Source organism: Erpetoichthys calabaricus, chromosome 4 (assembly GCF_900747795.2).
Source record: "Erpetoichthys calabaricus chromosome 4, fErpCal1.3, whole genome shotgun sequence".
NCBI classification, from domain to species: Eukaryota; Metazoa; Chordata; class Cladistia; order Polypteriformes; family Polypteridae; genus Erpetoichthys; species Erpetoichthys calabaricus.
Window position 1 is genome coordinate 59,093,106 of NC_041397.2, and position 502,854 is coordinate 59,595,959.

The 502,854-nt window shown below is 39.1% G+C and overlaps 3 protein-coding genes and 1 long non-coding RNA gene across 7 annotated transcripts; 2 read left to right on the top strand and 2 right to left on the bottom strand.

Annotated features, from left to right (window-relative positions):
* Positions 1-105,446: 105,446 nt before the first annotated feature.
* On the bottom strand, positions 105,447-117,917 carry LOC127527478 (uncharacterized). The gene is made up of 3 exons (XR_007934782.1): positions 117,802-117,917; positions 106,129-106,177; positions 105,447-105,545 (listed from the first exon to the last, which is right to left on the bottom strand). It is a non-coding gene; the product is annotated as an uncharacterized LOC127527478 (long non-coding RNA).
* Positions 117,918-117,925: 8 nt separating this feature from the next.
* On the top strand, positions 117,926-326,734 carry LOC114650076 (uncharacterized). Its single transcript, XM_028799516.2, is given in 15 exon segments — positions 117,926-118,068; positions 157,882-157,917; positions 280,093-281,865; positions 289,527-289,786; positions 289,788-289,887; positions 294,972-295,119; positions 302,950-303,086; positions 304,100-304,279; positions 306,253-306,441; positions 313,529-313,708; positions 315,128-315,360; positions 316,340-316,469; positions 319,072-319,444; positions 323,313-323,387; positions 323,919-326,734. Coding segments are annotated over 15 exon segments (4,008 nt in total). The 5' UTR covers positions 117,926-118,056; the 3' UTR covers positions 324,101-326,734.
* Positions 326,735-330,959: 4,225 nt separating this feature from the next.
* c1qtnf9 (C1q and TNF related 9) lies at positions 330,960-380,937 on the top strand. The gene is made up of 6 exons (XM_051926592.1): positions 330,960-331,152; positions 337,648-337,710; positions 351,646-352,425; positions 354,866-355,034; positions 374,736-374,923; positions 380,347-380,937. Exons 1-6 carry the CDS (start codon positions 330,987-330,989, stop codon positions 380,826-380,828), a joined length of 1,848 nt encoding a protein of 615 aa, XP_051782552.1. The 5' UTR covers positions 330,960-330,986; the 3' UTR covers positions 380,829-380,937.
* Positions 380,938-389,503: 8,566 nt separating this feature from the next.
* Positions 389,504-474,272, bottom strand: LOC114650077 (anoctamin-7-like). 4 transcript variants are annotated; one of them, XM_051926051.1, is made up of 20 exons: positions 473,836-474,272; positions 460,882-461,091; positions 438,575-438,635; positions 436,702-436,824; positions 436,284-436,491; positions 434,113-434,235; positions 428,486-428,578; positions 426,346-426,434; positions 425,567-425,688; positions 423,900-423,989; positions 422,539-422,691; positions 421,367-421,403; positions 420,931-421,040; positions 402,764-402,915; positions 402,359-402,527; positions 398,360-398,489; positions 398,120-398,253; positions 397,147-397,227; positions 394,461-394,527; positions 389,505-389,741 (listed from the first exon to the last, which is right to left on the bottom strand). In XM_051926051.1, the coding sequence occupies exons 1-19, from the start codon at positions 474,148-474,150 to the stop codon at positions 394,480-394,482; spliced, it is 2,448 nt and encodes an 815-aa protein (XP_051782011.1). In that variant the 5' UTR covers positions 474,151-474,272; the 3' UTR covers positions 389,505-389,741; positions 394,461-394,479. The 4 variants fall into 4 exon arrangements, with proteins under 4 accessions (XP_028655350.2, XP_051782011.1, XP_051782013.1 ...); XM_051926053.1 differs by having other exon boundaries at positions 389,507-389,741; positions 473,907-474,269; XM_028799517.2 differs by lacking the exon at positions 394,461-394,527 and having other exon boundaries at positions 389,504-389,741.
* Positions 474,273-502,854: the final 28,582 nt, after the last annotated feature.

A 502,854-nucleotide genomic window follows, 5' to 3' on the forward strand; every position in this document is an offset into this window, starting at 1 on the left:
TACAAAAGCTGCCTTATTAGAGGAGTTTCACCCAGTGGAGAGAAGTTGTGTTTTGCTTTCCATGCTCTCTCCTGGCAAACCAAACAAGGAGTTCACCCAGATGATGACAATTTATATACACATGGACCTTAGACACAAATAAATTACATTTGTGAGTTTGTTTTTCATTTCTAATGCATGGGATGCATTCAATAATCAAAACAGAGGTAACCAACATGTACTTGAGGACTCACATAGGTTAAACAGAACCTTAAGGCATTTTCACACCTAGTTCGTTTGGTTCAGTTCTTTTGAACTCCGATTTCTCTGAAAGTCTGGTTCGTTTAGGCCGATGTGAACACACAAATCATATTCTGGTGTGGACTAAAACAACCCAAAGGGTCTTGGTATGGGACCAAGCAAACGCTGCAGCTGTATGCTTAAAGTATGAATGTGATCCAAGATGGGACTGACCTAATTACAGGAAAAACTGTGCATTATGCATGAGATTGTGTGTGCTGTGGTCGTCACGCTAAGCGTCTGCTGTCGATAATTAGGGAATCTCATTCACAGCATAATGAGTCGACAGTTAACATGGAGCTTTAAAAATTATAAAAAGGTACAAAAATAGATATGCACATGGGCACAAGTATATACACATAAAACCATTTGCACTATTACCAGTCAATCAGAGTAGCATCTGATTCAGGCTTATAGCCTCCAGCAGTTGACCATCTTAAAAAGATGTCAAAATGCATACAAAGGTGGTGAGAAATGAATAGAATTGCTCTGTGAGACCAATGGTCAGATCGTCTGATCTTACACCATGACAGTTATGCATGCAGGTGGGCCGTTTCAATGCGCATACAAACTTTGACATCTGTAGTAAGCATTCCAAAATGAACCTTATTACCAAATATGCACACGCGTTAAGGCAATAGACCTTGTCATGCATATGCATCTGAGGATCTCCTCCTGAGCTCGAACAAGGTATGCAATCACACCATCAGAACAGGAGGGGGCGCAATCACTAATGATATTCTCTTCTTTCTCTCCTGCAGCAACGTGAAACCGGCCAGTGAGGGCACTTAACTCCACTCCTTCCAGGACATCGCCCTTAAAAACTGGGGTGTTCAGACGAGAACCTCATTCAGCTGACAGGCAATGTGTGAGACAGAGCTCTTGACGCATTGATTACCTCTCAGACAAATTTTGTTCTGTTCCTTATTATTGATTCTTTTGTTTTTCATTAGCCCCTAGCCTGGGCAAACACGCCAAGATGGGCGATATGTTTTTTCTGTTTATGACCAATAATAAATGGGACGACCCAGATGGTGCCCCAAATATTAATCAATTCACCTGTCATTTCTGCACATTGAAGCCCAACACGTAATCCATATTACTAACCGAGAATGCTAAACCGGATGATGGACGCAGGCACATCCGGCAATGGGCCGTAGCTGCAAAAAGACGTACTGCGCAGGCGCAAAAAGAGTCCGCGAGAGTCGGCTGAGGAGCCGAGAAAGGCGGACAAAAGAGGGCGAGAGAGGCGGATGAGGGGCCGCGAGAGGCGGACAAGACCACAGAAAAAAGGAGTGAGCACAGGAAAAATGGAGAAATGAGGAAACGCAGGCAAAGCACGAAACACATTGCACACGAGACTAGACCCAAAAAAAAAAAAGAGGCTCGCGCACAACAGCAAGGCACCCCCCCCCCCCCCTACAGGCACCGGACAGGACACACACCAAGAGGGGGATTCAACAAGCCCATGGAACACAAAAAAAAGAACACAAAACCACCCCACAGACCCTACAAGCAAGGGACGGGACACACACAAACAGGGGGATTCAACAAGACACAGGAACACAAAAAGAAAGAAGACGCTCACGCGACAACAATCCTCAACCCCCCCCCCCCCCCCACACACACACACACACACACACACACACATCCATAAGAAGTGACACCCAAAGCCACATATTCTAAAGTGAACATCAACACCTTCACACTAGACAGCATAGGTGTCAGCATTGGTGGATCTCCTTACAATAAAGCACTATTAACCGTTCAACTGCAGAAAAGGAAACATATTAACAGTGACTGCGATCCTCCTTATTACTTATCCATATTTCTAAAAGAAAAAATGACTCGACTCCAAAAACGCAAAGCTCAACTAAAGCTTCTAACTAACGATGTACCTAAAAGTAAAAACTTTATGAACTGCATTAGATCCTACAATAGTTCATTTAATATGCACAAATCTACATCCTAGATCCACATGACGCAAACTATCAATCAAAGTGCTGCATCGCAACAGGCACGGATTCAAAACGAAACACCTCCCGTCTCAGACATACGTTAATGGCAGCGAAGGCTACAACGGGCTTCTCACACAGCACAGGCAAATCGATTACAGCTCCAAAACAACACGTCCCAAATACTACACATGCAACAACGCGCCTCGCAAACGGCACAAGCAAAACATACACCAGGAAAATTCATTCGGATTAATGAATGTCATTTGCAATCATTGTCATTCAGTTCACTTCCCTGAAGAAACAACTGGCAATACAAGTTATACATTTACACGTTGTTGTCAAAAGGGTCAAATTAGACTGCCTTCTTTACATTCATATACTGAATATCTACAGAAGCTTCTAACTAACGATGTACCTGAAAGTGAAATCTTTATCAACTACATTAGATCCTACAAATCGGAATCCACTATGAACATTAACGGTGGCACTGCACGTAACATCCGTCTTGAAAAAATGTTGTTTATTGATGAATGTTCAATGGCATGAACAAACGTTTATGAATAATAATATTCGATTTGGAGGAAAGGTACTTTTATGAGGAGGAGATTTTAGACAGTGATTAGCTATTCTTCCAGATGCCATGCACTCAGCTATTGTTCAGTGCACCTTAAAATACGCAGACAATTGGCATTGCTTTCAAAAGATACAGTTAGTAAAAAAGATACGATGTCCAGAACCAGATCATAACAATTGCTTATTACAACTGAGAGATGGTACACTCACCAATACAGATGGACTTCAGCCACATATTATTACAATTCCTAAAGCCTTTATCTGCGACGACTTAGTTACAGAGAGATTTGGAACAGCAATCTCATTAGACCAAATGCCCCTTTTAACACAACGCACTATATTATGTCCAAAAAATATTAATGTGGAAAACATAAATACCCAAGTCATTCCATTACTTCCTGGAAAGACACAACTCTTTCTAAGCTCTGACAAACTTGACTCTGATCACAACAATAACCATCTTAAATGACCTTACAAGTTCTGAGCTGGAATTACCTTTTACACTTAAACGGCGTGTACAAAGAAATTTTCAAATAAACCGTAACACTGTGCCACACACTTTATTGTTTGCTTTCTATTTGCATCATCTACACCGTCACACTATTCTATATCTCATTCATACATCACGCTCTTTGTCATTCCCAACACCAGGGGTTGGCGAGCGAAGCGAGCAGGGGGCGGAGCCCCCTAGTTTGAGATAAACTAAACTGAGGTTATGTTCATATCATGACTAGTGGAGAATAAATACTCCACATCATTCAGTTAAAAAGTCAGAAAACTTAAGTACGCTGTCACAAAGATGAGTCACAGACATCATGAAGGTTTGGGGCAGTCACCTGTATATTGTTTCCAGGCTGCAAAATTGAAGTAAAATTGAATGTTCACAAAATAGCACTGCTAGTATGGAGGTAAGATGGTGGCTTTAAAGGTCGGTAAAGGAAATTACGTCATCGGGGCCGGAGCCGGAAGTGACAGCATCGGGACCAGAGGTGACATCGTCATTGGTGCTGGAAACAGAAGTGACATCATTGGGACTGGAAGTGACATCGTCGTTGGCACGGGAACCGTACGTGTCATCATCAGTGGTACCGGAACCCTGCGGGATTCCCATGAATGGTCTGTAAGAGATTCAGAGAGAGACAGTCAGCGCACCCTGCCACCCCCTAGTCTGGCGTGGAATTACTGTCATTTACGCCTTTCATTTGTCTCCCAATCGCACATGTGTGACAACGCCAATGTATGCCACTTCAAAATCTGAACCATGTCCTTTGTGGAATATGACCCGGACACAGACAGGCAGACATGTTAGAATTACCCCACACACGTTTATTGTGGTCTTCCATTGTTCACAACACTTCTCAACAACCCCAATACCCCACAGTTCGGGCCAACACAATGCCATATCTTCAGACCGCCTCCTTCTCTCCTCCAGAGACCTTGTCCTCTCTTCTCTCCCAACTCAAGTCATCCTCTGAAGGGAGGTGGCCCCTTTATATAAGCACCTGGATGTGCTCCAGGTGTGTTTCCGGCAATCTCCCACCGACACGCCCCAGTGTGGCGGAAGTGCCGGCTGTATCCCCGGAAGCACTCCGGGTGTCCCTGCTTGTCTTCCCCCCAGCACTTCTGGGTGTCTTGTCTTGTTTAATTCTCTTTCAAGACTTCACATTTTCTACTTATTTTTGGAGTGATCAGGCCCGGCCTTAGGCATAGGCGAAGTAGGCGACCGCCTAAGGCCCCGGCGTCCGGGGGGTCCCGGATCGACTCCTTGGTCTAATTTTCACGCATTTCACAGAGCTTCCAGGGGGGCTCCTGGACCCCCCTTTCGCCTAGGGCCCCATAATACCTAAGACCGGGCCTGGAGTGATGTCTTTATCCAAGGTGACCTACAACATCTGACACACAATCAATTACATTTCTTTTGTTTTTCCAATTGGAGCATAGGCAGATGGTGGTGGTCCGACAGTGTCAGTAGTGGGACAGGGTTTGAAGTCCAAAGTCTTAACCACTGCACCACACTGCCTGCCTTTTCTTCCAGAATGAGTATGATCTAATTGGAGCACAGCAATATAAATTAGAGCAACTAATAATATTATTCAGAATTTAGCACTGCAGTTTTGTAGTCACAGTTTTTTTATTAATAAACAACTGCCCATACCTTTCACCATATATTACTGAGCACACAATGAAGATACTTTCATATTGCAAAAAAATATTCAAGACACTTGTGAGAATACTGCTGTATTTTTTCTCAGGTCAAAAATTTGAGAAGCATGAGACAAAAGAGAATGTTTCCCCTTATTTATTTATTTCTGATCTCATTGCTATCTAGGAGAAACCAAAAACATATCAAGAGGATCTCTTTTTTGATTTTGTATTCCTATGGAGTGAATTTGTATAAATTGACTCACAAGTCTGTACAAAGTCCTGTTCATTTCTGCTTCCCTTCTGAGGTTTGTTCTTCTCTAGATGGTTCCAATCCTAACCTGAAAAAAAGGGAAAACAATTGCTCTTATGGACTTATGGAATGTCCCATATGTCAGGCTTATAGAGATCTCTCTATATACATATCTTTATTTATATTGTGACACCTGTAGGGGGCGTGCCAGCCACCCAGCCCGACACAGACAGACACTACAGGCACACAGCATCTTACACAGTACTCAATTCACCAACAATAGGCTCAGTCCTCTTCTTCGTCTCTATTGAGGCTATTAGAAATAAACTGGATGCATTAGGATTAAACGTCAAAACGGAGGTAAAAAGCTTAGGGGTAACTGTTGACTGTAATCTAAATTTTAAATCGCATATTAATCAGATCACTAGGACAGCATTTTTTCACTTAAGAAACATAGCAAAAGTTATCATTGAAAGATGTGGAGAAATTAGTTCATGCGTTTGTTTTCAGTCGACTAGATTACTGTAACGCACTCCTCTCAGGACTACCCAAAAAAGACATCAATCGTTTGCAGTTAGTGTAGAATGCAGCTGCTAGAATCCTAACCAGGAAAAGAAAATCCAATCACATTTCTCCAGTTTTGATGTCACTACACTGGTTACCTGTGTCATTCAGGATTGACTTTAAAATTCTGCTTATGGTTTATAAAGCCTTAAATAATCTCGCCCATCTTATATATCGGAATGTCTGACATCTTATATTCCAAATTGCAACCTCAGATCCTCAAATGAGTGTCTCCTTAGAATTCCAAGAGCAAAACTTAAAAGAAGTGGTGAGGCGGCCTTCTGCTGTTATGCACCTAAAATCTGGAATAGCCTGCCAGTAGGAATTCGCCAGGCTAATACAGTGGAGCTCTTTAAAAAACTACTGAAAACACATTACTTTAACATGGCCTTCTCATAACTTCACTGTAATTTAAATCCTGATACTCTGTATATCCAATTCATTATACTAACTATTCATGGTGGCTCTAAAATCTGTACTAACCCCTACTCTCTCTTCTGTTTCCTTTTCCGGTGTCCTTTTGGTGGTGGCTTGTGCCACCACCAATTACCCAAAGCACCATGATGTTCCAACAATGATGGATGGATTAAAAGCCAGAAGTCTGTATGACCATCAGCATCAAGTGACTCCGTGAGAACCCTAACTACAAAGAGGACTGATCATTTATGTTAGGTAGAATGCCCAGAGGGGACTGGGCGGTCTCGTGGCCTGGAACCCCTGCAGATTTTATTTATTTCTCCAGCTTTCTGGAGTTTTTTTTTTTTTGTTTTTTCTGTCCACCCTGGCCATCGGACCTTGCTCCTTTTCTATATTAACTAATGTTGTCTTATTTTACTTTCTTATTTTGTCTTTTATTTTTCTTTTCTTCATTATGTAAAGCACTTTGAGCTACTTTTTGTATGAAAATGTGCTATATAAATAAATGTTGTTGTTGTTATTCTTTCTCTTTTTCTTTTCTTCAACCACCTCTACTCCTCCCTTTGCAAGCTCTATCCTCTGCCTCCCGACTCCAGCTCTCAGAACGGAGTAAGGCGGCCCCTTTCATAGTTCACCCGGATGTGTTCCAGGTGCTCCCTGACGATCTTCCAGCAGCACTTCCTGGTGTGGTGGAAGTGCTGCAGTCCAGGGCTCCAGGATGGTGCCCCCTGGTGATGGCCACAGTCCCCAACAGGGTTGAACTTCCAAGCTCCAGTCTCATGGCCCCAATGCAAACCAGGGGGGCTGCCTTCTCGTCTAGTGGGGGAGGTATTTCCTCTCTCCTGGTCCTTCCATATTTCAGGCATTCTGGCTGGGCAAAAGTCCCAGCCGTCCGCCACAATATATATATATATATAAATATATATATATATATATATATATATATATATATATATATATATATATATATATATATATATATATATATATATATATAATATATATATATAAAGAGTTAGTGTACTCCACCACCCCCTGGTCTGGCATGGAATTACTCTCATTCAGACCGTTTAGCTGCCTCCCACAGGGACATGTATGACAGTATATATATATATATATATATATATATATATATATATATATATATAAAAATATAAATATATATATATATATATATTGTGGCGGACGGCTGGGGATTGTGCCTAGCTGGGATGCCTGGAAAGACTGGGAGTGGGTCCATACCTCCCTTGGTCCACGAGAGGGCAGCTGCCCTTGTCTGTATGGGGGACACAGGAACTGAGCGTGGAAGCCCAACCCTATTGGGGCCCATGGTCAATACAAGGGCCTGCCAGGAGGAGTGGAAAGCCCCAGATGTCAGCACTTCCACCACACCCAGAAGTGCTGCCAGAAGACCACCACAGAGCACCTGGAGCATATCCGGGTGGCTATAAAAGAGGCCGCCTCCCTCAAGTAGACGAGCTGGAGCCGGAGTCGGGAGGAAGAAGATGGAGCTTGGGAGGAGAGGAGTAAAGGTGGCTGAAGGAAGTCCAAACGGGAGAGACGGACTTTTGAAGGGTGCCTGGTGCATGGGCACTGTGTTGTGTGCTGGAACTGTAAATAAACGTGTGTTTTTTCAGGACATTCTGTGTCTGCCTGTTTGTGTCCGGGCTGAACTACCACAATATAAACATATATATATATAATAAGAAGATGTGGGTTTGTGTGTGAGTGTGTGCCTAGAGCTGCTTCTTGATTTTGCATTAGTGTTAATGATGATAAGCTCAGGCTCTGCTCACTCCTGTAACAGACGTAACTGTCTCTGATAATGAAAGATGGTGTTTTTTTTTTCCTGTGCTTATTTTGACTTCAAAAATGAAATTCTTTTGAAGTTTAATTAGCATTTTTAATTAGCTGCCATTCATGGTTAGGAGAAAGAAAAGAGTTTTTCACAAATGTTATTTGACATTTTCTTCAGCAGATTCTATTTTTAACAAGTGCACATTATATGTAGGAACTTGAGCAATGTTTTAAGAAGCCTTCACTGGTCTAATTTGACCCAAGTAACATTTTAGTTGAATCGAGAACTAGGTCACTCTCTTGAAGTAATGGCACTCTGCTGTAGGCCATGTATTGCATGGTAAGAACTTCAGTTGTATATTTTTGAGCACCAACTATGGCTGCAATGGTGCACTGCCAGTTCAACTCTTGGGTTTCAGGTGCACTGAGCTGATAACTTGTACGAGTGACCCGACTCACAAAGCCCTTAAAAGCCATGTCTCAATCGGCACAGCCTCTCTTATCACCTGCACTTCAGAACGTCATTCACCTGAAGCTATGCAGGTTTGGGTCCGGCTGGTACTTGGATGTGAGACCATTTAGGAAAAGTTTGGGTTGGTGCTGGAAGAGGTGTTGGAGAAGCTAAACAGGTGAGCTTACCCTGTGGTCTGTGAGTGGATCCTAATTCCCCACTGAAGTGACGGGACATTCTAAAGTAAAAATAATGTTGTCACTCACTCACTCTGTGGTCACTAAAGTTCCCTGGGCATCCTTTGTGAAGAATAGGGTGTCTCCCAATGTTCTTGCCCATCACAGCCTAGTCATTCTGGCCCTCTAATCATCCACTGTTTCTCATTGGCTATCTCTCTCCCCCCTTCACCACCTGATAGCTAATGTGCGGTAAACATACTGGTACAAAATGGCTGCCATTGCATCATCCTGGTGGATGCTACACATTAGAGGTGGTTGAAATGGATCCCCACTCTCTATGAAGAAGCGCTTTGAGTAGTGAGAAAAGTGCTATATAAATTTAAAGAATTATTATTACGGGTGGCACGGTGGCGCAGTGGTAGCGCTGCTGCCTCGCAGTTAGGAGACCCGGGTTCGCTTCCCAGGTCCTCCCTGCGTGGAGTTTGCATGTTCTCCCCGTGTCTGCGTGGGTTTTCTCCGGGTGCTCCGGTTTCCTCCCACAGTCCAAAGACATGCAGGTTAGGTGCATTGGCAATTCTAAATTGACCCTAGTGTGTGGTTGGTGTGTGAGTGTGTGTGTGTGCCCTGTGGTGGGTTGGCGCCCTGCCCGGGATTGGTTCCTGCCTTGCGCCCTGTGTTGGCTGTGGTTGGCTCCAGCAGACCCCTGTGTTGGGATTCAGCGGGTTGGAAAATGGATGGAATTATTATTACTTTATGATATATCGGGTCCATGGCTCAGAAAGAATGGCCAGTTTTAAAATAAATAATCGCCGCACTTGGAGCTTAAAGAGGGGGTGTGGTAGTGTGGCCAGAGCGGTTCTTGAACACAATATGGTGCCGGCGTTTCCTCACTTTAGTGCACAGGTGAGGAATCGTCTGTATCCGTAATTGATGCCGGGAGCTGCTACATCCCCATTATAAATAGGAGAAGCATGAGTACGGAAGGAGAGAAAAAGAAAACAGAGAACGGAGGTTGAGAGTGGGAGAAGAAGGCAGGAGAAGGAAAGATCAAGTGCGGGTGTAAGCGAGCAAGCAGGAAGAGCAGGCAGCTGGGAAGAGAGCCCCAGAGGAGGAGTGTTAGGCCGACACTCGGTAGGGGCAGCAGGAAGTGGTCGCTCCAGCTGAGTGACCTTAGGAGCTGGAGTGACCTAGAAGGAGGTTGGTTTGCTGTATAAGTCCCCAGAAGGCAGTGGGAGTCAGGGAGGCTTGGGACATAAGCGCCCTGGTCCCTGGGGAACCCAAGTCTTGGTCTGGCGTGACGGCTGTACGTAGCCAGGTGATGGAAGGCTACCAGACCAACAGACCAGCAGAATGAAAGTCAGCTGCACCTGCAGGTAGGGCGACTCCCCTGTTGCACGGCCCGTATGGGAGAAGCAGGGTAGACAGCAGGTAGAAAGAAGAAGGCACCAGATTTTTTTTAAAGGACTGCTTCCAGCCATTATTGCTGTTTTAACCTTATTTTAATGGATTTATTTATTGGAGTTTTTTAACCTCCACATTTCATCTTGGTTTTATGGATTATTTATTTATTGACGTTTGGAGCATTGCACTTTATTTGGACACTGTTTTGGGTTATCATTTTTAATAAAAGCACTTCTGCACTTTGCACCTTCCCCTTGCTTCGTTTGGTGTCCTCATTGTTCAGCTCATCCGGTTACATTACCAACAGTGTTGGGTTCAAGGGCTCCCAAAAGAGAAGTGGCGAGTGTGAAGCAGAACCTGCATCGTCACATACTTGCATTTCAAAATCGACAGCAGTGCTTGTGACTATTTAAGGGATTACCGCAATATTCTTTTTTATTTTGTTATTTGTTCACCTTATACAATTTCTTGCAATAGGAATTTGTTGGGCGGTACGGTGGCGCAGTGGTAGTGCTGCTGCCTCACAGATAGGAGACCCGGGTTCGCTTCCTGGGTCCTCCCTGCGTGGAGTTTGCATGTTCTCCCTGTGTCTGCGTGGGTTTCCTCCAGGTGCTCCGGTTTCCTTCCACATTCCAAAGACATGCAGGTTAGGTGGATTGGTGATTCTAAATTGGCCCTAGTGTGTGCTTGGTGTGTGGGTGTGTTTGTGTGTGTCCTGCGGTACGTTGGCACCCTGCCTGGGATTGGTTCCTGCCTTGTGCCCTGTGTTGGCTGGGATTGGCTCCAGCAGACCCCCGTGACCCTGTGTTCAGATTCAGCGGGTTGGAAAATGGATGGATGGATGGATAGGAATTAGTTAGCTTTCGCATACCCCTTGGGGTCAGAGCACAGGGTCAGCCATTGCACAGTGCCCCTGGAACAATTGCAGGTCAAGGGTTTTACTCAAGGGCCCAACAGAGTAGGATCCCCTTGGGCAGTAATGGGATTTGAACCGACAACCTTCTCACCCTCAGAGCCACCACTCCACCTTAATTCTTAGTGTGTACTCTTAGATTTTGTACAAAAAAGCTACTTAAACATCACAGATATATTTATTTATTTAAATAAAGCATTACAAGGTAATCAGGAATTTTTTTTTTCTTTACTTGCCACTAATTTTGCTTTGTGGTTTTCCTTAGATGATCGGTTCTTTGTCTTCTCATCATTGACCCTGCCTGTACTTTTCACTGTTCTGTTGTACTGTCCTGCAAGTTAATTTCCCGCTCCACTTTCACAACTTTTCCTTGTCCTTTGGGATGCATATTACCAGTGCTCATAAAACTTATCCTTTGCTTCCACTCCCAGCTAGGAAGACATCGAACAGTTGAAGAGCTGTGACATCCCTGAAGCCCCCATCTCTGGTTTCATCTCTTCTGGTGTTTCCATCGTAAAAGTGTGCAGCAGCAGGAAGAGGCTGGAGCAGCACAGGCATGATATGCTGGGATGTTACATTATCAGGTTGGTTACCAGTGAAGGTTAGAGCTAATTTCAAAATCCTCCTTCCTACATATAAAGCCTTAAATGGCTATGGCCCTGCTTACCTACTCATATCTAAGCCTATTATTCCTTACAAACCAGTGTGCAAATCAAGATCTCAAGATGCCGGCTAACTTTTACTAGCCCTCCTCTGTTCCGCTTCTCTTTGCATATCATGCTGTGACACTTGGTGCCACTGGTCTACCTCAAGGCGCTTTTCTTGCACATTGAAAGACATCTGAGATACTGGGAAATTTTGGAATCGATGGTTCTGATTAGACGGCCCAGACTTTACCATAGAATGTGCAGGAGAGGGTGGGCAACCAGTTGGCTGAGGCCACCAGAAATGTGACTTTGTCTGTTATAACTGACTGTGGCGCTCCCAGTGGTTTATTTCCCCAAGGATATTGCTGACTGGAATTATTGTTTTCCTCTCCTCCATTGTAAACAATAATGCCATTGGACAGATAATAATAGTTTCTATTTACGTTAATTAGTTTGGATCTGCTTTGTTTTGCATTTTGGTGATGCCACCTCTGCGTGGTATCAAATCTCAGTCCAGACCGACATGTAGCTTCTAGCTGGTACATGAAGATGTCCAACTCCATACAAACTTCTGAGTCCCTCAACGTGTTTAAGAAGCCCTTGAGGGCTGTTAGACGTTGTAATCTATGTAGTGCAACTTGCTCGTCACTTGTGGTGATCAATTTTGTACCCTTGAGCTGTAACATTTTTTGCCACAGGGCAGTTTTAATATATGGGCACAATGGACGCTGGCCAGGGGCCTGAGGAGTATGGGGGTCCATTTCTCTGTTTTGGTATCAAAACAGGGGCCCTAGTGCACTGCTTTGCCCAGGGACCTATGATGCTGGTAAGACGGCCCCTGTGAATCCCAAGATGTCCCACAGGCTGGTGTTTGCTCAGTTATATTGACCTCTTTTATAAGTCACTTTGGATAAAAGTGTCTGCTAAGCAAGTAAATGTAAATGTGTTACAGTGTGTTTATGTAATTAGTAATATTTCAAGTTTGGACACTCTGAGGCTGCACTAAATGAAGAGCGCTAGACATAAATAAACTGAATTGACTCAAATTGAATGTTGATCGCTCACCTATGATGGTCAGTGATTTTTTTAAACAGGGTAGCCGGCAGCACCCCAGCTCTTGTGATGTGTTATTTGTCTTTTGTCCACAGGTGCATTTCTGGTTTTGAATCTTGTACTTACTTTGAATTCAGTTTAGCATTTTGGTTTTGGTGAAGGATTTTTTCAGCCTTTAATAAAATGGGCCCTTGCTTGTTAGCCGACATTTGTCTGCCAAATCCCTCTTAAGATGTTAGATCATATCTGTTGTATTCAAGGCAATACCACTGACCATAAGAATAAGACTTCCTCACATAAAGATTTAGTAACTTTTTTGACAAAATCACCAGGTGGTAACCTACTTAGCTACTAAACAAAAGAGGCACGATGGCTGTGGTCCAATCAGATATGTAAAAATCAATAGCCCTGATGCAGACTGCAAGTGCTACTTATGGACATTTCTTTCAGCTTCCTACTACTTTAGAAAAACACACTGTTGCCTCAGTTTTATTAAATAATTTTCTGTGCTCATTCCAGTTTTGGGACTTTAAATGCAGCAGATGCATGGCAGTAACCAACTTTGATGGTGGCACCAGCCTGGCACTGGACACTTCACTCACTCTGGGCTAATAGAATCACCTATCAACCTAACTAGCTTGTCTGAATTTGAGGGATGAATACCCTCAACACTTTGAGAGAACATGAAAACTGCCAGGATTCAAATCCAGTCCCCTGGAGCTGTAAGGCAGCAGTGCTAAATGATGCTACTCACAGAATTAATTTACACGGGCTGATTTCCCTGGAGTGTTGGGGTGAGCGTGCTGCTGTTTACGAGGGCCTAGGAATGGACTGGTGCTCTATTCACGTCTGGCATTTAAGGGTCTTCTAGGATTTTAAGTGTCTTGCTGACTGCAAGCCCTAACACTGGATAGGTGCATGGGGTGTAATAAAAAGCTTGCTGGAAATTAATGTAATATTAAATGAAATAATTATAAAATTATACAAATCTGAAATATAAGCTGTAGTATTATGCTTCATTACAGCTCAATCTCTCACAATTGTTCTTCATCTTATTTTTCTCTTTTAATCCTTCTATTGGATTTGTGTTAGAAAAATGCTAATTGCTCAGTGACCCAGATTTCTCCGTTCTGCCTTTTATGTGCTACTAGGAGCGATTTGCCTTGTTTTTGGACCTTGTAAAGCTCAATCAGTCCTACAGGATAATTTTTGACTCCTTGTTCTCCAGTACTGAAGGAGAGTCGACCAGCTCAAAAGATCCTGTAATGCCAATCCAAGGTGAACAAAATGGAACTTTTTTTTTACCAAGCAGAGTTAAGAGTTAGGGTCAGTTTTGAAGCCACACAGACAATAAAAAAACCAGTTAGAAATAAAGAGTGAGTTTCAGTCCTGGAGTTTGCTCTGTAGTGTGATGGCTAAAGCCCCGTGGCACATTACACGACTTGTCGGAGGGGATGTCAAACTTGATGCCTGCGTGTTTTGTTCTTGTTGCCTGAGCATCCATATTACTAACCGAGAATGCTAAACCGGATGATGGACGCAGGCACATCCGGCCATGGGCCGTAGCTGCAAAAAGACGTACTGCGCAGGCGCAAAAAGAGTCCGCGAGAGTCAGCTGAGGAGCCGAGAAAGGCGGACAAAAGAGGGCGAGAGAGGCGGATGAGGGTCCGCGAGAGGTGCAGGCGCAAAAAGAGTCCGCGAGAGTCGGAGAAAGGCGGACAAAAGAGGGCGACAAAGGCGGATGAGGGGCCGCGAGAGGCGGACAAGACCACAGAAACAAGGAGTGAGCACATACAAAAAGGAGTCACAGAAATGAGGCGCAACAAGCACCGAAAAAAGGAAAAGGCACATAAAAAAGTAGTCAAACGCGGGCAAAGCACGAAACACATTGCACACGAAACTAAACACACCAAAAAAAAAGAACAGACGAGCGCACAATAGCAAGGCACGACCACACACCCCCCCCACCCTACAGGCACGGGACGGGACGGGACGGGACACACACCAAGAGGGGGATTCAACAAGCCCATGGAAGACAAAAAAAAAGAACACAAAACCACCCCACAGACCCTACAAGCAAGGGACGGGACACACACAAAGAGGGGGATTCAAACAAGACACAGGAACACAAAAAGAAAGAAGACGCTTGCGCAACAACAATCCCCCCCACACATCCATAAGAAGTGACACCCAAAGCCACATATTCTAAAGTGAACGTCGACACCTTCACACTAGGCAGCATAGGTGTCGGCATAGGTGTCAGCATAGGTGGATGTCCTTTCAATAAAGCACTATTAACCGTTCAACTGCAGAAAAGGATACATATTAACAGTGAGTGCGATCCTCCTTATTACTTATCCATATTTCGCATGCTGAGAAAGAAACAAGTCATGAATACACGGTCATGGGTACAAAACGATTCGGAAAGGATAACGGGAACAAACACATGAACACGAAAGAAACAAGAAAATAGACGGCGGCGCATAAAACGCGCTTCTGAAACACCGGGAGAAAAAATGTCTCGGATCAAAAAACGCAAAGCACAAGTGACACCGTTACAGAGACGTGCCCAAATGTACAGACACAATGAACGTAGACGCATTCAGCGCGCGTGTCAAAGTGCTGCATCGAAAGAAGCACGATTTCAAACCGAAAGAGCTCGTGTATCAGACATACAAAAAAGGGAGCGAAGAGACAGAATAAATGAACGGAGACATGTACAACGCGCAAATGAACTGACAGAAAAAAAAAAGCAAGACGTGAAAAGCACCAAGCTCAAATGACCGACATACAAAAACGGACAAGGCTCGCTACAAACAATAAATTCATTGGGATTAATGAATGTCATTTGCAATCATTGTCATTCACTTAACTTCACAGAAGAAACAACTGCCAAAACAAATAATGAATTTACACGTTGTTGTCAAAAGGGTCAGATTAGACTGCCTCCTTTACATTCATATCCTGAATATCTAAAGAAGCTTCTAACTAACGATGTGCCTGAAAGTAAAAACTTTATGAACTGCATTAGATCCTACAATAGTTCATTTGCTTTTGCATCTACCGGAGTACATATCAGGCCACCAAAAGGCAATGGCCCATACTGCTTTCGCATATGTGGACAAATATTGCATCGCTTTGGAACAGTGCACCCTGAAACAAATCAACAACGCAAATATGCACAAATCTACATCCTAGATCTAGATGGGGCAATCTATCAACGCATGAACCTTCCTGAAAACAAACAATGCACGGAGCCTATAATGAGAAACGTCACTCATGTCATAAACAATCACCCATTAGCTAAGTCTATAAAAATGCTACATGAACTTGAAAAGGAGGCAAATACAAAAGCAAATGCAGAAGGTATAGCGGCAACTACAATTGCTTTGGTCTTGATAAAGGACAAAGAACAAGATCCAAGACGATACAATCTGCCCGTCGTTAATGAAGTGGCAATTGTCTTTCAAAGTAAAGATGGTGAGCCTCCATTTCACAGAGATATTGTTCTACATTTACGTCCTGATAAAAACAACACACCTACATTCCAACGCATGGACATTTGCTTTCCGCTTCTTGATACTTTAACATACCCCATATTATTTCCAACTGGACAGGAAGGATGGAGTGCTGCAATTTCAAGAATTAAAAAACAGCAGGCGCAGAGACGATCACGTGTATCCATGAAAGAATATTTCTCCTACAGACTCTCAGTAAGGGACGACTTTAATCCATTACTCAATGCAGGAAAGCTGACTCAACAATACATCGTTGACGTTTATGTTCGAGCGGAATCAAATGATCTGCAGTGGATAAAAAACAACCAGCCTTCACTTACAGCCGATAAATACAAATCGCTACTGGACTACATTAATCGGGATGCTGACGTCATGGAGCACACGGCTGGAAAACCTGTTATTCTACCATCATCCTTTCAAGGCAGCCCAGGCAATATGCAACAACATTATCAAGATGCCATGGCTATCGTAAGAAAATTTGGAAAACCGGATCTGTTTATCACTATGACCTGCAATCCTAAATGGACAGAAATTACAACTAATCTATATCTAATTCATACATCTCACTCTTTGTCATGTCCCAACGCCAGGGGTTGGCGAGCGAAGCGAGCAGGGGGCGGAGCCCCCTAGTGATTTCAGATTTCACAATTAGAAACTGTAGGGAATGTCAGATGAGAGGACTTTGTGATGACTTTCCAGCACAGATTCACAGTTTGAAAATTTTGTGGGATTGCCCCTTTTTCTGACAACCAGACACTTGCCATCAGACTGCACCAGTGCCATAACAAGACTTTACAGCTATTGTGAGTTCAGCTAAAATCTAAGCCCTTCTTTTTGTTTTCTGCTCTATCGCAGTATGTGAAACACACAATATCAAACCGATGCTCCTCTCTTCTGTTTATGCAGTCCAAAACACTGGTGTTCTCTAATCACCATGGCTGTATTACACCCATTGCACTTCCGACTGAGTGATCATTGATTCTCAACTCTTATACACACAACCCACACCTACAACTTAAAGGAATACTCCACCCAAACGTGATATATGTTATACAAGGGGGCTCCGTCCCCTGCTCGCTTCGCTCACATACCCCCGGCGTTTTGAACCTGTGCCCGCTGGGCAGCCGTAGTTTCAGACGCGCGTTGTAGGAGCTTGCGTTGTTTTGAACCCGTGCTTGACCTGCTTCTGCGGTTTGAGACGCGCGTTGTAGGCGTATATCCGTCAGTTGAGATCGTTCGGTTTGAACCTGTGCCTGCTTTGCCTTCGCAGTTTCAGATGGTGGATAGGAAGTAAAGAACGTATTGTATGGTAAATCACAAAGATTTATTGGAATATCTCTTTATATACAATATTTGTAGTAAAGATGGTTTGTTGTTCTTGAATGAGTTTTCCTTGGTATTGGAGTATTTATAACCGTAACTTTAATGTCAGATGAACGCCAAAGTCATGAGAAGGCTAAATAAAGTTGTCCATGTCCAAATACACGCTCAGAGAGGTATATGCCAACTTTGTCCATGGTCTGTGCTTGGGATTTGTTGATTGTCATGGCAAATGCAGGTTTACTGGGAAATTGACGTCTCCCAAGTGTATATTGCAATTCAAGGGCAGAACTTGAAAGGTCAATTCTAGGAATTAAAACAGTATTGTCAGTATGTGATCCTGTAAGTATTTTTGCTTCAATAACATTGTTTGTCATGGTGTTGATGACTAAACGTGTACTGTTGTTCCGATTTTAAGGTTATGATTGTGTTGTGGTAATCCGGCTGAGTTAATAGTGTTCAGATATTGTAAAGGGAAATTAAGATGTTCAATCTCGTCTTCAGAATCAACTTTGTCAGTACTTAGAAAGAGGCGGCTTTCTCCAGGAAATAATGCAATGACTTGGTTATTTATGTGATCAACATCAATATTGTTTGGACATAATATAGCCCGTCGCGTTAACAGCGGTATCTGGTGTATTGTTTTGGAGGCGTGAGCGCAACTCCATTAGTTCTTCCTTGTGTAGCGTTAGTAATATGGATAATGGATTGCACTTACTGTTAATACGTAGCGTTTTCTGTGGTTGAATTGTTAATAATGTATGACTGTAATGTGATGATGCACTTATGCTGTATAGTCTTCACGTGTGAGGATGACGAACCTTTAATACGGAGTGTCCGTTTATTCTTATTACCCATCAGGTGTTGTGCCTGTGTCTTGTGTGGTTGCAGTGTTAATATTGTATCACTGTAATGTGATTCAAATATGTTGTGGAGTCCGTATTTGTGGAGTTTCTGTACTATATCGTGTTTTTGCTTGCGGGTTATTAGAGGTGCGTGGATCATGCATGTGTAGCGTGTTTGCGTACAATCTGACGCTTTCCGTACTCCAATTGATTTGTGACCCTTTCTGGACTCCGTAGTCTGTCCCGTTTTACTCTGGGGTGGCGTATCATGTCAGGTTTGATTTGTGAACCTTTCTCGACTCCGTATTCTGTCCCGTTCTACTCTGGGGTGGGGCGCTGACTCCTGTTGTTTGTGTGATTGTATCACTGTAATGTGATTCAAATATGTTGTGGAGTCCGTATTTTTTGGGTTTCTGTACTATATCGTGTTTTTGCTTGCGGGTCATTAGAGGTGCGTGGATGAAGCTGTGTAGTGTGTTTGCGTACTATCTTGCGCTTTCCGTACTCCAATTGATTTGTGACCCTTTCTAGACTCCGTAGTTTGTCCCGTTTTACTCTGGGGTGACGTATTATGTCGGGTGTGATTTGTGAACCTTTCTCGACTCCATATTCTGTCCCGTTTTACTCTGGGGTTGGGCGCTGACTCCTGTTGTTTGTGTGGTTATGTCGTTCATAGTTTCCATGGACTCCGTAGTCTGTGGGGGGGTTTGTGTGGCACACCAAGCAGCACATTATTCCTAACTTTACTCAGCAGTAGTGCCACGCACAATATGGTGGTGACGCCTGCGCCCTCACTACGCATTAGTGCCACTCACAATATGGCGTCAACGCCTGCGCCTTCCGTATTATGTCGGGTTTCACCATGCTGTGTAGGCGCCTTTGCCTTTCGTACTTTCCCGCGCCTTCCGACGTGCGATGTAGGCGCCTGCACCTTCCGGGTCTGCCTCCGCTGTGTGGTGTGGACGTTTAACTGTCGTTGTTTCCACCTTTATATTCTGTCCCTCGCCGTGCATGTGTTTCGTGCCTAGGTTTTTTTGAAGCTGTTGCATTCCAGTTTTCATCATCTGTAACCTGCTCTCCAAGTGTTTGGCCCCGTTCTTTAACCTCTTCATGACGTTTTACTTTGTTTCCTACTCTGTCTTTTATTTCTGACCTCGCTTTATCCTGCTTGCGGCATGTCAGACGGTTCATAGTCTCTCCCGTTTCACTCTGGGGAGGGGGGCTTTGTGTGGCGCCTGCGCACTATGTCTCCTGCGTCCACGGGCAGGTCCCTGCGTCCATATCCGGTTTACCATTCTCATTTAGTAAGATGGATGTTACTTATCTCATGTACTTTGTAGTGGTAGCCAAGAAAAAATGTTAATCTCATGTTTTCATGCAGAATACGAAAAAACGGTTAATGATAGAATGGATCGTAATGATGATAATTTCCATCTTACAGCAAACGACACGAAAATGTCCATGGAAAAAAGAAAACAACTTTCACTTTACTCGTATCATATAATCCACATGTGCGTTATCCCTTCATATGCTCAAAATGTACAAAATATGCATATTTTTTTGCCAAAAATATTATTATATTATATTATATTATTATAATGTTTACCTTGAGTGCAAATTTTCAACAGTATAGGCACATTCCCACAATACACTGCATTTGAATTGAAGGTCTGCTTCTACATCTTATTCACTGGTGAAGATGTGATGGTCTTGACTGGCTCTACGCCCCTTAGGAGCTTAACCTTGATCCGTCGATAATGTAACTGAGGAAGAACTGGGTAAATGAGGACACACACTGTCAAGAAGTGCTGAAAGTGCTTTGGTGCTTTTTATTACCAACCAAAATGAAACAAGGGTGTAAATAGTACAGTGTGTTTGTGGAGGTTAAAATATCTAATAGATAAATAACAGATAATCCTTAAAATGAGGTTAAAAACCCATCAACAGCCTTCTATCCTCTACACAATGTCCAAAAGCCATGGGGGTCCCTCTTAAAACATCTCCTATACTTACCATCATCAGACGTCAACTGACAGGCACAGTCAACTTTCATACACTTGGCTCGTGTCTGACTTTTCTTCCTTCACTTTCAGTTTGTGTTTTCACTTTAACTGCTGGTTCTATTCTCATCTGTAACCTATTCTATTCTATTGTTATTTTTGTGATGTTATCATACCACCATTTTGCTTAGTATTTGTCTATGGATGCTTGTATTTTGTGTTATATTTTTCATAATTTTTATGGCAATGATGTACTTTGCTGGGAAGAATGACACCTTCACTTTGCCACTATAAAAGATGGTGGTATTCTCAGGAAAGCATTCATACTGTGGATACTTAGGAAAGGTTTTATAGAAAGTGCTAGTGATTCAGAAGAACTATTAGGGATTTGCTAGGCAACAACTACCCATTTATCTATTTTTTGGGGCGTGGGGTATATCTTGGTTTAGGTTTATCTAGATGTCCTGACTTGGTAGGAAAATAGATAACTAGCTTCTTGAGATAAACTGGGAGATGTGTGCAAAAGGCAAAGCAACCAAAACCCAGATCTTCTTCTTTCTTTCTGTCCTCTGCATCTTGTTCTGTTACTCCCATCACCTGCATGTCCTCTCTCACCACATACATAAACCTTCTCTTAGGCCTGCCTCTTTTTCTCTTGCCTGGCAGCTCTATCCTTATCATCCTTCTCCCAATATAAACCAACGCAATCTCGCCTCTCTGACTTTGTCTCCCAACTGTCCAACTTGAGCTGACCCTCTAATGTACTCATTTCTAATCCTATCCATCCTCGTCACACCCAACGCAAATCTTAGCATCTTTAACTCTGCCACCTCCAGGTCTGTCTCCTGCTTTCTGGTCAGTGTCACCGTCTCCAACCCATATAACATAGCTGGTCTCACTACTGTCCTGTAGACCTTCCCTTTCACTCTTGCTGATATCCGTTGTCACAAATCACTCCTGACACTCTTCTCCACCCATTCCAGCCTGCCTGCACTCTCTTTTACACCTCTCTTCCACAATCCCCATTACTCTGTACTGTTGATCCCAAGTATTTAAACTCATCCACCTTCGCCAACTCTGCTCCTTGCATCCTCACCATTCCACTGACCTCCCTCTCATTTACACACATGTATTCTGTCTTGTTCCTACTGACCTTCATTTCTCTCCTCTCTAGAGCATATCTCCACCTCTCTAGGGTCTCCTCAACCTGCTCCCTACTATCACTACAGATCACAATGTCATCAGCAAACATCATAGTCCATGGGGACTCCTGTCTAATCTCGTCTGTCAACCTGTCCATCACCATTGCAAATAAGAAAGGGCTCAGAGCCGATCCCTGATGTAATCCCACCTCCACCTTGAATGCATCCGTCACTCCTACTGCAGACCTCACCATGGTCACACTTCCTTCGTACATATCCTGTACAACTCTTACATACTTCTCTGCCACATCCCGACTTCCTCATACAATACCACAACTCCTCTCAAGGCACCCTGTCATATGCTTTCTCCAGGTCCACAAAGACGCGATGCAACTCCTTCTAGCCTTCTCTAAACTTCTCCATCAACATCCTCAGAGCAAACCTCGCATCTGTGGTGTTCTTTCTTGGCATGAAACCATACTGCTGCTCACTAATCATCACCTCACTTCTTAACCTAGCTTTCAATACTCTTTCCCATAACTTCATGCTGTGGCTCATCAATTTCATTCCGCTGTAGTTACAACAGTCCTGCACATCCCCCTTATTCTTAAATATTGGCACCAGTACACTTCTCCACTCTTCAGGCATCCTCTCACTTTCCAAGATTCCATTAAACAATCTGGTTAAAAACTCCACTGCCATCTCTCCTAAACACCTCCATACTTCCACAGGTATGTAATCTGGACCAACGACTTTTCCATTCTTCATCCTCTTCATGGCTATCCTCTTCCTCCTTGCTAATCTGTTGCACTTCCTGATTCACTATCTCCACATCATCCAACCTCTTCTCTCTCTCATTCTCTTCATTCATGAACCTCTCAAAGTACTCTTTCCATCTGCTCAACACACTCTCCTCGCTTGTGAGTAAGTTTCCATCTTTATCCTTTATCACCCTAACCTGCTGCACATCTTTCCCAGCTTGGTCCCTCTGTCTAGCCAATCGGTACAGGTCCTTTTCTCCATCTTTATAGTCCAACCTCTCATACAACTCATCATATGCTTTTTCTTTAGCCTTCGCCACCTCTCTCTTCACCTTGAGCCTTATCTCCTTGTACTCTTGTCTACTTTCTGCATCTCTCTCTGACTATCCCACTTCTTCTTTGTGTACTCTCCTGTACTTCCTCATTCCACCACCAGGTTTCCTTTTCCAACTTCCTCTGTCCAGATGTCATGCCAAGCACTCTTCTTGCTGTCACCCTTACTACATCTGCTGTAGTTTCCCAACTGTCTGGTAATTCTTCACTACCACCCAGTGCCTGTCTCACCTTCTACCTAAACTCAACCTTGCAGTCTTCCTTTTTCAACTTCCACCATTTGATCCTTGGCTCTGCCCTCACTCTCTTCCTCTTCTTGATCTCCATCATCATCCTACAGACCACCATCCTATGCTGCTTAACTTACACTTTCCCCTGCCACAACTTTGCAGTCTTCAATCTCCTTCAGATTCACTCTTCTGTATAGGATGTAATCTACCTTTGTGCATCTTCCTCCACTCTTGTACGTCACCCTATGTTCCTCCCTCTTCTTAAAATAAATATTCACCACAGCCATGTCCATCCTTTTGGCAAAATCCACTATCCTCTGACCTTCTTCATTCCTCTCCTTGACACCATACCTACCCATCACCTCCTCGTCTCCTCTGTTCCCTTCACCAACATGTCCATTGAAATCCGCTCCAATCACCACTTTCTGTCCCTTGGGCTGTTCATCATTTCATCCAACTCACTCCAAAAATCTTCTTTCTCATCCATTGCACACCCAACTTGCGGTGCATATGCACTAACAACATTCATCATCACACCTCCAATTTCCAGCTTCATAATCATTATTCTGCCTGACACTCTTTTCACCTCCAAAACACTCTTGACATGCTGTCCCTTCAGAATAACTCCTACCCCATTTATCCTCCTATCCACACCATGATAGAACAATTTGAATCCATCTCCAATCCACCTGGCCTTACTTTCCATCCATTTAGTCTTTTGCATGCACAATATATCAACCTTCCTTCTCTCCATCATATTGGCTAACTCTATCCCCTTATCAGTCATACTGTCAACATTCAAAATTCTTACCCTCAATTCCACTCTCTTTACTTTCCTCCTCTCCTGCTGCCTCCGGACACATCTCCCCCTTCTTCTTTTCCTTCTTCGGCCAACAGTAGCCCAATTTCCTCCAGCACCCTGTTGGCTAACAGTACTGGTGGTGGTCGTTGTTAACCTGGGGCTTGATCAATCCGGTATGGAAATTTGTATGGTTGTCCACCTATTGATTTGGCAAAATTTTACACCAGAGGCCCTTCCTGACATAACCGTCCGGGCTTAGGATGGCCCAAAGAAACACACTGGTTTGTGGAAACCAGATGAGAGGCAAAAATTACAGTTAATCATGCAAGAAGTTGAAAACCAGGCAAGACACAAAAACAAAACCACAAAGATAATTCAAAAAGGTTAAGAAGGTTTTATCCACAGACCAAATAGGCTCAGTGCAAAGGACTGGACGTTTACCCCGTCTTCTGATTAATTTGGTGTCACAACCTCGAAGACCACACCCCTAGAAATGTGAGACATGACCCTGACAATGGTACACAAAAATGGCTTCCATAACAGGAAAAGGCTTGTCGCAGTAGAGGCGTGGAGCCACCTCTAACACCCTCAGGTACCACTCTGAACATGAGGTAAAAGCACAAGACTTCTTTATTTTGTTGTCTTCACGTGCAGAAAGCACCCTCCACTCCACACTCATAAATCACAACAATCCTCACAATAATAAACAAATCCTCCTCGCCCAGACACTTCGCCACCCTACCTCCCAGCTCAGCTCAGTGTCTGGGCTTTCCCACAGTCCTTTTATATGCCCTGACCCGGAAGTGGTTCCTGGCCAAACCCACAAGTCCTTATTCCCTCTGGGTCAGGGTAAACAGTCGTTTCTTCAGCCCGGGAGCACGTCGTTCCTTCCTGTCATGTGATTGTGACGCACTCCCGGGTTATAGGGCACATAAGAGCCCACTAGCCCCCCTACAGCGACTCCCGGTGGCCCCCAAGGTATCCAGCAGGGCTGTGTATACAAACTACAAAGTCCATGAGGCCCTGCTGGAACTCGGGGCACCATCATGCTGTCCGGAGGGCTCCTCCTAGCGGCCTGGGGGTGGCGACCGGAGTCTGTAGCCGGTCGTCCATCACAGGCTATAAGACCTCAAATTTTACCATTAATCATGACCCTAGAAATCTGGTATCAACTACCGCTTAATCTTAAAATAGATGCTTCTGGAGAATTTCCTTGACAAAGAATTCTTCACCACCAAGACAACTGGACAGCAAAGACAAAAGGACTGATACTGAGGATAATGGGGTGGTCTGTAAGACCTTCTTGAGTATTCTGTGTATTGTGAAGAAAGGTAAAGGAAGCAGACATTAAGCACAACTGCTTGATGGTCTACCTAAAAGGAGGATATATACAATCAACCTTACTTCATTTGGTAGCAGCTTTATACACGGAAAACCCTTAAAGAGAAAACTCCTGTTTGAAAAAAAAATTGTAAATTAGGAAGCAGTGAAAGATGATTGCAGACTGTGAATATGCAAAGGAGATTAAATGGCTAGTATACCTTTGACACAAATTTGAACATGAAAAAAAATGGGAAAGAGACAGAGATGGCCCAGAGAGAGTCTGAATTGTCATTCGTTTGATCCATTGGTAAGGCGAGTGGAGGAACTGAGCATAAATCCTGGCTTGTAATGCAAAGAAAAGACTGGAAGAATTCCTACTGCCTTTATGTGAAGAGGTGATTGGTGGGACTCTGGGGGCCCCAGGCAGACAACTCTGTGAAGCCCTCCAACTCATGTATTACCATTAAATAGCACAATGTCTAAATTAATAAGATCAAGAAGAAGAATTTAATAAACACAAATCCTTTTTATAAAAAAAAAGTATATAAATAAAAAATAATAAATAAACCATTTTTATAGAAAATTGAAAAGCAATAATAGTAAAGTAAATTTTAAAAATCTAATAAGTTAAAAAAGTAAATGAAATGTAAATAAATATAAGGTGCACATGATAATGAAAACTAAATACACATTGCGTATTGTAATGTATAAAGAAATGAAACAAAAACACTAATTAAAAAATTGCTTCTAAATGTATTAACAGAAACTTTCTTAAACCTTAAGCTGTACACACTGCAGGAGTCAGGTTACACAACATATAAACATGCCCTCTAAAGGCAGAGAACAAATTGAATTTACTTTTAGTGCCAAGTTCATCACTGTCGACGTATTTCTAGTTTCTTCTGTGCCTTTGAAGTTCAGCTGGTTCTCTGTGAGACACTCGTGTTTGAGCTTTCATCGCTGGCTAAATGACTGACATCAGGCTGGTGGTTTATCTTCTAGTCAGATGTCGGCTTTTATTCCTCTTATTTTTGTTTTACTGACAGAACTGATTACATTTTACTTCAGATAAGGTATCAGCTTTTCTCCTCCGCTACTGTAAAACATTCTGTCCATTTGTCCAAAGTGAGTGAGATGCTCCTTCCTATTCCGCAGTTCACTTCTAACCCCATCGAATTAATTAGGCTTGTTTAATTGAACAAACTTCCCAAATTCTCTACCACTTACCACTGTTCTGCTTCTTCTTCTCCTCCTGTTTCTTTTTTATTTATCTCTTTTTGCTTCCTGATGTGTAAATCCTCTTTATGAAAATAGAGTTGATTACACTTAATGTTACTAAAAAATAATGTTGCAAACACTTTCAGATGGGTCTATCCACAGCCTCCAATATTTATGATGTAGCTCAGGTAATACCCATAACGTCAGTCACGAAACACCCTTTGAGTCAGATAATCCTCACACAACCCTTATCTTAACCATAGCATTGGGTGTTTCGTGACTGATGTTATGGACATTTCGTGATAGTGGGTCGTTACTCAACTGACCTCATAGATACTACGGTCTACAGTTACACTATGTTGTTGTAGTGTGTCAATGCTATGTTTCAAGGGGATTCCTGCAGATTTGTGATTGCAATGAGCACCTATGTAAACAGACACCCTAGGGGGCCCAGGCAATTGCCTGTCTTACCTGTCCTGTTGCTACACCTCTGTCTCTGTGGCAGAGGTTAATTGTTTGGATGAGCCTGAATGATACGCTAAACAACTGAAAAAGAGCCATACTTTTACTGAACATAACTTTTAAAAGAAATTGCCATCAATGAAATGATTATTTTATTCTTCAGACAGTTTCATGTTTGTTGAGTTGTCTTTAGTGTTATTTGATCTGCTTTAGCTGAAACTTTGTGATTTTGTATACGTTTTAGGCTGTTTCTTATCTATGAATTTTTCTAGCATATAATTATTTTTAAATCATGCTATAATCCTCTAAGGAGATCATTACATTTGCTTTAATCACCACATCAATGAGATGCAAAATCACAAAGAATTTTAATATTCATTTTTATACACCTAAAGTGAATATTTTTAATAGTAAACACAATATGTCTGAACTAAAAATAAGCCTAATTCTCATTTACTCACACAATTTTGACCATTAATCTTTGTACATTAATACATGCCTGGTTATTGTTAGTTGCATCTGTAAAATCATCTTGTAAAAATAATCAATAATAAGCTCATTTCAAGGAATACAGAATGGTGGTCTACAGTTTGGCTGCCAAGATGACAAAACATGCAAGGAAAAAGCAGATGCTATCTGCCCAGGTCCACTCAGAAGTGCTCCACGGTCCTGTCATGCATCTGAGTCCTGTTCAGGAGCCGATTTGAAAGAACTTTTCCATTTTTTACTCACTTTTTTTCTGCTACATTGTGTGATGGAGGAAATCCCAACAGCATGAAGTCATGAATCAGGTCTGAATGGGGTGCCAGTCCATTCAAAAGCCCACCTTTTTCACAAAGACAGTGACTAGATAAGGAATGAAAGGCAAGTTGTTGGAGCTCAGGGTGTACTGTTTTGCCACCTTGAAAGAGATTTACGTTCATTGAATGCCATGTCAAAGGCATTCTACAAAAACAGATTTACAAAATGTTGACCTGATTTAGAAAGTTTGGTACAACCACTGCAAAATATATTTGCAAAAAAAGATTTTTTAGGAATACTAAAATGCCTGGAAGCACTGTCTACTCTGTTATGCTTCTGCTTTTTGACACAACCTACCTTTATGGATGTTTGACCTGTTTTCCATTGCATACATTCTGAGATCTGAGATGCATGGAAATAAAGTTATGTGTATTTTATTGTTTTTGTTTATTTTGAATTATTCATTTTCATGTTTTGATGTTATTTTTATTGATTTAATTTGTAGTTATGTATTGACGTACAGTCTCTTTAAATGTGAGCATGTTTCATGTTCTTTGTGGGTGGAACCTCATGAGGTGGGGCCACCTGTCAGTCTCTGTTTGGGAACCGCCCCCAACCCTATAATGGCAATGACGATGGGCAGTTCAAGTGCGAAATGTAAAATGGGTCAAATAAGATGTATGGTGCGCTAATTACATTTATATTCAGAACAGGTCTGGGTAGGTGAATCTGAATAGCCAATTTTGATCCCAAAATGCAATACAGTAGGTGGTGGTAGTACACCTTCAAAGTGGGATGTGGAAACCTTAAACACAAAGAAATAGAAAAGTTCAAGTGGGAATTATTGTGATTGATGTTATGAATTGTGAGTATTTCAGTTTATGGTTGGTTTGTTTTTTTTACTATTACTGCTCCTGTTTTAATGATTCTGATTTCTGGATTGTATTTTTGGGATTTGTTCATTGTTGGATTGCATTTTATGCAACTCCTTTAATGGTTGTTTTTGTTCTGTGGATCTGTTTCTGTATTTTTTGGTATTTTGCAAATAAATCTTATTTTTTTAGACCTGTCAGGTGAGAGAATAATTTTTTTCTCTTTAATTCATGATTGAAACCTTTGACATTCCAACTCACAAATTTCACTGTTTGGTCATAGAAACATTGCTTCTGAGCTTTTGCTAACATATTGTAGTCTTAAGTTTAGGTAGAACATTGTTACATATCATTGCTTTGACCTGGATTACATATTATTGCCAAGTGTTATGGCTATGGATTCTTTCGTTATTTTGGCACGTACAGTTATTGGGGCAGAAAGGATAAATAAAAAATAACATTGCTCTCTGTTTCTCTCTTTTATTTCTTTTATTTTTATAAAGATTTTTCTCATAGTCTTGCCAAGCCAAGGTTTTATGGTTTCTTCTTCTCTTAGAAGACACTTGGATATTTTGTTAAGTTATTTTGAGGATTAAATTTCTTTTGGACCTGCAAGGTCTTTAAGCAGGCTTGTGAGGTTAGGAGTTTAACCCATTTGGAGTGAGACCTAATCCAGGCAGGCAAAGAGGCCTGGCCTGCCCTATGAAGGCTTTAGGACAGGGGTGTCCAACTCTGGTCCTGGTGGGCTGCAGTAGCTGCAGGTTTCTTAATTAGTGAACCATTTTCGCTGCTGATTAACTTGTTTTGGTCTTAGAAAAAACAGAAAATCAACAGACTGCTGTGGCAGAATGAGAGCAGCAACAAGTCCTGATATTCAATAACGGCTTTAATTAACAGCAAGAATTGGCTTCTTATTAAGAAACTGGTTGGAGTGAAATTGGCTGGAGTTTGAAATCCCAGTTTAGCTGGTCATCTGTTGGCTCGTTTCACATCTCATTTCTGTTTGGCTGCCATTTAATGAAGAAACGAATCGATTCAGAGGACTGAATCCTTAAAACCAGGGATATTAAAATAAAGGGAAAATGAGTTAATTAGCAGTGAAAACTGGTCACTGATTAGGAAAAGGGTTTGAATAACCTGCAGCCACTGAGGCCCACCAGGACCAGAGTTGGACACCCCTGCTTTAGGAGGTCTCATACCATTTTTGCAACTCCAGATCAGAGCAGGATTTCATCAGTGATCACATTTTCTAATATTTGGCTTGGTCAGTTCTTTCGATTGTTAACCCTTTTATGTCAACTGCCTTTTTGTATTTCCTTCCTTCATTATCATGTCCTCTTTGGATTTTCTGTTCTTATGTGTTGTTAGTCCCATAATGAATTGCCTTTATTGCCTCTTCAGCCTTCCTGTGTTGATTGCCCTTTGATTTTTGCCTTCCTATATTGCCAGTACTTTTGATTTATTTTTCTTTTTTATTTTCTGTATTTTTGTTTATCGCTGTTTCGTTTTCTTTGGATTTTGTAACTTTATCATTGTCTCCTCTTTGAATAGTCAGTTCAACTGTCTTTGGAATTTTTTGCTTTAAGCATTTTTCACCCTTTGGCTTCAGCCTTTCTGTAATGTCTGTGTTATGCTTTGGCCTGGGTTTCCCCCAATTCTAGTTTCTTTTTATTTTACATTTTTATATATATTTTTTTCTTTTTTGTTTTGTAATTAAATTAATTTTTTTCTTTATTTTAGTATTGTATTGTTCTTTCATTATTATTGTATTGTTAATTAACAGAATTAACACAAAATACAAAATAATTAATAATAATCCTTGCTTGTTTTATTTTGAATGTAAAGGTTTGGGGTTTCAAATCTTTACTAACTAGCAGCTACCCACTTTGAGATGTATAAAAACTAAACTTGGCACATTCTCACGCCAGACTTACCCTGTGCATACGCAAGTTTCCACTTGGTTTTGCAAACTGGCAGCACCCAGCGTCAAAGTAGTGCTACTGTTCCTGTGTGGTTTCCCATTCTTTTTTAGATTCACATCCCTGACGTGGCTTTATCAAATACGCTGGAATTAACTGAATATTGTTTATATAATTTAAGGCATCTGATTCTAATCAACCTGTAACAATATAATGGTCCATGGAATGGCCAAACTATTCCAAATACCACAGCTGTTTTAGCGTTGTTACTCTCAGTGCACCACTCCGAGTATTTTAACCCACTGTATCTGAGTGTGGAATCACAGCTGTACAGCAGCTGATCAGAAAGCTATACGGGAGATTGTGTCAAGTGCGGAGAGAATTATCGGGATAGAGCTTCTAGCCACACTGCCTCAGCCATGGGTACAGTCTATCTGAACTTCTCCCATTGAACTTCTCCCATTTGACAAAATGCTTCAGAGCCTTTCCTGCACGAACCTCAAGGTTTAGAAACAGTTTCATCCCAACAGCTATAAATGTACTCAATCAGTCCATCAAGTGCTCCTGGTAGAACTGTTTGTACATAGAATTACAATTACCTCACTGTAAACTTGCACTACAGTTGTAATATTGCACAAACTGAGCCACTTTATGAACCATTTGCACTATCTGCACTATAAGTTCATGTATATTGTACTTCTGCTTTCATATTGTATATTTTTCATTGTTCCTGCCTTGCGTTGTATGCTTGCTGGGACTGGATAGATAAATGGATGGAATAATTAAACATGCACTATGAAGATATTTCAATGCTTCTTACAAGTTTTTAAGAATCTGCATTCTAAGCTTACTGATGGTTTGACCTTTATTAAAAAGCTTATTGTGTGACGATTGGTTACGTGGAGAAAGAAAAGGAAGGACAGGAATAGGAGGTTAGTACGTTTGAGAGAGACAGTACTGCTGCAATAAATTATTTCATCAAAGGTCATACACGTCGCAGCAAGCATCTTGTGGGAGGCAGGAACAATCTCTGGAAGGGGCTCCAGCTAATCACTACCAATGCTCTACCATGACCCCATGTTTAATACATGTTTTAATTTATTTCATCATGAAAATGATTTCAAGTATACATCCTAGTAGTTAAATTGTTCACAGAGCTGTAATGTCATGAATGAAATGTATTCTGTGTCCTGTCTGTGTAAGAGAAAGCCCATTTAAAAAGCATGTAGTGATTCACACACATAGAGCACATAGAAGAACACATAGAATATGCAGCATTTAAAGTGCTGCTTTAATTATGATGAGATCTGAGAAACTCTAGTAAATTTAACATTGATTTTAAGATTAAGTTTATGACGTTCTACTTTAATGGCAAAATAAACTACAAGATTAAAGTGGACTTTTCAAACTTTTTTTTCACAGTGTCCCTATTTTTTTTACCCTAATACGATACCATGTGACTCTCAGGTGGTGGGCTACGACTCGCCTTTTCATGTTAACTTTGATATCTGACCACTTCTGTTATATTTCAGGCACTGTGCGACTTTCTGAACTTGAACTTCTGAGTTTCTCTGCCACTCTGTATCACTCGATCAACTTCCTTTTGTTGTTTATACCACTACTTAAGCCAACAAATAGTATGTTTTTCTTTGCCTCCACTTCACATTCGCAGAAATTCTGATTTTTCACATGCTTTTGCCATTGTCTTTTAACCAAACACTGAACTGGGAAGGTGATATTTATATTGATTTATATTTATTTGTATGTATAAAATATGCAAAATTCTGGGTGGAGTTGGGGTGGGATGTCACCCTGATTTGCATATTTGTTTTAATATTTATGTAAATTTTAGTTTTTTGTTTGTTTATTGATTTACTATTGACAATTTTTATTTTATTGTACAGCACATTGGTTTACACTTATGGTGTTTTTTAAATTGTGCTTTATAAATAAATTGTGATTTGATTTTGATTTCATTTAATTTCATTTGATTTTGAAGATTTAGGCTGGACTTGTCCTGGGGGTCTAATACAAGAAAGGTTGGGGGTGGGGTGAGTTATGTTGTAAGATGCGGGGGTCTGTGGATCTTATATTGTGAATTTGTGCCCAGGTGAGGTAAGCCTGCCAGACTTTCATAGGACAGGGCAGACTGGCAGAATAAAATTAGGGTGGGAATGTGTCTATGGGTGTGGTAAATGATAAACTGGGATGCAAGACTTGGGAAAAATCAGAGGAGTAGTGGTTTTATGATGTAGATTTATGGAATTTAGTGGGAATATCCAAGGACTGGACACTATTAGCAGAGGCAGAATAAGATTTGGCTTGGACTTACACTATGGATGTGTTATAATATGGATGTGTGAAAAGGGTATAATACATTTTAGTCTGAATTTGTCCTTTGGGTCTGGTACTGAACAGGCCAAGATGTGCCTTTATGATGAGGACCACGAGAGAATGTGGAATGACCAGAAGGGTATATATGAAAAGGCACTATATAATAAATAAATGTGAAAGGCACTATACAACAGATACATAAATAGACAGATGAGAATGGCACTATATAATAGATAGATAGATAGATAGATAGATAGATAGATAGATAGATAGATAGATAGATAGATAGATAGATAGATAGATGTGAAAGGCACTGTATAATAGATAAGTGCTGCTTCAGTTTGTCCCCTCAAAAACTATGCCCACATTTTTTTCACCAGCCACCACTGGTTTTGTCCCTAAAACTTAATTTCTTGGTCCTTTTCTTTTAATATCTTTAGTGTGCCTTGCCGGGTGCTTACAACAACACCCTCGTCTGCCTTTTTAAATTTCTCCCTTTATATAATTCATGCCGTTTGGCATCTCACCCTTTGTATGGTTGGCCTTTTTCTGTACTGCCTATCTTGTTTTCCAGGGTTGAGTAGAATATAATTCTCTGCTATATTTGTGTACTGCTAATACAGCATGTAAGGAAGGATGCAATAGTATTCACTGCATTTTGAAAAGGTAAGAAAAAACATTTCCTGAATTAATATTTTTAAATAGGAAACATAAAAGGTTGGTGTTTTTCTTTCTTTAAGGTTCATATATTTGAAGAAGTCACTCACTTTGAGTATGCTGACATTCTATGCACAAAAATAATTAAAAGGGTTAAAAAGCTTACAAATGGATTGGAAAGAATTGCACAAAGGAAAGTAGGCTACATTCTGCTGTAAAAGATGCCCAGAGGGCACGTTTCAGCCTTTCCTGTAATGCACTGCTATAGTACTAAAAGACAAAGCTGGGCTATAAATAAAGTTCATAACTAGGAGAATGGTGTACGTAGTGTTCAAGATATACCATATTGTTTTATAATTTGAATATATACATTTAGAGTAGAATGGAAATGCAGATGTTTGTACTGATTTATGCATTGATGGAGATCACTTGCTTTAGACAAATGGTAAGAATAAGAAAATCTACAAAATCCCTAAATATTTCCTATTTCACCAAAAAGCGAGACAGTTTGATTCATGTTTATTCAGGGAAACACCAGTCCAGTCTGATACTGGATTGTCCTGATAAAAAGCCAACTGACCCCCCTGACCGAAACTCATGCATAAGAATGCTCAACTACCACCCGTATCTGCTAGAGTAGACACCCCCGTGCCCTGTGGACAGACACGCCAGTGGGAACTTATTGGAGTTTTAAGGTCCAGTTTTGAGATAAAGTCTTTATTGAGGTAATTTTATATTTGTATATTATGAAAATGGTTTTATCTTGGCATACATTTTTCTTAGGGTCTATGAAGGTGGTTACAGGTTTTCTGCTTTCTGGGTGTAATATTTCACTAAGTCACCTTTAATTCTGTTATGTTTTGTATTCCCTGCAGCACCATTTTGGATTTCATATTTTGCTGGTCTGTTGCCTGTATGCAATGTTTGATATCTAGAAATATGGCTTAAAATTCTGCATTACAACATGTCATCCTTGTGACTGCATAAGGTTTAACATTTAATTGACAGCAAAATCCGAGATTGTTGAAATTGCTAAAGAAACCTTTGCTTTGTGAGTATTGTATTAGGTAATCTTGACTTTTGATCTTTTGCTGGGCTTTGACTTTGATTCTTGGTTAACATTTTAGGCCTTGTTGCTAGAGAATTCCTATCTCCAAGTTTTGATCCTTGCTTTCCTTTTAACTTGTCCATTCAAAATATCGGTGCCTGTTTTTCCTCTCTTGTACAGTCCTGGAAGAACAGTTTTATGAGTCCCACATATGTCAACAGAAGGATTTTGGTTTACTTTAAAACAAAAAATTCCCAAACCTAGACATTGTTTGCTGTGATAGATAGATGGCTAGATAGAAACTTTATTATTCATGAAGGAAATTGAAACATTACTGCAGCAAACAAAAAAGCACAAACATACATATAACAAGAATTATAATAATTGTACGTATGCTAACAAGATACAAATCCAAATATAACAAAAATGATCTCTAAAAAATGACAATGTTAATGGATTTAATAAATGTAAAGTGATTAAAATTTCACATACTATACATATTAGATACAATTTTACAGTATAGGGTGTCGTTCATTTGCACAGTATGTTGCACATGGTGTTATTGTCTGATAAGATGTCTGCTAGAACACCTCAGTACCATGAAGCACATCAGACAATACCCCCTCAGTTGAGGGGCGACTCAATATAGAACCTGATGGCTGAGGGAAGAAACAACCTTACATTGTGCTACTTGGAGAAATGCAGTTGTCTCAGTCTGTTACTAAATGTGCTCCTCTGATAAGCTAAAACCTCTTACGGGGGGTGAGAGTCATTGTCCAGGATAGTAAGTAGCTTTCTGAATGACGTTTCTCCTAACACTTCGTCCAGCAAGTCCAGCCTGACTCCTAAGACTGAACCAGCCTTTTTAATTATAATGCCGTTTCCATAGCACACTACCACATAGAAAATGGCCACAACAGAGTTCAGAAAACATGTAAGACTGGCCTGCATACATCAAATGACCTCAGCTTTCTCAGAAAATTGAGGCGACTCTGACCTTTCTAGTGTACAGTCTGTGTGTTTGTACTCCACTCAAGTCCGCTATTCAGATGCTCCCCAAAGTACTTGCATGTTCTCACCAGTGTCACATCTTCATCGTTAATACAGGGGTGCAGAGTGGCCATGACCCTCCTGTAGTTTATGATTATCTCCTTTGTCTTACTGATGTTGAGGCGAAGGTGGTTCACTTAGCGTCATTCAACAAAGTCCTTCATTAGTGTCCTGCATCCATTCTCCTACCCAATGCTGATACATGTCTGCAGATGACATGATTCAGTACTGAATCTAAAGTCTGACGTGTACAGAGTAAACAGAAAGAAAGCACAGTGTGGTAGCATCAACCACATAGACCGGCACTTCTCCCTTAGCAGTCTACCCTGTATAATGTTGAAAACACCAGAGAAGTCAACAAACAATATACTCATCCTGCTGGCCTGTTTCTCCAGATGGGAGTAGGGTCAGTTCACCATATTGGTGACAGAATTGTCCACCCGTCTGGTCCTGACAGGCAATCTGCAGAGAGAGAGACCAGAGCTGTTCTGACCATAGGCTGCAAATAAGCCAGTAAGTGAGCTTCTAAAATCATAGGGCTGACCTTCCACAGTTTCATAGTATGTAATCCACCAGATGACTGAGGAGAGTTGAATCCAGCCATCTAGCTCATTCCCTCTTTTCACTTGTGCCTTCCGGAAACCGCCACCTGATTCTCACCACTTGCTCCACCGAACTTTAGGGACAGCTACTTCTCCCACATGATAAGATAGATAGATAGATCTTTATTGTCATTGTCACTTTTACAAAGGTCACTGAACTCTCAAAAACTTAATCTTATATGGCCAGTGTTGTACTCACGTGCTGCTTTATGTGTTATTCTACTGCGCGTTACTTTTTTTCCCCTACTGTTCAAGATAATGTGTATGTTTGTATAGTGCTCTTTTGAACTTTTCCCCCTTATTTACTGTTGTAAAGAAGAAACAAACAACGTTAAAGTTTTGGGGTACCTTAAAGCCAACCCTGTATAACTAAAAAGCTTGAAAGTGAAAGAAACACATGTAAAACACGAAAATGAGTCTTCCTTGGACTAGTGCCTCAGGTTGACTGCCCAGGATGGTGGCTTTTCTGGTTTTCAGGTATTCTGGGAGGAAGAGGCATGTCAAGATGGAGGGACCCCAGAAGTGACATCAGAGGTAGTAAGGTGTCAGTCTTCCTTTCTGCAAAGGTAGGAGAAGAGAGATCATTATTATACAGTGCCATCTCCTGTCTCGGAGGAGAATTTCCATCGCCCAAGCCTTTAAGCTGTTTCCATGACACTGTATCATTTGTCTTCTGCCACTTTAATTTATTGTATTTATTTATTTATACATCATCTTATTGTCTTATTGCCTGTACATACTTCATGGGGACACTTGTTCCTCGCAACTGTGGCACAAGAATTTCACTATGCTCTCGCAGTGCATGTGACAATAAAGACCTCTAATCTAATTTAATTAGCCTTTTCAATGTTTTCATTATTTGTAAGGTCAGAGTCACCAGTCGGTAGTCATTTAAGACTCTCAACCGCACTATCTTGGGGACTGATACCACACAAGATGTTTACAATACAGCTGAAACCCTTTGTAGGCCCAGACTCAGATTAAAAATATGCTGAAAAACTACACACAGTTGCCTGACATGCTCCTTCAATACTTTAGGGTTAACATCATCAGGTCCAGCAGCTTTGCATTGACTGGTTGTTTCTTCTCCTGGTCCACAGTGAAGGATAGCCCTGGGTATCTGGGAGCTTAGCAGAGTGGTGCATGTAAGTGGGTGTAGCTGGTGCATGAAGACGGAGACACTGGTAGTTGGTAAGCAGGAGTATGAATGGATTGTGAGGAGGAGAGAGGGAGTAATGTGGACTGAAGTGGGGTCACAAGGAGAGCTGAACCCTACAGATTACCCAGGCAGGAAGGTCACACTCAAACCTGGTAAAGAACTGATTTAATTTATTAGCCTTCTCCTTACTTCTCACATCTGATCTGCAATCAAACTGTTTAATTCCTGTATGCACCACCATCTTATCCATAATGTCTAATATCCATCCCATCACATATCACACACACAGAGATAGTAAATGTAAACCATAGGGTGATGTTCATGACACATCATTGCAAAATGGCGTCACCCATGGAAAAAAGTGGCAGTGTGACAAAAAATGTAATAAGCATAAATCAATAATTATAATATTTAACTAAATAATAGCCAAAATAATTATCCTAAGATTGTAGCTCTGTAATGCAGCACTGGCCTGTGACTGAATTTGTATTTTTGTGGTTTTCACAGACTGACATCGCAGCTCATGGCGGTACACATCCTCTTCTGACAGCACTGGACACAAGGCAGAAAAAACGCACCTGGTCCATGTAGAGTGGCCAATCAGCATGCAAGCAGCATACCTTTGCATTGTGGAAAGAAGTTGGAAGAAAAGCATATAAACAAAGGGCAAGAGCAACAGTGCCCACTGAGCCACTCCAGCACCTTTAATCCCATGCAATGACTTAAATATTTTTATTGAACTAGCATTTGTTTTTTTTTTGTTTTTTTTATTAATTCTATTATATGTAAACCAGACAAGAAAAAACAACAAATGTAGCCGCCCGAATCTTTCGCCAGCTGATCTCTTTTCAGCCAATTTCTTATCCGAGGCGTGCCCCCTGCTGACCTCCCTGTCCATGAGTCACTACCACCAGAAATTAGTGCTGGAGGAGGCTCACAGCAGGTGGGGTACAAATTATTCATTACCAGCTTGCAGCATCTTAAGGAGCGCAAGAGCTTCATGTGTAACCGTATGGAACGCGTTTTGATTGAAACAACATTTGACAGCTGAAGGTCAGGATTTCAAAGTCACAGTGCTATTGGCAACAGTTACTCAGTATCTAAACAAACTCTCCCTACCAGGCAGAGGTGATATGTGAGATTTTGTTGTGATTGTGCATTTCATATATGAAGCATTTGTCTTTAAATTTACCTCAAACAAGCAATTTCACGGTTCCCTTGATAAGAAATACAGCGTTTATTCTTATACTGTTGTGAGGATGGGCCCTATAGAAACTGCAATTATAAGGGAATTCTGTCAGTGCAAGACCGGAGCTGAGATGTAAGAGATCCTGACTGTAAAAGCACTGACAATGTTAGATCAGCAGGGAGCACTATGTCCCAATTTAATGGAGGGCTGCCCCAGGATTAACAATTCCTGTGATATAATTAGTGATAGACAACAGAGGACCACGAGCTATAGTCCTAAATTTCTCCAGGCTGGTAGGTGACTCCCTTATCCCCATTCTCGACAAGTGTTTGGGGGGTATGGCCTGTCTTGATTTGGCCCCAGAATTGCAAAAAACACCTGGGGCCGCACGGGAGAGATCTGGCTGGATAACCCCAATGGTTCACTAGACCAGTAGTTCTCAAACTTATATAACTAAATGTCACAACCTCCATCCATAAGGGGCAGATCCACCATCAAGGTGTTTATCAATACTAAACCATGCTTGATAAAACAATTGATTACCCATGAGTTGAAGACCCCAATTAAGGACTAAAGCAATTGAGTCTAGCGCAAAAAAACACAACTGAGAAATAATGCACTGCACTAAGTGACCTGCACACTGCATTTTTAAAAGTATGATCAAGGAAGCAAAGTCATCCAGTGGCCTGAGGGGGTCTTAATCGGGCCTTGCCATCCATCAATCCATCCATCCATTTTCTAAATTTGCTTTTATTTTGAACAGGAAGGCTGAAGCCTATTCCAGCAAGTACAGGGTGAAAGGCAGGCACAATCTCTGGAAAAGGTGCTAGTCCATCACAGGGAGAACACATACACACCAACACACACACGCACACACATGCACACACACACACACACACACACACACCAGACTGCATTCAGGTTACTTAGCTGAATTAGGGTTATCATCTGAGCGAATTACCAGGGTTAGCATCTTTACATAAACTTAAGCTATGCTAGAACTCCTATTTGGACATGGGCCAGAGCGACTACTTGTTGATTTTCCATGTCAGTGAATTCAGAAGAGGGCGGCATGGTGGCGCAGTGATTGTACTGCTGCCTCGCAGTTAGGAGACCAGAGTTCGCTTCCTGGGTCCTCCCTGCGTGGAGTTTGCATGTTCTCCCCGTGTCTGCGTGGGTTTCCTCCGGGTGCTCCTGTTTCCTCCCACAGTCCAAAAACATGCAGGTTAGGTGCATTGGCGATTCTAAATTGTCCCTAGTGTGTGCTTGGTGTGTGTGTGTGTGTGCCCTGCGGTGGGCTGACGCCCTGCCCAGGGTTTGTTTCCTGCCTTGCGCCCTGTGTTGGCTGGGATTGGCTCCAGCGGGCCCCCGTGGCCCTGTGGTTGGGATATAGCGGGTTGGATAATGGATGGATGGATGAATTCAGAAGATCCAAACAGAATAGTTTGATTTGTAGCCCCCGTGACAGTTGCCAATAAGTTTCCATTTGACTGAGTTCAAGAAAGCTGTACTTTCAGTATATGCAGACCAGTCAGTTAACATTTCTGATTGGGGGGGGGGGGCAATTTCACAAGACCATATAACCAAACCAGTTTAATTCACAAATGGATATATTTGAACAACTAAGTATAAAAAAGTCTATGAGTGATTTGAAAAAACTACCATGTAGTGATGGTAAAACTATGAAAATATGATTAAAGCTACACCAAAATTGGGTTTACAGAAAGACGTTCAATGAGACTCTGGCGTCTTCTGTGGTTGAAAGTTAGCACTGGGACCTACAGTATGAACATTAGAACAATCTAGATGAGAAGAGGCCATTCCAGTCCCAGCCGCTTAATTCTTCCAAAATAGCATCAAATCTAGTTTTGACAGTCCCTAAAGGCCTACTACCCTCCTGACCTAAAAAGGCCCAATAAAACAGGAATATTTCTAACATTAGAGAGACGACTGCAGCAGCCAGAAAGCTCACATGAGAAACATTGCACCAGTGCCAGGAAAGGATCAGAGGCCATCATTTTGGAAGGCTCCCTAAATAGTAGGAAACCACATGCAATAGGTGAGGAATTAATTGTGTCTGCTCCTGTTGAGATGACAGAAGTGATGATTCGGCCTGATGCTTCAAGGTGAAAACAGTGACACACTAAGCAAGGGAATCAACGACCTAAAAATCCACTTTATAACCTGACGAGTCAACTGATGACGGTGGGGTTATATGTGTGGTATTCATGAAAAAAAGGATTTTTGATGAGTATTAATTTTGTCAAGAATAGTGTTGTTCTGTGTTTTTTGTAGCTATTTTGCTGTTGTTCACCACCTTGCTGGATGAATAGTTTCCTGAAAATTTGCTGTCTGGCAGACTTAGACTTACTGTTTTTCCCAGTGCCCCATGATGCGTGATGTCACAGAGCTCTGTCAGACAATGTTGGATGAGACAGCCCCCCAAGTACATACTGGTCTTTGTAGTGGGTGGCATACAGGATAAACTGTTATATCAGATGAAGTTCTTCTTTAGATAAGAATTTAATAAGAACTGTTTGCTGGCATGCTAAAAATTTGTAGAAACTTTGCAAATGCATTTAAACAGAAAATGCACATGCAGAAGAAAACTGGAAATTTGTTGGTGTCTTTAGGGTAATACAGTAATCCCTCCTCCATCGCGGGGGTTGCGTTCCAGAGCCACCCGCGAAATAAGAAAATCCGCGAAGTAGAAACCATATGTTTATATGGTTATTTTTATATTGTCATGCTTGGGTCACAGATTTGCGCAGAAACACAGGAGGTTGTAGAGAGACAGGAACGTTATTCAAACACTGCAAACAAACATTTGTCTCTTTTTCAAAAGTTTAAACTGTGCTCCATGACAAGACAGAGATGACAGTTCTGTCTCACAATTAAAAGAATGCAAACATATCTTCCTCTTCAAAGGAGTGCGCGTCAGGAGCCCAGGCTGTCAGAAACAGAGAGGAAAGCAAACAAATCAATAGGGCTGTTTGGCTTTTAAGTATGCGAAGCACCGCCGGTACAAAGCAGTTGAAGGCGGCAGCTCACACCCCCTCCGTCAGGAGCAGGGAGAGAGAGCGAGAGAGAGATAGAGAGAGACAGTGAAAAATCAATACGTGCCCTTTGAGCTTTTAAGTATGTGAAGCACCGTGCAGCATGTCGCTTCACGAAGCAGCTGCACACAGAAGGTAGCAACGTGAAGATAATCTTTCAGCATTTTTAGACAAGTGTCTGTATCGTTTAGGTCTGCGCAAACCCCTTCCTGCTCACACCCCCTACGTCAGGATCAGAGAAAGTCAGTGCAAGAGAGACAGAGAAAAGTAAGTTGGGTAGCTTCTCAGCCATCTGCCAATAGCGTCCCTTGTATGAAATCAACTGGGCAAACCAACTGAGGAAGCATGTACCAGAAATTAAAAGACCCATTGTCCTCAGAAATCCGCAAACCAGCAAAAAATCCGCGATATATATTTAAATATGCTTACATATAAAATCCGCGATAGAGTGAAGCCGCGAAAGGTGAAGCGCGATATAGCGAGGGATCACTGTATGTTGATTTTGTATGGACTTGTAAGTGATCTGTGTGCATCTTACCCCTTTAATAGTATACCCAGAGTGCTGTGCAGTTGATGCAAACAGAAAGTCTCCATGTACTGTAGTGTTGTGCTTATTTGGTAGCAGCGGTATTGAATGAGCGAAAAAAACACAAAACAAAACTGGACTGAGAGTTGAGTACCTGCTATGGAACATGTGGATGACAAGCCAAGATTTAGTGGATTTATGCTTCCTGCCCCTGTTGCTACTGTTTGCAAGGAAACTTACTGTTCTGATATATATTTAATTGTATTGATTTTATCTCAGGACAGCATGATAACACAATGGTTAGCACTGATGCCTCATAGCTCAGGTCGCATTTTTGGCATAGTTAGCAGGCATTTTCCTAGCCATCAGGGACACTTAAAAGGCCATTGCACCATTATAATCCACTCAAAACTAGTTTAGGTATTCCTTCCCTAATAACTTCAATACATTTGGCCAACTTCGGCAAAGTTTCCAAACATTTCTGCAATTTCACTGAACTCAAGACAAAGCAAATTGAGTCTAGAATTACTCATTACTAGTCAAGAAGTACAAAGCAGCGGGACAAAAGAAGAGGTTTTTCACATGCTGAATGAATATTTAGCTAAGCATGAATTGAGTTGGGCAAAATATACTGTATGTTTGTCTGCACCAACAACACAGCACTCATGACTAATCAGAAGTGGGGTGTAGTTGTTATAATTCAAAGGGAAAGCGCCAAAGCTTAATAAGATAAGCCCTTACTACCAATGACATTGAGCCAGATTTAAATGTTGTGCTTACGACATTTATGACAACAGTCAATTATGTGAAATTGCCGCCATTGCAATCAAGCTTCATTGGAGTAGAGAGCTTCATCTTTCACACAGACATTCAATGGCTATCCCAAGGAAAAGTACTTGACCGAGTTTTTGAGCTATAAAACAGGGCAGACCAGAGGTGTCGGCACTTTTTTCAGACCAAGATCTGTCTTTCTATGATGAGAAACGCCACCACAATGCTGGAGTCTGCGATCACAGATCTGCTTTCCTTTCATGACACAAATAGTTTGCAGTTGAATTTGGTAAATAACCAACTGACTGCTCGTCTTGCATGGCTTTTCAGGATGTACTATCATGACAATAAAAATAATACCCCTTTCTTTTTATACTTTTGGACCCCTTGGCATCATTTGTCTCTGGGCCTACTCGTGACTACACCATATAATGTATCCCAGCCAGTCAGAGACTTAAAATACAAGTACACTTGCAAGATCACTTTTAATTACATAGTTATGAAACTGTTCTATTGTTTCTTTTGTTTCAGTAAAATGAAAATCATTGTGTCTCCTCTACACAAGTAGGCACTGAGGGCCTCTGGCTAAGGACTTCACAATGCCCACCCAAGCGTGTGGGTTACAGTTACCATGCTGGCAGACTAAGTGACTTTCTCATGTCCACCAAGTGAGTCAGCGACTGAACATGTAACTCTGGACCACCATACTGCACAGCTTACCTTTGGGACAGATTGTGTTTACATCATTTCATCAAACTGAAAAATCTAACCAGAGTGTTATCTTTATAACATAGGCATCCATAACAAATTGCGTTCCTCATTTATGGCTTGAGAAACAACGCTGCTCTCTAGAGATCTGATGATTAAATAAACATGACGGCCACCTTTGGCTCCTCATTAACCATTTAGCTATGTATTTGTCACATACAATAAACATTTTCATTTTAGCTGTGAATAATTCACATGGCTCAATGCCAGTGTTTTTTAATCAAGAGGGTGTTGCATTTGAATTATGAGCGTAAATATGAAAATTGTCCCCTTAAGGTGGCTCTGCTGAAGCATATCTTTTCCAGTTGCTGCTATGATCTCAGGTGTCAGAGATAAATATTCCATTTCGGCAAAGAGACGTATTGCTTATTCATATAGTTTTCAAACGAGGACTGCAGAACACAACAGTTCCAGAAGGGCAATTGTGTCCTATATCCCAGGGCCATACATTTATTTCACTTCACACTCCGTGCTCCTTGTTTGAATTTTGTTATTTCAGAGAAGCATGGCTGCTTTTCAGGAGGCAGTTTGTTTGAATGTAAAAGAAGACGTGGCTTAAATATATACAGCAGTCACTTTTAAACAGGAAGCAAGTTCACTTTCTTCAACATGCAGCCAGTACCTATCCTGACAGCATTGAATGTCAGGCAGAAATCAACCCCAGATTGGACACCACCGCATCACAGTGCACATTTGCCCCTTCTTAAAAATAATCTTTTTTGTATGAAGTATCATCATCATCACTAATGTATAAATTACAAGATAGCAGTGTGCTGACCTTTTTTTTGATCCTTTGAGATTGAAGGATTCAGTGCAATCAGAAGATGGCATCAAACTGGACAGTCAATAATCCGAGTCAAACAGCTCGTGGAGACATCTTTTAGCTGCCACTAACATTAAGGGAGACACAAACTGATTAGAAATGAGGCCAAGGAAAAGAGTCAGAATACCACAGAGAAGTCAAAACTATCAGTCGTCACAGGCCCAAAGCACGGAAACAAAACACAAAGTCAAAAACAAGGAAGCAAAAGGTCCCTTCACTATCTCGATTTGATTTTTTCCCAATTAAACTACAAAAGGCAATTGTTTTGCATTTTCAGAGAAAATCCAATAAATTAATGTTTATGTCATTGCTGTATCCTCTTTTTAAAGGACCACTTGATCACGTCATATGGAGCATCATGTGGTCAACAACTGGTGTCATTGTAATTAGCAACAAGACTCCAGCCATGAAAATCTAGCACAAAAATGGTGGCTCGATGGTGTCACCATTGTAATGATAAAAATAAACAAATACTGTAAAAATGGGCAATACTAATAATGATAATAATAAAATGTGCAAAACTGAGTCCCAGAGTGTCCTGCTTTAATGGAAATGGCAAAAAGATGCTACACCTGGAACTCGAAAACAAGAAACACAGAAAAAATGATCCTCAAAGTGCAAAACAAATTGCAGAAATCAAGATCTAAACCAACAAGAAAAGAAAAAACAAGCAAAATAGATTTAAAATAACTAATGCTAACTAATAGATTTAAAATAACTAATGCCTAAAGTTTGTTTCTAGAAATATCCAGAATCTTGGACACCAAATACGTCCATCCATCCATTATCCAACCCGCTATATCCTAACACAGGGTCACAGGGGTCCGCTGGAGCCAATCCCAGGGCACAAGGCAGGAACCAATCCTGGGCAGGGTGCCAACCCACCGCAGGACACACACAAACACACCCACACACCAAGCACACACTAGGGTCAATTTAGAATCGCCAATCCACCTAACCTGCATGTCTTTGGACTGTGGGAGGAAACCGGAGCACCCGGAGGAAACCCACGCAGACACGGGGAGAACATGCAAACTCCACGCAGGTCCCCAGGTCTCCAAACTGCAAGGCAGCAGCGCTACCCACTGCGCCACCCCGACACCAAATACAGTGTGCTGCTATTTTAAACAAATGCCAGAAGATGACGTCACACAATATAACTTCCAGAGGGTCAGTTACAGTGGCGAGATAAAACAAGATGAAAATGCAAACTATAAAAAGAAGCAAAAGGAAACGTCAAACAAAAGAAATGATGTCACTAGAGGACCAGGAAGATGGTGGATTAGTGGCGAAAAACAGGGAAATTCTTTCATTGAACTGCACTAGTCAGGGCCATCATAGTCACTTAATGACAACAGCTCTTCGTTGCTAATAAGCAAAGAACAAAATATGGTGGAACCCGTTATATCAAAATGGCAGCGTGAAGATTTTTTAAAAATGATAATAACTGAATAAGTACTAAAAAATGAATTGCAAAGTACAAAGCTCATAAAAAACAGTATAAGTATAATAAAAAAAGAAAAAGTGCAAACTAGTGGAGGTCTAAAAACAATTTCTAACAGGCCCAATTCTCTACATCACTATCCTGACATTTTTGAACTGGGATTTGGTGAGGTGACAGCATTAATTTTAAAAATGATAATTATGACAAAAAGTGGCAGGAACAAGAAGGAGCAGAACAAAATGAAACTCAGTCAGTCCATACAAGACACACATTTTTGAGTTGAAGTGACCCAGGGGTGGAGTGTCAGGCTTAGAGACTGAATTGAGACAGCTGGCATGTAAGGACAATGTGCTGTCTAACTGAAACATGGCTGGTCACGCGTCATGTGCACATACTACAATGAACCTCAAACTTGTGCAGTAATACAACATCAACAACAGTCACTGAACACAACACAACATTAGAGAATACATACAAGAAACACTCTGGCAGTGGCCAGCTCTGTGGAGGAGCCTTGTAACCTGAGGACAGAAACAGACCCTGACTTCAGGAGTAACAGTCCTGTATGGAGAAGCAGTGGGAAAGGTGACAGTGCAGGATGGCTCCGGTCTGTAATGACACTGTTTGCCAGTGGGTGTTATGTAGGTCATGAAGAGTGATATTCTGAGCTTCCTTCATCACTGTTATAAAACTCCAGAACAGATTTTATTTCATAAGCAAGGCCACAAGGCTTCAAGTTGCATCCTCACAACACACATAAGCCTTCTTACTCCAGAAATCTTGAAGCAGACTTTTCGGCCTGCACAGACTCAACAAATATGGGTAGAAGGCTCTTAAATTAAATTAAATTAAATCTTAAATTTAAATAATGCAACAAGGGACACAGGGACTGTCAAACATTTGGGCCCAATGAAAAGAAATAAGCTTCTTTATACGTTAAAGATTTATTTACAAATTTTCAAAAACAAGAGCAAAAAACAGAAGCAAAAGGGAAACTTTAATCAAACTAGTCCAGTGAAAAAGCTGCATTCTATTAATAAATATTAAAAAACAATAGAACTTGCAAGATCCATAATCCAAAACGTTGTGCCCACATCAGGGTGTCAGAAATTGTAACTCCAAGAAATGTAAAAGCCATCCACAGCATCCCCTTGTAAATGCTTCCTGAAATCTACGATTAGCTCCTTGGTTTTGCTGATGTTAAAAGAAAGAATCGAATTTGAAAAAGCTATTTGTAATTACACATTTGAAACGTATAGAGTACTTTGAAAATAACTGAAATTTACTGACCCTGTTGGGAAAATGTGGAGCTGCTGTCATTGCAAAAAAAGACCCTAATAGCTTTGAAACAGAGGTCAGGATGAAATACTGGGACAGCTTACCTATTAGCCAACCTTGATGAGAATCAAGATCTTCTTGCATTGGTAAAATGTCTTATAGTGTAATAAATCTGTGGTAATAAGCCGTCATTCCTATCAGGCCACTACTTCAGGGACATTGGAGGAGCAATGTAAGTTAAGTAAAACATTAACCTTACAGGGCAGTGATGACTGCAGTCACCGATGCCTCCAGTGCGGTCAGAATCCATCAAAATCTGTTTCTGGAGCTGCAAATGGCCGTTTGTCTGCACAGATGGTGAGGCTGTGCCAGGAGAAGATGACATGCTATGGCGTTCATCATGGGACGTGGCACTGGGGCCAAGCACTGCTAGGTTTCCCAGGAGAACCCTCACCCTACAATGTCTGTGAAAGCAATAGGCATTATTTTTTGAAAATGGCTTACGGCTGAGCTATTGTAAGTCTGAAGGACATGAGTGTATATTTAAACTAAATTGATCATGACTCACAAAGTAGGAAAATAAACAGGAAGAAATTTAGGATTTTCAGGACCACTTTTATATTTACAGAGTTGTAATTAAGCAATATTTGGCATAATCCAGGAAATGGCACTGGATGGGATGCCAGTCTACTGCAGAGTACATTCACTCATACCGGGCTAATTTAGGGTTTGTAAAGTAACGTACAGATCCCTCCATAATGTCTTCCTTGATGTACTCTTCTGCTCCACAGTTTAAAATTACAAATGAAGCAATTCAGACATGAACAAAGTGCCCATTGCAGACTTGAAGGGTATTTGCATACATTTCGGTCACACCAGGTAGAAATCACAACACTTTTTCTTCATGGTCTCCCCATTTCAGGGCTCCATAATGCAGTGTTGTGCATGAACTATAGCTCAAAAGAGTGCATTCATTGAACAAACTCATTTTTCTATGAACGGTGAACTTAACGTAACGTATTTGCGAGTGAAGCTCTTGACCGTGAGCCCGTTCAGTTTTATGTGACATTCTGGATCTGGTTTAGGCCCAGATTAAACATTTTGCCTTACCTTGTAATGTAGGGGTGGAGCCGAATCTGAATACGGCATTCAGATAAACACAAATAGTGGATTTTTACGAATATTTATTTTGTACAAATTTTTTGCCATTTTTTTGTATTCGGAAAAAATAAAGTAAAATCAAATAGGCCCTGTCTGTGTCTGCCTGCTTGTGCTTAAGCTGCACCCCTGCTGACACGAGCACACGGTGAAGCTCCGCTTTCGCTTTTAGGAAAATGTTGTACTTTGAGAGACCACTTTATATTTTTCCCCGTTGTAATATGTGACGTGAATTTTGACCGGCAGCATAATAGGTTAGTTCACCTGCACGCTGGGCCCACAGTCACCATTTGTGTCACACGCTTGGAAATAGAGCAGTAATTTATAAGTATACTTGCATCTGTTTTATTTCTTTTTTGACCGGGAGGATATTAGCATTTATGGTTAGTTATACCTGTTTGCTGCTGGGTATAACTCAATAAAGTGTATTTAAATAAAAAAATCTTCATAATTATTGTATTTTATTCAAGAACACTGTAACAGCCTAATGTAAGGCATGCAAAACTGAAAAAAACTAAACTCATGGGTCATTCATTCTCACTCCTTAAAAAATACAAAATAAACTGAACATGAACTAGTTCAAAATTGAAATGGTGAACTATGAACATGAATTTATTCATTTTAATCTGTGTGAACTGAACTTTGAGCTAGTTCTTGTGAGGTGTGAACTTGCACAACACTGCCATAATGTTTGGGACATGACAATGGCAGGTCTATTACAACAGTCATATTTAGGACTTGATTGCATATCCCTTGCATGACATGACTACTTGAAGTCTGCAAATCATAGTATCTCCTCTGGTGAGGCTCTGCCAAGCCTCTAATGCAGCCATCTTGTTTCTAAGGCTTGTCCTCTTAAGTCTTCTCTTCAGCATATGGAAGGCATGCTCAACTGCTTTAAATTGGGTGACTGGTTTGCCCATTCAAGACTTTTCCAATTTTTTTAGCTTTGACAAACTCATGTATTGCCTTAGTAGGATGTTTGAGATCATTATCTTTTTGTAGGATGAAGCGCTGTCCAGTGAATTTGGAGACATTTAATGAAACTTGACCAGATGAGATGTTTCTATACACCTCAAAATTCATTGTGCATCTACTGTCAGCATCATCAATGAAGATGAAAGTGCCAGTACCTGTGGCAGCCATAACACCTCTCACTGCTGTGTCATTTTTACTAGATTGCACAAAACTCTGTTTTATTTTTTGTATTTAATTTTATTTTGTTTAGTAGTAAACTTGATTTTTAAGATTATGAACTCTTTATAGTTTATTTTTTTCTTTCTCAGAACATTAACCAATTATTAATGAAGAGCACACAATGCAATGATGACCATTTAAGCCTATAGACAACCACAGGTGAGAGTTCAGAGGCTCTGCTTCAGTGACCAGTCCATATTATAAAGTGATTTGGAAAGACTTAAGAGAACAAAACGCTCAGACTTACCAGCTCACTCCTTTTCAAGCAGCTGCCAAGAGCAGAAACTCCAGCGTAGCCTGTGGACTTTGTCTTTATTGTGAGCGCCATCTGCTGGGCTTCAGGATGTAAGTCAGCCTGCACTATTCAGTATTAAAGGAAAATCTGACTCAACTGAAGACTATGTCCAGAATTAGCTGGAGTTTTCAGGATATTACCACAGTGATGCAGTCCAATTCTTACATGTATGTGTGACTGTGTGGTCAGTGTGGCATAGTGGTTAAGGCTTTGGACCTCAGTCCCTGTGTTTGTGTGTTCAAATCACCACTAACAATACTGTGTGCTCCTAAGTGTGTCACTTGGCCTGCCTGTGTTTGATTTGGAAAAACAAAAAAAGGATTGTAACCAAATTTTATCGGTCAAATGTTGCCTTGAAAAAATGCATCACAAAAATAAAACTGTAGCACATTGGCACTCTCCAATCAGCAAGTAATAGGAGTCAAAATTAGACCGTAACGTGATCCTTCCTTGTGTTCTTGATTTCCCGGAATTGATTTCTTAAGAAAAAAGTTGATATCTGTATGAAAATGTAACTTTCATAAAACAAAAGCGACCCAGCAAATGGGGTACATTGGTGCTGTAGTGCCTTTCATCATTAAGTGGCGCACCGTTGGAGCCTGTGGGTATACAGTAGGTGTGACTGAGCCTTTGATGGACTCTCTGCTCATCCAAAGATGGATACAAAGACATCATCTTGGTTTTATAATTCCTTCTATTGTGAACTCTCTCCCAAGGGACATGGCATTGCATTTCTAAACCTGATTAATCCAAGACAGGGTCACTAGAACCTATCATGACAGCCTTGGACATGGTGCCAGTCCATTAAGGGGTTGCTCCCACATGCAAACCCACCAAAGGGGCTACGTAGGAATAAAGGATTAATCTAACCAGCACGTGAGCACCAGAGGAGCACTGATACAGATGTAGAGAGCACATGCAAACTGCACACCAACAACAATCTGGTGTAGAATCTGAACTCAGGATATGGACAGCAGTAGCGGTAACCACAGTGCCACATCTTCACAATGGCAGTTTTAGAAATGAAGAGCACGGCCTTGTCAAAAATTGACTCAGAAACAGCAAATGCAGAGGTAATTCTACGATTCATAGCCACTAGGGGTCCACACTACAGTACTTTTTGACCACCTGCACTTCAGAACAGGTAATTCATCTGAAGATGAGCATGTTTGATCCTGGCCAGTACTTGGGTGGGAGACCAACCATAAAAAGCTTGGGTTGCTGCTGGAAGAAATGATGGTGAGGCCAGCAAGGGGCGCTTTACCAGTGATCGATGTGTGAATCAAATGTCCCAGTGCAGTGACAGGGAGACTGTGCTGTAGAAGTTGGTGTCATGCTTCGATTCTTCTTCTTCTTTTGGCTGCTCCCATTAGGGGTTGCCACAGCGGATCATCTTCTTCCATATCTTCCTGTCCTCTACATCTTGCTCTGTCACACCCACCACCTGCATGTCCTCAGTCACCACATCCATAAACCTTCTCTTAGGCCTTTCTCTTTTCCTCTTCCCTGGCAGCTCTATCCTCAGCATCCTTCTCTCAATATACCCAGCATTTCTCCTCTGCACATGTCCAAACGAATGCAATCTCGTCTCTCTGACTTTGTCTCCCAACCGTCCAACTCGAACTGACCCTCTGATGTACTCATTTCTAATCCTGTCCATCCTTGTCACACCCAGTGCAAATCTTAGCATCTTTAACTCTGCTACCTTCAGCTCTGTCTCCTGCTTTCTGGTCAGTGCCACCATCTCCAACCCATATAACATAGCTGGTCTCACTACCGTCCTGTAGACCTTCCCTTTCACTCTCGCTGATACCCGTCTGTCACAAATTACTCCTGACACTCTTCTCCACCCATTCCACCCTGCCAGCACTCTCTTTTTCACCTCTCTTCCACAATCCCCATTACTCTGTACTGTTGATCCCAAGTATTTAAACTCATCCACCTTCGCCAACTCTACTCCCTGCATCCTCATCATTCCACTGACCTCCCTTTCATTCACACACATGTATTCTGTCTTGTTCCTACTGACCTTCATTCCTCTCCTCCACCTCTCCAGGGTCTCCTCAACCTGCTCCCTATTATCGTTACAGATCACAATGTCATCAGCATTTACTTATTTGACTGATGCATTTATCCAAGGAAACTTACAGCATTTGAGATACAATTTGTTTCATTTCTTTTTTTTTTGTTTAACCAAATTCTAGCACAATCAGGTGGAGTGACTTGCTCCTGGTCGCATAATGTAAGTTGTGGGATCTGAATCCACAGCCTCAGGGTCTGAAGTCCAAAGCTTAACCACTACACCACACTGCCTGCTGGGCTACACATGCAAGTAAGGACTGGACTGCAAGTTGAGACGTAAAGCTGATGCCCTGACTCTCTGTGGCCATGAAAGATCCTTGGGCATCTTTCAAAAAGAGTAGAATGTCCCCCCGATGTCCTGGCTATATCGCTCTCCATGACCTTGTTCATTCTGGGCCCCTAATCCTCCCCTGTCTCTAATTTTGCTGTCTCTCTCACCCCTTCATTGCTTTAATAGCTAACATATGGTTACCGTACTGGTTCTAGAATGGCTGCTGTCACATCATCCTGCTGGTCATTGAGGTGGCTCCACTACTGTTGATGTAAAGTACCTTGAAGAGCAAGAAGAGCACCTTATAAATGTAATTAGTTAATTCAACTAATTCATTAACAGGGTCAGTGAAGGTTAAAAGCAGAGGTGAAAACCAGAGACAATCCACAAAACGTTGAGCCCCGAATACTGCAAATTTATCTCATTCAGAACTCGCAGAAGGAGGAGGCCCTGACCGACAGGTGCAGTCAACCTTCATATCCTGGCTCCGTTCCCTGCTGCCCCTCCATTGATGTCTGCGGGGCAACATGTTGAGCCATTCACACCTCTCCTGCCCCTCACACTTGGCCCTTGCGGGAGACGCCATCAATCGGGCCATTCCTGCTCCCTGGCAATCGCTCAGTAGGATCACCCTTTCTTCAGCTTCGGACTCCTACAGCCATGAAGCTCAATCCCGACCCACTGCTTCTCTCTCCCTGCAGACGGGTGCTCTCGCTCTCACTCTCTCTTTACGTCTCTGTCTTCTCTCCATTTAACCTCTGTCTCTTGCTTGTCTTGCTCTTGCCAGGCTAATTTTCCTCTTTTTGCCTTTTTCTTCAGTTCTTTTTCTGACTCCCCTCCCACCCCCCACCCTGTCCTTACTGTGCCTGCTTCCTTTCCATCTGCCCCCATGGGCGCAGTGCTTAGATCACAAACTGCGGAAAGCTGATGAAGCAATTAAACAAGACCTTACCATAATGTGCAGGTGCATATCGCCCCAATTACTCCACCAACCCCATGTAGCACCGTGAACACACACACCCATGGAGACTGAGCCGGCCATTATTTATTTTTTAACAATCAGCCACCTTTTTCTGAGCCGTGGACCCACTATACCACAATCTTTCCCTGTTAAGGCAGATTAAGACTGACCTTGCTTCCAGGATGTCGTCCAACACCTGCTGATTCAGGCTCCTGGCCACACTTTCCTTTAAAGTGACATAAAGTCAGAGCTGAGAAGGCTAAGTTTGAGGGAATGAGCCAACAGGAAAAGTCTCAAGAAACTTCACTTCTTGGTGATCAGCCCATCGATCCATCCATTTTCAAACACATGTAAAATAAAAAAAATTGTGAATTTTAAGGTTCATGGTAGGCAAATGCCTTATTTATTTGCTGAACTGTTTTTGAACTGAGTTTTTGGGCGTGCTAACACAACATGGGTGATGCTGAGTGCACTGGTTGTACTGAGGAGTGTAGATGATGTTGCCATCTGGTGTGGAGACTTGGAGCGATTGATCCGAGGTCCTTTTGTGCTGCATGAACATAAGCAGGTCATTCATTAATCAGAGCCTGGATGAGGTCACTATTGTAATTCTGGATTGGGAACAGACACTTATGTCATCTCTGTTGTCACTAGAACCACACACCCTATATCTCCTTTAATCAGCTTAGACAAACAAAGACACTGTTGACATCAGCCCACTTATTCAGTTCCAGATAACAGCAAGCCAGTCAAAAAATGAGGGCACAAGGTGGAAACACCTGAGAATGGAAACTTATGCAAACAGTATGTCAAGCCTGCTCAGAGCTGGCCATTAATCTAACATGCACATCTTTAGGAAGTGGGAGAAACCCCCCTGTAGACACAGAGAACAAGCAACAGGCCCAGGATGGTGGAGCTGCAAAGCAATGGGGCTCACCCCTTTATCACTCGGATGCCGCTTGTCTGTCACTCTCACTTTACTAAGCTGTTTCCAATGGAACTGCAGTGGAATGGTTGCACTTCATGTTTTTCTGAGTTATATTTTTATTTTCAAGCTCAATTTCAAGACAAGTTCTTTAGTACTAGGGTGTTGTACCGTGTTAGCCATTATGAATGTAGAGAAAAGCCAAGCAAAATGACACCTTTTATTGGCTAACTAAAAAGATTACAATATGCAAGCTTTCGAGGCAACTCAGGCCCCTTCTTCAGGCAAGATGTAATCATTACATCTTGCCTGAAGAAGGGGCCTGAGTTGCCTCGAAAGCTTGCATATTGTAATCTTTTTAGTTAGCCAATAAAAGGTGTCATTTTGCTTGGCTTTTCTCTACAAGACAAGTTCTTGTAATTGTTTTGCATTGTGACTGATTTTCACGGAGGAACTTTAGTCTCTTTTGTAATTTAAAATAATTTTATTTCCATACCGAATGGTTCACAATTTCCTTGTGGACATCCTAATCTCTTTTTTAATGGTTGTTGTTGTTGTTGAGGCCAAATGACGCATGCCAGTCACTGAGGGCCGCTCCTCACTGCATTGTGATATTTCTGGTCTTGGTCATCTCTGATGCACTCAGTTCCTGCTAGCTTTTTTAGGTGTTGCCCAATAACATTGTGTGTTGGCATGTTATTATTGAATTCAAATTTTGTGACATCCCAACTTGGTTTGTCAGTTACATTATTGTGTTATTACCGGCTAGAAACCTGCAAGCTGGCAGTTTGGTATTGAGGAGAGGAAAGCATAGGGGCTCATGGTAATTTGGTTCAAAGAAAGTCAAAGGTCAAGTCTACGGGCCACCGTCTCTCAACCAACCATTCTAAAGTGTGCCATGGCTTACACTAGCATCTGTAATTGTGGTAGACTTGCATGATGGTTTGATGTGGCATCAGCTACTCTCGATGCTGAAGCCACAATAATGTCCACAGCCAGGAAAAAGAGCGAGCACATGATACAGATTGGGAAAGTGTTAGTAACAAGCTGACTTGGAGATTGGCACAGGTTTATTTTACTGAAGTAATTTAGAGATGACTTTGCAATATGAACAAATAGCCAAACCAATGGCCCTTAAAAGCAACGGGTACCCATAGTGAAGTAATCAAAATTTAACAGCAAACATGGAGGGCAGTGAGCAACCAAGTGGACAGATCATCACAGTTACAAATAATTATCCAAGATCAAAGCAGGTCTATAAAATGTATCCTGCGAAGAGGCTCTTCTATTGTCTGTATCTCTTAACAAGGAATCATTTTTACTGGTTTATAGAATCACTAGCTGTGCTACTCACCTAAGGAGGGATGAATTCTAAGTAATCAACACAGACCTCAGTGTTAACGTTTGCAGTGTGTTGTGCAGTACATATGTCTCTGTTATACGCCATTTGGTATGGGATTTTTAAAAGCAGTGTTAATGTTTGTGATGCGCCATCAGATAGTAGAGACACAGCACCCGGACAAACATTTTATTAAGGTGGACTGTTTTCACATGTATAGAGTGCAGTTAAACTCTTACTTGTTTGTGTTAATCAACATGCCAGTAAAATGAAGTAAAAAGAGCCACCCCAGTGGATGCTTTAAGCATACCAGAAGCTATAATATAACTAAAGTGCTATAAACGTCTATACATTTTTTCGATCAGGAGTCAATGCCTGTCCTACCATGACTCAGTACAATGCTGAGGATAAACCTGGATGGGCTCCAGTCCAAACTTATGCACACCCTCAGACTGGGACACTTTAGAGCTGCTAACTAACCAAACATGTTTGTCTTTGGGATGTGGGAGAAAAACCCATGAAAAAAAAGGAAAGAAACCCCACACAGGCCATGGTTGGTTTAGCATTCGAAACCAGGAGCTGTGAGGCACCACGCCATCCTAAAGATCATCTAAATAATCATTCATAGTCAAGAATAAACTCATAATATTTTTTAAAAGTCATTGAAAACAGGTAAATTCTTAACAACTCTCAGTCAGTCAATCATTGTCCAACCCGCTATATCCTAACTACAGGGTCACGGTGGTCTGCTGGAGCTAATCCCAGCCAATACAGGAAGGCAGGCACAAACCCCGGGCAGGGTGCCAGCCCACCGCAGGGCACACACCAAGCACAAAGCTTGATCGCCAATGCACCTAACCTGCATGTCTTTGGACTGAGGAAACTGAAGCATCCGGAGGAAGTGCTATAAACATCTATACAGGATAGTGTCTCCCATGCAGACATGGGGAGAACATGCAAACTCCACGCAGGTCTACTTACTGCGAGGCAGCAGCGCTACCACTGCACCACCATGCCGCCCCTTAACAACTGTAAAATAGCAAATATTACCCCATTGCTTAAAAAGTGTGAACAGGACGATCTAAGTAACTATTGGCCAGTAGGGTTAATGTGCATCACAGGTAAATTAATGGAAAGAATTACTAAGGAAAAGTTAGAACAACACATATCAAGAACAGGAGATTTACTTAACAGTCAGCAGTCAGAGGAGGGAGGTCGTGTTTTACTAACATGCTGGAATTCTATGAGATAGCAACAAAGTGATACGATCAAAGTAGAGCATATGATATTATTTATCTGGACTTTCAGAAAGCATTTGATAAGGTGCCACATGAGAGGTTGGGCATCATATTAAAAGAAGTGGGAGTTCAGGGTGATGTTTTTAGATGCAGAATTGGCTCAGACACAGGAAGCAGAGGGTGATGGTGCGAGGAACCTCATCAGAATTGGCCGATGTTAAGAGTGGTGTTCCACAGGGGTCAGTGCTAGGGCTGCTGCTATTTTTAATATATATATAAATGATACAGATAGGAATATAAGTAACAAGCTGGTTAACTTTGCAGATGATACCAAGACAGATGGATTAGCAAATAATTTGGAATCCGCTAAATCATTACAGAAGGACTTGGACAGCATACAGGCTTGGGCAGATTTGTGGCAGATGAAATTTAATGTCAGTAAATGTAAAGTATTACACATAGAAAGTAAAAATATGAGGTTTGAATACACAATGGGCGGTCGGAAAATCGAGAGTACTGTACACCTTATGAGAAGAATTTAGGAGTTGTAGAGGACTCTAAGCTATTAATTTCCAGAAGCCATTAAGAAGGCTAACAGAATGTTAGGTTATATAGCGCCTTGATGTGTGGAGTACAAATCCAAGGAGGTTCTGTTCAACTTTTATAACGCACTGGCGAGGCCTCATCTTGAGTACTGTGTGCAGTTTTGGTCTCCAGGCTACAAAAAGGACATAGCAGCACTAGAAAATGTCCAGAGAAGAGCAACTAGGCTGATTCCAGGGTTACAGGGGATGAATTAGAAGAAAGGTAAAAAGAACTGAGCCTATACAGTTTAAATAAAGGGAGATTAAGAGGTGAAATGATTGAATTGTTTAAAAATGATTGAATGAAGGGAATTAGTACAGTGGATCAAGTCTGTTATTTTAAAATGAGTTTATCAAGAACACGGGGACACAGTTGGAAACTTGTTAAGGGTAAATTTCACTCAAACTTTAGGAGGTTTTTCTTCACACAGAGAACCATAGACACTTGGAATAAGCTACCAAGTAGCGTGGTAGACAGTAGGAATTTAAAAACCTTCAAAGCTAGATTTGATGTTATCTTAGAAAAATGAAGTGGAAAGGACTGCTGATCTTTGTTGGTCTGAATGGCTTTTACCAATGTGAGTTACAAAAGAATCACGAGTGATCAGTTTGTGTATGCACAAGCTTCTTTTCAATAGTGAATACACAGTATGAAGATGTCTTGCTTGGGCTAGTCACTTTAAAAATGTGAAAAGCCTTCATTAATAAACAAAAAATAGACTGTGACCTGAATGACTGTGAGAGTTATGTAACTAGAAAGGTTCCCTTTGTGTACCGCATTTCAAACCTTCATAATCATCAGCTTTACCGAGGTTACCTGGTTGCCACCCAAATCTCTTTTGTTTTTTGCAGGATGTAGTTTCATTATAGACGCAAATACGCTGTGGAGACACAGACAGGCGGACATTGATGGTTCACCCAACGCATGTTTATTATATATAATTTATATTTACAAAGGTGCCACACAACCCCAGTACTCCCCCAAAGTCCAGGCCTTTCTCTAATACCTTCCTCTCAGGTCCGCCTCCACTCCTCTCCTCCAAAACTTCGTCTGTCTCTGCTCCTGACTCCAGCCACTGAACGGAGGGAGGCGGCCCCTTTTATAATCACCTGGATGTGCTCCAGGTGCCTCCCGATAATCTTCCGCCGGTGCTCCCCAGTGTGGCGGAAGTACCGGCTGCGCACCCAGAAGCATTCCGGGTGTCCCTGGTCGTCTTCTCCCCAGCACTTCAGGGTGTGGCGGAAGTGCTGCTTTCCAGGCATCGGGGCGCCCCCTGGCGATGACCACGAGCCCCTATAGGGTTGAGCTTCCAAGCTCAGTTCCCGTGGTCCCCAAAGCCACCAGGGTGGTCGCTCCCTCGCGGTCTGGAGGAGGTGTAATCCTTCCTCCGGTCCTTCTGGGCATCCTCAACGCTTATGTTGAGTCAGTGGTCAAGAGAACCCAGATGTCAGTGGGCTTGACAGTGATTTGAACCCACGGCTCTAAAGCTGTGAGGCAGTATTCCTAATCGCTGTGCCACCCTTTTAAAATCAAACAGTAAAGCGTTCAAAGATGTTTTCATTTTTTGGAAAAGCAAGTTGTGCCATACAATGTATTTCTAGACTGTGTTGTGGACTGTGTTGAGATTTCATGAACGGGCTACAGCACACACGTCTCCCGATTAGGCTTTGACGCCCACAGCCTGGCATGTCTGCCCTCTTACTATTAATAGTGATGAGGAACGGTATTTCTAGAAAAATGTAGCAAGCTCACCAGAGCCTCCAATTAACCCACCAGCAGATTACAAATCCAAGTTATGACCATCTTTTAGGATTATTTTTTTCTTATGTCTGTGTCATCATGCAGTCCGCTCATGTACTTGTTGGAATGGCACAATTACCAGCACTTATAATCAAGTATGCCCTGCACTGAACTGGCATCCCATCCAGGGATGGGTCCTCCTATGCACCCAGTGCTCCAGGAGTGGGCTTAAGAGCTCTGCAAAGGGGGAAAAGTAGACACTGGATGGCTGGACATATTTGTTAGGTTTACAGGGTCACCATTGTCACTTGTACAGAGTACAGTAAACTTCTTACTTGCTGGTGATAATCAACTTCATCACTATGTTTGTTTGAGTTTCTATTCACCTAACATCATCATTGCATATTTCTATATTATTACTAAACATATTATACATAAAATCATCCATACTACATGTAGGCAGTTTTTATTTTTTCTGAAAACTAACACATGTTTAAAAATGTCGCTCCCCTTGACTTGTGCTCCTTAATGGTTTAGCGTCTCTCTCTCTCTCTCTTTTTATCTACAGACTGCTTCATTCCCTTCTATTCTGCTGCCTTCTGCTCAGGGTCTTGCAGCACTGGAGCCCACAATAGTAACAACCCTGAACCTGTCTGACACACATACTTGTCACTGACGGCCATACCGGCTATTTTTGATTCGTAATGCCATCCAAGCCAAATTCCACAACAGATTACACTTCACCAAGAAATACAATGCTTTATAAATTCATGTCTGTAGGAGTAAACTGGAATATCCAGTTAAACGCACATCACAGCAATAATGTGAAAATTATACACACATCACAGCAATAATGTGAAAACCTTAATTTTTGTTCTCGATAACGCAAATGAGATTCTCTCACAAGGAATGAATACATGAAAGTGCCATGGGGGAAGGGAGCAGCATAAAGCAAACGCAAGCGACCTCATTCTGCACTTCCAGACAAAAATATAGACTAGCGTCCTTTTGACCTAATTAAAAATACAATGCAATCCATTCTGTGTGTGAAACAATACCCTCCTAGGCTTTCAGGTTGCTGGCTGATAAAAGCCGTTTCTTGGTGATAAAAGCGCACCAAACAAAAATAGAATGGAACACAAAGCACCTGAAGCTTCGCACACCGAACCAGAATCCCCACACAGGTGTGTCCTCTTCAGTTCTTACTTTGACCAACAAACTAGTATTCTGTAAGGCTGATTGATGCATTGTTAGTCTGACAGCACTCCATATCCTGAACGTTTATCTCACATGAGGTCTACTCACTTTCATTTAAGTGTAGAAGACCCCACTCAAATTTAAGCAAAGCCTGTATTAAAGTTACACTTGATTTCATTTGGTTTTTGTTTTGGAGGATATCCCGTGTACCACCTGCTCATATTTGACCCTGCGGAGTGTAATGTAGACTGCTGCAAAGTCATCTCTTTGTCTGTCCTTTTCAAAGCAGCCTTGTCCTCGTCCCACAGTAGGATTCAGTCCAGTGAGGACAAAATGGCAGACTTCCATGTAGTAGGTTTACATGTTAATACCGTTGATTTCTGCCTCCACCTGAAACAAGAGCACCCCGTATAAATTCTAATCAGCTTATCAAGATCAGGAACAATTTTAATGATGAAGGGCAGCATGGTGGCACAGTAGATTGTCATCCCAGTCATCATCTTTGTGGTGTTAACACATTCTTGTCTGTGCCTGGTTACATCCGCCTCATCACACATTCCATAGACGTGAAAACTGATCAATGACTCTAAGGTGGGATCGAATAATAGATTAGTTATAAAGGACTAATTCAAAAACTTGCTGAGACATTATGAGTTCAGATTTTTCCTAGTCTATTTGTCCTCCTCTGATGTCCCAGTCTCATCTGAGTTGATCCACTTGATGATCTTTTGGGTTTTCCTCCTTCAACCAAACAAACATGTGCAGGTCAAGTTGACTGGCGAGTCTAAATTGGCATAGTATGAGTGCATGAGTGAATGCATGAGTGAGTGCATGAGTGAGTGAGTGAGTGAGCGAGCGAGTGAGTGAGCGAGTGAGTGAGTGAGTGAGTGAGTGAGTGAGTGAGTGAGTGAGTGAACGAGTGAGTGAGTGAGTGAGTGAGTGAGTGAGTGAGTGAGCGAGCGAGTGAGTGAGCGAGCGAGTGAGTGAGTGAGTGAGTGAGTGAGTGAGTGAACGAGTGAACGAGTGAACGAGTGAACGAGTGAGTGAGTGAGTGAGTGAGTGAGTGAGTGAGTGAGTGAGTGAGTGAGTGTGCAAACGAACAGTATGGTAGCACCCATGGCCTCTCATGAAATTGCATCTCTTCTCTTGCCTTGCACTTGATACTGCTGCGGTAGGGTCCTGTGGGTTGTTAATTATTATTATTATTATTATTATTATTATTATTATTATTATTATTATTATTATTATTATTGTTATTCATGCTTCTTTAATGGTATGGTTCAGTGGCTAAAGTACTCATCTTGGATAAGGGGGTCAGACAAATGTAAAATAATAAGTTAGGATATGTACGCATGGTGTAAATGGTTTTGGAGTTAACTATTTTACTTAATCTACATAATTATTATTTACATAATTTATTATTTACATTATTTATTTACATTTTTATTACGCATTTTTGTAACAATTGGTCTGATTCAAAACTAACAATTACAGCAGAACATAAGTACAAGTGTAAATACAGCGCATAAACACCTCTTTTAGTGGTATCTATTGCCAGGGGTAGCGCTGCTGCCCCACAGTAAGGAGACCTTGGTTCGCTTCCCGGGTCCTCCCTGCGTGGAGTTTGCATGTTCTCCCCGTGTCTGCGTGGGTTTCCTCTGGGGGCTCCAGTTTCCTCCCACAGTCCAAAGACATGCAGGTTAGGTGCATTGGCGATCCTACATTGTCCCTAATGTGTGCTTGGTGTGTGTGTGTGTGTGTGCCCTGTGGTGGGCTGGCGCCCTGCCCGGGGTTTGTTTCCTGCCTTGCGCCCAGTGTTGGTTGGGATTGGCTCCAGCAGACCCCCATGACCCTGTAGTTAGGATATAGCGGGTTGGATAATGGATGGATGGATATTGCCAGGGGTAGGGTGGGTAGGTCAGTAAGTATATCCAGTACTTCCATATAAATCAGATACCACATAGGCCAGTTGTGGTCTCTAGAGGGTGCTATTGAGCCAAACTCTAATGTTGTCTGTGAGGCAAAAATAAATAAAAATAAAAATCTGTCTCTTTAGACAAGTGTTTTACTGGCTTGGTAAGTAAGTATGTCAGGTACCTGCCTATCGATCAGATACTACAAATGTTCAATGTGCTGGCCTACTTCTTCTTGGAGTGTTATTCATGTTGTGTTTTGCCTCATGCCTTAATGTACATATTCATATTTAATACAATACAACTTATTTTTGTATTGGGCAACAGTTGTTGTCTTCATAGTCTTGCCAATCTCAGTCCCTGTAGCTTGTAACTCCTTCAGTGTTGTCATCAGCCTCTTGGTAGCCTTCCTTACTTGTCTTCTTCTTGCATGATCACTCAGTTTTTTTTACAGCTGTGTCACTCTTTCCATTTCTTCATGAGTGATTTAACTGGACTCTAAGGGACAATCAGTGACTTGTGCTTTTCAATTCCCTTTTTACTTGGAGTGTTCTTTTTCTTCATTATGTAGGTCTGGCCACCATACTGACTCGCCACCACCTGGACCGTCCAGATAAGGCACCTTGAGACTACAGTAAATCAACTGAAAATCCAGACAGGTGATCTCCATTGAACTAAAAGGGGGCGAATGCTTAACACTATAAATTATTTTGTGTTTAAGTCTGTAATAAATTCAGACTACTTTGTAGATCTGTTTTCACTTTGACATTAATGAGTATTTTTCTTGTCAAAAGAGCCAAACTGAGTACATTGAGATTTGATGTTGTGAAATTAGGAAACGTGAAAACTTTCAAGGAGGTGATTATGTTTATACTGTAGATATTGTGTGTGCCGGTGATACTCTGAGCTGACTTCATTCATCCTCTGCAGTTCTTTGTAATCCCAAGTGAGATAGTGTGCAGCAAGTGAAGGTGGATTCCACTGTGTAGCTAAAGAGGCTGGTGAGTATAAATGAGGACATCCAGGCCTTACTCAGGTATTTAAAGAAGTAAAGGCTTTTTGGCAATAGTCGTGTTTATTGTGCTCCTTTCAGGAAGTCAATAATTTTGACTTCAAGAAAAGCAAAGCAATTTAAAATTTACATACAAGCCTAGGAGATTAATCACAGTTTAAACCTTTAAGGTTATGATGAAATTTGCTTAAGGGTTTGATTGTTCCTTTGGAAGCTTGAACCCAGAGCCATTGGTAGTTATAACAGATTATGACCTGGGTAAATGAGGCCACAAACAGTCAGGAACGGCTGTGAAAAGTGCTTTTAATAAAACATAGTCATCATCAATAAAAAAAGTGTGGTGCAGTCAATTCACAAATAAATTATCCAATAAAAACAAGGTTAAAATCTTTCGTCAAATGACATCCCCTCAGCTCACCCATACAGGTCAGCTCAGCATGATGTGACATCTCCCGACAGGCCCTGTCAACCCTTTAACTGAGCTTGGGTCCTCATCACCAAGCCTTCGGAGTCCTTGATCCTTCATCTCCCACTGCCACTCCTCGGCCTCTAGAGCCCTCCTGGAGCGATTAGTCGCTCCTGTTCCCAGAATGCTCAGCAGGCCACACACTGCTCTCCAGAGGTTCACTTTCCCAACTGCCTGCCTCCACTCTACATCACCCTGGCTCCTGCCCTGATTCTGCCATCTTTTTATCCTCCGTATCTCATTCCTCCGTTTTTCGGTTCTCTGCTCAGACTCATTTATACACCGTCAAGGGATGGAGCTGACTACAGCCTTTGGGGCACTGATGAGGTGATCAAACAAACCGCAAGTATCTGAAAATTAACTCACAAGCGGCCAATCACCCCATCAACCTCGGAAGGTGCTCCACCCTGGTGCCGCCTACACACCTCAGCACTGCTTTATTTTGAATTGCACAATGCCAACGAACCCCACTATGCCACAGGTATGACTGTTTTAAAGCCATTGTTAATTCACGTGCATGATGATTTGTCATCATTGTCATTGCGTGCGTTTCATTATGGTTAGGCGTTTCTTGATAATTCAAAAGGCTGGTTTCTTTGGCAATGATCCACATATAGCCAGGAAAAAGACAAAATAAACAGCAAAACTAAGCTAAATTAACAAATATATGAAATTCAGTTTTACCCAAATCTTAAAAAACTGTTATTTTAGGGGCTGCAAATCATTAATGATTTGATGGTTTATCTTTTTAAGATTCATTCTTGGAGATCAGAGAAGCCCCAGCATTAGTAAATTTAAAAAGATACTTGAATGATACGAAAATCAATATTTTTCAGTAAAATATTCTGGTGCTAATCAGTCTTTCAAAGCAATTCATAAAAAATTAAAGCCTATTCCATAAAGTACAAGAAATCAGAGCAGGTCCTTAAGGACAACGTAATATGACCCTTTTGAAATTCATGAGGACCCTAGCAGCTGCATTTTGTACAAATCTTTATAATGAAAACGCTGGTAAGGTGAAAAAGAAAAATGAAGACATTTGTGTACAGCATACATTCATTTCCTTAAATTAAACTCATCTTATTTCGGCATCACGCCATGAGGCTTTACTTCAGCTTCTCTTTAGCCATTTGTGAAATAAACACAAAGAGAACAGATAAAGTTCTGGGGTAGCCACCCTGTATACTTGGCAAGTAAGTTGATATAAAAAATGTCTTTACAGACTTACAGTAGTTCAAAACAGAACTGAAAACAATAGACAAGATAGTGGTTATATGGTGAGTTGGGAGGAGTGATGATGTCAGCAGAGCCGGAAGTGACGTCAGAGGTCTCGAGTTCAGTCTGCTGGTCTACGGAGGGAAAAAGAGAGAAAGGATTAGTGGACCAGCGCCAACCCCTGGTTCAGCGGGCAAGTACAATTATTCAAAGCCCATAAAGCTGTCTCCCATGAGCACATGAGTGACACATTTCAAGCAAAGCTGCTCAGCTCACACCACAGAGGACTTGAGTAGGCCCCAGAAGTAAGTGAAGACCAAGCCCCACACAATGTAACTTCACTGTCTAAGCTAAAGTTTATCCATCCAAACTCGCTTATCCTGGGAAGCTGGAGCGTATTCCAGCACACAAGAGGCGGCGTTTGGGGGGTGGCAAGTGGGGCGACTGCCACACACCCCGTGACTAAGGGGTCCCTGCTTTTGAGGTCCATGTGTCCTGTTCAAGCAGATTTGTCAAGTTATATTCTCCAGTTATATTTTGATAAAGTCCGTGTGTTATCTTGCAAAAATTAGCTGAATACTGTACCGGTGTATGTTAACATTATATTTATTAAATTCACACTCAAGTTTATACAGTCCACACATACCTGTAACAACGTTTGACGTAACCGGCCCAGCATGGGGTTGCTCAGCCCTAGGCCTCGCACTCCCCTAAGACCGCCTCTGCCAGCAAACATCAGACATGAGGTAGGAATAATCCCTGGTGCCATTGGAAACTGAGATTATAGTAATAATCTTATTTATATAGCGCCTTTTCTGAGTTTAAACCACATCATGAGTACTTGAAAGGGTACAACAGGAATAGGAGTCCAGAAGCAAACTCAATAAACAGCAGAGAAGAGTCAAGGAGGCCAACTGAAAACAGTCAAGGCCCACTAGGCCAGGATTATTAAAGTGTGACAATTCATAATAATGGAGACCCGTTGTTGTGATGTGAGATTTTGCATATAACTTGTCTTTATTTGTAATTTAGGCAAAGCAATGTAATTTAGTGTTACTTTGGTGAGAGGCATTCGTGTTTGCCCCCCCCCCCCCCCCCTTTAGAACTGAGTCTTTTTGAATTTTACGACAACGTTGGGGTGGGGGTGTGCTTTAAACCAGTTTGCCGTGTGTTTCTCTGCTAAAGTCTTTTACCCCCGCAAGGAAACTTTAGCTCAACAAATGGTTTTGGGGGATGGCAGGTATTAAAATGTTCTATTTCCCCATTGGTCTGCGGTATGCATGTTTGGAATTGGCTTGTCTCAGAGGCCTTTAAGTACTATGATGCCCTATTGGCTCTAGGGGTTGGACAGAACATCTATAAATTTACTTGCTTAACCTCACACTATCTCTCTCTCTTACTAATCAACAACTGATAAAGACCATCACACCATGAACTGAAAGGACAACACAATGGAGACCACAGTTTAGGATCCATACGGCCTGTTCGGAAGAAAGCTGAATGATGCTTTAACTAGAGACATTTTAAATAACTACAAGTTTCTGTGCTGCCTGAAACTACACATTACCAATTAATCAGGTTGTATGGTTGCCAATATTCAAATGTACTTTGCATATTGTTATTATTTATGAATATTATCAATCATACATTATTTTATGTGTAACTTAACTCCTGCTTGTCTTTTTACTACACCTAATTGCCTATAGATATAGAAGGGAAGGTGGGGAAAAGTTATATACTATAATACCTTATAAACAGTGGTAAGTCTGTGAGATTAGGCATTCTGACAAAGGCTACATATTAATAATACAACAGGGGAAAGTAGAGCAATATATTACTCTACCAAGACAAAACACCCGCTTTCTGTTACTTCCTATGTTCTCAATATATAACCCACCAGCAGATATATAATGGAAACCACTGAGTTTGTTACAAAGATTGATTAGGAGGATTCATTTTAAGAAAACTAAAGGGAAAGGAAGAACTGGAAGAGCTGAAATGGAAGGAACTATAGGTCAACATGAGGAGAGGGAGCCCAGGAAAATTAGTTATCATTTGTCCAATTTAGTGCAAATCTTTCAGAAGATCTCAGTGGCAGCACGAGTCCACATGGACCAATAAATGATGGGGAAATGCAGGTCTTCAAGTCAAGAAGTTCCTCCCGTGTGTTGTTGAGTTTCCAATTTACACAACTGCTGATAATTCAGGAACTATTTAACAACATTTCAGTGAAAAAGCATTCATGTGGCACTATTTGAGCTAGCGAATACATAAAGAACATGAGGATCGTGCAATATGAGTAACTTGAGATTTTTTTTTCAGTTTTCTTGAACGTTTTCCACAATGTTTATCGTTATCAAGTGTTGGTCACCACTGGATCCTGTTCTATGAGAATCTCTCTTATGTACTTTGCCCCAAAAAAAACACAATTTAAATTTTTTTCATGGGGTAAGCAACATATAAAATTCATTCATTGGAGTTTTCCTTAATTTTGCAATTCTAAATTGTCCCTGCATGTGTAAGTGTTGGACTGTGCATGAGTGTGCCCTGTGGTGGAATGCTGCCGTGTCCTGCATTGTGCTCAGTGATGTTGACATACACTTGAGGCCCCCACATCCCAGAATTGGCTTAAGTGGAAATGTGAATGTTATTTGTTTCTAATAATTTGTTATTTGTGGCAACAGTCCAATGTCGGCAGCCCACTTCGAATGCAGTGTCAAGGATGGCAGTGTGTGACAGGGCTCTGTGGAGGCTTTCTTCTATCTCAGAGTTTAGCTGGACCACTGCCCAGGCAGGATGCCAAGGAGCTGTCTGGCAGTTAGGCGGGAAGTCTGTTGGAGGAGTCCAGAAGGCAAACAATTAGTCTTCTCAGCCATTGAGGAGCAATAGGAAGGCTGAAGCTGTACACTGGCTTTGAGTACAGGTGATTGTTCCTTCAATCAGTCAGCTACCAACTTCCAAAGGTGGGTCAGGAATAACCCAGAATCAGTTGGTAATCAGATTGGGTTGTGACCCCAGAGGTGTTCTTAGGATGTGCTTTAAAAGGACCTCTGGCCCCACAGCCAGGTGAGCTTGGTGTCAGATGTGGAGATGGTTCATTTGGAGTAAAGGAGAACAAGATCCAGGACACAGAAAGAGGCAAGAGGCAAGGTATCTGGGGCGAGGCCTAGTAGGGCCTGAATGAGGCTAATTTTCTTTATGTTTCCTGCATTCTGTTTAATAAGTCCCCTTTTGTTTTAGACTTCACTTGTAGTCTGTGCGTTCTTTTGAATTTGGGGATTATTCAGCAGCACCCCCTGCAGTTCACAACAGTTTAGTAAATATTTGTACAGTAAAAACCTTTCCTTTATACAGCTGCTTTCTCTAATGAAGGTGTTTATAATAAAATTCTTCACAAATAAAGTGCATGCAGTTTGATCAGTGCATTTAGGGTCACACAGTTAATGTCCCGTACCTCACCCACTAGAACACATTGTCTGCCAGTTCACAAATGTATGTAAATAACTGGTGGAGGCTATCAAGGACAGCATGTCTCAGCATGTCTCAGCCCCTTTTTAATGTGCTTAGGCTGTGAGCATTCCAGGTCAACCTAAGAACATTGCATTTAGCCTTCCCAGTCAGCCATATTATGTCCATCCCTGTGTAGCTGTCTGCCCATCAGAGTGGCAAGTTAAGCCTTCCAGCATTTCACGCTGTCAGTGTTGCCAGACATCCCGATTTGATCAGGACTGACCCAAGTTCAACAGACAATAAAACGTGTTACAAGTTCTATCAAACATACCTTTACTTCAGTGACTATTTTATATATGTTCTCTTCTGTATATTGTGACATGTGAGTCACTATCTTGCACCCCAAAACACGAGGCTGAGTCTCAGTACTTTAGCTTTATTCAGCTTGAAACAGGAACAGCATGGTTATTTATTGTAGCGGGATCTGCCACTCTCCTATACACAGACACAGCAGTCAGGCAGGGTTGTGGCCAGGTTATTGGCCAAGTAATACTGTGCCCTGCATTTATAAGGTTCCTTGCATCACCCATCAATGACAGCGCTTATAGGGCGACCGCGATCGGCTCGGTTTTACTTTCGCACCAAGGGGCTGAGTGCTGGGAGCCTGCAGTTGCCCTGTCAACTGATAGGCTCTCTTCCACAGACTATCATGGCAATCATGGTTCAGGATGCTCTTCGAGGTGTCATCCCATTGGGGGGAGTCTGAAAAGAGTTTAGAAACCTTGCAATATGTACTTATTTACATATACTTATAGGTTTAGACTACACATGTGTCACCCACATGCGAATAGGAGGCAGCTAAAGGGCTTGAGTAATGCTAATACTACACCAGACCAGGGGGCGGCTGGGTGTACTGACTGTCTTTCTCAGGTCCTTGCAGGTCAGTCCCGGGAAATCCCACCAACTTCCGGTACCAGAGATGACATCACTTCCAGTTCCAGCCCCGATGACGTCACTTCCTCTATGGGCCTGTAAAGCCGCCAGCTTACCTCCAGTCTGGCAGTTCTGATTTGGACTCGATCTTGTGAACACCCTTGTTCAAATACTTACAGTTTTTCAGCCGGGTTATAATATACGGGTGGCTGCCCCAAACTTTTATGATGTCTGGAGTGGTTGACTTATCACAACATGTTTACATATCTATAATTATAACCTAATTAAAATGATCTATTTATTTTTGTCTTCCTTAGTTCCTTAACATCTTTTTTTTTGGGTGCTCGAGATTGGTTTCTGTCCTGATCTGTGATTTTGGAACTCTGGCGACCCTGCATGCTGTAGAGTTTAGGCTGTGCATCTTTTCTCATAGGCAGCCATTAGAAAAATGTTCTTAAACTCTTCAAATGCATAAGATTATTTAACTTTTTTTGTAGAAATTGTGTCTTTTCCTGCATGGTGACACAGTGGCATCACTGCAACCTCACAATAAAGCAACTGGGTTTCAAGTTCCTGGTGCTCCCTGCGTGGAGCTTCCATGTTCTTCCCATGGGTTTCCTCCCACAGTGCAAAGACATGCAGTTTAGGTGGATTGGCAATGCTAAATTGGTCCTGTATCTCTACTACCTTGTGGCTGATGACTGTTGAGATAGGCTGCAGCTGCCCTGCTACCCTTCCCTGGATAAGTGAGTTAAGAAAATGATGGCATGCCTCTACACTATTATGGTATTGCACTTCACAGTGATCAGGTTCCAAGTTCAGGTCATATAAACCCTTATGCCTGCATAGCACATGCGTGTTCTAATGTTGGATCCATTGCTGACGGCCAATTGACCCAACAGGTTTGTACTGTCCCTGCTGTGACCTGACATCTCATCAAAGTGGATTTCTACCTTATGCCCAAGTTGTTTCACTAAATGGAAAGCAGGCAGTGGTGTTTTGCTTACATGTGCCCATATTAGCAATGGTACAGTAGGCACTTGGTACGAATCTCAACGGCTAGATTTGTGTTAATCAAAGCTGCCTGCCTTGAAGTATAATTATAAAGCTTTAAAGTCTATTGACGCTCAGCTTATATCCTGATATTCTTGTTTTTTTGCATCTTTTAAAGGATCGTCTCTTGACACAGCCGCCACTTAAGACACCCTGCGTAGGAGTTTCGTGACAACAGGGAAGTTGTCTTACAGGAATTTCTTCATTTAATCACTTTCTGGCTAGAAGCAATTTGACAAATTGTGTCTAATAATGGTAAAGAAATCAATTGCCTGATTGAGTTGCTCTGATTGATTTTATATTTTTAGAATCTCCAGAGGGCATATCTCTTTACATGGATTTTTAAAAAATTAACAAAAGGGCCAATTTACAAAACTCACTCAACGTATGGTTGGTCACTTTTTAGATAGTGCGTCATTATAGGTGTAGCATGCTGACACGGTGGTAATTACTGCTGCCTCAAAAGGTTCTAAAAGACCGGGTTCAAATCCTCTGTGTCTGTGCAGATTTCCTCCAACTTATCAAAGAGTGAGCAATCAATTATAAAAACACATATATACAGTATTTGTTACACAGACAACTGTCCCGGGTGCAAGTGAATTCATTTTATTGTCACAGTATCTTCAGAAACTGCAACATAGTTCTTTTGTCTTTCCTTTCTTTTCCTTTCATTTTCCCTTTCTCCTCTACTCCTCCCCAGGTGAGTGTTGTCCTTCTCCTCTCCCGATTCTGGCTCACTTGGCTGTAATACTATGACAATATTACAATTTGGAAACACTTCCGGGTCAGGCCAAACTTCCTGTATTGGGAGAAGTTCTCTCTAACTATCTCCCTCTGGCAACACCCAAGTACCCCAGCAGGGCTGCCCATCAGGACTACATGTTTCCCTGCAGGTGTACAAATGGGAGCTCCACCAGGGGAATGCTGCCACCCAGTGTATTAGGGGAATACATGGCTCCAGGAGGCTGTCTCCCTCTGTCCTACTGTCTGGGAAAGGGACCAATAACAGCAAAGCTCCCCTCCCCAGGAGTCATCCATTTAGCTTTTAAAAATGTTTTTTTTTTTACCAATCTTTGGTAGCTTCTTGTATTTGCAGGGCAGCAATAAACCTTGGGCAATAACACAACCACGCTCAGTCATACTGGGCCAATTTAGAGTCACCACTCAGCCACAAAGTCATCCAACATTCTTGTCTTTGGGATGTGGGAGGAAACCCAAATGGACACAAACAGAATGCACAAACCCCATTAAATCTAGCCACTCGGTATTATGCAGAGGCACCACTAACCATACACCACCATAGCTGAGCACAGCAAAATATATCTTATCATTGAAAATCTACTATGAGTATGGCCAATGCTTAAATGAATAGGCACCAAGCAGCTCAGAACCGTCCTCCCCTGTAATTTCCACACTCTTTTTTACTTTCTGTTTAAGTCTTCCTGGAGGTATCTACCAGATGCAACTGGCCCTAATTGGAATGGTAAGCCAGCGTGGACACATACGCTCACTTGTACCCATCCAGTTCACCATCACTAACCAACCTAATGGGACAGCATGGCAGCACAGTGCTTACAACTACTGAATCACAGCTCTAGATCCCTGTGTTTGCACACTAAATTAAAACTGTTTGATAAGAACTTTAGAGAGAAGTTCATTTGGCAGACATGTAGCAGGTTTCATTCAAGTACTTAATTTTGCAGAATGAGGGGCTGGGGCAAAGACAGACCAAAAAGGCCTACTCTAGCTTGGTTATTTGGTCAGCTTTAACTGTTACCTGTGTAATCTAGTGGCCCGCTTACTGTCTGTGTGGAGGCTGCACACTCTCTGCTGGTTTGTCACTGGGTTCTAATTTAACTGGTGACTCCATATCATTAGTGTGCCCTGTAACTAACGTCTCATACTTCCTTGTACCCCTTGTCACAAGAACAACACAAAGTCATCAAAAAGGTTTGGGGCAGCCACCCGAATATTGTTCCTTGGCTGCAAAATTGGTTTAAATTGAACAGAGGGGTTCATAGATCCAAGTCCAAATCAGAACTGAGCTATGTAGTTAAGATGGCTGTTTTATATGCTGAGAAAAGGAAGTGACGTCATCAGTAGTGGCTGGAATCCTACGGGATTTCCCTGAGTGGTCTGCAAGGGATTGAGAGAGACAGTCACTGCAACCCGCTGCCCCCTGGTCTGGCATGGAATTACTATCATTCAGGCCCTTTAGCTGTCTCCCAGTCACATGTGTGTGACACCCTCCATTTGTTTAAATAAATCTACCAATTCTATTAACATGCTGATGAATTGTATATTTATTACAAAAAACATGTAAATCTAAAATATATGTTATTTATTTTCCTCCCAAATCCCAAAGCTTTGAAGCTTAGATGAACTGGTGACTAAGTTTGCATGGTGTGAGTGGCTGTGTAATTTGTTGGACTGGCAGTCTACCCAGAGTTGGTTCTTGTGTTGCTGCCAGTGCTGCTGGCACAGACCTATAATATGGATTAATTGTATTCTGAAAATGCTTGGATAGATACTCAACCTAACTACATGTTTTTAGACTGGTACCCCAGAGAAAACGTGAACTCACTGAGAGTATGCAGGCTCCACAACCGGCCAAGAATTGAATCAGCGTCCAATGCAAATCGCTGTACCATTACACCATTCAGAACAATAACCAACAGGCATACTCCTTTTGGGTGTTGTGGCGTAGGGGTTGAGAAGTTGAACTGGTTGTAGATTCATGAGTATATGACTCCAACTTATCTTCTGCTGGTGTCTACCAATATGGATAGTGTGGGGTTAGAGTTGTAAATATAAAGAATTTCGGGATAGTGTTCAAAATTAAAGACACTGAATAATATAAAAGTACCTTTTTCTAAGTATATTCGCCCAGCCATTGCTTACAAAGTGAAGCTTAAATGAGCAGCATAGCTATGATCCTCTGACTTAGAAGGGGCGCCTCCTTATCGTTTCTTTACTGCTCATATCCTGGGTGCTGAGATTTAATGAATCATGGTGAACAATCCCGAAACCTTTTATGACAAACAAGCTTCTATTCTTTTTAAAAGCTGCTTAACCTGTGTAGCGAGTGAGATCCTGAACTATGGAGACTGGTTTCTTTACTTTGAGGTATTTAGTAGGTGAGAATTACAGCAAACGCACAAAGTGCAATTAGACATGCTATTTGGAGAAACACCCAGTAATAGTCCTCGCCAAATGACTCTTACTTTAACATGTAAAATAGCATTTCTCTTTCTCCTGCCTAAGCCCTTTAGAGTCTTTATGACTGATTACCTAATAGTTAAAGATCAGTAAAACATAACTGAGCTCACAGCCAACAATAATGACAAAAAATGAAGCCATGAGTGAAATCAAAAAGCTCACAAGAAACCTAAATCTTAACTTTCACTTCTATGTCTTCTTATAATTGCTTTCTGAACCACACTGCCTATTTTCTAATACTACAGGCTGTGAATTTTGCCAAAGGCATTAAGACCACTACTTCAATTGAAATAATCTGGATTTCATTTGTAACTGATGAAACATGGGAAATAATAAAAAGATCAAAAAGATTGCAGTAATGGCCTGAAATTGCACAAAAGCCATAAGTTAGCTCTGTATAGCAAAGGCTTAGCCCCGCATGGCAATTCACTGCAGTAAAGGAAGTGAACATTTGTGGTCAAAAGATCATTTCTCGTCAGCATTCCCAAACCTGTTTATGAAGATGGTTATAAAATCAGCTGAGCCTGAGTAGAGGGCCCAAGACTAGATCTGCTGAATGCCAATCTCCTATCAGGGTATTTATAGATGACCAAACAGTTCACCACAGAGTCTGTGCCAGGCCGAAGATGGATTCTGTAGGGGCTCGAGAAGCTGATGAAGTCGGTCAGGATGAGTTTTGAACTAGCTGAGTCCAGATCAATAGTGCTGAAGAGAGGAAAGTTCTGCTTTTAATGTTGCTGATGCCACCATTCCTACCAACACAGAAAAGCTAATTGAGAGAATTGGCAAAGTGTTTGAGGGATGCAGCATCTGTCCAATGTATCAGCATGGAGTTGCAATGCAGGGCTGTCTGAGAGCGATGGATAGATCAAGATTGTCTGGGAAGTTTAAAGGATGGTTGTATCAGCATGAAATTCTACTAGCATCCTGTGGCCACTCCTGATTTATGAGGTTCCAGTATCAACAGTAGAAACCTTGGAGATGACGGTCAGTACTCACTTTAGAAGGTGCTTTGGGCTTCCCAGGACCCTGAACAACATGTACACTCTATAGCTATAAGAACAAGCTACAACTGCTACTCAGCTCCTTAGAAGAAGAAATTAAGGTGATGAGAACCTAGTGTCACACACGTGCACTTGGAAGACAGCATTAAGGCTTGCCTAATGGTAATTCCACCCCGAGCTGAGAATTGGCACTGTTGCCTAATGCTTCTCTGACTACAGATCATACAGACCAGGTGCTTCATGTATAAGCGATGTGTACGCACAAAAATGTTGCATACGCCTGTTTCAACGCTCACGTCAAGATAGATAAAAACTAAAGCTGCTGTAATGCCACGCACATTTTCATGGCAGCCTCAGACCATGTGTATGTACATTTCTGCTTGGTTTATCAAGTGGGCAGCACCCAGCATTAAAACCGTGTTGTTTCTGTGTGGTTTTTGTTTCTTTTTTAGATTCCCATCCATGATGTGGGCTTTATCAAATACACCAAAATTAATTGCATATCGTTTATACAAATTTTAAGCGCTTGATTGTAATCACTCTGTAACAATATAATGGTGCATGGAATGGTCAAACTATGGCTATTTCAGCTTTGTTAGAAGACATCGCAAATGGCAGAATTAGAAGAAAGCACATATTTAGAGATTATACTAACTTCTTGTCCCATGACGATGACTGGCTTCTAAGTTGATTTAGATTTCCAAGAGCTCTCCTCTTGGAGCTGTGTGCTGAACTTGGGTCAGCTCTAGAAAGACAGACTTTGAGGAATTGTGCTCTTCCTACTCATTTGCAAGTTTTTTCTGCCCTCTGGCTTTTAGCCACAGGAGCTTTTCAACGTGAACTGGCTGACTGATGAAGTATTTCCCAGTCATCACTGAGTCACGCCATGCCAGCAGTATGGAATGGTGTTTTCTGCTTGTCATCCAGATATATAAGATTTCATTACACTGTGCTTGAATGGGAAAACATCAACGTGCCATTCACTTCAGCATCTGGATTACAAATGTAAGCGGAGCGGTCACCTGCACGCACATTGCTATAAAGGAGCCTTTAGAGAATTAATTTGCTTATATAAATAGAAAGCATTTCCACTGTATTAATGTGAAAATGATCTGTGATGCGAAAATGTGTCTCATTAATGTGTGGCGAGATATATAAGAGTCTTGCCAATAATTGCAGCAGCCCTGGAATTCCCTCCCTAACTACCTCCTCCAGTGGTTCTGACACTCAGATGGTGGGCTGCGACTCGCCTTTCATGTTGACTTTGAAAACTGACCACTTCTTTTTTATTTCGGGTATTGTGCGACTTTCTGAACTTGAACTTTTGAGTGCCTCCACCTCGAGTGCCACTACTTCAACTTTCTTTTGTTGTTTATACCACTGCTTAAGCCACCAAATAGCATGTTTTTCCTTCCCTCCACTTCTCTGAGAAGGACCTTTATTTCGCATTTGCTGGAATTCTTCTCTTTTACACTGGCTTTTGTCATTGTCCTTTAACAAAACACTGAATGGAAGGGGCTGTTTATATTGATTTGCACATTCAAAAAGATGAAATTCTGGGAGAAGTCAGAGTGGGATTGTAGGTTCGTGAATGTACGTTAAAATTTACGTTGATTGGGATTTATAAAGGGAAAGGGCGTAGAACTTTGCTTACCCACAGTTTTAGGCATCTGAATTTTTTGTGTGGATGCACATTTCTAGTTTTGTCCGCACGCCATGTTTTAGTGTGAATTCTACACAAGGCATTATACATCAGGCCCAGAGTGACTGGCAGTCCTAGTAATGCCACCTCCAGGTTGCAGTTACCTAACCCCGGCCTTTCCGTTCTGACTCTGTTGCCATTTTATTCAGTCTAAAAAGACCTCTCTAATAAGTTTGTGTTTTCTTTTTTTTTCCATTAATTCTATGGGGTGCTCCAACAGTTTATCTTTGTCTTGTCTTATCTCACACGAGGAAATGTTGCTGTACAGGGAGTCAAATAACCTAAGAGTAGCTAAAGCAGAAATCAAGGTGAGAACTAGAATGAAATTGAGATCAAAAGAAGCGGTTTCTCAAGCTGAGACTAGGCTGCTCCAGAGAAAACTGGTGGGCGTGGTCACTCGAGGCAGAACTTGCCTGAAATCTATCCCAACTTCCCAGACAGACACTACCATAGAGAACAAGAGGCATGTCTTGGTCCAGAGGAAAGTGAGAGCAGTAATGGAAGAGGTGGGTCTTGCAGAGTGGTTGTGATGAGACAACAGGGCACCTTTACAAAATGGAACAATGCATTAGAGAAGAAGGCAACATGATTTGAGTTGTAGAAAGCCAAACCGGACCAGATTCAGTTTCTTGTCCAGGTTGTGAATAAGGTGCTTCCCAACCCGGCAAATCTCCACACATGGGGCAAAGCTGAGATACCAGTATACCTAGTGTATTCAAAATATGGAACCTTGAAGCATATCCTAAATTGTTGCTCCAAAGCTAATGGATAGAGGAGATACCACTGCCAACATAATCAAATCCTGAAGGTGGTGGTGAAAAGAACAACAAAGGAATCAAGTGGAGCAAAAGGTATTAACCCACAAAACAACTGATCTCCTTTATCAGAGCTTGGGAGCAATCTAGATCCACAGGAAAATCATCTGTTGTAATTTTACCCTCCACAAGGGACTGGCAGCTACTGGTATACCTGGAGAAGTAGTCCAAGTTCCGGCAGCACATTGTGGTCACTACCTTGAGACCAGACATCCTGCTTCTGTCAGAATCCACCAAGCAAGTTACCTTGCTGTAGCTAACAGTCCTCTGGGAAGATTGTTTGGATGAAGCCTTTCAAAGGAAACTCACTAATTATGACAGCCTAGTAACTGAGTGCAGTGAAGGTAGGTGGAGGGCAAAAGATGTATTTGCTTACCTACTGCTCATGGAAGGCAAGATGCTATCCAGGCAGGAGCATCACACAACCAACTTTTGCGCACATGTACATGGGACCAGTTTAAAGAAACCTATTAACCTAACTTGCATGTCTTCAAGGATGTGGGAGAAAAGTGAAAGTGTCCAGAGAAGAACACACACAGACATAGAGAAATGTGCAAATGGTAAATAATAAGGCACATGTTTTGAACCCAAAAGTCTAGATCTGCAAGACATATCTGCTTAGTCTTCAAATCATATACTCAGTTGCATTTGAGCATGTTCCATTTTAATTCACAAGAGTGTTTTGCAGAAGTGGTTATTTAATTGTATTTTAGTAAAAATACATATTTTGGACAGTGTGTGCATATGATTGGATGACTTGACATGTGGATTAGGTGACGCGAGTAACATTAAATAGTTTCTTGGAGGTTTTTCATATTGTTTGCTGTTGTCCAGCATTGGTCACCATAGGCACATATTCTATCAGAAACTTTGTTGTCTATGTTCTTCGTCATGATATGAGATTAAAATTTTTTCTTAGTCATCAGTGCAAATTACATGGGGTAAGTGACGTATAAAAAACATAATTTATGAGTGGAGTATTCCTTTAATTATGGTCAGCCCTTTTAAGCTATTTTTTCTCTGCCTCTAATTAATATGTCTTCCTTTCATTTTTCAATCTGTATTTCACTTTAAGGTTTCCATTAACTGGTCTGCTTAGCATCATAAGATGAATCCTTCTATTCTGATGGCCCTCCATTGAGAGTACTGCTACTTCTTGGTCATGCAACTCTGACTCTCAGTTTTAACACTTGGGTAAATATGAAAGACTGATCAACCTAAAAACATGAAAAATAAAAGCCAACATATAGAGGTCCACTAAGATCCACTAACACATTTTCTGAATCCTGATATTTCATTGCAGAGTCGTGAAGAGACAGAACCAATCGTTTCTACATTGTGAACAAGCCACCAGCCATTAACATTGGGACCTCATTGAGATCACTCAGGAAAAATATCCACGCCAGACCAATTAGTTTCATCCATAAACCTAACCTGAACATCTTTGGGATGTGGGAGAAAACTGAAGTACCAAGAGAAAAGCTTGAATGCGCCAGTTATCTTCTTCATAGGATAAACTAAGAGGTAACCCTTAGATAATTTACGCACTTCCCCTGACTCAACCCCACCAGGTGGAAAGTCCATGTTTGAAAAAGAAAAATGAATACATACAGGATCTTACATTCAGACTCATGAGAGTGCATCCCAATAAAATCTATCATGTGGCACTACTGTCTTGTGATGTATGGGTTCCATTGTCCATTTCACTGTACTCCTATCAGTAGGGCAGCCTAATGATAATCATAAAGTGACATCCTGTACTGTAGCAATGTCTTTACCTAATGCATTCCACCTGACAAATCAGCAGGTTTTAATCCTCAGAAGAGTGTCTCCTTCAGCCAAAAGAATCTGCAGTGGGTGTCTGGTATCTGGTATTTACCATAGTGAAGATTTAGTGTTTTGTACAATTATTGGGATCTTCAGTTTTAACCCTTGTGTTTCACCTACCACACTACTTGGTAGCTTATTCCAAGTATATATGGTTGTCTGTGTAAAGAAAAATTTCCTAATGCTTGTGTGAAATTTACCCTTAACAAGTTTCCAACTGTGTCCCCGTGTTCTTGATGAACTCATTTTAAAATAACAGTCTCGATCCACTGTACTAATTCCCTTCACAAGATTCACAACTTCAATCATGTCACCTCTTTTCTTCTTTTGCTTAAACTGAAAAGGCTCAGCTCTTTTAATATTTCTTCATAATTCAACCTCTGTAGCACAGGAATAAGCCTAGTTGCTCTTTTCTGGACTTTTTCTAGTGCTATGTCCTTTTTGTAGCCTGGAGACCAAAACTGCATACAGTACTCAAGATGAGGCCTCACCAGTATGTTATAAAGCTTGAGCAGAACCTCCTTGGATTCCACACATCGTTGTATACAGTATAACCTAACTTTCTGTTTGCCTTCTTAATGGCTTCTGTCTGGCAGTTTCACTATGACTCCTAAATCCTTCTCATAAGGCGTGCTTCCAATTTTCAGACCTCCAAATTGTGTATTCAAACCCAACATTTTTATTTCCAATGTGAAATACTTTACATTTACTGACATTAAATTTCATCTGCCACAAATCTGCCCAAGCCTGTATGCTGTCCAAGTCCCTCTTTAACGATTCAACGGATTCAAGATTATCTGCCAATCCACATATCTTGGTATCATCTGCAAACTTTGTGCAAAGTCCAGAATCTACAGCTGGACACCAGAAAGAGTCTGCAGTGCTATTTACTGAGGATTTGAAAATCATCCTATCTCTTGGTTAAGGTGATGCTTTCTTTACAAAGCAGCTCTAAAATCTGCCCAAATGATATTAATAAAATTGTACACTGTGGAAATAAAGAGAAGTCAAAACAGAAAAAGGTTTGGGGTAACCACCCGTATACTTGAAATAAGCAGTTTGATCAAAATTATGTAAATTATTATATTTTACAGACTTGAGTCTAAAACAGAACTGAGCCGGAGGTGATGTCCTTAGATTCAGGCGGGATATCCTTTGTCTGGCCTGTAGAGTAGAGAGAGAAAGGATCAGTGAACACTGCCATCCCCTGGTAAAGTCCATAGCTACCTCCCATGTGAACATGTGTGACAACACACATTACTTTTACAGAGTTTCAAATATATTGATTTGTGGTGTATATCTCAGATCATGTGTAAGATCAGATAGTCAAGGCACTTATGGAAAAAGGAGTCCTGATATTCCAGAAAAGACCTACCAAGATTTCTTTACCATGTGGAAACACTGATAGGGTTGCGCACTGAGGATTTGTGTATTTTTAAGCTCTGATCTTTTAGGTTGTTTTGTTTGGTTTGGTTTGGCTTTATTTTTGTTGTAAACTAAACTTTGCACAGTTGCCTCCAGGTTTGTAGTTTTTATATTCTCTTCTGGTTTATTGCAAAAGTTAAGTATGACAATAATTCAGGTGAAATTCGATTTCTCTTTCCTTCAGAAGTTTATTATTCTCTCAAAAACCTGCAGTGTGATCAATTTTTCTGTCCTCCCATTAATCAGATGGGGAGTAGCACAGCCCAGCTTATGGTCATGACCCTTTGAGCCACACACACAAATCTTTCATTCATATTCACAGTCACACGCTTTTATCAGTTTGAACTTCTTTTCTATGTAATGCCGCACAAATTGTATATCAGGGAAGAATGATTGTGTTATCCATAGAGATAGTCTTGACTAATTTTCCTTGAAACATTTTTATTGTTCTCACTTTGTGATTTTAACACGTTCAGTTGTCTTCTTCTGCCTCATCCATATCATCCACACAGAATAACACGCTGTGTTTTGAAGGACGGTTTAATCACAAATCTGCTAAAAATGCAGTAAATGTGCTCAAAGCTGTACAGCTGGCTAACGTTGCAGAATAAATTGGACTACTTTGTGACAAAAGCAGAAGTCCTACATTCAGTGTGCAGATAATGATCTTTAGCAAAATGGATGTGCATATTGTACCACAGTATTAATAATGCACTTCTTACAATTTCCGTCCACTCCATCTTCTCGTAACCAGACGTAATCAGTTGCACAGGACTGATAGTATTTTTCATGAGTGCTGCAGTGTCACATCTAGGATTTACCTTTCCAACATTAATAGTTGACATTATGTTTCACATCAATTCTGCTTCCTACGTGTGTTTTGGACCACATATTCACTTTAAATTGTTGATGTAATATTAAAATATACATCCATCCATCCATCCATCCATCCATCCATCCATCCATCCATCCATCCTCTTCCGCTTATCCGAGGTTGGGTCGCGGGGGCAGCAGCTTGAGCAGAGATACCCAGACTTCCCTCTCCCCAGCCACTTCTTCTAGCTTTTCCGGGAGAATCCCGAGGCATTCCCAGGCCAGCCGGGAGACATAGTCCCTCCAGTGTGTCCTGGGTCTTCCCCGGGGTCTCCTCCCAGTTGGACGTGCCCGGAACACCTCACCAGGGAGGCGTCCAGGAGGCACCCTGATCAGATGCCCGAGCCACCTCATCTGACTCCTCTCGATGCGGAGGAGCAGCGGCTCTACTCTGAGCCCCTCCCGGATGACTGAGCTTCTCACCCTATCTTTAAGGGAGAGCCCAGAAACCCTGCGGATGAAACTCATTTCAGCCGCTTGTATTGGCGATCTCATTCTTTCTGTCACTACCCATAGCTCATGACCATAGGTGAGGGTAGGAACATAGATCGACTGGTAAATTGAGAGCTTTGCCTTTCGGCTCAGCTCCTTTTTCACCACGACAGACCGATGCAGAGCCCGCATCACTGTGGACGCCGCACTGATCCGCCTGTCGATCTCATGCTCCATTCTTCCCTCATTCATGAACAAGACCCCGAGATACTTGAACTCCTCCACTTGAGGCAGGATCTCACTCCCAACCCTAAGAGGGCACTCCACCCTTTTCTGGCTGAGGACCATGGTCTCGGATTTGGAGGTGCTGATTCCAGTCCCAGCCGCTTCACACTCAGCTGCGAACCGATCCAGAGAGAGCTGAAGATCACGGCCTGATGAAGCAAATAGGACAACATCATTTGCAAAAAGCAGTGACTCAATCCTGAGTCCACCAAACTGGACCCCATCACCACCCTGGCTGCGCCTAGAAATTCTGTCCATAAAAGTTATAAACAGAATCGGTGACAAAGGGCAGCCCTGGCGGAGTCCAACTCTCACTGGAAACGGGTTCGACTTACTGCCGGCAATGCAGACCAAGCTCTGACACCGGTTGTACAGGGACCGAACAGCCCTTATCAGGGGGTCCAGTACCCCATACTCCCGGAGCACCCCCCACAGGATTCCCCGAGGGACACGGTCAAACGCCTTTTCCAAGTCCACAAAACACATGTAGACTGGTAGGGCGAACTCCCATGCACCCTCCAGGACTCTGCTAAGGGTGTAGAGCTGGTCCACTGTTCCGCGACCAGGACGAAAACCACGCTGTTCCTCCTGAATCCGAGGTTCGACTATCCGACGGACCCTCCTCTCCAGAACCCCCGAATAGACTTTTCCAGGGAGGCTGAGGAGTGTGACCCCTCTGTAGTTGGAACACACCCTCCGGTCTGGACCACCACCCCGGTCTGCCAATCCAGAGGCACTGTCCCTGATGTCCAGGCGATGTTGCAGAGATGTGTCAACCAAGACAGCCCTACAACATCCAGAGCCTTGAGGAACTCTGGGCGTATCTCATCCACCCCCGGGGCCCTGCCACCAAGGAGTTTTTTGACCACCTCGGTGACCTCAGTCCCAGAGATGGGGGAGCCCACCTCCGAGTCCCCAGGCTCTGCTTCCTCATTGGAAGGCATGTTAGTGGGATTGAGGAGGTCTTCGAAGTACTCCCCCCACCGACCCACAACGTCCCGAGTCGAGGTCAGCAGCGCACCATCTCCACCATATACAGTGTTGACACTGCACTGCTTCCCCCTCCTGAGATGCCGGACGGTGGACCAGAATCTCCTCGAAGCCATCCGAAAGTCGTTCTCCATGGCCTCCTCAGACTCCTCCCATGCCCGAGTTTTTGCCTCAGCAACCACCGAAGTCGCATTCTGCTTTGCCTGCCGGTACCTATTAGCTGCCTCCAGAGTCCCACAGGACAAAAGAGACCGATAGGGCTCCTTCGTCAGCTTGACAGCATCCCTCACCGCCGGTGTCCACCAACGGGTTCGGGGATTGTCGCCACGACAGGCATCGACCACCTTACGGCCACAGCTCCAGTCAGCCGCCTCAACAATAGAGGCATGGAACATGGCCCATTCGGACTCAATGTCCCCCACCTACCTCGGGACATGGTCGAAGTTCTGCCGGAGGTGGGAGTTGAAGCTACTTCTGACAGGGGGCTCTGCCAGACGTTCCCAGCAGACCCTCACAACATGTTTGGGCCTACCAGGCCTGACCGGCATCGTCCCCCACCATCAAAGCCAACTCAACACCAGATGGTGATCAGTTGACAGCTCCGCCCCTCTCTTCACCCGAGTGTCCAAGACATGTGGCCGCAAGTCTGACGACACGACCACAAAGTCAATCATCGAACTGAGGCCTTTTGGTGTCCTGGTGCCAAGTGAACATATGAACACTTGAAGTTGCTTGAACATGGTGTTTGTTATGGACAATCCGTGATGAGCACAGAAGTCCAATAACAAAACACCACTCGGGTTCAGATCGGGGGGGCCATTCCTCTCAATCACGCCCTTCCTGGTCTCACTGTCATTGCCCACGTGAGCATTGAAGTCTCCCAGCAGTACGAGGGTGTCCCCAGAAGGTATGCCCTCTAGCACCCCGTCCAGGGACTCCAAAAAGGGTGGGTACTCCAAACTGCTGTTCAGTACATACGCACAAACAACGATTAGGACCCGTCCCCCCACCCGAAGGTAGAGGGAGGCTACCCTCTCGTTCACCGGGGTAAACCCCAATGTACAGGCTCCAAGTCGGGGGGCAATAAGTATGACCACACCCGAGTGGTACAGAGTCCAGCCCCTCTCAAGGAGATTGGTTCCAGAGTTCAAGCTGTGCGTCGAGGTGAGTCCGACTATATCTAGCCGGAACCTCTCAACCTCGCGCACTAGCTCAGGCTCCTTCCCCTTCAGAGAGGTGACATTCCACGTCCCAAGAGCCAGCTTCTGTAGCCGAGGATCGGACCGCCAAGGTCCCCGCCTTCGGCAACCACCCAACTCACACTGCACCCGACCTCCTTGGCCCCTCCCATAGGTGGTGAGCCCATGGGAAGGGGGACCCACATTGCCTCTTCGGGCTGTGCCCGGCCAAGCCCCATGGGTGCAAGCCCGGCCACCAGTCGCTCGCCATTGAGCCCCACCTCCAGGCCTGGCTCCAGAGGGGGGCCCCGGTGACCCACGTCTGGGCGAGGGAAAATGCCGTCCATATTTTTTATTCATCATAGGAGGTTGTGTTGAACAGCACTTTGTCTCATCCCTCACCTAGGACCAGTTTGCCTTGGGTGGCCCTACCAGGGGCATAAAGCCCAGGACAACAGAGCTCCTAGGATCATTGGGACACGTAAACCCCTCCACCATGATAAGGTGGCGGTTCGAGGAGGAGATTAAAATATACAGTATTCTTTTATTTTTCTCTTCTGGTTAGTTCTCTATTCCTGCACAATTCACACAATTTTACCAAGGATGGGAAAGAAATATTATTTTTGGCATAAAGTGGGAAAAGATGGGAAAGAAATGTCACCCCTAAGCTTGGTAAGGAGTGACAATGTAAAGTCGTCCTGGGACTTGTGGAGGGGTGGACGTGCAGCAAGGAACATTTTTGAGGTCAGTAAACACATCTTTCCCTATCAACAATTTGTTGTAAAAAAAGAGCATTTTCTCACAAAATGACCACCAGGAATGGATAGGAATGAGAATCCCTGTCAAAAATTGCAGATTTAAAGCTAGGAGTCATGTGCCATGGAGGACTATGTTTTCTTTAAGTGTTGTGGAATTTAAAGAAAAAAGAAGCTCCACAAAAACAAAGTTTTGGGGACCGTCCCTGTATATTGTCCAACAGACAAAAATAAAGCAGAAAAAACAGTTGAAATGATCAACAGTACTGTAATGGTACTAATTGACAAAGTACATGAAACAAAATGGCATTTATATACAGTATGGGAATGAAAACAGGAAGTGGTTGGTAGGAAATGACATTGAATACAGGAGCCGGATGCAACGTCATTTTGAAAGGAACCGGAAGTGAAGTTATCCACAGTGGCCGGAAGTGATGCCATGGCCGGTGCTGGAAGTGACATCTTCGTGGGCATTTTGGAACCCGGAAATGGAAGGACTTATTTTTCCTCGGTTTTCCTGTTGGGAGATTAAGAGATTCGGATAAGTACCACATGACAATCCTTTGTCTCGCGATGTTTCACTCACCTTTAGGCTTTTTGACTGCCTCCTAAACGCACTTGTGTGACAGTGTACAAGAAGCTCCAGTTTAACTAGCACCTGTAAGTAAGATTTGGTGCACACAAGCAGAGTGTGACCACCATTGTCTCCAGAACTAAAACTAATCTGTGAAGAGTCACCTCTGTTAGGAGATCATACCAAAGATGGAGCTGTGGGATCTGGGATCATAAAGTGGCCTTGGACCTTTAGCAAGACTGGCCCACCACAATCGACACCAATCCTCTGTGTACACATTTCCTGTAGATTTGTAGGTCAAGTAATGTTGTATACTCACTGACATAAAATGCTGCCCTGTTGATGCTGCACTAAGTTGTACTTTGACAGAAAATTAGGAATCTGTGAGGGTCTAAAATATGGACAAAATTAAGTTTTGGTCCTAATTAAAATTCTGTTTACTGCCTGCTAGATAATGTTAACTCTATACTCACATGTTTTTTAAACTTGATATCCTCATCAATAAAGAATTATACAGACCATTATCTACAATACACTAGAGGAAATGAAATGAAAGAGACACCTTTTAACTATGATGTCATTATTCTTCCCTAGGTGTTGGATGGCAGATAATATTGAAAAAGAGACCTGACGATAAGACATTGTCAAAAACTGTGCTGAGTATTAAAGCCATAATTAACAGGGGGAAGGGTCACCAAAAGATAACAAGTTAGAAAATAAATATTAAGAAAAACACTCAGTTGTATTTGGGGACTTAGATAACTGACTTAAATGTTGGAGTAATTTACATTTTTTTAGTGAAACAGTGAGTCATATTCAAAAATAATACAACGCAATTCTGTATATTAGTAGACTTGTGGTACAGCGGGTCTGTGGTTTCGCAAGAGGTGTCAATTTTAAATAAATATTTGCACCCCAAGAAGGTACAGGCACTAATCAGGTGTGGGTGTGTGTGAGTGGGTTTCGCTCTGTGGTTAATGGAGGTGCTGGCTGGCCGCACCGCATACACATGCAGAGGTGGGCAGATCAGTCAGCAACCTCGATGGGGCTGCAGAGGGAATGGCTCCTTGCACCGAATCCAATTAAACAGGCAGAGTAAAGAGAAGCCTGCATGGGGATAAGGGGGTGGGATCATCGCAGAAGAGAATAAACTGGCCAGAGAGAAGAGCCATGGATGAAGAACTGAAGGATAAGAAGGGAGGTTAAATGGAGAAAAGGAAAAAAAAGAGAGAGACCAGGACAGAGAGAGAGACAGAGAGAGCCCATGCTGAATGGAGTGAGAGGCAGGTGGTCTGGTGTGAGCCTCAGAGCTGTAGAAACTGGAGGATGTGGAAGGGGTGCTCCGAATGAGCATTTACCTGAGAGTAGGAGTGTCCCAAAATGTGGAGTTAGCCACAGATGCCAAGGGACTGGCGGCAGGGGGACGTGTAAGGCTCGGATTGGGAGCCCTTTTGAGAGCTTTGGACAGTAGGCACCTGGGGCCGGACTTGGATGGAGAGCCCTGCTGTGAAGCTATGGGCAGCGAGGACCCGGGCCTGTGATTTGAAGGTTGACTGCGTATGTCCTCCTCCTTCTGTAAGGTCCAGACAGGATAAGGGGGGAAGAGGCTAGGTTTGAAGGGAAGCATTGAGGCTTATGGATTTTAATAACTATCTGTGGCTTTTAACCTCATTGTTTTTATTTCATGAAGATTTTGCACTACACAATTTGCACTTTTGTTTGTGAATGGATTTTAATAAAAGCACTGTTCGCTTCTTTACACCTCCCCTTTACCTTTTATGTGTCCTCATTTGCTCATCTCAGTAACGTTATCGATCGTGGCGGGTTTAAGAGGCTCCTGGAAGGAACTGGTAGCATGGAGCCAACCTGCAATGTCACAAGACTACATTAAATACTTGCTTTTCAATGGCACTTTACAATATCATGTAGTTCAAAACGTAGCCCACATAGGCTTGTGGAGGCTCAATAGCTTTTGTATCGAGCAGACTATAAGGTGACGTAAAAAAAGTTTTTCGTAATGAGGGATTGTAACTCTCTTGTATTTCTGTTCTGAGCTCTTCTCCTGTAATGATCAATTTTGTATCCTTGTCATGTAACACTTGTTTCCAAATAGGCCCCCAGACTGATGATTACTCAGTTATGTTGAGCTCTTTTGTAAGTCACTTTGAATAAAAACATCTTTAAATGTAAATGTGAAAATGGCATGACTAATGTTCTTTTGTTAGTTGTTGAATGTGGAATGTGTCCGTGACTACCTATAGTTCAAATTTCATAAACACAACATTTTTGGAAGATGTATTTGAAGAACACCTGAAATCTGCTTAAACCTCAAAGTAATATTGTTGGCTACTTTGGACCACGAGGGAGCAGTTAAAGTGACTTCTCTCAACACAGATTTGAAACAGTAAACTAATCTGTAATTGAAGTCACACAGAATATTTCTCAGTTTTAAAATAGAGGTTTTTAAAAATTAGCCAATGCTTTTAAAAGGGAGCTTTTGAAATTTTGAAAATGTGTACATCGCTGTATTTGAGATTTATTAACAAATTTCCTTGAAGAATTAGTGGGTGGAATTTTAACAAAGTTGGTCCACCGGGAGCCGAGTTGTTTATTGCAGAAGGACAGACTGATAGCCAGACATGGCGATTCCAGGAGGTGCTTTCACATTATATGTAGTCATACATGTGTGAGTAGAGGGCATCTTCAGGGCTTCTATATTATTTCTAATTCCACCCCGAGTTGCAGGTTTACACTGTCATTTAAATCGTTCCCTCTTTTACTCTCAGAGTTGAAGACCAGAGGCTTGATGACAAATTATTTCACTTCTGCTTCTGCTACAAGCTCTGTCCTTCCAGTCCAAAGATATATAACTGGCTGGAAGACATCAGTCACACTTCAACTCACGTCTGAACAAGATACTATATTGCTCAGCACTCTGGCTGAGTTTATGTTCATTGATGACTTTTTCACCACTGCCAGTTAAATGGGGTTTACTAGATGGTGCCCCAACACTTTATCTTTCTCCTAGCTGCATTTACCATATAAAGTAAAGACGGGTCGAAGACAGGTTGAAATCTAAGTAATCAACATAGAACTCAATGGTAACATTTGCAGTTCACCATTTATTGAAATGTAGTTTCTAATAGATGCAGTAATAAAGTGCATTGCATTTGTCATTCCAACAAATGGCTCATCTGTTATATGTCATTTGTTATAGCAGGGGTGGCCAACTCTGATCCTGGAGAGCCGCAGTAGCTGCAGGTTTTTGTTTTAACACAGTTGCTTAATTAGAAGCTAACTCTCAACAATAACAGATTTTATTTAATTTCATGGCTTGTGTTAAAAAGCTAGGGGGCATCTAGCGTCCCGGGGAAATAAACAGCCCTCAGTGACAGTCCTTCCCTGCCACTTCGATTTTATCCAGGTCAGGGAAGGGACTCCAAATATATATCCATCTGAGAAACCTCTCCATCTGCCTGGGACTTCCCATACAGATAAGGAATCTTTTTCTCCATCATCTGGGATGTCCGTCCATCCATCTGGAGAGTGTTGATCAGGTAAGGCAACATTCTCTCTCTCTCTGCCAGGATGCCTGTCCGTCCACCTGGGGCCTCCCATCCTGCTAAGTAACCTTCCCCTCACTTGGTCGGGATGCCTGTCCATCCTGTGTGACAGTTACACTTGTTAGTGTTTTAACTCCGCCATATCAGGTCATTCTTAAATCACAGATTTTTTTTTCCTTTCTAATAATACATGTATCATCCAAGTGATCTGAAGCCTCAAACAAAGGAGTAATTTTCAGTTCTTCATTTTCCCTTCAGTTTCCTTCTGAGTACTTAATTAAACCAAATAGTAGATGATGAATACACATGGGAGGAAATGGAGATGTAGTACTGCTGGTTCCTTTGTCATTTGAATTTTATTGCTAATAAGGAGCAGTTAAAACAGTGAATACAATACAATACAATAAAATTTATTTTTGTATAGCCCAAAATCACACAAGAAGTGCCACAATGGGCTTTAACAGGCCCTGCCTCTTGACAGCCCCCCAGCCTTGACTCTCTAAGAATAAAAGGAAAAACTCCCAAAAAAACCCTTGTAGGGAAAAAAATGGGAGAAATCTTGGGAAAGGCAGTTCAAAGAGAGACCCCTTTCCAGGTAGGTTGGGCATGCAGTGGGTGTTAAAAAGAAGGGGGGGGGGGGCAATACAATACAATACACAGAACAGAACAAATCCTCAATACAGTATAAAAATAAAAATTTTACAAGTACAGAATAGAATTTAACAGTAGATGATATCACATAATATGATTTGGATTTGTTTCGAGTCCAGGAGACCTCAGCCATCAAGCTGCCTCCCCCATTTGGCCATTTCACAGCTGAGACAGTGCTGGGCCAGCCAATCCGATGAAAGGACCCCTCTACCCGACGATTCCTGCGATCCTCCATCAGGGATGACTTTACCTTAGGCAGGCAAAACAACTTGGCAGGTGGGCCGTGCACCAAGTGCCACATTTGAGTACCGAGAAGAGAAACAGAACAGGTGAGGGTTAGTAACAAATTTGGAAAGAAAAAATGAATGGTGCTGTTTAAGACTAAAATAAGCAATTAAGGGTTCAAAATCTTAACAAGCAAGACAACTAAAATGAAGCAGAAAAATGTCACTTGAGCACTAAGTGCTTCATCAGTAATGAATCATTATCCATGAAGGAATTTGGTTGGAACAAAAACCTGAAGCCACTGCGGCCCTTCGGGACTGACATTGCTCAGCCTTGATTTAAAGGGACTGAGTCTTATATAGCAAAAAAATTAAATGAAGTTAATTAGTAGCAAAAACTAGTCACTAATTAAAAAGTACTTTGAATGAAAACCTGTAGCCATTGTGGCTCTCCAGGATCGGAGTTGGCCACCTCTGTGTTAAAGCAGAGCTAATATTTGTGATGTACCATATGTAGGATAACAGAGACACAGCAACCAGATGGACACACGGATATACAGACACACAGGCATATGTACTTGTATTATGGTATATATAAATATATATACTAGCTGTGTAAGCCAGTTCTGTAAAAAGCCTGGGCTCCTAGAAACTATTGAAATTTTCAGAAAAAAAATTGAAATGCAGAGTCATCAATTTTGTTTTGCAGACATAGTCGCCCCCCTTGTCTATCAGCGGGTTAACTTGGGGCCGCTTTGCTGGCTCTTTGAGCTTCATGCTGTAGCATTGCACTTCAGGCCAGACAGACAGACACACACACTTCCATGTGTAGATGTTTATATACAAGCCTGGCACCATGGAGCTCAATTGGCATTTGCCATAGAATACCAGAATTGGCAGGTCCACCACTAGCACCCTGTGCTTTCACAGATGAGAGCAGGTTCACCCTGAGCACATGTGACAGACGTGAAAGGGTCTGGAGAAGCTGTGGAGAATGTTATGCTGCCTGTAACATCGTTCAGCATGACCGGTTTGGTGGTGGATCAGTAATGGTCTGGGGAGGCATATCCATGGAGGGACACACAGACCTCTACAGGCTGGACAATGACACCTTGACTGACATTAGGTATCGAGATGAAATCATTGAACCCATTGTCAGACCCCATGCTGGTGCAGTGGGCCCTGGGTTCCTCCTGGTGCACGACAATGCCCAGCCTCATGTGGTGAGAGTATGCAAGCAGTTCCTGGAAGATGAAGGAATTCATACCATTGACTGGCCCCCACGTTCGCCTGACCTAAATCCAATAGAACACCACTGGGACATTATGTTTCAGTCCATCCGATGCCGCCAGGTTGCACCTCAGACTGACAAAGAGTTCAATGATCTTGTGGTCCAGATCTGGGAGGAGATCCCCCAGGACACCATCCATCATCTCATTAGGAGCATGCCCCCCCTCGACGTTGTCAGGCATGCATACAAGTACGTGGGGGCCGTACAAACTTTTGAGTTCAATTTTGAGTTGCTGCAATGAAATTTTGGCAAAATAGACTAGCCTGCCACATCATTTTTTCACTTTGATTTTCGGGGTGCCTTTGAATTTAGCCCTCTGTAGGTTGATAATTTTCATTTCTATCAAACGATGTGGCATCCTTTCGTTCCTAACACATTACCCAGTCCATATCAGTATGGATATCCAGCAGGATTTTTTTCCCATTGAGATCTGATGTGTTTTCAAAGTGTTCCTTTAATTTTTTGAGCAGTTATATATATATTGTTGCAGTTACTCACTCATAAATCACTAATTTCTTTACATGTGGCTGACCTTTGTTTAATTTTTTTCTGTTTGTTTTAGACCACCTTTCAACTTTCTTGAAAAAAGTTTCTCTATCTCTCCTCTCACTTTGTCCTGCACCAAGTCTCACAGTTAGATTAGGGGAGGGGGCCCCAAGGGTTAGGAGAGTCATGTGATTGAGCAGGTGCACTAAGGATGCAGTGTGAGCCAATCATATTGTACCTCGCTCTCTCTCTCTCTCTCTCTCATTTGCTTGCACACTCTAACAGTTTGTGGCCTGACCACATGGTCCAAAAGTGAAAGAAACTCACTAGGAGTTGTCCTGATAGTCCGAATGGCTTTTCCATTCCTGGACAGTAGTATCGAGGCCCTGCTGAATGTATTAAGACAAACACGTAGCATACTTAAGCTCTAACTTGTTGGCTAGCAGATGTCTGAGGTGACCTCTAACCCTATAAAATAAACGTCTGCTAGAGGCATTGCATTTTTATGTGTGTTTTGGAATTGCAATGCAATGATTCAATAAACTATTATTAGCATAGTCAGCACACTTTACACCAGTATGAAAAATAAAGTAAGCAACAGGCCTACAACTAGCCTGGGTATTGACACAAGTCAACATGTCAAGAGGGTGAACATTCCCTTTAACCTATTTGATATTGTTGGCGGTGCTCCAACACAGCAAAATATAGTGTATGTTAACATCTACGTATCTAATGATGGTGGCCACTATATCAAGACAATAAAAACTAAAGTGCACTTAAAGTTTATCTGTTGGGTGACATATTTGTTTTGAATTGTTTGCAGAGTCAAGTGTCATCATCTAAATTTCTTAAGAACACCTGATAAGAGCATCTGTATTTCACTTTTTAACATTTTTGAAACTGACTCAAGAAACCTTTTGCAAGTTTTTTTTATTTATTTTCAAGACTTGTGTCCTTTACATGATGCATTACCATGCACATAGTAGTTGCTGGCTTAAAGAGGCTCCTGTTGCTGTCTTATAATATGTATTATGAAGCACATCAACTGCTTTTAATCTAATTGAGGAATTGGGGTTTCTACTCTTAACAAAATAACTTTATTGATTTCAGAAAAGAAGCACTAATGCGAAATACAGTACCCTCAAGGCACCTGTTTGGAATTGCAAGTTAGGGAACTGGGGCATGGCAGAATGAACTGAATAAATTCAATAATGAAATCAAAAGAAAGGGTTGCTTATTTTTATTTGTGTGCATTAATTTCAATAACGATTAACAGGCACTGCTGGTATATATTTTAAAGTGCAACTTCTCACTTAAATCAAAATATTTTTGTATTAAATGGTCTTATCCTATATACAGTATGCCTTGAAGCTAGACATACAATAAAGCCCTCAATATTTCATTTAGTGACCTTAATGGAGCTGTCGGTGGAGCTCCCACCACTAGAAAATAAAATGTGATGTGTGAGTTGAAGAACTGGGGCGGAAAAGAAATACGCAATGACTCATAAACCGTCAAATGAAGAGAATGAAGGATTCAATAGACTGCATCATTTCAAACAGTACATGAGGCTGCAAGGAAATTAGGAAACTTACTGCTGTACTGCTTTAGGGTTTACAAACATAAAGATTTCCAATAGAGAGCTTTACGCATTCACAAGTGGAGCTCTCAGTTTTATTCAGGTGGTTTTCTTGAAATGTATAATTTGGCAATTTTAACAGGTTTAGGTCTTTTGCAATATAGTGCTAGAATCTTAGGCCATTCAAGAAAATTATTTGTAAAGCTAGTGATCTGGGTAATTAGGTGTTAATTTGCATGTTCAACACTATATAACACAAAAAGTAATATTAATATAATAAAATGTAACAAGCATGTGTGCTATTTTCCAATAACATACTGATATCCTGTGAGATGGAAAGAACAACGTGAGTTTGGATCCCAGACCTCCCCTCACGGTTCCCCAGATATTCCATGTGTTTTTTACATTCTAACAACCTCACACCTTATTCAAATTAAGGAGGTAATGATTGGCCTAATCAAGTATGCTAATGGTAGAAATGTAACCAATTTTTCATCCTGATAGCGACATCAAACATAGAGCAAACACAACCGAAAAATATTTACAGTCGACCTTTGCAGATGCAACACTAACAAGCACTGGATTAGTCTTGCAACGGTCCCAAACTCTACTGAAATAAAACTGTAAATGAGGAAGTAAATTCAAAACAGGAGTTGCAATTAATCCTGTAAAAGGTTTGGAAGAATTTATTACAGGACTACTTGAGAAAACAATACAGCAACTTACCAAAGACAATTGCTTCAGTATTACATTCTAACGGAGGCCACTCAAAATACTGATGTATTTAAAAATGCAAGACATTCTTGTCACAGAGAATTGCAAGAATGTTTATTTGTGTTTATTCCAAAATCCATCCACTTTCTAAACCCATTTATCCAGACCATGGGCCAGGAGCTTATCCGAGCAATCACTGGGTGTAAGGCAGGAAAAATCCTTGGACAAGTTGTCAGTCCATTGCAGGGTGAACTAACACACATTGGGGTCCAATGTAGCAATGGCAAGCCACCTAACCTGCATGTCTTCAAACTGGTGGAAGAAACTACAAGGTAGACACAAAGAGAATACAGTATGAACAGTGTGTACCCTGGTCTCCTTTTTGTGAGGCAGCAGCGCTCCCACTGTGCCAACCCAATTCCAATATTACACAGCTTTTTTCATTACCAAATAAACCCATACTACCTCTTGTCACACATATACTGTACACATACTCATATAAATGTAATTACACATGTAATTACCAGGGGTTGGTGCTGTTGCCTAATGCCTTTTCTCTTTCTCCCTCTGAAGAAGTACTGATTGACAGTTGCGTCCATAATGTGGTTCCCGATCACCTGAAATCTCCAGACTGAAAAATTTACTCCGTCGCAATCTTTGAGTCAGTCGAAGATACGGTATACTCAAACTCAAAAATATAGATTATTATTTTTCAATCTGCTGCTTATACAGGGATCATTACAGTACCCCAACTCTTTACCTGTTTCTTTTCTCGTTATTACACTGTGAAATACAAGACAAGACAAAGGGTGGGCTTGTCTCCACACCGAAACAATTCTTTCTATTATACAAGGAAATCCTGAGACGAGACTTTTCAGAGAGATAACTTCAAGTCCCGCGAGATGAGACTTTTTGCCAAGAGATTTTTACAAGTCCTGTCCTCCTCTCAACCATTTACAACCACTCCCACAGTCCACTCACTTCTCATTCGTGTGAATGCTATTGTCAGACACAGCTCCTGTGCTCTCAGCTCTTATAAATTTTTATGTTTTCCTAATTTTAATACAAGACATACAATCTTTTCATTTCCATCAATGTAGTCCTTTTCTGGACAATAATTTTATACGTTCTAGATGAAACGTCAACGACTAAGCAAAGAAGAAAGGGAAGCGGGTCGAAAAGAGGCCCAAAAGCACTGGAGAGAAAAGAGTTGCACGATACAAATGCAGAGCAGGTTAGAGATTATGAAAGTACTAAAATTCAAAAGTCTCAAAAAACTGATAGTAAAGATCGCATTAGCTACCAAACGGAAATTATTACTTGGTGAAATAATGGAAAAGTGAAAAGAGATTGAATATATGGACATAGGTGAAATGACAGAAGTATGTAGATATTATTCAGCTTTAAAGTTTAAGTTGGAGACTTGTAGATCGTCTAATTAGTGTTGCCATCAGGGAAAAGTAGTTTTTCTTCAAAATGAAGAGGCATATCCGCGAGAATTAAAAGATTTGTTATTTGGTGAAAGTGAAATCAACAAACACTACAGGCAAAATATCCAAATCTACAATAATCTGTTTGCATTCACATCATTCAATGCTCAAAGCGTAGATTTACATGATTCAGGACCATACGCTATGAGAATCTCTGGACTTGGAACAATTAAAGCTACTACAAGCTTAATTTCAAAGAAACCACAATTCAGGTTTATATTTATGATCACTGAGAAGCAATGCAACATAGAATCGAAAGAGTTAAACGATCGGACGTATTAAAAATTCTACAGCCAATAATGGTATTTGGATTAAAACATTTACAGATTCCCATTAGAATAGCTTCTGCAATCACAATTAACAAATCACAGGGACAAACATTCGAAAAAGTCGGTTTATTTATTAGAGAGAAAGAAACGATATTCACTCACAGCCAGTTATACGTTGCATTGTCACAATGTAAGTCCAAACACGGAATCAAAATTCAATGCGCTATTGATGAAAAGTTAATTCCAAATGTTGTTTTTGTTACAGTAGTGTTACTGTAAAAGTGTAAGTTTAAAAAGTATTTGCATGTTAATTTCAAAGCCAAACAGAACGAAAATGTATAACTCAACGAATGCCTCTAACGCAACATGAAACATAATTTTCTTTCAATTTATTATGTTTTAATATTTTTTACATAGGGCCTGCATAGGGATTGGCGAGCGAAGCGAGCAGGGGGCAGAGCCCCCTTAGTTTGATAAAAGACAAACAAAATCAAAGATGACCAAAGAAAAGTGATCAGAGTAGATGATCACAAACTGTCCTGAAAAATGGATGGTTCCAAAAAGGAGTTGTGTCTCACTCAGACGCAGGTGCTCTCTCTTTAAATAAAGGTGGAGACGGAAGAGGCAAGACTTGTGGGTTTGGACAGGAAGTGATGTCATTTGTCTTCCAGTAATTCTTCATCATGTCTACAGGATAAAAAGGGAGAAGTTAGTAAGTATGCCCTCTCTTGGTTGGGAGTATGCATGACATGGAGCTCTGAAAACACCACCTAATCATACTAGATAACTAGCCTTAAAAATAATTTTCTTAAGTCTGTTAATGCCATTCACAATCTGCTAAAATGAGTGATTATCTCTGATGTAAGAAGAATCATCTTTGGCATGTGTGAATGGCACACGGTTCCTTCTAATAATAATGAGCTTTCAAATGTATAAAACTATATTGCTTTATTATTATTATCAGTGTTAAATTTATTATTAGCTTTAGGATTTTGAGGCACAAAGGTCTTCAACTTACAAAATAAGTGCTTGGCTACTTTTAACTATAAGTTGAACATGTGCTCAAGTCTCTCTTAGGAGTTAGAAAATGTGCACATGGCATAACATTCAGGTGCACTTGAGGCCTGTGCAGGCACTGTAGCCCTCAATAGACTGAGATCATGAGGTAGGTTCTAGAACCTTCTGAGTTCATTTCAAGGTTTTCTGAGGCTAAAGGTCATCTCACCAGAATTGGACATAACTCTAGTCCATCACAGGGATCACTCCCTCACATACGCATATAAGCACACACACACACACACACACCATTGTTTGTTACAACCAATTAACATAACCTAAATAATAATAATAATTATAATAAATTGTAATTAATTCCTTCTTTGCCAGAGCTCATAAGGAATTAGATTTACAATGGTAAAAAATGTCTTTCATATCCAATCAAATGAAATAGTACTGTATCCCGACCTAAATGTCGATATTTTTATCCCACCTGGAGACGTCTTTTTATCCCACCTTGGAGACGTCTGTGTAAAACTGATGTAGCTGAATCTTCATCTTAATTGTTAGCGAATGTAGGATAGTTAATTAAGAAATGTAAATGCTTTGTTTTTGATCACCATGTATCTTTTTTAGGTGCTTTTGAATATAATGCATGAAGCACCTATTGAGACTACGTCTGTCTGTCTTGCCTTTCCTTTTCTCTGCATTAAACAACTCAGATCCTGTTGGACACTTATTCATCAAGGAAATTTGTCGAGACAGATCCATTCTTGCTGAGATATCTTGAACAGAACCTGCTGTGTTAGACCGGGTTGCGTTTCCAGACTCCCATCCAACCCTGCGGGTGTCCCAATCGGGTTTAGCTCTAAGAAATACTGTAACATGCTGTGTGGGGGAATGACCTGCTCCTGGCGAGTCCACTCTCCTGGTCCTTCAATTATGGCCTCCTGGCCAGGTATGAAACCTTCTGTTATGCCAGCCAGGATGCCTGTCCTTCCTCCCACAGAAGATACTATAAATATGTAATGTGCTATAATTGAAAATTGCTCTATGATAGTAACAGCCAGGAAAATAACAAATGACTGATTACACATTACCCAGCGTACTTTATTTTAACACCTTCAGTACAAATGTGACAGCTAGAAATACTTAGGGATTTTCCATCATGACTAAAATAAGAACCTTATTGCCTGTTACATAATGTGAGGCAGAATGAAATACATTATCACGAGTGGTAGCAAGACCAATAACATCATGTCAAATACAATCATAAAATCAGTTTTATGGTTTAACAAATTTTATTTATTTGCATGCTTACAACTATGCATACAAATCTTTACAGAATTAAGCTCAGTGTAGAAAAATACAATATACTTTTGTCAGCCTTAATGTAAAGATTTTGGGAGAGCATGTAAAATGTCAATTATATGCTGAATGGGTTCATAATCAAACCTAGCCGCACCTAGCATAGAATATTATTTTTCACACTTTAAAATATAGTGATTAACTCTGCTCGTAGCTCTGGATGAGGTCAAATCCAAACCTAAGCTATATATGTTTGGAGTTTACACTTTCAATATTTTGATTTCCTTTCACATCTCAATGAGATGGATGTTAAATTAATTGCTGACAGCAAATTGTCAACGTATGAGTCAGTCTGCTCTGAAATGGTTCCTGCCTTGCTCTTGACGAGGCCAGTATAGGCTAAGATCCTAAGACAGAAGATAAAAAGCATGTTCAGGACATTGGTCCAGTTGTTAGCACAGCTACCTCACAGCTCTGGGAGTGTATGTTCAATTCCCAAACTGGCCACTGATTTCTACATTCTCCTGTTGCTGGCATGGGTTTTCACCTCACCTGATGCACTGGCATAGCATGACTGGAGTATGGGTATGTGCAAGTGTGCCTTGTAGTGAACTGGTGTGCCAGTGAGGAAAGACTCTATCTTTGCATCCATGTTCCCAAGATAGGCTCCAGCTCCCCACATCCCTTTAATAATAAAAAAGGAAATTAAAATAATAAGAAATATTATAATAAACATGATAGTAAAAACTAAAAGATAATTTATTATTTGAGTAATTAAAGCAATCAATTAGTACAATCTTATGCTTTTGAGGTGTTGGAGGAAAAACTGAGTACCAAAAGGTAAACCCACACACACACACACAGGCAGAACATGCTTACTCGACAAAGACAATGACCAGGTGTGGAGCTGCCAGATCCATATTTTTGGTTCAAAAATATGCACTTAGTCAGTGGCACTCCTAAATGAATGAAATCATAGTTTTGTATACAACTAACGCTGAAAGGTGTGGTACAGAGTGCGAGTTTATCCAGTTAGTCGCACCATGGAACAATGTAAGAGGAAAATAATAAAAAAGAATTAAGATGCATTGACTGTACATTCTATTTTTTATGTTAAAATGTGATTCTCTGTAAATTGTTTTGAGAACATGTACAATTCAATAATGTAAAACAGAGTGCCAAATCAATACAAAGCCAAATGCAATATGACATATAAATAATAAAGGGAACATTTGAATGCAGCCCAGAATATAGCAAGGCTCTCTTCAGAGGTTAGCTGTTTCCTTTTTGTTTTATATCTCCATTTTAATTTTTCTGCTCATCTGAATTCCCCTTTTCTTATCTACAGTAATGTTCTACCTAATAAAAAAGTAATAACAATCATTCTGTTTTATTGTAAGCCAATTGTTTCACTAGCAGGGTTACAAAGAGCCGGAGTCTATCCTGGCAGGTGAAAAGCAGAAATGGACCTTGGACCAGTACAAAACAAGCACTCCAACGCACACTCCTGACTAACATAGAATGCACTGACAGTCTAATATGTACAGCTTTGAGATATCGGAAGAAACTGAAGTTATGTAGGAGAATCTAGGTTAATAGGATTGGTGAGCTTGTTGGGTTTAATGGCCTGTTCCTGTCACAGTTGTTTTGTTTTCAAGTATTCTTTATGAAAATATTTATGAAATATATTCAACAGATGGATCAACTAACCTATAGTTGTTATGTAGAGGCACTCACTTTTCTGCCCCCATGCTTCTTCACATTAAAAATATCTTATTTTAAAATGTTTCAGGCAGTTACAGTTTTGAGTTATCTCAAAGGGTGAGCTGTGGGTCAACACTGGACTATTGGAACATCTACTGTAGTCTGTCAGTGGGGTGCAGAGACATATGGCAGTTAGATTTCAAACTCTTGGCATATTCAATACATTGTTGTCCAAGTCTATCATGGTGTTGGAGAGTGGCCACATGCTGCATGCTGGTTGGACAGACAAGTGACATTTTCATTGTACTCTTTACACTTGATAAAACTACTGCTAATAAAAATAATACCAAAAAACACATTATATTATAGATTTATTAAATAAATGTTACTATAAAAAATATCGGGTTTTAGATTACAAAAATCAATTATTAGTAGCATATTGTTTTTTTCCACGAGGACTCAATATTGACTATTAGGAACATTTGTTGTAAACGTATCGTATTTATAATTACTGTTTATTTTAATATTTACTGTATCTGTTTGAACTGAAAGCATTATATAAAAAGGATATATCGGAGTTAGGGTGTTCCATAGTGTTTTGCAGCTCTACCACTCCAGGGATATGGATTCAGTTTCTTTCATGGTATCTGTGCCTGTAAAGTCTGCATGTTCTCTTCATGTTTGCACCAGTCATCCACTTTCATCACAGCACTCCAAACATGTGCACAACAGGTTTATTGCCAACACTAAATTTGTCCTCTATAAATGAGTAATGGGTGTGTGAGTGATCTTTCTCTGTGATGGACTGCCATCCAAGTTTGATTGTCTTTTGTTTTGTGACCAAAGATGCAAGGCTGTACACTGGCTTATGCAACCTCAAAATGTAAAACAGAAAATAAAGGGTTAAAGTAGTGGTATTACACTCAATATTACTGAGGTCCAAAAATAATAGTATATAACCAACATAGGGTGCAATACATCAACAAAGAAATATTGCCACATTTTCTTTAGAAACAAGACATACTGGTACGATCATATATTCCATCATGCATATTTCTTTAAACTGCTTTCCCTCTTTATCAGCTTTTCTTCTCTTGGAAACTGCAGAGGGTTAGGACATTTACCAGCAGCCATGGAACTGAAATCAGCACTGACTGAAAAATATTACATCGGTGTTAATCAGGATACAGCCACAAATTTGTGACTAATGCAAAGTACATCCATTTACACCTGGATTAACATGTGTCACAATCTGATGGCACTTGTCTACATTAAAAAAATTGGGTGTAAACATGCCAGTGACGGATCACAAAGACCACACTCAAAGCTGGTCAGAAACGAATAGCAGTCACATTTAGCATGAGTGGAAATAGAACACATTTTCTGTCCTCATAAAAGAGTCAAGACAATTGAAACACAAAGGAATTGTGCTGGGCAATAGCAACAGTACGGTAAACTGTGGAAGGGTAGCCAGCCCTGACACTTGTGAAGCTTTAAAAAGTGAAGTAAAACATACCAGGTCACATCTTTGGCATCAGACTAAAACAGTAAATCTCTTTATATCATTAGTGTGGCATGTCACCTTCTGTTCTCTTTTTCCTTGTTGGGTCATTATGAGCAGCCCCAGCTTCCATTCTTGCTACAGCTTAGTAGCTGCATTGAGCTGTGCTGGGCAGATAATGTGAACGAACATGGAAGACACGTTTTAATAGTCAGTGTATTTGATTTAGATCATTTATGTTAAGTAGAATGGCCAATGGGGGTTGGACGGTCTCTTGGCCTTGGAACCCCTGCAGATTTTGTTTTGTTTCTCAGGCTCATCTGGAGTTTTTTTTTTTTCTGTCCTCCTGGCCATGTGACCTTACTTTATTCTTTGTTACTTGGTATTGCCTAATCTTATTTTTGTTTCATATAAACCTTTCTTTCTTCTTCTTGTAAAGCATGTTGAGCTACACCATTTGTATGAAAATGTGCTATATAAATAAATGTTGTTGTGTAAAAATGTAAATTACATATGGATACAATCTATATATGAAACTCATGTTAAAGGGGTTCTATATGTAACACGTTTTAAGTATTGATGAAGCGGCTTTATTTAAAAAGATCAAAAGGACTTGATCTAGCCTGCAGGGCTTGAGTTTGACACCTCTGGAATTAAACAATGTTATATGTTTTATAGACCACATTAATAAATTCCACATATTTTTTGAAAAAACATCATATGTCATCCTCCGTTTCAAAATGGAATTAAAGAATTAAAAAGGACAAAAAAAAATAACATCATCATCATGTACACCCTTAATATCTGATGGTATAGCTAACCCCTGTGGTCATGTAAGCTGAGGAGCTGGGCTGTGCCTGTGACAATATACCTTGCACCTTTGTATTCCTAAGGTGCCACTCTGCTTGTCTATAACAAAATGATTGAAATTCAGTAAACTACTGTATTCTCCAAAACTAAAAATAAATTAATGGAATAAACTAAAATGAAAGACATTCAGTAAATAAGAAACAAAACTATTTAGGAAACCATCACATTTTAAAAAAGACAAACTCTGGGTATTTTTGTTCACAAATAAAACAAAACTGAAATGTTGACGGAAAAGAAAAATGTTAGCCCTGAAGAAACCAGGATGAAGCATATAGAAAATGATAAAAGTTTTTTTTTTAAAGCAACAGCTGTGAACTGGAAAGACTTGCCATGCATTTATTTAAATATTATCTTAGTTTCACCCTTCAGTTAAAAAAAAATGGCTGCCTTTGTTAGATCACCAAAACTGTCAAAAAGACTAGTGAAAATAATACTGCCATCAGAGAAAGTAATGATCATTTTTAGGTGACCTGTCTGTAATAATCAGTTTTTTTTTTTTTTTGCTAGAGGAAATCTTGAAGGATCTGAAGGATTATTTGCCATTTACAAAATATCTTGAATATAATTGTAAAGAAAATTAATTTAGCATACAACTGAAAAGCTGTGGTCTGTATTCCATCATCAATAATAACTGGACATGTACAGGATCTGGCTGTTAACAGTTAATTGCATTTTCAAACTATTTTTCTGCTTGAAATATCATGTGATTTTTTTTTTCCTGTGCAGTAATTTTACTACGGGGAAAGGCCACCAATCAACATGAATGTATTTTTATATCTTCAGCTTATGGCTGTCATTTCATGTTAAATGCCTTAGATTGATCCAGAGTTTCATACAAGTACTGTTATGGATTGCTCTGCCTCATTGTGACTCAAAAGTGCAAGGAAAACCCAGGACATGAGCACAGGAGATCTAGATGACTCAAATCACGTCACCATAAGAATACCACACTTTGGACAGACAAGGAGAGACAAGTTTTTGGATCAATTTTTCCATTTTTTTTGCTTTGACTTTTGTCTAGCAATTGTGCATTGATGACAATTGAATCTTGTATTTTCTGGATCTGATTCATACAATGTTTTTCTTAATGTGCTTTGTGTGTCTTTTTTGGTTTGCTTTCAATCTCCTGGGGCCTCATGTATAAAGCCATGTATGGAATTCATACTTAAAACATGGCATATGGGCAAAACAGGAAATTTTGCATACAAACAAAAAAATTCTGATGCATAAAACTGTGTTCAAGTGTAAAAGTTCAAGTTCAGAAAGTCACACAGTGCCCAAAATAAAAAAACTCACATACCAAAGTTAACATGAAAATGTTGACTTTAACCTCGAAATTTCTACCTTAATCTCATAGTTTATTTTGTCATTAAAGCAGAACGTTGTAAACTTCATATTTAAATCAACATTTAATTTACTAGAGTTTCTTAAACCACCACTGTAACTAAAGTAGCATGTTAAATACTTCATATTCTAAATGTTCCCTGACCCAGTTGTTAATCGCTACGTGCTTCTTAAATGGGCATTCTCTTATGCTGGCAGGAGCATGCAGGCAAAGACCACCACACAGAACACATTACATTCATGGTATTACAGATTTCTGAACATTTTAGAATACTAAGATGTATACTTTATATCATTTTCATGATGAAATGCATTAAAGCATGTATTAAATATGTGGGGTCACGGTGGAGCAGGGGTAGCAATGAGCTGGTGTCCTGTCAAGGGATTCTTTCTGTCTCGCACGTGATGCTTCCTGGGATGAGCAAGAGCCTGGATGGAATAATTTATGCAGCAGTACTGTCTCTGTCTAACGTACCAACCCACAATTCCTGTCCTTCTGTTTTCTTTCTTCACGTAACCAACTGCACACAATAAGTGTCTGTAAAAAATGTAAAACCAGATGTATGCTTAGAACACCAATTCTTTAAAACTTTTAAGGAACATTGAAAAATCTTCATTATACATGTTTAACTAATTATTCCATCCATCCATCCATCCATCCATCCATCCATCCATCCATCCAGGGTCATGCCAGTCCCAGCAAGCACTGAACGTGTGGCAGGAACTATTCCTGGATGGGGTGCAAGCTCATCACAGGGTGAATACAAGCACACACACATACACTAGTAGTGTCAATTTAGTATAACCAAATCACCGAACCTGTATGCCTTTGGAAGGAAACCAAAGCGTGTGGAGGAAAACCACCAGGAAAACATTCAAACTCCTGGCAGAGGACACCTGGGACATGACCACCTTACTGTGAGAAAGCAGAGCTTCCACCGCACAACCGTGCCCCCACATGTTTAATTATTAACAGTGCACATTATTTATATGACGTGAACAATTTTTCTGTAAAATGTGATATACATATTTTAATGCATTTCAACATAACAATGAGATCAAGTATACATCCTAGCATTGTAAAAGCACACAACTCCAAGAGGATAGTTCTTGGAAATCTAAATATTCTTAGAAGCCAGTCATCATCATGGGACACAAAATCAGTGCTCTCTTCTAATGCTTCCATTTGCAATGTATTCTAATAACGCTAAAGCAGCCATGGTAGTTGGCTGTGCAATATTATTACAGAATGATTACAATCAAGTGAATTAAATTTGTAAACGATATGCAATTCATTTTGGTGTATTTGATAAAGCCTGCATCATGGATGCAAATCTAAAAAAGAAAGGAAGACTGCACAGAAAGAGTAGCACTGCTTTGATGTTGGGTGCCGCCCATTTTCAAAACAAAGCAGAAACACACATATGTATGGTCTGGGGATGCCGTGAAAATGTGCTTGGCTTTACGGCAAGTTTAGTTTTTATACACTCAAAGTGAGCATGGAAACGGGCATACGCAACATTTTTGTGTATATGCTCCATTTATACATGAGGCCCCAGTTGTCCAATAATCTCTTTGCCTTGCTCTCCTGTCTATATTTTCCACGAATCTGTTTTTTCATCTTTTTGTTTGATCCAAACTAAGTCTTTTCATAGATTCTATCATGTAACATGCTGAATTGTAACTTGAAAAAAGAAAGACACCGCCATTGATATAAAATCCTACCAGGCTATTGATCTCTAAGTCACCAGGAGTAAGCAATAATAAATAATATTCCCATATTTAAATGATGAACATATAATATTAGCTGAAAGACAGAACCACTGGAAACAAAGGAACTTATTTCAGATTAAAAAATTTTAGCAAGAAGCTAAAAAAGCAGATTTTTATCAAGCTAAAATATAGTCTAAACTAATTTTATGTTATATCTCATAGAGTATACAAATTACAGTACCTTAAAAAATAGAGTAACTGGATAATCAGTGTAGAAGGAATCCCAGTATAGAATTTAATATTTTTGCTTATATCCTTTAGTGTGAAATAGCAATGCTTAAAATCTGTATCAAACTCAAAAGTCGGTTGCTGGTGGGCACACCGTCTTTTACTATGGAAGTGTGTTGTATGGAATTTTTAAGACATCAGTTCCATCCATCATTCTTTTGCTCTAACTGACATCTATAAACTGGCCTGAAGTGACCCACGGGAAGTGTGCACTGCAATGGACTGGTGTCCCTTTAGGGTTGGTTCTTAACTTCCATCTCCCTATAGTGAAAAACACCATTGCTCCCCATCACCCCATCATGGAAAAAAGTAGCTTTAAAAATGGATGAATGATTAGGAGGCTAAACAGAATTTGGTATAACATGATAGGGTGTGCTAAGCCAAAATATTTGGAGCCCCACAATTACTTTTGCCATTCAAAATCCAAATCAAGTGATTGTTTCTATACAAATGTTCCATAATTTAATTTTTATTATTTTGAATTTTAATTAAAGAAAAGTACCGATTTTCCTGGTAGATAATGAAAAAACATGCCATATCATTCTCAGACATGCTTAATCTAATCCAGGGATGCGCAAGGAATAAAGCCTGTTCCAATAGCACTGGGTGCAAGCCCATCACATGGCCCTAAATTAGATAATGCTAGGTCAAAATACAGACAGGTTTTAAGGTTCAAAAACTTTGTTTTAGCACAGTAACTAAACAACTTTGGTTGCTTAGCAGAAAAATAACAAATGCTCTGTTCTATGGTGCAGACTGTACAATGATTAATAAGGAGTGAGCAGCAGACTCATATATCAAGGTCAGGAGTCCACATTGAGGTAATACATAATCACAGTGTGAAAGTAAACAGTATATAAAGTATCATGTTCACACATGCTGATACGTACGCTCTAAAAAAATTGTTTCTGAAAATATTTATAAATTCCTTATTAATCACTCTAACTGAATGACCATTTTCTTATGGTTTTTAAAAATGAGTTACTGTATTTTATATGTTCATATGTACTACTACAACAACATTTATAAACAGGTAATCATTTTAACAATTGAAATAGCAAGCAGTTTGTTTAAAATGCTAAATTGTATGTAAACAGTGAAAGCTTTAATTGTAGTTTAAAAAGGAAAAACAGAAGGGGTTGTTGGTGTTCAGCTTCAGTCTTTAATCTAAGACAGACGGAACCGGATTCATCCAGCAAGAGCCACACACCTGAATTAGACTTTGCTGGGAGTTGAGCAGCGAGACGAAGGCCAGACTCCTAAAAAAAGACATACAGACAGATGAATGGATAGATGCAGACAACAAAGTGATAAATGGAACTTAAAACATGCAGACTCTAATGCACTTGTGTCTGTATTGTTTTCAAAGAACACACATGAGAAACAGGAAAGCTTCTGTAGGATACACAATAAGCATGCTTCCAACAGCTAACTTTGGGGTGCCAGGCTGCAAACTGTGCAAACTAATTGAAAATGATCTTATTTAGGAAAGGTAGAAAATGATCTATTTAAATGGGATATAGTACTGTTTACATTACTGATATACTGTATAATGCATTCATAATAAAATCAGTAAAAAATATAGTAAAAATAATATCTTTAATAATTAACATGAAGGCAAGATTATCAGTGACTGAATGTACACACCTTAATAGATATAAGCAGATACTCACCTATCCTATTAATCCAGTTTCAGGTCTGCAGGGTCTAGAGCTCATTCTCACAGATCAACCATTAGGAAAGAGTCAGCCTTGGACAAAACAACAGTCCATGACAAGGCACACTCACATCAAGTCATTTATACAAGGCCAGCATAGAGTTGGCATATATATATATATATATATATATATATATATATATATATATATATATATATATATATATATATACATTCAGAGAAAAGCACACATACAATGAGACCAAGCCAGACTTCTAGAGCTGTAACGAAGTAAAATTTGATTCAGCAAAATGTAAGAGAATCTGAACTTTACATGAATGGGTGAGTAATGTAATTGTTAAGCACAGCATAAGCATAAAATTTATACATACTCATGTTGAAACATTTTGAGTGCTTACTACATTTAAGTATTAAAGTCTTTCAGACCAAAATAGGAAATGCATGTATGTTAAAGTGATCACACTAAAATAAATGTGTTTTGATAAAAGTCCTATTAATGTATTATTTTAGTAAAAAAAAAAAAAATTGAAGTAGCAAATACAAAAGACATATTGATGAAAACTGAATAATATATACTGTACAATACTCTGTCCTTGTAATCCCACATAGTATACTGTGGTTTGTTTGATTTTATACACAAGTCTTTGAGCACTCTAAAAAACACCACTGAAAGGTTTAGATGCATAGGGATTGACTCTTTTAACATTTGACCACCTGCACATAAAAAGATCTCTGTAAGGCTCAGCTCAGTATGAATGTTTGTTTTCGAATACAGTGGAAAAAGTCAATTCTGCAACATGGATATGAATGTTAGGATTGAAGGAGCTTCATAGACAGACTTAAGAAGAGATTTTGGGGGTGGGTCACAAACTGTAATGAGCGTTTGCTGTGAGGAGTGCTGCAAGGCTGGCTTAAGAAGATCTTCTTTGTCTCACAGATTTATGTGGGATAAGAAGAAGACAGGTTTTGTTTTGTACCCAGTTGTACAAGTCTGCACAAAAACAGTACAGTGTTAAACATTATTTAATGAAAGGAAAGGCATTTTTGTGCCCAGTGGGGCATTCATGTAGTCATGTAGTTTGGTTCAGTGTGGTACTCATTTAAGGCAACATTCTTTTAAGTACAAAACTTATTCTTAATCTGCCAAGTGCACCAAATCTGTAAACCTTAAAACACCAGCCTTGATTTGTAATTTTTGCCTCAAACTAGAAATATTCTCTTTTTCTCTTTATCACCTTATAATCATTTAATAGCACAGATTACCTGGATTTCCTCACATTTCCAGTAACAATTATCAATAGTAAATCATGAAAATTGCATATTTCAGTGACATCTGTTTAACTGGATTGGCAGGCTCAGAGACATAAAGGATGAATGAATAAAGTAAAATGATGATTAATAAAGCAAAATGAAGTCATCTGCAGTTTTAGAACAGCAACATATTGTCTACATACTTCAAGTAAGTAATTACATAAGTATAAGGCATTGTGTCACTATGTCATGTTCAAGCTCAAGTTTATTATCATGTGTAAATGGCACAAGAAAATTGTAACTTGCATGTCTTCTGTAGAACTAGTGACTGTAATACAATACTGTACCAACAACAGAAAAAGGTAACAAAAAAGACAACAAATACAATGCAAAATATACAAGGAACGCTCATGCAGTTGTCTGAAGGAGTGGCAGTTGAGTAACCTTATGACCTGGGGGTTAAAACACGGCCTGTGCATCTACTGGTGTGAGTGCTAATAGTTCTGGTGGGTTTGGTGAAAGTCTCTGAGCCGGATTGCCGTTTTCCTTTCTAATAGGCAGACCATTTTTTTTCTGTACAGTATATCTTGAAAGGGAGAGAGAGCTGTGTACTATTAATATTCTGAGTCATCTCAACCTCTCTGCAGTGCCTTGCAGTCTTGAGACATGTAGGTGCCATACAAGTCTGTTATAAAGCGAATGAGAACGGACTCCAGTGTGCATCTACAAACATTGGTGAGCATAGATGGAAATATCCAGACTGTTTAAAGAAGAAAGGTGTTGATGAGCCATGACGTATTGTGAACACTTTATGTCATCAGTGATGGTGGCTCCAAGAAACTTAAAGATGCTGATCCTCTTCATAGAATTCCTTCTGATTTAAAGGAATTTGTAATCTGCTTCATGTAGTCTATGACCAGCTTTGCTGATGTTAAGAAAGAGACTGTTGTTCTAGTACTACTGTGTCAAAAGGCATGCATTTCTCTACTAGTTACCTCATTATTGTTAGTAATAAAATGTATTGAGGTTTTGTCATTAGTAAATTTCATGATGCTGTTAAGTGCTGTGTCTGACCACACAATCCTTGGTGGACAAGGAGAACAGCAGGAGGCTCAGTACACTCTCTTGTGGCAAATGTAATGAGAATTCGTGTGGATGAGATGATACTGGCTGTCCACACATGCTGGGTGCTGCCAGTTAGGTAGTCCAAAATGGAGTTGCAGAGGATAGCACTAAGTCCCAAGTTGAGGAAGCTAGTTGTAATCTTTGATGGCACAACAGTGTTTAATACTGAGCTGTAGTTTATAAACAGCAGTTTTTTTTATTATCTACTGTAGCTGTGTCAGCATGGTATTAATGGCAAGAAATATGGCCACTTCTGGGGGCCAGTTTTGATGCTTCAGACATTTTAGAATATTATTTTTAACATGTATCAGCATAAGGCTTAAAAAGCATTTCATTAGAATGGAAATGAATACTACAGGTCTGTAGTCATTGAGATAATCTAATTTGTTTCCTTTATCACAGGGATAATTGCTGTTTTTCCAAGTTGGATATTAAAGATGTCAATAAAGATGATCACTACAGCTTTTTAAAATGCGACCTAAAATTCCACCTGGACCATATGCATTGACTTTTGAAGATAATATTAATTTTTACATCATCTATAGAAACACAGGATGAAGAATCATCTGGTGCTGCATCTTACTGTCATCTAGCAACTCTAATTGCTTTCCTGAGCTTGTACTAACATTTCTTGTAGCATCATATCACCAAACTGAAATGACCTGCTGTGTGCCTTCAGTAAATTTCAGATGTCACTGGGAATCCATGGTTTCGTGTAAGAAAATATGAGGAGTGCTTCTTTGAATGTGAGAAAACTTTCATATAGACACCTTCAACAAGTTTCACTTGTTTATTCATCCATTATAACCTATTCCAGATCCGAATTGCAGGTGAGTAAGTTGCAATACAGAAGTTAAAGGCTGAAATTTATTGCAAGGCAACACAGTTGGTAGGAACCTCTCCTGGTGTTACATTCAAACACATAAAATGGTAAATAATATCAAACAATATAAAAACCTGGATATAGTACAAATGCTCAGTCACACACCAATAATTACTTAGCTCCAATTTAGAGTCACTGATCAGCTCAACAAGCTGATTTTTATGATATTAAGAGAAAAGAGAAGCAATCTTAGAAAGCCCAAACCAAAATACTGAGATCAAATGTAGCCCTCACATAGACAGAGTCTGGGCCAAAATTTGAAACCAGGATCCTACTGGTGCAAGAAAACAGCATTACACCTCTGGGCAACCCTACTGCAAACTATCTAAATTACTAAATGAAATACTTTATGTGTAACACTGTTTATATTGTAAACTAATAGCTTAGGTTTAAGCAAAGACATTTTAGGCTTTATTTCAAACATTTACAGAAACTAGTATCAATTTACAGCCCCAGGTGCTATGACACTGAAGCTATTCAGCATGTACATAAAATGAATCTAAAAATACACTACATCAGACACACATGGTACAATTCATATACTGTATGCGCACAGTTAAAATGCTATTCAAATGTTAACATAAAAATGTATTTATGGATTACAACTGGTTCATTGCATTTTACTGGGAACTTGTAATAGGGAACTGAGCCTTCACCTAGTGAAGAAGGCTGCAAATAAATTGACTTGAAAATACATGTAACCCATGACCTCACTTATTTTCAAGTCATTCTTCAAAGTAAGGAGTCTAGCATAAAGATTTAGGAAAGAATCTGGAAAGTTAATTTTTGTGTAGTTTAGTTTAATAAACATTACAGGATTTATCATGCCTTATGTAAGTTAATAAAGAAACAAGACATTTCTTAATACAAAAACAAGAGTCAATGAACACAGAGAATGGTGCAGTGGTAGTGCTTTTGCCTGCAACAAGGAGACCAGGGTTAAAGTACCAGGTTCTCTCTGCGTGAAGTTTACACATTCTCCTGTGCCCATATGGGTTCCCATTGGATGCTCTGCTTTCCTCCTACAGTCCAAAGACTTTCAGGTTAGGTGGACTGGCTATGCTAATTTGGCCCCTTGTGTATGTGTGTATGTTTACCCTGCAATGTGCTGGTGTCCCAGTCAAGGATTATTCCTGCCATATGCTTGATGCTTAATGAGAAAGGCCCAAGCTTCCCTAAAACCTGCTCTGGATAAGTGGGTTTGAAAAATGGATGGATGAAGACAGATATATTAAATAATGAGCTTACTATTTGCAAGCAAGAATATTAAATGAACAAAATCAACAGCTGTCTAACATCTTTATCACACTACACTGCTAAACTGTAGAAAAATGTTTTACGTTTCTGTTTAATAACAATTATATATACATCCAACATCTTGTGAGCTAAAGTTAAAGACATTTTTCCAGCGTATATACCACGCTAAAAACAAAAAGAGCATGCAATGTGTATATGTACAGATACTGTATACTGTGTACACATACAGTATCTGTAGGTTCCTTTCATAAATTCCTATAGCTCGTATTGCTCCCAGTAAATGATATACTAAGTAAATGGTACTGTGCTGTAAACTGAAGAAGAAAAATTAAGGTTCAAAGGAAAGGGAAAGTCAATGTCGACCTGACCAAGGACAAATAGTTGTAGCGCTGCTGCTTTGCAGTAAGGCGACTGTGGAAGATTGTGGGTTCGCTTCCCGGTTCCTCCCTGTGTGGATAGCGCTTTGAGTACTGAGAAAAGCACTATATAAATGTAATGAATTATTATTATTTATTATTATTATTAGTTACCCAAGACATTTAAAATGTTTAAAAAAAATACTGATTAACATCTGCATTTTAAAAACTAAGTTATGTATCATTACTGTGTAATTTAGAAATGTGCCATTTGGCATCCACAGATTCATTCTGACTGGCTGAACATATACAGTATATTATCATGTCAATATTCTGACAGCACATATCATTTGAATTTCATAATGACTGAAAAGAATTGATACTTAATGATCTGAAATTTCTTGAGAGAGACCAATGATTATATTCCTTTATGTCCAGTCATCCATTTTCCTTAACTCCTTATGCTGGGCAGGGTTGTGGGGCAGCTGGAGCCCAACTTAGCAAGCATTGGCCACAAAGCAGGAACAAGCCTCCTGAAGCATTTTAAACATTGCAGTAAATTGAATATGTCTTCAAAGAAAAGAAGACTTCAGGAAAGACTTACAGCACATACAGTCATTCAACAGAAGCAGGCAACCATATATTAGCTCCACTCAAGGTACACATTGTTTAGAACTCTGGGTCTGAAATAAATATTCCCTTTGAGAATGCTACTAGCAACAAGCCTACCCTGGCATAGGACCCCCCAGATATGGGCTGAGCACTACATTTGATTCTTGAGGCCAGTCAAAAGAGTTTTGCCTGTCTTTATCCTTATCTTTTTTATAGGTATCTGACCAAATACAAAAATGCACTCTCCTTAGACTTCAGTTTTGACCGAAGAGTAAAATGGATAGTTTATTTTACTGGGGGAAGTTATGCACAGCGGAGGTATATCACCACTAACAGGAGATTTTGTTTTATTTATACCATTCATCACTCACAGATTATATATGCATCAACAAAGTTTTCCACTGCTACTAGTAAATACCTTTGCATAAGTAAATAACATGCATAAGGTGCAGCATTACCTGAAAATTTCTTCAGGGGCGCTGTACATTGAATGACCCAATGCTCTGACCCCCAAAGGTCAGGTAAAAAGACAGTTTCATTTTGCACATTAAAAAAGTATATCAAATCAAAAATAGATGGTGACAAAATAAATCAAGATGAAACTGAGTAGATTGACAGTGTATTCAATCAAGTACAATGGAAAGGAGATTGTAATTGTTTACCTAAATAAACTTTCTATCCTTTCAACATTTTTTAGCCCCAGTTGGCTGCATGGTGGTAGAGTGAGTAGCGTTGTCATCTCACAACTCCAGCACCATGGGTTTGAATCCTATGCCTGGACACGGTCTATGTGGAGTACGCATGTTCTGTGTGGGTTTTCCTCCCACATCACCAAAGGCTTGTGTGTTAGGTTAACTGGCAACTCAACGTCAGCTCATGTGAGCATGGGGAGTTCATGTAAATGGGCAGTGATGAGCTGGTGCTTTGTGCTCAGTGCTGGCACAATAAGCTTTGGCTCTCCTATGATCACAAAACGAGTTAAGTGGGTTCATACAGATATATGCATTGTTATGATTCTATTAGATAATTTTACAACATTTTTGCTTTCTCACTTGCATCTTTGGGAATTTTCAAGAAGTAGATTTTTTATTATTTTATTATTGTATTTAAATTGAGTGGTGCTTATGTGTGTAAATGTTGCATTTTTGTTACTTTTTTATGTATGTATAAGCTCTTGAATGGTGTCTACCTATTTACTGATGATGGTAATCGCAGCAAGCAGAAGCCTTGATATACCTTGCAGTGTGCAATAGCTCCGTGGGTCGTACCAGTAAGTGATGAGTGACTGACTGTCTGTTGGCAATGTTCAGGATGCCATCTTATATCCATTTAGTAAACTCACTTACAGGGTCATGGGCCACTGGAGACCAACTTAGTGTCAGTTGAGTGAAGGCAAAATATCCATGGAGAGCACAGTGGTATAAAGGTTAGCACTGATGCCTCACCCCTTCAAGAAACTAAGACTGATTCAGGGCTTAGTCACTGCCTGCATAGCTATGTTCTACTGAGCTCAGGTGAATTTTCTATGAATACTTCTGTTCTCCTTTAAATCACAAAAATATCCATTTTAAGTTAATTACTGACTCTAATTTGGCATAGCAACAGTTAGTGTGCACTACCATTAGCACCATAATAATAATAATAATAATTCTTTGCATTTATATAGCGCTTTTCTCACTACTCAATGAGCTCAGCAATTGCAGGTTAAGGGCCTTGCTCAAGGGCCCAACAGAGCAGAGTTCCTATTGGCATTTACGGGATTGCAACTGGCAACCTTCTGATTGCCAGTGCAGATCCCTAGACACAGATGCACCACTCCGCATATCCATATATTGTTTGCATCCTGTACTACCCTGCTTGGATTTCAACCCTAAATTGGATTAATTAGATTTGAAAATGGATGGATGACAAAATGTTTATTTAGCTATTTTCTGAACCCTCTTTATCCATTTTGGGGCTGCACGGAACTGGAACCTATCCTGACAGGACTGGGTACGGAATGTTTTGCGGTAAACTAAATGCGCAGATTGAAATATACAGGAACAATACAAAATCTAACATTTGTCTCGGGTGACTGAATCTTCTCAGCATGACAAGAAGCAATTAAAAGAAATATCTTAGTCATCATCCCCAGAAATTTGGGTCCTCAATAATAAATACTGTGTCACCATAACTAACTATTTTGCAGCAATTAAATTTATCTTCATCTGTCTTTACACATAATCCTTACTGTTTAATGTACTGTTAATGTTTTGGCAACACAAATTTATTGTCATGACAATACAGCTATTTTTGAAATGGAATCAAACAGTGGCTTAAAATATCAAATTTAATAAACAAATCCAATCTGTTACGATGCTTTTACATTGACTTGTGAAGTTAAACAGTTGGGAGTTTTGTGTAATCGTGCATTTCCGGTAAATCCACAACAAATTACGGAGTATGCTTCCTTTGTACTGTTTTAATAAATTAGCTACAAAAATACATCTTTTATATCTTTACCAAAAAACCAAGCTATAAGAAGGAATAACAAAAATAAATTATTGGCAGTACCCCAACACCTCTAGAGTCTGGGATTTGAATTCCAGGCCACTTGCTGTGGAGATCACATTTTGTCCTTTGTGTCTATGTAGGCTATTCTTCAGATACTCCACAACCCCCAGTCCCGCATAGACACGTGCACTGGCAGCATGTACATTGACTACTGGTTATGTTTCATATCTCATCAGCATTCTTTACAAACAAAAATTAAAAATAATGGACCGCTGCAGTGCACTTGACTTTCTAATTGTGCTAACTCATTGACGCGTCTGCGTTGAAGAACAGCAGCAACAAGCACCTGTTGGGCTCACATCTGCCCCCTTCAGTGCGGCACTGTACTGTCAAGCCTCACCTTGTGCCTTTTCACTGCGGTTTTATGTCTGATCAGCAAGACTAAATATGTCACACATATTCATTAAAGATAATAGTCAGAATGTGGAAAGTCAAGGTGTATAATATACGTGCCTGCAAACATTATATTGGCAACATACAGAGAGACAATAACAGGCATGCGCCAATTGCATGCATCATCTCAGTGAGTGAGGGATTGCAGATAGCAACGTGAGGTTCCCTCGCGTTTCTCCTTTGTATTTAAACAGGAAATGCGCAAATTCGGCGATTTTGACTATAAAAATGATCAAAATTATTGGAATCAAACAGAAAACAAATTTATAGCACAGACCAATGGACAAATGTATTTTATGTTATCATTATTAGTTTTTTTTTTACTTTTCATGATGACAAGTGCTTTGCCTCACCTGCCTCCCCTGACCGCACATCCTTGGTGTGAACCTGTATTTGACAATCAGTAAAGCAAAAGTGCCAAGTACTGTGCCACCATCATTTACATTTTTTATATTATGCTATAGTCTTGAAGTCGTGACTTTCGTTATTCTGTACAATTTAAAACATGTATTCTTTTAAGTATTGAATTTCAAATTAATTTTCTATTTTTATAACCTCCCTCCATCCTAAAGTCTGGGCACTCTGAAGTAATGCTTTGTGCATGATTTTACATAACCTGAACTTGTCTGGATAGACCAGGGGTCGGCAACCCGCGGCTCTGGAGCCACATGCGGCTCTTCAGCCTCCTTGTAGTGGCTCCCTTTGGCCTTGACAAAAAAATAAAAACCATGAAAATGAATAATGGCAATTTCTTAATTTAACTTGTATTTATATATATATATGTTTATTTACTACTACTACTACTGTTATACATTTTAACATCTAATTTAGACAGTTTAATTCTGCGTGGACAGAAGCATTTGCCTTCACCGCCAACGACGCTGGCTTACCGGTGTGCTTAATATGTGGCGATAAATTATCGAACAACAAAAAATGTAACGTTGAAAGACATTTTCAAAACAAGCCCTCAGCATTCACTGAAAAATACCCAAGTGAAGATAAGCGAAAGAGAGCAATTTCGGAACTGCAACGGAAAGCTGAACAGAGCAAACATACTTTCAAAAAGTGGATCACTTCTACACAGTCAACTACAGCCGCTAGTTTTGTGGCAGCTCAAGAGATCATAAGGAGGGGTAAGCCGTTCACAGACGGAGAATACATGAAAGAATCGTTCATAAAAATATCAGAGCAACGATTCTCCGACTTTAAAAACAAACGGGAAATTGTTCAGAAAATGCAAGCTGCATTTAGAGAAAGATTCAGTAAGTTCAAAAAGAAAAAAAACACTCTATCCTTCCCTGGACATCGACCCATCCCTGCTGAACACATCCGCATTCACAGGAGTAAGTAAGCCCGATCTAGAAATTGAACTGGACGACATAGCAGATAAAGATTAATGGGTGTCCAAGTTCAAATGCCTGACAGCGGATCTTGAAGAAGTCACCCGTCAGAAGGCTACTCTCGCTAAAGAGCACAAATGGAGTGATATTGAAAACCTCCCCAAACCCGACAAATTTGTTTTCGACACATGGAGTGCCATTCCCGAAACGTATATGAACATGAAAAAATATGCATTTGGAGTCCTGTCCATCTTTGGCTCAACATACTTAAGTGAGCAAGTTTTCTCAAGCATGAACTTCATAAAGTCCAAATATCGCTCCCGCCTCACACATGAGAGCCTGCAGTCCTGTGTGAAGGTCAAAGTCACATTGTACAGCCCTGACATAGAGATGATCAGCAGCGAACTTCAGAAACAGAAGTCACTTTAAACAGGTGACAACAATAGCATTTAATAAGCTATTATTTTTCAGAAAAACAAAACACATTCATTTCGGACCCGGAGCTGATGTAGGTTTTTTTGTATGTTCAGGTGCTTCAGTTGATTCAGCACACTGAAATGGAATTTAATGTTTACTTTTTTAAAGCTGCTAAGCTACAGCTAAATGTTTTATTTATATTAAAGTGGGCTAGTTTTTATTTTAATTTTACACAGGTATAGGAAGGACCCAATTAGGCCTGCATAGTTCAGTTTAATTTATTTCAAAGTAGCCCTACACATGCACACTGCACTTCTGTTTGTTGTATTCCGTGGTTGTAACATGTAAAATCTTAAAAAAGATTAAAACTTTTAAAAGTTTATCAGCTGTGTTATGTTTTGCGGCTCCAGACTATTTTTCTTTGGAGGAAGAGGGGGCAAAATGGCTCTTTTCATAGTGAAGGTTGCAGACCCCTGGGATAGACCAATAATGAAAATCGGGTCACTTCGGTTTGGTGCTTCGTAATAAAGCAAACGTGTGACCACCGTCATGTTACTTTATTAATTATGCACGCAATTTCAAACGTTGCCTTTGAATGAATATATTCTTACAATTGACAGGTGTTCAATTTGTCCGTTTAAACTCCGAACAAATCACAAGCAATTTCTGTTAATAGCCGATATGTCTACAGACCGATTTTTTAAACAAACGTTTCCGAAAGTGTTCAAATACAGAAACATAAAACCGAATCACAAGTCTAGTTTTGAAAAGAAAGTCAGTAGGTTAGCCTTGCCATCTGTAATCCAACCCAGTGCCCATGTTACTAGCCCGAAGGCCACCCCCATCTCCCCTCCCCTCTACTCCCCCAGCCCAAAGAGATCCTATGTCCGTTGGTTTGTACAGAATTTGAATGAAGAGGACAGAGTGGGAGGGAGGAAGGAAGAAGGTGAATAAGTGAAGAGAAAAAAAGCACACAAGTTTCATCTTCGGTAGGCTGGGCGCCAGCTGACCTCTTTACCTTTTAACATGCAAATGACAGAGTACGACGACTGCCGTTCCCACCGTCTTGCTCCAAAGTCCCGCGACAGCGACAGCTTGTAGCTTTTGCGTGGTAGTCGAATGGCTCGAAAGAGGAACGGGGGCGCCTTTGCCTGAGCTTAGTTGTCATGACGGCAGGCACGCCGCAATAAAGGAGAAACAAGAAAGGCTGAGAAGAACGAAGCCTGACTTGCACAGCTATATTCATCGACTGCAATCAGAGGCATCGCGCATCATGCTGACGAAGGTAAGCGCAAGTTGAAACTTCTCGCAAAGTTTAGTGGAGCGCTTGCGTGTGTGGATCCGCCGCAGGTGCACGGGATGTGGGGGTTTGCCTTACTTGGGATGATTGGCAGTGTGCCGTGGCCGAAGTGTGAGCCTGGTGCTCTGGATACGGGAAAAGCGAGCTTCATAATGTTCACCGATCGTTGAAGAGGGTTAACCAAAGTCGTGCTTTGGTTGCATGATCCTCAGTTCTTTAGAATAAAAAAATGACACAGTGGCCGGAGGAACAGTAGCTCCCCAGCAGGGTGTTTTGAGTGCCAGCCGCTTCCTTATATCAATATTCTTGGCGCAGAAGAGCAGGTTGAGCACGCGTCGAGAGTAGTTCCCTGCGCTGATTTTTCATAAACAGTCAAAGCCTACGATACCCGAAATGTTAGTCTTTTTGTGGCAATATGTGCCCGAGTAGAGGTAACTTGTGAATTAACTTAACGTTCTTTGTTGTTGTCATTGCAGTAGCATTCTGTGCGCGAGCATAATGCATTGCTGTAAACAATACTGCTCGATACAAGAATATTAATTAGGATTTCTTTGTTGAGCACAGTATGCTGTCACTTGAGTTTTAACACCAATTCAACACAACTTAAAGGCTGACTTCAAGTGTGAAGAACTCGTTTGACAAATAAGAGGAGACCATTCAGACTTTTTTATTGTTTACATTGTCGTAATATCTAATTCAAATACTTTTTAAAAGTTGTCAGGGTTTCTGCTTCAGTTACATGATTTGGTAGTTTGGTCCAGATTCCCACTACATTTTTTTCAAAGCACTGCTTCGTGGCTGCAGTCGTCGATTAACCTTTTTACTTAATCAAACGAATATTGTTGGATCAACTTTATTGATGCCCTTTTTGCATTTAGAAGACATGGATCAGATACCTGTACACAAGAGGTTTACCTCCCAGAGCCTGTCATAGCAGGACATGCCCTTTAGTCCTGAGATGTACTGGATTGCTATCCTCTGTACAGCTTGAAGTGTTCCTATGTCTGTTTGTGGTAAGGTGACCAGATCTGCACACAGTTGTACAGATGCGGCCTCACTAGTATGTTACATAGTCTGAGCATAACATCCATGTGGTTTATATTAGACAGTTTTTACAATATAACCTAAGATTTTATTTGCATCTGTGCTTTGTCTATACAGTGAAAATGTTGTTTCTGCATTAACAGCATGAATCCTTGTCAGAGGCTGTAAGAGAGTGTTTCCAATCTTGTATTTTATAATTAAAGGTCCTTTTGTTAATGTGTAGTGTTTTGCATTTAAAGCTATATCACATTACAAAACTTTTCATAATCAGGCTGGAAACCCCCAGGCCTCCCAGGGTCTTGCGCCTTCCCACACCATAATATATCATCTAAGGGGTAGGAGCGAAAGCTTTAGATTCGTCAAAAATTTCAATCTCCGGTTTTCAATGGATCTCAATGTTTTAGGGTCCTCTGGTACCAATAACATTGATTTATCGATGATGGGTGTGAGTCTTTGTGTGTGTGTGTGTGTGTCTGTCTGTCTGTGTGTGCCACAGGTTCTTGAGAATGGCCTAGAGCTAAAATGGCTGAACAGAAAACCACCAAACTTAAAACTTAAGCCTGTTATGAGATGACGATGTACAGATTAGTTTTTGAGCCAAATCCTGAAAGAGAAAGAGGCACTCTAGAGGAACCCTCAAATACTGTAATTCTGCAGTTAATTATGAAATTTCTTATCAATTGCTATTGCAATGACCTATTTTATGATCAGAAAGATCAGCATCAGTGTGGTAAATAATTACTGAAATGTTTAGAGACTAATTCGGGTAACTTGGTTCCTAGGACGCAAAGCCTACTGACACTAATGTTCAAATTTTTGTCTGAGGTGCTTGATTATCAGCTGTGTGTATGTCGATTATGTAACTTATACTTGGAGAGTCACCAAAACCAGAGTCAAATTCCTTGTATACTTGGAACAATAAATCTGATTCTGATTTTCCAGTGATTTTCAGTCATAAACTTAAACTTAGTGCAGCGGTTCTCAAGAAGTACAAAAGGGGGCGCGAATGTTGCCATATGTGGCGTAATTTTGCTATTCGCAGGGCAATTTTAAACTTGTAATGGTGTATCGGCAGCTAAAAATATAGGAATACATTTTATTAGGGTTTCAAAAAAACGTTAGGTGGGCGCGATTAAAACTGTTATGAAAACTCGGGTCACAAATACTTAAAGGTTGAGAAATGCTGACTTAGTGAGTCAGGGGCAGTTGTGGCACAGCTCCTTTGACTGCCAGTCAGTGTTGGGGGTAACACGTTAAAATTAACATGTTTTGTAGTCAGATTACTTTTTAAAGTAATAAGTAACATAACTCAATTATTATTTTCTTTAAGTAAAAATACCCACGTTACTTAAAAGTATGATTTGCTGCATTACTATAGAAGATTATTGCAATCTTCGAAAAAAGTGACTAACATGACTATGCTATTTCTTAGAAGTACTGCCCTTTGTCGCAAAGAGTCGGAAATGTACATGTGTGTGTTCTGGTCGTCTGGTGACAGCTAGTGAGGAAGAGGTTAAGTATGTGCATAGCATACAGTCAAGTGTAAGGCAAGAAGCCAATGGGCTTTAGGAGCTGGGATAGCGATCGAAGTGCTCCTGTAAGTGCTGTGTCTGCGCCCCACCTCCATTGTATGCTTTTTATAGCCGGGTTTTCCACGTGTTTCTGCCACCTCATATAGGATTCTGCTACCTGTTGAGTGTGTTCCTTCAGGTTCAGACCCAGGGGATCTGCAGTGTTTAAAAAAACACAAGAAAATGATCAAATTTAGTTGTGCTTCTGTTTCGTTTCCTGGAGGTTCATGGGTTTAGGGTTTACAAAAAGTGCTGGCCATTGAAATGTACAGTTTTTAATAGAAATGAAGAAAGAGTAATGCAAAAGGAACACACTGTTAACACATTACATTCTGTAATATGCAACTATATAACTTAGTTACTTTTTTGTAAGCAATGTGTAATGTAACTAAGTTATTTTTTAAAATAACATTCCCCAATATTGCTACCAGTGCTTAGTGTGACATACTCAACAACTCATTCCAGGGGTGTGGAAATCAAATTTTTTTCTACTTGTCCACGGACAAGTAAACTTAGAAAATCCACTTGTCCTCCAGTTAAATTCACTTGCCCATAAACAAATAACAAAAGTGAAAAATAGTTTATTTTTTCTGATCTCTTTTATTGATACCAAAACTGCCTTCCATTTTAAAACTGAAAAAAGTTCTTTCAGGGAGTAGTATTTTGCCACCTTGCTCTAGAACACTATATAAAAGATTATCTTCTCATTTTAACTCACTAATAAACAATGCCTTCATTATAGCTACACTAGTTCTGTTTCACATATTACAGTTACATAACAGAACACTGTCCTGATTCATTTTTTGCCATGATCTTCAGCTTTTGTCTTGCAACATCTTCTCCCCCAAGAATCTTTACCATCTCAGACAGCATGGGCTGAACGCTGTGCATTTCTGCTTGAGCTGAACTGCTTGGTTCCTGGACTGATGGTCCTGCAGAAGTGGATTGCTGATGACTTTTCAGGTTTTTATGAGTGATGTGCCTGTTGCCAGATGACAGCCAGAATTCCACAGCTGGTAGTGGGTCATACTCTTCTAAAGGTTTGCCATTAACAACAATGCACATCTGGTTTTGAAGGTTTTCCTGAGTCAGGCGGGTTCTTAGAGAACTCTTTGCTAAATTCATATTGGAGAATAATCTCTCACAAGAAGAAAAAATCACGTCTATGTGAAGATTTGTATAGATAGATAGATACTTTATTAATCCCAAGGGGAAATTCACAAATTTCAAAATCATAATTTCATAACATTTGGAAACCGTTAGAATGTTTTCTTCTTTATTTTTAATAAACTGACAGCGCAAAACCAACTTGTTTTATGTGAAAAATTCTCTAATCAAAAACGATCTATAGACAGCTCATCAAAATTGATGTTTTCACGCAATAAATTTCTTAACTCCTCAATATATCACAACCAATGCGAAATCGCAAATTTCAGGAAGGATTAACTGCCTAACAAGCTTTGTTATGTGGTGAAAACATTTGCATTGTAAGTAAAATGACCGCATTTTTATGTAGAAACAATGAATTTTATCTATCGTCTTCTATAATATGCTACCGTGGCTGTTCGTTTTTCTGTCCAGGATTTTAAATCACCTGTAGCTCGCAAACCGTTTCACCTATTGACTTGAAATTTGGTACACATATACTACGTGACGTCTACTATCCGCTTTCGGGGTGATGATTTGTATTACTCTTTTTATTTTTATTTTATTTTATTTTATTGTTGAATCAACTCTCAGCGCAGCAGGGCGGCCGTGCGGCGCATGCGTATATGCGACGTTCTCCTTCCCCACCATCTTCGCTAATCATTTTTGTGGCAGATTGAAGACTTAAGTGCCAGCTTAAGTGAAAAAATAAAGAAAACGTACTATGTAATTGCAACACAAAAATTAACTTAATCAGTTTTAACGCGAAAAGATGCTAACGAAAGAAGAGAAGCAGTGAGCCGCTAGGGTGGAGAAAAGAAGAGCTACTCAGGAAGCAGCAAGCGCATCAACCTCTGAGCAAACGAATGCCAAACAGAGACAGAGAAAGAGGATGAAAGCTAGGAATGCTCAAGTCAGGTGTATTCACTGCACGTTATCGTGCAGTACGCCGTTACTGGTAATATATAAAAGTTATTGATTATAATGAAAAATCATCAGATTACATCGTAATGTCAGCATGAAAAAAATGACCGCATCTCCAAGCGTGTAAATAGTAGGGTAAAATACTTATGTAAGACCATAAGAGTGCTTCCCCTTTGAAAAATCAGCCGTCATTTTGTAAACAATATTGAAGACCAATTTGAGACATGAAGAACATGCTTAAGTAGACGGTTTCCGCACGAAGTACATACCCAAATGTTTAAAATTTGAAAGTAGTGGTAAAGATGTGCCCTGCACAGCACATATAATTCTTTTTTCTCTTGTCTCTTGCACTTGTCTTCGGACAACTGAAACCAGAAAAACACACTTGTCCGACGGTCAATTTACCCGTGTCGGACAAGTCGGGCGTTGGATTTCCGCACCCCTGCATTCCAACTAGCCTGTGACTCGCCCCAACTAAATCAAACAGGTTTGATTGTGTGTCAAGTCATAGAGACCGGCTCTGTGTGTTTGTGAGCTGACAATCAATGAACACTTAGCGGGAAGTATGCATATATCTTAATGCACCAATGAGGAATGAGGAACACGGGTGTTTTGGACCTTCCATACAGAAGAGAGGCTAGCCTGTCTGATGTGTCATGCTTGGAAACAAGACAAAAATTGTGGTGGAACTTGCTGTACGTATAAACACTTTTCACAAGAACTGGAACTTTCAGGAAGCTGATTATTGGTTGTCAGAAAAGTGGGGTGAACGTGTAATAGTTTAGGATGTAAAACTGTGCTGTAAATGTCTTTGTGCAGTTACATAATTTGATGTACCCAGTGAATTATAGTCATGCAAATAGACATACTCGGGCAATGAGATCAGCAAAGGCAGTCATTAAGTTTGACATCCCTCTGACTAGAAATTGTGTAATGTGCTGTCCGCATAAGTAAGATCATTTAAAGTGCTACAGACTGCCCGTGACTCGCATAGATCATGTCAATTAAGTTTATGGCTGAAAACACTGGAAAAATTATGTAATGTGTCACCATATCCATCCATTGTCTAGTATTGATTTTTTAACAGGGTGTTAGAAAGTTGGAGATGACTCTAGGAGTAACAGGTATAATTGAGAGGCAATATCAGGGTGGGTCAGCAGCCAACAGTAGAGCATACACACCCACACTCATATGTTAATACGGGGTCATGTCCCAAGTTGTTGCTGCCAGAATAGGCTTCAGTTCTCCACAAACCTGTAATAGACCATAAAAAGTGTAGAAAATGGATACATGCATCAGAGTTTTCAATAATATTGGGGTGAGCTCTGTGAGGAGAAGATCATGTAGACTGTTGAACTTGTAATTTTTTTGCTTTCAATAGGGCAGAAATATCAGATGATAAAGCTGCCTATGAATTGGCCTACTGCTGGTGGCCTGTGTTTATCTTGCAATTTGTTGTATCATTTTATAAATCAAATGATTAATAAAATCACCTTGAAGCAGAAAACAATATAACATGTAAGAAAAAAATGTTTATAAAGAAAAAACATGACGTCAACTATAGGTTTCTAGGTATGCAGAACTGTTTGTTTCATAGAGTTAAAGAAGGCTGATGACTGGAACAAACAGATTTTCATTTAGTTTATGATAGAGGCAGTTTGTGATAAGAGATAATGACTGTCTTGAGGATCCAAGACACGTTATCATATGCCTATATTTTATTGTAGTTTGTTTATGTAATCAGATTTTTACTTAAAATGTTGAAGGAAAGACATTTTATGATCAATAGTATTAGGACACACCTCTTAATTATTGAATTCAGGTATTTCAATCAAACCCTTTGCCACAAGTGTATAAGATCAAGCACCTAGCCATGCAGTCTCCATTTACAAACATTTGTGAAACAAAATCGTTCTGAAGAGCTCATTGACTTCAAGCATGGTACTATGATAGGATGTCAACTTTGCAATAAGATGGTTTAATTTCTTCCCTGCTGGATATTCCACAGTCAATTGTAAGTGGTATTATTGGAAAATAGAAGTGTTTAGGAATGACATCAACCCAGCCACAAAGCAGAAGACCATGTAATGTCACAGAGTGGGGTCAGTACCTGCTAAGGTGCATGGGTGCTACTAGCGGAGCCAACACACTGGACAAGGTCTACTCAAACATCAAGCTGGGCTACAGAGCTAAACAGCTTCCACACCTGGCCCAGTCTGACCACATGTCACTGCTGATGATTCCTCCATACACCTCTCTCCGCAAATCTGCTCTTACCACCAAAAGATCCATCACAACCTGGCCTGATGACGCCTCTCTGCAGCTGCAGGACTGCTTCAACAGGAATAACGGGGACATTTTTGAAAGTCCAGATCTGGAACTCTACACCGACAGTGTATTGTGCTACATCAAAACCTGCATTGACACTGTCACAGTGGAGAAACATATCCATGTCTATCCAAACCAGAAGCCCTGGACGACAAGAGAGGTTCAGTGGCTGCTAAAGGAAAGGAACACTGCCTTTAGGTGTGGTGTCAAGGCTCTCTAGAGTATGACACGGTCCAACCTGAGGAGAGGCATCACAAAAGCTAAGAGGGACTATAGGAGAAGGATTGAGGAGCACCTGGACAGTAACCTGCTGTCACTGTCCTGCTCCACTGACAGACTGAGAAGATCATTCCTCCCCCAAACTATGCGACTCTTCAATTCCACCAGAGGGGGTAAACGTTGAACTTTATTCAAGTTATTGTCTGTTTTTTACCTGCATTTTTTATTACTCTTTAATTTAATATTTTTTGCTGCTGGAGTATGTGAATTTCCCCCTGGGATCTATCTATCTAATAACAGCAGGCAGGTTTGGCAGGAAGTCCAGCACTTCACCAACTACAGGACCAGCCATGGAGCTGCTGAAGGTGACACCTCAATGGCAGAGGAGCTGAACCACTTCTTTGCTCGCTTTGAGATGGAACTACCAGAGGCAGCTGTTACACACACAGCAGCAACTCGCAACAACATCGCCCCCTCCCTTAGGGTGGAGGAACATGAGGTGAGACGCTCATTCCAGGCTGTCAGTCCTAGGAAGGCAGCAGGTCCTGACGGTGTCCCTGGACGTGTGTTGAGGAGCTGTGCAGAGCAGCTGACTGGGGTCTTTACAAAGATCTTTAACCTGTCAATGTCCCAGGCCTCAGTTCCTCCCTGTCTGAAATCCTCCATCTTAATCCCTTTACCAAAAAAATCACCCATAACCTGCCTGAATGACTATCGGCCAGTAGAGCTCACCCCGGTGTTGATGAAGTGTTTTGAAAGATTGGTACGGAGTCATATCATGTCCTTCATCCCTCCCACCTTTGATGCACACCAATTTGCTTACAGGGCTAACAGGTCTACTAAGGACGTTGTTGCTGCTGCTCTCCATACTACCCTGTTCCCTCTGGAGCACCAGGGAAGCTACGCACGTCTCCTCTTTATTGATTTTAGCTCTGCTTTTAACACCATCCTCCCTCACAAATTAGTGTGCAAGCTGCTAGCCCTGGGACTCCCGTATTCCACCTGTATATGGATTAAAGACTTTCTGACAGACCGCACACAAAGGGTTAGGGTGGGCCCTCACATCTCCTCGGCCATCAGCACCAGCATCGACTCTCCTCAGGGCTGTGTGCTGAGCCCCCTGCTCTTCATGCTGTACACACATGACTGCGCCCCCACCCACCACAGCAACACCATCGTCAAATTTGCAGACGACACCACTTTGGTGAGGCTAATCTCTGGGGAGGATGAATCTGCCTACAGGGACGAAGTGGAGTGGTTGACAGCATGGTGCACTGACAACAGCCTGCTCCTGAACACAAGTAAGACCAAGGAGCTCGTTGTGGACTTCAGGAAAAAGAAAACGGACATCAAACCACTCTACATCAGAGGGGACTGTGTGGAGAGGGTGTCAGACTTCCGCTTCCTGGGAGTCCACATCATGGAAGACCTGTCCTGGGGTGTGAACACAGCTGAGCTGGTGAAGAAGGCTCAGCAGAGACTGCACAACAGCGCAGAGGAAAACACTTCAGAGGATAGTAAAGACTGCCCAGCAGATCATTGGCTGCTCTTTACCCTCTCTGGATGAACTGCAGAGCTCTTGCTGCCTGAGGAAAGCAGAAAACATCTTAAAAGACTCCTCACACCCTGCTAATGACATGTTCCAACTGTTGCCATCAGGCAAAAGAAATAGGAGCATCAAAGCAAAGACAAATAGACTGAATAATAGTTTCTACCCTGTTGCCATTAGGGCACTGAATGCCACCTAATCACCTCCAATGAAGCAGTACAATAGGTGACATCTTGTGCAATAGTGTTCATGTGCAATTAAGGTCTTATGTTTGTGTTCTACCTTATTTATTCTTATCCTTTTTTAATTATATTTTATTTATATTTTGACATCACAGGGACTGCACCTAATTTTGTTGTATTTGTTACAATGACAATAAAGATATTCTGATATTCTGATTCTGTAAAAGTCACTAACGTTCTGCTGATTCCATAGCTGAAGAGTTTCCAAGCTTCCACTGTCATTAATGTAAGCACAAAAAATGTATGGTTGGAGCTTTATAGAATGAGTTTCCATGGCCAATGACCAAGTCCAATGCCAAGCATTGGATGGAGTGGTGTAAAGCACACCTCCCCTGGACTGTGGAGCAGTGGAAACATGTTCTGTGGAGTGACGAATCATGCTTCTTTGTTTGGCAGTCAGATGCCGGGAGAACGTTACCTGCCTGACTGTATTGTGCCAACAGTGAAGTTTAGTGGAACTTTAGTTAAACTTTTTCAGAGTTTAGACTAAGCCCTTTACTTGTAGTGAAGGGCAATCTTAATGCTTCAGCATACTAAGACATTTTGGACAATGCTATGCTTCCAACTTTGTGGAAATAATTTGGGGAAGGCCCTTTTCTATTCCAGCATGACACTGCCACAGTGCACAAAATAAGGTCCATAAAGACATAGTTTGATCAGTTTAGTGTGGAAGAACTTGACTTGCCCTGACCTCAACCCCACTGAACACCTTTGGGATGAACTGGAATGGAGATTGCGAGCCAGGCCTTCTTGTCCAATGTCAGTGCCTGACATTATAAATGCTCTACAGAATGAATGGGCATAAATTCCCACAGAAACACTCTAAAATCTTGTGGAAAGCCTTCCATGAAGAGTGGAAGCTGATATAGCTGCAAAGGGGGGACCAACTCCATGTTAAGTACTATGTATTTGAATGCAGTGTCATTAAAGTCCCTGTTGGTATAATGGTCAGGCATCCCAATAGGTTTGTCCCTATAGTGTAACAAAAACAATAACAAGCAGTTTTTGGTCCAATTAAAAAGTAAAAAGGAGTAGTAAGTTTAGAATAAACTTATTTATTTTGTATTTTGTTAATATATATTTCCTGAAATTTCAGCTGAGTATCTTTATTCTGTCTTTTATTTTTCTTTTCTTCATTATGTAAAGCACTTTGAGCTACTTTTTTGTATGAAAACGTGCTATATAAATAAATGTTGTTGTTGTTACAGATCTACAAAATCTAAATCTACAGATTTTGTGTCATTAGTGTTCTGCTTCACTAATGTCTAGAAACAAGTGTGGCTACTTAGCAGAATCTTGTTTATTTAGAGGTTTATTTTTTGACTAAAATCCAAGCATAGTATAGCAAACCTTTCTAAGCTTTGGCCTCTATTAGTTTTCTTCATTTGTTATGAAAAAAGTACAGGAAACTCACACACTTAAATAGCTTTGCTGAGGATTTATAAGCACTGTTGTATTATTTTTTCTTGGCAATTCTGTATAATGAAAAGAAAAAAATGTCCTTAAGTTGTTTTGGGGTAAAATAATTTTTTTGAAGGCTCATATAGTTTAGAGCTCTTACATGTAGATACATCAAAATGGTTTTATCAAGTGAAAATGTAAAACGTAGTGTTTGTGAAAGGTAGAGTTGTTTAATGCAAGATAGTAAATTTAGCTTTCAAAACAACATAAAGGCTAGGTGAAACTTATTAATACTCATACTGTATTTCATAATAGTTGCCACAGGATGGACAACATCCTTGTAACTGAAAATGACGAAATTTGGCTTGCTTCTGACAGTTGCTTATTTACCCTTTGATAATAGCATAACATACTGTATTTGCTCAGCAGAAGTGATTCAGTTTTGGACAGCATAGCTAATTAAGTATCTGATAACAGCAGTTTAACGAGTTCTAGTCCAACTGCAACCACTGATATGTGAAGTCCCACCATTGCAGCTAAAGTATCTGCCAGTATGCGTGAGAGAGAGAGAGAGAAAAGGAGCAAAGAGTACCTGCATTTCAACTTCAGTGTACACAATCCATTGCATCCTCCAGGAGAACTCTTTTGCTTTTTCAGCCATAGTCATTTGATATATCGCTAGTTATGAAGACCTCATCAATGCAGTTTCAGAAACTGGAATTCCATTATGTTCTACTACAGGAACTGAGAGTGCACAACCCCTTCTTGTACTAGAGGGTTAATTCAAGATTTTGCCAGAGTGTGAACTGAATAATCTTGTAGTCAAGTTGTCTTGTGGTGTGTAAGGTGAAACAGCTAAGATTAGCACTGTTTAGGCTGTTTTTATATTTCTTACTTTGCTAAACCACATTGAGGTCACTAAAGAGCTGCCAAAACTATGTCTCTTTGTTCTGGCTCAATCATATGGCATTTGCATCTGTACATGTTCTGTGGGAGTTGACCAATGCCTCTTCAGTGTTGCAGACGTGTTACAATTACTATAACCAACTTTACACTATGCCCTTTTCTCTGAGTGGAAAAGAAAGGTTTGTAGCAAAATAGACTCAAGTTAAATTTTTAAAATTATGAGGAGTCTATTATGTAGACTATCAACCATGATGCCTAAGGTGTACTTCAGTTATATACAGTAATTCTACATACTTGAAAGAGAATTACCACATGAGATTAACACTTTGTTCAATGCAAATTACTCTGACTTTGAACAAAAAATATTTTTATGGTGAAATTTCATACATAGAGTTTAGTAGGAAGAAAATCATTGCACAGTCCAGCTTTCGATTCAGCTTGGCTAAGAATGTTTTTATTAGCTCAGAACAAGTAATTAATATTTTGCTATACTGGTGATTGGATATATCTTTTCATCATGTAGAACTTGTAACCAAATTATTTATTTTATTTACAGAAACTAAGCTTTCTTTGTAATTTTGTTTTTATTTTTCCAGAAATCAGTATTTAATAGTTGTTGTCTTCCCTAATTCAGAACTAGGCTTATGTCAATCCATTTTATGTTAATAAAGAAATGGGTAATCTATATTATGTAAACAAGAGAATGTATGAAATGGGTTATTTTTAAGCAGAGAAGAAAAGAAAATGTTTTCTTTTTTACCTTTATTGTCATTTTCTCTTTTAATGGGCTTCAAATAATTAAGGATCCAGATTTTGCTATTCTCAAAGTAGATAATTTGTTATCTGTTTCATTGTTCTATTCAGGAAAACATTTGTATCCAATGTTACATATTCCCTGCTGTTTTTTTCTAAGACTCTGTCCCTGCTGTTTTTTTCTAAGACTATGTGAAGCACCTTGAGCATGGGAAAGGTACTATATAAATAAAATGTATTATTATTATAATTCACAAGCCTTGACTACACTTTGATATCTTGTCCATGAAAGTCTTGAATGGGAGAGGAGGAGGAAAGATACACTGAGCAGACTTGACTTAATCCAACTCTGGTTTTGCAAATACAGAGACCAGATGTCTTACTGCAGTGTCCTGGAACGCTGTATTCTTGAAACACCTTCCACAAGATACTGTGGTATAAGTATTCATTAGCTGTTTCCATGTCTATAAAGCAAATATTGATAGAACTGGCATATTCACATAACCCCTCAAATATCTGTACAAGAACAAATAGATAGTTTCTGTCTAAGGTACAGAGGACTAATTTGTATTGCTCCTGCTGGATCTGAAGTTGAAGTATGGGGCTATGCCTGTGTTCCAATACCCAAGCATGCCTCTCCCAGGGAGGTTGAGCTGTGTAATGTACACCAAAACTCCAATATACCAGTCATGAGACACTGTCTGGTTGTCCACACAACATTCCTCTTGACCATAGCAGACTGTGATCGTATGTATGCACTGAAGTGGTTTTCACAGTGTGATATTGATGAGATTTAGCAGCACCACCTTCGTGTTGAGGTCATGGTTCGTTTCTGGAATGTAGTGGCTTGTTCTCCATAGGTAACTAGTGAGCAGTTGTCTCAGGTGGAGGTATTCAAGTAGGTGTGGGTCTTGTTAATGAGTTAGGATAGATGTGATTGACAGCTTGAATTGAATTGGTACAGTGGCAGAAAACATTGTATAAGACCATGGTAGTAAACAAAAAGCTCAAAATGAGGTTTAATTATAGTGTTTAGTCAGCACTCCATCCTTACATATATTCATGATCTCTGGCTAATCTAAAGATTGAGACTATGAACACAAGCAGTCAAAATATGGCTCTGTTTTACAGTTCCTGAGCTCAGTCCTCGTGATAAGGCAAGGGGCTCAACAATATGAGTCGAATTAGGAGTAGAACTTCTGTTTATCTGGATTGAGAGAAGGCAGTTGAAATGGCTGGGGCATTTACTGCTGTTTGCATACCCACTGGGTGCTTTTCTCCAAAGACTTACAAGGCATGGCCTGCTGCGAATATATCCAGGGGTAGATTAAGGACACCCTGGAGTAATCCTTTTTCTTTGCTGTTTTGAGATTATCTGTGAATATTCCAAAAGAATTTGGACACATTTGCTGAGAACTGGATAGACAGGTCTTTTCAGCTCTGTGCACTGCCTCAGTGACCCGCAGCATGATATGCTGAGTGAAAGTAAAGATTTTGCTGTCTTTCAGTATATACAACACATTGAGTGTGTAAGATAATGAATATGATTAATTTACTCTGGTGGAAATTATGACTTTAAGATTCAAATTTAGAATAAATACTAAATATACAGGGTTATGCAAAAGTTTGGGCACCCCAGAGAATATGATATATCTTGTTGATTTTTGAAGTGGAAAGTATTACCGTAAATACAAATGTGAAAAGAACTAGACATTTAAATAAAAGTCTTTTGTCAATTTTTAAGGCAGTGTTACATTTTATTTCATGAACTTAAATATGGAAAAAAAAATAGTAATTGTGCCTTTTGCAAAAGTTTGGGCACTCTCACACTTGTAAAGTCTCAGAACCTCATGAACTTCTTAGACCTGAATTGACTCATTAGGGTTTGTAAAGTACTTGTAGGTAAAAAGTTGTCATTAGGAATTGTCAGCTGGTCACAATTCCATTCCAATTCCTGAGCTAGAGAAATTCTTTTTCATGAACACTTTTAGTAACATTGAATAATCATAGGCTCCTTTTTCAAACTCACAGAAAATTAAGATAATTAATGCATATGATGCGGGGGGAGGTTATAAAAAAATCAAAGTACTTCCTACTTGACATCTCTTCTATTAGAAATGTGGCAAATAAATGGCAGGTGAGAGGAACAGTGCCAGTCAATAAAAGCTCTGGAAGACCAAGAAAAATATTTGAATGAACTGCATGTTTTTAGGCTGAAATGTGCAAAAAAACACCAAATCACTGCAAAGGATCTGCAGGAAGATTTAGCCAACAGTGGAGTCGTGGTGCACCATTCCACTGTGCAGTGGTAGCCTCTCCTGCAACCTTGTCACGAAAGGCAGTGTTTGAAGTATGCAAAGGATCATTTGGAGAAGCTAGAGTCATTATGGAGGGAGATGACGTTAAGATCTTTTTGGTCACAATCACCAAGGGTATATTTAGGGAAAGAAAGGGACAGGATTTCATGAAAAGAACATCTTGGCAACTATTAAACATGTGGGTGCACCCTTTATGCTTTGGGTTTTGTGGCAGCCGGTAGCATTGGAAACATTGACTGCCCAAACTTTTCCACAAGTCACAATTACTGTTTTTTTCTGTGTTTAAATTCATGAAATAAAATGTAATAATACCTTAAAAGTTGAGGAAAGACTTGTTTTTGAACGTCTGTTTCTTGCAGGGGCTGTATTTTTATTTTTTGATGCATGTTCAAAAATCAACAATATATAATTTTTCTCAGGGGTGCACAAACATTTGTATGATACTGTATACTTATCAAAAAAGCCTGCAGACTGTTATTTACTTTATTATGTTGACCTCTTGTGTAAGTCTCCTTGGATAAAAGCGTATGCTAAGTAAATGTAAATGCTTAGAATGGATGTGGCTTCTGCTCACTGTAAGACTCATTATCATTAGGAACCTACGTATATGCCATAGGTATAAAGGTTGAGAGCGTTTTTTTTTTTTTTCCAAGAGCCTCTTCTTGTGCTTCTAAGTTACTGTTTAACTTTTGTGTTAAGCGTTTTTAGTTTAGCCTGACTGAAGACCTAGTCAAGCTTTTCAAAACATAGTTTACCAGCCTCAAGGTTGCTTATCTGTCTATTAAGGTTTTCCTACATCATTAATTCTAAAACACAAATGCAAATGTTGACTCACAGTTCTTTTTTTAATTCCTCAATTCTGCACTTCATTTTCTTGCTAAATTTGAAGTAACCTGTTGTGCTTTTTTACTGTAATTCAGTTCTAATGTGCCAAATGACTGATGACAGAGGGCACCTTCCTTTCGTGTTATGCTCTTTTGTTAGCTGATGACCTGGAGACCTCATGGAGTATATTATGCTTTATGTGGTTACTTTTTGCAGTGTGTGTCAGGAGATTTTGTACTTCTACCTAAAGAAAAGGTCTTGGATTAGGCTATGACAGTGTGATTTTTCTGAATTTTTTTTTCCACGTAGCCTTTGATTGCAAAAGAGTATTGTTAAAAAGATCTGCACACAGTAAAGATTCTATGTCTTATTTTTTATTTAACAGTACTCATTTTGAACTTAGATTTTTGTTCTGAGAATATATATTGATACAAATATTTAAACTGTTAACATTACATTGCTTAGGTTATGAGCTTTAGAAATCACAGCATATAAAATAACAATGAGCACATTCTGATTAATATTTTTAACCCTTTTCTGAGTTTTACTCTCAGCATAGTATAGATAGGCCTATGGTTGCAATGCCAAAATAAATATTTTGTAGGTTGTTGTCATGTCTGTTTTTAGGCTGGTCTGTCAGTCTGTCTACAAGGAACAACATTCTCTTCTGGTGGATTCACTCTTTTATTCTTCAGGTAAATTGGTTGGGAAAGTTCATTGTTTATTTAGATCTTAAATAGAGAAATTATGAAAATTCAAAAACTCTCATTAAAAAACATTGGTGAATTTTCAAACATGTTCATTTTTAAACAGAAGAACTTTGTGTGTGACTTCAATTACTGATTAATTTACTGTTTCAAATTTACCCCAAGACTGTTTAGTTTAACTTGTGTATTTTGTATAATTTTCTTTTACTTGTTCAGCAGCAGCACCTGACAGCAAAACAATGAACGCTTATATGCTGATGCTGTCTGTGGAAGCAGTGACTTGCATGAACCTCTGTCATATCAGTTCACTTCTTCTGTTGCTTGAAATTGTCTGTTTGACTGTAAAAATAACAAGTTGCATAATTTAGAGTATCTAGAGATCTATGAAAGAAGTCATATGGCTCAGTGATCCATTATACATTTGGTAAATACTCATGTGATCGGTGTTCACCTTACACTAAAGGCAACCTCATTGCTTCATTATCTGCACATTATAATTCAGTATTTCTCTGACACTGTTCATTTATTGTAAAGTTCTATATCTGCTCTTCACCATGGTCTGAAGCAGCCAACAATTTTACCTCAAGACTTTCAAATCTACAATTCACCATAGACCCTCCACAACCAATAACTAACAATAGTACATCAATCAATGTAATTTTGTCATCACTTGAGTTGGAATCTAGTGTCCTCAAAAGCTTTTCCAGCCGCCACAAGCCTATTTGGGCTCTTTTTTTAACATGGTATTGTACAATTCTGTAAAAATAAATGTATACTGTATTGTTTTGTACTCTACTAGCACATGCAATTTAATTACATGTGATACTTTTATTGCTTATTTTTGAATATGATTTACTGATGTAAAAACATTTTCTGAACAGTTATGGTAAAAAAAAACAAACTCTAACGTTCAAAACAGTTATATAAATCCATGAATGCACTTGAATGTATACACCATAACAACTTGTTTTAATTGTAGTGAAAAGACATAAAGCTGCGGTCTTCAGATTTGGCTCCAGTTCCATGCAGTGACTTTCTTCCAGACCCTTATCTGTTTTAAAATCAGATCAGTTTCTGTATTGGAAAAAATACAAAACTGTATCTTTCTCTCTTATCTCAATCTTTTTCAGAATTTCTCTTCTTTATTTCACATATGTTACTTGCATGTTTACTTTTGCTGCACAGTTACTTTTTACAGTTTAATTTCAGCATCAATCCCTGATATCAATACTTAAAGTTCATTAATACAGTCAGTATCCTGTAAATAGAACCAGCTTTTTGGGATGCACTACACTAGAGAACTGATGTTTTGGAGAGAGAAGGGGATTGAGAGCCATTTATTCTGGCATGTAGATGAGATAGACCAGAAAGAAGTAATGTCTTCTGGAGATATTCTGGTAATAAAATTATTTTAAAATAAACATTAAAAGACTTTGGTCTGCTTGGTACATCTTTAACCCATCTCTATACTGTCACTTTATTCTGGGTGGCCACTTTTTATCTGATTTATCGCAGTATTGCTGCCAGTCTATCGACCTACTGAAATCAAAAAAGTTTAACAGTAAAAGATCCTTTGAGAAAATAACATAGTGTCTCATTTTGCATGGCATGTTCATATGTCTTTCATGGCTTATTGTGAAACAAATTGAGGCACACTCTGACCCAGAATGCAGCAAGAGAAAAAAGTAAGAAAATTAATTAAGAGCTATTGATTTTCTGTCTGATGTCTGAAAAGCTTTCAGTCTGGATTGTGTTGATTGAAACTTGCCTCTTACACATAGAGAATGTAATAAGTCAAAAGAAAAGTGATTTTCCAACATGTCCTCTAATGCTGTACATTATTTCTTTAATGACTAATGCAAAACTGATTGTATTTGTGGTTCAGGAACTATTATTCTTTAAAATTTTGTGTATTTAATAATGTTGTTATGTCTTTCAGTCTTTTGTTGCTCATCATTTAAATCATGTATTCCTAAATTGCTAGCAAACACGATCCACAGGTCCGTTTTGTCAAACTTCTTTTTGTGTTTGCTTTGAACTAAAGTTGGAATGAATATATCACTTGAATATATCACGTATTAAAAAAAAATGCTCTGGGTCACATAGTGAGTTGGAAAAGAATCGGAATTGGCCAGTTTCATTAGGCAGTCAATTTTCATGACACACATGGGAGAAATTGCTCAAAGTATTCTCCGGCACCTTCAGAAGATGTCATTGCAACTTTGTGATGTAATGAAATTACTGATTTAATCTAAATGTCCGTTTAGCAAATGTAACAATCTTGTAGCCTTGTCAAAGGGAAGATATTGCATCCATATAAATGAATTTCAGTTCTTCTACCTTTCATATTGGTTTAAGGTTTTGCAAGAAGTTGTGTGCAGCATTATATTTCATTTTGGTAATACTTTTCTAAATTTGAACTCCTTCTGTTATAATACATAATTTCAAACACCTAGACACTGTAGTTCAATGCATATATATGGTATACTGTGCTCATGGATTAAATAAATTTAAGAAAGTAACAATATTTCATACCTTGACAGTTGCTTTCTTAAATTAAGAAGGTGATGTGCCGTGAGGTGCCTGTTACTCAAGCTGGTGAATCTCAGAAACTTGTCTTCTGATTGGGTTGTGACTTTGGGTCTGCCATATTTCTTGCTATCAGAGTTTCTTCCAGTTTCCAAATGCCTTTGGATTAGGAAGGACACCATACTCACTGACACTTTGACTTTTTTTGCAATTTCTCTAAATAAAAGGCATACAGTTCTAAGGGTAATAATGCTCTGTCTCATTTCATTTGTTAATTGACATTTTCCTATCGCTATCTCTGGAATATTGTCCAAATAGTACTTCAAAGGGTGTAGTAACACAGTCTCTTTCAACTCTGTCCTCAAACAGCGGGTTTTTATGTTATCAACACAAGTTGGGACACCAGTGCAAATTGTTTGCATCAACTTGCAAGGCTTAATTTACTTTAATGCTGCAGAACATCTGTAGGTTGTAACCTATCAGCAGGCTCCTGTCAATCATGGAGAATCCAATGCATCCACTAAACAGTATCATCTCCAGACAGAGGAGCAGCTTCAGCAACAGACTGCTGTCAATGTCCTGCTCCACTGACAGGCTGAGGAGATCGTTCCTCCCCCACACTATGTGACTCTTCAATCCCACCCCTATCTATTAGTTGTCCCCTGAATAAGGCCCATTTGTAATATTCTGGTATTTCCTTTTATCATATTTTGCTAAACTAAACTTTAAATTTAAACCCCTGTCAGTTTACTGCTTACCTTTTCACCATGTTATGTCATTCATTACATTTCAGCTGATTAAATTTGTAGAAAAACTGGAAAAACTGAGGTGTTCTAAAACTTTTGGCTGGTAGTGTACATATTTAAAATTATATGAATGGTTCCTTGTATGTTTTTTTTCAGAACCCAGACATCACAACAAATAGTCATTTTACAATATGTTAATAGTTTAAATAAGCATTAATGGATCTCTTTTTGGGGGGGGGGGGGGGGATGGCAATTGGCAATGTGTTCAAGAAAAAATTCTTATGAAGTGGCAAACATACACAGTATTGTCACCAGGTGCTATTATATATAAACTTTCCTATAATGTCTTTATTTAGGCCAATGACTGAGAATATTTAGTTTTTTTAGCATACCTGAAAAAATGTTGTAACGTACGACCATCTCACTTATTTAGAGTTGTCTGATGTCAAATTAACTTACTACATTTTTACGTGCTAGCTTTTTCAGTGGATGTGGTTGCCTGTCGGTAGTCAAGATCAAGCACTTTATTGTCATTGTGTAACACAACGAAATGACTTTTTTTTTTTAGTCATAAGAACTGCAATCACAGTGACTGAGTAGTTTGGAGGTGTTTTTTGACTGAGTTTGAAGGCATTAGGGACAGTATTGTTAGATAAAATACAATATATTTCTCTCTATTCAAGTCACGGTATACTCAAAATACTCGTACTTAATATGACTTTACTTGGTGTTTCCTTGGGATAAAATGTCTTGTTCACATTTATCATTATTAGCACAGTTTTTTTTTTCCAAAAAAATTTTTAAACTACTTTTATGTTTGAAAATTGCAGGTAGACTAGATATCTGAGATGGTAAGATAATACCTGTAACATAGACATGCGGTAGGAGTTAGTGTGTTGAATGCAGGTAAGTCATATTTTATATTAAATGAGCACAGTTTGAGTAGTTAACATTACAACGCTAATGAGATATGCAGTACCCAAGTTAGTCTGAAATGGAGATGAAAAACTAGAACAAAAACGATGCAGAATGAGGGATTTTGAGTGAGTGTAGATTCAGATGAGTGGTGGGGGAATAATGGTTTAGAAAGCCTAATCTGTACCAAGATGGTTTGGAAGAAAGTGCACCATTCATGTGGTTCTAGGAAGCTCACAGCATAAATAAATAATAAATAACTAGTGACATAGTCTTTTTCAACACATCTGGCAAGAAAAAGTCTGCAGGCAGGCTGAAGCAGGGCAGTTCATTTGAGATGTGCAGAAAAACTGGAAACTGGAAGTACTGAAGAGTATAACCATGCAGGGCCAAGACAGTTACTTTTAATTGGATCATTGCTGTGTTTGGAAGCCAGTGGTGAGAGAAGGTGATAGAGACAGAGAAGAGAAGGAGGAGAGTAGGAAAGTGAGGAAGAAAATAGACCAATAGACAAGTTTGGAAATGACCTCTTTTTTCAGTTTTTCACAAAGGTCACTTGTCCTGAAAAATGGCATATTCAAATGGAGATTCACATTAGTATTGTTTATTAAACACATATTGCAGTAAGAGACTGAAACTGGGTCTTGGCCCTAGGTTTACCAAGGTAATTAGCATCTTACTTCACAGCTTCATTTAAAGCTGCTTAATGCATGAATTGGGCAGTTTATTTATGGTACAATGTACATTAATCATCCTGTCACAATGTGTCGATTTCATAATTGCCCACTCTTAACTGAGCCTCTGTCAGTGATCATGGTAACATTACTGCTACTGTTCATCTGTCAGACATTTGAACTAGATTTTCTAGAACATCTTTGTTAAGTACCTTATCTTTCTCACTATTTTGGGTTCATGCCTAAGGCCATATTCAACAGCTCTGTAATCTGAATGAAACAGCAGCACTTTGTTGAAGAAATGGTCCCTATTCTTGTCTTGTAGATACCTATCAAAATGAAGTGCCTTTTGTTTAAAATCAGTTAAATGACAGGTGTTATGAAGAAAACCTTTCAGTATTGTTTGTTTAAAAAGTGAATTGCTTTCAAGGGCTCCTTTTTGAAATGTGACACAAACAGCAGTCTGAGGATTCCACTTATTCATGAACTGTGCATACTCAAAAATCTTTCCGTATTCTTGCATATGCATTTAAAAATCTTTCATTTTATTTATATGAATGTTGTAATGAGAATTGGTGTGAGCTTAAGAGGCATACTAACCATGCATGTACAGTACATCAGATAGTTGTAAGAGTATTAGGAATAAAAAGATACTTTCTGAAATTTTCAGTGCAGTTGGGTAGAAAGATCATAGCTCTAGCTCTTATTGGCAGTGACATGCAAGTACAGGTTCCAGGAATACACTTTTGGTAAAAATTTAATGTGTTAAATAAGCCCATCTATCTCTATCTATCCATCTAGTTGAGTCACTCACTCATTGAGAAAAACACTATTTCCTGTTTAGTTAAAAAGCAGAACTTTGGAAGGATTGTACATTTAGGGCAATAGACATTCACCGAGAAAGGACATTTCAATATTTAGGGGTTAAAACACTGCACCTCTGTGTGATTAAGCCAAGCAAAAGAACCTAATAATACTTAAGTGTTTTTACTTCAGTAAGATAAGTATTGCGCTGTTACTTTAAAAAGTAATCGTAATATGTAACACACGTTACTTTTAACGTTACCCTGTTGTTAGATAGATAGATAGATACTTTACTAATCCCAAGGGGAAATTCACATACTCCAGCAGCAGCATACTGATACAAAAACAATATTAAATTAAAGAGTAATAAAAATGCAGGTATAACAGACAATAACTTTGAATAATGTTAACGTTTACCCCCCCGGGTGGAATTGAAGAGTCGCATAGTTTGGGGGGGGGGAAACGATCTCCTCAGTCTGTCAGTGGAGCAGGACAGTGACAGCAGTCTGTCGCTGAAGCTGCTCTTCTGTCTGGTGATGATACTGTTTAGTGGATGCATTGGATTCTCCATAATTGATAGGAGCCTTTTGAGCACCCGTCGCTCTGCCACAGATGTCAAGCTGTCCAGCTCCGTGCCTACAATAGAACCTGCTTTCCTCACCAGTTTGTCCAGGCGTGAGGCATCCATCTTCTTAATGCTGCCTCCCCAGCACACCACGGTGTAGAAGAGGGCACTCACCACAACCGTCTGATAGAACATCTGCAGCATCTTATTGCAGATGTTGAAGGACGCCAGTCTTCTAAAGAAGTATAGCCGGCTCTGTCCTCTCTTGCACAGAGAATCAGTATTGGTAGTCCAGTCCAATTTATCATCAAGCTGCACTCCCAGGTATTTATAGGTCTGTACCCTCTGCACACAGTCACCTCTGATGATCACAGGGTTCAGGAGGGTTCTAGGCCTCCTAAAATCCACCACCAGCTCCTTGGTTTTGCTGGTGTTCAGTTGTAGGTGGTTTGAGTCGCACCATTTAACAAAGTCCTTGATGAGGTTCCTACACTGCTCCTCCTGCCCACTCCTGATGCAGCCCACGATAGCAGTGTCGTCAGCGAACTTTTGCACATGGCAGGACTCCGAGTTGTATTGGAAGTCAGATGTATATAGGCTGAACAGGACCGGAGAAAGTACAGTCCCCTGCGGCGCTCCTGTGTTGCTGACCACAATGTCAGACCTGCAGTTCCCGAGACGCACATACTGAGGTCTGCCTGTAAGATAGTCCACGATCCATGCCACCAGGTATGAATCTACTCTCATCTCTGTCAGCTTGTCCCTAGGAGCTGAGGTTGGATGGTGTTGAAGGCGCTAGAGAACTCCAGAAACATAATTCTTACAGCACCACTGCCTCTGTGCAAGTGGGAGAGGGATCGGTGTAGCATATAGATGATGGCATCCTCCGCTCCCACCTTATCCTGGTATGCGAAATGCAGAAAGTCGAGGACGTGGTGTACCTGTGGCCTCAGGTGGTGAAGCAGCAGCCGCTCCATGGTCTTCATCACATGTAACGTCAGAGCGACAGGCCGGAAGTCGTTCAGCTCACTAGGACGTGATACCTTTGGGACTGGGGTGATACAAGATGATTTCCAAAGCCTCAGGACTCTCCCCTGTTCCAGGCTCAGGTTGAAGATGCGCTGTAGAGGACTCCCCAGCTCCAGCGCACAGGCCTTCAGTAGTCGTGGCGATACTCCATCTGGCTATCTCCACGTCCGCCCAAGGACGGAAGTAAACAATAACAACAATAACAACAATGACGTGTCCAAACTCTCTGGGCAAGTAATAGGGATGCAAACTTATGGCCAACAGTTCAGTGTCCCTGCAGCAAGTGCAGATTTTGATGTTAACATGTCTAGAGTTGTACCATCTTGTATTGACATAGAGAGCTATACCTCCTCCTCCTTTGTGCTTCCCACAGGTACTTGCGTCTCTGTCCGCTCTAACTGTGCTAAACCCGGGTAGCTCCACGTTAGCATCTGGGATGGTTCTCGAGATTTTGTTGAAATGGATTATTTCAGGCAGGAGAAGGAGCAATGCGATCACCCAACATTTGCTGCTAGAGGTGTATATTGTGGACGCTACTATCCGTTGCTGCTGAAAGTGTGCAAACCAAATATATGCACAGGCTAAAAGAGTGCAACAGACTTGCATAGACTACAACATCCTTAACAATAACCTGGTTATGTATTTACATGGCCACATTACTGGGTTATTCACAGAGAAATCTACCTCAGTTAACCAGGTTTCTCAGATGCCAATTACCTGATTTCTCTAACCGGAATAAGAGTTTATATGGCATTTTAGAAACCAGGTCTCTGTGAATAACTGGGTTATTGACGCACATTTGTAAACACGCCTAGAGGCTTTGGTGGCATTTATGCACCTTTTAAGACAGCAAATTGTTGTCTTTTACTTACTGTGGCTTACAGCATTTAGGGACTCATTGAGGTTGTGTTATATGTCACAGTCCCCCAATGTTTTATACACTTGTTTAATGGAAACACTTTTTTCATTTGAACTGACACTCTTGCTTCTAATAATGAGATTATAGCAGCACTGGTTGACTAATCAGAGCTCAGCATTGCCAATTGTACCCAAAATAGATTATCAAAAGATATGTGATAATAAAGTAAAAGTCAACAACAGCCATTCTTATGGAAAAAATGGACTGAAATATATTTTTGTTATTACTTAGAGTTATTCAACTTCTCACTGTTAATGGGCTCTTCTTTATTTATTTCTTACCATCATCAAAATAACACATAATCTTCGATATTACACAGAACAGACCCAGGATATGCTTGTAAACATTGTTTATATGTCTGTGGCAGCCTGAAAATTCCATGAGAAAAGAGTAGGGATACTGCAGAGAATAGGATAGCTTGGTCTGTCTATGTTTCCACCCTGACCCATACAGAAGAAGCAGATGGAAAGTGAAGCACAATAATTAGAAATTTTTATAAATTTTTAAAATAATTTATGTCATGGTTTGTAGTTCAAAATGTGTGAAAACTGTTTGTGGGACTATAAACTAACTGCAGCAGGTCCACATGAAAACTAATTTAGTTTTTACCTTCTTACAAGGAATGTGCTGAAGAAAGGAAGGAAGCTCATAAAGGTTAAAATTTACAGAATTATAATATGTGATTGGATTGTAGGTACTTTACTGTTTACTTCTTTCAAGTGCGCTGTGCTTATATTTTAATTTTTCAGACTGACACATTTTCTAGTAAGTTTACACTGATGTTATTCAAGATGTAAATTAGTTTAGCCGTTCTGTTTAGTTAATAGTTGGTTTCTCTTGGTTGCTTTAAGACTGCAGGACTGACACAACTGGCGAGCAAATGCATAGTTAATGAGAACATAATGAGAAGTCAAGTAAAGTGACACCTTTTATTGTCTAACTGAACAGATTATAGTATGCAAGCTTTTGAGGTAGCTTAGGCCCCTTCTTCATGCAAGAGCTAATGAAAACATAATTTCAATATAGCAAAACAAACACACCCACTAGTATCAAAATTATATTTTCTATTGTCTTTTTCATTTTACTGCAGCGATCAACAGAATATATTTTGATACGTAATGCATTTATAATTATAAGATTGCCCCCTGTTCTGTATTTATTTATTTATTTATTTATTTTTTAGTAGTAGTAAACTGCAAAGATTTATCTTTGGAACAGCATTAGAACAGGGATTTTTTAAAGATGTATCACATTTTACATTTTTTTATTGTTGAGTATTCAAATTTGCAAGGTATTTATTAAGGTCAAGCAAGTGTTTGTGTGATAGAAATTATGCCATTTTGTGTTATTATGCTCATGTTTTTTGCTGTATATATTGAGAGTCTCAATTGCTGTAGAAACCCAAAACAAAAGAATAATGAAATCACACTTTTTTCTGTCAGAAAGAGACTTAGGATTCTTTCTTGAAATTAACAAAGTGTGACATTAAACTATGATTTCAGATATAAAAAGTAATAATTGTTGTAAGCTCTTTGACCAAAATATGCCATTGTCCCAAAGCAGATTAAAACAGTTGTAAAATGTGGACTGGTGGCTGATTTTTATCTTATCAATAGATATCTCTGTAACTTGAGACAAAGGCATATATCTTACTTCAGAAGAGTTCCTTATGTGACACAACAATAGACATTTGTAAATGAGGGAGTCAAAAAGTCACCTGTGAGAAGACTGATGTGGAGATTTTGGGTTAATAGTCCTGATTGTCTGTCTTTGGCAGAAATAAACACCCGACATATAAACACCAAGTCTATTTTAAAAGCCTATTCAGTATTTTTTTTTTTTGTTGTTGTTAAATTGTTCATTGGGTTCATTATGTATTAAAATTATTTTAGTCTTCTACATAATTACTCTCTTAAGGGATCTAGGTCATTATTGAACACAACATGGGAAGCAGCTTTGGACAGGATATCAGTCTGTTTCATGACATGGTAATACACACACCTAGACACTTGCATACTGGGCCCATTTACAGTTGACCTTATTTTTTGGATGTGAGAGAAAGCTATAGCACTCAAAAAATCCCCCACAGACACTCCACATAATAGTTATGAATTGCATAACTTGTATGAATATTTTTTAATATGGGTAATGCAAGCTTTTGTTTTTTCTGGGATATTAATTAGGCTAGTATGGTGTCTTTGAAAATGTATTTTATATTGCATTGTATCATAGTGGCCTTAGCAGTGGACTTTCAACTACAAGGTTGCTGGTTCAGTACCCACATCTAGTTTACTCTTTGACTCACATTTAGTTAGTAATCTTGTCTATGCATCTACACATTTCAGTGTTTAGCAAGTAAGTATAAGCTTAGCAATTACTGGTAAATAAAGTAGCTTAAAGAAGTCACTGAAACTTGTTCCATAGCATCAGAACAAGAGCACACATTAATATTGGCACATCTGCTGAAATGTCTAGGATGGAAGTAAGGACAGATGAGAGAATAAGAAGTTATTACTATTACTGTTTTCGAAAATATCTTCAGTTTAGGTGGCACCTTGAAACTGGCCATCCTGCTTGGCAGATGCTTTCTTCTTAGTACCGGTTGTTTTAGACCAGTGGTTCTCAAACTCGGACAAAGGGACCCCATTTGTTGGCAGGATTTTGTTTCAGCTAATATCTGCTTTTAATTGAACTTCTAGTCTCATTAAGCAGCCTGTTCTTATTTTGCAATTTCTGTGCTTTGAGGTCATCATAGAAATTGCAGAAGTAAGTTTGGTAATTTTTATTATAATGTACTAAATATGTATGTTTTCATGGATATAATTTAGTTGTTCTTTTTTAACTTGTATTTTTAAGATTTCTATCATTATTTTGGTTTTCATTTTGCTTTTGCAGGTGTTCTGGTTTTTCAATCCATAATTTACTAATGAGCATATTAGTGGGTCTGACACTGAAGCAGCCTTTCTGCATTCAGTGTCGTTTGCCCGGGTGTTTGCTCTGCTCATTATTAAGTGTCATTCTGGGACAATTAAGTGATAAAACTACGTAGAAAAAAAGCAAATTAATTGGAAAACAAGAAAAGAAACTTAAGCATTGCGTTTTTGAATGCATAATAAGAGAAGAGGAAACAACAAAGTCCATGTAATTAAAGTAGATCAATTACAGGCTAAATGACTCGCTGACTGTCAGAACTGGTTGGAGCAGAAACCTACAGTCACATGGTGTCTCTAGGACTAACTTTGAAAATCACTGTTTTAGACTTATGCCAGGTTTATACTTCACGCGACGTGACGCACGCTCCAGCAGACGCTCCAGCTACGCCAGCGTTTTACTGTCTATACTTGCGCACGTAAAGCTGGAGGAATCCAGCAGGTGGCAGTGCGAGATATCATTACGGTGAGAACAGGTTCAGCTTCTCTGTGTTGTGAATTGCCTGGAACACCCATTAAATTCCGATGACACCATACTGCAGTATCTCTGAAATGATGTTTAATGATTAAATCCATCAATCCAGGGATGTGTCCATTCCAGCAAGCACTGGGCACGAGGCAGAAACAATCCTTGGATGGGGCCTCAGCTCATTGCAAGGTGAATACAAGCACACACAATACACTGGAGTCATTTTAGCGGCACCAAATCCCCAAATCTGCATATCTTTGGAAGGAAACTGGAGCACACTGTGGAAACCCAGCAGGAAAACATGTAAACTCCAGGCAAAGAATACCAGCGACGTGACTCTGTGAGGCAGCAGTGCTACTGCTCCACCACAGTGTCACCCCCTGTGTGCAATTATTAACAGTATTAATTATTTAAACGAAATTAACGATTTATCTGTAAAATGTAACATACATACTTTAATGCATTTCATCATGAAAGTGATATCAAGTATAAATCTAAGGATTCTAAATCATACATTTAATGTGTTCCGTGTGGTGGTCTATTGCTGTTTGCTGCTGCTGTCGGGTCAGGAGGAAGCCCCAGAAAAAAAAGACGGCACAAAAGATGGTATGCGAGACTTTTTAAATGTATCGGGAATATGCGACGCTTGAATATAAAAGCACCATGAATGCATCTGTATGTCGGCATTTTGCTTCACCACATCGAACCATTCATCAAACATCGAAGCGCACACATCGATCCCGTAGGATCTACATAGAGGCTTTCTGTCACATATAGATAGTAAACAGAGACTCTGACGTCACATTCCAACTTTTATCACACTGCGCCCCCTGACTTTTTGCTGGTACTGCAACTCGTGCACACATCATGTTAATTTCTGAGGACCTGCTCAGAGGACGTGTCAAATGAATGCTGGGAATGCGTGGCAGCCATGATGCATGCGCGCCCGCGTTCTGAGCGTGAAGTATAAATGAGCCCTAAGGTTTTAATATCAGATTATTTCTGTGAACTCTGATATTCATTTAAAGGGTTATGAATTAATTTTTCAAATAATAACCTATTTATATTTGATTTCTTAAATATGTAGACATCATTCAAACATGCATGAAACACCAAGTTGTATCTTGTGCACAGTATCTCAACATTTGAGTCTGGGTATTGTAATTGAAATGTTGCTAATGGTAATAATATAGCTAAAGTCTATTTTGTTTTAGTCCTTGACCTAAGGATATGAGTAACATTATCTCAAGATCTGTGGTTTGAGATGATTTACATGAGCTAACCTTTTTCGGACAAATATTCCTAAAGTTTATATTTTACAGGTGAGCAACTGCTTCATGAATGTGGCACTGAAAGCAAATGTATATAGGCATTTTCCTACTGCAGGAACTTTGTTTTCAAGAACCAATGAGTTCCTGTACAATGTAGACCCTGGGGCACTTGTGGTCCCTTTTCATTTACATGTATCATGTTCCCACCGCACAATAGGAACTTTAACATTGATGCAAAATATGTAACATGCAAATAAGAGTGATGCAGGTGAAGTATGCCACAATTGGGAGTTCACGGGGCACCCTTCCTTACTTTATTGCTTCAAAGCAACTGTGACTTCATGGGAGAGATTATAGCTTGCTTCGATGCGGTGCATAGCATGGCTGACCTGAGAGGCAGTTATGAAGCATGATGTGGTGCAAAGTGCAGTGCTTCATCTTGACTGATAACACTCCAAGATCTAAACTACTAACAAATTTTGTAAGATGGTGTCCGAGCTTGTGATCAACCAATCAGTACAATTCATATTCTGAGCACCACCCACAATAGTTCCTGATTAAATGAAAAATACTTACATTGAAATAAGACCTAAAAATGTACCAGGAACTACAGTACAAATGCCCTGATTTCCTGCTGTGTTTTAGGAAGCATTTCCTTTACTGTAGTTTATGCTGTTTCTTATGAAACCAGTTATTGGTGTCAACTAAACGTGCCCATTATGGGCTCACATGTTCCCATTGTGTTGTGACATGTTTCATTTTTAATCATCATTTTCCTTATTATACTGTTTCTCAAAACTTTGCATCTGTAAGCCATGGTAATTTTGAGATGTAATTTCACTTAATAGTGTGGACAACTTCCGGTTTAATAGTGGTGCTTTTATCAATATTATGAACTGACTCTCATATTACAATTGCAAGCTCATTTCTGTGAGACCAAACAGTCATTACTCCAGATGCAGAACACTATGTAATTGACAAGGGTTCAGAAAAATTGCACTCTGATTTTTAAGCCATCTGTCAAAATTGCTCATATCATAGCTCAATTGAGGCAGGAAAAGCACACCATGAATTACAGCTAGGAGTAAAACACAGGAAAAACAGTACTTACGCAATATAAGGGGCACATTTATAACATCAGTATGGTGTAAAGCTGTAGCACGATTTTTATACATCCAAAAATACAGCTGTCTGTCTCAATTTCCTGATGTTCACAACAAGCTGTTTATTTGTGGATATTAATGGTTAAGCTTGGTTAGGATTATATTTGTAACAATAATAAAATGTTTGTAGTTGATAATACCAATACTAGAGAAATTTCACGATTCCCAGTACCCACTTGAGGCCATGGCAAAAACAGAAATTCCATTCAACATACTTGCATTCTTTTAAAAAAAAGCGTTATATGATCAAACACAAAATTCAAACAGTGGCTTGCATCCTTCAAGTAACTGAACAACTGGTTTCTATTAAAAGTACCTCCATTATTCAAGTGAAAATGTATCTTTATTCTCTAACACAGTATAAAATGTATAAATACTAACAGTATCAAAAGCTTTTAAATTATGGTATAGTCTAAAGATTGTTACCCAAATATTATTTAAGTAAACTAGTACTGATGTTAATAAATATCGAAATATAACAAAATTTCTGTTGCACAGCTTTCCATGCAAAATCCTAGAAGTACCACGGTAGAAAAATAAACATATCTTTAAGAATGTTATGTACTGATTATGATACAATAGCCACCACAATCATGTTGTCCTCTCATAGTGTTTGTTTAGTAATGTGAATGCATCAGAATGAAAAACATTACAATCTTCAAACTTGATTTTCTCAGTTTCACTTTTGAGCTAATGTAAACTTTATAACTTTGGTTCTGAGTAAAATATTATAAACATTTGGACAATACTGTTAAGAAGTGTAAAAAAGTGAGGCTTTGTCCAGGTGACCCTTGTTAAACTATAATTTCAGAGTGCAAATAGAAGTCAAAATTGACTGACTTGGTGACATATTGTTGTATCTAAAGTCCAATTTAAAGGCTACCATTATATTCTGTTAACTAAACTGTAAGGATGCTTCAACAAGCTATTGCCAAAAATGTAATTCACTTAGCCATAGTAAATGTATGTAGCATTGGTTTAATTGGCTCATTATTATGAGATACAGTTGCATATAAAGAAATAAATAGTTATCTTAATGATAAAATACCTGTATTTCTGGATAAGAACACTTTAACAACAATGATAGTTGTTAATATTATATTAACATAATTTGAAAAAAAAATATATATATAATGCAGAATTAACTCACTAACTCACTGACTGACTCACTGATTTCCCATTTACTATAAAAGCGGAAAAGACTGTATTTAGGGCAGTAGGTGTCTACTAAGATAGGACATTTCAATATTTAGGAGTAAAAACTTGCAAAATTAAAAAAAGAAGTTATATTTTTATCAAAATACTAGAAGAAAAAATAGTTTTATCTAATTAGTATATGTGAAATTGGAAATTTCAGAAAACCAATATGGATGCATCCAGGAAAACCTTTGTTCTGCTTGCTCCATCAGAATAAACACCAATTCATAAAAATGCATTATGTGATATTTTGCATTGTCCAGACAGTGTAGCAACATGTTCACAGATAGAAGTTGGACAGTACTGTATGGTTTAATGAGATACAAATAGACAGAAGTGCTAATAAACAGCATAATACTACTGCTTTCACTAAAGTTCACAGTGTATGTCGCCGTTTTGGATTAACGTCATGATCTAAAGTTGGACAAACTAGGACTTGACAGATCAACCCCAAGTTTCTGAGTTGGAAATCTGACTTAAGGTGGTGTTCCAGTTGAACATTCTGACAAGGAACTCAGAAATTCAGACTTTCTACTTTAAATGTAACGCAGCATTAGTTACATAGTACTTGTGGTACATCTCAATGACCAATACCACTATAACCGAGGCAGTCTTTTTTTAGGAAATTTCCCAGGCAAACGTGGTAACACAGCTAGTCTCAACTAAAGATACAATTAATTTCTTTATTTTTAAATAAAAGGTTGCCCCCATAATAGAAAAGCATCAAAATAAGAGCATTGTGCAAATATTTCCTTTTGTACATCAGTCTCTCTCTTCTTTTAAAGTAATGGTTTGGAGACTCTCAGAGACAAAACCTGGGTAGGGTGTCTGTCCATCATGGGGTGCACACATGCACATACAGTACGCACATTCAGGCATACACCGAAAATATTGATTTCTAAGTCATCATAACAGTTTTTCTCTGTGCTAAACTCTGAGGCTAAGGATCTGCGCTGGTATCCCGAAGGTTACCGGTTCGAATCCCCGTCACTGCCAAAAGAGATCCTACTCTGCTGGGCCCTTGAGCAAGGCCCTTAAACTTCAATTGCTCCAGGGGTGCTGTACAATGGCTGACCCAGCGCTCTGACCCCAAGGGGTATGCGAAAACTAACAAATTCCTAATACAAGAAATTGTATAAGGCGAAATAAAGAGCAAAAAAAACCAAAAAAAAACAAATAGCATTCATTGGATGAAACCCACAGAAACATGAGGAAGACTTTGAGCACTGATTGACACAGTATTTTGTTTGTTAGACAATAAAAGATCACTATAATAAATGGTTGACTAAGTCAGTCCTACTGCAAGTTTATATTTATACAGTACCTTTAGGTTCATGTAAAGTGTTTAACATATTTTAATTTCCCAGAATCTGCCAAGGCAAATATTTATGTATTTCACCTTTGTAGATCTTAATTTAACAAATATTTTTTTAATAATACAGTATAATAACCTTCTGCTTGGTTTCAGGTTTTCACTGCTCTGTCATTTTTAATCATTTGGTACTGGTCAAATGATTACATTGAACAAAGAATTTGGCAGCTTTTCTTCTCCATTTTGTCTCTGACAGCGGGAAACTGGATTCAGTTTAAGCCTGTGACACTTGTGTTTTTGAGTAAACTTTGCCATAACAGTAGCATTGGGATTATATTAAAGAGTAAAAATTTTCTTTAAATCTGCCTATACTATTTTTCTTTACCTGCTGCAATGCAGTAGACTATTATTTATAGTGGTTAAACAGTATTCACTATGTCCAATATACAGATATAAATGCACAATATTTAAAAGTATAAAAGGTAAACTAGAAGTAATGTGATAAACAGAGCAACTTAATGCCCAATTCTGATGACTGGCACTGAATTTTGTTCAAGGTAAACTGTATGATTGTAAAACTGTTCAATATTATATCAGTAAGCAAACTCATTGTTCTTGCTAAACCTTTAAAAGTTCACTTACTGAATTTTTATCAATGCTGCCTCAATGTATGCTGTTTTTTTACATTAATCTGCTCAGTCAAATACATATATAGTTACAGTTGGTAAGCTGCAGTTGGTTCTGCTTTTTGTTCAGTTAAATTAGAGTGTTTAACTTTTTTGACTATATATATATATATATATATATATATATATATATATATAAAAGTCAATGTATGTGTGTATGTATGTTCCAGCATCACTTCTGAACAGCTGGAACGATTTTCACTTGGTACACATGTTTTTTCATTGGTTGACTAAAAATACTGTAGTGTGAAATCATCTTACGGTCTTGTATGCATGTTATCATTCAGTTGACACACGGAATGAACACCAGAGGGCGAACTGGAGGTGACTGTTAGCTTTCTTTATGTCTGAGCACCACTGTGCCCCGATTGCATTTGAAATTAAATAGTTGGCTGGTTCCAAGCGTCAACTGAATAACATACATACAAGATCGCAAGACAAGCACATTAGTGAGTCTTCATTGTTTGTTATATTATTTTTATTTTTAAAGTTGTGTGTTTTTTTAATTATATTTTCCTCAAACAATTAAAACAATTTTTTTTAAAATTATATTTTCCTCCCAGGCAACACTGGGTAATTAAAACAAACTCATAATCGAGTGTTTTTTAGGTAATATTAGTATTCAGTAGAGCATCAGCTTGTGACAAAACCAGGACTGGCAGATTCATTCTGAAACATATATTCAGGCATTAAAGACAAACAGAAAATCATAAGCTTAGCTAAGTAAATTGAATGGGCTCCTTACTGTGGCTAATTCTTTAAGAAGCTATCATCAGGTCATATGTCTTAAGTACCACTGAAACCCAAGCGTCTGAGATCATATTTTAGTGGTTAAGTGCTGTAATTCAATAAAATTATACTACTTTTTTTTATGAGCTGCATCACTGTACAGGATTTTTTGTGAAATTGCACATGGTAATGCACTCTTGCTGAGAGATATACATTTCATATTGTAATTAGCTATTGTGAAATTACATATGGTTTAACTATTTTCCTTCTACTTCTGAGCCGATGCTTTAATTTAACATAGTATTTGTGCTATTTTGCAAGCGTCCCATATACATAATTTCTTATGCATTGTTTTTCGATATAAGTAAATTTCATACTATTTACTGAAACTTACGATGCTGTTTCCATTTAATAAAATGGAAAATCAGAAATTATCAAATGTATTTATTTAAAAATATGCATGAGGAATTGGTTTTAATGGACTTTACTATTGATATACATTTTTTTTTACTTCTTATACTTTATTAATCCCTGAAGCGAAATTGTCTTTTTGCATGACCTTTCGGAGGTTGGAGCACAGGGCCTGCCATTGTACCGTGCCCCTGGAGCAACTTTTTCAGATTAAGGGCCTTGCTCACGGGCCCAAAGGAATACAGTCCCTTCTGGCAGTAACAGGATTTGAAATATTTTATTAAGGCTGTCAGATTGAGTGTTGTTTTCAAATATAATTCAAATTTATTTAAAAAATGTCTTATTTGAAAGCAAAAGCTGAGATTTGATTATCAAAGAATGGTTGTGTGTTTTACCCACACTAATTTTCACATTGCGTCACTCCAGATATGTTATGCAAAGCTGCAGTATTTTAATGATCTGTTTTTGCACTTCACTTCCACGATTATCCTTTCCGTAATTTTGAATGGGTAGCTTGTTATATTAGTAAAACTTACAGCCAGACTCCATCACAACATAGTGTTTTTTTTTATCCTATTGCTCTTTTTTATAATTTTGATCTACAAGTGTACTTAGAGTACAGTAATCCCTCGCTATATCGCGCTTCGACTTTCGCGGCTTCACTCTATCGCGGATTTTATATGCAAGCATATTTAAATATACATCGCAGATTTTTTGCTGGTTCGCGGATTTCTGCGGACAGTGGGTCTTTTAATTTCTGGTACATGCTTCCTCAGTTGGTTTGCCCAGTTGATTTCATACAAGGGACGCTATTGGCAGATGGCTGAGAAGCTACCCAATCAGACCATGTATTACGTATTAAATAAAACTCCTCAAATATATTGTGAGCACAGGGGCTGTTCGCACCCCTAGAAGATACGGCCACTCCTCAAAAAACACTGAAAGATTACCTTCACATTGCTCTCTTCCTTGCTGGGCTTAAATGTGGCTGTTTTGTCAAGCGATATGCTTCCTGCATGGTGCTTCGCATACTTAAAAGCTCCAACGGCATGTATTGATTTTTAATTGTTTGTTTTTCTCTGTCTCTCTCTCACTCTCTCTGACATTATGTGCTCCTGACGGAGGGGGTGTGAGCAGGGGGGGCTGTTCGCACCACTAGACAATACGGATGCTCCTCTAAAAAAATGCTGAAAGGCTACCTTTACATTGCTCCCTTCCTAGCAGCTGCGTTGTCCATTGGTGCTTCGCATACTTAAAAGCCAAACAGTCCTATTGATTTCTGATTGTTTACTTTTTTCTCTCTATCTCTCTGACATTATCTCCTCCTGACGCGCACTCCTTTGAAGAGGAAGATATGTTTGCATTCTTTTAATTGTGAGACAGAACTGTCATCTCTGTCTTGTTATGGAGCACAGTTTAAACTTTTGAAAAAGAGACAAATGTTTGTTTGCAGTGTTTGAATAAAGTTCCTGTCTCTCTACAACCTCCTGTGTTTCTGTGCAAATCTGTGACCCAAGCATGACAATATAAAAATAACCATATAAACATATGGTTTCTACTTCGCGGATTTTCACCTTTCGCGGGGTTGGGGATGGGGTCTGGAACGCAACCCCCACGATAGAGGAGGGATTACTGTAGTTTTTTTTTAATGCGTCCTTGCCTAAAAAGTATCATTTTGCACCCGATTCAATCCCATTCACTCTTAAACCTGAGATCCTTGACAGTTGTTTAATGCTAAAACCCTTTGGCTAAAGGAAATGGAAAATAACTGTCATAATTCTGATATTCCTTTTATTACAATTGTTTAAAACCCAACTTTAAAGAGCCTTGTCAGCCTGCATGGTGTGTCCCACAATTATTCTTTGTCTTACGTATCTGCTAACTTGACACATAATGCTTAAAACAATTAGGCTTTAATTAAAAATATTCAGGCAACTATTATTAAAATATCACCGCATCTCTGAAAGAGAAAAAAAGTACACAGACTCTGTGGACCCTGACTTGATACTGTGACAATTGCGGAAGCCACCCAGAGGCCACTTTTCGAAGTGAGTCCACTTTAACATCCCGCAAGACAAGGCAGTGAGACAAAAGGACAGTTACTGTACAGGCTTTTAAATGATTGACGCGCAGCACGACAAGCAGAACACGCAGCTCAACAGCAGCAGCAGCAAACCAGCAGCTGTTCTGACCGCATCTCCTTAGCATGCATTCAGCCCCCCCCCCCCCCCACTTCACAACACGAGCGGCAGAGACACGAAGTGGCTGGCGCGTATCGTGCCAAGAGGGTGGGCGAGTGAAGCGATTTGTTCCAAAACTCTGGTCGCAACCCGATTTGGTCGTGACCCGAAGCAATTTTCCCCATAGGACTGTATTTAAATACAATTAATCCATTCCAGACCATATGAACTGTAAATATATATATTTTTTTAAAGATTTTTAAGCATAAAAATAGTTAATTATACCATAGAATGCACAGTGTAATAGTAAACTAAATGTAAAAACATTGAATAACACTGAGAAACCCTTGAACAGAGAAAACTAACATTGCAAGTTCATGCTACAGCCTTACGAACTGCTCGATATAAACAGTTTTTATTAATGAGTTTTAAGCACAGGGAAAAAAATGAAAATTTGAAAAATCCTTAATTTATACAAAAACTAACCATAAACAACCAAGAAAACTTAACATTGCAAGAGTTCACGCTACAGCCTTACGAACCGCTGTGAAAATCCTTGAACAACAGAGAAAACTAACATTGCAAGTTCACGCTACAGCCTTACGAACCGCTCGCTGTAAACACTTTTTTTAATGAGTTTTAAGCACAGGGAAAAAAAAGAAAATTTGAAAAATCCATAATTTATACAAAAACTAACCATAAACAACCAAGAAAACTAACCTTGCATGAGTCGAGTTCTAGCATGAAGGAAGTGAGGAGGAAGAACTAGCCACTCGTAGAAGGACAGTGTTGCAGCAAATCGCCATGAATCTTCCTGGCTTTCTCGCATAACATCGCCTCGCTTACGCTATCCCCTGCAAGTTGCTTCTCGTTCAACCACACTAGCAACAGTTTTTCCACCTCTTCCAGCACTTGAGGCCTCTGCTTGGTTAACACTGTAACTCCTTGTGCAACATCAGCTGCTTTAATGACTTCTTTGTGCTTTAGAATAGTCGAAATCGTAGATTTTGACATCTTGTACTCAGCGGCAAGATCAGTAACACGAATACCACGCTCATACTTTTCAATAATTTCTTTCTTTAATTCGATTTCAATTTTCTTAGAACCTTTCTTCGAACCAACACTACCACTCTTCACTTGCTTAGAGGCCATGGTTAATTGCAAAATTAATGCAAAAGCACACCAAATAGACCACAAAGAGTTCACAGCGAATGCACGCACGTCAGACCGAGAACAATGTACAGGGAGAGACTGAACACATGCGGAAATCATCGGCTGGTATGAACCAGAAGGGAAACTGGCTTGTTCGTCACCCGAGTGTGTGGTCGTGAACAGATGCAAATGTTTGGTGAACTTTTTGGTTGTAATCCGATTTGTACGTGTTCCAAGACGTTCGTGACCCAAGTTTCCACTGTACAGTATGTGTGTATATATATATATATATATATATATATATATATATACACACTGTATACTGTAATGTGTAACATTGTCAATTCATTTCCCACCTTTGTGTGATACTTTGATATCCCTTTATTATTGTTATTATTATTATTAATTTAGCAGATTCTAATCTCTAAGGTAGCTTACAAAAAGAAATCCTCTTATACAAAATTTGATTTGATAAAGTTAAGAACAGTGCCTGAGAGCCCATCATAGTTATTCACTTTGTAACAGAAGTCTCAAAAGCTGTGCTTAAATCTAATAGGGTAAGTAAGTGTAGTATGTCCCCTATTGATAGATATTATCATGTTGTTGACAAATTAAATTAATCCTTCATGTATGCTGTGACTAAGGTAAAAACAGGAGTGAAACGTCTGAAATTTGCAGTTTTTAGTTTATGTTTAGTAAAACTGTAGCTTATTTTTTCTTCTTTTTATGCTTTGGTTTTTGCATGCTTGGTTGTCTGCATAATGCTGTCATTCAGCTCACTTCTTAATTAAATGAGATCAGGGCACCTAAGTAACAAGCATGTCACATTTAAATGATGTCTGTAGGAATCTCCACTAAAGGTATAAAAATACAAATGGCTAAAATTCTAAGGGAAAAGTACATGAACAATCATGGATTCTGGAAGTTTTAATGGAAGGGCTCAAACAAGTAGTTCATTTTAATGCTGATTTCATGTTTTATAGTATTGGTTCCTGCTCATCATTTCCTTATGTACTTAATATCCATCCATCCATCCATTGTCTCCCGCTTATCCGAGGTCGGGTCGCGGGGGCAGCAGCTTGAGCAGAGATGCCCAGACTTCCCTCTCCCCGGCCACTTCTTCTAGCTCTTCCGGGAGAATCCCAAGGCGTTCCCAGGCCAGTCGAGAGACATAGTCCCTCCAACGTGTCCTTGGTCTTCCCCGGGGCCTCCTCCCGGTTAGACGTGCCCGGAACACCTCACCAGGGAGGCGTCCAGGAGGCATCCTGATCAGATGCCCGAGCCACCTCATCTGACTCCTCTGGATTTTATAAAATTTCAGTGTTCAAGAATAATTTGAATTAGAGCAGATTGTTGCCTATACTGTAAGTAGCCCTTGACATATCTTAGATCTGTTCTCATTAACTAACTTAAACACCAATTTAACTTTAAGAGCGTGGTGAAATCTTTTAAATGAAACATCACCATCTGGTTCTGTCTTCATTTTGCATTAGTCAATAAAATTAATGTTACTAAAGTAAAAATACTTAAAAATAATTGTACATTTTATGGTTGTCATCAAGTATAATTTGTTACCCTACTCAAGTCACACAAAAATATTAAGAAATCAAGATGGCATAAATACACTGGTTCAAGGATACACTGTATAAGTGTTTGTTTTGAGACCATTATGTGTAGTTTTTTCCTTCCACACTGAATAGATTGTTGGACATCATGCCTTTATTTGTGAAGGGTTAGATTTCACCATAATAAGAAAAGATAGTCTATCAGTTCATCTTTTCTCTGCCATGCTTATTAAGTTTGAGAGGCATGCAGAGAGCTGGTGTGTACCAGGTTTGAGGACCAGACAAGAGCCAACCCTGAAGATGGCACTAGTCCATCACAATAAAATTAAAAAAACAAAATTTTGTATTTATGACAATTTTTAATCTTACAGAGATGGACTGGCCCAATGCCCATTGTTAATTTTCAGACAAAAGCATGCATGTTAGATTAATTGGCAATTCTAATACTATCCTGCAAAAGACTGGCATCTCATTTCAGACTCATTTTTGTCTTGTGCCTCATGCTACCAGGATCGACTGTGACTTGTAAGTTTGATCATACAGGATGAGGATGTATCCAAGTGTGTATTTTGGGAACATTCATTTTATGTTTGTTTTGTTTTTCTGATTTGTTTTGCAGAGATTCTCCATGCGGTCTTTAAGTGCTCCAAACCTGGTAAGTCTTGCACTTGTTTTGTTTGTTTTATATTCAAGCATGTTAATTGCCACCTTCACTCTCTAAAAAGCCCAATTCTGTACTTGAAACATAATAACAACACAATGTGATCAAAACTTTGGTATATGGTCAAGCTCATCTGAACAACAGAGGAAAAAGACATTATGCCAGTCACAGTTAGCATGTTTAATCACAAAACTGGTTTTACCTAGAACATTGCTGAAAAGGCTGGTCTTCCCATCACTCTGACAGATGGTTGCATTTGCATGCTTGTGTTATGTAAGTAGTGATAAATAATTACATGTGATATATTGCAGAAATTTCCCTGGATAAGCAGGTTAGGAATATGGATGGTTGGATGGTTTTGCAGAAATTGTATTCTATTAAATAGGCAATTTATTGATCACTTTTCCTTAAAGTATTTTATATTGTTTTGTGGGTGTTCAACTTTGTTAATGTGTCTTGCCTTTCCATTAATTTTATTAGGAGCAATTATTGTAATAATTAATTCTGGCCTTACCAACAGGAGGGGAAAAAATACAAAACTCAAAATAGGTAGTCACTTTTTGTGGAAACTTGAACAAGATTACATTTTTTCTTCTGTGCACATACATACAAAAGGTGGCAAAAAAACAGAATGTTTTATGCTGTAAGCCAACATTAGTAAACAGCTTATTAATAATGAAATGCTCATTGACTAAAATAACTGTGACCTTTGGTTGGCGCTGAGAAGACACACCAGATCTGGAGTAAAGAAGTGCAACCCAAAAAAGGGGATCTTATTGAATATCATAAATATACAATATGTACTGCAGGTATTACAGAAGGAGTTAAACAGACATAACAAAATAAAGGAATCCTATGCCATTTTGGGCCTACGCCTAGCACTAGTGCCTGTTTGTTTAACCTGAACAGTAGCTGTCCCACTTACTCAGACCATAAACTTTGCACTCCTCCTTTCTGAAGACTACTCTTGACTCTCCTCCTATCTCTAGACCATTCCACACCCATCTACAGGCTTGGTAATATTTTGACTGGAAGGAATTCTTAAGCTTTCATCCAGGACTATGTACTTTTTCCAGGATCAGGTTTGCCTTGGATAACTCCTGAGGTGTTTATTCTGGTACTCCCCCTGTTGTCCTCTTATGTCTCTGCATACCTGAGTCCCATTATGTATTTAAATAAGTGGGCAGGTGAACATGTAGAGGCCTGATAATAAAGTACGGCAAACCACGCATAAGACAACATGCCTCCCTGCTGAGGAATAAACCTCCCTCAGACTTCCAAGATGTCATCCATTATTTAATACAGTGGCTTAATTGCCAGGACATGGTAACACTGAAAGTGCTTTTGGGAGAGGGTCTAGCATATACATAGTAATGTCTATTAGAACATGGTAAAATCGACAGTGCTTCTGGGAAAGGGTCTAACATATTCTAATAATACTGTTTAGAATTTTATCACAAAAAATTGGAAATAGATAAATAAATTAATTCAAAATCTGACATACTTCTCAAAGTGGTTTCTTGCATTTAACTGGTTACACAGTTTTGCAATATTTTGTTATAGAGGCAACTGTTCTGTTTCTCTCATTCTGTGTTACATACCATTTGTGTAAGTGTCATGGCTAAAAAGAAAAATAATTTCATTATGTCTGAATTTTTATCCTAGCCTACTGAAAAAATAATGATGGTTATTTTGCTCTAGTGTTCATTTATGATCAGCTGCTTTCTGATGAATAACTTCATTAATTGAATGATGGACGCTAGAGGGCAGTCAAGAAAAAGAAACAACTAAGCTTGAGGCAAGAGTTCCAAGTCAATCTGGATGTTGAACAAATTTTACGGCATCGAATTAAACATAATTAAGAACTTAATGTATCTAGTTTAGATCATAAAGACCAATTTTTTTTTTTTTTTTTTTTACAAAGGTCATGGTTGCTTGTAGCACTCAGAATGTGTTAAGCTAAAAATCATTACAAATTTAATTTCTACATCCAAATAAACAGAATAATGATTTAATTTGTTTACTTTTCATTTTAAAATGTTTTGTTTATCCTAAAATATTTCAAGTGTAAAAGTCTTTTTGCTGTAACTGTATTTTGTGTCTTTTAATAACAATTGCCTTTCGTTCATACAAAATAAGTGCCAAGGTTACAGCAACCTTTGACTCACAACTACTTGCAGTGATTTTCATTGCTATTGGGTCAGTCAGTCATGAATGAGAGGATTCAGAAATAGAATACACACTACAGGACAGTGACTTGCATCAGTTAATATTTCTATTTTGACCTTCTTGATATTGCTACAGACTTGATACAGCTATAGTACTCAATGCAAGGTAAGAACGCTCCTTGAAAGGGATTCCTATAGCAGAAGACCACACTTGGTTATACCAGGCCAGTCTAAAGTGCCATTTATTGCTAGTGGCATTTGCTAAGTGGAAAGATCTTATTTGTTCTCACAGATGTTTTGCATCATTACTTGTTAGTAAGCTTTCCCAGTGCTTTCTAAAAGAAAGTGGAATAAGTTACAACAGAAGCTAATCCCTTCTACATTAGATGATCCCAGAGATAGTGATTACCTCTACTTATAATTCATCTGTACCTATAATTTGTATTACTTTGTAGAGAAATGTGGCATCTTTATGTGCAGAATTTAGAAACTTAGTCAATATTTTACTTTATGTAGCTTGTTTTGTTACTGTATTAGAAAACACATTTTGAGGAAGTAATATTATGGTACAGAATAGGAGATGCACGCACATGAGCGTAGGCATACATTGCCCTAAATATAACATTTTCTGAATGTAGAATAACCGTATGACCTGCCTCCTCATTCAGTCATAAAGTCGGAGAGTGCACTTGCTTCTATGTGTAAGGCAACAAATGGCATTTGATGTTAATTCAGCATTATCTGGATTTTCAGTATAATCTCACTGTGAATGGGCTGTAAGGGGTAATGGTTTTATTTTTATAAATGCTAGTGTAAGACAAAAGGGGCCTGAGTGAACAAATAATACTGTTTAAAACTTGTATAATTTATTGAATAAACAGTTATCCAGCACCAAGGACACTGTGTGAAAAAGTAATTATCTGCTTACATTTTCTAACTGGTTGTTCCACCTTAACTGCAACAACTGTAACCAAATGTTTCCTCTAATTTCAATTTTTGCCTTTGCTGTGGTGGAATTTTGGCCCACTCTGCTTTGCTGAACTGCTGCATTTCAAAGGCATTGGTAGGTTTTTGTGCACAAATTGCTTGTTTCAGGTCTTCCCAAAGCATCTCTTTTGGTTTTAGGTGTGTACTTTAACTAGGCCAGTCCAAAATTAGAATTTTGCTTCTTTTCAATAATTCTGATCTGGACTTGCATTTGTGTTTTAGATCATTGTCATGCAGCATAACCAAACTATAATTCAGTTTTAAATCACAGATGGATGACTAAAAATTCTACTTAAAAATTTCTCATACAGAGCATAATTCATAACAAGTCATCCAGGTCCTTATGCAGTTAAGCATACTTAAACATACACACTATCACCTCCATGTTTGACTGTTGGTAAGTTATGCTTACTATGGAATACTGTGTTTATTTTATGACGGACATAATGGGGCCCAAGCTGTCCAAAAAGTTTGACTATTGTCTCATCTGTCCATAGACTGTTCTCACAAAGGTTGGGGATCACTGTGTTTCTAAGCATTCTTAGTTAGCAGTGGTTTCTGCCTTGCTACTTTCCAGTGAAGCCTATTTTCTCCAATGTCTTTCTGATTGTTGAGTCATGAACACTGACTTATGTTGAGGAAAGATGAGCCTGCAATTCTTTTCATTTTTTTAGGATCATTTGTGAATGTCATACTGCACCTTTGGAGTAATTCTGGCAGGGTGGCTAAACCTGGGAAGATTTTCTAAGTGTTTTTTTTTCAGTTTTAAAATTAAGACTGAGCAGAATTGGCTGTAATCAAGGCTAGCTGCGTTCACTTAACAGGCTCTAATTATTCCTTTTAATTGGATTGATTTAAAAAGGTGGAAATTAGTTTTTAGCACAGTGTCAATTTGTGTTGGGTAACCTTGTTCATTACATCAACAGAATAAGTTAAAAGTGTATTATTTGTTCACTCATTTGCATCTTTGTCTGAGAATCTTCTGCCTATAAAATTTATAATAACTGAGGAAATTGTGAATGGGGAAATACTTTGTCACTGTAAATGTGTATTGGTGTGCACAATTAGCATTTACCTCTCCAAACTTTGTTCTGCGGTTTGTGAAAAGTAGTTTATTAGTACAAAATCTAACTTAGTTTATGCATCTAGTCAATATACATACAGATGACTAGCACTGTTAAAAATATTAATAAACATACTGTAAATGCAGCAAGTAACATATAGTATGATACCATAAATTATAGCATTATACTATTTATAACATATTTTCCTTTAAATATAAATTTGTGCACTAAAATACTCTTTTCTCTTTTCTAATATCTTTTTATCTACTGTAGTCATAGCCCATGCTTGGATCATGTTTCGATGCTGTATATACATTTTACAGTAACTGATCAACTTAATAATACAAACACTATCTTTTTGATGGTTAACACCATCCAGAGGAAGTTGTCAGGTATACAACTATAGTAAAATACTTATATAATTCAAGCACCAGCTCATGGTCTCAAAGAGAAATACAGGCAGGTGTTGAACTGGCCACCTTGCTGTTTAAAGTCAATAGGCCATGCTGAGCTAGACCATTTTCTTTTTCAAGTAATTATACCTTTAGGGTTAGCACCTTGTGTTATCACATATTTTAGATCAACATGTTGTCATCCTCTTGTTATTTAATTGGTATACATGTTCATAACAAACAACTGGGATGTGATAGTTATGATAGATGTGCAAAGTCACTTATACTGGATCAATTGGGAGTAGAAAGTCAGCATTCAAGTTTGCAGTTGGAGTGAAGAAGGAAAACTAATCTAATCGAACTTGGGCAGAACCTGAATGCTGCTTCTATTAGTCACCCAGACCTGGGACTTGTACATATCGATATCTATTATTATATATCTATATCTATCATTATATCTACAGAAATTGTTTTTCTTTATATATTAAAAACCCATTCTTTAGATTAGGAAATAATGTATAAAAACATTCAGATCTCCTGCTAGTTACCAGTTCAGAATTCCATTATTTTAAGGATGTTTCTGACAAAATAGCTAAACTGTGTATGTTAATAAACCATACAAGAAAGACTATAAACTTGCACTTCACACTGCAGTGTGTTGCTTAATATTTATTGATGAATGGCTGAAATGTACTTGTTCATTTATGCTTTTGCTCTATTAATTAGACTTAGTGTGGTTATTCTTGTGTATTGAGTAGCCTTGTTTTTTTTGCCTAATGCTTACCAAGGGCAGACATGATTGGTTTCAAATACATGTGTTCGGCTTTCATTGACATTAGACCTATTTCATCCCACGTTGTTTGAAGTTGTGTCCACTGGGGAAGGGTTGTCTGATAATGTTGTGTACATTGACATAGTAATTGCATTTATCAGAATTTCTAGAATTAAATAAATTATTATTTTTATTATCACTGTGGGTAACCTAATTAAACAGTTGTTACCAGTGCTCCATCACTGCTTCATTTTTTCTGCATTCAGAATCCCTGATCAAGCACTTTTTGTCTGGAGTTTTCACTTTCTTTCAACAATCTCAAAGATGAATGTATAGGCTGATTGGTAAGTTTGGCTCTAAGCATTAATGTTCATTATAATGCAATTGCACCCGAAGCAGTGTTGTATGCTGCACTGAACACTGTACTTTAATATGTGTGGGTTCAGAGATTGGATAATCAGGATTCCTTTGTTTAAGTTAGGGAAAAGTACTATTGTTAACATAACATAAAGTAGACGTAATCTCCAGAAAAACAGACTTTTTTTAAACATATGTCATTACCTCAAAATATATAATGTACTGCATAAAAATACTTAAAATGGACATAAACCACTTGAAATATATATTTTTTTTACAAAAGCAGTTATTTAAAGTATATTAAAATACACTATAATAGTGATTTGATGTAACAGGTTTTTAGTTTGTGCTTCTATCATTATTTGAGCGTTTGATTTTACTGTACAGTGTTTAACTTGTTGCACACAAGCAAACAGTAAAACCAAAATGGATTGATAGGCCAAATGGCATTTGGTCTGCAACTTCAAACTGTTGCCTTGTTGCTCACATCTTGAGAACTATTTCATGACTTCTTATAATATATCTGTAAGGCTTTGCAGAGAAAAATGTTCTTTGAGTTGGTTACACAACAAGTGTTTCACATCTGGTTTACAGGTTACATCTGGTGCAGGCAACTGGCAATTACATATCTGTTATGTTATTATGTAACTAATACTGGTAATGTCAACTTTTTGAATAGCCTCCTCTGGGAATTTGAAGTATTTGCAGCTATGCAAAGACATGCTTTTTACAGCCAGAACATTTGACTTTTTATGTCCAAATACTAATCCACTTATAAAAAAAACTAAACAACTCTGTTCAACAATGCCTGATGCGGTTATGATTGTTTTATTAATTGTAATTAAAACTGTTAAGAAATATTATACAAGTGTACTAACACTATTAGGCGGCACGGTGGCGCAGTGGTATCGCTGCTGCCTCGCAGTAATGAGACCTGGGTTTGCTTCCCGGGTCCTCCCTGCGTGGGTTTCCTCCAAAGACATGCATGTTAGGTGCATTGGCGATCCTGAATTGTCCCTAGTGTGTGGGTGTGCAGGATTTGTTCCTGCCTTGTGCCCTGTGTTGGCTGGGATTGGCTCCAGCAGACCCCCGTGACCCTGTGTTGGGATGTAGCGGGTTGGACAATGACTGACTGACTGACTAACACCATTAACGTTGACAAATGAAATCACTTATGTATAATCTTTCAAGACTGTACTAGTCAAACCAACGTAGTCTCTGAAGTACATGACAAATTGTTCCCACACATCAAGCTCTGGCTTGTATTCAAGTAGCTTGTGTAGTCCGTGGATACAGGACTCCACAGCCGCATTGACGTCTGCTTTGCAGCATCTGGGATTTTTGTTATAGCTCTTATGGCTCTTTAGGCTTGGAGGCTAGGGATCTGCACTTGCAATCTGAAGGTTGCCGGTTTCAATCCTGTAAATGCCAGAAGTGATTCCAGTCTGTTGGGCCCTTAAGCATAGATCTTAACTTGCAATTGCTCCATCCTGAGTGTGACATTAAACTTCATCCAGCCCTTCAAGCAGGTCCTCCAACATGCAGGAAGAACTTATGAGTTGGTGGCAGGATTGGCACTCTAGCCACTTTAAAAAAAACCTCACACTGTTCTACTCCATTCGAACTAATGTGGTGCTGAGTTGTCACCCATTGAACGGCTGCGCTCGGGTCCTAATTTGGGATCCTGGGGTGGTTGGGTGCGGCAATGCACTATATCAGTGCATGATCCCAACTTCTCTCTTATGCTGTGCTGTTACATGACTCCAAGGAGTTTGAGTGCTGTGTAGAGGGACTGGTCTGCAAAGCCTTTACACCCAACCCCAATGGCCTCATACCGGGACCCTTCATCCCCTGGTGTGGCAATTGCTTACAAGCTCCAAGTACTTGGCCCTCTTCCTATTGAAGGCATCCTCCATCAAGTTCTGCCATGCAATAATAAGATCAAGGAGGACCACTTGTTGTCACTAACAGCAAGACCATGTCTGGCCTGGGTGTGTTATCTGTTATGGTGTCTGGGAATCTGATATGTTTCCCTAGACTCATCCCTAAGCTGCCAGTCTTGTGCTGTGGCCAGTAGCCCTTCTGTTGACTTGGGCTGTTCCTGCAGTCTCTCCAGCCTTTAGAAAGGTGATACTGTATACTTGCTTGCTGGTTGGAGTAGCAGGTGGTTCTTCAGTGAAACATCAGTTTTTTCAAGGGAGCTGTAAATGTCATTCTGTCTTTCATAAATCATAATTTGTTTCCTTTATGACCCTTTATAACTCGGTGTTATCATAAATGGCAGTCAGTCAAAAAAAAAGTCTGATCCAAAAATGAATAAAAAAGTCAGTGTGTGTACATCAGTCTCTGTTTATCAGTGATCTACCATTGAGTAAAGTTGCATATTTATAGAAAACAAATTTTGCAGTTGGAATTATGGAAAGAAAAACATGCCCGATTTCAAGGCCGCTGGATGAAGTGGGATGGTGTGGAGAGGAGGAAAATTACTTGGAGCGAGATGTGGAGCATGGAGGCTAATAGACTAAGTATTATCATCAGAGCCACATACGACGTCTTGCCCTCCCCAACCAACCTACATCTTTGGCATGGAAAGGATCCAGCATGTCACCTGTGTGCTATCCCAGCAACCCTCAAACACATACTGGTGGGTTGCAAGACCAGCTTAACTCAAGGAAGATACACCTGGCGCCACAACCAAGTGCTGAGATGCTTGGCTGCTGAAATTGAGAACAAGAGAATAAACATTAACGCCATGCCTCTAGAAGCACAAAGTATCATCCGACAGAGAACAACCTTCATGCGGGAAGGGGAGAAACAGCGGACCAAGCCTTTACTTCAAGATAATGGTCCATTGAACCCAGCCCGGGATTGGGAGTTGCGAGTGGACCTCAATCAGAGGCTCACCTTCCCACCCGAAATTGCGACAACTAACCTGCGTCCAGATCTTGTGCTCTGGTCCAAGTCCTGTCAGCGTGTCTTCATCGTTGAGATGACAGTCCCATGGGAGGATGCTATCGATGAGGCATTCAAACGGAAGAGGCTGCGATATGCCAGTTTAGCAGCTGAAGCAGAGGGGCGGGGCTGGAACATCAAAATGTGGCCAGTGGAGGTGGGATGCAGAGGGTTTGTAGCCAGTTCCACCACGAGGCTATTGAAGGAAGTAGGGATCAGAGGGCAGGCTCAACGGAAGGAAATTAAAGAGCTTGCCACTGTAGCGGAACGGAGCAGTCACTGGCTGTGGCTGAAACGTAGGGACTTAACATGGGCTGCCAATTGATCGAGTGGTGTCACCATGCTACATACATCCGGGCCTGATCAACCAGGGGTGGGCCAACCCCGGTGGAGGGTGTCTTGTGATAATTCTGTGGCAAATTTCACTCCATCCAAGATGACTTCTCCTTTCAACTGTTGTGCTGAAGAATTAGGGATTTTAACAACTAGTCCTAGTAAGAATCCAGAATACTAAAAACTGAAAGAAATACTTCATATTTACTGTTTATTTCAGTTGTTTACACAGGGGATAGAAAGAAAATGTTGAAGATTCAAGATTTGTTGACCTAGTATTAATAGAGATCTGAGTTTGAAATGATTGATCTTCATGAGGTTATCTCTTTAAATATGACTGAAAAATGAAGAAAAAAACAAGCAAGAAAACTATTACACCCTCTGTAGATATAATAGGAGACCTACACTTAATGCATTCTCTTCATAATATTGAAACTTATTGACTCATTTCCTAATAAATCGTCTAGGCCCCTATGTTACAGAAATCTAACAGATTCTAAATATAACTTCAAAGCCATCATTTGTACCGTCAGATGCAAACTCCCAGCATTAGCTTCACTGTACATCACTGCCACTGTTGTGATATTTGACTGCTGGCAATAATGCCTGTGTTACTTATTTACCATTAGTAGGATTTGGTGTCTAGCTCATGCTGAAGTGTCTGTAGTGAGTATTTAAAATATATCAACTTAAGGCAGTACTTCCCTTGTTTGTCCAAAGCTACTTCATTGCATTAGCATCTGATGCACCTCTCATGCACTACAGCCATAAAGATTCCTTTGTTAACATTTCACTTGCTAATCTAAAATATTCTGCCTCTTTCGGTTCTTGTATCTTTGCTGTTTCTTTTATAGTTTTTGAACTTCTATTTTGTATTCTTGTGGCAAAATGTCTGGAATTTGAAGGAGGAGAAGTAGATTTACTAAAACACTGGTAGCAAGATCAAATGAGGTTTCAGAATCAACATGTGAGAATGGCATGTGAAAAGTGATGAATAGTGTCTCCTTGAAAACATCAGAAGTTAGTGGTAAGACAAAGGAACTACTGAGACAGAAGGAAACATGTTGGAATGCAGAGGTAGAGATGGCAATCAAGAATACACTGAGGGTGCTATATGGTGTGTCAGAGAATGAAGGCAGAAGGTTACAGGGTGATCCATAAGCCAGCAAAGCGAAATGCTAGTAAAGTGCAAGTGAGTTTCAGAATGAGCATGGAAAGAGAAATGTGTTCATCAAAGCAGATAGCAAAGGAAAGACTGGATACAATAGATGTTGTGAGGAACAGCCCAGACACAGACAGGTAGACATGTTGGTTTCACCACACACACGTTTATTATACATATTTACAGTTGTCCAAGTGCACAAACCCAGTGCCGCAGCACCAATCACCCCTTAACTCCTTGGCCACACAACACAATGCCTTCAGTCTCTGGTCCGCCTCCACTCCTCTCCTCTGAGCTCCGTCCTACTTCCACCCGACTCTTGCCAATGACTGGAGGGAGGCGGTCCCTTTTATACACCCCGGATGGACTCCAGGTGCTTCCCGAGGAACCTCCGTTGACACACCCCTGTGTGGCGGAAGCTCTGGTTGTGTATCCAGAAGTCCTCCGGGTGTCCCCAATCCTCTTCCCCCCAGCACTTCCGGGTGTGGCGGAAGTGCTGAGGTCCAGGGCTCCCAAGGCATCGGGGCGCCACCTGGCGGTGACCATGGGCCCCTACAGGGTTGAGCTTCCAAGCTCTGTACCCGTGGCCCCCAATAGAACCAGGGCAGTCGCCCCCTCGTGTTCTGGAGGAGGCACAAGCCCTCCTCCGGTCCTCCTGGGCATCCCAGCCGGGCATGAACCCTAGCCGGGTGCCACAATGTGAATTGTTTGAAATCATTGAATTGATAGTATTGTTATTACAGATACCAGTAAGAAGTACTGTACATGGAGAAGATGCTAAGTATGGAGAGCAAATGAGATCATGATGTTCATTGTGAGAAAGTAAAAGGACTGAGCTGTAGGTTGTAAAAAGAAGAGGCTAAAAAAGCACTGGAAAAGTGAGGGTAAAGTTAAGGGCCCAGCTACTGTAGAGTCATGTTGGAAATGTTGTAGACTGCCTAAGGTCCTGTGAGGTGAACAGTTGACAGACCTGTGCAAAATGATTGTGTGTGAGTGGAGGATTCCTGAAGACTGGGAACGGTAGAGTGTTCATTCCAGTGTATAAAGAAAAGGGTGGTCCACAGGAGTGTGAGTCATATCAAACAATCACACTTTTGAAGACTGTAATGAAGATGGTGGACAGGGTTCAAGAGAAAAAAATCCGGGATTAAGTCAAAAAGTGAAGTGAGGCTGAAGGAGATAATACTGAAATGGGAAGCTAATTTGAAATGAAAAGGCTCCACGGTAAATACAGGAAACACCAAGGTGATGGTTGGAAGCAAAGGGGCTGGAAGCGTGTAAGAGGTAGGTGATGGGATAAACTCCCATCAAATACATGGTTTGTCAGTCATGGGTGCCTTAAAGGTATAGCGGTATAAACGATGCAGGTGACAGGTGGAAATTGTGTGAGAGGGCGCAGAATGCTAAAGTAGCAGGTGTAAATTTAGATATTAACTGCTGAGTTGTTTAGGGGAAAGAAGGGAAAGTCCAACTACTTAGATTACCATATCACTTTGTTCCTTTTTTACATTCTTTGAAACACCACCTGATTACTTGTGTTTCTCCAAATTTACTACATGAAGTCTGATAATTTGTCACACATTCCTTTTAACTAATGGCCAAAAAAAAGACATCATGAAACTACAAAATCCTCTTACCCTCGAAATGACAAAACATCCGTGAACTCTCTCATTTTCCAAATTGTAGTTCTAATACTGTCATCTCCATACATTTTTGTACTTCTTGTATTTTCTTCCTCATGTTTGACATTAGATTGGCCATCCCATAATTGGAATGTCATAACTTGCTTTTGTCCCAACTGTGGTATATGTTTTCCTGTTATTTCTGGTTACTTGTAGGTATGGGAGATTCATGTGGAGGCTATTTGGATCTGTGCTGTGCCTGCTTTTTAACACTAATTCTAGAGATTTTATATAAGGTTGAATGCTTTCTTGGTGTCTGCCTCCTTCAATCATTTTGCAAGACAAGTGTTACAATGCTGACATCATTTTTATCTCCTATCACAGAGGTATGACTTGAAGACAAGGTCAAATAACAAGGATAGCAACTTTCTAAGCTTGCTGTTTGCTCATTTAGTACTAGTTGCAGCTTCTTAAGCTGAAAATTCATCGCCTTAAGACATAGAATTGTTTTAGAAAGATGGATTGCATGACATCTTTTTTGTTTTTCAACAAATACTTCTTTTCTCTTGAATGCACATGAGTGTGTGGGCAGTACGTGATTTCTTTGAAAACTATTTTGTGCACTACGCCCTACAATATATTCTTGTTTTTTTCTTTTTAATTCTTATACATAATGAGGATCTGTTATTTAAAACCAAATGCTGCTATGTAATCAATATGGTTATATGGAGTCTTTATTAAAAGGAGCTGTATACTTGATTCCTGTTTGCCATCTTATCTGGATGAAAATCAAGTGCTTGTATGAAAATACTTTAATTCAGTAGGAGACTTAATGTTATATTGGTGCTTCTACTACATGCAAACACAATCATATATGCAGCTTGCCTATTAGAGTTTGTTTTGTTTTTTTTAAGCTTTCCCAGACAGCCTCTTTGGAATTTAGGCTCAACACAGATTTGTCGAACCTGTTAATCTGATTAGCCCTTGTACAGCAGCAGGCCAAAAGGGAGAGAAGGAAAGATGCAGCTGTTAATGCACTACCTCATGTGCCTACTTCAATTCAGACGAGAGTTGGAGCCAGCATGTCATATTGCCGTGGGATTTTTTTAGTCTTGTCTTTTCTGAATTTGCCTGACTACACTTGGTCAGGTTTGTTAGTTCTTAATGTGGCACTCAGCTCAGCATTCTGAACCTGACATCATGCTACAAGTTACATTCAACGTCTTGACGGAGACACTTACCTTTAGTTTGGCCACTTATCCGACCATAACATGGGTGGTGAGTTATCATTATATGGTTACACTCATATATTTTGACATTTTTTAAATTAAAGTTATATACTAGTTTTTAAATTTAAAATCTTTTGCTATAAGCAATAAATATATAAACTAAGATGTCAAACCATGCTTGTCATCTTGAATATATATAAGGTTGCTGTAAAGTGCTGTTCTTGTCTAACACCTTGGGATGATTGTATACCACCTTCTTTTACCCAACTATTTTTAACATTTAAATATGAAAAGCTATTAATAGTATAAAACAGCAATATGTACTTATTAAACGGTCAAGCTATTACATAATCTTTTGTAAATGTCAACACACATTAAGTTTAACTGTTACTTTCCTTCATCAGTTTTTGAACTCCATTAATCCAATTCAGCATCGCAAAGGCCAAGCCCATCTTGACAACACTGAGTTTAAGAAAAGGGACATGAATGATCCAGTGGTCCATAAATCTCAGGACAAACTTCAGGGTTGTTGAAAAGTGATTGTTTAAGTTCTTTTGCTAAAAAAAATAAATAAATAAGTGTGCTTAGACGGTAGTTCTGTTACCTTTATTAAAAGAAATCCTACTTTTATGCTTCTTATTGCTGATCTACTTTCTAATATAACATGTTAAAAATTGTGTGCAGTGAACAGCAGGAAATGTAGGAGGCATAAGGTATGCTAGACACAATCGCCTCACCGATTGTAATTAAGAATGACGTTGCTCAAGGCAGCATATGCAGAAATCTTGTAATCCTCTGCGCTCAGTAGTGGAACATTTTATAAGCATGGGGAATAGAATAGCAAGATACATCTAAGATATATATGCATATGTACAGTACATATATATTTTCATATTTATGATACTGAATGTTTTTGAGTGTCTTGTATTGTACCCTGAGAGTACATAGGATGGCATTTATGTTGGTTTTCCTCATGCAAATATGACTTTGCCCATATATCTTCCATATATTGATCTCTTTTAATGCAAATACTGTACTATTTAAGTTGTAAATCTTTCTAATCTTTTTGTATTAATGCTTTTGATTGCAGGTGACTAGGCATGGTTGTGATTGAAAGCTAGAAAACTTTTACATACAAAAAATCTGGGGTTTACTGTTTTTTGAAAAACTTTAAAGTTTAATTTTTATATCTCTGTCTGAATAATGAAGCTGTGATTTTTTTTTAAAAGTGCGTGTGTCTCTTGTTCAAGAAACACCAACCATCTTTCTTCTTTGAAAGTTTAGGGTTACATTGTGATGTATTTAAGAAGATAAAACTTTAGAGGTTAATTGCAAGTTTTTAACTAATGTTTCAAGAGTATAAAACAGTTTAGGAAATACCTTACTGTAAATTGAAGAGTAAATGCAAAGCATTTGTTTAGTCAAAATCTTTCATTCACTTGGTTATATTAAAGCACACTCCTTGCCTTCATAAATTGGCTCCTTTCCAGGCTTGGTTCAGTGAGAGATTTATTTTTTAATGCAGTGATGCATGAAGCCTGGTGAAACTGTAAAGCCTCTTTGAATGTACTGTAAAATATGTTCAATTTACTCATATAACATTTCTACAGAAGTGGTGTTCAACCAATTATAATATATTATTTTCTTTCAAAAACACAGTCTTGGAAAAATATTGGGTCAACCTTAAGAATCCAGGTCAGTAGCAGAACGGCTTTGGCTCCCACTGTGTAGTTTGATCTTTGAAATCTAAGCCTTAGTAAGCATGAACAAAATAAATAGGCAATGCAAACTAACAAAAATGTGCTTCAACCAGTTTAGTAGACTTGAAAAATGTTTTATTTCTTTACCAGCAGGTGTGTGGCTTGATATGTTATTGCAGTTTTAATACCTCTCACTAACAATAATGACAATGAGAACAATTTAAATTGTGCAGAAATACAGCATTATTATCAGGTTTACTACTTTTAGAATTAGCAGCATTTTTAAAGTTGCCTTGATAATTAATATAGTTGCCAAGATTTGGGATTATTCGTTCCTTTAGACACACAACATTAAATCTAATATTGTCCTATGTTAGATGAGTGTATTTGCAGTATTTAACTACTTCTAATAGATTAGTCATATTCTTTTTTCCTTTGAAAATGTATGATAAAACATATATCATCGAAATAGTATAGGTACCCACCTTGACCATCCTGACTTTGAATAAATTGTAATTCACTGCTATGTGAAAGTAAGTTCAGGTGCCCAACTCCATGTGCAGATCATTCCTCTTGGATCAGAGCATGCATTGGGATGCTGAATGAAAAGGGTTTCAAAACCATAGTAGATATTTTCTATGGGACATAAAATTTTAAAAAAGTGCTATTTGAAAAGCAAGTTAATGAAGGTCATTGTCACACTTTGCAGTTAAAAAAGTAAGCAAACATTAGGATTTGACATGGAAAACTAAACTAATATTATTGCTTAATATATGTTAGGATTGGTACTTGTCTTAGAGGAGCTCTCTTTTAATCACATTACATTCAAGTTTTGACATGAACAGGCCTTTCATTCCAATATAATTTTACAATTACTGTTGATGTTATGTTTAAAAAATTTTGAATTTTTGAATCAACAAAAAGTGTCCTGAGCAACTCCACTGCTTGGAAATGTTTCTGAAGTTCTCTATAAAGAAATAATTTCCATCATTTGTGCTAAATGAGTATGCCAAAATTAAACACAGTATCTTGATGAGACACAAGTACACTTGTACAACTTAACCATACCCTTCCTTGACCTTACCCCAAGTCAAATCAAGTTGGGGAGCATGCACTGGTACAGTGCGTTGCTGCACCCACTACATGACAAAACAGCCTGGGATCTTGGTTGGCAACCCCCCAGGCAGACACGCGGTCCAGTCCCACCCTCCGGAAATGACCCTTTATCTGCCGCAGCCAGGTGTTACGTGGGCGACCCTTTAGCCTGGTCCAGCTACTCAGGTCCTCAAATGTGAGCTCAAGCAGAAGGAAATACTGTATCATGAAGCATCTTCTTAATCATTTTAGGACTTAACAGTTATTTTTCATAATTTATACTTTGTGTCTAAACACCCATTGATTAATCATATTTAATGTGGTTATGTGCTACAGTGATCCCTCGCTATATCGCGCTTCGTCTTTCGCGGCTTCACTCCATCGTGGATTTTAAATGTAAGCATATGTGAATATATATCGTGGATTTTTCACTGCTTCACGGATGTCTACGGTCTACAGTACGTGTGCTTCCTCAGTTGATTTGCCCATTTGAATTCAAACAAGGGACGCATTTGAATTCAAACAAGGGACGCTATTGGCGGATGGCTGAGAAGCTACCCAATCAGAGCATGCAGTTAAGCTCCTGGGTGCTGTGCTAACTCTCGAGCATCTCGCGACCATTCTACGAATGGCAAAAGATCTCCAGACATTAGTTGAAGAATGGGACCCGCAAATGATTCGTTCTTTGCAATTTAAAAATGCTCTTGACGGCGCCATGGAAGTGTATAGGAACCTCTTTACACAAATGAAAAAGCAGCGCCAGCAACTGCCCATCACGATGTTCCTTACACGCAAAACACTGCCTAGTACGCCTTCAGTGGAGGAAGACAACGGTGGTGCTACACAGTCACCTGAAGAGGCTCCTTTAGAACAGCTGTGACAGTGCAATAAATGTCATCGTTATCTGACAAGTTGGTGAGTACCCAAAACTATTTTTCTACGTACTTAGTACATGTATGTACATTTATTGTAACTGTGCACACATTTTATACAATTTTTTCCTTGCATTGTTGGTATTTATTGCCGGTGGCCTGTCTATCGTAATGGCTGTAACAAATGTGATATCGGAGACGCTGTACAGTATCTTTAAAATAACATTTTGGTTTTATGTACAGCATTTACATGTTATAGATCTTTCACGTATTTTTATATTACCTACTCAATTACAATATGTTTAAAACTGTATTACGTATTAAATAAAACTCCTCAATGATATACGATACGTATGTTTATGAGTAGTATATAAACTGTGTTTACATACATAATTTCAACAAATCTTACCTAATAACTAAGAGAATATAAAGGGTTTATGCTGTATAACTGTACGGGGAATATTTATAAACCATGTGGGAGAGTTTATAAGGGCTTAAAATATATAAAAATAACCATATAAACATATGGTTTCTACTTCGCGGATTTTCTTATTTCGCGGGTGGCTCTGGAATGCAACCCCCGCGATGGAGGAGGGATTACTGTATATGTAATTTGTTGCATATTTTTATATTCTGTTCATCACATCTCTCCGCAGCTCTGAATTTTGTGTTGGTTAGTCTGTTCTCATTTTATGATCTTATAGGGTCTGGTGTTGTCAACTGCAAATCAATTTATTTTATTTTTCACCTTTCTTTGATTATTATTTATATTAAAAAAACTTTTGTCCTAGCACTTATTCTTGTTGGAGCTTTACCCTATTCAGGGTCAAGAGGTGGGAAAACCTTTATATAGTAAAACTAAGTCTGTAAGTCTGTCAACTTGCTGCGCCCTAAATACCTCCTTCTAAACTTTGGAGACTGGCATCTTTGACCACTGGTGTGACTCTCTGTACTAACTAGCTGAGAGAACAAAATTAGAAAGCCATATGTCCTGCTTACATGAATATAAGAGCAGATTTAATTTGTGAGACCTTCCAGTTCTTCCAGTTTTTATGAGTCATGAAGTTCAAATAGTATATACAAGTCTGAGTGTGCTTTTTATCTTCATAATGTGGTTAAGACAAAAAAAAAACACTCCTTTCTGACCAAGTATGTCATCTATAGAACAAGAAGATGTAAAACTGTGAAGTAACTGTCTTCCCTTCTATGCTGTTTTTAACCAGAGGAATTCCCAGTTACATCACAGTAACTTTTTCACATGATTCTGGTTTTTGGCCACACAAGAGTCTTCTTATTTCTGCTTTAGGAAAGGATTTTTTTTGTGTGTAAAATATTCTACATAGTTGAGTAGTGATAAATCAACTATAACTTGTTTCCACAAGTCCAGTCTTCTGCTTACTCCTCTAGCAAAATAGATTCTGATGTAATGAAATGTTCTTTGAAATAATAACTGGACTTCTTTTTCAGAAGTCCTAATTCACATTTGTCTTTTGTGTTGAAAATCAAGCTATGGCTTGCTTTTTCTTTGGGACAGTAGCATATTGTTCACAAAAGTTTCCTCTCATCAAAACAATCAAAGCCTTATAAATGTAATTTGGTATTTCATTGTGATGCAGAGTGTGTTTGATCTTCTTAAATATCTTTCTTGCAGTTTTGGATACTAGAAAAAAAGCTTTACTTTAGAACATTATTAATTAAAAAAAAAGCTTTAGCCTTTGTTGCAATGCCTTTGCTCTCCACCAGATGTCAGGCCATCTGGTTGTTCTAGGAAGGCCTTATGGACTGCAGAATGTTTAATGAACTTATTAGGCCTCGAAGATTTTTTTTTTGTTTGTTTTTTTTTTTATAAATCATACCAGTAGCCTTAAACATGAAGCAGATCTGTCATATAGTGCCTGCTAAATAAATACCTAAGTTCAAAGTTGCAGCTATTAGTCATAACACTCGTGTCTAATTTTATTATTACAGCTTTATATTTAGCTAGCCATGTGACCTGTCAAAGACAAATTAATAGAATAAATTTAGAAATATGTGATATCTCTTGCCTTACATGTACCTCTTCCTCTCCCATTCCCGTTAAGCCTGCCTCTCAGACTGTCATTTTGTGCCTTGCTCACCTACTATCCACTTTTATGCTTTCCGTCTTTAAAGGTGACTCTCAGTGTGCCTCCTACACCTTTCATCTTCCTTATGTGTCTCACACTTACTCTTTTGATCCTATCACCAAAACCAGACTGACCAATCACACTAAAACCAAACTGACCAATCAGAATGGTCAGAGGAGCTAGACACACACAGCACAACATGTACTTTGTGAGCATTCCTGTGTCGATCAAACAGAGGAAGCTCTGCAGTTTCCTAGTGACTTTATGCTGTAGGAAGATAAGTAAATAAATATAGGTAAATAGCATTCGATCTGGCTTTTATATAAGGAACAGATACATGGCTTTCATATAAAGACAATCACAAAACATAGTCACAAACAGGACTGTTGCTGCATCCAAACAGTGCCATCTTTCGCCTTTATGCCTGGTGTAGCTACATTGTTTTTATATGTGAATGGATGTGGACCTGATCTGAGTTCACCTCTGCTATAGCACGTCTTTATTTGAAAACGGCAGTGTCAGATCTGGGGGAGCGTGAACATGACTGAGGGAATAAAACTGAATAAAAAAAAAAAGCACTAACCTTTACAAGTACCATAAATTTACACCGGCTGTTACAGACTCAAATCATATGTATGTTTTTATTCTATAATAGTAAGTATAAGAGCAGCTCACTACGAAGGCGTCCGGGATCGAACCACGAACGTCTTGATTACGAGTCAGCAGTTTTTACCACTGCTTCACCAAAGCGGTCGCATTAGGGGCATGTCAATGTCGCACCCTAACGCAAGTTCTTTTTCTGCAGTTATATTCTTCAATAAAAGCGCACTTGTTTTGTTATATTTGTACCTTTTGCGAAAGTGTTTACCGTATATACTCACGTATAAGTTGGGTCTTGAAACCCAAAAAATCGATCATAAAATCAGACCCTGACTTAAACGCCCGTTCAAAAATGCGACACTTAAAATTTTTTTTTTACATCTTATTGCGTCCTCCAGTCTCACATCAGTTTCTTAGACGCATCGAATTTTGTTGCGGCAACGCAGTTACCAATTTCTTTCACTACTTCAACGATGTTTAATTTAAAACCAGCTTCAAATTTTATTTTGATCGAACGCTCCATTGTAGATAAGGGGTGCTCTTATGATAAAGGTGTATGAGGGTGTGAGATCCAAAAAACACAAATCGGTGCAAACGTTGCTTCGGAATAGTTTGGGTATTACTGTGTGATCACGTAGGTACAATAGAGAGAGAGGTTAGGAGCACGCGCAGATACAGCGCATTGCCACGCCAACAAAGAAAAAAAGGCAGTGTGCTCTGTGGTTACTGTCTCAGGTGGGTGTTAGCATATCATGATCTCTTAAACCAATAGCATGAGTTTTCCACATTCAACTTATACGACCGACATTATAAAATACCATAAATTATCAATTATTATATAAATTATAAGTCCCGACTTATATGCGGGAGAACTTCTCCGCGAGTATATATGGTATTTGATATTTCAGGCTTCACACATTATACACTTCATGTCAACATTTTGTCAATTATTACTAAAACATGAAAAAACGTTTCTGTTTTAATGATGCGTTTATATAGATTGTTGTAGACATGGAATACACGTGAAATGCATGTATTCCAAATAACGATATATTATTTACCCTATACAATTCTCGGAAACTCACACACAGGTAAACAGACTTGAGCTGAGAGAACTTTCTGCCCTTTCTGCGTTGGTGGGAGATGGGATAGCAGGCTGCTTGCTACTTGTGTTGCTCGACACATTTATATACAACACAAAAGACGCTACCGGAGAGGTGCGAACTGATTTAAGGTGGGCCACGATCATGAGTTTTTTTTGTAGGCTTTGGTAATTCTAGTGTTAAATATGCAAGTAAGAATTTTACTATACTGTGTATGTGTGACAAGCTGGAAGAGCAGAGATTCATATGCTGGTCAATCATCTAAGTGAAAGATGTAGCAGTTTGTTTTTTTCATATTTATGCAATAAATTAATTCTCAGATTCAATCTGAAGAACATTGCTGTAATATGATTTTATGATTTTCTTGTCCCAAGAACAATTAGGAACTTAATAATAATAATAATAATAATTCATTACATTTATAAAGCGCTATCCACACAGGGAGGAACCGGGAAGCGAACCCACAATCTTCCACAGTCTCCTTACTGCAAAGCAGCAGCACTACCACTGTGCTAATGTTATTTGTCGTGTTTACTGTATTAGCATTTTGTTTTTGAGCTTCATTGCTATGACACAATGCTGTAATACATACAGTATCCTGTTGACCTGTTGTGCAATAAAATTTATAGTATTTTCAGAATTTCAAAATGCTTATGGTATTTGGACCCAAAATGTGATTCCAAATTTGACTACAATGTTTTGGTTATTTTCCTGGTTACAAATCTTGCTAGTTTTTAGGTATGCTAATCTTCTGGCTCTCAAACATGGCTTTGTGGCTTTTCACTGTATTATTCTCTGGTGGCAGTACAGGTATTCTGTGTAGGATATGGAAATATATGAATATGCTTGATATGGGTAATTATTTGTACAGGTCATGGGTACTTTTCCTATGTCACATCCTAGATCTCACCTTCATCTGATGCTGTGAGCTTATCGAAGGTATTTTCAGCCATAAAGGAAATTAACATTAAAATCTCTTTTTTGCAATTTCAGTTTCAAAGTCTGAATGCTACAAAAGTGAAAAGTAAAAATAAAAAAAATGAAATTGCAAATGGTGTTATTTCATTTGATTTTTTTTAATTTGTGCAGCATTATTATATGTAGATTTTGAAAATGAAATTGCAAAAGAGACTGCATTTTCATTTTATAATTTTAATTTTCATTTCCATTTTTGAAGAAAATACCTCCCTATATGTATAAAACTTTAAACTCAAATCCATGTGCTCCACTGTGCTTGTATGTAAATCAGTTTTGCCAAAAATAAAGCTCCAGATTTTTTACACTAAAAATTTGCATTAGACGAGGCCAAGGATAATCAGTTTGTTACTGTATTGTTTTTCTTTAGTTGTGTCAGTATCTGATTGCCTTTAAATTGTCAGTTAAATAGTTGTCTGACATGTTAAGCAACAGTGAAAATGGAGATATGGCTTGATTAATTTTTATAAAAGTGGTGGTCAGGTGAGTCCAAATTTAACATGTTGGAAAGATTCTTTTGCGGAGTAATGGAAAATATCTCATTAATGAATCACTCTTTTTCCATAGTATATTTTCATATAATGTCAAACATTTGAAGTCTGGTTTATTTTAAAACTGCCCATTTCTGGGATAAAGTGGACAATGTATTTTTTTTAAAGTTGGGATCTGTCTAACATTGTGCAGCATTTGCACAGGTGTGATCAAGACTTACAATGGCAGCTTCAACAGTGTTTTGGTTTTAGAGTCCAGATGAAACAGAAATCTTAGATGATCTGTAATCAAGTTTTATGGCGTATGTGAAGAATTGAGGCCATTTAATGGCAATGCAGATTTTTCCTTTGGTTTCTCTATGATTTAGATGATTAATTGTTTTTGTATTGAAGTTTTTATTTGAATGAGCTCAGCTTGGGCATAATGCTTAATTTTCTGATATTTCTTAAAAATAGTCCACTGAGTTTTCAAGACACAACTATGCTTTGTATTCTGGTGTTACAGGGGATCAAGGTTTTTCAAGGTGAACCTGGGAGCTGGCAGTTTAATTCACTTCATCTGCCAGCTTGTTGACATCCTTGAGTAGTAATGAGCTGTAATAAGAGAATTTCATGGCACATTGACAAAGTGGCAAGCTTGTGAGAAAAAGGATTTTCTTTACAATTACTGTGGTTGGTTTTGGTTAGCCACTTGCTTATGATCATTGAGATGCCTAAATTGCAATATAAATATTAAGTCTGCTGTACTTTTATAAAGTATATTTATGGCCTGGTACAAAGCAAAACTGTACATTTCAGTGCTAGAAGAAATGTGCTAATCTGTGCAAAATTCTAAACTTTTTTTTTTAACAGATAGAAGAGTGTGCTAACAGTCCAGGACAAAAAATATATATCTCCAAAAAAAACACACACACACCTGTCTGGTGTTTTGGGGCCTTCTTAAACAGTTCTTAGGGCCCCTAAATAGATTTTATGCTTCCCCCACCTAACACCACACACCAATCTTACTTCTCCTGTCCCTTTCAAGCTCCTTCCTTGTGACAGGAAGCCCTTATTGCTGCCACTGCTCAAAGTTCAGTAATATAGAGCTTGTGATTTATACCTCACTTTAATGTTTACTTCTTCTCATTTCCAATTTCCTAAGTCAAGTCTACACCCAAAAACCATAGTACCTTCTATTAGCCCCTTTTCATCATGCTGTTTTACGGCTACTTCTGAGTAAGCCACTATGGCAAACATTTTTTTAGTGATGTGTTTTTATTGCAATTTGTGTGTACAAAACAGTTAAAGTGGAAATCAGAATGACTAGTAACCTTAAGATGTAAGGACTTTCTCTCTTACTTAAAAAAAAAAAAAATATTTGTCAAAGTAATGGAAAGTTACTTGCACTGTGTGACACAGAATTTTCTTTAACTGCATACATATTAGAGCACACTTTCTGGTGACTGATGCTTCCTACCTCAAGGTTACAAATCATGTTTGTGTTAATCACTGTCCACCACCTCCAGTGCATTGTAAATATTTAATCTTATTGCTAGGTGTTTACAACACTTTTTCTTGCCATACTTTATTTTAGGTCTAATAAAATTAGAAAAATGAATGGATATATTTAAAGCAAATGAAATAGCCATTAGTTATGTTTTATTTATTTCTTTGTTTTTTCTGATACAAAATTCATTTTAAATCACCTAATCACAGGTCCTCAGTCGAGCTAAAGATGAACATGTAGACAAAAACATTTTTAATTTATTTTGTTTCATTGTAGAAACCTTTAGTTGAGCTCACTGTGCAGCTCTTTTATTAATTCAAACCAGGATTTGTTCCAAATTGGAAGTTTGTTATTTCTAGCATGCCTGTGTCAAGGGAGTGTGAATCTGAAAACAAACAGTGAGAGTAATTATAGGGACTTTGAGTCCATGGCGATTCTGCTTGTTGTGTTTTTTTTTTTTTTTTTAAAGCAGCTAAATTGCTTGTGACACCATTATCCACACATTATTAGTGGAGTATTCATACACTTTTGAAGCCCGTTGGGATTTTTACAGATTTATACCATTTTTCTTTTTGCATATGCTGTGAAAAAGTTAAAATTGTATTTGCATTATCATAGAAAGCATTGACAATTAAAGCTGATTGTTCAGTTAGTATGCAGCAGTTTTTTAGGTGTCTGAAGATCAGATGTTCTCAGTCATTAATTTAAGATTGGGCAGGAGTCTCACTCAGTGTCTACAGGTATACTGAGAGCAACTAGTTTAGTTGTTTTAAAAGAAAAGAGGTCAGAAGAAGACATATAAATTCCAATAATTGCAACTTTCAAATCTTTTACTATGGCTTCAGAAAAGAAATTAAACATACAGAAGTGGTAATTGTATTCAGTAGCTTCATTGGTTAGCTCTGTTGTGTGTCTGTCCCTCCATCTGAGATGGAGCTGAAAATGCAAAGATGGGGATTCATAACCACTTTTTACCCACTTCATACACACATACTTCATCCAGATATGGCAGTTATATTATTTATTTATTTATTTATTATATATATAATGTTAGTCTACTATATAAGGACAGTGCATGGTAGTTTAAAAAACAAAAAAGTCCTTGATTGTCTGAACTATCTGGTTTCAACAGAGCATTCTAGCCCACAATTTTGTCCATGCAGTCATATGTTAAGGCTAAACTAAAATCCTGAATTTCACACAGGGCACAACAATAAAGTACAGAAAATCATTTTTGCGAGTCAAATCCTCTTCATATTTCTACAACTTACCTTACAATGTTACTGTAATGGGAGCTTTCATTTTTTTCAGGCATACCATAGAAGCCAGGTTAATAAATAAAAAGAGAAGTCTTTCAGTAAATAGTTTGCTAAACCCCAAGTCTACATATTGTATGGCAAGGATACCAATATTTCGTTCTAGTGTTCACGTTCATGGGGGAATTCAAGTACATACATACCTCATTGTTTTTCAGGTTGCTATACATTTTATTGGTAAATGTAAAATGCCATTCTTCTGCAGCTTTCCCCAAAAAGTATGAAAATTATTTTTCTCCTGTTTCATCATTCCACTTTAAAGGTAGCCAATTGTTCATAATTTAGCCACAGTGGTAGCACTAGAGATGTGAAACAGATTACCAAACGTCCATTGATATCTGTGTTAAAAACTACAAAAAAACTGCACAAATCATGATAGAATTTATTACTCATTAGCGGGCATTTGGGGGACAGTGTATATGTATTCATTCTCACTCTCTCTTTTTTACGTAAGAAAGGCCCTTGAAATATTCCGTATGTTTATACACATACTTTTTTCTGTGCATTTTCCAGAGAACAGCCTGTATACTTGTTAGTATTATTAACTTAGTTAAAAAATAATTTTCTTTCTGGATGTTTACATGTAAAATAGGTTTTATATACACAATTTCAGCATGCTTACAAGGCACTGTTTGTTTACTCTTTATATATCTGTTAAAAATTTCATCTTAAAATGGCACAGATTTAGTTTTTTTCTCTCTGTTTACTAGTTTACAGTTGTAAGACCTAGCAGCAATAAATTGTCCTACACAACATCAGTGTACAGTATGCATTTTCAATAGTCCAGCTGTATTTGAATTTTAAAAAATTGCTAACTTACAATATTTATTTGAAATAAAGATTCTCTGTTGTCATACGGATTGTGTTTATTCATGTTCATAATATATAGTGTTTTCCTCATGTTTGATTAAATCTGTTAGTTCCCTGTTGTTAGATACTAGCATTATGTAACAGAGGCCAAAAGGCATTCATTATAGAACAGAAGCCTTGGTTTTGCTTTAGTTCTTCACATTCCTTGTTAATGTTTCCATGAGATTTATGATTTTTTTTTTAACCTTTAATTCCAAGGGGATGTGGGCAGCAGAAGATGAGACTGTGTGGGATGACTTTCGGCTAGAATATGAACAAATTTCTTCTAGTGAGAACTGTAATTTTATTCTTTTAGGTGGAGAGAAAGAAAAAGCAGCTGCCACCTGTTGATGAGAAAAGTTCATTTCTTTCATTTCACATCTGACCCCTGCTTCTGAAAAATATTGCCAGTGTTGGTAGAATCAAATTTGTGGTTGCATGCTACTTATGAACTATGACATTCAGTTGTCAAAGTGGATATGCTTAATTTAATTATCAAGGGGAGCACAGATTGAAACTATACATCTGCAGCATCATTTTTCTGATTGTTTAATCTTTACATTACTTGCATATGTCTGTTACAATCATTGCTTAAAATTTGTGTTTGTGATCTCTAGGAGGCAATTTTATTAACATAAAAAAGGGGTGTACGGTGTCACCAATTCTTGTTTATGGATAATTTCATTATAGTTCTGTATTTAGCTGTATGTATGCTATATCATTATGCTTTTCATAATTTCCTTACAGTGGGAATATCAAAATGGACTCAGATAGATTAGACATCCCTTAATACCTCAACCTTTTTATTAAAAGAAATAAATTAATAATAAGCATACAAAGAGTTGAAATTAGAATTAACATAGCTGATTAATGGTTGTCTACATTACTTACCACACAATATTATCTGCCTTCAAGTTAATAAAAAACAACAATTAAAAAACAATCTTAACAAGCAAGTAAACTGAAATAATACAAAAGTAGAAATCTTTTTTGGCAACAGCATGCATCTTTTAAAATTCAGGAAAAGTAAAAGTCATTACTACTTTGCTCAAGATTTCTTGAACAAAGGGAACAAAATATTCATTAGAATCTATTTTTGCAATGTACAAACTTAGAAACACAAAAACTATTTATTTATTAAACAAATTTATTAAAAAGACTTAATTAGCCTAGGGTTAGAAAGCCAGCTACACTGAGAACCTACAGCCATGTAGATCCTTCATGGATTATGCATATGAAAAAGAGGTAAAGAGCAAACCATTTAATGCTCAGTGGGTATTTTCAAGTGGGTCCTTGATCTCAAATAAGTAGATATACCGTGATGCAGTTGTTTATTTTACCTCAGTTTGTTGCTTAAGCAGATCAGATGATTTATTTGGGGCTATGAAATTTGGTACAGGTTATGATTTAATTGTGCAATACAGTATATGTTTAGTTGCTTAGCCAATAGGTCACTGGCAATCTGGTATAAATTCACCTGTTAATGCTATAATGTAAGAATCCATTGTTCAGGTATTAATTATTGAAAAGCACTGAAAATAACTATTTAATCACAGTTTAACTGCTACTTTTATTTATTTAAGATTAAATATTCATATTGCTATTGAAACTGGATTCACAGCTTGCTCCGATTATTACTTGTCACTTATAGAGGATGCAGCTTTCGTCCTTGAACTTTATACCCACTGTGGACCAGACTCATACTGTAAGTGACCAAAGTTGGTGACATAAATAACTATCTGGGGGCAATGTGTTCTGCGTGTCGCACAAGACCTCGATCATTTAAAAGCCTGTACAGCAGCTGTCCTTTTGTGTCACTGCCTTGTCTCGCGTGACGTCAAATTGTCTTCCGAGAAGATCATATATCATCTTCTTCCAAGTCTTCCAAGACTTTTTTTTTATATAATAGAGAGATGCGAACCATGGGTCATGTGACCATGGTTGTGGTACATATGACATCATGGAACTTTAAGTATAAATATGGCCACAATGTGAGTCAAGATTACTGTCCAGTTGGATAAAAATACAATGATCTTTAGTTTGTTTGAATTTTAAGGAGGTCATGTGCTAGCTTCATTTTTGAATTCAGTTTGCTTTTTGACTTTGATTTTTGCTGTTACCCTGTGCTTTGGTCAATTGTGCTATTTTTGATCTCCTGGTTTAGACCTTTAACCAGCACTGACTAAGATTCTTTTTCACATTAATATCTCCTGGTTCTTTGTCACTCACAATATTTCTAGAGACTCTGTCTCATCACAAAATACATTCTCTTCATTTTGAATTTGACTTTTTTTGTATATTGTGATGGATAAAGAAATGTGTATTCTACTGTATGCCATTAGTTTTACAGTAAAGATACTTTCTTACTATATATCCAGGCACTAATTCAGACCCATAGTTTAGAATAGTCAATGTACTATGAATGATCTACAATTATTAGTCTAAGTGTAATGTCCTTTTGCCAGGAAATGATACAGTACTCCATTCCTGAAATTATACAAATGTTTTCAATTAAGTGCAATAATGCAGAATAGTTTTATTGAATAGAAATGTGTGTCTTTCTCTTTTGTGCTTAGGTCAGAAACTGTATTCAGTCCATCATGGTATTGCAGAAATGGGAATAAACAAGTTATACAATGTTAGTTAGGTTAACTGATATGAAAGTTAGAGCATTTCACATTTTTTATTTACTTCCACCAATAGTCTGTTATTACATTTTTTGTTTGTTAAGTAATTTTGTATAAGTGAGTTGTATTCAAAAGTAATAGTGATTTAAAAAAAAATGCAATTACATGTATTAGTAGACTACATTAAATATGTGCTTTTTAATGGCACTTTACAATTTAGTTAAAAATGGAGTACAAATATACTTGTGGTTATTAGTTCAACATAACCAATACTAGTATAAAATCAGTATCTATATTAGCCTATGAAAGGAGAAAAGGAACTGATATAAGTTCCCCAACTAGCTGTTTATATTAATTAAAACTCAGTAACTCATTCAAATTGTATAAGTACAGTAAGTAAGTACTTGGAAAGGAACTGATTTATTGTATAATGTGAGTACATATGGTACACGATGGGCAAGATGATCAGGGGCTTGCCATGATTGTCCGTGTATATCTGGGACTGAAAGATCAGGGGCATAAGCTACTGGAGTCTCACTCCCAACAGCATTTTTAAACTTGTCCTATGTTTATATCAGTTAGAGTAGCTGCACTTTTCCTGCGTTTATTAATTACTTCAAACACCTGCCGATTGATAACGTTGTTTCTTATCAATAATAATCTGCAGATAATATTGTTCAGACAATTCAGTCTTATATATGTACAGTATGCTTACATAATTACTTACACCTTTTTTGTACTGTATTAATTAACTTACCTAAAGTAGCAGGATACAGCACTGCTGTATAATCTGTTTCTGCATACTGCCTGTCCAGTATTTGACTCATTTGCATTGGGCATCTTAACCTCTATCAGACAAGTAAAGGAAGAAAGTATAAAAAATATATAAGATCAAGGAACTTCTGTCAAGGTAAAACTGAAACAGTAACCTAATTCCTAGTTGAAGTTGCACAGAATGTCCGTCAGTTTTAAGATGGATGAATTTGAAAACTTTTCAGTGGGAAATTTTGAAATTTTAAAACTTCATTTGTTCATGATATCAGAATGAAAATTTAACTGTCTCAACAAATTTCATTGAGGAATAAGTGTGCCACATCTCAACAAAACTGGTCGATGGAGGACTTAGTTGTTTCGTGAGAACAGACAGATGCACAAACAGACATATGTTTTCACAATAGGTGCTTTGCGCATTGTATATGAACACACCTTAAAATGAGACTGACATTTAAATGGTATGCACTAATAGTGCTAACAATTTTATTCTGTAATTTATTAATTATCCTAGGAGATTGACTGAGAATACACATTCTGTTCTGCTGAGTAATTAAAAAATGTGGGAGTTGTACAGTAAAATTAAGAAAAAAAATCTTGCATTTTACTAAGTGATTCAGTCTAATATAAAAGGTGCCGCTGCTGTTGTAACTCTTTGGGTCACAGATTTACCATTCAAATTCTAGCATGAGGTGTTTATGGACTTGCTGAAACAATGTTTAAGGTGTTTGACATGGCTGTGTATGATTACACAGACTTGTACATTATTTTGTACAAAAAAGTTGTGTTAGATGTAATTTCAGTTTGGTGTTCTCAACTATACAGAATCCTTTATATTTAATAATATTTAGATCTTATAGTCATAAATCTTGATAATGTGAACAAATACATTCCCCTAACAGAATTAGCATATGAAAAGAGAATGTGTTTGTATCTTTGGGGGAGTTAGCCTGGAAGATTCTGGGAGGAGTGCAACAGAAGTGTCTTGACTGAATTTCTCAGTGGGAGCCACTTTATTACCAAGGGAGGCCCAGAACAGGCCTTGCATGACCTAGTGAAGATTTAATTAAAGAAAACAGCTTATGCTAGGTCAGCAGTACACTTGAGGAAGGTGTGATACACTTTGTAGTGTCTTGTTCAGCACTCTTTGTCGTTTAAGTGTTCAAATGCACTCAAACTCTATCTTTTCATTGGTAAAGCCTGTATGAGCCCCAGATGGGGATGGTAGGGTGAACAAACAAAAAAAAAACTCTCATTTTGTTTCATTAATCAAAATGGATTAAATGTTTAGCCACTAAAAATCATCTCTGTCAGAAGTAACCCATGTTACATCAAAGGAAACTACTGATCCATAAGACCATGTGAATTTTCCTTTTTCTTTTGATATTTCACTTGATTACAATAGGCACTTTGTGGTGATAAAACCTCATGAAAGTAGATTTTTAATGCTTCCTTTTGCTACTAAAGCAATTAATATATTAAATTAAAATGTGGAAAATACTGGGTTTTTTTTTTTGGTATTGTTCCATACTTGTAGGAACTCATTTGTGTAAAGTATATGTTTTTGTGTGGCTATATTATTTTTACTTTGATCAAGATTAGTTTCCACTTAGATGACAGTTGAAGTTTTAGTATTTGTCTTTTAGTGCATAAATAAATAGGGTCTGTTAGGACTTCACATTATAAATCAAAGAGTAACTACTTCTGCCACAAGTGTTTAATTGTTACAAAATATTTTAGCAACATTATCAATTTAATGGTTGTGATTTAAATTGTACTGAATTCTTAACTCTGTAGCCATGTGAGCTGAGCAAAGAAACATTTTTTCAGGAGTTTCACACTTTAAGCTACTACAAATGCATGGTCCTCTGTGAGCTGAAGTCGAGCCTCAGCATGATCAGTAACTTCTGGTCAGAGGACCTAAATGACCCCGAGGGAGAGTAAGGGTATAAGAGGTTAGTAAGATAAGTGGGGTCTAAACTCAGTCATGTAGCAAACAGTAAACCATGAAGAGAAGCTAAAATTGTGTGATGTGGATCTGTTTTCGTGTGCCTGTTAGGAGCCTGGCTGCATTGTTCTGGACCAGTTAAAGCTGACTGATTAAATTTACAGTAGTGTCTAATGAGTTGCAATTGTCAAGCTGAGAAGAGACAAAAAGATGAATTACACTTTGAAAATCATATGCTGAAAGAAAAGGCTTGACTTTAGTTACCCTTTGCTAATAGAAACAGGCTTTTACAATAGAGTTAGTTTATCGAATTTGAGGGCATTAGGTATAACCCTAACTCAAGTAGTAAAGGAGTGAGCATCTGAATATAAGCAGATGTATTTACAAACGTAATAAAGTGGCGACTCGCATTTTGTATATATGCATGCTTTATATGTATTGTGACCATGAGGGGCAACTTTACCAAAGAATACAAATTCTACGAATAAATTTCTCATCTTCAAAATGTAGAGCTGCTTTTGCTTTGAACGAGATGAGGGATACCAGTCACAATATTTGCAAAACAGTTGCTTCCCTAGTGTTTCCCGGGTCCTAGGCTGTATTAATTACTACTTATAATAATTCTTTCTTAGAAGGAAGACAGAGTAATTCTAATTCCAGGGCTCCTGTTTCGTTCATTTGTGTCTGTCCCAAGTTATCAAGTTTAGGGACCCCTTTGTATTACACCTTTAGGCATTTCACTGTGCAGATCTGCCCCCATTAAGCACTGCAACTGTACTGCCTACTGATTTCAACTGACTGGAAGATTCAATTCCGTGTCAGTTAATGATCTCATTGGGCATGTCCTCATCTGGATGTTTCTCTTCCTGTGCTGAATTACCTTCTGCTCCCAGCCCTGTCCTCTGGCAAAGGCGGGGCAAATTGTGACAATATTTATATGTCAAAGGATATATGAATAGAAACAAAAATCCATACTCTGCAGTGTGCACAAAGGTTGCTTTAAAACCACCAATTTCAAGTCATTTTTCTTTGTAACACTTGCTAATTTTAAGTATAACATGCAATATGTAAAAAAACAATTAAAAAATAAAGCAATGTCTCTAATATCTGTCAAAATCTGTGTGGAATCAACCAATCATTTACAGTATTTATTCTGTATAAGAGCAATAACCAATAAATATAAAAATAATGACAGAAACAAATACAAAAATTGAAACAGCACATGGGAGGACATTCAACTCTGAAGTTGAATTAAAAGCTAAACAATAAAAATGTGCTTTAAGACAAGATTTAAAAATCAATCATAATGGAGCCATCCTTATATTTAAAGGTAACACGTTCCATAAAGGTCCAGACATTTTAAAAGTAATTGTAAGAATCTTACTATTAATCCTGTACTTAATAGTATGCCGATGTAATGCCTTGAGTATTGGGGTAATGTGATCATGTTTTTTAGACCCAGTTAAAAGTCCGGCAGTAACATTCTGAACCAATTGGAGGCGGGAGAGAGAAACCTGACTAACCCCAAAATAAAGGGCATTACAATAGTCAAGGCGTGATGCAATAAAAGCATGTATGACTTTCTCAAAATCCTCAGAAGACAACAAAAGTGTTTACCTTGGATATGAGTCTCAGCTGGAAGAAACTAGACTTAATAACCAAATTAATTTAGTCATCCATTTTAAAATCCCTATCCATAGTTACTCCCACATTCCTAACAGACGTCTTCACAAAAGGATCCAATGGGCCAAGACTACAAGTAGGAACATTGAAAGTCCTACTTTGATGAAATATAACAAATCTCTGTTTTACTCTCAGTAAAATTTAAGAAATTAATGGCCATCCATGCTTTGAAGTTCTCCAGTCTAACAACAACTTTACCTGATTATTATTTCTGCAGTTTAGAAGAAAATAAATTTGGGTATTGTTGACATAGCAGTGAAATGAAATGTCATGTTTTCTTAAAATGGACCCTAGAGAGAATATATGTAAAGAAAAGAGGAGAGGGCCCAAAATTGAGCCCTGAGGAATGCCACAGACAAGAGGTGTTGAGGATGACATACAATCATTATTGGTAACAGAAAAACTTCAATTGCACAGGTATGATTTAAACCAGTCTAGTGCTGAGCCATTAAGGCCAACATAATGCTCCAAACGAGAGATTATTATGGCATGATCAACCTTATCAAAGGCTGCTGTTAGGTCTGAAAGGACAAGAATTGCAGAATCACCAGAGTCGGTAATTAAAGAAGATCATTAAAAATTTTTAAAAGGGTAGACTCAGTACTATGAAGGGATGTAAAGCTCAACTGAAGTGGTTCAAGGGTGAAGTGCATGTCTAAAAAAGATTGCAGCTGTAATAAAGCCAATTGGGCATGGCTAGTATTTTTTTCAATGCGACTAGTAATTTTAATCAGACACAGGTATTCAAATGATCACATATATAACTCTGTAAATATGTGAACCTTTGATTAAGAAGAAAGTGTAGAATTTTGTGGTAAGTTGTGGAAGCATACTTATGCATTTGATTATGAATACGTACAATGTATATTTGAGTGATGCTCTTTTATATTAAAAACCAAATGGTAAAACCATTATATGCATATGCATGGCATAGCAATCTCCTGTGAAACAGCACAGACACTTGGATTTCCAGCCTAGTCAGCAGTTTATTTTATTATATGAAAGGTAAGTTATGTGTTTATAGATTTATAAGCATGATTATATGAAAAAAAGGCTTTTTAAATATTACTGTACTGTACATGACCCTAGTGTGCTTTATGAGTGGAATCAAATTTCTTTTAGATAGTTTACAGTTGCAGTGGCAGGGTCCTTGTCACATTGAGTTATTAATGAGATTGAACCAACAAGAATGTTAGCTCCTATACTACTACAAGATTTGACCTCGTATAATCAGATTTTATTCTCTTGTGATAATCAACTGTTTTTCTCATTTCAAAATATTTCTGAATTCTCAACTGGATTGAATCAGTATGTTTTGAATTTGTTGGCTTTTTGTTAGGTACTGTATGTCTTAAATTAAATATGTAGAATACATTAAAAAAGTTATATTTAGTTCTTCATTGCACCCATATGTCTCTGACAGCTGATATATAGCTTCCTGTTACCAGGTAATAGTTTTTAAATGTGATCTTAAGTGCTTGGACAGTGTTATTTAGTTTACAAATACATGTGAAACAGTGGAAGAGTTTGTTCAGCTGTGTAGTAAAATTCAGTGAAATGATTGCTGCCTTCCTTTTGACACATGCTAATGCATTAATGACTTGTTAAATGCTGGAGAAGAACAAATAGTTACTAGCCATTGCTTGCTCTTTTTTTAATCCAGTCTGTTTGTATTGCTATAAATGTACATATTTATATGATATAACCTAATTTTTCACTTAGTCTGTTTTCTTCTTTGTGCTGTTAGTCCTAACCAGAGGAAGAGTATAGTTAGCAGTAAAAAGGATTAATATTTTTAAGTTAAATATTTAAAGATCTATTTGTGTACTGTCTAAAAGTGGACCTCAGAGGTGAAAATGAAAATTTATTGGAGTGAAAAAGTATATTTTAACAATTAATGTACTTTCCATATCAGCTGTCTATTAATTCTATTTAATCTGATTTAGAAATGCACTTATAAACAATTCAATTATAGTATAAAGCATTTTAAAATATGCATATATGTATATCAAATTAGTTTACTTACTATGATTGACATCAGTAAAATACAAAGTTAAAAGTAATATTTTACAATTGGATATTGATGGCAATTATTATTGCAAGTACTCTGCTGAAAAAATACACAGAATGTGTTTTTCCTTTTAATGTGCATTTTGAGAGAACCAAGAGTGTGGTTAATTTATTTTACTAAATCATACAAGCCCTGAGTCTAACAAATAATTTGAACCAGGACTGTCTACATTCCTTTTGTAAATCAGTATCAGGGCAACTGACAGTGATCACATTGCATTTACTTACTCATTAACACCCCTTTAGTGGATCTAATGGGATTTTAAACCTTATCAGGCTGTAAGAGCTTAACAGCTGGGAATTTAAATCTTTGAATATCCTGCACAGGAAAACCTATCATACCTTGAGGTAGTCACTCATGTTTAAGTAAATGTACAAAAAGCAAATTCATTTAGATTAGGCTTAAGTATATTTTATTGTTCAAATAATGTGTTTGAATGTGTATTCTATATAGTTCTGTATTAAATTAATTTCATATGGAAAACAAAGTGAAATTTCTATTCAATCATTATAAATCACCTTTATTTTATAGTGTTGAATGACAAAGAATGTGCAATTTGTTTATGCGTGTAATTATTTTTAAACATTTTTAATGCTTATGTAATGACATATTTGCTGTCACTGTTCAGAAAACCAGTTCAACTGAGATATTTAGCTATACAGTGTTTTCTAAACCAGCATATTAGTCTTCACTTTTAATGAAGTTCATTAGAGATACAAAAGCCAGTAATATTAATTTGTTAGAAAACTTGTAATATCTGTAAAAAATGTAATCTTTTGAACCTAATTATTTTTTATATATTATTTTGCAATATATTTTCTTGATACATTATTGACTTTAAATAGTTACTAAGCCAAATAGGTGAACACAAACATGTTACAGTAGACGTATCTTAAGTCTAAGAATCAATTTCCTGTTTCCTTTGTAAACTTATCCTTTCACTAATGACATCTCTTGAGAGCTGTTTGTGTTCTTTGCCTCTTGTTTGCTGAGAGAGATGGCTCAGGTTTTTCCCATGTCTGTCAGCTGTGGAGTTTCCTTGTCAACCTGTGCACTATGCCCCGCCCCAGGGTGAGAAGTGCACAGTTAAGCAGGAGGCTTTATGATGCAATGAAGTAACTAAACGTGAGAAACTTAAAGCTGAGAAAACTCGAACAGGGTGCAAATGCAGCCTGACAGAATTAAGGAATCAGTTATAGGACTCCAAATATTTGGCCTAATTTCAGCTGATGTGAATCCTTTTAGAGTTGATGTTCCTAATATTACAGCCCTAGCATGACCTTTAAACACAATGTCACAAATGTGTGAATCACTTTAACAAAAAGTCACTTTTGTTTAGTAAAATTACTGCCTTTCAAAGTTAACTATTAGCTCTCACTTATTTACAGTTAGATGTTTTCTTGTGTCCTAGCTATTAACTCAATTTAAATAAGCATTTTATTTTTATGGCCTTTGTTGTTATTTTAATTGTGACAGATAATACATTTAGAAGTGGTTATATGGTAGGTGAGTCTCTTTCCTTCCTTGGAGCAATGGGTAGAACTACCATACCTAGTAACCAGCAATAAAGTCTTCAGAGTTTTAAAGGTAATAGTAAAATTATACATTCATGTACACATTCATATACACTTCAAGATTCAGAGCAATTCCTTACTTGTACTTTAAAGCCATAATACTCACAGTGTATTTAACTTGTGAAACATAATTTTCCTTATTTTTGTTTTCAGTTGTCTGTTTAAAAGGCTGTCCTTTTCACCAAATGTTATATTACATGTGTAAAATGTAAAGATACATTTATTGATATATCCATTACAGGATACTGACTAAAAGCATATACAGCCTGCAAGTTTCATAATTTTTTATCTGTTCCTGTTTATAGAGAGTGAAAATGTGTTTTCAGTATGATATAGAAAAATATTCACTGAATTGTATCTTCCTACAAGCAGTCATCTTTCACATCTTGCTTGCATAATGCACTAAGATGGTTTTAATGTATTGAAACATAAAGCTTTCAAACTTAATCTGTCGTTTTTAGGTCTGCTTAATCCCATCAGGTTTGGGGGTTGCCGGAGCCTAGCCTGGTATCACTAGGCACAAAACAGGAAACCACCCTATACAGGTTGCCAGTCCATTTTACATTTTTCAGATTTATTTTTTTACTGATTTCCGACTAGATTAACTTGTCATGAATAAATATATGACGTAAAATTTCAGAAAGATACTCCAAAATGCCGAACCAACAGTGCAGTGAAATGGGGGAGGAAACATAAGACACAAGGTTTATGCTTAGTTTGCTTGTTTAGATTTCAGTCAGCTGAGAATGAAAATACCACTCGAGCAGAATAGTATGATTTTTTTTTTTTTACTTGACACTATTCAGTTCAATTTAATTAGCTAATCAATATAATATAGTTCAATCAGTTCCTAATTTGGAAGATATAATTCTTACAATCCAATTCCAAAATAGATGATGAAATAACTAAAGGTAAATAGTAGGTTTTCACTATTCTTGTAGACATTATTAAACACTGATATTTGTAATGGCTGTCACATTTTTAACATACCTACAGTAAGTTGAACCCATGAAGTAAATTTTATCGCTTCCAATGTGAGAAAATAATGAAATCATAATTTTTAATACTGAATATTTTTTAAGTCAATGGTAAATAAATGAAAATAATTATTCTTACAATTAAGTAAAAATGGACAGTGTGCTATGTGTATAACAAAGGTCATTAGATAATTGTAATGGTTGCAAAGGGCAGCAGCTATTTTGTATAGTAATGAAATCAGAATGTAGATATAAATTCTAACAGGACAACCGGGAAAAAAGAAATCTAGTAAACAAAGATGTGAAGTAAAAATCTTAGTTCATGACAATGATCTTTATACCTTAGACCCAGTGTTGTCATACACTGCACAGTTCTGGTTCAACTTACCTAGCAACACCATAGAAGCAATAGATACATTCATTGCTCCATCATCCCTTGAAAGTTAAGCTAAAACATCAGAACCCCCATTCGTCAGTTTGAGACAGAGAGCACAAGTTTAATAATGTATAATGTATTTTATTATTTTATGATAGTAATATCTTATTGTGCATAATTTATCAATTAAACATTATCGTATATATCCGTGTACTCTAAAAATAACTGATATATAGGGTCCGCTACTATTTGTGTTAGGTCTTAGAATATTTCTATTGAAATATTTGGATTGTACTGTACAATGACATAGTAAGAACAGAAGGATAAAATTGCAAAATGATTGAAAAACAACAAAACATTCTACGAGAAACAATTAAATACCAAATGAAAGAAATTAACAAAAACATTTACATTAACAAATATACAGTGGATATAAAAAGTCTACACACCCCTGCCAAAATAGCAGATTTTGTGTAATAAAAAAATGAAACCGAGATAAATCCTGTCAGAACTTATTCAACTTATACAAAGAATGTGAAAACAAATCAGAAATTGTTTAGTGACAAAAGGGGACAAAAACCTGGTTACATTTGTGTGCACACTCCCTAAACTAATACTTAGCTGAGGCACCTTTTGATTTTATTACAGCACTCAGTTATTTTGGGTAAGAGTCTTATCAGTTTGACACATGTGGACTTAGCAGTTTTTTGCCCAATACTCCTTGCAAAATATTTCCAAATCTGTCAAATTATGGGGCTATCTCATATGCACAGGTCTCTTTAGGTCACTCCACAGATTTTCAGTTGGATTAAGGTCTGGGCTGATCCATTCCAGAACATTGATTCTCCTTTGATGAAGACATTGCTTTGTTGATTTTGATATATGCGTTGGGTTGTTGTCTTGCTCATAGGTGAAGTTTCACTTCATCTTCAGCTTCCTAGCAGGTGCTTGAAGGGTTTTTGCCAAAATAAACTGATACTTCACAGGTGGCGCAGTGGTAGTGCTGCTGCTTTGCAGTAAGGAGACTGTGGAAGATTGTGGGTTCGCTTCCCAGTTCCTTCCTGTGTGGACAGCGCTTTGAGTACTGAGAAAAGCACTATATAAATGTAATGAATTATTATTATTATTACTTGAAGCATGATTCTATCCACCTTGACTAATATGACTGATTGTTGTCACATTTAGGGAACAACCAGTACTTGCCAGGAAATCCTGTAGCTTCTTTAATGTTGCTGTAGGCCTCTTGGTGGCCTCCCTGACCAGTTTTCTACTTATATTCACATCACTCTTGGAGGGACCTACTAATCTTGATTTCATTGCTTATTACACAAATTCTGCGATTTTGGCAGGAGTGTATAGACATTTTATATCCACTGTACTTCATAAAAAAAACTACGAAATGAGGAAACAAAGATTAAAGAAGCTAAACCTAGGGAGGAATCCCTGGATAAACCATAATGGGTAGATTTTTTGGATACCAACTTGATACTTTTTTATGTATGATGTAAATTTACCGCTGTGGGCAGTGATGTAGTAGTAGAGTGACATGAGACTAAAATAAATTTTAAAGTATTTGTTTTTTCCATCTTCTACATAAATCTGAACTGTTTTTAAGCAGTGCTGGAAGTTATACTTCGGTGACTCTTCTAACATACAGTTTTGGAATAATCTAAGTCTGGCATCACCCTACACAACATCAAGTCAGAGGGCATGTCATACGTATTGGCTGTAATTGCTGGATCTCATTGCTTTGAGGATGTCAGGTTACACAACTAGGATTTGCAAGGAATGATGAATTATACAACTCCCTTTTATCACAGGTTCAGTTTTTCTATAGCACTAAAGAAATATCACAACAGCTTATCTCATTTTGACAGCCAGTTACTATGCTGCTTGATGGAGCCAGTGACTGTCCACATGTTTTCTTGGTGTGCTGAGTTAAACTGTACTCTTGGGCATTCTTTTCCTTTTTCTATTCTTTAGTGGTACAGCATGCAGGAGATATTCGACAGACAAGCCAGTCTTCTTTTTAGTCATCTAAAATGCACTTTTTTGCTTCTTTTCATTCAGCTGCATAATATGCATTGTAATTCCGACTGAGCTTTCATTGGTTTCAACACACCCACACAAAATGGCCAGTCCCTATGACTAGTAAATAAATCAAACCTGTTTGATTTTTATCATGGCCAGTTGCAGAGTGACTGAATTTCTGGGGATATCACATTACAAAACTGATGGTTACAAATATATTTTGTGACTTTACAGGACTTACTATGTCTATATATTTGAAGGCTACAATTACAAATTGCTGGACAAGTATTATGTAGTGTGACAGGGGTTTATCAAGACCGATGAAAAGGCTTCTAAAAATGGCTGTTTTGTCCATTTAATAAATTTGTTAAAATAATAAAATGAAAATTAGATATACAGTATGCTATAATAGTAATTTTTCACTGTTATTGATGAGAAGAAAAGCTACTTGCAGTTTTAAACTTTAAATGTTTTAGCATGGAATAATAATTAATTGTGGACTGCCTAAACTAACATTCACAACAAACCCAAAATGACAAAAATTTGATATCTTATTTGTTAAGATATTTGACCATATGACATCATAGTACACCAGACTAGTGGCATCAGATTTAAAAATTTGTAGAGCTTGATCAAATTTCAGTGCTGCTGGTAGAACTCAAGTTGGTTCAGTGTTTAAGTAGGTAAAAACAAAGTGAAAACCTTGTGAATACTATAGAACCAGATTTAGAATTTTACAATGGTTACATTTGCATCTATAAATAAGATTAGATACTCTTGGTAAGCCAATACATTCAGTGTTATCTGAATTGATTGAGTTTTGAACTGCAGGGTTTTTCTGTGGTTACAACAATTTGTGAACACAATATTTGTTGTGTTTAAGTGAGACACTGCTATTCAGAACTAGGTATTTACTGTATATTTACAATCACAGATAATGATGTGATGTCTCCATTTATGCCTATAGGTCTTAGGTCGTCAGCTATTTTCTCTTCTGCTATTTGCTTCTTAATTTCTCACATTCCAGACCACAAAAACTCTTTAACTACTGCTTACTTGAAAGTAACTTTGCACTACTTTCCTTTTTATTTTGTGCCTACAAGTAATTCTACTGTGTTCATTTCTTCTTTGAGAAGACTACTGTGATTCTGAATCCCAGCAATATACTAAATCTTAAGATCAAAGAGTGGCATATTTAAGCACATAAAATGCTGGGTGTAAAGCCATCTCTATTATCAAAGATTTATGCAAACTGCTATATATAATGCCTCAAAACACAGGCGGTACAATTTTAAAGAGGATTAAACTTTAAGCTCAAACATCCTGTAAAGGTATTTTTTAATTTAAAGAGGTATTTTAATTTTTGTTTTCTGTATATTATACTAAACTGCTCAAAAAAATTAAAGGAACCTTTTGAAAACACATCAGATCTCAATGGAAAAAAATCTGAATTTTGTGCGTCAGATATAGACAGTACCATATCATCTGTATATAGTGATATTTTCTGTTCAAGTCCTTCTCTGAAAATCCCTTTCACCTCTGATGCATTTTGAAAGTATACAGCCAAAGGTTCAATTGCAGTTGCAAAGAGCAGTAGTGACAAGGGACATCCTTGATGAGTACCACGTTATAGTTTGAAGTATTTTGAAATAATATTGTTAATAAAAACTGAGGCTCTGGAGTAGTATATAATGGTCTGATTCATGCACATAAGTTTGGGCTGAACCCTAATATGTGCAATGTGGTGAATAGGGAGTGTCATTCAACCATATCAAATGCTTTTTCTGCATCTAAAGATAATAAGATCTCTGGGGTGTTAGATTTAATGGGTGAATAAATTATATTAAAGAACCATTGGAGGCTAGAAGTTAAGTGTCTGCCTTTAATAAATCTGGTTTGGTCTTGTAATATTACTGAAGGAAGCACTTTCTCAATCCTTCTGGCTGGAACTTTGGAGAGAATCTTAACATCACTATCCATAAGATTGAAGTCCTTATTTTCCTTAGGAAAGATGGTAATTAATTCATGGTGAAAAGTTTGAGGTAGAATTTTGTTGTCTTATCTACTATAATAGTAGTAGGCATTTGTCTATCTTTGAAGAAGATGGTTACACCATGGTCAGTTTATCTTAGTGCTGTTAGAGTGGCTCAGCAATCTGATCTTTGCATGGAAGTCCCTTCCACAGGTACTGCATACAACCTTGGATTTTGAAAGTGGAACCTGAGTTTGTTGTTTCTGCCTCCTGTGTTGCCTTCTCTCCTGTAGCTACTGATTGCATCTTTCTTTGCCTCTCTTGATACCTTCTTGAATGACCCAGCGTGATTGCATCTTTCTTTGCCTCTCTTGATACCTTCTTGAATGACCCAGCTCCAGCCAGTTCGGTTGCCTGCGAGCTGTTCCCAGTTCTCTAGGTTGATGCCTGTCAGTTTTAGGTCACACTTGCAGACGTCTTTATACTGCAGTGCTGTGCGACCCACTGGGTGATGTCCTGTGTCATAGGCAGCGAAGGTGGAAGCTCTCTAGATGACTTTCCTGCCTGGCACAAGTAGTCCAGGATTCTCTACCATACAGCAAGGTGTTGAGGACACATGTCTGGCATACCTTCAGTTTGGTGTTCAGGGTCAGCTGATTGTTGGTCCATACTCTTTTGCTCAGTTTGGCAATCCGCCTGTTGATTTCATTATTGAGTGATAGGTTGCTACTGATGATGGTACCCAGGAATGTAAAGTGGTCGGTGACAGTGATTAGCATTGACTGTGCTGTCAATGCTAATCGAAGATGCAGCAGGGACATCCTGGCCCATGACATTGGTCTTCTTAATGCTGTTAGCTAGCCTAAACTCCTTGCAGGCATATACAAAACTGTTGATCATCTGGTGGAGGGCCGCTTCAGTATGTGAAGTCAGGGCCACATCATCGGCAAACAGCAATTCTCTAATGAGGATTGTGCGAATCTTGGTCTTTGCCCTTAGGTGAGCCAAGTTGAACAGCTTCCCATTATTCCTGTTATTTAGGTTGATGCCTTCAACAGAGGCCTTGAATGCGAAGTTCAGTAGGAGAAGAAGGAGAAGGAAATGCCAGAGTTGGTGCAAGGACACATCCTTGTTTCACACCGCTCTTGATCAGGAAGGTGTCAGAAATGTCCCCATCATAGCTGACCACACCCTGTACATGCTCGTGAAAGGAGGTTATAGTACTAAGCAATTCGGGGGGAGGGGCAACAGATTTTCTTTAGCAGCTGAAACATACCTGTCCTACTCACAAAGTGAAAAGCCTTGGTCGGATCGATAAACAATGGTTTGCCTTGTTCTCAGCATTTGTCTTGGAGCTGAAGTATAGAGAAGATCATGTCGACTGGGGATCTTTCAGCCCTAAAGCCGCACTGTAATTTTGGATAAAAGCGATTAGCTAGGACTTGCAATCAAGTTAGAATCACATGGGCGAAGACCTTGCCTTCAATGTTCAGCAAGGAGATGCCCCAGTAACTGTTATAATCACTGTGATCACCCTTATTTTTATACAGGGTGACTATCTTGGAAATACGTATGTCTTGAGGTAAATGACAACATGATTCCTTTTTAGGTCAGGAATACCTTTTCTTTTAAATGATATGGTCAGAGCTTCTTACATTTTTATTTATCAGATTAAGGCAGGGGCCATTAGTAGCAGCTTATAAAACATGTCTAGAGGTCCCAGGGGCACAGCTTTGCTATGTACTTAAAAATCATTATGATGGATTATACAGTATGTTAAAGATGGAAATAGAATGATTTTTATTTAACATATCTTGTCCAACAATATAAATGTCTTCAATACCATTTTGAAAACATAGTATCACTTTTAGTACTATGCAGTCAGGCATGCAAACTTTTCTTTGAGTATCAGGCAGTCTAAATGCTTTACTATTGTATTCACATGACTTGTATTTACTTACTAAGTCTAATCTGAATATCTTTGCCTGGTGTAAGTTGCATGAAGTAGTCATGACTCATTTCTCTTACCTTTGTTATTTGTGCAAAGTGTAACTATCTCAGAGGACCTGTCCTGGGCTGACAACAACTAGGCTATAATAGGCAAAGCACAACAACACCTCTATTTTCTCAGGAAGCTAAGGAGAGCTGACCTCCCCCAGAAACTGCTGGTTAATTTCTATAGATGCATTATAGAGAGCATCTTAACTAACTGCATGATGGCCTGGTACAACAGCTGCATCATGGCTGCTAAAGAAGCCCTGCAGCAGGTCGTAAAAAAAGCAGAGTCCATTATTGGGACTGAACTGCCATCACTCGAACTCTTGTATAAAACTTGCTGTGTGAGAAGGGCCAAAAACATTCTCAAGGACAAAACTCATCCTGGAAATTCTTTGTTTGAGCTTCTCCCGTCAGGCAGATGCTTTAGGTCAATAGACAGATAGATAGATAGATAGATACTTTATTAACCCCCAAGGGGAAATTCACATACTCCAGCAGCAGCATACTGATAAAAACAATATACATAACAATATTTATTAAAGAGTGATAAAAACACAATGCAAGTTAAAAAGTGCAAGGTGGAGAGTGCGAGGCAGGTATAACAGTATAACAGTCAATAACATTGTATAATGCTATCATTTATTTGTATAGTTGGCTCTGTCCTCTCTTGCATAGAGCATCAGTATTGGCAGGCCAGTCCAGTTTATCATCCAGCTGCACTCCCAGGTATTTATAGGTCTGTACCCTCTGCACACAGTCACCTCTGATAATCACGGGGTCCACGAGGGGCCTGGGTCTCCTAAAATCCACCACCAGCTCTTTGGTTTTGCTGGTGTTCAGTTGTAGGTGGTTTGAATCGCACCATTTAACAGAGTCCTTGGTTAGGTTCCTATACTCCTCCTCCTGCCCACTCATGATGCAGCCCATGATAGTGAACTTGTGCACGTGGCAGGACTCCGAGTTGTATTGGAAGTCCAATGTATATAGGCTGAACAGGACCGGAGAAGGCACAGTCCCCAGCGGCGCTCCAGTGCTGCTGACCACAATGTCAGTCCTGCAGTTCCCGAGATGCACATACTGAGGTCTGTCTGTAAGATAGTTCACGATCCATGCCACCAGGTATGAAGCTACTGCAATCTCTGTCAGCTTGTCCCTAAGGAGCAGAGGTTGGATGGTGTTGAAGGCGCTAGAGAATTCCAGAAACATAATTCTTACAGCACCACTGCCTCTGGCCAAGTGGGAGAGGGATCGGTGTAGCATGTAGATGATGGCATCCTCTGCTCTCACCTTCTCCTGGTATGCGAACTGCAGAGGGTTGAGGGCGTGGCGGACCTGTGGCCTCAGGTGGTGAAGCAGCAGCCGCTCCATGGTCTTCATCACATGTGACGTCAGGGCGATAGGCCTGAAGTCATTCAGCTCACTAGGACATGATACCTTTGGGACTCGGGTGATGCAAAATGTTTTCCAAATGTAAAAAATGGATCAATTAGTGCATTTCTTATGATTGTTTTTTGCTGAAATGTAGCAGTTGATAAGAGTTAATGATACAAATCATATTGGTCTATGTCCATACTTGTCACATGTCAGTTTTAACACAGCCTAAACCATTGTGTAATTAAGACTGAAGAAGAGTAAATGGGAAAAAAAAATCTTTGAAGGCTGTAGAAACTACAGAGAGATGAGTTTAGTTCCCATTAATACCAATCTTATACAGAGCTGAGTACAAATGGTGAGTTCTAAAGGAAAAAGCATGCTTTGTCTCTGTTACATAAGATTTGCTTGCAAAGTTCAAGACATAAAATATCTTGCAGGGCTGGGATTTTCATTTTATAGTGACTGGCCATTGAGAGTTCTAGAGGCACCATTCCATCAATTCTTTTTTAATTCTAAAACTGACTTGTGTTCTGTCTGTATGGATTAATATCTGTTACTTATAGAGTATATCTTAGTGTGCTTGATTCAAGTAAAGAAATGGCACAGGGGGTGGCTTCAACAAGTATTTTGTAATTATATTTGTGAAGCTAAGTATGCCTGCTTTATAGAGAATATTCTTGTGATAAGATTATGCCATGAGGGTATCTTAGCTCTTCTCTTTCTAAGACAGAGTCATTTCTTATTCAGTAAGATGCTGAAGTGTGCCTTTTATCAATACTGCTGTAGCAACATCTCTAATCCAGGATATACTGTACAGGTCATCTTGTACCTCCTACTTGTAACTATTCTTCAACAATTGCAGCACCTCAATGGGGAAACCTTTAAACCTAAACCAGCAAATAAAAAGCACAACATACTGATGACACAAACAGAAATGTGAGAACAAAATGAACAATGCTAGAAATGTCTGAAATTTATACTTATAAAGTAACTATTAGACAAATAAAAAAAAAAAAACTAATATGCAATATGTATAATTGTCCAAACTTTAGCACTTACAAAGTCTTAATGAAATCATTCCCCAACTATTCAAAGACATTTAAAATGATTTTAAAAATTCATTTCTCTTTGTATAATTTAACTGCATAAAGTGCTATATTTGCTAGTGGTTCTTGTTTATCATGAATGAATGCTATTAATGGAAGAATGTATGATATTAATCCATACTATGCATGTTTACACATATGATGATCTGCATTATGTCAAATTTGTATTCCTAAACTTTGAGTTCTAAATAAGATATGTGTTGGAGCATATTAGCATTTGTTTTACTTTTAAGCATATACATGATCATCATTCAGTTTGTGCTGTCTTGTTAGTGAAACAGTTTGCATATTAGTAGCCTATTTACTAAGTTTTCTCTGAAAGCATATTATCTATACTACTGTAACTATTCTCAGTTAAGAGATAGCTTCCTACAAAAGAGTAATTGATATGCATTTGTGCCATCTTTAGTTGACATACTATAGCCTTTTCCAATGTTTAGTTTCCAATTGTGTAAGCCAAGATAGACAATTAAATTTGTGCTTTTTGGTCTGCCTCTGCCGCATCATTTCATATTTCTTGAGGTTCACTTCCAAGGAAAGCACAACAGGCAGTCAGTAGCCCAGTAGTGAAATAACTTGAACACGTTAGTTTCAGCAGCTGCAAAACACTGACAGGCCTGTCAATTATTAAACTAATGTAGTCTCTAGAATTTGGTGACTATGTACAAGAATAAAATATAAAGGATACAGATAACTCGTTGCAGGAAAACATCTAATAAATTACTTGCTGCATTATCTGAAAGGGTAAGGATGATGCCTTTTATTTTGTCACTATTTCTTAAAGGTAGTATAGGGGTAAAAGGAGTCGCTGCTATCTCTTATATATATATCTCTTCTGGTTCGTCCTGCTTCCTCTTCAAAAGTGGTCCCACCCACACGCAGCCGACATGGCATTTCTCGATTCCTGTTCGTCCTTTTCAAAACCCTTCCCCACGCTACCTGCGGCTCCTCTTCAAAACCGGACCCGCCCACACGCAGCTGACATGGCATTTCTCGATTCCTATTCCTGCTCTTCCAAACCCTTCTCCACGCTGCCTGAGGCCTCCCATACACCCCCATGCCGCTTTTCTTGATTCCTATTCCTCCTTCGGACTACCGTGTTCCCCGCTCCTCTCTCATGACCCCATTGGTGTCACGTCACCACCCTATATCTTGCTTGACCGCGCGACCTTTCACTTCAGCCATGTGTGCGCCTGGGAGTCTTTTCCATAGCCTGCTACAGGAAGGTACTCTGTCGACCATTGACATTGGTTTCGCTCCTTGCTATTCATTTCGTTCGTTCCTATTTTTGTTATACTGCGACGGTTGTTTCCTAAGCCTTTGTTATAAAATGAACGACAGTATCCGTAATCTCCGCCAGATACTGCTTGTTATCTTCTGCGGTTCTCAAGCCCTCACTGTTGCCTCTTCCATCAACAAACACAGGCTGTGGAACGAAATGAAATTCCTAAAACTCACAAAAAATATGACAGCTCTCGAAACTGAAACTCAATTTGTTCAATGGCTTCTTCAAGTTCGGGAAAGTAAAACTAGAGACACGGCAGAACTACCTTCTCAATGTTTACCACAACAACAAGACCCAGTTGCTCAACCTTACATTGATATTAATTTCTGGACTGTGACTCCCCAAGAACTTGCTACAAGACCAATGCTGAACGTCAAAAACGATGATTTTCTACATATTAACAACAAAGTTCTTGATCTTATACAGGGTGAAAAAGTGACCTTCAAGAGTGTAAATACAGTAGTCAGTGACGATCCTAATGATCAACTAACGTATCCACAGGAGTTTTTACACACCCTCACACTAACTAGCATGCCTCCCCATATCCTTCATGTGAAAGTGGGAGCTGTAGTTATGCTCCTCCGAAATATTATGCCATCAAAAGGTCTTTGCAACTGAGCAAGACTCATCGTTACCTGAATACATACAAATATTATTGAGTGCAAACTGATCGCTATCCAAAATTCTGAAACAATCTTCATTCCCAGAATCTCTCTCCTTCCTTCCGACACCAATCTCCCTTTTAAATTTAAATGCACACAATTCCCACTCAGACTCACCTTCTCCATGACTATCAACAACTCCCAAGGACAAACGTTTGCAAAGATTTGCATTAATCTACAACAACCAGTCTTCAGCCACAGTCGGTTGTACGTGGCTTTTTCTAGGGTTAGATCTTTCGACTCATTATCTGTCGTCTCCACCAAAACACCTATTCACAACTCCGTCTTTCAAGAAGTATTTATTTCTTCTTGATTTCTGAATTCCTTTCTCACCGTTTTCCGTTCCTGTTCTTACACCGCCATATGCTATGGCGGGCTTCGGCTAGTTTACATATAATATGCTTATAAGACACTAGATTGTGTGAACCGTTAAATTCAGAGGAACCAATGGTCAAATAATCAAATTAGCAATATCAAATTTTTGCATAGATCACAAGTAAGCATTTTTTGGCCTTGTACTGGAATTTTCATATTGTGTAATAAGACTTATATTACTATCTGTTGCAAGTTTTAGGCCAGGTTAAAATGAAGTTTCAAAGTTTTACATGAAAATTATCGAAGAAGCAACATCCATTGGCAGTGCAGATGTGGGAAGTTCTGTTTCCTCTCAAGCATTTTTCTTTTATTCCTCCTTAATCTAGAAATTGTACCTTAATCAAAATGAAAGAATATTGATGACTGAAGTTTGGCAGAATTCTAAAATGGCTTATTATTATTTTCATATTTTTAGAATTTTATAATGTTCTCATTTGAAGTCACAATTTGCTTCATCGTAGAACTTTTGCATTTTAGATTTATTTTACACATTTTAATGACAAGACATGCTTTTCCTTGTTGACACACTTCTTGGGCAATGTTGCTTTGTCAGAGAGAAGCATCTTTGTTATATCTGGGCTTTATGCAGATTTGCAGATACTGTGTTATTACAGTAATCCCTCCTCCATCGCGGGGGTTGCGTTCCAGAGCCACCCGTGAAATAAGAAAATCCGCGAAGTAGAAACCATATGTTTATATGGTTATTTTTATATTGTCATGCTTGGGTCACAGATTTGCGCAGAAACACAGGAGGTTGTAGAGAGACAGGAACGTTATTAAAACACTGCAAACAAACATTTGTCTCTTTTTCAAAAGTTTAAGCTGTGCTCCATGACAAGACAGAGATGACAGTTCTGTCTCACAATTAAAAGAATGCAAACATATCTTCCTCTTCAAAGGAAAAAGAGAGGAAAGCAAACAAATCAATAGGGCTGTTTGTACCGGCGGTGCTTCGCATACTTAAAAGCCAAAGCTGTTGAAGGCGGCAGCTCACATCCCCTCCTTCAGGAGCAGGGAGAGAGACAGACAGACAGACAGAGAGAGAGAGAGACAGAGAAAAACAAAGTCAAAAATCAATACGTGCCCTTTGAGCTTTTAATTATGCGAAGCACCGTGCAGCATGTCGCTTCACGAAGCAGCTGCACACAGAAGGTAACAACGTGAAGATAATCTTTCAGCATTTTTAGACAAGCGTCCGCATCGTCTAGGTGTGCGAACAGCCCCCCTGCTCACACCTCGTACGTCAGGATCCCAGAATGTCAGCGCAAGAGAGAGAAAGAAAAGTAAGTTGGGTAGCTTCTCAGCCATCTGCCAATAGCGTCCCTTGTATGAAATCAACTGGGCAAACCAACTGAGGAAGCATGTACCAGAAATTAAAAGACCCATTGTCCTCAGAAATCCGCGAACCAGCAAAAAATCCGCGATATATATTTAAATATGCTTACATATAAAATCCGCGATAGAGTGAAGCCGCGAAAGGCGAAGCGCGATATAGCGAGGGATCACTGTATTCTAAATTTTCCTTGCATTCATGGTTTATGGATAACACAAGATTTATTCAGTTCAGTATCTACTGGCCGAAAAATTCACAAACAGCATTCCTTTTGGTAAATTTATTTGTTTCATTAGGAGGTTAAAAAAACAATAGATGCAGACATTGGAAAAGTTAGCATACAAAAGGATGGAAGCTCAAAAAATACCTTTGTAGATTTTATCAGAAAGTGATGAAAGATTGAATATTGTAGGCATTGAGAAATGTATGCATGAATGGTAAAAGTCTACATGCATGTACTGTGTGTACCTCTGAAACTGATGGTAATTTTGAAGTTATTAAATATTTATTTTAAAATGCAAAACAGCACATTTTGTTCTGGTTACAGATAAAACCAGGCCCTCTTTGTCTTTGAATACTGTAAGGTGGTTTATGCCTTGATAAATAAATCCTAAAGCAGTTTGGGAATAAGTGGTGATAAATAGCTGTGTAACTGGAAATGCAAAGCCATTAGTTCCTCACTGATGTACTGGTGATCTTGAAAATGATTATGAATAGCATAGCATTTGAATTGTATTTCGGGAAGGTGAACGTTTTGAGATGAAGCAATGATTTTTATATTGGTAGAAAAAAATCAGGTGAAGATATGTGGAAGAACTTTTCTACATGTAATAAAACTGTTACTGCCAAAGAGTGGCCTGATGAAGGCAGCACGTTAGGCACATCTATATATATAATTCACAAAGTCGCTGCCAAAGGGGGAAGACACCCATGAAAGCATGCACACCAAAACAAGACACCCATGAAAGCACGCAGGAAGAGGCGTGGATTCACTAAGCCTCCGACAAGTAGGAAAGAGCCTCGCCCACCAACTCTATGATCATTGGATACGACGACAACTCGCAGAGCCACGCCCACTAACTGGGACGCGACGCCTCGGAAAAAACGGCGTCATTTATGTTCATCTGTTGTACGCTACACATGGACCTCTGAGCCACCTTGAGTTGGGGGCAGCAAGTCTTTGATAGGCTGCAACAAAATGATGAAAGTACGGGCGCATTTTTTCACACAAGCTGTGTGTGTGTGGGTGGGTGTTAGTTAATTTGTTACTCGAAGGATTTCAAGATTTAATATGCACAGGCGGTAACACTGCAAATGCAGCCCAAACGAACCAAAAATCTTCCACAGTCTCCTTACTATAAAGCAGCAACACTACCACTGCGCTACAAGACAGAGAATGCAGTTAAAGAATGCACCAGGCTCGATTTTACTTTCACTTCTGTTTGGACAACTGTGTCGTTCAGAAAGTGTTCACCCATCAATACATAATTATGCGACATATGATACGGCGTGAGTTGGCAAGAGCCACGAATGTTCAGCGGTGTTTCCCAAACTCGGTCCTGCTGAACCCCTGTGGCTGCAGTGTTTTGTTCCAACTAGATTCCTAATCATTAATGCCGGTGAAACTCATCTGGGATAAATCGGTTTTTCAAACGCAGTCGAGTAGCAGATTAGCTGGATGTAATAATCCGAGATGAATGCGCACCGCCGCGCTGAGTGAAAACACAATGTATATTGCTGCAACAAAATGATGAAAGAACGGGTGCATTTTTTTTCACACACGCTGAGTGGGTGGGTGTTAGTTAGTTAATTAGTTACTCAAAAGAATTCCAGATTTAATATGCACAAGCGGTAACACTGCAAAAACAGCCTTAACCAGGAAAGACAGCTGGCAAAAAGTCACCAACAAACTAAACGCGTGTGCATTGTACTTACTGAAAGCAGCGTTATGGATTTTGCAAATGTTCATTTTTTTCCCTCAGCTTAAAAACCATTGAAAAAGCGGCGTATACTACGCCTCGGGTTGGTTTGCAGCGTGTAAAACAGTTTGTTTGTTGCGGATAATTTGCTATCCACACAAGTAGGAACCAGGAAGCGAACCCACAATCTTCCACTGTCTCCTTACTGGAAGGCAGCCGTACTACTACAGCGCCACAAGGCAGTTAAAGAAGTTATATTTATATTTTTTACACATCACACACTAGAAGCTGCTGACGAACCCTTCTCTTCGTTGTCAGTCTGTAGCTGCGAAAAAATAAAAGCAATACGAGTTTTAACAGACGTCATTGAAGTGTATCATAAGTTTCTGTAACGTTAATAAAAATGGCCAGGAAGTGTCACTACAGAGGTGAGTGTTAAATGCTTCGAAGCTTCGATACGATTTCCGACACAATTGCTTCAAACGTGTTGATGATTCGTGAGGCTTCACTCCGCCCATCACTACTCACAGGTTACTGAACGAGAAATCAGCAGACTAGCATGACGGATGGGGCGTAATGGGCGTCCTTCCCCTCTCCTCCAGATTTTTCAAATGTTAATTTTTTCCCTGTGCTTAAAAATCATTAAAAACCCAGCCTGATTATGCAGCGTATGGTACGCCGCGGGTTGGCTAGTTGTAAATAATATGAAGGAGAGTGGTCAAGTGAATTTGTATTTTTTTGAGAGAAGCCAGCAAATGTAAATTTTAGAGAAACTGAAGGTAACAAGTTTGGTGTGTAAGACAGAGATAGTTTGAGCTGGAGGAGTGAAGAATGTATATGCAAGAGACGGCAAGGATGAGGCCTAGAGGGTAGCAGAAGAAAATGTTAATGGAAGTGATGGCAAATGAAGTAAGAAAAAGGGGTCCCGCTCATAAGGAAAAACAGATAGTAGTTGAAGTTTTAATTTGGTGTTTCCTTACAAAAAGAGCTATTGATCACTTTACCTATGCTGAGTCAGTGACACTATGGAGCAAAAAGTTAAATATGAATGACAGACATTATAGCACAAATGACTAAAATAAATCTACAAATGCTATTAGAATGTAAAGTAGCACTGGCATAATGTCACAAAAACAATACAGCACAGTAATGGGACATTTCCAATTTCAGTGTGACTTTGCATTGATATGAAATGCATGCTTTTTTTGGATTCTCTTCTATTTTTACCATATGCAAGTAGTAATGCAAATAATATTTCTCTTTGTGGTATAATTTGCAGTTGTGATTAAGATAAGTAGAATGGAATATTGATTGGATGTTGCTTGGTGGGATTACATAATGAAATGATCACTTAATCACTGTCAGCTTTCGTGTGGATGTTAAGGTGTGATACACAATTTGCAGTTCTCAAGTGTACTTATTTTCCACCCTGAATTAATTAATGTGGCTTAGTCATAAGCAGGTTAAGAAAATAGATGGATGACATTCAGAAAATGATTCATTAATATTTTTTAACTGTTTTGTGGTGGTAAAATTAGAACTTTGTATTTTATTTTCATCGTTTCATTCAGCATTGATTGTATCTTTTTTATTATCTGTATGGAATATGCCAATATAAGTGACCTTTCACCTAAATACACATAGAAGGTCTCTGGTCTTTCCATTTCATTTTGTTGTTAGATCATCAATAATGTCATTGTAGTATCCCATTTCTTTTAACTTTCTGAGCAGTACGTATTGTTCTTATTTGCTTTAAGGTCCTTTTTCCTTTGAACACCATTCTTGACCTAACCTTCTCTCCTGAGAATATTTCTTAGCCACATGTTCAATTGATTTACAATACCGTAGCTTTCAATCTTATATTGCTTTCTGTATTTCTTCAACTTTCCACTTAATTCCATTCACATTAAACCCGTATTTTTTGTATCTTCATCAACACGTCTTTCTCAAAAATGCATAATTTTAAGGGCCACACTACTATGTTACCGTTGTTTTTTATACTACATTCGAATATGTTTAATAAATAGCATGTATGGACCCCATCTTTAACACCTGCTATGTATTGTATAGTCTACAATTGTCTGTTATGAGCAAAACCTACAGTTGATTCAAAACGTTTTCAAACCCCTGTACTTTCTGCACACTTTGTTGTGTTGTTGATTTAATTTTAAGTGGACAACTTTACTGTTTTTGCCCATCAATCTACACTCAATAACCCATAGACAAAATGAAAACTTTCTCAGAAAGGTTATTTAAAAATCAAAACCTGAAATCTCTCATTTATGTAAATCCAGTGTAGGTCTTGAAAAGGTTCACCTGCTCTACTTATTCTTGACCTACTGTGAAATTTAAACTATTCTTCTCACCAAGCCACTCCCCCCATCATTTAGAGTCAGAGATCATAATATCAAAAAAAGAAAAAAGTGCAAATGTAATGTAAAATGCCATTCACCTAAATTTTTTAGGCATTTTCCCTGTTTTTTGAATTTGTGAAGCCTGTTTCCCCTGGTGAAAGTTTGAGAAGTTTTATTTGACTAAAGTTCATCTAAACAGGAGTTTTCATATTATGTCTGCTTTTGTAAATATATTAAGGAACAACTATTATTCTGGCCTATAAAATACAGGATGCGTAACAGAACTGACCTCCTAGCTTGGCTGCAAGTACAACTAATATAAACAACATTTTTTGACAGTGTTGTTATTGTGGAACATCATGTTCTTTTAATGCTATTGCTTCATTCTCGGGTTAGGCAACAAACATATAACTTTACTGTCTTGTATTCTTACTGCATACTACATTTGTGTTTCACTCCTGAATGCATCTTTAAAGTACCTTAGTAGCTTAATATTTATTTCTGCCTGGAAAATTCTGGAGATGAGCTATCTTTTTATGACCTTCTGATCTTTATTTGTCCTTCATTAAAAAGGTACACAGTTTATTATGTTTTTCCTTCTACCCTTTTAAGATGCAAACTCCTTTTTTTGTAAAGAAAGCTCATAAATGTATTGATGACCTTAAGTAGTGAGATAGGATCTTGTCAATTCACCTGATCAAAGTCCTGACTTATTTGTATCTGTGAAAGTAAACAACACAATCTGTTTAACAAGCTTTGGCAGGCAGATGCGGTTGATAAGTCCAATGATTTTTGTTGCCTTGGTAGTATGTGTCAATGTAATTAGTGTAACCCTCTGATTGACAGGCCAAAATAAACAGAATGTTAATGTGGTTTTCACAGTTATATTTTACAGAATGGGAGCTAGAAATACTTTCAGTGCTTTAAGTCAAATATGCAGACTTGTTATTTTTAAATTATAAACCAAGATGTTGGGTGAGGCAGGAACTGATCACATATTTTAAAACCTTTCTTTAAGGTACATACAGTATACAGCTAGTATACAGTGTGAGTGGGCTCCGAGTAGACTGGTGCACTGTTTCCTACTTTGTGCCTGGTCCTCCTGTGATAGGCATCAGCAACATGCTACCCTGAACTGGCTAAAGAGGATCTGAAAATACACTGTATTATGTTTACTAAAATACAACAATTAATTTGCTTCACTGTGACTTAAAAATCTTTATTTTTGTAGTGTAAAACAGTTTGTGAATTTGCATTTTTTTCTTGTATGCAGTGTCAAAACTATTTTTATTTATAACAAACTGTTTGCTTTTTCTTTTTTTGCAAAACTACTGCTTGGCCGAGTAAATCCAATGACTACCTGTTTCTCAGTTTATTTAAATACAGTATATGTCCTGTATCAAGCGCATACCTCTCTATTATAAAAGAAAATCTTAAGACGAGACTATTGCCAAGAGATTTTTTCAAGTCCCGCGAGACAAGACTGTTGCCAAGAGGTTTTCTCAAGTCCCGCCCTCCTCTCAACTATTTTCAACCACGTCCACGGTCCTCTCACCTCTCATTCGTGTGAATGCATTTGTCTTTTAAATTTTTACGTTTTCTTTACTTTAAGTGCCCACTAAAAGAAGACTTATTATGTCCAAATCTTGAAGAATTTCATCCCGAAGGGTTATCAACAGAAGAAATGAGTACACGGGCAATCCTAGCACTAAGAAACGTTGAAGTCAAATGAATTAACGCGAAAATTGTCTATGGTGATGCGGAAGTTGAAAATATCAACTTACAATATTCCGTAGAATATCTGCAACCGTTAACACCATCTGGTCTTCCACTGGCTGAATTACTTTTCAGAGAAGGATGTATCGTAATGTTATTGCGTAATGTATGTCTGAGTGATGGGCTATGCAATAGGACAAGATTGGTTGTATTCAGAAGTGGTCAAACAATTCTGACATTTAAAATTTTAACAGGCAACAAGAAAGGTAATGTAGTACATCTTCCACGGATAACATTAGACACCAAAGGAGATCTTGATTTGCCATTCATATTAAAACGTTTACAGTTTCCCTTTAGAATAGTTTTTGCTACGACAATTAACAAATCACAGGGACAAATATTCGAAAAGTGGGTTTATTTATTACAGGGAAAGAAATGATATTCAGTCACAGGTAGTTACATGTTGCGTTGTCACGATGTAACTCCAAACACGGAATCAAAATTCAATGCGATATTGATGAAAGGTTAATTCAAAAAAATGTTTTTAGTGAAGTTTTTACAGTAAAAGTAAAGTTTAAAAAGTATTTCCATATTAATTTCAAAGCCAAACAACAAAAACATATAACGCAACGAATACTTCTAACGCAACATGAAATATAAGTTTCTTTCAATTTATTATGTTTTACTATTTTTTACTGTGGTTAATTACTCGCTGAAATGTAAAATAGTTAGTTCTATTATGCATATGTAACCAATTCCCATGAAAATAACAATCTGTTTAAATTGTACATCCACTTCCTCATACATGAATGGCAGATCCACGAAATGGCTAACGCATAGCGCCCGCCCCAGGGGTTGGCGAGTGAAGCGAGTAGAGGGTGGAGCCCCCTAGTTGTTTTTAAAAGAAATTTTTTAACATGTTACCTTTACAAAACAACTGTCAGCTTATTAAATATGCCAGTTTATTCAAACTCTTTATTCATTGATATATTTTCTGGAAAAAGTAAGGTAATGGAAAGTTTGATTCCTTGCCAAAGGTGCTGAGGAGTCTCACGTTGCTCAGCTGTGCCTGTGTCCAAATTTGGGATCCTGAGGAGGTTCATCATGCGATGGGTGTGGAAAAGCGCTGAATCAGTGCATGCTCCTAACCTCCTCTCCTCCTTCTCCTTGCCACATACTTACAAGTTTTCAACATTGGCATGGACAAGTAATATCTGTTAATTAACATTTAAGAGCATTAAAGAATTTAAAAATATATAGCAGACATATTGTCTAAATATGCATCTTATCTTTTCAACTCATACTATACTGTATACTACAACTAATAATTGATTCGTTTTTATAGTCCTGAGGCAAGTCTATTGCTTTACTGCTATTATTTCCAGAGTTTATGACCACGCTGAAAGAAAACGGCCTCAAACCTAGACCTACATCATAGTTCCTCCACCTATCATGACACTAATCACAATATTCTAAATACATTTCTGTAGTTAAACATAATGACCAGTATCACAGGCATCCACACATCAGATGTCTCAGAGTGAGCATCAAGACATGTACAAGTGCAATATAAGTCAGACGGTTTTTATGGGAACACCTGCTTGTTTTTAGGAGCATTTTCTTTGGGGATATTTTGCTTTTTGTACACGATGATTTAAATTGGGCAGTAAAAAGATTAAAAAAAAATAAATAAATAAAATATGGCCAAGTTTGACATGTTACCACCCTTCTCTTTTGGCTAATGTGGCTTTTATACAATGTAGCCTGTTGTTTAAGGTATAGAAACAGAGAAATGTATAAGATTTCAGCAAATATCTGCTCAAGATGACGCTGGTAATAAAATGAAGTAATTGTACAAAGTTGTTTTAACATACAAAGAAACATTTGAAATGCTCAACAGCATACTTGAATAACAGCTAGCCAGAAATTATTAAACTATATGGAAGAACATATCCATTAAAAATAAGTCAAGGTTGTAAAGGGGTTTCTGCATATACCATAAGAACATAACACACATTTTTGATAAGAACAGTTAATTCAGCCAACCCTAATTTTTCTCTATTCACCTAACTTTTTCCTAAATCCATCAAGTCTTCATTTGAAGATCCTCCAAGTACTATAGTCTACTAAACTGCAAGTACCTATTTGTGTCTCGTGTTCTTGTTTGAAGAACTCATTTGAAAGACATACCTGACATTACTGTGTTCATTATTTTCATGATTTTAAGCAATATAATATAAGCATATTCGGTTTCTCTTTCATTTTGGAGCTAACTACGTATTTTTTGGGTTTGATCCTACAGTGATTTAGATCCATAATGCAAAACTCCACCATTTACACTTTCTAAATGTAAACATTGTTTGTTTTTTTTATGACCCACCAAATGCACTGATAAAATGGATAGATTATTATTATGAAGGTCATTATGGAAGTGAACAAAAGATTTTGGCCACCAGTATTTGTAGACATTTTAACCCCCATTGTAAAATTTACCAAGAAAATATATATTTGTCTTAGATGTAGATTAGGTTGGTACTGGATACACTTACTGAAATATGTCAATAGCATTCATTACATTAGTGATATTCACACAAAAAAAGAAAAAATAAATAAATAAAATAATAAAAAAAATGAAAGTCTCAAAGAGTTGGAATGTGAGCATATTGCAGATATTTAGTTTAATAACAAAAATTAGCTAACAAGGGTGCCTTCAATGTTTGCAGGCTATGTCTCAGGAGTTTTCCAATAGGTTTCCACGTCACAAATACAAATGAACTGAGTCGAGAACCCCAAAAAGCCTAACATGACAATTTTCAATTCCCAGATGTACTGTATTTTCAAGAAATTTCCCAAGTTAGTGTATTTGTCAACGAAGTAAAAAGCAATACAAAATGGAACAGGGTTCTCAGGAATGTACTCTGACATCAGTTCAAGTGAACCAGTCTTAAAGGTAACCAGATTGATTATGTAGAGGCTTATTTGTTTTTATGGAGAACTGTGATTTTTGAAATAAGGCAGTTACTCTACATCTTAACTAAGTAAGCCTTTTTTGTTCCTGGACATGACCCAGGGCCACACACTTCACAAATGCTGCTTTCTGTCAATGAAGGAGCCTTGCAATTAGGGATCATTGAAGTGTAGAGGGGAGGGACGAATTGTACATGTCTTTTAAAGCCCAGCTCTTTGTAGTGTCTTTGTATACTTGCTCCTTTGTATTTGGTTCCACTCCTTTTGAATTTCTCACGTACAGTACTGTTATTGCTCAAATATGTCTTTGTGATCAAAATAAATTCATTTAAACATGAAGTGCAGTCAATGGCTGTGGATATTTTACAGTCCCTGCTCACGTATTCATTATTCAGTGAAACTCTAAGGTAAATATTTTGAGAAACTAAGCAGAATAAAGTTTTAATTTTTTAATATGTCGAATTATATAGGAGTGTTGATACAAAGTGCTTTAAAGAAAAAGGTGTATGTTTCTGTGTATGTATGAATGTTTATATATAATATAATATAATATAATATACCGTAATATAATATAATATACAGTAGTGAAATTTGGGGCAGTCACTCGTATACTTGAATCCTGGCTGCAGATAAGTAGTAATGATCTTTACAGACAAGCAGTCCAAAACAGTACTGAGGTACGTTGTCTGGTATTTAAGGCAGAGAACCAGAAATGATTTCATTGAGGTTCGGAACCAGAAGTGACGTCCTTCTTGGGGCCTTAACCAGAAGTGATGTGGCCAGGTCTGAATCAGGCAGAATTTCCCATATTTGGTCTGCAGAGATAACAGAGGAAGGTTTAGTGCACCCCGCCACCCCCTGGCCTGGTGTGGAATTACCTTTATTTGGTCCATTCAGCTCTCTCCTATACGCATGTGTGACAATATACAGTATATATTGTCACAAACTTGACTCACAGACATAGAAACTTTTGGGGCAGCCACGCATGTAATTGGTATCCTGGCTGCAAAGTCATAAAATTGTATACAGCACTGATGTGCACAAAACCAAGTCCAAAACATAACTGAGGGAATAGGGAAAAGGTGGAGGCTTTTAAAGGGGAAGACAGGAAGTGAGATCAAATGGGTTGGGCTCATGGTCTTCAGCCATAGGTTCGAGCTCGGACGTGACATCACAGGGGCTGGAGCCGGCAAGGACTCCTTCCATAGGCTCGGTCCTGGAAGTGACGTCAAGAGGACCAGGTGAATTCTCCCGTGAATGGCCTGCAGGAAAGGGAGAAAAAGAGTCAGTGCATTCTGCCACATCCCGGTATGACTCGGAACTGCCCTTACTCAAGCCCTTTAGCTGCCTCCCATGTGCACGTGTGTGACAATATATATATTGTGACAGTAGATGGCGCTATGCCAGCGCTTAACACAGCACATACAGACACAAGAGGCACACTTACACAAATTAATGCTTTTATTTTCAGTTCTCTTCTTTACAGTTCTTTGCACTTCACACACCGTGCACAAATCACCACAAATAACTCCCAGTCCTTTCTCTTCTTCTCTTTATTGCCGCCTCTACTCCACTCCTCACAAGCTCTGTCCTCTTTCACCCAACTCTGACTCTCTGAATGGAGTGAGGCAGCCCCTTTTATAATGCACCCGGATGTGCTCCAGGTGCTCCCTGATGACCTTCCTGCAGCCTTTTCTGGTGTGGCGGAAGTGCTGCATGGGCACCTGGAAGCACTCTGGGTGTATCTGCTTCCTGGTCCGGCAGCCGGAAGTGCTGCATACCTTGGCTTCTGAGCCATCCAGGCCCCCGCTGGTGGTGGCCACGGGTCCCTGCAAGGTTGAGCTTCCAAGCTCTGTTCCCGTGGCCCCAACACCCACCAGGGTGGCTGCCTTCTCATGTTCCAGGGGAGGTACTGCTCCTCTCCCGGTCCTTCCATCTTCCAGGCGTCCTGACTGGGCATAAGCCCCAGCCATCAACCATAATATATACAGTGGAACCTCGGTTCATGAACGTCTCGGAACATGTACAAATCGGTTTACGACCAAAAAGTTTGCCAAACTTTTGCATCTGTTCACAATCACACACTTGGTATACGAACAAGCCAGTTTCCCTGTACATGTACAGTACATGTTCAGTCTCTCCCTGTGCATTTCCTGTGCAGCGAGCAAGAGAGAGAGAGAGAGAGTGAGAGAGCGCCACACACACGAGAGAGAGACACACAAGAGAGACACACACACACGTGCGCGCGCAAGAGAGACAGAGAGAGAGAGAGAGACACACACACACACACACACACACACACACACAGAGGTGCGCGAGAGAGAGAGCTGGACGCATAAGGTAGGAAGGCAGTTAAAGAATGCACTGGACTTGTGTTTGTTTTCACTTCTGTTTACAGCGATCAGATCGTAGCGTGCATTGTTGCAGTGTTACTTTTCTTGGTGGTTTATTAAGTTAAAGATTTTTTCAAATGTTCATTTTTTTCCCTGTGCTTAAAACTCATTAAAAAAAAAAGTGTTTTTAGCCAGTGGTTGGTAGCGCTATAGCATGAACTATTGCAGTGTTAGTTTTCTCTGTTGTTCAAGGTTTTCTCAGTGTTATTCAATGTTTTTACATTTAGTTTACTATTACGCTGTGCATTCTGTGGTTTTATTAACTATATTTGTGCTTAAAAACTAAAAAAATATATATATATTTACATACAGTTCGTATGGTCTGGAATGGATTAATTGTATTTACATACAATCCTATGGGGGAAATTGCTTCGGGTTACGAGCAGAGTTTTGGAACGAATTATGGTCGTGAACCGAGGTTCCACTGTATATATATTTATATTTAGGCATTAGTATACTCTAATCATAATCTTAACATCAAACATATTCAAATAAGAAATGGAAAAATTCTATTTTAGAATAAAACAGCAAAATTGTTTTCAGTGAGTAACATTAATACCACTCCATTTTCTAAGCCCACTTACTCCTGAGCAGTTTTGTGGAGGGTTGAAGCCTATCCCAGCAAGCTTAGTGCTCAAGGCTGGAAAAATCCCTGGGCAGGGTGCCAGTCCTTTATTGGGTGAACATATTTGCACACACACAGACACCAGGGCCAGTTCAGCAGCTCAGTCCACTAACTTGCATGTCTTTGGACTGTTAGGAGAAACTGGAGGACCCATAGAAAACTCATTCAGACACCCATGCAAGCACTACGCAGGGAAAACCCGAGATGTGAACCTTGGTCTCTTGACTGTGAGGTAGCAGCACTACCACTGCACCACCATGCTGCCTAGCATTATGTATTAAGTATGAAATATTCAAAGTAATATAATAATAATAATTCTTTACATTTATATAGTGATTTTAGTGTTTTTCAAATGCACAGTGAGTGTAAGAAGGGAAGTAAACCAGCAGCCTTGTTGCTTAGATGTCCAGAGCCCTAGACACAACACTGCACTGGTTCTTTTTTAGGATGCTGTATTTGCAGTATGTTTATTGACAATGTAAATAACAGCACTGCAAAACCAAATTAAAGGAGTAATCATCATATAAAAACCTAAGAACATAACCTTGACAGACCAGACCATTCTTTCCTTCAGTCTGATTTGGGTTTGCTTAAGTAATTAGTTAAATGTGCTTGCAGTACTCTCTAAAGGTTAGCTTGGAATGGTCATTTGGAGTTTGTAGGAAGGGGTATCGAAAAAGTCAGAAACATCTGGAAATCCAAGCATTTCCATCCAGCTGTTGAAAACTTACTTTTATGATTAAAATGATGCATTATCTTTACTAGTTGTAACATTGTGATTCAAATTGGCAAGATCAGTTATACCTGATAAAATAGGTGAAGACGCATGTTTAAAAGAAAATTACATTAATTGGATGCTTCTACAAAAATCATTTTCTTGTCAGTACATACTGTACATAAATATGTTCTCTTCAGTACATGTTTAAAGAATAAAAGACCTAAGCCTAAATGTACAGTTAGCAGGAACAACAGAGAGAGCTATGACAGAAACACAAGTTATCTACTGAGAATATGACTTTCTTTAGTAAAACACTAGGGGGCTCCGCCCCCTGCTCGCTTCGCTCGCCAACCCCTGGCGTTGGGGCATGACAAAGAGTGAGATGTATGAATTAGATATAGAATAGTGTGCAGGTTTGGATGATGCCTATATAAATACAAAATAGAGTGTTTGGCATAGAGTAATGTTTTATTGGAATATTTCTCTGTATACAACATTAGTAGTAAAGATGGTGTCTTGTCTTTGAATGAGTTTTCCTTGGCATGGATCATTTTTAATTTTAACTTTATTGTGAGATGAACGTCGAACACATGAGAAGGCAAAATAAAGTTGTGCATGTCCAAAAACGGGTTCAGAGAGGTAGATGCCAACCTTGTCCATGGTTTGTTCTTGTGATTTTTTGCTGGTCATGGCAAATGCAGGTTTAATGGGGAACTGTCGGTGTTTCAATGTAAAAGGTAATTCTAGGTCAGAACTCGTAAGGTCAATTCCAAGAATGAGAACAGTATTGTTAGCATGTGAATCTGAAAGAACTGTTGCTTGAATAACATCGTGTGTTATGGTGTTGACGACTAACCGTGTGCCATTGCATAAACCCTGTTTAGTGTTAAGGTTTCTTAATAGCATGATTATTGTTCCGTTTTTAAGGGTAAGGTTGTGTTGTGGTCATCCATCCGGGTTAATAGTGTTCAAATATTCTAATGGGAAATTCAGATGTTCATTGTCGTCATCAGAGTCAACTTTGTCAGAGCTTAGAAAGAGCCGTGTCTCTCCAGGAAGTAATGAAATGACCTGGTTAATAATGTGATTAACATTAATATTTTTTGGACATAATATAGTGCGTTGTGTTAACCACATATGCGAAAGCAGTATGGGCCATTGCCTTTTGGTGTCCTGTTATGTTCTCTGGTAGATGCAAAAGCAAATGAACTATTGTAGGATCTAATGCAGTTCATAAAGTTTTTACTTTCAGGCACATCCTTAGTTAGAAGCTTCTGTAGATATTCCGGATATGAATGTAAAGGAGGCAGTCTAATCTGCCCCTTTTGACAACAACGTGTAAATTCATTATTTGTATTGCCAGTTGTTTCTTCTGGGAAGTTAAGTGAATGACAATGATTGCAAATGACATTCATTAATCCCAATGAATTTTCCTCAATAGTGGACTCATTATTGAAAGCGTTGTCAGCCAACTGGCGTAAGAGTTTAGCAGACGTCTGGTGTTGATGTCTGCGACGGGCATGTTTTGCTTGTGGTGTTTGAGTGCCGCGTTGTTGCATGTCCATTATTTGTGACGCGCTATTTTTGAGTTTTAATTGATCCGCCTCCGCTTTGCGCAAAGTCCGTTTCACTCTACGTCGTGCATTGTTTGTATCGTGCCTTGTCCGTTTTTGTATGTCGGTCAGTTGAGCTTTCTGCTTTTTGAGTCCTGCTTGCTTGTTTTCTGGCCAGTCATATGCGCGTTGCTTTGCTCCCTTTTTTGTATGTCTGAGACGCAAGCTCTTTCTTTTGAAATCGTGCTTGTTTTGATGCAGCACTTTGAGACGCGCGCTGTATGCATCTACGTTCAATGTGTCTGTTCATTTGGGCACGTCTCTGTAACGGGGTTACTTGAGCTTTGCGTTTTTTGATCCGAGACATTTTTTCTCACGTATTTTCCGAAGCGCATTGTATGCGCCGCCGTGTATTCTTTTTGTTTCATTCGTGTTCGTGTGTTTTGTTCCGTTATCCGATCCGAATAGTTTTGTACCCGTGACCGTGTATGCATGACTTGTTTGTTCCTCAGCGTGCGAAATATGGATAAGTATTTAGTAGGATCGTACTCACTGTTAATATGGAGCCTTTTCTCCAGTTGAACGGTTAATAGTGCTTTATTTTAATGAGATCCACCTATGCTGCCTAGTGTGAAGGTTTTGAGATGACGTATGTTTAATATGGACGTTTCCTTTAGATATGTGGCTTTGGGTGTCACTTCTTATTGATTGGGGGGGGGGGGGGGGTGTGGGTGAGGATTGTTGTTGAGCGAGCGTCTTCTTTCGTTTTGTGTTCCAGGGGCTTGTTGAATCCCCCTCTTTGTGTGTGTCCCGTCCGTTGCTTGTAGGGTGTGTGGGGCGGTTTTGTGTTCTTTTTTTTTGTGTTCCAGGGGCTTGTTAAATCCCCCTCTTGGTGTGTATCCCGTCCGCCCTTTCTTGCGCCTGCGCAGTACGTCTTTTTGCAGCTACGGCCCATGGCCGGATGTGCCTGCGTCCATCATCCGGTTTAGCATTCTCGGTTAGTAATATGGATGAGTAGAAATTTTGAATTCTGCATTTAAATACATTCAATAAAAATAATCAAGTAAAATAATCAAAGAAGCTCAGCAATCTTTCTGAATCTCATGGTAAAATTATTCTAGACATGCAGTTTCTGTTACTTTATGAATGGGTGTAGAATATGGCTATGATTGTGGCTAAAGTGAACCCAGGAGAGCAAGCTGCTTGTCAAAGTAGGAAAGACCTGTTTTATTACCAGCTGATTTTAATTTAAAAAATGTGTTTGTATATAACTGGTACTTTTTTAACACAAATTTAGCAAAAAAAAGTAAGCTTAGCAAATTATTGGAATCATTACTGTGCTAAAATGATTTTATCTATCAGTACTGTAGCAGCTGCTCTGAAAGAAACAAAGTGACTTTTAACTTGAGCAGTGCTGTATCATTTGTTTACCGTGGTTCTTTCTCTGACGTGCTCTGTTGACAGCATATCACACACTCCTTGAATAAGGCACAATGTTTTGAAAACAGCAAAACTATGACATGCATCATTTGAAAGAAAAGGTCATTTGAGCATAGCAACAGCTCTTAACGTCTTTCAATTTAACAGAAAAGTATGTGAAATCTTCCCCTTTCCCAATAGCGCTAGGAAATATTACCAGGCCAATGGCCTTCTTCAAGGTCTTTTTCTGCTACAAACAAGTATTACTTTTATATTCATTAATTCAAAATTAAATGACATGCTCTGCCCATGAGTGTGCTCATCTTAAATTCCATCATCCTAAAATAAAACACTGTGCCAGAAGATGGCAATTTAATAGATAACTGTTAATTAATAAACAATTTTGCGATCAATTAGATGCTAAATTAAAATAATTTCAGGACACAAATACTGACTCTGTAGTGGATCCAGGAATCCTCCTTTTTCATTTTACCCACTGCAAAAATAAAAAGATAGCTGAACTTGATTCTTGGCTTTCTGAGCTGGAGTGGTCTTGTCCTCACTATTTAAAAATATAGAAATTATAATATTATCTGTTAGGGTTGAACTAAATGTATTCCTCTACAACATATAGATTTTCACATCCGTCACCCAGAGCCTCATTATTTTGTCCCTGGGACTAAGCCAAGTAGAGTCTTGGTCTTCTGACTTAATTAGCTGTTTGCTACCTTCTCTTCTATAGGACAGAATCTTTTATAAGCCTGAGTGACCACAAGCAAATGTTAAACAGTTTCTCAGTTACTACTTCACTTTTTTCTCTGAAGTACCCACGTCACCCTCTGCAGTTTGCTTCTTATTCTTGGACTGCTTGAACTTGCCCCACCTTTCAGAGGAGGAAGCTTTGCTTTTGGGTGCCCACTTACTCTGGAGCCATTCACGGAACCTCTGAGTACTATACATAAAGAGAAAGCCACTATCATTTGATGGCATTTTGTTCGAACTTCTTTAAACTGATCCTCAAACTTCCTTTATCTCTTTTTCAAATGCTGAATGCATTGATTACGTTGTAGTATTTTAATCAAAAAATCAACACTGCGGTCATCACTGTCCTATTAACAAAAGGCAAAGACCCTATACAGTGTCAGAATTTCAGGCCATTACTCTTAATTTAGATACCAAACTGGTATATTCCCAACATCCACACTTTGTTCAGACTAGTTTTATCCGTTCCCATTTTGCTTCACATAATCTTTATACTACTTCTTCATATAATTAATGCAGTGCCTTTCTTCCTCTGCAGCTTTACTCTATATTGATGCTGGAAAGGCATTTCACTTGTTAAATTGTGCATTTCTTTTGTATGTCCTGGACAATATGGTATTTATTGCTGAGTTTGTGGGTATACGTAAAATATAATACCTCTTTCCTTCAGTTGTGCTGCTCTCGAATTCAGACTTATCTTCTCCTTTCGTTATAAGGAAAGCACCCAGGCAAGGCTATCCTGTCTACCCTCTTCCATTTCTTGCTAGAGCCAAGAGCTAAGAATGTTTGTACTTCAAACTTGCTTACTCCTATTTCATTACATAATGCTGATCATAGAATTCATCTGCATAGAATTTCATTCATGCTGCTGCTGCAGTATGTGAATTTCCCCTTGGGATTAATAAATTATCTATCTATCTATCTATCTGTCTGTCTGTCTGTCTGTCTGTCTGTCTGTCTGTCTGTCTGTCTGTCTGTCTGTCTGTCTGTCTGTCTGTCTGTCTGTCTGTCAGTCAATGACATCCTTGTACTTCTACGCAATGCTGCTATTTAGACCTTTTTCAATTCTTTGAAATTATGTCAGGGTATAAAATGACATCTCTGCTCGTTCTACTTCTTGTCGCACATTTATACCTATTACTAACAGGTTCAGATATTTGGGTATTAAAATATCCTCCTCTATAGAACAAATTTCTTTCTCAGACTTTCATAATGTCTTTGTGGATGTCAAATTCCCCGTTCAGTTATGTCAAACACCCTACTCTCTTTTCAGTCCCAACCGGCCACTGTGCAGATGAATGATGTTTCCAGACTTAACTTTTTAAGTTCCATGACTCCACTACTTCTTTTTACATTTTATTGGTTAGATCTTTGTCTTTTCCTCTCCAATTTCATTTGTAGTATTAGGAGACAAAAACTGAAAGATACTGCCCTAATTATTGGAGGAAGCTCACTTTCAGATTTAAAATTTTACCATTGGACTTGTGTTATAGCCAGTTTGGAGGAGATACGTAAGACATTAAGTCTGCAATTGCTCTACCTTATAAATTAAATTCTGCTGTATGTGCCAATTGGAATCTGAGCAGCTCCAAACTCCACCTAGAGTCCAATATAACATATGCAATAAAACTGAAAGAAAGTTTGACAACATACGCAATCGGCATATAAATTCACTCATATAATTATAATAATTATGCATTTTTATTGGCTGTTTTCCCAAGATTTCTGCTTGCCTGGATGCAATGGGGAATCAATACTTTGTGTGAATTTTTTGGGGGGGATTTAGATCTCAAACCATTACAAACTCTTCAGTTTGATTTTGGCAATCCTTCTTCCACCTTTGTCCTACTGCCTGCTTTTTGTTCAGTAGTTATGGGCTGTGGTTTCTCCTTTATATCTCCTTTACCCTTTCACCATGTTTTCTCTTGTTAGCTTCCTAACTTCTCTCAAAAAAATAAGTCTTTGATAGTTACATTTACATTTATTTGCTTAGCAGACACTTTTATCCAAAGTGACTTACAAAAGAAGATATTTACCCACTTTTACAAGCCCTCTGATAAACCTCTACCCATCATCTCTCAGTGTTGTCAGGACCTTGCACGATTCTCACCTTTTTGGTATTCATCAAGAAGCCCAATTTAACAATGTATTTAGTTTAAAATGGTGCATTAGTTCTACCTAACTCCTTATAAGCTTCATTTAATGGACCTCTGCCCACATCCCTTCTGTCACTTTTGCCTGATTATGGTTCTTGTATATTTATGCACAATTAGTTTTGACTTCCATTTCTGGCTTTCTGGTCTCTTATCTCTTGCTCACTCTCAAATTTGTTACCGTAAAGCCATCCAACCACCCCCACGCTCCACACTAACACATTTTTTTATCTTCTTAGCCATCATCATGTCCCAGCATAATTTCTGATGTCTAGATAGATAGATAGATAGATACTTTATTAATCCCAAGGGGAAATTCACATACTCCAGCAGCACCTTACTGATACAAAAAACAATATTAAATTAAAGATTGATAATAATGCAGGTAAAAACAGACAATAACTTTATATAATGTTAACGTTTACCCCCCCGGGTGGAATTGAGGAATCGCATAGTTTGGGGGAGGATCGATTTCCTCAGTCTGTCAGTGGAGCAGGACAGTGACAGCAGTCTGTCGCTGAAGCTGCTCCTCTGTCTGGAGATGACACTGTTTAGTGGATGCAGTGGATTTTCCATAATTGAAAGGAGCCTGCTGAGCGCCCGTCGCTCTGCCACAGATGTCAAACTGTCTAGCTCCATGCCTACAATAGAGCCTGCCTTCCTCACCAGTTTGTCCAGGCGTGAGGCGTCTTTCTTCTTAATGCTGCCTCCCCAGCACACCACTGCGTAGAAGAGGGCGCTCGCCACAACCGTCTGATAGAACATCTGCAGCATCTTATTGCAGATGTTGAAGGACGCCAGCCTTCTAAGGAAGTATAACCAGCTCTGTCCTTTCTTACACAGAGCATCAGTATTGGCAGTCCAGTCTAATTTATCATCCAGCTGCACTCCCAGGTATTTATAGGTCTGCACCATCTGCACACAGTCACCTCTGATGATCACGGGGTCCATGAGGGGTGCATCTATGTGCAGTCACTACTTAATTTTTCCTTGTCTCTAGATGGAGGGCCCCATGATCTAGTTACAGTACAAAACTAGCTGTCTAGCTTTTTCAGCCTGATTCTTCTGGAACTGTTTGCATCAGAAATTAATAAAGTATCCAGCAACTCCTTTCGCAGTTTGGATTCTGCTGCTTCCAAAGTTAAGTTTTTGATGATCACAAGTTTGCGATCCAGACACTGTTTTCCCAGTGTAGTGGTATGCCAGGTTGTTCGGGGTTCCAGTTGTTATAGTCTGGGACATAGGGAGGGGTCAGTATGGGGTGCCTTGTGGATTTAGTTTGCATATTGACTGCTTCTTGTTCTGGCATATTCATTTATATATGAATTTGTTAAATAAAAATTTGGTCACAACACAGGTTAATATGCTACTTGTAAAACAACTGACAATTGATATCCACTATCAAAATCGCAGCTGGTGCATCTTAAGTTGTAAGGAGTACTGGGAAAGCAGAGTTTGGCAACAGGATCCCTGCAGAAAGGCAATTGGCTAAGGGAGAGAATGAGTTATGAGAGAGAGATTGAAAGTCCATGTACAGGGGGATTTCATCCAGAGGAGAGTATTAACTAGGAAACCAGAGAAGAAAAGGCAGTAGTTGTTTTAAATGAAATAACCCTGCAGAAAACTGATACTTTTTAAAGCAAAAATATCCATATAAGCTTTTGCATTTTTATAATGGGTTGCCAAAATCCCTGCGAATATATTTAACATAATGAAGCCCCAAGTTACATACAATAGGTGATGAATTTTAGGTGAACTTACAATAACGAATAGCAAGCAGAACCCCTAAAACATGCTAAATAAAGATGCTACAGAGATGTCATCCAATTTTAAGGTTTCCCAACTTTAAAGCATTACAAAAATATGGATCCCCTATGCCTGGAAAGGACAACTTAGAGGTGTATATTTGGTTCAAAGTAAACATTTTTAATGCATCTTTACCCTTAGTTCTCCAAATATGACACAATTGCACAATGAAATTTGCATATGGATATCCACGCAAATACTGCTGCATAAGCACCAAGCTTATTAATGATTATAAATAACTGCAAATGCTTCTATTTTGGCAGAGCATGATTTAATTTAATGATCTTATATGCCTATGAAGCAAAAGATAATTTGTGAAATATTTTACCAGTTACCAAAGTTGCTTTCAGTAACTCAGAGATTGACAATGAATCATTAACTGCTAGCAGTTAACCTTTGTGGTTATGAAAGGGGGAGTAACACAAATACTGTTCCAGTGAGTGTGGTTATTAAGTTTCCCTGGATTTATGCAGTTGTTCCAAAAGCCAGACTGCTTGACAAAACTGCCTTTGTATTATTTATAGTAAAAGGTATTGTAAAAAACATGTACAATCCAGCTTGCCTAGTTGGATATTAATCAGTATTATCTTGATTTTTCATGGACAGAGATAATGTTGGTAAATTGGTTTAATTTTTTTTTTTTTTAACTTTTACAGCAAACTTTGAATATTAACTAAAATTTAAAAAATTAGAATTGCATGATCATTTTTGGGATTTTTGAAAAGATAATGGATTTTCAAATATGGTGTCAGTCGCTCCAGTCTACTTGCCGCCTTGGACTACTAACCCTCCTTTTTTTATTCAGTACACAATATGTAGGCACCCTTTTATCTTCAACTGTTCATTCCATAAAGACCTTTAAAGCTATAGCCAACAAATAGGAAACAGGATCACAGTTGTCTCTTTGTTTTGAAACATGCAGGGAGGAACATCATGACTCCCAGTAGCCTTGTGCCCATTCAGCTGAAATACCGAATTGTGTAGTGGTGAGCTGTTCAAAATCAAGTATTTTTTTCAAAATCCTTTTAGTCAAACTTTGGGAATTGTTTTTTCATTTGCAAGGAACCGTGTTTGACATGTTGTCCCTTTTGCATTTGGCTAACACTAGTTTTTGGGAGTGATCTTTTTCTTTATCTACCTCTGCTTCACTTAACATACAGAATAATATGATTTTTTTTTCTGTATTCCTGGCAAATGAAAATCAATGAGGACATATTAAAATGACTGCAATGAAACATGGGCATTTTATTTTTTGCTAAGATTTATCATAGATAAATCTATTGTGTCTGTACTATAAGAGGGTGGTGGGCTGTGAAAGCAGTACCATGGTTAGAAATAGTTGAATAAGGGGAGCTGATAAGAATCAACATGGCTTGCACTTTGCAAGGAGGGACTTACTGTCATGTTAGCATGGTTCCAGGTATAAGATTTGTGTTGGGGATCCCAATTTACAGTTAAGCAGTCATTATATACTAGATTAGCAAGAAAGTCATGGGGATAGACAGAAAGCTGTGGGGGTTCCACTGAACCAGTGGTTGCCAGCCTTTTTGACTTTTGTCCCTTTTGCATTTTACTGGGATCAATTTGTACCTATTTATATTAATTGATGACCCCATCAGGCTTGTCCCTTTTGGTGAAATGAGTATGATTTGAAATAAAATATACTGTAATATTGAATAGAGTGGGTAAGGAGGAATTTTGCCCCTTATTTTTTTAAAAAGAATTCTGTATAATATTGAAGGTTGTATGCTGGGTGTTTATTAAAGCAGGTATAATATCAAAAAGCTTTGGAGGGAGTGGGGTTTATTGGGTCTCATTGATTCCGTTGATGGAATAGACACAGGTAGAAACTGAATACTTTTCAACTTTTGTCTGTCTGTCTGTCTGTCTATCTACTGCATGAGCTGCAAGCAGATACAGTGGGGAGATAAGTGTAAATCACTTAGTGTCAACACCTGGAACATCACCCCTTTGCAGTGGACAAGCAGAACTTGTGCCATTAACTGTACCTTGCCTATTAACAATATTTTCGAATTGTGGCAGAGAGACTGGGGGCTGCTAGAGGGGGCTCTTTTGGATGCCACAATACTTTCTAGGATTGTACTCGACTCTGAAAATAGCCATAGGGATAGGCCTGTAAATCACATGAGAGTAGAGTATAAAGCTGAACTGTAGGCAAATGGATGAGCCTCCTCACCTCTTATGCAGAGTCTGCAAATCTTTGTAGTGAGGTCCAGTGTGGAAGTCAAGGCTTTTTTTATCAATTTATTTGATTTTTTTATGGTCTCATATTATTTATTCATCCTCTGTATTTATTTTGTATAATAAACAGAATAAAGCCATTTTTTTTAATAACTGCTTGTTTTTTGTACCTTTGTTCCAGTTTTGGATGCATCACAGAGGCACCCTGTCTCACAATTTGTTTATATAGCAATAGTGAACCGTTTTTGTTATATAGCATTGGCCCCATTTGTCTGAAAATTACACATTGTCTCAATGTCTGCATGACTTTTTCTCTACATCTACAGGACATTTATGCTACCCTAACTGGTGACTCTAAATTAGTCTGCTGGGTGTAGTGAGTATGGCCTAGCACGCTCAAACCTCACCTAGATCAGGCTGGCTTGATTATGGATGACTGACATAGAAATATTATATTAAGTAAACAGTAATTATATACAGTATGTACATGATGTGAATTTCAATACTTTTAGTATCTTACTAACTTTATGATTTGTAAACTGTGCAAAAGATATGCTGTGAAGTTTTAGGCCAGTCTTTTTGTGCAAAATTTTTTGTTCCTTAGAATAGTGTTTTTATTAGTGTCATACATGTGTTTAGTAGAACTGTGCACATACTATCAAAGTTTAAACTAGATTGTAGCCATTTGTACTGTGACATCAAAATGCAAAGACTTAATGAGGTATTTGTAAATGTTGCGGTCATATTCTAAGATTTGTCATTGAGACCTCATTTCACATTTTCCCTACAACAACAAAGATACTAAAGTATTCACTTGGCAACACTTGCAAAATAAACATTATTCTGAACCTTTAAATTTCAATAATGGCAACATTGTATGAGGCTTTTTAAAAGTGCAAAATTGTAGAAACTGAGAGAGACATGGGTAAACATTGGCTAGAACTGTCTATAAAATGATGTCTTGTGGAGTGTGTTTTAGGGCTTTTTTCAAATTTAGACAGAGTTCTGTAAAGGTACAATGAGCTATTTTTGAAATTTTGTGACTTTGTAGTAGGGATTGTCTAACTCTATTTATAGTCACTGTTTTGCATTTTGTTTAATTTTGTTTTGATAGATTCAATGAGAAAATAAAAACTGATATTTGATCAGAATCAGAATCAGAATCAGCTTTATTGGCCAAGTATATGTACACATACAAGGAATTGGACTCCGGTTTTACCTAGTATTGTCCCTGATGCTGTGAGATTGACTTAAGTGTTCATGAGAGTGATGGCCTGAGGAAAGAAACTGTTCACATGTCTGGTAGTTTTGGCGTACAGTGCTCTGTAGCGCCTACCAGAGGGAAGAAGTTGAAAAAGGTTGTAACCAGGGTGTGATGGGTCTGCAATGATGTTTTCTGCCTGTTTCCCGACTCGAGATCTGTATGTCTTGAATGGAGGGCAGATCAACACCAATGATTTTTTCTGCAATCCTGACTGTCCGTTGAAGTCTGTTCCTGTCCTGTTTTGTGGCTGAGCCAAACCAGACTGTGATAGATGAACAGAGAACAGACTGGATTACTGCAGAGTAAAATTGGATGAGCAGCTCTTGAGGCAGATTGAACTTTCTGAGCTGGCGCAGGAAGTACAACCTCTGCTGGGCCTTTTTAACAATTGTGTTTATGTTTAGTTCCCACTTTAGGTCCTGGGAAATTGTGGATCCCAGAAACCTAAAGTTTTCCACAGCAGACACAATGCTGTTGAGTAGTGTGAGAGGGGGCAGCACTGGGGGGCTCCTCCTGAAGTCCACTGTCATCTCCACAGTTTTAAGCTTGTTCAGCTCCAGGTTGTTTTGACCACACCAGAGGGCCAGCTGTTCGACCTCTCGTCTGTATACAGACTCGTCACTGTCCTTGATGAGGCCAATTACTTGTCATATCATCTGCGAACTTCAGGATTTTAACAGACGGGTCTCTTGAGGTGCAGTCATTTGTGTAGAGGGAGAAGAGCAGAGGAGAGAGGACACATCCCTGGGGGGCGCCAGTGCTGACTGTTCGTGTGCTGGATGTGATTTTTCCCAATCTCACTTGCTGCTTCCTATCTGTCAGGAAGTTTTTGATCCACTGGGAGATGGGAGCTGGTACAGTGAGCCAAGTGAGTTTGGTGTGGAGGACTTCTGGAATGATAGTCAATGTGGTGAAATAAAAAGTTGTTTCCTCTGTAATATGTACTGGAGTCCTCAGAACTTTCTCATTAAACTTTAAGAAGTTCTCTTGTATTGGAAACCTTTATTGTTACACATGTACTTATTTTATATAATACATATATTTTGAAAAAGAGATATATACAGTATTATTATTACATAAGGAACATACCAACATTGTATTTGTTAATAAATACTGGTGAGATTCATAAAAGCTTATGTAAGTACATGGTTTTGCTTTTACTCATAAATTGTACTACACCTTTGATGCAAAAGATATATTTGAAATAGTAGTTAATGAGACTTAAGTTGATGCCTTTTTCTTCCCTATGCCCCCACATTTTAAGGACATTGCACATACATTTATAAATATGTTTTAATATTATGCCCCTGGGATGTTGTGCTTGAAATGTGTCTAACTAGCAACTTCCAGTGAACTGTGCCTTTCAGTGCCATTGTGGGTGAACAGCCATCGTTTGTACCAGTAAAATGTCAAATGAAGCCTATATGTGTGTGTTTGTACTTTAAAAATGGATTTAAGTTAGTAAAGCTGTTATGTTTTAGAAAAACAATATGCAAATTAATTCTAAATCAAATATAGAAACAAAAGTACAGAGCTTAGTAATGCATTTAGGATTATTGACATTAAATGTTAAATGATTTTTGTATGTACAGAAAGTTAAAAATTGTAAGCAATGTTTTATTTGCATGTTTTCTTCATAATTATTTTTCTAATTATTTGTATTTTTTTCAAGATACCCACCCATCTGTCAAACTTTCTAAGATTCCTTTGTCTTCTATTAATCATTGATTTTCTAATATACTGTCTGTACACATACATTTACTCTATTTTTTTCTATAGCAGTAGTATAGTACAATTTTTCATTTAAATAATGCTTTTCAAAGGTATTTTTAGTTTATCTGTATATTATGATGTCATAAGCATCAATATATTTATTATCAATTACATTCTAGAGGCATCAGAGTGCTATCAATCAAAAATACAGTATAATAAAATATATTAAAATTAGTACTTTGTATTTACCATTTTGTAAACATCTTAACCAAGGCATGTATTAAAGTAGTAGTTGCAGTCAGCATTAAGACTTAGCAAGTTTCCAATAAGAAGACTAAAGCCTCAAGTGCATGGATATAGATTCATTAGCAGATGTTGCAAATAACGTACTGTAAGCTTTAAGCTTTTCAAGACATATGTCCTAGAAGCTCGATGTTGACAAAGAATGTACAAGTTTGATGTTTGTGATCAAATCATTCTAAAACTAAACTTGTCTATTCATAATCGCTTCCTTACTGTATGATGCAGAGTCCATGGGTATTACACAGAAAAGCCACAAGCTTACTATCAGCTCTAAAATTAAAAATGGGATCAAGCAGAAGTATGATTTGACATAGTCTTCATAGTGCTCATCATGTTTTTCAAATATCAGGTATTCTTCTGTTTTATTCAAGGCAAGTGCAGCAGAGGAGGGAAAAGCAAGTGCTTCAAAGATGTTCTTAAGACCTACAATAATAAGTGCAGTGATTAAAATAAATCTTAGAAGACCATGGATGTGCACGTGGAGAAAATGTTTTTGAAAAGGATCCCTGCTCCTCAAGATCAAAAGTGGTAGTAAAACCTTGAGTTATTACTACCAGTTCTGCAACAAAATGATGTGGATGGTGATATGTGCAATATGTACATCTTTTTTGTGCATGCATGTGTGTATGTAAATGTCAATAAACACACATGCATCCGCTTAAGGGCACTGCAAAGGGACATAGTGCAGCAAAGTGCAGTTGCGAAAGCATGGGTGTTTCTGTGTAAAGCATCATATCAACAGGTGCATAACACAGTAAAGAGAAAGCAAACAGAATCCCAAGAGGCACTGCCTTTACAGTATCACGCAAGGAAACACCTTTGACCCTCCACAATAAAAGAACACCACCCAATATTGTCTCATATCTACATTAGTATCTAAAGTGTATTAAAAATTTAGAAATCTCTTAAATGTAATAAAAATTTTTGTAAGTTTTGGCTCAGTTTAATTAAAACCACAGGTCACCATTTTAATCGTAACGTTGCTATTTTAAGCAATTTTGATAAATAATCAGGTTAAAGCATCAGAGCCCTGAGGGTGAATTTCTATTTTGATAGATAGATAGATAGATCTTTAGTCATTGCTACTCTACCCTGTTTTTAATGTCTCTTTTAAAAATTATTATACATGTGTAACATCAATGTCACTTGCGTGACAATACAAAAGTATAAGATGAATGGGAAGTGTAAATGAAGCCTATAATGATTGTCTAGCCCCTTGTAAGCTGCAGATTAGTTTTGACTACCATGACAATTGTATACTGTATATGTTATTTTCAAATATGGGTTGAAAATTCTGAAATGGTTTGTAGTGCATATCGGGTTTCACAAGTACTAACTCAGTAAATCACATTGTGCAAAACAGAGGTATGCTGTAGCATTTTTGCGGTTTGTTTGACATCTAAAGATATAATTGTGGAATAATGGCCAATGCTACTTCTGTTTCCTAGCTCAAGATTCTGAAGTTTAGGTATGGGTATGATCACCTTCTGTATGAAATCTGCATCTTCACCCTGTGTTGTTCTGCATTTAATGCCACTTTCTAGATGTGTATAGTTAATCGCATTAGTGAATTGGTGTACCTTGATGGACTGACAGCACCAGTCAGAGTCCAGATCTCCTTATCCACGTATCATTCTGCAAGGATAGGCTCTGGTGTGTCTAGATTGAAGAGAAGCAAGTTACAAGAAAAATGACCAAACATTCCATAGTCTGTATGTGTTTGTAGATAACCATATTTGTTTGATTTTGTTTGCTTTAATTTATAATCATCAATTCTGATGTCCTGGATAATGATCTGTCTTTTACAGTATATTTTTTTCTTGACAGAATTACATTAATAAATTATAAGGATATTACAATATTTTGAAATATTTGTTAAATATGCATCATGGCAGGTGTATTTAATCATTAGAATAATTATGCTATTAATTATGTAATTAACTTTTGGAGCCTACTGGTTAATACTGTTTTTTATTATTTAAATAGAAGGTGTATGGGAGATACATTTATAGTAAATAGGGAAATATAACATACTTCTATCCAAGCATTTTCAAACTCTGCTATTTTGTTTCAGAATTGATTTGAACTGAGGCATTTCACAGAAGCACTGGGAGAAAGGCAGCTGCCAGTCCCATAATAAGAAACGTACATTCACAAATCAACACTTATACAAGTGCAGTTCAGAGTTACCAGTTACCTAAGAAGCATGTCTTTAGTATGAGGGAGGAAGCCTGAGTACATTAAGAAAGCCTGTATAGATAGTAGTAATAATAGTAATAATAAAGTACAAAATGTTATGTTTCTTTTTTTTTTTTCTTCTTCAGACGGTCCCTGAGCCCTACCTACAAGTCAGTTCAGTTTGTACAGATGTATATAACAGAATACAATCTTAATCCTTAATACTGTAGGTATTGATCAATATTTTATATAAGTTATATTATTGTGTGTCGTACAATAGATAAGACATAACTTCTGTCTTGTACTGTCTACATCACTTAGCATTCTGAGCAAAATACTGAATTGGAGTCAGCTAGGGTACATGAAAGGGCAACTTTGATTTGAAGTTTTTAAGTATGATAAGTCCAAAATAAAGATGCGACACCCTAACACCATATGAAATAACAAATTGATGAAGATTGCTTATTACTTGACTAGGGGGCTCCGCCCCCTGCTCGCTTCGCTCGCCAACCCCTGGCGTTGGGGCATGACAAAGAGTGAGATGTATGAATTAGATATAGAATAGTGTGCAGGTTTGGATGATGCCTATATAAATAAAAAATAGAGTGTTTGGCATAGAGTAATGTTTTATTGGAATATTTCTTTGTATACAACATTAGTAGTAAAGATGGTGTCTTGTCTTTGAATGAGTCTTCCTTGGCATGGATCATTTATAACTTTAACTTTAACGTCAGATGAACGTCGAACACGTGAGAAGGCAACATAAAGTTGTCCATGTCCAAAAACGGGTTCAGAAAGGTAGATGCCAACCTTGTCCATGGTTTGTCCTTGTGATTTGTTGATGGTCATGGGAAATGCAGGTTTAATGTGGAACTGTCGGCGTTTCAATGTAAAAGGTAATTTTAGGTCAGAACTCGTAAGGTCAATTCTAGGAATGAGAACAGTATTGTTAGCATGTGAATCTGAAAGAACTGTTGCTTGAATAACATTGTGTGTCATGGTGTTGACGACTAACCGTGTGCCATTGCATAAACCCTGTTTAGTGTTAAGGTTTCTTAGTAGCATGATTATTGTTCCGTTTTTAAGGGTAAGGTTGTGTTGTGGTCATCCGTCCGGGTTAATAGTGTTCAAATATTCTAAGGGGAAATTCAGATGTTCATTGTCGTCATCAGAGTCAACTTTGTCAGAGCTTAGAAAGAGCCGTGTCTCTCCAAGAAGTAATGAAATGACCTGGTTATTAATGTGATTAACATTAATATTTTTTGGACATAATATAGTGCGTTGTGTTAACCACATATGCGAAAGCAGTATGGGCCATTGCCTTTTGGTGGCCTGATATATACTCCGGTAGATGCAAAAGCAAATGAACTATTGTAGGATCTAATGCAGTTCATAAAGTTTTTACTTTCAGGCACATCGTTAGTTAGAAGCTTCTGTAGATATTCAGGATATGAATGTAAAGGAGGCAGTCTAATCTGCCCCTTTTGACAACAACGTGTAAATTCATTATTTGTATTGCCAGTTGTTTCTTCTGGGAAGTTAAGTGAATGACAATGATTGCAAATGACATTCATTAATCCCAATGAATTTTCCTCAATAGTGGACCCATTATTGAAGGCGTTGTCAGCCAACTGGCGTAAGCGTTTAGCAGGTGTCTGGCGTTGATGTCCGCGACGGGCATGTTTTGCTTGTGGCGTTTGAGTGCCGCGTTGTTGCATGTCCATTATTTGTGACGCACTATTTTTGAGTTTTAATTGATTCGCCTCCGCTTTGCGCAAAGTCCGTTTCACTCTACGTCGTGCATTGTTTGTATCGAGCCTTGTCCGTTTTTGTATGTCGGTCAGTTGAGCTTTCTGCTTTTGGAGTCTTGCTTGCTTGTTTTCTGGCAGGTCATATGCGCGTTGTACACGTCTGCGTTCATTTATTCTGTCTCTTCGCTCCCTTTTTTGTATGTCTGAGACGCGAGCTCTTTCTTTTGAAATCGTGCTTGTTTCGATGCAGCACTTTGAGACGCGCGCTGTATGCGTCTACGTTCAATGTGTCTGTCCATTTGGGCACGTCTCTGTAACGGGGTTACTTGAGCTTTGCGTTTTTTGATCCGAGACATTTTTTCTCCCGGAGTTTCCGAAGCGCGTTGTATGCGCCACCGTGTATTTTTTTGTTTCATTTGTGTTCGTGTGTTTGGTCCCGTTATCCGATCCGAATCGTTTTGTACCCGTGACCGTGTATTCATGACTTGTTTGTTCCTCAGCGTGCGAAATATGGATAAGTAATAAGGAGGATCGCACTCACTGTTAATATGGAGCCTTTTCTGCAGTTGAACGGTTAATAGTGCTTTATTGTAAGGAGATCCACCTATGCTGCCTAGTGTGAAGGTGTTGAGATGACGTATGTTTAATATGGACGTTTCCTTTAGATATGTGGCTTTGGGTGTCACTTCTTATTGATGTGTTGGGGGGGGGGGGTGCATGAGGATTGTTGTTGCGCGAGCGTCTTCTTTCTTTTTGTGTTCCAGGGGCTTGTTGAATCCCCCTCTTTGTGTGTGTCCCGTCCGTTGCTTGTAGGGTGTGTGGGGTGGTTTTGTGTTCTTTTTTTTTTGTGTTCCCGTGGCTTGTTAAATCCCCCTCTTGGTGTGTGTCCCGTCCGGTGCCTGGGGGGGGGGGGCCTTGCTGTTGTGCGCGAGCGTCTTCTTTTTTTTTGTGTGCTAGTTTCGTGTGCAATGGGTTTCGTGCGGCGCCTGCATTTGACTACTTTTTTCTGTGCCTTTTCCTTTTTTCTGTGCTCGCGGCGCCTCATTTCTTTGACTTCTTTTTTCTGTGCTCACTCCTTTTTTCTGTGGTCTTGTCCGCCTCTCGCGGCCCCTCATCCGCCTCTCGCGGCCCCTCATTTCTTGGGGCGCCTGCGCAGTACGTCTTTTTGCGGCTACGGCCCATGGCCGGATGTCCCTGCGTCCATCCGGTTTAGCATTCTCGGTTAGTAATATGGATTCTATCCATTCATTATCTTAGTCTGCTTTGCCAGTTCTCCGAGTGTTCTCAGGCATAATTAGATGCAAGGCTATAAGTCAAACAACGTGATATATCACACCATCACTAATCATTTTAATTTGTACACCTACAGTATATTCACTTATAGAGCACTGATGTAAAGACGATGGTCAATGAAACCTGCAACACATTGCAATTAGTGTGGCAACCTGCTCTAACTGGAGAAATTCCCATGCAGACAGGGAGGAATGTGCAAAACTATTACCCAGCTGAGAGGTAGACTTAAGAATGTGGACTTATGGGGCAGCAGTGTTAACCACTGCACAAACATGTTGCATCTTTATTGTTTCTGAGTCCTACATTTTTTAAAAATAAGTTCTTTTGCATTGCTTATCTAAAAAGTGCCTCATATTCAGTGAGTCTACCTCAAGCAATGACATTATGTTTCTTTGGTGTGCTTGAAAAGGAGGTGTGCCATTGTTTGTTTAAATGTTGCACTTATTCATAAAGCAGGCAATTTTAAATACAAACAGGGGTGATGGGTAACTCCCTGTGCACTTCATGAACTGCTTGCTAAAACACCGCCAGGTTTTTTTCTTACTGTATGCATTTGTTGAAAAACATGGAGAGAAGTGAAGCAATGCTTTCTTTTACAAACACAGTGTGTATACTGACTTTGATAAATGAAAGTGAGGTTTAATTTATCTACAACACTGACCTTATAAACTTAAAATAATATTAACATCTTGATACACTGAAAACAAATCCAGCATATGATCCATTGTCCACCAGATGGAACTGACCTGCCTTTTTACTTTTGGTGTGATCATTATTTCCTTTTCACTTGAAGTAACATGGATATTGAATGGTGTCAAATACTTTGTCATTCAAAAACCACACCTTCTATTACGTACTACTTGGGACTGGCATCTACAAATGGAAATAAATATGTCAAAGCAATATTTATATAACACTAAACAGAACTGTATATCTCCCAGTGCCTACATGCAGTTCTGGGACAGGTTAGCATACCTAGACCCTGGAAGGTCACAGTGGTTGCAGGTTTTCATTATAGGCACTTTTTTTTATTAAAAAACCAATTACTGCTGCGAATTTAGTGTGCTTCTTTTGCATTAATTATACCTGACCTGCTTAACTGTTTTTCTGTTATCAGCAATCAAATAATAATGAGATACAACAAACCAACAGATGACCAGCTAACTAAAGGGTCTTGAATAGTACTGGAGAGTAACCACTTCTGTTTAGCTGTTAATGAGAAAAATTATTTAGTTTTATGTATTATTATTATTATTATTATTTATGTCTTATTAGTATTAGTATTCTTGCCACATTAGTCATTTCCAAAACTGATTTTCTTTTTTTCTGAGACTGCAGTCCAAATGCGGACCACAGCAGATCAGTATTTTTCAGAACTTCACTTTTTTCTCTTTTTTATATATTTTATTGAGATAGATACAGTATACTGTAGTAAGAAATAGACAGGTGCAAATGGGATTTAAGTTAGCCTGGTTATCAGTTGGCTCATTTTGCATCTCATTATTGCTTGACTGCTGGTTAAAGAAAAGAAAATTAAACAAATAAAATTCAAGTCAATTAAAATCAAGGCAACATAGTATAGTTCCATTGGTATAACTAATTGGTTTCTAATGGAGAAAGTGACTAGAACAAAAAGCTGCAGCCACTCTGGCCCACCAGGAACTGAGGTTCATATCCCTAGTTTAGGCAGTGTAAAGTCTTAGTTCTGAGTTTTACTAATTTTGTGTTCTTTCATTGACCTACCATACCCAAAATATTGCACGAGTCTGTAAGTTCCTATCTTTAAAATATGTCCATGCTACACTACCCCTTTCCCTTAACAGCTCACAAAAAGAAGGCTGAAACTGTTTAATTTTCTGACATGGTAAAATTCAAGGTTTCAAGAGTAATATGATATTGAATATAATAACAAATTACTATACTGTTAAATGCAGGACCAGCAGTCAAATACTCAGTAGGAAAACCAATTTAACTGTTACTCATTACTTGTTTACAGAGTTTTGCTTTCTTGTATTTAGAACTACCATGGGGTAAAATGTGGCTCACCACAGCCAAATGTTGGAGTTTATGTTCAGCATTAAATATTCTGTACAATAATTTATTAATCAAAATGCGGTTGGATCGTGCCTTAATTATTGCTGTTTGTTTTCACCACAATTTTTATACCATAGCTGAACAAGTCATTTTAGGAATGGTTAACGTAAGGTATATGCGAATATGTTCTGTATGCTAGAAAGTGGAATTTAGCCTATTTGACTCAATGTAATTTGCTAGCACAGTATATCATTTCTAAATTCCATGGATAAGTGACTCTTTGAATTTATTAATCACAGCATAGATTATGTTTCCGGCACAGTACATAGTTTGTCAGGCACCAGAATATCAGAAAGTACCTTGTTCGTATCCGAGTTTTGTAATCTGATGAACACGAGTAAACTTCATTAATTTATTCATTCTCCATACCTGCTGTAATTCAAGATCACAAGGGTTGGACACTTATCATGGCAGCATTGCTTTCAAGGCAAGAATCAACCCTGATCACACTCATGCACATGTCTCACATTGAACCATACTGAAGTATACAATTAACCTGGCACACATGGCTTTGGGACACAAGAGGCAAATTCAGACTATCAGGAGAAAATCCCATGCAGACTCAAAGAGACTATGCAAACTTCACACAGACTGTGACTGTGCCATGGGTTCAAGCTCATCCCCATGATTCTGGGAGGCAGCAACACTAAAAACTGAGGTACCATACCACCCTACTTGAATAATGAAGTACTTTTTCTGGTCAGTAAGCAAGAAAATAAACTGTTTTGTCCGTCTGTGTATATATTGTGACAGATATTGTTATCCCCAGAATCAGTGTTTCAGTTTATGCATGAGCCAGCATGTAATATTGTCGCGTAAATGCTTTGGTTTGCTGGTAAAATATGCATATACAGTAATTGGTGCTGCATTAGTGCACATAAAACGATGTCTATCAGAAACATTCAAATTATTATATCATGAGATGCTCCACCAGATCAAAAATACCTCAAGCCAGGTGGTCAATGTGACATATCAAGGCAGATGTTGGCATTATGAAAGTGACAGTGGAACAATTCTGTTTAAAAGTTTTGTGCATAAAACAATTTTGTCAGGACATCTGACAGTATAGCATAGTCTCTGTCAAAGGTTTAGTGAAAATATATACTGTAGTATTTGTCTGACACTTACATACAAATCCTGTGAAACTAATAGAGCATGAGTTAATACTTTGAGGTATGGTATGCATTTTTTTTTGTCTACCGGGCAGAATACGGTTTGAAAAAAAAATCTGCTTTGTTGTCTTTTAGTTAGATGGACAAAATTCTACTGCAACCAATACAGAGCAGAATTGGGTGGCTGTGGCTGGGTTGTTTATATAGATTATTATGTGTAATAACTTTTTTTTTCTTATTTTATAATTCTTTACTCCTAATTCTTGTGTTAAAACAAACACCCCTGTCTTTCAGCCTTGTTATCATATCCACAGAAGAACAAAGAACTGCACAACTGCCCAAATTGTTTATGCTACATTATTAGAGCTCTGCTGACAACATTTTACTTATGCCAGATAACAGGGACAGCAATAGAAAAGGAAATGCACCATTAAACACCAAGTAAAGTTTCATATTACAACCAGGCAGGCAGCAATGTTATTGAGAGCTGTACCGTAATTTACAAAAACAGAATTTTAACATTTTTTTTTATGCTGGAGATGCTTGGTTGCTTATTCTTTCTCTGAGGGCTGTCCAAATAGCTAACGCTTTGACATAACACACACAAGGACTGTTTCCAACCTGCAAACGTGACAATCACAGATCACGTGATTGGGCAGCACAACCACAAATGAGTCACATTGAAAATTCAGGATCCAGTAGATCTTTATTATCCTATATTTTTTATTACTGTTGTATAATTCATTGTAAGGTGACCTTGAGTGTTAAGAAAGGCACCTATTAAATAAACATCAACAACAACATTTATTTCTGTAGCACATTTTCATACAAATGATGCAGCTCAAAGTGCTTTTACAGGATGAAGAAAGAGAAAAAACACAAAATATATTAAAAAATAGAATTAGGCAATATTAATTAACATAGAATAAAAGTAAGGTCCGATGGCCAGGGAGGATATAAGAAACAAAAACTCCAGACAGCTGGAGAACAAAAATAAAATCTGTAGGGGTTCCGAGGCCACAAGACCACCCAGCCCCTTCTAGACATTCTACCTAACATAAATTACCTCAATCAGTCCTCACGGTATTCGGGGTTCACATGGAAGACCTTGATGATGATGTATTATTATTATTTCAGAATCATTTAGGGCACTACAATTTGGCCTGCTGTGAAGTACACTGAGAAATTTGATCACATAATTATTTGTTCATTAACTTTCCTTCTCGACACCTTTCCCAAAAAATATGAAATATTGTGAACATGATTTGTGGCCCAGATAAATGTGGAGGGATAGCATTAGCAAAGGCATCCAGCTGTAAAAATCATGCTGAGACCTCTAAAAGTATGGAGGTGATAACCTCCATGGAGGTGATGAAAAGGAGAAGAAGAAGTGTACTCCATGAAGACCGTCTTACTTTTGCATTTTCTCTGCTAGTTTGCTTGAATCCAGCATCCTTTACCACTCACTGTATTACTCAAATAAGCATATCATGAATATGCCAAATGAATACTTAAAATCTTAAATTTATGACAAGCAAATTTGGCGTTATTTTAATGTTAATTAATTTTCATTTTAAAGTAAAGACTTGGAGAATCCAAGCGAATTTTGCCAGCTGAAATATTTCTAGGATTACTGGTTAAAAATCAGTCTTCTTACTTTCAATTTAACCTTACCAAGTGCATTTTCGCCTTTAAACCCAGCACACTATTATGCTATTGTACTAGATTAAGAAAAACAGACATCACTAAATGTTAATATATTCTAGATTGTCATAGTGCTGGAGAATGACGACATGTTTCATGTTGATCAGAAATGCACATAGAAATTTCCCTTGATTTTGTGCATGTAATAAATGTGACAATATTAATAGTGATAGATCCTAGTGGGCAGATTTTGACTTGTGGTTCATAGTTCATTGCAGTTCTGATGTAGCAATAGTTGAAGGATTTCATTTGCTTGACAGTAAAGCATTAAGGCAGTCAATTTTGTATAAGTGATTCTGATTTCCTTTGTCTTACATATTAGGAATAATCATTATTTTGTAGTATCTTTAAACTAAAGAAGTTGTGAATAGTAGTATTACGATTGCCAGTTTTTTTATGTTGTCTTGATATAAAACTGACCCCATTGTGTCATAGCAAAATTGAAATAAATTAAACAATAATATACAGTAGTCAAAATGGCTTACATCCATCACATTTTGGTAGGTAGTGAATGGAAAGATGTGAAGAACTTTCTGTTTTAAAAGTGGTTATAAATCAATGATTATCAAATCCTACACACAGTGTTGTACATGTAAATACTATTTTTATATTGTGCTTATCAAACATAGTTAAATGTACTTGAAATGTTATAAGGTATGCGTGAAAAATTATATTGGCAATATACAGTATGGCATATGAGTAGCAAAGTTTAAAAGTATAAATTAGGAAGACATTTTGGGTATACAGGTTAAACTAAAATGACAGTCAGTTTCTAGGTACAGTTTACCAAAAATTCCCTACTGTGGTTGTTACCTTATCAATTAGTAAAGCCTGTATCAATGAAATGTGATCACATTTAAATATGGGTAAAATGCCCATATCTTTTAGCTAGTTGGTCGAAATTCTGCAGTAAAACACTAGAGTAATTCATTTTGTGAGTATAAAATTATGTACGATATGAAAGTTGCTCTAAGTTAAACACTTGCACTTTGTCTGTCTTCACTTGACACCTCTGTGGGACTCAGATCTTAGACAGGTACAAAACACACTATAATTGAATTTCACAGTTACTGATCGGCGAGGACGTTAGTGCATTTTTCTCAGCTTTCTCGTTAAGTTTACTAACCTATTTTTATAAGTGTTAATTTGAAGATGCAGGGAGTTGAAAAACATCCAACCTGATTATAAGCAAATAATGTTTTCTTTCCCTTTTCATTGTGTTTTAAAATGTGCACTGGAATAAATTACTGTTAATAAGTAGCCTATATTTAATAAAGATATTTAAGATACATATATTTATTTATATTTCTTTTATCTTCATACATTTAGAAGTAACATTCATGTTGACTACAGTTTCTTCTGATAGGAGTCTTGACTTTACATGCAAATAAAATATTGCCTGCTTAAATAATTACATTTTTTCTTCTGTGTTCAGTTATCTAGGCTTCTGGATCTTGGCCATTGCTGCATAGTTGCTATAAAACTCATTGATTTCCACTGCAAACTTAATTCGGTTTGAGAATGCACCACCCAATTGTTCTTTTATTAAAAGTAAACTTTATTTAATATTGAAGAATTGATAGCTTAGACTTGCTTGGAAGCATGATAGATAATTTATCAGTTACTGTGCATATTAGCCCCAGGTTCAGGCAGGAATACCTTGTATATATACTATATATATTTTGTGTGTGTTGATATAGATTTTCTTTGAGTTTTCTGGTTTATCTTCCATCCAGTGATGACTTCCTGCCAAGTTGACCATAACTGCTGGTGAATATACTAGTTCAAAAAAACACTGTATAACAACAGTGAAATAAGAGGACAAAAAGCAACCAAAACAGTTTTGTTATTTAAGTAGTTCAGTTTTTGGCCTTTAGCACATGTGTACAGGACATCATTTATCAGCTCCTCATTTATCAGCTCCTCTTTGGGGTGGTTTGAATAAGATTAACATTTTGGTTTTTTTTTGGTTGAATTGAGCAAAAAATGTTTAAAGTAGAAGTTGCCATGTGAAAAGAAATGTCTGCTGAGAGTTATAGTGTGCTCACTGTTTCACTCCGGCTCTCCTCTTTTTTTCTATAGACTTGGTAGTGTCTGTGTCTCAAGTTAGTCTTAAAACTCCTTCTCTTTTGGGGTCAGTGTTGGTGCTAGTGTTTTATTTACTGTTTTTATTGTATTTATTTTTCAACAGAGGTCCCATTTAGATGCCTTGAGGTCCTTTTAAGTGTCCATGTCCTCATCCCAAGATCCCCACAATCCTTCCAGGTCCTCATCCCAAGATCCCCACAATCCAGAGAGAGAGAGAGGTTAGGAGCACACGCTGATACAGTGCATTGCCGAACCCACCACATGAAAAACCAACTCAGGATCAAGATTAGTACCCGAGTGCAGCCATGCAACCTCAGCACCACACTAGTTCAGATGGAGTGGAACAGTGTGAGGTTTTTTTTATGGTGTCCTGGGCCTACATGCAGGGATGGATGCAGATTAACATCATACCCAGGACGGAGCAATTGCAGGTTAAGGGCCTTGCTCAAGGGCCCAACACAGCAGAGTTCCTTTTAGCTTTTGCAGGATTCGAACCGGCAACCTTCTGAATGCCAGTGCAGATCCCTAGCCTCAGAGCCACCACCCCGCCTCATACCTGGAGCTCCATAATAATTCTCTCCCACATCAACAACCATTTCTTTTCCATTAGCAGTCAGCTGACTGATAGTATAGGATTCTTAGCAATCATCCCTCACCTTGTCCCCGAAAGGTTGATCAGTACCTAGCTTCTCGCTATTGCCCATGTGTTACCACCAGTTTGCTTGGTGGTATCACAACCTCTTCCTGTCCTTAATCACTGTCTTTCTGCACTGCTGCCTACTAATCTTCAAGGCATGTAGTTCTTATACAGTGGCATGTGCAAGTTCTTCTGCTGTTAGTGTAATTTTCATTCTCTTTCTCTGTCTCTCTATCTCTTTGGTCTCTGCAAAACTTTACCTTGCTCATCTTCGTGCTACCCTTGCCCCAGGCATTGTCTTGCCAGTTACTCAACCCTTCACTATTATTTAAGTGTTTAATATTATGAGACAAGTATGCTACTTAGTATACAAAAGTTGTAAAATATGGTCATAACATATGATTACTGAAATGTGAGGCTAATTTCTGGTAATAATATTGGTAATGGTGAAGAGACTTAAGGAATGAACTAGAATAACACTGGCTTAAATGGCAATGAGATGTGTGATCTCTGTAACTGCATGCATAATTTTTCTGAAATCAGAACTGCTAGAAATACACAAGATGCCATGGGGCACCCTACAAGTAGAAATAACTGTATGAACAATAGCAGCCATTCATCTTAATTTCTTCTGTGTGTTTGCCAATATTAGGTGACTGTTTTGCATGTGAATGTAAAGAGTAACAAATAAACGAATTAACAAGAGCACACAAGCCTGTTTAAAGCTCTTTGTTGGGAAGTGGAAATTCAAGGAAACGATTTAAATATACTAAATGTCACCTATTAGTGCAAAAGGATTAAGATTTTAAAAGCCTCCTTGATTAAACAGAAGAGATGGACACATATTCACCACTGCTTTTATATTCACGTTTGAACCTGACAATGAACTGATCAGTAAAGTTTGTTGTGCCCACCTACTGTGTACATTTTTTTTAATTTTTAAAAATGTATCCATTCTTGTCAGCATAACAGAGGTTGTTTACAGTATTTTGGTGAGATTGTGATTAACTAAAACAATATGATAAATTATGTTAATACTAAAGCTTGCAGTACTTTAACTGCCTGTCAGGTGACTGGTGTTTTATAGATGTAGTTCTGTGACTGGATATGCTTAAAACACTAGTTATCTGTATTTACTGTGTTTAAATGGATGAATTTCTGTTGAAGTTGAACCAGAAGATCTGGGTGAAAGGGAAAGGGCAGATAAAATACATTTTTATTTTAAGCCCATTGGCATTTCCTTTTTAAATGTCAAGTGAAATAAAAAGCTTTTAAAGGATTAACATTAATCTTGATAAATAACAATATTATTTAAGTGGCTGAATGAAGTGAAAACAACAAGAGAAAGGGATATAAAAATTACTGTTGTCTAAAATAAGATGTGAATTGGCTTGGCTGTGCATTGTCTTACAAGCATCACAAGTTGTATGGTTGCTATGGGTAGAAGGGACACTAAGAGAGCTTTCCAAAAAACAACAACATACTAATCTGGGGTCTCCTAATGAAAGGACCATGCTCATTGATGACTGGAGTGCCCCTGTGTGCACAGAGTGAGATGTGAGATAAAGGCAATGAAGGACTTGAGGAGTGCAGGAGAGTTCTCCCATGCATGCAAATGATAAATGGGACCCTTTTGCATATTAAAGCTGGCAGGTAGCATGAAATTATTTCAAACATAAGAGGTTTTCAAGATGAAAATGTTTGTTGGATCCATGAGATAACACCCTAACCTAGCAACCTGAAGTTTTGTAGGACCTACAATCTTGGAAATTGAGGTGTGGCTGTTAAGTTTTTATCTCATTTGAATTATAAACCAAAACAAAATACAGATGGTGAACAGTTATAGGTTTATGGTTAGTATAAAATACTATTGCAGTTATTTTTTATTTAAACAAGCAATTTTAATTTAAATGGACATAAACAGTACAAATCACCTTACTACTAGCAGTAGCCTGTACATTATGCAGAATTTTAAGGTACTGTTTTTCATTTAAACTAATGTTTAAACTTCACTGCAAATAGTAGCAAATAATAACAAACAAATTAATGAAAGTCTACAGGTTTTAACTGCATGTAAAAAGGAATTATAACTGAAGAAAAATCTGAAGTGAAGAGTTAATAACATAAGGTGCTTGACAGAGTTTCTGTGCTTGGAAGACCCAATATTAACTTACTCCAGATAATGTTCAGTACTGCATTGAAAATGCTTTCAGAGAAAGTCAAGTCAAGTGGCTTCATTGTCATGCCATCCACACATAGTATTGCAGCATAGTGTTGGACAAAATAACATTCCCCAGAACCGTGGTGCAAAATATACATAAACATGGGACAAGTGCAAGACAAGTGAAGAACTATACTATAAACTAATAAATACATGGTAAATGAATAGATGGCAATAAATATCTATCTATCTATCTATCTAAATACATATTTAAAAACAAGAACTAACAATTTTACTGCATATAGATAAATTAATAGGAGCAGATCTGAGGCCTGGGGGGCAGCACAGTGTTCCAAGTCCAGACAGCCAAGTAGTAGAAGCAGTTATAGAACCTGGCAGAACTAGTCTGGATGTTACAGAACCTTCTGCCAGATGGAAGTGAGACAAACAGACCACTGTAGGGCTGGGAGCATTCTTCCATAATACCATAGGTTTTGCGGATGCAGAGCTTAATAAAGATGTATTTAATGGAGGGCAGAGGGTTCCCAGTGATCTTTTCTCATGTGTGCACTATCCATTGTAGGATTTTGCAGTAAGAGACACTGCAGTTCCCAAACCAGGAGCTGATGCAGCTGGTCAGAATGTTCCTGAGGGTGCCTCTGGAATGTGGTAGGAATGAGGGGAGGTAAGCTTGCCTTCCTCAGCTGCTGATGGAAGTGAAGATTTTGCTACATGTCCTTAGCTATGGAAGTAATGTTAATTGACCAGTGACACACCAGTAAGTGCTGTGTCTTGCCTTGTGCCGAATGCTGCCAGGTTAGGTTTTGCACCCTGCAATGTTGGATTAACCAAATTCAGAAAAAAGGATGGATCAGTTGGCTTTAATAATTGTTACTGCACACTATAAACTTAAATGGTTCGTTTTTGCCACATTTACAGCAACTTAAAGTGATTGCTCTTCCATGTGCACTTCTTTAGTATGTTTTTTTCAACATAATGTGTTCTAGTTTCTGTTTTAAGTCTTAACAAAAGAGTAGCAATTATTATATACACATTGGATGTGCTTCAGTGTTGCTTTAACCTGGATTTAAAGGTCAATTTCCTGTACCATGTTGTGCTGCATATAAATTATTACACACACCCAGAATCTCTGAGTAGGTTTTGACCGGTGAAGGTCACCTGTTGAACAGAGACGCTGTGTCCTCTTCTTGTTCTGCCCAGTGTAGTGACAGCATTCCAACCAGTTAATACGCAATAAGTAACTCAGTAATGGCTGACTACCACATAAATAAGCTACGATGTCATACACTTACCATATTTTATTAGATTATCTTTTTCTAATACCCAGAAAACATTTTTGACACATTTCCTTCTCAGAAGTGCTCACACTCAGTCACCTTAGCTTGGCTGAAATGCTAATTGAAGCCCTGATGGCAGGCAGAAAAGTTAAAAGAATGCTGATGCTGCAGTAGATGCACCTCAAGCACACTTTTACTGGAGAAATTGGTGCAAAATAACACAAAAAGTGAAGGAATATTTGACAGATGAATGATACACAGCTAAAGGGGCTTGGTGTATTTCTATTTTTGGAAGCCATTTGTCACAATGTCACAGTCATAGTATAATATTCATTCATGCTCAATCTTTTTTAGGGCTGCCTGGGTATTGTTCAGTAACCTGATAACAATGGGAGCGAGGCATGAACCAACCCTAGAAGGCTAGTCTGATTATTGCAGAGTATGCTGAAATTTTTTGTTTTTTAACTTTGTATATTTATTTCCATAGTTTTGTGAAGGTTTGACTGATTGCGTAAATTAGTATGCATCTACTACAAACACAATGCTTTATTTCAGCAATCAAAAGCTGACCAAGTAGATATTATTTTTAATTTGCAGTTATCAAGCTTAATTCAGATGGATGCAGTACTAACAATTACATATGTTGTCTTGGTTAAATATTAATGGAGCTAGTGGCATAATGTCTCTCGTGGGTGTCTGCCAAATTAAACACAGTCTCTATGCAGCTGTGAAAGGGGGCAAAGTTCAGTCTTACTGCAATATTCTTCTCTCTCAGATTAGAGAGTTCAATTAGATACTACAAGGACATACGCTGCTTTAAACTGGTATGTAATTATTACTGTATTTTTGGGTTGTCATGCATGTTGTAATTAGTTTCTTCACTCATTTATTGGATTGACTGAGGAAATACTTACTACAGTACATAAGATAAGGTGAGTCATTTTATTGAAAACTGCAAATCAGATGTTTTATACATAGTGAGCTGGACCATCAACACTGCAGTAAAAGTTAGTGCCAGTGGTCTTTTTCAAAAATATAAGCATAAAAATATATTTTGGTGCTTGAGTTTAATTAGACAAGTTGCTTTTAATAGCTGTCTATTTTTTGTAAGGATCTTGTCAGATGCTAAGCACATGATCTGGTAAAGGTGCAATAACATTATTAAACAACTCACTGCTGATAAATAACACCTTAAAATGAAATCTTGCAAATCATCACATAGCTATTAACTGCACCTTTAGAAAGTATGTTGCTCTATTCTGAGAGCTTTCATCTTGGTTTATTTTGGTTTATAAACCAGTTTGTCAGGAGAAAAAAAGCAGTTTTAATAGTTTGTGAATGCCACACAAAACCTTCCAGTTATTAGAAAATATATTAATAAGATATTAATATATAAATGAAGTTCAGAAATGTTACATTTTTTGTAATGTATTGAACACGAGGTAATGGCTTACACACCAGACATTTTTTGAAATAGATAAATGCATACTTGTTTTCTGTAATGGGGCAAAGAATTTTCCCTTGTTATGGAAAAAATCGGCATCATATTTTGTATAATTTAGTATGAACTAATATGTTTCTGTCTGATTGTGTATGAAAGCAATTCATATATTTTTTGATGAAAGCTAAATAATAGAAATCATACAATAAAATAATGTTCTGTAGTGTAACATGCTTTACATGTCAGTGAAGATGCATTGTTACACCATACACATGGAGGTTAGGATTTTTGTAACAAAGCTCCAGAGGTTTCATTTCAAATTCTGGCCCGATCACATTGTCTGTAAAGTTTCCATGTCAGTTCTGGTATTCTGGCTTTGTTTCCATATCCCAAATATGTGTATGTTAGGTTAACTTGGCAAATCAAACACTATAACTTATCCCGTAGTAATTAGTATGTTGTAGTCTGGTTAAGGGTGCTCTGCGGTGAACTGATAACCCATCCGTGCTTGACCCAGTGCTGCTGCAAAAGATTCAGTTTCCTTCATCTCTGAATTTGAATTAAGCAGAATTAAACAATATATTTTGTGTCACATTATTTTCTCTGCCATTTTTTAAGGATTTTTAATCTATCAATTATAAAAAGAAATCCTGTCCTGGAAAGCAAAAAGCAAGTCTGCGATACCTGATCTTCTCGTAAGGCATTTTAAAGACCCGCGAGACCAAAGACACGCTGTACTTACAATCTAACCGCGAGACCAAAGACACGCCCTACTTACAATCTATCAAATAGGACAATAGGCAGCAAAACATTCAGTCTTGTGAAGGATTTGAGCACACACAGATCCAGGGCTCTCAGCGCATATAAAGCGTATAAGGTATGTTATAAATTAAATGTCGACATCTAAGCGAAGAAGAAAGCAGCGCGGAGAAAAGAGACTTTAATGCGTTGGACAGAAAAAAGAGCAAAAAAGAATAATCGAGGTGCAAATTCAGAAAATAAGGAAAGTAATTATTAGCCCGGAACAAGTGGAATTGAAAAAAAGCATGTCCAACCTGGCTCAGAATGAAAAGACAATGAGTAAAAGAAAGTAGAACTTCATAAACACGTTTACAAATGTTGACGCTAAACGCATGCAGAGCAGGATAGAGACTATGAAACCAGGGAAATTAGAAAGGCTCAAAAAAAAAAAAAAAAAAAAACGGCACTATACACATGTGGAGAAAGTTAAAGGATATGAAAGTAGGAAAATTAGAAAATATAAAAAAAGAAAGTAAAGATCGCAGTAGCACAAACAAACAAACTGCCTCTTAACTATGCACCAGTCTAACTTTGGTTTTGCACAATAATTATTACACTATTGCACCGTAACACTTAATTCTACTTTATTCACATAATTGTACTTATTTATTATGTTCTACTATACTGTTACCTTTCAATCTATGAATTTTTGTTAATCTAACTGATATTCTTCTAACTTTGCACAGTTTTTGATAAGCGGATCAGGATGCATTTCACTGCTTGCTGTCCTATATAACTATGCATGTGACAAATAAAGAATCTTGAGAATTTCAAAAACGGAGTTTACCGCACATGCATTTATTAGTTACTTTGTTCATGTGTATATATATATTTATCTGTCTGCTTATTTAAAAAGCTACATTTACCCCAGGAGTCAAAAACATTCTGTCTAACCCTTGTACAAAAACTTAGTCAAAAGCTGGGGTATCACCTTGGTAACCCCACGTACTTTTGGAACTGTGAGAGGAAAATAGCACGACTTTACAGACAGGAGTCCAATGCAGAACTCTACTTACTTTTTTACTTTGTAAAAAAAATTATTAACTGCTGATAATGTTGATCGTTTTGTCTGTGCTGAAATTCCAAACAGAGAAACCTATCCTGACCTCATTAAAAAGATTCAGCATATTGGGACTCGCAAGGTTACAAATATTGTTTTTACAGAAGTTCTGAAATAAAAGTGAAACTAATGAAATAGCAACAATTCAAAGAAAAAAAAAATCTTAAAAGTGTGCATCCGGAAAACCAAACACGGGGGTTGGCGAGCGAAGCGAGCAGGGGGCGAAGCCCCCTAGTCTTTAAATAATTCAAGATTACTATCTCAAGAGACTGCATATAGCAAATTTTCCTGGACATGTAGGACAGCAGCATAGTACACAGTATTGCCACATCAAAAATACAGCATTCTGGTTTTTGTTCTTTGCCCAGTTGTGTTCATCCTCTCTGTATCATGTAGGTTTTTCTCAAAGTTCATTGATTTTTCTCCCACATGCCTAATGACGTGCTGGTTGAAAGTTGACAAATGATTACAAATTGGTCCTGTATGAGTGGGCCCTACAGATAACTGGCACCCTGGCATTTAGGGTATTTTCCTGCCTCGTGCCTAGTGCTGCCTGCCTGTAGGCTCTGGCCACCTGCGACCCTGTACTGGATTAAGCGCTAAATAGAATGTTAGGTGTGAAGAATTCTTGCATTCTGTTTTTCTACTCTATTTTTAGCATACTTCCTCTGAAGAGTGTTCAGTAGCTGAGTAGCACAGTGTTTAGCCCTTGTGATTTAGTATGACATTTAAACGTTAGGTAGAAATTAGATTGGGTGTGTTGATGACTCGCTGAAGTGATGAATGGAGAATGCTGATGGTGCAATAAATATAAGTCCTATTAGCGTGATTATTTAAAGTATGGCAGTGGAAAAATCTATTGTATGATTGAGTCCTATATTATGGTATTTCTGAAACACTGATATGCATTCAAGGATAATTAAACTATTCATCATAGGAAATTTTTTAAATGGTAATTGGCTTTCACCCCATTCAATTGTTGCAGAACAGAACTGTCTATTAAAGTAGTAGCTTATTAAGCCTCATTCTAATTGTTGCTATTAAAGCTTTTATAGCATTTGAGGTTATGTTAAAAAATGTCAACACTTAGCATTCCTTCTTTCTTTTTTTATTTTTATTGGAGTCACTTGTGTCTGCAAATACTGGAGATTCTGTGTAAACAATGATATTTTCTGTGTCATTTATGGAGCAATATTTACATTAAGCATTTGAAAATTCCTTCTGTATACATGATTTGAGAATATCCTGGCTTTGAGGCTATTTATTGCCAAAATACATATTCTCACTTGACATAACTCTACGCTAGTTCTAGCTACCAGCTCAGTCATTTGTCTAGTTTTTATTGTATTTTTATTATTTATTTTTTATTTCTATTTTTTTTTTTGTTTTTTGCCTTCTAGAAGTATAAAAAGAACAAAGATGCCACAATTATATGTCTGCCTTTGAGGTCGAAATGAAAGGCTTGGTGTGTCTCCTGAGGTATTTTTTAAGGTAGTGTAGCTTATTATAGAGAATCATACAATTTAGGGAAATGTGTCATCTGTCAATTGTAATGTACTAGGAGAAGCTGCTTTTTTATTTTTAATTAAACATAAACATTGTATGGTAGGTCTACTAAAAAACCACATTAGTGGAAAAAACGTAAAAATGTTTTAGTCAGGCAAAGATTATAATTCGTGGACATTTTCAAAGCTGTAGTAACTTATTTATAAATCTGTCGCTATTTTTATATTTTTCTTCTGTTTTATTTAAAAAATAATCTTGCATATATTACAATATTAACAAAAATTGACTAAACCACTCCCACTGCATGCTTTATAGATGCACCTCAGCTGAGGTGAAAGTTGACTAACACATTTCATTCCAGATCTTGTTCATCCTTAAGGGTGTTTCTAATACAAAACCAGAAAGATACCTGTATGTGTTTAAACTTAGCAATGCTCCTTTTGTAGGAGTTATTTCTAAACAGTCTTTAAGTAACTTCCTGATAAGCAATAGACCGTAAAAAAACAAAGGCATTCTTTAGTAGCTGCAATCTCTAAAACTGGTTTCTCAATACTTATTTCCTGCAATGGTTTTATTATAAAGAGCAAAAGTTGTTAAATTTGTCATGCATTTCTTAAATTCTCATTCATTAGCCTGATTTGGAGCCAGACACCCGTCAACAATCCTACCACCCCCCACTGGGTCAAAAGCTTAGCTGCTTTAAACGGAAAGTGTTCATACTGTGCCCATAGCCCCAAAATCCATCCTTTAAGCTCTTCACTCCAGGGTAAATGGCTGAAGTGAATACATTTAGCTTCTGCTACCTTTATTAGTCATTTATACATTTAATTGTAAAAATGTTGTTTTCATTGGTTGTTTCTGTTTTCTATGGGTGCAATGGATAGCAATGCTGATTCATACTGTAGCTTTGTGGAGGCGGGCTCAAATCTGTGTCAGTCACCATCCGTGTACATTTTGTACATTCTCCTTGTGCCTATTTTGATTTTTCAAGCTGTATTTCCATTTTCACTTCCACATTCTAAAGATGTGCACATAAAGTTCATTGGCAACCCAGTGTTAGCAGGTTTGGTTGTGTGACTGTGCATATAAGTCCATTGCAATCATTTGGCATCCCATCCAGGGTTAGCTCTTGCCTTGCTTTCAGCTCCCTGCAACTAGGGTAAACCTAGCTTATCTAAGAACCAACGGGACTGGCGAATTTTGGTTTTTAGTTAGGTTTGAGGATGATTTGGTGTTGTTTTTATACTCGGGTGTTTTACTGAAGGTGGATGATGGTGTTTGACATGTGTCATTTTTTTCTTCCTAAATACAGAGTGATAGTTTTAACTTTTAACATGTGGTGCAAGAGGATCAGCACAGTAATAAAAGAAAAACTTTGGAATGAGCCAAAAAATAGAGTTTAGGTTAGTAGTATTATTCTTTGACTCTTTTTTTTTTTCTTTTTTGTCAAGGCGAAGATGTTGCAAACCATGCCATAGGAAGGTGTGGTTGATTCTTGTCAGGGTGTGGTCGATGTGCTCAGCAATGAAATGACAGCTTAGACAGAGCAATTGACTGACAATGAATGAAGATTTGAATTATATGCTATCTGCAAGAGTGTCTGAATTCCTCTAAAGACTGGATGGTTTTATGTTTGGCTCTTTATTTCAGAATCTTCAAAGTATTTTTTGCTGAATTATTTTTATTTTCTACTCATTCCATTCTGAAAAGAATACATTTTTTTCAGTCTTTCTGTACTCTAAATAAAGTTTAATTTACGGTATGTGTAATGTTTATGTTTAACGCATAAGGCTTCACTAACAGACAGCTGGGTAGGCTAAAAATGTCACAGTGAAACAGCTGTAAATTGTCCAGAATTAATGAAAGGTCTAGTTTTTATACTGAGATGAATCATTTGTTTACATTTTAATAATATAAGAACAGAATGTTCATAAAATAAACTTTGGGCATGATTAATAAAAAAGTATTTGAAATCTGGACCTTTACTTTTTGAACGTGATAAATGATAACAGGCCTCTCAGTTTAGTGTAGTTCCTACCCATTGCTGTTTTTTCTGACCTCCCTGGCCATCGGACCTTACTTTTATTCTATGTTAGTGTTCTCTTATTTTAATTCTTATTTTGTCTTTTTTTTTCTTTCTTCATCATGTAAAGCACTTTGAGCTACATTATTTGTTTGAAAATGTGCTATATATATATATATATATATATATATATATATGTTGTTGTTGTTGTTCTTCTTGTATAGTTGGGTCACAAGCTGAGTCTCCTGATTATTAAATGGCATTTACCTTTGTTTCACAGCAACCCGTAAATGCCCCTCTTCCAAACCCAACCACATGCATCATGAAGTGTCTTGGGACAAAAACAGTAATTGTTACCAAAATGAGTTGGAAACAAACAAATAGAACACCCCTTTTATTTTAAACTATGAAGCCAAATTTAATGGTCTTTGTAACAAGTCAATTCAAAATAAATATGTAAATTAATCTCATTTGAGTTACCTGGTAGGCTAATTTTGTGTACACCTGAAGAACATCCTTGAATCCTGTGGTCTTGTTATTTCATAGCTAAAGCACCCCCGTGAAAGAATAATAGCAATGATTGAGTTTCATTTTGTGTCTTGTTTGGCTGTAGTGTTTAGCAGGTTTTGGTAAGTGCTGATAATTGACTATTCAAATTTAAACTGGTGCAAGTTTGCTATATTCCTGTACAAGGTTAGTTCATTTTCAGAAAATTGATAGGTTTATGGGTGGTCGGTTGCTATGACAAAATTAATTAAACATGAGACATATAGTAGCCATCAGCAGTCTATTTGTGGTATATGAATACAGGGAAGTTCCCCAGTGTTGTTCAGAAATAGTAAATCGTACATATCAAAGCTATTGTGTCCCAAGATGGCTAAGTCCGTGTTAATGTGCGTTCATTGTGCTCAGCACAGTACATGGGCCATCATTTACAAAAGATAATAGATTAGCCTTCAACTGTCACCATACTAATTCTCTGTAGTTTTTGCATGCTGTATATAGAAATCACGATGATGTACACTATTTTTCTTAGCACTGAAGGTTCCATAATAATTGAGGAATCAGAGTACAGATCAGAAAACACATCATTGCACAGTGAAGGATTTTATCATTTAAAATCAGTAATTTATTGAGTTGAACAACAACTTTTCTTAAATTAGAAGACAGCCTACAAACTAGTTTACAGGTCCTGTGCACAGTATAGCATTGTGACATCACTGCCATTCCCTTGCTTTTCTTGTCTTCAGAACTGCCTAAGGTAGAGCATGTGTGGGACACCACCTACAATCTGCCAAACACTTCTTCCCTACAGGAGTAATTTCATAGGAAATGTCTTTTCTGAAAGTCCCAAAAAGCACACTTCTGGATTTCACTGTATACACGCATGATACTTTGACAGAATGTCAATAGTTAGTAGTGTGCCGGTATCTGAAGCTGTGTCTAATATAAACTGTGTAAAGTGTATGTGTCAGAAGTAATTTTTTCCTTTCTTTATACCTAGAGGAAAAATAAAGTTGTTTTAGGAACACAACTAGGAAATTCAACACTTGTTAAAATAAGAGGCGCTATACACTCTTTGCATACAATTATTAGGCAAGTCAGCATTCTGACCTTATTATTTCTGTGCATATTTTACACTGAATGCTTATTGGTTGTACTCATTTTTACTCGGTGATATGTCATTGTTTAATGAATGAGGGTGTAATTTAAAGTGATTAACACCTCATATTAAGGTGTGCATAATTATTAGGCAGCTTCATAATCTCAGATAGAATGTTTCACTGAAAAGTCAGAAATTGTAAAATGTCTTCAGACTGATGTAACACTCAGGAAATTTCTAAACTATTAAGGAGTGACCATCGGACAATCAAACATTTTGTTGCTAATAGTCAGCAGGGTATCAAAAATACATAGAGAGAAAAAGGTGCAAATTAATTGCCAAAGACTTGAGAAGAATTAAACATGAAACTACCAGGAACCCATTAATCTTCAGTGCCTCCATATTCCACAACTGAAACCTACCTAGAGTGTCCAGAAGTACAAGGAGTCTAGTGCTTAGAAACATGGCAAAAGTAAAGACTGAAACACTACCACCACCGCTAAATAAGATTCACAAGTTGAAGCATCAAGACTAGGCCAAGAATTACCTGAAGACTGATTGTTTTTTCAAAGGTTTTATGAACAGATTAAATTAGAGTGACTCATCATGATGGACCAGACAGATGGGCCTGTTGCTCGATCGCTAGTGGACACAGGGTACCAGTTAGAGTCAGGTGCCAACAGTTTTCAGTGGTTGGTATTGGCTGCTATCATTAAGGATGTGCTAGATGAACATTTTTGTGTTGAAGATGAACTAAAAATCAACTAGACCTCTTGTCAGTTTCTGAAAGATCCTTTCTTCAAGCAATGTCACAGTGTGAAATAGGAAGAAATCAGTAGCATTCAAAAAGACCATGGCCTTTATGCAGGTCAGTGCTCCATGGAATGCATCCAAGGACTCCACTGTTTAGCTAACAAACAAAGGCCTCAAAGATTACTGGACCTGGTTGAGAACTTATGGGCCCTTCTGAAATGTGAGATTTACATGGAGGGACAATAGTAAACTTTGAATAGCATTTGGGAGGCTGTAGTTGGAGCTTTGGTAAAAGTTCATCATGAACAGATCAAGAAGCTGACAGATTCTACAGTTACTGAAAGGAAGGTTGGCTAAATTAGTCACTGAATATTTTTTAAAGGACAAAATGTTATTTTTTAATTGTTATTTGTCATTTTATGCTACTTATTTGTTACACTTATTGTAAAACCTGAGAATAAACAATTGAGTGTGGTAGGGGATTATTTGGTTTTAGTTTAGTTTAGTTGCTTAAAAATTCTGCACAATTGTGTAATACTGTAATTGTACCCACTTAATATTTTCCCCTGAGAAAGACAAAACTTGCCTTTCCCTTGTTAAACATTCAGGTCTGATGTAAAATAAAATTTTGGATTGAGTGAGAGCGTTGTTTTTGATCAAGATTAAAATGAATCCTGAGGAATACCATTTTCCTAATAATTGTACACACAGTGTATAAAGTGCGTTGCATTAAAAGAAAACTGAAAATTTAAAGCACAAATAATAGTGCAGTATTTCGTGGGTATTGGATATTAAGTGATTAGTGAATTTCAGGTTGTTTTCCTAATTTTTGTAACAAAGACATTACTCAAAACTCCATTGGTTAGTGAGCAAAACAAATTACTTTTTCCAGCGAACACTTTTTATTTGGGGATGGGGGGTGGGGATTGGCAGAGAGACACATGGACAACAAACAGAGAAATCTTTTCTTCTGCATGTTAGAGTTATTTTTTATAGCACTGTAATTTATCTGTCTGCCAAATTTCAATGCAAGTTGGTTTTTAGTCACTCTGGTCATGGTACTCTCATGATGGATGTTAACTTCAGTTTAGTGCAGCTACCAAGTGAAAGACTTGCTTGTTTCATGACAGATTTATGGTTTAAAGGTCAACTGCAATAAAATAAGCCAAATGAGCATGGTTTGTGAAGGAATGAGAAAAAAAATAAAGTATAACAAAGTGTTTCAGTCAAACATCTCCTTTCCTGTGGTTTGTTTTCCCAGCAGGTTAAATATCTAAATTAGTATTATCTTAAAACTCCTTCTGAGATGCTTCCGGTTTGATTTCATATACAGATGATCCTGCTAATACAAGAGATATGAATGATGAAATATTTTTAAAAATGTATGCAAATTGAAATTCTGAATGTGGTTCAGAATGTTTTTAGGACACTTCAGGTAGGTTGTTTTGGTTTACAAAAAGAGCCTCATGGTGATTCACTATTTAGTACTGGTATCTCAAAGCACCAAGGTGACTAGGCTTGAATATCAGCTCAGTCACTGTCTTGAATTTCATTTGGATCCTTGTCTTTGTGTCATTTGCACATTTTCTTCATGGGTTTGTGAGGTTTTCTCTAGATACTCTAGAGAAGCATGTTAGTTTAGTTGGACATTCAGAATTGTGTGAGTTTGGGTATGTGTGTTGGTGTATGGATTCGTTTATATTTAACACTCAGAACGTGTACACATCATGGGTGCCGTGCATGCCCAGCATTCATTTGATGCGTCCTCTGAAGATGTCCTCAGAAATTAACATGGATGCATGCGCAAGTTGTAGTCCCAGCAAAAAGTTGAGGGGCACAGTGTGATAAAAGTTGGAATGTGACATCAGAGTCTCTGTTTATTGTCTACATGTGACAAGCCGCTTTGAGGATCCTCTGGGATCGATGTGCCTGCTTCAATGTTTGATGAATAGTTTGATGTGGAAAAGCAAAATGCCGATATACAAATGCATTCGTGGTGCTTTTATATAGCATTTCATATTCCCCATTGTAATGACAAGATACATTTTAAAGGTCTCACATACTATCTTCTGTGCCATCTTTTTTTTTTTTTTTGCATCTTCACAACAGCAACAGAATGCACAGCACTGTATTTGAGCCACACAGAAAAAAAATAAGGACACAGTGAAAAGGTGTATTTTGTGATTAAAGTGGAAATTCTGGCTTTAATCTCGAAATGTCCACTTTAATCTCGTAATTTACTTTATTGTTAAAGTAAACTGTCGTAAACCCAGTTGTTAATCGCTACTTGTTTCTGGTGCTTCCTACTGACCTGACAGCAGTGGCAAGCAAAAATAGATCACCACACAGATCACATTAAATATATGATATTCCAACTCTCTGCACATTTAGAATCCTTAGATTTATACTTGATATCACTTTCATGATGAAATGCCTTAAAGTATGTATGTTATATTTTACAGATAAATTGTTAATTTCATTTAAATAATGAATACTTTTAATTACACACATGGGGGTGACACAGTGGCGGAGGGGTAGCGCTGCTGTTTCGTAGGGAGTCACGTCACTGGTATTCCCTGCCTGGAGTTTACATGTTTTCCTGCTGGGTTTCCACAGTGTGCTCCGGTTTCCTTCCAAAGATATGCAGATTTGGGGATTTGGTGATGCTGAAATGATGCTAGTGTATGTGAGTGCTTATATCCACCTTGCGATGAGCTGATGCCCCTTCCAGGGATTGTTTCTGCCTCGTGCCCAATGCTAGCTGGAATGGGCGCATCCCTGGATTGAAGGATATAATCATTAAACATCCTTTTCAGAGATATTTCGGCAAGGTGTCCTTGGAATTTAATGGATGTTTCCGTCAATTCACAACACAGCAAAGCCGAATGTTTTCTCACCGTGATGATATTTTGCACTGCCACCTGGTGGAAGCTTCCAGATTTACATAAAGTATGCGCACAAGTATCTCTTATATATATTTCTCTTCTGGTTCGTCCTGCTTCCACTTCAATACCGGTCCCACCCACACGCAGCCGACACGGCATTTCTCCATTCCTATTCGTCCTCTTCCAAACCCTTCCCCACGCTGCCTGCGGCTCCTCTTCAAAACCGGTCCCGCCTACGTACAGCCGACACGGCATTTTCGATTCCTATTCCTCCTCTTCGAAATCCTTCCCCACGCTGCCTGCAGCTCCTCTTCAAAACCGGTCCCGCCCAAACGCAGCCGACTCGGCATTTCTCGATTCCTATTCGTCCTCTTCCAAACCCTTCCCCACGCTGCCTGCGGCCTCCCATACACCTTACTATTTTCGTTGTACTGCAATGGTTGTTTCCTATGCCTTTGTTATAAAATGAACGACAGTATCTTCTCTGTCGACAGGTTTTTGTACAACGTCATCTTATGGTTTACCCACTTTTATTCCCTTATGGAGACATTGGCTGGCACAAAGATTTACAACATGTTCCCAATAAAAGAAGCGGCAAGCGAATAAGGCTTACTCAATGCCAATTTTACGCGTACAGGTTAGCAATGAGGAATACATTTAGTATTTTGCACTCCAGTGACAAACTGTTCCAGCAGTACGTCGTAGATGCGTAAGTTAAAACAGAGGGCACCCGTCTCAACTATCTCAGATTAGATCAACAAGATCTGCGTGTGGAACAATACAAAGGACTATCAGATGCACTGCAAGCAAACGCTGAAAATAACAACATACGTGTAGGCAAAATGATTATATTACCATCCACATTTCCAGGAAGTCCAAGATACATGCAACAAAACTAATGGCAGAACTACCCTCTCAATGTTTACCACAACAATAAGACCCAGTTGCTCAGCTTTACAATGATATTAATTTCTCAACTGAGACTCCCCAAGAACTTGCTGCAAGAGCAATACTGAGAGTCACAAACGACGATTCTCTACATATTAACAACAAACTTCTTGATCTTATACAGGGTGAATAAGTGACCTTCAAGAGTGTAGATACAGTAGTCAGTGACGATCCTAATGATCAACTAACGTACCCACAGGAGTTTTTACACACCCTCACACCAACTGGCATGCCTCCCCATATCTTTCATCTGAAGTTGGGAGCTGTTGTTATGCTCCTCCGAAATATGCCATCAAAAGGTCTTTGCAACGAAACAAGACTCGTCATTTCCTGAATACATACAGATATTATTGAGTGCAAACTGATCGCTGTCCAAAATTCTGAAACAATCTTCATTCCCAGAATCTCTCTCCTTCCTTCCGACACCAATCTCCCTTTTACATTTAAACGCACCAAATTCCCACTCAGACTCACCTTCTCCATGACTATCAACAAGTCCCAAGGACAAACGTTTGCAAAGATATGCGTTAATCTACAACAACCAGTCTTCAGCCACGGTCAGTTGTATGTGGCTTTTTCTAGGGTTAGATCTTTCGACTCATTATCTGTCGTCTCCACCAAAACACCTATTCACAACTACATCTTTTAAGAAGTATTTATTTCTTCTTGATTTCTCACCGTTTTCCGTTCCTATTCTTACACCGCCATATTCTACGGCGGGCGTCCAGTAGTGAACAGTAAAATGCTTGCTTAGCAGTAGCGTCCTCTGGGTCATGTGTTGCATCGCGTAAAGTATAAACCTGGCCTGTGGGTTGGTTTCCACAGTTGCCTTGGACACCAGCTCTCTTTGTTGAAAAACTGGATTAAGTGAGTTTGAAAAGGAAAGATTTGTTTATAAGTAGTGCATTGCTTATTGTTCATTTTTCTTAAACACTTCAGTTCAAAGCATTATGATTAACATTGTCAAAATTAGGTTCATTGCTACAGTTTTTATCTATTATTTTAGTGAGATAGTGAAATCCTAATGTTGTTGAAATAGCAAAACTCAAAGATTTTAACAGTAATATGCGGGAAAACATGTTTTTTGTAATTACGCTGTTACTGCTTAAAATTAACAATTATGTGTGGCCACATACAGTAGCACTTACGTTGCTTTTGTTATCCTGTTCATACCTTGTTTTTTCATTATTTATCCAGGCATCCATTTATCTCAGCAAGCATCAGGAATAGCCATTTTCGTAACATATTTTTTATTGTATAGCATGAGGGAGAACAATAATCCTAGATGCTATGCCAGTTCATTTTAAGGCACATCCATATACACCGATACCATGTCAGTTTAGAATCACCTATTAAGCTAAGCTGTATTTCTTGCTATTTGAGAGGAAGCCATAGCTGAAAATACCCAACAAAATAATAATATACAGTCTTCACACTAACATTCAGATAATATACAGTCTTCACAGTGAGAGTGACTGGGCCAGGAATCAAAACCAGGTCCCTGGAGGTCTTAGGCAGCATCCAGAAACAATGCATACCTATTTAAGTATACTCTACCAACAATGACAAAAAAAATAAATTTGATACAATTGAATACAATGTGTCATTACATTACATTAAAAATTAAACATGCATAGATCACATAATCAGTGATAACACTGTTAGTTATTTGTTGTTCTTGGTGGTAATTACAAATGGAAACCTAGTTTTGCAAATTCAAGAATGTAATTTCAATTTGACACCTGTTTACATTGCTGTCTTATTATTAAGGCCATATGTTTTCAGATCTCTGAAGTTTGTTGCATACTAAGCAATGAACATTAGACTAAAATTATTATACTAAAATTCATTCTATCTAAATTATCCTTTTAATTTGTTGGAAAAATGACGGAATTGTGTAAACTACATTTAACATACAGTAAATCTGAGAAAGGTTATAAATGATATTACTTTCGGCAGTGTTCACAGAAGTAGATAACAAATACTCACATCAACTGAAATCCCTGCCCTGTCCCAAAAATATACTGAATCCTTTTAACAGGACTTGAGACCAAGGCTCAAAATCAGATCCATTCAATATTTAGCCCTGCACTCCAAGTTTAATTGGGGTTTAAAAATTGCTCAGAAATTCATTGCATATTTAGCATGTTAACAGTCATCTTTTAGCCTTTTTTTCAAAAATATTGAAGCATCAGTTTAAAATGTCACATATGCAAGTGAACTCTTCATATATATCAATACTTTTAAGTTCACAAAAAAATTGTGTTTGGATTTTGGAGGTTTTTGCAAAGCCTTTGATGCCCATTTTTGCGATTCTTTTGGGTTTCTGAATGACTGAAGGTTATGTAGAAATACTGATTATTTCTAAAGATCACTAAAATGTAATCCAGGCAACTGAATGTTATGTTTGTTTTTCTCATTGAATAAGGTTGGAAGCATGTGCTGATTACAGCAGCACCACACTGGAAATATGCTGAATATTACTTAAACACTCACACATTCTTATAATACGTAAAAACTGAAACAGTTGTTTCTGTATGGGATGTCAGCATTGTTGACATGCTCTGTGCGTGTGTCTTGGTGTGTTATACTGTATATCCATCAGCTAACGGACCGTGACACAAGCAGTGGAGTAGAGAATCCTAGTTCTGAGGCGTGCTCAAACCAACACTGTTGGTGTTAAAAGACTGTTGTAGTTATGAAGTCATCTCCCATTATCAGTTAACTGTAACTGTTAACAAATATCACTTTTGAAAACAGTTTTTTGTAAACTGTTTTTAGGAGGCCCAGACCCCTCATGGACCCCGTGATCATCAGAGGTGACTGTGTGCAGATGGTGCAGACCTATAAATACCTGGGAGTGCAGCTGAATGATAAATTAGACTGGGCTGCCAATACTGATGCTCTGTGTAAGAAAGGACAGAGCCGGTTATACTTCCTTAGAAGGCTGGCGTCCTTCAACATCTGTAATAAGATGCTGCAGATGTTCTATCAGACGGTTGTGGCGAGCGCCCTCTTCTATGCGGTGGTGTGCTGGGGAGGCAGCATTAAGAAGAAGGACGCCTCACGCCTGGACAAACTGGTGAGGAAGGCAGGCTCTATTGTTGGCATGGAGCCGGACAGCTTGACATCTGTGGCAGAGTGACGGGTGCTCAGCAGGCTCCTATCAATTATGGAGAATCCACTGCATCCACTAAACAGTGTCATCTCCAGACAGAAGAGCAGCTTCAGCGACAGACTTCTGTCACTGTCCTGCTCCACTGACAGACTGAGAAGATCGTTCCTCCCCCAAACTATACAACTCTTCAGTTCCACCCGAGGGGGGGGGGGTAAACGTTAACATTATACAAAGTTATTGTCTGTTTTTACCTGCGTTGTTATCAATCTTTAATATTGTTTTTTGTATCAGTATGCTGCTGCTGGAGTATGTGAATTTCCCCTTGGGATTAATAAAGTATCTATCTATCTATCTATCTATCTATCTATCTATCTATCTATCTATCTATCTATCTATCTATCTATCTATCTATCTATCTATCTATCTATCTATCTACAGTGGTGTGAAAAACTATTGGCCCCCTTCCTGATTTCTTATTCTTTTGCATGTTTGTCTCACAAAATGTTTCTGATCATCAAACACATTTAACCATTAGTCAAATATAACACAAGTAAACACAAAATGCAGTTTGTAAATGGTGGTTTTTATTATTTAGGGAGAAAAAAAAATCCAAACCTACATTGCCCTGTGTGAAAAAGTAATTGCCCCCTGAACCTAATAACTGGTTGGGCCACCCTTAGCAGCAATAACTGCAATCAAGCGTTTGCGATAACTTGCAATGAGTCTTTTACAGCGCTCTGGAGGAATTTTGGCCCACTCATCTTTGCAAAATTGTTGTAATTCAGCTTTATTTGAGGGTTTCTAGCATGAACCGCCTTTTTAAGGTCATGCCATAGCATCTCAATTGGATTCAGGTCAGGACTTTGACTAGGCCACTCCAAAGTCTTCATTTTGTTTTTCTTCAGCCATTCAGAGGTGGATTTGCTGGTGTGTTTTGGGTCATTGTCCTGTTGCAGCACCCAAGATCGCTTCAGCTTGAGTTGACGAACAGATGGCCGGACATTCTCCTTCAGGATTTTTTGGTAGACAGTAGAATTCATGGTTCCATCTATCACAGCAAGCCTTCCAGGTCCTGAAGCAGCAAAACAACCCCAGACCATCACACTACCACCACCATATTTTACTGTTGGTATGATGTTCTTTTTCTGAAATGCTGTGTTCCTTTTACTCCAGATGTAACGGGACATTTGCCTTCCAAAAAGTTCAACTTTTGTCTCATCAGTCCACAAGGTATTTTCCCAAAAGTCTTGGCAATCATTGAGATGTTTCTTAGCAAAATTGAGACGAGCCCTAATGTTCTTTTTGCTTAACAGTGGTTTGCGTCTTGGAAATCTTCCATGCAGGCCGTTTTTGCCCAGTCTCTTTCTTATGGTGGAGTCGTGAACACTGACCTTAATTGAGGCAAGTGAGGCCTGCAGTTCTTTAGACGTTGTCCTGGGGTCTTTTGTGACCTCTCGGATGAGTCGTCTCTGCGCTCTTGGGGTAATTTTGGTCGGCCGGCCACTCCTGGGAAGGTTCACCACTGTTCCATGTTTTGCCATTTGTGGATAATGGCTCTCACTGTGGTTCGCTGGAGTCCCAAAGCTTTAGAAATGGCTTTATAACCTTTACCAGACTGATAGATCTCAATTACTTCTGTTCTCATTTGTTCCTGAATTTCTTTGGAACTTGGCATGATGTCTAGCTTTTGAGGTGCTTTTGGTCTACTTCTCTGTGTCAGGCAGCTCCTATTTAAGTGATTTCTTGATTGAAACAGGTGTGGCAGTAATCAGGCCTGGGGGTGGCTACGGAAATTGAACTCAGGTGTGATACACCACAGTTAGGTTATTTTTTAACAAGGGGGCAATTACTTTTTCACACAGGGCCATGTAGGTTTGGATTTTTTTTTCTCCCTAAATAATAAAAACCATCATTTAAAAACTGCATTTTGTGTTTACTTGTGTTATATTTGACAAATGGTTAAATGTTTTTGATGATCAGAAACATTTTGTGTGACAAACATGCAAAAGAATAAGAAATCAGGAAGGGGGCAAATAGTTTTTCACACCACTCTATCTATCTATCTATCTATCTATCTATCTATCTATCTATCTATCTATCTATCTATCTATCTATCTATCTATCTATCTATCTAACCCAAAGGACAAAACTGGGGCAACATTTATATACAGTTACACAAGAATCTCCGTATTCCTGAACTTGTCCACTTTCATTAATGACTTGCAACATGAGTTATTTAGGTCCGGTGCTATTTTAGGCTCTGTCAAACTCTTCCATTCACTTTTTAGACTGTCTAAAATATCATGTCATGCATATAATGCGTAATAATTTGTGAAGTACCTGATGGTTTAATTGTTAACGTTAATAAAGCTGTTTGCTGTTCAATCAAAAGTAAAGTTTGGTTTCTCCACTGATTTACCCCTTAGATCACTCTGGATTTATACTTTTCATATTGTAATTGTAATAATAAGGCAAATAGACTTTAGTAATCACAGTTCAGTGTAAATAAACAAAAATAAGCAGACTGCTCCGTTTAGCTTCTGGCTTCCTTAATAAATAATTACAACAATTCCCTCCACAGCTGTGTCCAAATATTATACTGTCTCAGCCTGTGGGAGTATACTGTTTTAATATATACAGAATGAAATATAAAAAGACAGCATTCTTTTACTACTTCAAAGCTAAAAGCCAAGGTCCTCTCAAAATATACTATGAAAAGAATATAAGATTTAAAGGAACATCTGAACTGTGTGGAGTTCTTCAACATCTAAAAAAATTGCTATTTTGTTCTCTTGAATACTTCTGTGAATCCTGGATTACAAGTTGTTTTTTCAGCTTTTTCTTTATTGTTCGTTTGTATTTTGTTTGTTCACCACCTTTCTTCTCAGTGTTGCTTGCTTTGACATCCAGCCAACTGTGACCTCAGAACTAATGATTAACTCATACCCTGCTGGTGTTTTCTTACACCTTTGTAATGTGCCTTGTGCGCCAGTTCCTCTGCTTTGTGCTGTCTTTACTATTAACTCTGTTAAAATCTGCTTTCCTACATTATGTCCATCAAGTACTATCTTATCCTTTCTTACTTTGATCTGATATCTCTGTTCCCCATATTTTACCCTTTTTTTACCTTGATCTGACATATTTGTTCCTGTTCTCTTTCCTGTGTGCTGCACCTTAGTTATCCTCTTTCTATAATAGTAACCTGCTGTGTTGCTCACTTTCTGTTTATTTCATTATTTCATAAAACCCTAACTATTTTATATGTGATGCTTTGTTTCTATCCTGCATATAAAACTACATTTTTTTATCTGCTAATGGGTCGACAGTAAAGTTTAATGAAGCTTACTTTTACTTTATAATCTTCCTTTTATTGGTACCCTTTCCAAGGCTGGGTAGATGGCACCGCTGCTTAGTTTGCCCAGTTTTAAACTGAATATATAGAAATTGTTTTAAAGCAACCATTGTTATAATCAATGGCACAAATCACTTTTAATTTACATAACACTGTAGTGCCTCAAGGCTAATACAACACCTTTCATAGTGAAAAGGAGCACTTCGAAGTAAATCACGCAGATACATTTTATATGGTAGAGAAAAAAGGTTCAGAAATAAGTGATTGATATTTATAATGCTTAGGATCACTCAACATCTTTCTTTGATGTGGCAGCCTGGTGGTTTTCAATGCAAATGTTCTAAACTGCTAGATACAGTGACTCTTCATTTTATTCCTCATTGTGCTTTTTGTTACAATATAAAAATCATAATATGACATTTTTGGAGACCATTATACCAACAAAATTGGACACAAGTTAGTAAAAACACCCTCAATGTGGTTCCAGTTTGGCGAAGGCCTTATTCACATACACTCACACAAGGCTAATCATTAACCTAATACCAGTATTTCTGGATATTGGAGGAAAACTGGGGCACCTAGAAAATATCCTACATGGACATGGAAGAACATTCAAACCCAGAACACTGGCTCTGTAAAGAAGCAACACTAACCATTCAATCTCTATACCACACATTAAAAACAAATAATAAATTAGTTTAATGCAGAGCCTTGCATGAGTCAGTGCACATAGTTTAACTTCAAGAAAGCGTGATGTGTTCATTTGGTTTAATTCAGAAAATGTTTGACTTCTGCTGGAAATCCACATTATTTGAACTTTTTATTTCATTTTTAGCACATATTCCCTATATTGGATTATGTTGTGCTTCTGCCTGTATTGGAAGTTACAAAACTGTTGCATTTAGTTTATTTGTTTAGCTCTTAAAAGGTAAACAATGCGTGCAAATTTTCAAACTAAAAATCCATTACAGTTAAATGGAACACTTGACACCTGGTTACAAGAAATCCTGTCTACTCTTTATTCTTTCTGCACTGTTTGTTTTTACAGAAAATTAAGTTTGACCAATAGGAAGAGTACTCCGCATTAACTGATCATGTTTGCGTACTTCAAAATATTCTATCCTTATATTGAACTATACATCAATCTGCCACTGTTGGCAATATGAAGTTAACCTGAGCACTCTGTACTTTGGAAAGCTCTCCGAATACTGTAATCACAGTGTTGTGGCAACATTTGTTTGGCAGGCAGTAGTTTCGTTCAATGAGCTCATGTTTGAGTAAGGTGGTTACATTGCGTTGGCTATCATAATGATTTAATGGTAAGCGTTTGTTATGTACTTAGTGTGCCATGGGTTGAAAAATGCAGAACACACAGAGAGGTGCTGGAAGTGATGCTCAGACCTTGGCGAGACAGAACTAGAGTATCTTAACCTGTGACACAGTGAATTACTAGTTCAATGTAGTACCTGCTTTTAGGAGCATAAAGGCAAACCTGCCCTGTGAAGTTGCACAAACAGGAGTTCATAAAGGTTTCTGCCCCCTCTCCTTGCCAACTTTCTTTATTGCAGGGCCCGCCAATTCCACCTTCCCTATATTTGGTAGGAAAGAAAGGAAGCAAAAGAGCATGTGGCCCTTACCAGTAATGGCATAGAGCTGGTTTGCTGGAAATATTTAACAGTTCCTGGTTCTATACTTAAGGTGTGAATTAAGAATATGATTTGCCCAGCATCAAGCAGTATTTCCAGGATTATTCATGCTTAGGCTACAGTGGTTGGTTAATGTGTGATCTCACAGACAGTGGTGTAGGGTATCCAACATAAACCAGTATTTTGGGTGATTGAACCATATAGTTGGAACAAAAACACATATTTTTGGAAGTGTGTGCATAAAAGATGTGATGGTTTATAGGGCTGTCAGCAGGAGAGTTGTGACCTTTGTTTGTAGACATTCTGTGAGAGGGGTGCTGATGTAGTTAGTGTAAATCTGGATATGCGATGGAGTTGTTTTGAAGACAGTAAGGAAGTTAGGCTATTTTAGTTCAGATGGAAGTACGAGCAAAGCAGTGATAGCCAGGGTGAGAGGTGCATGGATTCCGGCATAGAAAGGAAAAGTTTTAGAAAGCAATGTGAGGAATAGTATGCTCTGTGAAAGTAAGATGTGGCTGATGAAGGCAGAATATGAAGCAAAGCTGGAAGGAAAAGAGATAAAGATCAGGTGGATGTGTGGAATGTCTCAGAATATAAGAAAGGTAAATGCTAAGTTAATTGAAAGAAATGCTTTGGAGGCGATAGATGTTGTGCTGAGGAGAATCAAACTAAGGTCATATGGAGATGTGGAGTGAAAAGCAGAGGATTATTGGGTAAGCAGGTGTATCAAAATGAAGAAGAAGATATGAGAAGAATGGGTCCTCACCCAAAGGATGATGAAGACCATAGAGAACAGAATAAAAAAGATTTTAGGGGCATCTGACTAGCCCAGAAAATGGCTTGAAAACCAGTGATGATGGTGATGATACTGATGATGAAAATATGATGGACCTAGGAGCAAGAATTACATACATTTTTAGGAAGTCACTGCGCACTGTGGAATTTCCGAAGGACTGGAAAATGGCAAATATGGTCCCATTATTTAAAAATGATGACCGGGCAGATCCAAGGAACAATAGACCAGTGAGCTTAACATGCATCACAGGAAAATTAATGGAAGAAATTATTAAGGATAAGATTGAGGAGCACATGGCAAGTAGAGGAGTTTTTCTGAACAGTCAGCATTGGTTTAGAAGAGGGAGGTCATGTTTTACTAAAATTCTATGAGGAAGCTACAAAAGGATATGATCAAATTGGAGCTTATAATTTTATTTATTTCGACTTTTTTTATTTATTTCGACTTTGAGAAAGCATTTGATAAGGTGTTACATGAGAGGCTGGGCACCAAACTAAAAGAAGTGGGAGTTGAGGGTGTAAAATTGACTCCAACACAGGAAGCAGAGGGTTATGGTGCAATGGACCTTATCTGAATTGGCTGATGTTAAGAGTGGTGCTCCACAGGGGTCAGTGCTAGGGCCACTGCTATTTCAAATATATTTAAATGATTTGGATAGGAATATAAGTAACAAGCTGGTTAAATTTACAGATGATACTAAAATAGGTGGATTGGCAAATAATCTGGAATCTGTTGAATAATTACAGAGGGCTTGGACAGCATTCAGGCTTGTGCCGATATGTGGTAGATGAAATTTAATATCAATAAATGTAAAATATTGCATGTAGGAATTTGAAATGTTAGGTTTGAATGCACAATGGGAGGTCTGAAAATCAAAAATCTTCTTATGAGAAAGATTTAGGAGTCATATTGTACTTCACACTATCAACTTCCAGACAGCGTTCAGAAGCTAATAAGAAGGCTAACAGAATATTAGGTTATATAGCACGACGTGTGAAGTACAAGTCCAAGCAGGTTATCCTCAAGCTTTATAATGCACTCATCTGGAGTACTGTGTATAATTTTGGGCTCCAGGCGTGAAAAAGGACATAGCAGCAGTAGAAAAAGTCCAGAGAAGAGCAACTAGGCTGATTCCATGGCTACAGGGAATTAATTATGAAGAAAGTTTAAAGAATTGAGCCTTTTCAATTTAAGCAAAAGAAGATTAAGAGGAGACACAATTGAAGTGTTTAAAATAATTAATACAGTGGATTGAGACTGTTATTTTAAAATGAGTTGGAAACTTGTTAAGGATAACTTTTGCACAAACATTAGGAAGTTTTTCCTTATACAGAGAACCATAGACACATGGAATAAGCTACAAAGTATTGTGGTAGACAGTAAGACTTTAGGGACTTTCAAAACTAGACTTGAAGTTTTATTAAAAGAATTAAGTGGACAGGACTGGCTAGCTTTGTTGGGCTGAATGGCCTGTTTTCATCTAGATTGTTGTAATGTTCTAATGTGCCCTCCTTAGATATTGCAGGCACTGACACAATTCCCAGAAACTGCTAGTGAGTAAGAATATGCCACACCATCAGATGTAACATTAATACATGAATTACACACTCAAGCAAACTTAATAAAATGCCATTTTTAATTCTCAAAAGGTTAATGTAATTTATCCTTGCACTGCTCTATGAAATATAACTGATTTAAGCACAGCAGGGTGGTAGTTGTTATAATCCAACATGACATGATTTCATAGAGTAGTAAAAGAAATAGTGGTTTTGATTATTTTTTTCAGGTTTCTGGATGTAACACATAGGAAATTAAGTATTCTATTATTCTATAAATAAATTAATGGACATTGTGAGTGGTATAGAATAAAAATTAAATAGACAAGAAGACAGAGTTCAGTAAGTTTTCAAAAATCTGTTTATCCATTTCCAAAATGGCAGCCAGCAGCCTGAAGAAAGAGAACTTGTGTAGACTTTGACTTCTATTATAACCAACCACAGGTTTGCCTGTTATGAACCCAGCAGATTTTTTTTCCTCAACCACAGGATTCAGGAGAGCTGTGCCATTTCTGCTTGTCTTGGGCTTGGTATGCAAACAAAAACTCGAACAGAAAGATACAATTCATGTAAACAGAATTTATCTGTAATTGTTTATGGTCTGAATCTCATCAAGTAAACACTTGGAAATTTATAAAAGTTCATTACAGCATTTGAAGCCTTAGGATTCTCTTTTGCATCTCTATTCAAACCTGAACTTCCCTTAGATTGTTCGTCGTCTTTAAAGATAAAGAATGTGTATTTGTACTTTTAACTTGATGTTTTCTGACCAAATTCACCTCAGTTAAAATATAGATGTTGCTAGACCACTGCCTCTTTTTTATTTTGAGTACTGTCCTCAGAATATTCCTGATTTCAGATTGCATTATCTGTTGGTGATGTCAATCAGGGCAGCTATTAAAATTTTTAAACATCTTGAAATAAGCAATTCTTCATTACTAAGGATTATGTAACATGGTTAGAATGGCTGTAAAATGGCTGTTTTCTTTTTTGTAAATTTCTTTAAAAGCAAGAACAAGTATAATTACAAAAATTATGAACAATGGTCATTACCATTGTCTATCTCCATTCTACTTATTTTGCTAAAAACAAAAATTGCAATGAGATGTGCCTTTACACAAACTAATTTGTCACTTTGCTTTTTCCCCAACTGTTAGTTGCCGTTTGATAGTTGTAGCACAGGTGGGTCGCCATATAAATTGTGGATCAAAGATGGCCATTAATACAGCTAAATGCAAATCCAATGGCACAGCTGGTTAACACATACACAATGTATGTGCTGTAGCAAGATGCTGCCAGACTTATGCTGATTGGTGGGCATGGTATTCCTAGGATGGGTTCCCTGTAACACTTAAGCAAAACATGGCATGTTCAGTTAAGGCCACAAAGATCAATTTCAGCGTAATCACACCTCACATCTCCTGTATGCCTTCTTGAAATTATAGGAGAGATTTGCTGTGTAATTTGTTGTGTACACAGTTTCTACATTCTGATCTGTGAATGTAATTGTAGTACTCAGTTGCTGTCATCGATCTTTTGGTGCTTTCTTGGACCAGGGATCATCACCATTGTTTAGAGGGCACTTACTTTTTCAGTGATTTATGATTGACTTTTTTCCTGTCTATTAAACTTCATTCAAATCTGTTTGACATATTTGTTTTTATAATGTTTCTGGCAGTTGTGACAATCCTTTACATACATAGTCTTATGCAACATCGGTTTATGTTTAGTCACAGGTAAACTCCTTTGGTTGCAACAGAAGCTATTTGGATGTTTCATAGTAAAGTGAATTAATACTCAGGGAATCCATTGTTTCATTCACTTACTAATTTTTGAACTGTCCAATTATAATTTAGAATATTAAGTTTGGCACCATTATACACAAGGCTGGAGTCAATGCTGGGCAAAACAGGGCAGTACAAAGTGTAAGCACATATATTCACACACACACACACACACACACACACACACACACACTATGTCCTTCATTCTCACACATCCCTCGCTAACACTAGGCAAATTCAGAATCACTAATAAACTTAATCAGCATGTCTTTGATATGTGAACAGAAAATAGAATATCTGTAGGCAAACTCATGCAGACGAAAGAGGGTCATGCAAACTCTACATAGGAGCTGTTATTAAATTACTTGGGAGCTATGTGGCAGCACTTTAATAACCACCGTTCTGCCAATCTGGCATTTTCCGATTTTAACATCTAATTAATTTGCAAAAATGTGCTGTTTGAGATTTTTGGTCTTAATGAATGGAAAATAATTCTAGTTAATGCAATCTAGAAAAATGTACTTATAACTTCTGTGAAATACTTTCTACAAATTAAAGGCTACAACTTACAGATTAGAATGCCTGAATTTAGTAGCTCAAAAAGCTAAGTTAATGTCTACAATAGAAATATACTGTATATTCAATAACATTTTTTCAAAGTCAGATGAAGTGGCAAGAATAAACAAAATCTATTCACATTCAAGAAACATGATGACAATATACAGTACAGACACACTCCGATTTGGTAGACAATGCAGTATATAGTGCAAATGTCTGTTATAACTGCAGTTCCACATTCTAATGGTGTGTTCTATGAAGTAAAAGGGGCTGACTAGTATTCTTGATAACAGTGAGATCTTCAATATGACCACTCCAGTACTGGTTCTTTTTTCTGCACCTGTCTGGTGATGGTACTTGAGAGATTAAAATTATCAAATATAACGTTTCTAGATATGCAATATCAATGAAAAAGTGTTTAACATAATAACTGTTGTGCTACACTGTAGAACAGGATGCAGTCTGTCCCAGCCATAGGCTTACTGTGTGTCCTTGAGTGTACACTTAGTTTAAGCTACAAGTGCTCCAGTTGTAAACAGTTCTACTGCCCTTATAAAGTAACTTGAGGTGGTGTTCCCAATGAAAGTACACTGGACAATATAAATCTGTTTGTTTAAAACTAAAGTTCTGCATCTTTTTATATTAAATAATGAGTGAGTCTGCAGATTACTTGTTTTCAATGCAAAGCATCAGCTTCTGCTACAGTATGCTGATTATATAAGGAAATTTGCTAACTGTCTGCACCATGTCAGCGTTCATTTAAAATAATATGAAAAGCAAAGTACACTATGTGCAATTGAGGGGGTAGTATCAAGAGAGAGTACAAAGGAACACCCATTGTTCTTTTTATTGTTTGACTATAAATGTGCTATGACTGTGATTGGCAATTGTCACTTCCAGGAATGGTTCTATAATTGTGCCCATTACTGCTAGGATAAGATTACCAAAAAAGCCTTTCTAGCATAAATTACTAAAGTACTTTAAGGTGTATTGGAAATGCCATGTTTCCACTAGCACCAGGAACCAGACCAAAGCCAAATATATTTCAATTAAAGATCTGATTTTTTTAACATATTGAAGTTTCCCTTGCTCTTCATCTTTGTTAAAGTACATACCAAAGTACAAAAGTACATTTTGCTCTATTTTGAATAAAAAAGCAAGCCCTGCTTGAAAACAAAAAAAAAAACCCTAATGGCTAAAGCTAAGTGTTCAAAAACAGCAGGAGTAAAATTGTAGGTAATGTGCATGTTTGTTAAATTCATGATAACACAAGAGGTGAACCCATCAGCGACCTTGACATCACCATGGCCTTTTTGAAGTGATGTCAATCTGACTCAGGTTCCAGATGTGGTTTCCAGGAGAAAATGCAAGAGGAAAAGTGCCAATTTAGTTTTGTAAAACAAGTTTTATAATGATTACAAACATTTAGCCAATTTTTTTAGACTTTTCAGCAAAGTGTTTTCTTTTACAGTTATCTTTATTTGCCAGATGCCATGCTTTTATGGCAGTTCTCACAGATAAATTATTTTTTACATAAAAATCTATTACCCTCCTGTTGTGATAGCAGAAAGTGATTAGTTTCTCAGCCTGTCTTGGCAAATCAATTAGGCCATAACTCTGTTCCTGAGCATTGTTCACCCTCATTAAATTAAGAGTAGCAAGCAGAAATTCAGAGCAGTACTATAAAATGTGGGCTGTAATGCTGAGTGTTAAGGTTTGCTATCTTAGAAGCTTGTGAAATAAGTAACCACTATGGCTATCCTCGACAATCACTGAACAAATGTGCATGTTTTTAGCAACCTAAGCTCTCTTGGCAGAAAAGCCCAATGTCTACAGTAACACTAGCATAAACAAGCTTCATTAATTTCACTCAAGACTCACTTGACCCCTTCCCTGTTTAGTGTTATATATGTATTTTACTTGTACACTACTTTGTCTTTTCTCTCCATTGCTTACTTTTTGTTCATATTGTCTGTGCTTTCCTTTTTTTTTATTATAATGTTTGTAGTGCTTGTGAAGCACCATGTGTTTACTCCGAATGGCGCAATATAAAATAAAGGTTGATTGATTGGTGTATATCGAGTTGGGATAGTCTAGGCCATTCTTTTCCTCAAGGGCCTTTTAAGCCCCAAGGAAATCTAATTGTCCTTTCCCTGGTTGCTTTGATGATTAAGGGCGGGCCTTGCCACCCCCAGGACCTTAAATCTCCTCACTGGCTTTTGACTATTGTCCTACTGAGATGTGATATCTCCCAAATAAACAAGAAGGCGTCTTCTGGCTCGAGCCTTCCCCTCCATGTGTGAGCACGCCCAGCCCTCCCTAACAGCTCCGCAGACTAGTTCCCGGGAATAGCATTAGTGCTGAGGACTGCAAGTATGTGGCAGCTGCTGTAGCTGTGTCTCACTCACAGCATACTGTGGAAACCTGGATTTCTTATGGGAACTTTTCAGCTGCCATAGTGATGTGTAACCAGGTTAGTTTCAAGGACTCCTCTGAACTGCGGCTTTGTGCCGATTGGCTCCTGGAACTAAATCTCCCCGCATTGAGAAAAAAATCGTGGCATGTTAAAGCTCTTGTTAGAGCTCTGTCTCTCTTGTGCTTCACAAGGGAGTCATGAGTCTGGTAAGATCACCAGTCAATAGCTTTGTTTTTTTATGATTGTATGTCTTTTTCTTTTCTATCAGTGCTTGTTTATTGCAAAAAGTTTTAAAAGTAGATCAGAACTGCCTTTGCTGTTTACAGAGGCTGCTACTTTTGTAGGTGAGTTGTTTCTTATGATTGTTTATTCAGAGTGTGTTTCCGTACCATATGTCTAGAATATAATTTGATACTGACTGTTAAAGTTTTCAAACCTGTTGTTGTGACTCCTGTGATGTGCTGCATTGTAGGCAGACTTTATAGTGGATAATAAAGTGCCACATGTCAGTAACAGTTAATCTTTTAATAAATTTTCCATTATTTCTGAATGGTTATGATCTCTTAAATATAATGTGGTGCTTAGGGTTTCTAGAGTAGAGGCATATTTAAGAATGTTTTTATTAAATTTAAAAGATTTTTGTTTAGCACACTCTGATGGAGAGCTTGCAATTATTTTTACCCTGTGTCATTAGTTGACTCATGTTGCTCCATCTGAATAGGGCATTGCATTTAACATTTCTCTCCATTGCATTCTATTTTCACTGCTCTGAATCATTTGTATGCTTTAGGGTTATTCTCATTAGCACACCCTATGTATGGGATAAATGACTAATGGTCAAAATTGTAATGAAAATTAATAGTGATAGAGATGCTTTTTTTTCCTGTTTCACTATTAATCTTTTCGCATTTAGTGAAATGAAAAGAGAACTTGCCTCATATCATTTTAAGTTAAGTTTTCAACCTTTAGTAATGTTCCTTGCATATTGCCTTCAATATGATCCATATTCAACTTCAATACAATTTAAACACTAGAAGGCAATCAAGTAGAATTGGAAAACAGGAATCCTGGAATTTAATTCAGTGCATCTACTAAGTGCTTTTCACAGCTTCTCTTTCGTTGCTAAGGGGGCTTCACTTCCTGTTTCTCATCAGCTTCGCTTAACTACAGCAAACTTCACAATAAAGTGATAACAATAGACAACTGACGGTTAAGAAGTTCAGTTCATGGGTAATCTATTTAATTAGCATACAGGCTTTGAGCAAAGCGCCTTGCCCAGCTTGTTGTGTATGTGCATGCATTTAACCCCCTGCTGCCTAATAAAGTGCTCCTGTGCTTTCTGTACCTAACTTTTTTAATCATTCTATTTAAAATAGAGTTGTTTTATTTGTCTGATGTTTATTTTATTCAGTAGTATCAGTTGTGATCATATATAATTGTATATTTGCTTCAATGTCCTATGAAATGACTTTAGCGATATGAATTTCCTTCATATCAACTTTTCTAGGTCATTTTTATAAGCTATATGTATTTTAATACTGACCAGAATAAAAAATTGTTTCTCTAAATGGGCATATAAATAAAGCACATTCATTGCCACCTCGCTCATCAGTAAGTAAAACTTTTATGTGAATCGATTCAGTTTGCACTGTTGAATTGACCTTATATAAGAGTATGCCTATGAGTGTATTCAGGTAATATTTATGGCAGATAGTGTCACAATTAAACCTAACCCCTTTTACTCTTTCAGTTAGTTTCTGCCTCTTAAATAGTTAAACAAGCAGTGATCGTTGCAAGACCTCTTACATTTTCTCCAGTCACGTGAGAGCTTATTGTTGGGCTAATAATGTTCTTGGCATGTACAAAAGAATTGTATTCACTCTTTGTGACAGCCAATGTGTGAAAGACGATTTGCTAAATGCATCCTTTGTTTCCTTGTCGCAGGCAGTGCAATCCACTGAAGATCTGACCCCTTGTACCTCATGTGAGACTGAAAGAAAAGAAGGTGCCGCTGAGGAGGTGCTGCCGTCAGATGCAACAGCAAAAAGCAGCGGGTCACAACTGTGTGAGCACAGAGGAGGCAAACATGTCTATGAGAATGGAGAAAGCATAGCATCCTTTTCTACTGGTAGCTCCAATGGAGCGGCAGAGACTTTTTTAGCCATGGAGACTACTGAACCAAGCCCAGTTCATTTTAATGGCCAAAGTGGGCTGGAAAATTGTGTTCACTGCAGTGACTCTGATGAACAGGAGAATAAACTGAGTCCCTCAAAGATCATGCGTTTTTTCTCCACACCACAGAAACGAACAAGTTCCAACTGTGAGAGGCCACGTTCCCTCATCATGACTGGCACCTCCACCACTTGGAATGCACTGTCTTCCTTGAGGAAAATGGGCTCTTTCAAAAAGCTCAAGTCTTCTGTATTCCAAGGAATTCAGGATAAGGAGACTTCGGACGTATTAAATGAAGGAAACCTAGCTAACAAGCAGGCTATCAATGGTGTTTGTTTCAGGGTACAAAACAGTCATTTTTCATACTCTGGTACTGTACCGGATTTGAAGGGCACAGGGGATGGGTTAACATCAGATGGGTCTGATGTGGAAGAAAGAGATGATTCCTTCCTCAGGAATACTCATCGCTCCCTGAGTATTCGTCGAGCATATGGAACTGGACGAATTAATTTGCTGGATGGAAACAAAGGAGATGGCCACACTAACTGCAAAAGGTCCTTGTCACCTATTGCAGGTGAAATTGAGATCTGCGAACTCCCCAAGAAGGAGGTGGAGAACATTAAAGTAGTTTATCGACGAAGTAAAAGCACTGATAACCTTAACTTTCTTAGGAAAACCTCCTTTAAGCGGAAGTCGACCTCCAATCTTGCTGAACTCAAAGCAACAAATGAAAGCCAAAGAATAGAGAGAACTGTAAGCACTTCATCCATGGACTTGGATAAAATTAATAGTGGTTCAGAAAGACGGTCTAAAAGGTGGAAAAGCCCAATCCGAGCAAAAGATTTTGACCGAGTGTTTAAACTGGTTAGCAATGTAACAGATTCTGCCAAGAAAAAAGAAATTCTTCCAAATGATCAGACAAGCAGGGTGAGGCCAAATAGTCGGTTGCATGATGACTATTCAAGACGAGCCTCTTGTTCCAGTGAACAAGAGCGGAAACGTTGCCTCTCTCCTACCAGAAATCCAGTGAAATCTCAAACTAGTGAAAATCTCCAAAATGAAGTTAGCATTTTGCAGTCAGATTTGCCGGTTTCTGATGACACTGGCAAGGAGGTTCAGCCCTGCCTTAGCCCAGATGTCAATAGCCCACTCAGTCCTTTCAGCCCTTCCAGTGATAATAATGAGGTGTTCTTTTCAGAATCCAGCTGCGAACCTAAAAGTGATTCTCATTTTATCTTTGAAGCAGACCAGTCTGTCACACCATCAAGACCAACAGCTCCCAAACCTCAAAGCCCGAGCACTGAAAAAGTCAAATGTAACAGTACTTTGCACTCTCACAATCGGCACAGCACATTATCACTAAGTTCAATGGACAGTGATGGGAAAGCCGAGGGACATGTCCCCAAGATTGGAAAAAGTCCAGTATCTTTTCAGGATTTAGTACATACAGTTTATTATGATGATGCAAATGAAGACAGTGGAATAAGCAGTCATTCTCAGCTCAGCTTGAACATGGGTTCTGGGTGTGAAGAAAAGAAAGAGGAGGTAAGATTCTAGGATTTGAGTTCATTTTTAATCCTTAAATTAAAATTGGCTTTTCAACTGGACTTTCCAGTACTTTCACATTGTGATGACTTCAGTTTATTTGTTTGTCATAGAATCCATGTGCAGTACGAATTCTCAACAAACAATTAATTTTTGCTAGTTAGAATTTCTTTGAGAGTGATGTGATTGTCCTGCGGTCTAGTCGGAAGGTCAGTGACATCATTCTTTTTGTGTGCCACAGTTGTCATCTTTTATTATGTCTCCCTCTACTGACTAATGCTTGAAAATACACAGAAAAGAAAAGAAAAGCTGGAGATTGCATTTTTGAATTTCCCACAATGGTGAAGTGCAGTAAGTTAACTACATATATAGCTATTGTAATTTATGGCTGATCTCTGTCTAAATTGGTAAGAATATATTTATACACATGCACTTTGTAACATTGAGGTGTAATTTTACTTTTTTAAAATATATGAATTAATAGTTGGATAAAGTTTGGACATTGCAAGGAAAATGCAAGAAAGTTTTTAAAAAATTGGCTCATTTTTAAAATGTATTTGTCTTAACATCCACATTTATTTCAGATGAAATACTACCATTCTTTGGATTCAGAAAATATTCAGACTCCTTCACTTTTTTTATATTATGCTGTGCTGCAGCCTTTTGCTAAAATCTTTCCATAAACCAAAAAATTAGTTTCTAATTAGTAAGTTGATTAGTAAGCCTGAGGCCGCTGTGACCATTCAAAACAAAGATTGTCTACCCCTGCTGTATGCTGTTAACCTACTTGAACATAAAACCTCATACTATATTACTTTTCATTTGATGTTGAATACACTTTCTTTTTGTTACTCGAGAAGAAGCCAATTTACGTCATGCACGTTAATTTCTTTCACACATATTTACTTTCATATTTACATGCCAAATTTCCTGTCCAAGACCCCATTTTCTGTTGCAAGTGTGGAGTTTGATAAAAGGCAGCTAAGGCTAAGGTGCATGTTTAGTAAATCTTGCACAAAAGAATTATATTCTCTAGAATGTGTTCATCTCCTACTTGAGCACTTTGTAACAGCACTGAATTTTCCAGAAAATGCAATGCTGAAAGTTGGCATTTCTTATATTATTAGCAAAAATGGAAGCATCCCGTCTATAGTAAGTGTGATTATAATAAAAAATATATAAAAATCTATTGAGATTCTATAAAAATAAAAAATTTCCTATATATCCACAGTTACAGTGTTATGATCATTATGATCATTCTGGTCTTGTTAATTTAAGAAATGTAAAAAAAAAAAAACCAAAAGAATTGTTCACATATCCACAGAGAGCTCAATCACATTTTACCTGCCCAGATTGAAGACAACACTGCCATCTGCTGTCGTGTAGTCCAAAGAACGTAAGACTGTTCAATAGCATGAAGGTCATGTTACTCAGTTTATCTGTTTTGGTTTGCTAGCAGCTGAATGAGCCAGATTTTTTTTCACTTATTGACTTTCATCCACTCCAACTCTATGAAAAGAAGTCATTAAGTCATTATTGTTGATAGTTACAAAGTCATCTGAGATTGACATAAGGAGCACGTGTTTACCTCATGCAGGTCCCCCCCCCTGTGGCTCAGTGCTTTAGCATTTTAACTGTAAAGCATCACGTTGCAGTTTAGTCCTGACCCCTTGATTACCATGTGACCAAGTCAGTTAATATCATAGTGCACTCACTTTTTTTAAGCTGTTTTATTAAAGATCTAAGCATTTCTATTGTGGTGTTTTTTTATTTTCTAATTTTTGTTCTTATCCTGGAGCAGGACAGGGTCTTTGCTTTAGAGATTTACTTGGTCATTCCTCAAAATCAAGAAATTGCACTGCTGCTCCACATTCTTCACTTAAACATTTAGCAGTTTTAACATTACTTTTAAATCACAACATCTCTTGTCACTGCTAGACCTAATGGTACAACACTGAGCACTGCTGCTTCTGATATTGTATTTGCAAATCATTCCCATTTTAATTAATAATTTTATTATCCTGTAATATTAAAGGATGTTGATATGAACTTAAGTAAATGTTTCTTAGGCAGTGGTTGCTAATGCAAAATACATTTTGTAATGCATGGTCAAAGTTAAGCAATTCAAAAGTGGAGGGATGGACATAATGTAAAGATGGATGTGGAAATACTTGGCATTTTGCAGCCTGGTTTGGACTGGTTGATATCAGTTCTATCAGCAGTGATCTATTAGTGACCTTGATAACAAGGTGGTTAGCACTAATGCCTTGGAACTTAAGGGACCAAGGTTCAATTCCCAAATGAGTAACTATCGTCAAAGATGTATATATTTGGTAGGTGAATGGCAACTTTAGATAAGTATATGTCTGTGCATAAGTAAGTGACACAGTGAATGGGGGCATTTCGTTTTTTTAAATTATATTTAGTTCTGGGATGGCACAGTTTTAAGTGCTGCTGCATCGCGGTAAGGAGACCAGGGTTCACATTGTTGGTCCTTCCTTTCTGGAGTTTTCATATTCTCCTCTTGTCTGTGTGGGTTTCCACCAGGTGCTCCAATTTCCTCCCACTGTCCAAAGACATGCAGGTTAGGTGAATAGTTGGGCTTAGCGTGTGTTTGGTGTGTGTGAGCGTTCGCCCTGTGATGAATTGGCACCCTGTCTAGGGTTTGTTCCTGCCTTGTTACCTATGTTTGCTAGAATATGTTCCAGAACTACACCCATGACCCTGATCTGAATTAAGCGGGTTCGAAAATAACTTTTGACAGTGATTATTAAATTCACTTATGAGCTACTCTTACCAATCCATTAGGGGAATGACTACTTTTTATTTTGCATATTTTTTCCCACCATAATTTATTGACCTGATTAAAAAAAAAAAAAAAATACACCACATGGTGCTTTTAAGACAATGGCATCATTCTAATAATAGGATGTGCCTTGTTCATTTACCCAGTAGATTTTTATAGGTAACTCATAAACTTAAAAACATTTATGTTCATACTTTATTTACACTTGATACTGAAAAGTCATGGGCTGCTCGCCCTCTGTTACAATACTTTTTTTTTTTTTTGTCATCAGCAGTAACACGACCTGTGTTTACTCTTGAGATTACAAAAACAGGAGATGAGCATAATGTGAGCTCTGCCTTCTTTTACATCCATGGCAACATACAAAGTTAAAACTCTTTTCAGAAAGTCACAGTACCTAGTGTATTGTACTTGTTTGACTCGTGACAAGTGCCTAAATAGTGAAAACCTCATTCATTTTCACTGCTTTTTACTTCAAGAAAAGAAAAAAATTTTTCAAAGAATTTGCCCTTCTTCAATCCTAAATTGAATTCTGCAGGTTAGCAGAATATTATGTATGTTATAAATCTTCTGTGGGACTCATTCTAGCATCGAAGCCCAGGTGATGGGGATTCAAAAGTTTAGATTCAGGAGATATCAGGTAAATACACTGGCAACAAACACAGTGAACCATATATGTGCACAAGATGAGCTCATCATTGACTCAGATTTTTTAAAAAGTCTGTAAACAATTTAAGATAAACCATTTTAACATAGTTGCAGTTTTATAGGAATAATGAGAGACAACAGTGGCAGATTTAAGTGTTCTTATTATAATGTTATTGTGTTGTGGAATACGCTTGCATGACTCTTAGATTAACAGGAACAAATCTTTTAAGGATAAGCACACCGGTTGAGTTTTGGCAAACCACAGAGCTCTGACTCAAATGCCAGCAAGCATATATCCATATAAACTGAGTCACTGTCAGTTAACTTTCAAGTAGTTCCTCTGCCTTAGCAGTGTATATCTCGGGATTCAGGTTGAAAATATTTTGAAGAGCAGAAGAGCTGACTTATATTAACTGACTTTACAGTGGAAAAACTGTAAATATGTTTGATTATTGCCTTTTTGAATTCTTTGCCATCTGAACAAGTAACATAATCAGAATCACATTTATTGGCCAAGTATGTAGTCATACGGGGAATTTGACAGACAGACACACAATTGATGTCTATACCTGAGATACATACAAGACACACAATGTAAACATGTGCATACAAAGTGCAAGAAAGTTCAGGAAATACCTCAATATAGAAATATTCATAATATTCTTAAGTATAGTTAGATATTGAGAGGGTGCCCATACTTAGCAAGTACAGCTGAATTAACCATTTGTGAGCTTGATGGCCTGTGGAAACAAATTGCTCTAATATCTGCTCAGTTTTTGGCGTAGTTTAGTCCATAAATCCTGGCAAATAACAGATGTTCCAAAGGGTTGTGACCAGGATGTGAGGGGTTGGTGATGATTTTCCCTGTCTGCTTCATGCCTCTGGAATTGTACAGGTCCTGTAAGGTGTGAACACTGGTGCCAGTGATCTTTTCAGCAGACCTGATTATTCGTTGTAGTTTATTCTTATCTTGTTTAGTTGCTGATCCAAACCACACTATGATGGATGAGCTGAAAACAGACTCAACGATTTCCATGTGGAACTGAATCAGCAACTCTTGTGATCAATTGAACTCTCTTAGCTATACATCAGACGTACATCTACTGCTATGTCCTTTTTATTATGGAGTCTATATTGGTCTTCCATGTCAGGTCCAGGGTGACAGTAACATTTAATAGTATTTTCCTCTGTTAAAAACTCACCAGTAGCTTTACGGTACCCCTCGATAAGTTGATGACACTTATCATTGGCAAAAATATGGATACACAATCTATCTGAACTTGTGGATTTATTGCTTAAGAGTTGCATTGAATAAGCAAGAGAATGTCAAGCATTTAATGCATTTTCCTTTGTGAATGACAGGAGATACCATTTAAAAATCTTTATAGCTGGAAGAACAAAGTAATCAGTGAAGCAGAAAGCCTTACCCTGCCACTCAGAGAACCAGTTTGCCATGTAATATGTAGTCCAGCTGCTTTACCTTTTTCATTAAAGGTGTTCTCGTCTGGTGCTTGAACAGAAAAACTTTTAAAGCACTAAAGATCACACTCTGGGTTACTCTCATTACTCTTTACTTCCTATATTAAAGGATATGACAGAATGAATAGCTTATAGAGAATTTTGACAGTGGTGTTTCATTTTGTTTGATTTTTTTAAATTATGTTATATCATTCAGAGGATTTCAGTGGCTACTGTATAACAGTAAAAGGCCTTGATTTTTTTCCCAGTAGAAACTAGGGGGAATGAACTGCAACATTTAGTACCTAAACATAAAATAAAATAATTATCACAGCCAAACACTCCGTTACTAAACAGGCGTTATAACTTGAGTGTGCAGCACCTTTGCTCCAGCAAGATAACAGTGAAGCTGTTATCACTGTTTTTTCGTCCACCGAGGCCTTTCATTTTTTTTCTCTCTCTCTCTGTTGCTTTGCTGTTATCAAAGTAGCAGCATTATGGATCATATTTTTGTGAACTAGGCCAAGAGACCGCCCAACCCCCACTAGGCATTCTTCCTAACATAAATGATCTCAATCAGTCCTTATGGTTTTCAGGCTTCACATGGAAGAACTTAATGAAGATGGTCATGTGGACTTATGACCTTCAATCCATCAATGTAGGGACATCAAGGTGCTTTGATTGGGTGGTGGCGGCAGCACAGATCACCACCACAGAAAACCGGAAAAAGAACAGCAGAGAACAGATCCGGTTAGTACGGATTTCGGAGCCACCATGAATGATAATTAAATGCATATACAGAATATCAGGATTAAACTAAAATGAAGCTATGAGAAAGCCATGTTAAAATGATGTGTGTTTAGCAGTTTTTTAAACTGCTTCACTGTATTAGCCTGGCGAATTTCTGTTGGTAAGCTATTCCAGATTTTACGTGTATAACAGCAGAAGGCTGCCTCACCACTTCTTTTAAGTTTAGTGTTTTGAAACATCAGGATAAAAGAAGAACATGTGTTTGAAGACAGAATTCTGAATCAGTGAGGTGGCAGTGCCACCATGCCACACACCATTATTCATTTTATTCATTAAGTTTCCACACCTGCTTGTTTTGGTAGAGGACTGCACAAACCTACCTTTTGCATAAAAAGTATACACCTACTCATATAGGGCCTATTTGCAGTTTCAGTAACCCTAACCTGCATCTCTTTGGAATGTGTTAAGATTCTGGAGTATGTGGGTAAATCTCATGTACACATGGAGAAATCATGCAGCATCTATCCAGTAACCATGCTTGAGTTCTAACTCCGGTCTGTGAATTTGTGAGTCTGTGGTATTACTGTGCAGATTTTTGTTAACATCAGTAAATAGAAACATCACTGCACAATAAACTTGTGGACAAGTGAAGAATTACAGGTCCCAGACAGAGTAATGTTGGGGTACCAACCTGGTTGTCCCCATCTACTTCTTTGAGTCTTAACAAAAAATACAAGTGCCCAATGGCACACAGGCAGCAATTCTGTCTGTGTCATGCTCTGCTCTCAGACTGATGCCCCCTTCCGCCGACCCTATGATTTACAGCTGGGAAACCAGAGGGGGCGGAGTCAGGTACCCTCACTGGGGGTCTTCTCGGTGCTGTGGGAAGAAGAGGAGAGGACATGAATAGCAACAGCTCCCCCTCTCAACCGCCGTGAAACCACATACCTTAGAAGAGCCCTGTGTGTGATCCACTGACATACATGCGTGACAAGCTGTACTGAGCCATATGGAAACAAAGCAAACCAGTATGTGCAGCTAAGAAGTGAAAAGGTTACTTTCATTTCATGTAAAGCCATCACAAAAGTGTGCTTGTTCTCTCATTTTCTATTTATAATTAATTAATCCACTGTTGTTTACCTACATAGCGTCCAGGTAATTTACAAACGAAACCAGGTGAGGTAATGTAGGATTCGTGGATCTTAATTATTTGTATTATTATTCATAATTGAAGCAAAATGTAAATAATAAGAGTCAGATGTGGAAGTGCTCTTTTTCCATAGGAACAATATTATTTTTTCATTGTGCTGCCTTATATGTCTGTGACGTTAAGCTTCCTATAAACTGTTTCTTGGTCCAAGGGTACTTGTAAAAATACATTCTGTGTATTTATTTTTTTTTGTGGTTGTTGGTAAGGTCGCATTAATGTTTTTAAATAAAATGAGTTACTTTCTCTAGTATATTTTTTAAAAAGACACTGTGGTTTCAATTCCAGTAATATTACAGTCTGTTTGACATTTGGACCCCAGGATTTTAGGTGTTAAGAGTCTTCAGTGTAACATTTGTATGTTCTCTCCATGTTTTGTGTTTTCTGCTACTGCCCAACGACAAGCCGTTTGGTCATTTGGCATCTCTAGTTGTTAGTGTGTCTTTTGTTTGTTGTGTGGATTCCTGTCTTGTGACCATAATGCACATGACCTACGACTGGATTAATCTGGTCCAAATCAGAGACTTATTTGTAATTTTGAAAATTACTTTTGTAGTATTCTATTATTTATGCATCATATTTAGATTTTTTTTTTGTGTATTTTCAAATAATAAGATTGAACCCATTTTAGTGTCATCAGCAATTAGATATTTGCTGCTTAAGTAAAGTTTGGCTCTGTGGCATTCTAACTTTTTTAGAATGAAGCAACACTTGTTAGAGACTGTTTTGCTTTTTAATGTTCATAATGCAGTTTGTATTTAAAAGTATATGGACTTGTTCACATTTAACAAGGTCACTGCGGAGGAAGAGTGGAGAAAGTCACAGTCACTTGAAGCAGAGAACACAGATGGACAGAAGGTGACTCCCAGACGATGGGGATCCAGCAAAAACAAGACTCGACCCAGGCCTCTTTCAGACTACGGTCAGTTAACTGTCAGAAAGTTTTCCATACCTGAACACAGTATTGCAGTGGAGTCCCAAGACATGGAATGCATGGATGGAGAAGAAAAGTCTTTGAAATGTGCCCTCACAGAGACACAATCAACAAGTGCTTAATCAGAAGAGCCGAAAACGAAGGCCAATCTCTGTCATTGGTGGAATTGACTTGTACTCTCGTCCCAAGACTGGTGAAATGGAAGCTCTTCTGGCACAAGTAAGATTTCGTGAAGACTCTTCCTTTGCCTGTCCGTTTCATCTTCTTGCTTCTGCTTTGCAACCAGCTGCATTCTTTTCCTTTTTCTATTAATGATTTTTGATGATTTTTTTTCCCCTAAGGCATGGCTTTAAGTATGGCAGAAAGTTTGAGAATGCTAAAAGCTGACTTTGATTTTTTAATTTCCCACAAGCTTGTGTGTTGTGGCTTGGTGGAATGACCATTCCTCTAGTGGTATGGTGGTATGCGGGTGTTAACATCAGTGTTCTTAACCTCAGAAATGTTATAAAGACAGCATGCTATCTTTGGAGCACTGACTTATTTTAAAGTACTGTACTACCAGCACTACATTTTTATGACATTTTCCGGTTTTAAATGAAATCCTGTTTCTAAAAGCACATTTAATCATTGCCAATCAAGTTCTTTGCACAAGTAACATTTCTCAGTTTCTCAGAACAAGAGGGATTGCTTTTTTCTTCCCTCAGACTAATTCCATTTTTATTGTTAGTCAACAGTAAACCAGAGCTTGTTAATAATCACAAAACAAGGATAAGCCCCATTATTATACAATCTTGAAGTTTTCAATTCTAAAGAGCTATAAATAAACACCTGATGCTTAACTTGAGAAGTATATACCAGTATGTCTTGTGAACAAACTGCAGCATGGTTTTCTGCTTAATAGCTTTCTCTGTGTGTCATTCACAGTTGTGGTTTGGGGGACTTGACATGCAGAGCAAGTAGATTGTTATTGAAACTGCATACGAATGAATTATTTTAAACAGTCCATTGTAAATAAAATGAAACATTTCTTTATGGAGAAAATTCATCATGTCTTTTATTATCCATGACACATAACTCAGAAACAACTTTAGTTGTAGAATCAGTCTTCTTTATAAATACTGTAACACTACCATGTGTATGTTACTACGGTGCATCCTCTTTATGTCAGAAGGACTTGAGCTTATGCACTAGATTTATAACACTTTTTAAAGAGGACAATGAATGATAGATTAGGATTACTTCTAAACTTCGTCATCTCACGTCACAATTAAAAGGAATTAACATTCCGAACATATAACTCCTGAGACAGCATCACCATTGTTTCTGATGTTCTTGGAACGTATGTGTGCTGCAGGTTCTCTGTCACTACTGTGATAGCATTCATATGCCATTTGCTTGGTATTCTTTTCTTGTAACAATTACTTGGAAAAATGCAACTGAATCCCACAGATGTTAAATCATACACTGTAATATAAAAGATACTCTGGTTGTTTCTGGTCCTTTAAAAGTATAGAAGAAATGAGCCAGTCAAGCCCATCAGAGGGAGTCACTTACTGTGTCTGTGTACACAACTACAATCAATTTCTTAAAGAAGCACAGGATGTGTTTTTCACTGTACTTTCCATGCTGCATTGCTTTGTTGCATCTCAGTGGCTACAGCTAAGATTGCAGCCCAACTCTAACTGAAAATCATAAAACCAAATGGTTTGCCAGGAGTGGTTGGTGCTGCTGTCTCCCAGTTCCAGAGGCTTATGTTAAGATCCTGGATGAGGGCTCTCCCTGAGTGGGACCTTAAATATTCTCCCTGCGTCTGCATGGATTTTTGAATTTTTATTCCTCTCCGGTCCCAAAAATGTGTAGTATACTTTTAATTAGGATTGATCTATTGTCAATGTGTGTGTCCTACTGTAAAATGGCACACCTTCCATGGCTGATTCTCATTTCAAGCTCTGGCTCTATGCTTGATAGTGGGGTGGAAATTGAATATATGAATGAATGGATGCCTGTTTTGGAGCTTATGTGGTCTTCCAAGGTCTCCATTTTATTAAATTCTCTAGTTTTCCCTCTCAAATCCCATTAACAATTCTAAATTGGACTGAATGCGCCCTATAAGAGACTGATACCCCTACTGCTTTGTGCCCATTGCTGCTGGGTAGGCTTGGTCCCCTATGAACTTTTATTAAGGTTAAGGTGCTTTACACATTGGTGGAATAGAATTATTGGATATAAATAAATCTATACAGTTATTACCCATAGGCAGAGTTTAAGGGATGGCCAGATAGGCCTGGCCCCCACATTCCTCAACATATGTACAATGTTAATAAAATAGTCTCAAATACATGGTATTTTCTACTACATTTTTAAGGTCAGTGTTAATATAAATACATTACAAAGCAACAAATATGCGACATGGTGACACAGTAGTAGCGCTGCTGCCTCGTATTAAGGAGTCCAGGGGTGCTCCAGTCATGGATTTTACATGTGGATCCTCAGGGGGGTTTACTCAGTTTCCTCTCACAGTCCACAGATATGGAGGTGAGGTGAATTGATAATGCTGAATTGTGTGTGTGTATTCACTGCCTGTGCCTTCTGTTTCCTGGGACAGACTCCAGCTGCCCCTTGGCCTGGATAAGCAAGTTTAGAGGATGGATGGATGGATGGATGGATGGATCAATAAATACAAATAATCTGCACATTAATCGCACATTGCGTATCCTCAAAAACAATTGTACATTTTCTAATAGTTTCAGTTACAAATTAGTTTATTGTTTCAGATTTAGCTTGAGAGAAGTTATTTCAGATTGTCCGTACATTTTGCGTACAGTATTTTAGTTTTTTTATAGATCCGATAGCCACCTCTGACAATGTCTGCCTTCGTGTGCTTCCATGCTCAAAAAGCGGCATAGTGGTGTGTCACACTCCACTCTGTTACAAAGTATTTAAAAAAAAACAAAATGTGAGAACTGTGTCTTTGATGATGCAAATGAATAACAGAAAACTCTGCAACATTCACAACACACCAGAGGGTTACACTATGTGTACATATTCTAACTTGTTAAGATAAGTGCTTATTTTCTCACAAATTACAATACATAGACAAGCAAATTTTTAAAAATAATGTAAAAAGTTAATTTTTCTGTCATTTAAATATCATTAACAGAGTTTCTGTTTTTTTCATAATTTAAATGTGAGCAAGGTGTGACTTCTTCTTGTAAATATGTAGTGGTACAGTTGTGATACTAAAAAAAAAAAAAGACATTTTTTTATGTTATCTGACCCCCCAAGCCTATATCAGGCTCTGCTCATGTTACAGAATTACCATATTATACGATTGGCTGGACAAAATCAAAGATGTTACACTAATAGCTTCTAAATATATTCCTCCTTTTTCTTAAATTTCTGTAAAAACTATAAAGACATTTATAATATTCCAAATGTTTTATACTACTATTACATAATAAGTGCATTCTACAACTTAAGTATAACTTCATTTGTTTTGTACACACCATGCAATAACATTCTTTCAGGCTTTCTGACAGTTTCTATTCATCGCTTCTTCTTATTTTTGGGCTTCTAACCTTTCATTAATTATTTTTTCCCATGTTTTTTACTAAGTTTAAAGATTTTTGCCTTTATTTGTGATACGTTATAAATTTTAAAATGCTTTGACCCAAGTGAGGCTTTTGACCTTGTTAACACATTGTAATCACTGTCTCTTACATTTTGATGAGTAACCTCCCGTGGAGTACCTTATCATATCATTTTCTGATATTAAGGCATATACACTGCTCAGAAAATTAAGGGAACACTTAAATCATCACATTCTAGCACTAGATCAGTTAAGCTTCAAGGGTATGAATGTGCCCAGTTAGGAAGCATAAGTGACTGTGAATTAACATAACCTGCGTTGGTGCAAATGAAAGTGACAACAGATGCATTGGAGAGGCAACAGCAAGACACTCCCAAAAAGGAATGGTTCTGCAGGTGGTGGTACATACCAATATCTTTCTCCTTATCCTTGCTCACTGATTCTTCTCTAGTTCTGTGTTTTGCTAGTGTCCTTGTCACTACTGTAAGCATGAAGCGGTAGCCTGCAGTAGATTCAGGTTGCACAGGTAGTCCAGCTCCTCCAGGATGGCACACCCATATGTGTCATTGCAAGAAGGTTTGCCAAGTCTTCCAGCACAGTCTCAAGAGCATAGAGGAGATACCAGGACACGGGCCGTTGCACAAAGAGAGCTGGACAAGGCTGTAGAAGAGTATCAACCCAGCAGCAGGACCAGTAATTGCTCCTTTGTGCAGGAAGGACCAGGAAGAGCAATGCCATAACCCTACAAAATGACCTCCAGCTGGCTCCTGTTGTGCATGTTTCTGACCAGATTATCAGAAATAGACTCAATGAGGGTGGCATGAGGGCCCAACGTCCTCTAGAGGGACCTGTGCTCATAGGCCTACCACCATGCAGCTTGATTGGTATTCATCAGAGAATACACAATTGGGGTCCTGTACTCTTCACAGATGATAGCAGGTTCATACTGATGTGAAAGAGTCTGGAAATGCCATGGTGAACATTATGTAAGCCAGGAACATCATCCAGCTTGACCGGTTTGGCAGTGGGGCAGTGATGGTATGGGGAGGCATATCCTTGGAGGGTGGCACAGACCTCCACATGCTAGACAAGGGTACCCTGACTGCTGTTAGGTACGAGGTTGAAATCCTCAGAGTAATTGTCAGACCTTACGCTGGTGCAGTGGTCACTAGCTTCTTCCTGGTGCAGGACAATGTTTGTCTTCCTGTGGTAAGGGTGTGTAGGCACTTCCTGAATGACGAAGGCATTGATCACGTTGACAGGCCTGCACATTTTCCAGACCTAAATCCAATTGAAAACCTCTAGGACGTTATGTATCAGTGCATCCAAAGCCTCCAAGTAGTGTCACATGTGAAGGATAATTGATTCTCTTGTCTCATCTTTAGTACATGCTCAATAATTTTATCTCTGAATCATATTATATTCATAGTTACCAGGTTTGGAGCAATCACCTATTTAATGTATCGCCTTTACATTGCTAGTATTCACTCATTAGGAATTTTCCTGATATTTATAGATTTCTGAGAAATGTTCAGGGTTGTTTATTCTTAAACAATCTCCTCTATCAGACAGAAAAAACACAAGATACCCTAGTTCAATGTGTTCTGGTCTAGCAGAGTCACTGCTGCTCTTATTACATACTGACGCAAATTATCTTATTAATAAATACTAGGTGTATGTATGTACATTATATATGTTTGTATTCTTCCCTCAGCAACCAGTTCAAAGACCACCACCTCCATCGCACCAGGTTCCACCTTACAAAGCCATATCAGCCAGATTTCGCCCTTTCACATTTTCTCAAGATACCCCTATTGGTTTGGATCGAGTTGGACGTCGAAGGCAAATGAGAGCTTCTAATGGTGAGTTCAGTTTAATCAGTTATCATATGGCACTTTTCTGACTCGCATATACAGTACTGAATAAACAGTTTTGTGTTCCTGCAACCTTATCAGGGATATAGTTAATATTGAAAAGTAAACTGACAGATGATGTTTCTTATTTTAGCATAAGTTCATTGATGCAGAATTTCTTTTTCTAGACAGTTTGTTGGATATATTGTCTGTATTTTCTTAGTTTGTACAATTAGCTGTTTGCCCACATTATTTTCAAAAATGCTTCAAAAGTCTATAGAAGTGCCAGGATGTAAATAAAATGATCAAGCAGATTTGTAATAGATAGATATCAGAGCTATATTTGTCCCCAAGGGGAAATTTGGCTTTTTACAGAAGCTCTTGAAATAGACAGACAGACAGCTATACTTTGGTCTGAACACACACCAGAAAGAAAAAGTTCAGACTTAGCTATCTCAGTGAGGCATTATGCAGGCATATTGCTGTTGGTATAAAGGATCCCCAGTACATTTCTTGATACACTTGTGCTGAATAATTTGTTTTCTGAAAGTCCTCATAGTTAGAGTGTCAGAAAAGTTATATGTGCAGAATTGTTCATAATGGCACTCAGTTTTGTTTTAATTCTGTGTTTGCTACGACCTCCAGGGGGTCCAGAGTGTGTCCTATAACTGTGCCTGCCCTTTTAATTAACTTGTTGATTTGGTGGGCCTCTCCTGAATGATATTACCAGCCCAGCCACACCACAGTCTAAGAAAAATCACACTGACCATCACAGAGTTGTAGAATATGTGAAGGATGTCACTTCTCACATTAAAGGGACACAATCTCCTAAGAAAAAAGAGCCTGCTCTGCCCCTTCTTATAAAGTTCCTCTGGGTTCCAAGACCAGTCCAGCCTGTCATTAATGTGGACAAAGAGCTTTCTGTTCAAATGTGGAGTGTCTGTGCATTGGTATTTCATTATTCTGCTCCTCACGGTCACAGATTTACTATTTGGCTTCATACATATCACAAGCAGTTGATTTAATCAGAAACCTTATCTCAGATAAATATTTCCAAGGGTGGCAATGCATTATTAACACAATTTACATATTTTAACTATATATACATAGTGACAAAAATACAAATGGCAAAAGAATTAGTCACTATAGCTCTTCCATAGCTTTTGTAGTTCCAGAGTTTGTAGATGCTTCAACGTAATGTATACCCACCTTATTATGCAATTATCTTTGATGAATTGGAACTTACAATCTAGTTCTTAAGGAGAGAGACGTGGGCTGATGATAAAGCATGATAAGAGTCTGGCTAAATCTAATACTTACATAATAAGTGGCCGTGTTTTGTTAAAAAGGAACCAAGATGTCTTGTTTGACAAAGAGAAGTACATGGAGTTGGGGCATTTTTATGGAGAAGGAAACTGAAGGAAGAAAGAAACTGAAAATGTTCAAAGCAGAAGTGGATGAAGGGCAACTCATTTCGACTTCAGAAGTGTGTTGAAATACAAAGTGGTTTGCACAAATAGAGATTTTAGTTAATTTTAGGATTGAAATTATATTTTTAAAAGCAGAGTACTCATTGGATGGATCTAGACCCAAATACAAAGCAGTTCTAAGTACATCTCTATTATTTGTGTTTTCAAGAATAGCAAAAGATTCCCATGAAGTCTCGGAAGACAATCTTCCTGTGCTTTCTTATGGTAGAGTGAACATTGAATGCTGTCACCCAAAGATATCTTACTTAATATTCACATTACACAAGGCGTTCAATAAGTCTTTCTCACTGATGAATAATTGTTAGAGGAAGTATCCAGTATATACTCAGTAATGCATAATTTCCAAAAGTCATACACAGATGGAATAGATTGCAAAACAAGTACATTTCATATTCTTCAGATAGCTGCTGTTGATAATGGTCCCTCCAGTGCCATCCCAAGTCAATTAATTTGGGGTCATATGGTGCATGCATCAAGTCTCCTGTTTTCTTTAAAAGAAATCATAGTTAATTGGCAGTTAAATAAAGTAAAACAATTGTTACGATACTTTTAATTTTCAGTAGTACATCATCACATCTGTTTTAAACTTCGAGAACCACCACAGTTGTGGAGTGGTTACTAGGAATTTGAATTAACTGACGTTAATCCATGTTATTATCACAATACTTGTGTCACGTTACAATGACACCATTGCTTGTTTGTTTGTTTACTTATTTATATTTTATAATATTAAGTAGTACAAGTAAATAGTATATTGTAATGCATTATTTCTTTTTTATTAGTCTCATAATTGAAATCTATCTACTACACATAAAAAGAAAGAGTTTTGACTTGGTTCATCACACTAAAGTGTTTATTTAATTGTGGAAATTTAATTTAAAATATTTCTGCAATCTCTTAAGACTTTGAATACTGATTTATGTCATATAACACACATACTATATATCAGTACATTCTCTAAATGTATGAGTCCTAGTAAAATGAGACTTTTTGTTTTCTACTGGGCTTTCAACTAATAATTGAGATTATAATGTTTCATATTAAAATATTATTTGCTATATAGTACCTACCAAATAATACAAAGCGTACACAACACATGTTTCACAGTAATTGGGGTTCATCAGATATATGCACTTTTGCTTCCACTTGCGGGAATCGAATCTCGGACATCAGCGCCACAGCAGCTGGTTCGCGTAAGGTTTATCCTGATGTCCTGGCTAAATTGCTAATCACAACCTGGTCATTCTGGCCCTCTAATCATCCCCATGATCTAATTAGCTATTTCTCTCACCCCTTCAGCACTAAATAGCTAATGTGTGGTGAGTGTAATGGTGCAAAATGGCTGCAGTAGCATAATCCTGGAGGGTGCTACACGTTGGTGTTGGTTGAAGTGGCTCCCCTCTGTCTATGAGTGGAAAGAGTAGAAAGAAAAGCTCTATATAAAAATAATTATTTTTTCTCTTTCTCTATGACCAATTGGGTTTTTCCAGGATCTGCCATTTAATTATACATTCCAAAGATGTGTAAAATTGGTCAGTTAGTAACTATAAAGTGTCTCAAAGTGAATGGATATGGGTGCGTGTTCTGTGATGCTCCAGCGTCATGTCCAGAGTGGTCCCTAGCTTCCTACCAGTAGTCCTGGGCTAGACTTTTACTCTGTCTGACTCTGAAAACAGCAGCTTTGGAAAACTGGTGAATGCATATTTTTTAAATATGTATATTTAACTCCATGTTAACAGTACACTATATAAAAATGGCACAGTTTAACATGCATTTTGCTTCATAGCTGGTTGTTAAGCTGCCAGGTTTGCTGTAAAGCAGAGCTTTGCAGTCCCTTATAAACAGAATGTAGGTGATAAAAAAACAAAGCTTCCTTAGTGTATTTTGTCTGAAAATGCTGCAGTATAAACTTTCCCGATAGTATCTCTGGAGCGAAACAAAAGGAGTACTGTATACCGAGTTTTTTGTTTTTATTTATGATGCTCTAGGTATCTCTTCCAAGATAAAAAGAGAGCAGTGCCACTTTAGTGGTTTAAGTAAACCTCGCCTCATTCTTGTCTGCCAGTAGTCTCTTTAGATGTTTGCTGAGAGGCTGCTCTTGTAAACAAAGCAATAAGAATATTGCAGTGCAGTATGTAGATTGTAATTGGTATTCAGCTGCCGTGTGGGCGTTGAACAGTGTGAACCCGGCAGGGGATCCTGTGGGTCGTCAGGGGTTCGGTGCCTGGGGAGTTTGAGACACTCATTAAAGGGTCTCAACTGACGCTACATTTTTTTCCTCTTCTTTTGCTTCAGTGCTGCTAAAGATCTCTTGCTCAGGCCTTGTTTATTTTAATAACTGCACCTCTTTTAAAAACTGCCGCTTGGCATAATTTCTGTCTGACTGTAATATTATGTGCACCACATTTATTTTTGCCTCTTGCAGCAAATCTGCACAAATATAGATAAACCTGAATGGACTGGAAGGTCTTCTGTCATCTTGTGCTTTATATAGAAATTTAGTGTTTGGTTTTCTTTTGTGCTTTATAAACATTATTTTTTCCTTTTGCGTGTGCCATGGGGAGAAAAATATATTAATTAAATTACAGTTGATTTCCAACATTGTTGCAAAGATTTTCAAAAAGTATTTTAGAGTCATATTTGAAACCTTGTTTAAAATGTATTTAATGTACTAAAAATTCAAATAGAAATGTTAATCTAAAGTAAACACTATAGTAAATTACAAGGATTGTAGAAACTTACTTCAGTGGAATGTAAACCTTAGCTTTGCCAACAGCTGAGTAACCCCTTATACTGTGCAAGTGTGCTGCACAGACTTTCACAAAGCCCTCCCTAATGGAGCCCCGCCAGAGCTGTGAAACTGTCTTGGCTCCTACCAGCCCTGTGCTGAGCTGTGAGCTGTCATTTGTTGAGCAGATTCCAGGCTGAAACATGTATTACGAGACACTAAGTAATGTTGCTGTGGGTGAAGGATGCAAGCATCTATTTTAGTACAGACCACAGGATACGCTTATTCATATCGACAGAAAATAATAGATCAGTCTTCTCTGGAGTAAAATCATTCTTCTGTGTCTGAAATGGTGGCTCGGAGGGAAATGACTCGGTTTTGGAGTCTGGAAAGCTTGCAGTTTGGTGAGTAATAATGGAGCGTCTTTTTAAAGTCCACCGTGCTTGTGTAGTTAATAACAATATAAAAATTATAGCAAAAGAATTTATTGCGTGACGAGTCAGTCAAGAGTCAGACACTCCCGACTGCTTTAAATGTACATAATAGCTTATAACAACACTTCTTATATAGCATTAAATCACTTGAAAGAATTTAATGCCTTTCTCTGTTTAGTTCAGTTTTATTCTGGGAGAAATTAGCTGAGTATGTTTTGTGATTTACACATAAAGCCTCATTTTTTTTAGCCAGCACAAAATATTCCTTCATGAACATGTCTAGTTACCAACCCCCTCCCTGTAGTGCTTCCAGAAAAACATGTTAAAAAGATGCTGGTGTATTTTATGTTGGAAAGGTTGTCCAGATAATGATAAATATTCTTATCTAAATGGCAACAGAAATCTTCTATTGTTAAAAAAAGAAATTGACAGTTTTTTTTTTCATTAAGCTACACCCCACCCCCTACCTCAACAACATTTTAGGCAATCTGAATTGCATCTTTAAAAGTAAAGAAAACAAATCTGCTAATCAAGAGAAGCATTTTGGATTCACTTTTAGGAAGTGCTGAAAAGCCTTGAAATTCCACAGTACTGATCACTGATTCATTGTGGAGGGCTTCACTAATAAGACAGCAAGAGCAGTTGCACTGAGAGATAGGCACTGAACCCAGACACTTGTGCTGCTATCTAGCTGACCTAAGTTTACTTTTTTAACAATGTCTTAAGCCACTTCTTCTTTAAGTGCCAGACTAAAAATATACATCCCCTGCATATTTTCAAAGATTAAATGTTCCCTCTGTCTCATGCAGTTCCTAAAACCAGATTCCTCTAGCTGAAAACCTTCTATGTTGTAATCCGGCTGGTTATTACAATTTTTGAAGTTGTAATGTTTTGCACTTTTGCCACTATGTACTGTATGCATGGTGAAAATAGACTCCATTTTATATCATAAGAACAAACAAAACATGTAGAATAACATTCTGTGTGTCTTCTGTTGACATTTAGGGAAGCTTTAAGCTTTTTGTTGATACACAGTATGGTGTTGTTTTTTCTTTTTTTGTTAATCTGTAGTGTCTTTCCTGTCAGAAGAAGAGTTTTTAATTCTGAATCAAACACATAGTCATGAATTGTATAACTTGTACCATTTGTTTCAATGCAAACCAATATTTTTCCATACTAGGCTGCCAACTTTTGTGTTTTAAACCAGTATGGTTGGAAAGCATTTTAAATATGCAGAGTAAATAAATGTGTATTGTGCTGCTCATCTTATTTGCTCTTCTTTCACTTAGTGGGTGATGCTTTTAACCGTATGGTTTTTCCATTTCCTTTCACCATTTCTTATTGAGTAACTGAACTTTAGCTGAACCTGTGCACCACATGTTGCATGGTATTTTTCCTGCCTGTTTTGTGTTTTAAATAAACACAAAATCTATTTAAAATGAAGGCAGCAATGCTCATCTGTTGCATAATTAGGTTGCACTTTTAAAATATATCTCAGAGAGAAGTTTAAATGAACAAGTCCAGTTATTTTGATTATCTATATCTTTGCTTATGATTTTTTTAAATGCCACTTAGGTCTAATAATTAATTCTCTTTCTGTGGCATCCTTGTGAATCATTGATGATTCACTTTAAAGCTAATGCCATGGCAACTAGTACCAGCAGGTTGGCAGGCCTTGGTTTCATCATTACAGCAGTACTGAACCATAATTGCTGCTGTTTTACTTGATGTAAAATTCATTTAATTCTGTACATTGCAAACTTCTTACTCTATCTTCTGACCTTTACACTAAGAATGTTGGTTTCCATCACTATTTTTTTTAACTTTAAATACCATGCATCAGTTCAAGTAATGGAGAACTACTTTGATTTCAGTCTGAGTCAAATTCTGCTGATAATTCTCATTTTACATGATCTTCAATAAGTGGGCAAGTTGTTTTTGTTTCCATTCTGTCAGGAAATGCCCAGTGTAGTGTGATTTACATCAGCAAACTAATTATAAATATGTACTGTCACAATATCACACAAAACAGTCCTGGGTTAAAATAAAAGATTTTTATTAGTCTCCAACACCTTCTTTGCACAAGCACCAGCCACAACACACAAATACAAATCCTCCTTCCTCTAGTAGAGTGTTGCCCGTTGCCTCCCAACTCTGACTCAGAGGCTGTGGCCTCTCTTTTGAATCTGATTTAGGAGCTGCTCCTGGTGACTTGGCCAGGTTGTCTGAAACACTTCCAGGTCTTGTGGAAACCAGGACAGTCCTCTTCCGACAGCTACCTCTGACGATACCCAAAGATCCTGTCAGTGCTGCATTTCCAGACTCCAATTCCCATGCCACCCTATGGGTGCTCTAATTGGAAAAGGCCTTGAGAAACACTGCCACCTGTCGTGTGGGGGAATGAAGTACGTTTTAAGGGTTTGTCTCGCTAGCAAGTGGCTGGAAGGCTCTGAAATAGCATCATAATAACAATGGACTCTGGAAGAGCTATCAAACGTCTGAGACAAATAAAAGTTCAAAATCTATGAAACTATGAACATGTAATCCCCATCAGAGGCTGGTAGGGTCCTATTGTTGAATGAAGAACCTGGAAGGCAATTATCCTGGAATACCCTACAAAAAGAGGGAGAGAAGTTGATGTCTTACCAGGAAATCTGAAACATTGAATACTTAAAGCCATGCAACCTAGTAAATGTAAAGGGTGCCTGACCCCTTAGCAAAGAGTATGAGACCAAGGAAGGGTTGGTGGAATTTAAGGACTACCCTCTAGCCAGTACTTCCCTGAGCTTGGGGTTGAGAAGCTAAACAATCTCCTGGGGGAAGATAGAGAAAGAAACGGGGAGTTTAGGGAAAGGACTTTATAGATGGAGATAGTGGAGAAGCCACAACAACAGACAGGCCCAGCAAGAGCCTTCTGTATGGCTTAGTGGAGAACTGGAGATTTGCTTTGTTCACTGTCATTACTTCGCAATTTTGTGTTCTCCCTGCCATTATTCTTCCTTTATGCCTTTTGTTTGAATTATCTTTTTTTTATTTTAGTAAGATAAAATTATTTTGGTGTTGAGATATGCTGGGATGGGAAGTGTCTTCTCTCATAATGCAAATAACTGAACTTTATTTTCCAAGCTATTACTTTCTCCCCTCAAATGAATAACTTTATTCTATTAATATTTTTATTCCTCTGCAGTTTCTGCTGATGGAGTTACAGAGTCTTCAACACTAACAGATGATAATGCTAGTGAGGAAGACTACAGCTTTGAAGAGATGTGCCAGGCTAATTCCAGGTATCTTCAACCAGGAGGTGAACAGTTAGCAATAAATGAGGTAAGTTGTGTAGTAACATCTTTTCTAAGCCTTACTTTGGCCTGAGCTACATTATTTGTATATTATTACTCTTTTTAAATACCTGTATGCCTCAGTCAAGTACAAGTATGACTAGAGGAGTGTGCATTATCATAGTCTGATTGATTTTTGCCAAAATTGTCCAACAAAGGCTACAGCATAACTAGCTTGATATACTTTAAGAGAATCAAAACATTGATAGAAAATCTTTCATAAAATATTGCTCATCTTTTTTACATGGCAGATTATCTGCATTGAATTCCATCTTTTGTGCCTCATCAAGGGGAGTATTAAAGAAGAAACCTTTAAGACCAGATACCCTTACTGATGCCAGCCTCCTTTAATTGCTTTGATATAATTGTACAAAAAAGTTTGCTGCATAACAAGGATTTTGATTGTGACTGCAATTAAAGATACTAGATTATCTGCATATAGAATGATTAACTTCATGCCAAATGCAAAATGTTTAAAAATGTAAATAAACATTTACCTATCAAAGAAACAAAAAAAACAATAAAACTTTGTATAGTTATACACTTCAAAGGTCAGTGGATGTTCACATTAAAAATATAAAAAATCTGAACTTTATCACATTTTAAAACAATAAAATCGGGAACAATATAACTAAAGAAATACAAATCACAACCAGGTATGAACTAAGTTGCCAGGGACTACCCATTAAAGCCATCCAGCCCTTGCATTCTATCATTGTGAGCAGAAAGTGTTGAAGAGAGAAGTGAAGATTCTTTTGTACCTAAATTTACAAATTCTCTTTAGTAATTCACCAATTTAAATGACACTGTGAAAATACAGATATTTTCAACTTATGCACATACGCACTTAATGAATATATTCTTTCTACTGGACTAACATTGTGATTTTGTACTGTATGCCTTCTTCAGATTGGCACACTGTGGGTAGGTGCTTTAAAGTGGGAAATAGCAGGGGTGGCAATGTTTGAAAATTCAAATGCTGTTTGTTTTTTAATCTTCTAGCTTATAGGTGATGGCAGTACTGTATATGCTGAAGCATTATGGGATCATGTGACAATGGATGATCAGGAGCTGGCTTTCAAAGCTGGTGATGTCATTCGAGTCCTTGATGCCTCCAATAAAGAATGGTGGTGGGGAATGATTGATGATAAGGAGGCGTGGTTCCCTGCTAGCTTTGTCAGGGTAAGTTCCATTTAAAAATCAATTGGTAAACTTGTTCTTTAGGGCTAAACTGCCTTCCGCTGATTTAGTCATAGGATATAGGATTTTATTTACACCTCATATCAGAATAGTCACAGAGACAGAGGTGCAATAAGAAATGCAGAGTTTGCACAGACAGTGGTGTGGTTGTGCAAATAGAATTGTTTTATACCACTATCAGTATACTGAACCACAAAACAGAATGTAGAATCTATTTTTAAATTAAATATTATTTTATGTAATTTATTTGAATTATTTATTTCAAGACCAATTTAAATAACAAATTAAATAACTCTCCATTTCCCCTTTCTTTTAAATTAGAGGAATCGAGCAACACAGTCTTGAAGCGTCTTAGTCTGTTCTTCCTGTTTGGGTCAAATTCATTTCTCCCTTCCTTCTTGCTTGTTTAGTTAATCTTCTTATTTGGTTTTTCTTCATTTGATTTGTAAATGAAAGTACATATTGCACAATTAAGAAACATAGATAAGATATGTAATGTTTTGTGCCAACTTTGTGCATTCTGCAGCCTTATGTTAATCTAAGCAAGAAATGCACCTTGTTTTTTTTTTAAATAGCTTCCAGTTACAATGGAATGATAGTTTGTCTTAGATAATTCACATCTACTTGCAGTTTAGTCTTGTTTAAAAAATTAACATTAAAAATGTGCACGGTTTGCATATTTAAAAACAATATACTGTATAATTCTAACCCAGGCTGTTACATTTAAGAGAACAATGCCCTAGCTTTTTTTGAAAGTGTTTCCAAGCAAAATGACACCTTTTATTGGCTAACTAAAAAGATTACAATTGCCTGAGTTGCCTCGAAAGCTTGCATATTGTAATCTTTTTAGTTAGCCAATAAAAGGTGTCATTTTGCTTGACTTTTCTCTACATTCATAATGGCTAACACGGTACAACACCCTAGTATTATTGAATGTGTTTCCTAAATTTAGAATCATACATTTAAAGCTTTGTAGTCATTTTTGAATAATCATAGATTTATTCCCCCTTGAGTTATAGAGCTCAGAACATTTCTGCAAAGTCTGACACAAAAATATTCAGCATACATTTTCTAACTGTCATGGAAAATAACATTCACTGCCAGTGCTAAAAAGATATGATTACTGACAGAGTTTCTTCTTGTTTCTATTTTTATCCTGACATATTGAATCAAAGTAAATAGTTTCCCTTTTAAACAAAAATAGAATCTCCTGCATTTGTTTGGTAAAAAAAAACTGCTTACACTGAAGTACTGTATAATCTGATGCTTACATCTTTAAAGTAATACATACTATGTAAATGCAAGGATCTGATTCAGAATTAAGTATAACTGAATAGATGATGCCCAAACGTAATAAAAGGCAACACATATGTAAACTGTTATTCTTGCATTAAAGCAATTAATATTGAGTAAACACACCACCACCAGAGTGAATTTCTTCTTTACAGCTAAAAACAAAACAGAGTAAAATTCAGATCAAAACTGAAAATGTAAAATGTGGTAATTGGTCTTAATATGAATTCATTTAAATTACTACTAGACCCAGTTTTTAGTAACAGAAATAAGTGATCAAATTCAAACTGGATATATTCCTGTTTCTATTTTAATGTAATTTGGAAAATTAACACATAGCCACAGGAAGCAGGTAATTTATCTGCATGCCCAAATTAACTGATATATTGATTGTTTGAAAGTTTTGAAATCCCTTGCCATCGATCTACTCCAGTATGTATTCTTGTCACATATTTTTCACACAACTGTCATATGTATTTGATTTTACAATGCATGAGCTCACAGAAAAAATATATGACTCAGAATTTAGTTGCCTGCAACCTCATAAATGTAAAATTTAAGCCATCACATTTCATTAAATATTAGATATTTTGTGGACTTAGGTTCAGATGATGCCATTAGATACCAATACAGTAAGTGATATTTCTACGTTTTTCTCTTAGCTTCGAGTAAATCAAGAAGATTCTGTTGTAGAAAGTGTTGAACATGCCCTGAGTGAAGAGCAGGACATCTCCTCTAGTAAATTAAGGCATAAGACCGCAGAAAATAAAGACCAAATGAGGGCCAATGTTATAAAAGAAATTATGAACACAGAAAGAGTCTACATCAAACACTTGAAGGACATCTGTGAGGTATGGTTTCAGTGCTGTCTCAGATTGTTTGAAATGCACATTTTCATAGTTTGCGCTGTTTCTTAACATGATACAGTTTATGTCTTGCTACCGTCAAAGATGAAAGACATGTCAGTATACGTTCTACAAAATTCTCAATTTGTACTCTATCATTTTAATTTTTTGTATAAATTTTGTCTAACTGATATGTTCAAAGTAACTGAATTTTCCATGTTTTGGAGGGTTGAAAGGATTGTAAATTAAGTCTGTAGCAATTATTATTGAATGTTAAACATTGGCTTCATATGCCTAATGGCAAAATTAAAATTGTGATTTGCTCACCTACTGTACTAGGATCTCAAGTGCTGAAAATGATTTCCATATTTTATGTACATTTTTTGTGACTTGCTAAATTAATAGAACTGTACAGTATGCACTATTACAATAGCAATAAAACCATGTTCTATTTTCAAAATCAAAGGGTTTTACTATGCTGCATTTCATGACTTGTGGCCTTAAAGTATTATACAGATAACAAAATATTGTAAAAATGTAAAATAATTTAAATAATATAGGTTAAACAAAAGTGAAAAACTGTAGTGGAAGAATGGTTTCCATGGTGTGATATCTGAGCTTTCAGACTTGACATATTTAGTGACATGACATGTTTTGTCTTTCCAAAGTTGAGTCTCAAAAGTGCTAATGTGAAATTTTTCCTTTTGTCCCACACGGTCTGTAAAATAAATGAATGGCCCCCGACTTTTTAATGAATGCCAATAATAATATGGGAGAAGGCAGTGCTATGGCAGTCTATTGAAGGCAAAGCTTCTTAGTTTAATGTCATATTGTTTGTACCTTTAGTGAGTGACAACATTGGATTTTATTGTGTATTGACATGTAGGTTATTGCTAGGAATTCTACCATCTTATATGTAAGTAATTGAATTTTAAATGTTCTGCTGGCCAATACTGGTGTGAGGTGCATATTGTAATCACTGAAAATATTTTGGGACTTTAATGCTCTGCGATGGGTTGGCACCCTGCCCAGGATTGGTTCCTGCCTTGTGCCCTGTGTTGGCTGGGATTGGCTCCAGCAGACACCCATGACCCTGTGTTTGGATTCAGCGGGTTGGAAAATGGATGGATGGATGGATGGATGGATTTTAATGCTTAGTATAATAACATTAACAATATATAATCGTAATAATATTTTACAGTATTTGACCAGTTTTAGTGATTATTGATGATTATTATTTGTTATATAGTGGTGTTCATGTAATGTTCTAGGCAGTGAGAGACCATCCATTCAGCAGATTCAGCGAAGTGGAGAAAAGATGTTTCAAAACATTTCCAAGTCAAATGCCACGGACTTTATTTTCTAATTTTTATATAGTGGATCTGCAAAGAACATTGCCTATGAAGAAACAATTTGTAACTGTAACAATCTATGAGAGTGAATCATAGTATCTCTATAAACACTGTTACTGTGTCTGGAAGGATACAGTGTTTTTAGGCAAATAGATCATTAAGGGATTTATTTATTTATTGATTGATTGATTGATTGATTATTCACTCCTGTCCCCAAAATCTTAGAGATCAGTGTTTCTGAACCTTTTTAGTGTCACAGCCCCCTTTTTCCCATATAAGTGTCTTCGCCACCCACCAGGAAGGGGTGAATTGACTGCAGTCCTCCATGTAGGGGTCAGGGGTATTGTTCCTGTTGATGAATCAAGTGAAGTCGCTGGAGCAGCGACCCACTACAACCCACCATCATTATAAACAATAGAAATACTTCAACACAGTGGTTGAGAAACGCTGAGTTAGATGGAAATAAATAGTAAAAGTATCGTGTCAATTCTTGCCTATTGATTATCACCCAATATAGAACTACCATTAATTTGTGTGGTAATACTGTATTACTTAGCACTGACTACATCCACACAATACAATGTATGCATTATAATTTAGTCTTCATAAAAAAAAAAAAGTTAAAAATAGTGCTCAATATCAATGTTTAACTGGGGATTTTTTTTTACAAATTTTCTGAAAAGATGGGTTTTGTTCTACATTATGTATTACATAATAAAATTGTAAGTTTATCAGTACAGAAATCTCACTGTACTATACGTTTCACATTATATTGTCTTTTCCTATCACAGTTGTAACTAACACGATAACCACTATGTTCACAAACAGAAGAAGTTTGACAGTCTATGGTATGCTTAAAAAATTAATCTGACGTAATGTTGCCAGGAATGTTACAGTCACCCTGACATGCAAGAGGCAGAAAATTAAACAGTAGGAATAAATGCAAAAAAAGTGCTCTTTGCCATAAAAACCGACAGCCACTCTTGAGGAAATGTTTACAAATGACAGTGATTAGTTAATTAAGATCTATTTTTTCTTTAAATGTTTGGATGCATCACTAATAGTTTTCTAACATCCATTTTTTGAAGCCGCTTATCCCAGGTCAAGACAGGGTTACGGGGCATCTGAAGCCTATCCCAGCAAGCACTGGGCGTAAGGTAGGAACCATTACTAGACAGGGTGCCAGCCTTTCACAGGGTGAACACACACAACAAGGGTCAATTTAATCAATGCCTGTCCACCTAACCTGCATGTCTTTGGTCTGTGGGAGTTAAGGAGGAAGGAAATTGGGCACCTAGAGGAAGCACCTAGGATGTGAACTCCGGTGCCTTTGTTACAAGGTAGCAGCTCTGCCACTGTGGTACCCTGCTGCCCTATAGTTGTCTTATGTGTGTTGATATTTTGTGACATTTGTATAACAAAAGTAATGATAATCTTATTATATTCTAGAGTTTTTTGGCAAATGTATTTGGCTATTATCACAACAAGCTATCAGCACTTGAGATTATTGCTTCCGAGTTTGATTCCATCCTCAGTCCTGCATAAAACTCCTGCATGTTACCCCGATTTTGGCTTCCCTTCACTGGCTTCCAGTTCATTTTCGAATCCATTTTAAGATCCTTGTATTTGTTTTTAAATCCTTTAATGGTTGTGCCCCATTTTATTTGTTGGAACTGCTGCACCCCCCCTTATGTACCGTCTCGCTCTTTCAGGTCAGCAGACCAGATGCTTTTATGTGTTCCCAAGGCACGATGTAGACTCCGAGGTGATCGGGCTTTTTCAGTTGCAGCCCCAAAACTGTGGAATGATTTTGCCGTTGCACATTAGGCAGGCTCCTTCGCTAGCTGTCTTTTAATCTTATTTAAAAACACACTTTTACTCTCTGGCTTTTAACCCATTATGATATGTTGGCTATCTGTAAACTTTTTATTATGAATCTCTTCAGCTCTTATGTGTTTCTGTTTCATTTACCCTTTGGTTATTATGTATCTGATATGTTGGGTTTTTATTGTACAGCACTTTGGTCAGCCTTGATGTTGTTTTTAAAGTGCTTTATAAATAAATAAATAAATAAATAAAAGAAAATGAAGCCCTTTAAAATTCAGGGTTCCTTGTACACTGTGTACACATACACCGGGACAAGGTATTGCTCCTTGTAATCCACATTCAGACTGCACCACTGAATATTGGAGATAAATTAACATTGACAAGAATACTGTACTTTTGTTTATTTTGTGAGTGTAGGAAGGAGACAAAGCAATGCAATAAATTGTTTCTGGATGGAAAGCGGCAGATGCAGCAGGCTCACACTGAGTCACTCCCAATTTGGGCAGGATGCAAACTTGTGTCTTCAGCATCGAGAGCAAAAAATAGCCAATTTAGCCAGCCAAACCAAAGAGAAATAGTTTTCCTCAATTAACTGTTTAGCCTTTAAAAAATGGCAAATTTTAATAATATAACTTGCTTAATGTAGCTTTGATTTAAAATGTTTATTTTTCTTCACACCACTTCTTTTAGTTTTCTGCCACTTGCTTTTCAGTTTTTACTGGTTAATTTAAGCAAAATATTTTCCAAATGACGGCAGAAGATAGAATTCAACACCATATTAATTGCAATTACATAGAGTGACTTTCAGATAAAAACAGGGCAAAACACCAAAGATGTGTTTGGTTCAAGATGGCTATCTCGTTGAAGACACTGTATTGAGCAATACAATGTGTACAATGGAGTTTTTGCACACTTTACTGTGTTCTAGATTTTATTTTAAATGGATAATGTTGCTATTTTTGCACATCAGTCTACACTCAATAACCCATAATGACAAAGTGAAAATATGTTTTCAGAAGGTTTTGCAAATATATTAAAAATCAAAAACTGAAAACTCTCATTCCTCTATATATTCAGTCCCTTAATCCAGTACATAATCAAGCCCCTTTGACAGCAATTACAACTTCAAGTCTTATTTGGAAAGTCTTCACAAGCTTTGCATGCCAGAATTTGGGTAGTTTATTCCCTCCTTCCTAGCAGATTCTCTCCCACTCTTTGTCTTCTTCTTTCGGCAGCTCCCGTTAGGGGTTGCCACAGCGGATCATCTTCTTCCATATCTTTCTGTTCTCTACATCTTGTTCTTTGATTCTCTCCCACTCTGTTATGCTGAATGAGAAGCATCTGTAAACTTCTGTCTTCATGCCTCTCTATACATGTTCAATGGGATTTAAGTCTGGGATTTGGCTGGAGTACTCAAGGACAGTCAGAGACTTATCCCAAAGCCACTCCAGTGTTGTCTTTCCTCTATGCTTCCGGTAGTTCTCTTGATGAAAGGTGACCTGTCGCCCAAGTCTGACATTGTATGTACTTTAAAGCAGGGTGTCTTCAAGGCTCCCCCTGTGTTCATCCTTCCCTTGATTCTTACCTGTCTTTCTGTCCCTGCTGCTGAGAAGCACCACCATAGCATGCTGCTGCCACCTCCATGCTGCACCATGGAAATCGAATTAGGCAGGCGATGAGCAGTGCCTGGTCTTTGCCAGACATAGTGTTTGTAATTCTGCCAAAAGAGTTACATTTTTGATGACTGTCATACTCAAATGTGGCTTCTGTCTAGCCCCCCTTCCATAAACGCCTTACTGATGGAGCGCTGTTAAGATATCATCCTTCCAGCACCCACTTAGCATGGGAAAGGCACTATTTAAATAAAATTTATTATTATTATTATTATTATTATCATCATCTCAGCAGAGGATTTCTGAAGTTCCGCTAGGGTAACTGTTGGGTTCCCGTTCACTTCCCTGACCAAGGCCTCACTTGCGCAGTTACTCAATTTGGCCTGATGGCCAGCTCTGGTGAGAGTCCTGGTGGTTTCAAATCTCTTCCATTTCACAAAGTTTGACTTCTTGGAACATTCAAAGCTTTAGAAATGGTTGTATACCCTTGGTCTGATCTCTCCTTCATCACAATTTGATTGTTGAGGTCTACAGAGAATTTCTTGGACGTAATGGTTTGGTTTTTGTTCTGAATTGCAGTACGAATCACGGAACCTGCTATACCCAGATCTGTGCCTTTCTAAATGACGTCCAATCAATTCAGTTTGCCACAGGGGGACTCCAGTCGAGATCTAAACACATCTCAAGGATAACTAAAGTACAGAGGATGTGTCTGACCATAATTTGGAGTGCCAGGGCAAAGGGTCTCAATACTTACATGAGATATTTCAATCTTTTTGTTTTTAATAAATTTACAAACCTTTCTAAAAACATTTTTTTACTTTGTCATTATGGGTTATTGAGTGTAGATAGATGGGCAAAAATGGAAAATGTATCCATTTAATATCAAATCTCCAACTCAGTAAAGTGTGCTGAAAGTTAAAGGGTCTGAATATTGTTGTAATCCATTGTATGTATCATATCACTCAATATAGGATTTGTTTTTCTTTTTCAAATATGTGGGCATATCAAGATTTGATCTTCATTTAAACAGTATCTTTAGTTAAAGGTGACTTTGCAGTAATTTATTCTATGAAAAATGAACAGATATTCCGTTTACATCTGTAAAAAAAAGTTAGTACACCCTTGGCTGTAATAGCTGGTATTGCCCCCTCAAGTTGGTGTTTCCTATAGCTGACTTCCAGTCTCTAACATTAATTGGGGCAAAGTCTTTCCTCACTTCTCCATGCAGAATCAGCTCTGTGATGTTTGAGGGGGGTCTTGAGTGCACAGCCTATTTTAATTCCCCCCACAGCATATTGAGAACATTGTTCTAGTAGTCCCACTCTTTGCCTTGGAAATCTTAGGCAAATTTTAGTCTTGCTCTGATGATGTTTTTGGGCAGTAAAGGTTTCCTGTTGCACAACTCCCAACTAAATCTAATTTATGCCACCTCTTTCTAATGGAAGACACTTGCACTTTGACATCAAAATGGCAAAAATTTTCTGTAGGTTCCATGATGAAATACTGGGGTTCTTATAGTCTTCTTTCAGCATCTTGGGTTCCGTTGTCAGGCTGAACTTTGACAGTTGTCTGAAATCTTCTCCAGTTGGAAACAATCGTCCAGGTAGTGGTGGAATGGGCGATTTCCTAATTGTTTGAAGACACACAGGCATCTATAACCTTCTTTCTTAAGGTCTCAGAGACCTCTTTTGATCATGGTAATAATATCCACATTTCAACAACAAAGAGCAAACCAGACAAAATGTCTAAGATTGAAATAAGATGGGTTCCTCCAAGATCCCTCTAATGATGTTTGAATCTGCTGCACCAGATTCTAATACTTGGCATTTGGGGTACTGGTAAATGTAGGGGTGTACTTACTTTTTTCCACTTGCCAAAAGCATGCAAAGACTCAGAAAACCAAAAATGGTTTTGACCTGCTGTTTAATTGAAACTTGACTTTCGTCTGCCATTCTTATCTCAACTTCAGTCAAGTTTAAAGTTTGTCTACAGCTGATTTAAAGCAAGCAGTTTGAGTTTACTTGGATAATATCACTTAAGTATGGCTTTTGGGCAAATGGTTCATTAAATATAAAAAGTGTGGAAGAGTAACGTCTTTTGTCTTCTATTTGTGTGTAAGATAATCTTATGTTTGAAATCAACAGCCAGCTACCTTTAATTTCTATGTTAAATGATGCAGATCTATTTTAAAGGATCACCACTTCATTCTGCAGTTTTGTATTACATTAAACACTACACAAGTACTACGCTGTGCCTATTTACCTTTAGCATGCCTAAGATATTTTTTTTTTCTTGCAGGGATATATCAGACAGTGTCGCAAGCACACAGGCATGTTTAATGAAGCACAACTCAATACTATTTTTGGAAACATTGAAGATATTTACAGATTCCAGAGAAAGTTCCTGAAAGATCTTGAGAAACAGTATAATAAAGAAGAGCCTCATCTGAGTGAAATTGGCTCATGCTTTCTTTTCCATGTGAGTCATTGATAATCAATAATCAGTTTTCTTTGTAAAGCACATTATGACTATGCCGATAATGAAATGAGCATAAACAGTATATTAGTTAGTTTTGTAATAACTGTAGCACTTCAGAATTAAAGTTAACTGTTTTCCTCCAAAGCCACCAGGGCACATGCAACTTGTATGATTTGTGCTAGCATCTAACTATTGTGAAACTACCCCTTTTGCTTTATGTTTAAATTATTATAATTGTTAAAATGGAAAAAACAATTATGCAACAGATCTCCACTTATGTCAGGAACAAATGATAAGCTCTCATTTTTATTTACATATTTTGTGACTAAGTGTAGTTGTGGGATAATGGCCTGTGAAAATAGGCCTCATCAGAGGGGTTATTAGGAGAAGCCACTGCTGCGTCTCAGGGCTACTTTTAAATTGATTTGTCTTTTGATTAGCACATTGAAATAAAAATTATCTAGAGGAGAACGGATATAGTTGTAACATAGGCAAAAGCACAGGCTTGTCCAGTTCTCGTAGGTGTAGAGATTACCATGTTTACCCACACATCTTTTCCCTTATATGTTCTGCTTTCTGACAGTGCTTTGGTTTGTGTTTCTTTGTTATCAAAATGAGTTCATCATTTTGATTCAGTTAGAATGATGAATGGGTCTGCTTTTGACTCAAGCTGCCATCTTTGCCTAAACACCGGATCTCTGTTGTCTGTTGAATGCAACTGAATAATTTTAATTTAAGTGCAGGCACTTTACTGCTGACTCATGCTGCCAGCTGACAAGGCTTATTCAGGGTGCCATCCGGGCTGTCCACCCCCATAGCAGACTGACTAATAAAATACAGAGAGTGGGTGGCACAAGGGTTTTCTTTTTTATTATTATTTTTTTTTCAGCACATGAAGGTGAACTTCATTTATTAATTTAAAAAGTCATTGGCTGTTTTGTCTTTATTAATCTTCTAATCTGTAGTTTTTAATTCCTTAGAAGGCCCTAAGACTGAAGTGCCATATTTCTATGATAAACTGTACTGCAATGTTTTGGCTTGGCCAACATGCAAAAACAGTTAAGGAAGTCCCTGTTGTTTTGCTAACTTTTTTCACTATTTCAGCAATAAAAGGACCTGGAAGGCAGTAGTATCTAGAGATCTGCACTGGCAATCGGAAGGTTGCCGGTTCGAATCCTGTAAATGCCAATAGGGACTCTGCTCTGTTGGGCCCTTGAGCAAGGCCCTTAACCTGCAATTGCTGAGCGCTTTGAGTAGTGAGAAAAACACTATATAAATGCAAAGAATTATTATTATTATTATCTTAAGGCAGTAGTAAAATAAACAACAGCAAGAACAACTTGATATGACTGAACATTTTGTGGCAATGGATAACCTCAAAATAGCTATTGTTTCTAACAGCATGCTCTCCTTTTACAGCAAGAAGGGTTTGCCATCTATTCAGAATACTGTAATAATCACCCCAGTGCTTGTGTGGAGCTGGCAAAATTGGTGAAGCACAGCAAATACCGACACTTCTTTGAGGCATGCCGCCTGCTTCAGCAGATGATCGATATCGCTATTGATGGCTTTCTTCTTACTCCTGTGCAGAAGATCTGCAAATACCCACTTCAGCTGGCTGAACTGCTAAAATATACAACTCCAGAGCACAAGTGAGTTTTGCTGGAAAAGAAAATGAACAGCTCAGTTGTAAAGTTCTTTTTATGAACATGTGTGTGTACATGCTGTAGTACCACTATTTGGGATTTTAGTACATGCTGTATTTATGTCAGTATACATGTACATCAGATTTTATTTTTGAAGTCTTTAGAGTTTATTATCATGAGTTTTTTTGGTCTGGGATTGTTGAATATTATTTTGCATGAAGAAAGCCCCGAATATTCAAAAACTAAGTGCGGTTTTGAATAATTCCTTGTTCTCTTTAAATACGTGTGCATGTGTGAGAGCAGGGAGACTACCATTAGTCTAGAAAATAGTTTTGGTCGTGACGAATTGTGACTCACCATTGTATTCAAAGAGAAATGCTTGTGAACAGTTTGCAAAGTGTCTCACAGATTAAGCAAACAACATTGCCCCATTGTGACTGTCGACGGCAATTCTTTAAGAGAGAGCCACCCCACCACTGCATCTCCCCCCAGGTGATCTGACAGTAATCATTGATTGGGTCTCTAAGACACTAAGAAGGGCAAGATTGGCTTTCAAGAAAAAAAAAAAACTTTTAAGAAACACAGGTCTAGAATTTGAACTCTCATAATCAATAGAATGCACTTTAATACTTCAGTAGTCAGAGGAAGACTGAAAATGGATTTACAAGTAATTTAAGACAAAGTATCCTTCAATATTATGTGATTGCAGAAGAAGTAGATATCTTCCATTAAAAGTGGCATTTTGATACAGCTATACAGATTTCTTTAAGCTTCCTGTTCTTGTAAAGGGATATTTAGAGGTTTCTAGTACACTGGTGAAACAGAGCAATTAATAGGAAATTTTACACGAGAGAAGTTTATTTGTATGATTTGTATGATTCTGAGGTCCAGTAAATACATACAATCATCATAACCATAACTACATGTTAGGTTACTTGCTTTGAAAAATGCAATTTTTTTTTCTAACTTGTGTTTGTCTACACAGTGACTACCAGAACATCTCTGCAGCTTATGAAGCTATGAAAAATGTCGCTTGTCTCATTAATGAGAGGAAAAGGAGACTGGAGAGCATAGACAAGATCGCTCACTGGCAGGTCTCCATTGTGGGCTGGGAGGTAGGAATTATTAATCTACAAGTAGAGATTGCCTGCTTTTACACTTACACTAGGTTAACAAGCTGTGAGGTAAACATTGAGTTGCAAAGGTCAGACGCTAAAGAAAACGTGGCATGATGAAAGTGGACTTTTGAAAGGATTAATCTCCATGTAATTCAGTGTCTTTAATGATGTTCTTTGAAGCAATCTGCCCCAGCACTTCAGCTCTGGCTTAACAATGCTGATTTAAACCAGAGACTCACCTTTTGTAGTGATAAAAGTGCATTTTGATATTTCTAAAAAGAATGGTAGGTCTTTAATTAATCAGATGGTTTTTAGATAGGCATCTTACAAACATGAAAAAACATAGCAAATTAAATTAAATTTCATTTGATCAGCCAACACAATACACATTACTGACTGCTTAGTGCTTATAATGTCTAAACCATTCAAATTAAGATTACAGGGATTGTTTTCTGTTTTAATGAAAATTGCAGTAGATCAGTGATCCACCATATTGTGCTTTTACAACTCCAGAATTGTGAATTAAAATCCCATCCCAATTCTTGAAGTTTGCACATTCTCTCCTTGTCCATGTGTATTTTCTCCAGGTATCACTGGTTGACTCAAATGTCCCAGTGATGCATCTGTTGGGTTAGTTGGGTATTTTAAATTGTCAGTTTGTGAGTGTATGACTGTGGGTATGTTAATGATTGTGCCCTGTGGTGTACTGGCCCTGTGCCCAGGACTGATTCCTGCCTTACACCTTTTGTAGCTAAATATGCACTGTTATCCTAAAACAGAAAAGTGGCATCAAAAGATAGATAGCATTTTTTTATAGACAGAAGGTTTATTCGAATAATGTTAATAGATAAAGGTCATTATTAATAATTATTTCTGGATTTTATTGTTCATTATTTAAATCATTTATTATTGTTAAAATGTTATATTGAGTAGAAGTACTGTATGGGATTTTTTTTTTTTAAACATTTAGGCTTAGTTTTTGTCTCTCTATTATAATAAAAAAATCTTGGGAAGAGAGATGAGACGTGTCTTTCTCAGAGAGACACTTTCATGTCCCGCAAGATGAGACTTTGTGTCAAAAGATTTAACCATGCCCGGGGCCGGAAATAACAGCCAAAAGTAGATGACAAAGTTGAACATCGTAAAAAATTCAAAAATGATGGCACGATACACATGCAGAGCAGGTTAGAGATAATGGAAGTACGAAAATTCAAAAGTAAAAATAATAGTAAAGATCGCATTAGCGTAAACAAATAGAAATGATTACTCGGTGAAATAACGGAACAGTGAAGAGAGATCGAATATATTGTTCGGATTTAAACTTTTAATTCGGAGACTTGTAGATCATTTAATTCATGTTGTGATCAGGGAAAGGTAGTGTTTCTTCCCAATGAAGAGGCGTATCCGCGAGAATTAAAAGATTTGTTGTTTGGTGAAAGTGAAATCCCGTGAGAAAATTTCAAGCCCTGCGAAAAAAGACTTTATGCAAAGAGATTTGGAAAAGTTCTACCCACATCTAAAACATTTACAACCACGCACACGGTTCAATCATTTCTCATTTGTGTGAATGCTATTGTCAGGCACGCAGTTTGTGTAGAGAGAAAGAAACAATATTCACCCACAGGCAGTTATACGTTGCATTGACACGATGTAATTCCAAACACGGAATCAAAATTCAATGCTATATTGACGAAAAGATAAAAGCAAAAAGAGATTGAATATATGGACATAGGTAATATGACAGAAGTATGTAGATATTGTTTGGCTTTAAACTTTAAGTCGGTGACTTGTAGATCATCTAATTCACGTTGCCATCAGGGAAAAGTAGTGTTTCTTCCCAATGAAGAGGCCTATCCGTGAGAATTAAAAGTTAAGTTGTTTGGTGAAATCGAAATCCACATACGTGAGCGACAGATGCGAAGTTGCTGGCGCATAACGCAGGCAGGGGGGTTGGCAAGTGAAGCGAGCAGGGGGCAAAAACCCCCTAGTTTTTAAAAAAAAAAAAAAAAAAATCATTTTCAAAAAGTGTGAATGTGTTCAAGTGTTAAATTTGCACAAGAAATCTAACACAACATTTCAAAGTGATGATGAAATAAAGAAAGCATGGTCAGTGCACAGCAAAGCAGACAGTGGATGCTGGGAATCCTTCAGGCTTTCAGTTTTTTTTCATTTTGGACTAGATTGCACTTTTTGATTTCATATACATTAAGTGTGTCTTTTTATATTTTTCATATAGTGTTTCTCTTAGTATGGAATGTGCCGTGTCAAAGGAAAGTAGTCCAAATGGTGTGTTTCCTGAGCATTTTTAGTTTCTTCCTGAAATCATTCAGTTTTATTTACTAAAAATAAGTGCCTTGGCCTTCCATGCTGTTGACTATGAATGAAACACTTAAGATTAATGTATTGGTGAATCTCGGGAATCTTTACCACACGATTACTGAACTACACACATTGAAAATGTTCACTTTATAATCTCATGCTTCTAACCTTTTAAAATCTATTGATTTAAAATGTTAAATGAAACTAACAAAAATAAGTTGTCTGTCAGTTTTCTGGTATGACTAAAATGACATGAAGTCTTCTCTGCTCCTGTTCTTAGGGAGAAGACGTCTTGGAAAGAAGCTCTGAGCTGATTCATTCTGGAGAACTAACCAAAATTTCTAAGCATGGAAAAACACAACAGAGGACATTCTTTTTGTTTGACCACCAGCTCATTTTATGCAAAAAGGACATTTTAAGACGGGATATGTTATATTATAAAAGCCGGATTGATATGGATGAAATGGAGGTCTTGGATGTGGAGGATGGCAGAGACAAAGATTTTAGCATCACAGTGAAAAATGCTTTTAAGCTTCAACATAAAGTCAGTAGTGAACTGTATCTTTTCTATGCGAAGAAGCCTGAAGACAAGGAGAAATGGTTGCAAGCATGTAGAGATGAAAGACGAAGAGTGCAGGAGGACAAGGAAATGGGTAAGATAAAAGATTGCTTTTTCATCTATCACTTACCGTATATACTCGAATATAAGCCAAGTTTTTCAGCACCCAAAATGTGCTGAAAAACGTCACCCTCGGCTTATATTCGAGTCAGGTCCCACTGCCCCCGGTATATGAACAAGCCAGTTTCCCTTTCGGTTTGTGCGCGCCGATGATTTCCGCACGTGTTCAGTCTTTCCCTGTGCATTCCCTGTGCAGCGAGCGCGAGAGAGAGACACACACACGCGAGAGAGAGAGACCATATTGTTTTTGTTGACCCTCTTCTCCAATTACAGAGCTAGTTTACTGTTTTTCTTTGAAATAAATACTCAAAAACATTTAACTTACTGATACCTCAATTAATGTACGGTAATTTTATTGGTATTTATTTTGATTATTGAAACTTACCAGTAGCTGCTGCATTTCCCACCCTAGGCTTATACTCGAGTCAATACGTTTTTCCAGTTTTTGTAAGTAAAATTAGGTACCTCAGCTTATATTCGGGTCGGCTTATACTCGAGTATATTTGGTATATAATATCCTATAGCCAAAACTAGATTATTACACTAAAATCTTTTACATTGAATGTGTATGCACTGTAGTAGTATAATAAAAGTTCATGAATACACCTGGTCTTGCTTCCAGAGAAAACTTTCTGGTTTCATTTTTACTTCACGATCTGGTTTCTCAAAATATAAGCATAAAGCTTCTTAATCCATTCCAGCACTGGGCATAACATAGACAACAGCCATGCATATGACTAGGAAGTGTATCCTGTGCTTTTTGCCTTTTTTAGGTGAATCAAGTGATGTTGTTCATGCTTTTTAGACATCACTATTAAGTTTAAATCCTCCAAGTATTAGCATTTATTTTCCTGTGTTTCGGCAGATGGCATTGGTGGTACACACTGTGTAGCCACTGCTTCTATGTATTGTTAAGTAAGTTCTGTTGATTTTAAAGTTTCAGTAGAAAGGTTATTAAGTTACACTAGCAAATGGTATATTCTGACATTATCAAAACCACCAGCTGTAATTTAAGTGAGTTGACTTTGTAATCAAAAGTAACATTACAGCCCTAAGGTTATCCTCACTACCCTGAACCAAATAGGCAGAACTGTAAATGCAACAGGCACATGTAACAGTATATGACAGGTGTGTGCCTCTTCTGTTCATGATGTGTTCTGGGAAGCAAGACATTATGTGATTTGGACACTGTGCAAACACCATTTTATATACGGTCTGGTCCTGCTTTTTCTTTAAGCGTCTCAAACAAACTTTGTACCTTAGTAGTGATCATGAATGTGCCTTTGTTTGCCTTTGTTTTTGGTCCTCAATCCACATCATTAACGTTTTCTCCATATCTGACACGGTACTCATTTTCGTATAGCTTTAGTTGAAGCCAATTCTTTAACAGCTTGGAGGATTTTTAATTTGTTTTTGAGGATCGTCATGATTGTCGAATGTGACATACCTAAATCACAAATAGCATTCACTGATTTTCTGGCTTCATGTTGTTTAATAACCTTTTGTTTCACTTCCAAATCGGTACTTCTCCTTTGCCTCATGCTGCTGCTATCACTGGTTCTACTGAGTTTATGAGCCATGATGCACTTCATGGTAATATTCTTAGGAAATGAAAAGAGATAACACTGCAATGTTCAAGAGACGTGTGATACGAGACAATGGCTGGTGCTGCTTATGACAACGTATATATGATTGAATTTTGCTCAGACAGATTATTATGCAGAGCATATCTGTATTTGTATATGCATTACAACAGCAAAGTTACAAATAAATGATGTTGTTGTTTTAAGGGCTTTCCTTTCTTTGAAATACTGAAAGAACTTACTTTTTCCACAACCCCGAACAACTGTCAATCAGTCAGTCATTTTCCAACCCACTATATCCTAACACAAGGTCACGGAGGTCCGCTGGAACCAATCCCAGCCAGCACAGCCCACCACAGACCGAGCAACTGGGCTTGAGTCATTGTCTTTTACTTAACTCAGAAGCAAAATCCTTTCCAGCCAGTTAGTGGAGGAGGACTCAGTTTCATTACCAATATGAAGATACACATTGCTTCACTTCTCCATGGGCAGAGGAGGTCAGTTAAAAAGATCCTGGTTCATGGCATAAAATAATAAATAATAATTCTTTGCATTTATATAGCACTTTTCTCACTACTCAAAGCGCTCAGCAATTGCAGGTTAAGGGCCTTGCTCAAGGGCCCAACAGAGTAGAGTCCCTATTGGCATTTTATGGGATTCGGCACCCTTCTGATTGCCAGTGCAGATCCCTAGCCTCAGAGCCACCACATAGGGCCATTTGTCATCCAGGGAAGTCTGCCCTTGAGCGTTACTAATCATTTTGGCAAAGGTTATAATGATAGGGATCATTTCATGTTGTTATGGAGGTGGGGATTCAGAATATTTCAATATTTTTTCCATTTAAGATTTTTTTTTATTTAGCATTGTTGATTCTTTTGTCTTTGTCATTTTTGTCTTTCTGTCATTTTGTACATATTCTCGTGCGTGGCAAGGTAGGGTTCTGAGTTGTGACTACCACAAGTCCCAGTGAGTGACCTCCAGCAGCTGTATAAAGGTCAGCATCACACACTTCCAGATTCTCAAAAAACATTAATGGTGTTGGTTAAAGTTGTTCATTTTGACTGGTTTGGATTTTTGATTTGCGTATTGCTTGGTGTTTTTTAACTTCTGCAGTAACTATAATATTGAACATCTGTTATGTCATTTGGTAGCGCTGTATTCTCCTGCTAATCACCCAAATGTATTTTATGTAGTATATATTGATCTTTGAAGCCTTTTTGAATAAAAATAGTCTTTTAATAATCATAAGCATTACAATGCACTAAACTAAACTGATTAATATGTGAGGTGTGTCCCAAGTTTACTTAAATGAGTGACTGCTCCTGCCTTGTGATCAGTGCTGTTCAGTTAGGCTAAAGCCCTCCATTATGCAATGTCAGTCATGGATGGTTGCAGTGACACGGCTCTGACAGCATCAAGTTTGTTTAACGCATGTGATCAGTAATGAGCCATTTTACCCGTCGTTTGTTTTTATATTTTTTTGTCCCTTGTGCAAAACGTCACTGTGTGGGACAAGCAGAACCTGACGCACTCAGCACAATGTTTTTGTGGCTCAACATTTTTCAGTCACATCAGCCCAGGTTGCCTCCTCATTAAGTATAAATTAGCTTTACTGTCAACAGGAGTTTAGACTTTGGGGACTACGCACAGCACTGGCGCTCGCTCCACTGATTGAAAGGGGAGGCTCTGCAGCTGGTACTCTTTGGATCCTTGGGTACAGGGTGGCAGCTCATTTGTTACTGGCTTTGACTGGCATGCGCTACGGCTTCTGGCTTCTTGTTTTATTTTGCCACCTTTGCTCCATTGATTTCAAACAAAGAAAATTCTTATTTCTTTGTATGAACACAGCCTTAATATGCGTGCAAATATCTGTAATTACTTTGCCTACTGGGAAAAATGTGTTTTGCACATGTGCAGTCATAATTTAATATATGAATATATCATTTATGGTTATTTTTAATTTCTGCAACTTTGTATTAGAATAAAAGGTTTAAGAACTTTAAACAATGAAGACATGAATATTTATTGTTAATGAAAGTCAAACTGCACACCCCATCAGATGTTACTGTCACTACTGTATTTTATCCTCTCTGATTATTATCTTGTAAACCTTCTCTCCTAATTCTGGTTTATTACTGTTTAGATCGTAAATGTGATTGTTCTCTTTTTGTAGAAGTGTGAGGCCTTGAGAGTTTATAGTAGTTCATGTATGGTACTCTATATATAAGTTCACACTTTCTTTGTTGTCCTAAATGACAGGAATGGAAATATCAGAAAACCAGAAGAAGCAGGCCATCTCAAATGCCAGAAAATCAAGGCAAGGAAAGATAAAAGGTGAGGAATCTTGTCAGTGTCCTTTAACTTGAGCGGCTCACCAGCTTTCACAGGTAATGTCAGCAGTTAATGTGGTGCTCATTTGGAGTCCGTACAAATTCTTCACTAAAAGCTTTGGATTTGAACAGAGCCATCGCTGAACAGACCCTCGATATCCCAGGAAGTATTGAACTCCCCAGGGCAATCTCAGATTTTATGGGATGCAACTAATAGTCAGTCACTTGGTAAAGTGGTTCTGATATCATCCGTTTTCTGTCATTCCTGGAACTTCATGAAAGGTGTTCTGCCAGGACAGATCTTCATCTAATCAACTTTAAAGTTGACATTGCAAAGCAGCAGCCGAATGAAAAGGTGTGCAAAATCCCTCATCTGAAGGAAAACCTGCAAAATTCTCCTGCCCCAGAATGCCAACATTGAGGTTCCAGGAATAGTAGAAACAAGACAGACTTGTTTAAAGGAGAACATGAAATTCTTGTAGGAAACATACTGAGACATGTAATGTTTAGACATTGTTCTTTGTTTTCTTTTAAGGTGTGAGTTATAATGGCTGCCCTGTGCCTCCACCTCATCAAGGTCTTCATCCAATACATCAGCGTCACATCACTGTGCCAACAAGCATTCCTCAACAACAGGTTTTCTCCTTGGCAGAACCCAAACGCAAACAAGCTCCCTTCTGGCACACCTTCACCAAACTTACTCCATTTAGGAAGTGATCGGCCTTGTGGATCCACCAATTGACATTGTCAGCAGTGCTGTGGTAGACATTCAGAACGGGCATGTGAAGAAAATATTTTAAGAAATCAGCTGGCGTACATGAAAGATTATGGGTTGATGCATGGAGCAAAGCAGGCAGTTATTTGCTGTGAAGTTCATGGATGGCCAGTATATTCTTATTGCACGAAAAAAACATTCAGTGTGCTGTGCTGAGCAACGTTACTTATGTGTTCTGTATTAAGTTTTGTTTTCGAGGCTGGACCCTTACTACATACTGTACATGTAATGCTATTTATAAGTGTCAGTACATGTAAATAAAATGCACAAATAAATATGGCAGAGTTAACCAGACTGACGAGTCCACAAGTCTTCCCACTGTCACAGACCGCTTGAAAGTGTTCACTGGTAGTAGAAGCCCTTGAAAGACCAAAGTGCTACAATTCCCTTTTTTTCTGGCTGAAATATACTATTTTTTCTTTATTTAACAGAGCCTTACCTAATTTTTATTACTCTATTTTCCAAAGGTTTTATACATAATTGTATAATAAGCATTAGGCAGGTGGCCCGTCACACAGGACTCACAGTATGTGCTTTCTCGTATTTGTGTCCTTTAGGCCTCATTCTTCTAGAAGACCTTGTGCTGGTTTATAGAAATAAGCTGGGCCTGCTCATGTGAAGCGCACCTTTGCTTTGCTGAGCTGTTGAACCCACGTGGCGTTCAAGGAGGCCTCTGGGTGAGATGTGCTGACTGTTACTTTAGTACAAGGGCTGAGCACAGGGATCCAGCCTGCTTTGTGTGTGTGTGTGTGTGTTTTATTTACAGTAGTAGAAGCCCTTTCCAAGTGTAATGTGGACACATCACATGAAGGTAAAGCTTGAAGTTTGTGTTCAAAACACAAAATGTAAATGTATGTCCAATTTGAAATTAAGCATTTCTTTGTTGTGACCTATGGGCAAGCACTAAATAAGTGATTAGAGCTGAGACAATGCCTCGATTTAACAATTTGATGATAATGTCTGCCTCATGTTGAGGGGCATGAAGTGTTGATACCTTTTTGTAGTAATGTGCTGGGTCTTTAATGATTTGTAACATTAAGGATGCAGTATTTAATTTGCGCTTTTGGAATCTGAACTGCTTATGCATAGCAAGTAAACAAGAAGCAGCCTCAGGCCCACATTTGGACCAGTGTGGTGATGGCAGGTTTTGTTACGTAACTAACTGTGGAATCACCTTCTACTGGTGACAGGTGTGCTTCTTAATGCTGCATTTGCTTTTGCGAATGATTTCTACGAGATTCATCATGAACTCTGCCGTTGTCGTTGATGTTCAGTGTTCTGTTCTTAAGCGTCTTTCAAATGCTGGCCAGTTTAATAAGTGAAGGGTCCCCTGAGCAGTATTCCAGTCTTTATCATTTGATCCAAATGTATTCTCCCACCAGACGCTCTAAAAATAAATGGATAAGGTATGCCATTTGGAGTCCTCAAGCTCATGGTTCACATCCCTGCTCTAAACTAAAGAGCTCTTCTTTGAAATTCCTAGCATAGAGCTATCCAAAGATGAAAGATTTTGTCATTGTTCAATTATAAAACACAGGATGTAATGGACCATAACTTAGGTAAATTACAAATTGCAAGTTCTTCAATTTCATAAGTGGATTCCATTGAATTCTGGTGTTACGTTGATTCTTCCTTCTCCTCATCAGGCTCCATTGCCTCATTCAAAGAATACGACAGTCCTGAACACGGACTTTACATGGTGCATCGGCGGGGTGTGTGTGTCACGAGTAAAGGGTGGGTTTGCCAAATGTAATACAAGGCGGGTATTTGTACAAAACCATGGCAACCCTTAAAGATGAAGAGCCCATGTTTCGAAATGTCTTGTGGGTAGAAAACCAGTGCGATCCTCCCCGATTCTTTGAGCACGTAACAGTGTTACCTCCCTCTGCTGAGGATTATTTAGATTTTCGTTGCAGGAACCAAAGTGCACATCGTGAAAATCAGGAATAATAATCTTGTTCGATTATAGCAATAAAATGTGGAATTAGTGTTCAGCTTGATCAGGTCAAGTGTTTTTTTGCAGATGTTAATCATTGTTCAACTTGGACTTGCGTCTTCAAAGAAGAGGTGCAATTTGTTTTGTTGCTGTTGTAGATATCCAATTTCCTAAAACGTAAGTGGGTCTTTGTTTATGTCAAACATTTTGTAGATACGCACAGAAGATTTTTTTTGTGATTATTTTCACAACTTCTAAACAGCAGACCACCTTTATGAGGTGAGTGGTCCTAGTAATGTTTTACTTTGCAGCAGTTACAGTTGTTTACGAGTGAAGTGCTGGGCGCACGAACGCCCCTTGTGTCAGCGGTGGGATTATTATTAGCATTATCGTCGTCATGATTATCAAAACTTCCTTCTAAAATTTGGGTAACTCTGCCTTGTAACCATGTAATATTAACATAACTGTTTGAAGCTGCATATTCACAAAAGTATTGAAAGCTCGTGGTCAGTCGCCATAAAAGCCTCCCGATTTACTGCCACTCTGTCTTATTGTTTTTATTTTTTAGATATTACTGAATCATTTGTAATGTATATGAAACTGTATGTAAATAAGATGAATCTATTATCCATTTTTGGCATATTTTTGTCCACATTTTTTTTTATGTTATCACATACCTCTACAGTGCATTCTGTTGGCTTCCACCGTATGTGTGCTAAATAAAATAATGAAAGATGTCTGCCATTTCTGGCTAGAGATACCATACGACTGTATATAACTATTGTAAGTTAATGTTCGTTTGTGTAGTAAACTCTTGAAATTAAAAGGCCGATGTTTCTGGACTAGCAAAGGAATACTTTATTTTGTGGAAATAAATAGCATACCAGAGAATTTGTGTAAGTGTTGGTCTCCGGTCAGATCACGTTGCTTCAAAACTTCAAACACGGCCACAGAGTAAAAATGCAGAAATCACATCGGTCTGTCTGAATTCAGCGTCCAGACAAAACTTTAAAATGTGGCTGAAAACCGTTGGGAGTTTTTCAAGGAAAATGTGACCAAAAATAAAATTTGTGCATTTATCTACTGGATATCGCCCAGGAACTTCACAAAACAGAAAGACCCGAGTGCTGCTACATGGCCACAAAAAGAAGCATTCATTAATTTCCGCCATCCTTACAGGGGCTTACAGTTTGCCAGCAGCACTCTGTCTACAGTTTCAAACAGCGGCCGTGGGAGTCAACTGCAAAAGCCCAGGGAGGATCCTGATGTGAAGTCAGATCCCTGCTCCATGGTGATCCACAGTGAAGATACAAACGTCTCTTCTTGGAAAGAAAACTGCTGGGTGGCTGGCCGCTTGAAAAAATTTTTCATTAAAACATGGAGGAATTTGGCTTCTTGTAAAATGGAGACAGGCTGGCAGGTTTACTGGGGTAATCCATGGCGAAATTGAGAGCTGCAAAGAAGATGAGCACATCCAGCATGAACACATTTATTTATTTATTTATTTATTTATTTATTTATTTTTTATTGAAAATGCTCTTTTGACCTAAAGATGGGAAGCTATACTTTTATTTACTAGGGTTTTCTATGATAAAGCCAGAGTATCCTCTCTGTCTTTAAGACTTATTGCCCTTGATAGTTCTACAAATAGTAACTGCTGGGGATTAGTAAACTTGTGAAAAATTTACATACATGTGGGGGTATCTAGGTGGGAATCCGCTGTCGTGATTTTAAAAAACTAACTGCTGCCACTGGTGCACATTTAACACTTCATTCATATTCCTTGTAGCCACATTGAGGTTTCTGACTTCTTCACAAGTGAAAACCTCAAAATATGAATTTCTCCGGGCCCCTCGCTTTCTTTATACCACTGTCTGAGCGATCCAATACTAAGAGGACCTCTTTTGACCTCAGCATTTTTTTTTAGCAAACCTCCTTTTGCCATTTTTGATTTCCATTTTTACTGTTGCAGTTGTGCTCATAAACCAGTGGTGACAACTGGGGGTTTCTCTTGAAAAGTTCCTTTCTCATTTTCTTACCCATCCAATAAAAGCCTGAAGATTTAAAAGAAAATTTGAAACAGAAAGCAAAACTGACTGCTGTCCCTCTAAGGGTACCAATCCGGGCAGATTTTCTCTGTCATTTGAGTTGGCTTTCCCACTTTCTCAAATCCTCTCCTCCTGCTCTCTCTCATGTAAAGCCGTGCAGGTGTTTGTGTCTGAGGCCATGGCTATAATTCATAGCTCCTTCATATCTCTCTGCGCTTCAGTAAACTGCTGATCCACAAGCAGCTTCCAGGCCTCCCATTTTCTGTCCAGAACAGTTAGAAAACCTCTGTTGCCACCTGTTGGTTGGCAAAAGAAAAAGAAAAGGGGGAGGGGGTTAGTGGCCCTCTGCTACCTGCCCCCTCATGGCGTTACATATTCTCTCTCGCACTCTGTTACCTTCTGTGGATTTCTTTTCAGAGGTATCCAGTGGAATATTCAGGGCTCGCCATCCCAAGGTCAACTCTATCTGCCCACCATGTTTTGGATGCCATAGTGGTTTCCTCTCCTTCTCTAAGCCCCCTAATGCTTCAGGTAACACAGCAGCGTGCATTAAGGTGTGTCTGTCTGACCTTGCTGCACAATCAAGTGGAGCAAAGCTGTTTACACTTGTGTTCATCCACTTGGAACAAAATTGAATGTTCCTGGCAAAACATCCCAGTAATCCTTAACTTGGGTGAACACAGCAAAAGGGAAAGACTTGCAGGCTCACGGTAGAGAGAGGTGAGAGACATTTTATGTTTGTATGCCAAGAACTGGTGCACTTTGCTTATAGAAGATCTGCTTATTTCGCAAAATGTTTGTTGATCGGTTTAACGCAGTCACCCCATTCTCTAATAGTAAAGCGGGCAGCGATTAGTGAAGAGAGAGCAGGTACTCTGAGCTGCTTTTACAAGATGTCTGGGAATGTCAGGTTTTCAAGGACGACTTTGCTAAAGACAGTTTATGGAAAGACCTGCATGGGAAAGTGCTGTCTGTCTGTAATATAGTGCCTTACACTTCTACCCATCTGTCTGTCTGTCTATTATATAGTGCCTTTCATATCTATCTATCATAAAGTGCCTTTCATATCTATCTATCTATCTATCTATCTATCTATCTATCTATCTATCTATCTATCTATCTATCTATCTATCTATCTATCTATAATAAAGTGCCTTTCATATTTATCTACCAATCAGCCAGCAGATTTGGCAATTCTAACGCAGCCAGTTAGAGTTCTGTGTGTGTTCAGGACCTGCTGCTCTGGTGCTGGTATGGTATTAGTTATGACGGAGGCAAGTTAAGGGTCCATATGTCTGAACAGTAAATGTGTATACACTTGTGGCTACTGGTTATACTGGATAGTTCATGTATAATGTGTATGTACAGGTATGTGTTGGTGTAGGTATACAGGTGTGTGCATGTATATATTCTGAATTTGTTATGTGTGTGTATACAAGTACAATATACGGTATGTATATATTATACACACATTTATATGTGCATTTACGTATACATACAGTATATACATAAACATATAAATGGTTATTAAAACAATGGCATGAGCACTTTCAAAATGTATTGCTCAGTAACTAAGGATTGGGTGGATATGTAGTTAAAATCAGTTTGTAAAAGAAAAACACATTTGTTTCATTAAATCTTACAAATGCTCAACTTTCTCATGTGCCACACAGCAAACACCAGTCCAGCAGCCCAGTCCTTCTTGTAGTTCATCACCATCGATGGTCACTCACAATGTGTTCTTTCCTCAAGTGTCAAAATCTGAAGAAAACTTTAAAGTATCTGTGCAACATGTTGGTGAATCATGTGTACTTAGTCACAGAGTAATACATCTTCGAAAGTGTGTGTGTTTAAGTGTATAAATTACGTGTGTATATACTGTATATGCTGTGTATACTATTATGTATGTACAGTAGATGTATTTATGTGTGTGTGTGTGTGTGTATGTATACATGTGTCTATATACTATTATGTATGTATATGTATATATATATGTGTGTATATGTGTGTGTGTGTGTATGTATATATATATATATATATATATATATATAATACACACACACACACATACATACAGACATATAAATATATATACTGTATATATATTGCATAGTTTACTGTCTAATAATACAAAGAGTATGCGACATGTGTTTTTCCCTTATTTGGGCCCGATCTCCAGGCTGTCAAATAAATGAGCCACACGGCGTGGCACAATATAAAGGGACTCCGTCTCTGACGCTGACGTCCGAGGTTTGATGCCCGTGAGGGGAGCAGTGGAGTGTGTACACCTGATGAGCCCAAATTAGGGTGAAACACGTGTCTTGTACTTTTTGCATTATTTCACAGTAAACTATGCAACATTCCATGATTTGCAACTGAAAGAGGGCACCGTGGCGGATGTTTGCCACCCATACAATCAGATTGTGATTCAGACTACGAATGCTATTTATACATACATATATATACTGAGTACAGTTTCTGTGTATGTATGTATGTATGTATATCTATATGCTATGTACAGTACACTATATTATGTACGTGCATTGGATTGATGAATTAACAGCCTTTAGGGTCCCCACCCGTGACCTTCAGTGAGTTCAGATGAATGGTGCCAGCCAGCCTCTTGCCACTCCCAGCATGCATCTGTCTGTGTGGGGCCCTGGCTGATGCTTTGTGCCACCAAATTGCCATCTCTGCCCTTTTAGTCCATTTTTATTTTGTTTTTTTATTTATTTTATTTGAACAAAAAAATAGCATTGCTTACAATTAAGTTGAACTTATACAAGAAATGACTTCATAGTCAAACTTTTTTCTTTTCTTGCCCCCCATTGGCTGAGCTCCGAAATGAGTGCTCTGCTTCTGCTGTTGATTGGTTTAGTGAGTACAAACGACATGTCCAGTAAAGACTGCTATATGTCCGGACATCCCGGTGTTCCTGGAGACCCCGGACACAATGGCATTCCAGGCCGAGACGGACGGGATGGAGCGAAAGGCGACAAAGGGGACCAAGGTGAGCAAAGCTTCATGGTCTTTATTTATTTATTTTGTCCATTTTGTTTTTATTATAAAGTGATTAACCTGTGGTCTGGAAATTCTTTTAAAGAACGTTTGTGTCCCAAAGTGAGGACAGAAAGGAGACGTCCACAGAATGGAGATACCTTTAATGCTGGGCATGTGCATCGAGTTCTGAGTATGAAATTGAAACATCTGTAACAGAGTTTGGTTCAGTGTATTCCTGTATTAGCGTCACAAATGAGCAGTTTGGATAAACCACAAAACTCGACCACGGGCTCCTTCCTGGGTCATTAATGTCACGTGTGCAGAGTGCAGTGAAATTCCCACTTGCATGTGCCGTTCAACATGCAACACGTCTCCCCTCTCCGGTGCCAGGACTTGTGAACATCCTTACTTGACAAATCGCAGACTGTATTTAAAATTGAATCTCGAGAGATTTTTAAGTAACTACAGTACCTCTTAATGTAGAAATCAGAGCACAAACCTGCAGTTGGGACCTCTTATAAATTCACATATCAGGTTCAAACGAAAAGCAAAGCAGAAATCAATCTCAGTATTTAAATATGAACAAAACCAATGACTATGTAGAAGTACATTAGTATAAAAATTGAAATGTGGTCTGTTAGCAATGGAGGACGAGAAATCAAACTTCAGCTAGCAGCATTCGTGGTGAAAATGCACCTCGGGGGGTCCACTGTTGTTTATAACAGCAGTGATTTGGAGAAGCTCAGGGTAGAATCACCTTAAAGTTTCAAAGACCAAGTAAAAATAATCGTAATTCTGGGAACTGGCAGGAAGATGGCATACCATACAGACTGACTGGGCCTCTACTTCATGGAGGATTGCCATTAGAAATTCATCGGCAGGGCTAGCACTTTACTGTCCCAAGTTCAAGTTACAGGTGGTCTCTCGGTGTCAATTGTGGACCTAAAACTGGCACTGGCTTGTTGTGAGTGAGTGTGGATGTGTGCCCGAGTGCGCCCAGGGACGGACCAGTGCCCCATGCTGCCTTGAAGCAGGCTTGTTATCATTAATTAAAACAGCATTTCACTAAATATAATAAAAACAAAACTAAAAGCTGAGTGAAATCCAAAAAACTAAAATTAAAGTATAACCACATACTGAAATAAAATTAAAATGGGTTAAAAGTGTTAGTTCTGTTTTTTGAATAACCCAACTGCCAGTAGTCTGCTCTGACTGTGCGTCTCTGCCTGATGTGGGTGACACTTGTCAGCTACCGAGACAAAGATTTAGTTGTGAAGGACGGAGAGCTTCAAGAACAGCGGTGATCGATGAAATTCATCAAAGCATTTTTCACAACGGGTATGTGTTGTTCACTTCTAACTGCTGACCTCTTACCCGGCCGGCAGCTACACCTCCAAGACCTGTGGCCTGGATAATTTACTGAGCTGAATCTAAATATCAAGCCGTACCTCTAACAAATAAAAATTTTCCCCACAATCGACGGTTTAATTAAGCTCACAAAAACAGGTGATATATAAAATAGGTGCGTAATTATATTAAACAAGCAACAACAAAAAACAAAATGCACAATATATATATATATATATCCCTCCACCAAAGCAACAACACCATATATATATACACACACAATAAACCCTCCCTTGCCCCTGTAACATATAACAAACAACACAAATACCAAAAACTGAATGAGATACAGAAATGAATGTGAACTTGAGTCCGGTTATAAAAAAACTGTCCTGAATGTGGTTGACTGAACTAGCGAAAAATGAGTCGTTTGATTTTCCCAGACAAAATGGAGCAGCCTCACCATGAATCCTTGGTGCGTGGTGGATGATTAATTCCGACCCCAGGGTCTCTCGTGATGAGGTTATTGAAGTAAGTCCGGCGGATAGAAAAACAAACTGGATGGAAATGCGCGATGTAGAATACAGCAGGTAAAGATGGCTCTTGGTCGTGAATGTGAAAAATCTCCTTCTCTCCTCTCCTTCCTCTTCTCTCTTTTTTTTTCTTCCCTTCTCTCCCTGATTACTTAAATAGTCCTGAGATGGATGTACATAATTGAATAATAGCAAACAGGTGGTTTTCCAGGATTGGGGTTGCGGTCTCCTCCCATTATCCGTCCCCCTTTACGGGGACGACATCCACTGACACACAAACAGCAAATGGGATGATGGAAACAAGACGCACATAGTACTAACACTGACAACACTATTACTACTATGTAGCCCCGCTACACACTAGTGTGTAATGATGTGGGTTCTGGTCCAGACTCCCGTCTCCATTTTGGGAGCTCTTGAACCTGACATCGTCGGTAATGTAACCGATGAGCAGGACAGTGAAGAAACAACGAATCAAGGGGATGGTGCAAAAAGTGCCTTTTATTAAAACCAAACCAAAAGCAAAAAAGAGTTCAGATAAATTAGTGCAGTACTCAAATGTCCATTAAATAAATGATCCATAAAAAGATGAGATCCCAAACTGTTAAAACAAGGCTAAAACGAGACTAAAGCAGCAGCAGACATTGGGGCTACAACAGTCAGACACGGCTCCTTCCCAGCCTCTTCAGCTCTCCTAAGGTTTGCTCAGCCAACGAGACTTCAGCTGCCGCGGTCCTCTTTCTACAGACCCCCATCTTAGCTGCCTCCGCCGGTGACGGCTAGACCGCTCGGGGTCGGTTGTCCTCCCATCTTCCTTCTCGCACACATGGTCATCCCTCAGATCCCTAGGGCAGGCTCCTCCTCAAACATAGGCAGTGGGCACGATCTGTCCCTTGAGCGCTGATCACTCGCAGTATCCGGGACTCCCGACCACGCTGATCTTCCTTTTTCTTGGCTGGCTGGCTCGTCCACTCTCTTGCACTACCTCAGTTCTGCTCTCTCGCTCTCCAGTCTTTTACCCTTCTCCTCCTTCTCCTTTTTTTCCACCTTGCGCTTCTCCTATTTATTACAGGGATGTGGCTCAGGTGTGGTGATTAGCAGCTCCTGGCTTCAATCACAGATGCGCCCGGGAACCGCTCCGGCCACACTACCATGCCCCCTATTTAAGCCGCAAGTGCGGCGATCATTTATTTAAAAACTGGCCTTTTTGATCTGAGCTGTGGACCCGCTACACCACACAGTGACCGTGTTTGCAGATATTCCTCTGGAAATTGACCACGCGGGCGGCTTAAACCGACGTTACATTACGCAGTCGCTGATATCGTCACTGCCTCCATGTCAAGTTCCACATCTGAAAAATGCAGCCCAGGTCACATTTACCGACTGAGCTCCAATCTTCCAGTATGTCACGCTTGCTCCTTTTTGTAGCAGCCAATAGCGTGTTGCCTGACAGAGCAGCGATTTACAAAGGATTAAACAGTAGCAGTGAGTTTAACAACAATCACTGGCCTTTCATTCTTTTTTCCATTTTGTTATAGTTTGTAAAATACAAGACACCAGCCTTGTATATTGAGGTTCTAAACCTGCATGTTCCATACCTCATTGCTGCATTCTTTGCACTGTGCTTCTGGATGAGCATTCGTTTATTCAGTTGCTGGTCAGCTCTTCTGTCCCCCTGACTAACGAGAAAACCAAACGTGTTTGAGTTTATCCTGGCCAATCACAGAGTAGTTGGTCTCCGTGTCAAATTAGCCGATCGGCCTTACAGGAGTGGGCTGTGGACCGACTCCGACTGGCTAAGATTATATAAATGAAGGCCACAACTGAAAATCACTGGAAAAAGTCGTCCAAAGTGAGGTGAGCTTTAGATGAATGTTTTCTCCAAGCACCCCATGATGCTTTGCAAGGCCAGCATGACATCCAAAAATAAATAAATAAAAATAAAAAGCTTGCTGTATTCTCATTTGAGGGGTATATTATCAGAATGAGTACTGCCACCAGACCACGTGGCTAATGTGTATGCATAACAAGCCCTGTGGTACCCTTACAGTCACAAAAAGACAGAAGGAGCTCTCCTGCTGCTCCTCCTCCTCAAGTCAGAATGAGACCCTGAGAAATAAGAATAATACCAAAAGATTTATTACTATCTACAAGACGTTTCTAAGTTCTCGATAGAAGAAAAAAGCGCAAAGTATCTGCACAGATTGAACAGAAGCAAAAAAAAAATGGAGCTGCAACTTCAATCAATGGAACGGGCGAATCCCACACCCAAAGATATTTATAAAGAGGTTGGATCCCACATACGAAGTTTATCGAATCAGGAATGCCTAGCAGTTCATGTGTACTGGCAGCCTTCCTAAGGTGCCGTGATGTGCTTGACCCAAAGATTAAAAAGACAGACGCTGCTACGACGCTAGTGAGACATTTCACAAAGCATTCAGAAGAGTCCGAACTCTCATGGCACATTCTAAGTGCACGTTTGCGTGTTTTCTACTGACACAGCATGCATTTCTTCATCTTCCATCGAGTGGCCTTTTTTTAAACTGACACGAAAGCTAATCTGAAATGATTATCACAAAATATGAAACCACCTAGGTGACCAATACTAAAAAATGAAACTAAGCAGTTTATAAAATAGTAATCATTCATTACATCTGTAAAGCTTTCTTTTCACCATTCAAATCGCTACCACACAGGGAGGACCCGAGACGTGAGCCCATGATCTCCTTACTGCAAGGTGGTGGTGCTACTGCTACACCCAAACTGAAGCTAAATTAAAAATGAATCAGCATGCAAATGTTGCACTGAAATAAAATCTTTTTATGCCACCAAATGAGATAAGGCAGACTTTTATGAAAAGCGATGAAGAGAAGAAACATCTTTAAAAGTCACACAAATTTAATTTGCCAAAAATCAAAACTGATCTGCAGTCGAGCCAAGTACAATAATTCTAAGACTCAATAGGGTCTTGGGTCACAGGGCCTTTCAACAAAGAGGCGCCCACTCCAATACACTCCTTATTCACCAACTCAGGTGACCACCAAGTCTTTGTGCCGACCCTTGTATGTGGCTGTCATCGATGTCACTTCCTGTCTCCCTGAGCCAAGCAGAGTTGGAGTTACAGAAGCAAGATGACAGTGTGGGAAGATTTTCAAATATTTGAATGTATTGAAATAAAACACCATCATTACAATTAAAATCTGCATAATAGAAAACCATGAAGTAAAAAGGAAAAACCTGAAAAAAGTAATATACGAGGTAAGGCACAGAAATAACCGGATTGGTTAATATATTTATTGATGAATTATAGCATTCTAAACATTGTCACCTCCTATATACTCCCCCTCCCAATCTCTACACCGCTCCATATGTATCTTCCATTGATTGAAACAGTGCTGGAAGGCTTCTTGCTTGAGGCTTGCTGTTTCTGTCTTCTCTTCATCCATTGAAGAAAAATGTGTTCCCTTTAGGTCACTTTTAATTTGCGCGAACAAGTAAAAATCACAGGGAGCTAAATCGGGCGAACAGGGAGGATGATCGAGGGCAGGAATGTTTTTGTCAGTCAAAAACTGCATTGCGGAAAAAGCATTGTGTGCAGGAGTGTTGTCTTGTCTTGTCTCGCTGTTCGCTTTTTTCACCCGACATTGTTGCTGCAACTCGTGTAGTGATTGCTGTGCAAATACTGACTGGGCTATTCACAGGATATACCTAGCTGGTCGACGGTAGGGGATACAGTTCTAAGATTCACATCCAGCCGACCTCCAGACGGTTTTCCAGGAAAGCCCCAAGCCCAGTCCAGTTATTTTAGTGTCTCACCTCGTAATGCAATAAAGAATTTAAATCAAAATATACCAAAACTAATTTTAAAAAAGGAACTAAAATACCCTTGTGTCGAACCACCAGACCCTCTCATCCCCCCATTTGAATAAGCAGCTTCCAGAAGTCCTCAAAGGACAGATTTCTAATGTACGGTACTCTGTCCCGTCTTACCTGCTAAACCTCAACATTACCTTGGAGCCTTCGCTCATTTGCGCCCCATAGGAGCAGCTGACTGTGCACTTGTCAGACGTAGATTGGCTACTATAGCTGCCAGGATGGAAGGACAGGCCATAATGGATGGACTCAGTGAACAAGCTTACCAGGAGGAGTTCATTCCCCCACACAACAGGTGGCAGTGTTCCTCAAGGCTGGACCAGATTAAGATACCCACTTGGTGGCACTGGAGTCCGGTAATGCAGCCCTGTTGGGGTCTTTGGATACCGTCCAGTGAGGGGAGGACTGCCTTGGTTTCTGCACAACCTGGAAATACTTCAGACGACTTGAACAGGAGACCAGAAGCGGTTCCCTGGGTCTAGTTTATAAGAGAAGCCCGCTGCCTGACTTAAGTCGAGTCAGAGTCGATGGCAGTGGGCAACGCTGTCTTGGAGGTGGAAGGAAACGATTTGTACTTGTTTATGGTGGCTGGTGTTCCTGCAAAGAACCTGTCGGAGATGAATATTTGAACAGGAACTGTGTGTGGCCATTATTGTGCCTGTGCTCTGGGGCTCAGTGGCGGCCCCTTGTGGTTACACTACATTTAATTGCATTTTTTTTATAGTAATGTTTTTATTATGTTTTCTTCCTGATAGGTCCAATCGGAGTCTGTGGTACACCCGGAAAAGATGGAAAGATGGGGGAAAAGGGAGTGGAAGGTAAAGGAAATGCTTTGTAATGCTCACACTGACCTTGTAGTAACTGCCATTACGTTCGTAAATCTTCCTTTCTGAGCAGATTCTGTAAACATCCTGGTTATGCCTTCTGAGGAAAAAGATTTAAATAGAGATTGGGGCACACACAAAGCAAGCTACGGTGAAAACCGCGAGTCAGTCCTGCCTTTCATCACAGCCAAAATCACTAAACAAAGACGTAGTCAAAATATCATGGCATGCATGTCTGAATAATTCATAGAAACACTCCCAAAGTTTTAAGTGTTGTATTTCTAAGAATTCACTTACGAACGCTTTCAAATCACTTCTGTCCAGCACTTCCTTAGTCAACAGTGTGAGGCGTCCTGATGTCAAGTTATGCACAACATGGAGCTTTTTAGGGTTCCCCCGATTTTTGACCCTCTTGACCTGAAGGACACTCATTTTTAAACTATTTTTGGATGATACGTTGTGTAGGAAATTACACCCTTATGATAAAAACTAAACCAATAGGTGGCTTCAGCAAACATGATCAGAAGGACTTGAAGTTGCAGGGGCCATCAACTGACCCCAGGGGGTTCACCTCCTAATGGGGTACAAGGAGTATCATTTTATGTCATTTCGAGGTTGCTGATCATGGATATGATAATATTTTTGATATTTGATTCTTTACCGGTGGTCCTCTTCCCCCTAAGTGTCACTCCCAGATGGTTAAACAATGCAAATTTCAAACAAGCATTGGAGTATCATTTTAGACAATTTCAAGGTCATGGATTATGAATATGATGTTATTTTTGATTTTGATCCTTGACTAGGATCGAGCCCTGTGTGGACCTCTGTCAGTGGGTGAAAACTGACAAATTTCTATTACAGTTTAGATTTGAAACATTTAAATTGAAGCATACATTTTAAAATATCAAATACTTGACGCAACTATTCTTGTGTATTATGTACTTCTACCACTTGAAGTAAATCAGTACATTTCTAATAAACACCTCGAGTTAGGTTGGGTTATGCTAGATCAGTTTATTTGGGTTTTGTTTTTATAATTTCTTATTGTAGTTGATGCTGCCTGACGTTTATACCCATAATACAGTAGAACACATTCTGTAATCGTATGTCCTTTTTCCCCCTGTTGTTATTTCTGCTCTGCGTCCTGTCACAATCTCAGTGGTGTTGTGGCAGTTTCCATGTCTGCAAGTGACCGCTGGTGTGCTGCCAATATGGCCGTCTGTCGCCGTTCACCGTGGTTATTAAACATGTTTGAAGTAATGCCATGTTGGACATTTGAAGTTCCAGTTTTCTTTAGATTGAGTAAGTCGCACACATTTTCAATGCCCATAGTAAGTAATAAGTTATGATCCACCTGATGGATAGCATAGTTCTCATTTTTCAACAATTAATGGGTCTGAGTCTTACATAGCAAGTAAATTACAATTAAGACAAAATATGTTAATTAACAGTAAATACTGGCCACTAATTAAGAAACTAGTTAGAATGAAATCCTGCAGCCACACTAGCACTCCAGGGGCCTCATGTATAACGCCGTGCGTAGAACTCACACTATAACATGGCGTAAGCACAAAAGCGGGATTGTGCGTATGCACAGAAAAATCCAGATGCAGGAATCTGTGCACACGCAAACTTTCACATTCTTCCACTACATAAATCCCGATCAGCGTGAAAAGTAACGCACGTGCACGCGCCTTCTGTCTCGCCCCAACTCCTCCTAGAATTATGCCTCTTTGAATATGCAAATCAATATAAATAGCCTTCTGTGAAAAGACAATGGGAAAAGCACGGGGGAAAATATAAGAATTTCAGCGAATACCAAGTGGAGGAAAAGGAAAAACGTACTATTTGTTGGTTTAAACAGTGGTATAATCAACAAAAGGAAGTTGATCGAGTGACAGAGTGTCGGAGAAACTCGAAAGCTCAAGTTCACAAAGTCGCACTGTGCCCGAAATAAAAAAGAAGTTGTCAGATATCAAAGTCGCCGTGAAAAGGCGAGTCGTAGCCCACCGTCTGAGTGTCATATGAAAGCTTATTAGGGTACAGAGAAAAAAAATAGGCACACAGTGGGGAAAAAAGCACGAAATGTCAACTTTAATCTCGAAATTTCCACTTTAATCACGTAGTTTATTTTGTCATTAAAGTAGAACATCATAAACTTCATCTTAAAATCGTTTATTTTACTAGTTTCTCAAGTAGCATGTTAAATGCTTTGTTCTGTATTTGATCTTCTATGTGCTCTATGTGTGTGTGAATCACTACGTGCTTCCGTTCTTTCTCTTTCTCCAACAGGACACAGAATCCATTACATTCGTGATATTACAGCTCTCTGAATAATTAAAATACTGAGATGTATACGTGATATCTTTTTCATGATGATAGGAATGAAAGCATGTTATTAAACATGGGAACACGGTGGCGCAGTGATTGGTCGTGTCTCACACAAGAGGCTTGCTGCGCCATGTGCGACCTTCGATGAAATAATTTATTACAGAAGTACTGTCTCTTTCAAACATACTAACCTCCAATTCCTGTCCATACTTTTCTTTCTCCAAATACCTAATCGCCACAAAATCAGCTCTGTAATAGACGTTAAGCCATTTGTAAGCTTAGAACACCGATTCTTCAAAATGTTTAAGGAACATTGAAATATCTTCGTAGTACATGTTTAATTATTCTATCCGTCTATCCTTCCAGTGTCGCGTCAGCACCAGCAATAATACAGCGCAAGACAGGAGCTATCCGTGAACTAGCTAGCGCTGCGGCACCGTGTCCTCACATGTTTAATTATTAACAATACAGATTATTTAAATGAAGTTAAAGTTTTATCTGTATAATATAATCAACATATTTTGCTGCATTTCATCTTAAAAATGATATCATCATCATACGCGCTTTATAAAGTAGCGCAGGTTGTGCAATATTATAACTGTAGTGTAAGTTTACAGTGAGGTGATTGTACTTATAAGTACAAACAGTTCTACAAGGAGCACTTGATGGACTGATTGAGTGCATTTATAGTTCTTGGGATGAAACTGTGTCTGAAACGCGAGGTCCGTACAGGAAAGGCTTTGACGTGTTTTGCCGTGGTTGAGGTAGTGTGTACTTGAAACTGTATACCGATAATTCTCTTTCCGATCAGCTGCTGCTGTGATTCCCCACTCAGATACAGTGATATAAATACTCCGAGTGGTGCAGTGAGAGTAATATGGAAAAAGATGATCCTCTGTGGCAACCCTTAACGGGAGCAGCTGAAAGAAGAAGAAGATGCAGTCAGTGTAACAACGCTAAAGCAGTTATGGTATTTGGAATACTATGGCTATTCCCTGGCCCATTATATTGCTACAGGTTAATTACAATCAGATGCATTACACTAATAAACAATATGCAGTTAGTTTCAGTGTATTTATAAAGCCGCGTCAGGAATGTGGGTCTAAGAAAGAAAGGGTGACCACACAGGAACAGTAGCACTGCTTTGACGCTGGGTGCCACCAGTCTGCAAAACCGAGTGGAGAAATTGCATATGCCAGGGTATGAGGTACCGTGGAAATGTGCGTGGCTTTACGCCAAGTTTAGGTTTTATACATCGTGATTTGAGCGTGGAAATGTTCGTACGCAACATTTCTGTGCGTACACACCGTTTATACATGAGGCCCCAGGACTGGAGTTGGAGACCCCTGTTCTAGAACATCTAACAGACAGGCCCAGCAGCCCCCAGGCCTAGTCGAGGCCTAACCCCACAAAGTAACGAGAAGTCCCGCCTATGAAGGCCTGTGGGGCGACAGGTTATTTATTGGTCATTAAAGCCACACTTTTTTATAGCCTTTTAGATAGATAGATAGATACTTTATTAATCCCAAGGGGAAATTCACATACTCCAGCAGCAGTATACTGATAAAAACAATATTAATTAAAGAGTGATAAAAATGCAGGTATACAGATAGACAATAACTTTGTATAATGTGAACGTTTACCCCCCCCGGGTGGAATTAAGAGTCGCATAGTGTGGGGGAGGAACGATCTCCTCAGTCTGTCAGTGGAGCAGGACAGTGACAGCAGTCTGTCGCTGAAGTTGCTCCTCTGTCTGGAGATGACACTGTTCAGTGGCTGCAGTGGATTCTCCATGATTGACAGGAGTCTGCTCAGCACCCGTCACTCTGCCACAGATGTCAAACTGTTCAGCTCTGTGCCTACAATAGAGCCTGCTTTCCTCACCAGTTTGTCCAGGTGTGAGGCGTCCCTCTTCTTTATGCTGCCTCCCCAGCACACCACCGCGTAGAAGAGGGCACTCGCCACAACCATCTGATAGAACATCTGCAGCATCTTATTGCAGATATTGAAGGACGCCAGCCTTCTAAGGAAGTATAGTCAGGTCTGTCCTTTCTTACAAAGAGCATCAGTATTGGCGGTCCAGTCCAATTTATCATCCAGCTGCACTCCGAGGTATTTATAGGTCTGTACCCTCTGCACACAGTCACCTCTAATGATCACGGGGTCCATGAGGGGTCTGGTCCTCCTAAAATCCACCACCGGCTCCTTGGTTTTGCTGGTGTTCAGGTGTAGGTGGTTTGAGTCGCACCATTTAACAAAGTCCTTGATTAGGTTCCTATACTCCTCCTCCTGCCCACTCCTGACGCAGCCCACGATAGCAGTGTCATCAGCGAACTTTTGCACGTTGCAGGACTCCGAGTTGTATTGGAAGTCTGATGTATATTGGCAGAACAGAACCGGAGAAAGTACAGTCCCCTGCGGCGCTCCTGTGTTGCTGAGCACAATGTCAGACCTGCAGTTCCCGAGATGCACATACTGAGGTCTGTCTGTAAGATAGTCCACAATCCATGCCACCAGGTATGAATCTACTCCCATCTCTGTCAGCTTGTCCCTAAGGAGCAGAGGTTGGATGGTGTTGAAGGCACTAGAGAAGTCTAGAAACATAATTCTTACAGCACCACTGCCTCTGTCCAAGTGGAAGAGGGATCGGTGTAGCATGTAGATGATGGCACCTTCTCCTGGTATGCGAACTGCAGAGGGTCGAGGGCGTGGCGGACCTGTGGCCTTAGGTGGTGAAGCAGCAGCCGCTCCATAGTCTTCATCACATGTGACGTCAGAGCGACAGGCCGGAAGTCGTTCAGCTCACTAGGACGTGATACCCTTGGGACTGGGGTGATCTAAGATGATTTTTGGTCTCATTTGTTGTTTTTTTGGGTTAAGGGACGACCAGGGCTGCCCCCTTCTGGCCACCATGCATACAGTCGGTGAATATGATCACACCATTGAATATCACACTGCAAAATAGAAAAGACTGCCTGTTTTATGCCTCACCATCCATTGAGCAGAAGCATGGTTGGAAGAAAGCAAACACCATAATGCCATTCATGAGCAACTGTTTGCTTACTTTTCTATCCTAAATTTGCCCTGACTACACAGATTATTCCTCTTTTCATCATAACTTCATTGCTCGTTTTGGGTCACAGAGATAAGGAAGACGAGTAGGGAGACAGAAGCACCTTATAGCAATTTTGCGTTACTGTTTGTGCAGCATTATGGCCCTGGTAAAGTGTGCCTTTAGCGTTGTGGTCAGCATGAATTATTTAAAGATCTTTTCCTCCATGCTTCATGTGCACTACCACAAGCCCCCCAGAGATGACTCTGAACAGGATTTAACACCGGCTGCCATGTCTGATTAGTCCACTCCTTCAACAGAAAGCCATGATTGAAAAGACTTCCTTCATGATCACGTTTTGGGTGTAAGGATTTGAACTTCTGCCCACCCAGGGATGCCAGATTAATGTAGGAATTTGTGTATGATGTGCAAAGTAGAATTGATTAAATGATGTTAATCAATCAGTTAATTAATGATCAGTTTTGCCTTTGACAATGTCTCTCTATTATAAAAAAAAATCTTGGAAGGAGACGAGACGTGATTTTCTCAGAGAGACACTTATACGTCCCACGAGAATGTTGGCGTGGTACACATGCAGAGCAGGTTAGGGATAATGGAAATGCGAAAATTCAAAAGTCTCAAAAAAAAAGGATAGTAAAGATCACAGCGCAAACAAACTGAAATTATTACTCGATGAAATAACGGAACAGCGAAAAGAGATTGGATATATTGTTCGGATTTAAACTTTAAGTCAGAGACTTGTAGGTCGCCTAATTCGTGTTGCCAGCGAGAATTAAATGATTCCAAAAATATTCGGGCGGTATGAAGTCCCGTGAGACAGAAATTTGTAACATGAGACTCTTTAAAGTCACGCCCTACTTACAACTATTTTCAAACAAGACCACAGTCATCTAACCTCAGTCGTGTGAATGCTTTTGTCAAATACACTTCCTGTGCTCTCAGCTCTTATGCATTTTATCAGGACAATAATTTTATACTAGCCAACCCGCGGCGTAGCATACACCGCATAATTATGTATTGATGGGTGAACACTTCCTGAAAGACACAGTTGTCCAAATGGGGTTGGTTTTGAGGATACGACTGTAGGTGGATGAAAAGATGTTACTCTGGAGAGGGCAACATACAATACAGCGTTTTACACGCTGCATACAGCGATTCACATCGAAGCATAGACACTGTTAAGACCATGGGATACCCCTCGCAAACTGTTTTACACGCTGCATACAGTGATTGACATCCGTGACAAATATGATTCTTCTTAGATGGTGCTGTCGCGTCCACCCTTGCTCTTGAAGCAAACACACTGCCTGGTCATGTGCCCGCTCGCAAGAGCAACTCATGGAGACCCACCCACCAACTCTAAGACCATGGCATGTAAAACAGTTTGCGATGGTGGACGCGGTCATGCGTCATAACCGAAAAGAATGCAGTGGAACCTCGGTTCACGACCATAATTTGTTCCAAAACTCTGGTCGTAAACCGATTTGGTCGTGAACCGAAGCAATTTCTCCCATAGGATTGTATGGAAATACAATTAATCCGTTCCAGACCATACGAACTGTATTTAAATATATATTTTTGTAAGTTTTTAAGCACAAATATAGTTAATTAAACCATAGAATTCACTGCGAAATAGTAAACTAAATGTAAAAACATGGGCGGTGCAGTGGGTAGCGCTGCTGCCTCGCAGTTGGGAGACCTGGGGACCTGGGTTCACTTCCCGGGTCCTCCCTGCGTGGAGTTTGCATGTTCTCCCCGTGTCTGCATGGGTTTCCTCCCACAGTCCAAAGATATGCAGGTTAGGTGGATTGGTGATTCTAAATTGGCCCTAGTGTGTGCTTGGTGTGTGGGTGTGTTTGTGTGTGTCCTGCGGTGGGTTGGCACCCTGCCCGTGATTGGTTCCCTGCCTTGTGCCCTGTGTTGGCTGGGATTGGCTCCAGCAGACCCCCGTGACCCTGTGTTCGGATTCAGCGGGTTGGAAAATGGATGGATGGATGGATGTAAAAACATTGAAGAACACTGAGAAAACCTTGAACAACAGAGAAAACTAACACTGCAATAGTTTGCGCTATAGCAACAAAAAAATGAACATTTGAAAAAATCCGTAATTTAATAAACCACCAAGAAAAGTAACATTTCAAAAATGCACACTACGAACCGATCGCTGTAAACAGAAGTGAAAACAAAATCAAGCCCAGTGCATTCTTTAACTGCCTTCCTACCTTATGAGTCCAGCCCTCTCCCTCACACTGCCTGTGTGTGTGCACGCGGCTCTCTTTCCCTGGTGCTGCCTGTGTGTATGCGCGGCTCTCTCTCGCGCTGCCTCTGTGTGTGTGTGTGTGTGTGTGTGTGTGTGTGTGTGTGTGTGTGTGTGTGTGTGTGTGTGTGTGTGTCGCACAGGAAATGCACAGGGAGAGACTGAACCTCGCAAGAGCAACTAACAGAGACCCGCCCACCAACTGTAAGACCATGGGATACCCCTCGCAAACTGTTCTACACGCCGCATACAGCGATTCACATCCGTGACAAACATACTTCTTCAGAGGTGCATGTGGAGTGTAGCAGAGACGAATGCGAATGACGCCCCGCTCTGTGAGTTGCTGCGTCCGATTTGGTGGGCGTGGCTCTGCGAGTTGTCGTCGTATCCAATGGTCTTAGAGTTGGTGGGCGTGGCTATCTTACATGCTTTCCATGGGTGTCTACTTGTCGGCGGCTTAGTGAATCTATAATAATAAAAGGCAAAGCCCTCACTGACTGACTCACTCACTGACTGACTGACTGACTGACTCATCACTAATTCTCCAACTTCCCGTGTAGGTGGAAGGCTGAAATTTGGCAGGCTCATTCCTTACAGCTTACTTACAAAAGTTAGGCAGGTTTCATTTCGAAATTCAAAGCGTAATGGTCATAACTGGAACATATTTTTTGTCCATACACTGTAATGGAGGAGGCGGAGTCACGTATCGCGTCATCACGCCTCCTACGTAATCACGTGAACTAAAAACAAGGAAGAGATTTACAGCATGAGTCACATGCGGGAACGAAGGTAAATGACGTTGTTCACTGTCTTTTAATACTGTGTAAGCATACATATTAACACATGTGCAATTAAACGTGTGCATTTACGGGGTGATTTCTCAGGCTTAAAAGCTCGCCTTTTACTAAAAAGGTAAATGCAAAACTATTTTCAATCAGTTTATTAAAACGCTCCCGTTAAGGATTGCAATAACATATTCGCGAGATAAAAGAACGAAGTAGGGGGAAATGGAGGAACAGCCGGAAACAGCGAAGAGCAAAAAATTAATTAAACAATTGAGAACGGAGCAAGTGAAGCATACAAGCATGTTCATAAGGGAAACAAAGCACGGTGTAAAACGTAAGTTTAAATTAAGTTTATACAAACGCTCCCGCTGCGGATTGCAATAACATATTCGCGAGATAAAAGTTTAATGAGAAGACACGAGGTATAAACGAACCACACGCCGTGGCGCAACGTTAAGGGCAACAGTTTCAACCATTCTATGATCTGCTTCTCGCAACTGAAAGACGGCACATGGCGGATGTTAGCCGACTTGCTGACCGCAACGTTAGGGGCTTCAACTTTGGCGCTGACGCCACATCTCAGTGCCAACACTTTGCAGACTGTACTTAAAAGACATGCCCTCCTCACTGGACAGTTAAAAAGACCAATCAAACTAACGATGACATCAAGTATTACCCAATCAAAAGTAGGAAAGGAGGCATCTTCATAAAATGCGTGTGGGATGATTTGCATGACACGCTGCTTTAAAAAAAAAGTGATAAAAAAAATACGGGATAAATCCCGTCCAGTATTGATTCAAAACGGGACGCGCAATTTCATTCTCAAACACGGCACGATTCCGTATTTTAAAGGACGGGTGGCAACCTTACAGTGCCAGGTAACCACCCATACAATCAGATTGTGATTCAGACTAGGAATGCAATGAATGTAATTACCCCGATCTACATACAAGGCGAAAGTCTTGCAACATTCAAAGATGATGGTTTGGGATAATTAGTACTTATTAAGTACACCATGGCACATAAAAGAGCTTATGAAGCCTTGAACCGAAAAAAGCAAGATCTCAGAGATTGTAAAAAAAAAAAAAGGAGGTAATGTCGTTTTACTCGCTGTAGATTTTAGTCAAACATTACCAGTTATTCCACGAGGGAGACCAGCAGATGAACTCAACGCGTGTTTAAAATCCATGCTTCTCCCACGCTCGGTTATATGTCGCGTGTTCTCGGGTAGGTACACCAAAAAATGTATACATTTAAGCATGTAATGGGCAAACAAAAAATGAGGTATACCCGAAGGCACTGCAGTAGTACTTAATGTAACTTTACTTCTTAAATGTTAATGTTTTACTGTTTAATAATTTATACGCTTCTTATATATTGTTCAAATTCTTTTATCAAAATACCAGTGACAGCGCAATGCACAATAACATGGACTGAATACACCATACGCATCTGCCCACAGCCACCCTGGTGTGCGCAGATAGGAGTTGATTCTAAAATAAAATAAACATAAAAAGAGTAATACATTCATCACCCATAAAGCGGATAGCAGACGTGACGTATTATATGTGTACCACATTTCAAGTCAATAGGTGAAACGGTTTGCAAGCTACAGGTGATTTAAAATCCTGGACAGACCAACGAAAAGCCACGGTAGCAAATTATAGAAGAAGATTTTACTGTTTAATAATTTATATTTATATGAAATGTGCTTCTTATATATTACTTCATATTCTCATATGATAATGATGTTAATGTTGTTTATATTGATTTCTATGTTATTGTAAGTGCATCTATGTGTGTATATGTATGTATGTATGTATGTATCTGTATATATATATATATATATATATAAAAAATATATATATAAAAAATATATGTGTATATGTATATATAATATATCTGTATATGTGTGTATATGTGTGTGTATATGTGTATATGTATATATATATGACAGCAACACTCATAACAATGACAACACAATTACATTGACAATCATGTTACGTTATTTTTAAAATGTTTCCTTTACTTTTTCATAACCTCTTTAACACACTACTTCTCCGCTGCGAAGCGCGGGTATTTTGCTAGTATATATATATAGATGTCTTAGATGACACGTCAATGACTAAGCGAAGAAGAAAGAGCATGGACAATCATTCGAAAAAGTCGTTTTATTTATTAGAGAGAAAGAAACGATATTCACTCACAGGCAGTTATACTCTGAATTGTCACGATGTAAGTCCAAACACGGAATCAAAATTCAATGCTATATTGATGAAAAGATAAAAGCAAAAAGAGATTGAATATATGGACATAGGTGATATGACAGAAGTATGTAGATATTGTTTGGCTTTAAACTTTAAGTCAGAGACTTGTAGATCATCTAATTCATGTTGCCATCAGGGAAAAGTAGTGTTTCTTCCCAATGAAGAGGCCTATCCATGAGAATTAAAAGTTTAGTTGTTTGGTGAAAGCGAAATCTACATAACGTGAGCGGCAGATGCGAAGTTGCTGGTGCATAGCGCAGGCAGGGGGGTTGGCGAGTGAAGTGTTTTTCAAAAAAACACGGAATCAAAATTCAATACGATCTTGAAGAAAAGTTAATTCCAAATATTGTTTTTACTAAAGTTTTAAAGTTAAAGTGAATATAATGCATATGTAACAATTCCCATGAAAATAATAATCTCTTTAAATTGTAAACCAAACTCGGGGGTGGGCAAGCGAAGTAAGCAGGGGGCAGAGCCCCCTAGTCATTAAATAATATCAAAAGGCTCCCACGTTAACTTCCTCATCTTTCTCTGTAGGAAGGTTTCCGGCTGTTAGTCTTCTATCAAGGTAACTAAAGCACAGTCATTTTAAGAAGTACAACAATACAATTTATTGATAAACACAAAGGTTATAGAAATATGATAACAGCATATATGCCGACATAGAAGATGAGACAGATAAACAAATGACACAGAAGAGACTGGCTGTTTACTGGTCAGTCAGAGTTCTGATTTTTCCTGATGCACATAAACCGTTTTACGCCGCTGTGTGGAGTTGGGTGGTGTTGTGGCTTCAGGTTCAAACGCAGGACTCTTCTTGTGTTGGAGTGCACTCCTGGTGGTTCTGACTTCCTCAGCTCGCTGTCAGACTCGTCGGTGTTTCCTCTGCGACTTCACAGGGAGGTGTGTTGCTCTTTCTGGCACTAGCGTATAGACCAGGGGTCTCTGACTCCGGACTTGGAGTGCCACATTCGAACCCTTTTCATAATTAGTGGCCAGCTTGACCTGCTAATTAACTCATTTGTCTTCATTTTAATTGATTTGCTATTTAAGACACAGACTCCTTAATTGTTTGTATTTCCATTAATTAGCTGCCAGACAATAATGAGATACAAAATGAGCCAACACGTGACCGGCTAACCTGTGTTCATCATTCTATATTTGAAAATAAAGAAAGTTGGAGGTCTCAGGCATGTTGATCCGCTCAGGTTCACAAAACATTTTGATGGCGTTCGTAAAAAAAAAGGAAAATCAACTGTTTTAGAAATGCCTGCTGTGGCAAAACGAGAGCACCAAGACGCCATGGAATTACATAACGGGTTTGGTTAACAACAAGAATTAGCTTAGCTGGACATCTGGTGGCTCACTTGGCATCTTATTTCTGGTTGGGTGCCATTTAAGGAAAAAAAATTGAGCAATTCAGAGGACTGGCTCTTACAAAACAAATCAATTGAAGGGAAATTAAGTTAATTAGCAGTAAAAACAGGTCACTAATTAAGAAAAGGATTAGAATGAAAACCTGCAGCCCTGGTGCAGACGCTGATGCTCTCTTCTGTTTCTCAGTCTTCTCCGGTCAGTAACTTAGAGCTCGGCTTGGCACAGTGGATCTAAGAGCGAGTTCAGGACATCCCACTCCAAAGCTCAGGTCCAGCTTCGTGCTCCCATCTCTCTTCTGGGAGTCTCTTGAACCCGACACCGTCAGTGATGTAACCGGGTGAGCTGGACAATAAGGACACCAAATGAAGCAAGGGGAAGTCCAAAAGTGCTTTTATTATTAAAAAAAGTGTTCAAAACAGTGCAGTGCTTCAAAAATGTCCATAAATAAATAATCCATAAAAACAGGGTGAATTGATGTTAAAATAATCCCAAATAAATAAATCCATTAAAATGAGGTTAAAAACACCAATGGCTGGCAGCTGTTCCCCTTTAAAAGCCCGATGTCTTCTTTTAGCTGGCACTGCTACAACAGGGGAGTCGCCCTACCTGCAGGTGCAGCTGTCTTCTCCACTGGTCTGGTAGATTTCCGACCCCTGGCATCGTAGAGCTCTCTCCAGACTGAGACTCACCTGTTGTAGTACGCTGGGCCTCACTCTAACCAAGCCTCCACGACGCCTACTGCCTTCTGTGGTGAGCCTTCCTCGACCCTGAGTTCTTCAGAGGAGCAGGAGTGACCCAATCCATCCGCTCCTGAGTGCCAGCCAAACACCCCACTAGGGCTCTCCTCCCAGCTGCCTTAAACCACCAGCGAGTCTGCCATCCCTCACTCGCTCGCTCGCTCCCACGCCGGCTCTCTGTACCTCCTGCCTTCCTCTTTCCATTAACCTCCGTTCTTTTCTTTTCTCGTCTCCCCTCCACACTCGCACTCCTCCTATTTATAATGGGGATGTGGCACAGGTGTGGCGATCAGTAACTCCCAGCATCAATCACGGACACGGCGATCTTGCACTTGTTCACTTCAGTGCCGAAACACCCATGCCCGTATCGTGTCCGAGAACTGCTCCGGCTGCACTACCACGTCCCCTCTTTAAGCTGGCGATTATTTATTTAAAAACTGGCCATTCATTTAGAGCTGCGGACCTGCTACGTCACAAGAGTAACTTCAAGGCCAAAGAAAGGCTATTAGGTCACTGAAAGAGCACTGAGCTTCGGCCTTCAGCCAACCAAAGAGAGCAAAGATATGAATGCAGCTACTTTTGCTGGAAGGTGTAACCTCTGGTGATTGGATGAAAGTGCCTTCCAGTTACGGATCCAGTGCCTGCTGCAGTGTGGTAATTAGTGTTTGGATGTGAGAAAAAGAATCGATTGTTGTTAACCTGCTTACAGGATGCTATGTTGATGTAGGAATCGTTATTTTGTCCATCACCTCCAGTTCAGTTTGTGCTTACAAGCCTAATATGAACGTCCATTTGGACGCCTTCTTGTCTGATTTACACCTTTGTTATCAGACGAAGTACAGAGCTGACCGAAGTGTTGGTAGTACTGCAGTTCCGCCATTCACTTTAGAGTTCACTCAGGAACGCATTGAGCTGGACTTGTCTTAAAAGGCCTCGTGTGCCACTAAAAGCCTTGCCAATCCGGGCAATGCCCACTTTGTCCTACAATCAGTAGTTTTCTTCCATTGTTCCCTATTTTCCATTGTTCTCCCTTTTGTATTATTGTGTTGTTATATTGTTTTGTTGAATATTAACTCCCTTCTGTTTTAAACTTTTATTTCAGGAGCTGCTGGCATCCCAGGTATAAAAGGAAGAAGAGGGGAAACTGGAGAAAGAGGGCCCCCAGGGAAAATGGGACCTCAGGGGCTGCCAGGGCCTCTAGGCTACAAGGGTCAGAAAGGGGAATTAGGCCTTCCTGGACCGCAAGGCATAAAAGGGGATACTGGCTCTGAGGGACCACAGGGACCTCAAGGATTAACGGGCCCGCAAGGCGAAACTGGCCTTACCGGCCCCATCGGACCCACTGGACGGCAAGGCCCCAAAGGAGAAGTTGGGTACCCTGGTGAGAAAGGAATTTTAGGGCTCCGAGGTGAGAAGGGGCAGCGGGGTGATACCGGAGAAAAAGGAGATAAGGGGGATACGCCCAACCTTCCTAAAAGTGCCTTCACTGTTGGGCTGACAGAGCACACTAAGCTGCCTTCTGCCAATACCCCGATCAAGTTTGATAAGATCATTTACAATCGTCAGAATCACTATGACCCATCCACCGGCCGGTTCACATGTGCCGCCTCAGGAACGTATTATTTCACATACCACATCACCGTCTACTCCAAGAACGTTAAGGTGGCTTTAATGAAGAACGGCACCCCTGTGATATACACAATGGACAAGTACCAAAACAGTGAGGACCAGGCGTCGGGAGGCGCTGTGCTGCAACTCAAGGCCGGGGACAAGGTGTGGCTGCAGGTGTATGGAGGGGAATTCTTCAATGGCCTCTTCGCAGATGATGACGATGACACCACGTTTTCGGGGTTTTTGTTATTTGCTGACACCCTAACTGACTGATCCCTCTGCTATGCAGTCGGTTAACATGAACACCTGAGCAAGATCTGGGAAGATTTGTGGTAAATCCTCCACTGTGCTCAACTATCTGGACTTGACGGAAGCCTTCATCAACCCTTCTTGGTGAGTGCCTCCTATGAAATCATTAAGTGAAATATTACTTTAAAACGTGTTGTAATCCTTAATTGCAGGTTATGGGACATGTCAATATTTCTGTTGTAATAATTGTTTCTGATTGTAATAAAAACTAAAGAAATGTAAAGCCCGTTGGGGACCAGTTTTTAATTGCGTTTGTCATAGCCGTGTTCTCTTGTCACTCAGACACTCGGTGTTATCAGCAGTTTTTCTTTTTTGTGCCTCTTAACAGTGGGCAGGGTATTTGCTGTGGGGATGACAACACACTGGCGACTTAGAGTGGGGAGATGTTAGTACGAAGACCAAAAGGGGGGTACAGCCACAACAGTGGTAATGGCTGTCAGCAGAGCTGCACATGTTTACTTCAGTTTGGGCCCTTATAGCCATCTTATACTTACAGTGGAAATAAAAAACAAGAAGCCGTCAGGATCATGTGCTTGTTCATTATGTGTGCTCACTGAGCTCATCATCCACTAACTTTCATTTTGGCCCACTTAAATACATTACTTGTGGAGAACTTCACCAGCGAGGCTTCACTTAAGCTACATTGTAGGAATAAACCTCTACCTGTGCTCAGGAATTCAATCAGGGAGGCACCCCAGAGAGTCGCTTGTGTTTCTTCTAAGAAGAGCACCATTGGCTGAAAGGGGTGTTCTGTGATCTGAAGGCTGTGCGTTAGAATCCTGCTATGGCTGTCTCAAAGAAGATAAGCAGCTGAAAATGAAGCCTCAGCCTATTTAGAGACAAATGGCTGAGGGGAGGAGCGAGTAGGCTGCGCTGAGAGGGCCTGCTGTCACGTAAGAGGTGCCCTTACAGACCGACGGCTGCTTGCTCAGTTCAATATGCCGCTGCTTACTGCCTTGAATGTCTCCAGTTTTGCTGGCAGTCCCTCCATATTTGTGTGTGACATGAACAAGTGCACAACTCTGAGTTATCTCACCTATGATATTCATGTTAATCGTTATTGGCTAATTGAGTGTTACTTAAGTATTACAATATAACCCATCGAATTTTTTTTAATCATGTCCACTCCAAAAATGGAATTTGTCTTTGGTGACCTGCAGGGGGTGCTCCAGCTCCCCAAACCCGACACAAACAGATGCAGACACAAGTCCAGCACAAACACAGGCTTTTATTTGGTTGTGGGAAACTCTTCCCTCACAAGTGTTTCCCACCACTGTACAATAATAAAGCACGATTAAGCACATGGCCCTTTGCCTTCTTTTCTTTGTCTCTTCTGTTTGTCTGTATGTCTCTCTTTCCTCCTCCACTCCTCCTCCAGCAACCTTCGTCTTCTCCCTCCCGACTCTGACTCCTGGCATGAAGGCAGAGGGCTTCTTTCATGCTGCACCCAGGAGTACTTCTGGTGGTCCAGAAGCCCGATAAAGTAGGGCTTGTCAGTGTCCCCAGGTGGTACCCCCTGGAACCCAACAAGGCTGAGCCATCAAACTCCAACTCCCATTAAGCCCTGTGGGAATCTGTGGTGCTGCAACACTCCCTGGGTACTGGCATCTAGAAATCCAGGGGGAGATAATACCCTGAGCCCACTTTCTCCCCTGGTCCTTCCATAAAGCAGGCATCCCAGCCGAGTAAGGGTGCTGGCTGCACACCACACTTTCCACACCATACTACTATAGAAGATGAGGTCAGGCTGGCATGCTGGTCAGGATGAAGGACAGTTCCTTACCTGGCCAGGAGGTCTTATAATGCCCCAGGTACTAACAGCCTGACATCTTCCATCTCCCAAAGCTTCAATAGTCAGGAACCAAGATGGAGTAGGGCAAAAGAGGCCTCACAAGAGAAGTTCTGCTGCATTTTTAATTAAAACAATCCAAATAATTGCAAAGTGCGGTGCAGAAAGCCATTAGCAAATATCCATACAAATAATGCAGTGAAGATAAATCCAATAAATTGTTAAATCCAAGAGTAACATCGAAGACAGGATCGTCTCCCCTCTTTTGACTTCCCCAGTGTGCTTTCTCTCTCGTCTCCCCTGCTTATCCTCCTCGGTCTCTCGGTGGGGTCACGACGCTGGTGTATGCAGTCAACCTTCTGGCCCTCTCTTGTCCCAGCCACCTCGGATTGTACCCATTGGCAAGGCCAACCCAAACTTTTATGAGGCCCCCTCGCCCTAACAAACACAATAAAACTATGCTTTCAGTGAACTAAAAAGTCACATAAGAAAACACAGAGAACATTTAAAGGATATAAGCACGTCGTTGTTTTTAATAAAACAAACTACAGTATTTGGGATGAGAGGAGGTTTGTGGCATTTTTAAATTAAATGAATAATTTGATGCATGTAGGCTCCAGGCGGGCACAGGGGCACATGAGAACTGGCACGCACCGTTCTGCGGTTGATTGGGGTGCTTGGTTGATCGCCTATTCGCGTGACTGCAGCCCCTGCGCTCAGACACACCGTAAAAGGGAATCGAGAGGACGGAAGGTTAAAGCAGAAGTAAAAGGAAATGGCGGGTAAGGTAGAGGAACTGGTGCTACGTGGAGTCGAGGCAGGCAGAAAGGAGCGCACAGCCGGTGCTCAAGAGGAGTCTGAGGGTCATTCCTGCTGAGCTGTCTGGGAGAAGAAGTGACCAAACACTCCTTTGGCAGTGTGAGATGAGTGAGCAAAGCTTGGCATGGCACCTCAAGGACACCTAAAGGTCTGGCGGCGAGGACCCGAGACTAATATGGGGGTTGACGGTGCCTGTCGGGAGGACATCCGCTGTCTGCAAGACTGTTATGGGGTAAGAAGAAGAGGAGGAGGAGGTGTTGGTTGCTTTCTTAAAGGAAGGATTTTCTGCCGGTGCGATTTTTAACCTCATTTATTGTTTATTTATTAACATTTAACTTCGACTGGACACTTGCTTTAGTGGGATTATTGATTAACTCTTTATTTAATGGATGCACTTTTTAGTTTAGAATGAAAGCACTGAGGAACTTTACACCTGCCACCTGACTGTGTGTGTGTGTGTGTGTGTGTGTGTCCTGGCTCAGTTCGGTTCTGACTCTCGACGGCTCTGGGTTCAAGCTGCCAAGAAGCGTCGAGTCGTGCTGCAGTGTCCTGATGGAATAAGCGAAGGAGACTCCAGATTGTAGGAATTGGCACCGAGGCTCATGTCTGCTTTAAAAGGATGCCAGGGATTTTAACCTTGTTTGTAGTGGAATATTTACTGTTGTTAACCCCCACTTTGCACACCATTTGATTGGATTATTTATTTATGGAAGCACTGTACTTTTGGAACACTGTTTGTTTGTTGGCTCAAAATTAAAGTGTTTAACCACTTTGTACCACCAATCCGCTGACTGTGTGTGTCCTTATTTACTTGGCTGATTCTCAGGTAAGTTACTGACAGGTCCAAGTTTAAGAGGAGTGTGGAGACAACCCCACAGCCAACAATACTATTAAATGAAAAAATAAGCCACTGAGCCAAAGACCAAAAAAATTCAAGAGCTATAAAACCAGGCGTACGCACATTTCTACACAATGTCGCTTTATAAATACAATCACCCTGTAAATGTGAATTTGTGAATGCATCTTGATGGCGGTCAGCCTCTTGTATATGCAGTCACCGTGCTGCAGATATTCATTGACTGGTATAGAATTCAAGAGCATTTGCCAGCGCCTGAGTGGCACAGGTAATGACACGATTCCTGATACGACGCATAGTATGGAACATATGGAAAACTGAGGTCTGCCAAAACTAGTTGGCCTCAAAATAAATGAAGCACAGGTCGACCGAGGCTACAGTGACAAGAAGTTTGTTAGCCTCACCTTGGCTTCTCATATGACTTGTGTGTTTATGGAATGTAACAGCTTATGGTTACCAAAAGCAGCTTCATTCTCACTAGATGCCCTTATTGTAATGCAAGTGCAGCAAAGTGAACCAAATACAGCGAGATGTAAAATGTCTTTTTATATTGGCAAAAATATGTTTAATGTTTTAGAACCCATTCTGATAGGCCTCCTCCCAGCAGAGGGTGATGGTGCAAGGAGCTTTATCAGAATTTGCTGACGTTAAGAGGTGGTGTTCCACAGGGCTGCTGCTATTTTTAATATATATAAGTGATTTAGATAGAAATATAAGTAACAAGCTGATGATACCAAGAAATGTGGATCGGCAAATAATCTCAGATCTGTTGAATCATTATAGAGGGACTTGGACGGCATACAGGATTGAACAGATTTGTGGCAAATGAAGTTTAATGTCAGTAAAAGTAAAATATTACATGTAGTAAGTAGCAATGTTAGGTTTGAATACACAATGGAAGGTCTGAAAATTGAGAGTACACCTTATGAGAAGGATTCAGGAGTCATAGTGGACTCTACGCTATCAACTTCCAGACAGTGTTCAAAACCATTAAGAAGGCAAATAAAATGTTAGGTTATATAGCGCCTTGATGTGTGGAGTTCAAGTCCAAGGAGGTTCTGCTCAACCTTTATAATGCACTGGTGAGGCCTCATCTGGAGTACTGTGTGCAGTTTTGGTCTTCAGGCTACAAAAAGGACATAGCAGCACTAGAAAAGGTCCAGAGAAGAGCGACTAGGCTGACTCCAGGGCCACAGTGGGTGAATTATGAAGATTAAAAGAGCTGCGCCTTTTCAGCTTAGGCAAAAGAAGATTAAGAGGAGACGTTGGTGTAGTAGACAGTAGGACTTCAGGGACCATTAAAATTTGACTTGATGTTATTTTGGAAGAATTAAGTGGATAGGACTGGCAGGCTTTGTTGGGCTGAATGGCCTGTTCTCATCTAGATTGTTCTATTGCATGTACGCTCACACCATACAAAGACAAGATGTAGTGACTCCTCAGTCAGCTAAAGGCTTTCAGAACAGCAGGTATGATGAATGAATGAATCTTAGCTAAGATATCTCTTGCCTATCGGCCAGTTCCCTGAGAAGTGACAACAAGTACCCGACATAAACTTACAAATAGCTAAAAAGTTCTACGGTGAAGCACTGGCCTTCTGAAAAGAGGACTGAAATACTCTCTGTACATCACATTCCACACTTGTGAGGTTTACAGTGTTTTGTGATTGTTTACACACTAAAATTAAAACTTTCCCACAATTAGCAAAACCTGACACTCAAGGAGCAAAACAAGTCACTCTGTCAACAATATCCTGTATCCTTAAAAAACGTCAAGTTCTGATGAAACAACTGTATAGAGTGCCATTTGAGAGAAATTCAGACAGGGTGAATATGTGGAGGTAAGTAGTGTTCACTGACTGTGGTATTGTGCACGGCACATATAACCTTTTGAAACTGTACATGTATTATTATTATTACTGTAATTTTACTGTATAGCAGGCCTACAGTATATTGACCTGCACAATGTGATCTTTTACTGTAATGCAGAGAGTTTTGCAAATGAATGCGGAGGAAGTCCGGCATGAGTTTATATACGTTGATGAGGCTGGATTTAACCTGAGAACAGTGAGAAGAAGGGAAGAAGCATCATTGGCCACAGGGCTATTGTGTAACCAAGAGATATTACGCGTGACACAGACTGGACACGGAGGTACGTATAAAAACCAAGAAATCTTTTATTTTTCTTCACCTGTGGGGCACGTCTTCTCCGTAATCCCCACAGGCACAACACAGTCCCAAAGTAACACAAATACACCAAAGTAGAACACTCTTCGTCTGCACCACCACTCCTCCCAGGCAACCTTGTCCTCCTCCACCCGACTGAGTGGTGGTCGCTGGCTCCTTTTATTATCAACAACAACAACATTTATTTATATAGCGCATTTTCATACAAAAATTGTAGCGCAAAGTGCTCCAGGTGCTTCATTGCCGACATCCGGCTGGACTTCTGGGTGTGGCGATACCAATGCCCAAAAGGGGCCAGCAGCTCCTGTTGCAGCACCCCCTGGTGGCGCCTGTGGAACCCCACAGAGCTGCACAGAATTTCAACCCCGATGAAGCCCTGGGGGAGACCGAGGCACCGCTGCAACCCAGGGAGGCTGCCATCTAGCGTCCAGGTGGAGACATATGGCCCCGTCCATCCGTCACAATTGTCAATGTACCAGGGCAACGTGGGGGTAACATTACCCTTTGTGCTGCTATTTCACAGAATGGGGTCTTCTACTGCCATGCCAACTTGGGTCCTTACAACACTGACCTCACTCTTACATTTTTGAACAGATTACACAATATTATCACAGCAGCAGGCCAAAGGGACCAGATGTGATACATTGCCATCTGAGACAATGTATCTTTTCATCATTCGGCGGAGGTCCAAAACTGGTTTCAACAACAACCACAATTCCAAGTCCAATACCTTCCCACTAAACCGCATCGAGAAGTTCTTCTCAGCATGGTGGTGAAAGGTGTATGATCTCTGGCCGTATGTCCAGATGTCCCTCATTCAAGCTCTGGAGGAGAACTGTGACCAGATTGATGCAGCATCAATACAAAGGTGGATTCGTCACTCCAGAAGATTCTTCCCATGTTGCCTTGTAAATGAAAACATTCCCTGTGATGTTGACAAGGCCCTATGGTCAGATACAGCTAGGTGGAGAGATGATGTTTAGTGTTCTCTTTTCTTCAGTTCTCAACGGGATGCTTTATGTTACTACTGTTAGCTTACAGTACGATGGTACGCTCGGTAATACTGTATGGTAACTGGGTTATGAATGTTTTGTTGAAATCTTCAGTATTTCTGTGCTGACTTGAGTTCATGAGATTGAAGGTGTGTGTGTGTGGAGAGTTTGGCATAAAAAGCGAAACAAATCTGAATCATGTGTCAAAATAGGAGAAGAATGCTTATAGTTTTGGTAGATGGCAGTATGGTTTGGCATTTTTAGTTAATACGTTTGGTAATCGTGTGTAAGCAATCAAGAAAAGCTATAATGTTATTATTTTTTAAAAACCCCATCTCATACAATAGAAGCCCAAAATGTTTGAGCAATGTGAGCCAAAGTTGCTTCTGGGGCTCGTCTGAGAAGCACAGCAGATTGTCCTGCCAGACATGAGAACATTAGAACACTCTAGACGAGAACAGGCCCTTCAGCCCAACAAAGCTTGCCAGTCCTTTCCACTTATTTCTTCCAAAAAAACATCAAGTCGAGTTTTGAAAGTCCCCAACGTCTTACTGTCTACCACACTCCTTGGTAGCTTATTCCATGTGTCTATCATTCTTTGTGTAAAGAAAAACTTCCTAATGTTTGTGCGAAATTTACCCTTAACAAGTTTCCAAATATGTCCCTGTGTTCTTGATGAACTCATTTTAAAATAACAGTCTCGATCCACTGTACTAATTCCCTTCATAATTTTAAACACTTCAATCATGTCTCCTCTTAATCTTCTTTTGCTTAAACTGTATAGGCTCAGCTCTTTTAATCTTTCTTCATAATTCTTCCCCTGTAGCCCTGGAGTCAGCCTAGTCGCTCTTCTCTGGACCTTTTCTAGTGCTGCTATGTCCTTTTTGTAGCCTGGAGACCAAAACTGCACACAGTACTCCAGATGAGGCCTCGCCAGTGCGTTATAAAGCCTGAGCAGAACCTCCTTGGACTTGTACTCCACACATCAAGGCGCTGTATAACCTGACATTCTGTTAGTCTTCTTAATGGCTTCAAGACCCTCCAGCACCACCATATTCACACATATTGTGCTCTTATGTTCTAGTAGCAGGCTTGGACTTCCATTTCCTGACGCTTTTTATAAAAACGTATGACCTTTAAAATGCAGATGTTTATTTTAATGGATAATCAATTGATGATGATCTGACCACAATATTGTGCCAAAGATACCAGTTATGTTAGCCATTAAGTTTAAAACAAACACATATTAAAATCCTTCAAATTTGTCATTGATAACTAATGCAAGTTGGTCAATGTGTAACTTTTACTCCACTTTTAGTTAGCCAGCTTTGAAAATAGAAGCCAGTGAAATGCGTTGCTCTCTTTGAAGTTGCTGAACTTCAATGGAGAGCCATGGGCCGCGTGGTGACACCAGGAGCCTGAGTCTGCCTGGAGATCGGACCCAGTGGGGACCACCTGGGCTACTTTTGACAGTTTCAATCCTGCATTGTAATGAGAAGTGAAACAAAATGACACTTTGATTGGCTAACTGAGCAGAATACCGTATGCAAGCTTTTGAGGCAACTCAGACCCCCTCTGCAGGCAAAATGTTAAGGCGTCCTTTTGCTTCACTTCTCATTGTCTCCATAACGGGTAACACGGTACAACACTCTGCTGCTATCCTGAATTGTTATATTTTACATAAACTATGGAGTGAGAAGCATAGCACCAGATAGTGTCGTGCATTGCATGCTGATCAGGTTCATTGTGTTCTGTTAAATCTGAAATAATTACACCACATTATGTTTGTGGTCAGATCACGAGATTTTGACCCAGGCTGGTCCATCATCCACCTGCATGTGGCAGTAAGTCTGCAAAACCTATGAACTCTGGGTATTATGTGCTTTCTGTGGCATGGAGAGGGCACACACAATACTGAGGAGATGAAAAAAGAGTGGATTATGAGACTGAGCTCCACTGAGAAGGAGTGACCAATGAGCAGTTTTCGTGTTTTTACTTGTGTTGAGAGTACGGTGATGAGACTGAGGACGACGTGTCTGGTAGGCAGGCAGTGTGGCGTAGTGGTTGAGGCTTTGAATTTTCAAAATCCGGATGTTTTGGGTTAAAATCCCACTGCTGACACCATGAGGAAGTCACCTGCCTGTGCTCCAAACTGGAGAAGAAAACAAAATGCCACCAATTGTATCTCAAATATTGTAAGTCATCTTGGATAAAGGTGTCAGTCAAATAATAAGTAATAATAATAATGCTGCTTCCAGTAGAGTTTTACTCAAGTTCATAATGTGATGAAGTAATCCTGATGTTTAGACATTGTTGCCAGTGCCATGCTGTGATTATAATCAATTTTAAATCAGCTTTGAATTATTTTTTTATATACCTTTATATCATTACCAACTGTCACTTCCAACCGATACCAACAAATCCTACAGCATCGTGTATCGACTGCAGATGCTTTCCACAGTCCATGCTCGACCAGATGCTTTTTCCCTCCAGGTACTCCAGTTTTTCATGACATGCCGTCAAAGACATGTATGTTAAGGTTAACTGGTGTAGGTGGGTGTGTGAGGGTGGGCCCTGCGATTGACTAGCCGCCTGTCCAGCGCTGTCTCCTGCCTTGTGCCTGATGCAGCAGGGTTAGGATTCAGATTAAGCAGATAACCAAGACGTGATGTTTAACCTCCGTTGCAATGTCTGGGTGCATACCGCCCATACCCCTTCACTTGGTCACTCGACTTCTCATCAGGATGGTGGTGTACAGTATTGAGCAGCGCGTCTTCATGGTGCAAACCTATTGGGTCATCAATTTGTTTAAGCGATGTCAGAGTTAATTTAGGAAGAAATATGTTGTTTGTGACGTACCCTCAAAGAGTGTTATTCACAAGATGGTACGGAAACTGGAAACGATGGGATCATTGATCCCTTTTCATACAGGGGGCCGTCCGAAAATGTCGCAGAACACAATCGATGACATGCAACATCGGCTGCAGTAGTCGCCTACAGAACCTCTGAGATGCCTAGCACAGGAGACTGGAAGGTCTTATTCAACATGTCAGAGAGCTGCAAAAAGAGCAAAATGGCATGCATATTGTGTCACTGTCATTCAGGAGCTCAAAGCAAGTGATATGAAGAAAAGAGTCAGATACTGTCACTGGCTCCAGGCGTTTGTGAGGGACAACGAAGGAATATTGGATATCACATGCTTCTCGAATGAGGTGTGGTTCCATTTGTCGCAAAACACCCGTATATGGGCCTCTAAAAATTCTTTTGCCACTCACCAAAAACCTCTCCATGATCAAAAAGTCAGTGTATAGTGTGCGATGTCTCGGTTGCGTATCATAGGCCCCATTTTCTTTGACACCACCGTGAACACCGATGTGTATCTGGACATTTTTGAACAGTTCATGAATCAACTGGATGATCGTGAGTTAACGGGAGGTTACTTCCAGCAAGATGGAGCAACATGTCACACCTCAGCAAGGAGCATGGCAGAAACTGAGCACTTCTTCGGCAACAAGGTAATTCCAAACGGGCTTTATCCACCACGGTCGCCAGATCTGACACCACCAGACTTCTTCTTTTTGGGTATGCTCAAAGGAAAAGTCAATCGGAACAAGCCTCGCACCGTGGAAGATTTGAAGGAAAATATCCAACGTGAAATTGCTGTTGCTCCTCCTGAGATGCTTGTACCGATATGTTCAGGAACATGGAGCCCCGTGTCAAAACGTGTTTGGCAGAAAACGGAAACCACTTCCAGCATCGCATGTAATGCAATCGATTACACATACGTCAAGGTATAGAGCATATTTTTTGGTTCAGATTGCTTCACCCTAACAGTAGAATATTCTGGGCCTCTTTGGCGTGAATCTCCCTGTAGTTAAACAGAATATCTGCCCTTTGAGCTATGAAAATGTGCTAGAGAAATACATGTTGTTGCTATAGTTGTGGTGCCCATCCCCACTACTTTCTCTTAACTCAATTGTGGAACGCATTTGTGAAAAGGAAGAAGATGACAGAAAATGAGAAGCCTTTTTGTATAAATGCCACTCTGGTGATGGCTTCTCCAGGTCAGGGTGCACAGCTCAGCAGGTTCACTGTTCCTCTGTTCTTGTGGTCGTTCTCTGGCTTAGCCTGGCAGTCACGAGGTACTGAGTTGAGTTAATCATGCAGAGGGTGGTGAGCTAATAACGTGGCCTCGGGCTGCCAAGGTTGGCTTCATCCAATTAATCTGTTTTTGTGTTTCACAGACTATGCAAAAAGTGTTGGAAATGACCTTTGTAAAGTACATTTGGGTGCACTGTATAAGTAAAGCAGCTGGTGCCCGCCTCACATGGCACGTGACTGCCAGCAGCTTACAAAAACAGCAGATTAACACCTTTGAAAAAAATTAGACAAAGGGAAGAGCCAAATCTCAAGGAACAGCCATTAAATCGAAATAGGAATTACTTTAGCAATGTAACAAGCAAGTCTGCCATGCTGAGTTCTGACAGCTTAGTGGCCAAGGGTTCATTTTAAACCAGAAGGCTGTCAGTCCAGAGTATGTTATCTAAGACAGCTGATGACATGATTGTGAAAAATACCCGTCCTACCAAACCCGCCTATTTTAGGGTCACGGAGAGCACCCGTACTCGGAGTGAGAGCCTCTCACATATGAGAAGAATCTGCAGACTTCACACAGATGGGGACCTCTAAAAATATACACACATATATACGAGGGGGTACTCAAAAATAAACGGAATCTGTACCTGGCACGCAATCTAGACTCACCGCTAGTTATATACTTACAGTATTATGTGGCGAGTGGCCAAGTGGTGGTGCTCTGTATTCTTTGTACGCCATTCCGTGTCGATTTTTCTTGGTGTTTATTAAACGTGTTCCGCGATTTTTGTGATGGGTGATCATAAAGAACAGCGAGTCTGCGTTAAATTTGGTTTTCTCTTAGTGAAAACAGCAGCTGAAACTGCAGTGATGCTTGAAACTGCTTTTAAAGAGGAAGCTTTAAGTAAAACACAGGTCTACAAGTGGTTTTCAAGTTTCAGACGAGGGGAAATGTCACTTGAAGACCAACTAAGATCTGGCCGACCTTACACAATTAGGAATGTCGAAAATCTTGAAAACATTCTCAATGCAATTTACGGAGATTGTCGTCAGACTACTGAAGAGCTTTCTGAATTGACTTGTGCGTCTTGGAGTTCTTGCCACCTTCCCTACACACCTAATCTTGTGCCGTGCGACTTTTTCTTGTTCCCACATATGAAAAAAGAACTCAAAGGAAAGCGTTTTTGTACCGTGGAGGAAGTCAAACAAAAATCGTCACAGGCATTGGACAAATTTCCTCTTCAGCAATTCCAAAAATGTTTCTACCAATGGGGAAAACTGTTTGGAGAAGTGCATCCATTCACATGGGGAGTACTTTAAAGGAGTTTCAGTAAATAAAAATGATTAAAAACAATTTTTTTTCAATTCCAGTTATTTTTGGGTACCCACCACATACAGTTAGGTCCATAAATATTTGGACAGAGACAACTTTTTTCTAATTTTGGTTCTGTACATTACCACAATGAAATTTAAATGAAACAACTCAGATGAAGTGCAGACTTTCAGCTTTAATTCAGTGGGGTGAACAAAATGATTGCATAAAAATTTCATTTCAGGGGCTCAAAAGTAATTAGACAAATTAAATAACTGGAAATAAAATGTTGATTTCTAATACTTGGTTGAAAACCCTTTAGTTTAGTCTTCAACAAGTGAAATGCATGCTCAATTGGGTTAAGATCAGGTGACTGACTTGGACAGTCAAGAATTTTCCACTTCTTTGCTTTAATAAACTCCTGGGTTGCTTTGGCTGTATGTTTTGGGTCATTGTCCATCTGTATCATGAAACGCCGCCCAATCAATTTGACTGCATTTAGCTGGATTTGAGCAGACCGTATGTCTCTGAACACCTCAGAATTCATTCAGCTGCTTCTGTCCTGTGTCACATCATCAATGAACACTAATGTCCCAGTGCCACTGGCAGCCATGCACGCCCAAGCCATCACACTGCCTCCACCGTGTTTTACAGATGATGTGGTATGCTTTGGATAATGAGCTGTTCCACGCCTTCTCCATACTATTTTCTTGTCATCATTCTTATAGAGGTTGATCTTGGTTTCATCTTGTCCAAAGAATGTTTTTCCAGAACTGTGCTGGCTTTTTTAGATGTTCTTTATCAAAGTCCAATCTAGCCTTTCTATTCTTGAGGCTTATGAGTGGCTTGCACCTTGCAGTGCACCCTCTGTATTTACTTTCATGCAGTCTTCTCTTTATGGTAGACTTGGATATCAATACGCCTACCCCCAGGAGAGTGTTGTTCACTTGGTTGGCTGTTGTGAAGGGGTTTCTCTTCACCATGGACATGATTCTGTGATCATCCACCACTGTTGTCTTCCGTGGATGTCCAGGTCTTTTTGCGTTGCTGAGTTCACCAGTGCTTGCTTTCTTTTTCAGGATGTACCAAACTGTAGATTTTGCCACTCGTAATATTGTAGCAATTTCTCGGATGGGTTTTTTCTGTTTTCGCAGCTTAAGGATGGCTTCTTTCACCTGCATGGAGAGCTCCTTTGACTGCATGTTGTCTGTTCACAGCAAAATCTTCCACATGCAAGCACCACACCTCAAATCAACTCCAGGCCTTTTACCTGCTTAATTGATAATGACATAACGACAGACTTGCCCACACCTGCCCATGAAATAGCCTTTGAGTCAATTGTCCAATTACTTTTGAGCCCCTGAAATGAAGGGATTGTGTTAAAAAAATGCTTTAGTTGCCTCACATTTTTATGCAATCGTTTTGTTCACCCCACTGAATTAAAGCTGAAAGTCTGCACTTCAACTGCATCTGACTTGTTTCATTTAAAATTCATTGTGGTAATGTACAGAACCAAAATTAGAAAAGAGTTGTCTCTGTCCAAATATTTATGGACCTAACTGTACATGTGACCAATTGAATACTTGTAATGGTGTTCACTAGAGAATGGTGCGTCATAATAAAGGTGGTTTGTTTTAATCCAAAGCATTGGAGTCAGTCTTAACGCTCTTTGGGTTGGTCTTCTCCACAGAAGGATGTTGTATAAATAAGGCAGGGTGTCTGGAGCCCAAACCTATAGATGTAGCCAGCTGACTGCAAACTGTGCCACAAGAAAAGCAATCTGTGGTGCGTAAAACCAAAGACAAAATGACCCTGTCCTTCCCGAGCTGTGCTTCCATAACCGCCACTACTGGTTTGTTTTAGTAAACTGGTCGCACTTCTATTGGAGGAGCTTTTCCAAACCAGCTACGATAAATGAAAACGAGACGTGCAGCTCAATGATGACGTAGTGCAGTTACGACCAAATCCACTGAATAAATACAGCAAGGTTTTGAAACATAAGAACATTTTGCTGGTCATGCATCATATAAAGATATGGCCCAGCAATGTTAGAATTGTGTTCTGGAAGATGTCAGAAATAATATATACTGTAAATAAAAGGCTGACTAGAAATCCCATCAATCCATCCGTTTTTAACTCCAAAGAATCTGGGAATAGGTTTTGTCCACATTAGATGAAAGGTATAGACGAGCTATGGATGGATCACCAATCCATGACAGGACACTACCACTCACACAGCCACTCGCTCATACTGGCACAAGTTTCAGTCACCCATTAACTTGACACACATGTCTCACAGATGAGCGAGTTGACACTGGTCACACTTATCACACAGAGAAATCAATTGGGAATAAACCTGATCACTCTTTAAAAGTAGTAAAAGGAGTAACTTGTAGCACATTAGTTGATGAATTGTCTTTATTTGTAATGTTAAAGAGTCAGGAAGCTGGACCTGCCAGATTTGTACCCCCAGAGTTTCATTGATGAGAAGAGTGCCATCTGGACCAGGGTGTATGGTTTCATTCTATAAGCCATCCTCCACTGCCTACTGGTATGAAACTGGTCTGGTGGGCTGACATGTGGCAGTTTATGATTGGCCACCTGCTCACCTATCACTTGCTCGAAATGGCTCGGCTAGTGGGACAACAAAGTCATTTACGTTTCTGGGCACTGTGCTGCCCCAGATCTTTAAGTGGGACAATAGTATCACATGCATTATTAAGAAATAAATCAGACAATGTTCTTGTATCCGCTGAGGAAATTCAGTCTTCTTCAAGCAATATTAGTCCAATTCTACACAGCCATCAAGTCCATTCTGACTCCATTGGTGCTGCCTCTGTTCAGACTCAGGCCAAACTGCTCCGCATCATCAAACCCTGTGAAAGGATTGTAGGAGGTAACTTACCGCACATTCAAGTCCTACATGAGTCCAAGCTGAGGAAGAGGGCCGCAAAGATCATTGCTGATCCTACTCACCCAGGGCATAACCTGCTCCAAAGACTTCCCTCCAGCAAACGTCTTCATGCAGTCAAAGCTAAAACATCACGTCACTTAAATTGTTTTTTTTCCACATGCTGTTATTCTGATTAATCAGGTCTGAGCTTCCACTCCGTATCTCAGTAGACCTACACACTGGACTACTTGGACGTTTTTTATTCCTATTTTATCTTTCTATATGTTGCATTGCCCTTGTATGCTGCATCATATTTTATCTTTCTTCTTCTTTTTTATCTTTTGTGTTCTGTGTTGTCCTTGTATTATTCACTAATCCTATTGAGACACCAAGATCCAGGCCTTTAATGACCTCTTGGGCACAGCCATCAGCAGTGTGTCTGTCTGCGGACAGAGTGTTGACCTTGTCGAGAGGTTTACTCACCTTGGTAGTGACATTCATGACTCTGGTGACTCTTCCTATGAAGTCAGTAGATGGATTGGGAGAGCATGGGGGGGTCATAAGGTCGCGGGAAAGTGGTGTGTGGTGCTCCCAATATCTATGCAAAAGGACGAAGGTCCAAGTCTTTAGAGTCCTGGTGCTTCTTGTCTTGCTATATGGTTGCGAGACATGGACGTTATCCCGTGACCTGAGACGGAAACTGGACTCCTTTGGTACTGTGTCTGTCCAGAAAATCCTTGGGTACCGTTGGTTTGACTTTGTGTTGAATGAGCGGTTGTTCATGGAGTCCCGAATGAGGCACATTACCTGCATTGTGAGGAAGTGTCAGTTACGGCACTACAGCCATGTGGCACGTTTCCCTGAGGGTGATCTGACTCACAGTATCCTCATTGTTGGGGACCAAGTGGCTGGACCAGACCAAGGGGTCGCCCATGTAACACCTGGCTGCAGCAGATAGAGGGTCATTTCCGGAGGGTGGGACTGGACCACGTGTCTGCCTGGGGGTTTGCAAACTGGGATCCCAAGTTGTTTCGTTGTGTAGTGGGTGCGGCAACGCACTGTACCAGTGCATGCTCCCCAACTTGACTTGACTTGACTTGCTATCGAGACAAATTCCTAGTTCCCATTAGTGTGCCTGGCCAATAAAGTGAATTCCAATTCTGTTCCACGACACCCCATTGGTCCAGTCATGTCAGGACAGGGTTGGATGTGCCAAAGGAGTTGCCCGCACCCATTGGTTCAGGATTTGTGATAGGAATAGTGTAAGTTGGTTACTCCACCTTTCTCTCTCTCACACACTCTGGCCGTGAAGAGAAGACCACCCATCTCTCTTGCCATTTCTCCATGATGAAGACAACCCCATCTCAACAGCCATACTGAGACATGTACGGAGCCTGTTTCAATACTTCATTCAAAGGCCATGTGGTAGCAAAGGCCAAGTTAGACTGAAGATAAGCCAGGAGCCGCCTATTAATGGTGTTTTTTGTCACACTCCTTTTACTTTGTTTATAAGTTGGGCATGCTATCTGTAATAATTCATAATTAAAAGTGTAATTCTATCTCGTGTTTGTCCTATTGCTCTTCTTGCAAGCTGCCTGAGGAGGTCGTGTAACATATGAAGTTAGATAGCAGAAGGATACTGTTCTGAGTTAAGATTTGTTCACGTTTAACACTCTAAAGCGGGTCATTACATGTCGCCCTGAGGCTGCCTAATGAAGAACCATATTTACACACAATTCCATACCTGAGGCACAGCAAGAGGGTTAAACCAAATGGAATAAGCAGCATTCAGGCCTGATTTAGCTGTGGGGTCTCTGGTGAAACCAGTTCCCATGGCATGGATATCAAATGGGTGTGCCGATGCCTCACTGCACGTGGACCCCAGTTCAGGCTCTCTAATGTGTGCAGTCCTCCCCGTCTTTGCCTACATTTCCTCCATGGACTACAACTGTATGCACAATGCAGTGACAAGCGGCTAATCAGTGGGTGATTCGAAAACTCAGTCCTGTGAAGTTCACTCTGGCTGCAGGTTTTCTTTCCAAAAATTTGTGATTTTAGCTGAACTCTTGTCATCGCTAAACACGTTGTTCTGCCTTTACGCTGGTAGTATGGAAATTCCCTAATGGCGAGGAATTCATTCACCTCATCTTATATGTTAGCGTCTTACTTTCTTTTGAAATGTTGAGGTCATTTGAGCTGTTGTAAGTACATACTGTAGAGGGACATGACACCAAAGTAGCTGCTCTGCTTTGGTTCTCACTTTGCACCCCTTTCTCCCTCCCAGTTCAGGATCGGGTGTGGAGCCCATTGCAACAATATCAGCCACTCAGCCGGATGACCCCCTAGACAGAGCACCAGTCTGTTGTAGTGCTCACTATCTCTGGGCCAGTTTGCAGTCACCAGTCAACTGAACCTGCAGATGTTTAGACGTGGAAGGAAGTAAAACAGACCACAACCAGATCAGGGTTCGAATCCCGTCTCCTGGAGCCATCATACTGAAGCAGCCAGCTTTGCACCACCAAGCTGGTCTAACACTACACTTCTCATATGATGTACTACTTTAGCTAAACTGAGCCATTGCTGTACCCCAACTCTGTTTTACGTCACACATATTTAGTCTGTAAACTGTCAAAGCAGCAGGTTGTTCCAGAATCATAGCCTTTAATGTTCTCTTCAGGGTGTGAAGGTGGTGACAACCCTTGACCACTCAGGTCTGCTGATAGATAGATAGATAAAGAAGAAAGGCACTATATGATTGATAGATAGATAAATAAAGAAGAAAGGCACTATAAGACAGACAGATAGATGTCATTTTAATTGGCTTTTAACAGAAGCTCACATGTGGTGAAGCCTCCTCTGCGTGGTGTCAAATCTCAGTCCAGACTCACTTCATGTGAAGCTCCTAGCTGGTGGAATGAACTGTCCATCTCCATTTGAAATTCTGACTCTCTCAGCATGTCTAAGAGGTGTTTGACTAAGACTCTCTTGTTTGACTAAGACTCTCTTGTTTGACGATTTTCTGTCCAGCTGATATTAGTTGTTAGGTTTTGTAACTCGCTTCTATTGTTCTGAGGTCTTCACTTCTGGTTGTCAATTTTGTACCCTAGTCCTATACCACTTGTTCCCAAACTGTCACCAGACTGATGTTTAATCGATTTTTTTGACCTCTTTTGTAAGTTGCTTTTCGCAAAAGCATCTGCAAAACAAATAAATGTCAATGCCGACTTGTTGCCTTTGGCCGGCTGCACCTTATTGTCCTTATAGCTACCAAGCGTGGACAGCATACACCACCAATCCAGAAGATTCCGGCTTTCCTCTCCTTCGCTGTCTCTAAGCTCTGGTGAGCCTTGTCAGCTGTCCACCTAACCAAAGAAAGGCGCGGTGCAGTACAGCATGGAGCCTGAGACACAAGGGCCTATCTTTCTAACCTGATTATGTTATCTGCTGTGTTTTTGTGGGGGGCTTTACACATGCTTGACCGCCTGTCCAGTCCTGCCTCTTCTATTCTTCTCTCCCTATTAATAATTACATCGAGTTTGTTGTGTTAAACCAGCGGTGTCAGCTGGTTGCTTCAGCAGTCAGTCAGTTTGTGGACATATTTAAGAAGGGAACTCGCTCTCTGTGAGGTTTGGAAAAATCACCCAGGAGGAGCAGGAAGATAAATCTAAAGAGGTGAGTGAACCGACCTTCTTTTATTTCATCTTAGAGAATTTAAGAGCAGTCGAGGGTAAATGCAGGCCTCACTGGAATGTTAATGTTGGCAAGAATGTAGGAATGAAATGTGGCCAAAGAAGATAAAACTAAAGAACGTAGTCAGACCTGCATAATCCAAATCACACTTGCTGGGCATCACTGCCTATCTTCATGTGTTACCTTCAAGATGTGTGAGTAAAGTGACCTCCTAAAGAGAGTCACAGTGGTTAGTCCAGGGTTCAAATCTCTTGCCTCTTTTTCCAAGTACTCCAGTTTCATCCCACATCACAGACAACTCTGAATGGAGCGGCTGTTGATGGTTAGGGTCGCATCCTGGGTCTGTTTCAAAGTTCTTCCTGATCACTGCTGGATATTATGAGTCCACCGGATTGACAGGTGGACATTTACAACTGGAAGGCAGAGTGAATTACAAAAGCTGTGAAATCCAGTCAGTACATTTTAGTCATAACCTGACTGGTGAATGTGACTTGAGCATCTCCTCAACATGACACTCAATTTAATAGGGCAGATGATTCACCTTGGCAGCAACATTCATGTCTCTGGTGACCCTTCCAATGAAGTCAATACACGGGTTGGGTGAGCATGGGGGGGTCATGAGGTCACTGGAAAGGGGTGTGTATCTATGCAAAAGGTTAAAGGTCCAAGTCTTTAGAGTCCTGGTGCTTTCTGTCTTGCTATATGGTTGCGAGACTTGGATGCTATCCAGTGACCTGAGATGAAGACTGGACTCATTGGTACTGTGTCTCTTCAGAGAATCCTTAGGTGCCACTGGTTTGACTTTGTGTTAAATGACTGGTTACTCATGGAGTCCCAAATGAGGCACATTACCTGCATTGTGAGGAAGTGTCGGTTACAGCACTATGGTCATGTGGCGCGATTCCCTGAGGGTGATCCGACTCACAGGATCCTCATTGTTGAGGACCAGAGTGGTTGGACCAAGCTAAGGGGACACCCACATAACACCTGGCTGTGGCAGATAGACGGTCATTTCCGGAGGGTAGGACTGAACTGCATATCTGACTGGGGGTCGCCAAATGGGATCCCAAGCTGTTTTGTTGTGTAGTGGGTGCAGCAATATGCTGTACCGGTGCATGTGCCCCAACCTGACCTGCATTTTTACTAACGGAACCCTCAAAAATTTTTTTTTCAAACCATTAGAGTTCACATTCAGTGTGGTTCTCATTGCATTTCCTTCTCTTATCCCTCCAGTCCCATGAGGACGGTGAGCATGCCGTCACAAAACATGAAACAATGTCACAGCAATACCAGCTTCTCTAACTGGGGTCCCCTTACAGCTGAAACTTACAGCAGACTTGGAGACCTCATTATGGGAGCCTGGCTCCGACCTTCTTGTCAGCATTGGTCAAGTTGGCAGCTCCCCACCTTTCAGAGCGGCGTCGCCTGTTAGCATTCTGCAATGCCATCACTCTCACCAATCAGGTGATCCTACGTGTGTTTGGGATGTGGAGGAAACTGGAGCCTGCCTGTGCTTCAATTGGAAAACCAACTGAAATGTAACAATTGAATCATAAATATTGCAAGTCGTCTTGGATAAAGACATCAGCCAATTAACACTAGAATCCCTGAAGCCTATGAAAAAACTTGTAATCCCAGGCCACCTTAAATCCCTTCGCACCTCTCCATCAGCGTCTTTTGTTTTGTAAATGTTTCAGTCAGCACAAGCAGCCTGCTATCCCATCACCCTCCTTGATGGAGCTCAACTCAGGCAAAAAGTTCTCCCAGCTTAAGTCAAGGCTCCTTATCTGCGTGTGAGGTGCCTGGAGTTGTATTTGGTAAATAATACAATATATTGTTATTTGGAATACATGCATTTCAAAAATAGGTGGAGCGATGGCTCTGAGGCTAGGGATCTGCACTGGCAATCAGAAGGTTGTCGGTTCGAATCCCGTAAATGCCAATAGGGACTCTGCTCTGTTGGGCCCTTGAGCAAGGCCCTTAACCTACAATTGCTGAGCGCTTTGAGTAGTGAGAAAAGCGCTATATAAATGCAAAGAATTATGTGTGTCCCGTGTCTACAAAGATCTGGGTATGTATAGGATGAAAGGAAATGCAAGAAATGCTGAACACTTACCCAAAGCAGAAACTTTTTCCAATTTTATACTAATAATGACATGAAGTGTATAATGTGTGCAGACTTTAGTCTGAATATCAAATAAACGTGCGCTTTTATTCGAGAATATAACCAAAGAAAAAAAAAATCATTCAATTTACATGTTACTGTCAATGAGTTACAAACCCAAGCTCAAATGTCAATCAACAAAAAGGCTAATGCGTATTCTTGAATGGTGCAGAGGTCTGAGCTGCTGCCTTATAAGTGAAAGGTTGCTGGTTTGAGTCTTGGCCCTCCTCCTTTTGAGTAGTGAGCTGCTATTATTATTGCTATAATATAATAAAAACATACATTTGATTGGAGTCTGTATCATCCAGTGTAAATTTTGGCTACTTGTAAAAGTTAGCGCTTGTTTTATTACAGTATTCAGTTTTATTCTGTCAGTGACATTCAAGTGGTACAACGAATTTGCCTCTCCCAATCTGAGTTGATGGCATTTATCTCCATTCTTTTCACAAGAGCAGCGATGACCGCTGAGGCATTTCAATCAAACATTTGTTTGTAAATTAATTGCTCAAAAAGCTGGCAACAAGTTTTCTCTAAAAAAAATCTGCATTAACCCTCCTATAGAACATCTTGCAAAGGAATTCCCTCTAGGAGACCCCACCACTCAGCCACATATTCTCCACGAGATGGCAGCAGAACTCAGCACCTTTGGATTACAGAGGTGTCCGCTCTACAGGAGAGCTCTTCTGGTGCCCTAGTCCTGCTGATCACATTGTGCTGCTGCTCTCTTAAGGAAGGATTAAGAGCTGAGATATGAAGAAGTTTGTGAACAAGTAGTGCCCCCTTGCAGTTAGAAACCCATTGAGATGATGGCATTGTCCTTTTGCACGGTGACAGAACATGGAACTAAGCAATGGAATCCAGTGACGTGAGTTCAATTCAGTGTCTCAAGGGGAACGTGGATCTGAGAAAGGGAGATGTCTCCATGAGTGGCATGGAGACTGAAGTGGCAGTCCAGGGTTAAAAGTCCAATGACTCAGCAACTGCTCAGACATGCGTACATGTTGAAATTTATTGAGACAGGCCTGCAAAAACTCGGAGGCCTTCTATGATGTCAATAGTGAACAGCAGCCCAAGGCACTAAATACAGTAAGTGAAGAGCTGCAGGATGCTCATAGATCTTATAGATCTGGAGCAGTTCTGGATTAAACATGTCACCTAGGAGCAGAGGACTGAGCCTGCGGCCTCGTGGGGTCCAGCTTCACAGCCATTAGGACACACTGCCTGCTGGTCCTTACAGAAAGCCGTCAATGTGGTGGACGATTGGTGACATTTTCTATTTAAATTCTCTTTGTTTTCTTTTTACGTAATGGCTGTGGTGCAGCTCCCAGGTCTCACTGACCTTAATGAGTAACGTCAATTTGGTCACTTTCTCCTTATTGTGCACCTTTATGAAGAAGTGTTGAGTGTGACTTTTCACATCCAGCTGTATAATTTGACTCCCCGTTTCAACATTTTATATTTTGTATTTTTTTACAGACATCCTCAAGAGATGGCCCAAGTGGCATTGCTGTATTTGTGCGCTCTTGTCAATATCATATCTGTCTACTCGGCGGCGGACAATCCGTGTCTTGCCGGCATTCCTGGTATGCCAGGCTCACAAGGACTTCCGGGCAGAGATGGCAGGGATGGAGCATATGGACCCAAGGGTGAAAAAGGAGATCCAGGTCAGAAGATACACTTCGTAAATGTTATACCAAGCTAGTGAGAGCAGAACTGGATTTGTGCATCTTGAGTACAACGTGCCATTCTCCTTCCTCATGTCCCCAAGTGTAAGCCATTTCCACATTGCCAGGCCATTAAGAGCCTCGTTTGACCCTAATCTGAAGTTTATATTGGCCACAAATTAGACAGCACTCGGTGGGTCAAGGCCACAGAAGCACTCGAGGAGATGCCAGCGCCCTTCCACATGCTGTTCTAGAGACCCAAAGCATAGCGAGCCAAGGCTCTGGGCAAAGTGAGGCTTCTTTTTAGAGAACAGGGAAGTCCTACAGCATGCCACCCTGGTGCACTCATCTGGCCATTTCATTTTTCATCCTTTCTAGTGCTCCGACTGTTTTATCTTGGTTTCCTGCTACAATAATGGCTCAATCTTTAATGTGATGACTTTTGTGCAATAAACCATCAACACCAAATACAAAATGAGACAACACGAGAACACCACTAGCCACCATTGTGCATTACAGAGCACCATATGTTGAAATTCTTCAGCTTGCACAGTTTATAAACATCATCATTTCAGAAGTTCACATCTTCTTAGTTAAGCATGTTTCTCTATTTTGGACTGTCTTCTCTATAGCTGGGATTCCAGTCTAAATGTCGAAAATGTTGACACTGAGAGTCAAGGGTTGGACCATTCAGAGTCGATTTAGTTACGGATCACATGAGAATCACCAACTCTACATAGTTACTCTCTGATATGTACTAAATCGACTTGGAATTGCTTATCAGTCAACTCTCGAGTTAAATATTCCATAGCAATTACACTCCATTACTTCCTGCAGCTCGAAATTGTAAGCGAGCAGACGAGCATGCGGCACATTACTGGCACAGCCCAGTGAACTTAACGATGTGTTTGGTTAGATCAATCGAGGTGGCCACTTGTTTGCGTCGATTTTTTAGCATGTGATCCCTTCTTTCCCACTCGATGCAACTTAGTCATTTGTAAGTGCAAATAAATAATTAGTGTTTTGTTAATTTAATAAGCGTTTCTCAAATTGTTATTTCTTTTTTCCCCCCCAAGTTTATTTTAGGTTGGCCACAGATGAAACGGACAATCAGAGGAAAGCCTTCAACAAGTCCCCAATTAACAAATCAGCGAAAAACAGTGAGAATGTATGATTCTGACTACTTAGGGATTGGCATGGAATGGTGACAAAGGAGATCCATGCCCACAGTGCATTGTTTACTGTGAAATTCTCACAAATGAGAGTATGTGACCGGAAAACTTACTTTGGCATATTGAAACAAGGTGTCCAGGCTTTCTCAAAAGGAAACTAAAACAACTAAATTAAATACATTGAAAAATAAGCTTCTCATTTCACCAGCATCAACGAAAAAACTATGCATGCCTCAAACCTCATTAGTTTGCAAATTGCACAATCTGGAAAGGCGATAAAAGATGATGGTGGAGTTATGTTTGATGACATGACCCATGTGAATTTCCCCTTGGGATTAATAAAGTATCTATCTATCTATCTATCTATCTATCTATCTATCTATCTATCTATCTATCTATCTATCTATCTATCTATCTATCTATCTATCTATCTATCTATCTATCTATCTATCTATGACCCTGAAAGAAGTTGAATCAATTCCACCATCCAATAACACGGTTGCACACAGAATCGATTAAATGTCCCTGTGGTAGAAGATCAGCTTATCAAGAGTTATGGCGAGTACATTTTTTCCGTTGCTTCCGGATGAGTCCAATGGAGTACAAGGGTTGTCTCAAACGATTGTTTTCATACGATTTCTATGAAACAAACAATTGCGTGAAGATATGTTTTTTTGTGAACCGATTATTCCCAGGAAGGATGTTTTCCTGGCTATAGATACTTATATAAAAATGAAGGATCTGCAGTGGATATATTGTACTGGCATAAGCCTAGACAGTGCATGCGCTATGTGCGGTACAAATAGGGGTATTGTGACTTGAGTTTCTTAACTAAGTCCAAATGCATCATGGCCTCACTGCAGTCTTCACAGAGAGGCATTAGTATGAAAAGCTACAGTATGTCAGATGATTTGAAAATCATTGTTAACACTGCTGTGAAAATCGTAAATTTTAGCAACACTAACGTGTAACAGTTATGCTTATTTGAAAAAGTTTGAGAAGAGATGGGAAGTTTCCATAAATTGCTTCTTCTGCACACGTACTCATCAGACTCATCAGACCAGGCGACATTTTTACAATCTTCTATTGTCCAGCTTAGTTAAGTCTGTACGAATTGTAGCCTCAGTTGCCTGTTCATAGCTGATAGGAGTGGCACCCGGTGTGGTCTCCTGCTGCTGCAGCCCATCTGCTTCAAGGTTTGACATGTTGTGCATTTAGAGATGTTCTTCTGTATACCTTGGTTGTAATAAGTGGTTATCTGAGTTACTGTTGCCTTTCTATCAGCTCAAACCAGTCTGGCCATTCTCCTCTGACCTCTGACATCAACAAGGCATTTTCACCCAGAGACCTGTTGCTCATTGGATATTTTCCCTTTTTCAGACCATTCTCAGTAAACTCTAGAGATGGTAAAAAATCCCACTAGATCAGCAGTTTTTGAAATACTCAGACCAGCCCGTCTGGCACTAATAATCATGCCACGTTCAAAGTCACTTAAAAACCTTTCTTTCCTATTCTGATGCTCGGTTTAAACTTAAGCAGGTCGTCTTGACAAAGTCTACATGCCTTAATGCATTGAGCTCTTGCCCTGTGATTGGCTGATTAGACATTTGTGTTAACAAGCAGTTGAACAGGTGTACCTAATAAAGTGGCCAGTGAGTGCAGTTCTGCCTGTCAGTTTAACAGCCCTATCCATCTCTTTCTACCGAAGCTTTGAGAGTGCTGCTCCCTTTCACGACTTCATACACATGTGAAGTTGAATTTACGGTGACAGTAGCAATCAAAACAAATTTTGAAATAAACTACAATTATCAAATTCATTGCGCCTGGAAATGACTTGCATCAATGTAGACGTCAAAGATGTCATCAGCAAAAACTGAAAACAAGCGCATTCTTCACACACACACACCTTGTTATGTATCTGAGAAATAGATGTATAAATTAAGTAGGTATATTCAATAAAAAAATTAAGAAGTAGTGAAGCAGTATTTTTTATTCACTACATATGCAATACAACTGGATAAGTCCCGGAGGGCTGCCGTTTTCAAAAGTTTGCAATGCCCTGCTTTATAAGAATGAGTCAACAAAATGGCAAGTCTTTTGTTCATTTCTGTGATATTATTAAGATGATTGTGGGTCACAAATTTTTATTAACATTGTGATATATCTTGTCATGTTTCAGCCAGCATTTTCCCCCTGGCTGGTGTTCACAGTTGTCTTTTGTGTCAGTATTGTTTAATTTTGTATTATTACTTTGTATTAATGTTTCTGTTGTGTATCTTTTTCTGTGTATGTGTGTTGGGAAAGGGGCGTGGCCTAGGTAATAGCCCTTGTGTTTTGTGGGTGGATCCCAAGGGCGGGGCCACCTGCCAGTCACCACCAGGAACAGCCCTCCACCCTATTTAAGAGAGGGCCTCCCATAATTCCTGGCGGTTCCTTGAATGCACTTGTAGTGGAGTGTTATTTTGCTTTTTGCTTCTGCTATTGCTTTGTGATTCCCCAGATTTTTTAGCCTGTGCTTTGTTTTTGGCCTCATCTTTAGATTTCCTGTGGTTTTTGATCTTTTTAAACCTCTGCTCTGTTTTTGATTTTGGGATTCTGTATCAGTGCTTTGTTTACTGTGTACTGCTCTGCCTTTTCAGGCATCTCCTTTGTGCTCTTTGGAGCTTTGCACAGCCTTTTTGCTAAAGTAAACCTTTTATTTTATAAGGATTTGTCTCAGCCCTTTGGGTTTCTAGTCAGGGTTTTTGACTTTGTTTTCTCCCCCACTAGTGGGCAACTTTTGAAAGTATTTTGGTACTTGTGCTCCCCAGATCACGATATTTAATTTTTTGACAGGAGAGTAAGACAGAAAGATTTAGGGAAATCAGGATGGCATGGTGTCAACAAGGCTGCCATGGCAATAAGGAGACTGGGGTTAGCATCCAGGGTGCTCCTTGCATGGAGTTTGCTCGTGTTCATGTGGATTTCCTCCTAGGGCTCCAGTTTCACCCCCATAGTCCAAAGACAAGTAAGTTAAGTGAATTGGCGTTGTTCTGCGATTCTGTGTCTGTGTATATAGTAGGGTAATGGATGAGCTCTCAGTCCCAGTGTTGTTCTTGCCTTGCTCCCAATGATTGCTAGGATAGGCTCCTGCCGCCCACCCCAACCCAGGATAAGTGGATTAAGAAAATGGCTGGATAGACAGAGAGAAATCAGGAGAAAAGCACACAGTGTTTTGTTCAGCAGGTGGGAGTAATAAATCACCAGAAGTGGAAAAGATGGTACTTGTAGCAGAGAGGGGCATTTCGATTCACTTTACTGGTTTGACTCTTTTGAATTACTCATTTAAGTGAATCGATTATTTTGACTCATTTAGAGTCTAACATTCATGGAACATCACAAATGTATAATTTAATCATTTGTATTATTACGCAGTGTGGAAGGGCATTTTATCCTGCTGAAAGAGGCCACTGCCATCAGGGACTACTGAATACCCATGAAGGGGTGTATGTGGCCCGCAACAATCATTAGGTAGGTGGTAGTGTCAAAGTAACATCCACACAAATGCCAGGACCTAAGGTTTCCAAGCAGAACATCATCCAGAGCAACATCTGCCTCCACTGGCTTACCTTCTTCCATCCTGCTGCCAGCTTTTTTTTTATAAAGCACACGTGCCCAGTCATCCACGTGATTCATCAGATGAAGTCACCATCTTTCATTGCTCCTTGGTCCAGTTCTGATGTTCACATGGGCGCTCCAACCAGTCAGTGGATACGCAGCGAGGTGCCATGCACTGTGTGCGTCTTTCCCTGAAGGCTAGCATTATGTTTTTCAGCCATTGGTGTTACAGTAGCTCTTCTGTGGGATCAGACCAGACACATCAGTGAGCCTTTGCTGTCCACGACCCTGGTGCTGGCTCAATGGTTGTAATTTTTCTTGGACCACTTTTGGTAAGTACTAAACACTGCATACCATGAACACCTCATGGAGATGCCATGACTCAATCATCTAGGCATTACTATTTGGCCCTCATCACAGGCACGCAGATCCTTATGCTTGCCCATTTTTTTTTGCTTTCAACACTTCACCTTCTAGAACTGACTGTTCACTTGCAGTCAAATTTATCAGACCCCCTGACAGGCGTCACTGTAATGAGATAATCTGTGTTATTCACTTCACCTGTCAGTGGTTTTAATGTAGCTGAAGGTCTGCATTAGTGTATATAAATTCTTCATGAATTCTTACTGACAAGATTGTTTTATTGTTTCATAGGACCACGTGGAGAAAGAGGTCTAATTGGCCCCCCAGGTAAAGTTGGACCTCCAGGATCTTTTATTCAGCAAGAACAATTCACTGGAGTAGTTGGATTCCACGTGGGCCTAAAAGATGGCTTTCCGACTCCTGGCTCCCCGATTATATTCCCCCATGTCTGGTATAATGACCAAGAGGCATACAGTACAGAGTCGGGTAAATTCACTGCCCCTCTTTCTGGACTCTACTTCTTTACTTACCACATTACGGTTTTCAAAACAGATATGTGGGTGACACTAAGGAAGAACAGCAACATCATTCAGTATACGTACAACAGTAACGATTTTTCCAAAAGCCTCCATGCCTCTGGCTCTTCTCTTCTGAAGCTGAATAAAGGAGATCAAATCTGGCTTCAAGTCCATGAAAACCGCAATGGCCTCTACGCAGACAACGATGATGACACCACTTTCACTGGCTTTCTGCTGCAGCAGCTTCCGTCTTAGCGCCCACATAAGACTATGAAGCGTAACTAGAGTTCTCCATGCATTTCGTGCCCTACACCCTTACCGAGGTAATGTCCTGCATGCAGTTTATGCACAAGGAGGCATTCTGGCCTCTTTTTGATGGTATTATTCAATGTAGAACTGAGACTCAGAGTCTTGTATTTCATTGTTCAGTGTGGTGATCAGGCATATTAATCTTGGTGTGATCATTCACTTGGGGATCAGTTTCGGTTAACGTAGTGGTCTCTAGGAGGGAGAAAATGTAACAGATAGTACCCAAAATAAAATGAATAAATAAGACATGTCTTCAGGCGTCCTGTGATTGTTTTGAGTGGTGGAAGTTCTGGATGCCAATGAACTCTGTAGTGTAAGCCACCATTTCTGCCTCCTCTCCCCTGTAAATCTCCTCAGATGCCTTCACAACATTTATTTATATAGCACATTTTCATACAACAATGTAGCTCAACATACTTTACGAGCTAACAAAGAGAAAGTTACAAGAAAAAAAACCAATTTTATTCAACAATAATATTGAAGAAGTAACAACAAAACCAGGTAAGGTCAGCTGGCCGACTATTGAGTGTACTGTATGTTTGGTGTGGCAGCAGAGCCTGAGCATAAAGCAAAAGTGACGTGCAATGCTGCCATCTAGTGTTGTCCTGAGGGATGTGCAGTTTAGTGGAATAATTGCTTTAAAACAGGGATCTCAAACTCCAGTCCTGGAGGGCCGTTGTGGCTGCAGGCTTTCATTCTAACCCTTTTCTTAATTAGTGAGCAGTTTTTGCTGCTAATTAACTTCTTCTGAATTAATTGTAACTGACTTGCTCTTGAAGACTCAGACCTCTTGTTTTATTTTTCCTTAATTAACTGGCAAACAACAGGGCGGCATGGTGGCGCAGTGGTAGTGCTACTGCTTTGCAGTAAGGAGACCTGGATTTGCTTCATGGGTTCTCCCTGTGTGGAGTTTGCATGTTCTCCCCGTGTCTGCGTGGGTTTCCTCTGGGTACTCCGGTTTCCTCCCACAGTCCAAAGACATGCAGGTTAGGTGCATTGGCGATTCTAAATTGTCCCTAGTGTGTGCTTGGCGTGTGTGTGCCCTGCGGTGGGCTGGTGACCTGCCTAGGATTTGTTCCTGCCTTGCGCCTTGTGTTGGCTGGGATTGGCTCCAGCAGACCCCCCGTGATCCTGTGTTAGGATATAGTGGGTTGGACAATGACTGACTGACAATAATGAGATACAAAATGAGCTAAAACATGACCAGCAAACAGTAGGGATCATACAATATCTGAAAATAAAGAAAGGCAAAGGTCTCAGGAATGTTGATCTGCTCAGGTCCCCAAAATATTTTAAGAGTACTCTTAGAAATGAGAAAAATCAACAATTTCGTAAATGTATGCTATTGCACAATGAGAGCAGAAACAAGCAATGGAATTAAAGAACGGGTTTAATTAACAACAAGATGCTGCGCCTAATTATGCAACTGGTTGGAGTGAAATTGGTTGGAGTTTGAGGCTCTGACTTAGTTGGTCTTCTGTTAGATCCCTCACTTCACATTTCATTTCTGTTTGGGTGCCATTTAAGGAAAGAAGTGAGGCAATTCAGAGGAACAAATCTTAAAATGCAAGTCAATTAAAATGAATTCAAAAGAAGTTAATTAGCAGCAAGAAAAAGGGTATAGAATGAAAACCTGCAGCCACTGGTGCTCTCCAGGACCAGAGTTGGGGACCCCTGTCCTAGGGGATTATCAAAATAGACAGTATGAGTGGTGGTCATAGGAGCACACACCCTAAGATTATTTAAATGCTGGCTATACTGGAAAATCTTCAGAAAACTCATGTAGTGTGAGGAGGAATTATAAAAAATAAGAGTGGGAACGTCACCCTGAACGAGTGATAATGCCTCACGCCAGTCTCCCCCCCATGGAGAACATCATCAGACTGCAAGCAGCACATTAAACTTCATTTTGGCCAGTTCTGAAGGGTGAAGTAGCGAAGTATCAGTGTTTCATTACTACACGAGGTGCCCACTTATTGAAGAAGCCTTTATCTCAATTGTCATCTCTCATCTTCATTTACCATCAAAAAGCTTCAGTGACTTGTTTCCCTGCAACTTGCTCAACAACTGCATTCTCATTAACTCCAGTGCTGGTGCTCCTTAGCCTCCTGGCTGATTTTGAGACACTAAACATCAAAACTCTTTTGAACTGCCTGGTGAGCTATACTGGTGTTACAGAAACTTAGATACATAACTGTAACTCCATTTAAATAGATAGATAGATAGATACTTTATTAATCCCAAGGGGAAATTCACATACTCCAGCAGCAGCATACTGATACAAAAAACAATATTAAATTAAAGAGTAATAAAAATGCAGGTAAAAACAGACAATAACTTTGAATAATGTTAACGTTTACCCATACGGGGTGGAATTGAAGAGTCGCATAGTGTGGGGGAGGAACGATCTCCTCAGTCTGTCAGTGGAGCAGGACAGTGACAGCAGTCTGTCGCTGAAGCTGCTCCTCTGTCTGGAGATGATACTGTTCAGTGGATGCAGTGGATTCTCCACTATTGACAGGAGCCTGCTCAGCGCCTGTCGCTCTGCCATGGATGTCAAACTGTCCAGCTCCATGCCTACAATAGAGCCTGCTTTCCTCACCAGTTTGTCCAGGCGTGAGGCGTCCTTCTTCTTTTTTCTCCGCTCGGTTTTGCAGACTGGCGGCACCCAGTGTCAAAGCAGTGCTACTGTTCCTGTGTGGTTACCCTTTCTTTCTTAGACCCACATTCCTGATGCGGCTTTATAAATACACTGAAACTAACTGCATACTGTTTATTAGAGTAATGCATCTGATTGTAATTAACCTGTAGCAGTATAATGGTCCAGGGAATAGCCATAGTATTCCAAATACCATAACTGCTTTAGCGTTGTTACTCTCACTGCATCTTCTTCTTCTTTCAGCTGCTCCTGTTAAGGGTTGCCACAGCGGATCATCTTTTTCCATATTACTCTCACTGCACCACTCGGAGTATTTATATCACTGTATCTGAGTGGGGAATCACAGCAGCCACTGATCGGAAAGAGAATTATCGGTATACAGCATCAGGCAAATGCTTCAAAGCCTTTCCTGTACGGACCTCGCGGTTCACAAACAGTTTCATCCCAAGAACTATAAATGCACTCAATCAAGTGCTCCTTGTAGAACTGTTTTTTCTTATAAGTACAATTACCTCACTGTAAACTTGCACTACAGTTATAATATTGCACAACCTGCGCCACTTTATAAAGCGTGTATGACGACGATATTATTTTTAAGATGAAATGCAGAAAAATATGTTGATTATATTATACAGATAAAACTTTAACTTCATTTAAATAATCTGTATTGTTAATAATTAAACATGTGAGGACACGGTGCCGCAGCGCTAGCTAGTTCAGGGATTATTCCTGCCTCATGCTGTATTCTTGCTGGTGCTGATGCAACACTGGAAGAATAGATGAATAGAATAATTAAACACGTACTACGAAGATATTTCAATGTTCCTTAAAAGTTTTGAAGAATCGGCGTTCTAAGCTTACAGATGACTTAACGTCTATTACAGAGCTGATTGTGTGGCGATTGCGTATTTGGATAAAGAAAAGTATGGACAGGAATTGGAGGTTAGTATGTGTGAAAGAGACAGTACTTCTGTAATAAATTATTTCATTGAAGGTCGCGCATGGCGCAGCAAGCATCTTGCGTGAGATATGAACAATCACTGTGCCATTGTGTTCTTTTGTTTAATAACATGCTTTCATTCCTATCATCATGAAAAAGATATCACGTATACATCTCAGTATTTTAATTATTCAGAGAGCTGTAATATCATGAATGTAATGGATTCTGTGTCCTGTCGGAGAAAGAACGGAAGCACGTAGTGATTCACACACACAGAGCACATAGAAGATCAAATACAGTACAAAGCATTTAACGTGCTACTTTAGTTATGATGGAATTTGAGAAACTAGTAAAATAAACAATTTTAAGATGAAGTTTATGATGTTCTGCTTTAATGACAAAATAAAGTACGTGATTAAAGTGGAAATTTCGAGATTAAAGTTGACATTTCATGCTTTTTTCCCCACTGTGTGCCTATTTTTTTTTCTCTGTACCCTAATAAGCTTTCATATGACAGTCAGACAGTGGGCTACGACTCGCCTTTTCATGGCAACTTTGATATGTGACTCCTTTTTTTATTTTGGGCACTGTGCGACTTTGTGAACTTGAGCTTTCGAGTTTCTCCGACACTATGTCACTCGATCAACTTCCTTTTGTTGATTATACCACTGTTTAAACCAACAAATAGTACGTTTTTCCTTTGCCTCCACTTGGTATTTGCTGAAATTCTTACATTTTCCCCTGTGCTTTTCCCATTGTCTTTTCACAGAAGGCTATTTATATTGATTTGCATATTCAAAGAGGCGTATTTCTAGGAGGAGTTGGGGCGGGACAGAAGGCGCGTGCACGTGCGTTACTTTCACGCTGATCGGGATTTATGTAGTGGAAGAACGTGGAAGTTTGCGTACGCACAGATTCCTACATCTGGATTTTTCTGTGCGTACGCACATTCCCGCTTTTGTGCTTACGCCATGTTACAGTGTGAGTTCTACGCACGGCGTTATACATGAGGCCCCAGGTGAGAGAATGAGACCTCTTGATTAAAAAAAAAGAACCAGCAGGGTGGCTCATAGAGTAGCAGTATGAAAACTGGTTGCAACCCAAAAAACAGACTGAGGTGCAGGGAGAGTTTGACAGCATTCTGTGCGGATTTGTGTCGTCTTTCTTAGTACACCTTCAAAACAGTGGGTGTAGTACAGGCGCTTAAATTAACCTCCTTAGTGTTAGACCCGTGCCTCACTCAGGCTGTGAAAAAACAGTGTTAAAAGTGTTAGCCCTGAGTGTCACTCGGGTAATTGCATAGACGCATCTCTCGTAAGCGTTAGAGCCAAGGATTATTGGGCTGTAAAAATGCTAACAACATTAGTCTCAAGTGATACTTGGGCAATGGTATAGGCGTGTCTTATGTAAGTGTCAGGCCTGAGCATAACCCGGGCAACAGTATAGACGCGTCTTCTCCTAGCCTTTAATGACATCTCGTAAGAAACATTTTTCAGCAGCCCAGGTTTGTCACGCTCTTGACAGCGATACGAGCAGTGATGCTAGGAGCCTCTCAGTGAAATTGGAATGGACAGTGAAATCGATAATGATTTGGAAGAATCCAAAAGTGACCCTTGCGTTTGGGTTTTTGTTGATCGTCATTCAAATAAACCAGCACCACCTTGCTTTGATATTATGGGGCTGCCAGAAATAAAAGTGAACGTTGTCAGCCACTTACTTACTTGAATTTATTTCGCAATGATGATGTGATTGAAAGAATTGGTGTTGAGATGAACTGTTATGCTGAACGGTGTAGTGTAAATGACCGTACACGTAACCAGTTTTCCTGATCAAAGATATACCAGACAAAAGAGATATTTTGACAGTTGTGGCAGATCGCTGGGGTTCTTACCCGGCCGGGACGCCTAGAAGGACCGGAAGGTGACTGTTATGTCTTCCGGGTCATGAGGAGGCAACCGCCCTGGAGCCTAAGAGGACCACGGGAGAGGAGGAGAGACTTTCCAACTCGTTGGGACCCGTGGCCACCGCCAGGGGGCACCTTAAGCCTCCTAGAACCCGGGAGACCTTTACTACCGCCACACTCTGCAAGATGGTGGAAGAGCCTTCCAGGGACGTCCGGAGTGCTTCTGGTGCAAAGGGCAGCACTTCCGCCGGAAGGACGTCATCAGCCACCTGGAGCACATCCGGGCGGGAATAAAAGGCGCCGCCTTCCTACAGTCTGGGAGCCAGAGTCGGGAGTGGGAGTAGGACAAAGCTCCCCTGGAGGAGAGAGGCGGCCAAGGACATTGAGAGAAGTCTGTAATAGAGGTGATTAGTGCTTGGGGCACTGTGTGTGCTGTTTGGGACTGTGTAATCTGTGATTAATAAACGTGTGACTTTTATAAAGATGTGGTTTTCGACTGGTGGTGTCCGGGTAAATCTCACAATGGTGCCTGAACAAGGACCTTCCGCTTCTTACAAAGCGAGGGACCCAACAAATAAAATTTTTGTGAGCTGCCCGGAACCTCAGTCGGCCACACACACGTCCTGCATGGAGACGGCCCGCACATGCACCGCAGACATTCCACGAATCGCCCTTAGGCTGTCGGAGATTATCCAGAGTGCCGTCTTCCACCCGAGAGGGGTGAGCAATGCCAGCCAAGGCAGAGAGGAAGGGGATTCCCCAGCGTTCGTCGTCGCCGGAGACTGCGGTATGCACAAGCACTGACGCGTCTGGAGGAGCATACCTGGAACCGCGTCAGTAGCTGGGGTGTGCCAATCCTGTCAGCGAAGCTGGGACGGCATCGCTAGAGGAAGGGGAGGATCCGCCACGTTTTCAGAAGCCGAGGCAGAGTGGCTATAGCGAGTCTCACACACCCCTCGGGAGGATGGTGAAGATGGCGGCAAACTGGAAGTCCCGCCCTGTGACAGGCAAAGGATTGGACGGTGTGTGCCGTGCTCCCGTCGGTGTTTGGTTAACGATGGGACCGGTGAACGTACATCCTGAGCAAGGGGAGGATCCGGTGGTACCCAGAAGAAAGCTCCAGAATGCACAGCCGGTGAGTAGGACCGATTTTAAGGTAAGTCCTCCACTGGCTAATGCTGTATTTCTGCCTGCAGACCAAGACCAATCAGGGAGGATGCTTCGATTAATGCAGATGATCAAGCAGGTAGAACATGACCTCCATGTCTTTGTAGACGAGCTGGAGAGGAAGGCGGTCGCGCCATGTCAGACCTTACGTCATGAGGAAGAGAGGCACGACACTGGAATCTTTGGCCGGAGGATCGTGGGGGTACAGGTGAGTGAAACTGGTACCATAAAGGAAAAGGGAGGTGCGAGCAAATCCGTTCTAGGATCGCGTGGTTCTGAGGATTTAGTAGCTGCATCTCTGACAGTGGAAGCGACATGAAGTGCTGATCGCTTGGAAGGGGTGGAGCCAAGACGCTGGCTGACAAGTGCCGTGGGTCTTAGTGCTCTACCGCCGGAGCCAGCATCAGTCTTGTGTCACTCTGCAGGTGCGCAGACAGCAAGGTGTCTTTTCCTTTCCTGTAGGAAGACCCAAAGCTCCAAAGTCAGCAAGGGCGAACCCAGTATGTACCCCGATGAAGGGGAGTGGGTGTCAAGGCTTTGGCGACCAGGGTGCTGGTCAAAGGGGGGAGCGTTGGCCCTATTTCAGAAGGAAAAAAGCCAGACAGTGGCGTCAGGGCAACGTCTCCACCCCTATGTCTATTTTATATTTTATAGGACCAGGCCATGGGAGAAAACCAATTATGCCCACTTCGTCTGAATTGCATACTCACGGGACAGACCGCTACGAAAGACTGTTCTTTGCTGGCGATAGGGCACTGTGGCAGATCGCTGGGGTTCTTACCTGGCCGGGACGCCTAGAAGGACTGGAAGGTGACTGTTATGTCTTCTGGGTCATGACGAGGCAACTGCCCTGGAGCAGGAGAGGACCACGGGAGAGGAGGAGAGACTTTCCAACTCGTTGGGACCCGTGGCCACTGCCAGGGGGCGCCTTAAGCCTCCTAGAACCCGGGAGACCTTTACTTCCGCCACACTCTGCAAGATGGAGGAAGAGCCTTCCAGGGACGTCTGGAGTGCTTCCGGTGCAAAGGGCAGCACTTCCGCCACACCAGAAAGTGCTGCCGGAAGGACGTCATCAGCCACCTGGAGCACATCCAGGCGGGAATAAGAGGCGCTGCCTTCCTACAGTCTGGGAGCAGGACAAAGCTCCCTTGGAGGAGAGAGGCGGCCAAGGACATTGAGAGAAGTCTGTAATAGAGGTGATTAGTGCTTGGGGCACTGTGTGTGCTGTTTGAGACTGTGTAATCTGTGATTAATAAATGTGTGATTTTTATAAAGATGTGGTTTCCGACTGGTGGTGTCCGGGCAAATCTCACACAGTATATACAGTATTAGCATCATCATTATAATTATTCATTTCAGATTATTATTGATCATTATTATTTGTATCATTATTATACTTTTTACTTTTCTGACGTTGTACTTTTAGTGTTTTGTACATTTTACAGTAGGAAGATGAGATTTAATAAAAAATGTAATTTTTCAAGCCAAAAAAAAATTAAATGTCTTTTAAAATTTTTTTGAAAAAAAAAAAACAAAACATTTAACACTAAGGAGGTTATGGAAGTGCTTTCCAATAAGCAGCCCTGTCCATGCCTACTTACTCACCATTCGAGTCTGCAAACTAACTCCTCTTCTTTTCACATCGAGTCATTAACAGTATTTTTCACAGAAGTACATATAGAAAAAGAATGAGAAAATTATAACATGTAATTTCCAAGAATAAGTAGCCATTGGCCACAGGTGGTCCTTCATAACTTTAACTTTGACAAAGTGGTCCTCAGTCCAAAACACTTTGAGAGCCACGGCTCCAAAAAACGCTTTTTACATGTAAAGTTTAGATGTTTTAGTCAAGTGTGCAACAAAAACAAATTTGACAACATGAATCAGACATTTCTCACAATTTAAAAGTAACCTGTAACGTTAATATAAATATATACATTTTTTTTATTGACAGATATATTAATGTATAACAGTTAAACTAATTGATTCATGTTACATCTGGATTAAAGTTCTTTTTTTGTATAAAATGAGTTATTAATTACAATTAAAATTGCTTAAAGCACTATTAAAATACAAATAATTTTGATAAGTATGTGCACTTCATTTTCACATTATACATTTTTAAAAACTATATAAAAATCCAGTGAGTGGTTGAATTCCTTTTTCACCTTGTTATGGCTTCTTTGTTTCCTGAAAAAGGAAAATAAAATGAAAACAAATTAATATTGCGTGACAATTGACAAGAATTGCTGCGAAATGCAGTACGAAACCCATCTCATCAATAAAGCCTCTTCTCACTCGACTGTTGAATTTGCACTGTTCACCAGGCCTCACATCTATTGTATTCTGTGCTGAATTTTAACCACAAAATAATCTAAATAATACAGTGGAACCTCGGTTCACGACCATAATTCGTTCCAAAACTCTGGTCGTAAACCGAGTTGGTCGTGAACCGAAGCAATTTCTCCCATAGGATTGTATGTAAATACAATTAATCCGTTCCAGATCGTATGAACTATATGCATATATATACAGTGGAACCTCGAGATACGATCACCTCTGTATTCGAGAAATTCAAAATACGAGGAGAGTATGAGCGAAAAATTCAGATCTAAATACGAGCATTGGCTCGCGTAACGAGCCACGAGCCAGGCTGTGGGTATAGCTCGCGGCTTAGCAAGGGGGCGTGGTAGCAGTTGCGAGCCGCGATCTGCGGTGTCTGCGTTTCTCACTTAAGTGCACAGGTGGGAAACTGCCCACATCCATGATTGTTCCTGTGGCTGATGGGCTGCAGCTGCCATGTCCTCCCCGCATATATAGAGAAGCGCGAGCCGGTTAAGGGGGAGAAAAAGTAAAAGAAAAGAGAGAGAGAGAGAGAGAGAGAGAGAGAAGGCAGGCAGGCAGGCAGGAGAGCAGGCTCGCGTGTAGCTGAACAGTGAGCTGAACAGCTGAAGCAGGACGGTGTAGAGAAGGTCAGCTGCATTAAGAGTGTCTCGCCTGTTGCAGAGCCCGCAGGTGAGACGCTAACAGAGAAGAAGCACCGGGGATTGTCATCTGTTTTTTAAAGACTGCATCCTTTTGACGTTTTAACCTCGTGTTAAAGGATTGTTATTCTTGTGTATTTTAAACCTCCACTTCACAACTGTTTTAAGGATTATTTATTTAAAGATTTATTGAATGCTCTACTGCACTTTGGACACCTGTTTTGATTCTTTTAATAATCAGTTATATTATTTACCAGTGTTATTTATTAAAGGTAGACTTCAGTATATATAATTTATCAGTGTTATTTGTTAGGAAAATTGATTTTTATGTTAATATATTTGGGGTGCAGAACGGATTAACTGGATTTCCATTATTTTCAATGGGGAAGTTTGTTCTAGATACGAGAAATTCGCTATACAAGCTCAGTTCTGGAACGAATTAAACTCGTATCTAGAGGTTCCACTGTATATATTTTTTAGTTTTTAAGCACAAATATAGTTAATTATACCATAGAATGCACAGCGTAATGGTAAACTAAATGTAAAAACACTGAATAACACCGAGAAAACCTTGAACAACAGAGAAAACTAACACTGCAATAGTTCGCACTATAGTGCTAGGAACCGCTCGCTAAAAACACTTTTTTTTTTAATGAGTTTTAAGCACAGGGGAAAAAATGAACATTTGAAAAATCCGTAATTTAATAAACCACCAAGAAAAGTAACATTGCAACAATGCAGGCTACGAACCGATCACTGTAAATACAACTGAATACAAAAACAAGCCATCTCTACCTTATGCGTCCCTCGCTCGCTCTCTCTCACTCGCGCCTGTGTGTGTGTGTGCGTGTGTCTCTCTTTTGCGAGCCTGGAGCGCCTGTGTGTGTGTCTCTCTAGCGCTCCTGTGTGTGTGCGCGCCTCTCTCTCCCCGCCTGTGTGTGTGTGCGTGTGTCTCTCTTTTGCCAGCCTGGAGCGCCTGTGTGTGTGTCTCTCTAGCGTGCTCCTGTGTGTGTGCCGCCTCTCTCTCCCGCGCCTGTGTGTGTTCGTCTCTCTTTTGCAAGCCTGGAGCGCCTGTGTGTGTGTCTCTCTAGAACACTCCTGTGTGTGTGCTCGCCTCTCTAGGGCGTGCTCCTGTGTGTGTGTGTGCGGCTCTCTCTGTCTCGCGCTGCCTGTGTGTGTGCCTCTGTCTCTCGCGCTGCCTCTGTGTGTGTGTGTGTGTGTGTGTGTGTGTGTGTGTGTGTGTGTGTCGCGCTCTCTCGCTGTCTCTTTTGCTCGCTGCACAGGAAATGCACAGGGAGAGACTGAACATGTACAAACCGAAAGGGAACCTGACTTGTTTGTATACCGAGTGTGTGGTTGTGAACTGAGGCAAAAGTTTGCCGAACCTTTTGGTCGTAAACCGAGTTGTACGTGTACCGAGACGTTTGTGAACCGAGATTCCACTGTAATTCTAAACAGTGAAATCACTCTGGTACAGCACCTGTTTGTGGAAAGCTTACATGTTTTCTCCATTTCTCCCTAGGCACTCCGGTTACCTCATATCCTGCGATGCAAATTACTCAGCATATCTAAGGTGGCCCTGCATGCCTTGTGATGGACTGCTGCCACATCCAGGGTTGGTCCATGTCTTGTGTCCAGTGGAGTTAGGATCACAAAGAGCCACAATGAATAACTATACAGAACAACCACCAAATCCCCATCCTTATTAAGAAACATTTTCCTGTTATTTTCTGCATGACCATGAATAACATGGCCAGCCATCTCTGATTCAGCACACTAAATATCCTCCATATGCATTAGCTTTTCATTTTTACATTTTTTTTCGTTCTAAAACTAGATGCTGTAGACATCAGAGGTAACATGCAAAACTGGATCTCAAATTGGTTAACTGGCAGTAGACAAAGAATGCAGAGAAGAAGAGAATGCTGTACGTGGAATGAGGTCATCAGTCCCTCAGGGGTCTGTCCTTGGACCATTACTTTTTCTAATTTATATTAATGACATTAACTCTGGTATAGTTAATAAAGTTGTGAACCTTGCAGATTATATACTATAACTACAGCAATGAAAGACACTAAGGAAGCAACAAAAAACAATGCACAAAGACTGGATGAACACCTGGAAAATGCACTTTAAAAGAGAAAAGAAAAGTGCAAAGTGCTACAGGTGGGCAAGGTGGGCAAAAGAATCATTGATTATAAATACAAGATCGGAGACACTGTCATGCAGAAAGCAACCTCAGAAAATAGGCAATATTTTCATCATCTAAGCAATGTGCAGAAGCAATTTAAAGGGCAATTAAAATATAATCATAAACCAAGGGAAATCTCAGACTATATAATGAACTAGAAATACTGGATTTGGAGTACTGTGTGCAGTTCTGGTCACCATGTTACAAGAAAGACATAACAGCACTTGAAGCTGTGCAGACGAGAGTAACCAAGCGCATCCCAGGACTTGAGGACATGTGCTACTCTGACAGACCCAGAGAAATAAACCTGTTTAGTCTCAAGCAGAGGAGACTCCATGGGGACCTAATGCAGGTCCCCAAAATCCTCTAAAGTACTGGTAAATTAGATCCAGCTGAATTCTTTGAGCTTAAGGGTGAATAGCATATTCGAGGACACCAGTGGAAATTAAGCGGAAGTGCGTTTAGGATCGAATCCAAGAAGCACTACTTTACACAAAGAGTTGTGTGACTGTGGAACAAACTACTGAGCCATGTGGTTGAAGCAGAACCTTGACATGATTTTTAAGAAGTATTTGGGGGAGATATTAGATCCCAGCTTAGCTATTAGCTAAACAAATTAGCTCTCTCAGAGTAAGACATGTTCTTAAGTCCTGGGATGGACCAGGGGCACTCCTCTGCACAGCTTCAAGTGCTGCTATGACTTTCTTGTAGTGTAGGGATGGGAACTGCACATAATATTTCAGATGTGGTCTCACTAGTACATCATAGGTTCTGAGCATAACATCCTTCGATTTATATTAATACAGTTTTTCCGATATAGCCAAACATTTTAATTGCCTTTTGATTCGCTTCTGCACATTGTTTACATGATTAAAATGTTGTGTCAACCCCTTAATTGAGGGTCACAATTAAACTGGAGCCAGTCCATCGCATGGTACACTCATTCACACACTTGCATTCACTCATACTGGGTCAATTGCAGCCATTCCTAATAGTTTAAGCTTGTGCTGATGAACTCCTTATTAGTCGTACCCATCACACCATGGACGTGATCAAACCGGGCTCACTAAATGAAGCGCCGTATGTGACCTACTGCATGCAAATGACTAACATATTTCAATCCCTGTAGAAAAACAAAATCCAGTACAACACTAATAATGTGCCATACAAACACAATGCTTTTCTTAATTATTAGACATGAAAAATACACAAACGATTGCAGTGTACCAGGACATATCTTGAAAGTTTTCATTGATCAAGGATTTATTTTATGCATGCCATGTCAAATCTAAAATGTGTGAGAAAAGATGGTAAACTTGCACTTACAGTAAATTCATAATCATAACACATGATTAAAGACAAAACAAACAACTCCAAAGTTCCTACAACACACACAGACCATTTGTTTACACTGTAAACCTTATTTAAACATTATCAAATAAGAAAAGGCTGCTTCTGGTAGATATTGTTTAACAACTTTCTGGGAATCTCCTGCACTTGACGTAAGAGACGGGCGATAAATAAACGATTCAACAGCAAGCCCTCAGTTACTGTAAAAAAGTCTTATGGTTATTTCTGTTAAATAAAAAAGTGTGATCATTATCATGCCAGACAACGCAATTCTCGGTGTCCAGCTGTGGCACTTGGCACCACTGCTACTGTACTTTGACCATGTGTCTTTTGTCTGTGGAATGAGTGGTTGGTAATAATAATAATAAAATACACATTAGATACCAACTTACAAAATGGAATATCATTTCATTTTCTTTCTTGCTTTTTCTTTCTGAACTCTATAGTTTTCCTGTTTACAGTAAAAGAAACACATTTGTTAGCTACACAGCACACCTTTGCTCAGAAATTATAATACAAATTTCAATCTTAATGATCACTGCTGAAAGAAAGAGGCAGATGAAAACTGCCTAAATATCACTATGTGTATACATCTACAGTATGCGCATACTGTGTGGAGTTTTACATTTGAAAATGTGACTTGTGTTTCAGTTGCATGGAATTGTATTTTTAAGTATCTCAAACATTGTATAGCACCCTGACCTTGTAAGTGGAAGTGTGCTTTGTATGTATAAAGTTTTGAATAGTCATAGTCTGGTCATTTAAAGACTTAGCATTCAGGAAAATGAAACAGTCATAGAAAAAAATGCTCATTTTTTAAAATTACTGTGACAAAATATGAAGGAGAAAACAAAAGTGAAAAAATGTGGAGGAATACAAAACATAATATTATCAACTATGGATTTTTTTTTGCTTCTTGAACTTCAAAACAGTTCAACTAAAGATCACAGATATAGTACACACCACAGATGTTATAGCGGTGTTATGTCACTCTCCCCTTTTGTTAATCAAGAATCCATCAAGCTAAAGAAAACAGTGTCGCCAATTATGTGCAACTGAAAACTCCAGAGGAACAATTTCTAGTGTGAAGGAGGAACTGCTAGAATTCAGTTGAGTGGAATGTGTTTCAGAGGGGACAGATTTCATGTTGGAGGAACAGTCAAGGTTATTTCTATCTGCATGGGGGCATGCAGATCTAAATTTAATATTGGGGATACAAAGTCATACCACTCAACTAAGGCCTTTCTTTGGGCGTGCCGCAATGAGATAGTGTTCAGAGGTCATACTAATCGGACATTCTCCAAATTTGTATAGGCATCTGTCTGTACTGCAAGGCAGGCAATTCTGGAAGCATTTCTGAATGTCTGGTCTTTGAAATGGTGCTGGCAAGCATTGGGGTGCAATCTCTGCAGGAGCTGCCAGGAAGCACTGAGGTGTAAGAATGACTCCGAGTCTGGAAGGAATCCCAGGAGAAAGTCTGAATGGCTTGCCTTTACTAAGCAGAGGTAAGAATTCCCTGGGGCTAGGATGAAGAGCACTCAAAGATAAGACAAACAGCGAGATAACATGAATGCCTAGGAGGGCTTTGAGGAAGATACATTTGTGAATAATCACAAGAAGTAGTTAGAAGCCAAAAGGGTTTCTTTGAAAGCAATAACAAAAAAATCTGATCTTCCCAGCATAAGAATTTCCCTGTGTAAACATGTGATGTGAACCTAATGTCGTTGGGAGCTCTGCAATGGACAGGCACCCTCACCCATCCAGGGCTGTTGTCTGCCTTGCACCCAGTGTAGCCACCATGAGGGGGTTGAGAATATTATGTGAATTTTATAGGCCAATAATTTTATTGTCCTTTTCCAATTGTCTGACTGTGGGGAACACTAATGAGAAAAATGCAAAACTATTATCACTGCACAGTAAAATCTACTGGAATTATTTTGTTCAAAATTAATAGGCACCTAGCATTTCACAGTACTAATAATTGTGCAAGTTTTCATTCAAATTAAACATTTTTTTTATTTTTTATTTTTTTATTGTCAGACTCACAACCAGACACACACACACAGAGACTTTACTTTGAAATTGGCCATATTGGGTTTATACATACAGATACAAACAATATATAGATAATAATAATAATAATAATAATAATTAATTACATTTATATAGCGCTTTTCTCAGTACTCAAAGCGCTATCCACACAGGGAGGAACCGGGAAGCAAACCCACAATCTTCCACAGTCTCCTTACTGCAAAGCAGCAGCACTACCACTGCGCCACCTGTGAGGACAGATATTGTATAAGACATCTGGGATGCCATCATAAGGGAAGGACTGGGGGAAAAGAGCTTGCACAGGGCAATACCACCCCTGGACAACAGAGGGCAATCCCCTTAGCTTGCTACGGTGCCACAAGGTTGGAGCATGGAAGCTCACCCTGTAGGGACCTGTGGCCACTGCCAGAGGGCGCATGGGGAAGGGCAGAGACCTTCTCTGCAGAACTGCTCCCAGACCCAGAAGTGATCACAGAGCTGCCTCACTCCATTCAGGGAGCCAGAGTCGGAAGAAGGAAGACAAAGCATGCCAGAGGAGGAGTGGAGGTGGAAGAGAGAGAGAGGCAAGGAGAAGAAAGTACTGTATATTGGTGCTTTCCTGTTTTATTATGCTTGGGTACAGGTGGAAAACGAAGGGGAAGAGTTTCACACACCTAAATAAAAATGTGTGTGTCCCTGAACTTGTGCCTGGTGTATGCTGTGTCAGGTTTTGAGGAGCTGGCACATCCCCCTGGTGGTCACAATATACACACACACACACACATACACACTGTATCTTATATACATGTATACATGCATACACACAAACATATATTAAAAACAGTACATATAGTAGATGTAGAGAAAGAAATAATACTTTAGGAATAAGTAAATTGTCAAAATATTGTCAATAGCATACTTTGCTACCTTAAAAAACTCAACAAATGCTTAAAAAAGGAAATATTGTACTAGGATTTAAAAAGTAAACAGTGTGATGTTATTACTCCAGTCACTACAGAAATCTAACACAAAAATGTACCTGTCTGATGGCCAGTTTTATCTTCTGAGGAAGGTCTGGAATGGCATTTGCCACAATGAACTTCACTATAAAAACGATATGCTAGGAGTGAAGAAAAAAGAAAACACAACAAGAATTAGTTTACAGATCTGTCTTACAGCTCAAGAAGCTCCATGCAGGATTATTTCTGGTCACATCTATAGTACTAGGGTGTTGTACTGTGTTAGCCATTATGAATGTAGAGACTAGCCAAGCAAAATGACACCTTTTATTGGCTAACTAAAAAGATTACAATATGCAAGCTTTCGAGGCAACTCAGGCCCCTTCTTGCCTGAAGAAGGGGCCTGAGTTGCCTCGAAAGCTTGCATATTGTAATCTTTTTAGTTAGCCAATAAAAGGTGTCATTTTGCTTGGCTTGTCTGGTCACATCTATAAAGGTTCGTTTACAAAAATATGGCAGTGATGTCAAGAAATAAAAGTGCAATGTCAATGCTTTATATATAACAAAAAAATGCATTACTGACACTAGAGTATGGCTTAGCGTGTGAGTTTAGAAGATTGCGTTTAATATCTGGGACTAAGCCTATCCCAGCAACACTTGGGGCAAACAAGTGTGTGCCAGTGAATCACAGGTCAGATGTGGAATTCACCAAATAACCAAACCTTTAAATCTTTGTTGATTTAGAAGGAAAAGTTATTCAGATGAATGTGCAAACTATAGACAGCCATAGATGTGGGATTTGATCCCAGGACTCTGGACTTGTAAAGTGTAGCACTCAGTGAGACAGGAGTACCAACATTCCTTATCTCCATGACGGTAAAATAAACATAGAACAATGCCCAAATAATAATAATAATATTCTCTGGCTGAAAAATGAAAGTTACAAAAGGAAACAAATATTAAAACTGAGCAGAAGACAATGAGTACAGAGTATAAATCAATTTTTAAACAAATGAAAAAATAACCAGTAGACAGAAGAAATGAAACATTTACCTCAAATATGATGAAGATCATTAATTGTTCGACCAAAGGTCTTTCTCTGCTAAACTGTGAACTGAAAGCAATGAGACAGGCATTTGTCACCACTGCAACGGCATTTATGATTTCCAGTATTGCAAACCAAGGACCTGTAAACATGTAAAGCGGTTTTATGAAAGTAATGGAGACATTCCTTACATAATCTTATCACCATCACCTTATAACACATATTATATTTAATATTTCATATCTTACCAATGTCTTGGGCAATCCAAGGAAGAGGGCGTCTGAATATCCAAAGTAAACGTTTGGAATCTACCTTCTTATCCACTAGTAGTGTGAAGAAAAAAAGCAAGGGGCCCAGGGGAAAACAGGCAGCAAAAATCTGAGGCATAAAGAAAGAAAAAAAAATTCTGTCAGTAAATTGGAAACTGACCACATCAGATGAGATTAGTTTTAATTTTCAACATGAAATCAAATAATACAAACAACCTATGAAAAGTGACATCATACTGTAAAGAAGTATAGCATTATGGTAAGCACTGCATGGTCAAAACATTAATGAACATGTTGTTACTTGTGTGCCTTTTCATCACTACTGTCATTAAAGGCAAGTAAGTACCAGGAAGGTAAAGTCAGCTTGCCTATTTCAATATGCCCCCTTGAATGCTCTGTAAACAGTGTTTGGGAAGCTAAAGGCCATTATGGTGGCAGTGGCAGGAAAAACCTATACACAAGAACAGCTTAATCCAGTTCAGAGCTGGGCGGACTGGTGCCTGCCCAGCAACATGTGGTGAAAGGCACCAAACAACTCTAGAGAGGGAGCAGCTTGGACACTTTGTGCATCTTTAGTAGTTTGAAGTTGAACACTGTCAAACATGTTAAAATAGTTGTAGATTACAGGACACAAAACTTATTATACTTGTAAATTATGCAGAAAATAAGAAAAAATATATTTTCAGGGAGAATGGAGAGAAAAAAAACTTATGACATAATAGAAGCCAAAAGTGATCAATGCTACACAACAGCAAATGATCTCAGAAACATCTGTGAAAAGAAAATCTCATGTTAGTCGTATTACATAATCCACTTGTCAGTTATCCAGTTGTATGCTCAAAACATTCAAAATGCATGCCTTTGGTGCTAAAACATTGTTAAATAGTTATTTCCAGAATAAATCAGTGAACGCCATAAAGAGTAAATTAAAGATTCACGGGATTGCATTTTTTAAATTGAATACCCATCTCTCCTTCTCATTCACTAATCAAGAGTCCTGCCGTCAGTTTAAAAAGTGACCTGTTGCCATTATACATCATTGGCCAATATTACTTTCATTATGTTATTTTTTTTCTCTCCATTCTGCCTGAAAATTGTTTTCTTGTCCACCACTACAAAGTAACAGGGTAAGTCTTTTTTTTTTCTTTGGTCCCTAGCTGGCGTTTGGTCTGGACCTGGTCCTAAGCCCGTACACTGCTGTGGGTGCCAATGGTTGTCGGATTTCATTTTGCAGGTGTTTCCATGCAAGGCGATCCATGGCGGCTGTTCTAGCCTCGTCGAGGCTGAGTCGACGGTTTCTGATATCGTCTTCGACCTGCTTGAGCCATGTTTTCTTTGGTGCTGTTCTTTGGATTTTCCACTGGGTGGGTCGATCGCACCAGAGGAGTTTGTGTGGTAACCGGCTGCCTTCCATTCTGCAGACGTGACCAAACCACTGTAGTCGTCGTTGTTGAATTTGCTCCTCGATTGTTGGCTGCTGATCACCCCAGCGACGTATTTCCTCATTTCGTATTCGGTCTCGGAGTGAAATTCGTAGGATTTGTCGCAGGCATCGCATTTGGAAGACCTCGAGTTTGTTGAGGTCTTGCTTGAGCAGTGTCCACATCTCGGATCCATAGAGGAGAATTGGCAAAATCAGAGTTTTGAAGAGTTGAATTTTGGTCTTGTTGAAGATGTTGGTTTGCTTCCACAGGCACCACTTTAGGGAAGCAAATGCCGCGGTTGCTTGACCAATTCGACTGTGGACCTCTACTGTGGACGCCACTTTCTTCTCCTGGACCAGCGACCCAAGGTATTTGAATTTTTGGACCTGCTCGATCTGCACACCATCGAGTTGCACATTTGTCTGCGATCCGTCTGTTGTCAGCACTTTCGTCTTGTCTATGTTTATTTTGAATCCATATGGCTGGGCGATGTTGGCGATGTTGCAGAGGACGTCCGTGGCCTCCGCGTCGTCGCCGGCCAGGACGCCACTATCGTCTGTGAACATGAGATCAGTCAGGAAGCCATCCTCACCATACTGGAGTCCTTGTCTGCCTTCGAAGACCTTTCTCATGATGGCGTCGACTACGACATTAAAAAGCAGTGGAGAAACAACATCTCCCTGGCGGACTCCAGTTCGGATGGTAAACTCATCGGATAATTCATTACGGATGCGTACTTGGCTGGAGGACCCAGCGTAGCTTTCCTGGAGGAGTTTGATGACTTTCTGAGGCACAAGTTCGGTCTCCAGTGCTTTCCACAGTGCTGGCCAGTGGACGCAGTCAAAGGCAGATCGAAAGTCAATGAAGATAATGACTGCTCTTTTCCCGCATCGGATTCTTTCCTCCATCAGTTGACGGAGGGTGAAGATCTGGTCACTGCAGCCACGGTTTGGCCTGAATCCGGCTTGCTCCTCCCAACTGGTCTGTTCGCGGTGCCGCTGCAGCCTTAATTGTATGATCTTCATGAAGACCTTTCTGACAATGGAGAGCAAGCTGATGCCTCGATAGTTCTTGCAATCTCGATTGTCGCCTTTTTTGTGAATTGGCACGATGGTGGCCTTCTTCCATGATTGTGGTATTAATTCAGTACGCCAGATGGTTCGGATGAGCAGGAGCAATCGGTGGAGTAACGGGTCCCCACCAGCCTTGATCGCTTCGGCCGTGACTTGGTCCTGTCCTGGTGCCCTGCCATTTTTCAGTGTTTGAACGGCGGTCCAGACCTCTTCCATAGTTGGCTCAGCATCAGACATTTGGACCTCTTGCGGGTCGATGCTTGGTGGTTCCAAAGGTGCGCCTTGTGGTGGGGTATGATTGTGGAGCTCCTCAAAGAATTGTTTCCATCGTTGAAGGCGCTCTGTTGGTGATCGAACAAAGGTTCCATCGGCATTTTGGATGTTGTCATTTGTTGACTTGGCTTTTCCACTCAGTCGTCGAAGATTTCGGTAGAGCGTGTGGTACTCGTGTTTGGAGGCTGCCTGTTCCAGGTCGGCCGCCACTTGGTTCCAGAAGGCCTCTCGCTCTTTTTTCATCTGGCGACGGATTTCTCTGTTGAGCTGCCGATATCGTTCAAAATTGGACAGTTTGACTAGCTTTCGTTCGTTTACCATATCCAAGCATTCATCAGATATCCATGGCTGTGTTTGATGGCGAGTTTGTGGACACATTTCTTTGGCGCAGTCCATAATGGTGTTTGAAATTTGTCTTTCTTCGACGTTGACATCCTCTGATTGTGCCAATGCTCCAAAGCGATTGAATAGCTGGAGTTGGAATTTGGCCTTTCGGACAGGGTCTAGGAGACTTTTCCACTCCAGCTTGATTGGAGGACGTGATTTGCATTTGGCCCGTTGCAGTCGAAGTTTGAGCTTGGCCCGTACAAGGTAATGGTCCGATCCACAGTCTGGACCGCGCATCGCCCGGACGTCCCTGAGCGACGATCGAAACCGGGAGTTGACCAAAATGTAGTCCAAAACTGCAGAATCCTTGCCAGCTGGGTTTCGCCATGTGAGTTGATGTTTCAGAGGATGCTGGAAGTGGCTGTTTCCCACAAGGAGGTCGTTGGCACTGGCGATGGATAGAAGACGCAATCCATTGTCATTAATATGTCCATGTCCAAATTGACCCATCGAGTTTTACCATCCCGTTCGATCTGTGCCGATGTGCGCATTAAAATCACCAGCCAGGAGGATCACATCAGTCTGTGGGAGGGAATCCAGCGTTTGTTGTAGTTGATTGTAGAAATCATCTTTGACTGGATCCTGACAGGCCTCTGTTGGAGCGTAGACGGAGATAATGTGGGTTTTGATAGTGCCTTTAACAGGGTAAGTAGCATATAAAAAAAAAACTATTTTTGGGTGGAGTATTCCTTTAAAAGAGATGGAGATATCATGCAGTCCCTTTCATATTACTAATTTTATATGTACAACTATAACATCAGGAAACATTTCTCACAACTATATTGCATTGCATTAAACTCTCATTCCTCGATTCTCCTTACCATTTGGTATCCGTATTGAATTACTTTCTCGTTATATTCTCCCAGCGTAAAGTTACCAAGATCAGGTTTTCGTTCTTCATCTAAAATGAATCTAGTCGTCAAAGATGTAGTTTCAGGATCTTCCAGGTCTTCCTTGTTACATCTTTTACATATGATTTTTTTCAGCCATCTAGAAAAACCAACATCATTTAATTTGCAAAGCTGATGGTAATAAGCACAAAATGTAAACAGCTAAGACAAGACACTGATTTGGGCACAGAGGCATCTTACAAAGAAATTTGTTTCAAAACTATTGACAGGATTAAAAAAAAACACACACACACAGTTATGTTAGACTATATTAATGATAAGAGTAACAGTGTAATATAGCTAAGCTACAAAAAGGACACACAAAGAAAAACTTACGGATATATCAAATCGTTGCAAAACTTTGGCAGAGTTTTTACTATCATTACAACAAGTAGCTGAACACTTAGGTCTGATATGCAGTTATTTAGCATCCCACAGTCATCCTCCAGGCCCACAAATCCAAGTGAGTTGAAAACATCTTGATTATTCTGAAACAAAAAGTCAGATATAACAAGTTAGCTACAACAATTTCCATCTGTATTACTCTTAGTTTCTTGCAAGCGTAACAGCACAGATCAATATGGAGGTCTGCTTTGGCTGTCTTTCCAGAAAATCAGAAAATCAGTACTTGATATTGCTAGCTACAAACAAAACTACAAATGTGAAGCAGCTTGTTAATTCAGTGCATGCTCGTTTTTTTATTGAAAGGTCTAAAATAAAAACATCTCAAGTATTACTGAAGGGGCAAAACAGGTAGATCTTCTAACTATGTTGTTAAAAGGAATTTCTATCAAAGATGTCATATTTGTCAAACTAAAATTAGGCCAAATGTCCTTTAATTACATGCCCACCAGTGCAGAAACATCCTCCTTCATCAGTGCCAGGTTAAGCCACCTTCATTTCCGTTTCTACTTCAATGTGTTTTATTTTTTTTTAATTCATACTATGAAAATGGGAGAGATGTTCCTTTCAAAATGTATTCTTCAAAAGGTACAGTAGAAGTTCCTCAGAGAAGAACTATATCATCTGACCCACACAATTTTTAATAAGGCATCCCTCACACGGTGATTTAGTTCATGCATAAGAGCTTCCAACTTACAGCCAAACCTGTCAACCCTTTTTTACAAATTTCAAACCCTGCTAAAGAAAATATTAAAAACAGTTCTACTTCTTTGAACATGATAATTTATTAGAAATAATGTACATTGTAACGCACATCTAACAAAGTACAGCATTTTTGAACTTGTAGTTCTTCCCCAAAGTTGTGTGCTATTCTTTTCACCCCAGGGACTTACTTTGCTAAACACAAATGTGTTAACTAATTTTATTTACAAAAAGGCCTCCTCTCTTAATGACTTATAAGTATGGCCACTGGCATTCAGAATGACTATTAAAGAGGAGGTTTTCATGTAAACGCTAATAAACGAAGAAGGAAGAGTGCTGAATGCCAGCATTTTCTCATAGGAAATTTATGTGTAATGTGACACTAAAATGTGTGCATGTAGATACTTAACACAAAACTGAGATTCAAGTTAAAATGTACATAGCATATGTGAAAGCAAACAAGAAAAAAGTTGTGTGCACTTGAAATCTCTTCAATAATCCCTAAATTATGAAGCTATGACTGGCAGCTCTTAGACTGGATGTTCATACTGAAAAAAAAAAAACGCACTGGTGCAGGAGAGCATTTCAGAATATGCATGGTGAAACCAGCAGATCTCTCACCCACCAGCCCACATTGTAAAAAATGAGCTAGTAAGCATCAGGCCTGATTTGGTTTCAAGTTTCAAGACATTCTCAGCTTCCAAGTACACTGTCTCTTACAACTCCTTGTCATATAGGGAAAGTTCAGCAACAGCAACAGGCATTTTGTCACTACCACTTGTTTAGCTGGACACAAGCAGGTACAGAAAAACACCTATGTGCAAGAAAAGATATCAAAGCAAGTTTATACATCTGAAAGACAGGAAACTAATAACAGGGACTTCTTCCCAGTGTAGGACATGCAGGAATCGCCTTAGGTTAGTATTCTACTATTTCAGTAGTGGCAGGATTGAACTCAAGTTTAATACATTTTTGAGAAATTGCTTTGGATTAGTATGTATTTAATAGATTTGAAGTCTCAAAATGGGAACAAACGCATAGGTACACTAGTGTATTACAATTACGCTTGTACATCTGAAGGATTTTTATATATTTAAGCTACAGTCCCATTGGCCAATTTTGTAGTCCACACAGACATACTGCTACCTACAGTTTCACATAATAAAGCAAGAGTCTGAGGCAAATAACATACAATAATGAGGATGTAAAGAAAACTTTAATATTGCCAGACTTTAACTAATATATTCCAGCATTACTAATAGGGCATAGTCTTCCTTAGCCAAATACAGTTTTATACTATTAGATGTCACATTCATACAAAACAGCCAAATCACTGTGTCATGCTGCACTATAGAACAGCCATCAGCAGTCAAAGAATGTATCTTTGCTGAACAAAACAACATTGGCTGTGGGCAACATAGTATGTTTAAGCAACAAAGGTTAACATGCTTAGATCTACAATGCACAAGTGATGTCCAAAAGCAAAGCAAAAGAGCACAGGCACACAATTCTGGCACATAACATGAAGCAAAACAGAGTTGGAATCCCAAAGACACAAGCAGTGATCAAAATTCTACAAACCTGAAACATAACAAAACAGGGCACAAAAAAGGATCTTTGACGAATGATAGGTATACACAGCCCTACCTAGCATACAATAATGTTGTGTAGCAACTTAATTAGATAAGCGATACTAAAGTGCAAAAAGCACAGATAGCATGTTTAGCAAGAGGCAGCATGGTAAAGGAGGGATGGAGGGTGGAGTTCAGAGACGACTCTAGAAAACAAAATCATAACACATGCATACTGATGATAGTGTTCGCCCATGGAATAAACTGTATGATATTACCACCTACGCCCACTGTGTGTTCGTCTTCATGTTTGAAATCCCAATAATGTACATCATCAGATCTCACAGTAAAGGATGCAGTTATTGATTACACTGTAATATATAATCATAAATAAACAGTTTTAATGTCACAATTATATTTGTAGAGATATCCCTTGATACATTTGTTATTGCTGCATTGAATAGAAATTTACTTACTTTTTATTCAATGTTCTAGTTTTCCCTTATAATTCACTTGATAGCGTTTTACTGGCTTTCTTGGATTCATACTGACCAGCACACAAATTTGTGGAACAAAATCCCCATAGTCAGAAAATTGTGTGTACAAATAATAGTACATTAATTAAGAATTAAACACCAAAGTGAGAGACTGCAGAAGGACAAGAAAGTACCAAAAAAAAGTGGACAAAATAAAGCCATGCTGTCTCTCTGGGCATGCACATGTGTCTTAAACCTTTGTCCACCAGGATGGTGTCTTGACCATTTGCCCCTTTCTTAACCACCACCAACACTCCTTTGCTCACCTACTACTACTTGTCTTTCTCTTAGTGTCTTCCTCCTACCAGGTGTGCCTTTGTACTAAACTCACCTGATGACTCCAGACTCAGTCCTGCCTCTGGCAGCTTAACTTTCCTTATTGCTCTCAATTCTGACCAAGTCCAAGCATTACTCTGGCTGAGGGTGTTTCCCTTTGCTACAGACAAACCACATTAGGCTACTGATTCATGATTGGCCTACTGTTCTTTCTATTATTTAGAATAATGTGCTTTCTCTATCAGCCTCTTGGCAAACCCCAGTGGCCATATTCCCTCTCTTGACAGAGGGCTAAGCCTCAGCACTGTCTAGGTTGCCTGTCCACTACCATCTTGGGTAATACTGCATATTTCCATCCTTGCTTTCCGTCTCTTATCCCTATCTTGATACCCTAACTTGCCAATTTTCAGGACACCTAATGGTCTCAACTCTGATATTACAAGTTGTTCTATTCTCTCAAATATTTTACAGGAGCTGAACATGTGCCACCTTGATGTTTCCCTTGCACCAGTAAACCTGTCAGCCAAACACCCCTTCAGAGTCTAAACATAAGTTTAGTCTCTCTATGGCATCATTTACAGGAGCAAATCATAAACTCAGTTAAACGGGAACCTTTCAACTACAACCTGTTGTTTCAACTACTGTAATTTCATATTTATTAACTCATTCCTGCATTTTAAATTAACTGGTTATTTTCTGCTCTCATTTTTATAGTTGGAAAGAAAATGTAGTTCTTAATTTATCTATTAAATCATAGCAGCTGCTCTCGTTATTCTCTCTTTTATCTATGTCTGGCCTCTTAGTACCAATGCAACACTGAACAAGTTACACAAGTTACACATTATAGACTTTTATTGAATACAGCGAGGATGGGGAAACCTAGTTGGCTTCAGTCAACTATGGTCTGCCCTTGGGTCAAGGACTGTGGGACCCCAGTTGTTATTTTTTCTAGAGCTCTGTATAAATAATAGTTTTGTTTTCTTCTCCATCATAAACGCACCTTACTTTAAACCTAATTACTTTATAAGACCAGGTCTCCATATTAATGGATCTATTTCTGAGAATTCCAGTATTCGCCGAAAGCGATTGATGTCACTTCCTTAGCACGCATCCCACACCCCCATGGTAGTTGCCCAATAGCTTGGGTAGGAAAATCTAGCCACGACATTATGTGACGGCAAAAGTCTTGCAGACTTCTTCTATAAACATGATGAAAACTTAATTAAAGTTATACAATTCAAGGAAAATCTCAAAAGGCATCTGAGCCCCTTGCTAAAGAATTATAAAAAACTTCCAATCACAAAGTTTCTGCAACATTAAATTACACCAACACAAACAGATTACCTCTGTAGTAAAGAATTGCTTTTTCCAGCTTCGTCGTTTAGCTAAGGTGAAACCTTCATAACCCCCCAGGGGGGGAGCTTGAGAAAGCTTCTCATGCTTTTAACTTTTCTCGGCTTGATTACTGTAACTTCTTGTATTCTGGGATCTGCAAATCCCTGATACACAGGTTGCAGTTGGTTTAAAATGCAGCTGCCCGTATTTTGGTTGGGGCTCGAAAGTTTGATTCTGTTTCTCCAAAGTTGGCTTCTTTACACTGGCTGCCTGTAAGTTTCAGAATTGACTTTAAAATTTTGGTGCTACATGGTTTTACATGGGTATGCTCCTGCCTATTTAACTGATAAATACCAGCCATCCAGAGAACTTAGATTTACCAGTCAGTTGCCTCTTGTGGTCCCTCGCACAAAGGCTTTTGCGGCTGCAGCACCTTGTCTGCTAAACTTTTTACTTCACTTCAATAAAGGAGTGATCTTCAATTGAACTGTTTAAAACCAGATTAAAGACCCATTTCTATTCTCTAGCTTTCAGTGACCTTCAATGACACTGATGGTTGCCCTACTTTTAGTCATCTTCTTTCTTTTCTTTAACTCACCACTGGCTGTATTAATGTTTTAATGTAAAGTACTTTGGCTACAGCATTACTGATGTTGTTTTAAATGTGCTCTATAAATAAATTTACATTGACATTAACCCCATAGCCAGAAATCTTGAGGTAAGACTAAGATTAGAGCTCATTAGAGACTGAGACTTACTGATGTTATCCTTGCAAACAAAGTTTTTGTGTTCTGGAGTGTGAGAGTTAATCAAAAAATACATTTTGCTCCTAAAACCTTTAAACTAGTGTCGGCAAGGCAGGGCAGTAAGCAGCAGTAGCTGACATCAGCATCTCTGTATGTAATAACTGGCATCTTAGTAAGTAACAGAAACAATGATTAGTTGGGGGAAGAAAAAAAGGTGTCAGCAGCTAACTTCAAAGCGTTAAAGAGAGAGGCTTTGCGGCACATAGGCAGGTGGCTAGTGTTAAGACTCCGATTAGGTACAAGTGGTTGTAGAAGCAGACAAGACAACAATAAATTAACTGGCAGCAGATATTCAATAATCTAGATTGGACAGTTCTTAGCAGTCAGGAAAGTAGAGCAGTTAAGAGAGAGACGGTGTAAAGGTTCATTAATACAAAGGAATTTAAACAGTGTGAGTGGAGTGCTTTTATTAAAGAAATAAGAAGGCAGTCGAGGTGGGGAATATTACAGGAATTTAAGAGATTAGAAGGTGCAAATAACTGTACCAGTTCTTTAATCTATTTTTGGCATAATTGTTTTTAGTTTTACCATTTAAATCATTTAATTTAGATTAAAAAAAAGTTGTAGAGAGACAGAAGTACTGCTTAGATTAAATAGGCTAAAATAAAACAATCACGAGGACCAGATAATATTAACCCTTGAGTTCTTAAAGAGGTTAGCGAGTATATATATAAACTCTTGACACATATTTTTAAGAAGTCTCTCCACACTGGGGAAATTCTGAAGGAAAAAAAATGGCAAAAATTATCCTGTTATATAAAAAGGGTGACTAGGCAGATCCAAGCAACTATAGACTAGTAAACTCAACGTGCATCACAGGTGAATTAATGGAAGGAATTATTAAGGGAAAGACTGAGCAACAAAGGGCAAAAACAGGAGTTTTACTCAACAGTCAGTGTGGGATCAGATGAAGGTCATGTTTTACCAACATACTGGAATTCTATGAGGAAGCAGCAAAAGGATATGATCAAAGTACAGCATATGATATTATTTATCTCAACATTTAGAAAGCATTTGATAAGGTGCCACATGAGAGGTACAAGAAGTGGGAGTTCAGGATGTTGTTTGTAGATGGGTGCAAAATTGGAGCAGACATAGGAAGCAGAGGATTATGGTGCAAGGAACCCCATCAGAATTGTTGAACGTTAACAGTGGTGTTCCACAGGGGTCAGTGCTAGGGCGCTGCTATTTTTAAAATTTATAAATGATATTGATAGAAATATTAGTAACAATCTGGTAAGTTTGCAGATGATACCAAGCTTGGTCAATTGGCAGATAATCTAGAATTCATTGAATCATTACAGAGGGGCTTGAAGTAAATGTAAAGTATTACATGTAGGAAGTAAAAATGATAGGTTTGAATAAACAATGAGAGGTCTAAAAGATAAAAAGTACACCTTACGAGAGGGATTTAGGAGTCAAAATGGACTTGACACTATCAACTGCCAGACTTTTCAGATGCCATTAAGAAGGCTAACAGAATGTTAGGTTATATAGCACAAAAAGGTAGAGTAGAAGTCCAAGGAGTTTATACTGAATCTTGATAGTGCACTGGTGAAGCCTCATCTGGTGTACTGTGTCCAGTTTTCATCTCCAGGCTACAAAAAGGACATAGCAGTGCTAGAAAAAGTCCACAGAAGTGTGACTAGGTGGATTCCAGGGCTACAAGGGATGAATTATGAGGAAAGATTAAAAGAGCTGAGCCTTTTCTGTTTTAGCAAAAGATGATAAAAAGGTGACATGATTGAAGTGTTTAAAAAAGTGTTTATGAAGGGAATTAGTACAGTGGATTGAGACTATTATTTTAAAAAGTGTTTATCTGACACTATAGGAACAGAAACTCCTACTGCAAGCAATTAGCCTTGTGTGGTTATCATGCATGTACCCTCCAAGTTCCTCGGTGGTATGTGATACCACCCCGGGCCAAGAGGGGATGCTGCCACTAACTGTCGTGTCCTTTTCTCCTTCAACAGTACAGAGAAACCACACGATGAGGGCAACTGACTCTGCCCCTCTCTGTCCCTGGACTATAAGAACTCAACTGCCTGTAAGAAGGTGTAACTTCTACCCAGAACAACCAGAGATAAGGAGCTCTGTGACTTTCCAAAGCCTGATTGACTATAGACACTTTATTCTCAACAGTTTTGTTCCTTTTACACCATTGTGCATTTGTTTTTTGTTTGTACTTAGAAGTAAAAAGGGACGGCTGGGAAGACCACAGGTACATCATTTTTTCTCCATTCATTTAAATTGTCCATGTTCTGAGAAACCTGCCCGGACACAGAGACAGACACCGAATGTCCCGAATACACACGCTTTTATTAAGCACAACACTACACAGTGCCACAACCGGTCAGCTCAGTCTCTTTCTGTCTTTCTCTCTCTCTAACTCTAACTCTTCAGCCACCTTCTCCTCCTCAGGCTCCTGTCTTCTCCCTCCCGACTCTAGCCCCGATTGGAGTGCGGTTGCCTCCTTTATACAGCACCCGGAAGTGCTCTAGGTGCTTCTTGATTAGCATCTGGCAGCACTTCCGGGTGTGGCGGAAGTGCTGCATGCCGATTCAGCTCCTCTTCTGACAGCACTTCCTGTTGTGCCGGAAGTGCTGTCGACCACCATTCTGGAGCTGTCCAGGTGCCCCCTGGTGGTGGCCACATCCTCCCACAGGGTTGAGCGTCCCAGCTCCGTAGAACCCATGTAACCCAGGAAGGCTGCCCTCTCACGTTCTGGGGAAAATACTGTCCCTCTCCCGGTCCTTCCCGTTTCCTGGCGGGGCTATGTCCCTGGATATCTGTCACAATGTGTAATTGTTAAATCGTTAAGTTGAATTTTTAATTATTTTTTTGTATTGTAAATATATACAAGTCTGTAAACTTTTAAAGCTATTAAAATAATGTTTTAACTTTACCTATTAAGAAACTAAATCTCTTTTAGATAACATTTAAAGATCTTGTTTATCACTTTTAAATACACTTGTTAAATTTGCTTATGTGAAAAGCATTTAAAACTGCAGATTTAAGCAAGTACCAAAAATATTCATAGATTTCACTTTTTGCAGGTGGTTTTGACACATAACCCCCATGAATATGGAGACCTAAGTATTATTACATTATCATTGCTTATAATATTACAATCAGAGAATTTAAGAACCAGAAAGAATGCAACAGCTTTGAAAAATGTGTAAATCCAAAGACATTCATTCATCTATATTTATTTCTGCACAATGAACTGTGTTTTGAGCTTTATGTCAATTACATTTAAATAAATGTAATAGTTTAATATATTATATTTCTAAATATATGCGATCAGCCTGGCAACGGATCAGTTTACTTAAAAAAAAATCCATGTTACCAAGACATAAACATAAAAACATATATTGATGGTACACACATAATAAGTAAACAATAAAACATTTTTTTACTTTTTTTCACTATATCAATCACCTATTATTTTTATTTTATTTAAAAGCCTCTGGTCCTTGGTGGTACCCAAATGCTGTTAATTAAAAGCACTGTTATAAACACAAAAGAGTGTGCAAAAGATTGTCTCACTGTCGTTTCCACTTGTCTGCTTATAACCAAGCAATGGCTTAATTAAAAATGGACAGACAGGGCACAGACAGGCTAACAGATATTAACAAGCAATAGCTGGAAAACTAACTCATTTCAGAACATCCATCATAAGAATACAAGTGAATACACCCTATTGATTGTTTCTAGGATTTCAAAGCAATAATAGATACAAGTTTTAATAGAAGTAGAAATTGGTTAGACACAATAATATAGTGGCAAAGGAGAGTCGATTTCACTACAAAAGGAATCACACAATGCATTTGGAACTAAATGAATATGGAACAATAGTCATGTGCAATATTTTTCAATAAATGGATCATTGTGCAAGAATTCCTCAAATTATGCACACACCGCAAAATGAAAACAAAGACCTTCTATGTGTCAAGTTACATTAAATATTTTGCAAAGTCAGTCAGGGAGGACAGAAATGCTGTAGCTATTTCTAAGGAGAAGTAAGCCAAGTCTTGTTTAGCATGTGCAGTATTTAGGAGTACAATCATAAAAAGACAAAAATGGTACAAGTCAAAAGAAAAATACAGTTTTGGCATGTCAGATAAGTTGTACCATAGACTATAGGGAGCAGAGCCTGAGTTAAATGACAATTTGCACAACAATTGTTGAACTGTCACCTGGTGAGGCATTTCTATAACCATAATCCTCTTATTCTGAAGCATATTTTACATTCTATATCATACTCTGAATACTGTTCAGAGTGGTGAAATTATTTTGGTTGGACTAAAGACAGGAACCCAGTTACTGGAGATTAAAATGTACTTAACTTTGTTGTCCAGGCATCTATCCTTTGAAATCTTATGTGCTTTTAGCTTCTAAACCAAACTGTAGGCACACTACAAGGAGGCAGAAATCAACCCGTCTGCTGAGTAAATGTTCTTTTATAAATTAAATCATATTTTGTCACATACAAATTATGCATACAGTACAATGTGAAATGATTATGTTATTAAAACAAACAAACAAAACAAACAACTCCCCAAACACACATAAGAAATTCTGGCTTGAAAAGGAAAAAAGGCTTTGCAGCAATTTATTTTTTGTGCTAACTTATCAAATATAAAAAATAGCCCAGTAAGAGTAGAAGATTAACTGAAATATTCAGTAATAATTCCAAGAACACATGGAGATTACAGATTATTACTTTAAATAAATGAATTAAACTGCAATCTGCCCTAAAAATTCAGGCAGATGTTGTAATGGCATGCTTTGGTCTATAAGGACAGATGGCATGAGTAGAGTGCCCCATTTGCTTAAGAAAGCTACTTACATGGGTAAATAAATTACCCTTTGCCACCATGCTTGGGTTATACCTAAACATTCCCACCCAATAGTGTAGTTATTTTGGTTCTACAGTTGCTGAAATACAACAGGAATATTATCGAGATGCAAGTTGCTTATTTATACACACAACTATACACATAAACAGTATATATACAGTACAAGTCTTCCTAAAATTTCTGAAAAGTCCTGAAAAACAAAAACGAAAAACCACCCAACATTTTGGTAAATTAGATGCGCTTTACCAGGCACACATAATGACTGGAAAATGTACTGAACACTGTTTTCCATTCATCCTCTGTCTTATTTAAATGTTCATATTTACTGACACATGTACAGAGTACAGTGAAATTCCTTCCTGTGTCTGAATGATATGCAACAAAACTTTAATTATAGGCATGTCAAAAATCTAATTTGGTAAACACAGCTGAGTCACAGACTAGGTTAAGAAGTAAGGAAATAAAAATGTGAGAAACAGTTTATTGTGATTTTATTAATCTACAGATGGAATGACAGAACCATCTCTTTTCTAAGTTGCTATCTGTAATGTTCAATCTTGAATCTTGTTTTCTCCCATTTCAGAAAGTAAATATCTTTTTGAGGTCAATGCTCAGATTTCATCTATTAATTTTCATAACTCCGTTATCCGGGGTAGGGTCATGGGGCAGTTGGAGTCTATCCCAGGAAGCATAGGGCGCAAGGCAGGAACAACACCTGGACAGGATGCCTGTACCTTATAGAGTGAACACACACAGAGGCCAATTAACAATGCTAATTCACCTAACCTGCATGTCTTTGAAATGTGGGAGGAAAACCATGTGGACCACCAGGAGAAAATGCAAACGCCATGGAGAGACAACCAAGGATGCGAACCCGGTGTCCTTGTTGTGAGGCAGCAGTGCAACTACTGTGCCACCGTTAAACCCACGTTCAGATTCCTTCTCAGTAATTCTTTGTTGTCCCAGAAGCTCTAGCTTACTTTACCTATTCTTCCTTTTATTTCCATTAAGCAATCTTATTGCTCTGTAAGTCAGCTTCTATGGTATTAATGGAATATTCCTTTACCTTCCCAAATTGTTCACCTTCCACATTTATATTTATCTGTGACAATCATTGCTCTGACATTTGATGTCATCACTGGTTGACTGCTTAAGATGGCAATGTTGCATAACAAAAACAAACAAACCCAAACCTCAGCTAGATTCTTTAGACTTTGATTCTCTCTATATCCAAAACTTGCTCGCTAGGTTCATAAACTTTTTGGTTTCTGACCTCAGCACACTTTTTGACTCCTTTTAAACTTCCGTTCTTCTCTCAGTTCTTTCATTCTTCCAATAATCTATGTGCAGATCTTAAGTTTGTACTTAATTTTAGGGCTAGTTTCACACAGTCCCACATTTTATTTGTGTGCAAGTTGATCAACTAACCAAAACATATTTGTAAGAGCCAATTTTAGAAAGTTAAAGTTTTGAGTTAAATTCATATTAATGTTTTCTTTATTTGAATAGAACATAATTTCTTCTATAGTCATAGACAATGGTATAGTCTTTTTCCCCCTATCAGTTAGTAAGAGATAGAATCTCCTTGCTATAATTGAGAAACAGTGTGATATTAAGTTTAGTTGTGTTTAGAACAGGTCCCAGTAAAGAGGGATTTGATAAACCCATTTTAAGTTTAGAAATGGGATAAGCATACAGTTTTCTGACCGTTTTGAAATGGTTCAGAAATTATAAGTGACTAGTAACGATTTAAGATGTAACAAGATTAAGCTTAGAACTAAATTTTTTCTTATTATAATTTTTCTTTTTTTTGCTATTTTAATTTTTCTTCCTTTATTTTTGTGTGAACTGTTTTACTTTCAAAATTTAACTAAACTTTTAAAAACGAAGATATTTTGTCTGTGGAATCATTTCTGCGCGTCAGGCTTTTGTTGAATCCAATTTTTTTAAGTTGGAGCTGCTGAATTTTGGAAACTTTGGGAAAACGCAGCTACAATATTTATCGTCATTATGCAAAACACCTACAGACATTTTGGTTTTGTAATGATCAATTCAATTAGCCCAATTTTCCAGTTGAAATTTCTCAAAGGAAAAAATAATTTTTAACGTCATGGCCCAACATACACTCTTCGCATTGCTAGGTCTGAGGACAGTGCTTTCTATCTGACCTCTCAAACTAGAGGGATTTTAGAAGTCTTGACCCACTATATTAACCCTCAGTACTGGTGCACCACAGGGATATGTCCTTTCTCCACTACTTCTTTCACTTCATACAAATGACTGTACCTCTGGCGAATCGACTGTCAAACTTCTTAAATTTGCAAGTGACAGCACACTAATTGGCCTCATTTCAAACTACAAGTCGTCCATATACAGATAAGAGGTAGAAAATCTGACATTGTGGTGCAGCCATAATAATTTAAAAAAACTCAGGAAATGATTATAGATTTCAGGAAACAAACACCTGCTCACAAATGGCTTAGCTGTTGGAATGACAGAATTATTTAAGTTTCTGGGCACTGTGCTGTCACAAAACCTTAAACGGGACAATAAAATCACATGCATTACTAGGAAAGCCCATCAGAGAATATTCTTTTTTGTTTCAGCTGGACAAATTCAATCTTTCTCAAGAAATATTGGTCCAATTCTACACAGCCATCACCGAGTCCATTTTCGCCTCATCTATAACTGTCTGGTTTGGTGCGCCTCTGTTCAGGATAAGACCAATCTGCAGTGCATCATCAAAGCCTGTGAAAGGATCATAGGCTGTAACTTACCACACACTGAAGTACTATACAAGTCCAGAGTCAGGAAACAGGCTATAAAGATCATTACTGATCCTACTCACCCTGGGCATCACCTATTCCAAAGACATCCCTCCTGCAAATATTTTAGCTTTCACTGCATGAAGACAACGTCTTACCTAAACCATTTTCTTCCATGCACAGTTATTCTTACTAATCAGGTACTGCATACCTACACACTGGACTGAATTTACATTTTAAACCTACTAACTCTTTAGGTTTCTGTATTGCCCTTGTATGCTGCATCATATTTTATCATTTTATATTTTATCTTTTGTACTCTGTGTTGTCCTCGTATGGTGCATCAATACTATCAAGACAAATTCGTAGTACACATTAGTGTACCTGGCCAATAAAGTGAATTCTGATTCGGATTATGATTTCAGATAGAAAGATAGAAAATTTGAAAGGGAAATTTGGCTTTTTACAGAAGGTCTTTAAATAAATAAATACATAAATAGGTAAACAAATACATTAACATATCTAATTAAGTATAAAATACACATAATTCTGTTAATGCTCATTCAGATTTTCTTGTTTTTCTTTTTGGTTAAAGGAGTTCCCAGCTCTGCGGTGGGCTGGCACCCTGCCTGGGGTTTGTTTCCTGCCTTGCACCCTGTGTTGGCTGGGATTGGCTCCAGGATATAGCGGGTTGGATAATGGATGGATGGATGGAGTCCCCAGCTTTATGCCAAACAAATTACCGTACAGGTAGTCAGGGCCGGATTTATATGAAAAGAGGCCCTAGGCTATTCCACTTATGAGGCCCTTTCACCTTCCATTTTTAAGTTTGTAAATTACATGAGAGATAATAAAATACGTAATACGCGTTGATCTTAACCAATACATTTTTATGTTTGTTTATTAGTCATATGCGTAGAATTTCTCCTTATTTTCGGTTCAGTGTTTTAGTGTTCACTGTTTTTAGAATAGTGTAATTTTAATTTTGCTAACAATTTGAATGTAGGCCCCTCTTGATCTTGAGGCCCTAGGCTGAAGCCTAGTTAGCCTATAGGAAAATCCGGCCCTGCAGGTAGTCCACAGGTTACGGTCATTCGACCTACAACCTACGTACGGGGCCACAGCTGCGACGCATGCGCCTCAGTAACTGCCGCTCCGTTATCTTTGGCCTGCGGACGCTGCAAGTGGTGGCTGGATGGAGGCTGGCGATGTCGCTGCTCGCGCAGTGTAGTGTTCCTCCAGTGGCTCCTGGCGGCAAGCGGTTTCACTGCCCGCACAGCACACACGGCTGCCCCATTCGTTCTAGGTGCGCGGCTGGTAATGCTGCAAGCCGTGATTCGGTTGTGGCTGAACGGGGCGGCGGGGGGTAGCATCGTAGTGTTGCTTGGATTATTGCGTGTTGAATGGAGGCGGTGTTGTTGCGTACGGTGCAGGCAGCATACTGTAGTGGAGGTGACTGTGAGGTGGGCTGGTGATGAACCGCCCCTTGCTGCCGCCATTCATTCTCAATAGCAAGCCTGCTTGTACTGTTACGCACATAGCAGGAAGTTGTCTCTTGTCAGTACTGAGAAAAGCGCTATATAAATGTAATGAATTATTATTATTATTACAGGGTGGTCCAGATCTAATTATGCAGATCCAGATCGTCTGGATGACTTTAATTTATGCAGGGACGATTCCAGTTCGGCGCGAAGATGATTCTTCATGTCGTCAGTTCGCCCACTTCTCGATGGTCTGGGATTTTTTGGGTGATTTTCTATGTAATAAACTGAATAAGTTATAGCATAATGAAAATTGCATAATTAGATCTGGACCACCCTATACATCAGACGTGTTGACAACTGGTGCCTTCCTGATGTGATAGCTGTACAGTGCTGTGAAGAAGAGCTCATCTTAACCTTTTGTCTTCACCCTTCAACAATGTCTCTGAAACACAAATCTGATGCAAGTGCTGGTGATATAGTAAAGAAGAGAAAAACCATCACCATTGAAAATAAAGTAGAAATAATAAAAAGGTCAGAGAAAGGTGAAACTCCATCATTCATTGGCAGAGCACTTGGTTACAGTCGGTCAACAATAGCATTTATTAAAATAATGTACCTGTTCCGACTTACATACAAATTCAACTTAAGTACAAACCTACAGTCCCTATCTCGTACGTAAACCGGGGACTGCCTGTACTTCATTAAGAGAATGACTGACTTACTGAAAAGACAGATGATCCATGGTTAAAAACTGACATTAAAAATAATATCATTCCAATATTATTGTGTCTCAGATAAGATAACTAAACTGAATACTGCTTTCTATTCAGGTGCATAAAAACAGCCCTGAAAGCTCATTTAAAAAAAAAAAATCTGAAGATTTGATGTTGGAGTATTCAATGTCTAATATAGTGGTTAATTATTGTAATGGCTTATTTGAGAGTGTCACATAAGCTCATTGGAGGATCACCTCACAGGCTCATCTGAGGCATTGTAATACCACCCTGGGGCAAGACGAGGCACTAGTGCTAACTATGTTGTATCCTTCTTCATCCAAAGTCCGGAAAAGATGTCCTTTGAGGGTAATTGATTCTGAACTTTCTGGTCAGAGCTCTGTAAAGCTCAGGAGGAGAGTCAGCCAGTGATGATATGAGTGACCCGCAGGACTTATCCCTGTGTACTTTGAAGACTCAAAGCCATAAGTGCTGCATTCTACTTATTATTTGTTTTGGTTTTTGCATGCCATTTAGCATTTGTTTAGTCCAAGAACAAAACTAATTGAATGGGGGTAACCTGGTTGGTACTCCCAACATTTCCTTTTTTTGTGCAGTCACTCCTACTATAACAAGAGCAACAAAAATCAAATTAATCAATTTAATGGGTTCTAGGCTGTAAATAATAAAAAAAAAAAACACAACATCAGGAGAAACTGACTCAAGAAGGAATCCTTTACAGCTATTCAAGTCTTCCACTGGATTGCTATAACTGCTAAAATGCTGTCAAGTCATTTAAATGGGTTTGTGGGATTGCTAAATCTCTTTTCCGGCCAGTTTTTACCCTCCCAGTTACATACTTTGCATGCTCTTAATGTTTGTTACCAATATGCTGGTCTTTTCGTAAAAATGTGTGTTTTGAGTTAGAGGTTTCAAAATGCAAATTACAAATCTAGTAATCACAAATGGGCAAGGGCAGGTGACTCAGAAAAAAGGTCTTAAATGGGAAAAATTAGAAAGTAAACGTCAAGAAACTCACATTCATAAGCTTCAGTTTTAGTTCTTGAAATAAAGGAGTCTTTCTTTTATTTTTATTTAACATTCAGCAAAGTATCTACAAATGCATTTACCTTTTAAATAAAATGGTGCACTCTATGTCATCAATTGATGTATGTGAAATGGGAACCACACAATAGGAAACATGGAAGAGGAATAATGCCATCAAGGATATAACACAAAGAAAGTGAAAATACATTATTAAAAAGGAAATCTACTAATACCTTTAATTAACTAGTACAGTATATTTATAGGCAGTACCAGAATACAACCTACTAAGGTCAATGCAAACATATGAAGAAACAGGAAACAAGTGCCATGTAAACAAGTAGGTTTCTATTACCTTTGTGTGCAGTCCACAAATATGCCAGTGAAACAAGGAAACACAGCTCTATATTATCATTGGATTACAAAGAAACCACCTCAAGGATCTAAAGTAGACCTCCTCTGCTTCCCACTCTGCAGATAGTGCAGCTTCTACACTGCAGTGTGCATAAAATGGCAGACTGGGTCTGTCCCAGCCCTCTGCTCCTGTGAACACCTGCACTTTTACATGTACCCTTGGATTAAGGTATACGCTACAGGGTTACTGGATCATTATTGTCACAGGTACAGGGTACTGTTAAATTTTAACTTGCAAAAGCTAATCAACGTGCAACACTTCATTCTCTGGTGCCATGATTAGTAAGTATATCACTCTTATCTCAAAACTTTTGTCTCCCTTACCTTAAATAACCACCTTCTTTGAACCAAATTTAAAAAAAAAATACTAAAAACATGCCCACTTTATTTCTGGCTGCCACTTTTGTTCTTTCAATTTGCTCCTACAATATTGGTCTGATTTATCCTCTGTTTTATTACAAATATTTTCTCATTTACCCTCTATTACATTTTAAATATCAGTACACTAATCATTATGATGGAATATTTTGGACAAGGCTGTATAGAATAATAGATAAATGCATGGATGGATAAACAAACATGCAAATAAATAAAAACTGTGAATTATGAAAATAAAGGAAAACAGCATGAAATATTAGCATAATTAAATGTTTTCTTTTACCTGTTTATTTATTTTGTCCATAATATTCCACCAAACACAATATGAAGCTTGAATTTAAAACTGTCACTACATTCGTCAAAGCTGAGAGGGCGGGCTCTAGCGAATGCTGTGTTTTAATTGTTACATTGGACCTTGGAACATCCAATGCCACAATGACAGCAGCCACTTCAGATGTAGGCTCCTAATGATGAATTGGTAGGTTATAGAATTAAAGTAGCTGCTTTGTACAGTGATTTTGAGCAACTGTTTCTTACACTCGAAGTCAATGTGCACAATCACGACTTTGAGCATGCGTATGAGCCACCCAATTCCAAAGTCAAGCAAAGCACATACATCCACTCTGCGGACGACTCACTAATCAAAAAACAATACACTGTAGAGCCTGCCCTTTTAACTTTGATGAGTGAAAGTGACGGTTTTAATTCAAGCTGTACTTTATGTTGTGTTTGGAGGAATATTTCTGAACAAAATTAAAAAAATAAATAAATAAGCAACAGAAAACACACTTTGTGACACATTTATTTATTTACCTTCACATTTTTTTTTTATTGACACATTTCACAGTTCTTGTATTTGAGTATTTATTTATTATTTTAAATTTTAAACTGTGTGACACTTGGAAAGTTTATCTCATTGGAAATGATTTTTACAAAATTTTTATTTAGAATTTATCCACCCTGACCTTTTATATTTGTTTCAGCTACCTGACTTTCATCGCACATACCATCTATGTGCATCTTAAGAAAACAAGCGATTAAAACATAAAACAACTTCTATCTATTAACATTGAACCAGTTACTTCAATATATACACAATTGAACCAGTTACTTCAATATATACAAAAAACACCATCTTAGTACCACCTCCCCCACCCATTTTATGTAAAGTATAAAGTATGAATACACTTTACAAACAATATAAACATGACTTACTCTACGAAGAAAGGCAATGTAAAACAGAGAGGCATAACTGTTTGCAAATTGAAAAGCAAACAGTTTTTTGATTAGTGCATCATTATAAGCTGTCTGGGTCCTATAGTTTTCTGCAAAATAAAATATGTATGGATGAGAACAGATAAATACAATTGTAAATAAATTGCTAGAATAGTAAGTAGGAAATGACTGCTCTCTTAAATACTTTAATTAAAAGCTTTCTGTTTTAATGGGCTCAACACCAAAGTGCCAAAGTGTTGTATCCTATCGCAACATTACACTTTATTCAGTAACTTCTAATTCTAACCTCATATCCAGAAAAACTTAGTTTATCTGAACAAAATTACCAAAATATTTTGTGTCAACAGAGCAGCTTTCACAAGTGAACAGATTACAAAATCTATTAATTTGAAATAAAAAATTTGAAGATACCCACCCCAGTCAGTCATTTTTATGGCAATTTTTTCATAGACCTGCCAAATAATAAAATGAACTGTTATTTATAATAAATAAATCATAAATAAATAAAATTCAAAATACATATCATCATATCTCTAGTAGAAGTAGGTGGTCTCTACAACGAAGGAGGCCAAAAAATTAAAGAAATGTGTCTTTATTATATATAAAGCACAGCAGAGCAATAAACAGAAATGAACAAGAGGACACACAAATAAACAGGACAAAATATGCAGCAGCACTAGGCCTCACTATGTAGATTTCATTCTCCCAGTTAGTCTCTTAAATCATCTCTGCACACTCTCTTTCAGCATTCCATCATCTATACTGTACAAATGGGAATCTGTGCAAAATCCGGTGAAGATAGTTAAACGGTGTGGATCTACATATCAGGGAAATGCAAGCAAGGGTAACTGGTGCCACATTGGATGGGAACACCAATTAAACATTGGAATGAAAAGAAGCCTGTAGTCTTCCCTTGTATAAATGGAGAATCTGTGCAAAAGGATCAACAGTGTGGATTTGCATACTGACAAACAGACACACATTCAGCTTTATAACAGGTAAGTTACACAGATTTAACAAATATTAAACACTCTGTAATATACTAGTGTATGCTTTAAACTAAAACCATTTTGTCATTTTCAGACCTAGTGTTACTATGACCTATTCTGCATACATATAAAACTTATCATTTAGTGTTTTTCTGCTGTGTTAGAGCTAATTAATGATATACATAAAATATTTACTATTCAAAAAGAAGCAGCAGTATTGACTCTCATGGATCATAATTCTGATCATAATTCATACTCTATTTTCAAAACTGAATGAATGCCTATTTAATCATTTCTTCACTTGAGAAATTGACTTAGATCACTAAGATTATTCTGCCAATTGTATATGATCATTGCTATTACTTTATTTGTTTTAATGTTAAACTTAGTATTAGACCAACACAGAAATAACAAAACATTGGAACTTATGTGGTTCAGTGACCTATGAAACCCCACTTCACTTTCAAATCTAGTATTCAAATGACACCCACGAATTAAGATAAGCAAATGCACCCACTTAAACACTTTTGCCAGTCACCTCGGTACCATGATGTTTTTTCTAAGGATGTCTCAAGCAAATGACATGAACTTGTTGTACCTGACCCAGGATTGTCATTGATATAGCATTCATCAATGAACTAAGAACTGTAGAAAGCAGGAAAGTCTGGAAAGAATTTTCAGTCTTCACTTTAATTCTCGCCCAAGTTTTGTAAACAACTACTCCTAAGACACTGATGCAAACAAATCCAACCTGCAGGAAAAAAAAATCCATCAATTTACTTATAATCTGAGCAAACAAAATGTTAAATAAAAATAAACAAAATTCTTTCATTTGCAAATCTTTGAGGATAAGTACTAGGCTCTAGAACTCTTACTATAAATTTATACTAAAAGTACTGTATATGTAAAAAAAATTACAGCTTATGTTGAGTAAGTGGCAAGATATTTAAACTGACAGTTAAAATAAGGGCAGTGAAAAACAGTTTGTAAGAAATTGACATAAGGCTGCCAGGGAGACACATCACTGCTGCAGACCTTGTGAATGAATGACTGTAAATGCCTCAAAGCAGTCAAAATGTGCTCTTCTTGCTTCTGTGTACTTCACACTTAATTCATGAAGGTAGCCATTAGCATGCACATTACAATATGCATGTGCAAATACAATGACCAATCTCTCTTTATTAAATGCCCCACTCTTTTTGTAAGGTGCATTAACATTTTCAAAGAATGGTATTTTTACTGAAGTCATCTTTACATTGTCATGTCAAAACTTAAAAAGTTAAACAATTTTAACATTTTAGGGCTCTAAAAGGCAACATTTGTACTTGCTTGGGCAAGAATAAAGCATGAATAATTTGTAACATATGAAACAATTCACTATTGCAAAACTAAAAATCTTTGCTAAATTTTGTATAAAATGTAAAAGATTTTTTTTCTGGAGCTTGTGATGTACGATCACTGACAGTACATCAGTCAGACATTTTCAGGTATCTGTTGATCCTTCTGTTCCACATTTTAACAATTAATGGGTAAACACAGTTGGACTTTCATATCTACATAGCAAAAACTGATTAAGACTACTCAATGAAGTTATGCAGAATACAGTTTTTACCAAAGGTATGGAATAAGTATTACTATACTCTTATCAATTAGTTAAAATATGCAGAGCAGTTTATCAACCAGCAAACCCCAAAAAAACATTTTTAGTTGTAGCAGATTACATTGTAGTTTTACTTCTCCTCAATATCTAGAATAACAATGTAATTCCAGACAACACTCAAATTTATACTGTCAATGAGTGAGGATGCCTCTTAAATTACAGTTTGTTATATACAGTATACTATATATGTCTATCTCAGTGTCCACTTTTATCTAGTAAAATTAATAAGTACATTTGTTTTATCAATATAAATGCTTTAGACTATTGTATGAATTCCAAATAATTTCAGACACCCTTACCAAGACCAGAAGAACAGAAAAGGAAGCAAATATTTTTGTGTATCGATAACTAGTTGGATAATATGGAACTTCATCTCCGGTGACCAGATCCTACAGAATGAAAGAAAAGCAGAAAACATCAATAATGGGTTTTAAAAATTATTTTTCTCTTTCATTTGCCAATAATTGATTGAACCAAAAAATTTGTCCTTGTAAGATTTTGCCACATTACTGCTACTATAAGTAAATTAAACCTACTTTCAGTTTTCAAGAAATTGCATACCATTCATTTAATAGTTAAACAGACAGGATGTAAATAAAGGCCTTTTATTTAATTTAAAAAATGCCACATTGTCAATGACAACGAAAGTGTGACTATAAATGCAAATCACCTAAGGATTACAGTAATTCAGTAGAAAACAAAGGTAGTACTCTAATCTGTTGTAAATATTTGACATCAACCCATATCCTGATTCTTCTATTGATTAGAGGATAATGGTTGGCGGAGTACTAGCTATTCTAACAATTCGGGTACAAAGCTGGAAGCAGCAGTCCAAGAGCACACTTACAAACGCACACAATATTGCACAGAGATTTGCCAAATACAGTGGAATGCATATGTCTTGAAGAAACCAGACACATGCAAGCTCCATACAAGCAGCAAGCTGAGCTACTGTCAAACCGAAGTACCTAGATGTGTCAAAGGCAGAGATTCACCTTTCACAATATTTAATTAAATACAACCTATTGCTTAGAAAAGCCAGGATCAAATGCCCAGGTCACACTGAATTATTTATCATTTATATTATTTGATATCATTTATATTGCAGACATTCCCCTACATATATTTACCTAACACAGAGTATGGCTGGTCTAAGATCTAAGCCTGCTCTCGAGATTGACACAGAACAGCTGCATTTAAGACAGGCTGTAACTTCCTTTATATGTGCCCATGTGTACAAAGCCCAGAAAAAACATGAGTTCAGCTTCTGTAAACAATACACAAAACATGACACAGGATTATAATGTTAGGAAGGTTTAAAAATAAATAAATTAAATAAATAAATAAATAAATAATGAAGGGAGTTACTTTACTGCGGCAAATCAATAAGGACATGCTGTATTTGAAATGTAAAATGATATTTAATATGAACATTTTAAATTAAGCCTTATAAATTGCTGATTTACTTAATTTGTACAGTTTATCTCACTCATTCACTTCCTGCCTCTGGTAAATAATGGTGACAGTGCACTGAACAAGCCAGAATTCCCCTTCAGCTTCTCTTGAGAGAAATTCCCTGTGTATCCCAGGCTATCTGAAACATAATTCCTTCATCATGCCAGAGTCTGTACTTGGATAAACCTCAGCTGGCTTATTCCGATATGGAGAACAACAACTCTACTCAAATTCCCTGCATGTTGTTGAACTCCTCAGTCTGTCACAGAGTGTTTTAAATGTAGCAATCTCATTTTAGTCACTGAAAGTGTAATCATCACATTCCTTTTCCAAAGAAGGCTTCCCACTTGCAATAGGAGTTCTCCAGAGTACCCACTTTACCCATCTCTACTATATACAAAGCTGATTTAGGTATATTAATGGCTTAAATGATATTGTCTTTCTTTTTACACTTTTTAAGCTACCAATTATAATAAAGGATTACAAGAAAAGCAAAATTACAAAAACAAACCTTTTTTGTGAGAATTCCTTTAAATTCAGGTCGATCTGGCTCATTGCTTTCATAATCTTTTACTTTCCACTTGTGAGACAGACTTGCATTTTTCCTCTTCCATATTTCAAGAAACACTGTCCCTGTGAGTCAAGAAAATGCAAAAGAAGCTTATATCCAACATTAATAAATACCTCATACTTATACTAGCTCAGATCTCCCGTTTGCCATCCTTAAAGAGAGGTGTAGTTGTAAACTCTTTCCAGCAGTTTTATTATCTAAACATTATACATATGCCTGGTATATGTATGTGGCAGCCAGACTGTAACATAATTCAGTAATGACACACAGCAACATACATTTATTGGCAATGTTTCAAAAACACCATGGTCTTTCAAGACTGTGCAGAAATGCTTGCTCCACTTAAAAAAATAAAGATGTTCAATATTCCATCCATCCATCCATTTTCCAACCCGCTAAATCCGAACACAGGATCACGGGGGCCTGCTCGAGCCAATCCCAGCCAACACAGGGCGCAAGGCAGGAACCAATCCTGGGCAGGGCGCCAACCCACCGCAGCGCACACACACACACACACACACCAAGCACACACTAGGGCCAATTTAGCTTATAAATGCAGACTCTAAGATTTCAAAGAGCAGTTTTAAGTGGCAAAGTTTGTTCACTAATTTATTTTTTCTTCAACTGTATTGTCAAAAAATATCTCAAGTAAATGTCTGATAATAAAACATTAGTTATTTTATCCAAGAGTCAAATGTTTTAAAGCAGAAAGATCTTACCCCAAAGACATAAAATCAATGCAAAAATTGGAGTAGCATTGTTATCCAATGAGTATTTTATTATGCTGGACGCATCACTTAAGGTTTCCCTTGGTTAAAAGAATAGAAAATGAAAATCATTACTGATGACTCATATTATATATACCAGCAACAGGAAAAGAGGCTCAAAGTAAATAGAAAGTTGTCAGGAAATCAAATGATTATTTAAAATTATCATTGCTGCACAGAAAATCATCACATATTAAACAACAAATTTTAACTCTCATACAAAACCAAAACAACGTTTCCACAATAGAATCATTACATCTACAATTATATATCTAGTATATTAACCTTCCAGATGGGACTCAGTTAGGAGTTCTATTTACACAATTAACCCACAAAGGAGGGTGGCACAGTGGTGTCAATGCTGCCTTGTGATAAGGAGACCAAAATTCATGCCTTGGATTCTCCCTGTGTGCTCTGGTTTCCTTCCCACTGTCCAGCAACATGCAGGTTTGGTAAACTGGCATCGCTAAATTGGCAGCAGAGTGTGTTTTGTGGTGTGTGTGTGTTTACACTGCAATGGCAATGGTCCAGACCTGTTCCTTCCTTGCGTCCTATGCTAGCTGGGGTTGACTCCAGCACCCCCCACAACCCTGGTCTGGAATAAGCAGATAAGAAAATGACATGACCTAAAAAGGAGTGTTAGAATCATGGGGGTTCTCATCCAGGAAATTAATATAATTCTAACTTAGTTTAAGATCTATTTTTGGCTGCTTGGCCTTTTAAATAGAGCAAGAGACTAGCAACATGGTGTTGGCTATTGCCAAAGACAGAGGAAGATACAGAAGAATGAAACAACAAAGGACTGGAGGCGAGAGACAGATGTGCTGTTGGTATAAAGAAAGCGGATTGGTTAGCTATATAGCAACATACTGACCCCAACAACTAATGCAGAAAAGATGGGTACTATGGTAGTTTTATTTTCTCTGATACAGTCTTTTCCTTCTTTGCATCTCCCTGTACCAGAAGACAGAACATTCAATAAAAAGACATATGTTTCACTTTCTCCATATTTCATGGCCCCTTAATCTTCCCCTGTCTCTAATTGACTCTCGTGGGCAACCCTGTATATTATATTCTAGTAAATTCAAATGTATATTATATTCATGTTGCTAATGTGTAGAAAGACACATACTAGATACATCAGCTTTTAGAATGTTGTTTTATTCTTGGGGACTAGTAGATATATTGTATAGAAAGTGCTGGTTATGAAGAATAAATATGTAACAAACACTACAACACCAAAGAACCCATTGGTGTCAGCAATCAGGGCTAACAAAATTGCAACCATGTTTCACAAGGGTTCTAAAACTTCGAAAACCGTTTTCATTGGATAATGTTCTTCTGCACAACGTCTGGATAGTTTCTACCCTTATTTAAAGTTGTGTTTTTAGCTCAACTGCCCAAAACAGTTGTTGCCCCATTACTGACCTTAGGTAAGAATAATAAAAAGAATGACATTGAAGATGACTATTATTTCTAAGCCAAATGTAACTTCTGCAGTTTGGACATATTTCAGTCTCGAATTAAGTGACAAAGTGGAACAAATAAATTTAAACAAGACCACTTTGTCGGCCCTACTTCAAAAGGCAGTTGTAAAATGATCAAGCACAACTGATTTGTGGACATACTTAAAATACAATCATGCCAATGCTTTACTCAGTTGATGCCCTGCAATTCCCCAGATATGCATGGTGAGGCCAATGATGAGGATCAGCGCTTATGATTAATTTTAAAACTAGTTATAACCTATAGCCATTTATTTGTTTATGTTATTTATGAGCAAAGTTTGCTGTAAAGGGTTTATCTAAATAAAGACTTTTGCACTTAAATGGAAACAAGAATGTTATACTTCTGCATATTCTATAAGCTACTAGTGGATGTGGTGTGATTAGCACTTTGCTTAAATAAAGTCTATTGATTTTAATTTAAAAAATATGAAACTGTGTGTTTAGATGGATGTATAACTGTCTACTCTCAGTAATTTTTTGTCATGTTTTTGAATGAGATAAATGGCCACTAGACCCCTTATGCTATGTAATGAAGTGTGCACTGTTCCATGAGAGAATGTAATTTTCCCCAAAAAAATACTTACTGCACACTATTATAGCTGCCTTTTGTTGTGCATGTTTGATTAAGGGTCTGCTCTATGAGTCTTCTCCTCCATTCCACATCATAGCATTTTTCCCTTAACATTTAAAAAAAAAATTTAGAATTGCTGAGCCTTGTTAAAAAAATGTCTGATTTATTTGCACAAACCCATCCAAAGAACAATTAAAAAAAAAAAGATGAATGTTTTTAAAAAGCAGAGTGTTTGATTAATATGGCACATTTCAGCGTATGGCATATGAAGTATACAGTTTTCTACAGGGCACACAATTTCAAATGGATAACCATACATTTGGTCCATCTACACCTGCTTCTCTTTCTGCCCATGTAAAACGTATGCCTCTGCGCACCTCAAGAAGTACTGCAAGGGCAGGAGTCCAGATCTGATTGCTTATAACAAAAATAGCGTTGGAACCAATAGTTGAATTTCTATGGCCAGTTCCAAGAACATTCTTCTGATGGCAACATACTTCTCCTATTTTCCTGAAAGGGAAAACACAACAGCTATAACACTCAAGATACTGATTTAATTTCTCCAATTGTCCTTTGGTCTCCAAAACGTTTTTCTAAAGATAGACTAATAAAAACTCAAAAACCAAATGAACAACATTTCTAAAAACAAGTCACAATGTAATCCAGAATTTTATTAATTTTCAGTACTTTTATGCAATGTAAAATGTTTTCCACAAACATATCCATTATCCCATTGGGTATAAGTAACCTATACAATGGTATAAGATAAACAGAGAGAAAAAAAAAAACCAACAGTCCACCACTAGTAAAATACCCAAAGAAAGTAGAAAATTGCAACTAAATCTAACAAACATGACACCAAAGTCTTTGTAAACAGAACACCAACTGCATAACATCTGGTGGATGTCTGTTTGAATTTTTAATGAGCCATATTGAGGAATGTCCTCAAACATTAAAGGTCAACAAAAGTGCTATTTTATTAATTCTAGAGTACACTACATATCATCCTCATTGACTATTAGCAAATGAAGAGACAAAGGAAAATAACTGGTGAACAAGTATTGAGTGGAATATACAAATGATTAGTGGGAATAACACTAGGCAGATGTTCCAAATGCTGCTCTTCACTTACAGCAACCTCTCAGTATGAATGTGTCCTATGCCACATCTCCAGATCTCCTACTTTCTAAATAATAGATGTTAGACAGAATATCAGTCAGGGCCCCTTCAGGGCTGTGGTCTGCACCCTCTTCTTTGTCTCTGTACACTAATGATTGCACCTCCAGTGACCCATATGTTACATTTCTGAAGCTTGCTGATGACACCACCCTGACTGGCCTGATCACAGATGGGGATGAGGTGCCATATTAAGGGAGGTCGATGCATCCTCAACAATCTTAACTTGAATTCCTTGAAAACAGAAGAAATTATTGTGGATTTTAAAAAGACTCTCTTCACTTCCCACACATCTTGTATCAATGATGTCACATTCAAAGGGTAGAATCATTTCAATTTCTTTGTACAACTATCACACACAGTCTGAACTGGGATGAGAACACATCTGGTCTTATCAAAAAAAGCTTAGCAAGTATATGTTAAATTCTCTGTCAACTTAAAACATTTAACCTGCCCAATCAGTGCTGGTACATTTTTATAGAGGGTCTAGCTGTACTCACATAATAATGAAACAGGACAAACTTTAAAAATCAATAGATGCTGGCACTATATCTGATTGTGTTTAGCTCTGAAGAGATAGGGTTCCCTGCGTGGGGAGAGAAACACATGGCCATGATATCTCTGGCAATCAGAAGCTACCCTCTAAAACATCTCTCTCTCAAAAATGTTACTCTTTAACAATCTGTAGATGATAATGTTTGTTGAACAAGCAGGTATCACTAGCTAAGCGGAGGCAAGGTGCACTCCAACACGTGGCAAGACATAGACCAACTCGAACAGAGGCTGGCGAGTGAATGAGGAAGACCCCGCCCCCCTGCTCTCAGTCCATAGCCACTCTCTTGGATATACATCATGGCTCAGGAAATAACCATCCATTTCAGTTATTACCATCAAGGAAATGTTACCAGTTAGATAGAAACAGTTTGTTTTCTACTCTAGTCACTACCGTTAAACACAATCTCTGATATGATTTCTAATATGGTTAATTACTAGATAACTTTACAATGTGGAAGAAGACCCTGTCAAGCCTCTGGCTGAAGGCAGTTCAACATGAACAAAATGGTGGTTAGACCATAAAAAGCCTGGACAGAGTTTGGGGCCATGTAGGTGGAACTGGCCTGCTAACATCAGGGGTTCTGCTCCATAATGATGTAGGATGACTTGGAGTGTTCAGAACATTAGAGCAATCTAGATGAGAACGGCCATTCAGTCCAACAAAGCTCACAATTCCTATCCACTTAATTATTCTAAAATAACATCATGTCTAACTTATTCCATGTATTGATGGTTCCCTGTGTGAAGAAAAACTTACTAATATTTGTGCAAAATTTACCTTTAACATGTTTCCAACTGTGTTCTTGATGAACTTATTTTAAAATAACAGTCTAAATCCACTGTTCTAATCCACTTCATAATTTTAAACTCTTCAATCAGGTCTCCTCTTCTTTTGCTTAAACTAAAAAAGGCTCAGCACATTTAATCTTTCCTCATAATTCTCCACTTTTAGCCCTGGAATCAGCTTAGTTGCTCTTCTCTGGACTTTTTATAGCACTGCCACTGCTATGTTCTTTTTGTAACCTGGAGACCAAAACTGCACACAGTACTCCAGAGAAGGCCTCACCAGTGCGTTATAAAGGTTGAACATAACCTCCTTGGATTTGTAACTCTACACACTGTGCTATATAACCAAATATTCTGTTAGCCTTCTTAATGGCTTTTGAACACTATTTGGAAGGTGATAGCATTGAGTTCACCACAACTTCTAAATCCTTCTCATAAGGTGTACTTTCAATTTTTGTATATTCAAACCTAACATTTTTACTTCCTATGTGTAATAATTTATCAACTTAATAATGTAATACATTTCTTCTGCCACAAATCTGCCCAAGCCTGTTTACTGTCCAAGTCCCTCTGTAATGATTCAACAGATTCTAGATTATGTGCCAATCCACCTAGTTTGGTATTATCTGCAAATTTAAACAGCTTGTTACTTACATTCCTATTTAAATCATTTATATATAATAAAAATAGCAGTGCCCTAGCACCGACCCCTGTGGAACACCACTCTTAACATCAGCCAATTCTGATAAGGGTCCTCGCACCATAACCAGATTAGTAGGGGTGCCTGTAAGAAGAGGAAAGCAGCATCTCCTAAGTGGAAATGGAAATGTAGCACTATATACTGTATAATATGGACACAAAGGTCTGTGATATAATATTCCTCAGATTTCAACTCCTATTAGGAACCATCTTCAGCAAATGTAGCAAATATTTTGATGAAGTGTGGTTCAGAAGGTGTTGGTCATAAAGTCTTATTTACTATGTGCATGTTCTTCTTTTCAAGCCTGCATATATGCTGGGTTCATGTCCAAATGTCTTTTAAAGTCATTTTCATTGGATCGCCACAATTCAGACCTGTTCTCTGGCACTTTTTAGTATTAGCCTTGAATTTTACTTGCACAGAGTCCCATTTAAATGTGTGTTCGGTCTAACTCGTGTGTGTGTAAATCAGAGACCATGGGTCCCTTCTTCTGACCGCATTGTAATGTTCCTGTATACATGTGGTGTGTGTTTTTGATGTTTGTCCCACATATACAGCTAGGCATGAGTCGCATGGTATGCTGTAAACCGTGTTCTGTGTCTCTGCTGCTGTTCCATGTTTCTTGCTTTTAGCATTAAAAAGGAATGTGGGCAGAGTGTTTGTAGGCTTGTGCATTATTTTGATGCCTGATTTGGACAGGATATGTGCTGTACCTCCTGATACCCTGTGATGATAAGGAAATGTATACCAGGTGGGATGGAGGGGGTGAGGTTGGAGTCTGTTGTTTGCTGGGATCTCTCGCATCTCCTACGTAAGCATCTTGAAAACTATATTAAGATACGCGATTAATTTTCTCCTTTTGTGGATTTCTAGCTACAAATATAATGTGTTGTTAAAATATACTGCATATGTGAAAAAAGAAAATAGTTATAAAACTTACAAACTTTTTTATATAAAATCTACAGTCAACAACATTTGTTACAGTGAACAACATGTCATGTGTAGCTTCCTTTTTTTTTCTTTTTTTTTTTTCTTTTTTATTATAACCACACATTGGTTAAGGGACTTGCTCAGGGTCACATATTAGTTAGAGGTGGAGACTGAACTGCCTGCTTTTTTTGTAAAGTTCATTACCTTAGCTACTATTCTACACAGCCAAATGCAGGCAAAAAAATTCCATATCCTAAAAGCCCAAATCCGGTCTTGGAGCACCGCAGTGGCTGCAGGTTTTCATTCTAACCCTTTTCTTAATTAGTGACCTATTTCTGCTGCTAATTAACTTCTTTTGAATTAATTTTAACTGACTTTCTCTTGAAGACTTGGACCCCTTAATTGCTTCTTTTTCCTAAATTAACACTTCTCTCATTGCGCTAAACATCATAGTTTGCTTGCAGGAGCAATATATTCACGCTAATCCGAGGCAGAGGCTGTGGGTTGAGGGGAGGGGGAAGTGTGACATCAGGAGTAGGGAGTCAGTCTACATTTGCGTTTTGCAGTGTAACTTGCCTCCGCTTAGCTAGTGATACCTTTTTGTTTATTGATTTTTAAAGTTTGTCCCGTTTCACTACTACGCGGGAGAAACGGCAGGGGATGGCTAGTGTGAAAATAAAGAAAGATGAAGGTCTCAGGAATGTTGATGTGCTCTGGTACCCAAAACATTTTAAAAGTGTTCTTAGAAAAGAGAAAAATCAAACATTTTGGAAATGTATTCTATTGCAGAATGACAGCAGCAACAAACCATGAAATTAAAGAACAGGTTTAATTAACAATAGGAATCGGTGCCTAATTAAGCAAATGGTTGGAGTGAAATTGGTTGGAATTTGAGGCCCTGACTTACTTGGTCTTCTTCTGGCTCACTCACTTCACATTTCATTTCTGTTTGGGTGCCATTTAAGGAAAGAAATGAAGCAATTCAGAGAAACAAAGAAATTCAGGGGAAGAAATCTTAAAAAACAATTCAATTAAAATTAATTTAAAAGAAGTTGATTAGCAGCAAAATAGATTACTAATTAAGAAAAGGGTTAGAATGAAAACCTGCAGCCACTGCGGCCCTCCAGGACTGGAACTGGGGACCCCTGTACTAAAATGTGCCATATTATTTGCAAACACATGATAAATATAACTAGCTACTGAGACATACTAGTAAACTACTGTATATTCATCTTATTTAAAGAATGAGAAGTTGCAAATCAAAAACATACAACAGCATTTCTTTTCACTGGGGTCTAAATTACTGCTTAAATATATTTTACTGTTAAATAAAAAAGGGAAATGCTCAGTTTATTTACAACTTTAAGTCTGGAGTATGGGTATCTGTTACTTAAGGTACATTAAACAATGGAATGCATTGCATATACTGTAGATCACTTGCCTTTTGGAAAATATATGCTCTCTGAGACAGGCCCAGATAAATTAAAATTTACCTGATAATTTCCAATGTTCTGTTCACCCCAGTGCTGAGGGTTACTGGTGACAAACACAGTGCTTTAAGGTCTTGCTTGATTAAATTTTCAGTACTATATTTGACTGAATGGTGGCAGGTTATGCTGACAAGGAAAAAGAATGTAAGATTACTGGTAATGCACTGAATCATTGCACCATCAAAGTGAACAGTAAGAGTTTAGCACACATTTGTATCACATTTTTTAAAATTCTATTGCATTTTGAGTTTCAAATTTATATATTAAAAGAGCTCCCAAAATCTCAAAATAAAATCTATACAAAATCTACATAGCAGCAATAGTGACAGATGTCTGCAAGTCTCTGTTCCTTTATTGCAAATAATAGCTGTTAAGACCCATTCCAAACTCCACCACTTGCCCCTCCTCTCCCAAACTGCTTAGCTTTAAAAATGCCCTTTCCATAAACTTTGACTCTGACCCCATCTTTCCTATTTTGCAGCTGGGAAACTTCCTCTATGCAGTAATCATATGCTAGAATGAGCAAGGGAAACAAAATATAAGCATGGCTTTCAGGTAGTCCTCTAGCATTGTGTCTATCAACCTTTCTGAAATATCTTTTTGTTTGCTCGGCTTCTTTGCTATTTTTGTATTGTTTTTAGTTTTATTTTTTTTTTTTTTCGCTCATAGATTTTGTCTCTGTGTTTGTAAATTTTGTACTGTAGTAATTGCTTGCATAACTATTATACCTTCTGCCTGTTTTCCAGTTATGGCTCTTCCTTGATCTCTGCTTGATGTCATCCCTTTTTCTTTCTTTATTTCATTCTACAGCTCAGAGCGTGTCTTTAGCTACACATTCATATATGTTAAATGAAATCAGAATAACTTAATTTTGCTACATTTTATTCTGTAACCTAGCTTGGTAAGAGACTGGAAGTCACTCTGAAACGTTCCTAGAAAAGGCTAATGATCGTCAATTTCATCAGTCACTTCGAAAGCTGATGATGGTGTGTTTTCTTTTTTACCACGATTAACATCAACAATATTCTTTTAAAAGGCAGTTGACAACCTCCCACCTAAATATGAGTAGATAACACATCAACTACAAAAATTTCCTGCTACCTACAGTACATTAGAACTCCCATTATTTGAAAAATGTGTTGATTACTGAACTACAGCGACAATAGTCAAAAAAGAATTATCAGCTAGAATGCTAAAATAACTGTTTCTTTGCAATGTGGGACAAAAACTACTGTAACCTGAAATTTATGTGTCTTAATTAAACAAAGTGGTGCAGTGATTGGCACAGCTACCTCGCCTATCTGGTGTTTTAAGTTCAACTCCTGGTCACATCTAGGTGGAGTCTACACATTCTTTCTGTGCCCTTTTTTTGTTTTTAATTATTATTTTCTAACCTGCTTTCCAGGTTAGTCTGGTTTTCCATCCAAATTCCAAAGAACTGAAAGTTAGTTTGACCACATACTCTAAATTGGTGCTAAGTGGGTCTGTATGGGTGCCGGTGCCAAGATAGACCAGTTCTTGCCTTGTGTTTGATGCTGCTAGAATAAGCTCCAGTGCCTTGTGGTAATGACCTGGGTTAAGCAGTGGTGAGAATGTTTTTTTATGTTAATGAAACTATGACTGATGAAGATTCAACTGTGAAGAATGGAGCAACGTTTTCATTTTGGTTATTATGAAGAGCCAGTCACAGTACTGTTAAAATTCTGGGGTACTATCACAAATACAGTATTTTTGTATGCATGTCTTCCTCCTTCAATTGACAAACAACTCCTTGACCAAATAACAATGTTTACAAAAAAATGTGAGGTTGGCAAAGAGAAGGCGACATACCCGTAACCCTGAACTAGATAATCGTGTTAGAACATGGATTAATGGAACTAAACACATTAACACATGGTTGACTAGCCCTCTTTACCTTTGTTTATTTTTGGAGTGCTTTTATAGTAATTAATCTCTTTAGTCTGTTAAGAGGATTTCGTTCTCTTTATTCTTTTCTTGACCGACTATAAAACCACCCAGGACCGTTCTTGTACCTTATTTTTAATACTGTAAAGATCTTCTTTTTCCAACAATACTTCTATCTTAATATTTCTCTTTGTGTTATAGTATTATAACTTATCTACATAGAGGTTTGAAATATAATCTTGTACAGGTTTTATTTTTGTAATTCTTACCTTAAATGAAGACCATAAACAAAAATACAAAGCCCCAGAAATGCTGGAAAAATTAAAGTCAGATGCAAAATCTGAACAAATGCAAAATATAATGCTATTTTTTCTCCAAAATAATTCCTAATTTTTGTGAGTGGGCTAAGTTTAAAAGAGGCTTTAGCCCATTTTTTGTCAAGCTCTTCTCTGCTATCTTCAGATGGCATTAAAGCACCTGGAATAGAAAGACAAAATATTTTGTTAATTTAATGGTGGAATTTTTATATAATAATCAAAACTATTTTAATCAACCCACTTTTCCAATTTTGGGTCAGAGGAGCAGGAGCCTATGCTGATAGAGTCAACCCTGGATGGGGTCCCAGAACATAACATCACAAACCCACTCCCTTCAGCTCAGTTTTTAGTCACTAATTCCTACACATACATTTCACATTTTGCAGCTGGTATTTGTATCCATCTGTTTGAGTCTGTGCTTGTAAATATGGCCTGGGGTCATGCAGTATAAAGGATGTTCTGATAGCTCCTTTCATCTGTAGATACAAAAGACCTAAATAAGAAAACAGAAAAGAGTTTTTTTTAAATGTTAACTCTAAGAGATGATCACATTTAGAATTATTTAAAAAATCTACAATTCATATTTTGATGCATATTTTACTAATATTAATTACAATACAAGACAGTACTCATGAAACAACATAGCTACCAATTCTTATTTGTTAGGCACAGACTTTTATCTAATGCCACATTAATCCAACACAATGCAATCCTGTCTAGGACAGGAAAAGATTAGACAAGGATAGATAAGAACTACTGTCCATCTGCTGTGCTCCAAACAATTTAATTTAAAATTTAAAAAAAAATGTGATTTATTATATCCATCATTTTCTGTCTATCTTTATTCGATCTATCCTGTTTTTATTTGGTTAAACTGCTAATTTCTATCACTTCACCATTTAAATGGTCTTTTAAATATCTTATTACTGCAACTTTGATTTACTTTCAGGCTTCATTCAACTATACTTACTTCAATAGATGCAGGTTATTTTCCATGTGAAGTAATACTGTTATAAAATTCTGTTATGTATTTAGCTGCCTCTGATTTTTAAACCACTTGTTTCTGTTCTTGTATTGATGTCCTTCCACAGATCAGTATTCACTCATATCAACACTTGCACTCAAATTATTCTTATGATCTGATACAGCAGGGTATTCAAATGGTCTCAACAGTCTATTTTTTCAGTATACCCTACTGTATATGCATAACACCTGAAACAATCCCAGCATTGATCAATTCAGTTTTGAGGGTGGAGTGCCTAAACAACAGTACATGTATATTTTAAATAAAATACTGTAAACGTTGTGTTAAATGACATATTATACTGTATATAATTGTATTCAAATGCATCCATCTATTTTCTGAACCATTTTCTTTCCATAAGTAGATCATGGGGTGCTAAAGTTTACTCTAGCAGCAGCTGGAACAGGGAAGGAACACCCTGAGATGGGACACCAATGCATCACAGGTCACATCTTCCCACTGTCATGTTTTAGACAAGATTTTTACCCTGGTGGGGAATCAATGTTGTGTTTCTTGACTTTTTTGTGCCATTTATCTTTATGTTACTTTGGTTTATTATCGGTTTTCTTACTAATGCCTCTGCTAGGTTCCTTCTGTTCTGTGAATGGATAAGTAAGAGATGGGACGACCTACTAATCACCACCAGGAACTATAAATGCTATAAATATGGAGGGTTTCCTATAGTTCCTGGTAGTAAATTTTAAATGCTCTAGAGAATGGAGCATTATGTTTTGCTGTGCTTAGTACCTTTTGCAATGACTGGATTTTTGAACATGTGCTCTGGTTTTGACTTTGTTTTCGATTCTGTATTGGAACCGTGTTTGCCTTGTATTGCATTGCCTTGCCTTCTCGGACAATTCATTTTTATGCTCCAAGGACCTTCTTGTGCTGCAGAGCATCTTTTATTTTATAAAAATTCTTTGAGGACCATTTTGTGTTTTGCCAGGACTTTTAAACAGTAAATCTACCCCCAGCGGGCAATTTTGGAAGCATCCTGGTTCATAACACTAAACTGCACACCTTTGGGAAGAAGAAGAAGAACAGTGTACCTGTAGGAAACCATTCTAGATACTGTGTAAATTCTAGGAAGTCCACATCCAAGCTAGGGACCGAATATAGGACACCAAAAGATGTTAGTTAGTAAGCAGTGCTGGTCCCTGTACCATCATGCCATCCTAATAATAAAATATGTGACAGACACAAAAAGTAAATATCCTACCCATCTTGACTTTTGAATTTTTTCCATCACTTGCATCAATATTTGTTAGTATATGGTGGGTCTGTAAGAAAATAAAAGTTATCACTCATCCTATTTATTTTAAAATAATATACCATATGAGAAATTGTAATAATAAAATGTAACTAATAGCTATGAATACGATAAATAATTAATTTAAACTAAAAGCAAAGTGAGCTTACAGCATATTTAAGTTTAAATTGCTTTTGAATTTGACTGTTACACTGGAATCTGGAAGCACAACAAAAACAGTTTAATTCCTATGATACTTAAATTAGTGAAGATAGTGTACTGTTTAGCCATGAAGGGTTTTAAAGCATTAGAAAACACAAAATGACAGCATTATAAAAGAATTAAGATAAGCATACAACAATGTATGCATTAACATTACAGAATGACATTTTATTTCCAAAATGTTAAAAGATTTGCAATTACCCTAATAAAACTAAATCTAAAATAGTTGATGAAGCAATGCAGTATAGCAAGGCAGAGCAAACAATTCAGACATATACTGTACATCCAAAAAATATCGCACACTTTTACACAATCCCTTGAGTTCTAATTTCTCCATCATCATTTGTATTGCTTGTCTTAGCATTATTTCCTAAAATGGAGTCATTCCAAGCAATATCAGCTTCACTACGGCAGGATGATTTCAATTGCAAGGCTTCTTTGTTACCATAATACTAATGTCTTTTGTGAAGGGATAGCTCTTTGAGATTTCATTATCCATTGACTTGGCCAGAATATAGAGTGCTGCATTACATATTTGATTTTGCTTACAGGTGGTCATTTATGGAAATCAATTCTAGTTCCTTTTTAATCAACCCTTAAATGCCCTGCTGACTGGCACATTAAGAAAGCTGCTGGGAATCCCTACCATGTGTGCTTACTGCACTTGTTTGCTTTTTTTTTGTTTTAAATGGAGCATTTAACAGAAACATACTATTTGAATCACCTAGTAAGGACAATGCTTGGCATAAGATTTGCAGACTCGTTCCTAGGGTGCATTACATTGGAACGTACTGATGTGGTGGCCAAGGGCTTATGCATTTGGTAAAAGGTAGAAGGACTATAATGGTTTGGGTTGGCTCCATTCTCCCTACTTGCTTCCTGGAGCTTCTTGAAACCGGAACCATTCATTATTGTAAACAGATGAGCTGGGCAAATGAGGACACACACAGTCAGTGTAGAATTGTTGCAAATCCATAATCTATAAAATCAGGTGCCAAAAAGTGGAGGTTAAAATGTCCAAACGAGGTTCAAATCAAGAGCAAACATATTCTGTTAAAACCATGAGCCTCAGTGCTTCTCTCTAAAATCTGATTTCTCCTCAGCTTGCCCTTTGTGGATTCCTCAGCACAAGGAGACATCCACCAACAGGTGCAGACAGTCCTTTATCTCAGCACGGGACACCTGTTGCCAGCCTGTTGGCATTTACAGGGTGCCATGCTGAGCTTTGCTCCTTGCTCCCTTTAAGCTGCAGTTGTCAGGCCTCTGTGGGAGCCTCCCAAAGCACTAGGTTGGTCCTGGTCCAGAAATGCACAGCAGGAGCAGCCCCTTTGCCCACCACTAAAGCATCTGGCCACATGTTTTACTCACAGGGCTCACTTTCCAGTCTACCTGCTTCCCATCCCATATTTCACCAGCTCTGTCCCATTCCTGTCCTCCTCTCTAATCTATTCCTTTCTTGTGACCTCCACATCTATGTTTTTTCTTTTTTTATTGTCTTGATTTGATTTTGACCTGATTCTCTTTGTTCTCCCCCTTTATATTGTGCAGGCTCGTTTCAGACTGCCCAAATGGGGCAACCTCCTGTATCTCTGAGGAGTGAATGAGGCACCTGACTGACCTGCTTGCATTTGAATGTGCCAAGAACAGCCAAGAACTCCAATCAACTCTGGAGCAGCGCCTACATACACATACAATGGCACCTGTTCAGAGCCTGCATACTCCAGGACTCAATTATTCCACAGACTTCTTATCACAAGGATGCAGCACTAGAAATTTATAAAATCCTAAATGCCTAAATTGAAGGTGAAATTCCTAAAGATTATATAACACTAACTGATGGCATAATGAAAGTGTCCATTAATGGCTTTGTTAAGATGCAGGTAGTTCTCTGGTCAAACATAACTGGGCAACAATCCTAAATTAGAATAGGCATTTTATTTGTTTTAAATTCTATAGCATTTGTATTTGCTTGGGCATTTGCTGGGCTTTCAGTAGCACACAATGTTTTCTCTACTAAAAGAACAGACTTGACAAAGATGCAGAATGCCATTTTCCCCTCCCATACCTACATTTGAGTGCTTGAGCTCTTATTCAGCTCTACCATTATCCAAAATTTGATTGCCTTGTTTTCTGACCTTCACCTGAAAACTATATGTTTTAATCAAAGTTAACATTTTCCAGAATAAGATTATTATCTTTATCGTAACCCTAAGCTGAGACTCACACATACATGCATTAACCTGTACCTAGAAGAGGTCTCTGACCACCTAAGCTACACCTCCACTTAAAAACACATGAATAGTCTCTTTTGAAACTAAGACATAACCCTTTATCTTTGGAGACTCAAAGCTACTCTCATTGAAGCTCCTGAACCTGAACAACATGTGGGATCACCAGCTCTAAGATCCACTCTTTCAAGTCAAGACTGAACTAAATATGGATGAAGGTGTCTTACTTAAAGAGAATCTCAGGTTCTAAACTCATGTCACAAAAACGCATGCTTTTCTCCAAGAAGCTTCACAGGAAACAGCAAAAAAGCTTAACACTCAAATCCAGGTGAGGTAGACAACACTACAGAAATGAACACACATCAAGTCCCTGTGATGTAACAAGCTTAGGAATAGCTGTACCAGGGACACTTCTAGCTTTTACAAGCTTTGCAGAAAATTGGAAACAAGACAGTCTAACATTGAATATTGTAGGCTCTGTCTTACCCACAGTGTAACACAGCAAGGGAGAGCTGACTAAGATGCCAACAACATTTATTTCAATAGCACATTTTTATACACAGGATGTAGCTTAAAGTGTGTTTACACGCCCACGGGGAAAGTTATAAGAAAAGGAAAACAAATTAAATTAGTTAAGAATAATAATGAATAAATATCAAAAAAATAAATACAGGCTTACATAAAAGTAGACACATAATTAGTAGACAGGAAGGCAATCAAAAGTTCTAAAATAAAAAACAAAAAGCCTTGTAAAAATCAATACTCAAAAAAAACAAAAAAAAAAACAACTCAAATGTACTAAAAACAGCCTTTTCTATGTCAGTTTTTTGTCTCCTCTTTTATGGTGATATGTAAACAATTATTTTATTTCTATATGCCTTTTGGTTTCTCTATAAATTATAATTTTTGTTTTTTTAAAATGACATACCTTGACATACAGTAAGCCTAATTGCCGAGGTCCTCCACATGCAGAAAGATGTAGGAAAAATAAAGTGGGAGATCTACCGAAATTTCTAATAGTCGGGAATTACAGTAATTAATTGACTTATTAACAATCAATCTATCCTTTTCTCTTATCCACAGTCCTAACATTTTACTGTACTATGAATACTCCAATTGTTCCATAAGGATTTTTTTTCCGATTAACTGGAATTGGCAACAGACACTTCATAACAGTGAACTTATATAATTTGATTCTTCATGACTGTGTGGGGGCGGCACGGTGGCGCAGTGGGTAGCGCTGCTGCCTCGCAGTTGGGAGATCTGGGGACCTGGGTTCGCTTCCCGGGTCCTCCCTGCGTGGAGTTTGCATGTTCCCCCCGTGTCTGCGTGGGTTTCCTCCGGGCGCTCCGGTTTCCTCCCACAGTTCAAAGACATGCAGGTTAGGTGGATTGGCGATTCTAAATTGGCCCTAGTGTGTGCTTGATGTGTGGGTGTGTTTGTGTGTGTCCTGCGGTGGGTTGGCACCCTGCCCAGGATTGGTTCCCTGCCTTGTGCCCTGTGTTGGCTGGGATTGGCTCCAGCAGACCCCCGTGACCCTGTGTTCGGATTCAGCGGGTTGGAAAATGGATGGATGGATGACTGTGTGGTTACATCTGTCTGTAACTCATACTTAATAATTAAAACACAATAAAAATTGTAATAAAATGATTTTCATAAAGATTATAACAGGAAATCTGTTATAATCTTGTACTCCAAACCTTAAAGGGGGTACCTTACTACATGGGAGGATTAGTGAATGCACAAAATACAGAAGATGCTGTTCATTCTTTCTTTTTCACTGCACCAACCTGTAAATTTTTTGCAAATTGACATTAATGAGAACTAAGGGGTAAATTGTTCCTGGGGGTGTCTGAAATGCTTACCATTAACATGTTTGCCAAAGTCAGTTGACACATGATGAAGTTAAAAGTATGTTTGTTTCCTGGCCTTGTCACTCTCCTTGTGGAGTCTGCACTTTGGTTCTATGGATTTATCTAGGCTGGCTGCTCTGAATATGCAATTCTAGGCTACATCTTGTAAGTGACTAATACTTAACTGGCCCAGCACAAGGTATCAACAACAACAACAACAACATTTATTTATATAGCACATTTTCATACAAAAAGTAGCTCAAAGTGCTTTACATAATGAAGAAAAGAAAAATAAAAGACAACATAAGAGATTAAAATAAGACAACATTAGTTAACATAGAAAGGAGTAAGGTCCGATGGCCAGGGTGGACAGAAAAAACAAAAAAAAACTCCAGAAGGCTGGAGTAAAAAATAAAATCTGTAGGGGTTCCAGGCCACGAGACCGCCCAGTCCCCTCTGGGCAAATCATACTGTGTTGACTAATCAGAAAAGCATAAATCAATTAACCAACACAAAAGTCTTCAAAAAAAAAGTTTTGAGCTTATCATTACTGAGAAAAAAACAGATTCACATTTACTTGTAGATTAAATTACAAAAAAAACAAAAAAAACAACTCTGCTGCAATTTCATATCCCTCACAGGCCAGAATGACAAAGAATTAAGGACACTATGTGGTGCACGCATAAGCATTAAACATAGAGAAGCTGAAGCCAAAATGTAATTATTTGGCACAAAATAGACATTCAGCTATTAATTCAGCTCATTAGTAAATGTAAATACTAAAGCACTTTGTTTAATTTGCCAGATAAGAATACAGGCAACATAATAAATACATGAATCAGTTGGTCAGTGATCTGCATCCTTTCACTGAACCGATACAAATGAATCAAAACAACTTGATTAAGCACAATGGCCATCTCCATTTTTCTGAAGCCAAGTCCTTGGCAATTAGCGAAATCAGGTTTCAAGTGGGGATGTTGCAATTTTCAAAGCTCTGATGTATTCAAAAGCTATACATTTAGAGAATTTGGACAGGATTCACTTTAGGCTTAATACACAAAGGCAAGTCCTTTTTGTAGTGACTATATCTGGATCTACCACAACTACTATGACAAATGGAAACCACCATAAACACCTAACTGACAGGCACCTTATCCAATGCATACATTTTGCAATCACCTCTCACACACTAGTAGGTTCTAGACTTCAAATGCCTGTTTTCCCCTTACACATCTTTGTCTGATATTTGTCTGATTAGTTGTCTTAACATTCAAATATATTAATAACACTGGTGCGGGGGGACCAAAAAAAACACACCATCTAAAGACACAATTTTCTTTAATAACATTTTATAAGGAGGCTGAATTTTAAGAACATTTTAAATTTATTTCATTTTGGTATGCTCTGTGTATGTTTATAGTTAGCAAATTTATTTATTTACTAGACAGTAAGCCCGTTACAATAACGGGCGCTAGAACAGTAGTCCATAAACATTAGTAGGAACAGTCTATATTAAATGGCAAGGGACCTTTTACCTCATTAATTTTTTTCTGTAAAATGCCTGTAATTTTCTCTGACAGTAATACTGGCTTTGCTGTCTGTAATATGCGTTTAATTTTCTGTCACAACAGTGGGCAATCAGCAGATTCTCCCCAGCAACTGATTTAATGTGCGTGAAAATAAATCTACTTTTAAAAGTAATTGTATTGTAATATCATGAAAATTCGTATATTTAGGAAAACCCCTTCAACAACTGACACTTTACACTTTACCGAGCCAAGCTTCTTAATAGAAAATCTGACATCCTCAGAGTGAACACTTACACAACAATGAGGAAGCTGGTCTCCGCGTCTCAGTACCCGATTGGATTTTTCATGTTTTATGTTTTAAGTCTTACCTCATTTACCGAAATTCGATTGGATTGGCCGCGCGATATTTTATAGGTCCCGCCCTCTCTGTCGTGTGACATGTCAGGCGGCCTTTGAAGCATCGCACCATGCCCTGCGCATGCGCACTTCACCAGAAGACACACACACGGACACTGGACACGCATAGGGTTTTTATTAAAGAGGATTGTAAATGGTCTGCCTCTTGAACTAATGGACTCTGCTACAACAAATCATTCAAAAGATAACTCTCCGTCATTGGCTTGAGCAGAAAGCTGTTCACTGTGTCATCTGAGGCATATGTGCACATTTCCACAATTCCTGTGTTAAACTGAAATGATTCTCTCAAAATAAAAACTGAGATAAGTTACAAATAGTGTTCACCAGTGACCTTGTTCGCGGCTGACGTAGACAAACATTTCCCCCCCAATAATACATTATGTTTTGCAAGACTACCAAGACATCAAAGAGCTGTAGCAGTCATACACAAAACCTTCTTACATGCATGCTGCAAGATAGTTTGCCAATTTGCTTCGTGCATATGTGATGTCACAACCAGATCAGTATTTAAGCTGGATTTCTAGCCTGTGTGCATTAAAAAAAAAAAAAAAATTCTTACAGTAATTTTCACCTGATTAGCTTACCATGACAGCTTCATTAGCTTACCATGACAGGAAAATTATGAGTACTACTACTGGATATACAACACTGATCCCCATGCAGCACCTCATGGCTAATTTAAATACATAATTAGCCATATACCACAACTACCAGTCAAAACAAGGCTTAAGGAGCATACCTGGTCGGAAAACACAGGACACCCTGTGAAATAATAACGAAAGATTTGTTACTATTAACAAGGCATTTCTTTCCTCTTGATGGAGTGAAAAAATGTAAAGCATCTGCACAAATATATGGTCAGGTCTGGGAGCATGCACTGGTATGTCGCATTGCCGTACCCACCACATGGCAAAACAGCTCGGGATCCCGGTTGGCAACCCCCCCAGGGAGACACGCGGTCTAGTCCCACCCTCTGGAAATAACCATCTATCTATCACAGCCAGGTGTTACATGAGCATCCTTTTGGCCTGGTCTAGCCACTTGGATCCTCAACAATGAGGATCCTATTAGCCATATCACCCTTGGGGACTTGCACTACATGGCCGTAGTGCTGTAACTGACACTCCCTCACAATGCAGGTAATGTGCCTCATTTGGGACACCGTGAGTAACCGCTCATCTGACACAAAGTCCAACCAGCAGTACCCAAGGATTCTTCGATGAAACACAGTACTGAAGGAGCCCAGTCTTCATCTCAGGTCAATGGATAGTGTCCAAGTCTCACAACCATATAGCAAAACAGGACACACCAGGGGCCTCATGCATAACACCATGTGTAGAATTCACACTAAAACATGGTTGTATGGACCAAAGTGGAAATGTGCCTATACACAAAAAAAATTCAGATGCACAAAACCATGCGTAAGCCAACTTCCATGCACTTCTGCTCCATAAATCCCAGTCAGCATGAAATGTAACACATGTGCCTGCTGCCCCACCCCAACTCCTACCAGAATTTTGCATATTTTAATATGCAAATCAATATAAATATCACCTTCCGTTCAGTGTTTGGTTAAAGGACAATGGCAAAAGAACATGGAAAAAAAAAAAAACAATTTCAGCGAATGTGAAGTGGAGGCAAGGAAAAACATACCATTTGTTGGCTTAAGAAGTGGTATAAACAATAAAAGTGTGATGGACACACTCGAAAGTTCAAGTTCAGAAAGTCGTACAGTGCCGAAACAAAAGAAAAAAAAAAAAAGGAAGTGGTCAGATATCACAGTCAATGTGTAAATGCGAGTCACAGCCCGCAGTTTGCTTATTCTGTTTCAGTCAGTATTACAAAAGCTGACCTCCGTGCAATGGTCAGGTGGTGATTGTGCTGCTGTGCCGAGCATGTCTTCGGGCGCTGGCTGCACACTCATCTCTGCCTCAGAAACCGCTAGGCAACCATCTGTCTAGAGTCACCAGAGATATGAATGTCTCTGCCGAGGTAAGTAAACCACTCGACAAGGTCTACATTCTCTTCGCAGACAAACACTGCCGATGGCTATACCCAAGAGGACATTAAAGGCCTGGATCTTGTTTTTCTATCTGGGACACTCTCAAGCCCAGAGACTCTCACTCCTTGCTAAGTCTCTCAAGAGCCCCGATCAGAGCTTCCATTGACTCCACCAAGATCACAGCATCGTTGGCAAAGCCAAGATCAGTAAATCTTTCTTCACCAACAGACGCCCCACAAACGCTGGACCCCATGATCCTACTCAACATCCAGTCCATCCTGTTCCAATACCCACATTGCAACTCTCCAAGAACAGATTTGGATATGCGTAATGCTTCGATTCCTCTGTAAGCAGGACATGGCTCACTAGACTATAGATGGTGTGTCACTTGCTCACAGATTCCTCTAAAATGCCTGCCTAACTGCCCTCGCAGTCATCCCTCTCAGTTCCTGGTGCAGACCGGAATTACCATCAAACAATGCGCTGTGACTCCACTCAAGGATATTCAGGGTGCCCCGTTAGAAAATACTTCCTTCTGGGAACACTGGCAACACCAACACAACCCTCAGCAACCTTCAGGGTCTTGTCATGGAAGTTCTCTCACATCACATTGGGATCAGCAGTCACAAAAACTGTGTGCAAACTCATTAGAAACAGCCTGATCTTGGGGTCTGGTCAGGTCCAGCCTCGTTCTCCTAGTTGGTGGAAGCCTACTGGACCTAAGCTAGATCTTCAGAGGAGCAACAAAAAGTCTGTTGTCAGAATTCACAAACTTGGCATGCTGTAGACCCTGAAGTTCTGTAGGAGTCTCCATTATCTGCCCACGAGGATGTGGTCAATCTCTTTCATGGCAGCACCAGTGTTGGAATACCAAGTCCAACGATGCTGCTCAGGTTGCTAGAACCAGGATCCAGTGATCCACAGCCCCTGACCTTTTGCTAGTCAAGGATCATGGAGCCACTTTTACCATGGTCGCCAGACCCTTAAAGACCAACACAATCCTCACTGTCAGTGCCAGTGGTCGCATTGAAGTCACCCATGACCAAAGGAGTGTCACCTTGCGGGCAGCCATCATCCACGGAGCAAAGTTGCAAATAAATGTCTCCCTCACTGAGACATCACTCACTGCGGTCAGAGCATACACCCAGAGAGTGTCTTAGAGTTTCTTAATACACTTGTTGAAAGAAGCAACATTGACACCACTGGAAGGAGCTGATCCATCACAACAATAGCTAATTCCATGAGGATGACAGCCATTAGAGCAACCAGACCAATAAAAGGTGTACCCACCTACAGAGATCTGGCCAGTCCCAGCCACTGAAATGCAGAGTATACATAGTTCCTCAAACAGCAGAGGAAGATGATCCAACCTGGATGGGCTACCTCAAATTAGGACCTGGGTGCATCCATGCAGTGGGCGATGCCTCAGTACCACACCAGTTCCAATTCCCATCAGGCCTGACCCCATTGGCTCTCCAACAGTTTTGACCTTTCCGGGGATGAGAAATTCATAATAATAGCATTAAACTAAAATTATATACAAAATAAAAACGAATTTAAAAAAATTGGAACTAACAAAACTTTGCTTATTTTCATTTTATATTACTCTTTGGGCCTATTCAATGAGTAGATCTATACAATGGACTATTCAGAAAAAAAAATGGTTTCACTCAGTCAGAGGAATGAAATAAAAAAAAAAATCCTAAAAGCAAATACAAATGTGGTCTTCAACAACATCCAAAAGACTGAGTGTGTTTTGGGAATGACTCCCCATAACACAGTGTGGTGTTGTGGGTCCACAGCTCTCCCAGCAAAGGCCAGTTTGTCTTAAATGAATAATAATTGTGCTCGCAGTGTAGCGAGGGGCATGATAGTGTGGCTGATGCGGTTTCCGGGAGGATTTGTGTTGCGGGCGTTTCTCACCTAAGTGCACAGATGAGGGACGGTCCGCAGCGTAGTTGATCCCAGGAACTGTTGATTGTCACAGCTGCCATGTCCATTATATATAGAGAAGCCCGAGACAGTTAGGGAGGAGAAAAGAGAATGAGGAAAAAAGAAAGAGAAAGATGGAGGTTGCAGGAGGAAACAGTGAGTGAGTGAGTGAGTGAGTGAGTGAGTGAGTGAGTGAGTGAGTGAGTGAGTGAGTGAGTGAGTGAGTGAGTGAGTGAGTGAGTGAGCAAGCAGGTGCGGGTGAGCGGGTGTGAGCAGGTTTGCGGCAGCTGAGCAGGCAGCCTGGGTGTTTGGCCGACACCCAGGTAAGTAGTAGAGGTGGTCACTCCGTAGAGTTTAATTTGAAGGGCGGAAGTGACCGGGAGATGAGTGACTCTCCGCTTAAGGCAGACTTGGGATGTGGTGTCCCCAGCGTGGAAGCCTTGGTTGTTGGGGAATCCTAAGTCACTGTCGGGGGAGCCGACCGGAGCCAAGGATCGGTAAGGCGACTGACAGTAGCAGAAGTAGGCAAAAGAAGGTCAGCTGCAGAGACAGCGTCTCGCCTGCTGCAGGGCCCTAACGGGAGAAGCAGGCGAGGCGCTAGTTTAAAAGAAGCACCTGGCTTGGCATTTGTTTTTTAAACGACTGCTTCCTGCACAACATTTTAACCTCGGTTTTAAAGTATTGTTTTTTTTTTTCGCATTGTTTTTAACCTCCACATTTCTTTTATGGATTATTTATTTAATGAAGACTTTGAATGCACTGCACTTGATTTGAACACTTGTTTTGATTTATTGTAAATAAAAGCACTTTGCACTTTTTACATCATCCCCTTGCTCTAATGTTATTGCTTCACTGTCTAGCTCATCGGTGACATTACCGACGGTGTTGGGTTCAAGGGCTCCCTAACAGAAGATGGGAGCATGGAGCTGAACCCGCATGATCACACACAGTGGTGGACTAAGCGGTTTCTAAAGAGGAATGGATACCTAATGACCCTATTTCAAATGTACTGACCTAAAACCATGTAAAATCAAATTCTGGACCAGAAACACTGTCTAATTTTTGACAGAATTACCCGCTTTAAGGTTGTCGGTCTATTAAAAAATAATTAAGGCATTACAAAATGAGCATATTCTGTTAAAAGACCACATATATTTTAAAAAAAAAGACATTATGATCCAATGATGGGCAAGTACAAACTATTTTGTGTTGTCTACTCTGCTCTTGGACCAACACTGAGTTTTTCACAGGATAATACCAGATGACATTTATCAGATTCCACCAAGCAGAATCCATTAAATTTTACAAAGTGAACCAATTTATTATGAACAAGTATTAGGCCTTCAAAGTAAGTCAATATTTTCAGATATTTTTAATTTTTGAAGAGGAAGAGCAATTTGTGGAGGTAAATTTATACAAGCAGAGCTCTAACACTAAAAGATCATAAAACGCACTTTTTCCTCTTCACACATTGCTAATATTTACTAGAAGTATTCTAATTGCTGAAAGTTGTTTAAATGTCAAACAGTAGAAGCACTAAATAGCAAATCCTCTACTTGAAGATAATTATTTTAACTAATGACTAAATTAAGTGAAAATAATTAGATAATTTAAAAATAAACACTTCTTCACTGATGAGTGTACAATTGTGACAGACTTTGGAGACGTTCATTTTAGGTAATGTCATGTCTGCAATATGGGTTTAACATTTGAGACAGACTGCATTGTTCTGGAACATCTGAAAATTGCACGAAACAGTTGGTAATTGTACAGCGGGTCTATTTACTGTGGCAGTCAGGCACAAAGGAAATGGCACTGCCTTTGTTTTCAAAACACATTGTTCTCAACAGGAAAAAAAAAAAAACATGTAAGGCATTTTCTTGGTGGCTGTCTTTTCAAACCTACTCACAAACTAAAGAAAGACTCCATTTATGTGGTGTTTTTAATCTGAAGAAAACGATTAGTTGGTCTTAATTAAATTTAGGTATATCAACAATCATTGTGGTTTTCCTTTAATATTAACATACAATATTAGGGTTAGATATATAGTTTACAAGATTTTTATGAGATTTCACCATGAGTTTTTTTGCACCAAAAACCCACAACAACATAAGCATAAGTGTTTTTAAAAACTGTGCTATGAGTGGAAAAATCCTGAGCTCTAAGGTGCCTCTCATGAACACCAGAATAGTATTAGTAACCAGGATTATAATATCAATCACACTTTTTTTACATAGTTACTCTGCTTCTACTGTATCATTTGCCCACTCTGTAAAATATGAATTTTGCAACAGGAATTAGGTCAACCTAATTATCCATCAGATGTCATACCTCCTTTGGTTAAATCTCCTGCCATTCTACATACACCCAACTGACTTAACCAGCAGAAATAGCAGTCACCTGCATAAGTGAAGAAGTCTTCAGTGAACTGTAATTTATTGTACATGGTTTCTTTAGACTTGGGTTTTACTGATCATTAAACAATTTGCCTTTGCTTTATTTGCAAAATATTTTCTATGATTTGTAACTCAGCCATACCAGTTGTTTTCCTTTTCAACATTAACTGTATGTAGTTCTGAGAAAAAGTGAAGTTGGGGCAATAAAAAATTAACACTTTCTTCAGAATGTCTAAACTACACACCCAACATTTCATCCATCCATCCATAACTCTTCTGCTTATCCAAGATCGGGTCACGGGGGCAGCAGCTTGAGCAGAGATACCCAGACTTCCTTCTCCCCGGCCACTTCTTCTAGCTCTTCCGGGGGAATCCCAAGGCATTCCCAGGCCAGCCGAGAGACATAGTCCCTCCAGCGTGTCCTGGGTCTTCTCCGGGGCCTCCTCCCGGTTAGATGTGCCCGGAACACATCACCAGAGAGGCGCCCAGGAGGCATCCTGATCAGATGCCCGAGCCACCTCATCTGACTCCTCTCGATGCAGAGGAGCAGCGGCTCTACTCTGAGCCCCTCCCGGATGACTGAGCTTCTCACCTTATCTTTAAGGGAAAGCCCAGACACCGTGAGGAGGAAACTCATTTCAGGTGCTTGTATTCGCGATCTCATTCTTTCGGTCACTACCCATAGCTCATGACCATAGGTGAGGGTAGGAACATAGATCGACTGGTAAACTGAGAGCTTTGCCTTTCGGCTCAGCTCCTTTTTCACCACAGCAGACCGATGCAGAGCCCGCATCACTGCGGATGCCGCACCGATCCGCCTGTCGATCTCACACTCCATTCTTCCCTCACTCGTGAACAAGATCCTGAGATACTTGAACTTCTCCACTTGGGGCAGGATCTCGCTCCCAACCCTGAGAGGGCACTCCACCCTTTTCCGGCTGAGGACCATGGTCTCGGATTTGGAGGTGCTGATTCCCATCCCAGCCGCTGCACACTCAGCTGCAAACCGATCCAGAGAGAACTGAAGATCACGGCCTCATGAAGCAAACAGGACAACATCATCTGCAAAAAGCAGTGACCCAATCCTGAGTCCACCAAACCGGACCCCCTCAACGCCCTGGCTGCGCCTAGAAATTCTGTCCATAAAAGTTATGAACAGAATCGGTGACAAAGGGCAGCCCTGGTGGAGTCCAACTCTCACTGGATACGGGTTCGACTTACTGCTGGCAATGCGGACCAAGCTCTGACACCGATTGTACAGGGACCGAACAACCCTTATCAGGGGTTCCGGTACCCCATACTCTCGAAGTACCCCCCACAGGATTCCCCAAGGGACACGGTCGAATGCATTTTCCAAGTCCACAAAACACATGTAGACTGGTTGGGAAAACTCCCATGCACCCTCCAGGACTCTGCTAAGGGTGTAGAGCTGGTCCACTGTTCCGCGACCAGGACGAAAACCACACTGTTCGTCCTGAATCCGAGGTTCAACTATCCGACAGATCCTCCTCTCCAAGACTCCCGTATAGACTTTTCCAGGGAGGCTGAGGAGTATGATCCCTCTGTAGTTGGAACACACCCTCCGGTCCCCCTTCTTAAAGAGGGGGACCACCACCCCGGTCTGCCAATCCAGAGGCACTGTCCCTGATATCCATACAATGTTGCAGAGGCGTCTCGAGCAAGACAGTCCTACAACATCCAGAGCCTTGAGGAACTCCGGGCATATCTCATCCACCCCCGGGGCCCTGCCACCAAGGAGTTTTTTGACCACCTCGGTGACCTCAGTCCCAGAGATGGGGGAGCCCACCTCCGAGTCCCCAGGCTCTGCTTCCTCATTGGAAGGCATGTTAGTAGGATTGAGGAGGTCATCGAAGTACTCCCCCCACCGACCCACAACGTCCCAAGTCGAGGTCAGCAGCGCACCATCCCCACCATATACAGTGTTGACATTGCACTGCTTCCCCCTCCTGAAACGCCGGATGGTGGACCAGAATCTCCTCGAAGCCGTCCAAAAGTCGTTCTCCATGGCCTCCCCAAACTCCTCCCACGCCCAAGTTTTTGCCTCAGCAACCACCAAAGCCGCTTTCTGCTTGGCCTGCCGGTACCTATCAGCTGCCTCCAGAGTCCCACAGGACAAAAGGGTCCTTTAGGACTCCTTCTTCAGCTTGCCGGCATCCCTCACCGCCGGTGTCCACCAACGGGTTTGGGGATTGCCGCCACGACAGGCACCGACCACCTTACGGCCACAGCTCCGGTCAAAAGCCTCAACAATAGAGGCACGGAACATGGCCCATTCGGACTCAATGTCCCCCACCTCCCTCGGGATGTGGTTGAAGTTCTGCTGTAGATGGGAGTTGAAGCTACTTCTGACGGGGGACTCTCCAGGCCTGACCGGCATCCTCCCCCACCATTGAAGCCTACTCACCACCAGGTGGTGATCAGTTGACAGCTCCGCCCCTGTGTTCACCCGAGTGTCCAAGACATGTGGCCGCAGGTCTGACGACACGACCACAAAGTCGATCATCGAACTGAGGCCTAGGGTGTCCTGGTGCTAAGTGCACATATGAACACCCCTATGCTTGAACATGGTGTTCGTTATGGACAATCCGTGACGAGCACAGAAGTCCAATAACAAAACACCGCTCGGGTTAGATCGGGGGGGCCATTCCTCCCAATCACGCCCTTCCAGGTCTCACTGTCATTGCCCACGTGAGCATTGAAGTCTCCCAGCAGAACGAGGGAGTCCCCAGAAGGTATGCCCTCTAGCACCCCCTACAGTGACTCCAAAAAGGGTGGGTACTCCAAACTGCTGTTCGGCGCATACGCACAAACAACAGTTAGGTCCCATACCCCCGCCTGAAGGCGGAGGGAGGCTACCCGCTTGTCCACCGGGGTAAACCCCAATGAACAGGCTCCAATTCGGGGGGCAATAAATATGCCCACACCCACTCGGCACCTCTCACCGAGGGCAACTCCAGAGTGGTAGAGAGTCAAGCCCCTCTTAAGGAGATTGGTTCCAGAGTCCAAGCTGTGCGTTGAGGTGAGTCCAATTATATCTAGCTGGAACTTCTCGACTTCGCGCACTAGCTCAGGCTCCTTCCCCTTCAGAGAGGTGACATTCCATGTCCCAAGAGTCAGCTTCTGTAGCCAAGGATCGGACCGCCAAGGTCCCCGCCTTCGGCCACCACCCAACTCACACTGCACCCAACCACCTTGGCCCTTCCCATAGGTGGTGAGCCCATGGGAAGGGGGATCCATGTTGCCTCTTCGGGCTGTGCCCAGCCGAGCCCCATAGTTGCAGGCCCAGCCACCAGGTGCTCGCCATCGAGCCCCACCTCCAGGCCTGGCTCCAGAGGAGGGCCCAGGGGCCCCGGTGACCCACGTCCGGGCGAGGGAAAATGCCGTCCAAAGTTTTCATTCATCACAGAAGGTTTGCTGAACCGCTCTTTGTCTCATCCCTCACCTAGGGCCAGTTTGCCTTGGGTGGCCCTACCAGGGGCATAAAGCCCCGGACAACAGAGCTCCTAGGATCATTGGGACACGCAAACCCCTCCACCACGATAAGGTGGTGGTTCAAGGAGAGGCACCCAACATTTTTCCAAAAAAAAAAAAATCTATCATCAAAGTACAGTGGATCCTCGGTTTGCGAGCATAATTCGTTCCGGAACCGTGCTCGCAGTCCAAAGTACTCGTATATCAAAGTGAATTTCCCCATAAGAAATAATGGAAACTCAGATGATTCATTCCATAATCCAAAACTATTCATATAAAAATGATTAATACAAAATATAAAGTAAAAATACATAAAACAAATTAACCTGCACTTTACCTTTGAAAAGAATCATGGCTGGTGTGAGTGAGTTTCTAAACTCTTGTGGGATTCCACCCAATGGGATGACACGTAGAAGAGCATCCCAAAGCAATCGCAGTCACCCAGCGCTGTAGCGTAAAAGCGAATTCGAAAAGATCACGGACATGCTATAAGCGCCTGCCGTCAATGGGTGATACAAGGAACATTCAACATTATAAATGCTCAGGGCACAGTACTACTTGGCCACAACCCGCCTGACTGCTGTGTCTGTGTATAGGAGAGTGGCAGATCCCGCTACAATAAATAACCACGCTGTTGCTGCTTCAAGCTGAATAAAGCTGGTGTCGCTAAAGTACTGAGACTCCGCTTTGTGTTTTGGGGTGCAAGACGGGGACTCGCACATCACAGCACACACGCGCGCACACACACACACACAAAGTCACAATGCTGTAGTAAACAGTATACGCTCGTACGGATGTTGACTATATGAGTGAGGCACGTCGACTCAGACAGAGAATAGGAGACGATTGCCCACAATCCCGCAGCGAGACAGAGAGAGAAGTTGTGATCACATGACGTTCAGCAGACAAAGCATATATACATACTACTCGTACTGCACGACCTCGCTCGTTTATCAAGTCTAAATTGATTAAAAATTTTAGCTCATCTTGCAAAACACTTGTAAACCAAGTTACTCACAAACCGAGGTCCCACTGTACTTATTTTTCTGGTCTCATCTTGTTTATTTTAAGATCAGACATTTACACCTGCTAAAAATTCTTGCAACTTAAAACAAGGTTGCTAGTTTACTCCATTAACTCTACCCTTAAAGATTCTGGAATTGAGTGTTGATGAATTAATGTCTTTGAAATTATCAACAGAAAACAATTTTCTGTAGATGGCATTCACAATTGTTAAATTCTACCCTAGCATATTTAACACAAGGAGAGCACACAGATTTCTAATTTATCTTCTGTTTCATACAACTAGGTGTTTACATCCCTAATTGCATACATGAGACCTTCAGCCTAGATTCTATGGAATTGTCAAATGAGTGATGGCGCTTTTCTGGGTTATCAAGTGGGTGCCCCTCACAGTGATGCGGGCTCACCCCCAAGACGCCATCTCCCCAGTTGAAGGCCAGCTGGAGTTCTTCCTCTTGAGCCAGAGCCACTGGCTACCCTTTTCAGCAGCTTTGGAGAAGTCCTTCAATGTTTGCCACTGAGCCTGTCCCCGCACTCCGAACTCCCAGAGTAGCCTTGATGTTGAGGTGGCAATAAACCCTCTGCCTACCTCGGCTGGTTGGACTTTAGCTTTCCAGCTGCATTATTGCACATCGGTTGCGAGATCGGTGTATCTCAGCTTCTTGCGCTTGTAGGCCTCCTCCACTGCATCCTCCCATGGTATAGTAAGCTCAATGATGTAGACGAGCTGGAGAAATGCCGACCATAGCACAAGGTCAAGTCTAAGGTTGGTAGATGCAATCTCAGCTGGGAAGCAGAGGTTTTCACTAAGGTCCACCAACAACTTCCAATCTCACGCACCACCCAGCTTCCCGGAGTCTGGTCCTGGAGTGGCATATTGTGAATTTCCCATTGAGATTAATAAAGTTATCTATCTATCTATCTATTCATCTCAACCCTCTCCTTCCCAGACAAATGCTATTGCCGGCCGATGGAATAAAAGGGGAGAGAGGGCGTTAACACTCATCTGTTGCTTCTCCAGCACTCCTGCCAAGCACTGTAGCACCTGGTTGTGCTGCCAGGTGTAGAGGCCTTGAGAGATGGTGTTTTAATGTTGCTGGTGATGGGCAGTCGAGCATGTGGGATCTTCTCCATACCACTGGCTTAGATTTTTTGGAGACGGCAGGACATCATAGGCAGCCTTGATGGTGAAGCTCACTCTAAATGCCTCTATCTCCCACACATCTTTCATCTTTAAAAAGCCGCTCCAGCTTTTCCACCTTCATGACTGGAACCTCATACAGGGTTCGTGGCCACATGAGCTATGGAAGCGGCAAAACTGCAAGCACCAAAGCCTCAGTTTGCCAGGGACAGAAGTTTTGTTGATGGTCTCCAGGCCACAGATAGCATCCTTCCTGACCTGTTCTACCTGGTCCCTGTCCTTGAGCGATTCACTGTACCAACGCTGTAGGCTCTTAACTGGCTTCTCAGAGACTGTGGGAATCGCCTCATCGCCAATATAAAAGAACTGGTCAGCCAGGTTCCCCTTAATGATGGAAATGCTTTTGGACTTGCTTGGCTTGATCTTCATCCGGGCCATCTCAATGTTTTCTTGGAGCTTTCTGAGCAGTCTCCAAGTACAAGCCTTGCTCATGGTAAATGTTGTAAGATCATTCATAAATGCTCCGATAGGTGGCATCCTCAGACCAGGGACCTCAAGCATAACACCGTGCGTAGAATTCACACTAAAACATGGCGTACGGACAAAAGCGGAAATGTTCGTGTGCACAAAAAAATCCAGATGCATAAATCTGTGCGAACACTAACTTCCACGTTCTTCCGCTACATAAATCCCGGTAAGCGTGAAAAGTAACACACGTGCACGCGCCTGCTGTCCTGCCCTAACTCCTCCCAGAATTACGCCTCTTTGAATATGCAAATCAATATAAATAGCCCTTAAGCTCAGCCTTCTGGGAAAAGACAATGGCAAAAGCACGGGGAAAACAGAAGAAGAGTTTCAGCGAATACCAAGTGGAGGCAAGGAAAAACTTACTATTTGTTGGTTTAAACAGTGATATAATCCACAAAAGGAAGCTGATCAAGTGACAGAGTGTCAGAGAAACTCGAAAGCTCAAGTTCACAAAGTCACACAGGGGCCGAAATAAAAAAATTGTCAGATGTCAAACTCGCCGTGAAAAAGGTGAGTAGTAGCCCACCGTCTGAGTGTCATATTAAAGCTTATTAGGGTACAGAGAAAAAAAAATAGGCACACAGTGGGGGAAAAAAGCACAAAGTGTCAACTTTAATCTTGAAATTTCCACTTTAATCACATAGTTTATTTTGTCATTAAAGTAGAACATCATAAAGTTCATCTTAAAATTGTTTAATTTACTACCTTCTCAAATCCCATCGTAACTAAAGTAGCAAGTTACATGCTTGTTTTGTATTTGACCTTCTATGTGCTCTATATGTGTGAATCACTACATGCTTCTTAAACGGGATTTCTCTTTCTTCGACAGGACACAGAATCCATTAAATTCGTGATATTACAGGTCTCTGAATAATTAAAATACTGATGTATACTTGATATAATTTTCATGATGATAGGAGTTAAAGCATGTTATTAAACATGGGAACACAGTGGCGCAGCGATTGTTCCTGCCTCACGCAAGATGCTTGCTGCACTGCGCGCGACCTTCAATGAAATAATTTATTGCAGCAGTACTGTCTCTTTCAAACGTACTAACCACTAATTCCTGTCCTTACTTTTCTTTCTCCAAATACCCAATCACCACACAATCAGCTCTGTAATAGACGTTAAGCCATCTGTAAGCTTAGAATGCTAATTCCTAAAAACTTTTAAGGAATATCGAAATATTTTCGTAGTACATGTTTAATTATTCTATCCATCTGTCCTTCCAGTGTCGCGCCAGCCCCAGCATGAATACAGTACAAGGCAGGAACAATCCGTGAATGGAGCGCCAGCTCCTCACTAGCGCTGCGGCACCGTGTCCTCACATGTTTAATTATTAACAATATACAATAGATTATTTAAATGATGTTAACATTTTATCTGTATAATATAATAAACATATTTTCCTGCATTTCATCTTAAGAATGATATCGTCATGATGATATGTACATACGCGCTTTATAAAGTGGCTCAGGTTGTGCATAATTATATCTGTATCGCAAGTTTACAGTGAGGTAATTGTACTTATAAGTACAAAGCTTTCTACAAGGAGCACTTGATGGACTGATTGAGTGCGTTTATAGTTCTTGGGATGAAACTGTTTCTGAACCATGAGGAAAGGCTCTGAAGCGTTTGCCGTATGAGTGCAGTTCAATAGACTGCATGGCTGAGGCAGCATGTGCTTGATGCTGTATACCGATAATCTCTTTCCAATCATGTGCTGTAGAGCTGTGATTCCACACTCAGATACAGTGATACATTTTTGTGCGTACGCATCGTTTATACATGAGGCCCCAGGACTTAAGTGCTCTCCTCCAACCACCCATTGAGATGCTCTAATGATCACCTCCATAGCCATGGTGAAGGCTAGAGGGGAGACGGTGCAGCCTGCGATGAGTCCTACCTCCAGACACTGCCATGCTGTGGTGAAACCTGCTGTTATGCACAGCTAAATGTCCCGGAAATACGCATTGACAAGATCTGCGAGAGTCACTGGGTACCCTAAAATAGTCAAAGGTAGCCCTGAGGAACTTGTGAGAGACTGAACTAAAGGCGTTAGCAAGGTCCAGAAAGACCACATGCAGATTTGTTCCCTCCTTCTTGGCAACCTGAATCTGGTACCAGATGGTGCTAGTGTGTTCCAGACAGCCGGAGAAGCCCGAGATCCCTGCCTTCTGAATTGATATATCAATGAGGTGGTTTCTTTGCAAGTAACTGGATAGTCTTTGAGCCGCTATGCCGAAGAAGATTTTGCCCTCAACATTTAAGAATATTTTGATCATTCATTTGCTGTAACCTGTAAACATTTGAGTGCTGTTCCATCTTATTTGAAGCATACTAATCGAAACTGCATAAGTACTCTGCCTTTGGTTGCACTAGTAACAGAGTCCGAATATGTTACAGATTCATTACAGAGCCTCCCTCCTAAGGCATAGATTCCAATTGCACCCATCTGGTTTATTAGCTGGATACTTGGGATGCTATCGCAGGAGCAAAGAGGTGTGAAAATCAGAAGTGATTTTCTGATCCTTTTATTAAACTAAGTAAGGAACCTTTGCTCCATATTAGAACAATCTAGATGAGAACAGGCCATTCAGTCCAACAAAGTTTGCCGTTTTTATCCACTTAATTCTTCTAAAAAAACATTGTCTAGTTTTGAAAGGCCCTTAAAGTCTGTTTACCACACTTTGTAGCTTATTCCAAGTGTCTATGGTTCTCCATAGAAAAACTTCCTAATGATTGTGCAAAATTTACCCTTAACAAGTTTCCAGCTGTGTCCCAGTGTTCTTGATGAACTCATTTTACAATAACAGTCTCGATCCACTGTACTAATTCCCTTCATAATTTTTAAACACTTCAATCATGTCACCTCTTAATCTTCTTCTGCTTAAAGTGAATAGGCTCAGTTCTTTTAATCTTTCTTCATAATTCATCACCTGTAGTCCTGGAATCAGTCTAGTTGCTCTTCTTTGGACGTTTTCTGGCGCTGATATGATCTTTCTGTAGCCTGGAGTTCAAAGCTTCACACATTATTCCAGATGAGGTCTCACCAGTGCAATATAAAGCTTCAGCATAGCCTCCTTGGACTTGTAATCCACACATCATGCTACATAACCTAACATTATGTTAACCTTCTTAATGGTTTCTGACCACTGTCGGGAAGTTGATAGCATAGAGTCCACTATGACTCTAAAAACCTTCTCATAAGGTGTACTCTCAATTTTCAGACCCCCCCCTCCCTCCCCATTGGGTATTCAAACCTAACATTTTTACTTTCTATGTGTAACAGTTTTCATTTACTCACATTAATCTTCATCTGCCACAAATCTGCCCAAGCCTGTATGTTGTGCAAAACTATGAATTTTCTTTTTACTGAAAGACATCATAATAAATTCAGAGGCTTTTACAGAAAATCGACTGCCATTTCACAGCACTTGCCACTTCAGGACAAAACAAACAGATGACAAGCTAAAAGGCCCAGCACATAAAATGTTCTATCGTTGGTACTTACAAGCAGATATCTCAGGGATGGGCGAAAGAAGGAATCCTTATCGTCAATGACTTCAAAAAGGCCTTCATTGTCTGTGTATACAGCACTTACTAATTCATCATCAGGTTCAGTTTCAATTCTCTGCATAAAACAACTCCATAGATTTTTAAATGTTTGCCAATGATCCTTATTGACAGTATAGCATCCATTGATTTCTTTTGTTTGTAGCACCTAGGAGAAACCAATAAAAAATATTTTAAGATACAAATGAAATACTGATTTTGCATTTTAGATTATACACCCCACAAAGAACATACATGGAACCTTAAGACACATTTATGAGAAAAGCAACTGTCCTATATCCATCATAGCCATTATTTCATTGACGTGACATTAAACACACTTTCAGCAAGTTCTAACTCACCCAGGATCAATTGTAGTTTGAGAGTAGCCCTTCTCTCAATACAAAAATTCTCACAAATACCTGCATTCAATTTTAGTTTGATGATAGCCCTTCCTTAGTTAAAGGGATGAAAGTTAGAGCTTGCTCCAACATTTCAGTGTCTCTGCCCCCATTAAGTAACCTTAAGACAGTTTATTCCTGTACTGCAAGCTACTGCAAAAAGCAGTGAAAAGAGAGAGAGACCAAGAGAATAAGTATAGTTGAAATTAATAAGTGAATAACAAAGATCAAACGTTTAAACAATAAGACTCCAAAGCTAATAATGCTGAACAGAGATCAAAGTAAAAAAAACATGCCTAAAAATGTGTAACCAGAGAGAACAGATAAAAGTTTTAAATTGCATAGGTTATTAGAAGTATATCCACAATCTTGGAAAGAGACCAGATGAAAGTGGTGAACTTTTATTCTATCACCAAAATTAAATCCTTCACTGCAAATGTTCAGTGGTTTTCAAAAGCCATAAGGTGCACATTTCCAACAAAATACAGAGCACAGTGGAAAAAAAGTATACAAGAATGCCTCAGCTTCCTTACTCTAGATAGAAATTTTATTGCTTTCCTGTCAAAAATATAAATTCAAGGTCCATGTTCCCCATTCAAGCAGATTTGTCAAGTTATATTCTCCAGTATACACTGTATCTGAGATGCTTCTAAGAGGAACCCTTTTACAATCCCTCTTCAAGGTCAAATTCCGTACATGTACGTCTTTGAAAACATTCTCCAGATTACTTTCATCGCCTGAAAAGGGTCACCTGTATATTCCCTTCCTAAAATAGGTATAGCCCATTAGTCGCTGGGTTGGCTTCTCCTATCTATAGAAAAAGACATTTCATCCAGTATAGACTACGTAGATGTTGTCAACGACTTTTCCAATCGGAAGGCAAGACAAGTGGATTTTCATCTCTGAACCTGGAAACCGGTAAGAGATTTCATGATGATACCGATATGTTAATTTCACACTTCCTGTTGAAACACTGAAACTCACATTTTATTTGTAGGCCATAAACATGTCCGAATATTAATGCACAAAAACATCCATCCATCCATCCATTTTCCAACCCGCTGAATCCAAAAATGTAATCGCTAATGATAACCGGCTGACATGACATCAAGATGAGTTATGACTATGACATCCTGCATCTCGGGATTCAGAGTATACTGTACTTGCAATTTTGGTACTTTTCTAGAAGAGGCCCTGTTAATTTCCGCATGACACCACATCACATTTCACACTGTCGTGGTATTGTCATGAATTATGAATTGTACTTTTTTAATAGATTATATCGTTATAATTTGATAAAGCCCACTTGTTATCTTTCAAAAATTTAGCTGAATACTGTAATGAGAAAATCCGGTGTATGTTAACATTATTTTTATTAAATTTGCACGCAAGTTTATACAGTTCACACATACCGGTAACAGCATTTCATGTTACCGGCCCCATGTGGGGTTGGTCAGCACTAAGCCCTGCACACCCCTAAGGCCACCTCTGTATAAATTATAGCATCATTCTATTCTTTAACAAGTACAAAGCTGTGGCTTCTGTTCAAAATCATCAAAGATTCTGAATTATTATAAAGTAATTAGCTGTGTAAGCCCATGCTGTAAAAAGCCTGGGGTCCTAGAAACTATTGAAATCATCAGAAAAAAATAGAAATTTAGAGATGTCAGGTAATTGAAAGGAACTACTCTGGGTATCTCTCTCCTAGGAGGTTTTGTTTTCCTGACGTGCTTGTATCGTTTGTGCATGAGCAGCTAAGTGAGTTTGTCTTTCTTTGAAGGTTTCGTTTTGCCGACATGTTCGCCTCGCTTGTGTACTAGCAGCGGAAGGAAAAGTAAAAGGGATACCATTTTGGCGATGTGCTCGCATCGCTTGTGTATTAGCAGCTAAGCGAGTTTGTTTCCTCGGGGATGGAGCCTTTACCCCGACTACACCTCTCACTTCCGAGCCAGACTGACAGGCACACACATACTTCCACGACTAGACATTTATATATAAGATGGGATCGACCTTAAACCGATGTCACATTACATGACTTTTTGTCATGAGACAGGTCAGATTTGCCGATTGCAATCGCAGATCTTGTTGCTGCACCATGTTAAATTTCACAACCGAAAAATTGCTGGCCAAGTCACATTTATCGACTTGGTGCTGACTGTCCAAACCTAGTGTAATTCCAGACCGCAGTACCTGAGGTCAGTCAAGTAACGCCCCAACATCAGGAAACACCCTCAGTGTCAGCCACGCAACGTCCATTGCATTACACTATGGTTAAGATTAGAACCCTGTTACATTATGGTTAAGATTAGGGTTGTGGGAGTGTTATCTCACTCAAAGGGCATTTTGTGACTAAAATTGTGGGCATTACCTGACCAATGTCATAGGCATTGCAGGCTGCAGTTAAACCCAACTCGACTGCCCAGCACAGGTATGCACAACCCTTATTCTGACAGCCAATAGCATGATGCCTGACAGAGCAGGTGCTGTACAGATGCAATGAGACAGGTTAACAACTACTGTGAGTTCAAAAGCAATCTCTGCCCTTTTATCTTTTTTTCATTCTGTCATGGTACTTAAATCCTAGGACATCAGAAAGACAAGTCTCTCTTCTGTTTTTGAAGTCCAAATAAGCCTCCATGCTGTAGGATGGACCAGTGCTGCATGAAGGGTTAACAATTGGAGCGATCTGCCCCAGAGACTGCTCTTTTCCTTTTCTGATTTAATAAATAAAGCATGAGACATCAGAAAGATGAGCATCTCCTGTGATTGCAAGGTTCCAAACACATGTTCCTTATTCCTCATCACTGTATTCTATGCCTTGAAATTCCATACGAGTGTTCATTGGTTGTTAGCTCTCTTGCATTTACATCCCGCTCCTTCAACTAACAAGAAAATTAAACAGGTTTGATTTTATCTTAGCCAGTCGCAGTCTAGTTGGTCTCAGTTGTTAGCTATGTCACACGGGTGTATGCTGCCGACTGCCTCAGATTTGGCAAGGGTAAGATTATCTAAATTAAGGCTGTGACTTGAGAAAAAACAAAATATTCGCTGGAAATGTCGCCTAATGTGACATGGCCTTTAAGTGTTGCTCCAGTAAAATCTGTCCCATGTTACAGAATTCTAACCACTTCTTAGAAACGTTGCTCTCACTTGTACTCGATTTTAGATGGTACTCATCATTTACAACCAAAAGGTTCAAAAGTTGTTTTTATCAACTACAGAGATGCAAGTTATGATCATCTAAATCATATTAAACTGACTGTAAAACTAGAATCACTCATTTATTAGAACAGGTATTTAAAATGTTAATACATATATAACATCCTCCTCCTCAACTGATTGTTGCCTGGCACTGTGAAGGATTTCAATATCCATTTAAACTGGTTTTCTCAAAAACAGAATGAATGTGCCCTGTGATGCAGAGGTATACCCATTTAGGGTTGGATGCTGCTTTCCACCCAATACTATCAGGATGGGCTCTGTCCTATTTTTAACTATGAAATAAGAGACATCAGAAAAGCAGTGAGAGTATGAATGTTTCTTTTCTTATTTTGTTATTACATATAACAAAAAGGAATTTCATTGCACTCTTTACAAGTGTCAAACAACCTGTGGTAATGAAAAAAACACTGCATTTAAAGATGACATTGTGATTGTGCTATATGAATGGCCCTTTAAACACTGTTAGCATTAGCTCAAGTCAGAAACTTTAAACATGTGCTCGATTCATTCTGAGAGGTCAAACAGAGCTAATAATCTGACAATATAAAATTGCAATGTTTCTGTCAGACTTAATTAAGACATCCATTTTATGTGCTGTTGATGAAAACAAATCCTGTCAAATCATTTACAGCATGGTCACTTAAACCGCAGATTACATACTGTATGAATTCTTTTTACTTGTTTTTATGTCTGCTACCATCAGATCATGCATTTTGCATTTGTCTTTCTTATATAAGCACAATACAAACCAATGTATACAGCAGATGTTACTCCTCTACATTATGTAAGGATGCAACAATAACCCTACATCATGGTAAGAAACAAAACAAAACACTGAAACCTTCACATTTACCAGTTTCACTTTTTGTGTTGTGCACACTCATTGGTGGATCCCTTCACAAATGATGTCCATCCATCCACTTAACCATCTATCTGATCCATTTATCTTTTTGTTCAAATAGAGGGTGGTGGGGAGGCAAACCCAACATCATCATTTGCATAGTAGGAATTAGACAGCTAAAAGGGACACTCAAGTATCAACATTAATAAAAAATAAATAACAAAATTGCCTAATTCTGTAATAGCATCTGAAGAGTGTGGAACAGGGGCCAGGAGGCTGGCATTTAAGCCCGATGGCGAGTCATCTCTGCCAGCCACAGTGTAGCTTGCCTCTCACTCTCCTATTCTCTCACTTCTCTGTGCTAGACTCAATTTTCACTCCATGAAATGGAAAAACTGTGCGTTGAATTACCCATTTCCTGCTCTGTACCAACACCACAAAAAAGAATGCAGTGGTTTGAGTTTCTGTTTCGAATTAGCTTCCATTTCAAAAAGTTGTAAAGAGATGGAAATCAAACTTGAGATACTTGCATTCACTCAACATATACTTAAAAATGACTCTTGGGGTATGTTGATATCATTCAGCTAACTTAAACTTTTGACTTTACTCAAAATTAATAGGTTTTAAGGCTTTATGTACCCATTTCTAGTACAACTAGAGTGTAATTTATGTAGAAATAATATAAATGGGTTTCATTTCTTTAATTAACAATGACACTCACAGAAATACTTCCTAAGGTATTTTGTTTTTACCTAGTTTCCTTAGGTTGACTTTACTAAAAATTAATGTTTTTAAGCTTTATATATAATTTAGATCAATTTACATATTATGTTATCCAATCATATTAAGTAACTAACTTCCAGGTATGTTTAAAAAAAAGTAAATAAATGTCATTGGCATAAAATCACCTGTCATGTTGGGATACCACAGTAATGTTGTCAAAACTGGTGATTTAGGGAAAATTCAGTAATTTTGTTTAACAAAAACTGTTCATATTTACAGTAATCAGTTAAAATAACCCAAATAAAATACATTAATGTAATTCCTTTTACTCTGATTATAGTAACTTATTTGGTTAGTGTTAGGACATGCAGGTAATGGGTGTAACAGAACAAGATGCAGAGGACAGAAAGATCTGGAAGAAGATGATCCGCTGTGGCAACCCCTAATGGGAGCAGCCAAAAAATAGAAGAAGAAGAAGAAGAAGGAGTGAAGGCAGTCATTCTTAGCCTGTATGCTCACCATGAGAGAAACTGCCGACTAGAAACAGGGGATGTTTTACGAGGCCAGAATAACCAGGCCAACGTGGGCAAATAAGCTAGGACACCTAGAAAAATACTACAGTACTCTGAAAAATGCACAGAGAGTTAAGGCCCTCGGTTTTATCTCTCATCAGAAGAAAGGAGCTATTTTTACAGCACTGGGACATTGAGATCTACTCACAGACCACAGGGAAAGCACACCCTTCATGGTTGCTTGATTTTTCCTCACTACAATGGTGTTAACTTTGCCAAGACTATTTGAAATATTGTCTTCAATCTCACAAATTAACCTTATTAAATTGGCAGCCTATTTCAATTCCAACAACTATCTTTCCTTTTTTAGCTTTCCATATCTTTTTAAATTATCAGTTAAAATCATTAAGTTCACCAATGACACTATCTTTATTTGTCTAATTTCTAATGGCAATGAAACAACTTATAGAAAAGAGGTATCTTGCCTTGTGTCTTCCAACAACCTAGTGCTCAATATCACCAAGACAGCAGAAATCGTCATTCACTTTTGCAAACAGCCAGTTACAACATCTAGAAATGAACGATTCTGCATTTGGACATTAACACCACTTCCATCACTGAAAAGATATAGCAGCAATTGTACTTCTTATGCCAACTAAAGAAGTTAATCGTTTCCCAGCCAATTCTAGTTCAATTTTACAAACCTATAATTGAAAGTGTAATCATTTTCTCCAATGTTGCCTGGTTTCGTTCAGCAACGGCACATTCCAAAAATAAATTACAGCGTGTTGTGCACTCCCATCTGTGGCAGACCTGTATACATCTCGTGTAACTAACCATGTCAAAAGGATCACCACGGACTCATCTTATCCATCTCATTGCTTATTCCAAAAGCTCCCTCAGGTTAATGCTTCAGGTCAATAAAAACTAACAGACACCTCAATAGTTTCTTTCTCAGAGCCATAGCCATCTCAAACAGGTAACTTAACCTGTCTTCTTTGTATATTCATGTGTTCTGTCATATACTGCATGAAGATGTGTGTGTGTACAGTGTATGTACATGTTATGTGTAAGCACATGCTTACACACTCACACATCATCATTTGCACATCTCCTTTATAAATGTACTATTGTCCAACTTTGTTAGAAGTTTTTCTTTTTAATTTATGCAATTTATGTTATTTGTATGTGATGTTGCATTCTGTTATAAGAAGCTCCAAATCTGCCAAATCAAATTGCTGTACATTAAGCACTGTTGAATAAAAGTGATTCTGATTCTAGAGGGTAAATGACATTCCAGAAAATGGCAAGATACAAATCCAGGTAGTTCATTCCTTGTCTGCTGCCCAGTGGTTGGAATAGCTTAAGAGGATGGCAGCTTTTCTAACCACCCCACCACCACCCCCATCAAACTCAAGATATAATGAGACAGGCACACTATTTTTTGAAACAAAAAATACAGCTGTTACCTTCATATAATCTTTAAACATTTGAGTCTAAGCCTATGTTAAAAGAGATTAAAATGAGATGTTTTGCAGGATGCAAAAAGGGTTTGTGTAGGTATTTCCTTTGTTGCTAACAGCCTCACTTTTGAAGATCTTATAGAATACCAAATGTCTGCTTCCTTTTGCCTTACAATTATTTCTCTTCTAACATTTTTTATTTCATTTCAGCATTCTGCTAGTTTAAACTGTCACTAAATGACTGCGTTATCTCCATCATAAAGAAAAAAAAGTTGAAACTGTATTACTTTGTTTGATTTAGTTTAATACTTCCATCCATCCATTTTCCAACCCGCTGAATCCGAACACAGGGTCACGGGGGTCTGCTGGAGCCAATCCCAGCCAACATAGGGCACAAGGCAGGAACCAATCCCGGGCAGGGTGCCAACCCACCGCAGAGTTTAATACTTGTGAGAATACATTTATAAAAGCTAATAAACTGTAAATGTGCAGATATTGTTTCACATATTTGATTTTATATTAAACCTTTCTAAATATGTACTTGTCCAAATGAACAGTTAATATTCATGTGTTATTGAGTGTAGATTAGTTATTTTGTGACTGCAGGCAACATATTTAAAAACAAGCTGCAATTTTACCTGTCTACAGGATGTTTAAAAATGTTGCAATACGTTACATGTATTATTTCATGTAGCGTTTTAGAATTCTGTGTCAAAGTGACTGGTACAGTCTATCTATCTATCTATCTATCTATCTATCTATCTAGTCATAAACCCGAGAGGACGCATCTATGCTTCAGAAGGAACTGAGAGGACATAAACAAATTTTGTGACAAAAGGTAAGGAGGATTTTTTTGGTTTTTTTTTTTTGAGCAAACCTATCAATCATTAGACACAACAGCCATTTTTCATTGAATAACATTATGGGGTCTGAAGCCCCACATGGGAATAGTGGCATAAAGGACGGACGTACAGAAGGTGTGAGAGAGTGTGAGTGAGAAAGACCCCGTCTTTGTGTCAGCTTCACTTTTGAATTTCAACAAACCACCATCAAGGACACTGCTTCATAAAGATGCTATTACTAAAGAAGTTCTTCAGCTTTCATATCATTATCTGAAGTATCTTCCCTTTTATTTGCCTCGTATGAAGCCTTTGGACTGCCACAGGACTTCACATGCCGATTTTGCTACTCATTTACTGCTCTAATCATTTAGATTTCTATTATATTCATTGCTTACTGCTATTATGTATAGTTTATACTAATAAAATTATTTTCTTAACAATCTGTTATACTTTGTCTGCATACCTTGGGTGATTGAAGTAAATACAGGGCACCTCGTATCGGCAGATTGCCACTTCTTTCTCAGGGACAGCTGATGAAAAGTTTTGCCTTCAATAGTGTGCAGGGCAGAAAGGAGCAACATGCCTTGGTAATTGGCCAAAGTTAAAGAGCCTTAGCCTCCAGCATCTAAAGAACTGTCAGCTGGTCTGCTCAAACCAAAGCTAGCGAGTCCCTATTTGGTTTATTAATAAGTAACATTTTGTGCAGGCATCACAAATATATAGGGTGGAGTGGTGGCTCTGAGGCTAAGGATCTGCGCTGGTATCCAGAAGGTTGCCGGTTCAAATCCCCGTCACTGCCAAAAGAGATCCTACTCTGCTGGGCACTTGAGCAAGACCCTTAACCTGTAATTGCTCCAGGGGTGCCGTACAATGGCTGACCCTGCGCTCTGACCCCAAGGGGTATGCCAAAACTAACAAATTTCTAATACGAGAAATCGTATAAGACGAAATAAAGAACAAAAAAAAAAAAAAAACTTAAATGGCTTAAGTGCACTGTGTGTGTATATGTGTCCAAGCTTGTGCTAAATGTAGGAAGCACAGGAGAAGACCAATCCATAATGAACCCGGTAAGTCTCAGTAATTCCATGATAAAACACTAAATCACTGCTTAATTTATAACTCTAAGTTATTCCTGGCATACCTTGTCCATATAGTCTGGAGTACCTGGTGAAATCCCACAGTGACACAGACAGAATGACAGTTCCTTAGACTCAGAAACTGTAAGGCAACAACAGCAACCTCTGCACAACTGTGATGTTCGATATGTACTCATCACAGGGTTATTTTTTGTTGCAAGAATGTGAATGCAACCTTTAGGAAGTGGAAATCCAACTGCCTGCAGTCACTCCTCATAAGCACAAGAAAAACATGCATACTCCATATACGAGGGGGAGTCAAGCTAAAGTTACAAAATGGGATTTATCAGAAAATGGGACGAACCTTAACAAAGCTGATAAAGTCATTTCTCAATGTAGTCTCCGCCCTTCTCAATGCATTTGAGCCACCTGCCTGGTGGTGCCTGGATTCTAGCAGAATAAAAGGTTTTGTCTTGTGCTCGCAACCACTTGTGCACCGTTTTCTTCACGTCATCATCCATCTTGAATTGACGGAAACCCAAATGTTTTTTTAGCGGTCCAAAAAGGTGGAAATCACATGGTGCCAAATCTGGCAAACAGGGAGGATGTGGCAATACCTCAAACTTCAGTTTCTCCAGACAAGCCTTGGTGTTCTTAGAAGTGTGTGGGTGGGCATTGTCTTGCAGCAAAAGGACTCCTTGAGACAGCAGTCCCTGCTGCTTGGATTGAATAACAGGCTTCACATCAGTCTCCAGCAAGTCACAGTAACTTGCACTAGTGACTGTAGTACCCCTTGGCATGTAGTGTTCGACAATAAATCAGGTGCACGAGTGGTTGAGAGGACAAGACAAAAATTTTATTCTGCTGGAATCCAGGCACCTCCAGACAGGTGGCGCAAGTGCATTGAGAAGGGTGGAGACTACATTGAGAAATGACATTATCAGTATTGTTAAGGCTCGTTCCATTTTCTGATAAATCTCATTTTCTAACTTTAGCCTAACTCCCCCTTGTAAACTGTGATATGGCCAAGATTCAGACAGTAGTACAGTACTGTTAAACAACTCTGCCACCCTGCCACACTATTTTTATGCTAAAATAAACATACTGTGTTTAAACTCCCTTAAAAATTGAAGTTAGTAAAAAAAAATAAGCTAGAAGTTAAAATAACAGACTATAATGGTGATTAGAACAAAATGTACACTGCTCGTCTCTAATAAGTTTGTAAGTTATAGTTTGTTTATGAATTTGAATTATTTTTATAATTGCGAATTATGATTTTTCATGAAGCTGCACAGCCCTAGTCAAAAATATTTGTAATAACTTTTGTATTTAAACTGTTATTAGCCTTCTTCATCTTGTACTGCTTTGTGCCGAAGTTCAGTTCTCTTAGTAGGATGTTTGTGATTGTGCCTGCAGTAGCTGAAGTAGTAGCAGGAGTAGTAGCGTCATGAAAGTCTTACTCACAAGTCCAACCAACATACCAAATTTTGCCAATTCTTGGCACTATGATAAAGAAGAATGTATTCTTAAAGGTTACTTTCAATTATTTGTATGGACGATTTGGGTCAAATAAAATTCACTTATTCTCAGGACTTTAATTTCCAAAATTCAGTAAGTCAAAATGCAATTAGAACTACGGAAAAAATAAGGATTTTCCCCAATTAATTTTGAAACAGAATCATAATTACTGAATACCTTGTAACAATATCTAACTTAAATGTCTTGCAAATCTTTAGAACTTAAATTCATTCATGTATATAACCTTATAAAAACCAATGAGGTTAAACTTAAATGTCAGTTCTTCTATTACCCAACCATTTTCAGGACCTGCTTTATCTTGTAAAAGGTCATCAGCAGTCCCAACCAATGTCATTATATATTGTGACATTCAGGCACATGGAATAGGTCCTTAAAGCCTGTAGTAAACTGGCACTTCAAAGATCAGTGGGGGCAGAAGTTGCAATAGTTTATATGATGTGGTATTTTAAGAGCACAACACCAAGTGACCTAAGGAATACACTGCAAAATCTTTAAGGCATCTATTTTCTGAAGCCAAACTGAGCATTAACAGGTAGAAGGCTAAAATTGACTCTGGACAGAATTCCAGCACATAAGTATCACTCAAAACACACACCCTCATGCCAAGCAAGTTTAGAGGTACCAATCAACCAGAGCATTTTTCAACTGTGGGAGGAAAGCAACAAAAACACAAGGAGGCCCTACAAACAAAAAGGGAAGATACAGCTGAACAAGATTAAATGTATTTTGAGGGAACATACAGTATCTCATATTAAATATTTAATCTAACACAATGCACACAAGATTATTTTCCTTAATTCAAGATAACTGATCTTGAATTTTGTCTTTTAAAAAAGCCTCACAATTATTAACTGTAATAAGGAGCAGATCAGGGTGTATTTTCTTCTTTTTAGACCTAAACATTTGTGGGCTGCTTAACACGTGTTAAAATTCACTAATTTTCATGATTTTTTTTCTTATATCTTGATGTTTTTAATTAATCAGAGGCAGTCTTACCAAGTAAAGTCTCACTGCACCACTGGCAGATATTTTTTACAAATAAAAAGCAATTAAGCAAAAGTATCCATCCTACAACCCCCCCACACATTTTCACAGTGTAGACGGTGCACTTCCATTTCACACCAACATTTCCATCATTTCATTATGCTCTGCAAAACAATTTGTGGAAAAAAATTGCCATATATAAAACATTACAGTGAGTGCACTTGTAACCTCCAAGTTTAAATAACATACATCAGAGGAACCGGGAAGCATTTATGTTTTTCAGAATTACAAAACAAGACAGGGGACATGCTATGTTTTGTTGTGTTCATTTCTAGATAGAAAACTTTGGTATTTTTCTATTTTTAATTGATATATTACAGTATACATTCTATTATATATAATGTCCTTGGATTTAGTTAATTCAAATTTTCCCAACTATGGTTACATTAAAAATACACTGTACTGTAACAAAGGCATGAATACAACCGCATGGGGGTCATCTGCTTTTTATTTTATGTACTTAGGCAAAGTCACTTATTTGTGATTCATTGCGTGTTTCTCACGTCGATTAACTACCATTTAAACTACAAATCGGCAAACAATCTGATTGCCATTGATACATGTTCCAGTTGTGCTAAAATAAATGAGTAGTTTCCCTAATCACTTAAAATGACGGAACTGCAAATACCATATGCACGGCATTTTAATGACAGTTTCAGCATTACAGAACTGAAGACGAAATTTTTCCATCTGACTCCACAACCCGCCATAATCACTATTAATTAGTCGCTATGTTCGTTTATGTATACGTCTGCAGCAATCTGGTAGCCTAACGGCACTCACACACCGAGGCAAAACTCGACTCCAGTCCTGCTCTAATCAACCTGTTTACCGGGGACGACGCACGCGTTGGGGGGCGGATCTTTACTTCCTGCAACTAATTCTGCACCAGGCGCTTTCCGTCTGGAATAAAACGTCAAATCAAACACAGCAAAAAAGCAACGGCTTCTTATCTGAAAAATATAATCATCTATACATCTTTTATTTATTTAAATTGTGTATGTATATCAAAAACAAAGGACACCAAAAGACAAACTGTAAGAACCACTAATTGACAGAATTAAGCGTCGCCAAAACTTACATAACCGATCGTTACAATTAAAACTGGTGAAAGATCGTGAATACGGGGCCGATTATATATATTCAGGGTCGTATTATTAAAATATACGCTTCGAACCGTACACATTTACAGATTATATTATCAGATGCGAGTACGGACAGTTGGCGTTAGCTGCCTCTGGCGCACTTACCGCAGTCTCAGATCTCGACATCGCATCACTAAGCAGAGGCATGCACAGCCGCAGCGACTCGGCAGCCTTACTGAGCTCGGTGAAGGGCGCGACAATATTCACTAGTATCTCGTCGCCACCCGCTAGCTCTTCTTCTTCCACCGTCAGACACCCATCCTCTTGAACTTTGCGTATATATTCCTGCACTTGATAACTGAGTTCGTGCTTCTTCGGATAGATCAGCACGTAATCCGCAATGCCTTTGCCCATGGCTGCCTTTCGTCGCGCGACGCTCGTGCTGAACCACAAAACTGGCGCTGTCATGCCCGCGTGCATGCTGCACGACCTGACATCAGTTTCCCAGTCATTGCCACTACTAGGCACGTTAACTACCCCTCCGCCTCCACCATAAATGATCCATGCAAAATAGCCTAGCCAGAGACCAACGTATCAGGGGACCGCTAGCTTGCCGGGAGGTGTGACAAAGCCAACTGCGCCGACACAATGACATATAGAATGATCTATATGTCAACAATCCGCTAATCCTTTACTTAGGTCAGTTGACTTGTGACGCGATCATAACTTTCATTCGTGCATTTTATTTTCGCAGCGCTGCTTTTATGCTCGCCAACCCCCGTGTTTGGTTTTCCGGATACACACTTTTAAGATTTTTTTCTTTGAATTGTTGCTATTTCATTAGTTTCACTTTTATTTCAGAACTTCTGTAAAAACAATATTTGTAATCTTGCGAGTCCCAATATGCTGAATCTTTTTAATGAGGTCAGGATAGGTTTCTCTGTTTGGAATTTCAGCACAGACAAAACGATCTTCATCATCAGCAGTTAATATATTTTTTTACAAAGTAAAAAAGTAAGTAGAGTTCTGCATTGGACTCCTGTCTGTAAAGTCGTGCTATTTTCCTCTCACAGTTCCAAAAGTACATGGGGTTACCAAGGTGATACCCCAGCTTTTGTCTAGGTTTTTGTACAAGGGCTAGACAGAACGTTTTTGACTCCTGGGGTAAATGTAGCTTTTTAAATAAGCAGACAGATAAATATATATACATGAACAAAGTAACCAATAAATGCATGTGCGGTAAACTCCGTTTTTGAAATTCTCATGATTCTTTATTTATCACATGCATAGTTATACAGGGCAACAAGCAGTGAAATGCATCCTGATCCGCTTATCAAAAACTGTGCAAAGTTAGAAGAATATCAGTTAGATTAACAAAAAGTCATAGATTGAAAGGTAACAGTATAGTAGAACATAATAAATAAGTACAATTATGTGAATAAAGTAGAATTAAGTGTTAAGGTACAATAGTGTAGTAATTATTGTGCAAAACCAAAGTTAGACTGGTGCATAGTTAAATGAGAGTTTATTTGGTTGCGCTACTGCGATCCTTACTTTCTTTTTTTATATTTTCTAATTTTCCTACTTTCATATCCTTTAACTTTCTCCACATGTGCATAGCACCGTTTTTTTTTTTTTGTTTTTTTTTTGAGCCTTTCTAATTTCACTGGTTTCATAGTCTCTAGCCTGCTCTGCATGTGTTTAGCGTCAACGTTTGTAAACGTCTCTATGAAGTTCTTTCTTTTACTCATGATATGACAGACACATTCTGGCACCAGTGTTAAAAAATCAAAGACTAAGACTATTAAAATCTGAAATTATAAAATACAATTTTTAATTGATATCGAACAGCAACTGCAAATCTAGTGGAAAATGCTTGGTCATGTTTTCATTTTTATCTTGCATGTCCGAAAAACTTATGCAAAAAATGACATTCATGTTACCATATCTTGATCATACGGAAGCGTATTAGGGCCAAGGTGAAAAAAAAATACGGACACAGTGAAGAAAAAAAAAAACTAAATGTCGAGATTAAAGTCGACATGTTGACTTTATTCTCGACATGTCCACTTTATTCTCGCCATTTATGTCTAGATTAAAGTCGACATTTACACTTTATTCTCGTAGTTTATTTTGTCATTAAAGTAGAATGTCGTAAATTAAACTTCATCTTAAATATTTAATTTACTAGATTTTCTCAAACCCCGTCATAAATTATGTAGCACATTAAATGATTTGTGTTAAGTGTTCCCCGATCCAGTTATTAATCACTACGTGCTTAAACTGCTTCTTAAACTGACTTCCTCTTGCATTGAGGAGGCGCAGGCAGCGATTGCTGCATAGAATACATTCACTTCATGATATTCCTGCTCTCTGAACATCTAGAATGCTAAGATAAATACTTGATATCATTTTCATGATGAAATGCATTAAAGCAGGTATTAAACATGCACTCTGGTGTACGTTCAGTGTAGAGAAGTTTATGGCAGGTGTGACGAGGCTCCAAAAACTGGATGTATGAATGGGCATCGCACAGGTTTAACTGAAATATTGTGTAAATGTTGGGTTCGTGAGCTGGTGGTCGAAGAATAAAGTGGAAATGTCGAGAATAAATTCAACATGTCGACTTTAATCTCGACATTTAGTTTTTTTTTTCTTCACTGTGTCCGTATTTTTTTTTCCACTGTGGCCTTAATACGCTTCCGTATTACGATCATGTACTTGCTCTGAGTAAAAATCACATTTATTATCATATTTATATTATAGTCAGATAACAGAGTTCTTTCAAAGTCAGGTAATATAATGAACATATTTTCTTTAGAAACCGTAAAACACTTTCTGAAAGGCAGAATACACTTCTAAATATTAACTTGAAATGTCTTCTCCCAGGTAGTGCAAACAAAAACCTCCACTTCTTGCAGCTAGAATTTGTGGATTTTCTTTTCTCAATGAATTTGTTTTAGTTTTTAAAACAACATTCTACAAATTCATATCTCTTGTCTTCCACTTTCTCTGTCTCATTCTTCAATATTGACATCTTTACCCTGTGCCACCATTTCCATTGCAGTCTGCCTTTTATCTGATGTCAGGTCTCAGTTAAAAAGGCTGGATGCAGTAGCGGGCTGGCCAACCTGCTGGGACTCGGTCCTGGAAGGCATGAGTTTTCCTTTGTTTTTTTATAGCTTTGAAAAAGCTGAATCCTCTGTCACACCGCTTGAGCTTAGCCAATAAAATGGCAAAAAAGTATTTTTGTACTGCTTTTTATACTTTGGTCCTGTTTTAGGTAGAGTAGGATGCCAATTTCAGGCACTTTCTTTGATATCCATCAATACAATGAACTGAAGATTAAACCTCCAGTCACATGGTCCATTTTTGGTCCAATACACACTTGATGCAGTGTGTTAAAGTAATTTGAATATTACACAAAACATAATAAATGTAAACTAAAGCAAGTGTTTAAAAATAGTACTATCCAGGTGTCTGATTTTCTTGAAAACTCCACTCTTCAAAATTGTTTTAGATTACTATTTTACTATCCAGTTCTCAGAGTAACTGCAGCACTAAATGTCCTGTACTTTTCCTTAAATTTTATTTTCTATTTCTTGGTAAGTTTATGCTTTCTTTCCAGCTACTTCAATACTGTATATTGCAGCATCCTCAGAAGCTACTTGGGGATTATGAGGAGAGAGCTACAATAAATTAGAATGTATTAGCATGAGGAGTAACAACGAATTTGAAGCCAAAAGAAATTGGTCAGAAATAACAGGACATAACTAGAAGGAAAAAAAGAGGTAAGTAAGAAATAACTTGAGCAACAGTAATTTTTTTGTGGTGGTGTTTTTCATGATCATAACAATAGAAATCAGTAAGGCTCTGTTTTTGTTGTAATCAGCTGAAATTAAGGACTTCCCTGGGATTTACCAGCAAATTGCCCCATAACTACATTTTCTATATGTGGGTGTTGGGGCATCAATATCAAAAGAACTGATTTTAACAAAAACAGCGCACAATGGCATATGTAAACCACAATAAAGAGTTACCATCCCTGTCTTAGAGCCTTTTGGATCTGAATAGGCTAAATGCACACTCTTCTGGTTTCCGCGTCAGCCAGCAGCTGGTGCCGATATCAAAACAGACCAGTTATGGTGTTTTTCACCCATTTGCTTCAAGATGTGCTCAGATTTACAGTAAACAACGTAAGTCACATTATTCAAACATTGTGCCAAACGTCAGGAGCTGGAAAGGGAAAGGGCTTCAAACTATATGTTTCAAGCTACATCCACAATTATGAAGGTAAGATTTGGACATATTAAAAATTTGTGTGTACTATGAACTTACATGGAACAAATATGTGATTACATTAGGCTTCTTTTAAAAAATAGAATTTCAATAATTAGTCATTAAACGTTATTCAGAGACAGATGAATATGTATGTTAGCTTAATACATAATAACATGAGTCTTCTGGAAATGTTACCTTGTAAAAAAGCAAATGTCTCTGTCTGAGCAAGCAAAATGGTGAATGCCAAACCACTGCCTCATTATAAGGCTCTCAATTTGTTTCCTCAGCTGGAGGATCTCCTCTGTGAAAGACATGTTTCCATCAAGTGCTAGGTTGACAACTGCTGGATCCTCATCCTTGCCCAGTGTGTCATCCTCTGTCTGTCACTTTCTCCCCTCCCAATACCCCAGTCTTGCATGTGGAACAGAGAAATTGTTCTACTCAAATAACTCAATAACCGCTCCTTTCTTCAACAGTCGCCACCCCGTCTCAGATCCTGAAAATCCTCTTTTTTAAAATGCCAGCTACAAACTCAGGTATGGGGACTAACTGTAAAGCTTTCTGTCTGGATAGTGATCCATTTAGATTGGATTATTGCATTTGAGGGAATGTATGAAAACATAGTACCTTGCTGTCAACACAAAGGTACATAACAATGGTCAGCTGTAGAGCTATCTGTACGCTGAAACTTAAACATCTTTTTCTCTGACATTCTCACCATTAAGCAAAAATCACAAGTGCAGTATGGACAATGGAAGTGCCAGAGCTGACTGAGATTTCACTGGAAGTACGTTAGCACTGCCATGTGCGTATGGCCTATTGGACCTCTGTATGTGTCAGGTATCAGTCCACAATGAAATGCCACCTTCTGTGAGCGGCTCAAATATATAGTTGTCCAACCAAAAGGGGTAGAGTCAGTTGCCCTCAATGGACATCTTCTCTGTGCTGTGGGAACAGAAAGAGACGATGCTGTTAGCAACAGTGCCCCACTGCCCCTTGTCCTGGGGTGGTATTGCTTATCAAGGATGAGGCAGGAGAGTGATCCTCAGACGCGCATGTGTGACATTTAGTTGGTGGTTGCAGTATTATATGCAGATTTTTTTGTAAGTTGCAATGACAAGATAAATAATTTAAACAAAAAAACTAAGATTTTTGTAAATTCCATCGGTAAAAAACTTTTGCTGAATGTTTTTGTACACAATACTCTGTACAAATATTATTTTTTATGCTTAAATCCTCTGTGATATACACTATAAATCAAGCCCTCAAGCTAGAATTTTGCCTTCATATTACAGAAAGCATTTGAACATTCAATAAATAATACCCATACGTCTATCATGTGATCCATTTCAAAGTCACAGTTAGTCAAAGCCCTTCCTGGTTGAAAAAAAATCCTGGATGGAGTGCCAGTAATAAATAGTATCATAACATATACTCTGACTTGAATTATCCAATTCAGATTCACGTTATGGGTTGGTTGTTTGTGTTGTTGAGCACAAGGCAGGAAACAGAAACTGACAGGGCAACAGTCCATCAGAAACCTCACTCACTCACATACTGGTGCCATTTTGGTTTTGTCAATAACCTAATCTGTACATCTTTAGAGATTTGGGAGAGAAAACCCATACGTCCACAGAGAGAACATGCAAATGCCAAGTAGACAACTATGCGGGATTCAAATTCAGGATGTTGCATCTATGAAGCAGCTGTGCTAACCACTGTACTACACAGGTGAACACAATATACTACATTAATTCGTTTATTTTCTTATCATAAAAATGTATAGTTTCTTAGGTTTAAAACTCCCTTACCTATGAAAGTGTGGTTCAGGAAAGTTGTGTTGCCCTAAAATTAAAAATAAATCTATTTTTAACAATGTGTACATTTGCTGAGCTGACTTTCTTCAAATATGTAACTTGTGGAAAAAATAGACATAGCCAAAATTTTAAGTCAACTATTTGTAGTGCACAATTCTTTGTGGAGCCTCTATGGAACCCCATCTGGGCTTTGCACATCTTGGAACTATAAGTGTTAAAACAGTGGCTACTAAAATCTTTTTAGGTGCACTCGCATATAATGCAAAAAACATTATCATAAAAATGTGAAATTCCCAACTGGAAGGAAAAATATTTTGGATCATGTTCACACAATCATTGAAGATGCATGCAATGTTAAACCCTGCCCTAATTTTGGGTTGTCCGGTCACTTTTGCTGTTTCTAATCTCAGCCAATAGATCACTTGTCACATCAAGAAGGAAAAACAATTACTGAAAACAGTTAAAGTGTGCTCAGAAGAGCACTGTTTGGCAACATATAACATATAAGCAATGACTGATTAAAAATTACACATAGAGGAATATGCATCCTATATTCTGTATTACATTAATAGTTGTATAGATGTATAGATAATGTTATCACTAATAGAACTCACTGCTTGTTCCCAAATCAGAAACCATGGATAAAGAAACATATTCATTCTCTGTTGAAAGCATGGAATGCAGCTTTTAGATAAGGAGACAAAGCAGCTTATAGTAGTGCCACAGCAGCCCTTAAGAGGGGCATAAAAAGTTCCAGGATGAGCTAAAGCAAGAAGATCAAGGATTACTTCAACAGCGATACTGACTGCTGTTGAGTATGTCATGGCATTGCAGCATTTCAGATTAAAAAGGTAAAAATGATTATACCTTTGATAGTGATGTCACTATGGCATGTGAACTTGATATTGTCTTTCCTGGGTCCAATAAAGAAAACACTGAAATAGTCCACAAAACTATTTAGCTGGGAGATGAACCAGTGCTCACTCTGAATACATATGAAGTAAAACTTATCCTACAGAACATTAACATACATAAAGCAGTAGGGCCTGATGGTGTTTCAGGAAGAGTACTTAAAGTGTGTGCATGTCAACTAGCAGGAGTCTTCATCAGTACTTTTAATCACTCTCTGATTCAGGCAGTGGATCCCACATGCTTTAAATCTACATTTATTGTCTTGATACCAAAACAATCAGAGCTGAAGAGCCTGAATGAATCTTGTCCTGTTGCTGTCACCCCTACTATTACATAGTGCCAAAAAAGATTGTTTATGGCTCATATTAAGTGCTTTATTCCTTCTAGTTTAGACCAGTACCAGTTTGCCTGTGTAAAAACATAAAATAATGTAATTGAACAAAATGTATGTGTGTACAGAAAATAGGACAGGATGATGAAACTTGTTTGTGGTTTGCGTACGTGACAAGAAGTATGTATACTTTCTGGAAGTTTTCTTTTGATGATGTGTGTGACAAGAAAATATACCTTTAGGGTAATGACTTTACAAAATTGGAAAAGTACAATGAGTCAGGACGCTATTTTTATTTCTTACGTGGTCAACGATCAGGAGATTAGAAAGGTATAAAAGAGCAAGGACATCTGCGCTCGAGGCAGATGAAGTGCGGTGTCCTAGGACTGTGTTTCTCTGACATTTTACCTTTGCCTGGTATGTATCAATAAAAGGTTTTGACTAATTTTAATTTTCTTCTCTGTCTTCAGTCACAAAAAGTGTCCACAGTTTTTGGCGCCCAACGTGGGGCAAGAGACGGCCGGTCGACTCCTCCAGCGAGACCATTTCAGTGATCCGTCTTACCAGCGGACTGCCGTCAACTTGAGATCTCCGGCAGCAGAGCATGCAGCTCCGGCAAAAGTTAGGACTGCCCTGTCCTGAAACAGTTCTTGCGTGAGGAGCCCCTAGTCTCCTCTTTGCTACATCCACAGTGACTGAACGGATTTCCAGACAGAGCTTGCACACTTCCAGGCTGGGGTAAGCACCGGGGGATTTCCGAACATTTTTTATTTTCTAAATAACGGGAGGGCGAGTTTCCTGTTGACCGTCTAGTCATACTCATATCTCAACGGGTTGCTTAAGGTGATGGAGACTTGAACCGAATCGGACACGAAGTCACCTGAGCTGGAATCCGGGGATGTGAGCGGACAGGCTAACGGGACGAGTAACGGGGTGGTATGGAAATATAAACCGAAAAGAGCACAGATTGCAGGATTGCTGTTAGGACGGAATGATATGTAGCGCTATGGAAGATATGTAGCGCTATGGAAAATAAATAAATCTACATACGGAATAAGCAACAATACCGTGTTCTCCTGGGAACTGGGACAGGACCGATAGTTAGGTGTCTCCCCTTGGGACTAAAGAAGGGAACAGTAAGGGAATAGTGAGTGGCACACTTAATACCTCGCTGATTCATACGTACAAGGGATTAGGCGAATCAGTATATAGTTGGAAAATTAAATACAGACTATGTAGCGCTATGGAAGATATGTAGCGCTATGGAAAAATAGTTGGAAAATTAAATACAGAACCCGGGAGGGCAAGGGGACATAATGGGAACTTATAACAGTAAGCCTGTTAATCGCCGCACAGGGGGATCAAAATCATTAATGCTGGAAGAATTATTTTCGGAGGATCAACAGACGCCCCGTAAAAATGGGTCTCCTAGAAAATTTATAGAAAAGAAGACAGGTTTAGATTTCAAGAAGGCATGTAAGAAATGGAATAGACAGAGTGGTGGGCGTTGGCCGATAGAGGGGACAGGAGATGTAAGTGAAATACAGGAAACTAGGAAGATCCTGTGTAGGAATAAGCAGGGTTGTTATAATAGTGGACCGTATCGAATGGATATGTTCGATAGATGGGAATTAGTAATAAAAGACAGAAATTTAGAAGCAGTACAGAAACAGAATGAATTGTTGCGGGCAAATGAGGGAAAGGCTAAAAAGGAGAAAGAGGAATTACTAATTACATTACAGAAAGTTCAGATAGGCACTGAACCACAGGCAGATGGGAGGAAAAGGAAGAATAATCCAAATAAAGACCCCCTTTATCCTATTATTTTTCCCCTCCTCAGTACCAACCTCAGGCACCTCCATTTTCCCCTCCTCTATCCCCCATTCCGACTGCCCCCCCTGCACTACAACTAGCAGCCCCTGATGACCCACCCTGTACTAGACAAACCCCCGTCTCCAAATGCACTCGAAGTCACAAACCAGCTCCAACTTTTTTCTCTTCTGATCCTTCACCTTCACTTACTTGCCCTTTAATAGAAGTTCCCAATCCCCATTATAACCCTGCCCATCCAGCTGGACCCCAAAATCCCACAACAGTTATGATAAATCGGAATTGGGACATCCAAGAACTAAAAGATGTCGTGAATGCACTTCCAGATCCAAAGGAAGTAGGAGGACTAAAATTTGTTGAACAACTTGATCAGTTAGATAGCATGTATAAGCCTAATGCTGCTGAATGGACCCAGGTACTTCGTCGAAAGCTTGGGACCACATGGGCCACTGTTAGCAGGGGTGTCCGCAATGACGTTCCATGGGTATGGAACCCAGCTTTAACTCGAGGACAGGGGATAGGTGGAGAAGGCGAATTTAACCCACAATGGGAGGCGTTGAGACAAAATATTGCAGAAAAATATAAAAAAGGAACGGACTGGTCCCTTATTTCTGCTGCAAAACAAAAGAGAGACGAAACGGTTGATGAATGGGCACATAGGATTCAAGACCTTATGGCTAATCACTCGGGCTTGGGAAATGTTGATGACCGCACCCGAGCTGCAGTTCCACCTTTTGTTTCCGGTTTGCGCCTTGATATACAAAACAAGGTCCGCACTTCCTGTATTGAGTGGGAAAGTGCCACGTTTGATGAAGTCAAACGACATGCTGAACATGCCGAAAAACAAACTAAGCAGAAGGAATCGGACTCTCATGCCAAATTATTGGCAGCACAGATGAACTATTATACCAGGAATACTCCTGACCAAGGTCGAGGATATGGCTTTAGAGGAAGGGGACGAGGACGAGGAAGAGGACGAGGTGGTTTTAGAGCTCCTCCTGTTGACCACAATAAGAATCCTTTTATTCCCTCTCCCTTAAATTCCAATGCTAATTCCTTCTCTTGCTACGCCTGTGGTGAAAACTGGACATTTTCGTCGGGAGTGCCCTCACAGACAGCAACAGCCCCCACCTCCCCTTATTCCACCTGTTTTTTCTGACACCCCTGACCAACAATACTGGCCATAGGAAAACGCTGGGACCTCCAGCCACTCTTTTCAACTACCTTTGCTCACCCATAATTCAGAGACTGATCCTTTATTGACATTGTTCGCTGATGGCACTGAGACTGTTTTCTTAATCGACACTGGTGCCACTCGCTCGCTGGCAAAGGTCCCTGCCTCGAACGAAACTGTTACTGTGCTTACTGCTTCTGGACAACCTCACCTTCTTCAAGTATCAAAACCTCTTCAAGTCCAGTCATGTCCTGGCGGACATACCTTACTGCATCGTTTTCTTTTGAATCAGCTTTGTCCAGTTAACCTTTTAGGAAGAGATCTCATGACAAAACTTTCTCTTTCTATTTCTATGACTGACAAAGGTTTTTTCTGTTCAACCCCCAAGTTGTTGTGTCAAATTACCCCTTACCCCAACCCACTTTTGCAGCATGGACTTTAGATATTTCCCCACACACCATTCTCCTCAAAGCCCTACACTCTTTTTCCCCTTGTCTTTTTCCCAATTTACAGGCCCCTGACATTTTACACTGTACTGCCCAATACTTCCCTATAGAGGTAGACACCACCTGGCTACAATCTTTCCTTACTTCTGGTACTTGCCCCGAAACCCTTCACATCTCCTGTGTTTTTATTTCATCCACAAAGGCAGCTGCTTCTGTTCATCTTACATGCTCACAGCACATATATTATCTTGGCGGCACAGTGCCTCATATTTCCTTAGCTAAATCACGCACTGTTAAATGGAGGGAAATAGGACCATGGGTAGAAAAATGCCTTGAAAGAACAGACTGGTTACAAGTTACTCCAGGTATTTTTGATACTCCTGACCGTTTAATAACTAAAGTGGTGCTTCAAACTGATTTTTTAGTACATCGCGCTTTGTGCCGTCCTTCCTCTTTTGCTTGTTCAGGGAAAGAATGATTATGGAAGGATAGCCCATTGTGAGCCTCTGGTGATCCACCCGAAATCCTCCTTCCGCCCGCACCGTGCCCAATATCCTCTGTCTCCCGAAGCAGAGGCTGGCATCTCCGCCGTACATCCCGATCTCGTCAAACGCGGTACCGCCGATGGACATGGACCGTCATGCCTCAGGGATACAGAGAAGCCCTTTGTGTTTATGGACAAGCTCTTGCCCAAAATTTAGAAGGCTTTTAGCCGGAAATAGGTAGTACATTGATACAGTATGTAGATGGAAATAATATGTAGCGCTACGGAAGAAAATTGTACAATAGATACCCAGAAATTGTTGCTGTTTTTGGGGGACAATGGCCATAAAGTTTCTAAGGTTAAGCTGCAGCTAATCAAAACAACTGTAAAATATCTAGGTCATGACATTACGTATGGAACAAGAGCTCTCTCTAGCGATCGCATTACAGCCACTACAGACAGTGGGTTCTAAATTTTACTGAAAGAGCACAGCCGTTGCAACAATTGGCTAATACTCCTGGCATCCTCCTTTCTGGCCAGATCCAATGGAATGAACTGGCTGAGAAGGCTCTCTGTACCCTCAAAACTGCTCTTCTATCTGCGCCCGCGCTAGGTTTGCCTGATCATTCTCGTCCATTCACTTTGTTCGTGGACGAAAAGCAGGGATTTATGAATGCAGTACTGACGCAACAACATGGAGATAAACAAAGACCGGTGACTTATTTTTCTAAAACTGGATCCAGTGGCCGCAGCACTTCCTCCGTGTCTTCGTGCTGTGGCTGTAACAACAGAAGCTGTATTAGCAAGCACGGATGTAGTTCTCATGAGCCCCCTAACAGTTAAAGTGCCTCACGCTGTACATTCTATCCTAGTACAAGCCAAAACTTCACATCTCAACTAGTTACGCAGTGGTCCAAGGGGACCGCCTGCTGGAAGCAAATCGAATTTCATCAAGCTTAAGTGCACAAGCAGCTGAACTCGTAGCACTCACTCGAGCATGTCAGCTGTCCGAAGGGAAGATCGTAACAATTTATACGGATTCCAGGTATGCTTTTGGAGTCTGCCATGATCATGGAGCATTATGGAAACTAAGGGGATTTAAGACCAGTACTGGCAAACCCATCCAACATCAGAAATTGATCGAATCCCTTTTAGAAGCCATAACCAAACCATCGAAGCTAGCGATTGTTAAATGATAGCTCACACAGGAAAACAGGATCCTGTTAGCAAAGGAAATGAATTAGCTGACCACTTTGCTAAAGAGGCTGCATATAATAACACACCAATTTCTTTATTCCAACAGAGAAATGACCAGGACCCTGATAATCAAATTATTTCTTTACAGAGTGCAGCCACGGATATCGAAAGGAGAAAATGGTCCAAAGAAGGGTCCCTCTCTGATGGAGTCTGGACTCATAAACACACTAACAAACCTTTTCTCCCAAAAGCCTCTTTCCCAGGAATGGCAAAAATCGCCCATGGCCTCGATCACGCAGGAAGAGATACCATGGTTCGAGATGTTGAAAAACATTGGAAGCTGTAGGTTTCTCTACATATGCAGAGCAATTTTGCAGACGCTGTGCAATATGTCAAAAGTTTAATGTGGGAAAAGGTACCCAGGTAAGTCCCGCCGTTACCCCTAATCCAATGGGTCCGTTTGAACACCTCCAAATGGATTTCATTGAACTAACCCCGTCTAAAGGGTTCCGATATTGTCTTGTGATTGTCGATGTGTTCTCCCGATGGGTAGAGGCTTTCCCTTCAAAACACAACGATGCCAAAACAGTAGCTAAAGCACTAATTAAAGAGATTATTCCAAGATGGGGTATCCCTCAAAAGTTACAAACAGATAATGGCACTCATTTTGTGAACTCCGTTATAAATGAATTAACCACCTGGCTCCAAATTAATGTGCACCATTATTGTAAATACCATCCCCAAAGCGGAGGCATCGTAGAACGATGCAATGGCACTTTAAAAGCTAAACTCGCAAAAATTTGTGAACAAACTAATTTATCATGGCCGGATGCACTACCCTTAGCTTTAATGGGACTAAGGGGACGGACACACCGACAACTGGGACTATCGCCGTTTGAGATTCTGACCGGACGATTGTAGGAAATGTGAATTTGCATACTGTGGACAATGATCTTCTCTCTAGTCTTGCAGGTTTGCGAACCTCGTTGAAGGAAATCCACCAGCAGGTTAATCAAGCCTGGAGGACCAGCCCCCTTTCCAAGGATTTACCAATTTCCTTGGGCACCTGGATCCTGGTTCGAGATACTCGGAGGAAACACTGGCATCAGCCTAGGTGGAGAGGACCATTCCAAATTCTTCTGTCCACACCACACGCCGTGAAGGTTGAAGGACTGCCTGCCTGGATCCACGCATCGCATTGCAAGAAATGGCTATCTTAAAAATATTTTTTCTGTTGACTGTTACCCGCACCCTCTCAGGCTACCCAAGGATGGGTGGTGATCTCTATCTAAGTACTTTACCGCCTCAATGGAAAGGGCATATATGCTACATGAGGAGCGCATGTCTCGTATAGCTTCTTCCAATTTCTCCTCCCCATCCCCTTTTTCCCCCCCTTCCCCTTCATCAACCATTTCAAGATAGAATTATATTGCCCACATCATTTTGTTCAAAAAGGGAGGAGTGTAAAAACATAAAATAATGTAATTGAACAAAATGTATGTGTGTACAGAAAATAGGACAGAATGATGAAACTTGTTTGTGGTTTGCGTACGTGACAAGAAGTATGTATACTTTCTGGAAGTTTTCTTTTGATGATGTGTGTGACAAGAAAATATACCTTTAGGGTAATGACTTTACAAAATTGGAAAAGTACAATGAGTCAGGACGCTATTTTTATTTCTTACGTGGTCAACGATCAGGAGATTAGAAAGGTATAAAAGAGCAAGGACATCTGCGCTCGAGGCAGATGAAGTGCGGTGTCCTAGGACTGTGTTTCTCTGACATTTTACCTTTGCCTGGTATGTATCAATAAAAGGTTTTGACTAATTTTAATTTTCTTCTCTGTCTTCAGTCACAAAAAGTGTCCACACCTGTCCTGAGGATAACAACATTATTATTCTGTACACTGTTTTAAATCATCTTGAGAATAAAGATGCCTAGGTTAGAAGACAGTTTATCGATTATAGTTCTGCATTCAATGCAATCATTCCCAACAACTAGATCTCTAAACTTTGTAGCTTAGCTTTTAAACATAAATGTGTTTAACTGGATAGCAGATTTTTTTGACCAATCAGCCTCAGACTGTCAAAATAGGTACACATTTTCCCCCCACCTTAACTTTGAGCACAGGAATGTCACAAAGATGTGTACTCAGTCTCCTCCTTTATGCCCTCTTTATCAATGACTGCATGCCTGCTTATACTTCAAATACCATCATCAAGTCGGCAGATGACACAACAGTAGTATATCTGATCACCAATAACAATGAAGTTGCATATAGGACAGAGGTGCGGATCTTGGTGAGGTGGTCTGATGAAAATAATTTGTATCTTAACACAAAAAAAAAAAAATAAATCATTATAGATTTTAGGAAAAACCAAAGGACAGGACATGTATGAAGTATGACCAGGAATGAATTTGTGGTAAGAGTATTTAGATTTAAACTTTTTGGGGGTGAGTATTACAGAAGATCTCTTTTTGTATAGTAGCACCTTGTAAATGTGGGGACGCTAGGGGTCGCTATTGCCCCTTTAACCCCAACAGACAGACGCTCAGGACACCAAGTAAAAGCAATGAGAAGAGCTTAATTTCCTCTCTTCTTAAAATAGTGCCTTCAAGCACCCCAGCCACAATAAACAGGCAATTAAATTACTAACAACAATAATAATAAATGCAATTCTCTTCTCCACACCTCCCAGCAAGCTCTTTCCTACAACTCCCGACTCCAGCTCGCTTGCTGGGTCTCCAACAGTCCTTTATATAGTCCTTGACCCGGACGTGCTTCTGTCCTTCCACTCAAGTGATTTGATAGCACTTCCAGGTCTAATAAAGAACTGGCTTTTTCTTTAGCCTGGAAGTACTTTGGAGCTTCCATCCTTGTGACTTGGGAGTACTTCCGAGCTATGGATGAGGCATGGCTCCTCCGGTCCTCTCACAGCTCCTCCTGGCTGTACCCATGGTTGCCAACAGAGCTGAGAAACCGAACTCCAAGTTCCAGGATGCTCTGTGGGAATCCGGGACACCATTACACTCCAGGGGAGCTTCCATCTAGCGTTTTGGGGGAGGCAGTGTTCAAAAGTAGCTGCCTTCACCCATCCTTCCATCCTCAGGACGTCCCAGCTGGGTTGAGCTGCTGGCCGTCTATCACAACATCTACTATAGTAAGATAAACACAGAAACGACTTTACTATTTGAGGCGAATGAGAGAGAAAACTTGCTGTAGAATCTGCTGGTCAACTTCTACAGGTATGTTATACAAAGCCTATTAACCTACTGTATCACAGCTTGCTATGGTAGTTGTACCAAAGCTAAACAGAGAACTCTTCAGTGGGTTATTAAAACAGAAGAGAAGATCATAGGAACATGGCTGCCAGCAAATGAAGACATTTAAAGCTTATACTGCTTGAAGAGGGCCTTTAATATTATTTCAGATCCATTTTGCCCCAGTAAACATCTGTTTGATCTTCTGCTGTCTAATAGGCATTTTAGAACTATTCAAGCCAGCAAGTTGAAGTTTAAATTTAAGTAATACAAAGTTTAAATATTTTAAATACAATAAGTTAAATAATGTACAGTAATAAGATCTTAAAATAATATATATGCTATATGTGGGTAATATTTGATTTGAAATTATAGTGTGGAGGTATTTTTTTATAATATTCTGTTATTGTATATTTATTTATTTTATTATTTATTATATTATTTTATTTATACTTATTTGCAGTATTTTATTTTCCTTATTTTATTGTATAATTTTATTATTTATTTGGCATTTGACTTGAGCACTTTCTGACATCATTTTGTTGTGATAACACAATGACAATAAACTTTGATTTGATTTGATTTGAAGCACTTACTGTGATTTCCATGTCTGTCTATCTGTCTGCCTGGATGAAACAACTCATCTCCAGTTGGATCAATTTTATTGACAACTGGCACACTATTATTCGGGTAAATTTGTTAGGAAAGCTCAGTTTCCATTAAGATATCTTGAACAGAGTGCCTTGCACAAATTTTTCAAATTTTAAAATATCCCACTCAAAAGTATTGGTGAATTTCTGAACTTTATGTCTTAACGCAAAGAAACATTTGGTGAGACTTTAGTTACAGATTAGTATACAGTTTCAAATTTAGCTTGAGAGACGTCACTTCAACTTGTATGTTTTGTAGGTTATCTCTTTTACTTGTCCAAGAGTCACTCCTAGTGGCAAAACGGATTCCAAACACAAGTTAGTGAAATGCCGGGTGAAGCACACATACTGTATGTGCAAGCTGTTAACACAGCCTCTTCCTTCTCCTGCTGCTTGTAGTAAGTTAACTGTTAAACAAAAATATCATGCAAGGGCTACTCTGTAAGCATGAAGTAAGCAAAAATGTTTTCAATACTCAGCAACTTCCATCATTATTATTTACTGTACTTTCATCATTAAGTAATTAATAGGGTAAGAGAGTAAAAATATAAAGACTTACCAGTTCATGTGAAACCTAGCCCTGAAATAAATGATGTACGACATGGAGGCAGAGTAAAAAGCGGCAGCAATATGGATTTTCTCCTTGTTAGGTCTGTGCCTGACCTTTGATTTGTGTCATTTAATTAGTCACTCAGCAAATGAGGAGCACTGTAAAATACCAGAAGAAATTTAACAGAATAAATTGATAGATTCACTAAGAAAATCCATCCATTTTCCAACCCGCTGAATCCGAACACAGGGTCACGGGGGTCTGCTGGAGCCAATCCCAGCCAACACAGGGCACAAGGCAGGAAACAATCCTGGGCAGGGTGCCAACCCACCGCAGGACACACACAAACACACCCACACACCAAGCACACACTAGGGCCAATTTAGAATCGCCAGTCCACTTAACCTGCATGTCTTTGGACTGTGGGAGGAAACCGGAGCGCCCGGAGGAAACCCACGCAGACACGGGGAGAACATGCAAACTCCATGCAGGGAGGGCCCGGGAATCGAACCCAGGTCCCCAGATCTCCCAACTACGAGGCAGCAGCGCTACCCACTGCGCCACCGTGCCGCCCTCACTAAGAAAATGAATCACATAAATTGTCACATGGAAATAACTGTGCCACCCTATTGAAAACTATAAATTTACTTGACCTAAATGAGATTTTACAAAAGGTGAACTCTTGATTTTTAGTCACAGCTATTTTTTCAGACCTGAGGGCATTTTGAAGAGTTAGAAGATACATCAGATGACTTATAAACATGTTTTTTGTGAAAAAAGAATTCAAATTTAATTTATTTTAATATATAAATTTCAAAATTCAGTTTAGTTTTACATTTATTTATTTGTCTGACACTTTTATCCAAAGTGACTTACAACATTTGAGATACAATTGGTTACATTTCTTTTGTTTTTCCATTTGGAGCACAGGCAGTTGAAATGACTTGCTCAGGGTCACACAGTGACAGTGGTGGGATTTAAATCCACAACATCATGGTTTGAAGCCCAAAGCCTTAACCATTGTGCCATAGTGAGTGCAGGCTCAGAGTGCTGTAATAATTTCACAGGTAAACGCAATTATAAACTTTACAAATACTAATTACATAATGAATACATATAAAGAAAGACATGTATTTAAACACACAGGAAAAATACTTCCAAACTGATTAACATGTAATTGAACCTAACAATATCTGTCTACTAACATAATGGTTGAACTATAGCCAACTGATAATGGAGGAGAGGAAGGTAAAAACTCCAGTCAGCAAAATTACAGTCAGTAATAACACACAAAGTCAGACAGTCAAAAGTCCTGGAGACCTACAACAATTGACTGCCCATCCTGTTCTGGGCATTCTACAGTAAAATCTGTGCTGGGTTGCCTAATATGAGGACTAAATTTTTCCATCCGATTATTCCAAGGTTCCCAGTATCCCAAATGTCTTTCCACGGGGAGGAAAACAGCTAATCTTGGAAGTAGAGCAGTGGCACCAAGTGCTACAGCAGGACACTGCAAAGAGTAACAGCATAGAGGAGGGTTATTAATGATTCATAATTAGTGTATTTATCTATCTATTATAAAAAGAAATCCTGTCCTGGAAAGCAAAAAGCAAGTCTACGATACGTGATCTTCTCGTAAGACATTTTAAAGACCTGCGAGACCAAAGACACGCCCTACTTACAATCTATCAAATAGGACAATAGGCAGCAAAACATTCAGTCTTGTGAAGGATTTGAGCACACACAGATCCAGGGCTCTCAGCGCAAACAGTATAAAGCGTATAAGGTATGCTATAAATTAAATGTCGACATCTAAGTGAAGAAGAAAGCAGCGCGGAGAAAAGAGACTCAAATGCGTTGGACAGAAAAAAGAGCAAAAAAGAATAATCGAGGTGCAAATTCAGAAAATAAGGAAAGTAATTATCAGCCCGGAAAAAGTGGAATTGAAAAAAAGCACATCCAATCCGGCTCAGAATTAAAAGACAATGAGTAAAAGAAAGTAGAACTTCCTAAAGACGTTTACAAACGTTGACGCTAAACACATGCAGAGCAGGTTAGAGACTATGAAACCAGGGAAATTAGAAAGGCTCAAAAAAAAAAAAAAAAACTGCCCTATGCACATGTGGAGAAAGTTAAATGATATGAAAGTAGGAAAATTAGAAAATATAAAAAAAGAAAGTAAAGATCGCAGTAGCACAAACAAACAAACTGCCTCATTTAACTATGCACCAGTCTAATTTTGGTTTTGCACAATAATTACTACACTATTGCACCTTAACACTTAATTCTACTTTATTCACATAATTGTACTTATTTATTATGTTCTACTATATTGTTACCTTTCAATCTATGACTTTTTGTTAATCTAACTGATATTCTTCTAACTTTGCACAGTTTTTGATAAGCGGATCAGGATGCATTTCATTGCGTGTTGTCCTGTATAACTATGCATGTGACAAATAAAGAATCTTGAGAATTTCAAAAACAGAGTTTACCGCACATGCATTTTATTGGTTACTTTGTTCATGTATATATATTTATCTGTCTGCTTATTTAAAAAGCTACATTTACCCCAGGAGTCAAAAACGTTCTGTCTAACCCTTGTACAAAATCCTAGACAAAAGCTGGGGTATCACCTTGGTAACCCCATGTACTTTTGGAACTGTGAGAGGAAAATAGCACGACTTTACAGACAGGAGTCCAATGCAGAACTCTACTTACTTTTTTACTTTGTAAAAAAAATTATTAACTGCTGATGATGTAGATCGTTTTGTCTGTGCAGAAATTCCAAACAGAGAAACCTATTCTGACCTCATTAAAAAGATTCAGCATATTGGGACTCGCAAGATTACAAATAATTGTTTTTACAGAAGTTCTGAAATAAAAGTGAAACTAATGAAATAGCAACAATTCAAAGAAAAAAAAATCTTAAAAATGTGCATCCGGAAAACCAAACACGGGGGTTGGCGAGCGAAGCGAGCAGGGGGCGAAGCCCCCTAGTATTTTTAAACAAACAACTAACAAACAGAAATTCAAAATGTACAACTAATCAGCAGTTCTAATCATGGTATTCTAGAGTAAAGTAGTTGGCCTTCAGGCTGGATTTTAAAGCTGTGACTGAAGGGGAATCTCTTATATAAGCATGAAGATTATTCCACAGCTTTGGGGCTGTGTAACTAAAAGCTTGACCTCTTGTTGTTATTTAAATCCTTGAAATCTTAAGTAGTCTGTCATTTTGAAATCCTAATGTGCACTCTGGTTTGTAAGTAATGATAAGTTCAGATAAGTAAGCATAGCCTTGTCTATTTAAGGCTTTATATGGAAAAGAAGGATTTTTATATCAGCCGTAAGCTTAACTGGAAGTCAGTGTAACAACTTAAGAACAGGAGTTACATGGTCATACTTTCTAGTTTTTGTAAAGGGTCTTGCAGCAACATTTTACATTATTTGAAAGCTGAACATAGAATAATTTGAAGAGCCAATGAATAATTCATTGCAGTAGTCAATCCTTCTGGAAATAAATAAATTCATTTCTCAGTATCCTCTATATTCAAAAACCTTCTTAATTTATCAATATTTCTGTGTGGAAAAAAACAGGTTTTAGATAATTTTGTAATGTGCATTTGAAAAGACATATTGGTGTTAAAGATAATGGATACAGTAAGTTCTGTACTGATTCAACTAAACTATTATTTGATAGTGCCTGAGAACCCAACAACATTTTCCAGCATATGTAATAGAATAAAGTAGTCAGTGGTGTTAAAAACAGTGCTTAAATATAACAACATAAGAACTGTGACATTTTCTTCATCAGAAGAACATAATCCCATTACATCCTAGTCAGGGGTTTGTACTGCATTGGCATGCAGGGACCCCTCACTAGCATTCCTTGCTTCTGTGTAAGGCCAGGACCTGGGCAGCCTTTGTGTAAGGCCAGGACCTGGGCAGCCTTTAAACAACCTACTGTCTGTCTTTATTTCCTGGACAGCCTGACAAAAATGGAGTACCCTCTCATCCATATTCAATGGATTTTCTCTCTTGGCAAGAGTGTTTTGTTCCCTCAGTGTAAGCTATATTTATCTGTGCTCTAGCATGTTGGAGAAGGAGCACCAGCTTCCTACAGGGGGTTGATCTTTGGTTCTGTCCTACTCGGCTGCCTTGGATGTTAACTTTTGGTGCAGCATTTGTAACATGGTCAGTTGACTCCTAAAGGACCCTTTCCACCCACAATGGAATTCAATGGTTTCTTATCATTCTCAGTGTGGAACTCTTTCATGGCCACGTTTCCCTGTGTCCTGCTAGCTTGATATGAAACTTACACAACATAATATCCTCAAACCCACTTAACTCAAGGAAGGCTATAGCTTATCTTGACTGAACAGTGCACAGAGCAGTAACAAAATGCCAGTCCATCAGAGGGTTCACTCTTGCACACAACCTAAGTCACACTTACACAGGGCCAGCTTGGCATCACTAATTAACAAAAATGCTATGGTTCAGGACGAGGTTTTCACCCCAACCAATTTCTTCTTTTAATTGGACTCCTATGTTAATTAAGCAGCTGTCTGTGTGTTTTCTTTTATCAATACATAAACAAACTGATTATGATCATTTTTGATAAATGGAATTTGGGTTCATTCTTTTTTGATTTTTAGTATTTCATTCCTCATTTTCTGGTTATTTATTGCCATTATTTACTAATTAGTACAATGGGTAACACTAACATTACTGCCCTTTAGCACAGGGGTGGGCAGATTCAGTCCTGGAGGGCCGCAGTGGTTGCAGGTTTTTTCTCCAACCCAGTTGCTTAATTAAAAACCAATCCTTGTCAATTATTTAATTTCATGGCTTGCTAGCGCTTTAACTCTGCTATGTAAGGCCATTCTCATATCCTAGATTTGTTTTCCTTTCTGAGGATATCATCCAAATGATTTGAAGTCTAAAACAGACGAGTTATTCTCAGTGCTTCACTTTTTTCTCTTCACTTTCCTTCCAAGTATTTAATTAAACCCAGTAGTGCATAATGAATACACACAGGTGTAAATGGTAACAAGCTAAATGGAGAACTGCTGGTTTCTTTTGTCATTTGCATGTTATTGCTAATAAGGAACAATTAAAAACCAAGACTACAGCTGTTTAAGACTAAAATAAGCAATAAGGGTTCAAAATCTTAACGAGCGAGACAACTAAAGTGAAGCAGAAGTGTTACTTGAGCAATGAGTACTTCTTATTAAGCAACTGGGTTGGAACAAAAACCTGCACCCACTGTGGCCCTCCAGGACTGAATCTGCCCACCCCTGCTTTAGCAGTCAGTGATATTTGCCCTAGTGTTTACTGTGCTTGTCATTAATTGTCAGTAACCGCTTCACTTAATGACTAGGCTACAGATCAGTGGCCCAACATCCCACATCATGAAGACCTGGACTTTATGTGTCCTCTTATGAAAAACTACCCGGATCTACTGCAGTGTGCCTATCAGACAAAGATTGAAGTGGAAGATGCAATTATCTGTTTGCTCCACAAGGCTTTTTCCCATTTGGACAATGCTGGCAGCACTGTGAAGATTGTGTTTTGATTTCTCCAGTGCATTCAAAACCATACAGCCAACCCAGATAAAAGGTAAGCTCAGAGATATTCAAGTAGATGAGTCTATGGATTATCTATCAGGCAGACCACAGTTTGTGAGGCTCAAAGACTATGTATCTGTTATGGATAAGAGCAACACTCGTGCAACACAACAATACTGTCTCCTTTTCTCTTCATTCTGTATACCTCTGACTATAAATATAACACAAGGTCATATCACTTGCATATAGTCTCAGATGATTCTGCACTAATGGGGTGTATTGATAAGGGTAATGAGACAGGGTATAGGGGTCAGATAGAAAACTTTGCTAGTGCAAAGAGAATAGTCTACAACTCAGCATCAGAAAAACTAAAGAACTGTTTTTTGACTTTCACCACACCAAAGAGCTTCAATATCCGGTCACTATGCAGGGAGTGGATGTGGAGGTGTTGCACATCAATGCCAAGCTACACTTGGCAGCACAGTGAAACTTTATAAGAAATGAGTGAGCTGAGGTGACTAATTTTTCTTACTTTTAGAGTGGGTAGTGACATCCATCACATATTCTGCAACTCTGTGATGGCCAGTGTGCTGGGCTGGTAACGTCACTTCAAGAGGTGCCCATGATTCATGAGGTGGATTAAAAAGGCAGGCTCGGTTATGGGACATACTCTGGATCCCCTTAAGTTAGCTGTGGAGAAAAGAATGAATAAAAATACTGATGGCTATTATGATCAATACTGAACATCCTCTCTATGACACATTATCATTAAGTACTTTCAGCCAATGAATTATTCAGCAGAAACACTACTGGGGCTCCTTTATACCAATGGTATTATAATGTCAAACTGTGACTCCGACTGCTCTTCTTATCTTTAGTCATTATGGTTTGTATTTGAGAGGGAGATCTATCTATCTATCTATCTATCTATCTATCTATCTATCTATCTATCTATCTATCTATCTATCTATCTATCTAAGTTACAATTAGGTAAACAAACTTCAGAGAAAAAGTGAGCGAAAAAGAAAATGACAAAATTAAGCATTTAAAGATATGGCAAAAAATGGAAAAAATTCACAATTTCTTATAAATGTAAATCTAACACTCATAGTGTACTTTCCTGAATGTAAAATAAGAGAAGAAATAAAAATGATAGGTAATTAAGCAATGAGATCAATTAAAAGGAAAAATGATCGTGAAACTGGTTGGAACAAAAACCTGGAGCCAAATGGGAACTTGAGAACCACTTACCTAATGTACACATCTTGTAGACATGGTGGAAATGTATAAACTACACACAAACAATATATATTTTCCAGCATGTATCCTTGGGGAGTACCTTCGGAGCCACAAGAAGGTAAGGAAAACAGTTTAAGAGCACACAGTTGCTCAGTTGTTAGCACACAGTTGCTCAGTTGTTCACATATTCTACTCTTCCCTCCATAGAACAGAAGACGGTCTGCTAGTGGAATAGTGACATCACTTCTGGGATGAACCTAGAACCCTTCAACCTTCCATCTCACCAGCTAAATCAATGGAGTCAAACCCAGAAGTCAGCTTTCATAGAGTGACCAGTCCCTGGAGGAGACAGACCTTGCTCCAGAGTATATCTTATCAAGCCTAGATTGCAGCCTACTGGATGATGGAGCTATCCTCTCTATTTTCTGTTTGATTCATTACCCACAGCCAATTTTTGTTAGAACTGGTGAGCGTTGTTGGGCTGAATGGCCTGTTTTTGTCTAGATTGTTCTAATGTTATAATTATATATATTTAATGCTATGCAAAGAATTTACCTGCTTCCAGAATTGCCCTGTTATAGCAATTTTTCATGCCTTCAATCAAAATTTAATATTATATAATTTGTATCTAAATAAACAAATAACATGTTTTTAACTTGTAACATTTATTTTATGAACAAAATTATCTAATACCGTTGAGAACTTAATAGCTAGTTGTATCACCCAGATTAAGACAAGAGTTACTAAGCTATGTCCCCATTTGGCAAGTGTTAAAAGAGAATAAAGCTGAGTCACCATTGAATTTGGAGCAAATGTTGCCAAGATACAGTACATAACAAATAGATGGGGGAAAATGTTGCTTAATTAAAGCTTTAATAATATGCAAGTAGCACTGTAACAAATAAAAAAATAGCCTTGGTGGCAACTGAAGCTGCAAGGAAAATGTTTCCTATAATCAATATTAGTCTTTCACGTCACTGTGAAATTTTATACCCCTTTTCTTTGCAGAGCTTCCCTAATTAGAAAATATTTGTAGGCTTTTGAGCATAAACCACTAATTCCAGGCTCTGCCACAGCATTTCAGATAGATTTGGAAGTGGACTTTGAGTGGACCAGTTCACAGGTTTAATTTTGCTTTTTTTTCAGTCATTATGAAGTGGTCATACTTTTGTTTTTTTGATAACTGCAAGATGACTGTTGTTAGAGACTACAGTTGTTATAGTTTTCTTGATGTTTTGTTGTTGCACTCATTTATTTTCCTTTATTTCTATATATTTATTTCATCATTGAAGGATGGATGACATTTTTGTGCAACATGTGCTGCATTTCTCTTTTCCATCAGTATATATATACTCTACTAAATATTTAATCTCTCTTCTTTGACAGCAATAGGAGTCCAATGTGCCATCTCTTTCTTTATTTATCATATAAACAGCAATTCCATGAAACAAGCCATCAGGAGTTTGTATTTTCAATGTAGCCAGCCATTTGCGCATAGTTGTGCATGTTTATCTTATTTTGATTTACAGAATTTCTTAATGTAGTTGGTCTTTTTATGTTTATCACACTGTTGCCCATTTTACTAAATAGATTGTTGGTATTTTGTTATTTTATTTTGCCGCAGTAAAGAGCCTCTATGTCTGCTCACTATTCAAGGAGTGGAAGTAGAGGTGGTCCATTCCTACATGTACTTGGAGGTCCACATTAATGACATGTTGGACTGGTCTCTGAACACAGTGGAACTATATAAGAAAGAGCAGAGCAGGTACTTCTTTTTTAAGAGACTGTATTCTCTTCCACAACTCTGTGATGGCCAGTGCAATTTTCAACACTGTGGTGTGCTGGGCTGGTAACATAACTGAATCAGAATGCTAAAAGAAAGGTGAAGCTCAGTTATAGGATACAATCTGGACCCCCAGGAGGTAGTAGCAAAGGAAAGAATTAAAATAAAACTGAGTTATATTATGAACAATGCTGTACATCCTCCCTCTGACCCACTAACACTGAGGACTTTCAGCCAACAAATAAAGAAATGCTACTGGGGCTCCTTTATACCAACAGCAATATGCCCGCATAATGCCTCACTGTGACTGTGACTGCCAGGACAGAGGTTTTCCTTCTTTTTAATTTTCTTTTTTGTTCAGACCAAAGTGAGTGTATATTTATTTATCTACCTATTTAAGTATGTATTTACTTAAAAATCTTCTGTAAAAAGCCAAATTTCTTCCTGGGGACAAATAAAGCCAAGAGTTGATGAACGGTATTAATGCCTTTTCTCCCTCTTCCACAGATCAGCAGAAGGAAAGGCCAGCTAAGACTCCACCCACTTCCGCTTCTACATCAACCCTCCTGCAGACTTCATTTCTGCCTGGGATCTCACCCCTTCCTGTTCTCCACCTATAAAACCAAAGCCTTCACCAACGCCTTATTCAGTCTGTATTGACTCAGTCTCGAATGATTACTTGTGGTTATTGTCTGTTATTGCTACATTATACAGGGTGGACTCCCCAGCTCTTAATCTTTGTTCTTTGTCTTGTTTACACTATCTGTCTATCTATCTAGTACATGACAGATTTGAGATTTGACTATGGCTTGTGATGTTACACAAGACATTTCCTTCAACATGAATGACTGTATTTTCTTGGTTTGTCTACATTTGATAAAGTAAAGGTTATTGATATGCTGTTCATTTACCTTATGAAGTCCTGTGGCTTTGCTGGATAAAAAATTACTGTCACACAGAAAGAATATTCTTATTTCAACATTAATAATGCCAAATTCAAGGTGATTTTTATTTGTGTCCTCTCTTTTAGATTTCTACACATGACATAGTGTACATTACTGTTGGCTTTAAAGGCTTCATCTGTCTTTTGATGTCTTTGACTTGTGATAGTTTGTAGTACATATGCACAGCTTGCAGAATTTGTGTCTGTTCCATATTTGGTATACAACATAGCAATACTTCCTCTCAAATGTGTAGTAACATGACACAAACTAAAGGTTGATCATGCTCAAAGGCCACTCTGACATGTGTAAATTGAGAATTATGAGCTTTTGTGTACATGGTTCATTGAATGTACAGACACTATCAGTATATTGTATTTTACCTCAAATAGCTTTCTGTGATAATGCTAGGCTATGTACTACCTCTGTCAGCTGTTGACTTTCCTCTTTCCATGTCTGGCTTCAAAGTACAGGAATACTGCAGTCCACAAGAACAAGATGCATTAGTCTTTTTTAAACTGCTAATGTAGATGCTTTCAAGTTTCATTTATCATGTGGCAGGCTGGTCTATTGAAAATTGCACCCGCTTGGTTCAGTTTCAGAGCACAGGTATATTTTTAAAACTTGAATCTTTCTGTGACATCCATCCATCCATCCATTTTCCAACCCGCTGAATCCGAACACAGGGTCACGGAGGTCTGCTGGAGCCAATCCCAGCCAACACAGGGCACAAGGCAGGAACCAATCCCAGGCAGGGTGCCAACCCACCGAAGTTCTGTGACATCAGTACATCAAATAGAATTGCTACCCTTTAGAGTCTGGTCCCTCATTTGACTCTTGCCTTAGGTATCCTCTGTTTGGAACTTTCATTCCCCCTTATGTTTGTTATGTTTTCAAGATTTTCTCCAACAAAGTTTTGTTTTTGCAGCATCACCTAGGCTTTATTGGTTTAAGGAGAGGTGGTAGATAAACTGCCATTTAGTATAAGCCTAAATGACTGTTGCCAATGAAACCAGTTGAACCATACTTAAAATAGGGAGTACTAGGACACACTCCTGACGTCAGGCCTAGAATTAGAGTTTCTGGTGAGAGCGTCTGGGTGACTCATGTAGTATGTTTGGGCTCAACCCAAAGAAAGTGCGCGAAACTACAATGATGGCTAACCAATCACAAGGTGATGGATGGGAGACTGATACAATGCCAGTCAGCTGACAGACAGGATGAAGCCATAAATGCTTGATCTTTGCACTATAAATTGGTTCTTGGGACATGAAATAATAGGCATGGGAAGGGGTGGCAACTGTTACTGGAGTACCTTAGGGTTATGTAAAATAACATTACAGAGATGATTAAAAATGATCCATCCATCCATCCATTATCCAACCCGTTATATCCTAACTACAGGGTCACGGGTGTCTGCTGGAGCCAATCCCAGCCAACACAGGGTGCAAAGCAGGAAACAAACCCCGGTCAGGGCGCCAGCCCACCGCAGGGCACACACACACACACCAAGCACACACTAGGGACAATTTAGAATCACCAATGTGCCTAACCTGCATGTCTTTGGACTGTGGGAGGAAACCGGAGCACCCGGAGGAAACCCATGCAGATACGGGGAGAACATGTAAACTCCACGCAGGGAGGACCCGGGAAGCAAACCCAGGTCTCCTAACTGCGAGGCAGCAGCACTACCACTGCGCCACTGTGCCGCCCATTAAAAATGATTCAGACGTAATATAAAACTCCTGCTAATAAATACTGGTATGAGGTTGAAAGTTCTTCTTTAGGAAATTTATTGAAAGAATACATATGTTTAGATAGATATTTTAATTATTTTCTACCTGTAACAGTGCCCTTAAGCATGACAGCCACAGTTAACAGGCATATAATTAAGCACAATTCTCTCCTCCACACCTTCCAGCAAGTTCTGTCCTATACCTCCCAACTCCGGCTCACTTGCCGAGTTCACAGCAGTCCTTTACATAGTCCTTGACCCGGAAATGCTTCTGTCCTTCTGACCACATGACTTGCCAGCACTTCCGGGTCAGATGGAGAACTTGACTTTTCTTCAGCCCGGAAGTACTTTGGGGCTTCCGTCCCTGTGACTTGGGAGTACTTCCGGCATATGCAGAAAGTAGAAATCCCCAGGTCTTCCTGAAGCATCTTCTGGCGGCATCCACGGTGCCCAGCAGGGCTGTGAAGCCGAACTCCAGATCCCATGGTGCCCTGCAGGAATCTGGGGCACCACTATGCTGCAGGGAAATCGCCATCTAGCGTCTTGGGGGAGGCAGTGTTCCAGAGTAGCTGCCTTCCCCCATCCTTCCATTCTTTGGGCATCCTGGCCGGGTTGAGCTGCCGGCCGTCCATCACAATATATACTGTATATTATATTATATATATATATATATATATATATATATATATATATATATATATATACACACACACACACACACTGTGAAAGACCAGCCTCGGCACACACAGACACGGACTCCAAATCTTCAAAACATGCACCCTGTGGTGGCCTCTTTTATCTCGCTCTGGATGTGCTCCATGTGCTCTGTAATGGTCTTCTGGCAGCACTTCCTAGTGTGGCGGAAGTGCTGCCCTTGCACCCGGAAGCACTCCGGGCGTACATAGTTCCTGGTGTGGCGGAAGTGCTGTCCTCCAGGGCCCCAGGACCGTCCAGGTGCCCCCTGGTGGTGGCCACGGGTCCTGGCA

Bases quoted from the DNA above. Each gene is read 5' to 3' on its own strand.
- c1qtnf9 (XM_051926592.1), top strand. From the start codon at position 330,987: ATGAGTGCTCTGCTTCTGCTGTTGATTGGTTTAGTGAGTACAAACGAC. The intron at 337,711-351,645 runs GTAAAGGAAATG...CTTTTATTTCAG, and splicing joins GGGGGAAAAGGGAGTGGAAG to GAGCTGCTGGCATCCCAGGT. The intron at 352,426-354,865 runs GATCCCTCTGCT...TGATGCATGTAG, and splicing joins TGCTGACACCCTAACTGACT to GCTCCAGGCGGGCACAGGGG.
- LOC114650077 (XM_051926051.1), bottom strand. From the start codon at position 474,150: ATGCACGCGGGCATGACAGCGCCAGTTTTGTGGTTCAGCACGAGCGTC. The intron at 438,636-460,881 runs GTAAGTACCAAC...ATTTTCTTACAG, and splicing joins CATCCCTGAGATATCTGCTT to ACCCACCATATACTAACAAA. The intron at 436,825-438,574 runs GTAGGATATTTA...TTTCTTATTTAG, and splicing joins AAATTCAAAAGTCAAGATGG to GTCTTTTGTATCTACAGATG.